The sequence below is a fragment of the Rhinolophus ferrumequinum genome, chromosome 11, assembly GCF_004115265.2.
Source record: "Rhinolophus ferrumequinum isolate MPI-CBG mRhiFer1 chromosome 11, mRhiFer1_v1.p, whole genome shotgun sequence".
Taxonomy (NCBI): Eukaryota; Metazoa; Chordata; class Mammalia; order Chiroptera; family Rhinolophidae; genus Rhinolophus; species Rhinolophus ferrumequinum.
The window spans coordinates 5,107,274-5,572,291 of record NC_046294.1 but is presented as its reverse complement, the minus strand read 5'-3'; the positions used below and the strand labels follow the sequence as shown (position 1 = coordinate 5,572,291).

General features: G+C 48.4%; 19 protein-coding genes, 1 long non-coding RNA gene, 1 other non-coding gene and 2 pseudogenes across 62 annotated transcripts; 13 read left to right on the top strand and 10 right to left on the bottom strand.

Annotated features, from left to right (window-relative positions):
- The first annotated feature begins 12,649 nt into the window (after positions 1 to 12,649).
- NPAS4 (neuronal PAS domain protein 4) lies at positions 12,650 to 29,047 on the top strand. The gene is made up of 10 exons (XM_033119095.1): positions 12,650 to 12,714; positions 13,108 to 14,166; positions 23,027 to 23,730; positions 24,455 to 24,606; positions 24,778 to 24,880; positions 25,002 to 25,257; positions 25,437 to 25,546; positions 25,881 to 26,016; positions 26,135 to 27,567; positions 28,296 to 29,047. The coding sequence occupies exons 3-10, from the start codon at positions 23,556 to 23,558 to the stop codon at positions 28,322 to 28,324; spliced, it is 2,394 nt and encodes a 797-aa protein (XP_032974986.1). The 5' UTR covers positions 12,650 to 12,714; positions 13,108 to 14,166; positions 23,027 to 23,555; the 3' UTR covers positions 28,325 to 29,047.
- A 4,045-nt stretch (positions 29,048 to 33,092) lies between these two features.
- On the top strand, positions 33,093 to 33,496 carry LOC117031303 (fatty acid-binding protein 5-like; annotated as a pseudogene).
- A 4,005-nt stretch (positions 33,497 to 37,501) lies between these two features.
- On the bottom strand, positions 37,502 to 40,561 carry MRPL11 (mitochondrial ribosomal protein L11). The gene is made up of 5 exons (XM_033118827.1): positions 40,203 to 40,561; positions 39,735 to 39,830; positions 39,201 to 39,294; positions 38,949 to 39,108; positions 37,502 to 37,795 (listed from the first exon to the last, which is right to left on the bottom strand). Exons 1-5 carry the CDS (start codon positions 40,323 to 40,325, stop codon positions 37,690 to 37,692), a joined length of 579 nt encoding a protein of 192 aa, XP_032974718.1. The 5' UTR covers positions 40,326 to 40,561; the 3' UTR covers positions 37,502 to 37,689.
- A 10,384-nt stretch (positions 40,562 to 50,945) lies between these two features.
- On the top strand, positions 50,946 to 62,342 carry PELI3 (pellino E3 ubiquitin protein ligase family member 3). 6 transcript variants are annotated; one of them, XM_033119807.1, is made up of 8 exons: positions 50,949 to 51,125; positions 52,228 to 52,380; positions 52,954 to 53,025; positions 55,036 to 55,165; positions 55,742 to 55,843; positions 56,604 to 56,798; positions 57,115 to 57,303; positions 58,653 to 59,654. In XM_033119807.1, the coding sequence occupies exons 2-8, from the start codon at positions 52,229 to 52,231 to the stop codon at positions 59,220 to 59,222; spliced, it is 1,410 nt and encodes a 469-aa protein (XP_032975698.1). In that variant the 5' UTR covers positions 50,949 to 51,125; position 52,228; the 3' UTR covers positions 59,223 to 59,654. The 6 variants fall into 6 exon arrangements, with proteins under 6 accessions (XP_032975702.1, XP_032975701.1, XP_032975698.1 ...); XM_033119811.1 differs by lacking the exon at positions 57,115 to 57,303 and having other exon boundaries at positions 50,946 to 51,125; positions 58,653 to 62,342; XM_033119810.1 differs by lacking the exon at positions 55,742 to 55,843 and having other exon boundaries at positions 50,947 to 51,125; positions 58,653 to 62,342.
- Positions 62,343 to 63,086: 744 nt separating this feature from the next.
- Positions 63,087 to 93,096, top strand: DPP3 (dipeptidyl peptidase 3). 2 transcript variants are annotated; one of them, XM_033119806.1, is made up of 18 exons: positions 63,087 to 63,263; positions 64,459 to 64,733; positions 74,647 to 74,736; positions 75,276 to 75,413; positions 75,979 to 76,053; positions 76,637 to 76,730; positions 79,783 to 79,913; positions 80,026 to 80,156; positions 80,238 to 80,296; positions 83,038 to 83,232; positions 83,411 to 83,523; positions 83,877 to 83,969; positions 85,515 to 85,577; positions 85,675 to 85,799; positions 85,912 to 86,032; positions 87,094 to 87,273; positions 90,743 to 90,905; positions 92,542 to 93,096. In XM_033119806.1, the coding sequence occupies exons 1-18, from the start codon at positions 63,212 to 63,214 to the stop codon at positions 92,712 to 92,714; spliced, it is 2,271 nt and encodes a 756-aa protein (XP_032975697.1). In that variant the 5' UTR covers positions 63,087 to 63,211; the 3' UTR covers positions 92,715 to 93,096. The 2 variants fall into 2 exon arrangements, with proteins under 2 accessions (XP_032975697.1, XP_032975696.1); XM_033119805.1 differs by having other exon boundaries at positions 64,456 to 64,733.
- Positions 93,097 to 93,738: 642 nt separating this feature from the next.
- Positions 93,739 to 112,346, top strand: BBS1 (Bardet-Biedl syndrome 1). Its single transcript, XM_033120415.1, has 17 exons — positions 93,739 to 93,844; positions 94,177 to 94,253; positions 94,373 to 94,407; positions 96,780 to 97,052; positions 97,165 to 97,211; positions 97,347 to 97,385; positions 97,465 to 97,537; positions 99,992 to 100,123; positions 100,872 to 100,978; positions 102,345 to 102,465; positions 102,630 to 102,788; positions 103,872 to 103,941; positions 104,381 to 104,539; positions 107,192 to 107,325; positions 108,243 to 108,377; positions 109,001 to 109,087; positions 109,315 to 112,346. Exons 1-17 carry the CDS (start codon positions 93,798 to 93,800, stop codon positions 109,399 to 109,401), a joined length of 1,782 nt encoding a protein of 593 aa, XP_032976306.1. The 5' UTR covers positions 93,739 to 93,797; the 3' UTR covers positions 109,402 to 112,346.
- Positions 112,347 to 116,180: 3,834 nt separating this feature from the next.
- Positions 116,181 to 123,250, bottom strand: ZDHHC24 (zinc finger DHHC-type containing 24). The gene is made up of 3 exons (XM_033121140.1): positions 122,876 to 123,250; positions 121,520 to 121,797; positions 116,181 to 118,397 (listed from the first exon to the last, which is right to left on the bottom strand). Exons 1-3 carry the CDS (start codon positions 123,154 to 123,156, stop codon positions 118,102 to 118,104), a joined length of 855 nt encoding a protein of 284 aa, XP_032977031.1. The 5' UTR covers positions 123,157 to 123,250; the 3' UTR covers positions 116,181 to 118,101.
- A 732-nt stretch (positions 123,251 to 123,982) lies between these two features.
- On the top strand, positions 123,983 to 136,988 carry ACTN3 (actinin alpha 3). The gene is made up of 21 exons (XM_033118856.1): positions 123,983 to 124,220; positions 127,935 to 128,049; positions 128,189 to 128,308; positions 128,654 to 128,740; positions 128,821 to 128,908; positions 129,420 to 129,498; positions 129,583 to 129,664; positions 130,400 to 130,485; positions 130,783 to 130,875; positions 131,331 to 131,561; positions 131,686 to 131,833; positions 132,868 to 133,018; positions 133,621 to 133,729; positions 133,825 to 133,965; positions 134,236 to 134,418; positions 134,852 to 134,986; positions 135,063 to 135,242; positions 135,641 to 135,787; positions 135,875 to 135,940; positions 136,455 to 136,613; positions 136,695 to 136,988. The coding sequence occupies exons 1-21, from the start codon at positions 124,080 to 124,082 to the stop codon at positions 136,851 to 136,853; spliced, it is 2,700 nt and encodes an 899-aa protein (XP_032974747.1). The 5' UTR covers positions 123,983 to 124,079; the 3' UTR covers positions 136,854 to 136,988.
- A 136-nt stretch (positions 136,989 to 137,124) lies between these two features.
- On the bottom strand, positions 137,125 to 142,151 carry CTSF (cathepsin F). The gene is made up of 14 exons (XM_033121838.1): positions 141,848 to 142,151; positions 141,534 to 141,632; positions 141,168 to 141,252; positions 141,018 to 141,079; positions 140,776 to 140,851; positions 140,052 to 140,165; positions 139,790 to 139,935; positions 139,606 to 139,702; positions 139,446 to 139,526; positions 138,590 to 138,709; positions 138,447 to 138,511; positions 138,245 to 138,335; positions 137,779 to 137,837; positions 137,125 to 137,694 (listed from the first exon to the last, which is right to left on the bottom strand). The coding sequence occupies exons 1-14, from the start codon at positions 142,055 to 142,057 to the stop codon at positions 137,620 to 137,622; spliced, it is 1,380 nt and encodes a 459-aa protein (XP_032977729.1). The 5' UTR covers positions 142,058 to 142,151; the 3' UTR covers positions 137,125 to 137,619.
- Positions 142,152 to 157,746: 15,595 nt separating this feature from the next.
- Positions 157,747 to 162,693, bottom strand: CCDC87 (coiled-coil domain containing 87). The gene has a single exon (XM_033121157.1). The coding sequence runs from the start codon at positions 162,657 to 162,659 to the stop codon at positions 160,029 to 160,031; it is 2,631 nt and encodes an 876-aa protein (XP_032977048.1). The 5' UTR covers positions 162,660 to 162,693; the 3' UTR covers positions 157,747 to 160,028.
- Positions 162,694 to 162,782: 89 nt separating this feature from the next.
- Positions 162,783 to 174,569, top strand: CCS (copper chaperone for superoxide dismutase). Of its 2 annotated transcripts, XM_033121159.1 has the most exons (9): positions 162,783 to 162,963; positions 163,296 to 163,368; positions 168,777 to 168,914; positions 169,110 to 169,287; positions 169,854 to 169,914; positions 173,654 to 173,731; positions 173,803 to 173,906; positions 174,009 to 174,180; positions 174,409 to 174,569. In XM_033121159.1, the coding sequence occupies exons 1-8, from the start codon at positions 162,925 to 162,927 to the stop codon at positions 174,160 to 174,162; spliced, it is 825 nt and encodes a 274-aa protein (XP_032977050.1). In that variant the 5' UTR covers positions 162,783 to 162,924; the 3' UTR covers positions 174,163 to 174,180; positions 174,409 to 174,569. The 2 variants fall into 2 exon arrangements, with proteins under 2 accessions (XP_032977050.1, XP_032977049.1); XM_033121158.1 differs by lacking the exon at positions 174,409 to 174,569 and having other exon boundaries at positions 174,009 to 174,328.
- Positions 170,751 to 170,824, bottom strand: TRNAI-AAU (transfer RNA isoleucine (anticodon AAU)). Its single transcript has one exon. It is a non-coding gene; the product is annotated as a tRNA-Ile (tRNA).
- Positions 174,570 to 188,105: 13,536 nt separating the features above from the next.
- RBM14 (RNA binding motif protein 14) lies at positions 188,106 to 204,302 on the top strand. 2 transcript variants are annotated; one of them, XM_033121718.1, is made up of 3 exons: positions 188,106 to 188,575; positions 194,233 to 195,691; positions 196,434 to 197,311. In XM_033121718.1, the coding sequence occupies exons 1-3, from the start codon at positions 188,239 to 188,241 to the stop codon at positions 196,639 to 196,641; spliced, it is 2,004 nt and encodes a 667-aa protein (XP_032977609.1). In that variant the 5' UTR covers positions 188,106 to 188,238; the 3' UTR covers positions 196,642 to 197,311. The 2 variants fall into 2 exon arrangements, with proteins under 2 accessions (XP_032977609.1, XP_032977610.1); XM_033121719.1 differs by lacking the exons at positions 194,233 to 195,691; positions 196,434 to 197,311 and adding an exon at positions 204,169 to 204,302.
- LOC117031250 (RNA-binding protein 4) lies at positions 204,299 to 212,101 on the top strand. 5 transcript variants are annotated; one of them, XR_004424485.1, is made up of 5 exons: positions 204,367 to 204,503; positions 205,297 to 205,718; positions 209,156 to 209,849; positions 211,374 to 211,565; positions 211,672 to 212,101. XR_004424485.1 is itself a non-coding variant. In XM_033121720.1 (4 exons), exons 2-3 carry the CDS (start codon positions 205,307 to 205,309, stop codon positions 209,839 to 209,841), a joined length of 1,098 nt encoding a protein of 365 aa, XP_032977611.1. In that variant the 5' UTR covers positions 204,299 to 204,503; positions 205,297 to 205,306; the 3' UTR covers positions 209,842 to 209,849; positions 211,672 to 212,101. The 5 variants fall into 5 exon arrangements, 2 of the variants coding, with proteins under 2 accessions (XP_032977611.1, XP_032977612.1); XM_033121720.1 differs by lacking the exon at positions 211,374 to 211,565 and having other exon boundaries at positions 204,299 to 204,503; XR_004424486.1 differs by lacking the exons at positions 209,156 to 209,849; positions 211,374 to 211,565 and having other exon boundaries at positions 205,297 to 205,840.
- A 6,404-nt stretch (positions 212,102 to 218,505) lies between these two features.
- On the bottom strand, positions 218,506 to 235,715 carry LOC117031251 (RNA-binding protein 4B). Of its 6 annotated transcripts, none has more exons than XR_004424488.1 (5): positions 235,571 to 235,715; positions 234,456 to 234,879; positions 228,525 to 229,201; positions 226,713 to 226,934; positions 218,506 to 226,105 (listed from the first exon to the last, which is right to left on the bottom strand). XR_004424488.1 is itself a non-coding variant. In XM_033121724.1 (4 exons), the coding sequence occupies exons 2-3, from the start codon at positions 234,865 to 234,867 to the stop codon at positions 228,534 to 228,536; spliced, it is 1,080 nt and encodes a 359-aa protein (XP_032977615.1). In that variant the 5' UTR covers positions 234,868 to 234,879; positions 235,571 to 235,715; the 3' UTR covers positions 225,416 to 226,934; positions 228,525 to 228,533. The 6 variants fall into 6 exon arrangements, 4 of the variants coding, with proteins under 4 accessions (XP_032977615.1, XP_032977614.1, XP_032977617.1 ...); XR_004424489.1 differs by having other exon boundaries at positions 218,506 to 226,024; XM_033121724.1 differs by having other exon boundaries at positions 225,416 to 226,934.
- Positions 235,716 to 240,589: 4,874 nt separating this feature from the next.
- Positions 240,590 to 277,443, bottom strand: SPTBN2 (spectrin beta, non-erythrocytic 2). 4 transcript variants are annotated; one of them, XM_033121729.1, is made up of 36 exons: positions 277,173 to 277,443; positions 270,678 to 270,856; positions 265,987 to 266,138; positions 265,372 to 265,545; positions 264,463 to 264,554; positions 264,226 to 264,306; positions 263,819 to 263,934; positions 261,740 to 261,852; positions 261,426 to 261,613; positions 260,099 to 260,216; positions 259,385 to 259,543; positions 258,773 to 259,075; positions 257,531 to 257,684; positions 256,420 to 257,290; positions 255,034 to 255,171; positions 253,943 to 254,699; positions 253,287 to 253,489; positions 252,825 to 252,915; positions 252,438 to 252,584; positions 250,091 to 250,354; positions 248,712 to 248,936; positions 248,341 to 248,430; positions 247,715 to 247,975; positions 247,495 to 247,625; positions 247,055 to 247,259; positions 245,928 to 246,302; positions 245,056 to 245,300; positions 244,823 to 244,961; positions 244,467 to 244,551; positions 243,992 to 244,188; positions 243,536 to 243,678; positions 243,373 to 243,448; positions 242,819 to 243,039; positions 242,360 to 242,533; positions 241,770 to 241,812; positions 241,215 to 241,448 (listed from the first exon to the last, which is right to left on the bottom strand). In XM_033121729.1, exons 2-36 carry the CDS (start codon positions 270,832 to 270,834, stop codon positions 241,215 to 241,217), a joined length of 7,122 nt encoding a protein of 2,373 aa, XP_032977620.1. In that variant the 5' UTR covers positions 270,835 to 270,856; positions 277,173 to 277,443. The 4 variants fall into 4 exon arrangements, with proteins under 4 accessions (XP_032977623.1, XP_032977619.1, XP_032977620.1 ...); XM_033121730.1 differs by lacking the exon at positions 277,173 to 277,443 and adding an exon at positions 276,488 to 276,594; XM_033121732.1 differs by lacking the exons at positions 270,678 to 270,856; positions 277,173 to 277,443 and adding an exon at positions 268,259 to 268,573 and having other exon boundaries at positions 240,590 to 241,448; positions 243,566 to 243,678.
- Positions 277,444 to 287,636: 10,193 nt separating this feature from the next.
- On the top strand, positions 287,637 to 342,110 carry C11H11orf80 (chromosome 11 C11orf80 homolog). 2 transcript variants are annotated; one of them, XM_033121734.1, is made up of 15 exons: positions 287,637 to 287,748; positions 289,621 to 289,762; positions 294,085 to 294,138; positions 307,515 to 307,624; positions 314,207 to 314,290; positions 315,453 to 315,508; positions 317,151 to 317,346; positions 321,450 to 321,600; positions 323,480 to 323,626; positions 327,050 to 327,171; positions 327,956 to 328,066; positions 330,038 to 330,136; positions 340,425 to 340,497; positions 341,707 to 341,894; positions 341,981 to 342,110. In XM_033121734.1, the coding sequence occupies exons 1-15, from the start codon at positions 287,719 to 287,721 to the stop codon at positions 342,038 to 342,040; spliced, it is 1,623 nt and encodes a 540-aa protein (XP_032977625.1). In that variant the 5' UTR covers positions 287,637 to 287,718; the 3' UTR covers positions 342,041 to 342,110. The 2 variants fall into 2 exon arrangements, with proteins under 2 accessions (XP_032977625.1, XP_032977624.1); XM_033121733.1 differs by lacking the exon at positions 289,621 to 289,762 and adding an exon at positions 315,882 to 315,953 and having other exon boundaries at positions 287,650 to 288,099.
- Positions 342,040 to 345,767, top strand: RCE1 (Ras converting CAAX endopeptidase 1). Of its 14 annotated transcripts, none has more exons than XM_033121735.1 (8): positions 342,040 to 342,442; positions 342,580 to 342,682; positions 342,779 to 342,858; positions 343,108 to 343,186; positions 343,704 to 343,871; positions 344,000 to 344,071; positions 344,284 to 344,399; positions 344,604 to 345,767. In XM_033121735.1, the coding sequence occupies exons 1-8, from the start codon at positions 342,176 to 342,178 to the stop codon at positions 345,300 to 345,302; spliced, it is 1,584 nt and encodes a 527-aa protein (XP_032977626.1). In that variant the 5' UTR covers positions 342,040 to 342,175; the 3' UTR covers positions 345,303 to 345,767. The 14 variants fall into 14 exon arrangements, with proteins under 14 accessions (XP_032977626.1, XP_032977627.1, XP_032977634.1 ...); XM_033121736.1 differs by having other exon boundaries at positions 344,308 to 344,399; positions 344,604 to 345,766; XM_033121743.1 differs by having other exon boundaries at positions 344,295 to 344,399; positions 344,604 to 344,722.
- Positions 345,768 to 347,043: 1,276 nt separating this feature from the next.
- On the bottom strand, positions 347,044 to 439,960 carry PC (pyruvate carboxylase). 7 transcript variants are annotated; one of them, XM_033121618.1, is made up of 23 exons: positions 439,831 to 439,888; positions 439,345 to 439,449; positions 435,284 to 435,321; positions 368,354 to 368,489; positions 368,024 to 368,208; positions 367,592 to 367,757; positions 367,358 to 367,503; positions 367,148 to 367,265; positions 366,685 to 366,836; positions 365,161 to 365,279; positions 362,961 to 363,123; positions 361,211 to 361,393; positions 351,668 to 351,812; positions 351,214 to 351,303; positions 350,906 to 351,127; positions 350,330 to 350,486; positions 349,524 to 349,764; positions 349,171 to 349,420; positions 348,711 to 348,955; positions 348,445 to 348,624; positions 348,121 to 348,369; positions 347,745 to 347,885; positions 347,044 to 347,666 (listed from the first exon to the last, which is right to left on the bottom strand). In XM_033121618.1, the coding sequence occupies exons 4-23, from the start codon at positions 368,487 to 368,489 to the stop codon at positions 347,418 to 347,420; spliced, it is 3,537 nt and encodes a 1,178-aa protein (XP_032977509.1). In that variant the 5' UTR covers positions 435,284 to 435,321; positions 439,345 to 439,449; positions 439,831 to 439,888; the 3' UTR covers positions 347,044 to 347,417. The 7 variants fall into 7 exon arrangements, with proteins under 7 accessions (XP_032977509.1, XP_032977512.1, XP_032977507.1 ...); XM_033121621.1 differs by lacking the exon at positions 439,345 to 439,449 and having other exon boundaries at positions 435,261 to 435,321; positions 439,831 to 439,960; XM_033121616.1 differs by lacking the exon at positions 439,345 to 439,449 and having other exon boundaries at positions 439,831 to 439,960.
- Positions 351,833 to 358,427, top strand: LRFN4 (leucine rich repeat and fibronectin type III domain containing 4). Its single transcript, XM_033121624.1, has 3 exons — positions 351,833 to 355,313; positions 355,730 to 357,088; positions 357,605 to 358,427. The coding sequence occupies exons 2-3, from the start codon at positions 355,740 to 355,742 to the stop codon at positions 358,164 to 358,166; spliced, it is 1,911 nt and encodes a 636-aa protein (XP_032977515.1). The 5' UTR covers positions 351,833 to 355,313; positions 355,730 to 355,739; the 3' UTR covers positions 358,167 to 358,427.
- On the bottom strand, positions 391,297 to 392,401 carry LOC117030830 (L-lactate dehydrogenase A chain-like; annotated as a pseudogene).
- A 1,216-nt stretch (positions 439,961 to 441,176) lies between the features above and the next one.
- LOC117031201 (uncharacterized) lies at positions 441,177 to 443,133 on the bottom strand. The gene is made up of 3 exons (XR_004424479.1): positions 443,083 to 443,133; positions 442,167 to 442,340; positions 441,177 to 441,683 (listed from the first exon to the last, which is right to left on the bottom strand). It is a non-coding gene; the product is annotated as an uncharacterized LOC117031201 (long non-coding RNA).
- A 1,977-nt stretch (positions 443,134 to 445,110) lies between these two features.
- On the top strand, positions 445,111 to 446,356 carry C11H11orf86 (chromosome 11 C11orf86 homolog). 2 transcript variants are annotated; one of them, XM_033121614.1, is made up of 2 exons: positions 445,111 to 445,480; positions 446,048 to 446,356. In XM_033121614.1, exons 1-2 carry the CDS (start codon positions 445,208 to 445,210, stop codon positions 446,138 to 446,140), a joined length of 366 nt encoding a protein of 121 aa, XP_032977505.1. In that variant the 5' UTR covers positions 445,111 to 445,207; the 3' UTR covers positions 446,141 to 446,356. The 2 variants fall into 2 exon arrangements, with proteins under 2 accessions (XP_032977505.1, XP_032977506.1); XM_033121615.1 differs by having other exon boundaries at positions 445,113 to 445,480; positions 446,051 to 446,356.
- The last annotated feature ends 18,662 nt before the right edge of the window (positions 446,357 to 465,018 follow it).

Below are 465,018 nucleotides of genomic sequence, written 5' to 3'. Positions count from 1 at the left end.
GCATATAGAGAAGATGTTGGAGAAGTGAGAGGCTCAAAATCACAAATTATTTTCATAAGTAATGAAATTTTATGGCCACTCCCAGGTTGCTTGTGTTTTTTCCTCCAGCTGACTGTGAGCTTGTGGGGCAAAGACTATGCTTGTCTGGGTCAATGTTTTATTATTGCAAACATCTAGCGCCACAGCCTGGTCTATAGCAGGTGCTCAATAAATGCTTAGTGAATAAATGGATCCTAGTGATATACAAGAGATTTTAGGGAGAACATAGACGGCATTAAATTACACTGAAAGAGAAAGTTATTCTTTTAAGTTGGTTCAAGCCTTCAGAATACATCAAGGGGGAAAAGTCTCAATTCGGTGCTAATATGTTTCTAACACCTGTTAATTTGCCCTCTCTCCCCTCTCTCTAATAAAAAGCTGACCTCAGAGCTTCTGTTGACAGTTTTATCTAAGTAGAGGTTAATAAATTTTATGTTCCTTCTCTCTGTTTTTATAGTTGCTTTATTGTTAGAGTTACTCATACTAGTTTCCTATTTATGATAATGATATACACTTTTCTTTGAAAAATAAAATTACGTATAGTTTAATAAATAAACTATCAATTTATTACAATGAACTATAATTAAAATCTACACTTATTAGAATTGACTGCAAATAAAATATAGATTTCTTAAAGGAATAAAATGATACATTTTGTTTTAAATTTTAAAAGAAATTCATTTATATAAGTTTCATATTAACAAAATATATTAATGAAAAATGACTCGTTTAAGAAAAGGGACTGCGGGTGGGGCACAGCTGTGGCATAAGTCTCAAAGGGAGCACTTAAAGAGCTGAGGTTTGGGGAACATTGCGTTCGCTGAGGCCAAGAGGAAGAGGATGGGGGCACTTCAGGGAGAGAACAGCCTGTACCAAGACCAGGGAAGTGAGAATGCTGACACATTCTGGGACATACAAACAGATCCCTTTGGCAGGAAAGGTGGGAGGAGCAGGCAGAGACTCTGCAAGGGCCGGCCAGGCTGCTTATATAGGCCTGAGGGCTCAGTAAGGAGTCTGGATTTCATTTTAAAGGAGAGGTTCTCAATTCAGTCAGACTCAGTCACCATTTTAACAACAATTTTGTTAGTATCCTGCGATGAAATTAATAGATAATAAAACCTACCTATACACACACACAATAATGTCAATATATAACAGTATCCTAATTGCACTATAGGGGATAAATGAAAGTATTTAGTAATAAGTAATGTTCGAGTATGTGAACTTTCAGGCACAGTCAAGCAGTTGAATGCTGGCCCCTCTTTATTTCTTTTTTGGGGGGAAGGGGCACAGGACTTTATTGGGGAACAGTGTGTACTTCCAGGACTTTTTCCAAGTCAAGTTGTTGTCTTTTCAATCTTAGTTGTGGAGGGCGTAGCTCAGCTCCAGATCCAGTTGCAGGGGGTGTAACCCACCATCCCTTGCGGGAGTCGAGGAGTCCAACTGGTAACCTTGTTGTTGAGAGCCTGCTCTCCAACCAACTGAGCCATCTGGCACTGGCCCATGTGGGAATCCAACCGGGAGCCTTTGGCATTAGGAGCACAGAGCTCCAACCACCTGAGCCACCTGAGCCACCGGGCCGGTCCCTCTTTATAAAACCTCAGTGAATGCAAACACGGACACATACAGGCGAGTGGTGAACCGGCCACTCAGAGACCACTGGTTCGCTATTGGTGATGTGACTTTCTGAAATGGTGACCAAATCTTGGCAACATTCCAAACAGAAGGAAATGCAGCTGTCCCTCTACATAGATAGTAAGTGAATTGCTGAAAAATGCACTGTACATTTAAACCTTACAAACAATACATTGTGTCCCTATGTAAAATTGGGTTAGGGTCTAGGCTCAGAAAATCACCAACATGGTTCTTAAAAATAAATAATAGATTTTATGTTTAGTACAGTTTTAGATTTACAGAATGTTTGAGCAAATAGAACATAGAGCTCCCACCCTGGTCCCCAATTTCCCATATGACAGTTATGCACCGTATAATGAGGTTTGTGTCAACTATGGATGGCGTACGGGAGAGTTTCTATGAATCACGGCTTCTCAACCTCAGCACTATAGATATTTTGCCAGATAATTCTTTGTTGTGGGGCTATCCTGTGCATGGTAGGATGATTACCAACACCCGAGACCACACCCACCAAATGCCTGTAACCCCATCTCCACATATTGCCAAATGTCCCCTGGGGGCAAAATTGCCCCTGGTTGAGAAGCGTTGTTCTGAGGCATTTGTTCTGAGCTCTGGCAGACCCAATGCTCTCTTTTTAGAAGCTATTTTGTAACACCATTCTGATAAACCTAGAAGAGATTCGCAAGTGGCATAACCCATCCACAATGTAAAAAGCCGTGATAATGCCCTAAGTGTAATGCAAAGGAAAACTAAAATTAATAATTTATAATAAAAAAGTAAGCATTTCAATATGTAAATCTTCAGGCACAACTACTCTAAAATAAAGAGTCTTATGCTTGGGCTTCTAATGAAAATGTTTACATTTAAGAGAAGAGGATGAGAAGTCAGTTCAATACAAGAAGGCCCGGAAAATGAAAGCTCAATAAGACAAATGAACACCAGAATAAAAGCTACAGCTGGGATAAGTAACAAAAAGCTAGTCTTATTTGTGTACAATAAGGAAAGGGGAAATAACCTTCACTGAAATCTATATATCACGCCAAAATAAATCACAGGCTGCTGAAGTAGAGAAAATGAGAAGCTGTGATATTTTTGTAAATGACCTGAGTTTTAAGAGTTTACTGTCAAAATAATTCCCGATGTAATGATATGGGATTGGGATAGTAATGAAATATACCAGGAGATATGTCTCCTGTTTTGAAATCTCACTTCACGTAAAGCCATAGAGTGAAGGACTTAAGAACTGGGAGGCCATATCTTTTGGCAGACAAAGGGCAGTATAGGGTGGGTTGGAAAGAACAAGCAGTAATATAAGAGGTTGTGGAGTTGGTTGGGTTTATTTCTGGGAAAAATATCTGAGTAAGATTTTTTTAATATCCAGGTAATGCCAAAATAAGAAATAATTACAACACATAATTTTCATGTTGTAGGTTTCTTATCATTGGGTTACAAATACTTTTAAATATAGCTTTATTAATATGAAGTTCTTTTTAAAGCAACCTTGGTTAATTAAATATAATGAGATCCCTCCTTTTATTCCCTCTAATTAATAACATTTCGTTCTAAGTCTGTTCAAAGGAGCCCCCCTTAGATTTCTTCTGATACTATATTTACAATTGGTTTTGTTGCTTTTGCAAATCTGCACTGGTGCAATGAGAATCTTTGAAATAAATATGTTGTGGGAGATGCTACCATACATCATTTAGTTGTTTCCAAAGACGTAGATTCATTAAGTTATGTTTGGGGCTCAAATGTAGTTTTAAGCTCAATTAACACTCCATGTCTGCTTCACACGGATTTAATACCCAAACCTGTACTGGAAGTTTAAATTGATCCTTAAATCTCATCGTCATGTCCATGTCCTTGAAAAACTGATCCAAAATAGAAAATCTTAAGTCCTGATCATATCGAATTGCTACAAGAATGGAAACTGGAAATTCCCTACGAGAAGGGTTATTTTTAAATCCCATGATATTCCCATCTTTTTAATGGGATTGATCTCCTTTTCCAGCAGGTAAACTTTTCAAATATATGTAAAGATATATGACATCATTTTGCAATATCTCAATTATGATGCTAATATTTCTTTGATTGAATTGAATAATTCCCCAATAATACCAAAGAGTAAAAATATTTTTACCGAATTTCCTTTGGAGAGCCATTTTACTTCTAAGGATAAGCTAAAATAATGACTTTGACACTTCTGAGTACAGGTCAGGAAATTTGTAGAATGTCTCCCAAATTGGGTTTTTTTGTCTTTACTATGACTAGACTGGAATGATGGGTCAACGTACCACAGCGGGAAGTGCCTTTCTCATCACGTATCACTTACTTATCATGATACCACATGACATCACTGATGTGTTAACTTTGATCATTTGGTTAAGGTCACGTTGCCAGATTAATCTGCTATAAAGCTGCTATTTTCCCCTTTCCATATTCTGTCTTTGGAAGCCAGTCACCAAATCCAGCCCCCAGTAAGAGGTGGGCGGGGCTAAGCATACCTCCGGGAAAGGGGAGGAGCTACATACACCTTTGGAATTCTTCTATAAGGAAAATTTGTCTCTTCTCCCCCATTTATTTATATCACTATGGACTCATATATATACATACATTTTATACTTTGAGCTGTAATCCAGTACTACGTTATTTACTTTGTTGCTCAAATTGTTTCAGCATTGGCCACTGGAGTTCTTTCAAGTTGGCTCCTGTATCCCTTTGACATTCCCCCATGCTTTTGTTGCTTTCAGTACTGCCTGGCTTTCTGGTACTACAAAACGCTCCAGGCTCATCTGGTGTTTTCCCTGCCCTAGTTCTGAATCAGCCATTTCCTCAAGGAGCCCTGTTGCTGTTATTGGAGAATGGTATTTAGAAACCAAGATCTGGGCACTGAGATCCGAAGTGACCTTTTAAAAATGAAAATCGGATTCTATTAATTTCCTGCTTATGTCTCTGGATGGCTTCCCACTGTGCTCAGAGTTAAAGCTGAGTCTGTGCACAGCCTGCAAGATCCTGGCTGAGTGGGCTTCTGACAACCCCCAGCCCCAGCTGGCTCCTCTCCCCTCAGCTCACCATGCCCCAGCCATGCCACCCCTTTCGCTTCCCAGGATACTCCAGGTTTTTCATTCTTGAGGCCAGTGTGAGTGTTTCCATGCTCTAAGTCTGACTCCTTATGAAGTGTTTCTTCTTGAGGGAGGTCCTGTTTACTGACCTCCTCCTGCCCAATCCTCAAATCTAATTAGGCATACCTGTTGCAAGACCCAGTATTTTTTTTTCCAATTACAGTTGACACTCAGTATTATTTTATATTAGTTTCAGGTGTACAGCATAGTGGTTAGACATTTACATAATTAGCGAAGTGATTCCCCTGAGAAGTCTAGTACCTACCTGGTACCATACATAGTTAATACAATATTGTTGACTATATTCTCTATGCTGTATTTTACATCCTCATGACTATATTGTAACTACCAATTTGTACTTCTTCTTCTTTCTTTTTAAGATTTATTGGGAGAATGTTGGGGAACAGTGTGTTTCTCCAGGGCCCATCAGCTCCAAGTTGTTGTCCTTCAATCTAGTTGTGGAGGGCGCAGCTCAGCTCCAAGTCCAGTCTTCATTTACAATCTTTAGTTGCAGGGGGCGCAGCCCACCATCCCATGTGGGAATTGATCCGGCAACTTTGTTGTTGACAGCTCACACTCTAACCAACGGAGCCATCCGGCTGCCCCTCTGGAAGCTCAGCAGCAGCTCGTTGTCTTCAATCTAGTTGTGGAAGGCACAGCTCACTGGCCCATGTGGGAATCGAACGGCAACCCTGTTGTTAAGAGCTTGCGCTCTAACCAACTGAGCCACCCGCCCGCCCCCAGAAATAAACATTTCTATAGGTAACTTATGATTTTTTCCTTGCCCTGTTATGTAACCAATGTCTCTTTTTCCCTCTCTTCTCTTCTATTTCATATAAGGCAGTATTTCTCAACCAGGGGTGATTTTGACCAATAGAAGGCATTTGACAATGTCTGGAGACATTTTTGATTGTCATAACTGGGGGAAGTGCTACTGGCATCTAACGTGTAGAGGCCAGGGATGCTGGTAAACATCCCACAGTGCACAGAAAAGGCCCCAAACAAAGAATAATCTGGCTCAAAATGTCAATAGTTTCAAGGTTGAGAACGCCAGATAGAGGATATGTTGCTGGTAGCTCATATTTCAGTCCATAAGTTATAGGATAACAAGATGGAATTGGGACTGAACCAAAGACCAGTTCAACACCCATAAATGGATGTGATGACAGATGGAACACTGAGCTAATAGTGCTCCCGTTTAAGGAGGGAGTGAGTGCTTTTGCATTTGTATGCGAGAGAGCTACATTATGTGTGGTTGTTGATGTGTTGCGGGATGTCTGAGGATGAGAAGAAGACCCATATGAATGTCGAGAGACTGAGAGGGTGGAACTTGGCAGACGTGGTAAATTGGCTCCCTCCGCATCTCTCCCAATCTCTTGCTAATGTGCTTTCCTGCACTTTGGAGGCTGGGAAGAGCAACACTCCATTTCCCAGGCTCACTTATATTGCCTGGGATCTGGGTGTGATTTAGATCCTATCAGCCAGGTGCGCTCATGTAAGAACTGACTGCAGTACTGGGTCATTTGGGAGGACAGTGACATAGGATCCATCGTGCTGCACAGCAGACCAGGCATGGTGGGCTCTGGAGCCAGCAGTACAGATATTGACTCCCTATCCACAGATTCCAGACAAGCATTCCCAAAACCGACACTCTCGATGGCAGCTTCCCAATCCTTGTAATCCCAGAGCCAGCAGTTGGGACAGAGGATTCTCCAGCCTCCTGATTGTGGCAAGCTCAGCAGGTCCGCGGGTGGGCCAATTCTGCAGGATTGTTTTGCTTGTCGTTTCTGAAAGCCCAATCAAGAGCTCATTTCTCCAGTCCTTCCAATTGTATAAACATGAAACCGCTAGACAGAATCCCTTGATGCTTATAATAGTTAAGAGTAGTTTGTGCATTGGAACCCTGACTGACACAACCATTAACAGTATCCATAATATAGAACGAGCACATAGTTATCAAAAAGGAAAATTAAAAAGTAAGCAAAAGACAAGAGCAAGCATTCCAGAAGAAAAAAATGTGAATGGTCTATAAACATGAGACTCTATCTGACGTGATCAGCATTCCGGGAACCTAAAGGGTAACCACCGTGATATTTCCTTTCCACCCCACCAGACTGACATTCTTGACAATACCAGGCATTGGTGAGGTCACAAAGCAGGTCTCACACAGTGTTGGCAGGAGCACAGATTGAACCAATTTGGAGTTATTGCTGAAAAAGGACTTTTTATGCCCTAAAATCCCAAAGCTTCTCTGCTAAGTAGCCATGAGGCAGTGTCTCCCACCCTTTCTCACACAATGGTATATGTAGCAAAGCACAAAAGGTTATCAGCCCCTTGTGTAAAATGAGGAGGTGGCCCACAGCTGGAGATGACTGGTCAGGTGGCCCTGGATACACTAGGCCCCACTCAGCTACCCAAAGAACTGAAAAGAGCAGGGTCCTAGTACACCCGTCTGTACTGCCATCTGTAGCACTGTCCTGGAGATCCTTGCATGTGTGACTTTGAAGACAGGACAAGAATGTTCAGAGCGGCAGTGTTCACGGTGGCAGAAAACTAGATACCACCCAAATGTCTAGAACAGTAGGATATATCGATAAAGTGTGGTATACTCATATAATAGGATGCCATGCAGTGAAAATGAATGAAGTGCAGTCATATGCAACATACAGATGAGCCCCAGTGCCAGGTATTAATTTATCGGCTCTCAGCTCCCATCAACCTGTCTCTGGCCTGTTTTGTGATAAAGGAGCTGGATGCTGTGAATGTTTCTTCTTTGCCAGCTGGCATTCGAGGCTTCTCAGTAGAAGCACTAAAGAGACACTGCAAGAGGAAAAGGTTTCTCTTCCTGGTTCTGTGCTCTTACTCTTTCTGCTACCACAATGCAGCCAGCAGATGTCTTCCCAAGGATGTGTGCCAGCTCCCCCACAGGTGGTTCTCTGCTTGCTGGCCCTGCTGGTGGCACCGCAGTGAACTTCGTTGCCATTCAGCAGACCATACTGCAACCCCTCTACAAGGAATTCTGAATTTCAGCCTTGGTTGGGGATGGTGCTCTGGCCAGTTACTCCTTCCTCGTCTACCCTTCTCAGCCCCAGAGGTAGTAGCTACTTCACACATCTACTATTCCCATCTACTTCAAGTTCTCTACTAACTCTTAGTAGTTAAGCCCTCTTTACTCATAAATAATTCTCTATATTAAATTATTCTATATAAATTACTGGTGTGGTTTCTATCTCCTGATTGGATTCTGATTGATACCATCCAAAATACCTTGGATTAAACAAAAGCAAGCTGTAGAAAAATACATATAGTGTGCTTGCAATTATATAAAAGTCAGAAGCAGGCAAAACTAAGCAATATATTGTTTAAAGATACACACATATATGATAAAACCATAAAGAAAAGCAAGAGGATAAATAAGAAAGACTCAGAGTAGTGGCTACCTGTGAGTAGAGTGGGAGGTGATATGATTGGGAAACGACAAAGAGAGAGGCTCACAGACACTGGTAATATTTAATTTCTTAAACTGGGTTGCATATACATGGGAATCCAGTTATTATTCTTTGAATTTCCTGCATTGTTATATTTGTGTATGGTTTATTTGCAATAAAAACTTTAAGAAGTAATAGAATTCTAAGAGCATAAATAAATTATTATTTATGCTAATAATCGGAAAACTTACACGAAATGGACAAATTGATAAAATGTGTAATTTAGAAACACTGATTTCAAGGAGAAATAGAAAACTTAAATAGTCTTATAACCATTAAAGAAATTGAATCAGTGACTGAAAATATTCCCACAAAGAACAGACTTGGCCCAAATGATATTGCAAAAAGAGGTTGTTCCAAACTTAAGTTCTTCTAAAACACACACTATTAGAGAATGTTCTCTACCTCATTTTATAATTCTGATATAACCTCAATACCAAAAACTAGCAAAGAACAGTACAAGAAAGAAAAAATCAGAAGCCAATCTCACTCATGAACATAAATGCAAAATTTCTAAACACAATATTAATAAATTGAATCTAGAAGCATGTAAAAATATGAATTTGGATCAAGTTAAGTTTGTCCCAGGAATGCAAGGATGGTGTCAAGAGTTAAAGATGGGGGCCGGCCCGGTGGCTCAGGCGGTTAGAGCTCCATGCTCCTAACTGCGAAGGCTGCCGGTTCGATTCCCACATGGGCCAGTGGGCTCTCAACCACAAGGTTGCCGGTTTGACTCTTCGACTCCTGCAAGGGATGGTGGGATGCACCCCCTGCAACTAACAACGGCAACTGGACTGGGAGCTGAGCTGCACCCGCCACAACTATGATTGAAAGGACAACAACTTGACTTGGAAAAAATCCTGTAAGTACACACTGTTCCCCAATAAAGTCCTGTTCCCCTTCCCCAATAAAATCTTTAAAAAAAAAAAAAAGAGTTGAGGATGGCCACAGATTCTTTGACACACCTACCATCCAGTAGTGAGGGTTTATGTACCTTCCCTTTAAATCTGAGTGGACTTTGACTGTTTTGATAATTAAAGTAGAGCAGAAGTGACACTACTCCAGTTTCCTTTCCTTAAAAGGCTGTCAGTCTCCATGTCTTGTCTCTTGGAATGCTTGCTCTGAACATGGCCTGAGCTGCCATCAGAAGAATTCCAATTGTCTTGCTGGAGAGATCACGTGGTGAAGGGGAGTGCCCAGTTACTCTCAGCCTTCCAACCATGTCCACCAAGGTGCCAGGCATGTGAGTGGAGCCGTCTTGAACTCTCCAGACCAGACCACACTAGATGAATACCACTGAGTGACCACCGAGTGACTCAGTGAGTGAGTGCCACATGGAACAGATGAATCTGCCATCTGAGCAGGGTCCGGAGGCGCAAATGAAAAATACCTAGTACCAGGGATTCTTGGAAAAAAGTTCCCTCTCTTCTAAGAAAGAGATCCGGGAATAGGTAGACCTACTCTGTCTCCTGTGGATGTTGTCGTATCTGGAAACAGCGTTTGGGACCACTGAAGTCAACTAGTTCCCATTCAAAGGATGAATCTCACACTGATCCAGAAGAACAGAGAGAAGGGATGATCCTGGGTCCTTGACGGTATCCTCGGAACTCTAAACCAACTAACTTTCTTTCCTCTGGATTTCCCCATTTGCGAGATATTACATTTAATAATTTTACAGCCACTTTGAGTTGGTTTTCTGTAACTTGCAGCTGAATGCATGATACATGGATGATGGTGAGCTGCCTGGAGTGACGTTCTACCTACTAGTGAGTACATTTCTATAAATTCAAATTTTTCTTTTTTATATGAAGTGGTTCTTCCACAGGACATTTGTGTCAGAAGACAGAGAGGGTCTATGTGGACAACTGTAAACACAACCCTTGTAGGAGAAACTTTGGAGTTGGCCAGAAAGAGGGTGCACCCCAATATCAGTCAGCACATGGAGGAAAACAGTAGGAAAGCATTTAGGAGAAGCTACTTGGGGACACGCATGGGGAAGTCTAGATAAAGGTTACTTCTGGGTGGATTTCTGCAGCCCTTCCAGGCTTGCAATAACGGCAGCAAATCCTGTTACCGAGCTCATGGGAAAACAGCAGAGTCATCCAGGATGAAGGAAAGTTGGTGCCCCTTGAATGGGACAAGATAGTCATTGACAGGCCTTGGAAGTCCAGGATCTGGTAAGTGGAGTTATTGTTACCCACATGGGGACAACATGCCTTGCAGCTGATGCTTCACTGTAAATTCCTGAAAAACCTAAACCATGCTGGCAGCAGTGTCTTTAACTGGAGCTTTAGAAATTGTGACCACCATCCCTTGGGTTCCCTTTACACACAAACCCGTGGCATCCCCAAGTGGGTTAACTAAGAATAAGGGGGACGACAGCAGCAGTGGTGGGGGCACAGGTTGGAATCTCCATGAATCTTCACTTAAAATCAGAGCAACTAGATAATAAAACCAAATCACATGGTCAAAGTTTATAACCAAACTAGATGACAGGTGTACTCATTCATCCCAAAATACAAGCCAGTAAGTACAAAGCACTAACAGACCCCAGAAACGTGCATGGAGTCAGCATCTCTGGAGGAAAAACAAGAAAGCTATAGACCTGAGAACGGTTATTCACTGGAACACAGGACAGGGCAATTGGAGAACAGCAAGCTGAGACCAGGAAGCATCTTGTCACCCCAACAGTAGATACGTGGAAGGAGCCCAGCATAAGCAGGAAGGCCACACTAGAAGATAACAACACTGAATGGGATGCACAGTACCTCTAAATACATATATTATATTAGATTATAATAGATGTGGAGAGGACATGGAGCATCTAGCTCTGATGAACTCTCAAAACCCTGGGAGATGGGGGAGAATCCTAGCTCCTCTCCTGACGTTGGGCTGCTCCATTTGCTAATGGAGGGGTGGCCCTAGATGAGCTAGCTCCTCAGTCTCTCTTACTAAGGACTAAGGTCTCACAGGCCTTACCGGTCTGAACTCCCTGTTATCCAGCCACCTCATCCTAAAAATCCCTAGATCAGGGGCCTAGTGACCTGTGCTCCCTATCAATGGCTGCCGAAACTTCAGCAAAACATTTCACTTCTCTGAGTCTCAGTCTCCTTATCTGTAAAATGGGAACAATTTTAATACCTGCTGTCCTGCTTATCTCAAGAGACTATGAGGTGGAGCAAAAGAGACCGGAAGTGAGGAATCAAGCGCTCTTCACACAGTCATGAGTGTAGGTGGCAGTTCTGGCCCTTACAGCCGTGGGATCTTAGGCAAGACACTTGTTCTCTCAGCCTGTTTTTCTCACCTGTAAAATGGCAGTAGCCGGCGGTAGTAATTATCGTCATCCTCATCATCTCCATCATCTCCATCATCATCTGCATTGCAGTATTGCTGTGAGAATGAGATGAAGTGAAACGAGAAAGCGCTTAGCAGTGTCCAACACCTCGGCAGCTCTCATAAATGTTAACTACTAGTGTTACAACGATGCCTTTGTTAATTAAGATCCCAAATGGGAAGCCTGTTGAGCTCCTTTGTGCTCTTCCCGCTCACAAACACCAGAGGGCGACATAGACGGCGGGACCCCAGCCACAAGCACGCCTGACGCAGCGCCATCACCGGCCAAGCGATGGCGCTGAGGCACTTGATAGCTAATTTACCGCAGTTTGGGGAGTAGAGAGCTGATGGAGTGGGAGGGGAGATGGGGGTAAAGAGGAACCCTGGGAGCTGAGGAGCCCTGAACCAAAGGCTTGGGGATCCCTGGACGTGTAGCTCCTGGGTTCCCGGGACACAAAACGGTCTTGGAGCCTTTTTGAATATGAGGGGGTCCACTTCTCCCTAGATCCAGGCCTGCTTCCCCTCCCCCGGGGCAGCCTCGGTGCCAGGACACCTGAAAGAGGGAGCGCGCATCTGTGCGCGCTCCCCCTCTGCTCTCTATAGCTCATTCACTTGCGGCTGTGGTACGCCGTTGCCATGGAGACCTGATTCCGGCGGTGGGGAGGGAGGCCCCGGGTGACGTCTGTGCTGCTCGCAGCTCATCTCCCGCGGCCTCCCAGTTCTTGCCTATTTTGGAAGAGAGCCGCAGCCCTTCTGCTGATGCGCGCGCGCTGGCGCCTTTTAAAGGCAACCGGCGGAGTGGCGGCTTCGCCAGAGCCGGGGAGCTGTCCCCGCCCCCGAGTCGCGAGCCCGGCGCGGAGCATGGGCCCGGGAAGCCCCCGACACCATACCCTCCCACCCCACCCCCGATCTTAGCGCGCTCCACTCACTTTGGGGAAATTGCAACCGTGGAGAAAGGAGATCCTGCCCTTGCCCCTCGCTCCTCCTCCCCAACAGGGGAGATTCTTTTTCCATAGGAAACTTGGAAGGAAACAGGATGCCAGGCCTAGCGCGTTTGGGGATCTTCTCTGGACAAGGCCACAGAGTGAAAACACCAGGTGAGGATTTCACTGCCTGCGGAGCCACCCTGGGTCTCTGGAGACCCACGCCCCCTCCAGACTCCTGCCTTCGCCTTTTTCTCCTTAGGCTCAGCCTGGGGTCAGGTTAGAATGTTAGCGAGACCCCTTAGCAGTTTCTCCAAACCCCTCATTAACCTGAACGTGAAACTGAGGCCCAGAGAAGAGTAGGAACTTGACCGGCGTCACATGGCACGTTCCTGGAGAGCATGGGCCAGAGCCCAGGGGTGCTGACGTCCTAGCCAAAGGTCAGTCCCCTGTACCTTGATGTTGAAACTAGCACAGTGTGGCAGTCTCTGGCCCCTGCCCCGCACCCAGTAGAGGGGCCAGCTCTTCTTCCCACTGTGGTACCAGCTGCTGCTTCTTCCCCAGCAGAGTCCAGACCTAGGTGAGCTTTCTGGATCAATCTCATTCTGGACGAGCTTCTGGATCCTATGGACTCCGTGACCAACCAACCGAGTTGCTGCTTGTAAACATCTGCTTCCATTGAAGGCTTCCTGCAGCCCACCAGCTCTCTGGAACTTTCTGGAGCCAAACCTTTTCCAGACTGCTTCCAAGTGCCATTTGGCTTGCGGATGGAGGTGCGGTCTGCAGGCTGTGGCAGGGCTCCCAGGGCCATGTAAACCCAGCCCTTTGGACTCCCCTGTCCAATCCTGATAAAGCCTGAACTCTCCCTGCCGCACCTGCAGGGGCATTTGACCAGGACTCACGGAAGACAGCTGTGAAGTATTTGACCATGCCCAAGGAGCTGTGTCGGTTCCAGACATCTCTGGGCCCTTACTCTGGACCAGGGCTGGGGACCCAGAGGTGGATCCAATTCAGCCCAATTGTGGGGACCACGTTTGGCAAAGGAGAGAGATTCATGTTCTGGAGCTGTTAGCCCTGAGCCTTGAATGGCTCTTCCAAGAGGCATCCATTGCCAGGGCCATGCCTTCAGTGCACAGAAGGGGAAACTGAGGCAGCCCGCCAAAAGATGTTACTTGCCAAGGTCACATGGCAAGTCAGTGCATTGTGACACTAGGACCCAGAAACTTGCCTGTCGGCCCAAGCTCTTCCTTTGCACCTTTTCTCAGGGCCAGCCTTTGAGAAGTACACAGGGGTTGCTGCTGTGTGCCAGCGCCTGCTGGGACCCACCTCTGCTAGGTGTTGACCGTGTTGCCTGAACTGCTCCGTACTCTCCACTAGGCCTCAGTCACTTCCAGGCAGATGATCTGTCAGGGGGCCGCACTCCAGCTGTGAGTCTGGAATTCTCTGAAGTGGGGTATCTTGCCAGGCTACGGAGTCTCCCTGCGGTGGTCTGTGGGACACTTCTGGGGTATGTTTTCTTCCTCTCACCAGACTGAAGCTAAGGAATATGGAGTTGCTTCAGCCACAGGCTAAGGATGACCAGGGGGCTGTTTTAAACCCCTTGGCACCCATCGGCTCTCTCCAATGGTGAGTCCCCTGGTGCACTTGGCACAGACCTGTGAGAATGGCCCCCTGATGGGTTGGGTTTGAAGCAGGAAAACCACAGGGCCGGCACCAGTATTTGCTCCCTTTCCCCCTAAGTCCACATAGGCCAGGTCTCAGGGCCCCAAGTGGTCCTGCTCATCCAGGGCTGAGGACTTGGTGCTCTGGAAGACTTCAGGCCCACTCAGACCCTAGCCCTGGGCGTGGGCTCATCCCCACCTGAAAACGGATCTCAGGGCAGCGGCATCCAACTTACAAAGCCTGAGAGGCACCAGCCAGGTGGGACCTGGGCCCAGAGAGGCTCAGAGTGCCAGAGAAGGGAGGGCCCTTCCAGGCCAACTGGTCCAAACCACTTCCATTTTGCAAATAGGAAAACTGATGCCCAGTGAGCTGGAAGGGGCTTGCATAACCCCCCAGTAAGCTGGTGGCAGAGCTAGCGCCAGAATCCACATCTCCTGATCTGGCCCCAAACTCCTTCCCCTGCATCAAATACAATCCACTGTCATCTAGACTGAGCCCACCTCCAATTCTCCCCAGATCTTCGAATCCTTGACAGAAGGCTCCTGCAGCCCACCCCTGTCAGAGCTGGGTGATTCAGGAGCTTTCCCTTCAGCCAGATGATCCTTTCTCCTAAAGCTGTCTGGTGTCCTCTCTCCCACTTGCCCGGAGCTCATGTTTTTCTGCTTCCAGAAGCTGCTCCATCAATAGTTCATAACTGCTGCTACCCTCTTCTTGCCGTGGTCCAACCCCCTCCCTGAAGTTCCAGCATTCCTAGGGCTGGGAACCATCGTCCCCCTGCTCTTGGGGGATCTCTTGGTTGCTTTTAGGGTTTCCCTTTTGTCACCGGCCTGGTCTCAGGCCTAATGCTTTCCCTTGATCCCCCTTTTAATCTTGCCAGTCTCTCCTGGGATCCCCGCAGACTTCCTCTCCGCTGGGCCCAGAGCCAGTGGGAATAGTAATAGCCCAGACGTCACAGGGCTGCTGTAAAGTCTGAATGAGTTAACGCCCACAATAGGTACATAAGGTGCAGATAAGAGCTGCAGCTGTAAACTCTCGTGTTACAAGCTGTATGCAGGTGGTAACAAGGAGACCCTTGAACCTGGAGCCTATGGTGGCCTAGGCACCTGTGGGTCAAAGGGGACAAGAAGGCCAGGAGGACTTTGGGTAATTGGAAGTGATGGGAGCCATGAGGGTTTTAAGCTGGGGAAGAACATGATCAGGTTGGCTTCTAGAAAAATGGCCAGGGGAGCTGGTCAAAGAGCAGTGGAAGGGCTCCTTGGGCTTCCATCCCTGGACTTGCTGCCCAGGGAAGGAGCACACTGGGATCCAGGCCGGAGCCGTCAGGGAGACTTTGTGTGCACCCCTCAACCTCCCTAGGCCCCTAGCTGTCACCTTCGTCCTTCTCTTTGGAACAACTCCAGCCCCCAGCCTGTCCCAGCCCGTCTGGTGTTCTCAGACCAAGCTGGGCCAAGGCTGCAAGGAGCCAGTGGGTGTCACTTACAATGACAGGACATGTGCTACCTCCAGAACCAGCCCATGCCATCTTTTTAGAGCCTTGTTCGAAATTAGATTTTTCATAGTTAATGACTAACATTTCACCATTCAGCATTTATTGTGTTCCTTTGTGAGCCAGGCATTGTTCCAAGTGCTTTAAGATATAACTCATTTAATTTCCTCACCCGTCCTTTGATATAACACTGTTTTTCTCCTCACATCCCTATTTAACAGGTAAGTAAGCTGAGGCACGAGAGGTTAAGTCACTTGCCCAGTGAGAAGCAGCCAGGACTCCGTGCGGGTGGGCGGGGTGTCTCACCCCAGAGCCTCGCTCCCCACCTCCAGTCTCTCTGCCCCTCTGAGCCTCAGGCTCCCTCCCACCCTTCTGCCTGTCCACAAACAACTTAGCTCCACACAAGGCTCAGCTGCTGCTTCTCAGTCCCGCCTATAGCCGAGGCACCAGACCTCCTGGTCGTGGTGGGGGCTCAGCAGTCTGTAGCACCAGCTGCCCCTCTCCACCTTCACTCCGCACATCTGTTAACTCAGCCTCAGGCTGCTGCGGCTCCTTTTGTGGCTTCCTGTCCCTGTGTGGTCTCATTTCTGATGCTGTACCCTACTGTTCACCGCAGTACCACCCCATCCACCCAGCACAGCCTCGCCCAGTCAGCCACTCACTTGAGGCCGGCAAGTCGGCTGGATCAAACCTCCCCAAACACCCTGCATACCTTCTTCAGTCTCTCGCCAGCCCAGATGTTCCATGAGGATAAGACCAGGTGTGTGTTTCCAAAGCAATGCATCACGAGTGCCTAGCACAGAGCCTGGCACAAACTCTGTCCTCAGATGTGTGTGCGTGCGTGAATTACATATGGAGGCCCTGCTCTGGGCCCTGCCCTATGCTGGACACTGAGAAAACGGGGAACAGGCATAGATGCAGGCAGGGGAGACAGACAAGTAAACAAGCAGTGACAGTGTAGGATGAGAAGTGCATTGATGAGGAAGCACAGGGAGCCGTAGGGGGCATTGAGGAGGGGCCCTGGACCCAACTAGAGGACCAGCAGGACAGGTAGGAATTCACCAGTTGTAGAGTGGTGGTGGAAGAGCCTCTGAAACTGGGCGGAACTAATAAATGAATGGTGGAGGGTCTGTCTCATCCTCCAGACCTCCAGCTCCCTGAGGGCAAGGAAAAGTGTCCTGCTTCCCGCACAGTGCTAAGGAGTGTGGGTTCTCTGCTGTATATTCAGAGTGTTTTTGGTTGATTGATTTTCCTTCCCTCCGGGAATATGGCTGGTCGGACACAATCCTCAGTGCATTACTTGTGCCCTCTTCTGTCAGTCCTGCCCTCGCGCCCTTGCCCAGAAAAGCTTCACCTTTTCCCATGTGGGCTATACTCTCCCCCTCCCACCCCCTCCATGGCTCCATGTCCCTCACCTTCTCTGCTCAGCCCACTCACCCGGCTCTGACCGTCTCAATGCGTGGGTGCCAGCGTGTACCCTCTTCACATGAGATTTGTTGATTTCATAACCATAAATAGATAAAATGTTCTGAATACTTCTCTGTGCAAGTAGAATTGGGGGAGTGATAACATAATGAAAAGGCCTTAGGAGAAAGAAAACAACCTGCTAAGATGCAAAGACAAGACAGCCATTGCACAAACCAGCCCTGCATGAGGGTAATACTTTCACTGCCCAGACTGGCGAGCCCCAGACCCAGCACTAGGGAGGTACCGGGAAGCTGTTAGGAAACCCTTATATGGTTCCAAAACCATGAATTCAAAAGAACAGTCTCATTAAAAAAAAAAAATAGAAAGAAGTAGAAATCAGGAAACCTAGATTCTAATTCTGGATTTATCTCATTCTAGCCATATGACCCTAGGCAAGTTACTAAGCCACCCTGAGAAGGTATATAGAGACTCTTCCCCTGGGTTAGACTGGAGGCTCCAAGACGCCTGAGACCCCACAGTGCTGTCATTTCCTCCCACCAGGACAGTTTGTTTTCCTGATAGTACCTTAACCACCAACTACAGGACAGCCCCCTTCCTGAAATGCAGTCCTGAGGCTGGGGTTGGGAGAGGAATGGAGCCCCCTGACTCTTCTTTGCCAATTTCAACTCATGTTGCCATGGGAACAGGATGTGGAGCATCACTCCTGCACGGGGATGCTACATCTACACAGCTACAAAGGGGCTAGAAGCTAGGAAGGAGTGTAGCCCGCAGGGCTTCCCAATCTCTTCACTCATAAGGAGAGCAGGACACTATCGCTCCATGGCATTTGGAAGAGTAAAGAGAGATGAAATGACAGTTTGGTATGCCCTGGGCCCAGAGAGCTCCTGGATGAGAAAAGAAGAGACGGGCAGAGATATTCCTAGTTTGAACTCATCCTCTATTCTAAAAGATGGAAAACATTTTCTGTGAAGGGCTAGTTAGTAAATAATTTAGGTTTTCCAGGCCATAGGGTCTCTGTTGCAACTAGTCAACTCTGCCATGGTAGGGCGGAAGCAGCCATAGATGATATGTAAACAAAGCGTGTGATTGTGTGCCAATAAAACTTTATTTACAAAAACACTCATTGGGCCAGATAGTTTGTACACCCCTGCTCTACTTCGTGGTAGAGAAAGAGCCCGGGCTGGGGGTCATGAGCCAGGCTTAAGGCCCAGCTTCCCCAATGACTGGCTGTGTGACTTTGAGTAAGTCATTGTCTCTTTCTGAGTCTCAGTTTCATCATCTATAAAATGAGCATAATAATATCAGTTGGATTTGTCATGAGAATAGGTCTAACAGGTCAGAGAAAACCTGAAGTCTTCATCCCTCTGTTCCAGCATGTCAAGTAGAGCTGAACCCCTCCCCAGGCCATGCCCTTGACTGCTGAGGGTGGCAGCAGCCCACCGGAAAAGGGAGGTGTTTCTCTCTAAAGTCAGGTTCTTGGTCTGACTTTCCAACCTCCAGCTTCAAGTGACCCTATTTCTGTCACAAGCCAAGCACAGGAGGAAATGAAAGATCCCTTTTTTCCCACCATCCAGTCATTTGGCAGGAGGCTACAGTTCACTTGAGAAAATGATGTGTCTGCAGTGGCTGGTGGCCAGGCTTCGGAAGAGGCCTTGAGACTCGTGCTGGGACTAGGGTTAAGAAAGATAAGCTTCAATGCTCCCCTAGATCATTGACCAAGGGCCCCAGTTTCCCTTGGGAGCAAGTCAAGTAGCTACACTTGTGGTCTGGTGGTGACTTGCAGCACCACCCACGTCATTAATGAATCTTTCTTGAGCCATCTCGTCCACCTGTGTGGTCTGACCACTACTGAGAGCTTGCATTCTTTGACACCTTGTCATGTGCTCTGAAGACCCATCAAATGATATTCATGAGATATTCATTCTCTCTCTCAATCTCTCTCTCTCTCTCTCTTTCTCATTCCCTTCCTCCCTCTTTCTCCTTCTCATAGACACATTTGTCCAGGGTAAGACAGGACATACCTAGCCTAGAGAACCCTCTGTCCAAATCCTTGCCCCAAGTCTCCAGAAAAGCAGCCCTAATCAGGAGTCTCCATGCTGTTCTAAAGGAGCAGACTCCCTACTCACCCTCCAGCTTCTTCCCAGGAGTCATCCTCCCCAAAATCTATAGATAAGATATATTCTTTTCTGATAAATGTTGAGGGGTGATGTCCCTCCATGTCCCCAGTAAAGCTATGCAAGACAGGGGCAAGGGATCTCACGGCCAGTTCTTCTTATAAAAAGCCCTTTTTCGGAAAAGAATAATAAAGAAATCAGCCAATCCCTCCTCGATGCCATCACCTCTTCTTGGTGGTTTTTCGGGGAAGGAGTGGGCGGGTTGCTATGGCAACAGATGCGAGCTCCTCTCAGTAAAGAAGGGACCTTGATATTTTTTTTCTCTCATTCTCTCAGCTGTGCGTGTGTGCGCGCGCGGCGCGCGTGTGTGCACCGCGCATGCCTGTGCCCACACCAGGAATTTTTTTTAGAACTAAAGAAAGTCCTTCTCTTCCCTCAGCTCCCCAAATATGGGAGTGATGGAAAACCACTTACTCCTGCAGGCCAGGGAAGATTCAGAATGGTTCAAGAAAAAAGGGAAAGGTCATATGGGGTTTCCTTCCTCCATCTTTTTACTAGAGATGGCATGCAACAGAGAGAACTTCACAAATGTTTGGGGGCCAAGGGCTGGAAAGAAGTTAAGACGTTGGGTGGTGAGTTAGAGATAGATGACACAAGAGCCCAACAAGTGACATCAGAGAGGAGGGCAACAGAAGGTGTGTTGAGGCTGGGGATGCTTGCAAATCCACACACACCATTTTATGCTGAGACAAAAAGTCACAGGGCAGACTCAGGTGTGGATACAAACATGTACATGGAGGCACACAGAAAGCTGCAAACATATAAATACACACAGGCACAAACACAGAACTACACACAACACAAGAAGTCTTGGACATTTTTTATAAAGACAGGCATAGGCAAATGCATAGATATACAGGGATACAGACATATTACTACAACGATACATGCAGACAGACACACAGAGATATACAAATACTGTCGGGGTCAAACGGACAGACACACACACATGCACACCCTCACAATCTGACTCCCGCCCTTCAGTTGTCCCATCATCCCTGGACAGCAGTGCATAGCTGGGAATGCTGCAAATTCACCCTGTGGATTGGGCTGGGTGTGTCCTGCTCCCCCCATTTCTTCTACACACTCACCCTGAAGCCCCTCTCAATTCACTCCCTTGTCCACTGTCCTATAGTTAATGGGCTCTGATACCTCCCCCATCTCGGACTTCCAATTCTTAGCCTGTTCTCTGCTGCTGCCTGCCGCTTGGGAGAGAGAGTGGGGTGACTCAGCCAGCCCAGGATGACTCACACTGCCAGTATTTTTAGCAGCGGCCAGGAGCTCTCTGGTGTGCCAGCCGCCCCCCCCCTCCTGCTTGCTATTTTGGAACAGTCACTGGTGATATAAATAGTTCCTCTCCCACGGCCTGAAGCTGCTGCCAAGCTATTTTTGGTTCTGCCTTGTTAAAAATAGCTCCACGGAGGTGGGAGGCAAGGGGAGTGGGAGCTGGCCTAGGGAGAGGAGACATTGGGGCATATAGAGCTTCTCAACTTGAATCAGAGTGGGCGAACTAAGATGAGCCCTTCTCTACTCCTCTTTCGTTTCTTTCTAGGCCCTTCTTCCCTTCCAGAGTGCCTCTCCCCTCCTCTACGGTCTATTCTAGAAAAATCCAAGGGCTCTTCCCTTGAGCCCAGTTCTCCTCCATGCTTACTTGACTCCTAGAGCTCAGACATATTGGCTCCTGAAACCTCCTTCCATAGTCATCCTCAGAGGAGAGGGGGACGGTCAGATGGTGCCTCACTCTGAGGTCTGTGTGGACTGAAGCTCTACTTTGTTGTGCCAAGCAGACCAGGGCCTAGCTGACGTCCCTGGTGATTGTTTCAGGACCACGGACAGCGACCAGGGCCCCATTCTTTCACTGCAAGTCTACTCAGCGTGCTGGAGACCAACCAGCTGGACCCAAACAATAGACACCCATCATAAAAAGGGACTAAGAACGTCTCCAAGCCAGGGCTAAGGCTTCATCCGTGGGTGAAGAACACGGGAACACTGCCCTGGAGTTTCATACAAGAAGGGTGTCCAATGATCAGGGGCTTGTCCAAACAGAAGCTTGAGGGGGAGAAGCTTGAGGGGGAGGAGGGGTGATATAGAGATGAAAGTGGAACAGACATATACTTCCTAAAGGAACCATTTTTCTGTCACCCAGATTAATAGAGTTAGAAGTTGTGGCAGACAGACAGACACACCCTTTTCCTCCACCTCAGTTGTGTCACTGAACGCAGGATGGTTGATGGGGATAGTCTCAAACTCTGCCCAAATGGCACAAGAGGTCAGGATTGGGCCCCTAGACACCCTCTTCTCAGACACCCTTCTCCTCAGTTGTCTCCTCCTCCCCGTCTGCCTCTCGTGCCACAGTCCTTTCCCATGAGGACTGAGGAGTTCTTTGACCCCAAATTTCCCTTCTTGGGGTCAAAGTTTATCTTCACCTCTCCTATGTGACTTCCCACAATCAGGCCAATTCCTCTCCCCCACATTTTCAGTGGACTCATTTCCAGCCCCTCAAGTGATTTCACACAGACCCCACCCTTGAACAAAGGTTTCACACAAAATGTCCCCTAACCCACTTTCTTCTCCTTTTGTGGGATCCTGGGGGAAAGAAAGGAACACCTTAGACCCGTAGAGAGCTGTGCTGCAAAGAGAAAGAAGAAAGGGGGAGATAAAGCAAAGGCGACAAACCTGACAAAGAAAGGAAGGAGACTAGAGAGAACAGAAGGGGAATGTTTTGGGGGTAGAGGGCTCACGAAGCTGAGACAGACCATCAAGCAGGCAATGAGATAAAGAAACTAGCTCTGGCGGAGGGAGAGGGATGTGGAGAGTTGAAGGTAGAGAGACTGAGGGAGAAGTCTTAGCGCCCAAGATGAGGAGGAGGCTGGAGGGGGTTGTGGAGGACAGCCTGACGCAATTAAGGGGTCCCTGGTAGGTGCAGGGATCTCCGAGTGTCCAGCACGGGCCCCTCGCTTCTCTGCTGCTTCCCCATCCTCCTCGCCGGAGGCAGAGGGGGGAGCCCTCCGGAGCGGTGCGGAGGCAGTCAGGCCCCGCCCGCCGCCGTCGCTGCTGCGGCAGCCGGAGGATTCCTATCCAAATATGGAGCTGGGATTCCCCCGGCCCCGCCCCCGCCCCCGGCCCGCCGGGAGACACAGGCTTGCAATCCGGCGGGGGTGTGTGGGGGGGAACCGCTCGCTTTGGGGACTGGCAACGGGGGCGAGTGGCGGGGAGGGATACCTAGGTGCAGATTTAGATCCTCACCATGCCCTGGTACTCTGCCTCAGTTTCCCCCGTCAGTGGCTGAGGTTAATTAGTTGACAGGAGAACGAAGAATCACCGCAGACTACAGCGTTGGTGTCGGCGTCCCTATTGTTGGCTGTGGGAAAATAGAACCAAGACCAAATTCACCTAGTCCCTCTTCCTCGGGACCCCCTTGCTACCCCATCCTAGGGACGTACAGCCCCGTGTAACTCCCCCTGCTAAATCGCCAAGGCACGGGTTTGCAAAGTGGGGGAGGAGGTTTGTTCTTTGAAAGTGACTAAGGGAATCCCAGACCGAGGAATCCCTAGAGAGAAACTATAGCTGTGACCTATCCCACAGAGACCAAAGAGGGTCCTTCTTCCCCTCGGGTGAACGTGACCTTTGTCCGTCAAATACGGAGGGGGAATTTGTGGACAACCCTGCCCTACCCCATTTTCTTATCTCCTTAGAAAAATCGATGTCAGAACCATTTCTTCCCTGCCTCCTACAGACTCCTGCCAGGTGCTTCAGACCGCCTGAACCCTCATCCTGTCGCTTCCCTCAGCTGAACACATTCGGACGCCTGGGTCCCTGCACCCCCTTTCAGGTCTTCCTAACGCAGAGCCTGCCTCTCGCCTCAGCTGCCTCCAGCCCTGGCCCCCTCCGCAGCCTCAGTTCTCCCCCTCCCTCCGGGCCCCCTCCCGCTCTCCTTCTACGTCATGGGATGACGTCGGGAGCCAGGGAGGGAGGAGGAGCGCCCCCCCTCCCCAGCCAGCGGCTCCCGCTGCAGCTTGCTTAGTCCAACCTCCCGCTTTCCCGCCCCCTTTCTCTGAAACGAGCCCCCCACGCCTGGAAGGAGCTATATAAGGCGGAACGAGGCAGGCGAGGGGGGCAGCGCAGCCGAGCGGAGCCCAGGAGAGGAGAGGAGAGAGAGAGCCTGAGTGAGAGACGGGAAAGCAAGGAGGAGGAAGCCACCGGCGCGTCGGGACAGGAACGCAGGTGTTCGGAGAGCCGGAGCTGGAGCTCCACAGCCGCTAGTCATGTACCGCTCCACCAAGGGCGCCTCCAAGGCGCGCCGCGACCAGATCAACGCTGAGATCCGGAACCTCAAGGAGCTGCTGCCGCTGGCCGAAGCGGACAAGGTCCGGTTGTCCTACCTGCACATTATGAGTCTTGCCTGCATCTACACTCGCAAGGGCGTCTTCTTCGCTGGAGGTGAGCAAACTGGGGCTGCCGAAGACCCGAGCTGGCGGGCACCGGGACAGTGGAGCTGAGGGAACCTGCTGGGACTGCCGTACGTCTGGGGCAGCCTGTTGGCGAACTAGGGAGAGAAAGGACTTGGGGGACTGAGGGCTTCCTACTTTTCCTCCTGAGCTCTGTCCAGACTTCGCCTTAGTTCTAGATGAGGGTTAGAGAGCCTGGATAATGTCCCTGGTGCCAGACTTATGAGAAGAGGAGAGCCAGGACAGAATGGCCCCAGTTCCCACCAGCGTAGAGGCGCTCTGGGAGCCGGGAGAGGGAAGCACGGGAAGTTGCAGGGATGGAGCGGCCAAAGCCTGGGGGAGCGCAGCCTCTGTTCGCGATGCTGAAAGCGCTCCTGCCGCCTTTGAAGCGCTGTCCGTGGTGCACACAGCACCACCGGGTTTTGGGAGGCGCTGCTCGCGGTGCTGAACGCCCTGGCGGCTTTGGGGGCGCTGTCCGTGGTTCTGAAATTCGGAGACGCGGAAGCCCGGGCTCGACTTAGAAGTCGGGCTCATTGCCTGGGGAGATCCAGCAACAGGTTCTCGGGGCAAGAGCTGCGGGCAGTGGGTCAACATGGACCTGCAGAGGCAGGTCCATGAGAAATTCCTCTGGATTTTCTGACATTAATTCCATGCCTCTCACTTCTGCTTTGCATCCTAGTCTTACTCCTGACTCACCATGTCTTCTCATCCTGCAGGCACTCCTCCGGCGGGCCCCACAGGGCTTCTCTCAGCTCAAGAGCTTGAAGACATAGTGGCAGCACTACCTGGCTTTCTGCTTGTGTTCACGGCTGAGGGGAAGCTGCTGTATCTGTCTGAGAGTGTGAGCGAACATCTGGGCCACTCCATGGTGAGTGCTGAGGGTGCTCTCAGCTTGGGCTGGGGCACAGATGGGACACCATGAGATTCTGTTTCTGAGAATTACTCGGGAGGGAGGGTTTGTGCCCTGCAAGATGCTATGCGTCAAGGATTGGCTCTTGCTGCCTTCACTGATGGTCATCTCGTCTTCACTTTTCTCCAGGTGGACCTGGTTGCCCAGGGTGACAGTATCTACGATATCATTGACCCAGCTGACCACCTAACTGTGCGCCAGCAACTTACTCTGCCCTCTGCCCTGGAAACCGGTGAGAACTCCTTTCTCCCTTCCTCTATCCAATCTCTCTCTTGCTGCCCTGCTCCCCACCCAATCTGCCATTTCTCTTTGGCCATCCACCTTCTTATCAGTTTTCCTCTTCACTCTCTTAGATCGCCTCTTCCGCTGTCGCTTCAACACCTCCAAGTCCCTCAGGCGCCAGAGTGCAGGCAACAAACTGGTGCTTATTCGAGGCCGATTCCATGCTCACCCACCTGGAGCCTACTGGGCGGGAAACCCTGTGTTCACAGCTTTCTGTGCTCCGCTGGAGCCAAGACCCCGCCCTGGCCCTGGTCTTGCCTCACTCTTCTTGGCCATGTTCCAGAGCCGTCATGCTAAGGACCTGGCCCTACTGGACATCTCCGAGAGGTAAGACCAGAGTGTTCACACTCCAGGAGGAAAGAAAGCCAGAGATGAGGGGACCCTAGATTCTGGAGTCAGGGGCAGGGAGGATGGGATCTAAGGGGGCAGAGGACCGGGGAGGGAGTGAGATGCCTGGGTCAAGTAGGGAAAACAGAAAGCTGACCTCACCCTTTCCACTTTCCCAGTGTCCTAATCTACCTGGGCTTTGAGCGCAGTGAACTGCTCTGTAAGTCATGGTATGGACTGCTGCACCCTGAGGACCTGGGCCACGCTTCTGCTCAGCACTACCGCCTGTGTGAGTGTCCAGAGAAGCTGGGGATGAGACAGGGAGCTGGGAAAGGAGGGCGTGGGAGACCTGACCAAGAAGGGCTGTGGTCAAGACTGATGCTGGGGAAATACCAGAGGCCAACAGTTTTGGATGCTATAGGGCGACCATTAGGGTGAGGAGTCAAGGTGAGGATAGACTCAGAACTGGGGGACTCCACGTGGTGAGGTTAAGGTGGGGAGCTGAGTGGTACAGGCTAGAGTAGTCATGGATACCCCAACTCAGTGGAGAGGTCAGCGAGGTGATAGTTTAGGTGGTGTTGCCTGATGGATGTCCTAACTCTACTTTTTTCCTTTCCCCTCAGTGGCTGAGAGTGGAGATGTTCAGGCAGAAATGGTGGTGAGATTGCAGGCCAAGCCTGGAGGCTGGACATGGATTTACTGCCTGTTCTACTCAGAAGGTCCGGAAGGCCCCATTACCGCCAACAATTACCCAATCAGGTGAGTTGCAAAGCAGCGGCCTGGGGGCAGATGAAGTGGGCATGGAGGAGATATAAATCTGGGAACTGCTCTGGGAATGGACACCAAACCCTTACCAGCTGTCTTCTCTCTTCTCCAGTGACACAGAGGCCTGGAGCCTCCGTCAACAGCTAAACTCTGAAGACACCCAGGCAGCCTATGTCCTGGGCACCCCGACCATGCTCCCCTCATTCCCTGAGAATGTCCTCTCCCAGGAGCAGTGCTCCAGCCCTAACCCACTCTTCACCCCAGCCTTGGGGGCTCCCAGAAGCACCAACTTCCCCGGTGCTCCTGAGCTGGGTGCTGTCTCGTCAGAAGAACTTCCCCGGCCTCCCAAAGAGCTGGGCTTCAGTTACCTGACATTCCCGTCTGGCCCTGCACCTTCTCTTCAAGCCGACCTGAGCAAGGATATTGTGTGCACGCCACCCTACACGCCCCACCAGCCGGGAGGTTGTGCCTTCCTCTTCAGTCTCCAGGAGCCCTTCCAGACCCACTTGCCCACTCCATCCAGCTCTCTTCAAGAACAGCTGACTCCAAGCACCATGAGCTTCTCCGATCAATTGACACCGAGCAGTGCAACCTTCCCAGATCCACTGACTAGCTCCCTACAAGGCCAGCTGGCCGAAACATCAGCCAGAAGCTATGAAGATCCGTTGACTTCCTGCACCTCCAACTTCCCAGACCAGCTGCTTCCTGGCACTGCCACCTTCCCAGAGCCTCTGGGCAGCCCTGCCCAGGAGCAGCTGACTCCTCACAGTACAGCCTTCCAAGTACACCTGAACAGCCCCAGCCAAACTTTCCCAGAACAACTGAGCCCCAACCCCACCAAGACTTACTTTGCCCAGGAGGGATGCAGTTTTCTCTATGAGAAATTGCCCCCAAGTCCTAACAGCCCTGGTAATGGGGACTGCACGCTCCTGGCTCTAGCCCAGCTCCGGGGCCCCCTGTCTGTGGATGTCCCCCTGGTGCCCGAAGGCCTGCTCACACCCGAGGCCTCTCCAGTCAAGCAGAGTTTCTTCCACTACTCAGAGAAGGAGCAGAACGAGATAGACCGCCTCATTCAGCAGATCAGCCAGCTGGCTCAGGGCATGGACAGGCCCTTCTCGGCTGAGGCTGGCACGGGTGGGCTGGAGCCACTTGGGGGGCTGGAGCCCCTGAACTCCAACCTGTCCCTGTCAGGGGCTGGGCCCCCTGTGCTCAGCCTGGACCTGAAACCCTGGAAATGCCAGGAGCTGGATTTCCTGGCTGACCCTGATAACATGTTGCTGGAAGAGACGCCCGTGGAAGACATCTTCATGGATCTCTCTACCCCAGACCCCAATGGGGAATGGAGTTCAGGGGATCCTGAGGCAACAGTCCCAGGAGGGGCCCTGTCGCCTTGCAACAACCTGTCCCCAGAAGACCACAGCTTCCTGGAGGACCTGGCCACATATGAAACCGCCTTTGAGACAGGTGTCTCAGCGTTCCCCTACGATGGGTTTACTGATGAGTTGCATCAACTCCGGAGCCAAGTTCAAGACAGCTTCCATGAAGGTGAGTCCCGCCAAAATGTTCAGGAACTCAAGTCTCTGTCTGGCCCATTAGATGCTGGGAGGAATTAAATGAGGAAATTCCCCTCTCTGTACCTCAATTTTATTAATGGAATAACATCATCTGCTGCCCAGGGTAGTAGCGAGGATAAGAACTAGTGAAAAACTTATTGTGGAAGTTCTGAACAAGTAGGCCTGGAGGGTAGGGGTTAGGGGTGTGGGATAAAATGCAAGAGAATCCTTGGCTAATGGTGTGTGCTTCTTAACTCTGTGAAGGACCTAGATCAACCATCACCACCCCATTTCACAGATGAAGATAATCAAGGTTCCAGAGTTAAAGAAACTTACCTAAGGTCACACAACAAATTGATGGAAGAGGGCACTGAGCTCTGTCTCAGTAGCCTTGCCTGCTAAAGGGAATAGAGAGTAAGAGTTTATAGGAGTTTGGGAAAGTAGGACAGTGAGACGCATCTCCTGGACCCATCAGAGGTTCTCTGCTATGGCTCCGTCATTTCCAAAACTATAGGCATAGTTTCACTCCATCCATCCAAATTGATCCCTTTTCTGCTGAGCTCTGGTGATCATTCAGCCATTGGGCCAACATATTTGAGGCCCATACAATGTACCAACAGTGACCCACAGCCTCATTCTATCTTTCCTAACAGGCCTACTGACTCTCTCTCTCTCTCTCTCTCTCTCTCTGTCTTTCTCTCTCTCTCTCTCTTTCTGCAGATGGAAGTGGAGGGGAACCAACGTTTTGAATAAGTCTGTGACTTAACGTCGTCAAGTATGGCATATTGTCATCAAGACGTGGAGCTGCTCTCCACCCCCCCGGGACTGTTGGGGGATTCTAGGGGCTGGAGGGGGATATATCTGATTCCCCAGGCCCTGCAGGATTGTGGGGGGAGGTGGGAGGGTAAGGGAGGGGAGCTACTTTTTAAAATTCAGAGACTTCCAGCGATCCCACTTTCCATTTCAATCTGTATTCACTCGTAGTGAGTTTCCTTGAACGGGATTTCAAGCGGAGAATGGGGGAGTCTCACTTCCCCCCCACCCCGCGCTGCCCCATGGGCCTGGGCCAGTTTTCCACTGCTGGGGGCCAAGCCACCCCTGGGCCTTGGTGGAGGAAAGGCAGCGCCCACCCAGGGCCAGCCTGTGCCCTGAGGGGCTCTTGACACTCACGTAGAATTCTCTACACACCAGTAACGGGATTTCAATTCCGATGGACTCTGCCGCCCTGGCGGCCCTTCTTGTGACTTTTGCGCCCTGCGCCTGGGGTGGGGGGCGCGAAGAGACGCTACGTTCCTTTCCGATGGAGGAAGGCAGACCTGCCGCTGTCACACGTGTGCTTGCACGAGTGCGTGTACCTGGTGCGGGACTCACCCGGCTGCCAGACTGCCTGGGCCTGCCCAGGTGGCCACCTCGTGGTGCTGCGGTGACTTTGTAGCCAACTTTATAATAAAGTCCAGTTTGCCTTTTTGGTATTCCTGGTGTCATGCAGTGCTGTAAAAGGGGAAACGTGGGGACCTGAGAAGGTTGGGAGGCCTAGCAGGGACCTGGGGCTCAGGAGGTAAAGTCGGAACCTGCTGACAGCCCTTCATTCACTCATTCATTTGTTCACTCAACACCTGGGTATGCAGTGTGTGGTTCACACTGTGCTAGAAGCTGGAGAATTTGGAGCTGGCACAGATGCTCCATCTTGCCTTCAAGATGCTTTGGCATCTAATACGCGAGGGTATTGGAGTCTCCTCCCTGCTCCAGGCTTGCAGTGCTCACAGTTGGGAGGGAGCAGAAAGCCCTGGGGGTGGGGAGGGAATTCAGCTGGGCATTTTGCTGGACGTGAGTTTCAAGTTTCTGGACATGTATTTCTTTCTTCAGCCCAAAGAAAGGGAAACACCTTTCCTCCAGGGCTCACTGGAAATGAAAACCTGTTATCCTTGTATGGGGCTTTGGGCTTTGACCTCCTCAAACCCTTTGACCTCCTCATCCACTGCAATAAAGCCTCTGAACAGGTGTATTAACACGGTGTCACTAATGAACACACAGAGGATCACAGGTAAAAAATGATTTTCCCCCACAGTTGAGAGGCATAAATGGGCAACATACCCATGGCGTCTGTATCCAAGCCCTGGGCTGTCCCCTCTGGCCCCAAAGCCAGTGAGTCACCATCTCAAATCATCCCATCCCAGATTACCCGAGAAGGGGGGGCGTGGACTCGAGCAGGGACCTCTTCACCTCTGGGTCTGTGAGCTAGAGCAGGCCCCAAACTTCTGAGCAGAATATACGAGTAACTTAGTGAGTCAAGAGCAAAAGTTTCCAAAAATACCGTTTTCCTCCAAGCTTGAGGGCCCAGTGGCCACAGGGTCTGGGAGGCGAGGGGATGAAAATTAGGAGATGGAAAGAGGAAAGACCTGGACTCAAATCCCACCTGCATCAACTATTTGCTGAGTGGAACCTGAGCCTCAGTTTCTTCACAGGTTAATTGGGGCTAACCAAAAATGGCACTTACCTCCCAAAGATGCTACTAGGACTTGATGGACTCTCCTTATAAGCTGAGGTGCACAGAACAGACTTAAGTTATTAAAGTGAATTAGAAAGCAATGGTGACTGCAAAGGCTTAGAGGAAGATTCTCAAGTTGAAGAAGGAAACTCCAGGCCCAGTGTGCCCGTCCAGTGAAAAATGGGGGCTGGATTCCAAGAGGCAAGAGCAAAACACTGAGAACTCCCCTAAACCTTCTCTCATTCCAATCCCCCACCTCTGGGGCTGCGCCTTTCACAGGGTCCCATGGGAAGGAAGACATTCCCGGGACCTGTCACCCCTTATCCACCTTGGATGAATCCTTGGGTGAAACAAGAAGGTGTAGTCTTGCCCTCTGCCTTGTTATGCATCTGTTCTCCAATTTGAACCAAAGAACTGGGCTGGAAGCCCCCAAAGTGCCCCGTCTGAGCTCTGCTGCCTCGCTGGCACCAAGCACAGAGCCGGGAACATAGCAGGCACACTAGAAATATTTTATTGAGAGGACCGTATCTGAAGATCAGCCCATAGATTTTAGTAGAAAGTCACCAATTTCTGCCATGTAAAATGTGTTCCTAAGTTCCCCAGAGGGCAAAGGGTTGTAGCTCTCAGCTTTGAATTTTAAGTGACACTGGAGTCCCATCTAAAAACCTTCCTGGTGCTCATCAAAAACAAGGGAAGTCTAAGAAGTTGTAACAGCCGAGAGGAGCCTAAGGAAACAGGATGACAAAATATAATGCGGTATTCTGGATGGAGTCCTGGACCAGAAAAAGGACATAGGTTAAAAACTAAGGAAATTTGGATAATGTATGGACTTTCGTTAATAATAATGTATCAATATTGGCTCATTCATTGTGACAGATGTACCATGTAAGTGTGAGTTGTTAATAATAGGGGACCTAATAGATATGGAGTAGATGGGGAACCTCTACTATTTTCACGTTTCTGTAAATCTAAATTCATTCTGAAATAAAAGGTTTTTTTAAAAAGTAAAATTAAATAAAAGAAAAATTTTAAAATAAAAGAATGTGAGAAAAAAGAAACCCCTCACTGATGACTGGTGGCGGTGGGTGATAGGAGAGTGTGCGTTTTGATGAGAAGGCAGGCACCCTGACGTTCAGATCAGACCCCGTCCTTCCTCCCCCGCCTCGGCCAAGTTCCTGCAGAGAAAAAAATTAGAAGAGCCAATGGCTCCACCTGCTGGTAGAGAAGTATGCTTCTGTTCCTCTTACTGGCAAGATACCTGTGGCTGAGATTTATAGCTTAGAACAGGTGGATAAACTGAGGCTGGGGAGAGAAAAGGATTTGCCCAAGGGCACTCCCAGAGTCGCTGCAGAAGCCAGATCTGACTCGCAACGAGTTCCCCTGCGCTGGCAGGGAACCTATTCCAGACTCTGCGCTGGCAGCAGAATATAGGAGAAAAAGCTCAAGTTTGGGGGTCATAAGGGCTGAGTTCAAGTGCTGGCTCTGCAGCCTCGTTTTTTCATGTGATAAATATTTACAACATCTCCACGTGCCAGGAACTGTTTTGGGTACTGGGGACAAGTACGCAGTTCGCCGCAGCGAACAAGATAGACAAGGTCCCTGGGCTCACAGAGCCTCCATTCTAGTTGTGGGGAGACATACCAGGTCGAACAATTAAGTTCGCGAACTTGTTGGAACGATGTTGCTAACCTTTTTTGATATCAGAGGGATTATTCGTTATGAATTTGTACCAACTGGACAAACAGTTAACCAAGTTTACTATTTGAAAGTGCTGAAAAGGCTGAGTGTAAAAATTAGACGACCTGAAATTTTCGCCAACAATTCATGCCTCTTGCATCACGACAATGCACCAGCTCACGTGGCACTGTCTGTGAGGGAGTTTTTAGCCAGTGAACAAATAACTGTATTAAAACACCCTCTCTACTCACCTGATCTGGCCCCCAATGACTTCTTTCTTTACCCAAAGATAAAGGAAATATTGAAAGGAAGACATTTTGATGACATTCAGGACATCAAGGGTAACGCGACGACAGCTCTGATGGCCATTCCAGAAAAAAAGAATTCCAAAATTGCTTTGAAGGGTGGACTAGGCGCTGGCATCAGTGCATAGCTTCCCAAGGGGGGTACTTCGAAGGTGACCGTAGTGATATTCATTAATGAGGTATATAGCACTATTTCTAGGACGAGTTTGCAAACTTATTTGTCATTCCTCGTAAGAAAAAGTAAATAAACAGTCTGAAAAGAGCATACAGTATGTACAATAAGGGAAAGAACCAGGTGCTGTGGTCACAGCTGTAGTTTAGCGTTGTATAATTTAGAAGGGGGTTTCAGAAAGCCCTTTCTGAAAAGGTAACATTGAGCTAAGACCTAAAAGATGAGAAACAGGAAGAAGAATATTCCAGTCAAAAGAAAAGCAAGAGGAGAGGTATTTAAACAGTAAAGGACTTAACCTCTTTAAGGAATCATAAGGAAATCAGCGTGGCTGGATCAAAGGCAGCAAGAAGGGTGGTTGGAAAGGAGGAAAAAATGACTCAGGGCCTTTCAACCATGATAAGAAGGATTTTATTTCGTGTGCACTAGGAGTGAGTCCATTGAGGAGATTTAAGCAGGAGAATGATATGATAGGAGTCACTTGCTAAACCATCCCTCTGACAGTTGTGTGAAGAATGGATTGGAGGAGGCGGGCGTGGAAGCAGGGAGAGAGTGAGGTATCAGCAGTGATCCAGGCCACAGGCGACGAGAGCCTTCACCAGGCACAGACGGGAGTAAGTGACTAGGGTTGGGATACTTTGGCGACAGAACTAACACGGTTTGCTAATGGATTGTAACTGGGGATGAGGAAAAGAGAGGAGTCTTTTATCTCTGACTTTAGCAACTGGCTGAGGACTTACTGTTTAGACTGAGATATGATGAATATCAGGAATTTTGTAGTGTCCTCTGGTGCCTGGCAGGACTACTTCAAAACCTCTCTGCCAAGCTCTCCACGCTGCACTCTGCTCCTCTCACCGTGCTCACCACCCACGCCCACCATGGCCTCCGTTCAGCAGCTGGTAGGAAGATGGCACTTAGTGGAGAGCAGAGGCTTGGATGAGTACATGAAGGAATTAGGAGTAGGGATGGCTCTGCGAAAAATGGGTGCCATGGCCAAACCAGACTGTCAGCACCTCTGACAGCAAACACATCACCGTAAAAACTGAGAACATGTTGAAAACAACACAATTTTCATGTAACCCGAGAGAGGTTTGAAGAAACTACAGCTGATGGCAGAAAACTTCAGACTGTGTGCAATTTTGTCAATGGCACATTGGTGCAACATCAGGAATGGGATGGGAAGGAAAGCACAATAACAAGAAGAGTGGAAAATGGGAAACTAGTGGTGGAATGTGTCATGAACACTGTCAACTGTACTCGGGTCTATGAAAAAGTAGAGTAAAAGTTCCATCTTCCTTCTGGACAGGAATTCGCTGCACAAGTAAACAGGCTCCGTTCAATGAGCAAATCTCGCCATGCTTTTTTTTTTTTCTTTCTCATTACTGTATTCAGTTATCTTTTTCACAAACATTTTACATGCAACTATTTCCAAGTGTTGGTTTAATTAAGATCATCCCTTTGGTTAGTGAATAAATGTGTTTATGCTAAAAATAAATAAATAAATAAATAAATAAATAAATAAATAAATAAATAAATAAAACAAAATCCCCACAAAACCTCTCTGGATGACGGCACACCCATCTTAGGCCTCAAGGAACTTCCGTAAGTAATTTGTCACGGGCATTGAGCGGCAGACAAAGATAACCAGACATACAAGGAAGTAAAATCATATGAGCAAAAATTGGCAACACCAGACTTGCATAGACTTCGTATATTTGAAAGCAATTATGTTTCTCATGTTTAATGAAATAAATTACAAAATCAAGAACATCTGCAGGAAACATGAAGCAATAACAGTGATAAATCAGATTTGAAAAAGAACGAATAGGGGCGGCCAGATGACTCAGTTGGTTAGAGCATGAGCTCTGAACAACAGGGTAGTCGGTTCGATTCCCACATGGGCCAGTGAGCTGTGCCCTCCACAACTTCATTGAACACAATGAGCTGCCACTGAGCTTCTGGAGGGGCGGCCAGATGGCTCAGTTGGTTAGAGCGTGAGCTCTTAACAACAAGGTTGCTGGTTCAATTCCCACATGGGATGGTGGGCTGTGCCCCCTGCAACTAAAGATTGAAAACGGCAACTGGACTTGGAGCAGAGCTGCGCCCTCCACAACCAGACTGAAGGACAATGACTTGGAGCTGATGAGCCCTGGAGCGGCACACTGTTCCCCAATGTTCCCAATAAAATTTACTTTTTAAAAAAACCCAATAGAACCACTAGAAGTGAAAAAGGTGAAAATTAAAATTTAAAACTCAATTGGAAATGGAAAATTGGAAGGTCAGAAAGTCTTAGAGCCATACCAAGCATCATTTTTTGTTTGTTTTTTTTTTTTTTTGCCAAAGATTATAAAACAATGTGCTGAGTGGCCCATTTGTACATTGTTTCAAAACCAACTGCCTGTGGTCTGGATATTTTAATGCATCATAGACTACTATAATCTATACCAGGTCAAGTTTAGTGAAAGAAAGTACACAATCTAAAATATTATTTTCTGTTTCAGTTATTTGAGCACCTTGAAGGAAAGAAAATCACACTATTGATATAATGAAAACATATAATTAAAAGTCAGTATTTGAAGAAAAAATTGTGGACATATACTGATATGGAGTATAATTGTGTCACACACAGTGGCAGCTACCTCAGTGTGAGAGTTTATTATGAAATTTTCCATTGTGATAACTAGAAAAACATTAATAAATTATAAATTTCACGTGGCTAAAGATATTATAGACCTGTAGAGACCAGGACAAGATGAATTAAAATTCCAGAGCAAAGAACCCTTCATATGTGAGATGACGATCACCAGTCATTTTCTTCCCTGGTGGCAGTTTCCTATTCTGGGTGCAAGCTGTTTAGGTTTAGTCCAGGCAGAGGGAATCCACTGGTGGTGAACTTTTGGGTGGTCATAAGGGGCTGGTGTAATGTACCAGAAACTAGATGAGCCCCACGTGCATGGCCTGTTCCCCCCATGAAATACTAAGTTCTAGAATGGTGGGGGAATCTGGGAGGGTAAGGTGAAAACTAAAAGGCAAAACAGACTCTCCCATAGCCTCATAGTGCGCAAGGGGAAAGATGTGGACTTTGCTTGGTACAGCAGGGGGATGAAAAGCACTGCAGAGTCTCACACTGTCTAGTAAATAATTCTCCTCACATTTCACGGGCCGAAGTGTCATATAGCCTCACTTAATTTCAAAAAGTGGGGAATTGTCATAACCATGGTGAGAGGGAGGAGGGCAGACATATTGACAGCGTCACTCAGGTTATACCACAATCCCACTGTGCTCAAGCTGTTGGCTTTAATGGGGGACAGACCCTAAGGTGGCCCCCCGATCCCCTTCTCTTGGTATTCATGCCTTTGTATAATTCCTTCTCAAGGGTCTGTCTGTGACTTGGTTGTAACTAACAGGATATGGCAAAGGCGATGGGCTGTACACGATGACATGGCTCTGTTTGTTACACTCTAATTGTGAAGAGACTCTCCCTCGCTGGCTTTGAGGAAGCGAGTGGACACGACCAGAGGCTCAATAGTGAAGAACTGAGAGTAGCTCCCGGCTGACCATTGAGGCACTCAGTCTGCCTGCCCAGAACTAGATTCTGCCAACAACCATGAGAGTTTGGAAGAGGATCCCTCCCCAGTTGAGCCTCAGATGAGCCGACTGCCCCAGCTGAAACCGTAATGGCAGCATTATGAGACCCTGAAGCGGAGAACCCAACCAAGCTGTGCCCAGACTCCCAACCCACAGAAATTGCAACATATAACAACATGGCTTTAAACTGCTAAATGTGTGACAACATTGTTACACAGTAATTGGTAAAAAATACAGCCCTGCCTGAAATCCCATGCTACTCTCTGCCCTGATCCTAGCCATCCTTCGGGTCTGTTTAAAATCACTTCCCCTGGGAACTCCTCACTGAATGCCCAAGCTTGGTTATGCCCCTCTTATGCCCTTCCAGCCCATCACACTTCTTTGTCACAATAATTGTGACTGGTTTTTGTGTGTAATTCTTGTTAAACAGCCATCTCTGAAGGCAGGAACTGTGTCTGTCTCATTTACTCATGTCCTCAGTCATAGGAGCATTGAGCCCAGAGCCTGAAACATAAGTCACTCAAAAACTGTTTTGCAAATGATGTTCAGCACAAGGTTGTATGTGTGTGTGTGTGTATACACATTGTTTTAATGCAAACAACCGTTGAGGACTTTGTTACATAAATTATGATCCACCCATAAGACAGAATACTAAACAGTCATTTAAAATTGTTTTAGGGGGCCAGCCCGGTGGCTCAGGTGGTTGGAGCTCCATGCTCCTAACTCCGAAGGCTGCTGGTTCGATTCCCACATGGGCCAGTGGGCTCTCAACCACAAGGTTGCCGGTTCAACTCTTCGACTCCTGCAAGGGATGGTGGGCTGCACCCCCTGCAACTAAGATTGAACACAGCACCTTGAGCTGAGCTGCTGCTGAGCTCCCGGATGGCTCAGTTGGTCGGAGCGCGTTTTCTCAACCACAAAGTTGCCGGTAAAGTCCTGTCCCCTTTCCCCAAAAAAATCTTTAAAAAAAATTGTTTTAGGAAGATAATAATGAAAATGTTCTAACTAATTACCAAGTTAAAAGTAAAATACAATATCTAGAATGACTCCATTTTTTTTTAAGTATTATATATAAATACACACACAAAGAAACACAGAGAAGAAAAGATACACACATATTAGCAGGAGTCTCATCTGGGTGGTGGGATAACATCAAGTTTTTATTTTCTTGTGTTTTACTGAAGCTTGGCTTCTTCCGGGGTCCTGTAACCATGAGCCTCACACTAGAATTCACGTTCAGCTAACACCTGATCCAGAGTCAGGGTCAGTTTGGTAGAGGGGCCTGAAGTAGCCACTGGGATCTGGGGCACTCTGTGCAGTCACCCTGCTGGGGCTGTGACCTGAAGTCCCCACAGGGGTCTGTTTCTGTTGAGGTGGCAAGTCTCCAAGACATAAAAGGTATTTCTGATAAGAGGCATAGCAACATCTGCTGCTTCGGTCCATTCGAGTCCCAGCCCCCACCTACCCTGCCCGTTCTCTCACTGCTGGGAGGAGGAACACACAGGGTTTGAATCAAAGGCCGGGCTTCTACTCCCTCTGCTACCAATTCCGAACGCAGGGAAGTTGTTCTGCTTGGCTGAACCTTGGATCACACAGCAGCATAAACAGCCCTACTTCCTAGGGCAGCTGATATCTGTCCATGGGGCCTACGGTCACTACTGGTCCCATTCCCCCGGGGTCCCAAGACAGAAGGCGAGAGTGAGTGACAAAGGATATTTATTTAGGCTCGATCCCTTGATATAGCCATACATGTAAAAATATATAATCTAAAGTCAAGGAAATAATAATCAGGTTGGTGTCACCTCCCCATCTCCATTTCGCACAGCCTTCCCACCGGTCCCCTTCTCAGCTGCTCCCTTCAAAATCCTGGAGAGTGTGGGACAGGGGTCACTTCTTGGCAGCTTCTGCCTGAGCTGCCAAATCTGCCTCTTTCTGAGCAGCCAAAAATATGGCGCGCTCCTTCTGGAAAGCTGCCAGCTCTTCTGAACTAAGGCTGCGGGTGCAGAAAAACAGACGGTAGGTAAGTGGCCAGTCACCAATGGCGAGGTCCCAAGTACCTGTGCCACTGTCTCAGAACCTTCTCCCCTCCTGGACTTCTCAGCCTCCTACTTGTGCTCATCTGTTTCCTCTGCCAGGGATGCCACCTCTGCCTTTTATTCCCTTCTTAGAGCCCTACTGGTCCTCTGAGGTCTCAGCTATATCCTAGCTTAACTGGCCTTTCCCCTGGGCCCCAAAACACTGTACAAGAAGTCATCTAGCTGCACATGTGTGTCCCTCCCTGAGCTGGGATCGGATTTATCATCTCTGTACTCCCAGTAAAAGGAAAGATGTGAGAAAAGTAAAGCCCATCCCTGGTCCATGCTTAACCCCACTTCTTGGGAAACAACCAACCGTCAGCCTTGACACAGGAAGTGACATCAGCAGCAAGAGGCTGGCAGAGCGTTGAGTGCTGCCCCTGCTATTGTCTGTGCTAGATGCCCTCCTACCCAACGTCTCACTTCAAAGAACGATTCCTGAGGTCATCTGAAGCCCCATGAGGAATCAAGTGTGAACTGAGACAGCTGGAAAGGTCCTTTCAGGAAACTGGTCCCTGTTTGCCTTGTCTCTCTCCTACTAGTTCCCATTCCGCCTCTAGTACTATATACCAATCACACTGAACTTCTTTGCTTCACGTTTCCACCTTCCGCCTTTGCAGGGATCTTTCTACTTCTCGGAACACTTGCTCTCAGTCCTGGACTTTTCCAGGTCTCTGCTTACATGTCACCTCACCTACAAAGTCCTCATTGACATGCCAGGCAAAATCAGGAGACTTATACTCTGTTCTCAAGACACCTGTAGTTCCTGTTATCAACACTGCCTGCCTGGTGGGCTAATGCTCCATTTAGGGATCTGCCCCCGTTTCTGGGCTGGGAGTTCCTCAGGAGCGGGGCCAAGCGTAACTATCTTGTTCCTAGCTCTATCTAATGCCCAGAACAATGTCTAATGCATAACAGGTACTTAATAAGTGTATCCCAAATGAATGAATGGGGCGCCCCACTCCCAAGAATCTAAGGTTCTTTGACTCAGAAGTTGACTCTCCCACTAATGGGCCCTCTCAGCTGTGCCCCAGAGTCAAGAACTTTCCAGGCCCTTTCCAGGACACTCACTCCTTCATCACACGAATGCCCAGGGAACGGGCAGAGCCAATGATGGAGCGGACAACAGAGGACAGGGGAACATCCTGCAGAGCAAAGGCGTCGTCCTGAGCTTTAACACGAGCGATCTCATACACGTGCTTCAAGGTCACCAGGCCTGCCACCTCCTTTCCTGGAGGAAGAAACAAGTAGCCCTTCAGCTGTGACTGCTTCCTTCCTTCCTTCCTGCTTCCCAGAATCCCAGGTGCCTATCCTGATCCTTACCGGTCTGCCGGGCCCCCTTCTCAATCCCAGCAGCTGCCTTCAGGAAGTAGGAAACAGTGGGTTGCCCAATCTTGATTTCAAATGTCCTATCAGGCTTAATGGAAAAAAGAAATATGAATATATCTCTTTCTGCCTCTCCCAACCCCTGCTGCCCCAACCACAGGGAAACTTCCAACTTCCTGTCCTCCCTTCCCTTGATTCACCGATGGTGTCCCTCCAACAGAGCACAAAACCACAGGAAAAATAAATCTGCAGCAAACAACCCTTTCCCCTCTATTCCAGGCTCAATTCTGCTCAGGAAGCCCCAGTGAAATGAAGGCACAAAAGGAAGAACAGCACATGGCAGGCAGGCTCAAAAAGATATGGTCTAGTCTCCATTATGTAATTTGGGAAATTACATAGTGGGGCCCGGTAACAGGGAGAGACTTGCCCCGAGTTAGGAGCAGACTAGCAACCCCAGGCGTCCATCCCCAGGACCTAGGAAGCACAGGGGAGGTGAAAAAGAAACTGCTGATCAAAGTTCCGACTCTGCACCTTCACAAAGATCTTCGTAGGCAAAGGAATGCCTTCTTTGATGTCCTTTGTCTTCTCGTTGAATTCCTTGCAGAACTGGTTGATGGAAACGCCTCGCTGTGAAGGAAGCATAGGGGTTACTGCAGGAAGGGATTGGCTTCCTACCACCCAGGAGGCTCCGTCCGTTCCCTCCTCCGTTTTCACTGCTTTAAGTTCCCATCCTCTTTTCTCTACCCAAATTTAACTACCACTTCACGTGTCAGATGATTTGTACGCATCATCCCTCTCCGTCCTCACAACAGCCCGTTAAGGAAGAACTGAGAGAGCGGGGCCTCCAAGAGGCTATGAAACTAACGCGAGAACATTGTGTGGGTAGCAGAGCCGCGCTTTGAACCGAGGCCTCCCTGGCTCCAGAGCCGACACCCTTCACCTGCCCACTAGCTCCCACCCTCCCGCGCCTCCCAAGCCAGGTTCCAGCCGCCGCTGCACCTGACCCAGGATGGGGCCTAGTGGGGGCCCGGACATGGCCTGGCCAGCCCGTACGATGGTCCGGATCACGCCGCCGGCCTCGAGCTTCCTGACGGCCCGAGTGGCCCGGCTTAGCTTCGACATGATGCGAGGCTCACGGACTTAGTTCACCTCAGGGCAACATAACAGCAAGAGACACAGCTCCGGGGGCCGCCATCTTGAATCAGAGGTCAAGGGTCCTCACGTTAGGTTAGGGCAGGTGAAGCCAACAAGCCGTTGTTTGAGTCCTTCCGCTCTCCATCTAGTAAGTCAAAGAGGGTGAGACAAAGAGAAAATAAACTTTGCCCTTGCCATCTGAAGATAGGGGAATGACCCGAATCTCGAATGGCTCGGGTACACACATTCCTTCTGGATAGCAAACAGGCAGTACATCGGACAGCTAAACTGAAGGAGGAAGAGGGCCTTAACACCTGCACAGCATTGTGGGTATGGTAGTTTGGACCTGTTCTGCAAATCCCGCAGATAGCTGTGCGTTAGGGTGCTACTATCTGCTGGACATGGTGATTATCCTTGGGTTTGAAATGAACCTGAAGCTGGTTCTTAGGTGCAGGATCTCTTTACTTTCTGAGCCTGTTTCCTCACTTGTTGTTGAAAGGCAATATGGTTAAGAATACAGACTCTGGAAGCAAATTGCCCGGTTGCTCCTCTTGCTGTCTTGAACTTGATTAAGTTAATGTATGCTTAGTTTCCTTCCCTGTACAATGGGGATTAGAATATGCAGCACCTACCCGTCGGGATGGTCGTGAGGATTGAATTAGCAGTGTGTTTTAGAACAATGCCTGGCACCTAGTCATCTGGTAACTGTACAATGAGGACAAAGCCTTCACAGAGCTGTTGTGAGTCTTAACAGGCCCAGAATGTGTTTGATACATCATCTGTGCCCAATAAAATGGGCCAGCATCTTATCACTGTATATTATTTAACTTTCTTTTGAGCACTTATTATATGCCAGGCACTGCGCTAAAGGCATTATTATCTCATTTAATCCTCACAATGGCATGTTTTATTTTACCCCTATTACAAATGAGAACATTAAAGCACAAAAGGGGGCCTAAAAACAACTACTTTGTATGTGGCAGGGCTGGGAAACAAATACTGGGATTATCTAATTCTAGACCTCGCGACGTTTATGACTCTATATTGGCTCATCTAGTAAAAGGAGGTGATCCATGTAAAACCACACTGTAAACTATGAGACTTTTAAAATTATGAATTTGTGTTAAACTCCCACGAGTGAAACGTGATTGTTCCTGCCTCTGAAGTCCGTCAAGCTCTTTGTAACACTCAGCCTCATTTGCCTTAATCAAGACTCTCAAACCAAGCTGGTTCTTTGATTTACTAGCTGTAAGTCCTTGGATAGGTAATTAACTTCCCTGTGCTTTGTTTCCTGGTGAGTAACGTGGGTCTAATAGTACTCACCTCACAGGATAGTAGTTAACTCAGGTAAAGCGCTTAGAAGAGGGTCTGGCCCACAACAAGTCAGGCTGGGTATGATTTATCTCTGGGTCCTCCACACTGCCCTTTATTTACAAATTTATTTGTGAATAAAGACATAAATATTTTCTGAACGAAGGAATTAGGAAACAGATGGGCATGGCAGGTGCTCAGGGAGCCAAGAATACAGCCTGTGGGTGGCCAGTTAGTTCAGTTGGTTAGAGCATGGCCTAATAACACCAAGTTGCCAGTTCGATCTCCGCATGGGCCACTGTGAGCTGCGCCCTCCTTAAAAAAAGACAAAAAGAAAAAGAATGCAGCCTGGGACAAACTGGGCTCTTTTGGGTGCAGTTTCCACTTCCTGACAATGAAAGGATGGTTTTGATTAGTCTGGCTCTTACAGATTGTAAGGAAGTAACTTCCCAGCCTCCTTGTGGAAATGTATGATGTCAGAGCATTTCATTGGTGAAAATGAGACCAGACAGGTGAATAAGGCCACATCAGCCAGGTCTTGTCAGCCTTGTTAAAGAGCGTGTGCTGTGCAGTAGGAAGCCATTGAAGAGTGGTAAGTATTTGCATCATATTTGCATTTTGAAAAGGTGACTCTGGCGTGGGTATGTAGAGGAATTGGAGGAGTGCAAGAGTGGATACAGAGAGATCCATTAGGCCAGGGCAGGAAGAGATGATGGTGTCTTGTGACCAAGTCAAGAGACACTTAGAAGATAGAATTTGTTTTAGTCAAATGCTTTGCGGTAACAGTGTCCCTCTAAATGAATAGTAACTCATTGAAGCCTCATTACAATCCTACGTGGTACAAGTGCTATTATTATCTCCACTTTACAGATGAGAAAAACTGAAACACAGAGAGGTTAAGTCACTTGCCCAAACTTACACTGCTAGAAAGTGGCAGAGTCAGGATTTGAACCCAGATCTTTTGGCTCTAGGAAACAGGCACTTAACTACCCCCTAGGCTGCTTTGACAACCACCAGAACTTAGTGCTTGATGGGTAATTTGTGGGCAGTGGGGAGAGGCATCAAGGGTGATACTCAGGATTCTGGCATGAAGAGTTTGGGCAAATGAGTGATAAGGACGTTTACTTTTAGTGTTGAAACATGAAAGCTGTAGGTTTAGGTTTAGATTTAGGTTTAGGTGATGAGTTGGGTTTAGGGGTGTAGTGTAAGCCCTGAATGTTGATTTTTCTTTTTTGTAATAGTAAATGTCTGACTTTAGCTTTGATTCCTGAGGCATCCACTTCAAAGATAGCTATCTGGAATAAACACATTGTCAATTACTAAATATAGAGTCAGCTCTTATGTTTTAAATTCACAAAAAAAGAGTGAGCCCATGAAACCGTAGGCCCCCACCCTTAACCCCAATAAAAGCAGAATCCCAGGCCCATACTCGTGTACTGCTCCCCACACCCACCAGTGTCCTGGCTGTGTGGCCCCATGTACACCATGTAATTACCGGGACCTGAGAGTACTAAACATTTTTTTTCAAAGTTCCCTGATGGTTATTGCTAAGGGCAGGTTGCAATCATAATGAAAACCACAAGGGCCGGTGCAGCCACAACATTGGTTATCTATCGGCAGAGACCTGCACACAACAGGGGGTGTCTGTGGGACACTCAGCTACTGGGAGAGAAGCCTGAGCTGCTGAGAGAAATGCTGGCATCTGTGGCATGGAGACTGATAGTCCCTGAGGCCAGAGCCAGGAGTGAGGTTGCCCGAAGTGGGGAGAAGAGGACTCGGCATTTAAAGCATGAGGAGAAGAAAGGAAAGCGTGAGCCAAGGAAACCAAGGAGCGGCCACAGAGTCAGGAGTTAAGTGGAAGGCCAGGAGTGAGGCGTCCTGGAAGCTGCTGGAGAACAGTTGGAGAAAAAGAAAGTAAAGAAGTAGAAATCAAACTAAAACTTAGCCTATGCCCCACAGAAAATGGAAAAGCCTGGACAAAATGTTTGCAAATAGGAGTTTTGTGGACCCCTAGTGAACACAGTATAGAAAGATTCATTACGGTGCAAGGAGAAAGAAGGAAGAGGGCTGTGAAGTGATGAAAGATGTAAGAGGTCCCAGCTGGAAAGGCCTGTAGCCTGCTTCCCAGGTGGGTTAATGGATCCCAGAGAAGTGGTTAAGGCCAGGGGTCAGCGGATGGCTAATCCCATTGCCCTAGGAGGCAGCAAGACCCTAGAGAGTGACCACTGAAGGCCTGGAGGAAGTGCCTGTGTCCTTGTGTAGCAGAAAGGCTCCTAAGCTTTAAAGTGTGACAGGGAGAGAGCAGAGAAGCCACCAGTCCTGGAGGGGAGGGCTGACCAGGTGGAGGCCTTCTCAGAATGGAGGTCCAGTTAGGCCATCTCGATGGGGACCTGTGTGAACACACAGCATGGGGTGCCAGATTCATTCTGTTAAAGTAAGAGCCAGGGAGTCTGAATTTCTACCAGTGGAAACACAGAAGAAATTGAGTCAGAGAAAAGGAAAGTTCCGTAGTTCTGTATCTTACATACCAGAAATATAGACTGAGGTCTGTACCTGTCACATACACACAACACTCAGCCCCAAACCTGGTACCCGAGGAGCCCCCTGGAACAACATAGAAGAGCAGACAGAGAAGGGGGCAGGCAGAGAGAGGAATGGACTGTTTCTCTTCAACCTGTGGTTGCAGACATGGGGAGTTAGGCACCTAGAATTGCCTATGTATGGTTCACCCCTCTCTCTCAGCCCCCACAGTCGACCTGTCCAATGGCTCCCAGCAATCCTGACTGCCCAGGGAGAAGAGCTGCCTCCCCCAGTACTCACTTCTCCTTAGTGTATGACTTGGGGCAAGTCCCCTCACCTCTCTGGGCCTCAGTTTTCTCACCTGTGAAATAAGAATAATAAAGATAACTACCACACAGGACTGTTGAGAATATTTAATGAGATAACCCAGGTAGGGTGCTTTGCTCATGCCTGGCACGTGGCCTCTGGTAAGCGCTCTCTACAAGTGAACTATTATTGTCAGTTCAGACTTCCTCTTTTCTTGGCTTGACACTCAGGACGGCCCCCTCCTCGGCCAGGACGGCCCCCTCCTCGGCCAGGACGGCCCCCTCCTCGGCCTCTCTGCCTCCATTCTTGCCCTACAAATCTATCCTCTCCAACTCAACCAGTGTGAGGCCTCTGTCTAAAACTTGTCAATGTCACACATCTCGTAGCTTCTTTTCCTAGAGAGTGGCTGTTGGTCCATCTGAGAACCTTGTTAAAATTTAGCTCTCTGGAATCCCCAGGGGATCCTGCTGAGACTCATCGCTCCACAAACAACAGTCTATACTTGTTAGTGTGGGATTCAAGGCCCTGAAACTAGCCCCTGCCAACTTCTCCAAAAGTGCTATGCCCTACCTCACACCATACCCGCCAGCCACACCAGAGAGTGTACCCTTCCCCACTTCCCTGAGTCCTCCTGTACTTCTGTCTGTGTATATGCAGACCTAGACGCTCTTTCTCCCTTTTTCTTCCCAGCTCCCTCTGCCTCCCTACCCCTCAGGAGGGGGCCTGGTGTGGGCTGAATTACGTCCCCCAAAAGTAACATGTTGGAGTCCTGAACCCCAGTACCTCAGAATGTGACTGTAGTTGGAGATAGGGCCTTTAAAGAGGTGATTAGTTAAAAAGAGGCTATTAAGTTGGACCCTCATCCAATCTGACTGATGTACTTCTAAAAGGACATCAGGATACAGACACGCACGGAGGAAAGACCGTATCAGGAGAGAGAAGAAGACGCCATCTGCAAGCCAAAGAGAGAGGCCTTAGGAGAAAACATAGCTGCTGACTCCTTGATCTTAGAGCTTTTTCCAAACTAGAATTGTGACCTATCGGTGAGTTATGAAATTGATTTTGTGAATTCAACCAGCATTTTTAATGAAATAGAATAGAAAGTAGCAGAATACATCACGTGGAGTACAGATATGTATTGTCTCATGAAACTTGTGTTTCCCTCGTGTGTGTGTGTGTGTGTGTGTGTGTGTGTATTGGATCACAATGAAAATGTATTACTAAGGGTCATGGCCCAGGACCCCCAAATAGAAAGCCACTGCAGTGCCAGTGTGACCTTCAAAAATGATATCAAACCTTGTTCATTCCTGTATGTCCAATGCCTGATGTAGGACCTGGCATGTAGTAGGTCTTTGGGAAATATTTATGGAACAGCAGCAATGATGCTTGCATATATTATCTCCTCTACTTCCACCTCTGTGACCCTAGTCTCAGCACCAAACTCTTTCAGCTGGATGACAACAGCCTCTTAGCAGGTGTTTCTTTCCACTTTGGCTCCGCTATAGACCTTCCTCCTGCAACCATGAGCGCTCTTTCTAAAGCATAAGTCAGATTTTGTCATTCACCTAATGAGTGACCCTAATGTCATCATGTCACTCACTTATTCCAATTACTTCCCACTGGGACCCAATTAAAGTCCTAATGCCTTTACCCTGCTGTCTAGGCCTGACGTATTCTGGCCCTCTCCCCATCACCTCTCCTCCTTTCCTCAATCCACTCTAACCACATTGACCTCCTTACTCATTGTGGCATTTTGATTTATGATGAGAAATATATATCTGGTCTTTGTCTTGTTCCTGGTACAGAGCTGCTAAAACCCATGGAATTTCCTAAGTGATAAGAGCCATAAAGGTCAAAGGAGAATCTTTTGTTATTCATAACAAACTCATTCCCACCACAGATGAGGTCCATGATTCTCCAACTCAGGGCAGAAAGTGGCTATCTCTGAATCTCTATTTCATATTCCCAACAGATGGAATGGATTGGCCCATACTAGGTCAGGTTGGCTCCCCATTCCACTAAGCTGTGGCTAGGGGATCATGTCACAGAGATGAACATAATTGCCGGGGAAGCATCATTGGGACTAGGGGAAAGCAGGTGCACTGGGATGCCCCACAGTAAGTATTTAATAACATTGTTAATGAACGGGTAAAACTATAAACAAGAAGGCTTTCAGGATTTCAAGATCTCGGGACAATTTTTAGCCCCTCCTGTGGTTTTTGCTTCTCTCTATTCACCTGCCCTTCCGCCCTATGTCCTCTCACTGGCTTCCTCAGCTCCCTCGGGTTCCGCCCCCTCTTCAATCACCGTGCTGATGGCTGTCACAGCTTCACTAAGCCCCTCTACCTTCTGATCTTTTAGCTGGAACAAGTCCCTACCCATTCAAATTACAGAGTGTGAGGGTTTGATTGAACCAACTCATCGTATTTTTAACATTGTTACTATTATAAGCAAACAGAAAGCTCCTACAACAAGATGTACAGCTTAACCAGCTATTACAAAACGAGTATTCAGGTGACTATCATTCGTCAAGAAACCAAGCAGCACCCTGGACAGCACCCTAACGCTCCCCATGTGCTCCTTCCAGGTTATAACCACTGTCCTGATTTTTATACATTGACTTCCTTGCCTTTCTTTATTTTTACCACCTAAGCGTGCATCCTGAACTGATATACCTTAGTTCGGGCTATTTATGAGCTTTATATCAATGGAATCATACTCTATGATTCCATTGTATGTGTTTGGCTTCTTTTGCTCAGTCATGTTTTTTTGTTTTTGTTCTTTTCTTTTTTTTAGTAAGAGCTATATTGAGATATAATGCACATATCAACCATACAGTTCACCCATTTGAAGTGTACAGTTTACTGACTTTTAGTATGTTCACAGACATGTGTAACCATCACCACAGCAAATTTTGGAACATTTTTATCACCTCAAAAAGAAACTCGTACACTTCAGCTATCACCTGTCATTCTGCTACCCGTCCCAGGCCTAAGCAACCACTACTGTATTTTCTGTCTCTATAGAGTTTCCTGTTGTGACATTTCCTATAAATGGAATCATACAGTATGAGGCCTTTTGTGACTGGCTTCTTTCACTTAGCGTAATGTTTTCAAGGTTCATCCTTGATGTTTTCAAGGTTGTGGCACTTATCAGTACTTCATTCCTTTTTATGGCTGAATAATATTCCATTGTATAGATATATTAAATATTGTTTAGCCATTCAACAATTGAGGAACATTTGGATTATTTCCACCTTTTGGCTATTACAATAATGCCGCCATAAACATTTGTGCACAGGTTTTTGTGTGGACATATGTTTTCATTTTTCTTGGCATACACCCTAGGAGTGGAATTATTGGGTCATGTGCTAACTCTATGTTTAACTGTTTGAGGTACTGCTGGACTGCTTTCTTAGGTGGCTGCACCACTTTACAACCCCACAGGTTGTGTACAAGGGTGCCGATTTCCCTACATCGTGCCAACACCTGCCTGCTTTTTCCTCAATCTACAGGTCATCCTTTCCCATTTCTTTGTATGACTTATAATTTTTGTTGGAAACTGAATATTTTAGATAATATATTGTAGCAACTTGGTTCTGGTCCTCTGCCTCCAGGGCCACTGATGTTATTGTTATTTGCTTGTTTAGTGACTGGCTGGATTATTTTTTTGAAGTCCATCCTCCCCTTCCTGCAGCCCGAGTATAAAGCCTCTGCCCTTGGTCCTTAGGGAGTGCAGCCTTGGGTGTGCCTGCAGTCACCATGGGATGACAATGGTTTGTGCAAGGCTCTCCTTGACTGACTCTTTCCCTGACCACACCCAGCTGTGAAGCTCTACTCATTGCCAGCTGAGTTCTTTATTGTTTTCAACAATGTCTTGGGACATAAATTGCTCCAATCGAAGACAATCAAAGACTGATCCAATCAAAGGAATAGAGTTTGGGTCCCCAGATCTATCTATGGGGGTTCTATCTTTTTCCAGCCCTACCCTTCCACCTGTGACAAGGCAGAGCCCAGCATCTTAGCTCTTCTTTCTCCTCTCCTCTCCAAATTGGTTTAGCCCAGAAAGTTTGTTGTTGTTGCTTTTGGTGTGTTTGTTTTGTTTTTTGAACATCCTTTCTCAACTACATACACAAATATTATTCCACATTGTTTACACTAGCCCCTTGCCTTTGTTCACTTGAACCCAAATATTGAAGAAATCAGGGTTATATCTTGTTCCTTCCCCACCCCCCTTTTGTTTTGAAGCAATAGGGTCATGATCTAGATTGAAGACAGAGAAGGGAGGGGCTGAACAAAGGAATTTCAGAACAATACTGCAAATGTTTATGCCACCACATAGGTCCTATCATTCCCATTTTATAAATAAGAAACCGAGGCCTAGAGAGATTAAGAAGCTGGATTTCTTGGGACAGAGCACCGGACTTAGAGCCAGAAGCCAGCCAAGGATGAAACTTGGGCACCTGTGTCTGTTGGTGGTGTCCTAACTCTCCTTTCTTCTCCCCCATCTGGACAATGCTGGAATCAGGGTCCACCCCAGGCTCCCAGAGACCTCTTGGGATCTGGCTGTGCCCACCATGCAGCTCTGATTCCAGCTGAACCCAGCGCTCTACCACAGGAGAAATCTCTACCTCCTGTGGCGAATCCTGGAATTGCTCTCAACCTTTTCTCCCTGCAGTCTGGTGTCAGGTGGTGGTAGCATTGGAGCTCTGGTCAAACTTCGGATCCATACTCGCCTGGCTTTGTGATCCAGGGCAAGTATACCCCCACCCCCACCCCCACCCCCCCAAAAAAAACACCCAGCCTCATTTTCCTCACCTGCAAACTGAAGATTCTAATAGTAATTCAGCACACATTCACTAAGGGCCTTCTCTCGCTGGCAACGTGCCAGAAACTGGGAGCACAAAGGAGAGTGAGGCTGTGCCAGTGTCCCTGTGGCCTAAGATGGCTGTGCATACCTGGCATGGAAGAGGGCCTACTGTAGGCACTCAGGGATGGAAGCTATCCTGTGGCACAGGACTTGTATGACTGGCTGCAGGCAGCCCAGCAGTCCAGTCTGCTCTGCTCAGTGGTGGCGTCTCAGGGAGTTTCTCTTTGATTAATGAGTGCCTTGTCCTTAAAGGACTTGCAATCGGCAGCTTTCTTGTTTCATCTGGCTGCTGGGGCCTCAGAACAGTTGGCAAAGCAGTTGGTATCCTGAACTATTTTTAGGTGGGGGAGTTAGTGGGGTGTGTGGATGTGGTGAGGCCCCGGGGGTCTTGGAGACTGGGAGTTTTGTAAGCAACAAGTTGGGAGTGGGGGGGAAGGACGGTACCTCTCAGGAATGTATGGGCAAACTCACTTATCCTGCTTGGCTGGGGCCAAAGGCCATCTCCTCTGTACAACCTTCCTTGATTTGCTCAATAAAACACGCACTCCAAAGGCGCAGGTAAAGGGGTCACCCTCTGAGCTTCCCCCAGCTCTTGATTATGGTTCCAAACAGACCAAGCAATAATGAGCTGTAGGGATCTTATCTGATGTACCTCTGAGCCCCATTCTGCCATCGCTAGTCGTAACAACAAGGTATAGAAGTTAGGAGTCCAGACTTTGGAGTGACACAGCTGAGATTCACTCTTGGCCCCGTTCAAGCAAAATAACCATGACCAAGTCAGGTTCGTAAATTTGTTTTCTCATCCGTAAAGTATGATCGTGCTTGCCTCCCAGCAATTAAAGGGCTTATTTTGCTTAAAGCACAGAGGATAGCACCTGACAACACACGACAGACGAACTATCTCGCCAGCCGAGGCCGAAGGGGTTGCGCGCCCTCAAAAGTCTGCATCCCTTTTGTGGCATGACGCGTGGTGTGAGCGTGCTGGCGGGCAGGAGGCAGGTGTTCCTGGACACCTGGCGGTCCAGGCCCGCTGGAGGTCACCCAGCAAGAAAGTGGCCGAGGTGGGCTGGAAGACGGGTCTGCAACTCCAGTCAAACGCAGCAACTTTCCACGTCCTCCCTGCTAACGCACACCCCTTCCACCACCTTCTCTAGTATTTTCCTTCTCTTCTCTTTCCCGCCTCCGCTCTCTCCTCTAATTCCGCGGCTTCCCTATATGGGAGTTGGGGTCTCGGGCGGGAAGAGGAGAGTCCCCGACCTAAGCTGGGGAAAAGGGGCTTTCTGCCCAGAGCGAAGGCCCTAAACTGCTGTGGAGGAGGGGGCGCCCGGCTCTCTGGGAGAATCCGGAGTCCCGAGAAATGAGGGTGGGGTCTAAGGAGCCCAAACTGGGCAAGCCGGGGGTCGCTGAAAGGGCGATGGTGGCCGAAGGAATTCCCGAGACAGTGGTGGGAGGGGCTTTCAGGACCGGGGGAGGAGCCAGGGTGGGGGCGTGGTCTCCGGAAAGGGGCGGGGCTCCGAGGACAAGCTCCAAGCTTCGCCGCAAGAGGCGGAGTCTCGTGTGGGGCGGGGCTTTCCTGAAGGCGGGATCTAGTGGGCGGGGCATAGGGCAGGGGGCGGAGCGTGGCGGTTCGCGCCCGTCCCCCTCCCCCGGCCCCGGGTGTCCCTGTGACGAGGCAGCACACAGCCGCGGCGGGCCGGGCCGATCCCGCCGCAGCGGCCCCGGGGCCGAGCAGGGGCAAGGCGCGGAGACAGCGGCGCCAAGCGGGTCCCGGAACGCGGCCAGGTAAGGCCGCCGGGGCGGAAGGGGCGGGGGCTGCGCCGGGCGGGTCCTGACGGGCGCGGGGTGTGTGTTTGCGTGTCTGGGGGTGGCAGGGGTGTGGGTCCGAGGGCGGGCGTCTGTGGCAGTTTGCGCGCTCGCGCGGGAGGTCGCGGGGCCAGGGTGGGCTCTGCGCCAGTCCTGGCACTGCCCGCGGGGCTCGGGGAGTGCGGGACTGTGTGCGTGCACGCGCGTGTTTGTGTGGCGGGGCCGCCGGGTGTGTATCTGCGTATGCGCTGGGCTGTCATTGTGCCTGCCCTGGGCGCAGGGCGCGGGCCTGCCCCGGCGCAATCCCTCCTGCGCGGGGATGTTTTCCAAACAGGCTTCCTGCGGAGACGGGCTCTGCTGCAGCCAGAGCTGGAGGGGGGTGCGCCGCCCCCACAGGCCTCCAGAAACCCGGTCGGCCCGGGGACTGCAGACAGACACCTGAGGGAGGAAGGGGGCGCGCACCCAGGAGGGGTCCAGAGGCCTACCCGCAGGCGAGGCCAAGATGGGGAGACTGAGGCAGATGGATAGGGAGGTGGAGGTGGCCAGACAGGCAGAGATGGAGAAGAGGGTGCGAAGAGAGGTGGTGAAAAGGACAGAGCCTGGAGAACAGAGAGGCATTGAGAAGAGACAGACAGACAGAGGCCCAGACCTTCAAAGGTGCAGAAAGATTAAGATGGACAGACAGATTCCAAGAACCTGACAGAGGAGTTACTCAGTGGTCCTAGGGCTGAGAGCTAAACCCAGGAACTGAGTCTAAGATAAGGAGTAAGGGTCCAGGCCAAAAAGAAACCTCTGGCCACCCCAAGTTGGTCCATCCCTTTGGCCCCACCAAATTTTCTGACCCTCTGTGTGGATTGTTTCCCTCTTAGTTCCATCAAACCCATCAACTCCCTCCCCTGGTATCCCAGCAACCCTGGCAGTTTAGGAGAGGCAGAGGTGAAATGGTTGCCATAGCAACAGAGGCAGTGAAAGGTCACTCTGGCCTTAGCCTAGGTGGCCCTGCAGCAGGCCAGAGCTGGCATTGAGGGGGGTTGGGATGAGAGGCTGCAAAATTCTTTTTCTCCTCTCCCATTCTGCCTAGAATGGTGCTGGAAGGAAACCCTGAAGTAGGGTCCCCCAGAACCTCAGACCTCCAGCACCCTGGGAACCAGGGCTCTTGTGTCCTCTCTTCTCCCGGTGACGATGCACAGCCAGGCGAGGAGCCCATCAAGTATGGCGAACTCATCGTCCTGGGGTGAGCATCCTTGGTCCAGGTGTGGTGGGGCACCAGGCACCCCCACAGGACAACCTGACCCAGGGCCCCAGTTCTCCCTACCTACGACCTTCTGCTGTTTGTCCCTCTTTACCTTCTCATCTAAGAGACAGAGTTGACCAAACCCTCCTTAATTCATAATTGTTCTTTTATCTTCCCATTTTTCATAAATTACTGAAACAACTTTTAACTGCCCACCTAAGTTTCTGATCAGAAAAAAGTAACACTGCTGCCTTTCATAAAGCACCGTGTGTGTGTGTGTGTGTGTGTGTGTGTGTGTGTGTGTGTAGTCTGGAGTGAAGAACTCTGGTTTTCTAGCAAAGTTGCTTGGTTCAAATCCTGCCTCTGCAAGTTGCTTAACTTCCCTGTGCTTCCGTTTTCCCCTTTTACAAATAGGGATGATGATAATAATACCTCAGAGGGTTGTCAGAAGGAATGAATGAGGTGATTTCCGTAAAGCACATAGAACAGTGCCTGGCACGTATCAAGTGTTCTGGGAGGCAGGCCTGTGCCAAGCCCTTTCATGGACATTGTTTCATTTCAATCTTCACCAAGATGCTGTGAGGAAGGAGGTGAGGAAACCGAGGCTCAGAGAGGGGAAGTGACTGGTCCAAGGGCACACAGCTGGTAAGTGGCAGGGCTGGGATTTGGACCCAGGTCTTTCTTACTCTAGGTCTAGTGCACTTTCACTAAACCACAGCTGACCCTCATGCTACAGATGAGAAAACTGAGGAGAGAGGAAGAGCCGTGAGTTGGTGGCTGAGTAGACCTCCTCCCTTCCTGGTCTTTGCCTGACCAGGATCCCTGCACAACCCACTTAGTTCATCCCCCAGGCACAGATCCCTCTTCCTCCCCAATCCATGTATCTTTTTGGCCTCTCTTTCTGCCATCTGTCCTGAAGAAAACATCTGATAAGCTATCTTATCATTATGAAGATTATGTAGAAATAATGGCTACTGTTTGTTGACATGTACATGCCATGTGCCTTTTATGAAAAAAAAAGCTAACATTTGTAGAGAGGGCTTGTTGCATATATGCCAAACTCTGTGCCAACCATTTTAAATGCTTTATCTCGTTTAGTTCTCACAATGAACCCATGAGGTAGGTCCTGATCAATTGCCCCATTTTACAGAGGTCATGTGATGAGTGGAAGAGCCAGGATTTCAGCCAGGCCCATCTGATCCCCAGCCTGTGTCCTGAACTGCTCCACCCCCATATGTGAGAAGAGCTTACAAGGGCAAGAGTGATACCCGCCTCAGGGGTGCTTGTATTAGACTAGCATCTGCTCACTGTCCCAAAGACATGGCTGGCTTTGCAGCTGAGAGTGAGGCCATGACAGGGGAGATTGCAGACATAGGGTCAGGCCCTTTGGACAGCCGGTGGTTCTCTGCAGAGCAGTGAAGCCCCACACCGACTGTGCATCAGGGCCACCTGGAGAGTGCACTGAAAATACCCAGTGACGGGACCATCCCAAACCTGCAGAATCAGAATGTCCATGGGTGGGGCCACGGATCTGTTTTTTAACAAGCTGGTGAGAAGATTCTGATTCAAGTGGTCTGTGGCTGTATTTAGCATCTATTCGTTCTGTCACTCCTGCTGCGAACCTTCCATGGCTCCCCACTGTTTACAGAATAAAGTCCTGACTCCTGAGCCGGATGGTCAGGGCCCTTCCACCAACTTCATCTTCCCTTACGGCACTTCACCACCTGTCACACCGGACTCTGCCAGCCTCGGGGCCTTTGCTCAGGATGAGTCCTCCCTCCAGAAGGGCTTTTACAAGAGAGGCTGGAGTCAGACAGACCCGAGTTCAAATCTAGACTTTTTCACTTACTAGCCTAGGACCTCAGGCAAGTCATTTTACCTCCCTGAGCCTCAATTTTCCTCATCAGTAAAATGGGAAGAAAGATACTTGCCTGGCAGGACATTGCACAGATTCCATTAGGTAATTAGTAACGTGAAGCACCAGGAACACAGGAGGCTCCAGTACATGGCAGCAATCAAGGCTGTGACTCACCCCACCTTTGTCTTCGGAACAAGAGCTGGACAGGAAGGTAGAGATCTGATGTGTATGGATATATGAAGGTCATGGCATTATGGGTCTATTTTTTTCTTTCATTCTGTTTTAGTAGTTCTTGTGGTGTAATAAGTGGCAGTTTGCTAAAGGTGACTCCTTTCCAGTTCTTCAGTATAGGTGTTCCCTCTCCTAAAAACCCGATCCTAGGGCCAGAGTTCCTTTCTCCTGCCTCTGGGCATGGAGTGCCTTTGGTTTGTGCCTGGGTCGTGGCAGGTGGTGCCCAGGTTCCTTGAAAACCTGAAGACCCCTCTCCCCTAGCACAGAACTGACCTGTGCTGCATCACCCATGCCATCTCAGCGCCCAGCACCTGGCCAGACATGGCTCAGTCACCCAGGAAACACTGGTTAATTGAATGAAAGTCCTTTTGAAGACGTTCTGACCCCCAGCCGGCTCCCTAAGGGCAACGATTTGATATAGTAGGGTCTTTTGGTGTCGGGTGGTTCTAGGGCTTGTTTATCAAGGTAGGGTCTGCCCAGAAGTTGGCAGTTCCTCCTAGTCTCTCAGAGGCTCACTTTCTCTCTCTCTCCCTGCAACCCTTTCTTCTTAACCCCCACATCCACAGCTACAATGGGTGTCTGGCAAGTGGGGACAAGGGCCGCCGGCGAAGTCGCCTGGCACTGAGCCGCCGGCCACATGCCAACGGAGTGAAGCCAGACGTCATGCATCACATCTCCACACCGCTCGTCTCCAAGGCAAGCAGCTTGTCCCAGCAGACCTGGGCACTGGTCCTGCCCTCCCTACCCAAGCCCCACTGGGGTGAGGGGAGCCCACTGAGCTTTACTCACTGCCCGTTGGGCTGCCAGACAAATGGTGCTGATGGGAGAGCCTTTGCAGTGCGCAGTCATTTACAGTTTGCAAAGCATTTCCTTGACCACCAGACCCCATCCATTGGATGGAAATGGCCAGCATCATTTTAGAGGCAGCCAAGGCTCAGAGAGGGGATGTGACAGTCCCATAGCAATGGAAAAAGAAAAGCCTTTGGGTTAGAATTCAGGCTCTGCTGTTTCCAGCTTTGTGACTTTAGGCAGTTTCTTCTCCTCTCTGAGGTGTGGTTTCCTCAACTGTAAAATAGGAAGCAAGCAGGTGGTTGTAGGGAGCAAGCAGGATAACCTGTATAAAGTGCCAGCTGCACAGTACACCCTCTGCAAAGGGTGGAACCTCCTTCCCTGGGAGTGGCCCCTAGCCTCGGGCCCCAGCTTCTGGATGGGAGGCTCACACTTCTCATGGCCTCGTGTCCTGAGAAGTGACTTCTCCTTTCTCCCCACCAGGCACTGAGTAACCGTGGACAGCACAGCATCTCATACACACTGTCCCGGAGCCACTCAGTCATAGTCGAGTACACACATGACAGTGACACAGACATGTTCCAGGTATGCTGGGGCCCCTCCGTAGGTTTTCTGGCCACTGGCCTCAATGGTCAGCTCTATAGGCCTTTCCGGATGAGGCTGGAGGCCTGAAGGCCAAGGGGAAGGTGCTTCAGGGGTCCTCAGTGCGGTCGGCCACTCTTCAGATGAGGAAGCGGGACAGCCCAGAGAGGGCTATTGACTTCCCAGAGTCACACAGCAAGTCAGTGGCTATATCAAGATTCAAACCCAAGATGGACTCCCCAGCTTCAGGAGGCCATGCAGTTTAGGGGTTCAGATCCCAGCTCCATCGCTTACTAGCTGGGCGACTTTGGGCAAGAGTCACCTAACCTCTCCAGGCCTTGGCTTCCTCATCTCTCAGGTGGGGCCCATAAAAGCACCCACGCCATGGAATTGTGGGGAAGATTAACTGAGATACTGCACATAAAATACTTAGCATGGTGCCTGGCATAGCGTAAACTCTTACTGAAAATTCGCTATTTGCTGCTAATATGTGTGCACTCCCAGCCCACGGGTGTCAGCCTTTTACTGTTCAATCAGCAAACCTACTAGTTTTTACTGAGTGCATTACTCCCCAGAGGGAAATGAAGGAGAAGGCCCAGGCCTCTTGATTGAACTTGGAGTCCCCCGGGGTGTTGGGATGGGACTGCCCCCTTATGTTTGGTGACCTTGCACACTGAGCAGCTGCTGGGACCATGGGGTGGGAAGCCTGTGGGACTGACCTGTGTCCACAGCATTCCTGTACTTGCCCTCCTCTTCCTCACAGATCGGCCGCTCCACGGAGAACATGATCGACTTTGTGGTGACAGACACATCCCCTGGAGGAGGGACGGCTGAGGGCCCCTCTGCCCAGAGCACCATCTCCCGCTACGCCTGCCGCATCCTCTGTGACCGCCGGCCGCCTTATACTGCCCGCATCTATGCCGCTGGCTTCGATGCGTCCAGCAACATCTTCCTTGGAGTGAGTGAGCCCCCAGGCAGGGAGCAGCGCTTCATCTGAGAGTGAGCTGAGGGGTAGGCTGGGGAGGGGCAGCGTCCTGGGGTGATGGACTGGCCCGCAGTAATCATAACCGTGACCTATGCAGGGATTTGCAGCCCCACTTCACAAATGAGCAAAGTGAGACTCAGAGAGGTCAGGTGATGCCCAAAGTCAGCCAGCGCCAATTCCAGTCCTCTCTAGGCCACCTCTGACCTTGAGGGTAGAGGGGCAGTACCCCTGGCTCATGGCCTGCTGGGGACTACTCGGGGATGTGATCTCATCCCACATGTGGTCCCAGGAGCGGGCGGCCAAATGGCGGACCCCTGACGGCCTGATGGATGGCTTAACCACCAATGGGGTCCTGGTGATGCACCCAGCGGGCGGCTTCTCTGAGGATTCAGCCCCAGGTGTCTGGCGGGAGATCTCGGTGTGTGGGAACGTGTATACTCTGAGGGACAGCCGCTCAGCACAGCAGCGGGGGAAGCTGGTAGGTGGCCTGCTCCCTCTCTCTCCTCCACCCTGTCATCCTTCCTGGGGCCCTCCCAATCTGCCCGTTCCCCTGGCCAACCCAGGAGATGATCTCCAGTCCTCCTGCACAAGGGAGCCCCAACAGGCTTCCTCTGGGGGCACGTGCCACTTGCTCCACAGAGGGGACCAGACCAGCATCCCCAAGGATCACCCACATACTGTTGGAGGTCCATGGGGTGATGGGAAGTGGAGCACACACAAATACACTGCAGTACCAAGTGGCTTAGAGGATGCCAGCAACTTAAAAAAATCACACCCTCTTATGAGGGTGACACTTGGCCCGTGTGTGAGCAGTTTTTAGCCTAAAGTGTTGGCAGTTTGTAACACGTCTGTCACATTCAGACGGGTTTAGCTTCATTATTCTCTCCCAGTGGGAAAGGGACCATGGAGTAGTTCTGACGCAGGTGACAGGAAATGCTCCCCGTGGTGTAGATCAGCGAACTAATGTTGGGAACTGGGAGAGGGTCCTAGACAGAGGTAGCAGTTTGTCCAAAGTCATGTGGCCAAGCTCCTCAGATGGGCTCTGCAGACCTCTTCCTGGGTGTGAGTGGGTCTCGCAAGGAGATGCAAAACCACAAGGAAAATCATGGCTTGTCTGTCCAGAGCATCGCTTGTCCTGGGAGATTTGGGGGGGAAATTATTTTTTAAAATTATGCACGTGAATGTTTCACTAGCATACATTTGTTGAGTACCAACTAAATGCCAGACACATTCTAGGTGTTTACATTGCTTGATTCATGAGAACCACTTGACATACAGGGAAGTGGAATCCATCTGGAGGATAAGGAAATTAAGACAGAAAGAGGTAGAGTTACTCGAGCAGGGACACCGAGTTAGTAAATGGTGAGGCCAGAATTCACACCCAGGCAGTCTAGCTCCAGTGTCCGTGCCTTAACCACAGCCCTTAGGACAGCTGCTTTGGGCTAAGAGCCAGTGTTTCAGATGGAAGAGTTTCCTGCCTCTGCTATTAGGGAAGAGCCTGGGAAAACATTTGAGAAAAACTCCATTTGGGTCCAGACCTCCTGATTTGTCAGATGAGGTGACCAAGGCCCATGTCCCACTGAAAGTAAGAGACCCTGTGTGCCTGGGAGCACCTGCCTGCTCTCTCTCATGGCTTCTTGGTCCTCCTGCCTCCCTCCACTGCCCTGGTCCTTTCCCTTCCTCTGCCCCAGCCACTCCCCCCTCTCCCCAGCCCATCCTGGTGGTCCAGAGTGCCCTCTCCAGGGTGGTTCAGTGGGATAGATGACTGCCTGGTGGCAGGGTTTTGGGGACCTCTTGGGCAGTAAGGCCCTTCTGCTCCCCTGGCAGGTGGAAAACGAGTCCAACGTGCTGCAGGATGGCTCCCTCATCGACCTATGTGGGGCCACGCTGCTGTGGCGCACACCGGCGGGGCTGCTGCGGGCACCCACGCTGAAGCAGCTGGAGGCCCAGCGGCAGGAGGCGAACGCGGCGCGGCCCCAGTGCCCTGTGGGCCTCAGCACCCTGGCTTTCCCCAGTCCGGCCCGTGGCCGCACGGCACCAGACAAGCAGCAGCCCTGGGTCTATGTTCGTTGCGGCCACGTCCATGGCTACCACGGTTGGGGCTGCCGGCGAGAGCGGGGTCCCCAGGAGCGAGAGTGTCCTCTCTGCCGCCTCGTGGGGCCCTATGTGCCCTTGTGGCTCGGTCAGGAGGCCGGCCTCTGCCTGGACCCCGGGCCGCCCAGCCACGCCTTTGCACCCTGCGGCCATGTCTGCTCCGAGAAGACTGCCCGCTACTGGGCCCAGACACCACTGCCCCATGGCACCCACGCTTTCCATGCCGCCTGCCCCTTTTGTGGGGCCTGGCTCACCGGTGAGCATGGCTGCGTCCGCCTCATTTTCCAGGGGCCACTGGACTAAGCTGCCTGGGGACCCCTGCTGCTGCGCCCGCCTGCCCACCTAGGTCCCCCACTTCCTGCAGCCCAGAGGGAGCTCTGCATGTGGGACTCTACCTGCTGGCACAAAGCTACACCAGATGGACGTGTTGGATGGGCTGTGCCCCTCCCCTTTTAACTCTGGTCCCCAAGGGGGTCCCCAAGATCCTTACCCAAGTCAAAATGATGGAGCTCTGTCCTGGGCTGACGGAGGGAAGCCCACCCCCATGCCCTGGCCCTTCTTGGGGCATTTCACATCATGCCGCCTACACTGTGCCCCTGGGGGAGTGAAAGGGCCGTAGGCCCCTGACCCCCAGCTTAGGCCGGCTGTACCCTGAGCCTGCCAACCCAGTTCTAGACATTCACCCTGCTGCTGCCCTGGGTTCCTCTATAAACCTTGCTACTCAGCTGCCCTCACCAATCCCATGTGTCCCGCATGTGTGCAATGCCTCCAGCCCTAGTGAATGACAGGTGGGTGGAAGACTGCGACCGGCATCTGCTGATACCCACTATGGGCTGGAGTCCACGCCAAGGGGGCTCTGGGGACACCGAGACAATCAGATCTGGTTCCCTGCCTGGTAGAGTCCACAGTTTAGTGGATGACAGACCAAATTACTGAATGACAGCACAGCTTCCTACGTGCCAGGGTCAGAATTAGAGGCTATGGAGCAGGCCTTCCTGGTGGGTGGAAACATGAGGGAGGCTTCACCGAGGAGGTGGCGTAGGAGCTCAGCTAAATGGCTACATTGGAACCCCCCACAGGAAGGGGAGGATGCAATAGGCAGAAGGGAGCAGTGGAGCACAGGCTCTGAGGTAAGTAAGCGGGAACTGAGTGAGGGATTCAGAGTGGCCGGAGCAGGGGCTGCAGGGGAACAGGAAGGAGGCTGGAGCCAGAGGTTGGGGCTGTGCTGATGGGGAAGATGCTGGATAGAGGATTCAGAACCTCATTTTGGACAGTGAGGACCCAAGGGAGGGAAGAGGACTCACAGTTCCAGAGCGTTGGCTGTGACACGAGGATCACCATTCCCGAATGCCCACCATGTGCCCTGCACTGTGCTAATGGTAATAATAACTACATTCATTGAGCACCCACCAGGCACCAGGCTCTGCTTCTCGGAGGTTTGGTTATTTAATCCTCACAGGAAACCAGGGAGGGACGTGTTACCATTTCTGTTTATGGGGAGATTAAGGCACATGCTGCAAGCCACACAGCTAGACAGTGACCGAGCCAGATTCACAGCTATGGCTGCCTGCCTGGCCTTGAAGACGGCCCTCTTCTCCATCACACTGTGCTGCTTTCCTTGAATGAAAGGGAGGAGTTGGGAGGGCAGTCTAGATAAGGGGAACAGTGTGGGCAAAGGTGTGGCAGGAAAAATGCTTGATGACCAAAGAGCCAAGTGTGGAGATGTTGGGCTGGGGCCTGGCGGGCGTTGGTTGCCATGGAGGCCAAGTCTGAATTGAATCCCTATTCATCTTGGCTAAGTGTCTCCTCTGAGAGTCAAGGTGAGCTCGGGGTGCTGCTCAGGTTGCCCTCAAGCCATTTCTAGGGGGAGTGGGCTAGGAAGAAAGGTCGAGGTTCTGGAGACATCAAAATCTGAAGAGACTCTGAATACAAGCCTGACCTGGGCAACACCCTCAGTGGAAGACAGCTGCCTTAGGGAGTACGATTCCTAGGGGAGGGGCCTGCCCCGGGCCACACAACTGGTTGGGGCCCAGAGACCAGACCTGGGGCTGTTGAGAGGGCACCTGTCAGTAGTGAGAGGAGGATGTAATCAGATTCTTGCTTCCAGAGCACAGCCTTACACTGCCACAGTGGGGGAGCCGAGCTGGGGGTCCTGGGGAGGGTGTGGGAGCATGGCAACTCCTACACACATGTACACACACTCACAGAGCACCAGCAATCCAACTCTGCCCAGTGGTTCTCTCTTCTGACCTGGTTGGGAACCAGACGGGAACATTCCACCCCATTTCTAGGAGGGAACCTCAGACTCTACAAGAGAGATGAGAAGGCATAGGCACCACCCCGGGGAGAACTTAGATGGTTGTGGAGGGAGTCAGACTGCCCTGGTCTTGGCCCAGCTTTGTCCCTTTCCGGCTCCTGGAGCCTCAGTGTCCTCAGCTGTTAAATGGAATAATAGTCCTGTCACCAGGTGGTTGTGAATTATGGAGGACACCTGTAACACAGTAGGTACTTAATATTATTTCCTCACCTACTTCTTCATTCCCATGGGGAACAGCCAAAGCCATGACTGTAGTGAGTGGACTGCTCCATGTGATACCATGTATGTGTGTGTGTGTTGGGGCAGGTGGAGGGAACAGTGTGGTGGAAAGTCTGAGGAAGGCTAGACCCTAGTTCAAGGACACCTGAGGACATGCTGGGTGGCGTTATGGAAGTCGATGAACTTATTAGCCTCAATTTCCCCATCTGTACAATGGGTAGAATGATGATATCCTATCTCAGGGTTTTTGCAAGAATAAAATGAGAGCCTACATGTCAAGCTACTAGCACAGGACCACAGTAAGGCTCAGATTAGCTGTAATCAGAAAAATGCAGCCTGGATGGGGCTCCCAGGAGTACTGGGATCTTGCTGGCCTGAGCTGCCCACTGGTGGCCGTGGACAGCACTGCCTCCTTTACTGGTGTCCATTTCAACTTCACCCAAGTCAGGGAAGACTTTATACCCAATTTAAAGACAATGAAAGTTGAGGCACAGGGAAGAGGGGTGACTTTCCTAAGGAATCATCATCAGAGCTAATAGTAGCACTGTTGAGCCAAGTGGGGCTTGGGAACCTTTGTGAATGAGAAACACGCTCATGGTGGGCAGATGCTGCTCTGGGTCTAGATGCAGGTGTGGCAAAGGCTGGCAAGGAGGGTGTGTGGATTTCAGGTATCCCTTTATCCCCGCACCCCTCTCTGTACAACACTAGGGGGCAGCACTGCCCAGTCAACACTTCTTTCGAGCCTACAACATCCCTGGGAGTGGAGACAATTATTAGTCCCGTTTTTCTGCTCAGAAAGCCAAGACTCAGGTAATGTGACCCATCCAAGGACACACAGCCAGTAGGACGTGGAGGCCTGATTCGACTTTAGATGGCCTGACTCCGCCCCCCACTCTGACTTGGGACTCTCACAATGCTCCCCACTTGGCCTGGCTGGGCGCCGTGCCCCACCCAGGATGTCCTTCTGGGAGACCATCCAAACATTCAAGGGTGGACCTCCGGCCCGTTTCTGCCCTGCGCAGCCTTTCTGGATGGCAGGCGTCTTTCTCATCCAGTAGGCACCCGATAAGCACTAAGAAACTGCCAGGCCCCTCGCCTCTTTGTGCTGAAAAACACTGAGTCTCAGAGATGTTCAGCGGCTGCCGCCAAGTCCGGCTTCCTTTCCTCCCCACCCCCCTCCCTCCCCCGCAGCCCATGGTGATTTGGTGGTGGTGCAGGCACGGGTGGAACCATCAGCCCCGGCAGGAGTCCGCTCGCCTGTAACCTCGATTCCCAGCACAGATCGCTTTGCAGTCTCCAAAGAGTCTCCACTTCCTGGCTCTTGAATCCAGTGAGGAAGTGGGAGACACATCATTCCCATTGCGCGGGTTCCCACCTGCAAAACTGAAGTCGGGCGACTGGGAAAACCCCCAAAGGAGAGTCGTGGGTGTGTATGTGGAGGGAAATTGTGGTACTCTGTCCATGACACCCATGCCACCCCTCCCGGACTCAGGGGACCTTGTCAGCCCTGTCTGCCGGGACTAGGCCGCGGCCAGGCCGGCCACGCAGGTTCCCGCCCCCGGGCGACCGCTGCCAGTGGACAAAAGGCCAAGGCTGTAGGGGCCATACCGCATGCGAACCAGTAGCGCCTGAAGGCGGGGAGCGGGAGGACCGGCGGAGCTCGCTTCGGAGCGCCTATTGGCTGGAACCGACGCCCATTCGGGCCCCGAGGCCGGACAATTGGCCGGTGGGGGCGGAGTTAGAGGAGCCCCAATGAATGGGGGAGCCGGAAGCAGGAAGTGAGTTTGCGATCGGAGCAGTTGCTGCAGGTGAGGCACGGCGCTCGGGTTTCAGGGTCACAGTATGTCCTCCTCGGGGACAGGGCGAGTCTGGACCGAGCGCAAGAGCATTCCCTTTCTGCCCCCCATCTAGTACCCCTTCTAAAGTCATCGCGGCCCCGAGGTTGAGGAATGCTTTGCGGGCAGCAAAGGGTTAACACCCCTTTCAGAACCCGGGGATTATGCTGTTGGGGCGGAGCCTCGGGAGTGGCGGGGGGATACTGGAAACACATTCCCAGTAAGGGGGGACGCTGTGGAGAATGCCCTGGGTTGGGAGACCCGTAGTACCCACCGGGACCGTGAGACCTTCGTTAAGTTGCTTGGTCTCACTAAGCCTCAGCCTTCCTATCTGTAAAGTGAGTTTTCTTCCACCTCTGAACTTCTGTGGCTCTGTAGCTCCCCTGGCCCGAGCACAGGGAGAGGGTCGGAGGATGAGGACAGACACAAAGGCAGTTATAGGGATAAGAGTGGGACAGATCCGGGAACAGTAAGAGGAAAAGAGCAGGAGGAAAATCATTTACTGCTGTAGATACATTCCATCCGGTGTGACCTCATCTAATTTGCACACCCACACCCACATGGTGAGGTTGGGATTATCACCCCCATTTTACAGAGGCAAAAACTGAGGTGCAGAAAAGGGAAACAACTTGATTTTATAATAGGAGTCTGGGGCTGAGTGAGGATTGGAACCTGGATCTTGCTGCTGGTAGCCTGGGAATCTATCCTTGTGACCACCCACTGTGGTGCGTGGAATTGAAGAACCTGCAGGAGAATTTTGAAGGGGAGGCTAGTAGGTCAGAGAAAGAGGTGGGGAGCCAGAGCGGGACCTGGGCTGGGAGTCTGGAGATGCAGGTCTCTACTTCTGACCCTTCCCTTGTGTTATTAGGCAAAGCTCCTAGCCTTACTGGGCTTCAGTTTCCCAATCCGTAAGACTAGTTAGTTGGATTCCATCTTTTAGGTTGAGGGGCCACAGGCCAAATATGGCCCACCAATGTATTTTGTCATCTCCTTGGGTGAGTCACCTGATCTCTGAGCCTCAGTTAGCATATCTGGTTAATGGGTACAATGGTACTCCCTTCCTCATGGGCTTTTGGGAGGATTACATGAGATCACGAGAGTGCAGAGCCAGGTGTGCGGTTGGTTTGGGGTAAATGATGGCCATGATGATGGTGATGGTTCTCAGCAGGGCCCATGGCGGACACCCAGTACATCCTGCCCAATGACATCGGCGTGTCTAGCCTGGACTGCCGCGAGGCCTTTCGCCTGCTGTCACCCACAGAGCGCCTCTATGCCCACCACCTATCACGGGCTGCCTGGTATGGAGGCCTGGCTGTGCTGTTGCAGACCTCCCCTGAGGCCCCCTACATCTATGCCCTGCTCAGCCGCCTCTTCCATGCCCAGGACCCTGACCAGCTGCGCCAGCATGCCCTGGCTGAAGGCCTTACCGAGGAGGAGTATCAGGTCAGTTCTCTCAGGCCAACGTGCATTTCTTGAGTGGTTTCTGGGTGTGAGGAACCAGGAAGCTGGGTTACAAAGTTCTTTCTCTCTCATTGGATTAAACCAAAAATTACAAATACTGGAACCTCCCCTCCCGGAGCTTCAGTCTTCTTATCTGCAAAATACGCATGAGGGTAATCTCTACCTCTTAGGGTTGTGGTGACCCGACTCCAAGATAAATGGTGGCTGCCGTGATTATAACGAGGGCTTTGAGTAAAGGAAACAGCTGTGGAGATTCAGAGACGGTAGAGGAATGAGGCCAGAGTAGGAATCAGGAGGTCTATTTTCTGAACCACGTCTTCCTTTACCATGTTTTGTGTCCCTGGGCAGAATATTCCGTCCCCTGGTTATTGTTTGTTTGTGGATCTGTTGGCCAAGTAATACAGGAGTGCATTCATAATGCATTACAACAATGCAGAAGGACATAAAACAATAGGTGGAGATCATTTCATTCTTATGCCCTTCTCAGAGGTAACCACTAAGGATGGCGGGCAGACAGCCTTTTCAGCCCTCTGTATTCTATACCTCCACATGTGCACGTGCATGTGTCGGTTCCTTATTTTCTCTTTTGCATAAATGCAATCACACTCTCCATGTTCCTATGAGTCCTTTTTCAGTCCTGCTTTTTCCACTGAACGCCATGTCTTGGAGAACCTCTTTGGGGTACATATTAGTTCACCTCATTTTTATTGGCTGTGAAGTGTTCCCACACAGTGTACGCTAAAATTAATCTTTTCTTTATTGCTGGACATTTAATTGTTCCCAGTTCTTTTTAAATTCTTTAAAAATTTCTTTTTCCTTTTTTTGTTTGTTTTGGTTTTTATTATTTTTTTCTTTTGTTCCTGGTTCTTACAAACAGCACCACAATGAGCATACTTGTGCACATGTGTGAGTAGGATCTATTTCTAGAAGGACAATTGTTGGGTCAAAGGCTCTGTACATTTACACTTAATTAGTGTTGTTAAATCTTCTGAAAAAGCTTCACCAAGAATGTATGAGAATATGGCCTATTTTTCTATATGTAAAATAAAGGGATTGGATTGCTTATCTCTAAGCTGAGGCCCAGGCTGTTTCTTCTACCTTGTTTGAACTTTGTGTATTCACATCCCATCTCTGGGCCTTGATTTCCTCTTTAAAAATGCTAAAAGCTGAGGAAGTGCTTATAAATGGAAAAGTGCTACGTAAGTATTACTATTTTCAGAAGGATTCTTTTGTTTGTCGGTAACAGAAACCCACCTCAAATTGGCATAATGTAAAAAACTCATAACTTCCAGTGTCTGGTCCGGCATGTAAGGAAAGAGCTTAGAAGTTGCCAGTCTGTCCAAACAACAAGTAAAAAGCTGAGCAAACTGAAAAATCAACAACTCTTCTTAGATCCTTAAGAGAAGTGAGATCACAGGGCAAACTGCTGTACCCAAATTGGAGAAAAACAGGCAGTGCAGAGAATCACAACTTCCCAGAGCGAAACTTTATGAGCAGGAACCTCCACTGGAACCAGTGCTGGGATAGGAAGACCTGAGCTGTTAACGATGAGTTCCTATAGGCTCAGTGTAGATAACTCTGAGTTTTAAAAATTCCAGGGGAACCCAGTCTTTTGGGGATATTTTCCCACACTTTTGGGGATATTTCCTGGTTCTCACAAGTTTCAGAGATAAAGCCCGTTGTGCTTCCAGCAGGGGGCACAGAAAAGGAACCAGTTTTGAAGTATGCTTGAACATTCTGTTCATGTTAACATGGTCTACCCTCAGGAGAAGCTATTTAATGAGAATCTAATGTACTAGAGTTTGATCAGAACCTAACTGACCTAGGTGAAGGGAAACAGCCAACTCTAGCCCACTCAAGCCATTCTGTCCCACCTAAGGGTGAGGCTGGATCATGGGACTGAGAAGTTCTCAGTCCAGAGGCAAAGGCTCACTAAAAGACTGAGACTTAATCGTGGGACTGTAGCACGCTTCCCCTGCCCCCATACCTTACCACCGTGTTACTAGAGCAGCAGTTCCTTTTAGCCAGTACATCATGTCTGGCTATGAAGAAAAAAATTACAATACATACTAAGAGGCAAAAAGCATGGTTTGAAGAGACAGAGCAAACATCAGAACCAGACTCAGATATGGCAAGGATGTTGGATTTACTAGACCAAGAGTTAAAACAACTATGATTAATATGTTAAGAGCTCTAATGGATACAGTAGACAACATGAAAGGATAAGTGGGCAACGTAAGCAGAGAGATGGAAATTCTAAGAAAGAACCAAAAATGCTAGAGGTCATAAACACTGTAACAGAAAGGAAGAATGCCTTTGATGGGCTTATCAGTAGACTTGACACAGCTTACGAAAGAATCTCTGAGCTTGAGCATATCTCAATAGAAACCTCCAAAACTGAAAAGCAAAGAGAAAATAGATGGAAAAAAACATGTCTATCCAAGAACTGTGGGACAATTATAAGAGGTGTAACATGTATGTAATGGGAACACCAGAAGGAAAAGAAAGAGAGAAACAGAAGAAATATCTGGAACAATAATGACTGAGAATTTCCCCAAATTAATGTCAGATACCAAACCACAGATTTGGGAAGCTCAGAGAACACCAACTTTTTTTTTTTCCTAAATGCAAAAGAAAACCCCTTCACCGAGGCATATCATTTTCAAACTACAAGAAATCGAAGATAAATAAAAAGTCTTGAAAGAAGCCAAAGGAAAAGAAAAAAAAATCTTACCGGTACATGAGCAAAGATAAGAATTACATCCAACTTCTCAGAAACCATGCAAGCAGGAAGAAAGCAGGTTGAAATATTTTAAGTGCTGAAAGAAAAGTCCCCAACCTAGAAAGAATTCTGTACTTGTGAAGTTATCCTTCAAAAGTGAAGGAGAAATAGACTTGCTCAGACTAACAGAAATTGAAAAAATGTGTTGCTGGTAGACCTGCTTTGCAGGAAATGTTAAAAGAAATCCATTAGGGAAGAAAAATGATATAGGTCAAAAACTCAGCTCTATATTGGAGATGTAGGAAAAGCATTAGAGAAGGAGTAAGTGAAGGTGAAATACAAATTTATTTTTTTTTATTTTGAATTGATCTCAGAGAATACAGTTTGTTCAAAATAATAGCAACAATGTGTTCAATTATATATATATATATATATATAAATAAAACTTATGTATGCTTATGTATAAGTGAGATAAATGACAGCAATGACACAGGTGAGGGGAGGCAGGAATTAGAATTATTTTGTTATTATAAGGTACTCACACTACCCACAAAACAGTATAGTGTTATTTGAAAGTGGACTTGGATTAGTTGTAAATGTATATCACAAATTCTAGGGCAACTACTAAAAAAACGTAAAAAAGGAAGTACAACTGGTATGCTAAGAAAGGAGAGAAAATGGAATCATATACAAGATTCAGTTAAAAACCACAAAAGGCAGAAAAAGAATGGAAGACAAAAAAGGACAACAAATAGAAAACAGTAACAAATATGTTAGGTATTAATAGAACCATATTAGTAATCACTTTGAATGTCAGTGGTCTAAATGTACCAATTAAAAGAGAGATTGTCAGAGTGGATCAAAAAGCAAGACCCAACTGTATATTGTTGACAGGAAACCCACTTTAAATATAAAGACACCTATAGATTAAAAGGGACGGAGAGAGATATCCTATACCAATAGTAATCAAAATAAAGTGGGAGTTGCTATATTAATTTTGGAAAGAGCAAACTTAAGAGCCTGGAAAGTTATCAAGGATATGGAGGAGCATAACAACGATAAAATGGTCAGTTCTCCAAGAAGACGTAACAGTCTTTAACGTGTATGTGTTTAACAACAGAGCATCAAAATATATGAGGCACAAACTGGTAGAACTGCAAGGAGAAATAGATGAATCTGCTATTATAGTTCAAGATTTTAACACCCTTCTTTCAGAAATACGAGTGTGATCAGAAACTATGGTGAATGCTGCTGCTGAGTGCCATCCAACAGAAAGGCAGGAATCTTCAATATGGGAAGTGGCGTGTCGAACCTTAGTAACATTGTGTGACAAGTTTCAACTTGTTCTGTGCAATCAGTTGGGTGTAAGCTACAGTTGAGAATAGGTGTGTTTTAAAGTGTGCCATAAATCATGGATCATAAATAATGCATTAACATGAAATGGGCAAATGGTTTCATCCTCTATCATGACAACGCTCTGTCACACATTGCTTCTGGTATGGCAATTTCTGTCAAATAAAAACATTACGGGGTGTCCTCATCTACCTTATTCACCAGATCTGACACTGTGCGACTTCTGGCTCTTCCCCAAAGTCAAAATGACCATGAAAGGTAAATGTTTTGAATCAATTCAGGACATCGAGGCAGCCACGACAGTGCAACTAAAGACACTTATGAAAGAGGACTTCCAGAACTGCTTCAGAAAGTGGCGAGAACAATGGGATAAATGTGTTTGAAGTGAGGGGGAGTATTTTGAGTGGGTTTAATGGCAATATGTCTTTTACTTTTTATTTAGACATTCACCGTTTTTTGTTGTTTTTTTTTTTATCATACCTCCATAGTTAGATCCAGCAGGCAGAAAATCGGTAAGACATAGTTGAACTCAAGAACACATCAATCAACTGAATATAATAGACATATATAAACTACTTCAACAACAGCACAATAGAGATTCTTCTCAAGCTCACATGGGACTTTCACCAAGACAGACCCCATTCTGGGCCATAAAACACATCTGAACAAATTTAAAAGAGTAGAAATAATACAATGTCTGCTCTCAGATCAAAATGAAATTAAACTAGAAATCAATAACAGAAAGATAGCTGGAATATCCCCCAAATACTTGAAGATTTAACAACACACTTCTAAGTAACACATGGATCAAAGAAGAAATCTCAAGAGAAATTTAAAAATATTTTGAACTAAGTGAAAATAAAAACAACTTGTCAAAATTTGTGGATGCAGCGAAAGCAGTACTTAGTGGGAAATTTATAGCATTGAATGCATATATTAGAAAAGAAGAAAAGTCTAAAATGAATTATCTAAGTTTCCACCTTAGGAAACAAGAAAACACAAGAGTAAATTAAATCCAAAGTAAGCAGAAGAAAAGAAATAATAAAAATTAGAGTAGAAATCAATAAAATTGAAAATAAGAAATCAACAGAGAAAATCAATGAAACCCAAAGCTTATTCTTTGGAAAGATCAGTAAAATTGATGTCTTAGTCTTTTTGGGCTGCAATAACAAAATACCACAGACTGAGTGGCTTATAAACAACTGAAATTTATTTCTCAGAGTTCTGGAGGCTGGAAGTCCAAGTTCAGGTTGCCAGCATATTTGGGTTCTGGTGAAAGTCCTCTTCCATCCAGGTTGCAGACTCCTGACTTCTTACTTTGTCCTCTCATGGTGAAATGGATGAGCTAACTGTCTTGGGTCTCCTTTATTAGGGCACTAATTCCAATGATGAGGGCTCTGCCCTCATGACCTAATCACCTCCCAAGTGCTACACCTTCTAATACCATCACTTTGGGGGTTAGGTTTCAACATATGAATTTGGAAGGGGTGGGACACAAGCATTTAGACAATAACAGTAGCTAAGCTTCTAGCTAGTCTGTCTAAGAAAAAAGAGGGTCACAAACCATTAATGTCAGAAATGAAAGAAGGGACATTGCTATAGATCCCATGGGCATTAAAAAAATAGAATTAGTAACCTTCCCAGACAGAAAACACTAGGATCATTGGTGAATTCTACTGAATATCTAAGAACATTATACCAATTCTCTATAATCTTTTCCAGAAGAGAGAATCAGAGGGAACACTTTTGAACTCATTCAGGGAGGCCAGAACTACCCTAATACCAAAACCAGACAAAGACATTACAAGAAAACTACAGACCAATATCTCTTATGGACATGGATGCAAAAATCCTGAACAAAACATTAACAAATCAAATCCAACACTGTGTAAAAAGAATTACACGCCATGACCAAGTAGGATTTATCCTGGGTTTGCAAATCTGGTTCGACATTTGAAAATCAGTAAGTGTAATCCTTTGCATAAGAAGAAAAATCACATGATTATATCAGTAGGGGCAGAAAAAAGCGTGAGACGAAATCCAATACCCATTCATGACAAAAACTCTCAGTAAATTAGGAATAAAGGGGAATTTCCTCAACAAAGACCATCTACAAAAGACCTACAGCAAACATCATACCGTGTTTCCCCCAAAATAAGACGTAGCTGGACCATCAGCTCTAATGCGTCTTTTGGAGCAAAAATTAATATAAGACCTGGTATTATATTAATTTTTTCTTCAAAAGACGCAGTAGAGCTGATGGTCCAGCTACGTCTTATTTTCGGGGGAAAACGGTGTTTAATAGTGACAAACTCAAAGCTTTCCCACTAAGATCAGGAACGAGGCAAGGATGTTCTTTCTCACCACTGCTTTTCAACATTGTATTGGAAGTCCTAGCTAATGCAATAAGGCAAGAAAAGGAAATAAAAATATCATATTGAGAACAAAGATATAAAACCATCTTTGTTGTAGATAACATGTTCATCTATGTAGAAAACTCTGAAAAAATTGACAACAAAACTCCTGGAACTAATAGGTGTTTACAACAAGGTTACAGGATGCAAAGTTAATATACAAAAGTCAATTGCCTTTTTATATACCATCAATGAACAAGAATTTGAAATTAAAAACAAAATACCATTTACAATAAAAAGGAATACTTAGTTATAAGTTCAATAAAATATGTGCAAGACCTATCTGAGGAAAACTATAAAACTGATGGAGTATATTGAAGAACTAAATCAATGTAGAGATATTCCATGTTCATGGATAGGAAGACTCAATATTGTCAAGATGTCAGTTCTTCCCTACTTGATCTATAGAATCAGTGCAATCCCAATCAAAATTCCAGCAAGTTATTTTGTGGGTATCAACAAGCTGATTCTAAAGTTTTTATGGAGAATAGCCAACACAATAGTGAAGAACAAAATTGGAGGACTGGCACCTCTTGACTTCAAGACTTACCGTAAATGTACAGTAATCAAGTAATTATGGTATTGGCAAAAGAATAGACAAATAGACCAATGGAATAGAATAGAGAGCCCAGAAATAGACTCATAAGTATAATCAACTGATCTTTGACAAAATGAGCAAAAGGAATACCATGGAGCAAAAAATTCTTTTAGGCAAATGATGCTGGAACAAATGGACATCCACATGCAAAAAATGAATCTAGACAGAGATTCTACATTCTTCACAAGAATTAATTCGAAGTGGATCACAGACTTAAATGCAAAACTCCTAGAAGATAACAAAAGAGGCACTCTAGATGACTTTGGAGATAACTTTTTAGATACACCACAGAGTACGATCCTTGAAAGAAATAATTGATAAGCTGGGCTTCATTTAAATTAAAAATTTCTGCTCTGTGAAAGACACTGTCAAGAGAATGAAAAGACAAGCCACAGACTGGGAAAAAATATTTGCAAAAGATATGTTTGACAAAGGATTATGATCCAAAATATATGAAGAACTCTTAAAACTCAACAATAAGCAAACAAACAGCCCAATTAAAAAATGGGCCAAAGACCTTAACAGATTATTTCACCAGCGAAGATATACAGATGGTAAATGAGCATATGAAAAGATGCTACCCATCATATTTCATTAGGGAATTTCAAATTTAAAAAATAATGAGATACCTCTACATATACATTAGATTGGCCAACATCCAAAACACTGACAACACCAAATGTTGGCAAGGATGTGGAACAACAGGAACTCTTTTTCATTACTGGTGGGAAGGTAAACTTGTACAGCCACTGTGGACAAGAGTTTGGCAGCTTCTTAAAAACTAAACATACTCTTACCATATAATCCAGCAATCACGCTCCTTGGTATTTACCAAGGTTAAAACTTGAAAGGAGGTGAAAACTTAGGTCCATCCAAATACCTGCACATGGATGTTTTAGCAGCTATATTCGTAATTGCCAAAATGTGGAAGCAACTAAGATGGCCTTCTGTAGCTGAATCAATCGACTGTGGTCCATCCAGACAATGGAATATTATTCATTATTAAAAAGAAATGAGAGCTGGCCTGGTGGCTCAGGCGGTTGGAGTGCTGTGCTCCTAATGCCTAGGTCGCCGGTTTGATTCCCACATGGGCCAGTGAGCTGCGCCCTCTACAGCTAAAATTGTGAACAACAGCTCTTCCTGGAGCTGGGCTGCTGTGAGCAGCCAGAGGTCAGCGTGAGCGTGAGCTGTCGTGGGCTGCTGTGTGCTACTGTGAGCTGCCGACCGACCAACCACCGGCGTCCCACCGACACAACTAGACAGGGAAACAACAGCTTGAACCGGCGTGGGCTTGAACTGGAGTGGTGGCGGGGGGAGGTGGGAAAAGGGGTGGGGGAAGAAATGAGCTCTCAAGCCATGAAAAGACATGGAGCAAGTTAAATGCATATTACTGTGTTTCCCCCAAAATAAGACCTAGCTGGAAAATCAGCTCTAATGTATCTTTTGGAGCAAAAATTAATGTAAGACCCGATCTTATTTTACTGTAAGACTGGGAATATAATATAATATAATATAATATAATATAATATAATACAGTGTCTTACATAAATTTTTGCTTCAAAAGATGCATTAGAGCTGATTTTCTGGCTAGATCTTATTTTGGGAGAAACAGGTTAGTAAGTGAAAGAAAGCAATCTAAAAATGCTACCTACTATGTGATTCCAACTACATGATATTCTGAAAAAGGCAAAACTGTGGAGACAGTAAAAAGATGAGTGGTTGCCAGGCATTTTGATTTTGAGGACAGACGATTTTTATTTATGGCAGTGAAACTACGTGATAGAATAATGTATCGTACATAATGGTGGATAGATGTCATACGTCTGTCCAAACCCACAGAATGTACACCACCAAGAGGGAGCCCCAATGTCATCTGTGGTCTTCGTGTGATAATGTGTCAGTGTATGTTCGTCAGCTGTAACAAATGTCGTACTCTAGTAGGGATGATGAGAGTGGGGGAGGCTGCGCTTGTGTGGAGGAAGGGGGTACCCGGGAGATCTCTGTACCTGCTGCTCCGTTTTGCCATGAACCTACCACTACTCTAAAAAATAAAGTATTTTTTTAAAAAAGAGAGAATTATTGGCTTACACAATTGAAGAGTACAGGGTCAGGGGAGGCTCCAGGCATGGCTAGATTTGGGGGCTCAGTGATATTGTGATGCAGTCTTCATCTCTCAGCTTTGCTTTCTTTCCTGACTCCAGCAGGGAGCTGCAGGGGCTCCGGGCTTGGTGACCCCTAGTACGAAACAGGCTCTCTTTGCACCTGGGAGATTTCCTGGTTAGGGAGGGCTCTAACTGGCCAGCTTGAGCCTATGGCCACCCCTGCAGTGGGTGAGGGGAGTTCCTGCCCAAAGGAAGATGTGAGGTTTTGTTGCTGGAGGAAGGGAGACTAGATTTCGGGCCAGCCGAAGCCATAGAGTAGAGGACCAGGACCCCTCCAGCCCTAGCATTTGGTGCCTCTGGTGCCAGCTGCCTGCCAGGTGGGGGCAGAGGACAGGCTTTCTACAGGCGACGGTGTTTGGACTGGGCCTGAAAGGTCATGGGACGGCCGCAGGTGACTGAGAGCATGTTGGGCATAGCAGGAACAAAGGTGGCTGTATTTGGTAGCTGTTGAGAAGACCATTTTGGTGGGACGGGGGTGTGCGAAGGTATGTTGGGGCCAGGTGGGGGCTTTCTGGGATCTGGGTCCTGCCCCCATATTTCCCAGCCTCACCCATACTGGTTCTTCTGGGTGTTAACCTCTCAGGAGGGCACCTCCCTGGGGCAGGGAGGCTATGCCTCCAGGTGTCTGATGCCCACCTCCCTCCAGGCGTTCCTGGTCTATGCTGCGGGGGTCTATTCCAACATGGGCAACTACAAGTCCTTCGGCGACACCAAGTTTGTTCCCAACCTGCCAAAGGTGAGTAAAGGAGGGCGGGGAAGGTGGGAAACTGGGGGCCAGCGGGATGGGAGGGAGGCCCTGAGCAGAGCCCTAACCCTGCCACTGCCACACTGCAGGAGCTCAGGTCAGCTCCCAGCCTCGCTGGGTGCAGTCTCCTGACTGCTGACCCAAGGGGAGGACGTGAAAGTGCTTTGTGAACTGTTAGGTGCGTGCAGAAATGAAGCCTGTTGGTCATCTCTGGGGACAGTGGAGAAGCCTGGGTACAGGAGTCCCTCCCTGGGACTGGGGCTCGGGCTCATCTGGAGCCAAGGCAGCTCTTAGACCAGGGCCCCCAGCCCTTACTGTGCACACGCACTGCCTGGTGATCTTGTTGAAATGCAGCTTTTGATTGAAAGGTCTGCGGTGGGGCCTGAAATTTGACATTTCTCAGGTCCATCGATTGCACTAGGAGCTGGAAGGTGTTAGATTGTGGGAGAAGGGCTGGAGGGTGGTTGTGGAGGCCCCAGAAGGCAGGTTTAGGTGATGTGGCTGGGCCAATGGCCTCCCGTCCCCTGCAGGAGAAGCTGGAACGTGTGATCCTGGGGAGTAAGGCCTCCCAGCAGCAGCCAGAAGCAGTCAGGGGCCTCTGGCAGACCTGCGGGGAGCTCATGTACTCTCTGGAGCCGAGGCTTCGACACCTCGGGCTGGGGAAGGAGGTAAGGACCCCCACCATACAGGGGAGTGGAGGGTGTCCTTTCAGGCCACCTGGTATGGAGAAGAGGGACTCAATGGGGATGCAGCAGGCTCTGTCTCACACTCTTGAGGCACAGCTGTTCCCCACTGCAGGCCTCAGTTTTGCCATCTGTAAAATGGGAAGCGGGTTGGATGGAATGCTTTCTGATATCCTGGGATGCTGTGTGCAGGAGGAGGGAAGGAGAGAGAGCTGAGAGCTGGAGGGAGCTGACGAGGGAAGGAGAGGAAAGGAGGGGGACCCAGGCTTTTGCCTCTGGAGGCTGCTTGGGAGCTAATGTAGGGTGAGTGACAAGGGAAGCCTTAGGGTTGGGCCGACCTGTGAGAGGCTGGAGCACAGCTGCAGGAGGGCCTCTATTGTTTGTGTTACAATTCTTTCCCCTGGAAAGAGATGGAGGGAGACAGAATAGAGGCTGCTGAGAAGGAGGTGCAGGAAACCTGGGGCTGGAGAGCATGCACCGGGAAGGGATTCACCAACCACCCTGCAGCCTCCGACCTCAGCAACTCCTCCTTTCCATCTGCCTCCGACAGGGCATCACCACCTATTTCTCTGGGGATTGTACCATGGAAGATGCCAAACTGGCCCAAGACTTCCTGGACTCACAGGTTTGGGGAACTTGGGGCAGTGGTTTGATGGGGCCTCCTCGCTCCTGGCACCTACTCCTGGGTCTCAGCTTGGGCCCAGAGACCCGGGCATCTTGGGTCCTTGAAGTGGAGAAGACTTGGGGATTCTTGTCTAAGAGTCAGCCTGGCTCAAATAAAGACGTCCTCACCCCACCCCAGGTCGAAGGGCAGGTCAAGGCAGAACATGAAAGCTGCCGGGGAGTCCACATGTGGGGTTCACCTCCCAACTTAGCAGCTCAGCAGCTGTGTGACCAGTTTCCTTGTCTGTGCAATGGCGCCTGCCTCGTGTAGCTCTGGGTTAGCTGAGGTCATGTGGTACCTGGCACAGCTAAGTCAGTGCTTAGTAAAAGTCAGTGCTCAGTGTACTGAACAGAGCAGGAGAGTCTGCCCTGGCCTGCCCACCGGCTCTCTCCCCTCGCAGCTCACTCCGGCAGGTCCCCAGGGAGCCCCGGCCTGCTTTGTCTCTGTGTCTTCTTCTCCCTGCTGTGACCCGCTTTCCCTACGCCTCCTCCACAGCCCTCTCGGGACTTCCTCTCTCCTCATCCCCTGCCCTGATCTTTTCCAGAACCTCAGTGCCTATAACACACGGCTCTTCAAGGAGGTCGACCAGGATGGGAAGCCCCGCTATGAGGTGCGGCTGGCTTCCGTGCTTAGCACAGGTGAGCTCCTTTCTATATATGTGAGGATGGTGAACTTACTACTAAGTGTCTTTCAAAGTACCTCAAGGTCAAGCCCAAATCCATCTCTAAGGGCTCCAGTGTTCATAACTCTTTGGTTACAAGTGAAGGAATCTATTTTACATTTGCCTAAACCAAAAGGGGACTTTACAGCCTTGTGTAATTAAGAAGCCAAGAGTAGAAAGTGTGTAGGCACAGCTGGATCCAGCTGCTCAGACAGTATTCTCAGAAATTTCTCACTGACTCTGGGTGGTGAACACACCATACAATAGATAGAAGATGTATTATAGCATTGTACACTTGAAACTTATATGATTTTACAAACCATTGTCACCCCAATAAATTAATGACAATTTAAATTGAAAAACAAGTTTCTCCATCTCTTGGCTGGGCTTTCTTTGGCTTCATTCACAGCTGCTCCCACAGAGGGCCTGATAGACAGACACTAGCCTGGCCGTTTCAGCAGAAGAAGGGTCCTTTGCTCCCAGAAGCTTCTTCGTAAGGTCTTGGAGTGGCTCTAGTTTCTCTATTTTGGATCCCATATTTACCTATGAACTGATCCCTGTGGTGAAGGGCCAGGTCTCTGATTGGCTAGATCTGGTCCCAAGCCTACTTCCGAGCCAAGCAATGAGATCGGCTCCTCCCACCACTTGAACTGGAGGTGGTAGTGGTGGGGTTTTCTCAAAGGAAAATTAGGGTCTGTTTCTAGGTGAGAGGGAAATGGATGCAGTGTGGGCAGGAATGTCCAGGCCCCTAGGAGGACCTTTGCAATCTGGCCCTCCCTTCCCTCCCCACCTACAACTTCTCAGCTCCCAGCCTCATATCCCTCCCAGTCTTCCTCTGAGACTCCATGCCCCAGCCATGCTCAACAGCTTCTAGTTCCCTGAAAACGCCATGTTCTCACATACTCTCCACAGGCCTTTGCAGTCTGTTTCCTCCTTCCCACCTGGAATATTCTCCCTCCCCTCTAGATGTTCACCTGATGACATCTGCTCATCCTTTAGGCCATGCTTGGACATCACCTTCTCCAGGAGCTCTCCCTGTCTTCCCATAACTGAGTCCGGGCCCTTCCTCCCCATCAGTACACCCAGTAATTTCCCAGTTATTTTTCCTTTTCTTCTACGTGTCTGCAAGCCCCTTGAGGGACTAGGTTTCATTCACCATTGTCTCCCCAGTGGCTAGAACTTGGTAGATACTCAGATACTTGGTGTATGAATAAGTGAAGATGGGTGGGAACTACACTTCTGGTGGAGGGAACAGCATGAGCCAAGGCAGAGTGGTGGGAAAATTTAGGAATTAGCAAGTAGTTTGATTTGACTAGGGAAAGGGATATGGGATTCAAGGGAATAGGAGTAGATCACACCAGAATATAAGCTGGGCCTGTACTTATAGGATGCAATATAGGACAATGGCTTTGGAGTCAGGCTACCTGAGTGCATCAGTTATCTATTGCTGTGTAACAAACATCCCCACAATTTAGTGATATAACCCCACCGTTTTGTGCCCACGGGCTCTCTGGTCAGGAATTTGGATGGGGCGTGCTAGGAACAGCTTGCTTCTGCTTGAGCTTGGCTGAGGCCTCAGCTGGGAAGACCTGGAGACTGGGGCTGACTTGACAGCTGGGAGCTGGAATCATCTGCAGGTTTCCTTACACACACATCCAGCTGTATATGCTAGCTCTCTGTCAGCTGAGACCTCAGCTAGGGCTGTCAACCAGAACGCCTCACGTGGCTTTTTCATATTGCTCACCATAGCTGGGCTCCAAGAGCGAGCACTCCGAGAGAGCCAGGCAGAAGCTGTGTCATCTTTTATGACCTAGCCTCAGCAGTCCCATGTGTCACTTCTGCTGTAGTCATAAGCCTGCCCTCCTGCAATAAGAGAGAATATAGCTCCCACATCCTGATGGGAGATGGGAGATTCTGTGGCTTTTTTTTTCTTTATAGAAATAGAATTATATTTTATTGATCAGAGGCAACAAGCAAAATGTAACAGTATGTCAGTATCCTATGGCTTCTGTAACAAATCACCACAAATGTAGTGGCATGAAACAACATAAACTTATTCTGTTATAGTTCTGGAGGCCCAAAATCTAAAACAAAACTCCAGTTCCTTCTGGAGCCTTCAGGGGGAAATCTGTTTCCTTCCCTCTCAGCTTCTAGAAGCTGCCTGCATTGCTTGGCTCACGGCCCTTCCTCACAGCTCTCCAACTTCTTTCTTACCATATCTACTTCTCAGTCACCCTTATTAGGACCATTGTTATTACATGTAGGGTAGGGCTATCTTTTTATTTTTTATTTATTTTTATTATTATTATTTTTTAACAGGACTTTATTGGGGAACAATAGTGTGTTTTTCCCAGGACTCATCAGCTCCATCCAAGTCAAGTTGTTGTCCTTCCAGTCTTAGTTGTGGAGGGCGCAGCTCAGCTCCAGATCCAGTCACCATTGTTAGTTGCAGGGGGTGCAGCCCACTATCCTTTGCTGGAGTCCAACCAGCAACCTTACCTTACCTTGTGATTGAGAGCCCACGCTCCAATCAACTGAGCCATCTGGACACCCGGGAGCTCAGCAGCAGCTCATTGACTCCACTCTAGTTGCAGCTCACTGGAGCATTGGGGAATTGAACCGGCAGCCGTGTTGCCCAGAGCTCGTGCTCTAACCAGCTGAGCCACCCGTCTGCCCTGGGCTATCTTTTTTAAATACAGTCTGCCACACGATGTGAATCCTCCTCTGCTACTTGTTGCCCATGTGATCTTGGAATTCACCTCCTGGTACCTTAGTTTCCCCATCTGTAAAATGGGGATAATTTCCCTCTTCCCCCAGAGTGATGTGAGGCTTAAATGAGTTGCCACATGTAAAGCACTTAGAACATTTCATGCTACATAATGTGTATATTTTTGAAGATGAAAGTTTATACTAGTTTTTGTAGGCAGTGGACGGCCATGGAAGAGCTTAGAGTAGAATAATGTTATGGTGAGAAGCCTGCTGGGGTGTCTTACTCTCGCCTTTCCCCTGAGCTACGCTTTTTCCCTCAGAGCCTGCCCTTGACTCTGAAATGACTTCCAAACTGAAGAGCTACAAGTTCCAGGGGAGCCATTTCCGGGTGACCCGGGGGGACTATGCACCCATCCTCCAGAAGGTGGTGGAGCACCTGGAGAAGGCCAAGGTAGGGCTGGCTGGGGCTTGTGGTGTATGAGCTCCAAGCCCCTCTGGGAAGCATAGGGCAGGGAAGGGGTAGGTGGGTGGCCTGAGGCTAACCAACCCCTGCTCACCCCCAGACGTATGCAGCCAACAACCACCAGGAGCAGATGCTGGCCCAGTATATAGAAAGCTTCACCCAGGGCTCCATCGAGGCTCATAAGAGGGGCTCCCGCTTCTGGATCCAGGACAAAGGCCCCATTGTGGAGAGGTGAGGGGGCTCCGCCTCATCCCACCCCACCCTACCCCCGCCTTCCCGCCCCTCCTCCATCTCTGCCCTTCTCTCCCTCAGTTATATCGGGTTCATCGAGAGCTACCGAGACCCCTTTGGTTCCCGTGGAGAATTTGAAGGTAACTTCTGGGAGGCGGGAGGTCAGATCGGTAACCCTTTCCGCTCGCCCCCTAAGGGCTCTCCCCTTCCCCCTGGGCAGTAATACTAACAATAACAACTGCCAGAGTTGATGATGTGCCCTGGAGTGGACACTTACCTATATTCGCTCATTTATCCTGTGAGGATTTCTGTCCTCACTTTACAGATGTGGGAACCGAGGCACAGTATGTAGGTGGCTGAGCCCTGGTGCCTTGGCTCTGAGCCACTTTGCTGTGCTGCCATTGGTAATCTGGTTTGGGCACCGGCTTTGTCCGTTCCAAGCCTGACTTTGTGACCTTGGGCCAGTTAACCCCACCTCTAAGCATAGGCGCTCCCTTTTGGGTGCCAGGGGAAGTGAGATATTATATGCAGACTACCCAGCACAATGCCAGGCGCATAAAAGTGCTGGTGAATGGGAGCATAATAACATGACTGTGAACTTGGCTCAGCTGCTGTCATCCCAGGACAGGTGGCAGGTTGCCTTGGCTGCTATGCCCACATCCCCTACAGGACCCACCTGTGCAAGGCAGGGCATCCAGCCTGAGAATTTAGACTTGTCTCTGCCAAGCCCCTGGATATAGAGTCTGCAGCATCCAATTGCCAGAAGCCAGAGAAACTAGCCTGGGAGGAGAGAGGAAGGCGCCAGCAGCACGGGCGGCTTGGATCTGAGCCCATAGATCCAGGCCCAGGGACAGTGCATAAGGTGGCGGGGCGAAGGCAGGTGTGCATACCTGCAGCTTTCCTTCCCAGGTCCTGATTTGCCAGGCCTGCTCTGAGGGCCAAGACCCAAGGGCCTCCTCAGCACCCTCAATCTCAGATGCCCCCCATTATAACTCGTTATTATTAGAAAGGTAGTCCATGTTCATAGCCAAAAATTTTGAAAATACAGAAAAAAAACAAACTGTGATTTCACCTGCCCCAAGGTTAAAATTTGGAATATACTTTTTGTCTTTTGTTTTTATAGAGAGCTTATAAATGTTTAAAAGCATGTAATTGCGTGTGTGTGTGTGTAACTTAAAAATCCATGTTTGTTGTAATTAGAACAGTACAGAAGTATGTAGAATAAAATGTGAAATCTCTCCTTTACTACCTTCTCCTATGTCACCCCTCTCCAGAGGTCACCACAGCTCACAGTTGAGTACAAGTCCTTCTAGACCTTTGTCTAAGCATTAACACACGTACATTACTTTTAATTCATCCAGGTAGATATTGTGAATATTGTATACATTGTTCTGTCATTTGCTTTTTTCACTTAACGGTATACCTTGGTATCTTTTCAAATCAGTACATACAGACCTACCACATTCTTTTTTTTTTTTAAGTTGGATTTTTCTTTTTCAATTTTATTGGGGAATATTGGGGAACAGTGTGTTTCTCCAGGGCCCATGAACTCTAAGTCGTTGTCCTTCAATCTAGTTGTGGAGGGTGCAGCTCAGCTCCAAGTCTAGTCGCTGTTTTCAATCTTAGTTGCAGGGGGCGCAGCCCACCATCCCATGCGGGAATTGAACCGGCAACCTTGTTGAGAGCTTGTGCTCTAACCAACTGAACCATTCAGCTGCCCCTCTGGAAGCTCAATGGCAGCTTGTTGCCTTCAATCTAGTTGTGGAGGGCGTAGCTCACTGACCCATGTGGGAATTGAACCGGTAACCCTGTTGTTCAGAGCTTGCGCTCTAACCAACTGAACCATCTATCTGCCCTACCACATTCTTTTTAATAGCTGCTTAGTATTCACAATATATCGTAAATAATTTCCCATGACATTTGATACTATCCTACATGTCTAACAGTTGCATGATGTGCCATCATACAGCTGCCCCAGAATTTATTTAATCAATCCCCAATTGTTGGACATTTAGGTTGCTTTTCCTTCTTTGCTATTTTAATCACCCTCTCTCCCTGGACTGGTGTGAGGATTCCATTGAACAGAGTGAATCCAGACAAGGAGGCTTTGCCTAGCCTGACTCTTGGCCGGGTTAACCCATTGTTCTCAAGAGCCTGACCAGGCAGTAGCTTAGGCCAGGCCTTTCTGAGGTATAGTTCATTCAGGATTAATAGGAATTACATCCAGAAGAAGGGTTTGGTGCTAAGCAGCAAGGGGTCTCTGCCTACAGAACTTTTCAGTACCTTTAATATGTAAATGTGATTAGGAACCTCTAAGAACTTGGAGATAGAGTATGTAGCGCTGCCTAAACTTATTTGATCAGGGAGCTCTTTCTTTTTGAAGACTAGCATAGAAAACGTGTTCTGTGGAGGGCATTTTGGAAACACTGCTTTAAGCCGGGAACTCTAACTGCATTAAATGTGAAAGGATCAGTCCCAGCCCTTTTGTTCAGCAGCCTCGCGCACTGCCACACAAACCAAATGTTCTAGCCACGCGGGACAGCTCATACTTCCCCCCACAAGAAAAGCGTCCTTCTTTGCTCATGGAGTCCCTTGCGCCGGGAATCTGATCCTTTCCAGACTGCCCCCTACGTACTCCCCAGAAACTCTAAGATCCATCTCAGCTGTTACCTAGTGAAGCCTTCTCTCCACGCCCAACTCACCTCAGTGACCTCTGTGAAGGCAGGGCCCAGGCCTGGGTCACTGCTGTCCCCATACAGGCGCATTACACACAGCAGGCAGTCACTACATGCATGAAGACTGGAGGGGTGGAGGGGTGGAGTGGGATGTGAGACCCCTCCCGAGCTCTGCCGACCCACAGACACTTCTCTCCCCACCGCAGGCTTCGTGGCCATGGTGAACAAGGCCATGAGTGCCAAGTTTGAGCGGCTGGTGGCGAGTGCGGAGCAGCTGCTGAAGGAGCTGCCCTGGCCCCCGGCCTTTGAGAAGGACAAGTTCCTCACCCCCGACTTCACCTCCCTGGATGTTCTCACCTTCGCTGGTTCCGGCATCCCTGCTGGCATCAACATCCCCAACTGTGAGCCTCAGCCTGCCCTCAGCACCCCCGGCCAGGAACCTCCATTGAGAGTCGCCCCCTTCACACCACATACTCACCCAGCTTCAAATTGCCCCGCTCAATTCACCATCCCAGCCTGTTGCTCTTGTCTGTGACCCTTGACCTTTGCCCCTTCTCCCCTCCCTGCCCTCTCCTTCAGATGACGACCTGAGGCAGACAGAAGGCTTTAAGAACGTGTCGCTGGGGAATGTGCTGGCTGTGGCCTACGCCACGCAGCGGGAGAAGCTCACCTTCCTGGAGGAGGATGATAAGGTGGGCACCGGCAGTCCGGGCAGGGCTGGGCCGGGCCTGACCTCCGCCGCCAGCAGGAAGGCAGGGAGGGGCAAAGAGCACAGCTTCAGTCCTGGCTCTGCCGCTTCCCAGCCATGTGACCTTGTGACTTTGGAGCCTGTTTTCCTCACCTGTCAAACACGGGAGGCAGTCCCTTCCTCCTGGGTTGTTGCAAGGATGAGATGGGCCGCCTCGTGCCCAGTGTAGAGCCTGGTGTGTGGTAGGCCTTTGCCAAACGTGTCATGATGGGCTCTCGGCCTGGCAGAAGGGGCGTTGGCAGGCTGTGTGGCCGTGATGGGACAGTCGACAGCACAGGTCTCTGCTTGTCTTGGCAGGACCTGTACATCCGCTGGAAGGGACCCTCCTTTGATGTGCAGGTGGGGCTGCACGAGTTGCTGGGCCACGGCAGCGGCAAACTCTTTGTGCAGGTAAGAACATGGCCGGTGGATGCCCGGTGCCCAGGCCTACAGCTCCCTTCCTCCATGAGCAGCCCTTTCCAAGTGTGAAACTGCTTCGGTCTTTGCCGTCAGTGTCTCTCCCTCCCCCAAGATGTCCCAGGAGCTCCAAGGACTGAATGGGACCTGCAGGACAGTCCAGCTAAGGTCCCCCCACCATAGAGTCTCTTGCACAGGAGGAATTTCTTGACTCATACCAAGAAAGCCTGCCCTGAGGGTGTGACTCAGGTAGTGCTGGGGACAAATAAGCTGGGGGGAGGCAGTGTCTGGATGCTCCCAGTCCTGAGGCTGAAGCACTGTCTGTCTTTGCATTGCTGTTCCCTGGAGCTTATATGTTTCCAGGTATCGTAGGGGCTACTTCGCCCCAGAGCAGCCTCTTCCTGCCAGCTGGCCAGAATGGCTAGAGCCCCATCGACACCCACTCAGGAAATATGAAAAAGACAGACAGGCTTTCTCGCAGGTTGAGAAGAGCCCATTATGGATCCCCAGCACAGAGCTGCACAGATGAGATGACTGGAGGCGGGTGGGGCGAGGACATTGGAGTGTGGGTTTCTGGGTGGGGCCTGCTCCCTGTGGGGAGGGGCTGCCCCACTGAATGGGGAAGGAAGGGCTGGAGCTGGGCCTTGGGATCTGGGCCTGAAGTAGGAGGATTCAGAGAGCAGCTGGTGAGGGCAGCAGCCTGGTGTCAGCCTTGTCCAGGCTTTGAAATCACAGCAAAGTGGGGACAAATGTGGCCACTCTGTGGCTTTGGATACGTCAGTTCCCCTCACTGATCCTCAGTTGGCCCATCTGTAAAATGGGGTTCCTGACCCCTACTCGATGGGCTGTCGTGAGGAATAAAAGCAAAGTGCTGGGTCTTGCCCAGAACACAGGAAGCCCTCAGCAAATGAGTGTTCTTGTTAAGAGACAGTGTGCAGGGAGGTTGTGCGCTCTGATTCTGCTTTGGGGCTCTGAGTCTCTGAGCCTCACTTTCTTCCTCTGGGAGGTGGGGTAGTAATAGAACCTTCCTTGGAGGGTGGTTGTGAGGATTCAATGGTGATGCACAGAAGACGGGCATGTGGACAGCATGGTGAGGGTGATGCTTGTTCGAGGGAGAGAAGCACGTGCTGGGGCGTCTGCCAGTGCGGGGAGAAGGGCCACGCTGCACAGGGAGGAGCCGCCAGGCTCTCTGGCCCAGCCGCTGGGACATCTCCAACTGGGGTCTGGAGATAGTGGGTCTTCGCGGGACTTCGGGAAAGCCCCTCCCGTGTCGCCCTCAGAGTCGCTCTCTGTGCAGTGGTGCAGTGGCCCTGGTTCTTCCAACCTCCCGGGGGCTCTGAGAGAGCAGCAAGTGTCCCAGGACACAGGTTTGGAGACAGCAGTGTGTCCATGGACGTGCTGCTCCTGCCACTCGCTCACTGCTCCCTGGTCGCCTTTCTGAGCCACTCGTCTGGCCCTGGGATCCCAGGGCTGAAGGCTTGGACCTGAGCAGGGCCACCTTTCCATCATTCACCCCATGTCAATGACCCTCTCCTGCAGGATGACAAAGGAGTGTTCAACTTTGACCAGGAGACAGTGGTCAACCCGGAGACGGGGGAGCAGGTGAGGGCGGCCTCGGCAGAGCCCCAGGATGCTGGGAGGGTGGGCACACGTGGGGTGGCAGCGCCCCTAAGCCTACTTCCTGGGCTTTCCCTTCCAGATTCAGAGCTGGTACCGGAGCGGGGAGACCTGGGACAGCAAGTTCAGCACCATCGCCTCAAGCTATGAAGAGTGCCGGGCCGAGAGCGTGGGCCTCTACCTCTGCCTCCAGCCCCAAGTGCTGGAGTACGAACAGCAGGCGTGGGGGCAGGCGTCCTCTGTGGGCGGAGGGGTGCCAGCAGGGAGGGCAGGGCCCAGGCAGCCTCGGACGCCCCACCACCTCCCTCTCCTCCCCTAGGATCTTTGGCTTCGAGGGGTCTGATGCAGAAGATGTGATCTACGTGAACTGGCTCAACATGGTTCGGGCTGGGCTGCTCGCTCTCGAGTTCTACACCCCTGAGGCCTCCAACTGGAGACAGGTGGGAGTCGGGGGGAGCCCTCAGGAGTCGGGGAGCCTGAAGTAGGGGCCAGGATCAGGATTTTGGATGCAGGGATGGGACCACCATACCTATAAGGCAGGTGAACTCAGTTTAATCTCAGATTCCACTGTGTATGGGGGCAATTTACATCACTGTTGCGAGCCTCAGTGTCTCTGCCTATGAAATGGGAGTAATAGTCTCCCTGCCCACGTTTGAGGGTGAATCAAATGAGATGATGTTACTGTGACTCCTAATAGATGACTTGCATAGGACTTACTCTGTGCCACACTCAGTTATAAGCACTTTATGTAAATTAACTCATTTGTTCCCAATGTCAACCCCAGGAGGTAGGTACTATTATTACTCTCATTTTAGAGATGAGGGAGTTGAGGCTTAAAGAGATTCAGTAACTCGCGGTAATCAGCAGAACCAGGATTCAGATCCAAGCAGTCTGCCTCCAGCGCCATCAGGCTGGACTGGCTCAGTTATGAGATGTACTTTGAAAATAGGATAAGCACTAGAAATGTTTGAAAAAGTCAAATAAGCATGTTTAAAGGAGGCAATATTAATGTCATCAAAAGAACACAAATGTTAGAGTGAGGCAACTTGGGTCTGAGTCCTTGCTCTCCCTTACCAGCTGTGTGACCCTAAACAAGTCACTTTACCTCTCTGGGCCTCTGTTTTGTCGTCTGTCACCTGGGAATAATGATGCCCTTTCTGTCCCTCTGTTGAATGTAAACAAGATGGTGGAGAAGAAAGTGTTTGGGATCCTGGCGGTGAAGGACACTGCTGTCATCAGGGTGGGGTTTAGAGAGGCAGCGAGCATGTTGGTGACAAAGGTTCTGCCTGGAAATGGCCTTCCTATCTCCCGAGCAACCTGCCCTCCCTTATGGGCAGAGGAAGGAGGAGGTATCTGAGGGGAGAGGAATAGGCAGAAAAGGGGAGAATAAAATAGTAAGAAAACTTCAGTGCTCACATACTATATATCAGGCCTTAGACCAAGCACTTGATACATTTTACCTCAGAGCTGCAAATGACTCTTCTCTCCTGGGCCCCGGCAGGCCCATATGCAGGCCCGGTTTGTGATCCTGAGGGTCTTGCTGGAGGCTGGTGAGGGACTCGTTACCGTCACTCCTACCACAGGCTCTGATGGGCGCCCGGATGCCCGGGTCCGCCTTGACCGCAGCAAGATCCGGTCGGTGGGCAAGCCCGCCCTGGAGCGGTTCCTACGGAGACTCCAGGTAAGTGGAGGTCTCTCACCTCAGAGGACCCCTCCAACCTCTCCCCACCCTCTAACACTGCCTCGTAGCCTCTTGATTGATTGATTGATTAATTAATGAATGCATTCATTCATTCACTCAATGAGTCTATATGCCGGGTGTTAGTTACCGCGTGCCAGGCAGTGAGAATGAGCATTTTCTTATAGGATAGTGAGGGAAGGTAGACAATAGACATGCAGACAATAAGTGAATGAGGTATTAGATTGGGTGCAAAAATAATTGTGGTTTAAAAGACTAAAAATAATTGCAAAAACCGCAATTACTTTTGCACCAACCTAATAATTCCAGATCATGACAAGAGCTATAAAGACAATAAAACTGGGTGATGTGACAGCAAATGAGATTGGAGGGGAAATTGAAATTGCAGAGTGAGATATGACAGTGAGTAAGATCGCAGCGCTTGGGTGATCAGGGAAGTCTTCTTGGAGGAGGTGGTATTTGAGATGGCGTTTGAGAGCCAAGAAGCTCTGATAGCAGAAGAAACAGAAAGCACTAAGGCTGGCCTTAGGACTGAAATGAGCTTGGTGGGGTGAGGGAAAGAAGCAGGCCTAGAGTTTGATGAGTGAAGGAGGGGAGGGCAGTAGTTAGCACGGCCCTGCCTTCCTCTCAGGTAGGGATGCTCAGAGCTGGGAGGTCTTTTGGGGCCCTGGGGCCAGTACTCACCAGCTGTGTAATTGGGGCAGCATACTTCTCCTTGCTGGGCCCCAGTTTTCTCATCTGTCCAATGGGATACTTCACTCACCTCACCTGGCAAGAATTAAATGAAACAACACATATGTGGAACTGAGCGAATAGAACGTCGTGTTACCCAAGCCAGTGTGACATTAAGTGTGGTCCATGGGCCAGAAGCATCAGCTTCACCCAGGAGCTGGTCAGAAGAGCAGATTCTCAGGCCCCATCCCAGACCTCCGGATTCAAACATTCTGAGAGCAGGACGCAGGACTCTGCGTGTTTCCTAGCCTGCCAGGTGATTTTCTGACACTCAACAAAGTTCGAGAATCACTGCTAAGCCATTCTACTGTGCAGTACTGTGCAGGGTTGTGCTGGCTTTTCAACCGACAGAAGGCCCATCCTTCAATTCAGCAAATATCTCTTTATGATTATACTCCCTCTGATTTCCAGAAAGGATTTAAGGTATTTTTCCATAAAAGATGTGTTTGGCCATTAAAGTAAAATAAAATTAGAAGTTAAAAGTCATTAGATGCAAAATGCAATGTAGTGTCTTGGGTTAGATTCTGAAATAGAAAAAGAACATTAATGGCACAACTAGTGAAATCTAAATAAAGCCTAGAGCTTAGTTAACAGTAACCTACCAATTTTGTAAAATGGTAGCAACAGAGGAAACTGGGCAGGAGCACGTGAAAACTCTGTGCACTATCTTTGCAACTTCAGCTGTGTATCTAAAATTCCAAAAGAGTTTATTGATAATAATAAGTCACTAAATGAAGGAATCAAATCTGCCAAATCCTAAGCCAGTATTGAACTGTGACCTAGTCCTGAATGAGCACAGAGTGTTCCATTGTAGAGACTGTATCAGCTGGGTCTCTCTCTGTACAAGAGGAGTCCTCAGAGAATGGACAGTGTCCTAGCTGTAGTTTTACAGAAGATTGGAATATAGAAGCATTTTTAGTGTGGCTGTTTCTTTCATTAGCCCCTTCCCCCAATAAAATCTTTAAAAAAAAAAGAAATAGCTCTCAAAAGTCATTTATATCCACTGATGATAAAAACTCCCTAGAAAACTCAAAAGGTGAAAAGACTTTTCTTAACTGATAGTGTTTCAAAAAATGAAAATACAATAAATGTCTCATCTGTTGAAACACTGAAACATTCCCTTTACAATCAGGAAGAAGATAGAAATGCTCCCTATTTCCATTTCCGATCAACCATGTACTGAAGGTCTTCGCTTTTGGAAAAAAACAAGAAAAATAAATGAAAAGTTTAGGCGTTAGAGAGGAGGAAACAAAACTCGTCCTTTTGCAGATGATACAACAGTCTACATAGGCAAGCCAAAAGACAAATTATTGAAATTACTAACAGTTCAGCAAGGTTGACTAAAGTCCCAGGAGGGTTTGTCATGGAACTTGACAAACTGATTGTAAAATTTAGATGGACACATAAAGGACCATGAATAAGAGCCTAGCTATTCCTGAAGCTGAACAGGTTGGGGGACTTGCTCTACCAGACATCAAAATTTATTCTAAGATTATTGGTTCAGTGTGACTCTGGGGCAGTAATAGACAAGTTGACCCATCGAACAGAACCAAGAACCAAGCATTGACTGTTTGGTATATGACAGAAGTGGCATTGCAGATCACTGGAGAAAGGAGGGATCGTTTAATAAGTGGTGCTGGCACAATAGGTTATCCTTATGGACAGACAAATTGGATTTCTACCTTATACTGTAGACATGATCAATGCCAGAGAGATGAAAGGCTGAAATGTGAAAGGCAAAGTTTTAAACTGAGAGAATATCTTTATGATCTCAGGGTGAAAGAGAATTGCTGCAAACATGAGAAACACAAGCCATCAAGGAAAAGATCGGTCCCTTTCACTACATTAAAAATAACTTTTGTTCATTCATAAGTTACCATAAAGAAGGTGAGAAGACAAGTCTTACACAAGGATAGGGTATTTACCACAGATATGTTAACAAAGGTTAGCATCTCTATATATATAAAGAACTTGAAAAAGTGAAGACAAACCAACAGAAAAAGAAGGCCACACACTCACCCGATCTCCAGCTCATCGCTTCTGCTGGAGAAACCTGTATCTGATCATCGTACAAGGACATCCGCACTAGTCCTGAGAGGCCAAAAGCACAAATTACACATCCACAGTAGAAGAGGTTAAGTTGCGGTGTGTTTAGAAGTGGGATACCATACAACAGGGAGAAGGGTGAGCTGCATGCACGAACGCAGAGGGATCTCAAACGTAACTCAAGCAGAAAAAGCAAATCGCAGAACACGGGCAAAAATGGACAGAATGCTTGAGAGTAAAACTCAGGGAAAATAAGGGAATCAAAGCACAGAAGTGAGGGCTGTTTCCTCAGAGCCGGAGGCCGCAGGGTGCAGCTGAGAAGGGGTCATTGGACTAACTCTTAATCTGCGTGATGGTTGTATGAGTGTCTTTCTATTTTTTATGACATATGTACTCGATATTGTGTGTGTGAGTTATTTTATTTAAAAAAAAAGCGGATGATGGTAATGCCTTCCATGTCCACAGCTCAAATGAGAAACATTCGCTTCATTTTAACGGGCACTTACCATGAGCTAAGTAAGCACTTGAGCTGCAGTTTTCACGTATTCAGCACTGCAACACTGTGACAGCAGATATGGTCCAGGGCTGGGCACCATCAACTTGGCCCTGGCAGAGCCCGGCGGATGCAGGGTGGGCGCCCATCTAGGCAGTGACCCCTTTTGCCTTTCCACAGGTGCTGAAGTCCACAGGGGACGTGGCTGGAGGCCGGGCCCTGTACGAGGGGTATGCGGCGGTCACTGATGCACCCCCCGAGTGCTTCCTCACCCTCAGGGACACAGTGCTGCTCCGCAAGGAATCTCGGAAGCTCATCGTTCAGCCCAACACTCGCCTCGAAGGTAATGGGCTCCTGAGCCCACTTTGGGGTGCCATGCAGCCCTTTGGGAGCACAAAGGAGGCCTGGAACTGACTGGGGGCTCAGGGAGGGCTACCTGGGGTGAGCCTGCTTCTCTCCCTTCCTGCCATGGTCCTACCCATGCCAAACCTCAGACCAAAACCTTGGCACCTACCGCCACCATCACCACCACTGCATATACAGAGTCGCGCTGGTTGTAAGACAGTTTGAGAAAGGCGAGCAGAGCAGGGGCTAGTGGAACAGGCAGACCCCAGGTCCTGTAGAATCAATCCTCACCCTGGAGCGAGGGCAGGTCAGGCAGTTAGTTGGGACCCAGCAGGCCGAGTGGAACCCAGGGGACAGTGTGACTTGGCAGAGCTCAGGATAGACATCAGGAGCCCTGTGGTCCCTCTCCCTTCTCAAGTGATGATTCTATTCTCAAAAGCCCTGACCCTGTCTGCATGGCGCTTGGACTTTTTGTATTAAAAGCCTTTGCTGCATTCACTTTCCTTTCATCCCTTGACTCATCTTTCCCAACATCTGGCCCATGAGACACTTAAGAAGAGGCAGTGTCAATCAGTGGTTAGAGCATAGGCTTCAGAACTGCCGTGTGACCTTGGCCTAGTCACTTGAACTTTCTAGGTTTGGGTTTATTCATAAAGCCAGCATTGATGGTGTGCCGCCGCTATAGTGAACCTGAAGATCACATCTACCTTGGAGGGAATCAGGGAAGGTTCTGGGGAGGAAGTGATAGTTAAACGAGGCCTGAAGGACAGGTTGGATTTTCAAAGGTAGCGGTGCTGATGGTGATGATAGCTAACTTCTGAGGGCTTCCATATGCCAGGCACTCGGTAAAAACTTTCCATGATTAACTCTCAGCATGAGAGTTGTTATCGCCATCTTTTAGCTGGAAACTGAGACACAGAGAGGCTGTATATTTGAGGTCACCCAGCTAGTGGGTGGCAGAACCAGAATTTGAACTTGGGCCATCTAAACCCAGAGCCTGTGCTCTGAGCTGTGTACACACCACAATGCCACAGAGCACACCAAGGCTGGTGGGTGGGTAGAGTAGTGGAAGTGTGTTAGCGGGAAGTGCTTCTCAGGAGTATTCGAATAGCGGACCCTTGGAACAGCCCCATTTAGTAGGTGAGTAAATAGGCTCAGAGATAGTATGGGTGGTGGCTAGTATTTATTGAGCACTCCCACAGCTTCTTGAAAGAAGAGGTACTGTGCTCACTCCCATTTTACAGATGAGAAAACTGAGGCTTAGATAGCTTGAGAAACTTGCCCAAGTTCCCACAGTAGAAGAGATGAAGCAGTCGCTGAGCTGGAAGGTCCTGGAGGCGAAGGACTATGTGTGATTCACCCACCTAGCGTGGCACCTGCCGTAAATCTTTATTAAGTGAATGAATGAATGAATCCAGCAATTCACTAAGTACTGCTCCTTTAATATTTCCTTCCTCATAAGGTTATTGTAAGGATTAAATTAGATAGTAAACCTAAAACATTGAGCACAATTTTTGGCACATGGTAAGAGCTCAGGAAGAACTAGCTCCTCCCATGATGATGAGGATGAGGATGATTCTGCTTCCCTCTGAAGACCTTTTTCTGCTGCTGTTTTCTCTCCATCTGTTTCCCAGGCTCAGAAGTACAGCTTCTTGAGTACGAAGCCTCGGCTGCCGGCCTCATCCGATCCTTCTCCGAGCGCTTCCCAGAGGATGGGCCGGAGTTGGAGGAGATCCTCACCCAGCTGGCCACAGCTGATGCCCGGTTCTGGAAGGGCCCCAGTGGGGCCCCATCTGGCCAGGCTTGAAGCAGATTTGTACAGCCCCTTCCCCTACTGCATCAAACCAAGGCTGCAAGTGGCTCCCTTTTTGTTTGTGTATTAAGGGTGAGGGGTGGGGCAGGATCTCAGGCCTTGGTGCTACCTCAGCCGAGGGTGGGACACTAACGCCTTCCATTTATTAGCACTGTCCAGTTTACCAAGTGCTTCTCCTGTGTTATCTCATTTGATCTGTGCTGCCCTCTGTGGAGTGAGCACGGCAGGGGACCTTATCCTGCTTTCCAGATGAGGAAATGGAAGTTCTGAGAAGTGACCCGTCTAGATCCTGCAGGACTCAAAACCTCTCCCAGCCCAATACTCTTCATGTATTAACTTTTATAACCAGAAAAATAAATATTAGAAACAACCACCATCTTTGGAGTTTGTGCCATTCTTCCTTGTCTTTGCTGTACTTCTCTTTTGCTCCTGGGAGGTTAGTGGGATCAAGGCCTGGGCAGGGGGGTCATTTTTAGGTTACCATCCACAACAGGATTTTGACGTCACCTCTAAGTGAGGATAGGCATACAGTTACTAGGATGAACATTGCACAATTTGTGTCCTTTGTGGCATTTCTTGTATTTTAAAAAATTCTGGGAGCCTAAAAACTGGAAACCCTCAACTTCAGTCAGGATCCTAGGATTTAATGTCTTAAGCCTTGTGGGTTTTTTTGTTTTGTTTTGATTTTTTTTTCGTCTTGTTTTTGAGCCTGGACCTCTACAGTGAGGCAGGAAGAAAGGACATGGTCCCTTTTCAACCTGAAAAGGGGACAAGTTACTTTTGCTGCTCATCAACACTGGAAGGGCTCCTCTCCAGGCCTGGAAGCCAGAGCGCCCTGCCGCTGACCCAAAGATTACGGGGCCCAAATGCTCCAGCTGGGAAGGAGCAAAAAAATAAATCATGAGCTGGGATGATGGATTGCTCTTCATCAGACAGAAATCCAGCAAAGAAGCCAGCACACTCTGCCTGGCGGCTGCGCGTCGGGAACCTTTGTACGCGCGCTTCCCCGAGCCCGGGCGCTTTAGGGAGTTGCACCGCGGCGGGCCAGAGCCGGTTGCCAAGGCGACGCCTGCGAAGATGGCTGCTGCGTCCTCGTCGGATTCCGACAGCTGCAGGGCTGAGAGGTAAAGGCCGGAGTCCTCGAGGCCTCCTTCCCTATAAATGTGGAGAGGGTGCCCTGGTCCCCGGGATCTGGGCTCCTGCGGTTCTCGAACAGCGCTGGCTTTCCTTAAAGGGCTGTTAGAGATCAAATAGGGAAACTGAGGCCCAAGGAGTGAGGGAGTGTATGTGTGACTCGAGGTCACCCAGTGCGCCAGTGTGGAGCCTGGACTTGGATTCAGACGTTCTGTACCTACAGTTCAGAGCTCCCCAAACCCACACCCTCAGAGACCAGCTCCCTCAACGCTTTCTCCCCATACCTTGGTACTCATTCCCCAACTCTTTCCTCCTCTCCCAGCAAGGAGGCCAATTCGAAATGGCTGGATGCGCACTACGACCCTATGGCCAACATCCACACCTTTTCTGCCTGCCTGGGTGAGTCTCTGGAACCAGGAATCCTGGGTTCTGGGGAGAAGGAGGAGTCAGATAATAGTTCTGTAGTGAAGCCTCTAGGATTCTGAGACCCCGGCTTTCGTCCCTTTTGTGTTTTCCAGCGCTGGCAGATTTGCATGGGGACGGGGAGTACAAGGTAAGCGGATCATCCTAGCAGAAAGAGAATTAGGAGGGAAATGCCAGAAGTAAGATTTTTCTGACGGCTCCAAAGCAGCTCAGCATAATCTGGAACTCATGTATACTCTGAAAAAGCACATTTAGTGTTAAATTTTATTTTTATGTGGAAGGTGAAGAGACCCTATTGATTTCATAATACAGACTGCAGAAAGTAAAGCTGAACAAAATGCAGCTGGGGATTTTACTAAGACAAAGCCTCTTAATTTTGTTAACTTGACATAATTCTTTGCTGGAAGGGCACATCCCTTGGTTGGGTGTGGGGTTTTAGAATCTGGAGGGGAAGTAGAAGGGAGGGATTTGAGCTTTATGATTATCAAAAGGGCATAGATTTTAAGATTAGCCATGAGCTGATAATTGTTGAAGCTGGATGATGGAATTGGGGAGTTCATTTTATATATATGAGTCTCTCTACTTTTCATATGACTGAAAATTTTCCATAATAAAAAAGTTAAATTTTAAATATAAAGATAGGTAAAATATAAAGAAAGAAATAACAATTTTAAATTTTTTAAAGGTTGAGAAATATATTGGGCTAAAGAAAGGAAGTTAACATATATTGAATATCCATTTCTGGACTAGACCCTCTTTGAGGCATTTTCACATGCACGGTTAATATTGATCCCCATCTTGTTAATGGGAAAATAGATTCAGAGAGGCTAAGTTTACTGAGTTTGTAAAAAGTGGCAGACCTGAGTCTGTCAGATTCCAAGTTATGTGTTTATTCCACTGTAGCTCAGCCGTCACCGTGGGCAGTGAACCCACAATGGGAATAGTAGGTGGGCAGCTAGAAGACAGCCCTGAATCATGCCCTACAAGGAGAGTGCGGTAGGATTCAGTGCCTTTTGCCACCAAATTCCTATCTGTCAATCATCCAGCAATTCCACAAGCCTGCAGTGAATCCCTGCTGTGTGTCAGTCATTGTGCAGACACAGAAATGAATCAGTTACACAGTTGGGAGACGACATAGACACTGTCCTTAATTCACCCATAATATTGACTGAACACTTTAGTGTGTGCTTGGCATTGGGTTTATAGCAGTAAAGGGTAGAGAAATCACCGACCCAATAACTCATGTGAAATGTCAGATGTTTTCGTGTAATGACTTTTTTAATGGCCAGCTCATTTACTGTTGAATCCAGCGTCTAGCCCAGTGCCTGACACAAATTAGATACTTGATAAATAGTTGTGGAGTGGATGCTAAAATAGAATATATGCGAAGTATTATGGGAGCACCAGTGAGAGCAGAATGAAACCTGTCTCGTGGCACCAGGAGGCTGTAACATGTGAACTAAGTGTTGAAGGATGAATGAAGTGTATCAAGAAGACATTCCATGCAGAGGGGACAGCACAAGCGGAGGCGCAGAAGCTTAGAAGTTCACAGCATATTCGGAAAGAGTAAATTTGGAGTTATAAGGTTGAGGCCAATGTCTCAGTAGTTAAGAGCACTGGTTTTGGGTTGAGACAGACCTAGGCTCCAGTCTCAGCTCTACCACTTACCAGCTGTGTGACTCTTACCTAACACCTCAAAGCCACAGCTTCCTCATTTGTGAAATGGGGCTACTAATAAAACCTACCTCACAGGCTGTTGAGAGAATTAAGTGAATGTTTCTGGTGTGTCTCTTGGTACACTGCATACATGCTCAGAATCCAGCTGTTTTGTGGGGCAGCCCCCACCCATTCTGGCTGGAAAGTGATGGGAAACAACCTGGGAAGCAGGTCCAAGGGGCCCTGAAGGTCTCACTCAGGAGACTGGGCTTGCTTGGCAGCCACAGCGACTTGGAGGGTGGAAAACAGAGACTGAGGAGCTTGGTTCTCCTCCCTGCATCCGCAGAGTGTCCTCCGCTCTGCGTGCTTGCTTCTGCTTCTTTAGCTCTGTTCCCCTACAGAAACCAGGACTCAGAAGCCCAGGTAGGAGTTTCCAGGGCCCCACTGACCTCGGCCACTATCCCAGTGTCTAGAATGGTGCTTGGCCTGGAGCAGGCCCTAAAATGTTTGCCGAATGAATAATGAAAACATCAGCTGCCACCTACTCCTCACTAGCACTCACCAGGTTCTATATTCGTTATCTCATTTGATTTTCACCACAAGGGTCATGAAGTAGATACATAGTCCCATTTCGCGGAGGCTCAGGAAGTTTAATCAACTTTCCCAAGATCACAGAGCTTGGAAACCTTATTTGAAAGCCTTTGTCGTCACCCTCTCTCCACCCCCCACCCTCCATGGTACACGAGTGTGGAGTGAATGAATGTGCAAAAAGGCTGAACCCAAGAAGAGGGTCAGTGGAGGGGTCTTTAGACCCTGAACCTGGAATAAACCAGCCTCTCTCTACAGCTGGTGGTGGGGGACCTTGGCCCAGGTGGGCAGCAGCCCCGCCTAAAGGTGCTCAAAGGACCCACAGTGCTGACCGAAAGCCCGCTACCTGCACTGCCAGCCGCTGCTGCCACCTTCCTCATGGATCAACACGAGCCCCGGACACCAGCTCTGGCACTCGCTTCAGGCCCTTGTGTGTATGTTTATAAGAATCTTAGGCCCTACTTCAAGTTCAGCCTGCCCCACTTGCCTCCAAACCCCCTGGAACAAGATCTTTGGAACCAGGCCAAGGAGGTAAGTCATATGGGGGATGGGTACAAGAAGGCAAAGATGGCAGCCATGAGTCATCCATTCTCTGCCTGGCTCTGGAGCTCACAGACTCTACCTTCTTCCCATGCTGTCGTAGGATCGGATCGACCCCTTGACCCTGAAGGAGATGCTGGAGGGCATCCGGTGAGAGCCCACCTTCCCCTTCATATGCCTCCCACCTCTCCCTCACTCCCCCACTCCCACTCTTTTATCCCAGAACTCTTGGTCAGACCCCCAATTCCTCGACTAAACCTGCCATGATTGCCCTTCTTCTTGCAGGGAGAAGGCAGAGGTGCCTTTGTCTGTACAGTCACTCAGGTAAGGGCCCTTTGGAGAGCCGGGGCTCTGGAAGCTCTGGGGTAAGGGAGTGTCTGATGCCAGTTCTCTCTGTGTCCAGGTTTTTGCAGCTGGAGCTGAGCGAAATGGAGGCGTTCGTGAACCAGCACAAGTCCAAGGCCATCAGACGTCAGGTAATACCTCTTCTCTTTTTATTTCCATATAAAAAATATGGATAATTTCTTTTTTAAACCATGTAACATCAGTGGTAAATTCTACAATCAAACCTGACTACTTTCACATTGCAGTGTCCCTGCCAACCCATGCCACATATATATGGCCACAGCTGCAGGGCCTTCTCCATTTCCCATGAACAGTGACAGCTTTGAATTGCTCTATAGTTATAAAACTTCGTAGAACTTTTCTTGTCTTGAGGGTAAAGGGAATATATTCTTATCAGAGAAAATTTGGAAAATAAAGAGAAGTATAAAAAATATAAATGACTACAATCTCACTCCCCAGATATACTCACTCTTACCATTTTGGTACGTTTCCTTCATAAAGACGTTTTATTTTTTTCTAATTTTATTGGGGACTACTGGGGGACAGTGTGTTTCTCCAGGGCCCATCAGCTCCAAGTTGTTGTCCTTCAATCTCGTTGTGGAGGGCACATCTCAGCTCCAAGTCCAGTCGCCGTTTTCAATCTTTAGTTGCAGGGGGTGCAGCCCACCATCCCATTGGCAGGAATTGAACTGGCAACTTTGTTGAGAGCTCACACTCTAACCAGCTGAGCCATCCGGCCGCCCCTCTGGCAGCTCAGCGGCAGCTCGTTGTCTTCAGTCTTAGTTGCAGGGGGCACAGCTTACTGGCCCATGTGGGAATTGAACCAGCAACCCTGTTGTTCAGAGCTTGCGCTCTAACCTACTGAGTCATCTGGCTGCCCATAAATACGTTTTTATATCCTGCTTCCCTTGAGTATCTAACATTATGTCTCGAGCATTAGATAGTCTTTAAGAACTCCATTTTTAGTGGCCCCTTGATTATTTCATTGATTATTCATAATTTCATTCATGGTGTATGTAACCATTCACATGCAGATCTTTGGAGAAGAAATGTATCCGTTTTATTCACTTAATTTTCTTTTCTTAGTTATAATTTTAATTGCTTTATTGATGAGTCTATTCACCGATGAACTCTAGTGGTTCCTGACCTAGGGGCTGACCACTGATGGACTTTACCACTGATGGACTCCCAGAGCTATTCTCTACATTATAGAAAGCCTCAGGGGAACCATCCACTTCCTGTAGAGGCCAGTTGAGCCAAGTACATTGACCAACACATGCCTCGGCTTTGGCTGGTCTTGGACCAATTCTGTGAGAAACGTTGTTCCCTCCTGCTGATCAGCAGCTCAGCTCCACGGTTGTCAATATCTCTGAGTACTTCGAAAATCAGAAAGTGAATTAATTACTGCTTAAAAGATCCAGTTTGAGGGCGGGGACAGTCTTTCCAGCTTGTGTCTTGATTACATGATTGGGAGCCACTAACTTCCATGCTTTTGTCTCTTTTCTCCTTCCACTAGGCATTGAGAATGATTTCTCTTTTTTAATCTTAAAAAAGATAATCATACAATGAACAGCTTTCTCCAAAGAAACATTTTTGGTCCTGCTAAATTATTTCCATAGGAGAAATTCCTGAAAAAGGGATCCTCCCTTCTTTTTTGTTTTGTCTCCAGTCAAAATTACAAGAGGAACACGTGCCCCCTGTAGAAATGATAGAAAAGCACAATGAAGAAATTAAACATTCGCCTGTGGTCTCGTTGTCGAGCAGAAATAACCAGTATTTGTGTTTAAGGGTTTAGCCTTTTTCCTTTTTTTTATTGGGGAAGGGGAACAGGACTTTATAGGGCAACAGTGTGTACTTCCAGGACTTTTTTCCAAGTCAAGTTGTTGTCCTTTCAGTCTTAGTTGTGGAGGGCGCAGCTCAGCTCCAGGTCCAGTTGCTATCGCTAGTTGCAGGGGGTGCAGCCCACCATCCCCTGCAGGAGTCGAACCAGCAACCTTGTGGTTGAGAGAACGCGCTCCAACCAACTGAGCCACCTAGAAGCTCAGGGGCAGCTCAGCTCCAGGTGCTGTGTTCAATCTTAGTTGCAGGGGGCGGAGCCCACCATCCCTTGCGGGACTCGAGGAGTCGAACTGGCAGCCTTGTGGTTGAGAACCCACTGGCCCACGTGGGAATCGAACCGGCAGCCTTAGGAGTTAGGAGCACAGAGCTCCAACCGCCTGAGCCACCAGGCCGGCCCCAAGGGTTTAGCCTTTCATCATGTTTTTCTATTCAAATATTTTTTAAACTGGGATTATACTAACATAAATTTTTGCCTACATTTTTCTTATAATACATTAGAAGCATTCTCCCTGTCATTGATTTTTTAAATGACTGCCTGGTTTAGGATCATATGGATAGTTCCTAATTGACTTAGTCCTCTTTTATTAGAAAGTTAGGTTGGTTGCAATAAACACCTTCGTACATAAATCTTCTGTTGCCTCTCTGATATTCTGCCTTCTCTTGTCCCTCCTGGGGCATCCTGGGGGTGTCTCGGGGAGGATGGTTGTGTGGGGACCCCCTGGGTGACCCCTGGAGTCCTTCCACAGACAGTCATCACCACCATGAGCACCTTAAAGAAGAGCCTGGCTGAGGAGGACGCCGTGTCCTGCCTGGTGCTGGGCACTGAGAACAAGGAGCTCCTGGTGCTGGACTCGGAGGCCTTCACCATCTTGGCCAAGGTCAGTGTGGGGCCTGACCCTGGGCATACCTGCGGCACCGCCTGCATTCCCTCCCTCTTTTTCCCTGCACCTCCTGCACCCAGTTAGTTCTCGGGAATACGTGTTCCTTGTGGAAACACAATACAATGTAGATAAGTATAAAGAAAAAGATATGTATCTCCAAATCTCACCACACACAGATATCTACTATCAAAGTTTTAGCATGTCTTTCCAGACATGTTCATATTTAGACCCAGGTATATAACTGTACATAAATAAATAAATCATATATATATATGAACAGCCTCATGGCATAGGATCATGTAACCTTCTTTTCACGTAGCAGCAGCTTATTCGTGTCTTCCCCTAGCTATATAAAACTACATCTGCCTTTTCAGAGGCCACATAATATCCATTCGATAGCTATACCATAATTTATGTACCTATTGTATGTTTATTTCTAGTTTTTCACTATTATTCATAGCCCTGCAGTAGGCTTCTTTGCCCAAGTATCTTTGCATGCTTGTCTCAGTAATTCCCTAGGATGCATTCCTAGATGTGGCATAGTTTAGTCAAAGGGTATAGACTTAAGGGCTTGTGCCACGTGTTGATGAGTTTTCCTCCAGAAAAACTGGGAGTTTAAACTGTGACCAAGAGGGTAAGAGTTGGCACTTAAGACAGGGAACCAACTGAGAGCAGCAGGTTCCTCCAGGGTAGGGAAGGCCTGGGGCGCTGGAGAAATTGGGGTGTTTGAGCCTATTCTTTGCAGATGAGCCTACCCAGCGTCCCCGTCTTCCTGGAGGTTTCTGGCCAGTTCGATGTAGAGTTCCGGCTCGCCGCTGCCTGCCGCAACGGGAATATCTATGTCCTGAGAAGGTAGCCATATCTGTGGTCTTGGGGGCCGCAAGGAACATCTCAGATACCTGGTGGTTTCAGGGCTTGAACAGGGGTTTGGGGCTGGAATTTGGGAAGGGAAAGAGCAGAGAAGTTCATATAGGAGGCTGAGCCCACAAGCACAGCGGGCTGTCTGAAGGCTCGTGTGATGGGCGTTGGCAAAGTGAGAGACCGGGCTGGAGGCTGTAACCCTGGGCAGTGCAATCAGAGATGGAAAGAAATAGAAAGTCTCTCATTTGTTACATTGTCGTAGAGGTCTGTGATGCTTTCTAGTGCATTACTTTGATATTCCTTACAACATTCACTTTTTAATTCAAGAAGGATTTTTGGGCACCTATTGTATAAGGTATTGGGGATACAATTTGATGAACAAAAGAAACATAGTCCCTGCCCTCATGGGAAGACAGATATTAGTGTCAACAAACCAAGACAATACTGCAAATTGGATGTGTGCAATGGAGGAAAAATACAGGCTCCGGGAGAAAAACATGAGGTTGGGTGGTCAGCAAATGCCCGTCTGTAGAGATGACTTGAAAGCGAAGAAGGAGCCGTTATTCAAAAAGTGGAGAAAGAGCGTTACCAGCAAAAAGAACGTAAGCGTCCTTGAGGTGGGAAAGACTCTGGCCTGTGCTCCTCAGGCAAGGTGGGCAAGGAGGAGAGTGAAAAGAGGTGACGTGGAGACCAGGTTGGCTCCCCAGGACCTCTTCGGACATGGTCAAGATTTCGGATTGTATGTGAAGCGCAGTCAGAAACTGCTATGGGGTTTTCATCAGAAGAATGACATGATTCATTCACATTTTTAAACAATGACTCTGCTGAGTGGAGGGCAGATTGAAAGGAGGCCCAGAGACCGGTGTGAGGCTCTCACCTGGGTCATCAGATAGGATGTGACGTTGGCCTAGACTCAGTGATGAAGGAAAGTGAGCCATAGTCCGTGATGGGTAGGCAGGAACTACCCCTACTCTCTGGATAAGAGCAACTAAGACTCAGAAACCAGGAAACTGACACAGTGCACTTACATGGAGCAAACTTCTCCTGCTTCCTGATAAATTACGAAACTGCCTCAATCCACTTGGTCTGGCCTAAGGTACACTCACTGTAAACTGTTAAACGCCAGGTTACCATGCAGATCACGCTAGTAAAGGCGGGAAGGAAACCGGGAAGGAAAACACACTTCATGTTATCCAAGGTCACGCAGCTACTAAGGGGTACAGGCGGAAATAATACCATGTCACCTGCTTTGGCTCCATGGTTCCTTCCAGGATAGTCTGTGGGGCTGAGAAAGAGGAGGGTTAGCCAGGGAAGCAGAGAGGGTTTCTCGGGCTGGGAGAGTGTCTTTATTCCACAGAGACTCCAAGCGCCCCAAGTACTGCATCGAGCTGAGTGCCCAGCCTGTGGGGCTTGTCCGGGTACACAAGGTCCTGGTGGTGGGCAGCACCCAAGACAGCCTGCATGGCTTCACCCACAAGGTGTGGCCTCCCAGCAAGCACCGCCCCCTGGCCCCTCCCTGCATGTCTCCCGGTCCCCCATAGCAGGCGTGCCCTTCTGATGTCCCTGTCTCAGCAACTCCAGCCACCCCTCTGGCCACGCTAAGCTCTGATTCCCCTGCCGACACTTGGCTCTTCCCTCCCAGGGGAAGAAGCTGTGGACAGTGCAGATGCCGGCAGCCATCCTGACCATGAACCTCCTGGAGCAGTGCTCCCGGGGCCTGCAGGCCGTCATGGCCGGGCTGGCCAATGGAGAGGTCCGCATTTACCACGACAAGACCCTGCTCAACGTCATCCGCACCCCGGTAAGCCGCTGACTCCTTGCCCCACTCCCATCGCGGGCTTAGCTGCCTCCTGATCCCACTCCATCCGCCGCCCTTGACTTTCTATGCTTTTCAGAAACATTTATTGAGCACCTTATATGTACAACTCACTGTATTGGGGGGGATAAAACAGTGACTAAATCCTTGCCTTCAGGGAGGTTACTATCCAAGGTGACAGCCAGCAGAGACACATCTAATCTAAATACAGGCAGAGCGAAGCAGAGCAAGGTGCTGGAAAAGCGCAGAGGCTGAATGTGGGGCGGAGGTGAGGGATGAATGGGGCGGGAACTCACGAGCCGTGTCACAGAGCAAGTGATGATTCAGCTGGGCCTCAAAGCAGTTTGCCAATCGATAAATGAAGGAAGAACATTCCAGGCCAGAAAGAGTATGAACAAACACTGGGGTCTGAGTGTTCTTGATGAGGGAATCCAGGTAGTTTTCTGAGTTTGGACAAGAGTTTTTCAAACACTAACTTGGAAGTCACAATCAAATGAATCACAACCAGCAACATGAAAAGAAAGTTCAGAGTATATCACGTGTGAAGCTTTTATGTGTACGTATGTATAAAGTGTCCTGGGTCACAATAGAAAACGTAAAGGCAACTGGTTTGGACCGCAGGCTGCTGGGAGGGCAGGCAGTGTGCAGCTGGGGGAAGGATACAGAGGAGAGAAGTGATGGAACAGGCAGGTGGGAGCCCAGTGTGGAAGCCTGAAACGTCCTGATGGGAGCACAGGCATTGGAGGTTTTCCAGAAGAGAACAGACATGATTGAGAGGCAGCAGAGGCAGCAATGGGAAGGACAGACGGGGGAGGAAGACGAGGCTGAGAGGCCTGTTAGGAAGCTGACCCCAAAAGCCCAGTGATGTTTAGTCTGGAACTATGGCCGTGGCAGCGCGGTGGGAGGGCAGATTAGGATGTAGGAGTGTTTCACAGGCAGAACTGCCCTGGGCCTCACCTCATATCTCACCTATTCTGTCATACCTGGGGTCCCCAGCCTCATCCCTCCACTTCCAGACTTGCTCTCCTAAGATATTTTCCCAACTAAACTCCGGGGTCTCCACCCTAGGAGGCAGTGACCAGCCTTTGCTTTGGCCGCTACGGGCGGGAAGATAACACCCTCATCATGACTACACGAGGTGAGGGGGGTCAGAGCTGCCAAGGGGCATAGAATTGGGAGTGAAGGGGCCAGGCCCGAGGGTGGGAAGGAACAGGAGGTGGACAGGAAGTATGGTGTGGAAAGCAAGGCCCACAGACCCCCATCCCGTCTGGGGCGGGGCCTCCACTGGGACCAGGCCCTGGGCTGGATTGTGTCTCCAGTTCACCCCAGTACCCACAGCGCCTGCCACAATGCCAAGGACACCACAGTACTCGATAAATAACTGCGGAATGAATAGATGAGCTAATGGTCAGAGGTTATTAAGACACACTGCATTCCTTCCAGAAATTCAGTCTCAGCAGGAAGATAGACGTGTATAGAAATGAGTCTATAGGAGGTAGATTGTTTGGGGAAGAAGTGTTGGAATGTTGGGTGGAACTGGGGAGGACAAATCTCTTTCTGTCTGTCCACTTCTCTAGGTGGCGGCCTGATTATCAAGATCCTGAAGCGTACAGCAGTATTTGTGGAAGGGGGTGGTGAGGTGGGCCCCCCACCAGCCCAGGCCACAAAACTCAATGTGCCCCGAAAGACCCGACTTTATGTGGATCAGACCCTGCGAGAGCGGGAGGCTGGCACCGGTGAGACTCAGCTAGGTCGTTCCTCTTCTTCCTCCATTGCTCCAAAGCAGCAAGCACTGGGTGAATGCTGCCGGGGTGCCCTGAGCCATGGGAGGAGACCTGGGTGAGCTGGGCAGGATGTCCAGGGACAGCTTCGCAGGTACACCCTGCCTGCACATAAGGTGGAAGGTGCAAGAGCCCTTAGAATTCAGAGGACAGAGCAGTCACTTCTAGACGCAGGAATTCTCGTGAAAGTACAGTTTGACGAAGGGTCTTCCTTTTCCTATTCAATTTTTCCTGCTCATTCATTCATTGAGTACCTATGATTATGCCGGCCTTGTGCCCGGTGCCTGGAATTAGGCCAGTCCCTAACTCAGGAGCTCGGTCTGCCTTGCTAACGTCATGCAAAGGGCTAGTGAGACACACAAGAGGAAGTTTGCCTGGGAGACGGGGAAAGGCTTCAGACAGAAGTGACTTTGGACTTGACCCTGAAAGATGATTACAAGTCCACCAGCTCGACAGGGATAGGGAGGGCGATTCAGGCAGAGGTTGGGTAGGCGCACAGGGCCCTACTTGGATTCAGGCAGCATCTGCCTGTAGCTGTGGGTAGTGCAGGAAGGCTGAGAGACCAGAGGGGCGGCTGGAAAGGCAGGTCAGAGCCAGCTCCGAAAGGGCCATGGGGAGCTGGGAAAGATGTGAAGCAGAAAAATGCAGTAATTCAACCAACTCTGTCTTCAAAAGGGATTTCCCCCCACCAGATCTATGAACCTTGCTCATAGCTCTCATTCGGTCGGCCGGCAGCCTGTGTTGGTCACTGGCCCTTGTGGGAATCGAACCGGCGACCGCTGCATTAGGAGCATGGCACTCCGACCACCTGAGCCACTGGGCCCTTCAAAAGGGATCTTGCTTGAAGCTTAAAGGTAAATTCGAGGGCGGCCGGTTAGCTCAGTCAATTAGAGCACGATGCTCTTAACAACAAGGTTGCCGATTTGATCCCCACATGGGCCACTGTGAGCTGCGCCCTCCACAACTAGATGGAACAACTACTTGACTTGGAGCTGATGGGTCCTGGAAAAACACAAATAAATAAATAAAAATTAAAAAGAAAAAAAGTAAATTCGAGATTAAATAAAATAGCTAACAGGCTGTTGTAGCTTAGAGAACCCAAGAAAAGCAGTTGATGTAGTAGAGGAATAATTAGGAAGTTCTCCAAGGTGAACAAGTTTTTAAAATGCAAAAAAATCAATAGCTTTTGTATATACCAACAGTAACCAGTTAGAAATATAATGGAAAGTTTCCATTCACCATAGCAAGGAAATCCCTAGAAATTTAACCAAAAAAAAGCCCGAAGTCTAATAAAATTATAGAACTCCTCTCAAAAACATAAAAGACCACCTGAATATTTAAATGACGAGAATTACCAAGTCTCAGGGTAGCAAGACCTAATGTTGTAATGCTGTTGATTAATTAACAGCTTCTAAAATTAGTATAGAAACATAGCAAAGTGACAGTTCAGATCCCATTGTGAGTTGTTTTGAAGACTTGGCAAATTGAGTCTAAGAGAAGAAATTGGGGAGAAATAAGAATGAGGAGACTTAGCCTATCAATTAGCAGAATGAACTGTGCAGCTGTAGGACTTCGCAGTTGTGGTTTTGATACAGGAGTTGATACCCATCTGTGGCACATTTAGGAAGTCTGGAAGCAGACCCTTAAATATGAGGAAAGTCAAGTGTCGTTTCAGATTAGCGGGTAAAGGAGGGCACCTTGCTTCTAGGAAAGAAAGTTAGAGCTCTACCTCATACCAAACACACAGGTCAGTTCTGGGTAGGTTAAAAAGAAACCGTAAAAGGACCAGAGGAAAAGGAAAGATGAGTAGATGGGATAGCATAAAGATATAAAACTTCTGAAAGGCAAAAGGCACCTCTCGCACATACGAAGTCAAGGACAGACAGGCAGACCAAGGTGCTAAATCTGGAAAGGAGTGACATCAGGAGTGGGGACGGGGTGGGCTCTGGAGGTGGCTTCAGTCATCAAATCTTGACAAATGATTGGATGTGAGGGGTGAACCCAGGCGACTTGATGGAGGGGACGTGAGCTGGCTTTCCACGTGGTTGAGTGTGAGGTGTTGATGGGACCGCCAGGTGGAGGTGACCATTGGGCAGTTAGAAGCAGGAGGCTGTCCCAGGTGCTGAGCGGCTGGAGACACAGTCATCGAGTGTGGACACGGGCCAGGCCCTGAGCCGGGCACTGAAGACCCAGCATCACGGTCTCGGCCACCAGGAGCTCGCAGTTCTGGCATGGTCACAGCCAGGGCAGGACATAGATTGTCCAGGGAAGGAAGACAGGAGGAGGAGAGGACCAAGGACAAGACTCCAGAGAACACTTGCCCTTCAGGCAGAATAGAAGGAGCCAGCAAAGGACAGATTGTGCAGGCAGTGAGGTGGGAGGAGAGCCAGGAACAAGGAAGCCTGGGGTGGTCCAGCGTCCAGTGTCATCAGACGGCTGGGCTGGTGGACCTCGGCCTCCCTTTCCCCACATTCCGTCCTCTGCAGACCTTGCCCACTACCCTCCACTTGCTCTCCGCGCAGCAGCATGAGCTGGAGCACCCCTCTCCCTGCCCCCCACCTCCTCCTCCTCCCACCTCCAGCACCAGCCCTTTGTGTCCGTCCTCAGCCATGCACCGGACCTTCCAGACCGACCTCTACCTGCTGCGCCTCCGGGCTGCCCGTGCCTACGTGCAGGCCATCGAGTCCAGCCTGAGCCCCGTGTCTGCGATAGCCCGGGAGCCCCTCAAGCTACATGCTGTGGTGAGCACCCAGTTCTTGGGGGCAGTCGGCAGCCTCAGGGCCAGAGGGGCGCGGTCAGAGATGGGTGGAAACCCACCAGCCCCAGAACCAATGCCAAGCCAGCTAGGTCCTGTCCCCTTTTCACCCCCGTTTGTGAGAGTCCTCTCACCGTCTCTGTCCTGTGCCGCCTTTCCCTTGGCTGATCAGAGTGGGACACTCTCCAGCTCCCTCCTTCCATGCTGTGCCGCAGACAAGCCGCCAGACTTGGCGCAGGGCACACTGTAGTTACCTTGGGACGTTTCTTCCCGGGAGCCTGGAGGGACTCTTAGAGCTGCGTGACAGGGAAGGAAGCTGTTCATTTCAGTAACTGCGGGTGGCCCAGGGCGTTAGGACCGCCTGGGACAGGGAAGGGGCCACCCTGAGACTTGTACAGGCAAAAGGAGGAGTGGCCTCAAGGTCGTCAGGGCTCCCACTAGCTCTAAGTGGGTCCCTGAGGTGCCATCTGCCCCAGCTGGGCTTCGGATTTCCTTTTCCCTCGAGAAAGTGGGAAGATAGCGGAAGAGGCTACAGAGCAACTGAGGGTAAGAGGGAGGAAAGTGAAATCATTGCGGCCACCGTAGGGTAAGAGGGGAGGTGGGCCAGGCCCTGGGAAGAGAGGGGCAGGGCAGTGGTGAGGACATAGGTGGGAGTTGGGGCCTGCGTCCCCAGGCCAGCTCTGCCCCTGACCAGCTTGCCAAGTGGCCTCCATCAAGCCCCTTCCCCTTCCTGGGCCTTTGCTGATCCCTGTACACACTGGAGCCAACCTTCTGGGCTCCTGGGCCTTTTGCGGGGCAGGCGGACAGTGCGTTCGAGTAGTTGGAGGAGGGTGATGAGGAAGCAGGCGGGACAGTAGTCAGTGCCCGAGGCCACTAGGCACTAAGGGCTTTCTCCACCCACAGGTTCAGGGCCTGGGCCCCACCTTTAAGCTCACACTTCACCTGCAGAACACCTCCACAGCCCGACCCATCCTGGGGCTGCTGGTCTGCTTCCTGTACAACGAGGCGCTCTATGCCCTGCCCCGGGCCTTCTTCAAGGTACTGCGCCCGCCCCACTGAGACCCCCCCAGAGAGCCTGCGGACTCCGCCCACTACCCTACACTTACTCTCCCCGGGTCGGAGGTGAGGGAGCAGGCAGGTGGCTGCAGCCACAGACCAGGTTAGGGCGCAGCAGGGGCCTTGGGAGAGCTCCCAAGACCTGCCTCAGCTGCTGCTTCCCAGCCTGCGAGAGGTCTCAGAGCCAAACAGAAAGTGCTGTGAAAACAGCCAGGCCCAGCCCCTCCAGTGCCCTCCCAGAGCCCACCCTGCTTCGTGGTCACTCCTGGGGCCTGTCTGCCTCGGGGAGAATCTTCCACAGGGAGAGGCCTGGGTTTCCCCCAAGTCCCCCAGATTGGGAGGCCTAGAAACTGAGCAAGACTCTGGGATGTGAAAGCCCTGGGCTTGGTTGGCGGTCAGAGCTCTAGGTTTAATCATGAGCATGCGCGCGGCCCTGGGCCTGCACACCCCACCGCACCCGCTCCTTGGACACGCCTGCCCTCTGCCCACCCTGCCAGGGTCCACTGAAACGTAGCCATGACGGCAGGCCTGAGAGTGCTTCGGAATCGCCAAACACTGGCCGGGCATGAGGGCTGATTTCCTTACCTCTTGGTCCCCAATCTTAGGTCCCCTTACTGGTGCCAGGGCTCAACTATCCCTTGGAGACCTTTGTGGAGAGTCTCAGTGACAAGGGCATCTCGGACATTATCAAGGTAGGTCGCCCGTCAGTGCTGCTTGGGGAGGATGGTGGGAGTGACTGGACAAGGCCCCCGGTGGCTGCCAGGTGGGGTGGGTATCTGCACAGGCGAGGCCTCCAGCCTCCCCGTCCCCTCTGGTGGCCTGTCATTAGGGCCAGTGCAGACCAGGCCAGGCTTGGCCTTTGCAGGGAGCAGGGGCTAAGGAGGGCACGGCCCTACTGCCATGGGTGCCTCTTCCATAGGTGCTGGTGCTTCGAGAAGGCCAGAGCGCACCCCTGCTGAGTGCCCATATCAACATGCCCGTGAGCGAGGGGCTGGCAGCTGCCTGACCCCTGGGCTGGTGTTCAAGCCCCTGCGGAATCAGGACCGGGAAGACCAGCCCCTTCCACCGAGCTGGGCCCACTCCCCCTGCACAGCAGCTGCTGGGGCAACAGCTTCTGTCTCCTCTCCTAAGCTCCCCATTCCTCCCCGTCCTCACCGCTGGCTGACCTGTAGCAGCGGGCCAGTGAGTACCAGGGAGATTCAGCTCCTTCCCCCGCAGGAAAGCCAGGCATTGGCCCCCTGGGCTCCTGCTGCTCTTCAATCTCCCCACTTGTCTCCAGAAAGCGTACCCAGGCCCGCAGGGAGAGCTGTGAAGTGGTCAAGGTGAGATGAGGGCACAGGCCGAGTCTTCTCCGCCGCTCCGCTCAGACACGTCACGCATGGCTGCTGCCGGCCCGGGCCAGAATTGGCTGGGGCCTGGCCTGGGACCGTCATAGGCTTTTCTCGGGTGAGACTGAGCCCCCTGTTGCTCCCTGGGGTTCCAGAGGCTTGGCTGCTGCCAGCTTAGCTTGCAAGTAAAACACATGCTCTGATCTCCCCTCATGAGCTGAGCAAGGGACCCCTCTTTCTGTTCCGGGGGCCCAGAGAATAGCGGCCTCTCTACAGGGGCCTTTTCTGAAATCTTGGTCTCAGTCAAGGTCTCAGGCCTGTGATGCTGCATGAAGAACGCCAGGAGAGGGGCTGGTGCAGGGGTGGGGGGCATAGTGTGCCCACACAGGGAGCTAGTGGCCCCAGCCACCCCCCTCCCACCAGGCTCCTGAACGCCACACAGCCGCTGTTCCCGACTGGACGCTCATGCCCGGGAAGAACACCCAGGGGAGGAAGGCTCAGCTAGACAGCAGAGTGGTGCCAGGGTGTTTCTGGGGCCTTGGGGAGGTGGCACAGGAGGCAGCAGCCCAGACTGCCGGCCAAGATGCTCTCCTATGCCCTGGAGCCCACCTCAGTCATGTGAGTGGAAAAGGCACCTGGCAGTGGCCATAGTGGGAGAGAATTAGCTGGAAAGGCATGGCGCAGAGGCTTGAGTGAGGCAGAAGACCAAGCGAAGGCACATGTTCAGACTGCCAGGGCCAGAGACCCACAGTCCCGGGCCTCGGTGCCTCAGAGGCCCAGCCAGTCTGCCTGGCACACCTCACAGCGCTCTGTTGGGCAGAGCTACCGGGCTGCCCTGAGCCACTTGTGAGCCAGGAACCCTGCTCCCAGAAGACCTGTATCTTCCCCCTCTGACCAGGTGCAGCCTGGCGTGTGGCAGGCAGCTCAGGCTTGTGGGAAGTAACTATTCCCCGTGGGCTTGTGTTCCCACGTGTGAAATGAGGCAGTTTGACCAGACTCAGCTCCATTGTCCTAGGAGATGACTTGTTTCCAGAAAGGGGAAACTTGCCAGGAATAACTGCAGAGCTTTTGCCCTTGAGGCCAAAGGCCCTAAGCTGACTGCTACTGCCAGGAAACAGTCTGTGCCCAAGGCACCACAGTGAGGTACTGGGGTGACACAGCCCACAGCCACTTCCTGTCCCCCACCCCAAGCATGCCTTCTGGGGACGGATTCAGAGAAGCAAGGAGTCTAAACCAAAGAAAGAGCCTGTCCGGCTCCTCTCTATATGGTCCAGTCACTCACAGCCATAGACCAATTGGGTCAGGATGGTGAAGCATTTCCAGATCAAGCCAACTTTGGCACAGATGGAACAAACAGGATGTTTAACCTAGAAGTAGAAAGACAGGTGGGGAGAGGCGGGTGTCGCTATCAGTCCGAGAGCGTTTGTCTTCTCCCGAGAGCTTTGTGAGAGGGCTTGTCCCGGATGGAAGGGCCTGCTCCTCGTCGCTGGAGCTGTCACTGGGGCTGGGCTGTCACTTCTCAGGGCTGTTGAGTCAGATGACCGCACAATCCCTTTCACCCCAGTCAAGTTTTGAAGTGTGTGAACTCGGACCAAAAAGTGTGCTCCGGGTTCTATTCCTAGCTATTCATGATGAGGAGAACGGAGAAAATGTTCCTATTCCCAGCCCTCATGTGAATTTATATGATGTAACACCATGTACCTGTTATTAAAAACACACCAGCTGTGGTGATGTGGACACGCGTACATAAAGCAACGTGAAGCAAGAAACAGTGCCCGGGGCCCTCACTACTTAGAGCTCCAGGAAATTGTGTACTAGGGAATGAGGAGAGCGGGTGTCTTTAAAATACTGATCTCAAACCATGCACCTACTTAGTACTATGGAGTTAGACAGTTTATAAGAACAACCTTCCCCGGGTCCCCAGGACTGCTCCCCTGCTACTATCATTTTCAGTTCTCTCAGCTGTTTATTTTGCATATGCTTATACTATTCTTGCTTGATTGATCATCTTGCGCACTACCTGTTGGCTCCCTAGCCTAAGAGATGAGGCTAATTTAGCTCTCTGTGACAGTACCCCGCCCTTTCCTTCTCTCTCCAGTTTTCAGGTAAATTGATACTGTTTCGATTATAACTTATATTACTGTGAAAGTTATTCACTGTGAGCCAAGAACTGGGCTATAATTAAAATACTTTTTGGGGTACATCTTTATTTTTCATGGAATAATTACCGTTTTGAAGAGAACTGACTCTGGATGGTGAACACACAATGTGAGAGATAAATAATGTAATACAGGATTGTACACCTGAAATCTATGTAACTTTACTAACTGTCGCCCCAATAAACTTTAAAGGAAAAAAAAATTACCGTTTTTGTTTTTTCCCCCCATTTGCTTAGTTTTCCATACGTACCAGTTGCTAATTCTTCCCCCACCCAGTCTGACAGTTCCTCTTTTTTCTGGAGCTTTCCCTTCATCCCCTGCTTCAGTGAGGACTGTGTTTCCTTGACCTGCTGTAGAGCACTTCTGGGAATTCCCTTCACCTGTGTCCTGGGCCCATCTCCTCCTCTTCCATAATTGCCTTACCTCTCATTTGCTGAAGCGTATCCACAGGTACCTTCTTTAAAAAGTCACTGGAATTAAACTTTTTAAGACACCGTTTGTCTGAAAGTTTCTTTATTTAATTCATACATGTATGTGATAGCTGAGGTCATAAAATTTGAAGTTGAAAATCATTTTCATGCAAGAAAATCATTTTTATAGCAGTGCTCCCTTGTATTCTAATCTTTGACAATGCTGCTGAGACGTTCCATGGCCATTTTTGCTCCTGACCTCCTCTGAGGTTCTCAGGACATGCCTTAGCGTGTGTCATTATTTGATGTGCTATGAGTGGAGATGTGTATCCTTCAGTTCCAGAAAATTTTGTTTCTTGAAGGATTTTCTCCCATTTTCTCTGTTCTCTCTGGAATTTTGATTAAGCCCAGTATCTGATAAATGGAAATCCCAGAGAGAACAGGACTGATCATCTGATGTTCTTCTCTTTGTTCTCATATTGTCTTTTTGTTGGTTTTTTTTTTTTTTGAGAGATTTTTATCTTTCAGCTCTTCTCTGGAATAGTTTTAAAACTGCTATTTTCATTCTCAACTCCTTTTGTTCTCTGTTCAACCTTTAATTATGGTATCTTTTCAAGGACATAGTTGAGCTCAACACCACCATCAGTCAACTGGATATAACTGACATCTAGACTACTTCAATAACAGCAGAATACACACTTTGCTGAAGCTCATGTGGAACATTTACCAAGATAGACCACATTCTGAGCCATAGAAAACATCTTAACAGACTTAATAGAATAGAAATTATATAGTGTCTGCTCTCAGATAAAAATGGAATTAAACTAGAAATCAATAACAGAGAGATCACTGAAAAATCCAAATATACTTGGAGATTAAACAACACACTTTTAAATAACACATGCTCAAAGAAGAAATCTCAAGAAAAGTTTAAAAATATTTTGAATTAAATGAAAATGAAAACACAATTTATCAAAATGTGTGGGATGCAGGAAAAGCAGTGCTTAGAGGGAAATTTATAGCCTTGAATGCATATATTAGAAAAGAAGATCTAAAACTAGTCATCTAAGCTTCCACCTCAGGAAAATAGAAAAACAAGAGCAAATTAAATCCAAAGTAAGCAGAAGAAAAAAAAAAGTAGAAATCAATGAAATTGAAATCAGGAAATCAATAGAGAAAATAAATGAAACCAAAAACTGGTTCTTTAAAATCTCATCAGAACAAGCAAGGGACATTGCCTATCCCCAAGCCTAGTGCTGGATAGAAGGGGAAAAACCCCTCCTGAGAATTTTTAACCACAAGCCAGCCTGAATAAGTTTGCAACCTGAATTGACAACACCTGGGTGGTCCAAACCACTTCTATTTGAAAATTTAGTTGGACGTGGTACAGATTGGCATCTCATCAGGTAACTGATAACTGGAGGAATTCACTTTTAACCCAATCTCAAAATATTCCCATTGATAAAATTCCACCAAATACAAACTCACAGTTAAAACTCAGAAATTGCAAGATAACAAGGCATTGTGAGCAAGAGCCAACATAGATGATAACCTGAATAATCAGCTTTAAAGACATAAGATACTGGAATTACCAAACAATAAAAATGTGTTTTCAATATATTTTTTAAAAGAAACCTAAAATGTAAATAGTAAGAGAGTATATAAAATGATCAAGCAAATTTGAAAAAGAACCAAATAGAACTTCTAGAAAAGTAAAATATTTGACATGTAAAACTCAATGGATGAGTTAGTACACCACTTTAAAAAAAAAAAAACGGGCAGCCCAGTAGCTCAGGCGGTTGGAGCGCCATGCTCCTAATGGCACGAGTGGCCGACAGCTATCGTGAGCTGCTATGAGTTGGGGACCAACGACTGGCAGCTACCAATGGCCTCAGCCCCGGGGAGCGCAAGGCTCATACCAGCACGGGCCAAGGAGCTGCGTCCCACAGATAGACTGAGAAATAATGGCTTAATAAAACCGGGAGGGGGGTGGGGGCAAAAAACAAAACAAAAGAAAAACAAATAAAAACAGATTGGTTTAGCAGCTGAAGAAAGACTTAACTGGAAGATATATCTGTAGAAATTATCCAGAATGCCAGAAACAGATAGAAAATATAAGCTATTAAGAGACAAGGAGGATGGAATAGGGGGGAGGTCTAATAAGCATTCCAGTAAGGACAGAAAATATCGAAAGTTATGACAGAATTTTCTAAAATTGATGAAAGACATCAATTCATAGAATCAGGAAAGCCAAGGAATCCCATTACGATAACTATAAAGAAAACCACATTTGGGCACATCACAGTAAAACTGCAGAATACCAAAGACAAAAAAATCAGTTAGTGACAAAAAGTATCTTCAAAGAAACACTAATAACAAAAAATAGATGACAGCTGACTTAGCAACAATGGAGACCAAAAGACAGAATAGTATTTTCAACATATTGAGAGTAAATAACTATTAACCTAGGATTCTATACCCAGCAAAAAATAACTTTAAATGAAAAGGATAAAAAACTAGAAGTGATCGGACAAATAGTACAAAATAAAGTGGTAGATATATACTCAAGTATATTAATTACAATAAATATGAATGACTAAATGCTTCAATTAGAAGACACTGTTATCTAGACTTTAAAATCCATCTGTAGGCTATTCCTTTTTTTTTTTTTTTTTTTTAAGATTTTATTGGGGAAGGGAAACAGGACTTTATTGGGGAACAGTGTGTACTTCCAGGCCTTTTTTCCAAGTCAAGTTGTTGTCCTTTCAGTCTTAGTTGTGGAGGGTGCAGTTCAGCTCCAGGTCCAGTTGCCGCTTTCTAGTTGCAGGGGGCACAGCCCACCATCCCTTGCGGGAGTCGAACTGGCAACCTTGTGGTTGAGAGCCCACGCTCCAACCAACTGGGCCATCCGGGAGGCAGCTCAGCTCAAGGTGCCGTGTTCAATCTTAGTTGCAGGGGGCGCAGCCCACCATCCCTTGCGGGACTCGAGGAGTCCAACCGGCAACCTTGTGGTTGAGAGCCCACTGGCCCATGTGGGAATCAAGCCGGCAGCCTTCGGAATTAGGAGCATGGAGCTCTAACCGCCTGAGCCACCGGGCCGGCCCTGTAGGCTATTCTTAAGAAAGAGTGATTGAAAGTAAAAGGATATATAAACTCTTAACATAGTTGGAATGGAACTTAACATACTAGTCCTCCTAATAAAGGGCATCTATAAAAAAAAACCCAGCAAACATTTTATGGTGAAATATTGAAATTATTCCCTCTAAGCTCAGAAACAAGGGTGCCAGCTACCTTCACTCCACCCATGCAGAAGGGGCAAGAAAAATAAGAGGTATAAAAATTAAAAAGAACAAAACTGTCTTTTCATAGATGATATGAATAAATACAGAAAACTCAGAAGGCTTTACAAGTAAATTATATGCCTAAATTTTAGGTTTGCTGGACCCAATCTATTTTCATAAACCATAACAATATCAAATAGTTAATAATAAATCTAACAAAAAGGCATGATCTTTATGAGGAAAATGCATATGACTTTACTGAAAACATTAAATAGAGAGACACACCATGTTCACGGGCTAGAAAATTCAATTTCATGTAGATACTGATTTTCCCCAAACTGATCTATAGATTCGATGGGTTCCTTTCACAATCTCAAAGGGTTTTTTACTGGTGGAACTGGACAGGCTGATTCTAAAATCCATACGGAAGAGCAAGACCAAGAATAGATCTTAGGGGATCATACGCAGGGGTAGATAAAATGACCAGTGGGAGGAAATGGAAATAGAAACCGGTCGACAGCAAGGAAAAGGAATACTCTACAGCTGCATACATTCATTTGGATGAATCTCAGAAACATAATATTGAGTGAAAAAGCAAGTCACAGAATAAACATGGTATGATTCCGTTTATATAAAATTCAAAAACATGCAAAACCAATGCCAACAGGTAATAAAATTACAAAGCAAAGCCCGAGAACGGTTAAGGAAGCAGTCAGTGTCCCTTCTACCTACCAGGAAGGGGCGCAGCAGGGACTTCAAAGAAAATGGTACCCATTTTTTAGGTGGGGGTGGGAGGGCGTTGTTTCTCTTTATTTTATAAATATGTTCTTGCATCTCCTATTTAAAAACAACAACAACAACAACAACAACAAGAGATATTCTGGAGGGTGAGGGGGAAAGCAGAGGAGGAAACCGGCAGTCTGCCAATGCTTTCGTACGCGTACAGCACAAAGTACCAGGCACCCCAAGTTCCTAACACGGTTAAATAATAGTAATAGAGCATGCCATTTGGAAAAACAAAAAAAGTCCTAGCAGCTCAAACGTTTGTAGGCATGGCAGGGCCTGCCAGAAGGGTGGGCTCCTCTGCGGGTTCTTCGGGGACAAGCCTTCCATGTCACTGGAGGGCCCCTCTCCAGCAGCATCTGTAGACTTGTACTGAACCCCACTTTTGGTCCAGCCCCTCTCCCCTACTCTCCCCAGTGCCCCTGAGACCCAAAGCTGCTTCAAATAGCCGCACCTCCACCCCAGAGGGGTAGCTGCTTGGCTGCAGGGGTGGGGTGGGTGTTGGGGGGAGGGGCAGCCTGGCTGCTCCTCCAATAGATTGGATCAGTCCCTGTCAGCCCCCAACCTTGCCCTGGGTGGTGCTGGTGGAATTCCTGAGCCTGTCCAGGGTTCTGGGGGGACGGACCGTTTGGCTGCCTCTTGACCCCTCCTTCTGGGAACACTTAATTTCAACTTCTACTTCTCTGCTAAGAGAGTAAATGAGCCTCCATCCACTTTCCAGCTTTCAAAACGCGAGGCTCTTTGGTCTACTCCTGTTCCCCTCTATTTTCTTTCTCCTTGTAAATTTATATCTTATTTACTTTTTTACTAGCATTTTAGATTTTAAGAGGACACAGAGATAAACCCATGTGTTTAAACCTGCCACATTTAACATTTAACTCGTTACTATAGTATTTACATAAAAATATTTGACAAGTCTCCCCCAACGAGAGCAGAGAAGAGCCGTCAGCACCACCCTTCACAGATACCTGAACACCCCCACCTGATTTTTCTGCCTTGATTGTCCCACTCTCCTCCTTCAACTGTGTAAGGGTGAAGGAGAAAGCACTGGGTTCAAATCCTGACTCCTCCACTTGCAAGGTCTCCCATGCAAGACCTTATCACGTCACCTCTCAGAGCTTTCAATTTTTAACTTGCACAATTGCTGCCCTGTGTGCCAGGTTAGCTAGAGAGAGGTGCAGTGAAACTGTGGAAATGCTTCCAAATTTATAGAAAGCACTGAAGCTGGGAAAGAATTTCAGATCCTCCTACCCGGGATCACTACATGCCACCCTGGCCTGCTGGTGCCCCCACCCCCACCCCACCAAGGTCACAGGAGGCAGAGCCCTGACCCGTCTCATGCTCTGTAGCTCCCAGGCCTGACAGGAGCCTGAAACAGCAGCCCGGGCAACAGAAACCCACAAAGGGTTTCTGCGACCACAAACCCACAAAGATGCAGGGGGTCCAAGAACCCAGTGGGCGTTTTATTAACCTGACAAAGGGGCAGCTAGGCTGGCCAGGCAGCCCCCTGCCAGACCTTCCACTGCACTCGGGGTCACTGATAGAGGCAGAGTCGCAGGGCCCATACCCCGGATACTAGGAGTCCAAGCTGGGCAGGGGCAAGGCCAAGGCTGGGGCTGGAGTCGTTAAAAGCAGGTGTTAAGTACCAACCCGCCTACCCCCTAAGGCTGGCAGTAGGCCTGAAATGAGTTAGGAGCCCCCTCTCTTGGTTCCCCCTTCCTGTACAGCTCTGGCTCTTTTTGGATTCAGGAAGCCATGAGTCCCACATCAGCTGTAGTCTGGAAGGTAACCCCGTCCCCAGGTAATGGGGAGGCCAGGAAGGGCCAGAGCCAGACGAGGATCCAGCGGGGTCCCAGGGCCGCCCGCAGGTTGTGGCAGGGGCCCAGGTCATAAGAGTGCTGGCCTCGAGCCCACTCCCACGTGGTCTGGCCCCGAAGAAGCAGCATCCCATGGAAAAGCAGCCCAGCCCCGCACAGCAGTGCACCCGCCACACATGTGTCGGTCACGAAGGCGAGGGCGAACTGCGCCAGAGACACTCTGCCTGCAAGGAGAGAGCAGAGAGGGTCAAGGGGCAGCAGCAGGTCCACCCCCCACCCAGAGCCCAGCTCCTCCTCCCAACCCCTACCCTCCACCACGAAGTAGGGCTCATTCCTCTCAGTACTCCCCAGCTGGCCCCCTGCTTGGTGATGGGAACACACCGGTGAACCGGGCAGACACAACCCCCTGTCTTACGGACGACTTGCATTCATGCATCACGAACTTGTGAACACCTCCCATGGGCTGGACGTGCTGCCAAGCACGGCGAATACCAAGGTGAATGGAAGACAGCGTCTCTGACTTCCGGGAGCTCACAGACAGACTCTCAAGAGATCACTTCTGAGTTACTTAATTACAGCTGTGATGTGTGTTACATGAAAAGAAGGGCATCTCGTACCACCCCTGTCCACAGTAGGTAACAAGTCTTTGCTGAAGTAATGAACTGCAAGATGCCATGAAACATTACGCTAAGCGAAAGAAGCCAGACACAAAAGGTCACATGTATGATGTCTCTTATAGGTCACATGTAAAATGTCCCAAATAGGCAAATCCACAGAGATAGTAGTTGAGTGGTTGCCAGAGGCTGACGGCATTCAGAGGGAATGGGGAGTGACTGCTTAACAGATACATGGGGGGTGATGAAAATGTTCTGGAGTTAGATAGTGATGGAGGTTGTGTAACACTGTGAATGTACTAAATGCCATTGAATTGTGCACTTGAAAATGGTTACAAATGATGAATTTCATGTTATGTGAATTTTACGTCAATAAAGAGCCTAGGGGGAAATGCCATGCAAACTTATTAGGAGGCTAAGGCAAGTGGACTTCATCTATTTTGATAAAGTAACATTCTGGGTGACGCCTGAAGGTTGAGGAGGTATTTATGTGCTAGGTGAAGAAGGGAGAAAACTTTCTGTTTGAAGGTCCCCAGGCAGGACGGAGAGGTGCCTGTGAGACAAATGATGGATGGTGCTGGAAGCACAGGAGGGAAGCCCAGGCTGGACACAGATCTGCGGGGAGTTGGTGAGAGTATGTAGAGCGAGATGAGAATGGGGCCTTGACCTCAGCACCAGGAAACCATTTCAAGGTTAGAGGGCAGCAGTTTTATGAGGCTGAAAGTTCTCATGAAGCAAGAAACTCAAAAGGGTCCTGTGGGTTTTGTGGAGACAGAGGCCGGGGGACCGTGGCTGTCTCAGAGGAGTGGGGGCAGGGGGGAAGGCAGAAGCCAGTTTGGAGCAGGTAGAAGAAAGGGTGGGAGGTGAGGAAAAGCAGCCCACGAACCCAGTCAAGTCCTTTGAGAAGCTTGGCTGCTGACAGAAGAGTCAGAGGGAAGAGCTACGGGAGAAGGACGTGGGGGGGAAAGGGGAAGAAAAGGTTTGGGGGGATGGGTATGGACGTGAGGCAGCCAGTAGAGGGAGCCTGGTAAGGCAGGAGGAGAGGCCAACCCAGAGCGTGGCCTCTGAGCAGGGAAGCGGGACCAGACACCAGGAGAAGCTGGAGGCAGTCAGCCTAACAGAGATCTGCAGGCAGGACAATTCTGGAGGTACCATCTCAGGTCTCGTCTTCTCTGGGATGGATTTTCAAGAGAGGGGGTGCTTGGAAGCACGAGAGTGCGAAAGTTTGAGCTGCAGTCATCAGGGGGAGCAAGCTTATGAGAAACCAGGAGAGCCAGGCACAGTGGAGGGCCTATTGAGGTCAGCGGCCATGAACGTGGCATGGTACCAACCTGCCATGAAGTACCATGAGTCCCTGGCAGCTCTCAGCAGCTGACATAGAGAAGCCAGGGAGGAAGGAAGGAAGGTGGAGCAGAGTTCTGAGATATCGGCAGGAGAATAGTGGGAATGAGGGCTCCAAACTGGACACGGGGGTGGTGAAGGTACCAATGGACAAAAAGGTGAGGGCCAGCAGCTAATGGAGCAGATGCCATGGAGTAAGAGTGAGACATGGATAGGAGGGGACGAGAGGAGCAGAGAGAGGGGCAACGGATGGTGATTTGGGAGGTGACACACTTTGGATTCTGACAACGTCTGGGGTGCAGACATGGGAGAGGGGAAGAAAGTAAAATGGAGAAGGTCAAGAAGCTGAGTGAGTGGGGCACTGAACAGGTCATTTGCGCAGACTACCAGATACCCATAATTTCAACAGGGCCCAGGGCTGAGGGAGAGAGACTGGGCACTGGAGTCCAAATCTTCAGAGACTGAGAGGCCATGGATGACCACAGGGAGGGGAGTGTACGGAGGTGCAGCTGGAGGGCTTGAGTCTCGGTGGAAGCAGGGGGTCATCAAGGGGGGGGGCTGCTCAGGAAGCCAATATGGGGAGGAAGACACTGGCAACCCCACGGGGCCTCCCAAAGCCTCCCCCGGGCTGCAGGGAGGGACTCCTTGGGACAGAGCTGGGCTTGGATACCATGAGGCAGCAGTTATTCCGAGTGGTCAAGGAGTTTAGTAATCACAGGACAAGGCTACAGAGAGGAGTGTGGAGAAGTCAGGAGGAAGGAGTCAGGGGAGAGAAAGTCCAGAGCATTTTGTGGGGGAGAGAACGAAGAGTATAAAAGACCAGTGGGGCTTTTAGCTTGGGTGGCGGCAGAGGAAAGAGGAATAAACGTGTCACCCAGGACAGCCTCTCAATCAGCCTTCGATCCAATCTTCCCCTCCCAACTTCCAAAGACTGGACCTTCCCCTGCCTGTAACTTTCAGTGGCTCCCCACTGCCCAGTCAAGTAAGGGCTATCTCCTCACACCAGCGTCCAAGGCCTCCACCAGCCAGGCCCAACCTATCGTCCTAGCCTGAATTCTCACAATTCCCATCAAATTGCCTTCAGACTCCCTGTCCAACATCCAAGACCTCACTTCAATGGCCCCCCACAATGCTCTCCAGTGAACTCCTCAGTCAATACTTCCCGGAACCCTTCCCTGACTCTCCCAGCCAGAACTCTGCACCTATAGTCAGGTCCTGGATTTCACCATACTGCATACCCAGTTGAATACCAGGCTGCCCTCACCTCCCATAAATGACACTGGGAGTGGGTCCCCAGGGAATTGCCAGAACCAGCCAAAAACCCTGTCTCCCACCAGAATGCCCCACCACCAGGGCCTCTGCCTCTCCCCGGACGCCTCCCGGGCTCCCACCTGTGAGCAGCATGAGCCAGGGCAGCAGGAGGAGGGCCGCAGTGTGGAGGGGCGTGTGGGCTCGAAGCAGGGCTGACAGCGCTGGGCCCAGCAGCACAGACACGTGGAGCAGGACGCCCGCGGCGTGAAGCAGCAGGCACAGGAAGGGCCGGTAGTTGCGAAAGCCCACGCAGCGGCCCAGCAGGCGGCAGTGGTGGTCCCGACGCAGGACGCAGATGCGGCAGGCGGAGCAATGCCCGCTGCGCGGTGGCACCTGGCTTTGGCACTGGTAGCAGTAACTGTAGGGAAGGAACCTCAGGGTCAGTTCCCCCAGCAGCTCTGAGTACCCCATCTCATACCCAGGTCAGCCGCTAAGCCCACCCCCGGGAAGCAGTAACTGCACTGCCTAAGCCTCAGACGCTTCCTAGGTAAATGCAGGCTGAACGCCACGTCCCAGGCCCTTCCAGTTCTAGGTCGTTTGCCGCTCTGACATCGCCAGTCTTAAAGCCTTTCTCTGGCTTCTAACATCCAGGAGCAAACTTCTCACTTCCTCCACAGTCACCACCTGGCCCGAGTCACCATGGCCTCTGCCCTGGATTATTGCAACAGCCTCATGATTGGTCTCTCTGATTCCACCTTTGTCCCCTTCTAGTGTAGTCTCACCCCAGTAGCCAGATTGATCCTTAAAAATCTATATCCCTTCTCTGCTCAAAACCCTCCAATGGCTCTCCATATCACTTATAAGAGAAAGCGAAGCCTTCAATGTCCTACCAGGTCTTTAGATCTCTAACCTCTCTCCTCCCTTTCTCTCATTCCACACCAGCCACACTGGCCTTCTTGCTGTTCCTGGAACACGCTAAGCACATAACTGCCTCAGAGCCTTTGTAATGTCTATTCCCTCTACCTGGAAAACTCTTCCACACAGATTCTCACATGGCTAACTCCCCCACCTTCTTCAAGTCTTTGTTCAAATGCCACCTTCTCAAGGAGGCCTACCTGGACACCCTATTTACAACTGCAACTTGCAGCTGTTCTGCTTTTTGTTTCCATAACACCTTCTAACATTCTATATAACATTTATTATGCTATAGTTTATTATCTGGCCCTTCACACATTAAAATCAGCTCCAGGAGGACAGAAACCTGTTATATTGTACATCCAGTGCCCGGAACAGTACCTTGCACACAGTAGGTGCTCAGTAAACATTTGTAAGGGAATGAATGATACTCCTTCTGGCTCTACCATCCCAGGTTCTAATGGAGTTCTCTGGCTCTAACAAGCGGATCCTACTGTAATCTTGTTCTAACATCTTCAGGTCCTAGGGCCCTTCCCCCATCCAGGCTCCCGCTTCCCTGCCGGATCCCGCACCCCACTCACGCCCAGCCCTGGCCCAGACCGCGGCCGGCCAGCATCACTCCCCGAATGCTGGGATCCGAGCGCAGGAAGAGCCCCACGTTGCCCAGCAGGTTGAGCAGCTGGAAGGCGGCCAGCGCCAGCTGCAAGGCCCGGGCCAGGGGTCCCAGTGGGGGCGGCCCGGGACCCAGCACCAGAACGTAGGCCAGTTCCAGGCTTACGGCCGCGGCCCACAGCGCGGTGAGCACCAGGGGCAGCCGCGCGGACGCCGCGTCCGCGCTCCCCGCAGCCCAAGGCTGCTCCATGTCCTGAACCCAACCGCAGTCGGATCCCGAGTACCCCGCCGCTTCCGTATTGGGGCGGGGATAGTGGCAGACGGACGTCTCCCATATCCAATAGAAGCTCTGCAGGGTGCTGTGAGAGTTCACAGGGAGCAGTCGGCAGATTCGGAGATGTGATTGGACGGCTGAATGAGTCAAGGATGAATGTTTGGGATCCTGTTGGCGCTAGAGCCCAGGAGGGCCACGACGTTATAGCCCCGCCTGCCCACGAAGGCCCCGCCCCACCCGCAGAAGCCCCGCCCGCTGGCCTGGCTGATCCTCACGCTCTCAGGATTGAGTTGCACCCTCGGTGGCGTCGGGGTTTCCCGGCTCAGCACATTCCCGCTCATCCCTCAACCGCCCCGATATTAATAGCACTGCATCGGTCCATCCAACTGGCCTGGAGCCCCTCCCCATGCTCGAGTGTCTCCCTTTATCACCCCAGAAAACATTCAAAACAGCTCGATGCCTTGGTGTTTCTGACTGTGAAACGGGGATAGAGCTCCGTTTCCCACCAGCGCGAGGCAGGAAGAGAGTCAGAGGAGGCCCAAAGGGCGACTTCAAGAGCAGTCTGCAGCTACTATTATAATAACCTCCGTTGTACACTTAAGGAAACAGAGAGGGTCCGTGGCTTTCCCAAGGTCACACAGCTCCCAAGCGGCGGGGCGGAACGCAAACCCCGGATCTCCGCAACGGGATCCACCACAACACCCTCAAATTCTGCAGTCCCCTGGCTCCAGGGCAACCTCTTGCCTGATCCCGACCCGAGCGCCCTCGCCCCCATCCGGCCCCTCCCTCCTCCCCCATATTTAGCGCGAATCCGATCCCGGGCTGGGCCCGGCTCTACTTAATGCGGCCCCGGTGTTCTGGAGAGCGCCGAGCGGAGCGAAGCCAGGAGCCCGAGCGAGATGATGATGGTTATGCAGCCCGAGGGCCTGGGGGCCCGGGAGGGGCCCTTTGCGGAAAGCGGCGGCGAGTACATGGAACAGGAGGAAGACTGGGACCGCGACCTGCTGCTGGACCCGGCCTGGGAAAAACAGCAGCGGAAAGTGAGTCCTAGCCCATTTCTTGATGGAAAAACTGAGGCCTGAGAAGCGGGGCAGTTTGTCGTTGGCATCTCCGCAGGTCAGAGGCAGAGCCTGCAGAGTGCCACTCCCTAGCCCAGGCTCAGCCCATCAGTCCTCTGCTGTCCCCCAGCGCTGGAAGAGAGGGCTCCGAGCCCTCATGAGGGGTTTAGGATGACAAGGGGAGTTTCTGGGGTCCCCAACCCCCAGAATTCATTCCCCTGGGCCCATTGCCCCACTTCTGCTGGTGAAAACCGGTTGGGCTTAGCCCAAGAGATCCGAGTTTGGGGGCTCCCAGAAGAATAATCTCTTTCTCCCTGCCCCCGCCCTCTAGTTAAATATTCCCGGGCTCCACCCTGAGGGCTTGCAGCAGGCAACTAGTAGACAGACTTTGGAATGTTGGGGAGGGGGCAACCATCCCAGACCCCTCCTCACCCTCTCCGTATTCTCTCCAGCTTGGTATCCGTAGTCACTCTATTGCAATTGTCAAATGAGGAAATTGAGAACTAGAAAGGGGCAGAAATAGGACACAAATCATATACTGTTAGAAAACAGGACCCCCGACCCCCACCCTGAGGGTCTTTGCCCCTTGCTTGCCCCAACCCCACACTTTCCCAAGATACCCCTCCCTGCCCCAGCAGCTCTGAGTCTGCTGAAAAGGGCACAGGGTCAGGAATGAGGGAGCCCTGGGTCCCCTTACGCAGTAACTTGACTCTCCGACCAGATGGACACTTTGTGCTGAGGCAGCGACTTGGGGGAGCTAGAGAGGGGCACATGGGCAGCTGCTGCCCAAACCCAGCCTTGTAGGGCACTCGGGCCCCCTATCCCTGAGCTATTTTCACTCCCAGACTTTCCCAAGTGAAGAAGCCAGGACACCTGGGTTCCCAAAAGAGAAAGTGATCCTAGGCTGGAGTGAGGAAACTTTGGGGAGTGGCGGACCAGGGATAGGGAGGACACCATGAGGACACTGGACCCTTCTGAGCATTTGCCAACAGCGTATCACTCCGGGAAAGGGCAGGGGACCGGGCTTCTCAGTGCAATTTGCAGCATCTGAGAATCCCAAGATTTAGAATCACAGCACTTCTGCTGGGTTAGATGACAGGAGATGACCCAGGGACCAGGAGGCTCAGCTGACTCTGATGGAGTGCTCTGGGTGATAAGCCTCCCCCAGGCTACTTCTGCACCTGTTTCTAAGCAGGACTGTGGTCCTCGGGTCCAGTGATCTCCTGGTGATATCATCCCTGCCACAGACTCCAGCTGCCATCTGCTTTGCAACAACTGTTATCCTCACCCCCACCCACCAGGCTTCTCCCAGATTCAGGTCCACATGCCTCTCTTAAGACACATGCCTGCCTGTAATTTACCTTCGTCACTTAACAAAATATCAGGAATATCCTTCCAACCCAACTTACAGCCACCCACCTCATCCATTCATTCAATAGCTACAGAGCATAGATGCTCTCTAAATTAATCAGCATTCCCAGGATGTTAGACATTCTGGTCATTTCTTTCTTGTCTAACATTGTTTAATACAATGTAATGAACATCTCTGTGCTCAGCTTTAGCCCAACCCCACCCCTGCTCACCCCTCTGCGTCTTGGAACAGTCCCACCTCTTCCCAGCTGTTGCCCGAGTCCTCTTCAATCAACCTCATTCAAAAACATTCATTCAATATTTTTAAGGAGGTCCTATGATGTATCGGGCACTGTTTTAGGTGCCAGGAATTCAGCAGGAGACAAAATAGAACCTCTGCCTCAGGGAGCTTATATTGCAACAAGGATAAACGTTTCTATCTCATCTACCTCATCCTGCCCTCTTCCCGTCACTGACACCCTTTTTCTCTCACCCTGGTCTCAGTTGCCACCTCCTAACTTCTCCCTTCTGCTCTGCCAGGCCATTTGTCTCCACTCTGCAACCAAAATGAGCTTTTAAAAGCATAGTTCTGCCTGGCTCCTCCTCCGCCTGAAAGCTTCCCTGACTCCCAGTTGCCTTTACGATCAACTTCAAACTCCCTGGCTTAGCACTCCAGATCGTGCATGACCTGGCCCCTGCCACCCCTCCGGCCTGCCTCTCACCACTTATACCCCAACACCCCCAGCTTCACTCCAACAGTGCCCAGATAGCGGTAGCCCCACAAGCCTAGCAACTGTTTCTCACTGCCGAGCACTCCCGCGTGGCTTCTCCTGCCTGGAATGCCCTTGCCTGCCCTTCCCTGCCCTTCCCTGCCTGAATAATTGCTGCTCTTCCATCATAGCTCTGATCAAATATTAGCCTTCCCCAAGAGGTCCCCCACCTGATTTGGAGAACTGCTCCCCTCAAGTCCCCGATACTAGTCTCTTCCATCATTTCTCAGACCAACATGACTCTTTGACTGGTTGTGAGCTCTTTTAGGGCAGGGACCACATCTCATTAAGAATCATGTTTGTTAAATGAAAGAATGCCTCTTCCTCTGCCATGGGGACCCTGCCCAGACCTGCCTCCCCTCATCCCTGCTCTATTCAGACCCACGGAATCCCAGACTCCAGGGTGGGAACGAACTACAGAGAATCAACTGTCCTTGATGCTTGGGGCCCCGTCAAATAGTACTCAGCACTCACTTACACACCTCTGGTGGCAGGAAACTCTCTTCCTTTATCAATGACAGCCCCTCAACTATTTAAAGCATTATCTTCCATATCCAGCTTCTCGGGCATCTGAAAAGCTGGTCTGAGGAAGGGAAGCTGGTTAAGGGAAAGAATTCCAAATAACTTCCAGGGCTACCTTCCAGGAGTATCTGCTTTGTGGGGGGAAATACTCTAAAATTCGAGAATCCTGCCAGGCCAAGGGAAGAAAGACTTGAGACATTATTGACTCTGACCCCTTAATTGTACAAATGGGGAGACTGAGCCTAAAAGAAGGCAAGGAGCTGACCCCAGGTCACAGTGGGTAGCTCATCTGGGATTGGAGCTCAAGTGTGGATTCTACCAAGGACTTTAGAGCTGATGGCAGAGCCCAGGGCCTGAAAGCTTGATGGTAGTTTGATGGAAACTTCTGCGCCAGGCTCCAGGTAACCCCCATCCCCAATAGACATACAGTCATGTACCAGCTTTCCCATCCCAAATGGAGGCTGAGGCTGAGGCTAACTGGGGGGCAGGAGAGGGCAGTCACCTCCAGAGATTAGGTCAGGCTGGACCTGAGTGCCCAGCTGATTATCCACTGCCTGCAAAGCTCTTTCACACTCAGTTACCTGGAGGCCAGTTCACAACAGCCCTGAGAGGTCAGTGGGGTTGCGATAAAAATGCACAGGTGCACAATCCCTCGGGCAAAACCTCAGAGTCAGATGTGCTTCAACCCAGAAGTTTTCAGATGTTGTAAAGGCACCCTGCATTGGCCCTAGCAGCTCAGAGGGACCCCCATTTTGAAGTATCTGGTTTATAATTTTTTAAATCCCCCTCCAGTGCTTGAGATTGGCCAAAGCTGGAGTGCTGGTGGCAAGGTGCCCCAAGTCCAAGCTGGCACCTATATGGGTCCCAGACCCCATTTCTCCTCTTCCAAGAGAACTAAAGCTCAGAGAGGGAAAGGGGCTGGCTTGGATGCACAGCAAGTCTGCGGCTGCGCCTAGAATGGAACCCAGAGCCTCAGGCTCTGAAATCTCCATCCACAGAGGAGCCCGAGTCCTGCCTTGCGCACTAGGGCCTAAGTGCTGTTCTCTGCCCCCAGACCTTCACTGCCTGGTGCAACTCGCACCTGCGCAAGGCCGGCACCCAGATCGAGAACATTGAGGAGGATTTTCGCAATGGCCTCAAACTCATGTTGCTCCTGGAGGTCATTTCAGGTGAGGGGTGCACATCAGTATACGGGGAACCCAGGGGGCAGTAGGCAGCAGGGTCCTGGTGGGGACTCGGTGGTGGAGGGGGAATGTTGGGAGCGTCCTTTTATGACCTTTGACCCTTGACCTCACCTCTTGCACCCAGGAGAGAGGCTGCCCAGGCCAGACAAAGGCAAGATGCGCTTCCACAAAATAGCCAATGTCAACAAGGCCCTGGACTTCATTGCCAGCAAGGGGGTTAAGCTGGTGTCCATTGGGGCTGAAGGTAAGGAAATGACATGAGGAGGCCTGGTGGGGGCAGGAGGGGTTTTTTTTGACATTAACAAGTCACCTCTGTGAGCCTCAGTTTCCTCATCTCAACAATGGGGATAACCATCCATGCCTCGTGGGGTGGGGGACAGTAAGGAGCAAGTGTACTCAAAGTGCTGGCACAGGACTGGCCCCTAGTAGGTGTTCGATGAATCACTTTTAAGTAAAATGATTGAGTACCTACTAGGTGCTAGCCCTAGGATGAGGGACAAGAGCCAGCGGGCGGAGCAGGGGGAGTTAGCAGAGAGAGGCAGCACAGGCCGTGAACACCAGGTGGATCCGCCCCACCCCCGCCCTGCAGAGATCGTGGACGGGAACTTGAAGATGACCCTGGGCATGATCTGGACCATCATCCTTCGCTTCGCCATCCAGGATATCTCTGTGGAGGGTGAGTGGGCAGGAGAAGCAGGTAGGGTAAGAGGGCTGGCCCAGACCCCTCCCTAACTAACACCCCCGATCCGCACCCAGAAACCTCAGCCAAGGAAGGCTTGCTCCTGTGGTGCCAGCGGAAGACAGCGCCGTATCGCAACGTCAACGTGCAGAACTTCCACACCAGGTCTGTCAGTCGGTTAGCACACACACGCAGGCCTGTGCCAGGCGCTGGGACACGGAGCTGCCCCCCCCCACTCCCCTCACCCCCCGCCTCCCCATCACAAGTCCCAGTGCAGGAGAGGTGACAGCCAAGTTCCTGGAACAGTGTCTGAAAATAGGAGGACTCGGTTAATGTTACATGACTCCAGAAGGGTGAGGGAGACTTCCTGGAGGAGGGAGCTCTGGAAACATCCCTGGAAGGGCATTCTGGCCGGAGGGAACCTTGTGGGCAAAGACCTGGAGGCCAAAACATGTAGAAATTGGTGGGACCTAAGCCTAGGGTATGTGAAGGCGTCGCGATGAGCTTGGAGGAGGTGATCCAAGTCTAGCAATGAAGGACCTCAAATGCCACCCTAAGGAGTTTGGACTTGACTGCATTTTACAGATGAGGCTGCCCTGACGGGGTTGCTCCTGGGGCGAGGGTAGGACAGGGTCTCAGCTTGAACCCGGGCCTGATGCCCTTTGTCTCTGTCCAGCTGGAAGGATGGCCTGGCCCTCTGTGCTCTCATCCACCGACACCGCCCCGACCTCATCGACTATGCCAAACTACGCAAGGTAAGCCCCAGCCAGCCCAGCCTCAACCCCCAAAACCTCTGCCCTAAGCTGACCTTTCACCTCTCCCCCCTCATACCCTTCTAGGATGACCCCATTGGCAACCTGAACACTGCCTTCGAGGTGGCAGAGAAATACCTGGACATCCCTAAGATGCTGGATGCAGAAGGTGAGAGTAAGCCTCGCCTGGGCAAGGACTCCACTATCTCACGGTCTGACCTCCACCCCTTTGCGCCTCCTCCAAGAAGGCTCTGCCTCTCACTTGGCTCCCTGATTAGAATCCTTCCTGCCACAAGCCCCCTTCTCCAGGAGCCCTCTAGCCGGTCCCCTTGCTCCTTTCCACCCAGTGGAACCAGCCTCTCCTGCCTCTCCTCTTATGTAATGGCTCCACCCTCTGCCTCATATCCCTGTTACCTGGGTCACCTGGGAGCATGTTGATGCCTCAAGACTGGGAGCTCCTCTGGGGAGGTCCTGCCTCTGGTCCCTGTGCCCAAGCAAGGCTTAGTCAATTGAAGCAGCAAACATTTTCCGAGCACCCACTGTGCCTGGTGCCCTTGACTGTGTGGGTACTGATGGATGAGAACTTGGGGAAAAGACAGAGAGACAGATGGAGTTATGGGGTGGTGAAATACTCCAGGCAGTGTACCTCATGAGGGTTACAGTGTCTGCTCACTCACCCAGACCCTCATGCTTTTCTCATCCCACAGAAGCGAAGGATGCTGGGGTGATCAGAGAGGGCTTCAGGGAGGAGGAAGATGCTGGGTTTGGGGTAGCTGGCAGCTGGTGGCCATGACTAGATGTCTCCACCCCTCCCATGCTGAGGGAGGTGTCTGCCTGGGTGGGGACATAAGCCCATTCCTCACCCCTGGTTGTGGCCAATAAACACCTCGCTGCCATCCCCCAGACATCGTGAATACCCCAAAGCCCGATGAGAAGGCCGTCATGACCTACGTTTCCTGCTTCTACCATGCCTTTGCCGGGGCTGAACAGGTGAGGGATTGTGGACCCCTGGGTCCAACCTTAGCCGCGTCCCAACATTTGGAGGTGCCAGGCCCCCATGTGGGTGGAAGCGTGCCACTGCCCCAGCTATACACACTTGTCCTTGGGGAGCTCAGAAGCAGAGGCCTCTGGCCTGGAAGCTCCATCCCCACCCTAAAAGATGTGCTCCCCTCATTCTTTCCCCCATTTGCACAAGCCCAGGTTTCATGGGCTTTACAGAGGGAGGCAGGGTTGAGGTGTCTACGGCAGCTTGTTCTAATGGCAGCTCTTCTGCCCACCCCATCACAGGCAGAGACAGCCGCCAACAGGATCTGCAAGGTGCTAGCTGTGAACCAGGAGAATGAGAAGCTAATGGAGGAATACGAGAAGCTTGCCAGTGAGGTGAGCCTGGGGCCAGAGTGAGCCTTTCCCTTCTCCCACCTGTTCTCTCCCAACCCAGCCCTACAGCTCCTGCCAAACCTGGCTAACCCCAGGTCTGGGCCAGCAGAGTAGCCCTGGTGTCCCCCAGCCTCCTCCTGCTGTCTCCACCCGTCCCCTGAACCCTTCTGGCCATCCAAGCTCTTGGTCATTTCTCATTATTCATTCATTTACTTGTTCATTTATCCACTCATTCATATGTAGGCAGTCTCATGGCCTTTGCTCTGTGCAAACGTGTACTGGTCCCTGGACTCAGAAATTAACCATCCTACTCCTTCCCTGACTAGTGCGGAGCCCCCATTCTGCCTTCCAAACCCCACTCTGCTTGAGGCCACAGCCTCGGTGTGGGTGGAGAGGGGTAGGTAAGGTGAGCAGGCTGGCTCAGAGCTCTCTGCTTTGCCCCTGCCTGGCTCTGGCAGCTGCTGGAATGGATCCGCCGCACCGTCCCGTGGCTGGAGAACCGTGTGGGCGAGCATAGCATGAGTGCCATGCAGCGCAAGCTGGAGGACTTCCGTGACTACCGGCGCCTTCACAAGCCACCCCGTGTGCAGGAGAAGTGCCAGCTGGAGATCAACTTCAACACACTGCAGACCAAGCTGCGGCTGAGCCACCGGCCTGCCTTCATGCCCTCCGAGGGCAAGCTGGTCTCGGTGAGCCAGGCCGGGAATGGGGTGATCCTGGCTCTGCCCACATCCTCTGCGTGAGCTTAGGCTCTGTGTCCCCTTCTGCACAATGGGTGAACCATGATGGAGGGCACCTCTGCCTGCTCCACAGGACATTGCCAACGCATGGCGGGGCCTAGAGCAAGTAGAGAAAGGCTATGAGGACTGGCTGCTGTCAGAGATCCGGCGCCTGCAACGGCTCCAGCACCTGGCTGAGAAGTTCCAGCAGAAGGCCTCCCTGCACGAAACCTGGACCCGGGGTAGGTACACCTCAGGGGGCTCGATTCTGTCCTGGGGTGGACACACAGAGAGGGGGACTCCTGGCAAAATGTGTAGGTAGGTGTTCTGCCAGGAAGCTGGAGACTTGTTTGCTAGTCCCACCCCGACTTGCAGTGCCACCAACTCACTGCTGCTCTTTGGGCCAGTTTTTTTATCTGTAAACTCAGGCCCCGAACTCCCTGCTGGCTCTGGCCTCCTGCAGGTCTGCTCTAATGTGTTTGTCATTTACCATTTTATTTGTATATGTAGCATGTTACCAAAGGAGAGCCCCCCATTCTACTTACATTCTACTTAAAGTATATTGATGCCAAAACATTGCACGAGTCAATATATTACTCTAGATGAACACATCCATTCTGTATTCTGTCAGGGATTTTAGTCCCCCAAAGGAGTAACTCCTGCCTAAAAATAATGAACAAACACTAACAGTGGATTATGGGCATGATAAATAATGACGGTTTGATATAAAAATTCCTCAAATATAAAGCCACTTATGTGACCCTAAGGTCTCTGAACCTCTAAACCTGTCACCTCTACAAAATGCAGAGGCACTCACTCAGTGAATGGTTGCTGCTGCATAATTATGGTAATTGTCATTCTCCAAGCACTTTGACATTCATTATTCATTCATCCAACAAATATTCACAGAGGGTCTACCAAGAGCCAGGCACTTTGCCAAGTGATGGGGAAACTGGTGAGCAAAGGAAACCATGTCAGGGGCTCACCAGTCTCAGAGTCGTTCGGAGGTAATTTTGGATCAAATAAACTGTACCAAAGGCCACCCTGCACCATGCAGGGTCAGGGACGCTGATGTCATTTAAGGGCTATGCCCTGGAACAGGAGCTTCATTGAACTTTATCAGGCCAGCGCCTCAGAGCAAACCCCTAGGGTAGGCTAGGCATTTCACATGCATTTCACAGATGAAGAATCTCTGCAATTGCACAGCCCTGCTAGAACCCCCAGCTCCTGGCACGGCCACCGCTGGGTGACCCAAGCCGGGCGTCTCTCCGAGCAGGGAAGGAAGAGATGCTGAATCAGCGTGACTACGAGTCGGCGTCGTTACAGGAGGTGCGGGCGTTGCTGCGGCGCCACGAGGCCTTTGAAAGCGACCTGGCGGCCCACCAGGACCGCGTGGAGCACATCGCCGCGCTGGCCCAGGAGCTTAAGTAGGCGTGACCTGTGGCCGGGCCCGCCCCCCGTAACAACGCCCCCACCTGCCCCACCCCTCGGCCCCGAGCCCCGCCCTGATTCTCATTACCCTCAAGACACTTCGTTCTCCCCTGTTGGGTAACTCTGCCTTGCTGCCCTTGTCCTTCCCCTTTACCACTTGCTCCGCCCCTCCTCCCTTATCCCGGTCCCCATCTCCGACCCCGCTTGGCTGCCCACACTCTTCCCCCACAGGCTCTTGCCTAGCCCACCCCCGGGCCCTGCCCCCTCCCTTTAGCTCTCAGACAGGGTCTGCTACCCCAAATCCTCTCCATCAGCCTTGGCCTCGCCTCCTCCTCCAGTAAGCCCGCCCCTTCTTGCATAACCCCGCCCCTGAAACTCCAGACCCCGCCCCTCCATTCAAGCTCCCTGAGGGACTGGAGCAGAAACCAGCGGGCGCCCTTCTCCTCCCAGGACTGCGCTGGGACCCTCCCTCAGGAAAGCCCCGCTTCACCCTCACCTTCCCTGGCTGCGCTCTGCCTTCACCACCACGGAGGATGGGGGCAGGAGTAAGTCTGGGCTGGTGTCTGGACCCCCAGTCACCTCCTCTTCTTACCCCCAGTGAACTGGACTACCATGAGGCAGCCTCAGTGAACAGCCGCTGCCAGGCCATCTGCGACCAGTGGGACAACCTGGGTACGCTGACCCAGAAGAGGCGAGATGCGCTTGAGGTGACGTTCGGGCCCAGGGAGCATGGACACTGGAGGCAGGTGGGGGGGTGCCATTGGGTAGCTGTTGACTTGCCCACCATCCCTGTGGCCCCTAGCGGATGGAAAAGCTTCTGGAGACCATAGACCAGCTGCAGCTGGAGTTTGCACGGCGGGCAGCACCCTTCAACAACTGGCTGGATGGCGCCGTGGAGGACCTGCAGGACGTGTGGCTGGTGCATTCCATGGAGGAAACCCAGGTGGGTATGAGGGTTTTGGGGGGGTGGAGACTGCATGGGATGACAGGGGAGCTGATCTAAAACCCTGTCAGCCATTCCTTTGGGCTCCTGGGGAATGGGGACGGGAGGGACACCCCAGTTCCCGAGCACCGGGGTGGGAGACAGGAGGCCTGGGTTCTCGAGCCAGTCCTGCCCTGGACCCGCTAGATGTCCTGGAGCTCGTTGCTGCCCTTTCTGTCACCTACGGGAAGTGGGAAGTGCTGGCTGATGCTTCCTGCCTGTTGTCCCCAGAGCCTGCTGACAGCGCATGAGCAGTTCAAGGCAACGTTGCCAGAGGCTGACCGAGAGCGGGGTGCCATCCTGGGCATCCAGGGTGAGGTCCAGAAGATCTGCCAAACATATGGGCTGAGGCCCAGCTCCACCAACCCCTACATAACCCTCAGCGTGCAGGACATCAACACCAAGTGGGACACGGTCAGTGGCACCTGTGGCCTTTCCCTGCCTCCCATCCGCTCCTGAGCACTGTAACCACCCTGAAACCTCAGGTGTCCCAAGATAAGGATCTGGGGTCTGCCATAGACTCCATGTGGCATTGCACAAGTCGCCTCATCTGTAAAGAGGCCATAACAGCAGCATTTTCCTGTCAGGCCTGATGGGAAATGGAATGAAATCTGGTGTGCGGGCATCCTTTACCAAACAACCTAAGTTAGTTATAAATGATGTCGCCCCATTTACCAATGAGAAAACAAGCCTAGAGAGGTTGAGTGACTTGCCCAAGAGCCTGCCCATGTAGCCCCGACACCTTGGCTCAGAGCAGCAGGGGCTGTTCGAGGGGCTGGAATCCACTTCCCCTCAAAGCCATCTCCCCGCCCCGAGCTGCCCCAGGCACAACCACCCTCTTTCCCAGGTCCGTAAGCTGGTGCCCAGCCGTGACCAGATGTTGCAAGAGGAGCTGGCACGGCAGCAGGTGAATGAGAGGCTCCGGCGACAGTTTGCAGCCCAGGCCAATGCCATCGGGCCCTGGATCCAGGGAAAGATGGAGGTAAGGCTTGGATGCTGGGGTTGGGGCTGGGCCGCCGGGAGCTGGGAGTCCTCACTCTGCCCGGGTCCCACTGCAGGAGGTGGGGCGTCTGGCAGCGGGGGTGGCTGGCTCTCTGGAGGAGCAGATGGCCGGGCTGCGGCAGCAGGAACACAACATCATCAACTACAAGAACAACGTGGACCGGCTGGAGGGCGACCACCAGCTGCTGCAGGAAAGCCTGGTGTTCGACAATAAGCACACCATCTACAGCATGGAGGTGGGGTCACACCCGCTGAGATGAGGGGAGGCAGCCACAGCTGGACACAGCACATCTGTCCCAGGAGGGTCCCCAGTTCAGATTGGCCAGGTCCCCGAATGTATCCATGGGGATACTGACACCCAGCAAGTGAAAGTGACCTGTCCAGAGTCATACAACAGTCTAAAGCCAAGCCAGTATTGGCCATGGCTGGTTGATCAATACTTAATACATAATAAATCATCAAACTTTAAGGCAGGAAGGGCCACTGGAGGTCGCTCAGTGGAACCTCCACATGTATACAGAGGCCCAGGGATGGGAGGACTTGCCCAGGGTCTCACCGCAGATTGGCAGTGGAGCCAGGGCCAGTGGCCAAGCACTGGCCGCCCCATGACTTGGCCTGCCTCCTGCGCTCCCAGCACATCCGCGTGGGCTGGGAACAGCTGCTCACCTCCATCGCCCGCACCATCAACGAGGTGGAGAACCAGGTACTGACCCGAGACGCCAAGGGCCTGAGCCAGGAGCAGCTCAACGAGTTCCGGGCATCCTTCAACCACTTTGACCGGGTCAGCAGGGCCCAGCCTTGTGGGGTGGTGGACTCGGGGGCCAGTGGGGTTTGAGGACCGAGCCTGACAGTCACTCATGCACTACAGAAGCGGAATGGGATGATGGAGCCTGATGACTTCCGGGCTTGCCTCATCTCCATGGGCTACGACCTGGTGAGTGCCCCTCACCCCCATCCCGAGTCCCATCGGTGCCCTCCCCTACTGTGTACCCCCCACCTTCACATCCATGCTTTCATTTCCTCATCACACCCATTGGGGCTGGCCAGAATTATCTCATTTCACTCAGGGGCTATCAAAGGCTCAGAGAGGTAGGTTAACTTGTTCAAAGACACACAGATAGAATTTAGACCTACATCTGTTTGACTCCAAAGTGTGAGCTTGCACCATTTCTACCTCAGAGAAACAGCACTACTGAGAGCCCCAGAAAAAAGATCAGGCCCCACGGGGAAGAGGGGACATGGCCATGGGCAGGAAGCATATTCCAGCCTAGTAGAAAGGATTTCCTCAAGTCAGAGCTGACCAAGGCTGCAGCAGACAGTCTCTGTGGAGAAAGGAGCATCTTTTCTGGGGTTATTGAGCCATGGCTGGACAGTCCCCAGGAGGGGACATCAGGAGCCCTCCTGGCTTTGGCACCCATGGGCACGGTGCCCGGCCTCTATCCCTGCAGGGGGAAGTGGAGTTTGCTCGAATCATGACCATGGTGGACCCCAACGCAGCTGGCGTCGTGACCTTCCAGGCCTTCATCGACTTCATGACCCGAGAGACAGCCGAGACTGACACGGCTGAGCAAGTTGTGGCCTCCTTCAAGATCCTGGCGGGAGACAAGGTGAGTTCCTGGCCTGGAGGGGACTGGAGGGCTGGGGCAGGGAACAGGACCTGTGGGCCCTCAATACCTCTTCTCCCCCAGAACTACATCACCGCTGAGGAGCTGCGGCGGGAGCTCCCAGCGGAGCAGGCTGAGTACTGCATCCGCCGAATGGTGCCCTACAAAGGGTCTGCGGCTCCCGCTGGAGCCCTGGACTACGTGGCCTTCTCCAGTGCCCTCTACGGGGAGAGCGACCTCTGACCACGACCACTGACGTTCTCCAAGCAAGTCAGAGAGACGGTGTTCCCTCTGGCTGATCCCATCCATCCCTCAGAGCAAGGCTCCCCAAGAATGACCAGCTAACTGTTTCTGAATAAAGATCATCTGTGGGCCTCTCTCTATCTCCTTTTTCTTCCTGAAGTAGAAGCTGGGCCCTCAGGCTCCCAGGCAGGATAAGCTTCCTGACCTTGACCCTCCAGGGGTCTCCCCATAACCCCTCCTTGCCCTCAGGGACGGAGTCTTCACACCACACTGGAGCTCAGGACACCTCTTTATTGCTGTTAGAAAAGGGTTGTTACAACAGTTTGTCTAGACATGGAAGGGAACACTGTCCCCAAACCCAGGGGGACCAGAGTTTATAGCATGAGACAGAGGGAAGCCGGGGCAGGAAGCCAGAGCCCGCTGAGGACAAGCTGGATTTAAGGCCACAATAGCTGCTTCCCTCCTGCTCCTTGCCCGAGCCCAGGGTTCCTGCCCCAGCTTCAGCTGCCCAGACATCACCCTTCACCCCAAGGCCATCTTAGCGACCATAATTCAACAAAGGTGCAACTGGGGAACTTCAGAGTGGGAGTGGGGGGTAAGGGGGAGGGCTGTACCCCTGGTCCAGTGCCCTCTGCTCACCCTAAGGTACCCGGTGCCCCTCCCTCAGCCAGCCGTGCCTCCTGGGGAGGGGCCTGGATACACAGCTGGCCATGCCTCCTGGGGAAGGGGCGGCTCTAGTCAGCGCCAGGTCCTGAGCTGGATCTCCTCAGTTCACCACCGCTGAGCTGGCCATGATGTTCACTCCACAGGCCCCGGACCCACGATGCAAGTAGTAGTAACCCTGGGAGAGAGGGCAGGGGTTTTGATGAGGGCATGAGGGCAGGCTGCAGGCGGGACGGCCAGCGGCGAAGCAGGCATCACTCACCTCCTCGCCCCAGTCAGTGCCCCAGCTGTTCTTGATGGCCCAGAAGGGAATGGCAGAGCCTGGGAAGCAGTGCAGAGTAGGGAGTCAGGGGTCCCCAATTCTCCACCAGCGCCCCAAGCACTCTGCACTCTTCAAACATCTGCTGTGGGCCTACTGTGTGATTAGAAAAAGAGCAGGAAAAAAGACAGATCGACCTACCACCCTCCGGAGACCTGGTGCGGCTCTGAGGCTTGGAGAGGGCACCCACCCACCCGCAGGCTATTCATCTATACAGTTCAACCGCCTTCACTTTCCTGTCCATAGAGGGGCTGGATGATCCCACCTGGCCCATAGCCAGAGGCAGGGGTGAGGACAGGGTTCCTAGGCCTTCCCCAGACTTCCCCCACTAGAGGTCCTGACATGCTGTGGTCCAACCTCTGTCTGTGACCTGGGGCAGACAGGCAGAGTGGGGGTCAGCAGAACTCACGGTTGCCGTAGCCCACGAGCAGCACAGCATGGTCAATGAACCAAGGGCTGCAGAGGGGCCGCAGTGGGCGGGAGATCCCATGGCGGTAGAACTGGTGGGAGAGAATAAGCAGTAGGAGCCAACTCCAAGGAGAAGTGCAGGAAGAGTCAGCAAGAAACGGAGCCGGGGCAGCAGGGCTGGGGCAGCGGGGCTGGGGCCTTACCTGCATGCCAAAGGCGTTGATGGCGACAGAGATGGGGCCCTTGTTGGCCAGCCAGGCCGCCAGCTCTGACACGGGAGGGGCAGCGTCAGAAGCATCCAGGTCCCCGCCCCTCCTGGCCTGTCCTCACCCCCACCCTCACTCACTTTGCTCATTCTGGCTTAGCTCCACTGAGTCATTGATGTAGACCTTGACCTTCTCTGCAGAGAAGTTGCAGGTCTGCAAGTGGCCAAGGTAGCTGTAGTCGTCCTCTGTCTCCAGCCCTCCTGGGGAATAGTGGGGGGCAGATGGGGGAGCAGAGAAAAGGTGGACGCCTATTACTATACACTTGTCTTCTGGCCAGAGGCTGTGCTAAGCCCCTTATCTACGAGGCCTCACGTTCCTTATCCACCCCAGGCCACCACAGGCCATTCTCAGAGGGATGACACAGCTAAGGCTCAGGGGGGTTGAGGAAAGAACCAGCGAGAAATGGGACTCAACTCCCAATTTCTGACTCCTCACTCATCCCAGCTTTCCTGGGATTCTCGACTTTGGCTTGCTTGTCCTGCTCTGACTGTGCTCCCAGGCCAGGTTCCCAGACCAGTCTCTATACAGCCACCTGCCCTCAGTCCTTCATCCTTCTATCCTTCTGCCCCTGCTGACCTGAACTGCCAATTTAGGTCAACACCTCTCATCAAGGGTGAGGTATATTGCTACCGGTTAGGAACGTTCTAGAAATACAGACCTCCAAGTAGCGAGAATACCAAGACTCCCTGTTAGGTACCAGGAACTTTACACATATTTCCTTACTTGATACTCAAGGCAATCCTATGAGGTGGGCATGAGCCCCAGTTCACAGATGAGGTAACTGAAGCTCTGAAAGCTGACTTGCCCAAGAGTCAGCCTGAAGACTTGAACCCAGTTCACAGGACTCCCATGCTCATGTCTCTCCCTCTCATAAAGGGACCTCTTGTGGAGGGAGAAGTGGCTTCTGCTGCCCTTCCTGACCCCCTCAGTGCATACCCAGAGTCTTTATGGCCGAGTAGGCGTTGGAGGGTAAGCCGCCCAAGCAGGCCTTGTCCACTTTGTCACAGTCCACGAGCTCTAGGAGACAGAAGGCCAGTTCCCAGGAGCCCTCCGGAGGGGCTGGGCTGGGGACAGGGAGGTAGAGCAGGAGGCTCACCCTGTTCAGACAGGGAGAGCAGATCCCCCTGTTTCAGGAACCACTGGCCCTCCACGTTGCCTGTGACTGAGAAGGCCCAGCAGGAGCCACACATGCCCTACAAGAGACAGGCAGAGTCAGGCTGGGTCCCTTCCCAACCCCAGGGCAATTCTCGCGTCCCACCCTCACTTCTGATGGGTCCAACCTGGTTCTTGACTTTGGTGACAGCCCCCTTGTCCCTCCAGTCCCACTCAGGTGGGGCAGGGTCGCTGATGGACTTGGCTAGGCGCATCTTCTTTCTGGGCTCCTCTTTCAGGAGGGGATTCAGGTAGATGGTTCGGAACTCCTCCTCTGTGGGCAGAGGTGGGCAGGGGATGGGGCAGGGGAGAGTATTCTAAGCAGCCCTGACCAGGGGCCTTGGGACTAGGCCCCGTCTCTTCCATGAGAGCTCTCGCCACCACCCCTACCTGTGAGGTCACTGAACTTGGTGACGCCATACTGAGCTGTGCCACGGTCCAGGGCCTGGATCTTCTGCGCTCGCACCATGTTATTGACAAAGACGGACATGCGCCACTGGGCTTCTGAGAACCAAGGAGCAGGAGAGGAGGGGCTGGGACCACAGGCCGATCATAAAAGGAGGGGCACGTGGGGCTAACAGGCAGAGGTTTCCCTGGGGAGTAGGTGGGCTCTGGAAGCTCTTTTCAAGGACAGAACCCTGGGGCTGGTAGGGAAGGGGGGCCAGACTTGCAAGTGATAAGAGTGGGAGGTGTGATCAACTTTTGGGGCCAAAATGGGGTGATGACTTTCTCAGGTGTGAAGGCAGAACGGGAACTCCAAAGGGAAGCTCCAGACAGGAGGTCATAGGGTAGGCCACCATGCCAGGGGACCTCCAGCAGAGGAAACTGGCCTTTGCCCCACTCCACTCTACCCAGAAAGATGGAGGCCCATGGTCTCCTCTACCCAGAATGATAGCGGCCCATGGTTTCTGACCAGGAAAATCAGACAGGATAAGAGGCCAGGTCTCTGAGGTGGCTGCCCGGTCCTGGGAGGCCGGGCAAGAACGTGAGGATTTAGGGGTCCTTGAAAGGATGCACTGCCTCTTCGGTCCTTCCCCTCGCCAACACCAAGGTGCCACGTTGGGGAAAGGCCTTGCTCCGACAGGGACAGGTATAACCAAGGCTGAGTCCTCACCCTCCTTTGTTTCATATGTCCGATTATAGGTGGTGACAAAGTCCTTGAAGATCGAAGCCATCTTCACAGAAAGGTCCTGGAAAGGCAGAGGGGCCTTTATAAGGAGTCCTTCTCAGACTGACCAGGGAGCCCCAGGCTAGGGTGAGGGGACAAGAGGGGAAACACGGCAGCAGCCAACTCCCCAGAGAGAAAGAGAGAGAGAGAGAGAGAGAGAGAGAGAGAGAGAGAGACGGGCTCCTCACCTTGGGCAGGGGGTCCATGTTTAACAGTGGAAGGAATGAACTGAAAGTCTCGTTTCTGTCATCTGGATAGGATCGGAACAAGAAATCAAGGCTGAAGCCTGAATGAAGTCTGATCTGGGCTATCCCAGCATCCTTGGGCTATCCCAGCACCTGTAATCTTGGTATCCACTGGGGCACAGTCCCGCCTCAGCAGCATGTGTTTTCCCAGCTCATCGAGGATTTCGAAGGTGCAGAGCTGAAGGTAGAGGAGGAAACCAGTCTGGGGTCCTTGGCTAGATGGAGCTGGAGGCTCCTCAGATGACGATCACCCCCAAGGCAATCACCCCCACAGTAGAGAGTGAGGCACTGCCAGCATCCGGACACTCTCCCTTTATAGCATGGTCTCTGGCCTCCAGGGCCGGGGAAGTCACCTGGGCATCTATTGCCTCAGATCCCTTCCTTTTGGCTTGACCCATCTTCCCAAGTGCTGGCAGACTCAGGCAGGGGGCAGGCAACGGAGGGAGTCCCATCACTCACCAGAGTTTTCTTAGACACAGGGAGCTGACACACCATGGGGTCATTGCAGGGCGGCTCCTCCAGCGTCGCCTTCAGGGAGTACAGCGACCCCTGGCCCGTCTGGATGTGGGGGCGGGTGGGGTGGGTGAGGCGGGCACAGCCACGCCCTCTTCGGCCTGTTCTTCATTGGCCCCACAGCCCCACCGCACCTCCTCTCCTTTCCCAATCACCAGACGTTCGGGTCGCAGCAGTCCCGAGCCGCCACCCCAAGTCTGGGCCTAAGTTCCCATCCCTCGGACGACGGCCCCGCGCCCCCGCCCCTGGCGCATCCTCACCCGACGGACGCGACCGCGCACGGCTCCCAGCGCGGCCCGCGCCCCGGCAGCCCGACCGCGGTTGTACATCTCCAGGGCGAAGCGGGCGGGCCCCAGCAGCTCCGAGGACGCGGCCTCCCAAGACTGAGCACCGGCGGCTCGGCCGGGCGGGGCTGAGGAAGCGCCCGGGAGCAGCCCCAGCAAAGACAACAGGGGCAGCCAGGGGGCCATGGCGAGGGCGAGGCCAGCGGCCAGGACGAACCGACTGACAGACGCGCTGACTAACCGACAGGGCGGAGCAAGCCCGCGGCCAGAGGGGCCTGCGTCCGCCAATGGGCACCGCCCCAGGGCGCCTGCGCACTCGCTTATTTACGCGAGGCACGTGGGGCGCGCTGGCAGCGCTGGACTGGACCCAGCTCGGCCGTGTAGAAGCGCGTCTGCGAGCGCGTGGCCCGAGCCCCAGCCTTGGAATAATCCTCCTAGGTCTTGGAGCTGATGTTTCGGGAGGGGAGAGGAAAGGAAGTTGGCCTGCAAATAAAAATAATATTCATTACATGTTTATTATATATTACGCATTAATCGTCGTAGCAATCCTGTGAAGATGTGATCCCAATTTAATAATTGTGGAAATAGAAGCTCAGAGAAAGTAAGTGGTTTACCAAACATCTGATAAGTGATAGAGCCGGGCTTGAACCCAAGGAGTTGGCCTCAGAGCCTGGGTTTTACAAACTCGATCCCTCTTTGAGGCCCCTCTTCTCATCAGCAAAATGGCAGATGATATTCCCTGGACTGATAGTGCCTCAGGCTGTTGGAAGTTCAAAACACAACCATGCAAACAAACGCAACCCTGCAAGCATTCGATTCTCAGGGCCCAGTAAGAGGAGGCATGAGCTGTTACATTAGGCATAGTGCTGCCTACTGGAGTTCACAATCTAGTGGAGTGACAGATGAGAAAAAAAATTTTTCCAGTTGGGGGAGAGGAAACAGGGAAGAGAGAGTTTAAGGGAATTGGGGAAATCAGAGAAGTGGATGGAGAGTTAGTTTGGGATTAGATAGTAGGAAGAACTGATGTTAAAGATTATTGAGTCCAAACCTGACTTTTTATAGCAGCAGAGGGCTAGAGAGGGTTAGTGCCTTTCTAGCTACTCAGAATTAGTGCTGAGGGCAGCTCTGAGTTCCCAGCTGAGATCTGAGAGGGGAGGGCCTGTGGGATTCTGGCTGATGCAGATCTCTCCCTGCCGGTTCCCTCTCTTACAAGAGACAGCCCAGGTCCGTAATGTGGCTCCTAAGGCCCCTTAAGATCCAGTCTAGCCCTGGTCCTCACCCCATGTTCACTTGACACTCGGTCTCCCTCTATTTGCATCTCCTCAGAAATTCAAGCTCTTGCACAACTCAGAAGCTTCACACTGCTCTTCCCAGGGCCAGACGCTTTTTAGCTGTCGGTTTGGAGGTCACTTCCTCAGGAAAGCATCCCTGACTTCCCTCCTCACCCACCTCCCCAGAGCAGCCCAGGCTGCTTCCTCTGGATGCCTAGCCCCATGAACTTCCTCTCACACTGAGCCGCAAACTTCCACTAGGTCTGGAGTTTGTTAGTCAGGGACCTTATTGTCCTGTTCACTGTTTCTTCACTTAACACCTGTTGTTTTTTTTTTTTTAATATTTTATTGGGGGAAGGGGAACAGGACTTTATTGGGGAACAGTGTGTACTTCCAGGACTTTTTTCCCAAGTCAAGTTGTTGTCCTTTCAATCTTAGTTGTGGAGGGTGCCATTCAGCTCCAGGTCCGGTTGCCGTTGCTAGTTGCAGGGGGCATAGCCCACCATCCCTTGCGGGAGTCGAACGGGCAACCTTGTGGTTGAGAGGACGCGCTCCAACCAACTGAGCCATCTGGGAGCTCAGCGGCAGCTCGGCTCAAGGTGCTGTATTCGATTTTAGTTGCAGGGGGCGCTGCCCACCATCCCTTGGGAGACTTGAAGAATTGAACTGGCAACTTTGTCGTTAAGAGCCCACTGGCCCATGTGGGAATCGAACAGGCAGCCTTCGGAGTTAGGAGCATGGAGCTCTAACCGCCTGAGCCACCAGGCCGGCCTGATAACTGTTCGTTGAATGAATTAATGACTCTCTTGGCATGCTCTGGAGTGGACGTGATGTCACCCTACTGTTGTTTAATTCATAGCTTCACTTTCTAGAAGGATAAAGGCTGTGACTGTGATCCTCACGTCCTGGCAGAAGAATCTCAGAAATGTCCACCATCACCCAGGACCCCTACCTGTGTCTGTGGAAGGTCACATACCCCTGCTCACACACTTTGTCTCCTAAACATCTGAAGAGGAATGAATTTTTCAAAGGGATTTCTAAGGCTCCTGCTAAGACAGCAGACTTTTCCTAGATCTGGGTTTCCAGAGACCAGGTTGGCATCATTTTTGGCCTTAATGGGAAACAGTGAGGTACAGTTTTCTAACTTGGGAAACAGTTTTCTAACTTGGCTCCCCAAGATAAAAGAAATCTTTTTCTGGGACTGGAAGATCAGAGACAGATTAGAAAACAGGGCAAAATTGCAGGCTTTAGAATCAGACTGACTGACCTGGGTTCTGATTCTAGTTCTGCCATTTCAAATTGGCTGTGTGACTATGAGCTAGTTACTTCCCCTCTCTGCACCTTTTTGTAGAAATAGGAAGAGGAATCTACCTCATTTATCACATCAGTTCTAACTTTCTAGCAAAACAAAACAGAAAACACTTGCAGAGAAATTCCTAAAGGGAGAGATGGGAGCCCAGGTCTTTGGAAGGGCCCTGAAAGAGAAGAAGGCCAATAAAGCAAAGCTTAGGCAGCTGGGCTTTGACATACCCTGGGGGTCTCAAAGAGGGATCTACTGTCCCTGGAAATTTGGACTTGGAATTTGTAGGAGCACTTTTGGTTATCGTATTAATGAGGCTCTTCTGGTCCTTAGCAGACAAAAGCCAGAGATGCTAGACATCCTTCAATATTTAGGACAGTCCTACATTACCGAGAATTGTTCCGTGTCCTGCACAACTTTCTAATGTCCCACTAGTCATGTACAGAAGTGGAAAAACCTGTTTATAATGATCTGCACAAAAAGCCTTAACTCTGTTATGTATGTAAACACATAACATTATGTGCACAGAATTAGCATACACTGAATTTTCCAAGAATGCTACTGATGTGAAAATCAAAGGAAGAATTTTTCTTGTATGAGTTCAGGCCTTTACAAAGGATATTTCCCGTTTCAGAAGCTCGAGTCTCTGAAGGCAACGTGCCTGTATCCGTCCGTATTTGGAGCAGTCCCGGTTCATGATAATCATTTCATTATGTCTTCTAGTGTGAGCGTGAGCAGGCATGTACATGTGGAAATGCAGATTTCATCGACCCACCCTAAAATGATGTGAGTCAATAGGATATTATCTATGAACTGCATTTCATTCATTTAACAATTGACTGAGTGCCTACTCTGCATCAGGCACAATCTAGATTCTAGAGGGTGTAAAGAGGCATTGTAAAATATTTGTTAAAATGGCATGTTGGATCTGACACAGTTGAGATCCACTGAGATGACCTGGGTTTTAAGCCTAACTCCAACACCATCTACTACTATGTGACCTGGGACACATATTTTCACCTCTCTGAACCTCAGCTTCCTTGTAGGCATGTGTGTAGATTACATGAGATTATGCAGCCCTTTGTAACTACTCAATGAATGATAGCTGTCAACATTGTTATGTTGATCAATTCCTTTATGGCACAGGTAAAATAACACACTTTTATCTTTCTTAAATAATTCCTCAAACTCCATTACTTATGCCAACCGAGTGTAAATGAACCAGGAGGCTTTGGCTAGAAATCAATGAAAAAGATTTATTCAAGGGTCTCAGAGTTTGCAAGCTGGAAACACAACTAGGTAATACCCAGAGTGTTTCAGAGAAGAAAGAAAAGCTGAGGGTTCTTAGAGTAAAATACATTCTTGAGAAGAATCAGTGCTACATTCTTGGACTCTGGACTGGTCCGAGATGGTTCCTCTAGATGATGGGTGGTCTGGATACTGGGTGTCAGGTGGTCTGGATGATGGATATAAGGTGGTCGGATAGTGAACACTCTTTCCTTAGCCTTTCAGGAAGTAATCAGAAAGTTATCTGGAGATTAGATGTACATCCAGGCATTGATGCAGGACTGGGAAGTTCAAATGTTTAAACTCCCAGTCTAGTTAAAGCAAGAACAGAATCATTTCCTCATGCCTCAACCTACTTGATTTTAGTTATTTAGCAGCTTGACTATAGAGACTCCATTTTATTTCTCCAGCGCACTCTATTCTTCATCTAGCAATCTCTTTTGAGGCTCCTCCTCTCCCTCCCACCTCTAAGTTGTCCAGAATTGTCAGTAATTTATCAGTCCGAAGGAACCAGCGGTGAGGCTGGTTTCTGAGGGCACAGGCTGGTCTGACCTCTTTACCCGCCAAGCCTGGGAACTGGAGTCTGGCGACCATTACCGTTTTGACTTCTTGCCGCCACACGGTGGCGCTGTTGAGGTTTGGTCCTCGTGCACCTTCCCAAGCCCTAAAAGAACTCGAGGGGCGCTCTTTCGGTGCCTTCTCACCTCCCACGCAGCCACTGACCTCCAAACCACAACTGCTGGACTACGGAGGCAGGGACAGAGAAGACTGCAGCATCGCTGGACGAAAATCAGCCCTAATCTACATCCTTTACATGCAACTAAAAATTAAAACGGAGAGATCTGGCCTCTGAGCTTCACAACACCTACTTGACATCAACTCTTGGATCTCAAACTGAGCCCAAACTGCATATTGTTTTCACCCCCAACACACTTCAGGATCCCCCATGTCTGTCACCCCAGTGGTATCATATACCATATGGCATCACTGTTACCACAGTCGTTCACTCCAGAAACCTGAATTGTCCTTGATTCTTCTCTTTCCTTCATGTCCCACATCTAACCCATCTCTAAGGACTCCAGATTCTACCTCCCGATGTCTCCCAAATTCCCACGGCCACCACTCATGGCCAAGCCACCATCATTGTTTGCCTGACTGGATTCACTCTTGCCTCCAATAACCTACTCTCCACGCAGCAGAGGGACCTCCTTGAATGCAAACTGGACCAGTTGTGGGTAGTGATGATGCACAAACTAGATCCCCTTTCAGGAATGGACCTGGTATCCAGCTACTGGGAGTGCTGCCCTCTGCTGTCGGTCCCGCCCCCCCCAGTGGGGGGTTTGCCTTAGCTAAAGAGTCATGCCACCCCCTTCCCTCCCTCCCCCCAGAGCTGCAACTAATGACAAATCTAAAGGGCCATCCCAGCTTCAGAACTTCCGGGTCAGGTGATGTGTCCACTGAGAGTGCATGGCAGCTCAACTTCTCCTGCCCAGTGTTGCTTCCTTCCCTTCTCTTCCCTGGGTGTTAACCCTGAGAGCCCTCCCTAACAGACCTCCTGGCCTGCCAATCTCCATCTCAGGTCAGAATCTGTTTCCCAGAAAGTCCAACCCATGACAGACCAAGCCACACCCTGCACTTAGAACAAAATTCAAACTGCGTATCATGGCCTGTAAGGCTGGGCACCACTGGGTCTCTGCCCTCCTCTCTGAACTCATCTCATGCCTCTCTCACTGCCCTTCACTATGCCCCTGCCACAGTGACCCCCTTCCTGTCCACAAAATAAGAGCTGTCCTATTTCAGGAACTTTGCATTAGCTGTTCCCTTTGCCTGGGGAGACTTCCCCTTTCTGTAGGGGTCAGGTTCCTTGACAGCTGGCCAGTCTCAGCCTAAATGCTATTTCTTCAGAGTAAGGACCACTCATCTAAAGGAGCCCCCTCCCTCTATCTCAGAACACTATATCTTTCAGCACTTATCATACTCTGTCCTTATTTTGCTTATTCCCACTGGACTGTAAACTTCTGAGACCAAAGACCTTGACTATCTTACCTCCTCTGTTTCTATTCCTGGGATGCTTGACCTTCAAGACCATTTTCTCCATCAGACACCAGAGGCCTCTGAGGTTCCCAGGGGCTGTGACGATGTTGGAAAATGGAAAAAAAAAATTGAGTACAAAATTTTTTCAAAATAGAAATTGCTATGTACTTAATTCAATGCCTACAGGATAGTCATTTTATTGGCTATCGTTTAAATTTAATATTCATAAACATTTTGTTACAATTGAGAAGGATTTATAAGTTAGAATTTCTTAACCCAAGACCATCTGGGTTATACAGGATGATTGCCTAAAAACATCACAGCAAATCATAATTTAAACAAGTTATATGAAGTCAGATAATTTCAAAAGCAAAACTATAAAAATTTTACTGTAAAAATTTTACAGTAAAATATTTAATGTGGAAGTTATCTCTTTCTTTTAATAAACTAGTTTTTTATATAATTGAAAAAAATATATAATGTGAGACATCGGTATGTTTTATCACGTGTGATAAGATGTGTGTGTCGGGGGGGGGGGAAACTTGAGAGACTAAGACCAACAAAGGTAAAAAAGTGACCCTGACTTGGCCCTTAGTGGGTTTGCCCTAATATTTGTTGAATGATTCAATGGATGGATAGCTGGATATGTGGATTGATGGATGGATGGGTGGATGGATGGATGGATGGAGATTCTGGGCCCCAGGTCTTGAGCTTAGACTCCTTTCCTGGTCACGAATTTCTCTCAGAGGCCATCTCTTAGCCTTGAATGAGCAGCTCTGATCCACCTCGAAGTCTCCTTGGCTCAATTATTAGCCCAAGGGTTGGAGTACTGACCTTCTCCACCTCCACCCCCAAGGGCTCCAGAGCCTCAAGCATAAATTGATCCACATCCTCACTGCTTTGTGGCCCAAGGCCTCGGGCTACAACAGCTTTGGAGAGCCCCAAAAGATTCCTGTTACACTCTAATCCCAGAAGGACCTCAACTCACCTCGCTCTTGCATAACTCAGAGGAGTCAGGCAATAACAACAATAACAGTGCATAACCAGTGTTTGCTCCAGGCCCTGTGCTATGCCCTCCACAGCAATTACCTTTTAATTTAAAAAGGTCATCTCTAGGTGATCCAAGACTATCAGGCCTAAAATTAGGAGAGGCTGACATCTGAAGAACTCTCTCAATGGAACCCACTTAAATCTCTGTCTTAAACAGCAAGCAAGTGTTATTTTGGGGGGTTTGGGCAGATGAGGTGTAGCAACTTCCAACCTGAAACTAGATCCAGTCTTAGGCTGATAGGTATCCAAAGGTGGGGTGGGTTCAGGTGGCATATAAGCCCTCTTGGGATGGGGGAATACGGACCCACGAATAATGGTAGTCAGAAAGTCAGCAGCTGGGAAGGCCCCCTCACCTGTCCTCCATCTACTGGGAAATAGCACAGAGCACACATCCCCAAGTTCTGGTCCAGAGCCTTGGGGGCTGAGGTTCCCTCGTACCCCCCAGGGTATGGCTCAGTATCAGTCTCCTCACACTTCCCTAGGTGCCCTCCCGGCATGCTCCTCCCTGCGTCATTCCCCAGGCTGGTTCCAAATTCCAGGCTGCGGTTTCCCTCCTCAGGGAACAAATCTTGGTCCTCAGCACGTGTCTGTTTATAAACAGAGAAATCTTCAAATAAAGCCCGAGCTAGTCCTGTGCTTCGGGGAGAGCTCCTTAATCACCAGAGCCTGGTTCTTCTGAGCTAGTGGCCTCTGAGACTCTGAGAGATTGAGTAAGTGGTCTAAGGTCTACAATGAATCGCCCCCAAAGCCTGTGCTCTTTCCTCTGCATCATGCAATCCACACTGGGCTCCCAACTATGGGTGCCTCATCTCCTCATCTAGAAAAGAAGGGGCTAATGTTGGTCCTTACGCGGGTTGTTGTGAAGAATAAAGGAGTTAATGCCTGAAACACCCTCACAATGGCCTGACATGTAGTAAACTCTTCAAAATATTAGCTGTTGTTGAGGAACAGGGTGAAGAAATAAAATGGGGTCGCTATAGTCAAGCTGCTAAATTACTAAACTCAAGTAGGTGGAGGCACAAGGAAACGATTCTGGTTTTGCTTTAACTAACCTGGGAGCTTAAACTTTTGAACTTTTCGGTCCTGAGTCAATGACTGGATGTACATCAGACCTTCAGATAACCCTCTGATTACCCACGGAGGGCTAAGGAAAGAGTATTCACTATCCAGACCACCTGACACTCAGTATCCAGACCACCGGTTATCTAGAGGAACCATCTCGGTCCAATCCAGAGGCTAAAAAGTCAGGACTGATTCTTCTCAAGGACATACTTTTTACTCTAAGAAAGAACTCAGCTCTTCTCTCTTCCTTGGAACACTCTAGGTATTGCCTAGTTGTCCTCCCGGCTTGCAAACCCTAAGACCCTTGAATAAATCTTTATTGTTTATTTCTGGCCAAAGCCTCCTCTTTTTGAGTTTGTTTGACATCGTTATTGTAGTTGTTATTATATCATGAATCCCTCACACTTTTGTGAGGAGCTTCCATTGAATTGTTTACAGAGACCAAGCAGGTCAGAGCTGGAGTGGACTTTTGAGGTGATCCCCAGCCACCCCCTCAGTTGACAGATGTAAACCAAGAGAAGGGATTTGCCCAAGGTCCTAACTCGCAGACCTAGAAGTAAGTTTCAGATCACTGCCTTCAAGGCAGCGTGGCTCAGTGAAGTGAATATGAGCCCTTAGATTTAGGGGGTCCTCATGAGCATTAAAGAAGAGGATTGTGGGAAACCCCCCACCTGACACAGTGACTTGCCCAGCACATCGCAGGTGCTCAGTAAGTTTGGCTTTTCTTCTTGCTTCCCTTCCAGGCCAGCAATCTAGTTTCTTAGCTGAGCTCAGTGTTAGGAGCTGACACAAATTAGGAGCCTGCAGGACAGAAGACTTTAATGGTGAGGGGTGGTGGGCAGTGGAGACTTTCTGGACAGCTCCAGAAATGGGCACAGGGTCCTGGGAGAGATCAGGGGGCATCAGTGTCAAAAAGGACCTTCTGGTGCCTTGTTCTCCCCTCCTCCAGAGGTCACAGAAAGACACAGACTCTGGAGTCGCCCTGTCTCTATCACTTATTTTTTTAAGTAACAGTTTTATTGAGATATAATTCACATACTACACAAGTCACCCATTTAAAGAGTGTAATTCAATGGCTTTTTAGTATATTCTCAGAGTTGTGCAGCCATCACCACAATCAATTTTAAAATATTTTTATCCCCCCTAAAATAAACCCTGTACCATTAGCACTCACTCCCCATTTCTCCCCATCTCCCCCAGCCCCTGGCAACCACTAATCCATTTTTTATCTCAATGGATTTGCCTATTCTGGATAGTTCATATAAATGGAATCATACAATACATAGTCTTTTGTGTCTGGCTTCTTTCACCTAGCATAATTTTTCCAGGTTCACTCGTGTCATAGCATGTGTCAGTGCTTCATTCCTTTTTATTGCTGAATAATATTCCATTATATGGAGATACCACATTTCATGCATCTGTTTGATGGACATTTAGATTATTTTTGGCTATCAGGAATAATGCTGCTATACACATTCAAGTACAAGTTTTCATGTGGACGTATGTTTTCATTTGTCTCGGGTCTGTCTCTAGAAGTTGATGTTGGGTCATATGGTAACTCTATGTTTAACTCTGGGAAGAACAGCAGATCATTTTCCCAGCAGTGTATGATGGTTCCACTTTCTCCATTGTTTGCCAACACTTGTTGTTGTCATTGTTATTATTATTATTGCCACCCCAGTGTGTGTGAAGTGGTATCTCATTGTGGGTTTGATTTGCATTCCTCTAATGAATAGTGATATTGAGCACCTTTTTATATGCTTGCTGTCTACTTGCATACCTTCTTTGGATACATGTCTATTCAAATCCTTTGCATGTTTAAAAATTGCGTTGTCTTTTTATTATGGAGTTGTAAGAGTTTTTCATATGTTCTAGATACAATCCCTTCACCAGATACGTGATTTGCAAATATTTTGTCCTATCCTCTGGGTTGTCTTTCACTTTCTTGATGGTGTTCGTGGAAGCACGAGTTTAAAATTTTGATCTATCACTTATTAACTATTAGACCTTTAGCAAATCACTCTGCTTCTCTGAGCATTTCTTCATCTATGAGGTGAGCATAATGATGTCTCCCAGGGATGGGATGGGAGTAGAGGGAGATGAAGCATGTAAAGCTTAGATCACAGGGCTTGGTCAGACTCAGACAGAACCTACACTCTGCTGAGTATCTCAGAGCGGGAAGGGAATGTCTCTGAGGCTCCAAGTCATGGGTAGCCCACAGGCCTCCCCAGCCTCTCTCCCCCATTACTTTCCCTCTCTACGTGTTTATGGTCTCTAGCCACCCAAAGAGGACCTCCCTGAGGGCAGAGACCTATCAACTAGGCTAATTGCTGCAGCCTCAGTGCTGGCACAGCCCTAGACCCATAGAGAGTGCTCATCAAATATGTGATGGATGAATGAATGGGAGATGGAATTCCTTGCCCATGGTCATACAGATAGTGAATGAGAAAGCTGAGACTTATGACTCCCTGGCCAGGATATACCTGATGATACCTGTCTCAGGTAGCTAGTTTTGCCATAACAAGACCACACACTGGTGGCTTATACTACAAACATGTATTTCTCACAGTCCTGGAGGCTCGTAAGTCCAAGATCAAGGCGCCTGCAGATTCAGTGTCTAGTGAAGGCCCTTTTCCTGGTTTGCCATGAGCCGCTTTCTTGCTGTATCCTCATATGGTGGAGAGACAGCAGGCTCTGGTCTTTCCCACTTTTTATAAGGGCGGGGGCCCCACTCTCATGACCTCATTTCACCCTAATCAACTCCCAAAGGTCCCACCTCTGAACACCATCATTTGGGGGTTAGGGCTTCAATATATGAGTTTTGGAGGGACACACACCTTCAGTCCATTCAGTCCTGCCTAACTCAGTGGTATTAGGCGAACTTTGTATTTAGTGATTAATAGCTTTTTTTTTTTTTAAGTGCAGCTTTGGTAAAATTTTTAACAAATAACTTCTATCCATATTTTAGGCCAGATTGATACTTTCCAGCTAAAACAGCCTAGAAAAGGACCGAATGGAGACATCAGAGCAACTACACTAGACATGCATATACAGACATACCGTTCAAGGAGGATTCCGGTCTTCAGCAGAATTTCTGTGGAGTCTAATAGAAAAAAAGCGTTTGCCTTCCGTGGATCTCCACTTGGATGCCCTGCAGGCACCCCAGACATAACCTTTTCAGGGCTGAACTCATCATTGTCCCCCACCTCCATAGCACGCCATTCCCACCGAGCCCTCCATCTTCCCATTCTATGTCGCGCCACCAGAGCAAGACATACAGGAGGCGTCCTTGACTCTCTTCCCTCATTCCCACCCAGTCAGCACCAAGCGCTGCCGAGTATGCCTCCCTCCATGCTCTTCACCCCACAGCAGAGGCTCTGCTCCCGCTGTGGCAGCCTCCAGCCGCTCGGCTTACCTCCAGCCTGGCAGCCTCCTGACTGTCACCCACGGAGCAGCCAAGTGTCACCTCTCTGACTAAAGCCTGTTAAAACCCCATTATTTCTCGGACCTAATTCCCAAGCAATCTCCACCTGGTTGTCTCCACTCCAGCCACACTGGGCTCCTCAGACCCAACAGGCACACACCCATCTCAGGGCTTTTGCACTTAGTCCGGCCTAGAATGTTCTTTCCCTGGATATCACACAGCTCTTCCCAGTGTTTTTTTTCCAAATACTCCCTCCTCTGATCCCGCTATTTAAAATCACAACTCTCTACCTTTTCTATTGCCCTTTTTGCTTTTCCCCCACACTATGTGTCACTATCTCACATACTATTTGTTTTACCTGAATGACTGTTTGTCTCTCCCAGCAGGACACGAGGGATCCTAGTCTGTATTGTTCAGCGTGGCATCCTTGGCACCTAGACCAGCACCTGGCACAGAGCGGGTGCTCTGTGCGTATTTGTTGATGAATACAGGGCTTCCCACCGCCTGCAGGACTAAGCCCAAACTCGACCTGACCCCGCCCCCCTTCGAGCCTCCGCAGTTCCAGGAACTGTAAAGGCTGGTTAAGGCCAAAGTGTGTGTAGTTCTTCCACATACAACGTGCTCATCTTCCTTTCCTCCTTTGTTCATGCTCTCCTCCTTTCCTCTGTCACCACACACCTGACAATTCCCACTCAACTTTCTAGACTCTAGACCTCCTCTTGGGTGTGTCCCCCTCCAAGGAGCCCACCCCGCCCTGGCTCTGTTGAATGTCCCTTTTGGAGGCTCCCACTGTACCTTTCCCTTGCCATATTATTGAAATTATCTTCTCCACTAAACCTTAATCTCCTTGGCAACAGGGATGGGGTCTCTGGTTTCCCCACCCCCCTCTCCAAAGCAGAGTGTCTGACGCTCAGAAGGAGCACCATGAATGTGCTCTGGGCCTGCAGGAAGAAGTATGTGGGCTTCACAGTTACGGCTGGGAATCAAGCTGGTGGGGAGAAAACCTGATTTCCTCAGGGTACAGGCAATAATGAAAGTCAAAAATGTGAGCTTATTCTGCTTCTTCGCAGGGGCCTCAGCTGGGCAGACTTGTTTTCTGTATTTTATGATAAAATACACTGTCGTGGTTAAGAGCAAGTACTTGAAGTCAGACCCCTGGGTCACATTCCAGACTCTACCATGTTCCTACTTGTGTGACCTTGGGCAAGTTACATAACCATTCTTTGCCAGTTTCCTCATCTGGACCTTGAAATAATAGTAGCAGTACCTACCTTATTGCAATGCCATGAGGATTAAATGAATTACTGCATGTAAAAAGTTTAGAACTGAGCCTGGCACTTAGTAATTACTATATAGGTATTAACTAATATGATTTAAATTGCCTTTCAAAATAAGTTTAAAAAGTGAGTCAACATAAAGAAATGTTTGGTAAACGATCAGATAAGGAAAAGGTGGGCCAAACACAGAAACCATAAGGCTAAGAGGGCTGTAGGCTTAGTGAGTCGGAAACACCTGGGCTCAAATCCGGTCCTTGCTGGCACCTGTGTGCCTTTGACCCTTGGCTTCTCTGCCCGTCTCAGCTTCCCAGAGTGGCCAGATCACCAAAAGCCAATCGGCTTGTTCAGCAGCTCAATGACCAATTGGCAGAATTACCAACTGTTTTTTTTTTTTTTTAATCAAGTTGTAGTTTTACCTCTGGCCTTGCCCTTGACATTTTGTAAGCAAACAAGCATTCCTTGTCAACCAACACTTCTGCCACACTTCTACTGCTCCTGCCCCAGCAACTGCTCGGTCCCTGATCCAACATGGCCCACTGCTCCTACCCCCACCCTCACTACTGACTTTGTCCCCATCTCTGCCCCTCCTCTACTTAAAAAAATATACAGATAGGGTCAGCCAGGCCCTTTCTGGGGGTTCATGGTGCCAAACTATTTTCATAATACTGCTGAGACAATATTTGCCTTTTCTACCCTCACTCTCTCCTGAGTAGAGTTTTTCAGGGGCTACATGTCCTCTGATATTGCAATGGATGTATGCAGAAACAGGTAATCCAGCTGTCTCCTACTAGGCCAGACATTAAAGAGATTTGCAAAAGAGTAAAACAGCTACACTTTACTACATTTTTTCGTTTTGTTTTGAAAGTTTTTTTTTTAAATATTTTATTTATTTCAAGTGTGTTTCTCCAGGCCCCGTCAGCTCCAAGTCAAGCAGTTGCCTCTTTCCAGTTGTGGAGGATGCAGCTCACAGAGGCCCATGCAGGAATCGAACCAGCAACCTTGGTGTCATGAGCATCGTGCTCTAACCAACTGAGCCAACTGGCTACCCCGAAAGTTATTTTTCATAAAAATATATTATTTTGGTTAGCGTATGGTGGGATTAATTTTACTTTAAATAACTAAGAAGTGTATTCTAAATATGCAAATGAATGAGCCATCCCTTTAAAGTTGTAGCAAACAGGGAAGATGTTGGGCTTTTAGGAGCTTGGGCTCTGCCCCAGCCAATCATCCCAGACCAGATTTAAAGTATTGTCCGACAGCCTCTGGATCTAGGGCAGGCACAAAACTAAAACTCCACACAAATCCTCAGTAATTTAGAGAATCAATTTTCATCCACTTATCCTAGAGGCCCATTGCCCCAAAGGGAGGGAACAGTGCCTTCTCTTTCTTTGCAAGACTGTTGTAAGGATTAAACGAAATAATATCCTTAAAGCACCTGAGCTCAGTGACACTTGGCAAACAGTTGGTTTTCAATACAACTGAGTCTGCTGGGATGGAACCAGGGGCCTCTGGCTGCCTGGAGGTGTGGGGAGAGAGTCCCAAACAGCAGTTTCCAGGCTCTCAGCCTCATGTGGAAAGGTGCTGGCTCGGGTAGTAGATGGCTATCCGCTATGGCTGGTTGGCCATCAGCTGCTACCTGGTTAGCCATTAGACTATACAACTGCCGTGGCTACGCTGGTGGGTTGGTTGACAGAGAAGTGGACGGTGGATTGTGGATTGTGTGGCTACTGCTTCCTATGTCTCCAACCCAGCCGCCAGTGAGAATATAGTGCTATGACTCCCCTATCTATGGCTCCATTGGTGCTCATTTTTGGCCTCACCACATCCTGCATTCTTGTGGGGGAGCAGGAGCTGAGTCCCCGCATGACAGGAGGCTTGGCATGGAGCAGGGCCACCACTGCAGCCAGACCCCCAGGGCACAGGAGTGGAAGTCCCCAGACCAGTTTAAGTCGTGACTCCACCATTTCAGAGGCAAGTTACATTCTACTGATTCTTAACTGAATGAACGTGAAAAGCACTTTGTAATGAGGAAAATACAGATGAACAGTAGTTATCACTATGAAGACATTCACCAAACCCATATAAACAGGATCAGCAGTGCGGGATTGCCCAGCCATGGGTTTAAGTCTAGAACTTGGGGAAAGCTGGTCCCAGGATTAGTTTATTACGCAACGTGCTTTAGAAAATGCTGCACCAGGCTTCCTGTCTTAGTCCTTCTGGGTGTGTTTCCTTTGTGAAGGGGCCGATGCTGTAGCACATTGGTTAGCAAACTACCGCCTGAGGCCAAATCTGGCTGGCTGCCTGATTTGGAAATAAAGTTTTATGGGAACACAGCCCTGCCCATTTACTTATGTATTATCTGTAATTGCTTTCACATGATGAAAGTCAAGTTGAGCTTTGGGACAGAGACCATATTGCTCACAAATACCAAAATATTTTACTATTTTTTTTTACAGAAAAAGTTTGCCTACCCCTGCTACAGCGTCTCTCACCTGGGTCATGTGTGACTTCTGGAGAATATAGCAGTATGCCTGGAAAGAAGCCATAATATAAATGCTAAATGTAGTATATCTTTCCAGAGGGTCAGTTTAATTCAAAGATAAGTAATTTCAGGCATCATTTTTATATTAAAACAAGTATGACATATTACGGAGTCGAATGCAAATTTTGCATGAATTTCAAAAATAAAAGACTTTTAAAGAAATTTCTCTCATGTCTTTTTTTTTTCTTCAAAGATTTTATTGGGGAAGGGAAACAGGACTTTATTGGGGAACAGTGTGTACTTCCGGGACTTTTCCAAGTCAAGTTGTTGTCCTTCCAATCTTTGTTGTGGAGGGCGCAGCTCAGCTCCAGGTCCAGTTGCTGTTGTTAGTTGCAGGGGGCATAGCCCACCATCCCATGTGGGAATTGAACTGGCAACCTTGTGGTTGAGAGGACGCGCTCCAAACAACTGAGCCATCTGGCCACCCGGGAGTTGAGCGTCAGCTCATTGACTTCATTCTAGTTGCGGAGGGTGCAGCTTTCTGTCCCATGTGGGAATCAAACCGGCAGCCCCGTTGTCCAGAGCTCGTGCTCTAACCAACTGAGCCACCCATTCGCCCTCTTATGCCTTTTAGACCGGCACTGCTTCCCTCTACTCCCTGCCCGCCCCCCCAACCCTCAGACCTGATCAAGATGCTTGTTATGTTCCTCCATTCTAAGAAGTACTTGGGTGAAAAAGTTTGGGAAATGCTGTTTTATTGGAAAAACCAAACAAAGAAGTTTATATGCCAGCAAATGGTGAATGGAGGAGAGCTGAAGTGTTCATATTACCTGTGCCAGCAGGTGAGGCAGGCCATGTTTAAGAGCTCTCTTACCATATCTCACAGAATCCGTACACCAAGAAGACACATGTAGGCTTCTGGGTCAGAAAGACCTAGGCTTCAGTCCTGGCTCACCAACTTACTACCTTTATGACCCTGGGCAAGTTACTTTACTTACCTGAGCCTTCATTTCCTCAGCTGTAAAATGGAGATTAAAATACATAACCTCACAGGTGGTGAGGAGTCTAAGGAATCGTGCAGGGAAAGTGTTCTGCCCAAGGTAATGACTAATGTGTTAGCTAAATTTCCTGAATATACAAAGAGCACTGAAAAACCAAGAACACAAAATAGTCAAACCAATCGAAAAGTGGGCAAAAGGCATGGGCATTTTACAGAAAAGGAAACATAGCTTTTAAACATGTGAAAGGTAGGTTCACAGCAAAATTGAGGAAAAAAAATAAACATGTGAAAGATGCAACTTCACTCATAAATGAGAACACAACTCAAATAAGATACCAATTTTCACCTACTAGATGATAAAGATTAAAAATGTGGTAACACTATTATTGAGAGTGGGCAAAGAAGTATAGTCATCCAATGTTGATGACAACGCAAATTGTTACAACCTTTGTGGAGGGCAACCAGTAATATCTAGCAAAATTACAAATGCTTATGCTTAGACGTAATTCCACTTCCAGGAATTTAAACTATAGAAATAGTTGCAATCCTAAATAGATGAACAAGGCCATTTTTAGAGTGTTGTTTTTGTTTGTAAATGTCCAATAATAAGGGACTAGTTAAATAAAAATACATGGTGTAATACTATATAGCTATCATAAAGAATAAGGCAGCGCTATGTGTATTGACATGGAATGAGCTCAAGGCATGCTACGTGAAAAAAGCAGCAAAACAGAGGTCCAGCATGTTACCATTGGTGTGGTTATAAACATGCATAGATCATACATACATATATATGCTCATATGCATTGGCTATCTCTGAACTAGTTTATACAAGGGTCTGCAAGGCCTTACACAATCTAACCTGCCCCTTGGCACCTTGTCATGAACCCTCCAGCTCATGTCTCCCCCTCGCTCTGCTCCACCTACACTGGCCCCCTTGCTTTTCTGACAGCCCAGGCATCCGGTTAATTTAGGACTTTGAAATGGCTGTCAGAAAAGTTGTCGTCTCAGATGTCCACGGGGCTCACTTCTTCCCCTCCTTCAAGCCTTTGTTCAAATCTTACCTTTCCGGTGAGGCCTCCGTTGACTGCCCTAATTAAAACTATGTCCCTCGCCCTTTGTTTCCTCTTACCCCACTCTACTTGTTCTTTTTCCACAGTACTTATCACCCTCTAACATTCTATTAGTCAATGTTCTTAGGTACTACGTTTATTGTTTATTGTTTGTTTCCCCCCAGTAGAATGTAAACTCTACAAAGGATAGGGGTCTTTGTTTTGTTCGTGATATAGACCAGGCATACACTACCTAGTAGGTACTCAACAATTATTTGCTGAATAAGGGAAAGATACACAAGGAACTGGTAACAGTTGTTACCCCCAGGAAGGGGAACTGAGATACTGGAGGTAGGGTTAGAAAGGAGACTTACTTCTCAGGACATACCCTTGTGTGCTTTGGACCATGTGCTTGTATAAATTGGTAAAAATTTAATAATTTTTAGCTCTATCAATAGTATGCTAGAACTGGAAGAAGTGACAACCTGGACCCAACCCATTCATCTGACCTATGATGGCCCAGGTGCAGAACAGATAAGTAATTTGCCCAAGGTTACACAGCCAGGATTTAAACCCACATCTACTAACTCCAGAGCCCTAGCTGTTAACCATTATGCCACAGAGCCTATCAGCCGATTTAATGTAGCGTGATAGAAATGCCAAGGTATTCCAAAGGTGATGGTGTGCCTCCGTCTGATATTTTCCACTATAATAAACTCCAAGGGATGGTCTCAGTTCTTTTGATATATGAGATTTTGACTGCATTGTGCTTAGCTTGACATAAATGGGAGTACTGGGCTTGGGGGTTCTTTTATGAGAACTTCATTGTCAAACTAAAGTGTTAATCTCAGTCCCTTGGTAGTTGGAAGCACAGTGCTCTGAAACCTGCACTCCCAGTTATTTCTTCTTCCAAAGCAATCACGAGGTCTGGATGAGCTGCTGGCTGTCGGGGGGTGAGGGAGGAACGTGAGGGCACTTGGCCTGGTCAGAGGTAATGAGACTATTCCCAGGGGCTATTAAAGGCTGGCTGCTGAGCCTCCTGAACACGGCTGACTGCTGGGAAGCCTTCTGGGCCCGGACCAGGTGGCGTGCCCGCCGCCGCTGCTGCAGCCAGTACAGCATCTCCACTTTGTCGCGCTTCATCTTGTCCAGGTAGCGCCGCCCCTTGAAGGTCACTGGCTCACTGAAGATTAACTCAATCTCCTCCAGAAGTGAAGCCAAAGTTGCCTCCATTAGACTAAGCTTCTTGTGTAGATGGTTGCGGATTTGATTCTCCTCCAGGAAGCGACTCAGACCCATGCCAGTTTTTTGGAAGAAACGGTTGGGGTCAGAGGCCTGTTGCTCAAACCACTCCAGTTTCCCTAGCAACATCTCCCGAAGCTGAATGGACTGCAGGGCCCTCTCCCAGGCACTCACCAATGAAGGTAGCTGCCTCAGACGGGCATTGGAGCTGTACTTGATGGCCATGTCCAGCCGGTCCTTGTGGGGGACCTCAAGCAGGGACCACAACCATTCCAGACGCTTCTGCAGGCTCTGGATTTTGTGGGGTTCTTCCAGGAGGTTGGTCCCTTTAGTTTCTAGCCTGTGCTCCAGCACTGTGTTCCAATCCCACTCTCCTGGCACAAAGTCTGGCTCTTCATCTTCTAGCAAGGGAGGTGGGTGCTGAATCTTTACGGAGTCTCTGACGGGGGCCACCATCTCCACAGGAACCTCCTCTTCAACCATTTGGAAGATGACATGGAGGAAATCTGTCTCCTGGTTGGTGAGGTATTTGAAGTAGTCATCCACGGACAAGGAGGTTTTCCACCTCTTCATCCACGAGGCCTTACTTGACTTCCTCTCCCAGCCTTTGCTTGTTTGGGGTGATGTGAGCGAAGATGTTCTCTCCGAGTTCGACTGCAAAGTGTTTGCTCTCTGGGTATAAAGTCCAACCAGCTTGGGGTTGATGACACAATACTGTTTTTCTTGACGTAGAAAAGCTGAGGTCAGGAACTTCGACCAATCTCTACTGGATGCACGCTCAATCATGGGTCCCTGGTCAAAAGAGAAGTGGTCAAGAGAGACATGGCTCATCAACTCCTTGTAGACCTCCCTGATGCTATTACCAACAAAGCGATCAATATCCATTTCCTCCATTACTTTGGATTCCAGTTCACCATCCAGGTGGTTGTATAGGACTCCGGTCCCCTCAATGTGGAAGGAATCCAAAAACTTTCTCTCAGAGACCTGTACACTAGCTGCCTGGACCACCACCTGATTTCTTAGCTTCAAAGTAACAGTCACTGGCTGTGGATGAAGTAGAAGGGGTTGGGGGGACTTGGGGCCCCACTGTCCAGAGGTTTCTTGTTCCTCCTTCAGCATTCTCTGCAGCTCTTCCACGCGATGTGCTGCAGTTGGGCAGTGGGTCAGGGCCCCCAGGAGCAGGGGCCCTGAGTCCAGCGGTGAGTAGCGAGTCCACTCCAATTTCATGTTCTTCACTATCTGCTTCAGGTCCTCAGCTACTGTGTTCCCTGCCACCTCTGGTTTGCTCTCTGCAACCAGGACCAGCGGGGTTAAGGGACGAGGCCGGAGTGGAGGAAGGCCCAACTCATCTGCTAGCTTCCAGCCCTCACGCAGAGAGGGCATGGACTGGCCCCTCTGGAGATGGGAGTAGAGAGGCAAATGGGGGGTGGGGGAAGACTCGCTGGTGGGAGCCACAGAGTATCTGGGCAGTGACACAATCTGTGAGGAACTGAAGCTGCTTTCTCTCTTGCTTTGCATGGCGGGCAGCCAGGGGAGAGGCTTTCTCCTTTTCAGGTGCGGGATGGATTCCAATTCCTTCACTGGATCCGGTTCAGGCTCACTGAAAACTTCTGGCGGGCGGCTGAGTTGGATAAGGTAGCTCAGATTGAGGGTGCTGCCTGACCCTTGGGCAAAGTCGATGCTGTGAGGCCACGGCTTAAAAGCCCCAGGGGGCCCAACAGAGCGCAGTTTGTATGTTCTGTCCTGGGTCTGCTCTACCTTCAGTAGGGCGAGGAAGTCGGAGAGCAGGCCACGGTAGACCTTGGGGCTGGTGAGGAAGATTGTGCAGTCCCTGGCGAGGCTGGCGGCCAAACGAGTGAGCGTGGCTGATTCTGTGAAGACATCTGAGGAGGTCGACATGGTCTTCAGCAGGTGCAGGTAGCGTAAGAAAAGGTGCTCACAGCTGAGCAGGACGTAGACCAGGAGCCGCTTTCGCAGCCTCTGGTTGTCCAAGTGGCTCAAACTGGGTTCAGCGGGAGGCTCCCGCCAGCTGCACTTTAGCTCGTTCAGGATGACCTCTGTGAAACGGAGTCGGCCCTCGGGAGGCATCCGCTCTGCCAACCCGCTGAGGGCCAGCCGCTGGGCCACCTGGCGGCACAGTGATGCCACGGTCAGCCGCGAGACGGGCAAGGGCAGTAGCATAGGGACCTCCTGCGGGAGGGGCTTCTGAGACTCTGGGCGTGTCTCCCTGCGTGGGAAGAGCGACAGCGGACGCAGCAACTGGTGGTAAAACTGCTGGAGCTCGGGTTCAGGTTTAAAGGGCTCCATCTTACCGCTGGCAGCGCGGATCTTGGGGGTAGAGGCGGCGAAGCTGTTACTAAGGCAACCAGAGGCCGGACGGCCCGAGTGCGCTTGCGCGTCCGGCGCTCACTACTCCTTGGACATCGGAGGTGGAAACAGGGCCTTGAATGCGCGCGCACCAGGAGGCGGGGCAAAGTCTGGCTTCCGAGGCTCCTCCTCCTGGCGACCCCTCTCGGGTTTCTGCTCCAGAGCTCTAGCAATTCAGGGCTTCAGGCCAGTGACTGGGTCTGAGATGGCATCGGACTCGGGGGACCGTGAGACCGCCTGCAAGGTGAGGGTCGAGGCCTCGTGTGGGAGCCTCGCCGGGCAGAGAGACTCAGCCCGTGGGGGTGATAGTTAACTCGGGAAGGGGAGGAAAGAAGTGGGCACCAGTGGCGATGCCGGGAGCCCCAGCGTGAAACGGGTGCTAGAGTAGCAGGGTCCTTGGCGTTAATGTTGGAGGGTGTCGATCCTGATCTTGATTGATAATGAAGAAGGCGCTTCAGGAAGGGTCACGTGGGGCGTTTCCCCAGGCGTTTGGGGTGGTCCTAGGAGAAGTAGTGAAACAGGATCACGCAAGAGGAGTCCCCAGCTCTCATCCGCGGGTCCCTGCCGCCCTTGCAGCTGGAGTTCGCCGTGCAGATGACCTGTCAGAGCTGTGTGGACGCGGTGCGCAAGTCCCTGCAAGGGGTAGCAGGTAAGAGCCAGATAAATTTTCTGCGGACAGTCCGGAGGCCTCTGGGAGAAGCAGGCAAATCTCTTAAACCAACCCTACTCCCATTTTACAGACGCAGAAATTGAAATCCAGAGAGAGGAAGGGATATTCTCAGAATCATATACAAAGACCCAGAGACAGAGCCTGGAGTACAGGTCTCAAGCCTGCCCTACCAGCAACTGTCTGTCCTAGCGTCTTAAAAGTTCAGATGCCTCAAGAGTGAGGAGCTAGGCTGAGTATAGCCCCACCTACAGGGGGGAGATCCCTGGAAAACAGGCTGTTCTTGCTTGGGAAACAGCATAATCTCGGCAAAGCAAAGGGCAGCGCTGGCCATGTTCCATCGTAGGCAGCTCCTGACTCTTAAAAACCAGCTAGCTAGCAGGTCTGGAGATGACCTGGCACAATTGGAAAGATCTGAGAAGGCAGAGCCACCAGCATAGCACTGGGAACTGCCTTCCTTTTGATTCTGTTAAACGTGCGTTCATCCAGTTCATTCAACAGGTATGGACCAGATACTGGGGGCTTTTTAGGAAGAACGCTTCACAAATGTTCCAGGCACAGCCCCTGCATCAGGTAAATATGAGCACACAAGCATTGCTCATGGAAGAGCAGTTCTGGTAGGAGATGAGATGAGATGGCTTCTGAAGCTGGGACAGTGGTGGCACTCAGCTCTGTATAAGGCAGCTGTGTGTCATAGTTGTTAGGGGTATGTGCTCTCGAGTTAGAATGGGTTCAGATCTCCTCTTTGCCACTCAATAGCACTGAGATCTCATGCATCTTACTTTTTGTGCCTCTGTTTCTTCAGTGTTTAAACGGGTATGATAGTGGAAGCTATTCCAGAAGATTGATGTGAAGAGTAAATGAGTTAATTAGCACTTTAGAAAAGTCTTTGGCATATTGTGAGAGCCCACTAAATCTTAGAGCATGAGAGAAGGGATTACAGATGGTCATCTGGCTGGGCGGAGGCAACAGGGGACAGATCTCGAAGCTGGGTTTGCTGTGTGTTTTGGGATTTGGGCGAGGGTCTGTGGAGATTGGGCCATTCCACCGAGTGGAGTGTTCTGACCAAAGCTTTCTGAGAATGTTGGGCTCTTCACTGCCTGTAAAATGTTATTGCTGGGAGAGCAAACAGCTGGACTTTCTGTTGAACACTGCAGGTGTTTAACCCTCAGCAGGTTTCTTAGGCTCATAAAAAGACTCCTGGTGATTATGTTTTTGATCTAGGTGACTGGAAACAGCTTGGCTTTTTCAGGGGTTGAGCAGGGAAGTTGTAGTTTCCCAGAATGAAGAGAGAGAGGAAGGAAGAAGGGAGGGAGAGAGAGAAGGGGGAAGAGAGAGAGAGAGAGAGAGAGAGAGAGAGAGAGAGAGAGAGAGAGAGAGAGATTTGCCCTCTCCAGGAGGCCCTGGGCTTTGGGAAAGAGCTCTTGCTCTCCTTGTAGGTTTAAGTGGGAGGAGCTTCCAGCCCAAGATTCACTTCCTTGAACCCTTATCACACACCCTGGGGTTCACTGTGGCCTTATCTTTTCTCCCTCACTGGGCTCTGAGCTAACCAAGGGCTGGCCTGGCCACACTCTGGGGTTCACCAGCCAAACTGCGCTGCTGCTTAGCTGGAGAGCCAGCCTCTTCTTGGTTCAGATTCAGGTCAAGAATTCAGGAAGTGCATAGTTATAAAGAGCTTCTCACTTGGAGCCTCCTGCTTCAGGAGCAGAGAATCAGCTCTTCTTAGGAGACCTCAGATCAGGAACCCGCCTGCACTGAAGCCAGCACATCATCAAGTCTTGTCTGCTGTATGTCTAAAACATACTCAGAATCCAGCTTCTCTTTTTCCATACTTGGGCCTTCACACCAATCCTAGCCACCTCATCTCTCCCTGATCCACATAAGAACCTCATCTTTGGGCTCCCTGTTGCGCCCTCTAATAGCTTTTCCATATAAAAGCCAGAGTGATTTTTAAAATCATATGTTAGATAATGTGGCTGCCTTGCTTAAAATACTCTAAAAGTAATAATGTTTGAGAGCTTCCCATGGGCCACGCACTGTTCTAAATGTTGGAGCCTCACGGGGCAGAGAGCCTCATTTACGTCTTGAATATGAAATATTCAAGAAATAACTCATTTAGATCTTCAATAACCCTCTGCAGTAGATATTATAGTATTACTATCTCCATTTGCAGATGAAGAAACTGAACAGAAAACTCAACAGAAAGTTGAGTAACTTGTCTAAGGTCACACAGCTAGTAGGTGGCAGACTCAGGATTTCAACTCCAGAGCCTACATTCTCTAACACTGTCCACTATGGCCTCTCCAAAATTCAAATCCAGATTTTTTCCTGTTGCCTACAAGGCTTTGCTTGACTGGTCTCCATATCTTACTATTCTCTTTACTCCCAGCTTCAACCACACTGGCCTTTCTAAAACACATCAATGTTGTTCCTGCCTCAGGGTCTTTGCCCCTTCTGTTCCTTCTGCTGGAATGCCCTTCCCTGACTACTTCAGGCCTTTGCTTAAAGGCTCAGAGAGACCTTCCTTGACCAGCCTGCCTGAGTGGCTCATCCCCGAGTTGTTCCCATTTCATTGGTCACACTTTTCACTGTCTGAGTCTCTCTCGTGCATGTATTTGCTATCTGAGTCCTTGTACTTGAATGTGTGCTGCTTCACGGGGTAGAGACATCGCCTGACTTGTGCCCTGCTATATCCCCACTGCCTGGAATGTGGCACATGCTTAGTATACATTTGTTAAATGAATGAATAATCGAATGAATAAATGAAGCCTCTTGCACTGCATGTTTATCTGAGCCCTGGGAACCTCAGTCTGTCTTTTGGGGTCCAACCCTACTTCCTTGGGGCAAGAGGACCAAGCATCAGCCTTGGGGTTGGACAGGCTGCCTTCCAAGCTTTGTGACCTCAAGCCAGTTGTGTAACCCTCTAGCCTCATTTCCTCCCCTGCCACATGAGGGCATTGTCACTCCTTTGATGTGTAAAGCAGAGCACCCAGCTCTTAGCATACCCTGCAGGCTCAGGCCACAAGAGTTCCCTGCCATCCTCCCCACACCCCCTTTGCATCAAGAGGTGCGTCTAGATGGACCCAGAACTCCAGGGCTTCACAGGCTGCCTAGTGGCCCAGGATGTGATGTCGTGTGAAGAGAGAGACTATTTGGTTTTTTGGAGGGTTTTCTTCTCACAGAATTGCCCTGTACTTGCAGGGGAGGAAATGGGTTTGTCTGATCTCTTACACATTCTGCCCAGCTCAGTGTCATAGATGCTGCAGGGGACATGCCAGAAGCAAGCCCTTGAGACCTTTATAACCAACCACAGGCCAAATATTCCTGTTTCTCAGGTGCTGCCTCCTCCCAGTAGCGTTTCCCAGTTTTGCCACCTTTGCACAGGAAGGAATCTGAACAGCAGAGGTACCTTGTCTGTGCCCTGGGAGTTACTCTCTTCTCTGCCTGGTGGTTAACCCCGGTGTATTCTGAGTTCTCCCACAGCCTGTGCGCTCTCTGAGGGCCAGCGCTTTCCCTGACCCTGGCCTCCTCGGTGCCAAGCACACATTTGTTAAAAGAATATGGAGGAGGGAAAAAAGGGTGAGGCAAGACCAAAGGTTTCACAGAGCACTAACTCCAGGCCGTGTGAAATGCCTCATTTAATCTGTGTCTCCTGGACCTCCCATGCCCCTTGCCCTTTACCCTGCAGAGAAACAAACACACTTCCTGAGATCAAAGCACAATGCTTGGAAGCCCCACCCCCATCTGACAGCCGTAGTTACAGCTCCCTGGCCTTCCCTTGTGTACTGGCTGAGGATTCAAGAGTTCTCTTAAAAGGCTCAGGAGCCCCAAATATCTGAATGAAGGGGAAGCCCCTTCTCTTCCTTCTTTGAGTTGGCTCACTGTTCCTCAAAGCTGTGCATGTGTCAGAATCATCACGTGGTTTCGGTACACACGTGACTTTAGGCATTTGGGGGGCAATTGAGACCCATTGACTTTTATTTTATTTATTTATTTTTTTAAGGAATAAGTGACAAACCTATTTCTTTTTATTGTTATTAAAGTTTTTCCTAATGTAGTTCAGTAACTGAAGCATTCTAATTTAGTTTTATTTTATTCCACTGTTAGACATAGTCTGAGCCCTACACACTCCCTTCCCTTTCACCTCAAAGGGAGCTCCTTTGTATGTAGCCACACAGAGACCCACTGACTTTTGAACCTGACCCTTGTGAAGCACACAGAGCTCCTGCCCTCACAGAGGATTGTAATCAGTGCAGTGTGAGTTATGTGGGGAAGTGGGAGCTGCTGCAGGAGGGCAGAGGAGGGGGTCCCAGCCCAGCCTGGAGGCTGGGGGGCTGCTTCTCGGGGTGAGCAGCACCCAGGTGAAGTGCTCGGGCTCCAGAGTTAGGCTGCCGGGCCTGAATCCCAGTTCCACATTTTACTACCATGTGACTTTGAGCAAGTTTCTTAATTTCTCTGTGCCTCAGTTTTCTTGCCTGTTATATGGGGTTAATAGTACCCAACTCACAAGGTTACCTGAGTATGGAATTAGTTACTACAGGTAAAGTACGAAAAAGCCCACAGTGCATGCCCGGTAAATGTTAGCTGTCATAATGATGGTGATAGTCCCCCTTATGTCTATACCAGTGATATTGAGATATAATTCATATACCATAAAGTTCACCCATCTAAAGTGTGCAGTTCAATGGTTTTTAGTATGTTCAGAGTTGTATAACCATCATCATGATCGATTTTATATTTCTTCGCTTTATGAAGAAATTGTATACTTTAGCTGGATACAAATCCCCTATTCCCCTACTCCCTAATCTACTTTGTGTCTCTATAGGTTTACCTATTCTGCACATTTCATCCAGAATGGCATCATCTAATTCATACGTGGTCTTTTGTGACTGGCTTTCCTGTAACATAATGTTTTCAAGGTTCATCCATTTTGTAGAGAGTTATCAGTGCTTCATTCCTTTTTATGGCTGAATAGTATTTCATTGTATGGAAATACCACATTTTGTTTACCTATTCATCAGTGGATGGACCTTTGGGTTGTTTTCACCTTTGGACTATCGTGAATAACACGGCTATTGATCACCCACTTTTATAAAAACATTTTTTAAAGAATTATCTATGCTTAAAAAGTTATACATAATGCCTGGCATGTCATAAGGACTCACAACTGTCCTGGGGGTGAGGTGACATTATCCCCACTTTATTTATGAACAAACAAACTCAGAGAGGTTAAGGGCCTTCCCCAGCTGGAAAGCGGCTTCCCAGCCTACCTCCAGCCATGGGCAGGTTGGGGAAGATGAGGGTGGGACGTCACCCTCTGTTTCTCTCTTCCCTGTTTCCAGCACAGGGTGCCAGCCCTCTGCTGCCCTCTGCCCCCTCTCTCCTCCCAGGTGTCCAGAGCGTGGAGGTGCAATTGGAGAACCAGATGGTCCTGGTGCAGACCACCCTGCCCAGCCAGCAGGTGCAGGCCCTCTTAGAAGGCACGGGGCGGCAGGCAGTTCTCAAGGGCATGGGCAGTGGCCTTCTGCGTGAGTAACCACTGTGACCTTGGCCTTGCCTCTCTGGGAGGGAGGTGGCCTGGGGCTGATATAAATCTAACCACAGGATTTGGGGACTTTGGGTTGGAGAAGGCTTGGGGGAGGAGGGTAAAAGACCTGTGGGGCTCTCTCCATGCCCTTCCCCGGCTGATGAAGGCGTGGGGCTGGGTGTCTAATACCTTGCAGAGAATCTGGAGGCAGCAGTGGCCATTCTGGAGGGGCATGGCCCTGTGCAGGGGGTGGTGCGCTTCCTCCAGCTGACCCCTGAGCGCTGCCTCATTGAGGGGACCATTGACGGCCTGGAGCCTGGGCCGCACGGACTCCATGTCCATCAATTCGGGGACCTCACAAGGAACTGCAACAGGTAAGTCATCTGTAACCTCCCCTGTCATATCCTCACCCCTAGTTGTGCACCCACTGTGTGCAGGGGCCTGTATTCAGCGCTTGACACACACTTTCATACTGTTCCGCAAAGTACCCTGTGAGGCATGTGCACACGGGCCCAGTCTACAGATGCTGAAACTGAGGCTCAAAGAGGTTAGATGACTTGCCAAAGGCTCCAGAGCATGTAAATAGTAGAATGGGGATTTGAACCAAAATCTGACCCTGACACTCCTGCTCATAGCTATCCTACTGCCTGTGAGGTGGAAGGTGACTCCTGGACATGGGAAGGGCAGGTTCCCATGTCATGGTGTTTGTCAAACAGTTGTTTACTCATCTGTGTCTCCCCTGGAAGTTTACTGAGGGTAGGACCCGAGTTCGATTGTTCTAGTGACCTCAACCCAAAGCCTGGCACAGAGAGGGACTGTTTGTTGAATGAGTGAGTGAGTGAGTGAATGAGTGAGTGAGTGCATGGATGAAACAAACATAAAGTAAGAGGATGGGTCACCTGGCCTGTTTCACTTCCCACCTGCTACCTTTTCTTCTCAGCTGTGGGGATCACTTTAACCCTGACGGAACGTCTCATGGGGGCCCCCAGGACTCTGACCGGGTGAGTGTCCACTAGGGTGAGGCTCGGCCTGAGAGAGAGCCCAGGGTCTCAGAGGAAGGGCAGGCAGCTCTTGGCACCTCTGAGTGCGATTCCTTTTTACTGGGGTCTTTTCCCTTCATTTTGTTTCGTTTAGAAGCATTTATTGACACTTTCTGTGATCAAGGCCTGTTCCATCGGAGCTCACAGTCTGGTAGGGAGACCACTGAGTACTCCGAGGTTGCAATGACAAGAGATTATCTTGGCAGGAGGCCTTGAGAGCCCAGAGCAAGCACCTGATCCGGCCCCAGGGGCACAGGCAATAGGAGGAGCTTCCAGAAGTGACAGCGTAGAAGATGAAAGTTTCACTCATACTAAACAGGCCATTCCCCATGCTCCAATTCCTGGTCCTGGAGTTTTCGTTTTTCACCAGAGAATTGTTTTCCCCATTGGAGCAAGTTATGTGCTGCCTTAATGATTTTTATCTTACCTGAGTACTGCTTGTTTTGTTTGTTACTCAGTGTTTTAAATTGACTTTGATTAAATTTTTTTCCTTAGGTAAATTTAGTTATTTTTAGTGTTTTAATCCATCACAGAACATTTCTAACAGAGAGAAAGTACTGTCCTGAATCCCCAGGTCCCCATCACTGGTCTTCGTCAATCACCACCTCATGGCCCGTCCTGTTTTGTCTACACCCCCAGTCCTTCTTCACCATAATTTTAAAGCATATCAAGACCTTATTTTATGTAATTAAGGTCGATTTATTTTTAACAAGAAACTTGATATTGCCACAGAGACTGGAAAACCAGTACTTCTTTTTTCGTTTCCTTTATTTTTTATTTTTTTAAGGAGCTCACAGTGGCCCATGCGGGGATCGAACCGGCAACCTTGGTGTTATTAGCACCACGCTCTAACCAACTGAGCTAACGGGCCACCCCGAAAACCAGTACTTCTAGCATAATAGGAGGATCACTGTGGAAATAAATCAGTGCAGGCCTCAAAAGTGTTCTCAGAGTTCCTACTAGGGGCTGAGTTCCTATCTTTGTTAACGTGAGGAGCAAACGTTAAGAGGTGTTAAAGGCCTATTAACAGCAAACAGAAACTTTGTCCTGGATTTAAGCCAGGAGGACTGCCTCCTCCCTCGGTGATGGAATGTCTCCTAGCCCTGTCACACACTGGGTACCATCTGGTGTGTGTTCCCCCTCCTTGGGGACTCAGCACCAGGCAGGCTCTGGGTCCTGATCCTGGGAACTGGTGACTCCTCTGTACACCCTCCCAGGACTCAGACTTCCTTGGTTTTTGTTTTCTATCTTGATGAAAGTTTGCAACCTTCTGCCACAAAACAAATGAACACATAGTGTGTGTTTCTTAATTCATGTAACTGATTTGTTGGACTTTTGACAGCTCTGTCACATTGCTCATGGTCAAAAGTTTTTACTCCTTTCCCCCCAAAATGGGAGAAGCCTTTCTGTTGAGTCCATTGCATGGTGCCATGCTTGTGTTCAGTGTATCAGTTAGCTATTGCTGTGAATCAAATCACTCCAGACGTAGGGGTTAAAATAACAAGCATTTATCATCTCACAGTTTCTCTGGGTGCAGTTTAGCGGGGGCCTCGGGCTTAGGGTCTCTCACAGGCTGCAGTCAAGGTGTTGGCTGGGGCTGCAGCCAGCTCAAGGCTCGAGGTGGAAAGGACCTGCTCCCACGCTTACTCGTGTTGCTGCTGCCAGACCTTGGGGCCTCCTTGGCTGTTGGCCAGAGACATCAGTCCTTTGCCACGTGGGCAGCAGGCAACACAGCCGCTGGTTTCCCTCAGAGCAAGTGAGTGAGAGAACGAGAGAGGGCACCCAAGACTGAAGCCACACTCTTTTTGGAAGCTAATCTTGGAAGTGTCACTGGTTCTAGCTCACACTTGGCCGGGGGGCGGGGGCCACATTTGTGTGGGGGAAGTTCACAAAGGTGTGAATCCAGGGAGGTGCAGTTTCTCACTGAGCCTTGAAAGGTGCTGAGCAGGAATTAGGCAGGTGAAGAATGGGAGGGGGGAATGGGAGGGGGGAATGGGAGGGGGGAATGGGAGGGGGGAATGGGAGGGGGGAATGGGAGGGGGGAATGGCGGGCTCAGCAGAGGAAATACCACAGGCACAGCCCTCGAGGCGTGAACCAGCAAGGAGCATCTGGGAACTGGCAGACTTCTGTGTCTTATGAAGTGGAGGTTTCTGAAGGGCAAGAGACCACCTCGTGACCTGTGCCCTGGCCTGTGCCTTGGCCGGGGCCCGTCGGCCCGTCTCAGGGCTGGGAGTCAGAAGGGGCGGGAGCCAGTTGCTCTACAAAGCCCCTGGTGTAGACAGAGGAAGACAGAGCAAGGGCTACAAGGCCAAGGCTGCCACGATGACTGGCAAGTTCCTTGGGGATTTCAGTATCCGGTTTGGGCCAGATGGAAATGAGTTCAATGTGGGAATTCACATCCAAGCCTGGTTGTCCTTTTACACGTCTCCTAACTGGTCTCAGCTTTGTTCCCTTCTCTCCTTGTGCCCCTCCAGTCCTTTCTCTTCATACACTGTACTAGAGGGATTGCTCCAAAGCATGGGGTCACCATGTCATGCCCCTGCGTGAAACCCTTCTTGGCTCCCCAGTGCTGAGGGTAGAGGCCCTGCCTGGCTGCTTGGTGTGACATCAAGGCCACCCTATAGGGGAGGGCCTGGAAAAGCTACCTCTCCTGACCCCTCAGCCCAGTCCTGAAAACATTCCCCCAGGCTCTGTCGTCACCTCCCCGTCCTTGACCTTTCTACTATAAAAGCCCCCAACATGGGGCATAACAAAAAGCACCTGGTGTAAGCAGCAGACGTCTCTCTGGAAAACAGGATAAAGCAGAAGTGGCTCTTCTTGCTGCTTGTCAGACCCACCTATAGTGATGTGCCTTGTGACCACTTTGCAGCCAGGCCTTGTGTACCAGCCCACGTTGGCACCGGCACTTGCTTCTGCCCAAAGTGTCAGGTTGGGTTGGGGACAATTTATGTGCACAGATGTGAGTTTCTGTGACTCACCAGTAAGGTCTTCTCACCAGAATACACACTCTCTATTGTACTAACTCTGTGTGTCATAATCACTCGTCTGTTCCACATCTGGCTCCCACCAAGGTACAAACCGCTTGAGGGTGGTGACCGCATATGTAACCCCCATGCCTGGCAGAGAGTGTCTGATATAGGAGGTGCTCAGTAGATATGTTATGACATTTTTATTGCCTTCAAAGGAGAAGGCGGGAAGAGCCAGCTTCTGGGGGGAGCAGGACAGGCCCTTTGCTCCTTGTGTTTTTTCTCTCTGTTCCTAGAGGCTGGATGTCAGGGAAAGGATGCTGGCTGCCTCGGCTGATCGAGAAGCCAAGCTTGGCTAACTTAAGCCCAGGGGAATTGCAGACTGCCTAGGGCTCACAGAATCACCAGGAGGCTGGAGAACCGGGCATGGAAAGAAGCAGGAACCGGGCAGGTTTCTGAGGCTGGGATAAAAAGCTGGGCAGTGGCTTCCTAGGAAGAACAGTCTGGCCCACCGTACCTGACTTCCTTGGAGGGGATCACTGGCTATTTTCAGTGTGCTGTCAGGGAGGGAGTATCCACTTGCCTTCCTTGTGTCCTGGGCAGTCAGTCCCTTCATGCTACCTGACTGTACCCACTGGAGGACACTGGTACTTTTGGGAGGGCAATCAGCTACAGGGAAGCCGGAAGCTAGCAGCTGTGCCATGAGTGCTCCTTCCCCTGGGTCTCATTGCAGCATCGGGGAGACCTGGGGAACGTCCACGCTGATGCTGATGGCCGAGCCATCTTTCGGATAGAGGATGAACAGTTAAAGGTATGGTGGAAAAGAAAGTGGGGACCTTTCCTCCCAGGTCCACTGTCTGAGGCCAGTGTCTCCCCTCAAAGGTGTGGGATGTGATTGGCCGAAGCGTGGTCATCGATGAGGGTGAAGACGACCTGGGCCAGGGCAGCCATCCCTTATCCAAGATCACAGGGAACTCAGGAAAGAGGTGGGTAGTGCCGCCCCCCGCAGGAGGCTGTGCTCTGCCTGCCATACGGGCAACTCTGGAGGGGCCCAGAGGTGCCCACCCATGACCACACATTCTCTGCAGGTTGGCCTGTGGCATCATTGCACGCTCCGCCGGCCTTTTCCAGAACCCCAAGCAGATCTGCTCCTGCGACGGCCTCACCATCTGGGAGGAGCGAGGCCGGCCCATCGCTGGTAGTGGACGAAAGGAGCCAGCCCAGCCCCCCGCCCACCTCTGAGCGCGGCCTCAGCCTTGGGTCTGTTACTGTCTTCCCACCTGCATGCTGTCCACTTCCGGCGGGAGGACGGGGAGGCCCTGCTTGCCCAGTCCAAGGAGAACTAGGGTTCTGGGTGTGCAGGGAGCTGTGATGCTCCCTTGGCTAATTAAAGTTATTTTCATATGAACTTTGTGTTTTGTCTGTGTCCCCATGTCCCTTAATGGGCTTAGTGAACACAGTCCCTCTGCCTTTGCCTTCCCCTTTCAGGGCCAGCTCTTGACTTTGGAGCCAAACAAAACTGGATTCACATCCACATATGAGGTCTGACAATTCAGTTCACAAACTCATTCTGGAAAAAGTGCTCCACACCTCACTGCTGAATATCACTATGGTCACCTTCGAGTACTCCCCTTGGGAAGTTATTCACCGACGCCAGTGCCTAGTCCACCCTTCAAAGCAATTTTGGAACTCTTTCTGGAATGGTCATCAGAGCTGTCGTCGTATTACCCTTGATGTCCTTAATGTCATCAAAATATCTTCCTTTCAATATTTCCTTTATCTTCGGGTAAAGAAAAAAGTCATTGGGGGCCAGATCATGTGAGTAGGGAGGTTATTTGTTTACAGTTATTTGTTTACTGGCTAAAAACTCCCTCACAGACAGTGCCGTGTGTGCTGGTGCATTGTCGTGATGCAAGAGCCATGAATTGTTGGCGAAAAGTTCAGGTCGTTTTCGTCTCATTTTTTCATGTAGCCTTTTCAGCACTTCCAAATAGGAAACTTGGTTAACTGTCCATTTGGTACAAATTCATAACAACTAATCCCTCTGGTATCAAAAAATGTTAGTAACATCGTTGCAGTAAGTTCGCGAACTTAATTGTCTGATGTCTTGCATCTTCCTCCTCAAGATCACAATGGAGGGACACAGCAGTCTTATCTCTGTGGCCTGCCCCTCTCCCTTCACTATGGCCAGTTTGAACCAAAATGGACACCTGACCCATGCCGGGCCTTGCTTTCCCTGAGAAATCAGAGCAGATCCAACTTTAGTGTCTGTGTCTGCATCTGTCAACATGGGAATATGGGAACCGTGGGCAGCCTCTTCTCCCTGCCTCATCAACTGAGTATCAGAAAAAACTGTGGAGGACGAGGAGGAGAGAAACAGATGCCCAGGGAGAACTTAAGAGATGCTGGACCATTGCTCCAGAGTCCCCACTGTGGGCTTTTCCTGAGGCCAGCTCCCCCCTGACCTGCGGGTCAGGAGACACTCCTGTATCCCGCCCATGCACACGCACCCCTTTTAAGAAAAAATGAATCTGGCTTGCGTTGATTTCTTTACTCAGAAGTAAAAGACTCTTAGTTAATAAGTGAAGTGCTTGGCACAGGGCCTGGCATAGTAAGTAAAGGGAGCAGTGATTGTGCTTCTGAGGCCAAAGGGGGCCCTGGAGGCAGCCCCAGCCAGGTTCCCCTCTCACAGAGATGGCCGATATCCAAGGACTAGTGTGTGGGCCGGAGATTCTGGGCCTCCCTACTCATCTGATGTGCCCCCACCTCTACCTGCACTGGACTGTCCCAAGCTTGCTCAGTCATGATAAAGCTGCTCTTACGACACAGCGGGCTGTCAGAGTGCAAACTTTGCCCCTCCCGCTGCCTGCCTGGAACCAGGTGGGTGGTTTTACAGTTCAGTTGGCCTTGGCTTAGGTGCGCCTGGCTCTGCTACCGTTCTCCAGGTCCCGCCTGGTTCCCCCTCAAGATTGCCAGCCGTGCCTGTAGGCCCAGCCCTTAGATGGACCCTGCTCTTTCTTGCCACACCTATGCTGGTTGCTTTCTAGATCCCCCGAGTTCCTGGGGAACCAAATCCTTCTAAGCCTGGGGCCCAGGCTGACTGTCCAAGGCAGGATCACTGCAGGAACTCCTCTTGGACTCTGTCACAGCCAACCCCTGACCTCTTCTCGCTTTCCTTTTGGAATTATAGCTGGATTTAACCCTTTTAGGGCCAAACTGCTCACCATCCCCTACCACTCTGTTTCGACTTTTAAGGAATCAACATCTCCATTAGCTTTTCTTTCTTCTAAATTCTTAGCTGTGTGGTTTTCAAACTTTGTTTTTAATCACAGAACACTGTTCAAGCATCTTGAAGCCCCATCTGTAAAGAAGGAGTGGAAGTGCAGCCAAAGACGCTTAGCTTTGACTAAGGGCTCCCCAGAAGTCCTGAGGCTCCAGGCAGCACAATTGGAAAATCTTTGCCAAATTCAGGGAAACTTCTGCTATGTCCACAAACTACCTGTACTGCCATTTACCAAATACTTTTCTTTAAATTGATTCACTTTTAAATTTACTTAAAAAGGAAATTGTAATCATTAGCTAATACCGTATCTATATATTAATATTATGATGTACATTGGTGGTATTGGTGCATTGAAAAGACTCTTGTAGCGATTACTTTTTTAAAGAAGTAATTACTGGGGTGGCCAGTTAGCTCAGTTGGTTAGAGCGGGAGATCTTAACAACAGGGTTGCCGGGTGGAATCCCACATGGGCCAGTGAGCTGCGCCCTCCACAACTAGATTGAAGATAATGAGCTGCCAGCGGGGTGGCCGGATGGCTCAGTTGGTTAGAGCGTGAGCTCTAAACAACAAGATTGCCAGTTCAATTCCTGCTTGGGATGGTGGGCTGTGCCATCTGCAACTAGATTGAAAATGGCGACTGGACTTGGAGCTGAGCTGTGCCCTCCACAACTAGATTGAAGGACAATGACTTGACTTGGAGCTGATGGGTCCTGGAAAAAACACACTGTTCCTCAATATTCCCCAATAAAACATTAAGAAAAAAAAGTAATTACTGTGATAGGCTGGTAATAGCCCCCAAAATTATCATGTCCTAATCCCTGGAACCTGGAAATGTTACCTTATGTGGAAAAAGGGTCTTTGCAGATGTAAATAAGGTAGAGATTTTGAGATGAGGAGATTTTCCTGGATTATCTGGATGGATGGGTGCTAAATGCAAGCACAGGTACCCTTATGAGAAGGAGGCAGGAGTTTAGACAGATACACAGAGAAGGCCATGGTAAGACAGCAGAGAGAGATTTGATGGTGCCAACCTTAAAGGTTGGAGTGATGCAGCCACAGACACAGCAAGGCCAGCAGCCACCAGAAACCAGCTGGAAGGAACAGATTCTCCCTTAGAGTCTCTGGAGGGAGCAAGACACCTTAATTTTGGCCCAGTACTACTAATTTTAGACTTCTGACCTTCAGAACTATGAAAGAATAAATTTCTGTTTGTTTAAGCCACCCAGTATGTGAGAATTTGTTATAGCAGCTACAAGAAACTATAATATGATTACTACTATTCAATCTTATGAAATTAATACATTTAAAACCTAGCTTTCCTTAAACCTTCAAATTCAAATTACAAATTTGATTGTTCTATTTATAAAGCTGGTAAAATAAGAACTATTATCTTTACCTTTTCTTTGATAACTCAAGTTGGATACATTGCACTCCCTTAAATGTCATACCCATTTGCAACTTAAGTTCTGTCAAACTTTTTTTGTTTTTATAATAATTTTATTGGGGAACAGTGTTTTTCCAGGACCCATATCAGCTCCAAGTCAAGTCGTTTCCAATCTAGTTGTGGAGGGCACAGCTCACGGGCCCATGAAGGAATCAAACAAGTGACATTGGTGTTATGAGCACTGCTCTCTAACCAACTGAGCCAACCAGCCACCACCCTCTCAAACTTTTAAAAGTATACTTGTCTATGCAATACATTTAATTTTCTTAAATACCACAGATTCTTGGCCTAAATGTAAACTTCCCAACATACTTCCTGGTAAATCTTAAATGTATAAATACAGTAAAACTATTCTACTACCATTAACAAACTTTAAAAAAATGATACATTTTAGCTAACAACCACAACCCTAAAATCAATTTTTAAAAATGTTTTATTTTGAAGTTATTTTAAATGAATAATAAAAGTTGCAATGTGAATGACTCTTTAAAACATTATGCTAAATGAAAGAAGCCAGCCACAAGAGCCATATATTTGCATGATTCCATTTGTAGGAAATATCTTAAATAGGCAAATCCAGAGTCTTAAAGATTAGAGGTAAAAAATAAATAAATAAATAAGGATTAGAGATCACCAGGGTCTGGGGAAAGAAGGGAATGGGGAGTGACAGTTAATAAGTACAGGGTGTCTCTTTTTGGGATGATCAAAATGTTCCAGAATTACATAGTGCTAATGGTTGCACAACCCTGTGAATATACTAAAAGCTACTGAATTGTACACTAAAAGGGTGAGTTTTATGGTATATGAATTATTTCTCAATGTTAAAAACATTTACATAGAAAAAACAGTAGCGAATTTACTGTACTCTTCACCTAGCTCCCCTAATGTTAATTTATAAAGTGCAGTGCAGTTATCAAAACCAGTTAATTTAAAATAAATAAATAAAATAGTAAAAATAGAAAAGAAATGAAAATAAGAAAGGAACACAAGCAAAAATGCAAAAGAAACAAAAAAAAGAACAAAAAGGAGGAAAAACAAACAAACTAGTTAATAAACATTGAGACAACACCAGTAACTGAACTGCAGACCTTCTTCGAATTTTGCCCGCTTTCCCACTAATGGTCACTTTCTGTTTTCGGATCCAATCTTGCATGGCACATAGCTTCTAGCTGTCATGTCTCCCTAGTCTCCTCCAATCTGACAGGTCCTTAGACTTTCTTGTCTTTGCTCCCTTTTCTTGACAATTCTGATGAGTACTGGTCAGGTATTTTGTAGAATGTCTTTCAATTGATTTGACTGCATGTTCTTGTGATTAGGTTGAGTTGATGTCTTATTACTTTTTTTTAAATTAAAGTTTATTGGGGTGACAATTGTTAGTAAAGTTATATAGATTTCAGGTGTACAATTCTGTATCATATTGTGTGTTCACCACCCCGAGTCAGTTCTCCTTCCATCACCATATAATAAGAACCATCACCAGTTCTCCTTCCACCACCATTTGATCCCCTTTACCCTCATCTCCCACCCCCTTCCCCCATAATGTCTTATTACTGGTGTGATTTACTGAGATCACTTGATTAAGGTGGTTGTCTTCTGAGTTTCTCCACTATAACCTTGGAATTGTTCCCTTTGTAGACTTTAGCATCTAAAATCAATTTCTTTTTTTATTGTGGCAAAATATACATAACATAAAATTTACTACTTTAACCATTTTTAAGTGTACATTGTACATTCTATGGCACAAAGAACTGTGCAACCAACACCACCATCCATCTCCAGAACTTTTTCATTTTCCCAAACTGAAACTCTGTTCCCATTAAACACTAACTCCCTATTTTCCCCCTTTTCCCAAGCCCCTGGCAACCACTATTCTACTATGCCTCTATGAATTGGACAGCTCTAGGTACCTCCTATAAGTAGAATCAAACAATATTTGTGCTTCTGTAATTGGCTTATAACATCGATTTATTAATTATGCTTTTAAAATTAGAAAACCAAGACTGATCTGTCAGATTTTCTATGTCAACATTTCTTTAACACTACACGTAGTTTACTAAATATATTCAGATTTCCCCAAATATGACAAAAATCTACTTGTGAACTTAAAAGTATTACTCCTGTGAGTTTCATTTACTTCACCATGTTTATTTTTAGTTCTAAATCTTCCCTGTGTTACCCACTAAGAGAGATTACCCACGAAAGGAACACTTTTCTTTTTTCAGCTGAAAAGGAATTGGGGTTCTATAGTTCCCAGGGCTGGGGCAGCTTATCTCGGGCTGCATGTTTAAGGGCAATCCTTCCTATGCAGTAAGTGTACCTGCTGGGTCTTTGCTCTGATATCTTTGCTGTGATAACAGGGAACTCCAAGGCCAAATCCTACAGATGGCATTGGCTTTACAAGCCATGAGCCCGAAATTCAAATCAAGCCTGTACAGTATGTTTTCATAATCTCTTAATTTTATCACCTGACTTGGGTAATAAAAATTGTGTAACCCCTTTGTTGTTTTCATCATTATTTGATTAAATTAAACCCAAGTAATCTATTAGAAGTTGGCTTTCTTTTTCTTTCCTTTTTCGGGCCATAATCCTAAAGACATTCTAACAACAGGTCTTTTCCTGGCTCTGAAAATCCACGAAGGAACAGCTTTATGTAATGGATAAACTCCTTGTTAGAGACGTTAAAGCCACATTTATGTTCTTTGTGTGAGCATGTTTAATAATCACTCTTCCTTATGCATATATCCAGCGTTAACTATTATTATTTTATCATTTGTTCACTCATTCATTCGTTCAGTGTTAAGGAAGAAACTATGACCTTCTTAGGAAGCTTTCTGCTGCTTCTTAGCCATCATGAAAAGATGGAATCTGTGTAAATAAGAACTCCCCCCATTGTTCTGATCACTTTGTTCCTGTGATTCTAAGGTTAGCAGGATATAAATGTTCTCCAATTTTGTCTCATTTGATAATGTGCTTAGAGCACTTTAAAATAAAAATTAAAAACAAAATTTTCTCAAATACCCATTATATCCTATAGATTTTGTTTTCATTAAGATTGTTCAACGTGCTTCAAATTTTATTTTTATCTAAGTGATATGTACACAACCGAAAAAATCAAATAGTACTACTAGGCTAAGAATGAAAACCAGCAATCTGTCCCATCTCTTCCGAGACCCACTTCTTAGAGGCAACAGCTTTCAACTCCTTTAGCCATTTCTTCTGGGATTTACCTCCATATTTTTAGACAGCATGCCTGTAGCATGCCTGTATTGCTTTTTCTTACTTGTAATCTTTCTTTTTCTTTTTTTTTTTTTTAAAGATTTATTGGGGAAGGGGAACAGGACTTTATTGGGAACAGTGTGTACTTCCAGGCCTTTTTTCCAAGTCAAGTTGTTGTCCTTTCAATCTTAGTTGTGGAGGGTGCCATTCAGCTCCAGGTCCGGTTGCTGTTTTCTAGTTGCAGGGGGCACAGCCCACCATCCCTTGCGGGAGTCGAACCGGGAACCTTGTGGTTGAGAGGACATGCTTCAACCAACTGAGCCATCCGGGAGCTCAGCGGCAGCTCAGCTCAAGGTGCCGTGTTCAATCTTAGTTTCAGGGGGCGGAGCCCACCATCCCTTGCGGGACTCAAGGAGTTGAACCCGCAACCTTGTGGTTGAGAGCCCACTGGCCCATGTGGGAATCGAACAAGCAGCCTTTGGAGTTAGGAGCATGGAGCTCTAACCGCCTGAGCCAGCGGGCCGGCCCTCTTACTTGCAATCTTGATATTGTCTGTTGAATTCTGTATTAGGATGAATTGTGCAAGTAGCAGGAGTGACCTAGTAAACCAAAGAAGGTTTGGTTCTGTCGACGAAAAACATCCACCCTAAGAGAAAATTTATAAGAGTTTATTTGAGCCAAACTGACAACAATTGCTGGGAAGCAAAATGTTAACAGATTGAGAAAATGCTCTGCGAAATGGTGCTTTGCTGCTTATTTTATACATCTTAGGTTGGTGCAAAAGTAATTGCAGTTTGAAAGGTTAAAAATAAATGCAAAAACCACAATTACTTTTGCACAAACACAATAGAATCGAAAGAGGAGGGTTACATCATATCTATTGGTGATAGATTAAGGGGGTGGGAGAAAGCAAAGCGGGGAAATCTTTGGGATTGGATAAAAGTAAATTGGAGAGACAGGTACTTCCTTCACTTAGGTGGGTACAGGATAGTTAATAGTTCACACTGAGATGTTAATCAAGGGACAAGAATAATAATGAGGGATTCTGTAGTTTCCTGCTCTGCTCCGGAGAAAGGGATTACTGACATTCCAAGGATGTCATTTTAGGTGCAAAAAGACAATAGACAGCCTCACTTAAAGGCAAAGATTAATTTATGAAGGAAGCTTTTTCCTAAAGATGTGACTTCCCGCCATGGCCCACTTAGTTATGGATTTTTTTTTTTTTATGCTCATGCCGTCGTATGTAGTTATTTTCAGTTTCCTGAGCTTGTCCGGTTTAATATGTGGACCCTTTTCCGTCTACAGTTTGTTAATATAATTAGCTGAGGCAAAGGTCTTATAAGTAAATTTGACTGAGCTCTGTTCTCTAGTTACAGGACAATTTCTAATGTTTCCTTCCATTCATTGTAAAGAGATAAGTATTTTTCCTATCAGATTGCTTTATTACAGGAATTGGTTTTTACCCAAAGTTAACTCATAGTTACCCAAAGTTAAATATACTCTACGCTTATAAAATTTTGTTTAGATCAGTGGTTCTCAATGGGGGGACTTATGGGAGTTTGTGAGGGAGATTTTCCTGGTTGTGACAAAACTGGGTAGGGAGGTGTTTCTGGCATTTATTGGGAGAAAGCTAGGGTTCCTTGCCAACCTGCAATGTGCATGATAGTCTGTCACAATGAAGAATTGTCCTATTTTCTGCATAACTTTCAAATGTCCCATTAGATATCCCTGGCTGTGAAAAACATATTTACAATTAGAACCCAACTTGGTTTATTTATTATTTAACTCACAAACGACAAAGCATTTCTGATGCAGTTTTAATAGATATTGAATTTTCTTGTTCTTTGTTTGGTTTGGAATTATTACTGAGAGTTGTTCACCACTTTGGAGGATGGTATTGCCAGTGGGAATGGCAATAGTACCATTTGAGTTGCCAGTGCAATGCTTCTGTGACAGTCTGCATTTGTAGCTGACCAGAAGACATAGCTCATTATAGATGTTTCGTATGATATGTATTATTTTGTTAGAAATGTGTTTCCATTTGGTTCACCTTTTTATTCCATTAAGGCCATTGGAGTAGCCATGATGGGCTAGTTACACATGTCTCTGGGCTACCACATGGAGAACGATGGAGCATCAGGGAAAGTCTAACACTATTACCAGAGAAATGGATCCAATTGTGGGTGTAAGGTATGGTGAAAACCGAGAGGAATGATTTTTAGTTTTATCTTTTAACACATACAAGACATTACCATTGTAATTGAACATTGTTTCAGAAAACAGAAGAATGCCTGGCAGATAGTAGTTGCTTCATAAAATTCTAATTGGGATACTATAGCTTCTTTGGATTTGACTCATAATAGAATTCTGTAGCAAACTTTTCTAATAGCTCCATTTATTGAGCTTCTTATTATAGGGCGCTAAACACTTTATTGTACCTTGTTTAATGCTCATAATGACCTGTGGTTCATAGGTATTTACCAAGAGAAATTAAAACTTTTGTTTGCACAAATACCTGTTTGCAAGCTTTAGTCATAATTGCCAAACATTGGAAACAAACAGATGTCCTTTAACTGGGTAATGGAAAAACAAACTGTGGTCCATTCATACAATGTAAATCATTGATAAAAAGGAACTAACTACTGATACAGGCAAGGTCATTGATGATATCTGATGTATTATGCTAAGTGAAAGAAGCTAGACTCAAAAATCTATATACTGTATGACTCTATATGACATTTTGGAAAAGACAAAACTATAGTGAAAGAAAACAGATCAGTGTTTGCTGGGATGTGGGGTGGAGCAGGGAGAGGTTGACTGCAAAGGAACAGCATAAGAAACTTTTCAGGCTGATGGAACTGTCTCTATCTAGATTGTAGTGGTTATTATGTGACTGTATGCATTTGTCAAAACTGAAAGAACTATACACAAAAAAATAGATTGTCATTATATGTATATTACACTTTAAAAAATAAACAAAATCCAGCAATTTCACTTCTGAATATACACCCAAAAGAAGTGAAAGCAGGGACTCAAATAGATACTCGAACACCCATATTCATAGCAGCGTTATTCACAATAGCTGAAAGGTGGAAGCAACCCAAATGTCCATTGTCAGACGAATGGATAAACAAAATGTAGTATATACATACAGTGGAATATTATTTAGCCTTAAAAAGAAAGGGAATGCTGACACATGCTACAACATAGATGAACTTTGAAGACATTATGCTAAGTAAGCCAGCCACAAAAGAACAAATGTTTGTATGATTCCACTTACATGAGGAACCTAGAGTAGTCAAATTCATACAGACAGAAGAATGGTGATTGCCAGGGGCTGGGAGGAGGAGGGAATGGGGAGTTAGTGTTTAATGGGGACAGATTTTCAGTTGGGGAAGATGAAAAAGTTCTGGAGATGGAGTATGGTGGTAGTTGCAAAACAATGTGAATGTACTTTATGCCACAGAACTCTACCCTTAAAAATGGTTAAAATGGTAAATTTTATGTTATGTGTATTTTGCAACAATAAAAATAATCTTGTGGGAAGGCAGGTTATTTTACAAGTGAAGCAGGTGATGTTCATAGATGTGAAGAATCTTGCTTATGTTCCCATAGCTGACAAATTGAAATTCGAACATGGCCCTACTCCTTGACCTGGGGTAATGGAAAGAGCTGCCACTTAGCCCCAATTTGACCACCAGCTTGATGGTCAACTCCTTTCCCTTCTCCAGTTCTGAATGGGTCTCTCATCTGTAAAGCTATTGGGCCAGCCTGGCCTGGCCTGGCTCATCTCAGAATTGCAGCTTTGAACTATTTGTTGATGGATATTTCTGAGCGTCATCTTCCTGCCCACCCTCATTCCCACTTGGCTCTGAATAACATGGGGCTACTTTAAAAAATCAGACGCATTCTCAGTGTCGAAGTTCTGCTTTTCCAAAGGATGTCTCTCCAGGATCTAATGGCCATTATCAAGGCTAAATCTACATTAGCCAATATGGCAGCCACATGTGGTTACTGAACATGTGAAATGTGGCTAGTCCAAGTTGAGATGTGCTGTAAGTGAATTCCAAACGACTTAGAACAATGAAAAGAATGTAAAATATCTTATTACTTTTTACATTGATTACATGATGTTTAGATATATTGAGTTAAATATTAAAATTAATTTTACCTTTTTATTTTTTAAAGTGGACAGCAGAAAAATTAAAGCACATATAGGTTTCACATTATATTTCTGTTGCACAGTGTTCTGACGATAAGCCTTACCAGAATTATTGGAACAAATATGGTATTGCCACCATGATACCTATGAAATGGCTATGCTTACTGGATGGCTAATGGACTGCAGATCCCCTTTTGATTTGTGAAGATATCAGACTAGTATCAAAGTGGTGCCCCTCTTTTCCTCCTTAAAATGTACTTTATTTTTAATTTTAAAATAGTTAGATGTTCATTGTTAAAAGTCTGATGATATTGGGCTGGCCCGGTGGCTCAGGCAGTTGGAGCTCCGTGCTCCTAACGCCGAAGTCTGCCGGTTCGATTCCCACATGGGCCATTGGGCTCTCAACCACAAGGTTGCCGGTTCGACTCCTCAACTTCCTCAAGGGATGGTGGGCTGCGCCCCCTGCAACGAACAAGGGCAACTGGACCTGGAGCTGAGCTGCACCTTCCACAACTAAGATTGAAAGGACAATAACTTGACTTGGAAAAAACCCTGGAAGTACACACTGTTCTCCAATAAAGTCCTGTTCCCCTTCCCCAACAAAAAATCTTAAAAAAAAAAAAAAGTCTAATGATATGAAAAAGTATAAAAAAGCTAACTCCCCATCTCATTCCTTGAAGTAATTAACATTATTTCTCTATGCTGAAAAAAACATATGCAGATCTATGGAGGGTTTTTTCCCCTATAGCTTAGAAAGATGTAATATTATACACTCACATTGTGGTTTTACCCCTCTTAAATTATGGTTCTCCTTCCATATCAATAAATTCTGAACTATTTTTGATAGCAATATAATGTTCCATCATAAGGCAGTACCTAATTCTCTTATTTATGGACATTTCAGGTTGCTTCCATTGCTTACAAACAATGCTACAATAAATAAATTTATACCAATATCCTTATTGATGAGTTTTCTGTAGGCTAGATTTCCAGTAGGATTACTATGTACATTTAAAGTTTCGATATTGACAGAATACTTCCCATGAAGGATGTAGAGTTCACGCTATCATCAGCAATATGTGAGCATACTTTCCTCACACCCTTACCAGCAACAGATATAAATCTTTAAATTGTTTTGCAAATCTGAGGGGTGAAAAAAATGTTCTCATTTTCTTAGGAAATTGCATTTCCCTGATTACAATGAAGTTTCTTGTTGATTGGCCATGTGCACTTCTTTTCCTATAAAATTGCCAGTTCACATCCTTGACCAATGAACTCACCCTTTTTTCCATCTAATTTGTAGGAGTGCTTTGTGCAGTACAGATATTAACTGTTCACACTCCCAAATGTATATCCTCAGCCCAGACCTCTGCCTTGTACTGCAGATACATGTCTAATTGCCCATCGGTGGTATCTCCACTTGGATGACCTAGAGGCATCTCAAACTTACCATGTTTAAAACTTAATTTCTGATCTTCCACAGAAAATCTATTTCTTCTGCCATGTTCCCCATCTCAATAAATGGCAGCTCCATGCTTTCGGTTGCTCGATGTCATCTTTGACTCCTCTTTCACAACTCACATCCAATCGCAGCTCTACTGTCAAATTACTTCCAAATCTGACCTCTTCCTCTGAATTCTCCTGGGCCTCCCTGATCCATGCTGCCATCACCTCTCTGTGTATCTGTGTAGTAGTGGTAATTTTTCCGAGCAAACAACTGTTTTCTCTTTGTTTTTTGCCCATTTCAATAGCAGCCAGCATGATACTTATAAAACTATGAAAGGTAAGTCCTATCAGATGAACCCCTCTGCCCTATGCCCTCCATAGACTTCCAGCCTAAGAGTGAAAGCCAAAGTCATTTCAATGGCCTACAAGGTATGACACCTTCACCTCCACCCTCGTTCCTCAGGCTCTATTATTGACACTGTTCCAGCCTCCAGAACCGTAGTGGTTCTTTGCTATTCCTCGCACAGGCAGACATGTTCCGGCGCCAGGAATTTTTGACTTGTAGTTTTTGGCTGGAATGATTCCCCTAGAGGATAGCTTGCTTGTTTCCTGGTTACTTCAAGTCTTTATCACTACTATCCAACAGGCTGTATGTTTTATTTGTTAATCTGTTTCCACCATAATATAAGCTCCAAGAAGGATTTTTGGTACTTTTTGTTCACTGTTATATTCTTGGTGCTGCCCACATGGTGGTAGGGGTTCAATAAAATTTGTAGAATGGACATGCAGGCAAATATTTTCTTGAGTTTGTCACATGTATTTGTTTTTGATGTCTTCTGCCATGCAAAATCTTTTTATTTACACACGTTTTTAAAGTTTTCCTTTTTTATATATTTTTTAAAGGCTCACCTTTTGCCGCCTGACCTTTTGCTGCCTCAAGAACCGTTCTTTTGACCTACTTTTCTACTTTATTAAACTTTTTATTGTGGAAAATTTCAAACATACACAAGAGAGACACGTCTCATTAATCCTTGTTTGTAAATTCCCTAAAGACAGAGACGTGCTCTGATTTTTCACATCTTCAGCGTCTGCAGGACGTCAGGAGCCTTAAAGAATGTGTTTCCAAAGGCTGAACTAATGCCACGAGTGTTTCTCCCGGGGCAGATACCTATCACTTCTCCTCAGATCTCCCTGCCGTCGCAGAGGCTGTATGTAGTCCCGGGAGCCGTTTGTCGATAGAAGGTGTTTGTCCTGGTCTCTCCTGCCAGGCCCAGCCTCCCCATGTACGTTCTCTCTGCCTCCTCCAGGCGCGGGTTTGGCCTAGGCTGCCAGAATCGGACAAGCTCTGGCCTCAGACTGAACAAAGTTTTTCCTTGGAGCCCGCCGATCCCGGCCCCACCCCGGCCAGAGGCCGCCTCACTGACTAGGCCGCTCGAGCTGCCGGCACACCCCGCCCGCGTACCCACCTCTCCCCTCCCCCCCGCAGTGGCGGTTGGTCGCGCGCCGTCTTCCCTCTCCCACCCCTCAGCAAACGAGCGGGCCCCAGGCCCTCTGGGATTGGTTGCGCCTGCGTGCATCTTCTCTCAGCCTCTCTGATTGGCTGCAGGACGCGGTGGATGCAAGCCCTGATTGGCTAGATCAGTGCGCCTGCGCGGCGGGGTTCTCGGTCGCCAGCCATTCCTGGGGAGGACTGCCGGCTGGCTGGACGTTTCGCCTGTCGCTGGAGGAGAGGTCCCGGCTCTCCAGGAAGGCGGCTGCGGCGACAAAATGAAGATATTCGTGGGAAATGTCGATGGGGCGGATACGACGCCGGAGGAGCTGGCAGCCCTCTTCGCGCCCTACGGCACAGTCATGAGCTGCGCCGTCATGAAACAGTTTGCCTTCGTGCACATGCGCGAGAACGCGGGCGCGCTGCGCGCCATTGAGGCCCTCCATGGCCACGAGCTGCGGCCGGGGCGCGCGCTCGTGGTGGAGATGTCGCGCCCACGGCCTCTTAACACTTGGAAGATTTTCGTGGGCAATGTGTCGGCTGCATGCACGAGCCAGGAATTGCGCAGCCTCTTCGAGCGCCGCGGGCGCGTCATCGAGTGTGACGTGGTGAAAGGTAACGCGGAGGCGCGGGCGCGCGCGGGTCACTCTGCTTGTTAGCCACGCCCCTTTCCCGGGGGGTCAGTCACTGCGTGGTTGGGGGTGGTGGGGAAGTCGGCGGGAGCGAGGCCGGAGGTGTTGGGGGCGCGATGGGTTGAGCCACCCTCCTCCCCTTACGGTCCAGGCACCGTTCACAAAATGGGAGGAAGAGGCTCTGGGTGGGTGAGGTGGCCGCTGTTGGCTGAGCTACGGGGCCGGGGACGCGCCTGAGAGACTTGCGAGTGTACCGGGGGCGCGCCTTCCACTGTTCTCCTGGGCCTGGCACCGAGCGGAAATTGGGAAGTGACGGGCACAAGCCGGATCGTGGAGCGGGGAAGATCTCTCCATTCCCCACTTCCTCTCCAGACGTCGGTCAGAGCGAGGGAAGAGGGAAAAGGTGGGGGCTGACGCCCCGAGACCACCCTCGTGTTCCCTCCCGGTGAATGCTCCCGAGCGGAAGGTAACGGGGCCCTTGGTCGTTTCTTGGGCTGGGACCTTTTTAGTATTGTGTGCCATGGGTGTACTCGTGGGTACAGGACGGGCCCCTTCCGAACTACGCTGGCCTTTCAGAATTGTTCGGTGGGTTAGACGTGGTAACTCTGTGCTTTGTAGCTCCCTCAAACCTTGGGTTTTTTGTTCCTTTGGGCTCGATTTTACAAACTGGAAACCCTGATCTCTTGCCTGTGGAAGGCGGCTTGTTTTATGAAGGCCCCTTCTCCCTAGACTTGCCAAGGCCATGCCCCAGGGAGGTGTCATTCTTTTTATAAGCTTGGGGCATGTTTTCCAAGGGGGCATACTCTGGCTGAGGGGGGACGTGGGAAGGAGCGTGTGAGAGAGGTCTTCGTTAAACATTGACTACAACATTTATTTACTAGTCGTCTTTGCTTGAGTAGTTTAATCCTCAGGGCACATCCTTAGTTTGCCTTGGAGAAAATTGTTTCACCATAACTTAGGCCCGACTTCATTTTGGGACCCAGTTGGTTTTTTTCATAATTTGGGTTTTTACCCCCAAACTCTTTTTATGTTGGCAGGATTTGGTGGGACAGCCCTGTGTATGTGGCTAGTCTGTTCCTGTTAGGAGCAGATCAGGGTTAACTTTGCCCTTCCTTCTTCAAGGATGCAACCTGGGAGTATCCGATGCCCTCTCTACTCCTGGTGTTGAATTCGTACGTGCTCATACCCTGTGAGAAGTTTTGAGGATAGGAAATAAATGTGGGTGCAGGTGTTTATTCATTTCCACCAAGATACTTCATTTGCTGTCCTGGAATGGCACATCTTTTGGGCCATACTTTGTCCTTTCTGTAATTGGGGGAAGTGTAAAAGGTTGTAGTCTCCACTACTAGGGTCAATTCCTTGTTCTGCATTAATACTACATTCTATTTTCCTCAACTCAGGTTATGCAAGTCCACGGCTATCCGGAATCAGGCTTTCCTGCTGGGTGCTCTGAGGCAGGCTGTATGGTGCATGGATTTTTGCTTTTGTTTATAGTAAAAGAGTGGGAAGGGCCTCAGACTGGGGCACCTGGCCAGGAAATGGATGGGATGTATGGCTCATTATGAGAGTTCTGTGTTTAATTGACCTACTGTGTTTCTTTGTGGTTCTTAGGCAGGGTGGAGTCTAGAAACTAGCAGGGACAGTCCATGCAACTCACTGGCCAAGAAGCTTGCTTTCAGGCGGTAGAGAATGCCGAAATTTTGCCTGAATTTGTTTGGGACTGACAGTGGCAGTGGGGGGGGGCAGGGTGAAGTGTATAACTGCAAGTATTTTTTAGAACTCTTGACTGACTCCTTGTGAGAGAGCAAAAGTTTTGTGCCTTTTGTCTCTTTGTAAATGTGATTAGCAGAAACGCGTTGACTTCCTCAGGGAGTGGTGGTCAGCTTTTATTTACAGTTATGCTGATATGTAACAGAGCTCCTGACATACTTTGATTAAGGGACTGTGGGAAACATTTGAGCATCATATCCTTCACTGATTCCTTTCTATCTCTTTGGGATGAAGGAAGGTGAAGTTTTATAATTGGGAATGTAGTAGAGGAGAGTAGGTCTGGCTCTATAAATAGCTTATTCATTTCTTGGGCTGGGAATGGGCATTTGATGGAGTCTTGTGTTGGCTGTCAGGCCTTCGAAAAGCACAGAAGCTTGGCATGGCTCAGGACATCCAGTTCTGTTTATTTCACAGGGAAAAAAACATAGTTGCCTGGTTACCCCAGGAGCATAGTAGATATGATTTGATTTGTAGAGTAAAAATCTCCATAGCAACAGTGGATTGTAACCACTCTCCACAGCTACATTCTATTGGGTGTTCAAAGATGAAGTAGAAGTATGAGAGTTGCTGACAGGTAGGAACCATTTAGACCAGGGGAAGTCCGAAAGGTGGAAGAGGAAACTCTTCTTTACCTCTCCTTTTTTGTGGATGGCCAGTCTACCTGCTATGCACAGCTTTGTAGATTCAAGTTAGAGGTTTTTACTCTTTAGGATAGCAAAACTCATTTTTCTGGATTCTCAAGTTGGTACTGGGGGAATTGTAATGCCACTTAGATCATTAGGAGATCTCTGTAAAAGATTGCTAGTCCATTTAAGTGCAGTGGATTTCCTTCAGAAGTCATTCCTTAAACTAGGTCTCCAGGCTGGTGGGTCTCTGGAATTTTCTAGATCTGTTTTTTTCTTTCTTGTTCTAGTAGTTGGGTTTCTAAGAATCTTTAATAGGACTAGGCCTGCCTTTGGCTGCTCACTGTGATAGGATTAGTTAGCCGTTATGTGATTGAGTCAGTAGGAAACCTATTGATACTTCCCTCCAATATTAGGCTTAGGAAATTTGTGATATAAACTGGTTATAATTGTATCTGATGGCTTTAAAAAAATCAGTTATGGCGAGTAGTTTGCAGTAATTTCCAGCAGACTCTGCCCAGCCGAACCTTCTCTTACTTTAATAAATCTTCTCTCTCTCTTTTTTTTAACTTTTTATTTGTGTTAAGAGTGTTTTTCCAGGACTCATCAGCTCCAGGTCAAGTAGTTTCAGTCTAGTTGTGGAGGGCGCAGCTCACAGTGGCCCATATGGGGATCCAACCAGCAACCTTGTTATTAAGAGCACCGTGCTCTAACCAACTGAGCTAACCGGCCGCCCCCAAATCTTCCTTCTCTTTAAAAAACAAAAACAAAAACAAAAAAACTTCAGTTATATAGCTCATCTGGGTGATCAATTGAATTTCATGTGAAATCTCAATTTTCAAATTTCACAACTTTCTTAATAAAACCCAACTAAGTAGGGAGTAGATGTTGGGATGTCCTATTGCTCTTGTAAACCCATTGAAAATTTTTTTTGTTGGGTGTTTTTTCTAGCTCATTCTAGTTTCAAGTTAGTCAGGAATGTAGTATGGTTCTTTAACATTTTCTCACAGTGCCTGGAGTTTTGCCCCATTCCCATTAATCTGCCTATAAGCCCCTGCCTTCTGCTTGCCATTGCATTCTCCAGTTGGTGTTGCCATGCCCTGGAGGGTCAGCTCAGCCTCAGCTTTTAAAGATATCTCCTGCCACCAGCATCTATTTTTAGCTCACTTTACCCAAAATGGAGGAGAGAGATCAGGACAATTCTAGTGCCCTGTGGCTAGGCTGAAAGGAACATTTTTGCTTTTCCCAGTCGGTAGATAGGAAATCAGGTTCTGGCCCTGGGTGTGAGGACTGAGAGTTGTGATAGTTCATTTTTTTTTAATCTCCTCTGTCAGGTTCCAAATTTGCATGTACAGATGGTGTTGTATCTCTTGTGTTTTATTAGAGATGAAAGATAATATTCTGTGGGAAATAAGCCTATGGTTATACCTAGGCTTGAATAATCATCATAATCCTTTATCGTTATTTAGCTATTTCTACTTTACAGGGTAGTTTTATCTTCTTATTTGAATCTCCTAACTCTTGAAGTAGGTAGGACAGATTTGTCAGATGGAGAAATAAATTGTTTCTTATGAGCTTATAGCAAGTCAGTGATAGCTGGATCTGTAACTGAGGCCTTTTATTTTTTAGCCCAGGATTCCTTGTGCTGTACCATATTTCTGACTTCTACCTGTTGATTAAATTTTTATTCTCATTTTTTTGGGAGTCTCTTGGTGGCATTGTGTTAACATCTGCAAAAATATCTTGCTTTGTAGGAACAGTGAGAGAGGGCATCCCAGTATGCAAGTTTGTAGAAATTGGGACATTTATTTAGAGGTCATTAAAAAAGATTTTTTATTTTCAAGAATGGAACCTTAATTATTTCACCCATGTAGTTCTTTATTTTCTAAACCCATGTGAGAAAGTTGGGGTCCTGGTACTTGAAGTATATCTTCAACTAGCCATAGGCCCAGATGGGATTAAGTGCATGGACTGACTTCCCACAGCACGATCTTACTATTCTTCATATCCTGCTTGCACCATTGTGGTTTGTGAGTTTGGTTGTGAACAAGAATTTCTTCCCACTTCTCGCCCTAATAAAATTTTCTCTATGTGGTAGATGGGTAGGTCTTTGTGTTCTGTCTTAGAGCCTATCCCACCTCAGCTCATTCAGATCCTGAATGAGGACTCAGGGGTAACCAGTTTAGCAGAACCTGCTAGCTGCTGTAATTGCAGCTTCTTCCCTTGAAGCTGAGAAACCAAATCTTTCCTGTAAATGGTCCTCTCTGAACAGGAGCCCAAGGGGTAAGGCATACCTCTGTCCCTTGAAGAGGAACCAGTGGAGGCTGTAATGTAGCCTGGGGGTGGGAGCTTTGGCCTGAACTCAGCCAGGAGATTCAGTTTCCATTCCCACATCTCGATGGCTTACATGGGGTTCAGCGTCTCCCCTTTCTAGTCATTTTACACAGTCCTGCCTTATACATTAACTTCCCAGCATAGACCGGTATAGTGAAGGGGCATGGAGAGCTGGGATTCTGTTCCTGACTCGTAACTCGTTTTGATTGGGTGCAAGCCATATAAATTCTTCAAACATTTTACATGTTTGCTCACCTGTAAAATGGGGAGAATAGAATGATCCTATGCTTTGCCTACCTCACAGGATTGTTGTGAGGCCCAGTGAGGTCTTGTATGAAAGTGCTTTGAAAACCGGGAAGTACTGTGGGAAAAGGGGAGAACAACATGGAGGAATTTCGTGAACTATGCGTTGCAATCTATCTCTCTTACCTTAATTGGACCCTAGGTTGAGACATGGGTCATGCCAAGACGTAAGTGGTCATTTCCAGTGTTTGAGAGTTAAGCCTCAAAGGTGAGCAGTAGTGTTTGGTGATTTTGGGTTAGAGAGTACTGAATAAAGTGATGCAGGCACCCTCTCTGCGTTTTGTCTGCTGGTTATGCTTACAGGAGCTGTGAAGATTTTTATCCTGTGTTGCAGTTCGTCTTTGCCCTTTCTTTTACCAGGAAGTTGGGTCAGGTGGCAGGGGGAAAAGGGAGAATGGGGAGAGGGCCACAGGCACAGGTTGCTGCTTGGGACAGTCAGAAGCTTTGTTATGAGGGAGCCACGTTTTATGACATACTCCTGGAGAGGAGGGTTTGGAGGCCTGGAGGTAGCTGGCAACAGCTGGGTGCTGTTGGTGTGTCCAATTTGGGACCCAGCAGGTAGCATGCCCTGCCCCCCTAATTGCTAACCCTCTGTCTGCTGCTTTATCAGACTACGCGTTTGTTCACATGGAGAAGGAAGCAGATGCCAAAGCCGCCATCGCGCAGCTCAACGGCAAAGAAGTGAAGGGCAAGCGCATCAACGTGGAACTCTCAACCAAGGGTCAGAAGAAGGGGCCTGGCCTGGCTATCCAGTCTGGGGACAAGACCAAGAAACCAGGGGCTGGGGATACGGCATTCCCTGGAACTGGTGGCTTCTCTGCCACCTTCGACTACCAGCAGGCTTTTGGCAACAGCACTGGTGGCTTTGATGGGCAAGCCCGTCAGCCCACACCACCCTTCTTTGGTCGCGACCGCAGCCCCCTGCGCCGTTCACCTCCCCGAGCCTCTTACGTGGCTCCTCTGACGGCCCAGCCAGCCACCTACCGGGCCCAGCCCTCAGTGTCACTGGGAGCTGCCTACAGGGCCCAGCCTTCTGCCTCTTTGGGTGTCGGCTATCGGACTCAGCCCATGGCAGCCCAGGCAGCCTCTTACCGCGCTCAGCCCTCTGTCTCCCTCGGGGCCCCATACAGGGGCCAGCTGGCCAGCCCTAGCTCCCAGTCTGCTGCAGCTTCGTCACTTGGCCCGTACAGTGGAGCCCAGCCCTCAGCCTCGGCCCTCTCCTATGGAGGTCAGCCAGCTGCGGCTTCCTCGCTCAACTCCTATGGGGCTCAGGGCTCCTCCCTGGCCTCCTATGGCAACCAGCCATCCTCTTACGGCGCGCAGGCTGCTTCTTCCTATGGGGTTCGTGCGGCTGCCTCCTATAACACCCAGGGAGCAGCTTCCTCCCTAGGCTCCTATGGGGCCCAGGCAGCCTCCTATGGGGCCCAGTCTGCAGCCTCTTCACTGGCTTATGGGGCCCAGGCAGCATCTTACAATGCCCAGCCCTCAGCCTCTTATAATGCCCAGTCTGCCCCATATGCCGCACAACAGGCCGCTTCCTACTCTTCCCAGCCTGCTGCCTACGTGGCACAGCCAGCTGCAGCTGCTGCCTATGCCAGCCAGCCAGCTGCCTACGCTGCACAAGCCACTACCCCAATGGCTGGATCGTATGGGGCCCAGCCGGTTGTTCAGACCCAGCTGAATAGTTATGGGGCCCAAGCATCAATGGGCCTGTCAGGCTCCTATGGGGCTCAGTCTGCTGCTGCAGCCACTGGCTCCTACGGTGCTGCGGCTGCCTATGGGGGCCAGCCTTCTGCCACCCTGGCAGCTCCTTACCGCACTCAGTCGTCAGCCTCATTGGCTGCTTCCTATGCTGCCCAGCAGCATCCCCAGGCTGCTGCCTCCTACCGTGGCCAGCCGGGCAGTGCCTACGATGGGGCAGGTCAGCCGTCTGCAGCCTACCTGTCCATGTCCCAGGGGGCCGTTGCCAACGCCAACAGCACCCCGCCGCCCTATGAGCGTACCCGCCTCTCCCCACCCCGGGCCAGCTACGACGATCCCTACAAAAAGGCTGTCGCCATGTCGAAAAGGTACTGTATGCCCCCCCGCCTCTGCCCCCAGCTGGGGCTTAGGGCAAGGGGCTGAGGTTGGCACGGGAGGGAAACTGGAGCCATCGGCCCCTCCCTTGGTCTTCTCTACTCCCGTGGGATGTCCAGACTTTGAGGGGGTGATGTCTGTGAACTTTCCTGGTCACCAGAGTTCAGGTGGAGCATAGTGCTCAGCCTGGGGTGGTACCAGCTGTTCAGGCTAGGAAAAGTGTCACCTGTCTTGCTAGCCCAAGTGCCATTGGAGCTACTGCCTACAAGATTGTGGCCCATAGCTGTTCCCACTGTCTCTAGGGTCCTTAAGCCTGTTATGTGGTTGTCCTGGCTTTGGTGGGGGTGGGTTTCAAAGAGTAGTCCCTTTGGCACTCACTGGCTGATGGCAAGGTGTATGAGGTGCGTCCACTCTGTGGGAAGTTGGGGACCTGGCTTTTGTCCGCCGTTCTGTTGATAACCAACCACGGTTTTTCTGTGCAGGGCCCAGGGATGGGGATTGTTTGTGGTTTGGGAATGTAGACTAAAGTCCACCTTGGCCAGTTCAGAAGGGAGGGCTTCAGTGGCGGGCTTGGTTTCTTGCCCTGGATAGGGTGATGAGCCTTCTGACAAAACCTTGTTTGTTGGACACCAGTTTGATCACACCCTCCCTATCCCCATTGGCATCTCCCCCATGCCCACCTGGAGCCCTCCCCTCGATTGTCTCATTCACCAACTGTCTTCTTCTCTCGACTAGGTATGGTTCCGACCGGCGTTTAGCCGAGCTCTCTGATTACCGCCGTTTATCAGAGTCGCAGCTTTCGTTCCGCCGCTCGCCGACAAAGTCCTCGCTGGATTACCGTCGCCTGCCCGATGCCCATTCTGATTACGCACGCTATTCGGGCTCCTATAATGATTACCTGCGGGCAGCTCAGATGCACTCTGGCTACCAGCGCCGCATGTAGGGCCGTCCTGGGATGGGGGCATCACGGGGAGGGAAGGAGAGGAGTGGGGTAGGCTGCAGACCCAGGAGCTAACCACTGGCCCAGATCTCTCCCGTTGGCGGTTTTTCATCCCCTCTACCATGTAGGCCTTCCCCAGGAGACGATCCTTTTGAGTGTTCGGCAGTAACCTACTTCGTTCCTTCGCCTCAGCAGCAAATCTTGCTACTGGCTCTAGATCTGCGGTCTCCCCTCTCCCCTGCCTCCCATCTCCCAGGATGGGAATTTGTTTTATGTTTTTATTTTTTCCTGGCTCCCTTTTATTTTTGTGCGCGATATTTAAGGTCGTCTGGATGGGGAAGCAACCTACAGCTGAGGTCGGCGGCGCCTTTTTCTTTTTAGATATGAGGGAGGCCTGGAAAGGGTTATCTTAACCATTTCCTGTGCGCCAAGCGGTGCCAGCAGTCCAGGGGGCCCTGACTGTCCCTCTGAGACTGTGTTGAGACTGAGTTCCTGTTGGGACAGTCAGTTGGTGTATGTCCAAATCCCTCCTGTCCCCTGATGTTCTAGCTGATGCTGAGTGGCACAGTCCCACTTCCCCGTCTCCCCAAGTAGGTGGTATTAGAAAACCTTAATTTTTTTTCCCTTTTGTATGGACTACAAATAAAACTTGGGGCAATTTGCAGTTTGGAAACCTGGTTGTCATTGTCTTGATTGCACTGTTTCAGAGGAGCCAGTTTGACATCCAGGAAGATGTGACAGCAAAAGGGAAGGCAGCCAGAGAACCCAGGGCAGCTGAGGAAGGGGGTTTGAATGTGGGAATTCGAAAGAGTTCCCTGCTACTCAGAAGGACTTAGCTCGTCGTCGTCCTGCTGGTCTGCCATCTTTAGACTGGAGAGTCCAGACCAAGTTGCTTGGGCTTATTCAGCCCTCAGCTTGAATTGCACCAACAATGCATGAAATGTATTGCCCGTTTTCCTCTGCGTATGCTTGACCATTTTCCCTGACTTGTTTCCCATTGAGAAACAACCTGTGCTCCAGCAGGGTGGTTCCGGGGTTTGGCTTCTCAACTGAGAAGTGGGGAATGGGCTGCTTTGGTGCTGACGAGGCTTCTGGATCCTTCAGGCAGTGGGCTTGAGTTGAGTGCTGGAGCTGGGACCTGGAAAGGAGCCATTAGTGGGGTGGGGGTTCTGTCGGTGTCTGGTACTGCCCTGTGGTTGGAGGAAGGATGGGTGGGACACTTGGAAGCGGGTGCGGGAGAGTCTGGCCACAGCCGTGGTATTTCGCCTGTTGAACATCACCGTGGAGCGTCCTTCCTGCGTCCTGCCTGCCTTATCCTAGTCACCTGAGACTCACTTTCCCTGTCTCCATGTTAGGGTTTACAGTTTTCTTGCTGGGTTTGTATTTGAGGCTGTCATGATAGACTGGGAAGGGGTTGAGGTGCACGCATAAGCAAGTAGGGATGCTGGGATAGAGAGGAATTGCAGAGCCTTTCTGTCCTTTTATTCCGGGACTGGGGCTCTAGTGGACCTTGGCAAAAAAATATGGCAGTTCCCGCCAGGGACAAGATGGGAGGCTTGGGATCAATGATGGGTGAATGGAAGAAGACTGGGGGGGGTGGGGTGATAACAGGACCACCTGGTGATGTTCCTTTGGGGAAGGCGGCTTTAGAGATTTGATCTGGGAGCCTGCTTGGGGCAAGGTGATTTTGGGGAGGTGTGTGTCAGCTGGAGTTCAGATGGGTTCTCTTCGGCCTCCTTCACTGGCTTCTTGCGAACTTGCCCATGACAGAGTAGTTTGACCCAGATGTTCTCCTCGGCCCAGTGGGCAAAAGCGTCTGAATGGCCTTTATAACCATGAGCTCTTACTTGTGGATGCTAAGTGGGGTAGAGTCGGGGTACTTGGGCCATAGCTCTTTTTCTTCTCTTTCTGTTCACTGCTTTACCTTTAGGTGCTTCGCTCCTCTTCATTTCTTTGTAGGCCTGGGAGGGGAGTTTGATAGGGTTTCTTGTCACTTTTCTGGGTGAGGGTGGGTGATCTGAGGGCCAAGCTAACAAGCTTAGCTCTGGTTACCACCCTGGAAGATGGAGAGTTCATTGATTGTAAGGCTGTGACTGTGGCTTGTGTATTTGTAATATTTCTTTGTCAATGTGGCTTTCTGTCGTCTTTCTCTCCATTGAGGGTTCTGCCACTGTCCCAGCCCCATGGTTCCTGTGAAAAATCAGCTTAATGTGCTCCTGGGGTCAGTGTTGGTGCTCTGTATTGTAGCCCAAGTTCTTCAGTGACCTGGCCTAGATGATACTTTATAACTGCCTGTCACCTTTTGGTCCTGATGCCCTTGCTGCCACGGGCTTCTCATTGTTTAAGCCAGAAAGAGCTACAAAGTTAAATCATTTGTCAATTTCCTTTCTTGCAGATTGTTTTAAAATTCCCTCCCCTCTTAAATTATGCTGCCTGTGTTAATCCTATAGTCCACTCTTCATACTGTGCGTTTTGTGGATTTCTGATTTCCAGGGTCCTATAACTTGGAGATGGTTGGGTTGAGTGAATGGGAGGACAGACATTTCATGTATATTTTGGGAAAAGGAGTGGGGAATATGGGCTCCCAGTAGCCTTCACATCTTTGCTCTTTTGCATCTGTTACCTCTACGACTTGGCATTTATTCATTGGACAAGTTTTAGATGGTTTATTCCTGGAACAAGACCACATAGAAGTGTTTTCTGAGGTTTGGACCTTGTTTCAAATTCTGTCTGGGATAGGCCTGGGGCCCCATTCCTTGTGCTGGAAGTAATGGGACTGTCACTGAGGGGTCACCCTCTGGGTAGGCGACCTTTTAGTCACGCCTGTCAGTTAAGCTCTGCCAAAGTCTGCACAGGTTGTTGGTTCTTTGGTCATTTTGTTCTATCAAGCCAAGTAAGCTGACTATCACATGGGATGGCTGAGGTTATAATGAAAATTTCCTAGATTTATGGACTAGTATGCAATTGGAGTTCAGGTAGTAGAGAAGATAAGATGGATGGCAGGTGGAAAATTTATATTCACCTAAATTCTTATAGGTACCTTTTAAAAGGTCATAAAGGGTAGAATCTAGAGTTTCCCAGGGGGGGAAAGTTCTTAAATGATTTTAAGTCTAGCCCTGAGTCATTTGAAATACTGTGCCTGTAGTGCAGCAAGTACAGAGCACTTGGGCTGACCTTGAGGAATTTACGGTCTCGGGAGGCAGGACATACCTCAGTGAACTAGTTAACAGTTAATAAGCAATGCTAGGAAAGTGGTAGGTAGGGAAGGTGAGGATGGGGCAGTCCCAGTAATTTGATAAAAACTTTCTGGAGTTAGATTTGAAAACTGACTTGGTACAGAGAAAATGACTAAGGGTATTAGTACTAATAAAATCAGGCTTCTTGAGTCTGAATCCTGGTTCTATCACTTAGTTGTGTGATCTTGGATGTGTCAGGACTCTATCTCAGTTTTTTCATTTCTAAAATGGGAATGGTAGCTAACATTTACTCAATACATGCTAAGCACTGTTAAAAGTGCTTTTCATATATTTCGTTTACTCTTCATTGCAACCTAAATGTGTTAGGTATTCCTAAACCTATTTTATAAATGGGTAAGTTGAGGCTGTAGGTTAAATAACTTTTCTTAAAATCACATGGTTAGAAAGTAATGGATCAAGGAATTGAACCAGCCTTTTTGAACCATCCAAGACTTTGCTTATTGTAATCATTACAATAATACTGTTGGAAGGATCAAATGAGAACAAGTGACAAGTGTAGGGCCTCGTATGTAGTCACTGCTCATTAAATGCTAGCCATCTCATGGAAATGAGTTGGAACATTCTCAGGAGATTGGGATGGCCTGCCTAGTGGAGCACACGGCTGAGGAGAGGGTTTGGGATGTAGGTGTGAGTGCAGCACATGTGAGTAATAGTGAAAGACAGTGGATTTTTGTAATGAATGCTACCTAGGAGTGACGTAGGCCACTGGACCACACTAGTTTGGGCCCCCTCCAGTCTCAGGCAACACTGTACAGTGTCTTGAGATCAGATTCTCCTGGGTATGGAGAAGAAAAGTCTGGGCCTGCAAAGACATTAAGCAGGCTAAGAACCTGTAGCTTGGAGTGGGATTGGAGGGGTAGGAGGCTTGCTTAACTGGCCTACTGGCTCCCTTTGAACATCCCTGGAGAATACTGGTTTTTAATTTTAGCCCTTGTTAGACCAGTAACTCATTTCTGGACCGGGAGACATTTATTAGGTGTAAAATTATATATATTCACCCCTAAGGCTATGAAATTAATACAGATTGCTTATTCACATTTGAGTGGTTTTCACTGATGCCAGTGTCTCCCCCCTAAATTTGAATTTGTCCCTCATTTCCCTTTCAGGAGTCCAGGTCCCACACTTTTTAATTATTTTTTTTAATTTGTTTCAGGTGTACAAAACAATGTAATTGACATTTCACCCCTCACAAAGGGTAACCCCCCTCCCCCAGTCTATTGCCCCTCTGACATTGTATATATCTATTACAATTCCATTGACTATTCCCTATGCTGTACTCCATATCCGTGACTACATATATTATAGTTGACATACAATATTACTCAGCTTCAGGTGTACAGTGCAGTGGTCAGGCACCCACACTTTCAGTCTCTTCAAGATCTGCAGCCAGAGTATGTACAGAGGGTGCCAAACCAATGTATACACATGTTAAGAAAGGAAAGAACTATTGAAATTGTAGCACTCAAAACATACTGATAACAAAAGATGAATACAAGTCACGTGTATACATTGTTTTGGCACGCCTGGTATATATGCTTGATTGTCAGAACCTTAGCTTTCTACATGACTTGAGACAAGTCACTTTATCTTTTAGGGGCTTGGTGACCTGATCGGCAAAATTGCATCTACAGTGTTCTAGGCAAAGTACTTTTAAAACATTCCATTCTCTGTAAGTAGTTGGGGTGGTAAGGTAGAGGATTTGGAACAGATGTCTTTAATTTAAAAAGCATTTATGGTTTTTAAGGAACAGACATTAAGTTCCTTCAGTACTGGGTAAAACACAGTTGGGTAGATGAACATCATTACGGAGACGCTAGCTATAAATCTTCCTACCTAAAGCTTCATTTTGCAGCATTTGTCAAGCTGGTATTCCTGGTGATCAAACGCTGTAGCATAGGTTACCCCCTGGCTTTTGGGCACCTGCTTATTCTGTTTGAGAGAGACTGGAAAGTACTAGCTGATAAGAGTAAACGTGCTTGTTTTTAGTACTAAGTGTCCATCTTCTTAAGCTGATATTAACTGAAAATCCAGTAATTTCCTTCCTTTCGGTTAGCAAGAGGTTAACTCGTATGCATTCATTCATCCATTTGTTAACTTCGCAAATATTTGAGGGCCTACCATGTGCCAGGTGCAGTTCTAACACTGTGGACATAGTAGGGAGTAAGAAAAGGTCCCTGTCCTTGTAGAACAAGTATTTGCTGGGGCAGGGGGTGGGAGGAAGGCAGAAAAGTGAATGACCAAATAGGATTTCAAATGGTGGTAAGTATTTGGAAAAAGAACATGGAGTCATGGGGTAGTGTGCCAAAGTAGGGCTGGAGTAGGGGAATGTCTTTAGATGGGTGGCCAGTGAAGGACCTGGAGAACATTGCAGTCTGAATGAACTTAGGACAAAAAGGCCAGTGTGCTGGATGGAGAACAGTTTGGGGGTGGGGGTGCTAAAGAGATTGGGAGATTCTGGAAAGAACCAGATTGGGTTAGGGTGAGTTTGAAAATTTTCAAATTGCAACGGGTCTTAAAAAGCAGGGGGATGATTTAATGTGTTTTACCTGGTTGGATGAGCTTACAAAATGAAACACATACCACTAGACCTAGAGGGCTTTCAGAAGGTAAATCAAATCATTAGGTTGGGTGATGGGGGGGGGGCAGTGGTCTGTAAACGCCTGCGTTTTGATCCTGAGAAGATTTATATTCCCAGTCTCCTATCGGACGTGGCGAGATTCCTAGTTTCATACATAGAGTGAGTTGATCTCATATACTTGGGTATTTTGGAAGAAAGTTTATCTCCAGGGATGTTGGGACACAAAATATTTTGGAAAATCAAACTGAAAGGAGCTGAGAGGATTTCTATACCAGATGCCTTCCTCTGTGCAGATTGAGTTGTGACCACCTCCTAATGCTGACCCCTTCAAAAAAGGGCACACAAGCAGCGGACTAACATGGAGTTGGTTTTCTTCATCACTGATCCTATGGTTTTTACTCAGTCTCAGTGTCAGCATCAGAGTCTGCAATGAAAATGGACAAAGATCAGTGACCACCACATCTGTAAATGTTATATTTTGACATTTTTAGGTCCTTATCATTTTTCACTCCAGAATAAGTTCTTGACCAGTTTTCACCATTTGATTTTAGCGTCTTGTCAGGTTTTAAAACCCATTTCCATAACCCTTACTTCACCTTTCTCTCTATGACCCCAATCCCTCTTTTTTTGGGGGGGGCGGGGGTTTGCTTTGGACGTTCTACTTGTGTCATCTCCTCTCCTAATGATCCTTTTCCTCATAAACAATTTACTACTACTGTCATGTTTTAAGTTCGTATTTTAAGTTCTTCCACTTGTACCTGTCCCTCTCTGCTACTTAACTCTCTTCAAAAGTTGCCTTGCAAAGAAAGGGTCGTTGCTTGCTCAATGAATATGGGATTATGTGAAGAAGCCAAAGGATGAGAAAGAAAATGTGATGGGGGAGCCAGACCCTCTGGAGAATGCCGTTTTGATTGTACTTTGTTTATAGCTGGTTGTGACTAGGCTCTTCCCTCTAAGGTCGATTCTAGGAGTTAAAACCTACGGCTCTGGCTGATGGCGCCTAATAAAATAAAACAAAAAACTTTTCTGCTCCAGTTTTTTCTCAGGGTAGGGTGGGGGTGTTTTCTCAGTCTCCAAGGTCACACGGAGAAGCCTCTTCATGTTGGACTCCGGGAGGGTGGTCTCCTCAGTGCCTCCTGAGTACTGCAACCCCAACCGGGTCGTTATACCCTAATTGTATTCTCCATTAACCGTTTTCTGAGATCCTTTCACCACCACCTATGAAAGTAATTTGGGGGAGCTCGGGACTCCCAAAACTACAGTATGGATTCTTGGTCAAAGGAGGCGGTTGATTTCTTCAGGAGGGAGCCTTCGCTATTTTTCTTACCGGCCTTTGGGTCTGCCTAAAGCAGTCATCCTGGCTGCGAGGGGGTGGTTGGGGAGTTTAGAGGGCGAAATTTGGAGTAGAAGGCAAAATAGAGCGCGGAATGTTGTCAGGGTGTGTACATGGAAGTGGCGAAATGAGTAAGCTTAACAAAGTTGGCGCCATGAAGCTCAAGATCGCCACACCTGGCTCCTAGCTCGCTCTGCCTAATGGCGGGTCGAACCCCGCCGGCGAAGCCCACGTTTGTAGTTCCTCCCTCATGCTTGCCTCTTACCCAATCAGTGACTTCGGCATCGCGAGATTGGCGCTCATTGGCTTTCGCATAAAAGCTCAGGGATTACTGACATTTCCACCTCTTCCCGGCCTCTCAGGTAATTGGCATTCGTGGTAACCAATCAGGAAGAGGATTCGCGGGAACGTCTGCCTTTTACTCTACTGAGGGGCCAATACGGTGGTAGCCTCACCCCCTCTCTACCCAGAGTCACTGCTGCGGCCGCCGCCATTTTAGCGTTTTGTCAGAAGGTCCGCACCGCGAGGAAGAGTTCCTGCTGGTTCCCGTGCGGGTGAGAGACTCCGACCCCTTTCTGCAGTTTCTTTTGCCCTGTTAAATCTTATCTCATTCCTTTGGGCTTCAGGGGTATCCGAGTGGGGTCGCGGCCTCCGCACCCGTCACTGAGAGCCGACTTCGGTGCTCGGCATTGGCGCGGTAAGCCTGAAGCGTCCCTTCCCCCACGACTCCCCCGAGAAGACCTTGCTTTCTCCCACCCTGCTCCCTACCCGACTTGGCTCGGTTTCTTGCTTCGAGGTTCCCACCGAGATAACCGCCCTTCCCTTAGACTTAGGAATTAGAACCCCGTTTCGAGAACTTCTCAGACTCTGAGACATTAGTATCTGGCTCTTGAGTCTGAAGCCCCCTTCTCTGCACGCTTTTCTCCATTCTGCGGGAGCTCGTGGGATGGCACCCGGAGAGGCGGTCCCCACTCCGGCACTTCCTGTACCCCTCATCCCTCGCTATCTGGCCCAAGTTGCCCGTTCGCTGCTTCCAAAGGAAAACCCCAAATCGTAGCCCGCTTTTCCGGAAATGGTGGCTACTTCGGTTACGAGAGGAAGAGCCAATTCATAATTTTAGGTAGTCAATCCAGCCAGACCTTTGTTTTCTGACTGTCCTCACAGTGGATAGACGAGCCCAGTGCCCTCAGCGTTGTATTTATGCTCTCATTTTCATTACCATTCTCCTTTGAAACTATCCATCTCTTACCAAATCCTTTGTCTACTAAGGACCTCTGTTACACAGGTTTTTATTGGTTCTATAGCCAGTACTGTAGCGGGCCTCCTTATGTCTATTTCCCTTTCATTATTGTATGGAGGTGGGCCTGTGAGAGAGGGAAAACTGTTTGGAAATACTAGCTAGAGTGAAAAGATAACGACAGCATTGATTTTTTTTTTTTTTTTGAACTAACCTGGGCCTAAGGTCTTTTTAAAATTTTGTTCTCCTCTAGGTTTGTCAAGATGGTGAAGCTGTTCATCGGAAACCTGCCCCGGGAGGCCACGGAGCAGGAGATCCGTTCACTCTTTGAGCAGTATGGGAAGGTGCTGGAATGTGATATCATTAAGAACTACGGCTTTGTGCATATAGAGGACAAGACGGCGGCCGAGGATGCCATCCGCAACCTGCACCATTACAAGCTGCACGGGGTGAACATCAACGTGGAAGCCAGCAAGAATAAGAGCAAAACCTCCACCAAGTTGCATGTGGGCAACATCAGCCCCACCTGTACCAACAAAGAGCTTCGGGCCAAGTTTGAGGAGTATGGTCCAGTCATCGAATGTGACATCGTGAAAGATTATGCCTTCGTACACATGGAGCGGGCAGAGGATGCGGTAGAGGCCATCAGGGGCCTTGACAACACAGAGTTTCAAGGTGAACCACCCTCTATGAGAAGAGGGCTGAACACAAGGCTATATGCAGAAAATAGGTTGGAAAAGTAAAGAGAGAGGGGTTTGGAGTAGAGATACAGCTGGTGGCTGGCTGATGGTGAAGAAGTAAGTGTGGGTGATGGACCTAAAATGGAGAATGCATGGGATTTAGAGGCTTTACCTTAGGCAAATCAAGGCTCTGGGAGAAAAACCACTTGGTTTTAGTGTGGAGCCCCTAAGCCTTTATAAAAATTTTTATTATTATTTTTTTAATGCATACTAGTGCAGAAATCCTTTCCTCTGAAGATTTGCCCAGTTGTCTTTTGGGCGGGGTGGGGTAGTAAAGTATATGGCAGTGTTTCACTCTGAATTTATTGCCCCAGCACAGTGCAGGCATACCTCGGAGATATTGCAGGTTCGGTTCCTGAGCATTGCAATAAAGCAAGTATTGCAGTAAAGCAAGTTAAAAGCGAGGCGTAACCTCTTGGTGGTAGAGGGTCTTGCCTTCAGTTTGAAAAAAAAAAACAAACGCAACATCTGTGAAGCGCAATAAAACAAGGTATGCCTGTATCAGCATTTTACATACGAAGAACCTGGCAAAAGTTGCTTAAGCAACACATTTAGCAGTAGAATCCTTGTTAAGCTGCCCCACCTCATCCCAACTCATACATAACTTTTCAGTAAAAATAGTCTTTAGATAACTGGTGTTTTTAAGAGGTTCAGTTTTGAGGATGAGGCCACTCTAGAATTAAACTGATTTCAGGAGTTTCTAAGGAGGAGGTATTGAGATTTTGGCAATGCCTCTTCACTGGTTTGGGGGGTGGACTCTATAACATCCCTCCGTGAGCACTTAGATGGGTGTTACCTTGAAGCCTTGACTAGATGAATTGTTTTAGTGTGCCTGGAAGGCAGCGTGTGTGATGTTGTGGATTGTCCCTTTATTTGGAAGGTATTTTCTTGATTTAAGCTCTAAGTTCCTTTGGTAAGAGTGGCAGTCGGGAAGGGGTTGGTAACGATGAGTTAACTCTCCTTTTTACTGCCTTTGGGTCCCCAGTGTCCAAAAAGAGCCTTTTCCTTTTGATTGTAACTACTTCCAAGTCCTTGCTGCATTTTTAACCTACATTCCAATCTTTTTAGTCCAAATCAAGGTACTGGCTGCTGCTTTCCCTGAGCAGTCATATTGTTAAGAGGCATTGCTGCTGTCTTTGCTGTTTATTTCCCTTAAATTGGACCTTTCTTAGAGCTGGAGGTCTGATCATCATTCCCCCAAGTAACGGGTGTCCTGTCATGGGTATTGCTGTGGATTGCAAAGAAGTATCACATGTCTCTTGGGTCTGGTTTTCCCTTTTTTAATTGGTAAGTTGAGAATTATTTTGTGTCAACAACTTAATTGGGAGCAAAAGTTGCTCTTGAAGAGGATTTGTGGTCTGATACCTAATTTTTGGACTCTTCTGTTCTTAAACACAGTCAGAAGAGGTGGTGCTGTGTGCTTGCTTACATGTGTAAGGGAGGAGCAGTGTGGACTGATTTCAGGGCAAATTATCCTTGTAGCACTCTAGGCTCTCTGATGCTACCTATACTTAGTTATTTTTGCCCCATTTTCCTTACTATTATCCCCATTCTCCTTAATACTGCCTGGTAGAGTATGTCTAAAGGAGCAGTATTTATTACAATGGTCTTTTTCCTTTTCCTTTTCTCAGTATTGGGTATACAGTTGATCCTTGAACAACGCTGGGGTTGAGGGCACTGTCCCACCCCGCCCCAATCAAAAATCTGAGTATAACTTAAGCTGGCCCTCGCACAAGCAGATTCCCATCTTCAAGTTGAAAATATAGTTGACCCTTGAACAACACAAGTTTGAATTTCGCATAAGTAGGCCTGTGCAGTTCAAACCCGAGTTGTTCAAGGGTCAACTGTATTTATTTTTTTTAAAAAGCATCTATTTTAGATATTTTAAAGACTTTTTCTGGCTTAGATCAGAGTATTTATTAATGATCTTTATGTTTTGAATGTGTTTGGTTGGTTCCTTGATTACACTTATTTTCTGATTTTGTGGCCCTGAATGCAAATGCCAGAGGAACATAGGTTAACACTTTAAAGTACTGAAATATTTAATTGCATATCTTAACTGTTAACGTGCAACCTACACTTAACCAGATGTAATGTTTAAACCAGAACTTTTTTGGTGTTTTGGTCCTTCCACCCCTTTTCTAGCCTACCAGAACCTAACTTTAATTTTGCAAGTGAAATTCTGTATTTATTACTTTCTGTAACATGAGATAAATAGGTGACCTGTTGACTCCCCTGATTTTGTCGATTCACTTTGACATTTGTGTGTTTGGGTGTGTCACACAGCCAATTGCATTTGGCAAGTTTTTGCTGGAATTTTGCTTACCATTAAATTGGTAGATCATGTTAGGTGGAAACTGCTTCTGTGAAAAGGTTTAAAACTTAAATTTTTTCAGAAAGTTTCATTTTTTTGTTAGGTTTTCAGAAGTAATACTTTTCCAGAATACAAATTTTAATTTTCAGCAGAAAATAACATTACTATTAAGTGTATGTTCTTAGGACCTCAGATTTCTAGTCTAAGGAGAAAAAGTACTTTAATCTGCTAAAATGAACGGTTTGATCCACTAATAATACAGGATTCTCCACTTTTTTCACTCCACTTTTCTTCCAAGTTTTTCGTAATCTTTATAAAAATTTCAGGTATCTTGTGAACTTCGGCCCTGTTTCCTTTGATTCTACTAGGGGCCATCAGTCTGTAGGTTGTAAAGAATCCTTGTTAGAAGAGCAGAACCAGCAATTTATAGGACCCAGCTAAAGGGCAGGCAGGCCTTCAACTTGTATTCCTCCCCTCTCCCCCAAGTGTTTTTTTCCAGAAATCTTGAAAATTGCCTGTCACACTCAGCCATGAATCAAAATCTGGATTCTCTGTTAGTGGTAACTTTAGTGTCTTGCTCTGTTCTCTTCGATTTTGGGGTAGGGTAGGGTGGGGTAGGAGTCTGGAGGACTGGCCTTTGCATTCTCCTGCTTAATGAAATTAGAGTCTTGATAGTGAAGATTGGAGGTGTCAATCTGTGGAGCGCTGTTTATTGTGCTTTCTTTTGACTTTGGGACATTGTTCAGAGTACTTTTTGTCCACAGCTACTTGGCAAAGGATGAGATGCTTGTTTTTGAGCAAGAGTTGTTTCCTTAAGCATTAAACTAGGTCTCAGAGTGGAAACATTTCTTCATCCAATTGATACTTGTCTGAAATCAGGTCATTATACTGAATTTATGTATTGGACTTTTTTTTTTTTTTTTTAAATCTTTCTGGTGTTGAGCCCTGTATTAAGAGTTTCCTAGGTAAAAACTGTTGCTATGTATGACCAGTGACTGGGGTAGGGGCTGGGGCTATGACTAAGTGATAGCAACCCTTCTTGCGTCTGTTTCTTCAAGGCAAACGAATGCACGTGCAGTTGTCCACCAGCCGGCTTAGGACTGCGCCCGGGATGGGAGACCAGAGCGGCTGCTATCGGTGCGGGAAAGAGGGGCACTGGTCCAAAGAGTGCCCGGTAGATCGTTCGGGCCGCGTGGCAGACTTTACCGAGCAGTATAATGAGCAGTACGGAGCAGTGCGTACACCTTACACCATGAGCTATGGGGATTCGTTGTATTACAACAACACGTACGGAGCGCTCGATGCCTACTACAAGCGCTGCCGTGCTTCCCGGTCCTATGAGGCAGTGGCGGCTGCAGCTGCTTCTGCGTATAATTACGCAGAGCAGACCCTGTCCCAGCTGCCACAAGTCCAGAATACAGCCATGGCCAGTCACCTCACCTCCACCTCTCTCGATCCCTACGATAGACACCTGTTGCCGACCTCAGGAGCTGCTGCTGCTACAGCTGCTGCTGCTGCAGCAGCCGCTGCTGCTGTTACTGCAGCTTCCACTTCATATTACGGGCGGGATCGGAGCCCCCTGCGTCGCGCTACAGCCCCAGTCCCCACTGTTGGAGAGGGCTACGGTTACGGGCATGACAGTGAGTTGTCCCAAGCTTCGGCGGCCGCGCGGAATTCCCTGTACGACATGGCCCGGTATGAGCGGGAGCAGTATGCGGATCGGGCGCGGTATTCAGCCTTTTAAAGCTTGAGGTGAGAGTGGTGGGGTGTCCCCTGTTCTGGTTTTGCCAACCCTCCTGCAGCCTAAAGGCTCAGTTGGGCTGCCCTGCTTGCTTGCTTTTTGCAGGGTTAGGATAAAGTTACTAGCATGGTTCAGAGGCTAGGCAGAAGTCCTAACTACTTAACTTTTTGAAACATGTAAAGATCCTTAGCCCTCATGGCTGTTTTTCCAGAGCTCCTAGTTGTGGGAGTCTGTCTGATTCTGTGTCTGGAAAAGCAAAGAATGGTGTGATGAATCTTGGGTCACACCTATGTGCTGTAATCGAACTGAACCTGTGACCCAGACATTCAAACTCAGGTGTGCTGTTTTTCAGGGCCTTTGTTGAAATTTATAGGTATGTGACATTACTAAGGTCTGCAAGTTTCCTGTTTTTCATGCTGTGTGAAAGGTCTGCTGCGACCTGTAGTGATAAAATCCATAACTAGTTAACTGGTCATCACTGCTCAGGTTCCAGTTTGGATGAAGACTACCCAGATGGCATCATCTCAATCTTGAAGCAGTGTGTTTCTGACATTGCTGAACAGTTCACCCCCCATGAGCTTTATAGAAAAAACTTACTTGATGTTAAGTTGGGGCAGAGAGGAGTAGAAAAGGTGTCTTCTTTTAATGTAGAAAATTGAGTTCAACGAGGAATCTGAGGCATAGACTCAAATCCAACTTCTGCACAGCTCAGATTCAGGTCCTGAATAGAAGGCCCACTCTATTGCTTTTATCTGCGAATCTGTCCTGTAAGAAGAGCCTGTTTACTGTGTTCCAAACTGTCCCTATAGTGTTATATTTGACATCTCTCCTGTTTAGGATATGTGATGATATAAATCAGCATGCAGACCTGTTAATTTTGCTCTCGTTGTAATGTTCAAATCCGGGTTTGGGAGGTTGGCCTTATGCACATCACTCCCTTCATCTTCCCACTAGTTATGGGCATTTAATCCTCTTGAACCACCAGCGCTACCTTGAGTCCTGGCTTTTTCCTCTACTGCACACTTTTAAGCCTCATGGTCCGTTTGGCTCTACTTGAGTATATTCTCTTTTGATGCTTGCCAGCTTTGGGCTCTAGGTATTTGAGGTTGCTGTTGTATTAAAGGGTGATTCCCAATGCCCTTAGTTTTGAGTATCCCCCAATGTGTCCCAGACATTGATCTGTAATCCTGTAGTAACAGGGTGGGTGCTAGCTACTCCATCATCTTTTCTGTTGGGGCAAAAGGTATGTAACTTGCCCAGGGTTATTAGATGGAAATCACTCATAGGGCTAGAAAATAAACTTGATGTGTAGCTTACACTTGATCTCCAGTACATTCTTTTAGTTTTTTTATTTAGGCAAGAGTTGAATGCCCTCAGGTCTTAACAGCTTGTTCAGTTGATGGTACTTTTGCCTAGACCTTGAATGGTTTTTAACTTGGACCTTGGTAGTAGCTCTCAGAGTCAAATATATTTTTCACTTGTTACACCAGAGAGCTAATTGGAACCTTTCCTTTTTCCTTGCCTTCCAATGACAGTTTGTGATGTGGAATTACCTTCTCTGAGCAATGCTAATGTGCAGAGAAATGCAATGTGGCCTACTCATGAAAGAAAATTTGCTATTTAATTGAAAGAAAAGCCCCATTCTGGGATTGCTTGACCTTCCCAGTTACTCTCTGGCCTTCAAGCTCTTTTCACTTTAAGATTATTGTGATATTGGGGATGTACAAGTAAGTAAATTTAAAAGGAGTTAAATTACCAGACATTTTTTGACGTTTAAGTGGGAAAGCCCTTTTGAGCTTTGCTGTAAAGCCCCTGTGTTGTGCTCTCTTTCAGGTGGGATGTGTGTGGGCTGAAATTCCAAGCTGCGGTTGTGCATGAGAATACACTCTTCATGGTACCCGTCTCCGGGACGTTCTCGGCTCTGTGCGTTCAGTCCCTCAGGAACCGTGGACCTTAATTGACCTTGTTAAGTCAGACCACCTCTTCCTTTCCTCTCCTGCCCCTTTCCCTGTTCTTACTGTCCTCCGATGCTTCTGTAGCTTCCCTTCATGTTCTGTTCTAGCAGGCCTCGTTGTGTGCAGAAGCTGGGGGCGGCTACGCTGTCTCCCCATCTCCTGCTTCCAGTGGGTGTTGGATTTGAGAATGGCCCTGGTGAGAGCATCACTGCTTCTGAGTCTTTGGCCCAAAGGCTTGTGGCAGGTGGACACCTAGAGTTGGATCACTTGTTTTTCTTTCCTGTGAAATAAATGGTTTTTCAACTTAGGGTATGTGTGCTTCGAGAGAGTTCTTGCTTTGGGCTTGTGTCTGGATTTTTTATTTGTCCCTGGAAGAGAAGGGGAGGGTGTAAAGTTGGATACGAAGCTCTGGGTGAACATCATTGTGGTTATTTCCTTTATTGTATGTAGGTGGTACTTCCAGGTGCCTAAAGAAAACGGTTATACGGAAGAACCCAGGTAGGCAGCCTTATTCCAGTAAAGACTTCCTCCCACTAGTCCATCTTTATTATAAAACCAGTTACTTATTAATATTTTTGAAATGTGGGTCTTTTCCTGCTTGAGAAGCAGTCATCACCCACCCTTTACTGTTACCATTCCAACCTCCCAATCAGTGCATCTAGACTGACTTATTTCCAAGGAAGTCTAAGAAAAGGAAGGTCACCTTTCACTTTTCATGTCGTATGGAGAAAGAAAACTATGGCTCCAACAGCATTCTGCTACTTCTCTAGGTCAGTAAGGAACACGTTTTAATGCCTTTCACCATCTATTTGTATAACTCTGTCAAACCCCTAGAATCCCACTAGCACCTCATTACTTGTACTTAACAGTCTTTGGAGTGATAAGCATAGAAAAAGGACCTAGCAATGAGTTTTAGACGGTTTAACGATGAGGGGGGTGGACGAGTGCAGAGGAGAGCCACTGCCTCTTAGTTCTGTGCTTCTATCAAAACAGACTAGCTTCCAGATTTTTTTTGTTCCTTGCTCCAGTGTTAACATATATATAGTAGGACTGTATCTAGTTAGGGCATTTCCCAGAATCATTCATTCGACAAATTCTGAGCACCTACTGTATTCCAGGTATATAGTATACTTTTAGGAAAAGTGGAGTGTGGTGACGGGAGAGAAGAAAAGAGCTGATCTTGAGTTGGGTGATTTCTCATTTTTTCTACTTAATGGTTCTACATGACTCTTAATTCATAGATGGTCTAGATGGGAATAACTATTGGTAATTGTAATTTATTGAATGTTTGCTCTATGTGAAACCTGTAGGTGTTTAATGTGATATTCTATGCAATCATTTTTTTGTCAGAATCTTTCTATTGCTTCTATCCTCAGAATACAAATAATTGCTGAACATGGAAGCTGCCTTTGGTGAGATGTCAGATGATTAAGACAACAGTTCCAGGAAAACTTGGAGTTAAAGAGGACCGGGGGGTGGGAAGAGTTATGAGTTCCTATGGGTAAGAAGTGGTCGGTCAGTAACGAAGATTATGACTAACATCTAGGCTAGGTACTTTTTCTTCCATTGTCTTTTTTATCTTACCTGGCTAGGTTGGTTTTCCACCACTTCTTGAAAGGTTGTTGTCTACATTGGTCCTTTTTTCTCTTAAAAGACCAATCACAGATCCAAATTTTTATTGCTATACCTGAGTCTGATGGCTGGGGTTTAGGGTTAGCAAGTTTCAAAAGATGGAGACTAACAGTATTCACTGATTTAACAAATATTTTGAGTGATATTCTGCAAGGTGTTCTGGGTGCTGGGGTCCCCTACAGTTCTGGAGCTTACATTCTAAGGGGCGGGGGATGAACTATGTAGAGAATTTTTAGAAGGGAATGGTCAATGAAGGTTTTTCTGAGGTGGTGACGTCATCATAGGTTAAATACGGGAGCAATACGTAATCGCATTATGAAACGTTAAAATTTTAGAGGGAGCCATTCTTGCCCTCTGCTTTGAGAACATGGTCTCCCTATAACAGAATGAGAGTAGATAATCTAAGAGATTTTCATAACTGCCAGAATCCCGGCTGCCCACATTCTTTATTTTTAATGCTACATTCCCACAATAAAAAACTACTGTTAAAGGGAAAAACACTATTGTGAACAATGGAAAAACAGTGAATTCTAAAACTTGATTTGAAACAATTGAATTTAACTTGCTGATATTTCAACGTTAAGTTGTTTTGAAATTATTTTTGTTTAAAAGTTTCCAATCAAGTGTATCTGAGTTGAGGTCATATAGTCTGTGTAATTGACAGTTAATACTGCCATCACTTAGCGCAGGAGTTTTTCTTTTTTTTTAATTAAAGTTTATTGGGTGACACTTATTAGTAAAGTTACCTAGGTTTCAGGTGTGCAATTCTGTATTAAGTCATCTGTAAATCCCATTGTGTGTTCACCACCCAGAGTCAGTTCTCTTTCCAAGGAGTTAGTATTTCAAGAGTAATGCTTTAATACACTCATTTCCCATAGCCTTCCTCTATTCCTAATGTTGAGTTAAATGTGATGAGCATTCCTGTAGAGCTGGCTTAGCACATACTGAAGTACTGCTCACTGGTTGCCTGCTTACTATGGAAGTACCACGTGGAGAATGCAGAGGTCAGTAGGACGCGCTGCCTGTCCTTGCCTTGCCTCCACAGCAGCTTTCTGTTTAGGCCTTGGGTGTGCAAATAGTGGTGTATCACTGGAAGTCAGGTGAGGGTGGGAATGGTCTGCAGTGATAGCTTCTTGCCCAGCCTGGTTTTTGGTGGGTCAGAGGTCTTAGGGCAACTCTCAGGATTTTGGGGTTTGACTTGGTGTTAGACCTCTTAATGTTCACTTAACAGTCTTCCAGGCATCTTCAAAATTGGGGTGACTTGGGTGAATGCTAAATAAACCAAGCTCTTTACCCCAGAGATATATATATCAGCACTGAACTAGACTAGTGGGTAGAGTAGTGAGAGAGGCTGTTTGCATGGTGTTTAGTGCTTTTGCAAACTGCTGGAGTGAGGTGTGCTCAGTGCTAGCGTTCTCCACGTGGCCTCATGCTGAGGCAAATGGAATTCCCAGAATGATGGCAGTGGGAAGTCCCAGGATTGCTTTTCTGTTGAGAACTTGGAGAATGGTAGTCTGGGTCGAAGCAGGAGAAAGTAGAGTTCCAGAAAGGGATGTCTCCAAGACAGAATTAAGAAATTCCTGTATTTCAGTATTTTGAGGAAATAATTTGGTTCATTTGAAGAGTTGAGAGCTGAATAACTGATAGGTACATAGGAAATAAAAAGGATAAAAAACTGGAGTCAACAAAAACGGGGTTCAACCTGGTCCATAATCATGGCCACACAGAGTAGTAAAATAATTGTCACCTAACTAAGTCTGGAGGATGGGGAAGTGGGATGAGTGAGTGATGAGGTGTGTTTAGGAGGAAAACTCAAAATTCTACTAAATAGTTTTTTAAAGTGGTAAATGAATTCTGAGCGTCTTACTAAGACACGTAAAGGTAAGGAACAGCTAAAAGGAGCTAAAAGTCATTGCTTCTGGGGAATATGGGGCAAGAGACTTGAAAGCCTTGTACTGTTTGTTAAAAATTATGTTCATGGATTATTTAGGTAAAAATAAAAAGTTTTGTCATGCTAACAGCTTTTTTTCTGTCTTAAGCCTGAGATGATGGCTTAACACTCAGCGAACTTTCCAACTTTTCACCAAACGCAAATCTTCTAACATAAGTAGGAACTTGTTTGTATTCCTTTATTGGCAGGTCATAGCACCCCTGAGATACAAGGCAGGGGTGATGGTGCTAACAGTATGTTGATGTAAGACACTAAAGGAGGAAGTGCTTAGCTAGTGATAAAGTAAACCTTAAAAGCTGAATTATTTTATTACTGCTCCTGTTTTGTCTTAACTCGTGAAGACTAACAGGGAAACAGTGCTCTGTCCAGTGGGGCTGGTTCTTCCAGGGCCAAGCCTGCTGCTGGTTTCCTTCATACCTCTATCCACATGCTGAATTGTTTGTACTCAGTGATAACAGCAAGATGGGACCTCACAATTTCACTGTAAAAAAGACTGAAACCAGATTTGAGAGTTTGGAGCTTCGTTAGTATAGAACTTCCGGTCTGATCTATTTCATCCAGGCTATTGCAAGGGGAAGGCAGTTAACTTTTTACCTACTGACTTGAGCTGGACTAAGACTGATTGATTTGTAGACTTAAAATGGTTTGAAGAGCAGACTTTAGTAATGAACATTGAAAGCGGTTTTTCCCTGGAAAGCCAGAGGAGGAGCCTGGCAGCTAGGGTGCCAAAAAGTTTCCTGTATAATTTCAGCATGGCACATCTATAAAATGGAGAGGCCCAGCAAAGATGGGGAACAGATTTTGAATATGTATCTCAGCTAAAATATTTATGGAATGAAATTAACAGGTTATACATATTGAATCAATTCTACACTTTGCCTACGTACTTTATTTTTGGAAATTTAAGTGTCTACCCGTAGTTTAATTGGCAGTGTTTTATAGTTTTCGTGGTACATGAATGATGCGTCTTAAAATCAGTGGCATTTGGATTAGATGAAATATGGTTACCTTGCATGAGTGCAAATATATCTGAGCTGTATTCCTAGAGGTGGAATGGCATTTTACATTTTGCTGCATGTCAGATTGTTCTCATGTTCCAGTTTATATTCCCACCGGCAAGGTTATATTCCCACCGGCAAGGTATATATAAAGGCAGTTCCTTAAACCCTCATCAACGCATCTGTTGATCTTTTCCAACCTGACAGGTTAGAAGGGTATCTCATAGTTATGCTTAGCATCTGTTTTTATGAGTGAGGTTGATCATTGTATTTTAAGAGCCATTTTTATTTTCTCTTTTGTCTTTTCAAATCCTTAGTCCTTTTTAACAAATTGGGTGTTGGTTTTATTAATTTGTGGAAGCAGTGTATCGATTAAGGAAATTAGCTCTTTGTGATATGAGTTGCTAGTGTTTTTCCCAGTTTGTCATTTTTATTTCATGATGTTTCGGCCTGCAGGAAAATTAAACGTACGGTAGTTGAATTTCTAGTCTTTTTAGGACATCAGGATTTTGCATCATACCTGGGACTTCTGCACTTGAAGAACATGAGAAAATTCTTTAATATTCCAACCCTTTTGATCCCACTGGAACATAGAGTCCATTGATTCAACTTTCCATTGTCCCTCCCCCACTTAATACTGTCACTTCTTACCCAGCTTGAAATCCATAGTCAATAATTGTCATTTTTTGCTGACTCTATCATTTTCCTTGCAAACCTTGGGGCTACCCAGTGCCCTAGCTTCATACACACATGGCAGAACCACAACCCACATTAAATCCAATTTACTTGACAGGTGAGGCTGAAGGTGACTAGTCTCACTTTAAATGAGCACAAACTGGGTGGACACAATTCTGTCAAGCAGTCAGAGAAGAGATCACTGGTCCATTCTTCTTCCCTTGCGTTTACTCAGCTAGTGACCTGCTTCATACTTACTGAGAAAATGGAAGAAATCAGAAGAGAAATTAGCATTCTTGTCACTCCTCACCTTCCAGCATCGGCATCCACGTCCCATTCCCTTGGTAACTGTTTGGTCTAAGGCCAGTTGCTCTATCCCATTAGGGCCTGTCCTCACTCCTGCAGTTCTTTTCCACTCATGTCATCCATATATCCTCTTTCCTGGATCAGTCTTGCTTGCACTGCAAACATTGTTATTCCCATTAAATGTTTTTCTTGACTATTTCCCCTGCCAGTTACCACCACTTCATTTCTTCATTCTTTTTTGTAGCAAAACTCAAAATCCTTTTCTATGATTTCTGTCTCCCAAGTACCACCTTCCATTTTCTCTGTCAGCCCTCTTTAATCAGACCTTTACCCCTACCATTTCATAGGGATGTTGCTCGTGATTCATGTTGCTAAATCATGTGATCACTTCTTTTAACTTAAAATATCATGTCCGTTATGGTTGTGGTGGTTTCTCCTCTGTTATCCTCTTGCGACCCAGGGATGGAGTGCCACCATGTGAAACTTACACTCCCACACAAGACAGACAGTGAACACAGTCAAGTGTGTTCGGAGATAAGAGCTTTGTGTTCAGGGTAGAGCTGAGGAAGGAGGATGGGAGAGCTAGAGTGGTGTATGTGTGTGCAGATTACTGGGATGCAGAGGGTGCCAGGCCTCGCTGAGACTCATGAGAGCAGACTGGAGTGAATTGAGAGCCGAACAGACCTCGTATTCCAAGTAGAGAGATCAGTGTGAGCAAAGGCCCCAAGGTTCGGGATTATAGCTGCCTGTTCTAACAGGAAGGAGGCCAGGGTTGAGAGTGGAGTGATGGGAAGAGCGTGGTAGGAGAGGAGGTCGGATAGTTAAATGATCAGCTAGGGCCTTGGAGGCCTTTACTCGGTGAAACAGCCTTGCGTTGTTTCTAAGCAGAGCACTATTGTGTGGCAAGACACTTTTTAAAATAGCTTGGGGCGGCCGGGGAGCTCAGTTGGTTAGAGCGTGAGCTCTGAACAACAAGGTTGCCGGTTCGATTCCCACATGGGCCAGTGAGTTGTGCCCTCCACAACTAGATTGAAGGACAACGACTAGGAGCTGTTGGGCCCTGGAAAAGCACACTGTTCCCCAATAAAATTTAAAAAATAATAATGAAAAAATAAAATAGCTTTATTGGGGTATTCCTTTTTTACAATAAAATATCAATTTCAAGTACAGTTTGACATATTTTGATAAATTGTACAATTGTGTAACCATCACCACAATTAGGATATTTTTGTCACCCCAAAAAGCACTTGTGCTGCTTTGCAGTTAATCCCGTCAGCCCCTGGTGAAGTCTTAGATTAGCATTTTGACAAAGTTGATTACTCTTCCTTAACATTTCATTTGACTTCCAGGACACGACACTCTTGGTTTTCCTACCTTCTCCATTTCCTCTGCTGGTTCCTCTTCCTCTCTGACCGCTTGATGTTGGAGGGTCCGTAGTTCAGATGTTGGTCTTTGGTGATCCTGTGGATTCAAATACCATTCTATCTACAAAAATTCCCAGTTTGTATCTAAGTCCAGATGCTGCTCCCAAACTCGATTCATATCCTACTACCCATTTGATATTTTTGCTTGGGTGTCTGATAATTCTAACACAGCTCGTATAAAACTGAATTTCTGCTGTCCTCCCCCCCTTTCCTTCTCCCATCTCAGTTGATGGCAACTTCACCTTTCAGTTACTCTGGCCAAAACCTTGAGGGTTATACCCACATTCAACCCGATAGGAAGTCTTATTGGCTGTCCTCAGGCTCCCTGACTGTTAGCAGCCTAGTCAGGCTGGATTTTTCACCTGGATTTCCCAAGTTGTTTCCTAATTGATCTCCCTCCCCACTCAGCATTTGCACCAGCTCTTCCTCTCGACAGTCCTTGAAGGCCTGTTTTGTTTTAAACAGATTTGGGTTTTCAAGGTGAAAAGGAAGCTGACCAGTTTTCGGGGCAGTAAAAGTGAGGATAGGACTCGGTCCCCTCTTTTCTCCATCCTCTTTTAGGTGGTGTCTCCAGTTCCCTGGGCTTTACCTACTGTCTAGAGTCTGAAGATTTCCAGATGTTTATCACCAGCCCCAATCTTGCTCCTCTGCTCAAGCAAGCTGTGTCTGGCCAAGAGGCCATGAAAGCTTGACACTTGAATCGGTACCCATGGTTCCTGGGAATTTGGATAACCCCCCATCTCTCCAAACGGGTACATGGAGTTTCTCTTTGAGGACAGTGGTCCTCAATAAATGCTACCAGTTGTCCAGAGGACAGGGGCAGAAGAGAAAAGAAAAACCTGATTGTTTAAGAAGTGATAGTGGGGGAAGACCTTGATGTTGCTGTTCCAGACATTGATTGGGTTTTTGCATCTGCTGGAAACGACCCCTGTAGTTTTAACATGAAATCCACTCCTTCCTTTCATTTCCCTGGAGCCCACAACCCCTAGGCCAGTGACACTGCTGATCCTGTAGCGTAAGCCCCCTACGCCATAGGGATTACCCAGCCCCAAGTCTCAGCGCCAAGGTTGAAACCTTGTTCTAGGTGAATTCATCACTTCCCTTGGCTTTGTATACCTTCTGAAGGAGCCATACGGTGCTGTAATACTCATGGCGTTTCAGAAACGTGTGAAAAAGAATAACACTCATTTTTACTGATTATTATATGTTAAATGATAATATTTTGGCTATATGGGTGAAATAAAATATATTATTAAAAATACTAATTTCACCTGTTTTTACCTTGCTAAATATGGCAATTAGAAGTTTCCCAGTTACATAAGAGGCTCACGTTTTCGGGGATAATGCTGATTTAGATGCTGACGAATCAGATTTACATCTTTTGTCCCAAATGGCTCCTCTACTCAAAATTCAGGGATCTAAAGACCGACAGTAAGTCCTCACTTAATGTAAATGATAGTTTCTTAGTACTGGCAAAACGATGCATAACGAAACCAGCTGTAACACAGACATAAACGAGTTAAGTTCCTGCGCGTCTCATCAACGTTACAACAAAGCCAGGTTGAATGAGGACCTGCTGTACTTGAGGGTTCTTGGTTGTCTTAACACATCTCATAGCTCTTACGTCTGAAATAGAACTCCTGAGTCTCCTGGCTCCCAAATAACTTCCTCCATCTTTCCCATCTCTTTAAATGGCATTACCATCCACCTAGCTGCTCCAGCCAGATTCCTGGTGGTCATCCTTGATTCTCCCCTCACTTCTCACTCCCCCTCATCCCTTTTTTAACACACAGAAAACGTTGCCACTTGTGTTCATGTCTTTGCCACACCAAAGTTGAAACCATACAGTCACCCCCAAGGACCACTGCAGTGGCCTGCCTTCTGGCATCTCTTCTTTCTTCCCTCTCTCCTCTTCCTTAAATTCAATCTCCACTCAGTAGCTGGGATGATGTTAACTATAAATCAGCCTGTCATACCGTAACTTAGAACCTTCACCAACATCCCATTGTGTTTAAAATAAAATACCAATCCTCTACCTTGGCCTAAAGCTCTTTGAAATATCTGCCTCTGCCCGACACTCCAGTCAGGCCCTTTCCTCAACTACCTTTTTCTGACCATACTGGTCCTCTTTTTCGGATCTTGATAGACCACTTTCCTGCCTCGGGCCTTCTTTCTACCTGGAAGAACCTTCCCTTTGGTCACTAGGGCGAATTTCTTATCCTTCAGGTCTTAGCTTCAGGGTCAAGCTCAGAGGGCTCTCTGACAACCTCCAGCTAAGTAGGTGCCCCTTGCCATTCTTCCCCATTATGCCCAGTTTGCGTACTTTGTGGTACTTTCCCCAGTTTTTCTTTTTACTTATTAACTTTTCCTCACAAAATTTTAACCTCGGGGTTAGGAAATTGCCCCAATGCCTGGCAACTGCCTGACATATGAATAGGCATTTAATAAATGTGTGTATGTCAGCATCATTTGAATGTGTTCCTCTTGGGGATCCCCTACCCTCTGCCCTGGCCCCCATCCATCCACTGCATTAGCAGTCACCCATCAGTCATTGAGGAAACAGTGCCAGCACAGGACCCGGCCTTGGGGCAGAACCCGGGGACCACGGATGGCTGCTGAAGTTAAGGCTGGAGACGCCCCATCCCATAAGCGTCCAGAGGTCAAGAAAGGCAGAGATGGTGGAACTGTTTGATAACCTAAAGAGCCCTTAGCTTTGCGATCTGGTGATCCCTAAATGCAGAGCTTGAGTGGGTTTGTCTCTAGGTCCCACAGCTGGGCAAGAAATGGAAGGAGGGGAACAGGAATCTGAAGGACTGAAGAGGGAGTGATGACAGCTATACCTTCGACCTCCCTGCACAGCTAGTCCTTGATAGTTTGTTACAGATTTGTGTGTGAGCTCCAGGAGGGGTGGGACCCCGTCTTTTGCTTGCACACTTGTAGTAACAGCCAATCGAATGCTTTACATTCACTCTGCACAACTCTTAAGAGGAAGGTATATATTATTTCCATTTTATGATGAGGAAACAGGCCCCGAGATGTTAAGTAACATGCCCAAGGCCACAGAAAGGGCTTGGATTTAAGTCTGGGAGCCTGAATTTCAGCCATTAGCCTAGTGAATGCTGAGGCCTGTGGCAGTGCGAGCTCCACTTCTGCGTGGGGGCAGAGCAATGTGGTTTGAAGTTGGCCTGGATCCTCCAAAGGGCTGGCAAACCTAATACACTACTGATAAAAATCCTTTTGCCAGAACTTCCCTCTTTTCTCTGGGGCCGATCTGTCATTTCTTGCACTTCAGTTCTCATGAGCAGTAGAGCACAGCCCTGATCTTAAGAAAGCCCTTGAGATGAATTCTTCTGACAAGCTGACAGCTCTTCCTAGGAATGCATTTTTACTTCTCCCTTCCCCAGTCTCCTAGGGCAGGAGATTTTATCTCTGAGGACCAGGTTTGTGATCGAAATCCTGACAAGCCATGAGGCCAATTTTGGGCAAGTTGCTTCCCTTTTCTGGGCTACCTTGAACTAGCCAACCCTTTCCTGCCCTTCTGCCCACACAAACTGTGCAGGTCATCCAGTACCCTTAGGGCCTCGTGTCTTTCTGTGCCACGTCTCACTTCACTGTGTAGCTGCAAGTCAAAGGAAGAGGTGGATTGGAGGCTGCCGCAGGCCTCAAGGGCAGAGCAAAGCTTGGGCCAAGTCGGAGCTGTGGTGCAGTAGGTCTCCCCCCCGTCCCCCTCCCTCGGGGAGGTGTTGCAGGACCCAGGGAGTTCACAGCACCTAGGGGAATCTGCATGCTTTTCCCCCAGGCAGCAATATTTAAATCATTTATTTAAGTCAGGCTAGGGTGATTTTGTCTCCTACTTGAAGTGGCTGGGGTGTGTGTGTATCTGTCCCCAGAAACCCCCTCAAATAGCTGACTACTCAGGAAGAAATTCATTGAGATGGAAGGCCAGGGATGTTAAGTCTTCATTTTTCTTTTCCCCAGACTGAGCCAGGCACTTCCCCTTGGCCTTCATCACCCCTCAAACATTTCACTCTCTGTGGACTGATAAGTCTGTTTCTTTTTCTTTTTTGGCCTGCTAACCGAGAGGTCCATTTCTATTTCAAAGGAGAGAAATAAAGTTTCAATCTTAAGGCATAAAAAATGAACTATAGTTTTGGTAGGAATGCATAATTGCCCTTCTCTGAACTCTCAACGATTTTACATTTCTCATAGCAAATATACCATTTTCATCGTTATCTTGTCTCTCATCTGAGTGAGACCTTGTCTCCTCTCCTTTGCCCCTCAGCACTAAGGGGTGCCTCGTGCAAAGCCCTTAGGTAGCTCCGCAAGTGTTCAGGGAGGAGAGGCGCAGCCCATCCCGTTATTTAGAGCTTATCAACCAACCTCAGGGATTTAAACCCCACCCCCGAGAATGCCCCCATCACATGTTCTCATGCTTGGTCTTCCTCCTGTCTGAAGTACTTTTTCTTCCTTTAAAACATCGACTCTATTGGCTTCATTCGAGGAGAGGCCCATTATAAATCAGACAAATCTCACATTTATAATGTTACTCACTTTTGTTCCTCTCCAATCAATGATCTTTTAAGAGAAATGAGTCTGATCCTGTTACCTCCAAACATAAAACCCTGTAATAGCTTCCAGTTGGTCTTAGGGTCAAGATGAAATTCCTTAATACAACCTGCAAGGCTTTCATTAACTGTACCTGTAACTTACCTCTTCAGATTTCTTTTTGCCACAGAGCTCCTTTTCTGTTTCCTGACAGGCATCACTGGTCTTCACATGGCTTGGAAAATCAACCCCCCCCCCCCGGCCCCCATCAGTCACTAGTGTGTTTTCACAGCACCCTGTATAGGTCCCACCATAGTACTTAGCACAGATGCAATTAAGGTTTGCTTCTCTACTAGGAACATGTCTCATTCATCACCCAAATCCTGGCTCACAGCAGGAATTCAAATAACTATCTAAATGAATTCAGGAACTTTTAGTGTGAGGCCTCATGGGACTCTGAAATGGCCCAGGAGAAAAATGGTCTTGGTGAATAAAAGGGATTTTGTACCCACAACATGAAATTTCTCATTTAAGAACTGACGTTTCGAAATAAACACATTTGTTCCTACTCAACAGTTGTCTTACATTGGCTCAAAACTAACTGCTTTCCCAGTGTTACCTATTTTGAGGGGAATGAAAGGGTTTTCTACAGAAAGGATATTTTACCATGATCCACAAGGCTTTTTTTCCTCATAAGAAACTTATTTTACCATCTAAACTATGTTGTCCAATACAGTAGCCACTAGCCACACATGGCTAATTACATTATAGGAAATTGTTTCTCAGCTTCATTGGCCATATTGCAAGTCCTCAATAATCACATGTGGCTAATTATAATTAAAATAAAAAACTCAGTCTCTCAGCTTCACTAGCCACATTTTAATTACTTAAGCACAGGTAGCTGGTGGCTACAAATTGGACAGCACAGATAAGGAACACTTTCAGTACTGCCCAGTTTTACTGGATGATGCTGATGTAGAACTGTTTTATAGAAGCCAGTCTTTTTTTTTGCTTGTCCTGACAGTGAGATAGAAATCAAGACATGTTAAACTACTGTGTTAGGTTAGCACAGAGGACCACCTACATATTTCTTTGTTCTGCCTGGTGTGTTGGAGATCAATCACAAGGAAATCCCAGGAGCTTTGCTTTACTCTCCTTTTTGTGTAACAGGGACAGTCCTGTCCCCTTAAGGGAATGCTGAAGCTGAAATGGGCCTTGTTACTTCCCCCACTAGTTGGCGCGTGTGCACTGACAGGTTAACCTCTCTCTCTCTAGCTGTATTCCATCCCCCCAAAAAATCGGGAAATTTTTGCTTCACCTATGTCAAGATTATCTTAATACTAGTATAAAATATGTGGGGGAAATGCTATATAATTATAAACATTCACAGGTAGTCAGAATTTACATGTCAACATTTCCATATAGAACACAATAAAACAGAAGTAGGGCTGAATCCATCGTTAAACTCATTTTATGGGGATCTAAGCAACGATAATATACAATCATATTCATAAAATTTTAGAGGACGCATTTCATTGCAGAATGTTGTCACTGCCAATCATTAATACCCTTCTTGCCTTTTCTGCTCAAAATATGACGTTTCCTGTCTTTTGATCCATCACAACTGTCTTACTCATTTTAGCCAAAGTCGAATCCTAGCAAAATATTAACACCTTGGGAAGCGAGAACTCTTAAAATAGTTTGTAAGTGAATTTAAACAAACATACTATAAAGTCAAATGGAGTCAACCTGATAGGTCCTTGGTGATATTCTGGCTCCACCTTTTCCTGATACAGGGTTCCTACTGTCTGCAGGGCCCCCTTCTGTCACTACTAACCTGGTTTTGCTAGCCTTTCAAATGGAAAGTGCAGCTCTGGTATTTAGAAAGAAGGAGCGTATTTATCAATGTCTCGAGATGCTGGCTAATTTTTCTCAATCCTTTGTCGAGGCCACATTACCTATCTCCTTAAATCCTTCCTTCTACATCTAGATTTCAGACATCGATTCACTTAAATTTTGTAGTCTGAGCACAACTGAGAAAGAACCAGAAGATACTGGTTAAATAGCAGTCACACAAACACAAAAAGATACTTAAGTGTTAGAAACGTTTATTTGTCAAAATATTAAAAAAAAAAAAAAGCGGGAGGAGTGGAGTAAAAACAAGACTAAATTTCAGCTAATGCTGTACCACGATCACAGGTCAGACATAAAAAAAAACAAAACAAAACAACAACCCCCTCCCCCCCACAAGAAACCCCAACGGTCCTAGCAAATTCAGAAGATCAGCTTCAATGTTAGAGTCCAGAGCTAACAGAGAAGAGTAAAAGGTTGCTTGCCACTACATGGTCATTTTAAAGGGAAAGGAGATGTTGCAGGTGGACAGAGAGAAGGGCTCAACTCCTAAGGAAAGCAAGATAAGAGGGGTTCCACTGTACAGGAAAGGGGGTGTCAGCATAATCCTTACCTAGGGCTGCTCAGAGGCTGAGAATATAAGGAACAGAGTGAAAGGCTACAGAGACTTGTATCAGGAGGAAAGAAAAAGTCAACTTAGAATTAAATTAAGAAAGAAAACATAGTTGGTCACAAATTCCTTTGTTTACTGAAACATGAAGCAATGGAAACATCCCGGCAAAAGGGACCGCGCGGAGCAAGTTCTCATATATGACCGCAGCCCGAGGGTTCAGTCCGCAATTATCCTACCTGAAAGAGAGCACAACACAAGAGGCTTACACAATGCCTGGAGAGCAGCTTGGCTCCGAGTACAAGGGCCCTGGTCCTGTCCTGCATTCCAGGGGGAAAAGAACAAAGAACAAAACAAAACCAAGTCAGACTGGATCAAACATATCCCATGTCATTACCCCGGAGTCTATTGTGACTATATAGGAATCTACTTATAGCTACATATAGAACAAGAAGCAATCTATCTGGAAGACTGCTGCGTTGGTGACAAATACATCTTTCTCATTTTCTTAGCCATCTTTTAGGCAAGACAACCTCTGTGATACAAGGCTACTATTGCTGTAACAAAGGGCATACAGATATCATCAAAAACCGTAATTTAATTTGGGGGTCTAGAAAAAGCAGAAAATGCCAAAATCTCAAATGTGGCCAACTGCACTATTCTGAATTTGTTTCATTTTAATCTTTCATAGTAAACAAGTTTTCAAAAATGACAGTCACAAAGGGTATCAAAGAGTGGTTCATTTACCCTCCAACATACCTACATGTCATACAGTCATAGATTTAGAGCCTTAATTCTAGTAATCCCTCTAATTGACCACATTTCCCTTACCAAATGAAAAGAAGAAATCCTAAAATTCTCTAATTCTTCCATTGATGATGGAAACTCCAGACACCAATGGCTGGGGGAAAAAAAAAATTAACTCACACCAAGTTCCTCTACTTATTACAGACAAAGGGCCAAATCTTGGTCTTGATCTGTGCCAATCGACTTCAAAAGTTGTGACGTTCTTGAATCAGTTGTGCTAGGGTGAGACCCGAATTTGGATCCCCAACAGTTCTGGAGTATTTCATCCTGGCAGCCTCATTAACATCAGGCTCCTGGGACTGCAACCAACTCAGGGTTATTCAGTCCATTTGAGGTTCACACCTGGAAGGTAAGTTTCTTTAAAAGTCATCACTAAAAAGAGGTTAGTTGAACAACCACTGCTTGCAGTCAAAATTCATTTTAAAATACCTAGTCAATATCCTTTAAAGACCACATATACTAATTTAATATTTAACTTTGTTTTGAAACATTCGAGAGGACAGAAGTTATCTGATGATACCACCTGACTTCAGAGGCACATCCCACTTCATGGCAGATTCAGCTGCATTAAAAGTAAAAATTAATGGCAGATTTCACACACTGTGAGATAATCTACTTCAGGCGCATGAACACACACTGCTGCACAATGGTCCCAGGAGACACCAGTCTTGTCGTGGTCATACAGGATAGAACTCATCGCAAGTTCATGCTGTTTGCTTCTCACTATGAAATCGGCAAATCCCCATCTACACATACACCAAAGAGGGAAGTTAGGAACCCTGGAAACTCAGTGGTACTAACTTGAACTTCGCCACCAGGTATCCCTTTCAAGGGATTCTCAGTTTCAAGGTACAAGGACCACCATGAGAATAAAAGTCGTAGTCATGCCATTTCCACTCAGCCTAAGAGATTTATCAATCTCTAGAAACTCCTCATTCTTCTTACCACTTCATCATCTTTTGGGATGTTTTCTGAAGTAGGAAACATTAAATTTCCAGGGTCACCACTTAATGGGATTTTATGCCCATTAAAAACGACCTGTTTTATCTAGTTCTGTAAATGTTCCTCAAACAAGAAACAAAACAAAAATTGCTGGAAAAAACAGGAAGCATCAAGCTCTACGTGATAGCATCACTGGCTATGCAGAAATCTGACTTCGGTGCCCGTGGAGAATGTTCTGGAATACTAACAAGGAAAGAACTCTGGGACAGTGGCATCAAAACATTCCTCTTTCAAGCCAGTGTCTTAGAACTAAACACCTAAAATTTATAGGACTTTTATTTGACTTATAGCTGTATATTAGAAAAGTTTCCTCTGATAAAGGCTCATGACCTAAGTAGTAGTTTTATTAGCAAATGGGAAGTCTAAAGTTACAGTTCAGATTCTCACTGTGACATTCATTATTAACTCCTGAACCTGTACTCTTCAGCTTACACCACAGTGACTTTAGTGGAAAGAGAATATGTTCAGGAGTCAGCCAGGCCTGAGTTGGAATTCTGGCTCAACCTCTCAATTACCAGATGACTTAACCTCTCTTGAGGCTTAGTTCCCTTCTCTGTGAAAAAGAAAATATCTTAAAGGCTTATTGTGCAGATTAAATGATATAATATACACAGAAGGCACTCAACAAATGTTAGTTCTCAACGATGTTTCTGTAACCCAGATCTGCTTACACTTGATTAGAGAACAATATTCTAACCCACTGGGTTTGTTCTCTCAGAAGGATCAAGATGGTTGGACTCACCCTAAAACCTCCATAGGCCAGGTGGACCCCTGGCTTAAGCTAGAGGCCTATTTCAGACTAACACATAATTTACACCTTTTGGACACTCCTGTCCTGACAGCAAACAGGTGGCTTTGGCTTCCTCTAGGCAGCATGGGTCTCTCTCAAGGGAACTAAACAGATCTCAGCCACACCCACCCCACTCTCACCTCCAGTCTTTAAAAGGCTGAGTACCGCGCTCGGTCCACATACTGCTCCCGCTCATACCGGGCCATGTCATACAGAGAATTCCGTGCAGCGGCTGAAGCCTGAGACAGCTCACTCTCTGGCCCATAACCGTAGCCCTCTCCAACTGTGGGGAGCACAGCTGCAGCACGACGAAGGGGGCTCCTGTCCCTTCCATAATAGGACGAAGTGGTGGCAGCGGCAGCAGCCATAGCAGCTGAGGTGGCAGCAGCACCGGAGTTCGGCAGCAGGTGTCTGTCGTAGGGATCCACAGCGCCGGAGTTGAGGTGACTGGTCACAGCTGAGCTCTGGACTTGAGGCAGATGGGACATGGTCTGTTCTGCGTAGTTGTACGCAGAAGCTGCTGCTGCTGCCGCCACTGCCTCGTAGGAGCGGACGCGGTAACGCTTGTAGTAGTCGAGCGCTCCGTAAGCATCGTTGTAATACACGGACTCCCCGTAGCCCATGGTGTAAGGTGTACGCACAGCTCCGTACTGCTCATTATACTGCTCGGTAAAGTCTGCCACGCGGCCCGAACGATCTACTGGGCACTCTTTGGACCAGTGCCCCTCTTTCCCGCACCGATAGCAGCCGCTCTGGTCTCCCATCCCGGGCGCAGTCCTAAGCCGGCTGGTGGACAACTGCACGTGCATCCGTTTGCCTTGAGGAAATAGATATAAGATTTGTTACAACTCATCCACATTCTTTATCCTCCCCAAATGAAAGTAAGCTGGCTGGCATAAGGCACACATACATACACACACTCCTGAGACCCTATTTCAGCAATCCCCCCCCAAAAGAAGTTGAAGTTTTAATACAGGTTAAGAGCTAGAAAATTTGAGTCCTCAGAGACCAGTCAATACTTTCTTACCGAGGAGCCCAGATTCCCTCCTACTTCTTTCTTCGCAAGTTTCCTTTCCCCCGCCCCAACACAAATTGAAAGTTTCTGCTTTTTACTGCTAAGACTGAAAAATTTTCACGATTCAAAACCTGCCAATTTTTCCAAATCAGATATCCAACAAAGCCCAGTTGTGCCAGATTTGGAAAGTGTCTTACCAACCTCTCCGATTTCCTCAGGGCCATGCAGGCCTGAGCATTCACTGCAGCGTAAAGACCACAGCGAACTCCAGTCCGTCTTGTCTCCTCCAGCCATTTTTGCGGTGTCACAGAAGGCTATGCTGGGTACACAAATCATGCCTGGCTCACCATCTGCTTTATCTTCAGTACATCTAGGAGTTACAAGACCCTCCAGATTTCAACCCACCTCCCCACTTTTTTCAGCAAGGGTGAATCCATGCCTACTGTGGAAAAGAAAACTACTTGACCAAGGTGTCTCAACAGGAAGAATTAGAAAGATTGCGAAGCAGTACTGGTTTCTTAGGGACAGTGTGTTTCCATGTAATGAAATGATCAGCATTTCATCCTGCCACAAGGCCTACAGTTCTTTATAGGGGGTCATCTCTTAGTTAGAAATATGCACCATTTGCCTGAAGACCTCTGGGCACCCATACAAACAAGCCACATCCATACTTCCAGGAAATGACCAGCATGAGGAACAGCTAAGAGAAGAAACAATCTTTGCCCTGGGCTTGTGTGCCACCAAGCCCAGGAATCCTTGAAGCATCCAAGGTCTTTAAAAGCAGTTTGAGAAAAAGAGTATTCTTGGCAGTATTTAGTCCCAAACTGCATTAAGACTTTGGAGATCGAGTCAATGCTTTTCAAATTGTAGCCAAAAGGCAGCCAGCACAGACGTAGAGACAGGGGCTTCGCATCACTCTCAGAGGCTGCTCAGCACAAATCCCCCCTCCGCGATCAGCAGGTGCTCTCTTTAACAGACCTTGTTCTGGATGCAGTTATGCGATAGGAGGCCTCGCGCTCCACCATTGGAAACAGCCCGATCAGGACGGCAGCCAGAGCAGCGCCATGCACTGACCCTGAGAGGGGAGCGGGTTAGTGTAGTATCACTTTAGTCAAACTCATTTCTGCCCAGTTTCTATGATTCCTACCACCCCAGTTTCTAGTAGTTGCTCCCTCCAACTTAAAACCCTTTCTTTAGCAGAAACAAAGGTGCTCAGCTTTTGACTTCCAGCTGCTAGCAGAGGCAGCATCCACCGTCACCACGGATACAGTCAACAGATACCAAAGGGCAATAGTTCTCTGAACGCAGCATTTAGCCATCCCACTGTGTGCGGAGATTTAAACACTCCCATTCTAATTCTTAGAACTTATGAAGGGCCACGTGCTAACTATGCCTAGAACAGAAACACAGATTTTTGCCCCAATTTGTATCACAAATTATCCCTATAATTTGGACTGGAAGACTACAAATTAATTGCCTTTCAATCATGCATGGTGACATTAATGTGTGACACAGACAAACTGTGCTCCAATTCTGAAGTCGCAGTAACCGTGACAATCTAAAAAGCAGCCAATCCAGAGGTTTAATAGTACATTTTTAAGGAAGAAATTTCAGTTTAACTTGCTCTTTACAGCCCAGGAACAAAACCCAATGATTCTTCCTTGATGTTTTATTTACTACATCCAATCTTCATGCCTGCTTTATTTAGAGTGGAATCCCGTTTATAAACATCTGTGGCAAAATCTACCTCTATAGTAGCTGTGAAAAGGATTTAGTAAAATACTTTTTACCTGAAACTAAAAGATCTGTAATAGAAGTGATAGGTTTTTTTCACACAATCTTTCCAAAGGTTGTAAACTAGGCTTTTAATTTAAATCTCCTAAAGTTCTTAATAATTGAAGAATACTGTCCTTCTCTATTACCTTAGGTAACCAACGACAAAGAAAACTGAAAGAAAGTTAAATTCTAACACTCTCCTATACTTGGAGAGGTCAAAAGTTTAACGATTTTCTGAGACCTCCAAAAATGACTGAAATGCGCTGCCAACATTTACCAGAAAAGCAGCCCAATAAAAGTGTATTCTTTTGAAAGCTGGAACAGAAAAGAGTATTAAAATGCTGAGGTGGGCAACGTGGGGTTCTAACTGCTGAGCTCCTACCCCATGCCAGGGTCCAGAGAAAGCTGAGGGTGTAGCTGACACACAAGACTCCAATTTAACGCTTATTTACATACTGGGGGAAAGATGAGACACCCGAACTCTTACATATTCCCAATTCAGTTGCCTGAATTGTTAGTTGGGAACAGCTTCTTTAAGGTCTTCAAACAGTCTGCTATCTCAATAGGGGTACAGTTTACTATGGTTTGTGTGGAGAGGAAACGGATCCTGAAAGACCCAGGTAAACTCAGGTTCTGCTACTTCCTGTAAGAAGTCATACAATGACAGCCATTAACATATGAAAGGTTCAAAAGATGCCCAAAGTGGCAGTCTTAAGGGTTACCTTTATTATGAGAGAGCACCGAATCCTGACCACTAGACCACCAGGGAACAAGGGTTACCTTTATTAGATAGCTGAAAAGGCTTTATCGAAAAATGTAACCAGTTGGTATCTAGATTGTATTTTCTGTAAAACTGCGACTTTTCCAATGCTAAACTTTCTTACCATCTGGAGAGAAAAAAGCTAGTTATAAAAACGTCTGTGTGTAACTCGGGGTAGAGGGTTTCTCCAGAGGGGCTAAGCTAAGAATATGAAAACCAAATAAAGGAGTTTTCTTTTCTAATGATGACATTTTAAAAAATCTAATGGATTACAGCATTAGTCAGATATCCACTTCCTAAAGTAATTAAACCTGCTTTATTAAAACGCACTCCTTCTAAGCCAACGTTCCCCAATTAACTGACTTCCATATACATACTTTTGCCCCATCCTTTTATTCAATTGTATATTAAAAAGTAAGGACATGCAGTATTACACTACTAAAATATCTCTGCAGTTTGTACCTCACTTTAGCTGCATTCCTTTTACACGTCTTGTTACCTGTCAAGAGAACCTCCATTTCAACCCTGCCACTATCCATTCATGATTCCCTCCCCCATCAAATGAAAATAATTAAGAATATTTTTAAAGCTGTCTGATGTGCAAGCTTTCCAAAATAACAAAATAAAAACAAATGTAAAGAAGAAAAGCTAACTATCGCATTTTAAGTAACTTTCTAACCATAACCGAAACACACTCATTGTTGGGAACAAACCTTTCGTCACTTTCTACTGTCTAAACACTTTCACATCTATTACCCCTCATTCTAGCCTTACTACCATCCTGTGGTGTGAGGAAGGTACCACAGGGATCATTAACTCTCTTTTATAAGTGGGGAAAATGAAGCACAGAGAAGTTAAAATACTTGTCCAAAGTCACATGACTTTGTAGCAAGTTATCTACAACACCTGCCCTACGCTTTAGAGACTAGCTAAATGCCAGGTCACCAAGGGCTGAAGCCAGAGATATTTGAGGCATCATCTGCAATCTCCACTATTTACAAACTCTCTCACCCCTTTCTGGTCAATGTCTCCTCTTCCATTTCTTTTCTGTTTCCTAGGTTTAGCAGAGGCCCCTTAAGTACTTAACCCTTTTAGTGGCACCCAGACAAAATATGGTGTTAGTTTGTGAACCTGAAAAGTGGCAGTAAATGTGTGATCCAAGATGATACTGTCAACAAAAACGAGATTTTCCTTTTCCGACGATGTTTTAAATCATGTGGATCACTACATTGATCCGTCAGACATAAAAACTTGTAGAACAGCACTGTCCAACAGAACTTTGATGATGGAAATGTTCCATATCTGCACTAAGACAGTAGCCACTTGCCTCATGTGACTTCTGAGTGCTTGCAATGTCTGCAGTACAACTGAGACACTGATTTTTACATTTTATTTAATTTAAATTTAATAGCTACATGTGGCTAGTAGCTACCATATTAGTATAGTTCTCGAGTCCTCAGACAACCTCCTGTGGTAGTAACGACAACATATGTACCTTTATTATTGAGATCAACAGCATGTTATTTACTAGAATATCTTACCGGAATCTCCTCAGAAGAAGCAGGGCCATCCTTCTCATTCATTCTAATATTTTTACAAATTTCTCTTTTCCCTTAGGAATAAATAAGAGGTGGAGCAGAATACAGACAGTCCCCGACTTACAATGGTTCCACTTTATGATGGTATGAAAGCAATATGCATTCTGCACTTCAAATTTTGATCTTTTCCCAGGCTAGTGATACGTGGTACTGTCCTCTTTGGTGATGCTGGGCAGTGGTGGCGAGCCACCGCTCAAGTCGCCCCCACGATCATGAGGGCAAACAACTGATACTCTACAGTGTCATATTAAACGCATTTTTGATTTATGGTATTTTCCACTTCTGATGGGCTTATCAAGACATAATCCCATCCTAAGTCGAGGAGCATCTGTAATCCATGGCATGGTTTCTGGCTGTGCTTGTCTAGTTCACAGGCTGAACAAATTTGAACACTCAGAAGGTACTCCCCCAAATCCAGGTTCACCACCCAGATTTAGAATACAGGGGTTCCTCCAGATCTCCCCGTTCTTTTTTCCCACCACAACCCATCACCCAAGGCAGTAAAGAGTATAAATCCTACGCATTTGAACTCTCAAATAGAAGGCTTTCTGGTCAAAACGAAAGAAACAGGTAAGCCACAGAATTTATCCTCCCTTTTCCCACGAGGCAGGTTCCCACGAGGCATTTGCCCAGGCAGGTTAAACTTCCAATAGCACTCAAATGAATGAAACCTGAAGGATACAGTAACTCAGTTTGTGATTCTATGCCTTTGAAAATCTTGGCAAACCTGAAAAGGGGAAGTATCTGCTTCTCCAAGAGTTACTGCGCTTAAGAGTGGTAAACATACAATCTTTCTATTCTTTCCCGCTAAAATAGAATGGAAGACACCACCCAGCCAGCCCCCTGGCCCTATGTTCTTGCCTGTGCCTTGAGCTAGATAGACCCCACTCAGTTCTGCCACCCAGACCCCAGAGCAGTTCACCTTGAAACTCTGTGTTGTCAAGGCCCCTGATGGCCTCTACCGCATCCTCTGCCCGCTCCATGTGTACGAAGGCATAATCTTTCACGATGTCACATTCGATGACTGGACCATACTCCTCAAACTTGGCCCGAAGCTCTTGGTTGGTACAGGTGGGGCTGATGTTGCCCACATGCAACTTGGTTGAAGCTTTGCTCTTATTCTTGCTGGCTTCCACGTTGATGTTCACCCCGTGCAGCTTGTAATGGTGCAGGTTGCGGATGGCATCCTCGGCCGCCGTCTTGTCCTCTATATGCACAAAGCCGTAGTTCTTAATGATATCACATTCCAGCACCTTCCCATACTGCTCAAAGAGTGAACGGATCTCCTGCTCCGTGGCCTCCCGGGGCAGGTTTCCGATGAACAGCTTCACCATTCTGACAAGAGCCTGAGAGGGGAGAAACAAGATTTCCACAAGTTAGGGGTGGAGCCCGCAATTCCAGTGCATTGCATTTGGTTTAATCCTCCAAATAAGTTCCTGGCACTTTCAAGTCCCTCACACAGACATCCGTTATTTTGTTTCTCAATTGAGAGAAAGGTTTGTTAAGGAGTAGTGTGAACTGTGTGTGACACGCAAACAGGAGGTCGGGGGGCCGCAAGCATTGCATTGTCCATCATCTCCGTGAAATGAGGCACATTTAAGTAACAGGGTTAGTTTAGCAGTTTCACGTCTTAAAATACTCTTTGGGGGGAAGGAAAGAGAAGAGCCCAAGCAGGAGGCAAGAGGCATATATCTGAATGTCCCTGGTCACAAGATTTTGGAGGGAAATCTGTGTACCTCTCCTCCGTGCGGTATCACCTATGAACATACTCTAAGAATAAAAAGGCTCCTTTCGCCCCAATCCTGGAAGCCCCCCAGCCTCCCAACCTCCAGCTCCTTCGCCCCAACAAAGACTCGACCCGACCCCTGCCCCGCCCCCTCCGGGGACCCGGCCCCGCCTCCTCCCGTTGTCTTCCCGGGACCTCCCGCAGCCAGAGGAGAAACCCAAATCCGGGGCCATCCTCGCCCTCCGAGGCCCGGCCTGGCCCGCTCCGGCCCGCCCTCGAGCTCCCCACACACCCACAAGACCCCCTCACACCTCCGGGCGGCGGCGGTGGTGGCGGCGGCTCCCGCGTCAGAGAGAACCCTACAAAATGGCGACGGCCGCTCGAGCCTCGGCGCGACCGGGCCCTATCTCGCGCGCCAGCTCACGCACGCGCGAGTGTGCGCTGGCTCTTCCCTCCCCCTCGCAGGAGCCGGGCGACCAATCCCACGACCGCATGTAAATTGTTGCCCGGGGCTCAGCTCCCAGCTGCCCCGATTCAGGGGCGGGGCCAGCTGGTGACGGCGCTGCGGAGCGGAGGTCCGCCCGCCCCCAGCCCGGGTTAGCCAATCACCACCGTGGAAGGAGTGGGGGTCGGCGCTCACGCGTCAGGAGGGGTCCAGACGCAACCACTGCTTTAGTGAAATGAGAAGGCCGGGTTGTCACTAACCATCACAATGGGTGGTGCTATAGGGCCTGCCGCAGCGGGGGTTAGGGGCTGGCAGCTGAGGAGAAAGGGTTATCTCATTGGGTTCCCTAAAAGGTTTACTTAGTGGGCTGGCCAACCTCTATGGCAGCTTGGGACATTTAGAAATACAGACGCGCCACATTTTAAGCGAATCTAGTCATTTTTTTGTAGAGCTTTAAACATCTAAAAAATTTTCATTGCAAACGTGTTATTCGTTGGTAAGGAAACTGATAACCAACGATGGCAGAGCTGGGATAGCCCTAGGAGGCATTCTACCCAGGCTACCCTTAGTCATGTTTTGTTTGCTCGTGCATGTACGTGGGCTGGTTTTTCTCTTTAGCTAGAGTGTAAGAGCTCACGGTGTGTCCTTCACAGTTCCTGTCCATGGTGAGTACGCCAAAGGAATACTTGGTGCAAAGGCCTAGACAGGTCCCTTGATTTGGGTGTGGGACAGGGTCTCCACGTCTACACCAAGCTGCTGGAGGACTAGGCACTTGTGATTCTAGGGGCACTTTCTAGCATTCAAAATTCAGCTGTGGTTCAAGGGCACCCCCTGGTGGCAAAAGGGAAGCTATTAGGTGGATTACTCACTGTCACCCTTGAACAAAGAATAGACGTTTATAGAGATTGATGGACTGAGTTTATCTCTGAGTAAAGCATGCCAGGGTTGTTGTCAGTCACCATTCCTCATTGTGGTGTCACCACAGAAGCTTCTCTGATACCATCAGGCACAAATTCCTGAGGCTGCCCTCTTCCCCCCAGCTACTTTGATATGTTTCTCTTCTCACTGGGTTCTTTTTGCTTCCCAGCCATTTCAGAAGAGGCACCGTCCTTGCAATTTTAATAACACTCATGTTTGTCTCCCGCCTAATTCTATCTACCTCTCCCCTTCCCTTCTTCTCTTGGTCATTTCCAGTTTCTGTCTACACTCAGACTTTCAAAATATGTTTAGGGACCTCTTCACCCATTTCTGGAATAGCTTACACTCATCTTCACTATATTGACTTCACAAATGGAGAGTCTGAACCTATCACCCACCTTGATACACTGTGTTTTGGATTCTGTTATCCTCTCCAATTCCCAGAATTTTCTGAGGCCAAAGAACTAATATCCTTTTAAGTTTTCACCCTTCTAAAATTTTCATTTCATTTACCATCCTTTTTTCCTCCGTTTTTATACTGTTTCTTCTCCTAGTTCTGACTGCACCATTTCCTTCCCCCCATCTCTTTCTCTACTCTTATTGATTCCCTTTTATCTCTTTTCCCTTTTCCTCATAGGCAACCATTCTAATGAGTTTAATGTGTATTATTTTGTGTTCTTGCAAGGTTCTTTTTAGTGCATATCTGCTTTTTCCATTTAAAAATGTTTTATTGTTTCTAAAAAAAGTTTTATTTTGGAAATTTTCAAAAAGACACGTGGAGAGAATATGATGAACTCCTATATACCTTTTACCCAGCTTTGACAATTATCAACGTTTTGCTATTTCATCTAGCCCCTCCACTTTTTTGGGGGTGGGGGCTGGTGTTTTTAAAAGCAAATCCCAGACATGTCATTTCACCTATAAGGAATTCACTATCTGCCTCTAACTAAAACATCAGCTCTATGCTATGCTAATATTATCTAATATTTATGTTCAAATTTTCCCTAGATTGTTGCATATGTCTTCTTATAGTTGTTTTCTTCTAATATGGCTCCAAACAAGGTCCAACGATTGTGCACTTGAGTAAATTAATTTATGTAAATTGTGTTGTAGAGCTTGTTGTTTCTGACTTTTTTTCACCAAGTGCGATGTGATAGCTAATCACTGAGTAATACTCCAGTTTGCAACCACCATAGTTTACCTGTCCTTTTCTGGGTGTCAGACATCAGGTTGCCTTAAACTCCCCACCATGATAAACAAGGTTGCAGTTAACATCGCTATGTTAATTACTAGTGCCCTAATGGATTCATGTGAGACTTTGGGAGGGTATAAACCCAGGGGTGGAATTGCTAGATTATTGAATCATAGGGTACATACATGGAACTAACTTGGAAAAATTGTACCAGGCTACCCTCCCACCTGCAGCTCGTGAAGGACCCTGTTATCTCAATGTCTATGCCAATGTTTGACATTATCCTGTTTCCTAATTTTTGCCAATCTGATATAAAATGATGTTATCACTGTTACTTTAATTTGCACTTTATCTGATTATTAATGATTTTAAGCATCTCTTCTTGTTAATTTTTTTGGGTTTACTCTTCTCTGAATTTCCTATTCATAGCTTTTGCCCATTTTTCTTGTTAGGTTGCAGTCTCCTTTTTGTTGTCAATTTACAGGATTTTCTCATATATTCTACATATTAATTTCTTATTGGTTTCAAGTATCTTCTCTCATTCCACCAAATTATTACCTTTGTCCCTGGAACCCTTCATTGAACAGAAATCCTTACTTTTTTAATGTAATCGAATTAATCAATTTTTAAAGTTTGTGCTTTTGAAGTTTTGCGTAAGATTTCCTTTCCCCGAGTCACACATATATTCTCCTACATTTTCTTTTATTAACATTAATCTTTTTACCTTTCACATTCATGTTTTTACATTCACCGTCCATTTAGAGCGGTGCTATCCAGATAGAAATCGGTTAGCCACATATGTAATTTAAAAATGTCTAGGGTGCATTTGAGATCTTGCTCCCTGGCATATGTCATCAGTTTTGGCTCAAATAAACTCTTATAAAAATTCTTAAAAAATTTTTTTCTAGTAAACACATTTAAAAAGTAAAATGAAACAGTTGAACTTTAATCCGTTTGAAACCCAGCATCACTAAAATATCATTTCAACATGTAATCAATATAAAAATGTTTGAGATATTTTAAATTCCTGTCCTCTTCAGTCTTCAAAATCCTTCAGCATTTTACACTTACAACACATCTCAGTGTAGACCAGCCACATTTCAAGGGCTCAGCAGCCACGTGTCGCTTGCGGCTACCGTATTGGGCAGCGTGTAGTTTCACCCTGAGAGGTGGTGTTAGGTGAGAATGAAAACATATTTTTCTCTAAATAATGAATCCATTTTTATCTGTCTATATTTCCCCATGGATTTATGGTGCCTGCTTTATTGTACTTTTGTGCTTTAACCTGTCACATATCCCACTTCTGCATTCCATTGTCATCTTTCCTGGGACTTTTCTTCTATTCATATCTGGAGGTGTCTCTCAAGACTTTCTGACATTATGCTCATCATCTTCTGTGTACTGTCCTTAAGGATTCATGCTAAGAATTCATGCACCCAGGGAGATTCAGCTGCCACGTGTCTGCAGATGAGGCTCAAAGCACATTTTCATTCCTTCTCCACTGACTGCATTCTGCAGGACCTTCACTTGGCTGGCCTATTTACACGTACATTTTACATGGTAACGTGATAATTTCTCCATTAATTTCCCAACCCATATACGGTTCCGTCTAAAATTTCCAAATATTACTTTCCCCCAATCTCCAGGCTTGCCATCTTGGAATGTAAATACCCAGATTCTCTGAACACTCCAAAATGTATGACTTTCTCTTCCTTCACAGTGGAAAATTTAGTTGTACCTGAAAAAGAGACAATTGTAGTGCTGACGTATTACTCCATTGGGTCCTGTGACAGATAGGTTACATTTATCTACATGATTACTGTGAATATTTCTGAATGTGCTTTCTTAAGAGAGAGGGATAATTATTCTGTGGGCTACCTGGTCTACCAGATCTCATGGTTGGAGACCATTCTGGGGCTGTGTTGTGCTAGTCCTGGGCCTGTACACACCTGACCCTGTCTTTGTCATGGCTGATGATAGTCGGGGGTGTGCTGAACACAGGGCTGCTTTCCTGGAAAGATATTCTCTGAGACCCCAAAAGAAATGGTTGTGTATGTACGGGGAACAGTGAAAGGACAAAGCTTTTCTACTGTAGGAGGCCACCAGGACAAAGACGATTGCCTCAAAACCTCCAATTGCCAAAGCCAGAGATAAGGGAGAATCTTTTCTTTGTACTTCATTAGCTCTTGAATCTTCTCCTGTGTGTTTGTGTATTCACACACTTAGGATGTATCTCGTGGCTCCCCAGGGTACTGTCATTCTATTGGTCAGTGGACTGGGAACCTGCTGTCTTAGCTGATCCCTGTCCTAACTCCCTCTATCCTCCACTGGGGAGGAGGCAGGGGTGAGGTCAGTAATCACCCCCCTTCCCATCTGCTCCACTCTCCACTGTGGGGCTGAGACGAGGTTGTGGCAATGCTCTTCCGTCTTTGGTTTTTGAAACTGTTGAAAGAATCGAGAGTGGAGAAAGTTGTGCTCCAGGGAGGTAGTTGTTCACTGCTTTTTAACGTGAATACTGCGTGTTAACATCATCCTGACCCATGATGAACTCCTTTGGTCTAAAAAGAGGCTTGACATTCGTCAACCCAGCAAACCGAAGGTCATCATCATGGGGGAATGAGATCAAGGTAGGGCGACTCTCAGAATAATGTGGTTCTTTGAGGGCTTGGAGGCTGGGGGCCGAGTGAAAACCTGACACACAGGAGACCAGAGCCAGAGGGAAGAACATGGGCACCGAGAGGCTTGTGGTCAGGAAAGCAAAGACACCCAGAGGCAGTAAGAGAAGCTGAGCTGTTTAATCACCTCCTTGGCCAGACTCAAGGCTGTGGTTGCCCCTGAACAACTCACACCTGGAAGCCATTGAGACTCGCTGGAGATGGAGTGGCCACTCGAGTCAGAGGATGAGGAAGGACGGGAACGGGGAACTTCGGCGTCTCTGACTCCATCATCTGACAATCTTGCCCCCAGGTCCTGCTTCAGCTCTGAGAGGTTCCTGGCTGGTCCCCAGGGGCAAGGAACCAGACGGCGTGCCCTAGCTGTGGTGGGAGAACGACCCTGAGGCGGGGGCCGCCATTCCCCCCATGGCCTACGTTGAGGGTGCGGCACTGTCCGCACTGTGGTGGGGACGGAGGCATAAGGCTGGGGGAAGAAGGAACAAGTTGGGGGGAGTGGAATTGGGGGTTGCCTGGGTCCCACCACCAGTCTGGAATTAAATAGGAGAAGAGTAGAGTTGCCCTTGGGAACACTGATTTGTCCCCAGAGACAGTTCCTGGTGATGGGCTGACCTTGGCAACAGACCCTAGCAGCAGGCAGTTGTCTGACAAGAGGGTGGTCCCTGTTGACAGTCCCTGGCAGTTTCCTGAACAGAGGGAGGGAGCTGGCCTGGGAGTCTTGCCCCCAACTACTTGCTCTTCTTGAAGAAGCTGAAGCGTTTTTCTCGCTCTCGTTCTCTGCCGTCCTTGCTGCGAAGTACCACAGGCCCCTCAGCCCCGACCGGCGATACTGGGGGCATGGTCATGGCCCGGGTCATGCCCCGGGTGGCACTGGGCACTGCTGGCTCTTCAGGCTCTCCAGACGCAGAGGACGCAGTGGCAATGGCTGCATTCACCACCCGCAGCCACGAGCTCATCTCTGCCTACAGGGAACATGGAAAGACAACCGGTCAGCGTCAGGGACGCTGCTGAGGCAGCCGGGGGAGAGGAAGAGGAGGAGGCAGAAAAACGATCTGACTATTTCATCTCCTTAGAGACAAAAAGACCTCTTAAGATAGGGAACATCTTTTTGTGTGGCCTTCACTCACAATACCTAGTTAGCATCATTGTGGGTTGTCTGATTACAAAGAATGAGACACTTAAGGAAAAGAGAAAGGAGAGGGAAGAAAGGGAAATGTGCAACGGGAGGGTTCTAGAGTGGCCACGCAGAGATAGGGACATGGGGAGAGAAGGGGACAGCTCACCTCATCCTTGGCTTGGAATAAATATTCTTTTCCGTCCTGTAAGCTGTGGGAGAAAAAGAAACCTCAGGGCGGAGCTGAGAATCTGGAGCAGCCTGATCCCTGCTGGGGATCCACCCAGAGACCAGGCTGGAGAACGCGCCAGCGGAGCCCTCGAGCCCATCAGACAGTCCTGCACATTCTCCAGATTCCCAGGACTGTGTAAATCCTTCCTGATTGGCTGTGGAGGACCAGGGTGAGCTCACTTCCATCCCAGGCCGTGCCTCCTGCTCTGGCTGCTTGCAGGCAGGCAGGGGCAAGCCCTTGGAGGTCCCTGGAGGCAGAGGCGTGCCAGCACCCTGTCTGCAGATAGCTTCTCCAGGATAATGTCAGCTTGACTTCATTGACGTCATCCGCCGTCAGGACTGAGCCTTGAGGCTCCCACTCCCCTCAGTGTGACACAACCAGACTTGCCCCCTCTCCCTCCTGTACATCTCTGTCCCCAAAGGCCTGGCCCTGTAACTCAATCCCCTCCGAACCAAGATCATGGCTACCCTTCATCTTGTCTTGCTCTGACTTCCCCTTGCATCGTGAGAGCACGGTTCCGTTCCTACCCCAGCTTGAAGACATGTTTGCGCTTTCGATAATCAGAGGCGACGCTGCCCTGGGCCCTGGCCAGGCTGACAGGCACTTCTCCATGGTATGGCACTCCTGTGCTGGCTGCCTTCGCATCCTTGTAAAAGCCAAGGCTCCCACGCCGCAGGACACAATACACATTCTGCCATGACCTGGGAGGGACACAGTGCAGGTGACGAGGTGACCAGCTTCTGGGAGGCTGGTAACCCTGGGAAGAGCTTGGGTATTCTAGGACTTCCAGTGCCACTCCTGCCGTTAGGCCCGTTGTCTTTATGCCCTCCTGAGGCCCCACTTTGCTCCTGGGTCCTACCCCTTTCCCAGACGACATCCCTCCTGCAGGGTACCCTCCCTCCTCTATCTAGGAAGAGGTTCCAGGCAAGCCTCTTCAGAAGGCAGGGACTGGAGAGGCCACAGACACTGCGTGGCCAGACCCGTACCTGTTGGCAGCCTTCTTGCCGAAGGCCTCCATCTCCTGTTTGCGGCATAGCATCCCCTCCATCTGTTCCTGGGCAGAGAGCTCTGGGCCTCGAGGGGGCAAGGTGGCAACCCGGGCTGACTCGGATGACCTGCTGTGGGGCATGACAGGAGGGGCCGAGCCCTGTGGCTGGGTATGCCTCTCTCCCTGTGGCCCGTTGGCCTCGTCTCCTGCGCCAGACTCCTGTGGGGAAAACGGTGTCTGCATCAAAGGATGAGGTGGTAATTACCTAGCCTGGGTGTCATGAAGCTTGAAGTTCAAGAGCTGGTCCTTCCACTCCCCAGGTTTCCTTTGAGCCTCTGCCTTCTCCTGTACCCCATGTCCCCACCACCCTACCCCTCTGTCCCTCCAGATATCGACACCCATATCTCCAGGAGGAACTGACAAGCCCTTCTGGGAAGCTGCCCTGCTCAAGTCTCTGTTGTTCCAACAGGGGCTACAAGGACAAGAAGCTGTAGAAGGATGTGCAAGGGGGTCTAACATTGGGATGGGGGCACACGGGGCAGCGGGGGTCACCTGTGGGGACTCTGCATCTGTGCAGATTCCGTTAATGCTGGCTGGCTGTGTGGACGCTGGTAGCCGGGGGTGGGTTCTGGAGTGGCAGAAGGTGACACACAACAAGTCCTTAGGTTGCTCAGGCTCAGCCTCATCCTCCTCCCCCAAGTGTCCCAGCTCTCACCCATCCCAGGAAGCATCAGGAGCTGCCTGCCTGTCCACCAGGACCCCTTCGGCCAGAGTGGCTGTGGGCTCTGGAGCAGGGGGCTGTCTCCTCCGTTCCTCCTCCTCCCTCTTTCTTTTCCGCTCCTTCTCCTGCTCCTCCAGCTGTCAAAAAATTCTGAGGTCAGAGCATGGAAGGTCTCATTGAAGAGGACCAGGGAGTTGGGGAAAGCTGAAATGTATGATGAAACAGAATGGAGTCTATAATTCTAAAAGAAGGTAGGGATTAGAAGGAATGGGGGAGATGGTGTCTCAGTGTCACTCAGGGAGCTGATGACCCCTGAAGCTATGGTGACAACATGGCACTTGGCTCACGTGCTGGTGCAATAGGAAGAGAAAAACTGTCTTCTTCCAACAGGAGAGAGCACAGGCCTGGGGCAGCGGCCTGGGGTCCTTCCTGGGGTCCTGTGGCCCTCACCGCAGTGAGCTTCTCCAGCGCGCAGAAACGCTCCTCCCAGGCCACTGCCGACTTCTGGAAGGCCTCGTGCCGCTTGATGAGGCTCTCGACCTCGTCAACTGTGCAGCCCAGCTCAGCACTTCGCACCAGTGGCTCTTGGCTGCACAGCCAGGCCTCTGCCATACCTGCGTCTCTTCCAAACACGAGCACCTCCAAAACTGCAGGGGTGGGGGGTTTGCAAGGAGATGGCAGGTCAGAGGGGGCACCAGCAGGGCACTGTAATCACAGCATTTCCAGGACAGGGACACAGAAAGCTTCTGCCCCACAGCAGGAGCACAGGGCAGAGCCAGGCAGTGCCAAGAGTGGGCACCCTGAATTCCATGCCCAGGATTCCTGATCTTACTTATTCTGGGAACTACAGGGAGTAAGACCCCCCAGTCCCTCCTCCCAGGGCCTGGTGCCCTCAGCCAGTTTCCTGGTCCCCAGAGTGGCTCACCAAGCTGAAGCCAGTCCATCCTCTCCTGCCACTTGTCAGCTGTCTCCTGGCGCCGTGCCTGCAGCTGAGACAGCTTCTCTGAGATCTGGGGGGTGCGGAATGTGAGTTAGTACCCAGCTGGGCCTTTTCAGGGTCCCCGGGAAACTCACACAGAGGAATTAGTGATTTCTGATTTCAAGAGGCAGATAGCTCTGGCGGGGGGAGATGGAATGGGGAAATCCCTGAACAGCACTGAGGTGGGGAGAGAGTGAAAGGTTTCTGTAAAGAAAGAACCAGAAGAAGCAGAAAGACTCAGAGAAATCAGCATTAAGGCCTGCCCCGGGAAGGTGACCCGGCTGTGCCCAGGCTTCGCCCACCTCCTCAGCCGCGTAGTGGCTCCTGGCGAGCAGCCCCTGCCCCATCTCAATGCAAGAGGAGAAGCGGTCCGCCCTGGCCTCTATCTCGGCCTTGATGCCCTGGTGGTTCTTGATGACCAGGTCTGCAGAGGACACATCCCTGGTGGTACAGAGACCGTATCACCCGCTGCCCACAACCCGATCCCAGACGCTGGTTCACAACCCCCGCAGGTCAGGGGCACCATGGTCCTCACCGGGGCCGCTCCTGGGCATCCATCTGCACATTCACCCCGTCCATCCACAGCATCAGCTCCCGGACAGCCATGAAGAAGCGGAACTTGTCCGTGGTGTCCAGCAGCAGCTGGCGGCGGGCGGCAGAGCTTCCCTGAAGCTGTGCCCAGGCCTCGGCCACAGCCTGCATGTGGCGGCCAATCTCCTCGGCCTTGTCTCCGGCGTAGGCCTTCTGGAGCCGGCGGCCATCGTCCTGTACCTGCTGGACCTGCAGGGCCCCGAGTCACAGTCAGGCAAAGCTGGCGACTCTGGGGAGCTACAGCCTCGCTCAGTCCTGGCCTCTGTCCGTTCTACCAGCCAGAGAAGCAGGAGGAGCAGCAGAGGGTCGGGGGCTGGGAAAGGTGATGGCTGGTGCTCAGAGCAAGCCGTCATACTCATTGGGTCTCATCTGGGGGCTCGGGTTTAGCTTGGGGGAGGGGCGGGGAACAACCCCTTGAAAGGGTCATTAGCCACTTGGGCTGTCAGAGGCCTGTCCACGATGTGAGGGACCTCAAAGATTGCTCGAGTGAGATTTTCAGCCTGAAAAAGGGAGTTGGGTGGCGGCTCTAACCAAGAGGTGAGATCAACAGGTGCATTTTTCATACAAAATTAAGAATATTCTAGCCATTGGGGCCATGTGAAAATGTCATGGGCCCTCGAGAAGGCCTGTCATTAAAGGTACGAACACAGTGGCCAGATGTCCGCTGGCCAGCGATGTTTACCTGGAGCAATTCTACCTCATCCCTGAGTGGCCTTCCCGGGGATGCCATCCCCTTAGCATTTCTGAGAACACCCCCACACCTTTCCCACGAGGTCTCCTCCAAGCCACCCCCTTCCTCCCATGCTCAGGTCAGACCTGGGCGCTGAGGGCCTGGATGTCATGCTCAAAGGCACAATGGCGGCGCTGCAGGGCCTCGGCAGCATTGAGGTCCCGGCCGGTCCCGTCTGGAAGCTGTTGCTGTTTGTGCTGCACCCGTGCCAGGGCCTGACGAGCCCCATGCAGGAAGCGCTGCAGCTCGTGCGCGGCAGCCAGCACCTGCCCCCGCGTGTCCAGCAGCTCGAGCAGGTCGGCCCAGGCCTCGTTGAGACTGTCCTTCCACTCGGCCACAGTGGCCCGGGCGGCATGGCCCCCAGTGATGAGCCCGTTGGCCAATGTGTTGGCACTATCCACACGCTCCTGACCGATGGTGCTTGTGTCCCGGGAGAACTCTCGGAATTTGTCCCGGAGCATCTGGTGGAGGGAACAGGGGCACATACACTGTGACACTAATGGGAAGAGTCCGCTCACCCCAAACTGAGACCTACCTCTCTCCCCGCTGGGCTACGTGGCCTGAAATACCTTTCTCCAGCTCAGCTGAGTTCATGAGCAGACGCAGCTGATTCACAGTGATCTTGGATTTGACTGACGCCCTGGCCTCCAGCAAAGGCCGTGCGGGCACTTGGGATTTTTAGCCTTCACACAGGGGTACCCTATACTGTCTGTCGAGTTCTACTGTGTTTCCCCGAAAATAAGACCTAGGTGGACCATCAGCTCTACTGTTTCTTTTGGAGCAAAAATTAATATAAGACCCAGTCTTATGTAACATAAGACTTATTTTAATATAAGACCGGGTCTTATTTTAATATTAGACAGGGTCTTATACAATATAATACTGGGTCTTATATTAATTTTTGCTCCAAAAGATGCATTAGAGCTGATGGTCCAGCTAGGTCTTATTTTTGGGGAAACACGGTATTGGAAAAGACTGATTGGGAATTTCCTTTTTGCCCAAGTCTATGTGCAGCCCCACATCCCCCTTTCTGCACGATTCTTCGAATTAAATACCTCCAGACCCGGGAGGACAGTGCATGCTCGTACATGCTCCGCTTGGTCTTGCACCCGATCCCCTTGGTACTCAGCCCCGGGTGAGCCCTAATCTCCCAGTGGGTTCTCTACTCCTCTCCCAGGAGCTGACCTGTGGCTGGTGTCCTCCCTGCACTTACCGTCACGTGCTCGTAGTCCTGGCCCAGCTCGTGGGAGGCTGCCACCACCTCGCGCTCCTGGATCCACTGCTCCAGGTCATCCAGCTCGCGGCGGAGCTGGCACAGCCGTAGGTGCTCTTGCAGGCGCTCCCTCCGCTCCCCCGCCAGCTCCTTCAGGCTGGCGTACAGCTTGTCCACCTGGGCTTGGCGGATGGATATCCTCGTGCTATGAGGCGGGGCAGGGCGGGGGAACCACCGTAGGATTTAGCATCCATCGCTGTGATCTCCACCCTCTTCTGCAGAGTCCTGTCCCCCTGAGCCGCCCCACTGCTTGCCAAGCCCCAAGCTTTCTAGATGTTTCTGTACACACGTAGTACGGAAGGCTCCACAATCCTCGCACCTTCTGGGAACTGGCACCCCGCTAGCCCAGGGTCTTGGCCACTTGCCGCCGCTGTGCTCACCTCTCTGGGTGGTCGTGGTCAATCATGTCTTGGCTGCTGGCTGCTAGCTGGTGGATGGTCTGGGTGTAGTCGGCCAGGGCTTGCTCCAATACCTGATGTTTCTTCACCTCCGCCTGGGCACTCAGTTCGTCCTGGGGGATGGGCCAGTGGGCATCAGGGAGTGGGGGTCACGCGGAGGAAAGCAGCAGCCATACAGCCGGAGCTCTGCCCCAGCTCTCACCTTGGCTTTCTCTTGGCCCATCATGTGTAACTCCTGCTCGCCCATCCAGGCCTCTGCCTCGGCGGCGTCGCGGTAGAACTGCTGGGCCCGCAAGGCGTCCTCCAGTCGCTTTGCTCGAAGCTCCAGCTCGTGGCTCAGGCGTTTCCATATTTCCTGTAGCTCGGCCAGCTCTGGGCCTGCTGCAGCCGCACCCAGGGCACGCTGCCGCTCTGTTAGGTCTGCAATCCGCGGCTCGTGACCCTGTATCTCCTTCTGCAGGGTCTGTCCCCAGCAACAGAAGAGGAAACACTGGAAGACTGGCCAAGGACCCCCCTCACCCTCCATCTCAGCTTACACCTACTCAATATTAATCCCCCCACATACTTGCTTCTCTTTCTTCCTGAATCATCTTACGTCCCCTCCCTTCTGGCCCAGTGATGTGATTGATGGTGAAGCCCTTTGTATCCCCGTAATCTCTACCAAGGGAACCCGTCTTCCTGAGGTGAGGAAAGGCCAACCACTGAAGTCTAGGATTCCCTACAGCTTCGAGGGGGAGCCAGAGAAACCTCAGGTCTTAAAAAGAAACAAACTTCTATGTCTGGGGAGGCTCTTGGGACCTATTCTTTTGCCTTTAGTCTCTGCCTTACCTGGTTTTTCTTCATGAGGAGTTGGACACTGGGCAGGTCCTTGCCATGTTCCCTGGAGCTAGCCATGGGTAGCCGTTCCGTCACCCACAACTGGATGAGAAAGGGGGGGGGGGTGATCAGTGGAGGTCCTGAGGGCAACGTAAGAGCTAGGGGTTGGGTTTTCTAGGGCTCCTGGTTTGTGTATACTAGGAAATGGTCATCTCTGATTCCGGGGTAAAGGAACCTAGAGGGCATCCCCAAGTGTCCCTAGAGTGTGGATTTTCAATGGCCAAGGGAAGAGAAAACAGCACTGCTGACATCTCCTCAGCACAAGGCAGGGAGCACTTTGCAAGGGTGATGACCCGACCCCACCCCCAATCCTAGTGACTCACGATCTCGTCCTCCACATCCCGGTGGAACTGGTGCTGCTCTCGAGAGGCTTGCAGGCGCTGGCAGCGCTCCTTCATGGGCTGGCAGAGGGCCCTGAACTTCTCCTCCACGGCTCTTGAGGTCCTTTCCACCTCCCCTGCACCCTGATCTTCCTGGGCCAGTGCTTTTGCCTGGGCCTGGATGGCCTCCACCTCCTTCTCCCGCACAGCCATTTCCCGCTCCAGCATCTGCCCACCCGGAAGAGGAAGGAGATGTCATTAAACTCAGAGGAGACACTAGTCAATATCAAATCCATCATGATTTCTTATCCTGGGGTTCACTCCAGGAAAAGTATCTCCTTGTTCAAGTTAGATCAGTGGATCTCAAGCTGTAATATACATAAGAGTCTGGGAGTGGGGAAGGCATGTTAACCACGCCAGTTAGCAATTTACAGCCTCAGTCCCAAATCCATCTTTGTCTGTTCTGAGGAGGTGGAACTGGACCCTGTCCTGTAAACCTTTCTCCTTTGCCAGCTGGTGCAATGCTAGGCCTTGTCAGTAGAGGGCGCTAGAGGGACACCAGGATGTACAGGAGAGGAAGGGGCTTCTATATATGGTTCCACTGCGCTCTTCTCCTTGCTCCTACAGCAAAACTGCCCATGGTGAGTGGAGACCCAGTGGCTGTCACCCTCCAGCAAGGTTTGCTAGCATCCCAGTGGCAACTTCCTGCTAGCCAGCCTCGGCGTGCCAGCTTTGGACCTTCTCTGGTCTGTCAAACCCCAGCAAATTTCTACGCTATCAGTGGGCTTCTGCCCTCTCCAACAAGGTCTGAGGGGCACCCCTCCTCAGCTCTAGAGGTATAGCAGCTCCCTACGTTTCTTATTCCTGTATTCTTTAGGGCAGGGATCAGGAAATCCAGCCCCTGCCCTTTTTTTGTAAATAAAGTTTTATTGGCACACGGCCACAGCATTCTTTTACTTATTGTCTGGGGCTGCTTTTACCATACAAGGACAGAGTTGAATTGTTGTGACAGAGACTTTATGACCCATAAAGCCCCAAATATTTATTGTCTGGCTTTTTACAGGAAAACATTTTCTGACCCTTGCTTGGAAGTTCTCTTTTCCCCTTCGGTAGTTAACCACCTTTTACTAATGAATACTTCTTTTCACTAAAGTTTCCTTGTTCAAGTTAGAGTGTGATTTCTGTCTCCCGACTTGACTCTGATTGATACACACTCCTAGAAATTCTGATCGGGTGGCCCATGGGAATTGCCTTGAGAAACACCAGGAAAAATGTCTGCGAGGTCTGAGAATGGGCTCCCCAATCTCCAGAGCTACGGGCTCCCTCCTCCTCTCTTCAGCTGTTCATCCCCTCCCCGCCTCCCCCCCCCACCCCTCACGCACCTGCTGCTTCTTGAGCAGAATGTTGACGCTGGTGAGGTCCTTGCCGTAGTCGTCGGAGTGCAGCTGGGCCTGCAGGCTCATCAGCCAGCTCTCCAGGGCAGAGCAGCTCTGGGCAAACAGCTCGGCCCGGTTGGCATCGAAGAGGCTGCGGGCCTTGGCCTGGGTGGTGGTCTCCAGCTCGTCCCAGCGCTTGTGTAGGTCCTCCAGCTTCTCCGACACCAGAGCTTTCAGCTCTGGCTTCTCAAGGCTCAGCTCCCGCCCTTCCTGGGTGGTGGGACAAAGAAGTGTGAATGTCAGAATTAGACACCACTGAACTTTATAGGCCAGGGACTTACAGGGCAGTAGGGATCTGAAAGTGTGGACAATAATTCCAAGCTGTGGTGCATTCTCCTTAACATGCTCTTCGCAAAGGTTTGAAACTTGCCTTCCTCGCTGATGATCGAACCCTACTCTTCCTTCAAGGTCCAGCTCAAACCTCATTTCAACTAAGAAGTTACTGCGATCTTTCCTATTTTGAGTTCCCTCGTGCTCGTGGTTTCTAGTGTTATAGAGCGTGTGGTCTCGTGTTATTTGCTAGCATTCCATGTTTCTCAGCTCCTCATCCCTCACCTGACCTATGGCAAGTGAGTCTTACCTGTCACCCCATTCCCAGCCTTTCTGCTGGAGGACTTTTGTTTCTGGGCAGGTGTGAGAAGCATGAGCTCCTGACTTGCTTGCAAGGCAGGCTGGAAGTGCCAAAGAGTTCCTGTCCTTACCGTCCGCAGAACCAGTGACAGACAGGGCGATGGTGGACAAACAGTCAAAACCCTTGTGCTTTGGTTGGGATAACTTTGATGTTCGACACCGCCTCGGGGTGACCCATTAGGACTGAGCCCCAGTTGCCCACTGCAGTAACTGGCATGGTAGTGAACCCTTTCCTGACTACCTTCCCTGCTCCGTCTCATCTCCCCACACCCCTACTGGTATTTCCTCCGATCACCTCCCATTTAAGTGGCCTGCTCTGGAAGCCTTGTTTCAGGGTCTGCTTCTAGAGGAACACAAAGCAAGACACATGGCCACCAGGATGAAGAGCATCAGCATCCAGCACGGCTTGGGTAACTTCACAAACTTTCAGTACAATCCACACTTTGACACACAGTCCTTACATGGTGACCACGGTTTTGATCATGACCTGGCACAGCAAGCGTTTCCCACCTTAGCTTCCATGGTGGCCTTTCAACCATTCCCTGTTCCTGCCAGACTGACTCACTCCCTACTCCCATACAGACACCCCACCACTTCCACACCTCTGGTTTCCTGTTTGCACTGTTTTCTCTACCTAGGAACATCTTTCCTCCAGTATCTATGCTTGTCCAAATTCTACTCGTCCTTCATGGACTGCCCTGGAGGCTCCTGCTTCTGGGATTCCCACACCTCGTCCTCAGTGGCCAGGCTTTATGGGGCTCTCTCTTACTGCACTTGTCATATTCTGCTTTGGACTTAATTTATCTAGCTGTGTAGATGTCTTCTATCCTGACTACCGTGTCATTCCTTGAGGGTGGAGCCTCCAATGGAATCACCTTTGTTCCCGCTCAGTGACTAATACAAGGCTTTGCATATAGTAGCACCAAGTAAATATTTGCTGAACAAATGGAAACACTGACTATACACTACTCTCCTCTTCTTCCCAACCATTATGCCCTTGAGAGAAGGGAGGTGTCTTTTTTTATGTATTTTGCAGCATCTAGCAGAGTGCTCAGCGCATATAATTTGTCCAGGAATACTTGCTGAGTAGAAATGAAGTTTTACCTCTGCTCAGCTCTTCAAAAAGAGCTGGGTGGGGGACCAAATATCAGGAACAGCAAGACTCAAAAGCAATGTGGCCCATTGCCTGTTTTTATAGATAAAGTTTTATTGGAACACAGCTACACTCATTGATTTACGGACTTCCTATGGTTGCTTTTGCACTATAGTAGCAGAGTTCAGCAGTCACAGCCGAAATTGTAAGGCCTGCAAAGCCTAAAATATTTACCATCTGGCTCTTTATGGAAGTGTGCTGACCCCTGCTGAAGAGTGTCATCCTACTTTAGGCCCAGGAATAGTTATTGTGTTGACCCAAAACTGCAGTTTGGCTCCCTATCAATCAGTACTTGCTCAAAGTTCTGAAGTCACTGTCCCATAGACCTGACACATTTGTCCCTCAGACCGTAAGTTTCCACCTTGGAAGTTTGGCACGGGAGGTCCCATGACCTCTAACCCTGAAATAGCCATATCCTGAAGCTAGGATTCTCCCCTGCATGGTGGCAAGGACCCTGCCCTGAAGAGGCCCCATGGGTGCTCTTCCTGCTGCTCCTGTCACACCGCTCACCTTGTCCACTTTGTCCAGCCAGTCCTTGTTGGCGGCCAGCTCAGCCATGAACGCCTGGTGCTTCTGCCACTTGGTGTGCAGGTTACGGGCCTCGTCATAGGACACGTCCTGGGCTGTCAGCATCTTCTCATCAATCCAGAGTTTCAGCTGGACCAAACACAGAGCAGGGATGGAGGAAGGCCGTATATTTCAGAAGAAGGGAAGCGTGAGGCATAGAGTGGGTAAGGGGAGCCAGGAATAGTGGTGGGTGTGGGGAGAAGCCATGCAGGGGTTCGTATGCTCAGCAGACACCATAGTGGATGATTTTAGGCTCAAAGGGCCAGGACCCTGTGGGCAAGGGATGACTAGGGAATGTCGGAGGGGATGTGGGGAAACTGAGAGCCTCACCTCATGACAATCTTGTAAGAAATGCTGCTGCTCTCGGTTTTCCCGAAGACGGCCCAAAAGCTGCTGCACCGCTTTTTGATTCTTCCCGTGTCTGTAATGACAGCCCCTTGTGTAACTCTTGAACTTGCTCTGAAAAGGTTATGACCTTCTAACTAAACTAGAAGCCTTCAGTCCTCCTCCTATGAAACAGTGCCTTCCGGGAACACTACAAGACAACCCAGGAATCCTATGTCAGCATCCAGCGATCCTGGTAGACTTCATTTCGCCCTAGTGTGGGGGAGGCGGAACTTCCCAGCCCATAGCTTGGGCCCCCTCTGACCACTGGGTTCTTCCTCCTCTACTTTCTGTCAGCTCCCCACCCCCATCTGTCAGTCGGACTGCCGTGTTCTCCATCTTCGAGGCCATCCTGTTTTCACTTACTTCCCTCTCGGGCCCCGCCTTTGCCCGCTGTCCCCAGCATACCGCCTCTCAATGGAGTCCGCCTTCTCGTGGATCTTCTCGGCATGGATGTTGCCCTCAGACATCAGCTGGCGCCCAGCCTCCAGGAGCCCGCGGATCCGCTCCCCATTGGCCTCCATGGTGCTCATGAAGTCTTCCAGTTTTTTTATGGTGGCATCAGCAGCCTGGAGTGTCCCCGGCATCTCCGTGTGCGACAAAACATATTCCTGTGTGGGAGGGGAGGTGGCAAGCTCACTTCTCACAGCACAATTCAGCCTCTCAGAAGGGACCTATCCAAAGGGCACATCTCAGACTTGGAGGCCAACCGGAGACGGGCAGCGTAGACCATCCAGCTCTGAAGACAGGGGCAGATGGTCCCTGATTATACCGAGTCTCAGAAAGTTATAAGGCGAAGGGAGCTGGGCTGGAACAGTCCAAATCCTGTTCCATCTTATGTCTAGCTATTGATTCAATTTCTTTAATAATTATATGACAAGCCAGTTTACATCATTTTGGTATGTTTACAACTTTTTTTTTTTCACTTCCGTATTTTTCTAACATGTTCTTCCTGCCCTTCCTGTTGCTTCAACTACCCCACCTGCTGCGTTCTCCTCCCCACCCACCACTGTCCTTCACAGCCCCCATGGTTGTGGTTGGGACTTCGTGCCCTGGGCTCTTACCTGGCTGCTGAGCACGCCCTCAGCCTGGCGAGCATCCCGCAGGAAGCCCTGGAAGCCATGGGCCTGGGCCAGACGGCCTTGCCGGCTTTCCCACATGCGGCCCAGCTCCTCCCAGCCGGTTCCCAAGGCCTCCAGTCGCTGTCGTAGGAAGAGGCACTGAGGATCGGCCTGGTCCCTGGTCACCTCCTCACCCAAGGCCCGCAGCCGGCTGTACTCGCTCTGGGCCCGCTCCACCTCTCCCCGCAGGGCTGCGTGTTGGGCCAGGAGGGCCTCTGCCTCAGGCAGGGTGGCCGGCCCTTCTTCAGAGGCCACAGCGGTCTGCGTGCGACCTAGCCAAGCCTGGAAGTCATCCAAGCTGCGCAGGAAGTCCTGCAGCCGCCGCGCCTCACCCAGCGACTCCTCTCGACGTCGCATGGTGGCCCTGAGGTCCTCCCAGCCGGCTTGCACCTCTCCAAGCCGGGCCTTGATGGCAGGGGCTTGGGCGGGGTGGCCAGCAGCCAGGGCATTTGCCTCGCGAGTCAGTTCACCCACCCGGGCGGCGATGGCCTCCAGGTCCCGCTCGGTGCCAGCCAGCTTACGCTGCAGGGCCAGCACCCCAGCCAGGTCATTGCCTAGGCCCTGGGTGGACTCAATGACCTTGGTCTTTTCTCTCATCCAGGCCTGGGTCTCTGTGCACTCTAAATGGTAGTTCTGGATGCTCAGCGCTGATGTCAGAGCTGCCTTCTTGCCATCTGCCAAGGACCGAAACTGCTGCCACCTGACAGGAGAAGGAGGATCTGGTTTCTGGAGTTGCTCAGCTTCCCCGCCTTGTCCAGGCATATCCAGAAGCTTCTTCCCTGCCTCTCTCCCTCGGTGTATTCTACCACCTGCTTCATCCTCTCGTCTCCTTCTTGATTGCTCCCTGTCCAGGCCCCAGACTCTTCAAATGACCTTTACCCACCTTTCATCTCTCTTTGTCCCCTACCCCCAATATATTCCAGACCACCCTCCCTCCTCATTTTTCGCCTCCATTCTATGCCCCACAGAACTCTCTTCCAGTTGCCATCCCCATCTGCTGCTTCCTTTCTCTAGTCCTGCCCTCCCCAACCCACCTGTGGTTGAGCTGCTTCTGGGTGTTGACAATGCTGTCCTTGCTCGGAGGGTTGGCCTTCAGCAACTGCTCTGCGATGTCATTCACAGCAGTAATTCGTGCTGCAAGGGCATTCATTTCGGGCTCCAGGGTCTCGAACCTGAGCAGGAAGAGCTGGACATGAATGGCGGGAGGCTGCGAGGTACCTGCCCATGTCCCCAGACAACCACGAGAACTATCCATCTACGTGAGGCTTATTTATAGGAGCCTCTGCACCTCTTACCTACAAGGCTCACAGTACCTGTGGGTCCAGGGGGGCTCCCAACTCCCCCCAAACAATTAGCAAAACTATCATCTCAAAAAAGATGTGAAAGTTAAAGGTCAGGAACAGCTGCACAACAAGTCAACTAATTCAGGCACAGGGCCCCCCCCTTTATCAGAATCTCTCTTATTCCTCTGAGGACTTACCCTTTAGCTGCCTAGCTGGGTCCCATCCTACTAATATGTGTTAAAATGAATTGATTACCAAAAATATTTAAGTGATAAAGATATGAAGCATAACTTCTCCCAGGGACATTTTACGTTCTCATAGAGCAGCCTGCAAACGTTTTCTGTAAAGGGCCAGGTAGTAAATATCTTAGGCATTGTGGGTCATAAGGTTTCTATCGTAGTGCAAAAGCAGCAACAGGATGATATGTAAATGAATGAGTGTGGCTCTGTTTCAATAAAGCTTTATTTACAAAAACAGACTGCAAGCTAGATGGTGTCAAAGGGTTGTAGTTTGCCAACCCTTGTCATGGGATAACTTGAAAACAAACAAACAAAAAGCATGAAATCTTTTATTACATTTTTAAAACCACCAGGAAATTTGACTATAGATGGAATAGTAGATAATAGTAAGGAATTACTAATTTTGTTCTATGTGATAAAGGTATTGTGGTTCTACAAGAAAAATGTCCTTTAAGACTTATTATTCTGTAAATAAAACTATTTCATGAGAGGTCAGTCAGTGTCTAAAAGGTTTATAACTTCAAAGCCTTAGTTATTTTAAGTCCACACACAATTAAACAATAATTTACTATATTTAAGAATACTTCCTTATATTTCTTAAAGGACGCATCCTGGAGAATATAGAGATGAAATGATAATATTGGGGATTTGCTTTTGAAAAGAAAAATTAATCAAACAGAGCAAGATATTGACAATCACTGAACCCAGGTGATGGGTATCTAGGAGTTTGTTGCATAATGTTTTCCACTTCTGAGTATGTTTAGCATTTCTCGTTAAAACGAAAAACAGACTCAAAGGGATATAGCAAGAGCAGGCAGTTTAGGGCAGGACGTGCCATCCCACACGCTGGCCCCCAACTCATAAGGCCATTCCAGAGGGAGCCTGTAAGGGGGCCTACCTTTGCTGTACGACTTCCAGGTCCTCCAAGCGCTCAGGCAGGGTGAGCCCGTTCAGCCACTGCTCCTTCTCCTCCACCCACAGCCCACAGGCCCCGGCCTCGCTGAGCATGGTGTAGAGAGTCAGGGCCGCCTCCAGGGCCCGGGCTCGCTCGCCTGCCCGGGCCTGCAGCTCCTCGTAGTGGCGCTCCAGGCTGGGCACCCTCCCCTGCACCTCGGGCGTGCGGCTCAGTGCGGGAGGCAGGGCCAAGGCCTGATCCCTCAGGGCATCCAGTGTTGGCCGGTGCCCTCGGATCTCCTCCTCCAGGGCCCGATGCTGCCTGGCCAGGGCCTGCGTGGAGAACTCATCGTGCCCCAGCTCGGGACTGGACACCAGGCGCAGCGCGTCCACCAGCCAGGCCTCCATGTCATTTGCATCTGCCTGGAACTGGTAGAGGCTGGCGGCCTGGGCGAGCCGCTGGGCACGCTCCTCCGCCAGAGCCTCCAGCCGCTCCCACTGGGCCTGGAGCTCGGCAGCACGGGCGGCGGCCTGGCCTGCTCCAGGGTGGCCCTCAGCGACTAACTGCTGGCCCTGCTCCAGGGTGAGCTTCAATGGCCCCAGCCGGCCACTCATCTCGCCTCTCAGGGCTGTGTGCTTGTTGAGCAGGCGAAGGACACCAGTCAGGTCCCGGCCAGTTTCGGCTGAGGCCAACAGGTGCTGCTGCTCCCGCACCCAGGCCTCGGCCTCGCCCACCTCCCAGAGGAACCGCCAGAGGCGCCTGGATTCCTCCAGACGGGCCCGCCTGGCCGCGGCCAACTCGCACAGTGCTTCGTAGCTCTGCTCCAGGGTGGCCACCCGCTCAGACACCAGCTGCGGGTCGCATGGTTTGTACTCTGAAAAAGTCACGGTGGAGAGTCCAGGGCTGTGACCCCGCCCTCCTGCTGCCCCCATATCCATCCCTGGTTATGAATCCCCCGTTAACCCCACTCTCTTAGGCCTCCCTCCCTAGTTTTGTCACCCACCATCCACCCATCATCCTTCCTGTCCCCAGGTTTTCCCAGTCTTGCTGTTCCAGCTCTTACTATTCTCTCTCCCAGCCCCTCCCCTTTCCAGTTCCTCCCCCCAGATGTCACCTTTTCCTGGGTCGCAGAAGCGCAGGGCAGAGGCACTGACAGCCCGCACTCTCTCAGCCTGCACAGCGATGTCTGCTTCTACCAGCTCGTGTAGCTGCAGCAGGTCCTCCACTCCAGCCAGATGCTTGCCCAGGTCCTGAGACTGCAGCCGGCCCTGCCAGGCACATGCGGCACGCCGATGCCATCTGAGGGCCTCTTCCAGCCCCGATACCCACACATCTGCTAAACTCTCTCCATCCACCCGGATCACCTGCACCTCTTGACATCTCTGGGCGGATCCAGGTGTCATACCCAGGTAAACACACGTGCTCCTGTCTGTCAGCCCTCCTCCACACACATAGTGACACCCCAGTTCTATTCTGGCACCCCAACCTCTTTGTACTCCCTTCCCCTCCTGTGGAAACCATCTTACTAAATCCTGCTCCTGGAATCTCTTCTCTGACTCATCTTCTCGGCCCCAGAATTATCACCATCCTCCTATTGTCATGGCTCAGTCCCCAGCACCCCAGCAATCTTCAGCGTCTCTCCAGACCCGTCCTTATCCCTCCACCAGGTCTCTCGGCTCCCACTCTGTCTGCCCACAGCCCTTCTTTACATAGCAGTCAAAGTGACCTTTCTAAAAACATAAGGCAGAATCACGTTTCTCCTTTTCCAGGTCTTGTAATCATTTTCGAGGCTGTGTTACTTTGAATAAAATCCAAACTCCCTGACCAGGCCTGTCGGGCCCTAAGTGAGCTGGCCGCTGCCTCCCTTGTCTCATTCCCTGCCCCCTCCCCGTGCTTACGGTCCCCCTGGCCTGGCCCGCCCTCTCATGCCGAACGTGCCACACTATGCAGGCCCGGGGCCTTTGCCTAGCTGTTCCTTCTGCCTGGAATGTGTTCTCCTCAGATCTCCCTGTGCTGGCTCCTTGCGTTATCCTGCGCTCAGCTTGAATGGCATTTTCTCCGCAAGGCCTTGCAGACCACTCCATCACATGGCCCCGCTCCAGTTTCCTCATAGGTTTTATGTCCACCGGCTATTTTGTGTGTTGATAGGTCATGGTTTCATCATCGGCCTCCTCCCACTAGAATGTGAGCCCCAGGAGGACAGGGGTCTGTCTGCTCTGTTCGTCTGAACTGGGGACAGGGCCTGCACTAGAACATACTGAACAAAGATCAGCTGAGCAAGGGGTGTGTGTGTACCCCCAGACATACCCCCCCAGTCCTGACTGACTGAAGAACACCACACGCGTCCCGCTGGTACCTTCATCTCTCCCATCCAGTCCATGAGGTACAGCAGGTCCTGAAGCACCTTCTGCAGCTCCAAGTTGATGAGGAGCCGCTCTCGCCGGGCAGCCACCATCTGCCGCAGGAAGTCCCAGAGCCGGGCCACGTTGTGTTGCCGTGCTGCAATGCGCTTGATGTCATGGTAGCGCTCGGCGGCCAGCTCTGCGGCCACGGCGTCCACAGCCTGCACGCGGCCGCTGTAGGCCACGATGTCTGTCTCGATAGCTTCGTGCTTCCGCACCGCTGCCTCCACGGCTGCCAGCTCCAGCCCAAAGTTGTCCTGGGGCACAGGGCAGGGAGGGGAGGTTCGGGAGCTCAGGGAGCCCATCTCTGCTGGCCCTCTCTGCCCTCCAGAGCACTTCTGCTGCAAGATGCCAACCCCGGCCCTAAGTTTCCTCTCTATCCCAGTCTGTCCTGTCTCACTAACCCTTTCTCCCGTTCAAGCCTTTGGCCCTTGGTTCCTTGGTCTTATCTGCGTGATGGATTTCTTGTTTCATTAGCTCCCCACATGGCAGGGCCCTTATCCACCACACTCTCTCCCATTTTCCCTCACCAGCCTGGATGGGCCAAGAGCCCCTCCATGTTCTACCTGGGACACGAGGCGCTGGTTCTCACTAAGCCAGGTCTCTCGCATGGCGGCCTTGCGATCGAAGCGGGCGGCCAGCTGCTCCAGCTTCTCCTGGCGGATCAGCTCGGTGCGCAGGGCCAGCTCACGCTCATGCTCGGCCTTCTCCAGCCGCTCCCAGGCCTGCGAGGAGGGGACAGGATGAGCGCCAAAGGGCCAGGCTCAGGAGGTGAGCGTGGGGAGGGGTCACTGGGGCTGGGGGCACATGATGCGTCCCCGGGAAGCTCCGTCTAGTGGATCTGTGGAATGCGGTCAGTTAGACTCCTGCGCGTGGAAGTATGAGAAACGGGGGCGTGAGTGCTATAGAGCCACGTGCAAACCATGCCTGCTTATGGCCAAGGACCGGAGAGGAACAGGGAACAACAGAAACCACTGGATTTGTTTGTGGCGGGGGACTGTGGGTGAGCCCTGTTGCTTTCATGACTCTTATCATGTTGTCTGTGAAAAAAGTTCAAGTAGGGAAAGTGAATCGGGGACAGGCTGAACAAGGTAAGGGACTGGGGTATCATTTTATAATGTGAACCCACTGGGAGTGACAGATGGAGGAGGAAGGGGGATGTGCAGGACGCACGAGACGGTGTGAGTCACATCCGCACCAGGGAGGGGTGGTCGGGTTGTGGAAGGAGGGGCAGGGGTCCAGGGTGGGACGCCTGTGGGACAGGAAGGGAGGCTGTGGACCTTGTTGATGTCGGAGATGAGCCGGCCCTCTCGGGGCGTGTAGACCTTCTGGTTGTTGGCCCGCAGCTTGCTCTGGATGGTGAACAGCAGTACTTCCAAGTTCCCTTTCTCTGTGAACCTGAGACAGGAGGCCAGGTTGGGGTCAGAGTCAAAGGCCACTAGGGGCATAGGGACTGTACGTTGCAAAATGAAGTGTCCTGTGTTGTTTTTGCTTTGCATAGAAGCAATCCACGCTCTTTGCGTGAAAGCCAGAAAATGCTGGCAAATCAAAAGAATGTAATTTTAAAACAAGAGAAAAGCACACATAGACAACCACTGTTACCCTTTGGCACAAACATACTTCCTATTTGTTTTACACGGATGGGATCGTATCACATCCATGGCTATCATTTGTCAAGGACTCACTCACTGTGATCCAGGCCCTGGTCTCAGGGCTTGACGTGCATTCACTCATTTAGTTCTCACTGTGAGCTACATTCCCTTATTACCCCCTTTTTCCAGATGAGAAAACTGAGGCACATAGAGGGTAATGACTCATCACCACTACGTGACAGAGCCAGGATTAGAACTCAGGCACTTTGAACCCGGATGCTGAGCCCTTTGCTCTCCGCTGTCCAAAATAACTGTTTTGTAAACTGCTTCTTCACTTATTTGTCGTGAACGTCTTCCCATGTCAATAAATGCATTTCTTCAACATTATTGTCAGTGGCTGTCCCGTGACTTATTTTTCTTTTACAAAGGTCACGGTGAACATCCTTGAAGCTATATCTTTGTTCAATCCCCAGAAAAGGATTTTCTGGGTCAAATCATCCCCTGGAATGTACAGAAACAGATGTTTTCTGGATTAATATTCCTTTTGGAGCTGAAACATATTAACCCCAAAAGAGCTCAGTTACAGAAAAACAGACATTTTAGCATGCACTGTATGCTAAAACAGCAATTCCTACTTGCAAATAGTTCATTGCTAAAACATATAAATGATAAGAATCTCTGCAACGTACAAGTTTCTGGCTCACTCCTGTGTTGTCTATAGGTCCAATCTCCCCACCCTGTCCCTGAGCTGGGGCTAGGTTGCTGGGACCCTGATCGATAATCTTATCTGAGGGGACTGCACTGACTTTACGTACCTTAGCAATCATTTCCACAGCATGACTTTTTAAAAAATGGATAATCATTGAAAAAATGTATTTGGGAACTGCTGCTGGCACTTAGAGCTGAGGGAAATGAGCTTCCCACTGCACTTATGTTCTGTCAGAACGTGCTCCTGAAGGGACGCCCTAACTTAGGCAGGCCTGTTGCAGCTGGGTGCAGCCCAGGGGTTACCTACTTGGGTGGCTTCTCCACCGTGCGGTAGGAATTGAAGGACTGCAGCTGGTTTTGGACCCCACTCAGGGAGTTGGCCAGCTGCCGGTCATTGAGGGTCACGATCATTTGCTCGATCCACTGCAGCAACTCAGAGGCCAGGGACTCGTATTTCTCCACCAGGCGTTCTGCCTCCATGGCATAGTCCAACACCTGCAAGACAGAGATGTGGGGTCCTGCCCACGGGCTCCCCGATTCAGCCCTGCAGTGTTACCCTGCCCCTGCTCCTAGGCTAGGCCTCCTCTGGCCTTTACGCCTGCTGCCCACAGTGGAGAGTACCTTCCCAATTCTTTTGCCTTCCACAGCCAGGGCCTTCATCTTGGAGAAGTAGTGGTAGTAAGTAGCCACATAGGTAATGATTGATTTCTCATCTGGTTGGTCCACATTCACATCTGAGAAAAAAGAGCATGCAGGTCAGGCAGAGATCAGAGACCTGCCTCCCAGAAGGACACCTGCAACTTGAATCACTGACCCCAATCCCAGGGCCCTCCCAGCCCTCCAAGGCTGACATCGTTCCAGTTCCTTTCAGAGCAAAATGACAAGACACCATATGGACTAAAAGGCTATGAAAAGCTCTTTTTCCCTCTCCTAGAAACAGAGTATAAAGTCCAAGGAGGCTTTCACCAGCATTCCCAGTAGAGACCAAAATTAGCTGTTTGGGGGAAGCAAGGCAAGAAAAGAAACAACATTCCTATTTGGGGGTGGATCGTGGACTTATGGGCAGTAAAGATGCGCAAGAAGTCAAAAGATTCAGGGGCAGCAAGACAGAAAGTCTGAACTAAGCCTCCAAAACCCGTATGTTCAGAGGGACAGGCCCAGGGAGCCCAGGCAGCAGGGACAGAGGCCAGTCCTCAGGGCCATTTCTGGCCAGTCACAGCTATTTCTGACCTCAATCCCCAAGTTCAGCTGGGGGCCCCAGGAGGCGAGTGTCCTTCAAGCCAAATCAGCTCCCACCACAAGGACCAAGGTGGATGATGACTTGACATCCCTGGGTTCTCTTAATTAGGCCAGATTGCGTCCTACCTGAAGGGAAGGCTATGGGATTGGAAGCCACCCTGAGTACCTCTGAAAGCCCACAGGCGGCAAGGAGCCCCTGAAATCATCTCAGAAAGTTATAGGATACTTAGATGTACTTAAATGTTCTTTATCCTAGCTATGCTTCTCAAATGCTCTCCAAGGAACCTCATCTTTGGCCTGTTTCTGTCACTCGTTAGCTGATGTTTATCATTCTAGACCAGGGGTGTCCAAACTTTTTTCAACGTTTTTCACCAAGGGCCAGATGCGGTAAAATACACAAACAGCCGGGCCACTCACTCACTCGAGGTGAAGTACGTATTGCCTCACCTGGTTTATTTAAGTAAACTAAATATATTTTTGGAATTTGCTGCGCGCCAATAAAAAAATGGATTGCGGGCCGCAGTTGGCCCGCGGGCCGCAGTTTGGACACCCCTGTTCTAGACGAAGAGAGCATAGCAGATGGGGTTACAGATGGGATGGAAAACAAGGAGAAAATAACCAAGACCCAAATCTGCCCAGTGAACTTCAGAGGGAGTGTTTCCGGCAGGGAACTCACTGGGCCCTTCCCTCCTTCCCTTTTCTGGCTGCACCAAGACTGCTCTTTGCTCTCCCAGAGACGAAACAGGCTCTGGAGCTGGGCTGCCTGAATTTCAACCTCAGCTCCACCAGCTGCACGACCTTGGGAAAGACACTTTCCCCTTAGAGGCCCCCATCTTCTCTTCCTACACTGAGGGTAATAATGACACTGATTTCAAAGGGGGTGTTGTGAGAATTAAATTAATTAAAGCACGTCAAACGCAGTGCCAGGTACAAAATGAGAGCCCAATGGCTGTTACCAGTCTCATCGGCATTAAGATCGGAACCACGGGAGCCAATTGGCAGGCTCAGCTGACCATAAAAGCCAAGTGCTTGGTGAGAACTCAAGGTCACGTGGCTTAATTTAGGACCTTTACATTTTGGAATAAGAAGGGCCCTAAGAGACCACGTAGACCAATCTTCGCATTTTAAAGATGAGGAAACTGAGCCACAGAAAGGCCAAGCGACTAGCGCCAAGTCTCAGAGCTACTCCATGGGGAGGCTGGGGCGGGACCTTATCCCAGAGTTGCCTCTTGCTACCCCAGGGCTGCCTTTCTTCCTACAGCTTTTTATTTTTAATTGAGATATAATTTTTATACCATAACATCCACCCTTTTAAAGTATACGATTCAGTGATTTTTTTTAGTATATTCACAAGGTTGTACAGCCATCACGACTATCTAATTCCGGAACATTTTCATCACTCCCAAAAGAAACCCCATCTGTCTCTACCCCACAGCCTCTTTTTCACATAGCTCTTCCCACCTTCAGGATCCAGCAGCTTCGTAAGTCCCAGCTCCTTCTCAGCCAGATTGAAAGCATTCTGCAGGTTGTAATGTGCATTGCACTTCTTCAGGGACTCAAAATCCAGCAGGTCTGGCCTAGGTGGGAGGGCATATGGAAGGTATCAAAATCACGTAAGATCCTAAAGAGGAAAAGCAAAGCCACCCCTCTGTTTATCCCTAAGTCACCAACTCCATTTTGTCCAAAACCGGGCACCCCAAACACACACCCACTGCTCCTACCCCCTCACTAGCCCTCTTTGCAGTGTGGCAGGAGCCCCCACATGCTGGCTCTTCTCTGCTCCCTCGTCTCACTGCTTCGTCTCTGCGCCCCTCTGGGTCATTAACCCCCTAACAACTCTGCCAGGCTCGCTAAACCCGGCTCCTCACCGATGCTTATGCACAATGGCGTTGAAGGCCAACCCATCTCTCCAGCTGGTGGTGAAGTTGTGCACATTGACGTTGGGGTACCTATAAACAGACCGGGAAAAACAGTGAGCAGGTCCAGGCCCTGGTCTGCGACTCGAGGACGGATCCCCAGCTTGTGGTTGCTGGAGCCCATCCTTCCTTTACTGCACAGCCTCAGTGCATGCACCCCTCCCAGGCCACGCTCCCGGCCAGCCTCACCCTGCCGTCTTCATCTGGCACCACAGCAGCAAGGCGTCCTTGGCTGACTTCTTCTCCTTGTTGTCTTCTGTTTCCACACTGATGTCTTGGATCTGTGAGGGAAGGAAGGCCTTCACTCCCTGGACAGGGGCTCCTGGAGTTCCCGGAGATGCTCAGAGATACACTGAGTCAGGAAACGGCTCTTTAGACTCCTATAACTGCAGTGCAGGGGCAGAGGCCGGGGACCGTTCCTCTTGGGCTAGTGACCACACAACGTCGGGTCAAAGGGAAGTGAGGCAGCAGAGCGGGGTAGGAAGGAAATCAGAAGAGTAGAAGTGCCTCGAAGCGAAGGATGCGGGTTCTTCCGGGCGGGGAATGGCAGGTGGACAAGTGAACACATTCTGGGAGCTGGGTTTCAAGTGAAGCTGACAGAGCTCCGCTTAGGGCTGGAAGGAGCAGAGGAGGTTACATCCGGGGACATGGGGAGAGTTGTGATGGCATTAGGACACTGGACTGGCTATGCTCAGAGCATAAGAAGGAGTAGGGTGGCTGTTCTTTTGAGGGAGGTCAGCAGAGTTTGAGGCAGAGAAACGGGCCAGCGACCAGACCCCAAATGTAGTTCTAAAACTCTTAGTGGCGAAGGACCAGTTTGTAAGCTCTGTCCCATGTGGCCCGACATGTGGTCCTGCTGCACGTGACCAGGCCACAGACCAGGCCACAGGGAACTTGCCACAGAAGTTTGACAACACCCACACTGGTCTCGACCCTATTTAATGAGGAGAGACCCTGACGTGGTACAACGGCTGCAGATTACTATACGGGCTTCTCGACCCTCCATCTGTGTGGGATGGCACCGTGGACGGGCAGTGACCACTGGCGACGCTGCGCCCAGGTGCATAGCACATGCTGAGTGATGCTGGGCCGTGGTACCTGGAATCGAAGGATGATGGTCCAGACCAGCCCGAGGGTCAGGCGGTGGTTCCCGTCCACAATGTCATGGGAGCCCATATTCTCCAAGTGCACTTTCTGCTCCTTTAGGAACTGCAGGGCCTTGTCCACATTCTCCAGGCAGTGTATACGCATGCGGCCCTTTGTGGGCTTTGGCTGTTGGGGGACAGGGGACACAAAGGCATGGGACCGTGGGCCTCCTCCTTCCTCCTTCCCTCCTACACCCCCAGGGCCCTGCTTCGCACACCTTCCCCAGCCTCTCCCTCAGGAACACGGGGACAGCCCCAGGGTTGGGCCCAAGTTCACAGAGCCAAAGCTGAGGTTGCAGAGGAGGCTGAGGCCAGATTAAGATTCCCAAGGGAATTAATTGCTCAAAGAGTGGGTGGGAAAAGAAATGTTTTCAATGGGACTACTGTTCCTGTCTCCATGAAGCAATGTTCCCGTTTAATCCCACAGCAAAACCTCTCAAAATGACACTGTCCTCTGAGCAGGGGGCAGCCGCTGCTTTCCGCTCTGCGGTATCACTCTTCTGTCCCGTGGCATGTCCTCTTGACCACTGTTCCTCAGGCTACCCCGTTCCTCGTGACCACAGCTCACCAGTGTCTCTCCCGAGAGCACCTCGAGGAGCCTCAGCAGGTTACGTCCATCCCGGAGGTCGCTGTACAGGTCTCCCACCCGACATGTCACCCGGGCCAGGTGTGAGTTCACCCACTTGGTGAAAGTTTTCTTCTGCACGGCTTCTCGCTCATCTGTGGTGGCAACATGGAGTTATTTCTGTCCTTCAAGTACAGTGTTTGCATCTGAACACCAGTTGGTGGGGTTGGGGGGTATCTGAGAGTCTGAAGTGAGGTCTGGGGAGGAGAAGGGGGAAGGAAGATGGCCAAAAGGAAAATGCCTAACTTAGAAAGCCGGGAAATAGAGAACTTAGAATAAGCTCACAAACAAGGTACAGAACAAAATGAGAGCGAGAAACAGGTTTTAAGAAGAAAGAATGGAAGAAATTAGAAGCGGTGGAACATGCAAGGAAGGGCTGGGATTTGGGATGAGGGTGCTGTCACGATAGTGGTGAAATGCTGTGACTTCATCCATCAGCACCTCACGTTCCTCATCTATAAAATGGGCCTATTACTTTCTTCTTCAGTGCGTCATTGTATTGATTAAATGAGACATGCGTGTATAATGTCTGGCATGAAATGGCTCCTCGGTGGCTTTCTGTTCTTCAGGTATGATCTAACCCCAAGGAAAGAGCGAGAGTCACTCAGGCCCAGCCAGTGGTATGGCTCTTCTCCAAAGGGGAGGGTGTGGACTTAAATTACGCAGCAGCTCTTCCAAGTGGCCAATGGAAGGATGCGATATTATAGAGGCTGCAGGCCACCTGAGTCAGCTTATTCTCCCGGGATAATTTATAGAAAAGATGGGCTTTTCTCGGGTGGGTTCATTCAGTGGGCTTCAGGGTGCATCCCAGGACAGCTACATTCCAACGCTGAGAACTAAAACCAGGTCTTGAAGTTGGGAACAGGGAAAAGAGTGAGCCCAAGAAACGGGGTGTGTGGTAGGGGTGGGGCAGAATTAGGTGCCAATCATCTCAAAAAACATGAGGGAACGTCCTGTTGCCTTGTCCACAGGGGGATCCGCTGCTGAAGGGATGCTCTTAGGTTCCAGAGGAAAAGAAAAATTAAAAATGTTATGAATGACAAAGTGAGGGAAGAGGCTTAGGCCATTGGACGCTGCTCTGGTCACCAAGATTTCTGCCAGTTCTCCCCAGAGGAGCCCAGAGCAAGGAGCCGGTCCCAGTAGTCAGGGCCCGGAGAGTCACTTTTGTTTCCTTTGTAGCACCAGCATCTCAGAAACCGAAAAGACTCATCCCTTAATCTCACATTCCTACGAACCTCACCCACGAAACATAGTGACACACCCAGGTCTAGTCCTGTCTTTACCTCCAACCTCTGAACCCGGGCCAACTCAGGGTCCTAGCAACTGTACGGGACGGCCTGTTGCTCTGCAGCACCTGCGGAACCAAGGGTGCCTTTGGGCCTCCTTTCAGGGATTTCCTGGATCCCTGGGGACTGTCCTGATTGATGCCAGGCACACGGGGGTGAGGTCATTTTGGCACACAGGTAGAATAAAAGGGGAAGACATGGCAACAGTGGCAGCTAGAAGACAAGTGTGCAAAACCAAGCACTGAGACAAAGGATAACTTCACAAGGCCTCCACACATCCATAGACTCCCCCAACACACACGCAAAACACAGTGACTCCCAGAAATACACTGACAGATTGGTGCCAGGTGAACACATGCCTGCTCAGACATACCTGAGCCTGTCTATACCAACTCCCTTTGACACATTCCCCGGTTCCCACACATACTGCCTCCTCACACATTTAGACACCCACTCAGAATCCCAGGGTGACACAAACAAGCCCTGGGCCCCTCAGCCTCCTGGCTCACTCCCCTTCTGTCCTTCTCCAACTATCCTAGCAGGCCTTCCTCTCCAAAGCCACTGACAGTGAACTATGTCAGTGAGACTGCGCGGCAGGCCTCCCGGTTTGCCGACACAGACGCTGCTTTCTCAGCCTCGCCCGCTGCCTGCTGCCTCCATGCTCATTGCATTCTCTGCAACACACACGCTCTACCGCACCCAGCAGGGCCTTGCGGTCACACCCACTCACGCTCTCACACAGTTCCTTCCAGTGGGTCCAAGCCTTTCCTGATGCTGTCAGCATCCATGAATTTTCTGGCTACTTATATAACTATTCCCTTGGCACACAGTCTCCCAACGCAAATGTTCCACTCTGTGATCTTGGCTCTGGCTCCTCTCCCACACCCCCAGACCCCCTCTCTCTACTCCCCTCTGCCCGCGGAGCTCACCTTGAAGCTGTTTGAAGCGTCCATCCAGCACGCTGGCGTACTGAGCGGGGTTGATGAAGGCAGCAGGTGAGAGCAGGAGACCCCCGGGGTTCTGAGCCCCTTCCACAGCCTCATAATAAAACTCACCAGCCCCATTCAGGCTGTGCCCGTGCACCCTGCTCACTCCATTCCCATTCATGATACCTGTTGCCTTCTACACAGCCTGGGGCCCAGAGTCCATGCTCTGCCCACACCGGGCCAGGCGGGAGGTTCTGCTTCCCCTAGAGCCGGGGATCCTGAGAGGCTGGGGTCCCGGGTGGGGGGCTGGTTCAAAGATGGTAGAAGTTTCGAGGAGTGGGAAAAAAGGAGTTACGGGACGTCTGAGCTCCTGAGCTCCGGGACAAGTAGCAGGGCACACCTGGCTGTGGAGAGGAGACAGAGGCAGCTCCAGACAAACAGGTTGGACAGTGCCGGGGGAGGGGTGGGAGGCGGAGCCCGGCCGGCTGGGGCAGGGCCAGGCCCTGCGGGGGCAGAGGAGGCAACTGCAAGCGCCTCTGAGACCTGCCCATCAGGCTCTAAGTTGCCTAAGAGTACAGTAAAGCCAAGAGAGGTTTCCCCAAAACAAAGTCCTGCTTCCCAAAGGCTTCCAGGAGCGACAAGGATGGCTCCTCTCTGGGTGACTCCGGGAGACCCCTCTTTTGGACATGGGCTTTGATCCCCAGTTCGGAGAGCAGAGAAAGAGAAATTGCTTAGGTCCCCTTATCTGTGAAATGGGTGTTTGTTATCCCTCCCACCGTTTGTCAGCACCTCCAGGCCCGCCCCTTCCCTGCCACTGGGCCCACTAGGCCCTCCCCAGCCAGGCCATCTCAGGCCCCCAGCACACCCACTGCTGGGCACATCTATCCAATTCCCCTCCTGCTTCTCTCTGGGCTCCAGCTCTTGTCCTTTACAGCCTACTGTTGCCCATCTCCTGTTTTCATTCACTCACACCTACTGGTGTAAGGCCCAGCATGAGACAAAGCCAGCACAGAGATGCCTCTTCAGAGAACCCCATTCTTGAAGATAAACACCTATTGACAGCGCAGGGCGCACAGACACAGCAGCAGTCCTGGGTCTTACGTGTCGTGTGCACACAGACATCATGACAGTTCTAGAGGCTACATGCATCCAAACTCAGGGCACCAGGGAAACTTCCCCCCAAAGAGATGACATTCTCCATAACCCACGCCTTCTGTCTTTTCTCATCTATGATGAGTATTTCATAAGCCAGCCTAATCCCAACCAGAAGGACAGAGAAGCCCAGGAGAAGACGGTAGGGTTCCCTAGAAGCTATGGCCAACACATGGGGGTCCTCATGTGGTGGGCTGGCTGAAAAGAATTACCTGGTGAACTTAAAAAACCCAACTGATTTCTGGACCACGTGTCCAAAGATTCTAATTCAGCGTGTCCAGGAAGGGGCTTCAGAGCCCATGTTTATAAAAATGGCCCTGGGTGATCCTGTAAAAAGTGTGGCCAGGTTTGGGAACTACCCCCTTCAGTGTATCCCTTCTTCCAGGAGGCCACCCCACCCACACTGGGAGTGCCACCTCTCAGGAGGGAATAAGTGGGATCTCTCCCAGTGACTGGACTGGGAGGCCGGCAGGTCAGTGGAAAAGACGAGGGTGGGATGGAGGAGGGTAGTCAGATAGAGTGGGTGGCCTTGGGGTGTGTGAGTGACTCAGTCCCACACCAGCCCTGGTGGTGTCAGGTGGCAGCTGCACTCTTGTTGCCATGACAACTCCTCCCGGAACGCAGGGAGGCCCGTCCAACGGGTTTGTTTGTGCTCAGAGGAGCTGAAGGGGAGAGCCCAGGCCATAGGGGAGGGCAGGGGCCGGGCAGAGAGCAAACCCCGGAGAATGGGCAGCTGCAGAAACCAGTGGAGGGTGGAGGGTACCCGCTTCAGGGAACAGGTAGAAGAAATAATGGGAGGAACAGGCGGCAGGTGGAAGGAACAGGTGGGGAGGGAAAGGAGAGGCTAATGGGCTGGGAGGGAGAACAAGTGTGAGAAATGACAGCGGAAATCGAGGAAGACACAGGGGATGAACGGCAAAGGAAAGGTGGGTGGAAACAGAATGGCAAAAGTAAGAGTGCCAAAGAATGAAGGACATGACTCAGGGACAGAGGCCAGAAGTCAGCTGAGTGCAGAGGGGAACACAGCTGAGTCCCGGGATCAGCATGGCTTCTCTATGCTGGGCGGAAGGAAGCCGGGGGACGTTCTGGATTGCATGAAGTCTGTTCTTGAGGCTGGCGTTGGGGATGAGGGGCTGGATAGGGTGATTTCCCACGTGAGTGCAGCAGCTTAGAAAGAAAGTTGGTCTTCCGACAAAGTTAAAGGAGTCCTCACAACTAGGGCCCGTCCCCGGTGTCCTCACCACCTACCCTGGCCCTCCCCTGATCTCACCTGCCAGGGCCTTAATGCGTGACCTTTCAAAGAGACGGGCTGAGCTGCTGTCATTGTCCCAGTCTGAGTCAGGCAGGTCCCAGCGGTTGTTGATGTCACTGTACTGGCCCTGGATCTCCAAATTGTCGAAGTCTGTGGGTGACAGCGTGCTGCTCATGGTGGTGGGTGGCCTCCTCCTCCTGTAAGGGGGAACGTAGCAGGTAAGGAGCGTCTCGGGGCCACGCAGCCCGCCGCTCGCCATGTCCTTCTGTCCTCCTACCCTAGATCTGCTCCGCTCTCCTGAAGGCCAAAGATTGTGGTTGGTTTTTCTGTCAATGGAAATCAGCCCCCAGCGGGAGAGGGGAAACCATGGTGGGGAAGCACACGTACAGGATGCACATGGACCGAAGTACCTCAGAGCCCCAGAGTCCCAAGCAGAGAGGAACCGTGAACAGTGAATAGAGCCGTGGCTAAAAGTGGTGGTGGCCTCCAGTGCAGTTCAGGACAGCAGCGTGTAAACCAGGGAATGCAGGAAGCATGGGGCCCCTTGGTTAGTAATGAGTATAAACCAGAGTTATTTTATTCCTAGCTTCCACAAACTGTTCTGAGCCCCTCCTCTATACCAGATGGCCTGCTATACCCTGGAGACTTGAGATGAAAAGGCCGAGATCCTGCAGAGCTAACACGCATCTCTGATACACCAGGAAGACGGATGCGCTGTTAGGTATGTACGGATACGGTGCCCAGGAGCTCAGAGGAGGACACAGTGCGATTCTCTCCCCTTTGCTTCCTTTCGTTTGTCATAGGGACTACTTAATAGGTGTTCAATAAAGGTCAGCGGTGACATGTGTCCTCACCATTTACATGCATTATCTCATCATAACCTATGGGGCGAGGGTCCACTATCATCCCCATTTCATAGATGAGGAAGCGGCACCGTGTAAGTTTAGTCACAGTTCAAGGTCACGTGGCTGGAAGGAGCAGAGCAGGGTTTTGAAGTGAGGTTCTTTCTGACTTTGGGGGACAAGCTCTTAATCACAACATTTACCCCCTCCTCGAACTTCCTGGAGTCCCTTTAAGCTCCCTGGGGAGAGATCAGCACCCATGGCTCCCTTCTAGGGACCAAGTTTTGGAAATCAGGACCAGGTACGCTTGCCAGCGTTACTTACGACTCTAGTTACGCAAACAAACTCTGTCCTCAAAACTCACAAATGAGCTTTAGATTAGCTGCTAAGGATTTAAAAACAACAACAACAACAAAAAAAACCTCTACTGTCCGAAGTTCTTGTGTAATTTAGCATTCATTCAGCAGCCATCCAAGGGAATGGAGGGAGCTGGATCTGTAACTTTATCTGCACCCCAAATTCTGCATTTCTCATTTTCCTAGTACCTCTCAAACACAAAGATATATTTTCATCCTTAGCTCCACTTCCTAGGGTCAGGGCTATGATCTTGGCATCTCTGGTTCTGGGAAGGAGGTACAGAGAAGCTCTTGTGTAGTTTTGGGGAAGGAAGAAGGAATGGGTGGTGAGCTGTGGGTGGTTAGGAAAGTGCGTTCCCATGGGCATGCAAAGACAGAACTTGGCTTCTGTCATTAACTGGTTCCACGAAGCTGAATCTGACCCACGTGAAGGCCAGGATTGCCTGCCCCTCCCTTCTCCCAAAGAGAAACACGTAAGGACTTCCCTGGAGGTAGCATGGATGACGTACAAGAGAGCTAAGGTCTCAGGTTCCCTGATTTAAGCTTTCACTCCTGTAACAGGAAAGAGAGCTTAATTTCCACGAGGCCCAAGACTACTTTCTGTTTAAAATCCATCATTTCCCTTAGTCCCCAACAGATTCTTTGAATTTGCTCTGTAAATATTTACATAAAAATAAACTCTAGGTCAGAGTTGAGTCACCCTGAGCAAAGGGTTCTGTGGGCAAAGCGTGACCTGAGCTAGAGTCACCTAATACCTTCAGCCGCTGGACAGGGAAGCAGCCCAAGTCCTAGGACCATTTCAATTCCATGCTCCTCGGCCCTTCACCAGCAGCCATGCTCACACTTAGTTCTGGGGTGAATAATTCTAGCATTCCCACTCGTCCTACATAGGCCTCCCCACAGTTAAATCTTACACACATGCTCCCCCGAACTTCTGTTTCCATGACCCCTTGTCCTTTTATCAGGAGTCACAAACCTACTAAAGCCAGCCACCAGTAGTGTGGCCAGTACGCTGTTTAAAAATAATTGATTTTGGATGCCTCAAAGTGGGCCTGTGCGTTCCACTTCTCTACAGGCCCCACCATTTTCTTCTGTCTCCTTCCCAGACATGTCATGTATTTTTGTTACCTGCCTGGCCCTTGAAGGCCTGTGAGGTTTTCATACCCTGCTTTTACATCTTGGTACTCCAAAAAGAGCAGGAACTTAAGGAAGCAGACTGTCTGACCCTGTCTCGAAACTACTGTGTGTCCCTGCACCCCACCCCCACCCCCCATAAGCTGGACTGCTTTGGCTTCCTTTATTGTTGTGATCTAACTTGGTTCTCCCAAGGGACGCTATGGGGGCCCAGGCATGGGATCCAGACCTTCCAGTGAGGTCCAACTGTTAGAGACTCTCCGTGGAAGCCTATCATTTTGGGGAGAAAGTATGGAATTGGAACCTCTCCTTTTCCCAAACAAAAATTCAGCCACTTAACTGCTCCTTTGGCCAAATCAAATTTTGACATACATGCTTTGTGTCCTGAGTTCCCAGAGATGCTGTCATATACAAAAGGAACTGAGATGGCATTGGTGTCCCTAGATTACAAATCTCCATCAGGCCACCAGGTTGGAACTCCAAGGACTTTGTTTCCATAGACTCGCATGTGAACGGTGCTCTCTGGTGGTTCTGTGTTTTAGTTTTCAACCATTTAGGCTCTGCAGCCCATGGCCTTTGGGAGAATATGCTGTGTTCTCTGTCTGTGTTCCCTGCTGCCATCTCCAGATTCCTACAGTTTTCTATTTGAGTGTCTTCTACATAGATCCTGCTCTGGTTTCTTTTCACTGAGTGTATCATTCCTGGCCTATGACCTGGGTCTCCATGTTAACATTTCCTTAGTCTGCCTGCCCTCCAGCCCATGACTCCCTGTCTCTCTCCACAGTGGAAAATCATGAACCTTCTTCTTCTCCACGGAGTCCTGAATCTAATGAGAGGGCAGTACAGCAGCTAATCCAGATTACAGTTTCACCAGCACCTTATTCTTAGCCACTGACCTCGAGGCCAGACCCAAGTAGTTTACATTGCTCGTGCTCCAATGGAGCCAACACCCACCAGCTGCAAACCGTGGTCTTGCTAGATTCTAAGTCCAAATGCTACTGGATGCAGACTCACCTGTGGCTTAGCCACACACCCATTTCCCAAGGGCAGCTGCCCCCTGCCCCCTTTCCCTTTCCTGTCAGCGTGCAAAGCTAAAAATCCTATCCCTGGGGCTAGAGCCTGACTTGTTCCCTAATTCCTCATCTCACCACATCCCGCTCCTGATTAATTCTTTACCTCCCTCAGAGCAAGTGGATCATTCCCTCCTCTGTGCTCCCACAGCACTTCAGCAGGCAGCTATTATTGCACTTATCACATTGTATCACAGTTAGTTGTTTATGTGTCTCTCTGCCGGCTCCACTTTTAACCCACTGAGGATAAGGGCTGTGTTTTCCAAGCCCAGTAATATAGCTGTTTAATAAAGAGATATTAAATGAATGGATTATTATCATTATTATTTGCCATGGAATAATGTCTTAGAGCTAGGGAAAAGCTTAAGGAAAGAATGAAAAGGGGATCTGAAGCCCCTCTGCTCCTCAGCTGGAGGACTCTCGGGGTTAGGCTCTATAGTTGAGGACCAGGGATTCTGGAACTTGCACTAATCACAATTTCCTGGGGTGGGGGTGGGAGGTTATGAAAACACGGATCACTGGATCTGCCCCCAGAGTTTCCAGTTCAGTAGGTCTGGGGTGGGACTTGACAATCTGCATTTCTAACTTGTTCCCAGATGATACTAAAGCCCCTGGTCTGGGGCCCCACTTTGAGGACCACTGTTGTCCAAAGATGAGGAGCAGTTGGAGTTGGTTAGAGGAGCTCTGAGGACTGAGGAGACACAAAGTTTCAGGGGTGAGTGTGACCTGAGGTTAGCTTCTGGGTTCCTATCCCATGCTCAACTCAAATATAACTTCCCCTCAGAAACCTCAAGACCCACAAAGAGCCAGAAGCCTCAGGCGAGGAGAGGAAAATGGAGATGGAGTGGGCTCTAGATCTAAAGAGACAAATAAGAGTTGATGTCCTAACACAGGGGAATCACAGATGTGCGGAAGGAGGACATGGCCAGAGACGCTGTGGGGCTGCAGAGACGAGCGAATGACAGCTGGATGAATAATAGATTGGAAGAAATGGGGACTTTGGCAAAGTAAAAATCTTATTGGACTCGTACGAGTGGACCGAAAGAGAAAAGGAAAAAGAAATCACAAATAAGCTCAGGGCTCTCAGGAAGGCAAAAAGACAGATGCGCTCATCAATCAGAGATCGGGCAGGAGAAACAGAACCCCAATCTGTTTTCTCCAGGCTGTGTTCCTGATGGAGCACAGAAACTCTCCTCTAAGGAACTTAGGAACGGGGCTCAAGAGGGGGACTGCATTTTTGTTTGATCTCCTTTCCCATCCTCCACTGAGGGCAGAATTATTCGGACTCATTTTCACTTCCTGCTACTCTCCTCCCCAAGCCTGTAACCCATGGGTTACCTCAGTTTCTCTAAGGGACATATCTAGGAACCGGGTTAGCTTTTTCCGCTCTAATCCATTGCTCTTCTGCAGATGCGAAGAGGTTGCCCAGTACCTCAAGCTAAGACACATATTTGGAACTCACTCTGCCCCCTTCCTCTTCAGGGAAAACTGGTTTGTGGCTACCTTGCCCATGCCTGAACGGGCTAGCTCTCCAGCCCAGGAATTGCAGCTGCTCCTGGCTGGGAGGTCGGCTGAAAACCCACGGAGACAACATACAGCAGGTTAGGACAGGGGCAAGCCTGGAGCTCAGACAAGCATGCAATGCCACAGGGTTAGTGGGGGGAAGTCCTTCCCAGCTGCAGTGGATGGGAAAGGCTCGCTGTGGTGCTGGAGATGGAAGACCCCAGCTAGGAGGCCTTGCCGGGCAGTTCTGTGCGGGGCGGACTCCAAGCCCTCCGGAAGTATCCGCCGCAGAGACACCTTACACCGCAGTCTCCGCATCACCAAAGGGGCTTTATTCTCTCTCGGCCAGCGTTCTGGCCACCACAGCCATCCGTGTCCCCCTCTTACACACACTGTGAGGATGCACAGGGAGGACATGGAGCTAGCTACCAAAGAGGCGAGGAGAAGCCCACTCAGCTCCAGAGGGAGCCCCCAGCAAACCCCCGAGAGGAGCCGGGCGCTGGCAGATGCCTGGCAGAGACGGCCGAGCGCGTCCGCAGCACCTGGACCGGCGCCGGGAGCCTCCGGAGCCTCAGCGATGCAAACGGCCGGCGCTGTCAGACACACTGTCAGCCCCGCTGACCCGATTTCTTAACGCATTTGTCAGCCCCCAATCTTCCAGACTCTTCTCTCGGCTCTGGAAAGGCCCGCGTCCCCCAAGCCTCGACCCTCACGACCCGCACACCGGTACTTGGGTGGCTGGTACCTGACTCTGCACCCTGTCCCCGGGACTGGGTGGGAGCGAGGGCCAGGCGCCGGATCCTGCCTCCCCCGCTCCCCCGGCCGGCACAGAGCCCGACCCCGACCGCACCGCCCACACGCGGCTGCACAAAGCGCGCCGCTCAGCCGGCCGGGACAAAGCGGGCCCGGCAGCCGGCACCTACCTCGGTGCGGAGCGCCGGCCCCGCAGGCGGGAGCGCGGCGGCCGGGGGCGCACCAGTAGTCGCCGCGCCCGCAGCCCGGCCACGAGGGGCGGTTGCGGGCGGCGACGGGTGGCCGGGCGGCGGCGGGGCGCACGGCGGGCAGGCGCTGTCACGGGGTGCGGGGGGCGCGCGGGGCCGGCGGCGGCGGCAGGGCGCGTGGCGGCGCGCGGGCGCGAGCGGCGGGACTGCGGCGCCGCGGAAGGAGGACAATAGCCTCCCCCTGCCGCAGGCCGCCGGCTCCCGCGGGAGGCCCGGGACCATCTGGAGCCTGCGGCCCCGCGGGGATCCGGGCGGGGTCCGAGTCACCCCTCCCCTACTGGCGCCATGGCAACCACGGCCCCTTACGGTTCTCCGCACAGCTCCCCGGCCCGGGGTCGCTGACCTTCCCCAGGGCAAACGCGGCGGCGGCTCCGCGACCAGCTCCCAACCCCCTCCCCACCTTCCCTGCGGGTGGCCCCCATAACCCCGCCTTCCGGTCCTCGCCAGCCCCGGTAACTCCTGGGCTGCCTGGATACCCCCCCGCCCCCCCAACCAGCTTACCGGGATTGATCCCTGCAGTTTGCACACCCCACCTTTGTCCCTACTCCGATTTTCGTCCAAAATCTGTATCCCCAGGATACGCAATCCTCCCTGTAACGGCACTCACCGCCCGGAAGGCTTCCCAATATTCAGTCTATGTTTTCCTTTTCAAATTTTCCTCTTTGGGCACCTCCAGTTCATTTCCTTTTAAGCATTTCTTGTATCCATCCCCTCGTTCTCCCGTCTTCCTTCAGGCAGGTAGGCCGGCTGTCTTTCCCAAAGCATCTCCATGGTACGTATGGTGGAGATTCGCCTCCTCGCAGATCAGATTCTCGGAATAGTCATCACTGCAGCTCCTCTCAGCTCCTTCTCAGCTCCTCTCATTTATCAACCAGAACTCCGGCCTACTCACTGTCTTAAGAGGGAGTGGGGGTGGGGATGGACATTTCTAGGCCTGGCACAGCTGGGTTTCTCCTTGGTTTAGTAGTGTCTGAGTGGTCTAGGGTCTATGGTCATTAACTGAGGTGAACTACTATCTGCTTAGGAGAGAAAAGAATTATGTCCAAATAATAACAAAGTTATACAGTGCAGTTGGTGCTAAAAGCACATCATCTCATGTGACCTCCACCACCACTTCAGCTCAAAGAGGTAGGTACTGTTCTTCCAGCCTAGGAAACTAAGCTCAGAGATGAACTATTAATAATAATAATAATAATAGATTGGGCTCTGTACAGAGTAGTCTAAACTTAACCATTAGGTTACACTGCCCCGAACATGTGGGCGGCTTTCTAACACGGAAATGCCTGAAATGGCCAAGTAAGGGCAAAGTGGAGAATGGGCTTTGCCTGACTTAGTGGGTTTAAGGTTTATTTATTTATGAGTAGTAGAATTTTAGGATCTTGCTCCTTTCTGAAAAGGTATGCATACTGAAACAAATATGTAAGTAATTGAAGTACTTTCCAGATAAGATGTTGGCAAGGTGAAATCACTTGTGTTAAATCCACTTGAAAACATTTTCAAAGTTCAAAGAAGTCCTGCTACCAATCCTAACGAGTTGTGTGTGTCATCTCACCTACCTGGCCTTGGTTTTCCTGGTCTATAAAATGGGTCTATAAAATGGGCCATTTATTACTTATTTTTTTAACCGTCACTCTTTCAGGCACCAGAATCAGAGAAGCGAGGGCATAAGCGGTAACTGTTCCCAAAGGTAAGAGTGAGTGTGTTCAGGGGGAAGAGGGCACGGAGGTGTGCTCTCGGTCATCAGAGAAGCTTGGTCACGGCTGTTAAAGCTGATGGGATGAGAATCAACTGATCTGCCAAAGGAGCCAGAACCGCCAACCTCTGCTGCTCTGCTGGTTATGAGAAGTGGGTTGGGGGTGTGGTATCTCAACAACAGCCTGTTAGATTGTGACCCAATTAGAAGACAAGGATATTAGGTCTTCTGATCAGCATAATAATATATTTTGTATAGATAGGTCCCATTTTCAGCATTTCATAATCCTTTAAAAGAAACCTCATAAGGTAAACACTGTCAGCCTCGTTTTATGGATGAGCAAACTGATGTTCAGATACCTAAGTGAATGACCAGGTTTACAGAGTTAGTTCATGGTAGAGCCACCAGGTTTCTGATTTCTAATATATATTCTTTCCCCTCTGCTAGAGAGGGGGTTTAGCAGAGTATTTCAAAGCACCCACTTGGGAGTCAGACTTCCTGGGTTTAAAATCTAGTTTTGCCACCTACTAGCTGTTTACCTTGGGCAAGTTACTTAACATCCCTGGGATTCAGTTTCCTCACCTGTAAAATGGTGGTATAATGTGGGGGTCAAATGAGTTATTGCAGGTGACCGGTGCATAGTAAGCACTCAACCAGTGTCAGCCATTATTATTTTACCACATTATCATTTTCCTATACTCTTTCCTAATTTGGGAGGAAGGGGGTCCATAAAGAGAACACTGAGATCACTTGTCTCTGCTCTGCCACCGAGTGTCTGTGGAAACTTGTTATTTTGCTCTGTAGTGCGTCAGAACAGTCAAGGATGAAGAAAATGTCTGCTTCCTTTTTACACGTTGCAAAAGTAAATGAAATGATGTCCATCAACATGCTGAGCTTCTTGGAGAATCCAGGTTTGCTGCTTACCTTACCAAGACTCATGCAAAGGTCTTGGAAGGACTTACTGCTACCAAACCTATAGACAGAGCTGAATTCTCACTCACCTCTTGTTCCTGTAGTATGGAAGAGGGGTGCCTCCTGTCTGAGACTGATTCTCCTGGCTTCTGCCCTAAGTCCCACCCCCTCCCACAGACTCATGTTCACACTCCTTCTGGTGAGCCCCCTCTCTGCTGGCTCCTTCCCTTCATTTAAACGTGCTCCAGTGCCTGCCAGCTTGAAAAGTAAGTGAGAAACCCAGATCCTCCACCACGTCTTGCCCTTCCTCTTTTGTAAATTTTATTTATTTATTCATTCATTTATTTGATTAGTTTCAGGTTTGCCCTTCCTCTTTATGATCACAATCTTCTTGAGTCATTTGAACTCCTTGGCTCCACTTCCTCGCCTCCCATTCAATCAAACATTCATTCAAAAAGTGTCTGGCTTATGTGCCAGGTATGGTGCTGGGTCTGGGGATCTAATGATGAGTGAAACGGACATGGCCTCTGTGCTCTTGAAGCTGATAGTCTGGTGGGGTTGACAGACACGAATAAAACATTAATCACGAAGTATGTATGTGCAGATCTATAATCACAAAGAATAATGAGTGTTATGAATGAAAAGTTCGGGATGCTATGTGAGGATATATATCACAGAGTCATAACCTGGCTAGGGATCTCAGATCATCTGAGTTACGTCTGAAATATGAGAGCATTAACTAGGTAGAGAATGAGGGATAATAACAGCCATTACAGACATTAATTGGGAATTATATTTCTAGCACTTCACATATTATCATTTCATTTAATCCTGTAACAACTCTAAGAGGTAAGGATGAACCCCATTTTACAGAAGAGGAAACGGAGTCATTGAGAAATTAAGTGCCTTGCCCAACGTCATTGAACCAGGCAGGGGTAGAGCTGGGATTTTAACCCAGACAGTCTGACACTTGAGCCATGTTCTCAGCTACAGTGACACAGAGGGTGTGGCTACCGGGCCTGCTGCAGGATGCACGTGTGTGCGTGTGAGAGAAGGAGAGAAGGGCAGTGGGTGGGAAACAGCAAGAGGAAATGTGTGGTGAATTCAGGCTGGGGAAGTAGGGATTTTTTCTTTTTTTCCCTCCTGCAGAAACTTCCCTTTAAATATCAAGAGACAGGACCTGATAAACCCAAAGCTCAGAGTTTTATGTCATCAACTGTTGTATTGGAAAGAACGTGTACGTTTTCCCTCCATATAGAAATTATAATCGTTTTTGGGCTTGGAGCAGAACAGAAGAGGACTGGGAGAGGAGAGCAAGAGAGTTTAGATGCCACTGTGGGGCTTTGTTTGCTGTCCCCACCTCCAAACAATAGTGGACAGCAGGGGCTTATGCTTCATTTCATTCCTGGAACTCTGAGAAGACACAGCCTTTCAAAGTCCCCTATGCTAACGGGCAAATACCACAGAGTACAAATGGCATCGTCACCTGTGTATGCACCTGTCAGGTTTGAGATATAGTCCATCTCCTCACCACCTCCAGCCTTCTCATCCCTGAGGCTTCAGTCTCCTTGGGTCCTTAAAGTTTGGAGGAAATATGAAAATTTCCCTGGTTCCCCGCCTGGGGGGAAGTGTGAGAGTGAGCTGCAAACTGAAAGGGTGCCTATGGGGATTGCTGTGGAGTGTGTGTGGGTGTGTGTGGGGGGGGCGGTGAGAACCCACAGCAGGGGCGGAGGGGTGCCTGGCTAGCTAGGGAACAGATGGAGGTTCACAGTACCAGGAATCGCTGAAGTGGGAGCCATGAAGCTCCCCATGAAGCAACCACTGTGCTTTGTCTATACCAAGACCACAGTTTCCACCTGCCGGAGAACCCTGCCACAGAACCCTGCAATAGCCATAAAGGCCAGTCGCCGGGACCAAGTGAAGGAAGCTACAGATTATCAGTAAGGCAAGAGACAGAAGATGGCACTTGACTTTGATGTCCCTTCTCTGATGTCAGAATGATACATAAACCCCAAACTAAAACATCATGAGGGAAGGGGATTGTCTATAACACTTGAAACGATTGAATTGTCTTGAGTCGGTGACATTTATTGTATTTCTGCCATTGGTAGAAATGGAGGCTGAAGAGCTAGGTTGAGACATAAAGAAAATTACGTATTTTCTCACCTGAGTCTATGAGACTGTAAAAAAGCCAAATCAAATGGGGCATTCTGATAGTGGGATGGAGGGAGGTGGGGCCTGGAGGACAGAAGGGAGCCCCCCCTGGAGCTCCCTTACACAGTGTAGAAAAGTCTAGGGTTCTAGGAGCCCCAAGGGCTGTGTGCTGAGCTGAGCAATGTTGTGAGTGCATTCTGTTGTTGACGAAACGAGAAAATAGAACTGTGTTGAGGACATAGAAGTAGTACATCTATTTATCTTTGTCAAGCTTGGATTCAAAATAGAACTTATTTACAGACCATCCATCCCAAACTATTTTTAAGTTCCAAACATCAACGCCATTAAAAACTGGACCTGAAAAGCCATTTGAATGATTCTAACCCATCTAGGAGCAGGCTGGGATCAACCACGATTTTCGATACTTTTGATTTTAAGCTGTCAATAATGAACCACTTCTTTCTTCTAAGAAGGTTATGCCACAAACCCCTGGGAATACAGAGACCCCCTTGAAAAAGTGTCTGGTCATCCCCGTATACATGAAATAAATTCAGGCATCATCTGCCTATTACTAATAGCTGAAGGGAAGTCTTTGGGGTTCCTTGATCAAATTGCACTGGAAAATATGAGTTGTGCTGGGAAGCCTACAGTACCAAAAGAATAGATTTTGTGTACATCTTTGAAGTTATGGAAGTTTAGCTCAGTTTCCTGTATCGTAGCCTAATTTACCTGTGCTGCGGTACTATTATTGTTTAACTACTGACATCTGAAATTTCCTGGTGGTTAGGATACAAGACCCTGGAGTCTTATGGCTTTGTTGGAATTCTGGCCCATCATACTCTAATTGTGTGACCTTGAACAAGTTATTTCATTTCTCTGAGACTTGGTTTTTCTCTTCTATAAATAGGGGATACTTTTAAAGAAGTAAGTTGTGGTGAGAAATTAAATAATGCATGTCAAGTGCATGATGCCTGGTGCCTGATAAGGGCTCAATAAATGTTACCTATTGCTATTATCATTATTTTACTTGTTTTGTTTGTAGGCAAATCTTAAGTAAAACCTAAAGGCATACCTCAGAGATATTGCAGGTTCAGTTCCAGACGACCGCAATATTGCAAGTATCGCAACAAAGCGAGCTGTAATCTTTTCGTTGGTGGAGGGTCTTGCCTTCAATTTGTAAAATATGCGACATCCCTGAAGTGCAATAAAGTGAAGTGAAATAAAACGAGGTATGCCTGTAATAATATATGAAAATATAGATTTGCATAAATGGTTTATGGGGGAGGTTATTTGTATTTCAAAAGGATTCTTCAGTTTATGAAAGAACCGAACACAGGGTTTCTTTAAACAGTCAACTTCCCAGTATGTCTAAAATGATTCGATTCACACAAAACAGGGTTTATACGATGGTTTAGGAATACAGCGAGTGTACAAAGCAAAGGACATCCATAATACAATCGCTCAGGCCAGATCTGAACCACTGTGACAAGTTAACAATAACAATCCTGGGTATTCTCTACTCCCCTTTATAAGGGGATTAGATGACTTCTCCATGGTTTCAAAGGGTAGAGCTGGGATCAATGGGTGGAAGATACAGTGGGGCAGATTTCAATTCAATATAATGAGAAACTCTCCACCAAACTACATCTGTCCAAAGCCGGGCTGGTTTGACTCTGAGGTGGCAAATTTCCCAACACTAGATATTTAAGTAAAAGCTAGATATCGACATGTCAGGACTGTTGGAATGACTATTGCATGAAATAGGGAGGTGAATCAGGCCAGTGTTTCCCAACCCTAAATACATTAAACATGTTGTGCGAACTAGATCAATTCTCTGTCTTGGATACCAGGCAGACGTGAGAAAGGAGGTAGAGAGAGGCTATTCAGGAAAAGGGTTGGGGACAAAATAAATTGGAAAAAATATTGCTCCTCTAGTTGGCAAATACTAGAATAAATGACTTCTAAGATTTCTTCTAATTTAAAGATTCTAAATCTCTTAAATTGTTTCACAGATGTTATTTTAACTATATTCCTGGGAGAATTTTCCTATTTTAGTTGTGGAAAACTAGAACATAACACCTAAAGTAATTGGTAAAATGGGAAAAAAATTCAGACATCCTGACCCTTTTAGACTTTCGATCCCACAGCCTCGTTTCAACTGGTAAGAACGAAAGTTGGGGAAACAGAAGGTAGAAGTGGCCTGAAAGCTAGAACAGAAAATCAAGTCAACTTTAGATTTAGAGATCAGTGAAAAATCAGCTCAACTAAGGTTCCATATTATTAGATTTAAAGACTGTGTACACCAGCGTTTCCGGTAAAGTACTACAGAGTACTATGATCTTACAAAGACTGAGGCATGACTGAACACGTGGATCCATTGTCCTCTTTACTGGGGCTCCTAGAAGACGAATCTTTGTCCCAATTAGCCTACTTGTCTTTCAAATAAAGTTGATCGTCTGACCTTTGGATCAACGAGTTCACTTGACCAGATTACACTGCTGTTTTTATTCCCAATGTTTCTATGCCACAAAGAATACTTCCCTTACAGTGGACATCATCAGCTGGCATGACAAATCCAGCTCTACCTAGAGAGGTGAAAAGCCAATTACGGAGGGCAGAAAGACTTTATGATATAGATTTTATTGGTTATCTAGGAAGAGGAGAAATTGGACACTAACAGGAAGGGAATAAAATCTCCTGGGCTGGCCCTGCAACTTGCTACTGGTGGATGAGAAATCAGAGACGGTGCAAAGGGTGATTGTAAGTCAGGATAAAACAGGAAGCTATCCAGTATCGTTGTCAGTCATTCTAAGAAGACGAAAACGGAATGGGGGTGAAGAAGAAAACACTCTAGTAATACAAATGTTGGTTGTGTTCTGGGGTGGGGTGGGGGGAATTTTTCCTTTGCCCATAAGTCTTAGAATGAGGAAGAACAAATGCTGCAGTCCAAAAACTGGCACGAAATTCAGCATCGCGATGGCCTCCAATGTCCCCCTAACCTAACATTCCTCTGCAAGAACACTGCTGTCTGACCCCTGATAGAAAAGCAGAGGGAGGTGAGTAGTGAAGCTGCCCCAGATTCAGTGCTCCAGGTGGAGAAGGCCTCAAGAAGGTGAAGAGATGAGCTAATCTGAGCTTCACGGCCCCATTTCCAAGGATGTGATTAGTGGAGAGGCACCTGGGACATGCTCCATTTCAGGAAACCCGGTTATGGGAACTGTGGGGGCAGACTTTGCTCAGTACCTGAGAGAAGCAGTTAACCCTTTCCTGTTGTATGACAAAAGCCTCTTTTAATAGTTGCCCAGGGGAAAGAATCTCCTCAAAAGGACTTAGTTTTGCATCAGCTTGATAAGGGGGACCTCAGGGATATTTTCCCTGGGGTCAGTCTCTTCAGGGCCTCTGAATGCTTTAGGGGAGCCTGAGAACAAGGTAGGACCTAAGATGTGTCTAGGAATGACATACACAGAGAGGGCACATTCAAAAGGGAAAGCCAGCTCCATAGTTCCTAAAATGTCACTATTCACCTGGCAGCATTCCCTAGGATGTGCTGCTTCCACTCAAACCCTTGGGTTTGGGTCAGAATCAACCTCGGGCTCCCCTGGTGGGGTCTCTTCTAGCCAGACGGGGGATTTCTTCTCAGAAGAAACACGATGTCCAAAGTGGACATAAAACACTAATCCACATCCTGAGGTGAGTGGAGGAATGCAAGCAGAATCAATATGCCACCAAGTCTACGGCCTGGGGAGAACTGGCCCCCTGAAGACACGCCAAAACCCTGAACACCAGGGGTTGAAAACATCCAGAGCAGCATCCAAAGGTTCCTTGGTTGACATGGTTGACTAAGGTGATCTTAACCTTGGGCAGATCATTTAACTTCTTTGGGCCTCAAATCTCTTCATCTATTGAAGATAATTGATAACCTCTATAGTTCCTTTTGGCTCTAACATTCTATTGCTCTGAGGATGAGGTTTGAGTAAAAAGAGTTTTAATGATGTGGAGTCAATTCAACAGTATGTTAGTTACTAGACCCTAAACAGGTTGGGGGCAAAAACTGATGAGTGAGAGAAAGGTCGGAACGCTGTGCTCACACAAGCCTCAGTTTGTGGGAGACGAGGGCATCTGCATTCATTAGCTCCTTAGCTTGTACACGAAAGGGTTGGCTTCTCATGGTACTCGTCACGTCCCAGACTCCAGAACTCTGAGACACACAGTTAGGCAGGTCGTATCCAGGTGGGAGAGGCACTGGGTAGCTGTAGGGGAGTGGAGAGAGGGGTTCCGAGATTTTCATTTCAGATTCTGGCTCTGCCATCTACAAACTCAGTGTCATACAACCTCTTCTTGGAAGCTCATCTTTATCATTTATAAAATGATAACAACTCCTTTCTTACAAGGTTGGGAAGAGGACTTAACATAAATAAGAAAAAGTGAAGACCACTTAGCCGAGCAGATGCCCAGCAAATGTCAAGCCTGCATCAAATGATGCTGGAAGGATGGCAGGCGCTCCTAACAAAGCTCCCTCCCTCACTTCTGCCTACATCCTGTAGGGAGGGGTCGGGGTGGGGCGGTGTCTCTGGCTACCTCACTGAGGCCTCCCCCACCTCTAGGATGGTATTGGTGTTTCACTACGTGTTCATCCCCAAGGTTCGCTCCAAGGACAAGAGCTGGGAGCCAGGATGACCAACTTATCTGAAGAACTTCTACCACTGTTCCTCCACCCTTCATCCCAATGGCATTCTCAAGGTGGAGCATTTTCTGCTGAGCCAACACTCGCCATGGGAAATATTTTAAAGAGCCATCCTCATCATCTTGGTTTCTCACTCATCAAGTCGTGAACATAACAATTGTCTCACAAGATACTTGTGAGAGTTAAAAATTTATATAAAGAGCCATTGGTGTCCGACAACAGGCAGTCATTCAATGAATGTTAGCTCCCTTCCCTGTCTTCCCCTTGGCAACTCCCTTCCTAAAGGGGACACCTGAAAGAGAAGAGAGTGAAAGGGAGAGAAAGGCTCCAATGATTCCTCAAATGCCAGCCCTCTCTTATTAAGACTGAGATGGTATTATAATGAATTTTCCAGAAATAAAAGACACTTTTCTCCAATAGGTTTACCTGTGAGCAGCTGAGTGGGGGAGGGTGGTGAACAGCGCTGAGCGCAGACTGGAGAGGGCTATGATTCAGGTCTCAGTAGACGTGTTCTTTGGAGTAGAACCAAGGTTGTACACTGAACAGGCACTCTGCCAGCTCCCCTGCCTGTCTGTCCAATCCTGGCTTCTTGGAGCTGGGTGGAAGAATTTCCCCAAGGAAAGCAGCCAACACCCTGTCCCACCCTTCTCCTTGGGCAACTCTCTGCCAGGCAGGAATCTCTCACCAGTTTTCTTTTGGCTGCCAGAGGAACCAGCTGCCAGGTCATCCGTTTGGGCTCAACCCGTCCCCCCCCCTTCCCGCCCAGCCACTCCCCTCCCTCTGAACTTGTGCGGAGCCCTGCAGCTGGAGTCCGAACTACTTCCTTTCAGTTGGGATGCTCTTAGAAAACCCCAGAGCTTCTCAGGTCCGCGGGAGCCTAGGAAAGCCTACCGTTGGCATATTTCTTGGAGTCTAACGTGGAGAGGGGCCTTTTGCCTGCGGGCGAGTGTCTCCTTCTAGGTCCTGCCTGCCCCTTCTAGGTGTCCCCGTCCTGGGTAGCTGGGCACCTTGGAATTGGGCTGGGAACATACTTGGGGCACGTTGCCAGATAAATACAGTTTTGAATTTCAGATGAACAAATTAATTTTTCAGGTATGTCTCAAATATTGCATGGGATATACGTATGCTTTAATTTTTTTAAAAAACTGAAATTCAAATTTAACTGTACATCCTGCATTTTTATTTGCTAAATGTGGGAAACAGAGGTTGGCCTGGGGCACTTGGGGCAGCCCCCGCAAGAGGTGAGGCTGCTTGGGGTCAAGAACCGGCTTGGGGTCCTACACCAGCCGCTTCTCCTGGCTGAGGGCGGTTGAAGCTGAAGCATTTTGAAAAGGGCTGAGGGCTGCGCCTCGGCGGGACCGTGGGAAAATGTCTTTCGGGAGAACGGAGGAGTCGTGGCCTGGCCTCATTCCTGCTCGCCGCCAGCCACGCTCGCCGCGGGCAGGTTCTCCCCCAACCCCCGCGGCCCGCCCACGCGTCCGCCCACCGGCCGCGGCTCTGTGAGGCTCCACTCCGCTCCTCGCAGGCCGGGCGGCTCGGAGCCTGGGGGCGGGGCGGCGCCGAGTGCGCAGGCGCGGCGGCCCGGTGGGCGGGGCGCACCCGCGCGCGGGCGGGAAGAGAGGCGTCGCGCGGCAGGGCTGGGACGCGGGCGGGGGTCGAAGCCGCGACTGGCGCTCAGCGGTTGGGCGTCGCTGTCGCTCCTGGCACGGAATGGAGGGGACGGCCGTGGCCGTCTGTGAGGTGATGCCGGGAAGGGAGCGAAAGCAGAAAAGGACACTCAATGGGGAGACATACTTTGTGAGGAGACCGTGAAGTTTGGGCAGAGGGGTCTGGCGTTGCCTGAGGTGGCGAAGGAAGGTTCGGGAAGGATACGATTCGGTGCAGGTCATCCTGCCCCCGACACGGGGCTGTGAGGGGCGGATGAGACCCGGGGCGTGGGAGCGCTTGGGCAGGAAAGCAGGGAGGAATACTCAGCCGGGGGAATGGCCGAACTCTGGCCCGCAGGAACAGATGGCGTCGCCCCCACTTCACAGCTGAGAAAACCAAGACTCGGGAAGCGGCAGTGTTTGCCAAACATTAGCGGACACCCAGGTTAGAGCCGGGTTGCCAGCGTAGGGGGCCCCACCCCGTGCTGGGAAGGCAGCAGGAAAAAGGGATGGGCCACCCTGGGGGGACGTCGGGAACAATCCGTGCAAATCGGGAAAGAGGGAAAATTAATTTAGGCGCTTGGACCAACCAAGGTGTGGGGCGGCTTCCTGGGTCTGGGCCAGAGCAGCTGGGTGACAAAAGGCCTCACCCAGCTGTGACCACACCACGCAGGGAAGGTGGGACGGAACACCTGGCACGGACTCGCCACAGTTGTTCATTACAGCACGTTCACAGCCATTACTTGGTTGAAATGTGAGCTCCTGGCCTTGTAAGGGACAGTAGATAGATACGATAGAAGCATAAGCCATACGAGATTGACCTGACATCACCTTAGAGTTCTCCCAGTCTTCTTGCTTCATTTATCATCAGAGACAATTAGAAGATTAGATTTTACAGACGACAGAACCTAGGCTAGAACCCAGAACTTCTGGCTCACAGGCCAGTGTTCTTTTCCCAACTGCTCTCTCATTATGGATAAAGAAATTGCTGGAAAATATTAACAGAGGGAGCACAGTAAGTCAGAGGATGTGTGAAGGAAAGTGTTAGACTGTAAAACTCCTAGAAACCATCTTTATAAACTGGTGCAAATTAGGATCTTAGTTCCCAAGTTCTCTTACGGAGATCTCCCTGCCTTTAAAATAAAGGGGGGTAATAATTTTCCCATAGTACCTTAGTGTTGAAGTGAGAGTCTACTTTCATAAATAATAATGGGAATTAAATGCAGAATATTTCATTTTAAATTTGTCTTATCAAGATTGAATGTTTTATCCAGACATCTTGGAGATCTGTCCAACTTAAAATATTGTGTGCAGTCTTTACTGCAGCTGAACTTACTAGAAATAGTAGCTAATATTTATTAAGAATTTACTACATGCCAGGCACTGTGTTAAGCATTGAGCACATATTTTGTTTACATTCAGCAGCAGTCATATGTGGTATATCTGTTCTCATTTTTATAAATGAGAAGCTGAGGTACGGAAAAGTAACTTGCCCAAGGTCATGTAAAATTTGGCATCAAGGATTCAAACACAAGCATCTGCCTCCAGAACTAGTGCTCTTAACTAGTATTCTGACTCTCAAAATTGTTGATTTAATGAAAGGTAAAGATGATTGATAGTTAATGTTGGCTTTTATTTGGGAAGAAAGAAAAGAAACAGGAAAAACAAACTCCCACTTAATTTTTCAAAGTATTATTTCCAGATGAACTTATCCTTTGAATAAAGCAATGTAATGTCTCCATTTCCTGACTTGTTAAGCACTGTGTTGAATTTCACTGTCTCTTTTCTTATGTCACTACCCTAGCTATTTCTTCAGTTTAGACACAATGCTTTGTTCTGAACAAATGTAAATCTGAGATTTTGCAAGCAAAAATATTTTTGGAAATTAGAATTGTTAACTGTATCATAATTGATTACCATGATTTCTAAAGAAGATTGTATTTTCTTTAAATTGTGCCCTTTTCAGATTTTGAAATATTTAATAATTCACTGGAAGTGTGAAACAGCAGGAGTATCAAAGGGAGCATTGCTAGAAGGACAGCTAGTGATTTCCATAGAAGCATTAAATTCTAAGCACCAGGCAAATACTCTTCATTGTGTAACAACTAGTAAGTGGAGGAAGAAAACTGATTTTCTGTCTTTGTTTGATCATGATTTATGTTGTAATTTATTTAAAAATTTCAATTAGTCATAATCTTTTATCATGTTACCACTTCAGGGTTGTTCCATAGTTTAAAAACTTAAATGATTATGTAATAAGTATGGTGATTTACAAGTGTCATACAAAGGTAAGTAGAATGACTTACGATAGGATTATTTCACTGGTGTAAGGTAAAATTGCTCAGAAACAATCTTACTCTTGCTCTTGGTTTTAACCTGTTTCATAGCAAAATTATATTGAATTTTATCTCCTTTTTCATTCATGTCCAGCCTTTGGTAGTTGGAAAAGAGACAAAAAATAAAGAGAAAGAAATGATAAATAGTACATACTTTGAAATTAGTTTGAAAATATGTATCTCTTCCATTTGACTCTTACTTCGTCGTCTATTTTGCCTATACTTTTGAGGGAAAGTTGATGCATTGAGTGGCCCTAAACTAATTTTCTTGAACTTGTGAAGTGATAACATTTTTGTTTGTCTGGGTTTTTGATGTGTGTGTGTGTGTATGTAGGTTTATTGAAGGATGCTTTGGAATGAAGTCCCCTCAGCCTTAGAGTAGTCACTGAGTCCCAGTTGAGACTTTAGGCTCCACAAGACATTTTCTCACCTGAACTGGAATAACCTGTCTTCTCTTTGTTACCTAGCAGTAAACATCCTCAAGAGAGGTATGATAGGTTGGTCTGCTTCTACTCTGCATGAACTCCACTCTGACTGGGCAGACTTCCCACCATTCATCAGAGAGATGGTTAGCTACATGGCTAGGGTCATGTTGGTCTGTATATGGTTGTATTAGCTTGTGCATTGACTCTGACACAATAAACTGTTGCTAAGGTAGCCGAATTGATTTCACTCAAAGCAAAGGACTTGAGCCACAGTAGCTTTTGGAAAGAAACCCAATTCTAAAGGCATTTTGAGCCTAATGGATTTCTTCAGCCCATCTAGTATAGGGGGCATTTCTCTTTACTGTCTCATATTTATGTAATTATTTTTTTTCTTTTTTGGTAGGGGGAAGAGGGGTACATGCTTGTCATAAGACATTCCAACATTACAGAAACATGGAAAGTGAGACTTTCTGGTAATTTTACCCCTAATGGTAATTATTAATTAACATTCAGTATATAGTCTAGGTTTTCTGTGCACATGGTCATAGTCTCACTAGGTGGATAGAAAGCCAGATTGCCAGCATTCTGGGATTGAGAGGTAAAAGGGGTGTCAGGTATCTCAACGTTCAGTATTTATGTTTACTCAATCCATTTGTTTTTAGTACAACTTTGGTTCTCAGCCTAGAGACCTATGTTCTATCTTTTCAAAGAATAGCCTCTCCCCTGCCCCCACCAAGGTTAAGGAGGGCCAGTCCCTAGAATGCTGAGTGGAGGAGAGAATCTAAAGATCTGACTACTTCAATTCATTTTTTCAACCGACTCTCCTTATTTTAGCTCTCACCCCACCCCTGCTTCCAGAAGTTCCTGATAATGCTATTCCTGAGTCTGGGGATTTTGTTGTATAATTCGGGTTGTTTCTTGACCTTCCCCTTTTGTGGCTTATAATTCAATTTCTCAGGTCTAAATCTTTTCCCACTTGTACTTCTGCTTTTCAGTTTCTAGAATTTTATTCCAATCATCTTTGTGTCTTATTCTCTATCTTTGTGGGTTTGTTCCTTTTAAAAAATATCCCCTTTCTATTGTTTTATTTTAATTTCAGGAGGGAGTAAGAAGAGATGTGTATGTTCAATATGCCATCTTTACCTGAAAGTGTGAAATGGTGTCTTTGGTCCGAAATTTTTGATGAAGCACTATATATTAGTTACCTAGGGCTGCTGTAACAAAGTAGCACAAACTGGGTGTCTTAAAACAAAATAAATTTATTCTGTCACAGTTATAGAGGCCAGACATCCAAAATCAAGATCTCAATAGGTTTGGTTCCTTCTGGAGGCTCTAAGGGAGAAATCTATTCCATGCCGCTCTCCTAGCTTCTGGTAGTTGGCAGCAAGCCCTTGGTGTTTCTTGGCTTGTAGTCTTATCACTCCAGTCTCTGCTTCTGTCTTCATGTGCTGTTCTCCCCGTGTTTATTTGCATCTTGTCTTCACAAGGCCCTGTAAGGACACCAGTGGGATTTAGGGTTACCCTCCAGTACAACCTCAACTTAACTTGGTAAAATCCGTGAACACCCTATTTCCAAATAAGGTCATATTCACAAGTTCTCGGGCTTAACTCTTCAAAATCTTTTTTTTTTTTTAATTTTTATTGGGGAATATTGGGGGACAGTGAGTTTCTTCAGGGCCCATCAGCTCCAAGTCGTTGTCCTTCAAATGTGGAGGGCGCAGCTCAGCTCCAAGTTCAGTTGCTGTGTTCAATCTTTAGTTGCTGGGGGCGCAGCCCACCATCCCATGCGGGAATTGAACTGGCAGCCTTGTTGAGAGCTTGCGTTCTAACCAACTGAGCCATCCGGCCGCCCCTACAAAATCTCTTAGAGGCACAAAATTCAACTCACAACAAACCAGCAAATTGTATTACTGGAATGATCCATCCATGAGAAGCTGAGAGATGACTGTGTGTTTTTTCCCATCAGTAATTGTTGAAGGCTTTAACAAGTATTATTTGTTGCAGTGTTTCCCAAAATGTGAGCTACAGGATGTTTATATGAGTTACGAGAAAAGAGTTATGTAGTCATCTAAATTTGGGGAATGCTGGTGAAAATCAATGTGCTTCATTACTTTAGATCTCAGAACCTTTATTATGCCAGTGTGGACTGTGACTCTTTCAAAATGTATAGCGTTTTCCCAAACTATTTGACTTCATAGCCCCATAGAGGAAATTTTTGGGAATGTTGTTGCTATAAAAATATGTTCTACAAATTAGTCTCTGCTGTCCTCTTTGCATCTGAAGGGTAGCACTTTATTATTTTAGTACAGAAACATTAGAAGTATGGCTGAAAATTGGGGGCTGGATGGGGTGTGGAGCAGGTGGGATGATTACTCTCCTCGAGCACGTTCACCAAAAGTGACCCATTTTGGACAATTGTTGACATGATACTTGTTAAAACTAAGCAAGGGTTAGCGGAAACAGTGTGACATAAGTAATTGAGGAAGATCACGGACTCACTGCAAGACATGTGGGTTTTCTTATTTTTATTTATTTTTTTGTTAATGTTCTAGCTCCTCACTAATCACTAGTGTAGGCCTGCCACCACCTGCCATCCCTGTCCCAAAGACTCATTCTCCTATAAGTTAGAACCAGTGTGTGCCTGTGAGGAACACTAAAAAAAAAAAAAAAAAGATTGTAATTTATTAAATGTTCTATGCTACTTGGGTGCAGGCCTTTTGAAGTGTGTATCATTTGTGCAGAATCATTCAAAATCTGGATATCTAGGGCATTGCTATCCAATAGAACTTTTTGTGTTGATGGAAATGTTCTATTTCTGTGCTATTCAGTATAGCGGCCATTAGCCACACTTGGCTACTGAGCACTTGAAAAGTGGCTAGTGTGACCAAGGAACTGAATGTTCCATTTAATTGAGCTAAATTTATATGGCCACATGTAGCTATCTAGTGGCTACTGTATTGGAAAGCACACATTTGAAGAATGGTGTTGCCTCTCACTCTAGTTCAGTGATTCTTAACCTTTTTTCCTTGCCTGCAGAATAAACATTTCTTCAAGGATAGACACATTTCCATTGGTTCCTATGGCAATGATTCTTAGATTCTTAACTATTGGGTCACATCCCTGAGGGGGAGGGCATGTTCAATTTGGAAAAAAAGCCGCCAGATGGTTCTGATCTTTTTTCCCTTCTTAGGTAGCTGCTTCCTCCCTCACATTCTTCCCTTGAAGAATTATTGCTCTAAATGTTCTAATGTTCAAATTTAGAATTCTAGGTACAGACAATTCTTACCTGATAGTCTAGTAAAGTATTTTCCACTAAAGAGTAAACTGGCTAAAAGAAAGGCCAATTTTTTTATACCGGAATATGGGTTATTGGCATGATATACTCTGGCTACTGGCTACATTTTGAAGTCTTCCTATAATTTTCTGGTATTGAATATAGGTGGAAAGACTTGGCTATTTGGTTTCATCTCCAAGAAGTTATTCTGTCACCAGAGTTGTGGCCTCAACACTTCTTTGGTGCCTCTGTTTTTACTGAACTCGTTAGTAGTAGTTCACCATTTTTATATTCTGTATCTTTAAGTAGTGTTTTCAGGCTCCCATTTGATTCTTTAGGTAAAATCCATTTAATTTTTTTATTTGTGATATTTCCTTGTATTTTGTTTCTTACAGTTGCTTTTGCAGGAAGCATTTATGGTGGTTTGATCAGCAAGAAGTTCCTAAAAGGTAAATAATTACCCAACTTCTAAGAGACTAAATCTCTCCCTGTCAATGTATTTGGTATTTTTCTGAAACAGACTTGTCGTGAAAGGTAGGGTTGCCAGATTTAGTTGGGAAAAAAAGTACGGAACACTCACTTAAATTTGAATTTCAGATAAACAATGAATAATTTTTTAGTATAAATATGTTCCATGCAATGTTTATCCTGTGTTTTATTTGGCATTCCAATTGAAAGATGATCTATAAAATTGTGTAGACACAGGAATGGACAAGATACTGAGGTCACTGTAGCTTCTCTGAATACTCTCTATATAAGCTCAGGCAACATTTACCCAGATGTAAAATAAAATTTTTAGTAAAATATTTACCTAAAAATGTCTACCTCAAAGAAATGTGTGGAGAACACTTTTACCGTAAATTATTTTGGCTAGGTTTAATACTGTTTCCAACATGCCAAAGTTGGTATGGTTGAGGAGCTTTCAGTGACTTTGGTTTTAGAAGTTTTTCTTCCCTTTTCTTGAGAATGATCTAAAGCCGAAGGACATGCATTTATTTTTAAGGAGACTACAATGATCTGAGAACTGTTGTGCTTTCATTTTTATCTTCTGTGGTTATATGGTTTGTAAATATTATCTGATGGGCCTATTTTTTCCTAACGAGTGGTTAATTTACAAATTTTACAAAATAATTTTTAAAAGAAACTTTTCCCAACTAAATCTGGAACATAGACAGACTGTGGTGGTTTCTTTTTCAACTTACATTTGTTATTGTTTTAAGATAATATGCTATGTATTAAACATGGAAACAACCAGAAAATTACATTAGTAAGGTATAATGTTATAAAATACCGGCGGTGCCAAAAAATGTATACAAGTGGACACTTTGGTCAACATTGCTCAAGCAGTAGTTCGCCGTAATCAGAATTGTCTGGGTGCTGATGGCAACCACTTTGAGCACCTCTTTTTTCCCCTCCTTTTTTTCTGCCTCCCCCCAATCCGGTTCAAGCCGTTGTTTCTCAGTCTGGTTGTATAGAACACAGCTCCCTGGCCCACGCTGGTATTATGAGCTTTGCGCTCCCCCGGCTGAGGCAGGCGGTCGCTGGTCATGTGTCGGCCGCTCACAGCAGCTCACGGCAGCTCTCACCGGCTGCCGGCCACTCACTCTGGCCACTCATGGCAGCACACAGCAGCCCACACTGAACTCCGGCTGCTCACAGCAGCCCAGCTCCAGGGAGAGTTGTTGTTCACAATCTTAGTTGTAGAGGGCGCAGCTCACTGGCCCATACGGGAATCGAACCAATGAGCTCAGTGTTAGGAGCATGGTGCTCCAACCACCTTAGCCACCAGACCGGCCCTGGGACAGACTTTAAGATGAATTTTAGAATAAATTCAGTCACTGGCTTAGTCATAGTGTATTATGGCACTTTATTATATTCTTTTCAGACTTTCCCCCATGTATTTTAATTTTTATTTATTTGTTTATTTTTTATTATTTTATTTCATTTTATTTTTTATGGTACGCATGGCCTTTATTGATTGCAACCTGAAGTGGAACTGGAAGGGATACAACAGCTCTGGCACCTGGGGCGGCTTCACAGACTTCGTCGCAGCCGTCAAAACCTCCCCCATGTATTTTTAAATACAACTGTAATCACAATAGATACACAGTTTTGTCCTACTTCTTTTTTTGACTTGACATGTAAGCATTTTTCATGTTATGACATGGTCTTCTATTCATTACTATTATTTTTTTATAACATGGAATTAATGTATTGTTTAAAGCAAAAGTTCAGTAATATATATGTTTTTTAATTAAAATTTATCAGGGTGACAATGGTTAGTAAAATTACGTAAATTTCAAGTGTACAGTTCTGTAATACATCGTCCGTATATCACATTGTGTGTTCACCACCCAGAGGCAGTTCTCCTTCCATCACCATATATTTGACCCTGTTTACCCTCATCTCCCACCCCCCATCCCTCTTACCCTCTGGTAACCACTAAACTATTGTCTGTGTCTGTGATAATCATTATTTTTAATGGATAAATTGTGCATAAGGAAAGGTATCATAAATTAATTAACCATTTTAATATTTCTAGGCATTTAGGTTTGCTCTTTCTTTTTCCCCCATTATTAAAAGTAGCAGTATATTGTAGTGGTTAGGAACTCATCCTGTGTCCTTTTTTTTTTTACATAACTTTTGTTTTACTTTTTGTATAACCCCCAAATTCAAATGTTGAAATCCTAATGACTATTGTGATGGTAATAGGAGATGGAACCTCTGGGAGGTGCTTAGGTCATGAGGGTGGAGCCCTCATGAATACGATTAATGCCCTTATAAAAGAGACCCCACCGAGCTCCCTAGGTCCTTCTGCCACGTAAGGATACAGTAAGAAGTCTGCAACCCAAAAGAGGGCCCAGGATCTGACCATGCTGGTACCCTGGTCTTGGACTTCTAGCCTCCAGAACTGTGAGACATAAATTTGTGTTGTTTATAAACTACCCAGTCTGTGGTATTTTGTTATAGCAGACCAAACAGACTAAGATACTGTGCAGGTTGTATTATAGGCTTGACACCATGATGTACAAATTACTGAGATTCAGTTTCATTGTTATAATGCCATTTTGTTTCAAGATGTACAGTTGGCTATGGAATGATAAATCTAATGTAGTGATTTCCTAAATCTCATTTTCTTGTAATACTCTACTCATACCAGAGTATCACTGTAGAGGTTCTTGAAGAATTAGAGTAATACCTAAAAATGTTCTTTTAAACAATAGCTATTTATAGGATGGTTTTTTTCCAAAGAGAATAAAATAATAAAAACTGGATGTGTATATTGGGTTACAGTCTTAGAATTTATTTCACTCTAAATAAATATATATAGTGATTAAAAACACAGGCTTTAGAATCAGTCAGCCCTGTGTTTGAGCCCCAACTTTTACATGCTATGTAACATTTGAACATTATTTTTTTTCAGTTGTAAAAATGGGAATAATAACAGAATTCCTACCTCATAGAGTTATGTGAACTTATGCAAATTTATTGCAAACTGTTAGCATAGTGCCCAACACATAGGAAATGTTTAGTAACTATTACCTGTTATTAATAATAATAACATTTAGTATTACTCAGAATAATTGGGCTGGGTTCTAAATAAAGTTTCTCTTTGTTTTACTCCAGACTTTCTGAAAGGATTTCTTGAATATAAATCTGAAAGGATTTCTTGAAAATCACTTGTTTGGGGGAAGCTAACAAAAACTAGATGGTTATCAGTTCTCTTTAGTTATTGAAAAAAATCATTGCAGGAAAAAAAGGACATTTTCATTTCTATCATACTTTTTATTTCCATTCTAAAAGTAATGATTTCTTTGCATATTAACTGCCAGATATAAACAGTGTATACTACATAGCCTAATAGTTGGCAGAAATTTTACTTTTTCAGGTATTCTAGACTTGTCTGTATTTGATACATCAAATCCAAGATTTACTTGAATATTTAATTTGTGAGCATTGAAAAATTATTTTTGTTTATGAAGTATTTTATGTGCATGATATTAACAAAAGAATAAAGAAACAAATATCACCAATAATTCTAGAGATAATTGCTATTAACATTTTAATATTCTCAAAGTCTTTCTTTCCTGTACATATTTTATAGAAGTACCATTTTGCATAGTATATCTTATATTTTTCACTTAGAGTAAGCATTTTCTTATCTCATAAGAAGTCTTTGAAAATATCATTTAAAAATCATAGTAGAGGTCCTAGGCAACTTAATAGGGCAAGAAAAAGAAATAAAAGGCAAAGAGGTTGGAAAGGCAGAAGTAAAACTTATTTGTAAATGAAATGATTGTTTATGTACAAAATCCTAGGGAATCTGCAAAATAACTCTTAGAAGAAATATGTGAATTTAGCAAGGTTACAGGATTTAAAGACAATATAGTAAAACTATTATTTTTATATACTAGCAGCAAAGAGAAAAATTTTAAAAACAGTTTCATTTATAAGAGGATCAAAAAACATGAAACACTCATGGATAGATTTAATGTAAAAAGTAGATTGCTATGCCAAAAACTACAAAACATTGCTGAGAGAAATTAAACAATAAATGGAGAGATAAACCATGACATAAGTTGGAAGATTCAATATTGCTAAGATGCCCATTCTTCCCAAATTGATCTATAGATTCTTCATAATTGTATACATCAGCAGACTTTTTATAGAATTTGCAAACTGCTTAAAATTTTTATATGGACTAATAAGTGATTTTATAGCAAATTTGCAGGACACAAGGTTAGTATACAAAAGTCAGTTGGCTTCCTATATACCAGCAATGAATAAGTGGAATTTTAAATTAAAAACACATTACCATTTACATTATGAAATACTCAGGTATAAAGCATAAAATAACATGTACAAGATCTATATGAGGAAAACCATAAAGCTCTGATGAAAGATATCAAAGAATAATTAAATAAATGTAGAGATGTTCCATGTCATGGAACAGTGTCCTGATTACTACAGATTTATAGTAAGTCTTGAAGTGAGATAGTGTTAGTCCTTAGACTTTTTTCTTCTTCAATATTGGATCGGCTATTTTGGGTCTTTTGCCTCTCCCTGTAAACTTTAGAATCAGTTTGTCAATATTCACAAAATAAATTGCTGAGATTTTGATTGGGATTGCTTTGGATTTATAGATCAAGTTGAGAAGAACAGACATCTTGATAATATAGTAAGAGATTGTCACTCACTGAATAAAATAAGAACGCATAAGTTTATACTGATATAAGTAAGGGACAGAGGAAAGCTCTTCTTTATGGTAATATGCCAACTAATAATGCAGAAGAGATCAGGGACTTAGAAAATCATCAATGGATACCAAAACTAAGGAGTGCAACTTTGATGAGGCACAGGATATATACTTAATTTGTGGAGAGGTACTTTGAAACTATTTATCAATTACAAGGTCAAAATTTTCCTATCCCTGACATGGAACATCTCACCATTTATTTAGTTATTCTTATAGATCTTGTACATATTATCATCCTATATTTGGTCAGTGGAAGTTTTTTCAAGCTGGCTCCTGTGTCTTCTAATCTATTCCCAACATAGGTAAGAACTTCCTTAATTTTTAGGATGTTCTACGCTCATCTTGCATTTTCCCTCTCCAACCCCAGTCTGTTCTCTGTATCTATAAGCTTGTTTAGTTTTTTTTTAAGACTCCGCATATGAGTGAGATCATATGATATTTGTTTTTCTCTGTCTGACTTACTTTATTTAACATACTGCCTTCAAGGTCCATCCAGTTGTCTCAAATGCAAGGTTGTATTCTTTCTTTTTAGGGCTGAATAATATTCCTCTGTGTGTGTGTGTGTGTGTGTGTGTGTATCACGTTTTCTTTATCCATTCATCCATCAGTGGACACTTAGGTTGTTTGTACCTTTTAATCCTCTTCACCTATTTCACCCATTCCCCACCCCCGACCCTCTGGCAACCATCATTTTGTACTCTGTATCTATGAGTCTGTTTTATAATATTTTGTTTGCTAGTTTTTTAAAATACCAAATTTAAGTGAAATGTGGTATTTGTCTTTCTCTGTCTGACTAATTGCACTTAGCATGGTACCCTCTATGTCCATTCATATTGTCACAAATGGCAAGATTTCATTCTTTTTTCTGGCTGAGTAATATTCCATTGTATGTACCGTGTTTCCCCGAAAATAAGACCTAGCGGACAATCAGCTCTAATGAGTCTTTTGGAGCAAAAATTAATATAAGACCCAGTCTTATTTTACTATAAGACTTGGTATAATATAATATAATATAATATAATATAATATATAATATAATATGACGTAATGCCTGGTATTATTTTACTATAATATAAGACCTGGTCTTATGTAATATTATATTATATGTAAGACCCAGTCTTATATAATATTATATTGTATTCTTGCTCCAAATGACGCATTAGAGCTGATTGTCTGGCTAGGTCTTATTTTCGGGGAAGCACGGTATATACCACATCTTCTTTATCCAGTCGTCTATCAATGGACACCTAGGTTGCTTCCATATCTTGCCTGTTGTAAATAATAGTACATTGAACATGGGAATACACATATCTTATCGAATTAGTGTTTCTATTTTCTTTGGTTAAATACTCATAAGTGGAATTGCTGGATCATGTGGTAGTTCTATTTTTTATTTTGTGAGGAACCTCCATACTCTTTTCCATATGGTTGCACCAATTTACATCCCCAGCAACAGTGTATAAGGATTCTCTTTTCTCCACGTCCTCACCAATGCTTGTTATTTCTTGCCTTTTTTGTAGTAGACATTCTAACAGGTGTGAGGTCATGTCTCTTTGTGGTTTTGATTTGTATTTTCCTGATGCTGAATGATGTTGAGCATCTTTTCTTGTACCTGTTGGTCACATGTATGTCTTCTTTGGAAAAATGACTTCATATCCTCTGCCCATTTTTAAATCAGATTGTTTGCTTTTTTGAGTTGTATGAGTTCTTTATATATTTTGGATATTAGCTCTTTATTAGATATACGATTTGCAAAATTTTTATTTCATTCAGTAGGTTGCCTTTTCATTTTGTTGATGGTTTCCTTGGCTGTGCAGAAACTTTTTAGTTTGATGTAGTCTCACTGGTTTATTTTTACTTTTGTTGCCTTTGCTTTTAGTATCAAATCCAAAAAATCATTGCCAAGACAAATATCAAAGAGATTACTACCTGTGTTTTCTTCCAGGAGTTTATAGTTTTAGGTCTTTGATCCATTTTGAGTTAATTTTTTGGTATGGTATAAGATATTGGTTCAGTTTCATTCTTTTGCATTTTAAATTTTAAAATAATTTTACACTTACAGAAGAATTGCAAAAACAGTGCAGAGAGTGCCTGTATACCCTTTATATTTTAAATAACTATAGTACAATTACCGAAACAAAGAAATTAACATTAGTGGAGTACTATAAACTACAGACTTCATTAAGATTTTACCAATTTTCCCACTAATGTTCTTTTTCTGTTCCTGGATTCATTCCAGGATCTCACTTTGCATTTAATTATCACGTCTTAGGAATCTCTTAATATGTGGTGATTCCTGTCTTCCTTTTTCTTTCATGATCTTGACACTTTTGAAGAGGACTTGTCTTCATTATTTTGTAGAATGTCTTTCAATTTGAGTGTGTTTGATTTTTTTTGTTTTATTAGATTGAGGTTATATATTTTTGGGAAGAATACCAGCGAGATGATGTGTCTTTTTCAGTGCAAATATCAGGGGATTGATGTGGTCGATATGTCTTATTATTGGTAGTATTAACCTTGATCGCTTGGTTAAGGTGTTATCTGCTAGATTTTTCCAAGTAGAGTTGCTCTTTATAATTTTTGAATATTTGGGGGAAATACTATGGGACTGTGCAAATATCCTGTTTCTCCTTAAATTTCCATCCACTAATTTAGCACTCATTGGTGGATCTTACCTGCAGCAACTATTACTTTAGTGTTATTGTGATTTAATACGTCCTCATTCCTTTTACATTTATTTATTGGATTTATTTGTAAGGAAAAGCTGTCCTTTTTCACTTTTTATTTATTAATTCAATGTTTTATTTATATCAGGATGAACTTGGAGATATTTATTTTATTTGGGGGGGTTATAATTTAGTACTATTTTTCTCTCTATTTTGGGTATTTTCAAGCATAATTCCTGCCTTACAATATTATTATTTTTGCTTCAAACTCTTAGTTGTATGTTAACTAAGAGAAACTCGTCTTTTCTGTTTATCTACTTATTTATTATTTCTGATGCTTTTCATTTCTTCCTGTGTACCTAGGTTTCCACCTTCAGCGTAACGAACATCCTTTAGCATTTCTTGTAGTGCAGGTCTTCTAGCAAAAATTATTTCATCTTTTGTTCATCTAAAAATGACTTTATCTTTTTTTAAATTAAAGTTTATTGGGGTGACAATTGTTAGTAAAGTTACGTAAGTTTCAAGTAAAAATGACTTTATCTTACCCTCATTTTTAAAGGACATTTCACTGGATTTGAAATTTTAGCTTTACATTTTTTGTCTTTTCAGCACTTTGAAGATATTACTTCATTGTCTCCTGACTCCATTGTTTCTCAAAAGAAGTCAGTTGTAATTCATATTATAGTTCCTCTATGTAATATCTGCTTTTCTCCTGGCTTCTTTCAAGATTCTCTCTTTATCTTTTTTTTTAAATGGTAATTTGGATTTATTTATTTATTCCCCCCCTTCTTTCGCCCCGCCCCCTCTAGTTCAAGCTGTTGTTTCTCAATCTAGCTGTGTAGGACGCAGCTCCCTGGCCCATGCTGGTGTTATGAGCCTTGCGCTCCCCCGGCTGAGGCACTCGGTCGGCCGCTCACAGCAGCTCACGGCAGTTCTCACCGGCTGCAGGTTGCTCCCAATGGCTGCCGGCCATTCACGTTGGCCAGTAGCCACCCATGGCGGCACATGGTAACCCACGGTAGCACACAGCAGCCCCCGGCAGCACACAGCTGGCCACTCACGCTGGCCACTGGCCACCCATGGCAGCACACAGTACCCCACGGCAGCATACGGTGTGGGCAGCTTACACCGACCTCCGGCTGCTCACGGGAGCCCAGCTCCAGGGAGAGCCATTGCTCACAATCTTAGCTGTAGAGGGCACAGCCCACTGGCACATTTGGGACACGGGCACTCCAACTGCCTGAGCCCCCAGGCTGGCCCAGTCTTTATCATTTTTTTAAAAATCACTTTTACTGTTATGTACCTAGGTGTGATTTTCTTTGTGTCCTGCTTGGAGTTTGCTGAGCTTTTTTCACATCTAAATGTTTTTCATCAAATTTTAGAAATTTTGTCCATGATTTTTTCATATTTTCCTGCCTCACTCTCACTTTCTTCTCCTTCAGGGACCCCCATTATACATAGTTTTGACTAATTAATACTGTCCCACAGGTCTCTAAGATTCTATCCATTTCTTTCAACTTTTTTTTCCCCTCTGTTTTCCAGATTGGATAATTTTTGTTCTTTGTCGTTACTAATTTAACTGACTTCTGTCATCTCTAATCTGCTATTAAACCTATCCAGTGATTTCTTCTTTTCAAGAATTGGATCTTTTAGTTATAGAATTTCCATTTGGTTGTTTTTTGTTTGTTTGTTTTTTAAAGATTTTATTGGGGAAGGGGAACAGAACTTTGTTGTGAAACTGTGTGCACTTCTAGGACTTTTTTCCAAGTCAAGTTGTTGTCCTATCAATCTTAGTTGTGGAGGGCACAGCTCAGCTCCAGGTCCAGTTGCTGTTGCTAGTTGCAGGGGGTGCAGCCCCCCATCCCTTGTGGGAGTCGAACCAGCAACCTTGTGGTTGAGAGCCCACTGGCCCATGTGGGAATCGGACCGGCAGCCTTTGGCGTTAGGAGCACGGAGCTCCAACCGACTGGGCCACCAGGCCGGCCCCTATTTGGTTGTTTTTTGACAGTGTACATTTCTCTGCTGGTATTCCCTATCAGTTCACTATTTAAGCTACGTTTTAAGTCTTTGAACATATTTATAATATATACTTTGAAGTTTTTTCCTAAATGTAACATCTGTAACAGGCTGTTCTTTTTCAGGGTGGTTTTTATTGATGGCTTTTTTTTCTTGTGAGTTACATTTTCCTTTTTCTTTGCATATCTAGTAAATATTTCATACTGGGTAATATGATCATATTCTGTTCTACCTCTGATAAGTACTGATTTTTGTTCTAGAAGGCAGTTCTAGCAGGTTAATCACCTGTGCAGGATTTTTAATACATTTTAAAGGGTAGATCTGTGGAAAGTCAAATCATCTTCCCAACCCCTCTAATTTGATACCACTCAACCTCCAAACTCTATCCCCTTTGTGGGTCTTGTTGAAACTTAGTTTTAGGCTTTTTTTAGGGTGATTTGAGAGCAGATCTTCATGTAGAAGATGTTGTTTTTTACTACTTTTTTGACTTAATGACAAAATCATTACCTTGTTGATATATCAGATAGGGACCTTCAGTTTTCTCAAGGTCTCTCCTTTCTGGCTGGGCCTGAAGGGCAACATTTCCCAGGACTGCTCGACCACTAGCATCTTGTTTCATTCTCAACTCCATTGCAACTGATCTTGGGAAATCTAATAATCTCACCCGTGTATGCATTGCCTAGCCCTTGGCCAAGACTCGTGGGGAGTGAGGAGTTCCCATCCAGACTTTTGGTATCGACTTCTGCACAGCTCCCTCTTCTCTGTCCTGCCTTACAGATTTCAAGTACTTTCACAACCCCGAACTCTTCCATGTCTCCTCAGCTAATGGTACCACTGTGCTCAGCTTTGGCTTCAGGTCCCTGCTCCATGGACAGGAAAATGTCCCCAAGCAGACATTTGAGGAAAACAGGGTTCATTTCATGAGCTTCCCGTATCTCAAGGATCCCAATCTTGAGCTATCTATTGTCCAATGCCTGAAAACAATTGCCTCCTATATTTTATCAGTTTTAGAGTAATTTTTTGTGGGAGGGCTCATTTGGTACTAGTTGTTTCATTATTGCTGGAAGGAGAAGTCCCAATATATAGTTTTGGTGTATGTTCACATTGCCACTTGATTGAAAATTTTCTATCTACTTTAACTGCTAAAGAGTTCTATTAAGAGGTAGTTTGATATTGATGATATTATTCTTTTCCCCTTATTCCCACACTATCTCAGCAAGAAGGTATAAATATAAACTAATTTTTAAATTGTTGTGCTGGTTTATTTAGTAGTTATTTCCGCAAGTTACTTAGTAGTTACCTCAGAAACGTAAACATTTTACTTTTCTCATTCTTTAATGGTAGTTTGGTTCTCTTGAAAGTCCAGATTCAAAGTTAGTTTTCTTCAGCTCTTTGAAGATAGTACTCAATTATCTTCTGACATCTAGCACTGCTGATGAGAAGTCTAACTCGGGTTTCTTTTGGCTAATTTTATTGTTTCCACTTTTACCTATTATAAATATGGTGCTATGAACATTCAAGTACTACCTTTCCTTTAAATGTACTCTTTTACAGTGTCTCCGTGGGGTTTTCATTTCAAACACTATACGTATTTTAACTTCCAAGGTTTCTAGTAGGTTTTTTTGCCATTACTTTCTATTTAATTGATGGCAGTGTATTCTTGTTTCATGGCTTCTTTTTAACTTTGGGGGTATAAAACATAGAGTGCATAAGTTTGAAGTCTCTTTAACATTGTTTTGTTAACTCTATTTCCTCAAGTGTAAGTTGTTTGTTGGTTGTTATGTGTCATATTTTTCATGGTATTTATAATCTTTGTTGGTTGGTTATTTTTAGTTAAGAGCTAATTGTCAATGATATATTTGTCCTCAACACATCCTGCATTGATAGCCTTCCAGTAGGATGTTCTCTGAGTTCCTGAGCCCTAATTTTGCAGGGTGTATATCTTGGATTGAACTTTGCTTGGGAGGAGGAGCAAAATACAAAGCTCTTGCGTCTTAATAGATTATGTACTTATGAGTCTCATCTGCATTTATATAACATGGCTCTACGGCCTCATTCTGCATCATTGATGCTGCTGCTAGCATCACTTGACTTTAACCAATCCTCAGGGTAGGTAGGCAGCACATCTCTGGCCTTTGTTTATGTTTTGGTCCCTTGCTCAGACCTCCTATGTGCAGCCTGTGTGGCTCTTGCTCTTCAGCCTATGGATGTTGCAACATTAGTCATTTGTTTTTTCCCCAGTCTAGTCCCCAAATATAGTGCATCTTTGGTCCCTACTTAGCATTGTGGAGTCTCTCTTTTTTCTTTCTGAAGATGAGAGAAGAATACCTCTTCATGTCTTTAAAAGTTTCTGATTTCTTTTTTCTTACCATGAATGTGTATTTATAAAGGTTTAAAAATGCTTATTTTATAATTTTATGTGTTCGAATGCGGGAGATGAGATTTCAACATATGCTCAACTTATCTTGAAATAGAAGGCTTTTATTTAATTCTGTTGTTTCACTTTTCACATTTAACTCTAGTCAATCCAACTTGATTTGTGTGTGTGTGTGTGTGTGTATAGAGTGAGGCAATTGAAATGGATTTTCCTCCAAATAACTACACAAAATATTTTAATATTTTAAAATATTAAGATTTCTGGAGAATTCAAAGTTACTACCTTTTTCTCATGTATCTACATGTTTTCCCCATTCTGCGTTGTATTACTACTGAAAAGAGAAGTAGGGTTTGGGGACAACTTTTTTCTTATTTCACAGAAAGGTAACTGAATCGCAGAAAAAAGGGGGTTACCTTAGGTCAGAAAGTCGGTCAGTGGTGAAACTGGAGATTGACTCAAGGCATCCAGGTTCAGTGCCAACTTCATTAAACTTCAGTGTTCCATAACCTTGCTGACATATTATCATGGGCTTTGTGACTAAGTTATATTTGGAAAACAAACTAATGGCAAGAAAAATATTACCCACTAAGATTGATAGTTAGATCTTGATATTGGTAATATCCTTGTTTTTTGAGATGGTTAAAGCTTTATCAGATACGTAGTATGAATGCTTTAGGAGAAAGTTGTGCTATTATTTTGGGTGTAGTTTATTGTTATTACATTTTAAAAGTTTGATTCTTATATAATATCAACATTGTCAACCTCATTTACAAGGTAGAACTTGCAGAGACTGAGATATCTATCCATCTTTATTCATATTTAGTTCTCCTTTATAATACTACTGTAGAGGAAAATAAGGGATGGCATTTTATAAAATGGGAAATTTGTCTTTGTCCTTTATGAGTGCCAGGGTACAGAAAGGAAGAAGGTTCTCTTTTTTGATGGTGATCCAGGACTCACAGATGCTTTGTGGACAGATAGTTAATACATGTAAATCCACCAAGTGGTTAATTTATGAATTAAATTAGCAAGAGTTTGCTTTTCTATGTTAAAGATGACCTTATTAAAGAACATACTATATTAGGTAAATGCCTGAGAGGGTCATTCTTGAATTTTTCTGCTTTCGGTTCTAAATAAGTTCCCTTACTGGATTTGTGTTTATTAAATAATGAATTGATTTATTAAAAAATACAAGAATATCAGATAGAGTTATTAGCTCTGAAGATTTCCGGCATTGGACATGACCTGTGGAAATTAACTGAAAATACAAATTGATTTAGCAAATGTGAAAAATTGAAAGCATGAGATTAAATGTCTTAACCCAGTAATGTAATTCTAAATGTTCAAGCAATTTGCTGATACACAGCCATTTCCAGTCATATTTTAACTTTTGCAGATAATCTTTTCATCAGGGAAAAGGCTTTTTGGCTCATCAGTTTAATAATTCCAGAAACTCTGGTGCTTATCCAAACTGCTTGTTCTATTTTGTCACCATTTCTTTTCTCACAGAAATGCAATCTATACTGCTCAGATTCTCTACAAAGCTGAACTGGACTTCAGAGGAAGCCAGCTATTCTCAGGACATTTCAGGGGTAACACCTTTCCAGATGATTTTTGAGGCAAGTTTTTTTGTGGTTCTCTAAATTGCTGATGTTTTGTACAATCTAATAACTGGAAAGAAAAGCCTGGGTGCATCACAGTTTAAAGTTGAAATGAAATAAAGCACTGGTTCCCAAACTTCCCTGTGCAGATTTTAAATCACCTGGGAGCTTCCAAAATACTGATGTTTGTGTCCCACTCCAAGAGGTTGTGATTTGTTTAATTGGTCTAGGATGTTGGATTAGTCTCTCAGGCTGCCATAAAAAAATACCACAGATTGGGTGGCTTAAATAATAGAAATTTATTTTCTCATTCTTCTGGAGACTAGAAGTCCAAGATCAAGGTGCCTTGTCACTGTTTCCTCACAGGGCCTTTCCTCTGTACATATGTGGAGAAAACTATCTGATATTTCTTCTTCTTCTTATAAGGACACCAGCTCTATCAAATTATGACCCCACCCTATGATCTCATAGGGTATTAAATTATACCCTTAAAGCTGTACCTCCAAATACGGTCACATGGAGGGCAAGGGCATTGGAATATTTTTAAAATCCCAGATGATTCCTAATGTGCAGGTAAGTTTGAAAACCACTAAAAAAAAAAAGAGAGAGAGAGAGAGAGAGAAAAAAGAAAACCACTGAAACAAGCCATTATTTAAATTTGGGTCTCCTGAGAAAGAAAATAAAAATTGATTCCCAGTGCAGATCCTATTTGGATACATTTTTATTAGGTTTTAAAGATTTTTATTGATTTATGAGAGTGACAACTGAGTTCTCCATACCCTTTGACAATTCTCTAATCTCCTGTCTTTCTGTCCTTTGAGTTGGTGGAGACATGAACAATTAGAGTACTTTCAACGTTTTCCTAAGAAGCACTTGGGAGGCCTTTACCATGTTCGAACAATTATATGCTCCTTCTAAAAGGACTGAAAGGAATGGGTGTGGTATTGGGACAACACCTGGCTGTGCCTTATCTACTTTAGGGGAACTGAAGGGCAAATAAACAATCTGGAGCAATTAATGGTTAGTCAGCTCTGAAACTATTACTGTCCGATAGCAGTAAATAAGCTGATTTCAGTGAACCAAGGAAAGCAATTCTAAAGAAGGAAATCATGTGTTTTAGCCAGTCTGAACAAAGATAATTCTTATACTTAACATTTATATATATGTAAGTATATTATATATATATATATAATATATATATATTATAATATATGTAATATATATATATTACCTAACCTCCTGACAACTCTATAGAGTGGATAAGACAAGGATTATCACCCCGTTTTACAGATATTTAAGTGAATTTCTGAAGGTCATACAAAAGTTAAGTGACAGAATTAGAATTTGAACCAAAGTGTTACTCATGGATCAGTGCTATTTCAGTATTTATTCATTCATTCAGAAACCTGTTTGTTCAAGTTGGCCTCACTGTGCTAGATATTGAAGGTACAGAGTCCCAAAACATGTTAACTTGATCCCAGGGGGCTTGGAATCTAAAGGAAAAGATAGACAAATAATTACAAGATAATGTACAATGTATCATGGGAGAGGTAAGCACTGAATGTGGTGGTAGTATAGAGGAAAGGTACCTAACTCAGTGGGAAGGGGTCAAGGTCTAGAGGTCTTCATGAGGCTGAAAAACAGATTTTCTGGGTATAAGAGATTCAAAGACTTGAAAGAATAGGAAGTGGTCATCAGAGTGATAAAGTTTCTCATATTTTTTTCCTAATTGCAAAAGCAGTGTTTCCCTCAGGAAAATCAAAGTGAGTGTTTAGATAATTTGACTTAATCAAGGTAGTCACTATTAACATCTTGCTATACATCGTTTCACGTAAGAGTGGGACATTTCAGTTTTAGGTTTCCAGAGTGGTACAGAGCCAAGCTATGGCCATGGAAATAGGTGGCTGGAAAGGAGTGGAAATCAAGGTCATTGGAGTTGAAAAGTTCAGGGAAGTTTGAGACTCAGTTGTTGCTTAAGCTGGTCATCCACCCGGTTGTGGAAGTCAGCCAAGATGATGTCAGGACTTGGAGTGCAGAGGAGAACTGTGAGCTTACTGCTCAGTAGTCAGCCAGTGATGGGCGCAGAGAGGTAAAAGAGTAGTATAACCTCAGAGGAATAAGGATTTCCTGACAGCATTTGTTCCGTTACATCTCATTGTCTCTGTGCAGCTGTTTAAAGGACATGTGAATGAAGAGAGTGAGAAGAGAAAAAGAAGAGATTGTGAAAGATTGCATTATATATACCTCAGTTGGGGAGAAGGGTCAAGTAGTGAGGTTCATAGCAAAGGCTAGTAAATGGAGACATCATGAAAAAGCAAAATAAATGATCCAGTGCTTTGGGCACGAGGAGAGCTAATCCCAGGAAAGACTGAGAAAAGCCTCATTTAGGAGAGATGCGGGGTTTTGTGTTTATGCTGAGTCAGTCCTGGGATCCATTGGGCTGAGTAACATGTCCTTCCAAAAACAATTTGCTTTTCCAAGATCTTGACAGCTTTATCCATTTTTATATTTATTTTTGCCGTAATACTAAATGATAAAATGGGAAGAGATATACATACAAACATATCTATGTATTTATACCTATAGATCTCTGTATTTATCATCTGTCTATCATCTATCTATTTAGAAAAAGAGACAGAGACACTGATTGACTTTTTTTAGAAAGTCATGTAGGACCCATGACTGTCTAAGTTCATGTTTCAAAATATAAAACAGCTCCCATGTTCTATCATATAATTAGACTTGTATTTAAAGGTGAAGGCTGAAACATATAATTCAATAGTGGTTTCTGCTGCCCTGGGCTGGCAGCATCTATTTTTTTCTAACACTAAAGTAAATTCCTTGCTTCTATAGGTATATCAGACTGGGGTACTGGGTTTCTGACACCCTTGCCTATTATAAAAGGCTATAAAAGGCTTTGAAGTCAGTCAGAGTGTCTCTCTCTCTCTCTCTCTCTCTCTCTCTCTCTCTCTCTCTCTCTCTCTCTGTCCTCTCTTTCTCTATCTCTCTCTCTCTCTCTCTTTCTCTGTCTCTCTGTCTCTCTGTCTCTCTGTCTCTCTCTCTCTCTCTCTCTCTGTATGAGTAGATCTTAAAATAAGCTATTTTGTGTTAACTATCCTCTGTTGACTTGACATTAGGACTCTTAATCTTCTCAGTCTGGTAGGTGCTATTCCTTCTTGTATTTCTTTAGCATCTCTTATATATCTAAATCATAAAACTTTTCATTGTCATATAAATTTATTTGTATTTCTCTTCTACGTAACTGTGAACTCTTCAAATTTAGAGATTATTTTATTTATATCTGTAGGCCCAGGTACATAATAAGCTGTATTAAGTGTTTTATAAGTGAATAAATACATATATTCAGTAGTCATACATAAGCATTGCCTCTCAGGATCCATAAAAAATAATGATAGATTATATAATATTCCATTCGGGGAGCCATCTGCATAGAAAATTGAAGGTACAGAGTTTCTCCAACATTCTTTGGAGAGGCAGCATTGCATAGTGAAATGTGGGTTTTGGAGTTAGTCAGATCTAGGTTTGAATCCCAGTTCTGCCACTTAACTAAGATATATGTGACCTTGTGTGACAAATTAATTAGTTTATTTGGTCTCATAATCCTCGTCGGTAAATTGGGGGCATTTTCTGCTTGCATATAAACTGCTCGTTGTATAGCAGGTGTTCAGTAAATGGTAGCTCTCATCATTATTAATTGTAGCCCCTGTCTGGTAGCTGCTCAGAGAACTTTCACTGATTTGGGTGCCTTACTGCTAGATATAATTAGCCCTTTCTATGATACACCCTATAATCACCAAGGTTACAGAAATTTGAAACTGTTCCAAGAAGTTGTTTTGGAAGTGTTAAGTGTTGTAAATGCTTTTAAGAGACCATTGCATTTCTACTATTTTGAGCATTTTATAATGAAAATTTTTTTAACATTTATTTAAGTGTGTTTTTCCAGGAACCATCAGCTCCAAGTCAAGTAGTTGTTTCAATCTAGTTGTGGAGGGTGCAGCTCACAGTGGCCAATGTGGGGATTGAACCGGCAACCTTGTTGTTAAGAGCACCGCGCTCTAACCAACTGAGCTAACTGGTCGCCCCTAATAAAAATTTTTTAATGAAGGATGTGACTATGATATGTGTACTGCAGTTGTCATTTAATTACTACTATTTATGTGTATGAATAATTCTAGATTTGTTTCCAGAATTTTCTAATAATTCTCATCCATTTTTCTAATAATTGTTTCTAATATTTTTTCTAATTATCCCACCCATTGCACAGTTCTTGATCTCTTTTTCAGTATACTTAGAAGAAGTATCATAATTTATTCTTCTTTATTAGATATTTGCATGTTTCTTCTTTATCATATTATGAGATTTTGAGTTTGGACCTTTCTTTTTTCTTTCTTTAGTATGTACCTAGTACATGGCTCTGTATTCTCTGAGCCATCAATAAGAACTTGCTGATTTCTGACTATTCTTCTTCTCATTCTCCTGCACTTCTCCATTTTCTGGGAGACTCTTTCTAACTTTGGTTTTAGGGACACTATATTAAATATAGTGATTCAGTATAGGAAAATGGTCAATACTAAACCTTTGGAACCAGATTAGGTAACCTTGGGAAAGTTGTTTAACCTCTTTGAGACTCACTTTTTTTCATCCAGAAAATGTGGGTTATATATTATACCTTAAAGGGTTTTTGTGAGGGATAAATGAGGTAATATAAGTAAGATACTTTGGCACCATTCCTAGAATAGAGAAAGCCCTCATTGGATGGTAAACCTTATTATATTTGTAGGGAGGTCTCAGGGTGTACTGGAAAGAGCATGGACAGGTGGTTTTAGGGTCAAATTCTGGCTCTGTCACTGAACAGCTTAGTGACCTGAGGCAAGTTGCTTAACTTTTATGAGCTTTGTTGTTGTTGTTTAATCTACAAAGAGAGGATAATAATACCTCCCTCCAGTATTATTGTTAAGTAATGTATATATAGCACCTACACAATGCTTTCTACACAGTAGGCATTCAGCAAGTGGTGTCTATTATTGTTATCGTATACAACATATACTTTCAGATTATTATTTGATCCTTAAAACAGTTCTGTGAAGTAGAAAGGGAAAGTTTTATCCATCTTTTGCAGATTAGGAAATAAGGTCCAGAGCAGTTAAGTGCTTTTTTTTCATGGTTATGTAAGTATATTTTATAGAGCCAATACTAGAACAGAGGTCTTCTGGCTTTTGAGCTTTTTACTTTACAGTTTTCCTTAAAATTAAATGTTTGGAAGAATGAATTGACATTCAAAAATAGGTTCCTTTTAGTGTCTGTTTTTTTTTTTGTTTTTTTTTTTTTCTAGTTTCAGGTGTACAAAACAATGTAATAGTTAGACATTTCACCCCTCACAAAGTGATAACCCTCTCCCCCAATCTATTGCCCCTCTGACATTGTATGTATCTGTTACAATTCCATTGACTCTATTGCCTATGCTGTATTCCATATCCTGTGACTATATATATATTAAATTATAGTTGACGTATAGTATTATTGAGCTTCAAGAGTACAGTGCAAAAAAAAAGAGTACAGTGCAGTGGTCAGACATCTATACTGTCCATGAAGTGGTCTCCCTAATAAGACATGTACCCATTTAATACCCTGCAAAATAAAATCTTTACAACATTATTGTTGTATTCCCCAAACTGTCTCTCATATCCCCATGGCAATATTATAGTTACCAATTTGTGCTTTCTAATCCACTCCCCTTCTTCCTCATCCCCACCCCCCTTCCATTTAGCAACCATCAGGTTTTTATTTTGTTTTGTTTATTTAATTGGAGAAGGGGAACAGAATTTATTGGGGAACAGTGTGTACTTCCAGGGCTTTTTCCAAGTCAAGTTGTCCTTTCAATCTTAGTTGTGGAGGGTGCCGTTCAGCTTCAAGTTGTTGTCCTTTCAGTCTTAGTTGTGGAGGGCGCAGCTCAGCTCCAGGTCCAGTTGCCGTTGCTAGTTGCAGGGGACGCAGCCCACCATCCCTTGCGGGAGTCGAACTGGCAACCTTGTGGTTGAGAGCCCACTGGCCCATGTGGGAATTGAACCGGCAGCCTTCGGCGTTAGGAGCACGGAGCTCCAACCGCCTGATCCACTGGGCGGGCTGCAACCATCAGTTTTTCCTCTATATCTCTGAGACTATTTCTGTTTACTTTGCTCATTTATTCGGTTCTTTAGATTCCACATATGACTCCACTCATATTCTTAATACAGATTGATTCACATTAGGATGGTAGAGTTCAGATAGTTACTCTTCTCACCCCCAGTCTTAATTACTCTTAAATTTGTTCCAAAAGGTGGTTTTTAGATTGTAGGTTTTACTCTGATCATTGTCCATCTGTCTCCATAAGTTCCATGAAATAGGTACTTTAACCTGATAACTGGTGGCTATTAGATTCCCTTTTTTGTCCAATTCTCAGACCCAGAGATGTTCCCCCCTTAGATGTCAGAAAAGCTTTCTGAGGTGTAGTTACTTTTATAGGGAGAAATACCATAATTTAATTAATTTGTGCTCTTGGGTTTGTGTATGTGTGGTGGATGTTTTGTTGTGTTGTTACAGGTTGATGAAAAGCCCAGAACTTTGATGACAGATAGTCTGATTATAAAGAATTTTTTACGAAAAATAGTCATGGTGCACCCTAAGGTAAGCTGTTGTTTTGCATAATAATGATTCTCTTGTTTAAGTCACATGTTTTCAAGAGAACTCTACTCTAAAAACATGGAAGGATGTGGTTGGTTCTCTTTCTTTTAATGACCATAATTACAACTTTTATTGAATTGATTTGGTTTCTATGTCCCTAAGGCAGTCTTGATGTTGGTCATGTGACATAATTGAGAGCCCTTGGATAAAGAGAGAGCTTTCTTTTAGGTTATTATTTTCACTTCTTTACTGTTTTATTGTATCACTTTGGGTACTTCTTTTCCCTCCTCTGTATTTCATTTTTTTTTATTAAACCTGGATAATAAACCTTGCTGATTATCTTCTTCATTTCTAAAGTGACAATAAAAGCAAATAAGGACTTTTGATAAAGTACTTTGAACTTTGGAGAGCAAAAATTTTTTTATTATCTGTAGTTAGATATGTCTATAAATATGCACACAGTTAAGTATGCTGTATAACTTCTCCTTTTTTTCACTTGTTAGCTTCCTAGTTTTTCTATTGTCAGTAGGGTTCAATGCTTATTATTTGCCAATCGCTATTCTAGGTGCTCTCCACACTCTTAGCCAACCCTTATAACATCCCTCATGAAGTGGGTTTTATCATCATCATCATCGCCCCCATTTTTATAGCTGAGGAACCGATGGTACTGAGGTTAAAGAACTCACAGAGCCAGCATTTGAACACAGGCTGGCTCTAGAGTCCCTTATTAACCATTATGTTATATAGAAAGAAATATAGGTTGAAGGTAGGAAAAAATTACAACAGTGAAGTAAATTGGGGGGAGAACATAAAATTCAGATGGCGGCAGGGGGAGAAAACAGCATGGAATGTTCCATGTATGAAAACAATGGAAAGAATAGAGAGAAAATTGATAGTTTCTTTAAGAAGGGAGAGAAGCGATAACATTGGGAGAACAGCAGAGGACAAAAGGGTAGGATTTCCTGATAATTTATGACTACTTGGAATTGTAGTGTAGAATTCAGTATATTTACGATGGAAAATTTGAACACAGACAAATGTTAATTATGTTTAGGGATAGTGCAAGTGAAGAAAAGATGATATAAAAAGATGATTTAGGAATCGAGTATGGAAGTTTTTAATCTATCCTGGTTCATGTTAAACTCACATGCCATTTATTTTGCAGATTAGATTTAATTTCAGTGTAGAGGTGAATGGAATCCTGTCTACGGAAATCTTTGAGTAAGTCTTCAAATCCATGGCTTAAATTTATACCACGGCTCTACAGCTTTTCTCAGTCATTGTTGTCCTATTTCCAGTAGGTTCACAGTTTGATTTATTGACCCAAAGTCACTTTGAAACTAATATTCTGAGGCCCCCACATTTTCTTATTCTATATTATCTTTTAATAAGTAAATAGATTCATCTAAACCTTTCGTGTTGTTCCCTGTCATTAGAGTAGGTGAACTTAAAAATTGCCATTTCCCCGTGGTTAATTGGTTACTGAATTCCAGTAATCTCTGGAGGTGATAGTAGTCACATACAAAAATTTGTATCAGGCAGAAACTGGTTTTAGAATATTTGAGATATGGCTTAGCTTTTCTTTACTTTGCAGGGCAGAGAATGAACCCACTTTGAACCTGTCGAATGGAATTGCTCTTGTCATAAACTCTCAGCATTATGTGAGGTGAAGGGGTAAAGCGTTGTTGTCACTCTCCATGTTTTACTCTCCTCTTATGAGTATGAATGTGGGTAGAAATTGAAAATGGTCTCACCTGTCATTTCTTAGTGCCAAATGTCAGATTCTCTGTAAAAAAAGTGAAAGTAAAACTTTTAAGCTCTTTGTATTGAAAACTATTATTATTCCTGGCTCCTTGAATATATTCTGATTGACCTGAGGACATGTTACTTGTCCTCTCCATTCCTTATTTCCTTCTGCAGATGAAAAAAAAATGTACCCTGCTAATTCCAATCCCACTTAGACATGAAAAGAGAGGATTGAATTTAAAAGGTTAATTGAACTCTTGGACAGAGAGATATTATGACTACAAAGGAATTCTTGGTGTATTATGGTTTATGCATCAGCATTTTGCATAGGTTTGGAAATCATCTCTCTCCCTATCTCCACCTTCTTTAGACTAAAAAAAAAGGAGAAAAAAAATCCATGGAGGAGGTAATATATAATATGAGATAGACAGAACCCTCTGCCTTGCCTTCCTGTGCTATCCGACTACCACCGAATTCAAAGTGAACATTAATTAGAGCAAGAAAAAAACGTAGCTTATGTTTAAGTCCAACTAATTTATTCTTTATTCAGTAGTTTTTGCCTTCATTTATACGCTCTGAATCAGCACTGGTAGTCATAGGATTTTAAGGCTTGAAGAGACTGCCCAGGGTTTTTAAGTCTGTTTTCTTATTCTTGCTCAAAATTCACCTGAGATTAGAATATTTTTTATTCTTTAATATGTGCAGGAAACAAAAACCCCATCCCATATCTTTCTTTAGTAATCTTCTAGTCGCATACATCCCTTGCAGGTGGACACCTCGTTACCATAGATTTACTGAAAGAGTTTAAGCTTCTGAGCCAGTGTTTGTGGACACATGACTCTGGGTGACCTGATTAGTTTAGAGAGAGAGGAAAAGGTCCGTTAGTGGTAGCAAAAGCAAGAGCCATGATACTATTCCTCAAATGCCAATTTGTCTACTCTTTCTATTGCTTTTGATTCCCTGAGTGGGACACAAGTTACTTATTCCAACAAAACTGATATGACAGGTGATATGGTTATGCATATGCTAGAGGTTATAAAAGAAATTTTGAATGCCCTTTTAAATATAGTTTCTTAAGAAGAAAAAAGCTAAATTTATCTTACCTGTTTTTTGACAGTAGACCAAAATTTGGTACAACTGGATTACTCTGCATCAGAATCCACCCTGTGCTGGGACAGCCAGTAGTGCTTTTCATCCCTGATGACGTGGCTGGCATGGGCTTGTTGGGAGAGCTGATACTGACCCCAGCTGCTGCCCTGTGTCCCTGTCCGAGGGCCTTTTCCAACCACCTGAGTAGGATTTCTTCAGTTTCCATATCCTTTTGATGACAGAAACCATACCGTTGTCTTTGAATTTTTATATCCTGATTTTAGAAAAACCTTTAGAGTAGAGAGAGAAAATGGGGCAGAAACAACATTTGAAGAGTTAGTGACTAAAGCAATTAAAACAGATTTAAAAGCTCAACAATCAAGCAGGGTAAATAAAAAGATATCTATCCCTGTAAAAGATCAAAGACAAAGAGAAAAATCTTAAAACCAACCAGGGAAAGACACATTATCTTCAAAAGAGAAATAAATTGACAGCTAACTTCATAGCGATAGAAAGTAGTAGAATAATAGTGTTAATGCCTTGAAATAAAATAATCATCGACTAGATTCCATACCCCGTAAAAATGTCCCTCAAAGTAAATGGTAATGAACATACATGGTAATGGTAGTGAATGTCATAATCCATACAGTAAGATGGATTAATTCAACTGACTTTATAACAGTGTTTTGACTTACATTCTTGATGGGATATACTCTAAGGATGAAATGAATTGCAAAGAACTCTTAAAATTCATTTAGTAGTCCTGATTCTTAGTATTAATATTAGTATTATATCAAAATTATTGTATGAATACTTATTATGAAACAAACAAGTAATTATGGTAACATTGTTAGGAATAAAAAATTTCAACATAAGATAGAAGATACATATATGAGTATAAATTCAAAGAAATGAAAAAAATTGAGAAAGACTCTTAAAGTGAAATTGAAAATACCAGTGTTAATCACCAGTTTTTCTGACTTTTAAAATTATGTATTTCTTTAGCTCTGTCTGCTGAAAAAACCTAGAAGCAAAGAGCACTCGTAGTACCTAAAATATGTTCTCTAAATACCATTGCTCACTAAAAAAGAGGATTGACTAATTCTAGACCTAAAGTAGAAATGTACAAGACAAACAGGGTATCTTGTTGGGCCAAAAAGCCAAGAAGCTATCAAAGGCCAATGAGATATGTCAAAAGGATTTAGAAACTTTTACTTCCAGCCATGGCGAATAGCAGGGACTGGATTTAACCTTCCAGGTTGAACAACTGAAAAAATGGTTGAGTTGAGGAGGCAAAGTTCCGAGTTCAGAGAGGTCTAGGCAGGTCAGATTTATGGAAACGAGTACTTAAGAGGTGAGAAATGCACAGACACAGAGCTTCAGACAGAGGAGAACCCCTGGAGTGTGCCCAGAGCTGGAAATAGTTTCTGTTTTGACCAGGAAGGGAAGGTGGAAAACCTCATATTTCACAAGGCATCGAGGCATCAGGTGGAATCCTAAAGAAGGGTTTGCCCAGGTAGTAAAGAAAAGTTAACTCTAGCTTACAGGCTTTTCTGATCCCACCTAACAAAGCTTAAAAGTAAGACCCACAAGGCTCAGACTGCTTCCAAGTAACTCTGTAGTGACCCAGAAAAATAATTCAAGTATATTTATTTATTACACCCAATAAGGTAAACGTCACAATGCTGGGCATCCAATAAAAAATTACTTGGCATGCAAAAAAGCAGGAAAATAGGACCCATAATGAAGAAGGAGAAATCAATCAATAAAAACCTACCCAGAAATGACACAGATGATAGAATTAGTAAATAAGGACATTAAAACAGGTATAACTTTATTCCATATGTTCAAGAAGAGAGAGGAAGATTGAACATACTAAGTAAAGACATGGAAGATACAAAAAAGGCACAAATTTAACTTCCAGAGATAAAAATGACTACAGTTTTTAGGACAGAAATACAATGGATAAGATTTACACATTGCAGAAGAAGAGATTAGTGAATTTGAAAACATAGCAGTAGAAGCTACCTAAAATGAAACAGAAAAAAGACTTAAAAAAAAAATGAACAGAGCATCAGTGAACTGTGGAATAACTTGAAGTGGCCTAATTCAGGGTTGTGTAAATTGGGGTCCTAAAGGGAAGGAAGGCAGATAAAATATTTGAGGAAATAATGTCCCCAAATTTTCCAAATTTGATAAAAAGCTATAAACCTGCACGTCCAAGAAGATTAACAAAATTTAAGCACATGATGAAAATTATACCAAGACACATCATAATCAAATTGCTTAAAGCCAGTGATAAAGAATAAAATCTTAAAAACAGTTGGAGATGAAAAAGATAAATTTACATATAGAGGAATAAAGAAAAGAATTACAGCAGATTTCTCATTGGAAACAGTGTAAGCTAGAAGAAAGTGGAGCAACATCTTTAAAGTAATGAAAGAAAAAACAAAAACAAAAACTGTTAACCTAGAATTCTATTCCCAGAGAAAATATTTTTCAAAAATAAAGGCAAAATAAAGATTTTTCAGACATACAAAAGACAAAAAACTTCATCACCAGCACACCTGTGTTATAAGACATGTTAAAGGGAATCCTTTAGGCATAAGGAAAATGATACCAGATGGAATTCTGGATCTGTACAAGTAAAGAAGAGCACTAGAAGTGGTGCTTCTAGAAATAGTTATTTGGGTAGATGTGAAAGATTTTTGCCCAATTTAAAGAATCTTAAAATATAATTGACTATTTTAGGCAAAAGCAACAACAGTGTGTAAGGCTTATAACATATGTGGAAATAAAATGCGTAACAATAACATAATGGCCAGGAGGGGAGAAATGGAAGTATATTGTTGAAAGGTTCTCATACCGTATGTGTGTGAACTGTTGTAATATCACTTGAAGGTAGACTGTGATAAGTTAAAGTTGTATATTATAAAGCCTAAAGCAATCCCTAAGTTAATACAATAAATAGTTATAACTAATGAGCAAAGAGGGGGATAAATAGAATTATTAAAAGAAAAAAACCCAATCCAAAAAAATAGAAAAGAGGAAAAAGAAAACAGAATACTAGGAACAAATGGAAAACAAATAACAAGATGGTAGATTTAAACCCAACCATAGCAGTGTTCATATTAAATGTAAACAGTTAAATAACCCAATTAAAAGACAATCACACATTTTGACTCTTCAGATATTCTTATTCTGAGTTTGCAGCATCTCATAGCTCCTTTGGCTCTAAACGATGAATGTGTTGGCTTTAGCTCATGTCCTTGGATGTGTGATGGAGACTTCATTTATGGGCACTGCCAACCTTTGTTCTGTTGTGACTTACCATAATGCCCCAGTGCCTACGGTAAGAATTTTAATCTTCACACTTAATGCCTTGTATGTACTCTATTTTTAAAAAGATGAAAAAAAGAAATATAAAGGAAGAAATATATTCTGGTCTCTTTAGCCTTCATTCAGGGGACAAAAAAAGGTTAGGCAGTGATTCTTAACTGGGTAATTTGCCTTTAGATGACAACGTCTCTGGCAACATCTGGAGACATTTTTGATTGTCATTAATGGAGGGGAGGGGTTCACTACTGGCACTTAGTAGGTGGAGGCCGGGGATTCTGCTGAACATCCTACAATGCACAGGACAGCCCCCCTCCCCAAACACACACACAAACACACATACACACACCCCAAATAATCATCTGGCTTAAAGTGTCAATAGTGCCGAGATTGAGAAACCTTGGGTCAGAGGGAAGATGAGAGTGGGAATGGGGAGTCAAGAGAAGGAAACAATTTCAGGGGCCTGCTCTTTGTCTTGCTTAGAGAATAGGGTTAGAGAAGGTGAGAAAGTTTCCTTCTCAATCTGAATAACTCAAATACTTACTGGAAAATATTCCTCTGTATATACTTCTAGCATATGTCACGTTGTATTACAGTTTACTGGTTTTTATATGAGTCTCCTATATGATAAATATAACATGAAGGTAGGTATTAAATCAGGATAGTCATCTTTGTATCCCCAGAACTTAGTAGTGTTTAGCCTGGGGTGCCACTAAAATCTATGATTGAATGAGTAGGATGAATAAAGAATGAATTGTCCCAGAACTAGACCTGTAGCTCACTCTCATTAAGCCCAGAATAAATTTCTGAGGATTCTAGTGGATCTGTCTCTGGTACCTGACATCTGTCTTCAATGTGCAAAAGATTTAACACATAATCGCCTAGTACACTAGTTTATTTCACTAACCAGATTAGTGTTGTTTGTTTTATGCAAATGAGTACTTAGTCATAAAAAGTCCTAAAATTTGGCGGTTTTCTTTAGCACCTATACATATTTCTGTATGGACCTTCAGGTCTGCCTCTGATATTGCCAAGCCAGGAGCAGCCAACCACTACTGTCTTCAAAGATACCTCTTATTTCATAGACTGGAAGAAATACCATTTGTGTGTGGTGCCCAATTTGGATCTCAATTTGGATAGAGGTATATTTCCCTCTCTTTGCACAGGAATAAAGAAAACTGGAGAATATTAGAGAAATGCAAGGAAATACAAATAACAGGTGTATATAAAAAGAGGACCCAGTGACCTGATGATTTAGATTGGAGGTTGCAGGTGGGAGTCTGGCCAGATTTGAGAGTCCAGTTGGAGTGAGGCAAACAGGTGTCAAGAGGCAAAGCCCCATCAGAGCCTAACCGTTTTTTGCATTACAAGTTGATGCTAGTTCTCTCACTTCCTCTTTTGTCTCCTATATTCCTGGTCCTCTTGAAGTAATCAGTGGGCCTTCATCTTCTAGGGACTTCAGAGGGTTTCTGTTGTAGCTTAATCTGTCACCTCAGGGGTTTTAGAAAGGTTAGTAAGGGAGCAATTACATCTTTGAACTGTTGTGGAAGAGAAATATTTCCTACTGAAATGAGAAAATCCACAAAAGATTACTTAGAAAAAACTTAAACACCACATAAATACAAGGCAAGAGTATAAACTATATGGTAATAAGCCTAGGAAACTGGCTGGAATATTCATGTAGTGTCTCACCACATTAGCTTTGGGTAAGTCATGCTGAAAGTTGGACACTTAAAAACTGGACTAACAAATAAAGCTGGGAAATAGGATATGCAACCATGCGCTGATATCTAGGAGGTTTACACTCTTGAGTTGGACTGTTGTTAGCTAGAATTCTTTGAAATTTAGAAGGTAGTCTGGTCGATTGGATCCTGAGGAAGATGACCAGTAGGGAAGAGGTATTCTAGAGTTGTGAAGCATGAGAAGATTGAAACCTCCTGGGATGGGGCAGTGTCTCTGGGGGAATGATAGAATCTTTATCTAGGAAGCAAGCCTTGGGATACGGCTCTTCTCTTAACTAGGTAGTTATTCCAGAATGAAAGGAGGTTGTCTGTGGACAGGGTCTCTGGAGATAAATGGTTTTGTGAAGAAAACCATGTTTGGTCTTAACAGGATGTCATACCATCAGGATTTTTTTAATCTCTAGGACTCTCCTTATTTCCTTTTCTTGTTCATTTTTATTTTCATGCTTTGTTGGTTTCCTTCACATTTTTGCCAATTTCTGATGCCTGAACTTTCTCAGTTAACTTTTGGAATGAATAATGTATAAAATTTCCCCTCATCTCACCCCCTCATTACTCTAAAGGACAGAATCAGGATCCACATGGAGACACTTTTCTATATGGATCTGGATGGAATTCAGGACTATCCTGATTGTATTCTAAAGGATCAAGGTGCTAGAAAATGATCATAGGGCATCAGGTTACTTGGGAATACAAATATCATACAGTATTGTGGTTAAAAGCACAGACTTGGAGTCTAAAACAATTACACCATTTACTCTCACGTTGGGCAACATATTTAACCTGTCTGTGCCTCTTTCTTTATCCGTAAAAGGGCAGAAGACTAGGTCCTACGCCACAGTGTTGTGAAGTCTAACTGTTAAGATAGTACATGAGAAGAATTTAATACGGTACATGGCATGAAGAAAACATTCAATATAACTTAGCTGTTACCATTATCACTCCTCAGGTTTGACTGACCTCTGCTTCTTCCTAGCAATACCTACCTTCGAAAGTTGTACAGGAATGCATGAATTGATTGTACAATGCTTCTCAGTAAATGCTGAGGAGCGCTGTTTGGTTTGCATTTTGCACACCTAGTTGTTATTTTGATGCTCTTCCTGTGAATCACTATTATTGGCTTCCATCCTGTGGATAGAGAAACAGATTCAGGAGGAGAAGGGAGTGTTCGAATTTAGGTCTATTTCAGATCCTTCTTTGTTGAGGTAGGTTCTTTATTCAGTTAGCGTTTTGAGAGCTTTACTTATCTTAGAATCCTATGCAATATCTTGTCCTCTAGATTTGGTGCTTCCAGATGTGAGTTATCAGGTGGAATCCGGTGAGGGGGATCAGTCTCTACATATGGACCCTCAGGGACAAACTCTGCTGCTTATTCTCTTTGTGGATTTCCACAGTGGATTTCCAGTCCAGCAAATGGAGCTCTGGGGTAGGTATAGGAGAATGGGGCCGCCAACTCTGGTGTGCTTAACTGTTAAGAGAATAAAGAAAGGGTGTCTTTATATGGTGCACGTATCTGAATTAGATACATTTTTGTAGAATAATGAATTTCTATTAGAAAAACCTTGCTTAAATAAATTGAATTATATGCTCTATGGAAAAGATCTGTATGTTGAAGCATCACTTAAATGATATTTTCAGATTCAATTGACCACAAATCAGCAGACACTTCCTATAACGCTCCCTACACAGTACATTACCTTAGACAGGTGGTTCTCAACCTTCGCTGCACAATATATTAATATTACATGGGGAGCTTCTAAAAAATGCCCAAACCTCACCCTCAGAGATTCTGATTTCCTTGAACTGAAGTGAGGCTCAGGTATCACAATCTTTTTAAAGCTTCTCAGGCTTGAGAACTCTTCACTGCCCTCTGCTTTTCTAAGTGGAATCAAGAAATGTTATTAGCCTTTCTTGACCTCGATGCAACATCTTAAATACAACATGAGGAGGTGTGGGAGTGTATTGGTATGCATGGTTTTATGTGATTGCCATACAACCTCTGAAAGGGAGAAACTACCCTTGCTCAGGCATACAAGGGAAGCCTTTGGTGCTTATCCAACAGGGGGGTAATAACCTGACATCACAAAGGTTCCTTCTGTTAGAGGCGAAGCAGTGACTTCACTGTTTTGTGGTCCGTGAAATACGTGCAACAGAATCACCTGGAATATTTGAAAATGCAGCTTTTGGGGCCAAGGGTTAACTCATTCTTTTGCTACAATGTAAACAACCTGGCAGGGCTCAACAATCTGCATTTTTCACAAGGTTCTCAGGTGATTCTTAAATATAGAAAAGTTTGAAAACCACTGAGTATGAGTTGACTTATGCATTTTAATCCAGTAAACCCTGGGAAATAAATTTAAGTGTTTCTCAATGCCCTTCTAAACTGCGAGGGCAGCAGCAAGAAGTAGAGCTTATAAACTTCTGGGAAAAGCTTCCTGGCCTCCTTTTTGGTGCTTCTCGTATGTTTCTGTGTTCTCCATTCTCGGTGGGCCGGTGATTTTTCTTGGGACTCTACTCTCAGGCTTTCCAGTGCTGTTTGATGTGGTCCTGCTCCCACTGAGTCATAAGAGAAAAATGAGCTCACAACCCCAGCTCAGAAGAGCTCACGTTGGCTGGTGCCAACTATTTGTTGAACAATCCATTGTCAGCTGTGGGATCCTTCCTGCTGCCTGCTTTCCATGCCACCCGTTTCCCCAACATGTATATATTCTTCAGGAGAGAAGCACGGTTTTCCTGGGCTCTGGCTGGCAACTCCGTTGAGGAGTTGGTGTTCTCTGGTGCCCCACTCTTCCATTCATTAAGGCCCTGGAATGGGAACAGAGAAGAGACCCAAACTAATGAGGCTTCCACCAAGGAAGTCTACGGTGAGGATGCCTAAGGTTATTTCCCAGTCTGTGCTCACATGGTAGAGGCTGAGGAGAGAAGCAGCTTCGTACTTCAGGGTAGAATCAAGAGACCTGGGTTTAATTTCAGTTTTGCTACCAAATTCCTCAGTGATTTTTGGGAAGTCGCATAAATCATGATCCTCCCTTTCGTGCATTTAACATGAGGCAGTTAGACTAGGTGATATCAAAGGCCCTCCCAAGTCTAAAGGGTCTAAAGACCCTTTTAAGACTTAAGATCTGCTGCCCTCTGGCATGGTTCCACCACCCCCCACCCCCAGATCTGCTAAAGGAAACACCATATTCAGTCTTCCCATGGATGACGTAAACTCTGGTACTATGTTCTGAATCCTATTGAGCATACAACTTAAGAACTCAGATTCCGCAGAAACCAGTATTATTTATCATTCTTGTACTGTGATAGTTTAAACACCTCTGTTTAGTGTGACTCTAAAGACATGCAGCATCTCAGATAGTTGTACAGTATTGGATTAAATAGAAGTACATCACTGCATTAATAAATATAGTATCTTTTAAAAATTTCTTACACATCTGGTGGTTTAGGACTAGCCTTTGAAGAAGATGCACTGTCGAGGGTAGGTATAGATATATAGATATAGATACGGTAATTTTATCTTCTTTCTCCCCTCTTCTTTCTTATATCCTTGAAAGCTTTCTCTAGAGCTCCTTTTAGGAAACAGATTGTACAGAATTATCGTCTGTTTCCACATGTCTTTAAAAAATCACTCAATTGGCCTTCCTCCAACCTGGTCTTGATAACTTTTTTATGATTAACTCGTTCTTTTGCCACAACGTTAAAGGCATCTAGTGCTATCCACAGTTTAAGGAACAAACTTGTAGCTTTTTAATTAAACACCTGCTTTTAAAAGCGTTCTGATTTCTCGAGCCTATTCTTAGGACCAAACTATAGAAAATAGTAATCCAGATGATATTATAGCAATAGTGATGTTTTCCCTTTGAATATTCCAATGTACATTTCAAAACTCTTCATATATATTATCCCGGTTTGCACAACACACCTGTGAGAGCAGGTGATATAAAGTCATTTCTGTACTGAAGTGAGAAAAGTTATGTGACTTGGGCACTAGTTGGTGGTAGAATTGATCCTAGAATCCATGTTTTCCTGACTCTCGTTCCAGACCCCTTTTGAGCAGACCACATATTACCTTCCGTTCCAGGAAAGCATCATGGTGTCTCATGGTAGAAATGTTCTTCTGCCTTGATTTTTAGTGCAGCCCTGAGAAAAGCCAGCCAGTCTTAGGCTGCTTCACCACGGTACCTTTGAACCCTATCCAGTGGCGAGTAGAAAAACACCGAAAAAAGAAAGATTAATTAGGGAGCTTTTCTCCATGTGTTCTGTAGACTGAATTTGTTTTCCTGTGTTACATCAGGGTCATCAGTGCTAGTCTATTGTTTGATGTCGTATTTTGCCCATCGCTCTCACATGTTAGCTTTTCTGAATGATGCTGAGCAGTGGTGCCTATGGTTACTTTATCAAAGAGAGGCCCCCATTTAGAAAGTCCTTATGCCAACAGTTCTCAGCGTCGTCTTTGTGAGTTTCAACTTCTCCCCTGCCACAGCGTATCTGACAGGACTGACACACTGGCAGTAACAGTAGCACCACAGCAATGGTGCCCAGATAGGAATGGAGTAGGGTGAGACGCACTCTCCAGGAGGCGTTACCAGTAGTCATCGTTTATAGTATGGGGTATGGATTTCTTTTTCTGATATAAATTAAGCAGAACTCATCATTTGTTGCTTCAAAAACAATGCCATTCTTCACTTTAATTTTCCTGAGCTTTCATTTGTAAGTGGGAATTGGGTGGGTTTGTAAGTTGCTGGGGATTTTTTTTTGTCTATAAAAGTAACTATTTGTGGATGGGCAGAAGTGCAGTCTTGAAGCAGTCATGCTCACTCAGGGCTACCAACATTCTTTCTCCCCTTAGGAGTCCACACGTTGCTCACGACTCATCTCAGTGCCATCCTCAGGGAGAGCCATGGCGTGGTCCAAGATTCCATCCAGGCTGCCGTGGACCAGGCCTTGGAGCAGCATCACCAGGCTGCCATGGTAACAAGAAAGTCCCCATTTTCTTTCTCCTACTCTAGGAAAAAGCTAGAATATATGGCAGACAGGGCCTGAGACCCCTTCCTTCCGTAATGCCTCTTCCTCTCCTCTTTTGTCACCTGGGCTGGTCTCATGCACTGCATCTAGCCTAGGAACTCAAGCTTTAACTTAGATGGGTCACTGTAACCATCTTGCTTAGTTTTACCTCCTCGTAGATGAGTTTGAGTAAATGGAGACAAAATAACAGAGAAAAATGGCTCATAATGCGCCTCTTCTTGATCTATACATCTCCCTTTCCCACACAGACTTCTGGAGCTACCGCTTCACTAACTCTTACATTCTTCCCCCCATTCCCTAACCCTTACAACACCACTTTCTCTTCTTACCTTACTTTCCCAATTCCTTCATCTTGTGTAGTTTTAGGAACACATTTCTTACTTGATATGGCCCCCTTTTCAGGGGAGAAGACAACCACATTAAGAGACCAAAGCTTAAAGCTTTTTGTTTTTAAATAGTAAGTGTGTGTTTTATGGCCCAATGTCTCATCGCTTGTCTTTTCTGAATGTGTCTATGTCAATAAGTCATCCCTATGAAAGAACATTTTTTACTTATTTCAGTCCCTAAGTGTCCTTTACATATCATGATCTCCGTAACTATTGTTGATGGAGGAGGAAGAATTGTTGAAATCCTGCTCTGACTGAAATCTTTGGTCCCTTTGGGATGCTCTGAACCAGCAGCTTGGGATTATTATAAACTGCTGCCTGCCCTCTCCTGTTGTGTTCCGTAGGCTCGTCAGAAACTGCAGGCCTCACTGTCAGTGGCTGTGAATTCCATCATGAGTGTCGTGACGGGCAGCACCAGCAGCAGCTTCCGAAAGACCTGCCTCCAGGCCCTTCAAGTTAGTCGGATGCTTTCAAGCGCCAGGGTTTTAATGACATTAAACGAATGACATTACTGTCTATCTTAGTAATATGTATAGTGCTTTTAGAAACATCATTTCATTTGATCCCACTGTGATCCTACATAGTAGCAGGCCTGTGGTAAGTGTTTTAAGAAATATCTGTTGAGTGCATAGTGGTGTGTGTACTATTTTATAAATGAGAAAACAAGTTATTTAATATTTCTGCTTCCTTTAGGTCACACAGCTAGTTATGAGCCCAGCTCGGATTAAATCAGTGATTCCAAGTTCCTTGTTTAAGAATGTTCTATTACCTCATGGTGACAGAATACACTGGAAATAACTGAGCAGCCATAAGTATTACATGTATTTGGCAGTATGGAACGATGTGACAAGTTTTGGAATCAGAGGCCTGAGTTCAAGTCTTGACTTATTTACCTATTAGCTGTGTGACTTGAGGCCTTTACTTAACCTCTCTGAGCTTCATCTATAAATTGGAAAAAATGGTAATACCTCAGAAAGGTATTATGAGGGTGAGGGCTAAACATCAAAATGCATACATAGCACAAGGTAGATTCACAATAAATGTTAGTTTCTTTCCTTCATTTTAGGAAAGTGTGCTGACCAGTTAGTGTTATCAGTAGGTTAACACATTACTTCCATATCTGTGGTTTCATTTATTTTGTACTTTTTTTCTTGAAAAGATAGCATGATATACACAAAATTTAAAATAATAACTCATAAACTTTATCACTTTAAAATTTTTGCATATTATCTCATATATTGTATTATATAGTTGTAACCAAAGTATTCTATATTCATATATAATTTGACATTTCCCCACTTCAACAGTCTTAGAATTTGTTTTGGTTATCCAATATTCCACTGTGTTGGTTTAATCTAATTTAATAAGCCATTCCCCTAATGATAGACATTTAAGTTGTTCACATTCTTTTTGCCAATATAAATAGTGTGTCAGTTAATACCTTTTACTTTCTGAATTCCTTCATCCTGTGTACTTTTGGTAACACATTTCTTGCTTCATATGGCCCCCTTTTCAGGGAAAAAACAACCACACTAAGAGACCAAAGCTTAAAGCTTTTGGTTTTTAAATAGTAAGTTTTATGGCCCAATGTCTTATTGCTTGTAACTTCAGATGTCTTGCTTCTTTTGAACTATTTCCTAGAATAAATTTCTGTAAATGGAACTACTGGGTCAAAGAGTATAACACCTTTATAATCTAGTGCATCTTATCGTAGCTTCAACTTTCTGGGTCATGTGGGTCACACAGGGTAGGAAGAAGAGCACTCACTGTATTGGCATCCAGTGGGCATCCCTAACTTGCATACTAACTAGCTGTGAGAACTTGGGTTGGTCACTTCTTTATGAATTTCAGTTTTCTCATCTGCGAAATGAGTATGTTGTATTAGGTGATTGTTCTGGTCCCCTTTAACTCTAAAATCCTATAATTCTATACGAAAGAGTAGAGGCTGTTAACCATTGCTTATGGATGGAAAAACTGTATTATTTTGTTCCTTTCCTCCCTAAGGCTTATCTGAGGAAAAGTTTTCATGTCAGCCTTAGTTGTTCAGTGGAACTTCTGCTGTCTTGGAACTTGCTTTAGAGGAGAGAAGTTTACATAACCCTTTCACAAACAGATGGATCTCTGGGATATTTATCTCCTATCGAGATAGTAGAACAAAGACCTTGTCTAAAAGATCTTGCTTAGGTAACAGAAATTGGAAGAAATATAGGCGTCACAACTACCTGTCTTACGCCAAGTATCTCAGGCCTTCTTTCTACTTATTCTGTGTCTACAGGAGCCTACAAAACTTCTAACATGATGTGAGCAATATCAGAGGTTTGCCTTCTTATTTGTCTCATCCTCTTCCCATATAAACTTCCTGTGGATACTTTTCCTTTGGTTGTCAGTATTGGAACTCAGCACATTCTGTCTTTGGCCCATTTTAGGCAGCTGACACACAGGAACTGGGGGCCAAACTGCACAAATCATTTCATGAGATCACCCAACACCGGTTTCTTCACCACTGTTCATGTGAAGTGAAGCAGGTAAGTGTAATAATCAGTACTTTGGTGGAAATGTTCCATATTGATGTATGAGAACCCTGAATACAGGATGGTGCTTTAGATTGCACAGTCTGAGGTTAGCCTTTCAGCAAGGAAGTTTGAGGTTTAGAAAAACGTCATAGAATGTAGTATTACATAGAGGTTAAGAGCATCGTCAGATGTTGCTGGGATTCCATTTCTGCCACTAACTAGTTGTGCGGTATAATTATGGAAGCTATTTAACTTTTCTAAGCCTTAGTTTCTTTATCAGTAAAATATTCTGATGCATACCTAAAAGGATTGTTTTGAATTTTGAATAAAATAATGTATGTATGTAAAGTGCTAAGCACATAGCTACTCAAATAATGGTGATGATATGATGGAATTTTTATGTTTCGTTTGGCCTAATCAAATACATACTTTAATGTAGTCACATTTTGGATGCTGCAGATACAGAGTTGCACTGGGGTCTCTACCCTCAAGGAGATCAAATAGCTCCATCTGGTTTTGAGACAGTCCCCTCTAAAGAGATGATAGAATTAGTAGACAAAGACATTAAAACCGTTGTTATTATAACTGTATTCCATATGTTAGGAAGATAGAGGAAAGATCGAAGATATTAAGTAGAGATGTGGGAGATATGAAAAAGACCCCAAACAAACTTTGAAGATGAAAACTATGATATCTCTGAGGTGAAAACTACACTGAACAGTATTAATAGCACATTATAGACACTTAAGGCGAAATGCACAGCAATAGAAACTATCTAAAATGAAACAGAGATTTTAAACACACACACATACACACACACACACACACACACACACACACACACACACCAAAATAATAGAGCATCAAGCATCTGGGAGTTATGGGACAACCTCAAGTAGCCTAATATACATGTAATTGGAGAATCTGAAGAAGTGGAAGCAGAAAATATATTTGAAGAAGTAATGGGTGAAAAATTTTCAAATTTGATGAAATCTATAAACCCTACAGATCCAAGAATCTTAAACCCAAGCCCAAGAAACATAAAGAAAAACTACACCAAGGCACATCATAATTAAATTAATTAAAGCCAGTGGTAAAGAGAAAATCTTAAAAGCAAAAAAAGAAAATAAAACTTGTTATGTGCAAGGAAACAAAGATAAGGATTACAGCAAATTTCTCACCAGACACAGTATAAAGCTAGAAGAAAATGGAGGAACATCTTTTATAGCACTGAAAAAACCTGTCAACCTAGAATTTTTTACCCAACAAATATCTTTAAAAACAAAGATGAGATAAAGACTTTCGTACAAGAGGTGAAAGAATTTATTATCAACAGACAAGAAATATAAAGGAAGTCCTTCAAGCAGAAGAAAAGTGATACCAGATGGAAACCTGGATCTATACAAAGGAATGAAAAGTACTGAAAATGTTAATTACATGGGTAAATATAAAACGTTTTCTATTTAAATTTCTTTAAAACAAAAACTTTTTCAAGCAAAAATAGTAATAATGTGAGGTTTATAACTTATGTAAAAGTAAAGTGTATGACAAGAATAACTCAAAGTCCAGGAAAGAAATGGAAATATACTGTTGTAAGGACTTATACTATGTATGGTGTGGTGTAATATTACTTGAAGATAGACTGATAAGTTAAATGTGAAAGGAATTATCAAAATAACATGACAAGGCATTATAGTTAATAAGCCAAGAAAGAAGATAAAATGAAATCATAAAATATATTCAACCCTCAAGAGAATGAGAAAACAAGCCATAGAATGGGTGTAAATATTTACAAAACACACATCCAATTAAAGGACTGTTATCCAGAATATACAAAGAACTCTTAAAGCTCAATAATTAAAACTTAGGCCAAAGACCTTAACAGTTACCTTACCAAAGAAGACATACACATGGCAAATAAGCACATGAAAAAATGCTCCACATTATATGTCATCAGGGAGAGCAAAATAAAACAACAAGCTATCACTACACACCTAGTAGAACGGCCAAAATCCAGAGCACTAACACTACCAAATGACGCTAAGGATGTGGAACAACAGGAACTTATTCATTGCTGGTGGGAATGCAAAATTGCATAACTACTTTGGAAGACAGTGTGGCAGTTTCTTACAAAACTAAACATACTCTTACCATGTGACCCAACAATCATGCTCCTTGCTATTTACCCAAAGGCGTTAAAACTTAGATCTACACAAAAACCTGCACATGGATGTTTATAGCAGTTTTCTCCATATTGCCAAAACTTGGAAGCAACCAAGATGTCCTTCAGTAGATGAGTGGATAAATAAACTGTGGTACGTCAGATGGTGGAAAATTATTCAGCACTGAAAAGAAATGAGCTATCAAACCACGAAGAGACATGGAGGAAACTTAAATAAATATTACTAAATAAAAGAAGCCAATTTGAAAAGGCTACATACTGTATGATTCCAAGTATATGACATTCTGGAAAATGCAAAACTATGGAGACAGTAAAAAAATCAGTGGTTACCAAGGAGTAAAGGGGGAAGGAGGAATGAATTGGAGGAGCACAGAGAACTTTGAGGGCAGTGAAAGTACTCTGTATGTTACTGTGATGGTGGGTATGTGTCATTATGCATCTGTCCAAACCCATAAAATGTACAACAGCAAGAGTGAACCCTAATGTAAACTGTGGACTTGCGATGATAATGATGTGTCAGAGTAGTTTCATAAGTTGTAACAAATGTACCCCTCTGGTGCGGGACATTGATAATAGGAGAGGCTATGCATGTGGTGGGGGGGCAGCAGATATAAGAAATCTCTGTAGCTTCTCAATTTGTTATGAACTTAAAACTCTAAAAAAATAGTCTGTTTTTAAAAATAATTTAAAAGAAGGCAGAAAAAAGAGGAAAAAGAAGAAAAGGCAACAAAGAACAGATGAGACAAACAGAAAACAATTAGCAAGATGATATATTTAAACTCAGCCATATCAATTATCATATTAAATGTAAATGGTCTAACGACCCAATTAGGCAGAGATTATTAGATTGAATAAAGAAGCAAGAGCCAACTCTGTGCTGCCTACAAGAATCCCACTTTAAATATAAAGACAAATAGATTAAAAGTAACAGTATAGAAAAATATACCACGGTTACACTAATAAAAAGAGAGTTAGAGGGGCTATAATACTATCAGGCAAAGTAGATTTCAGAGCAAAGAATATTACCAGGGATAAAGGGGTTCATTTCATAATGACGAACACAAATACAATGAGTAAAATACAAGGAAAACAATAGCCCTAAACATTCACGAAACTTTTTAGAGAGCTTTAAAATACATGAAGATAAACTAATAGAACTGTAAGGAGAAATAAACATCCACAATCATATTTGGAGATTGCAACATACATCTCTGAATAATTGATAGAACAAGTAGACAGAAAATCAGTAATTCTATAGAAGTCTTGAATAACACTATGAATTAACTTGACCTGATACTTATAAAACACTCTGCCCAACGAAGCAGAATATATATCTTTTTTTAAGTACACAAGGGACACTTAGCAAGATAGACCATATACTGAGCCAATAATTGTATCTCAATAAATTTTAAAGGATCTGAGTCATACAGAATATCTTTTCTGACCAAAATAGAATTAAAATAAAATCAATAAGCAAAAGATACCTAGAAAATTCCAATTTTTGGAAACTATTAAGTTGGTGCAAAAGTAATTGCGATTTTTGCAATTGTTTTTAACCTTTTAAACTGCAGTTACTTTTGCACCAACCTAATAAATGACACACTTATAAATAATCTAGGGTCAAACACAAAATCAAAAGGGAAATTAGAAAATATTTTAATTAAAATAAAATGCAAATTATCAAAATTTGTGAGCTGTAGCTAATGTACTTGGGAAAATGTCTGTTAAAAAAACAAAACAAAACTCAAATCAATGACCTCAGCCTCCAATTTAAACTAGAACAAGAAGAGCAAATTAAACACAAGTTAAACAGAAGAAATGAAATAATAAAGATCTGAGTGGAAGTCAGTAAAATAGAAAACAGAAAAACAATAGAGAAAAATCAATGAAACGTAAAGGTGGTTCATTGAGAAGATTGATAAACATTTAGCCAGACTAATCAAGATAAAAAGAAAATACAAACTGCCTCTCTGATCAGAAATCAGAGAGGTGGCATCAGATATTAAAAGTATTATCAGGAAATGTTATGAACAACTTTATTGCAGTAAATTTGATAACTTAGGTTAAATGGACAAATTCTTTGAAAGACATAAATTCCAAAGTTCACTCAAGAAGAGTATTGCTACTACCCTGTATACCTGGTAGTTCTATGTGTATTTTTCTATGTGTATTTTTTTTTTAGCAAAGAATCATGCTAAGTTGGTTTATTTATTTATTTGTTTGTTTATTTATTTATTTATTTAAAGATTTTATTGGAGAAGGGGAACAGGACTTTATTGGGGAACCGTAGTGTGTTTTTCCCAGGACTCATCAGCTCCATCCAAGTCAAATTGTTGTCCCCTCAATCCTAGTTGTGGAGGGCACAGCTCAGCTCCAGGTCCCACTGCCGCTGCTAGCCGCAGGAGGCACAGCCCACCATCCCTTGTGGAAGTAGAACCGGCAACCCTGTGGTTGAGAGGACCGCTCCAACCAACTGAGCCATCCGGGAGCCCAGCAGCAGCCCAGCTCAAGGTGGCGTGCTCAATCCCAGTTGCAGGGGGTGCAGCCCACCATCCCCTGCAGGAGTCGAGGATTTGAACTGGCAACCTTGTGGTTGAGAGCCCACTGACCCATGTGGGAATCGAACCAGCAGCCTTCAGCATTAGGAGCACAGAGCTCCAACCACCTGAGCCACTAGGGGGCTCCACTATGTCTATTAAAGAACTTGAATTTCAGTTAAAAACATTACCACAGTATTCAAAATATTTAAAAACTCTCAAAACTCAATAATAAACAACCCATTTTTTAAATGGACAAAAGATTTGAACACACATTTCACAAAAGAGACCCAAACATCATTATAGAGACCCAAATAAACATATAAGAAAGATCTTCAACATCATTAGTCATTACAGAAATGCAAATAAAAACTACAATAAAATACTACTTCAGATCTACTTGGAATAAAAAGACTGACCATACCAGATTTTGGCACAGATGTGGAGGAACTGGAACTCTTATACCCTCTTTGTAGGAATGAAAAATGGCACAACCACTTTGAAGAACAGTTTGGAAGTTTCTTAAAAAATTAAATATACACTCATCATATGACCCAGCTGTTCTACTCCTAGGTATTTACCCAAGAGAAATGAAAACATATATCCACACAAAAACTCATACATTAATTTCAAGACATCTCTGCCATATTTATAATAACCAAAAACTGGAAAACCGTGTCAATAGGTAAATGGATAAACAATTATGGTATCTCCATTAAAGGGAATACTACTCAGCAATAAACCCGTTAATGCTTTTCCATGGCCATATGTACCTTCTAGGAAGCACCTTCCTTTGAAGCAACTGCTGTTGCTTTCACCTGGTTCACTACAAATACTCTTGGTTTCCCTCCAACTTGGAAAGCTGCCACTCACAACTTGAGCACATTGTATCAGTTTCCTATGGATGCTGTAACAAATTACCACAAATTTCTTGGCTTAAAAACAGATATTTATTATCTCATAGTTCTGGAGTCCAGAAGTCCAAAATCAAGGTGTTGGGAGGGCCATGCTTCCTCCCAAGGCTCTAGGGGAGAATCCTCCCTTACTGGCCCCAGATATTCCTTGACTTGTGGTTACATCACTCCAATCTCTGTCCCCATCTTCACATGGCCTTCTCCTCTTGTCTCTCAAATTTCCCTCTGCCTTTCTCTTAAGGACATCTGTCATTAGATTTAGGGTCCACTCCAAATCCACACTGATCTTCTCTTAAGGCCCTTAATTTATGTCCGCAAAGATCCCTTTTCCAAATAAAGTCACATTCACAAGTTCTGGGGGTTTAGACTCTTTCGGGGTCCACTAATTCACGACAGCCATCCACATCTTCAAATTTCTAGAGATAGGTTCAGGGTAAGGCGTGTGCCGTTATCACAGGACCTGGGATATATGGGCAGGATCTAGAAGTGTTTCAGCCTGTGAAGTCCTTTTTCTTAGTCCTCCCTGATACCCCAGTGAGCTCTCAAAAGGAAATGATCTGACTCTTTTGCCCCTTCTGTTGCTATAGTGATGACTGATAGCCTTGGGGGCCATTCATGGCCCAATTAACTTGGTAGATGGCTAGTGAACCTAAGGTCTTAGCCATAGTCATAGGTTTGAGAAGGAACAGTTATTGAATACCTAATCTGTGCCAAGATTTCCACGTTAATCTCCACAAATAGCCCACAAGGTAAATTGTAGTTTTCCCATTTTATAGATGAAGAAACTGGTTAGAGAACTTTTCTAATTTGCCCAGAATCACAAGTCAGTAAATGGCAAGGCTAGGATTTGTACTGAGGTCTCTTAGCCTAGGAACACTGTTACCATGTAGGACTGGATCACAAGCCCAGGGAAGATGAATGATCCGAGGCCACTCAATATCCGCGGTTTCCCTCTAATAATGGCCATTTACTGATAACTTGTTTGTGGCACAAGAGTGGCACCCAGTGGCTTTAGCTAAAAACTACAAGATCAATGATAGGTCAAATTCTTTTACTTCTGGACCAAGCAGTCCCTCAGTTTCCATTTCTAAACAGGTGAAGTAGTATAGCTGACCTCTTGAGTTATGTAGAATAAAACCACCTATGGCTATTATGTAGTTTATGGAGAAGGGAAGAAATGAGAGAATACATTTTCCAAGTTTTATAGAATATATTCAGGGACCACTCATGCCGGGAGTAGAGATTTTCAGCCTCGGTGTTGGAACAGAGGACAGTGGGCCATGACACAGCAAGACAGTAGTCCAGAGCTGTCACAGTCTGTGTAGGGACTGAAACCTTAAACCTGGAATAAGCAGGAGCAGGAACAGGGAGGCAGCTTTCTAAGGAGACAAGTATTGTTTCCCGGGGGCTAGGGTGAAGACCAGAATTAAATGTCTGGCTGTCTCATCCGGGGGACCTGATGATGAGGGATGTGCAGGACTCCCCGAGGGCTCAGAGCTTTATATCTGAATGTGGGTATTTCCTTGGTGAGACCAATTGTAAGACAGGAGAAAGGTTTGTCTATTATATGAGATTTTCCAGGCTAGAATGGAAAAAAATGTTTGGAAATTTTCCTAGTACTGTTTCTTTTTTCACACCTTTAGGGACATCTTTACCCTGTCTGTGCTCCTTGGAATGTAACTACTTAGAAATTGAAACTTACTTTAGTAAACAATGTATGATAGAATATCTATTTTTTTAAAAGGCTATGGATTTTTTTTTTAATTGGGGAATATTGGGGAACAGTGTTTCTCCAGGGCCCATCAGCTCCAAGTCGTTGTCCTTCAATCTAGTTGTGGAGGGTGCAGCTCACTGGCCCATGTGGGAATCAAACCAGCAACCCCGTTGCTCAGAGCTCACGCTCTAACCAACTGAGCCATCTGGCCGCCCCCTAGAACATCTACTTTTTTATTGAGTTATATATAACTCATGTACCACATAATTTACCACTTTAAATTGTACAATTCAGTGGTCTTAGTATATTTACTATGTTATGCAACCATCACTACTAAATTCCAGAATATCTCCATTATGCCAAAAAGAAAACCTGTACCTAATTTACAGCCACAGTACCCCCTGCTTCCATCCCCTGGCAACCACTAATCTACTTTCCATCTCTCTGGATTTGCCTATACTGAGTATTTTATATGAATGGAATCATACAATAAGTGGCCTTTTGTGTCTGGCTTCTTTCACGTAGCATAATGTTTTCAAGGTTCATCCATGTTGTAACATGTAATAGTACTTCATTCCTTTTTATAGTCGGATAATATTCCATTATATGGATATATAGAAGTCCTCCCTTATCCACAGACATCGATTGCAAGGCCCCCAGTGGATCCTGAAACCATAGATGGTACCATATTTCCCCGAAAATAAGACCAGGTCTTACACTAATCTTTGCTCCAAAAGACGCATTAGGGCGTATTTTCAGAGGATGTCTTATTTTTTCATGTACAACAATGTACATTTATTCAAATACAGTCATGTCATCTTCTTCTGGAACATTGTCATAACATACTAATTGCATCCATATGGCTGACGATCTTAACTGGGGCTTATTTTCGGGGAAACACAGTACCGAACCCTGTACATAAAGTAAAATAAGGATTACTTGGACACCAGCACTGTGATACCACGACAGTAAACCTGGTAACTGAGATGGCTACTAAGTGACTAATGGGTATGGACACACTGGACAAAGGGAGGAATCACTTCCCGGGTGGGATGGAGCAGGACGGTGTGAGATTTCATCACGCCACTCAGAATGGTGCACAATTTAAAACTTATGAATTGCTTATTTCTGGAATTTTCCATTTAATTTTTTGGACCTCAGTTGACCTGAGGTAACTGAAACCATGGAAAGCAAAACCCTGGATCAAGGAGGGAAGTACTGTACCACATTTGTCTTCTCCATCAGGCAGTGGACATTTGTGTTATTTCGCCTTTTTGGCTATTATGAATAATGCTACTAAGAACATTTTTGTGTGGATGAGTTTGTCATTCTCTTGGGTATATACCTAGAAGAAGAATTGCTTGGTGATAGGATACTGTGTTTAACTTTTTGAGGAACTTCCAAACTGTTTTCCAAATTGGCTGTACCATTTTACTTTCCCACCAGTACTGTATAAAGGTTTCAATTTTTCCATATCTTCACCCACAGTTGTTATTCTCCAGTATTATTATATTATCGTTATTATTACCATCATAGTGGGTGTAATAGTGGTTTTGATTTGCATTTCCCTAATGATTAGTGATATTGATCATCTTTTCATGTGCATATTGGCCCATTTGTATCTCTTCTTTGGGCAAATGTCTATTCAAATCCTTTGTCAAACCAATTTTTAATTGGGTTATGTTTTTATTGTTGAATTACGAGTTCTTTATTCTGGATACAAGTTCTTTATCGGATATGATTTGCAAATATTTTTCCCAGTCTTGTGTGTTGACTTTGCACTTTATAGTGTCCATTGAAGCACAAAAAATTTGAATTTTGATGAAGAAGGTGTCTATTTTTGTATACTTGTATTGTGGAAAAACAAGGAGCTAGCAGGACTGGGTTCTGATCTTAGTAAGGACCTTTGTTTCTGTGTCTAAATTGAACTGAGTGTGGCAGAGCTTTGAAAGGCTACCAAGACTACAAATGGTGCCCTGTGGTTTCCTAGGTTTGACGCAGTCATTTGTTGAGCATTTACCCTGTGCAAGGCACTATGCTAGCTGTAAAGAGATATAGGCATATGAACCTTACCTTTCAAGGAATTTAAGACACAGAAAATGGACATCCACACATACAAACGAACAGGTGTGCAGTGTGTACTTCAGAGCCTGCGGACTGGGGCAGACTGTAGGTGAGTGACTGGAGTTCAGAGGAGGAAGGAAATGCTGGGGTGAGCTGCAAAGGCCCCAGCAGAAGGAAGCCTTGAAGGTTGGGGACTAGGTAGGGGGAGTCATAGGAGCCAGGAAGTAAAGGGAGTTGCCTGTGAGAGTAGACAGCCCTGTGAAGTAAACAAAGCCAAGAACACTTACAGAGGTGTGACAATTAAGTTCGCGAACCCATCCTAGAAAAAGTGCTCCATACCTCATTGCTGAATATCACTACCGTCACCTTCGAAGCACTCTCCTTGGGAACCTATGCACCAACGCCAGCACCTAGTCCACCCTTCAAAGCAATTTTGGAACTTTTTCTGGAATGGCTATCAGAGCTGTTGTCATGTAACACTTGATGTCCTGAATGTCATCAAAATATCTTCCTTTCAATATCTCCTTTATCTTCAGGTAAAGAAAGAAGTCATTGGGGGCCAGATCAGGTGAGTAGGGAGGGTGTTCCAATACAGTTATTTGTTTACAGGCTAAAAACTCCCTCACAGACAGTGCTGTGTGAGCTGGTGCATTGTTGTGATGCAAGAACCATGAATTGTTGGTGCAAAGTTCAGATTGTCTAACTTTTTCACGCAGCCTTTTCAGCACTTCCAAACAGTAAACTTGGTTAACTGTCCGGTTGGTACAAAGTCATAATGAATAATCCCTCTGATATCAAAAAAAGTTAGCAACATCGTTGCAACAAGTTCGTGAACTTAATTGTCAGACGGCTCACTCAAAACTAACAGAACTTACAATTTTTTGAACAGCTGCTCCCAGAGAAAAATGATGCAGAGAGCACAGAGGATGCACATGAGAACAGCAGCCTTGAGCTCCTTGCAGGTAAGGTTTTTTAAACATGACTAAAAGCCTTTCAAACTGCACCTTCCACCACAACAGGGTCCTTCTGAGATTTGGTTGGTTCCCACTGCCACTATGGGTGTTCTGGGGCAGCAGGAGGCATTCCATCCCAAAAGCTGGTAGGATAGGACTAGAAATTTCTGACATAGTCTGTGCAGTGACAGATAGATGCACTCGATGGATTGGGGCACTTGAAGGAATCCAGTTGGTTCTTTCACATCTTATTAGTGTCATTACTGCGGCCCACCCTGGTCTTGGTCACTATTCTGTTTGGGGCTCTGGAGGCTGCTCCTGGGTATAGAACCATCTCAACCTTGACGTGTTATGTGAAGGTGTGTGATGGTGATTATACTGAGGTCTTTTCCCCTCCCTCACATACTTAAACAGCATTCAGGGCCAGCAGTGGCAGGGGCGGATGTGTGTGTGTCTGTCTGGAAATAACCACTGCCTCTGGTGCCTGAACCTGTATGGTGCAAGTGCCAGGCACTATTCTGAATTTTTAAAATGTATTAATACTCTAAATTCTCAAAATAATCCCATGAGGTATAGGTACTGTTATTCTCATTTTACAGATGAGGCAACTGAGGCCCAGAGATGTCAATAATCTTACTGGAGGTCACACAGCTAGTTAATGGCAAGAATCAGAATTCAAATCCAGGCAGCCTGGCTCCAATCTGTCTCTAACAGCCAGACGAGGGGGAATGCACTATCAGACGACAGTGCTTTAAATCTGCAGAAGTGAATCCGTTAATAGCAGGAAGGTTGGCTATGGGCACTGTACAATAATGCAGAGTGAGCAACAGTGGGAGCGAGAGATGAAGCCAGCTTTCCGGCTGGGAATCAGAGCTTGGCAGGGAGGGCGCTGCTGGGCAGTGCAGACTCCGTGGAGAATCTGTGTGCAGTGACTGAGAGCACGAGCCCCAAGTGAGGCCTTGGTAACAATCCCAGATGCCCCTTCCCAGGCCCAGCTCGGGGGATAGGGAGACCCTCAAACCATTCTGCAGCCTCAGCCTAAACCTGGAGGCGCGGAGCTGCCGGGTTTTGATCTGAACGGGACCAGATGAAAGGGTTCTAAGGTGGGAAAGCTGGCAGAGCCGGGCCCCAGCTCCTCCCTTTCACCTAGGTTTCCCCAGGGGTCTTTTTCTAGCACAGGGCTGTGTAAGTAAGATGAGTGGGCTTGTTTTCTCCTAGGGACCAGCGGGCAAGTGGAAAACAAGAGGCTCAAGAAAGGCAGCCTCCGCCAGGTCGTGAAGGAAACGCAGGCTTTCTACTCTGCCAGGCGCCCGAGCGCGTCAGAGGGTGCCCGGCATTGCACCGAGCCCCCAGAGGCCTCCTTGACCCCTAGCGGAAGCAGGGCGGGCCCCGGGAGGAGCCAGGAGGTATCCCCGCGAGGGCCGCGCAGGGGAGGGCGGGGACTCGGCCGCTGCCCAGGGGTCCTCACCCCCGACCCCCTTTCCTCCCGCAGGACGCGCTGTGGCTGCAGGAGGTCTCCAACCTGTCGGAGTGGCTGAGTCCCGACCCCTGAGCCAAGCCCCTCCCCGCGCCGGATGGCTGCGGGGATCACGTGTTGTCTGTTTTTCAATAAACCTACTCCGCGCACCGGGTCTGTTTCCGTGTCGCGGGCGGAGTCGAGGGGGGGGCCGGGAGCCCGCGCCTCCGGATGACGTCACCCGCGTTTTCGGCAGGCGTGGGCCGAGCCCCGGCGGGTCGCGTCACTGTTAGGCGCCGCGGGTCCGGGCGCGATGGCGGCGCTGGGCGGGGATGGGCTGCGCCTGCTGTCGGTGTCGCGGCCGGAGCGGCAGCCCGAGTCGGCGGCTCTGGGCGGTCCGGGTCCCGGGCTGTGCTGCTGGGTGTCCGTGTTCTCCTGCCTCAGCCTCGCCTGCTCCTACGTGGGCAGCCTCTATGTCTGGAAGAGCGAGCTGCCCAGGTGCGGGGACTGCGCGCGCGGCCGGAACCCGTGCCTCCTCGAGGCGGGGCTGCGGGCTGAGCTCGGGCGAGCCGCGGGCGGGGCCGCGCTGTCTGGAGGCGGCTGTGGGCCCCCTGAACTTTCGGCCTCCTCCGTAGGGACCACCCGGCCGTCATCAAGCGGCGCTTCACCAGTGTCCTGGTGGTGTCCAGTCTGTCGCCCCTTTGCGTGCTGCTCTGGAGGGAACTGACAGGCATCCAGGTGCGAAGGAGGCGGGGCCGAGGGCAACGGGGGAGAGGTCTCGGGTCTTTGGGGCAGGGAGCAAGACTGATGCCCCCTTTCCTGTGGCTCAGCCAGGCACATCCCTGCTCACGCTGATGGGCTTCAGGCTGGAGGGCATCTTCCCAGCAGCACTGCTGCCCCTGCTACTGACCATGGTGAGTACTGCTTTATTTTCCCTCCTGTTTTTTGTCATTAGCATGAGGCTCCTTTTTGTTACTTTTTTTCTTAGTCTGATTGTGTCGTTTTTGACTGATGGGAGGCAGGAATTGTGAGCTGGCTGGAGGCTCTCGGGAAATCCTGGCAGAGAACAGGAAACTTGAAGTCTTACGCGGCCTTGTCTGGGCGAGGGCAGTGGATTATAGTTTAAGCCTTTCCTTTGATTGCTTCTGTTTTTCTGCTTTCAGATCCTTTTTCTGGGCCCACTAATGCAGCTCTCTATGGATTGTCCCTGTGACCTGGCAGACGGGTTGAAGGTTGTCTTAGGTGAGTCTTCAGGGCTGAGGGAAAAAGTAGGCACAGGCAGTCCAGGACAAAGGCCGTCTCAGGGTGGGACGTGACTGTGAGATGTGAGATGTGGTGTTTCCTCGTCAGTAAGATGGGAACATGTAGTAAGTGGCCTGTAGGAGTTGGCCCCTGACATCCAAGGAGTCCCTAGGGACCCCAGCAGTACTTGGTGTGGAGTAGAGCGCATTGTCCCCTGCTTTCCCTAACCTCTGGCTTCTCCAAACCAGAGCTGGTCTTGGGCAGATTTTGATGTTTCCCAAGTTCACATCCAGGATATCCTGCCTCAGCTACGAATGCCTTTCTGTTCAGTCCTCTTGAGACGTTGTCTTATGCTGGGTCTGATAAACCAAGCTCGACGTTTACCTCTTCTGAGGAGTATTGATACCTAATCTGAGTTTGACCGGGAAAAGTTTGTGGGAGAGGGGCGTTTGGGGCCCTGCGGGTTTCTCTGTTCACTAGCTAGTCACTCATTGCTTGCCCGGAATCCCCACCCTAGCCCCTCGTTCCTGGGCCCGCTGCCTCACGGACATGCGCTGGCTGCGGAACCAAGTGATCGCACCCCTGACAGAGGAGCTGGTGTTTCGCGCCTGCATGCTGCCCATGTTAGCACCGTGTACTGGCCTGGGCCCTGCCGTGTTCACCTGCCCGCTCTTCTTTGGAGTCGGTGAGTCTGTCCAACCTGGTCCTGTTAAGACGTTTGCAGCATGAGAGCCGAGAATGGGGCTCGGGGCCAGGGCAGGGCCTACAGGGCAGGCTGAGCGGAAGATGATGTGGTTTTCACTTTCCTCCCAGCTCATTTCCACCACATTTTTGAGCAGCTTCGTTTCCGCCAGAACAGTGTGGGGAGCATCATCTTGTCTGCAGGTGAGTCCTAGAGAGGGTGCCTGGGGCCATCCTGGGTTGGGGTGTGAGAGGGTGTCCCTGATAGCCACTCTGGAGGGAGAATTGGGAACAGAGGGCTATAGTATTGGAGGGGTGCTGACTATGGGAGTTGGGGTGTAGGACAGGCAGAGGTGCTGGGGCAGCAGCCGCTGCCCCCAGGGGAAAGGGGATGTCTCTGGCTGATGGGTGTGCAGTGCCGGGACAGGAGGGGCCTGCAGGTGTGGTTACGCGGCCTCCCCGTCTCCAGCGTTCCAGTTCTCCTACACAGCTGTCTTCGGTGCCTACACTGCTTTCCTCTTCATCCGTACAGGTTGGTCCTCAGTCTCTCTTGGGTCTCTGGGGGCTCGGGCCCACAGGAGGGAGGGGAGAATGGGAAGACTGCTCTAGGAGCGACAAGTTTTTGTTTCTTAAACCTTAGTCCCTGGGCCCTCAGCCTGGTGAGGTCTCAGCGATGGAAGGAAGCAGAGGCCTTGGAGTGCGGGTGGATGAGCGGGGCGCTGATCTCCTCTGTCAGGGAATGAGGGTCATTGGCCCTGGAAGACGCTGGGGCTGCTCCAGGCGCTGCTCTGTCTCCCCGCCTAGGACACCTGATCGGGCCGGTCCTCTGCCACTCCTTCTGCAATTACATGGGCTTCCCCGCCGTGTGCGCCGCGCTCGAGCATCCACAGCGGCGGCCCCTACTGGCAGGCTATGCCCTGGGTGTAGGACTCTTCCTGCTTCTGCTCCAGCCCCTCACAGACCCCAAGCTCTACGGCAGCCTTCCACTGTGTGCGCTCCTGGAGCGGGCGGGGGACTCAGAGGTGCCCCTGTGCTCCTGACCCCTGCTCCTGTACACACTCGTGTGAACTCTCATGGGCTCCCAGCCCCTCCGCATCGAGGGGGACTGCAGGGGAGGAGCTGGCTGGGGTCCCCGAGATCTCAGGAATTTTGTAGGGGATTGAAGCCAGAGCTAGTTGAATCCCAGGGACCAAGAGAAAGGAGCGGCTATCCAAAGGGTGCGGCCCCTCTCGAAAGGGATGAGGAGCAGCTGGGAGTGAGGGGACAAGAAGATCCCAGGAGCCGAGCGCCGCCCTCCTCACTTTGGACTGCTGCTTCTCTGAGCTCCTCTGCCCTGAAAAGCTGCTGGGGGTGCAATTTACAGAACGCCTCCCCCCAACTTCCCAGGGTTTTCTCATTGTCTTTTTGCATCAGGAACTTTGTATTGGGATATTAAAGAGATTTAACTTGGGTAAGATGGCCTTGGACCTTTGGGAATTTAGTCTATTTGGGTTCTTGGGAGTGTGCCCACCACCTGTCCGTGCACATTGAACACTAATCTCTGGGCAAGTCAGCTTGGTGGGGACAGTTCCCAAGAGTAGGGGACAAGACGGGGGAGCAGAGTTCTGGCTGCCTTGGGTCTCGCAGCTTCCTCCTTCCTGAGCCAGGCCCCAAGTCCTAACAGAGGTGGGCCTGGGACTGCAGGTACCAGGTGTGGGCCCAGCTCATCTTGGGGCCTGTGCCTTGGCTACCAGTGTCAGGAAATGGGATGCAGGGCCCTGCCCCCAGCGATGGAGCCTCCAACCTATACCCTCGGACACAGTGGAGGCTCCACTGTGGGGCCCCCATCAGGATCACCCCAGAGTCTACCAGCCTCATATTACACAAGAGGAAATAGATCCAAAATGGAAAACGAAGCAGGTCAGAGTCACCTGGGAGTAGAGGCTTTTCTGGCTCGCTCCACCTCAGACCTCTGCCACCATGCTGCTTGTCTGGTCCCTGGAGGAGCCTGGAACAAAGGCTGCAGCCCTGAGAACAGCAGACCCTGCTGAGCAACACTGTAACACAGATTCTTTTTTAGAACCTGCTAACGTTCTACCGTTCTACCGGCTCTTCTTCTTTTCAGAATGGTTTTCAGGTCCCATTCCAGACTCATGGAGGGTGTCCTGAGTCCCCTTCCCTGAGGCTGGTGGTTGAAAGAAAGGAAACAGATGTCCAGTCACTTCCTGTGGCACCCCCAGGTTGGCTGTGACTAAACTATATTCACCTGGATCTAAAAGGGCATCGTGACAGTCATACACCTACCTTGCTGGGAAGTTCTGTGCCGCAGCTGGCAGAGAGGCAGAGGAGGGTGAGCATGGGCCTATTTGGAAGGTACCTCGGGGATCCTGGCGTCCAAAGAGGAGGCTGGCAGGCTGCTGGATGGTCCCCTGGGGGTCAGAGTATCTGGGCTTTGCCCCTCCACGTCCTCCTCATGCTTCACTGCTCAGGAACTGACCCTCCCAGCCCATCCTCACCTCCCCCATGTGGGGGCAGCAGTGGTGATGCAGGCAGGGTTGCTGTCCCACTCCAAAGGTGAGAGAGCTGGGCCTCAGGATTACGATTCTCCTGACAGCTGCTCGTGGGGGGTGGGCAGGCTTAGGGCCTAGGACTCCTAGGACTCAGTCCAGTGTCGCTAACCTCCCCGCAGAATCCTCACCCCGAGGTTCCCACACCATCTCGCCTGCCTCCTGGAAGGTGGCGCCTGTTTGTGTCCAGTCCTGAATGGATGGGGTGGGAGGTTAGCCCTGGTTTTAAAAGGTAAAGCAAGCAGTGTGGTTGGAAAGCAAATCCACTGACAGCCTAGATTTGAACCCTCTCTGCGTCTTATTAGCTGTGCTGGTTCTAGACAAGTTATTTAACCTTCCTGTGACTCCATTTCTGTATCCATAAAATGGGCGTAGGCTGATTGCCGGAGTTAACAAGTATTAAGTGCTTAGAACAGCCCGTTCGGCTCACCTGGCCCCCAGACTCTCAGCGACAACTAGCTAATCCTGTTTGGGTATGTATACAGCAGGCACTCAGTAGTGGCTTAAACCAAGGCCACTACTGTCATCCTCACTACCCTCCAAGGAAGAAAATAACAGCTGGCCTGAGGGGTCCAAGAGGCACTTTGCCGAGTGGCACGCGGGGTGAGCTGCAAAGGACCGAGCAGTGCAGGCAGGGGAAAGCCAGTTTTATTGAGCAAAGTTCTCAGGACTTGGGGCCTAGGTCTCCCCCCAGGGGGTAGAACCCCTAAACCTGCTCTCCTGGCCCCTAGGCCCACCTGTAATATCACCTGTAGTCTCCAGCAAGGATAGGACCCTTATTTGGCAAGAGGTGAATATGAGTGACTGTCCACCAGCAGAGAAAGGATAGACGGCTGGAGAAGGAAGGGCCACCGCAGGCAGTGTCCTGCCACAAGCAGCTGAGGACAGGCGCTCCAGGGCCAGGCCTTCCTGCCGTCAGGCCCCGGCTGGCCTGGGCCTGCTCTGGCAGCAGCGGCCGTAGAGGGCTTGGGGTGGGGACGGCGGGCCGCAAGTCTGGGGCAAGGTCACTCAATCTCCAGGATGAGGTCATCGCCTTCCAGTGTCATGTCTGTGGTTACATGGACCTTGCGGACAGTGCCTTCAATGGGTGATGTCACCACAGTCTCCATCTTCATGGCGCTGAGCACACACAGGGGCTGGCCTTTAGCCACCTTGGCCCCTGCCGCCACCTTGATGTCTATCACCTTCCCAGGCATGGGTGCCCCGATCTGGCCTTTCACGTCCTTCAGGGCCTTGGGGTGGAAGTGCATCTCCTGCAGACAGGACAGAGGGGACGTGAGACAGCAGGCCCCGCTGCCCCTACCACCCAGCTGGCACAGGGGGAACAATACCTTCATGGCCTGCGTGTCCTTGACAAGAATGGAACGCAGCTGTCCATTGAGCTCGAAGAAGACCTGCCGCTGGCCAGCCCGGTTCAGGTCACTTACGGCCAGGGCTTTGATGTGCAGTGTCTTGCCCCGCTCCAGCTCCACCTGCAGCAGGACATGGAAGCTCAGAGCGGGAGGGGGACAGGTGGGAGGAGAGCAGCCCCCACCCAGTCCCAGGCAAGCTCCCCCATCCCAGACTTCAGCTCCTTACTTACAAGGCCTGGCTCCATCTCCCAAGGGTACTTTGCACCCAGAGCTTTGAAAGCCTGGTGCCAGGCAGGCCAAAGTCTAGTGCTCCAGATGTGCTGGGGGGGTGTACATGGGTGCCAGAGCCACTGACCTCAAACTCCTCTGCAATTTTGGGTCCCTGGAGGAAGAGGCGGGTATTGAGGCTGTCCAGGGGGCCAAAGGTGGCAGTGAAGTCCTTGAAGTGGGCAAAGACGTCGGGGTAGATGGCCGCTGACAGCACGTCCTCCGGGGTCAGCTCCTCCCCGTGCCGCTCTGTCAGCTCCTTCTCTAGTGCCTGTAGATCCAGGGGAGGGAGGGAGGCTCCAGGCCGCCCCTCCACCCGCGGCAGGTCCTTGAGCACCTGGGGAGCACAGCAGAGGGTCAGGCCCGGTTCCTACGCCTAAGCCCCCCCGACACTGGACTGGGCCCTCCCTACCTTGGAGCGAAGGGGCTCCGGGAAGCCCCCGTGCGGAATGCCGATGTAGCCCTGCAGGAACTCCACCACGGAGCGGGGGAAGGACAGCTCTTCTGCCTGGGCCTCGGCCTCCGCCCTGCTCAGCCCGTTCTGCACCATGAACTGGGCCAGGTCCCCCACGATCTTGGAGGAGGGTGTCACCTGAGGAGAAGGGCCCGTGCGTTAGGGTGCCAGGCTCCTTATAAAGACCCAGAAGTGGGGGAAAGGGGCACGACGGCCTGGCTTACCTTGATGAGATCGCCTAGCATCTGGTTGGCTTCCACGTAGGCCTTCTTGACCTCCTTGAACTTGGAGCCCAGCCCCATGCTGTGTGCCTGGAAGTGCAGGTTGGTGTACTGGCCCCCTGGGATCTCATTCTCATACACGTCCGAGTTGCCAGACTTCATGGTGGCCGTGCAGTCAAAGGCTGCATACAGTCCCCGCGTCCCCTCCCAGTACTCACTGTAGTCAAACACGCGCTCCAGGGGCACCCCTGCAGGGAGGCCAGAGGTAGGGGAGGGCTTAGAAATGTGCCGAGCGCCCAGCTGCTCCTCTAGGACCCCAGGGCCAGCTCAGGTCCCACCTCAGACTTGGGTGATGGAAGGCATGGCCAGGCAAGGGTGTGAATTCTAGAACCCTCCAGACTCCATGGGACCAGTGGGGGCGTGGCCTTGAAAGGGGGATGGCCACCGGCTGCTCCTTCCCTACCTGTGTCCAGGGGAGTGCCTCGGGTACAGGCCACCAAGGCTCCCATGCTGGGCTGTGAAGTCATCCCAGACATGGAATCAGCTGCCACGTCCACCACATCGGCCCCAGCCTGGGCACAGGCCAGCATGGCTGCCACGCCTGCCCCGGACGTGTCATGGGTGTGGATGTGTAGCGGGAGGTCAGGGAAGCGGTCCCGGAGAGAGCCGACCAGCATGGTGCAGGCCGCTGGCTTCAGCAGCCCTGCCATGTCCTGTGCGAAAAGAGGAGGAGATGGTAAGAAGGGGACAGTGTGCCTGTGGGGGAAGGAGGGGAGAACGTGGTAGGGAGGCCGAGAGGTGGGCTGGCCCAGGCACCTTGATGCACAGAATGTGGGTGCCAGCTCGCACCAGCTCTTCGGCCAAGCCCATGTAATACGGCAGCGAGTACTTGGTGCGGCTCGGGTCGGCCACGTCACCCGTGTAGGAGATGGCGGCCTCCACCACGCCACCAGCACTGCCCGCGGCCTCCATGCCCAGCAGGAGATTGGGCAGGTAGTTGAGGGAGTCAAAGACCCGGAAGATGTCCATGCCATTCTCCTTGGCCACCTCACAGAACCTGAGTGGGTAGGAGAGCCCAGGGGTTAGCTCCCCCCCCCACACACACACTTCCTTCTCTGGCTCCTGGCCCATCTATGGCCCCTGGGCGATGAGTTCTTAGGGTCTGGCCTGACGGGGTATGGGATCCAAAGTCAGTGTGGGGGGCGGGCACCACAGTGTGGCCTCCAGGGCAGCCTGAGCTGGGCAGGGTCGCCCCAGAGGCATCTGGGCACAGCGCAGAGCTGTCCCAGATCAGAAGTAGTAGCCAGTCTTTGCTTTGCAAAGGAATGAGAGAGAAAGAGCCCTGAATAAGGAGTCCTGAGGCCAGGTCCCAGCCCCAGCCCTATACCACATGGCTGGGGACAAGTCACCGGCCTTCCTGGGGCCTCCACTGGCCCATGAGGTAGAAGCCCTTCCAGTTCTCCAGCTATAATTCTGCACTGGATGACATTTCCAAATAGCCCCTTCCGGGCGCAGCTACTGGGAGGCTGTTTGGAGCCTGCTGTGGGAGCACGGGCCATGGCCATGTGGCCTGGCACCTGCTGCATGGTGTCTCCCCCACCCCCACCCGACCCCGGGCTCACTTGAAGACCACGTTGTCGGGGTAGTTGGTGTAGCCCACCGCATTGGCCCCCCGCAGCAACATCTGGAACGGGATGTTGGGGATGAGCTCCCGGAGCTCCTGCAGACGCCGCCAAGGGCACTCGTACAGGAAGCGCATTGCAACGTCAAACGTGGCCCCTGCGCAAGGACCAAGAGTCCCAGGTCAGCCCCAAATGTCCTGGGGACCCCACCATATCCTGCAGCTCTGGCCTAATGCCAGGCCCTGCTTATCTTCAGGGTCCCCCACGTTCCCACCCAGACCCCCCCAACACATTTCCCTTCACTGATCTCAGGGCAGCTCGGGCTGTGTCCTCTGGGCCCCCAATTCTGTGCTATGATTAAGACGTGCTGCCCCGCTGACCCTGAGCTTCCTGGCTCTCAGCTCCGTGATCTCGTGCCTGGCACCAGGCCTGGCCAGAGTGGGCACCAGTCACTGCTTGCCTTGTTTAGTTCTCACCAGTTCCTTCAAGCTAGAAGCACCTCTAGCTTCTCCTGCGAGTCCCCAGTAGCCTGATCACACTGCCAGGCACTGCCCACCGTCCAGCCCTCCGGCCTACCTCCCCAGTTCTCTATGCTGAAGAGCTTGCTGAAGTTGTGGGCCACATAGGGGGAGATCTTTTTGAGGTCGTGGGTTCGCACGCGAGTGGCCAGCAGTGACTGGTGGGCATCCCGGAAGGTTGTGTCCATTAGCAGCAGCCCCGGGTGGCCCCGCACAGCTCGAGCAAAGCCCTCGGGCCCCTCTCGCAGCAGGATGTCTCTCAAACCAGCCGGGGGCGGGCCTAGGGCAGACCCGGCATTAGACCCATTCTGCAGATGGCAGCCTCCTCTGTCTCCCCCAAGAGGTGGCAGAATGGGTCTCACCTACCTATGGGCACCACAGGGACAATGGGGTCCGTGGGACTGGGGTTGGCCTTGACAGGGATCGGGGTGGTAGGGCCATTCACCATGATGTGTCCTGTGGGGAGAGCAGGTAGTGGGTCAGGGCAGACTGGGCAGAGGCTTGAGTTGAGGGCAGGAGTGAGAGCAGGTGGGCTCAGGGATGGAGCGATGCCTCCAGGATGCCCAGCTCTCCAGCTGGCCCGTCCTCTCCAAAGCCAGGCCCTCCTGGGTCCAGGTGGTGGGGACCTATTGAGGGCCATGTGGATAGAAAAGGGGGTCTCTGAGATCAGGAGCAAGGAGGGTAGGCGGGGTGGGGAGGACAAAGCAAAGGAAGAGGACTAGATTGAGAGCAGGGGCAGAGGGTGCTAGGAAGCTCTCTGGGCGAGGGGCCAGGAGCTAGGCCTCCGGGAGGGGAGAGGAGGGCAGTCTCGGGGACGGACCGAGGTAGTGCAGCAGCTTCTGGGCCCGGTTCTGCGCGGGCCGCAGCTGGAAGAGCTCCGGGTTCTCGTCAATGAATTGGGTGTCCACGGTGCCTGCCAGGAACTGCTGGTTGTTGAGCACGTTCTGCAGGAAGGGGATGTTGGTCTGCAGGACAGAGGTGGGTGGGAAGGTGTCACCAGGCAGCAGGACGGGGAAAGGAGAAGCAGCTGACAGTGGCACCCGGGCCGGCAGCTTCCCAAGTTCCCCAGGTTAGCACATTCCTGTGCAGTCGCATTTCCCCATCTCCTCACCACCACCCCGCTTCTGGCAGTCCCCTAAGCTGTCGGGGCTGAGCGCGCTTCCTCCCTCCTTGCTCACCCCAGATCATGTGCTGACTCCCACCTCCTCCTTCCTCAGGGATCTGAAAACAAGCACCTCCACACCTCCCACAGCACAGGAACTGGATTGGGCCTTTCCCACAGCGCCGTGGCACGAAGCAGCCACATCCCCAGCCTCCCAGCCATGCTTAAAAGAGGCCCTTGCCTTCAACAGACCCCCCACAACACACATAACCAACCACACTGGTATTCCAAGGTCCCTCCTCGTGGCCAAGTCCATGGGCACCTGCCCCTCCTCTTGCTAACAGCTCCACCTGGACATTCTGTCCCTGGGCTTGCAAGACATCTTGCTCTCCTCCTCCTCCCTGGTCGCCACTGGGCGCTCCTTTCACTCCTGCAGGATGGAGTCAGCAGGGCTGCCACCAGGCCTTTGCTCATACAGCGCTCTCCCTGGAGGGCCTCACCCGGCCTCCAGCTCACCGAGACCCCAAAGTGGAAATGCCTCCTGGGCCTCTCTCCTTGTGGGTCCCTCACACAAGCTCACCAAGTCCCAAACCAGTTTTCCTCACGCTGTTCTCTTCCGCCTTCTGGTGGGTGCCTGGCCACCCGGTTACCAAAATCTATGACCCATCACCCTCACCACCCTCTCCTATTTCACTGGCCAAACTGGGCGATTCTACCGTGGCCAGCTCTGGCCAGGCCAAACGTGCCTTGCGCTCTCACACCACACCGCTGCACCTGCCTGGTAAGCTCTTCCTGGACGTCTGAGCTCAAAGGCCTTCTTTGTCCTCATCTCCTGCCCTCACAGCACAGCTGGCTCCCTTTTCTAGAGGCCCCCATGGGATCCCCTGTCGGACAGCTCATCATTTGCTGTCTGCATTCCTCGCACACCTGCAAGTGTTTCTTGGGGCGGGGGTGCTGTCTGATGTACCTGTGTCCATGTGTTTTGTGCACATGGGCCCTCAGTTCTGCTCAGTAAACGGCTGCGTAATGGGATGAGGCTGGGGCAGGGCAAGTCCAACCCAGAGGCTCCACGGGAGCGTGGGAACCAGCACTGTGACAAGTGCCCCATGACTATGAGGCTGTGTGGCTGGGATTCCAGCATGCGTGTGCCTGTGACCACATGGCTACAGCACTGGCTATCACTTCAGAGAAGGCGTCTCCATGTGTTAGCCATTCTGGATTTCTGTTGGCACCTTCAACAGGGGCTCCAGGCCCAACATGGGCTGCTGGTCCCTGTGGCTGCTCTCAAGGGTGCCTCCCCCACCAGTATCCCACGAGTGGTCACCGCAGAGTGGGACCCAGCCAAAACTGCCTCCTGCCTGTCTGCTGGGACAGGTCAGCTTGTCCCTGAAACTAGTCCCTGCCCCTCCTAAGGATATTTCCACTGGGCCAAGGCATGGCGTTTGAGAAGATACCAGTGAAACCATCTAAAGGACCTAGAACCACACAGGGGTGAGAAAGATCCTCAGAGGCCATCCCGTCAGACCCTGCATTTCCCTTTTGTAGATCTCTCCCCCTTTGTAATTTTGGGGGCTATGTCATCCCCACTGTGCTGTAAGTTCCATGGGACCAGAACCAGGCCCATCTGGTTCCTGATGTACCCCAACCACCAGCACAGGGCAGGCAGCACGTGCTGGATGCCAGCAAACACGTATGTTTAGAGTGAATGAAAACATTTTTATGGGCAGAACAGGAACCAAGAACTAGCTGATGCCACTGAGCAAGAGCTGACCCCGGGGTAGGATCCAATGTCTTCATTTTACAAATTCAACAGCTGAAGCCTGGGGAGTGGCAACAGTGAGAAAGGCGTCCAGCTGCCAGGTGACTTAGTACCTCACAGGCTGATCGTTTCCTCTCCTCTCACCCCATGTGGTACCTAAGTACGTACCATTAATACCCCTTGGCCTAGATGAGGAAATTGTTTCAGTGGTTAAGCAGCTTGCCAAGGTTACCTGTTGTGCCAGGCAAGATTAGAATTCGGTCTGTTTCCCTGAGTTGCCACCTACCAGGTCTTTAGGAATCAGGTCGGAAGGGAAAGGAAGGGAAAGGGGGCGGATCCAGGTAGCCTGAGGACTAGGAGATTCCCCCTCGGAGTGGGGGGGCGGGAGAGTACCTTCCCTTGTATCCTAATTGGGCGGACCACTACGAAGGACCAGGGTGCCCCACCCAAACCTCAGCTCTGAGGCAGGAAGCCGGGACCTCCCCACCCCCATCAGGAGCCCTTTCTCCGAGGACCCAGGCTAATCCACGGCCGCTCTCCCACGGAAATGGCCCGACAGGGGTCAGAAGAGGAGGGAGGGACTGCGGGCATGGCGAGGACCACTGACGCACAGCTTTAAACGGCGTGCCTCCGCCGGCCTGCTGGGAAACCGCGCCGCACAGACCAATAGGACCGGAGGCGGAGACCGGTTGGCTCCCATCTCGCAGGGCGGGCGGGGAGCCTGGGAAGGGGAAGGGAGAGGCGGGCAGTGGGGCGCGGCGCCAGCCCGGAGCCGAGCCCTCGCGGCCCCACGCAGCAGCCTCGACGGGGGCGTCGCCCAAGCCCCCCCTTCTAGGGCCCCGTGCGTGTTGGGGACCCTGCACGTGACTCGGTGATGCAGAACGGTTATGACCTTCAGAGTGTGTCTGTGAAGCGAGGGTCCCAGCAACAGTGCGGGTTTGCGCCCGGCCCTGCCTGTGCGTGCGGGGACGTGTGGGTGTGTGGGCATGTGTGGGTGTGTTGGGGAGGGTGCCCAGCGACATGTGACAAAGATTCCCATCTCTGAGAGATGGTGAAGGGGCCCGGGAGCTGGCGCTTTGTCTGACTAGCTGCAGAGTGACGGTTCGCGCAGCGGCGGCGGGCGCCCGGGCGGTGCAGGATGCCGGGGCGCCAGGGTACCCGGGGGCGCGCGCGCCTGTGCCAGGGTGAGTGCGCTGCGGCAGCGCCGGGGGCCTGCGCGGCGGGCCTGCGCCGGCCAGAGCCTCGGGCGTGACCAGGAGCCACCCGTGGGCGCTGCAGTGGCCGCGTGTCCCCGTGACCTCTGGAACCAGCCCGGGTGGATCCCCACGCGCCCCTCCCCGTCCGCCCTCCACGTGCGTGTCCGCGGCGCGCGTGCTCGCTGGCGCGCACCCGCCTGCCTGTCCGCCGCCACGAGCCGCGCCGGGAAAAGGTGCCGGGAACCGAGTGAGCCGGGGCTGCGGGCCCAAGCGCCATGGGCTGGAGGGCGCCCGGTGGGCGGCCGGTCAGCCCCGGGCCTCGCCCCCGCCGGAGAGCCACCTGGAGTCGGTGGGGGCCGGCGGGGCCCATGGGGAGGCCGGCCCGCGCCCCCTGAACTACGGATACCAGGTGAGGCCCCCCCCTTCCCTCCGCGCAGGGCACAGCGTGGGGGCTGGCTGGGGAGGGGCGACGGGCCAAGGGAGGGGTTTGAGGGACACCTTACCTGATGGGGGAGGGGATAACGCGGAGTGGGGGTGCCCTGGCGATTCCAGGGACGCCAGGGAAAGGAAGTTCCGGGACCCTCCCTGCTCTCATGCCCATCTCTGCTTCCGGTCTCAGGCCTCACCTTGTCCCCAGAGCTTGGACTCCCCCTAACTGCTTGGGAGATGTGATCTTTATTCTGGGGGGTTGGACCTGTAGGCCCCAGTCTTCCCTCAGCCCTGGGGGCCCCTTGGGCCTCTGACCCTGACCCCCACCCAGGACTGGGCTCTGGGCACAGTGAGCACCTGCAGCAACCCCACCTGTGCCTGGGCCCTTCCCTGCAGGGCACTCACCATGGCCCCACCGCTCCTGCTGCTGCTGCTGGCCAGTGGAGCGGCGGCCTGCCCACTGCCCTGCGTCTGCCAGAACCTTTCTGAGTCGCTCAGCACCCTCTGTGCCCACCGAGGCCTACTGTTCGTGCCGCCCAATGTGGACCGGCGCACAGTGGAGCTGCGGCTGGCTGACAACTTCATCCAGGCTTTGGGGCCACCAGACTTCCGCAACATGACAGGGCTGGTGGACCTGACACTGTCCCGCAACGCCATCACTCGCATCGGGGCCCGCGCCTTTGGGGACCTGGAGAGCCTGCGCTCCCTGCACCTGGATGGCAACAGGCTGGTGGAGCTGGGCACCGGCAGCCTGCGGGGGCCCGTCAACCTGCAGCACCTCATCCTGAGCGGCAACCAGCTGGGCCGCATCGCACCCGGGGCCTTCGACGACTTCCTGGACAGCCTGGAGGACCTGGACCTGTCCTACAACAACCTGCGGCAGGTGCCCTGGGCTGGCATCGGCGCCATGCCTGCCCTGCACACCCTCAACCTGGACCACAACCTCATCGATGCGCTGCCCCCGGGCGCCTTCGCCCAACTCAGCCAGCTCTCCCGCCTTGACCTCACCTCCAACCGTCTGGCCACTCTGGCCCCCGACCCGCTCTTCTCCCGGGGGCGTGACGCCGAGGCCTCACCCGCTCCCCTGGTGCTCAGCTTCAGTGGGAACCCCCTGCACTGCAACTGTGAGCTATTGTGGCTGCGGCGGCTGGCCCGGCCCGACGACCTAGAGACCTGCGCCTCCCCGCCAGGCCTGGCTGGCCGCTACTTCTGGGCCGTGCCCGAGGGCGAGTTCTCCTGTGAGCCGCCCCTCATTGCCCGCCACACACAGCGCCTCTGGGTGCTGGAGGGCCAGCGGGCCACACTGCGGTGCCGGGCCCTTGGTGACCCTGCACCCACCATGCACTGGGTCGGCCCCGATGACCGGCTAGTCGGCAACTCCTCCCGAGCCCGAGCTTTCCCCAATGGGACCCTGGAGATTGGGGTGACAAACGCTGGGGATGCAGGGGGCTACACCTGCATTGCCACCAACCCTGCCGGCGAGGCCACAGCCCGTGTAGAGCTCCGGGTGCTGGCCTTGCCCCATGGCGGGAATGGCAGCACTGAAGGTGGCCGGCCAGGGCCCTCGGACATTGCTGCTTCGGCCCGCACCGCTGCAGAGGGCGAGGGGACACTAGAGTCTGAGCCAGGCGTGCAGGTAACGGAGGTGACCGCCACCTCAGGGCTGGTGAGCTGGGGGCCAGGGCGGCCAGCAGACCCCGTGTGGATGTTCCAAATTCAGTACAACAGCAGCGAGGACGAGACCCTCATGTACCGGTGAGGACCCACTTTGCAGCCTCTGGGCTCCTCCTCTGGGCGGGGCCACCTCCTGCTCCTCCTCTCCTTGGGGTTTCCACACACCCCTCCTCAGCTTCAGAGCTGCCTGGGAGAGGAGGGGGGTTGGGGTGCAGAGGGCAGGGACAGAAGGTGGGCAGTGCCGCAGGGGTCTGTCCCTGTGGCTGAACCGGCTGCAGGCCTCCTGGCCATGCTGTTTTAGCACGTGGCCAACGTACATGCACGTTATTTCTGTCCCTGTGAGGTCTCCTGGGCTCGCCCAGGGCCTGTCGGCACACACCTGTCTGACCCCTGCACTGGCTCCGGCCATACACGCATGCCTGTCTTGGTGTCTCCGCCTTCTTGATTAAACATACAAGGTCATGTGGTCCTAGGGGAAGCGGCTGTTCAGAGCTGGGATCTGGGGGCGCATGGTGGGGGGGGCTGTGAGGCCGTGTGGGGTGGACCCAGGGCCTGGCGCCCAACGCCTGGGCTCTGACCACCACACTTTGCCCGCAGGATCGTCCCAGCCTCCAGCCACCACTTCCTGCTGAAGCACCTGGTCCCTGGTGCCGACTATGACCTCTGCCTACTGGCCCTGTCACCTGCCGCTGGGCCTTCCGACCTCACGGCCACCAAGCTGCTGGGCTGTGCCCACTTCTCCACGCTGCCTGCCACGCCCCTGTGCCACGCCCTGCAGGCCCATGTGCTGGGCGGGACCCTGACCGTGGCTGTGGGGGGTGTGCTGGTGGCTGCCTTACTGGTCTTCACTGTGGCCTTGCTGGTTCGGGGCCGGGGGGCCGGGAATGGCCGCCTCCCACTCAAGCTCAGCCATGTCCAGTCCCAGACCAATGGAGGCCCCAGCCCCACCCCGAAGACCCACCCGCCACGGAGCCCCCCGCCTCGCCCCCAGCGCAGCTGCTCCCTGGACCTGGGAGACAGCGGCGGGTGCTATGGTTATGCCAGGCGCCTCGGAGGAGCCTGGGCCCGGCGGAGCCACTCTGTCCATGGGGGGCTGCTGGGGGCAGGGTGCCGGGGAGCGGGGGGCAGTGCGGAGAGACTGGAAGAAAGTGTGGTATGATGGGAAGGGAGTCGCCCAGGGCGGAGGGCAAAGGGCGGCCGGCTCCTGGCCTGGGTGGGTGAGCACGGCCGGGAGTCCCTCCCAGGTCTACCCACGGTACCTCAGGCCCCCTTGTGCTTGGCAGGACGGGGGCCCTTTCCCTGGTTCTGGCCTGAGGGGACAAGTCCCTCCAACAGGTGCTCACAGCCGTCGAGGCAGGGGCTGCAGCCACCAAGGGGGAGTCTTGTTTGTCTTTATAATAAAATGATTGGGGACACCTCAGTGCTAATCTCTGGTCTGGTCCTGCTAGGTTCCCTGTAGGGGGCTGGTGGGGGCGCATGGACAGGACAGGGTCAGGGCTGGGGCTGCCAGCCCCGTGGAGGCGGCCCGAGCAGCCTGGGGTGCCTTTGGCCTCCTCATCCTTCTGGTGCCTTCAGACCCGGGTGAGCCCAGTCCCAGCCCCTAGAGAACTGCGGGAGCTGGACCCTCAGAGCTGTGCGGGCATCTGTAGGTGCAGAGGACCCCTGTTGGCAGGCTGTGGACAGGATGTGAGGGTCCTCACAGCAGCATGGAGCCTGCAATGCACAGTGGCCACGGGAGCAGGAGGGAGATGGCACAGCCCCCAGGGGCAAAGGGATCTGGGCCGGAGACATTAACACAACTCAGAATGGCCCCTGTTGGTCACAACCTTATTCACCGTCTCCCAGGGAATCTGATTTGTAAAATGTCACCCCAAAGGGATTGGGACGGGCTTGGAATCCCACTGCCCAGGACCCTCTGGAAGGTTCCAGTCAGTGCTGCAGGCCGAGTGTGATCTCGGCTCCCAGGTGGTCAGAACCTCCGTGACTTCACTCTGGGCTTGTCTGGAAAGACTGAGTCAAACCTCCTTCGCTGGACACAAGGGGCAAACACCAGTGGGGTGCCCACACCCTCACGGCCACTGGCCTGCTCTAGCCCCTGGCCCGAGGAGCCACAGTCCAGGCGTGGCTGCCTTGCTCTGCTTCCTCTGGCCTCGGCCTGGGCCCTACGGGTACCCCCCAAACAATCACGGCGCCTGGGCATCGGCTGGGACGAATCTGCTCCGGACACAAAAATAGGCACATGTGGTCCCCCAGCGCCAGGCACACCCAAATGCTTCGAGAACATGCAGGGTCCTGACCCCACTGTGGAGGGTGAGCGCTGGCACCCCAGGGCCTGCAGTGGTGCCCAGGCTGTGCCAGCCACAGTGCATGTGCCCAGGGGGTTTTTGTATAAGGCCCGCTTGGTTCTGACGAGCAGCCCGGTGAGAGCTGGCACAGTGTGTGCGCACAAGTGCAGGCCAAGCTCACACACTTGTGTGTTTGCGCAGTGTTGACAGACACGTGCCTGCCCTCCCAGCCCCAGACACATACCTGGGTGTAGCTCATGAGAGATCCTGGTTTAAGTAAATGGAACAAGGTTCTCAGCAGAGAAGAGCAGGGGAGTGTGAGCCCCCCAAGGGCATGGAGAGGCTTGCGGGGGAGAGCAGGGGGGAGGCACGGCATGCAAGATAGAGAGGGGCAAGGAGCCACAGGGTGGCAAGTGCAGGGCTGGCAGAGGCTGCAGGCATGGCAGGAGCCAGTGGCCTGGTGTGGGTGCACATTTGGGGGGTGACACCGGTGCCCCCAGGAACAGGGAACCTGCGTCCTGCACTAGCCTCCCACCTTCTGCCTGTAGCCCCATGACCCTGATCCCCCTTCACCTCCAGGCCCTTCAGACACTACGTGCCTGTGCGCCCTCCAGGCTATCCAACAGGTCGGGGGTGCCATGGCACGGGGGCACAACCACAGGGGACACCTGGACTCACCAAGAAGGATGACACAGCAACAGGGTAGGTAGCAGGGTTCCCTACTGGGGTCACGGTACCCACGGGCTACCCGGCCCTGGCAGCAGCCCCAGGGCACCAGGCCGGGAAAACCAAGCCTCCTCATCAAGACCTCGGGCTGAGCACAGGACGTCATGACATGTCTCTGCCACATGCAGACCAGGAGCCCTCAGGCTCCTCATGGAAGAGCGCAGAGACCCCTGGCACCCAGAAGCTCCGATCCCTGTGAGGTAGGCTGATGGCCTGAGGGGAGATGCCAGCCAGCACAGACCCACGGGCTCCCTCCCTCCCACACGCTTTTCTTTAAAGGCTTCTGCACCCACCGGGGCATCTACCAGGACACACCACAGCGCTTGGTCAGCAGGTGAGAGGAATGACACAGAGCGCTGAGAGGGCAGCACTGCTCACATGCCTCAACCCCACTGGCCGAGCAAGCAGCTGAGAAGGGGACGCCGAGGGGCGGGGCCGTCAGCCAGCCCCCCTGGACAGCTCGTGAACTCCCAGAAGAGGATGAAGAGTGGGTCTGCCTGGCGGCCACCCCCCACAGTGGAGCCTGTCGAAGGTCTGATGGCAGCATCTGCCCAGGAGACTCCCACAGACACATGGCAGCGCCGGCCTCAAGGCAAGACAGTGTGTGGCTGTGATTTCATCTCTAGCTACAGTCCAGTAGCCCGACCAAGAGGCCAGTGGGCATTTTGGGTTCCTGCTGGCCTCTGGGCTGTGAGACCCCCGAGGGCGGGGGCCCCTGGCCTCCCTTGGGCCTGCTCATGCCTCTGGGCTGCGGCTTCCCTTCCCCGCTGCCCCAGAAGCACGTGCCAGGCCAGGTGGAGGGACAGTGAGGGCGGGCGAGGGTATGACTTTATGCAAAGTGACCTCAGCCATATGGCCTGTGCTCTTGCCTAGGGGCTCCCCATTCTCCTGGAATAAAGAATTCCCTGGGAGCTTTTTCAAAACACAGGCTCCGGCACACCTGCCGAAATCTGTGGGGTCAGACTTTCCAGAGGGAAAGCATATGGATTTTACACACATTCCAGGATCTCACCCAGGAGGGTGGGAGAAGCGTACGGTTCCCACAGGAAGACTCGAATCTGGCCGAGGGCTGGTGCCCTGGCCGACTCCCAGGGACACAGAAGGCCTGGCAGCAGCAGTGACCGGGTGCAGCCCACAGAGTCCACATGCAGCGAAGGGCAGGACAGACGCAGGGATGTGAACGACCTCTCACCTTCACGCCTCGGACTCGGAACTCGGCCAGGGCTCTGCTCATCTTGGTGGCAGCCGTGGGGTGGTCTTTGCCGTGGGCGATAACTTTGACCAGCAGGGAGTCGTAATGGGGGGAGATGACAGCCCCTTGGAAGGCAGAAGCGTTATCCAGGCGGATGCCCATGCCCTCCCCACTCCGGAACACCTGGGGAAGAGGTGCGCGGGGTCAGGAACCAGCTCGGACGCCAGAGGCAACATTCGGCCCCCGGCCCAGGCTGGACAAGGGTGGGCCCGGCACGAATGCACCCACAGGTTAACCCCAGCTTTGGCCTGCGAAGTTTTGTTTAATTTCTGCCAGCACCCAGAGAGGGAGGCATGGGGAGAACAGTGGGTCAGAGAGAGACTTGGGGGACAGATGACGGGGGCTCCAAACACATAGTCTAATGGAGACGGGACCACAGTGGGGCCAGAGGTTCGGGCGGTAACTGCAGTGCACACATGTGAAGCCCGTGATGGGGGCAGGGGAGCCTGCACCAGGCAGGGGGACCCCTGTGAGGTAAGGACAGGAGGAGTGGAAGAACAGCTCAGGGCCTTGGGACAGCCACTGCACCACGTTTCTGCTTCTGAGCACAGAGGCCTGTGTTCGATAAAAAGGAACTTAATAAAATATTTAAGGGTGAACACTCAGCTGTGAGCAGGAACTGTCAGCTAAAAATATTCTGTGGTGAACCAGGCCTCGGGAGAAGGCAGCGTCGTGTCACATCACAAGGCTGCCCCTTCCTGGTCGCGGGCAGAGAAATCAGGGGCCCTCCCGCTGGCCAGCAGTCGGCCCTTGGGGCTGGTCCCCACCTACAGACTCAGATTATTTCAGAAACAGAATCCTGCTGGCAGCTCTCTGCCTTGAGCCTACCAGCTCTATGCGACTTTCAGAACCCAGACAGCTCCCCAGAAGCCCAGGACCTGTCTCAAAATCGTCCCCGCCCTCCCCTGAGCTCCTGTCCTGCATTCTGGGAGGCTCAGGCCGGAGACCAGCAGAGGTGGTGGCAGAGCCGGTGACACACAGGATCCAGAGGGATTTTTAGCCAGCATGACACGGGGACCAAGGAATGCCACGCGAGTAGGCCTCAGGGCTCCTGCTCTCAGCCATGGGACAGGGTCAGGGAGGGGAGGGGACAGATGGCTGTGTGAGAGGAGAAGGTGCAGACAGTGTCTCCAGAGAGGAAGTGTCCCCAGAGGCAGTGGGGGTGGGCCCCCCTCAACCTCCTCCCTGCCCGACCACCTCAGGACTCCCTCATTCACCCTTAATGGTCCCCTTGCTCAGCTAGGCCCCTCGGCTAGGACATTTGGGCCCCAATTCTTTGCTGCACCCCTGGGTACTGCCTTGCCAGCCACCCTCCCTCAGACTGAAGGCAGGACAGAGGCCAGCAGCACTGCTCCGTCTCTGGCTCTTGTGACAACAGAGTCAAGGGCCTGGGTCAGTGGGGCCCCTGCCTTTGGTTCCACCAGCTGCCCTGCTCCCTGTCCCGGTGACTGGCCCGCTGGCCTGTGCACGCAGCAGCCTCTCCCCACAGAGCGCTCCCCCGAATCTCAGGCCGTGCCTGGCTCCCATATACTCTACGCCAGCTTCAGTGCAGCCCAAGCGAGGGTTCTCCCTCACCGCCAGGCCCACTGGCTCCTTTGTACCCCTGGGACAGCAGTCTAGCCCAAGAGAGTCTCCACACAGGCCGACACGTAGTGCGCCCCTTGGAATGAATGTGGAAATGAGCGCCAACCTCGATGCGGCCGGTGTCCGGCTGGAAGCTGCGTGCGGGGTCCTCGGTGGTGACCCGGCACTGGATGGCACAGCCGTTGATGCGGATATTCTCCTGCCGCAGGCCCAGGTCAGGCAGGCTCCGCCCCTCGGCCACGTGGATCTGGGCGTGGACCAGGTCCACACTGTAGGTCAGAAGACAGACCAGGAGGGGAGCGTGAGGCAAGGGATGGAGGCGGCTGTGGTCCACACGCAGACCTGGCCCGCCCTGCCGCCCTGCACCCCCCACCCCTGGCTGGGAACTCTGCACGGTCTGAATGAGAACATGGCAGCTGGAGGGAGGCTGGGGTTGCCTACTGCACTATTTGCATGAATCTGCTCCTGTACCCCACAAACTACCCCTCCCTGTGCTCTGCCCTTCTTTCTCCCTGGGGTCTCTCTGTCCTCCTGTCCCCGACCCCAAACCCTCCCTTCGTCAAGCCTGGATTTGAAGCCTCAGACTCCTGTTCTTAGAGCAGTTTGTGGCGCTCTGTGTTTATGTGTGTGTGAGGGGGTGTGGGGGGGTTGCAAGAGAACGGGGTTGTGAAGGCCAGGCTCCTTGAAATGGGGACCACAGCTGTGGGAGGGGCCACATGGGTGGGCACTGTGGGCAGGATGCTATCCTCTCAGGACCTATTGCAGCTGGGCTTGTGTCCAAGCCCCCCGAAGATCTGAGAAGATCTGAGAGCACAGAGCTCTCCAAATGTGAGCTTTGTAAGTCTGCCCCACTGACTGCCATTCTAAGGAGCAGCTGTTAGAAAAACCTCCGTGTCTTGAATTTATTGTCACCGAGGCTTGTGGCAGGGACAGCCTGAAAACATCCTTGGCCAATTTTCCTCCGCGGTTTGTATTTCCTGCTAAACCACCTCATAGCAGTGATGACGGTCACCAGGCATCACCACATCTGCACGCCATGGACTACAGCTGTGCTCTTTCCAAGCTCTATCTCCAGAGCAATGTTCTGAGAGTCTGTCACTCTTACCAGAGGAGGAGCCCGAGGTCAGAGGCCACAGCTCGCCCTAGCGCCACACAACTCGTGACCTGGGAAGACAGCCTGTGTCTGTCTGACTCAAACCCCCACAAGCAAGCAGACTTCTGACCTTAGCAGAGCAGGCTCACGGCAGGTTCAAGGTCAACAACTTTACAGCAGCACAATGGGGAGAAAGTCACATGGGGCCAGAATATGAGGCTGGCACATCTGCCTCGATGCAGCCTTTACCTCAAGAAAGCTAGGAGTCTGGGGGCCTCCGTGCACATGCTGAGCAAAGGCAGGAGCCCCCATCACATCACAGGTGGGGTGAGGGGCCAGGGAAGGAACAGCCAGGAAAGTCCCACAGTGAGAGAGACTGGCCCCAAGCCAGGGCTTAACAATTAAATGGCTTGAAATACAAATCTTGAAACAAGGAAAGACCATTTTAATTGTTTATAAAATGGGCAGGTTTTTTAAAATGTCTATATTCGATGCTTGTGGGAGAACAAATTGGTACAAGCAATCAAGAAAGCTAATTAGGCAAGATGTCGCTTAACCTGTGCTCAGGTAACCACACAAAAGGTGTTGGTCCTCAGAACTCTTCAGAGAGGGAGGCAGATTCAGGCCCAAAGATGTGAACTGACCAAGTACAATGGCCTGGGGGAAATGCCTTCAGCAAATATTAAATTTAAAAAGTAGAATAAAAATGTTATGCAAAACATTGCAATTGTGTCAAACTATTTACATAGTAAATCAAGATGGAAAGAAACCAAAAGATTTCGAGTGGGCTTAGGAAATACAGCACAGGGCTGGAGAAAGACCTGAGTTCCAGTCCCAGCTGTGTGACCTTGGACAACTCTCTTAACCTCTCTGAGCTACGACTTCCTCATCTAACCTCCCCCCAGAGACTGTTGACTTGCAGCATGGCACAGCCGCGGATGCCTCAGTCCCCAGTTCTGAGGGCCGGGTTCTGAATTGTTTTTTATTTGCTCCTTTGTACTAACACGACAACCATGTCATGCTTTTATAATAATCATTTTTGTAAAAAGTGAGTAACTGTTCTCTACCACAGGGAGAGTGAGCTGAGCCCCAGGCTGTGTGCCCACCAGGAGCCACTGAGAGGATTCTACTCAAAACGGGAGGATACCGCTTCCCTTGTGCCTGCCCCTGGGCTGACCCCTGACCCCTGACTCCTGGCCCAGCCCGGGCTCACTCGGTGATCTCCTCCGTGACGGTGTGCTCCACCTGCAGGCGGGAGTTGACCTCGATGAAGTAATGCTTGCCATGCTTGTCCACCAGGAACTCCACGGTGCCCGCGTTCTCGTAGCCCACCTGTAGGGCGGCCACACAAGCAGGGCGCAGTGATGATGGGGGCCTGACAGGGGCAGACTGCACCCTCCCTGCCCCCACAGACGGCAGGCAGCCCACCAGCCCTGCTCCCAGAGCCCACGGCTGGGCCCTGCCTCCCAGCCTGGCCGGCTCTCCAGGACTCTGCTGGGGGCCTCAGATGGCTGCACCCAGCTCTTCAGGGCAAGACAGATGCTCCCATCCACCCCACAGGCCCCACCGACGTGTACCCTGGCCTCTCCTGGATGCTTCTTATCCTTAGAGGGGCTTCAGAAAGTTCCCCTCTACCCTGTCATCACCTGCAGCCACCACCCAGACAGATGCCACTTGAGAGGAACCAACCAATGATGATTCTAACTCAAAATTCAACCCTAATTCCAGTTTCACTCTGGTCCAACCAAAACCACAAACTAGACTTCAGTTGGCTCCCTCAAATCTGGACTGAAATATTAAATAATAGTAAGCCAATAAATAAGACCAAACTCAAGGTAAAAACACTCCTCACGTGAAATAACCAAAACCTCAACTCTAAATTGGACCCTAAATCAACGACTCATAGTAACTGTGGCTGAAGTCTCACTGCAGAGCCCCAGCCCGGGCTTTTCGGTTTGGGGAAGGTGACACCTGCTGTCCTCTGCTGGGCCCAGCTGCTCTGAGGGAGCACAGCTCTGAAAGGAAAGAGGAACAGGGACAACCTGGGGGCCGAGGGGGTGCGGGGCAGATCTGAAAAGACGCTGTCATCCGGGGCTCTGGGAAGGGGAGACAGAGGTGGGGACAGGATGTCTGGCCTCTGTGAGGGGATGGGATCAGGAGGGCCGAGAACGGAGAGCAGGGCCCCTGCTGGGGTCTGGCCTTCGCAGGTGCTCTCCCAAGCCCAGTCTGGGGGCAGGCCACTGCCAGGCGCCGCTGCCATCGCTGGCCTCCATGCCCCGGCAGAGCAGAGACGGGCAAAGGTGGTCCCTTAGCAGTAAAGGGCTGCGACAACTGCACTGCAGAGGACAGCTAAGGACGAGTGAGGACCCAGTGCCTCCATAAGGTTTCTTAATCTCGACAGAACGCACTGCTCCTCATGCCCTTTGTTCCAGGGGAAGCTCGATCCGTGCAGAGGGCGCTGAGGGAGTGGCCGGTGGCCTCTTTCCCTCCTTCCTCTCCCCCTCCCTGGACTCCAGGCTTGGCCTCTGGGCCTGGTGCCTCTGCTCTCATAACAAGGATCCCGAGGACCCCTCATCAGCCGTCTGCCCTCCAGCAGAGTCCTGCCCTCCCCTCCCAGAGCCGGTCACCCTGGGCCTCCCTGCTCCCCAGTGGACTATCCACCTCTGGGCCCGTGTCCTGCAGGAACAGGCTCCTCGTCTCTGTGTGGGGACTGTCCCCGAGAGCCCCTGCCCTTCACCTGCTTAGCAAGTTTGACAGAGTCGCTGGTGAGCCGGGTCCGAAGCTGGGGGTCTAGGTGGGCGGCAGGGGCAATCTCGACCACTTTCTGGTGCCGCCGCTGGATGGAACAGTCTCGCTCGTACAGGTGCAGAATGTTCCCGTACTGGTCGCCTGGGGTGGGAGGCAAGCTGGGCTCAGCTTCTGGATCTGCGCACCTCCTGGGCGCCCGACAAGCCCCACACCAGCACTGTGGCCCATCAGTGCCTGCTCCCAGCAGTGGGGGCAGCCGGGGGAGAAACGGCCTCCCCTAGGCCCAGCCCGGCAGCCGGGGGACCTGACCAACCCGGGTGCCACGGCCCACCTTCGTGGGGAGGGTCTTCCTGAGGGCGAGCTCCTGGAACCGTCCCAAAGGCCCGCCCCCGGTAGAAAGGCAGGGCCTGCTGGCGCCTGCCTCGTGCAGTGGCCGGGTACACCCTACTCACCCAGGATCTGCACCTCAATGTGACGCGGATTCTCAATGAACTTCTCCACGAACAGCGCCCCGTTCCCAAAAGCAGCCAGAGCCTCCGAGTAGGCCCGGGTGTAGTTCTCCTCCAGCTCCTGCGTGGACGAAGACCCAGCAGGGGTTGGGCCCTGGGCACCACCCCGTGCACCCCCACCCTGGGGCTGCGCTGTGGGGCGCTCCCACTCACCTCGTAGCTGTGCACGACCCGCATGCCCCGCCCCCCACCCCCATAGGCGGCCTTAAAGATGATGGGAAAGCCGTAGGTGTTGGAGAACTCGTGGGCCTCATGCAGGGAAGTGATGGGGGCGTCTGTGCCAGGAACTACGGGGACACCTGTGGGGAGACAGGCGTGTGGGGCCTTCGTCACAGGCTGGAGTGCCCAAACCCACCAGCCCCCTGCCTGGACGCCTGCTGTACCCACCTGCGGTGATGGCGATGGCCCGGGCTTCCACCTTGTCCCCCATCTTGCGGACCACCTCTGGGCTGGGCCCGATGAAGCGGACCCCCGCGTCCCGGCAGGCCTGAGCAAAGTCTGCGCGCTCCGACAGGAACCCATAGCCGGGATGTACTGCGTCCACATTGTTTTCCTAGGGTGCAGGCAGGAGAGTGGCCCCGACCAAACCCTGTGGCTCTCATGCCTTCCCCACCTCGCTTGCTTGACTCGTTCCTTTGTTCACTCATTCACTTATCCATCCATCCACCCATCCATCATCCATCCATCCACCCACCCACCCACCCACAGACACTGCTGGCTGTGAGGGCCACTGTGGCCTGGGGAAGGCACAGGACCCAGCCGCAGCCCTACACACACACACGCACACGCACACGCACACACCCCTGCCTCCTGGCTCACCTTGGCCACCTTGATGATGTCTGGGATATGCAGGTAGGCCTGCACAGGGGCGAGCCCGCGGCCGATGAGGTAGGCTTCATCTGCTTTCTGCCGATGCATCTGGCCCGTGTCCTGCTCCGAGTACACAGCCACGGTACGGATGCCCAGCTCTGTGCAGGCGCGGAACACACGGATGGCGATCTCACCTGGGGCGTGGGGTCCGTGGGATGAGAAGTTAGATTCCTGGGTTCTCAGAGAAGTGGACAGCACGGCCGGTGGGGAGCCGGGGCGGAGGAGGAAGTTCAGGCTGGGGCTGGACGGGGGCTCTTCTCGCTGGCCCCGGGCGCTCACCTCTGTTGGCCACCATGACTTTCTTGATGGGCTTGTACTCTAGGCGCCGGACGTGTGGGGAGGCGGCAGGGGCCGTGGAGGTTCGGCGGATGCCCAGGAGCGGCAGGCCCCCCCAGACGGTTCTGAACTTCAGCATCTGGGGAGGGAAGTCAGAGTCAGGCGAGAGTGGACTGGGCACAGAGGGTCCCCAGGTGCCGCCCCGGCCCCCAGCGGCCCCACGTGAAAGCCAGCACCTTCGCCCTCCGCATTCCCTGGGGGCTGACTGGCCACAGGGAGGGGAGCAAATGCAAACGCAGTGGAACCAAGCTCACCCAGCACTCGAACACAGAGCCATTGCAGAGGGCCAGCCTGAGGCCCTGCGTGACCAAGGCGTGTGCCCCGTCAGTGTCCCCTCTGCCGGCCGCAGCGGCCCAGGGCTCAGAACCTGCCCCCACCACACTGACTGGTGTGTCCCTCCCTCAAGGTCCCATCGGGCTGACAGTGAGGGTAACGGACCAGCAAACCCACGTCAACGTGCTCTTAGGAAGAAGACTTTCCCTCAGTTAAAACACAGATTTCTTCAAACAGCAGAGGAAACTTTCCTTCCTACTGAATACAAGGAAATCAGTAATGAAACTAGACTGGGGGCCCACAGATCAGCCAGTTACAGAAGGACTAATACTGTGTGATTCCACTCATATAAGATCCCAAGAGTCATTAAATTCGTAGAGACAGACAGTAGGATGGTGGGTGCCAGGGGCTGGGGAAGGGGGTGGTGTGGGTGTGTTTCATGGGGACAGAGTTTCAGCGTGGGAGGAAGAAGTTATGAAGATGATGGTGGTGGTGACTGTACAACAGTGTGAATGTACTTAATGCCCGAGAAACGTATACTTAAAAATGGTTACGATGGCAAATTCTGTTACATATTTTACCACGATAAAAAGGATTTAAAAACAAACCATCTGAGGGCAACTTATATCCCAGAAGGCCGTCTCTGGAGGCCGACCACCCCCTCGTTTTACAGATGAAGAAAACCAAGGCCCCACGGAGTTTAGAAAGAACGTACGCAAAGTCACACAGCTGTCCAGGGCAGAGCCGCACGGCACTCAGGTCCTCCCCCCATGCTTTTATCTAGCTAACCATGCAAAGTTTAAAACGCTTCACTCAACCATTTGTTTTACGTAAGGAACATAAAAGTATCTTCAGTAAATAAAACAGATACTGTAAAAACCTGTATCACATTATGGCCAACAAGATGGAGAAGCGGAAATGAGCCCAAATAGAAAGAGAAGAACAGAACTAAGGAAATAAGGAGAACAGAAGAGGCAAGCGCTCAGGCCGGGGCACTGCTGAGGGTCGGCGCCCTTCCAGGCACAGCCCCAGGCCCAGGAAGCAGGGAGGAGACAGTAGAGGCCTCGTTCTCCCAGCAGGTAGGCAGAGAAAGGAAAGGAGAGAAGGAAAACCAAGACAGAAATAAGGTCCTTTCAGATCATGAGTAGCGCCTCAAAGGTAAGAAAACAGGTAGCGTTTTGTGAATTACTTGGGGGGTGGGGAGAGCTCACTGGGGCTGGGTATGAAAGCCGGGCTCTCTGAGGAGGGGCACGAGCGGCCATCTGAGCGGGAGAAGCAGAGGCAGGGGCCCCGCAGTCTGAGCGAAAGCCCCAAGTAGAGGGACAAACGAGCTGGATGTGTTCGAGATCCAGGGCCGGGCGGGCGGCAGGGGCGCTGCGGCGAGGCGGGAGGTGAGGCTGCAGGAGCGCAAGGCTTCCGGCTCTTGGCCTCTGCACAGCTGGAAAGATCTCAGGGCTGGAGAGCAGCCAGGCTGAAGGAGGGTGCGTGTGTGGGGCTGAGACCAGACACTGCCTCCGAGCTGGGCGGGAGCAACGGGGGATGGGCAGAATAGGGGAGATACTTGGGGGCACAACAGGTAAGATTCGCTGAGAGAGCCGTTGTGGGGGGGAAGGAAGAAATCCAGGATGCGAGGGTGGGAATGACCTTCCCTGTCACAGGAGATGAGAGCGAACCAGCACCCCCCACCCCAGGAGTGGGATGGACCCCAGATGAGGTCCGAGCGGCAGGAAACCTGGGTGTGATTGGCAAATGGATGTGTTAGAGGCCATGGGCCTGGAGGAGATCAGCCAGGAGAGGGCAGACTAGAGAGGGGGGCGGGTGCCTGGAGGCCACCAACGCTGAGTCTGGACCACAGGACCAGCCAACGAAGGAGCCTGAGGGGCGGGCGGCTCAGAGGAAGGAGGAGGCCGGGAAGCCGCAAGGCGCTCTCAGGCGCGGTGAGCCCCACCCCAGGCGGACAGCCCAGGACTGAGCAGGCCCACGAGACAAGACGGGCCCCGGCCTGGGGGCAGCGCCCGGGTCACACTCAGCTGCATGATCGCGGGGTCAGCTTGCTGGGCTCTGGCTTATCTTCTCAGATGAGAGACGCTGTCCTTACTTATTCATTACAAAGTAGACAGAGCCGCATACAGCACGGTAACCAAGCCACCCAGGCGGACACTGCTAGCGTGAAATGGACATCACGTGCCTCCTGCCAGGAGGCCGAGGAGGACCCGTGGGTGTCTCTGCCACAGACCACAGCTGAATCCAATCAGGGGGCAACACGAGGCCTAAACTAAGAGACAGTCTACAAAATAACGGGCCTGTGCTCTTCAGACATGTCAAAAGTCATGCCAGACAAAGCCCAAAGAAACTTCCAGATTAAAGGAGACTGAAGAGACGACGACAAAATGCATGTGTGGTCCTGCACTGGACCTTGGATTTCTGTTGCGATAAAGGACATTAGGGGGACAAGTGACAAATTTTAAATAAGGTCTGTGTCAATGTTAATTCCCGATCCAGATCTCTGTACTGTGGTTATGTCAGAGAATATCCTCATCCTTAGGAAAAAATACGTAAGTGTTTAAGGGTTTAGGGGCACCAAGCCAGCAACTTATACTCACATGGCTCAGGGAAAAATGAATTAATGAAACAAACATGGTAAGTATCAGCACTGGGGGAATTGGGGTAAGAGAAGTCTTTGTACTGCTTTTGCAACTTTTCTGTACGTCTGAAATTATTTCAAAATAAAAAGTGAAAAAGCCATACCTCTCGCTGACACCGGAACAGTGGGGAGCAGTACCTGCTCACAATAGGTGTCAAAGTGCCTGCTAGGCGCTCAGGGCTGGCAACATTTGACTTTCACCCCCATTCAGAGTCCAGTGAGCTGCAGCTGTTAGTTACCCGGCTCTCTCCCCCTCACCCATCGATCAATCCAATCGACCAGCAGCCGGCCTCATCCTCCGAGCTCTGCTCTGGATAGTCTGCCCACTGGGAGAAAAATTCTTTCCTGGCAGAGCAGCTGGATGCAGGCAGGCCCTGGCACCCAATGGCACACACCCCAGAGAGCAGGTGTGGGCTGCGAATCTCGCCCTCGTCCTGGGCACCAAATGCCTGCTCTGCTCAGGGCCGCAGGCGGGATTGGCGGGGCCGAGAAGCGCCCAAACCACCACACGGTAAAGGCGAGACGAGGCCCTGGGCTCCTTCAAGACAACACAGCAACAGAGCAATAACTGAGGAACCGTTAACAGGTTTACCTCACCGGAAGTCATCACAGTCAAAAGAGAAGAGGGAAGTGTCACGTTTGCCTATGAAATGAGCAATTACAGAGTAAACGATGGCAGGTAGTGCTGAAGGCCTACCAGACACAGACCCAGAAGGCGCTGTCTGGCTATCAGGGCAGCTCTCTGGAGAACCTTTGCAAAACCTATCAAGAGCCTTTAAAATATTTATACCCCTTGGCCGGTCATTACCATTCTAGGACTCCAACCCAAGGATATATTCTAAAGTGGGAGCCCATGTCCTGAGCGCCAGGCCCTGGGGTGTAGGAGCAGCAAGGCAGAGGGTTAGAGAAGGGGAAAGGTCAGAGCCCTTGCGCTGAACTCAGAGTGGTGGTGAAAGTGGGGCAGAGGGCAGCCCAGCCTGAGGCTGGAGTTGGCAGGCCTGGGTCTGCCCCCAGCTCTACCTTCCCGGTCTGGGTACCTGAGGCCTCTTCTCGTCTGTAAAATCGGGTACCACCACCCCCCTGGCCAACCTCGGTGGGTCGTCCTGACGAATCACACAGCCCTGTGCCGTGAACTGCTCTATTTTCCCACTGGCGTCTCCTCCCAGTTGAGTGTGGGGAGCAAGGGGGAAGCCCTGCCCCGACACAGCGTGCCCCTCCACACTTGGGCCCACACCCACGCTGCAGCACCGGCCAGAGCCGGGGACTCGGTGGGCTTCCTGGGACCAGGGGCCAACATGGAGAGAGGGCCACGCTCACGAATCGAGACCCACACCTGACTCGAGCACACAGGACACAGGAGCTGTGCCCTCCCTGGAGACTCACCCCACACCAGCCAAGCGCCCAGCGCTGCTTCTGTCAAAGGAGTCCACGGGCAGCTGGCTGCTCCGCCTGAAGCCACTGCCCCAGAATACAAAGTTCTCGGGCACCAGACTGCTGGAGGCCTGGGCGGCGGCCAAGGTTGAAATCAGGGGAAGGGGTGGCTTCAGCTGAGTGACTTCCCACCTCCTCCCGCGCTGGGCCCAGAGGACAGGCGGGGGTTGGTCATGCAGGCAGCAGGTGATTCGTAGCCCCAGACTGTGAGGGCAGTGGTCTGAGGCAGGATACCAGCGGGAGGACAGAGAGCGGACTTCCTGCTGCCACTTCTCAGGGCACAGAAGCCTCAACCAGCAGAGTGCGGCCTGGAGGGCCTGGTCGGGAGGGGCTCTCGGGGATGACAGAGGGCATAGGTCACACTGCCCCTCAGAGCCCGGACGCAGCCCTGCAGCTCAGTTCATAGCACCGGTGCCAGGCTTGGCACCCGAGGACACAGAGACGAATAAAAGTACTGCCTCACTCCCAGAACATGTCCACCCTTCTCCGAACTCGGTTAACTCAGCCGTGTCCCTTGTGAAGTCGCACTCCCCTCCCAGACCTGAAACCAGAGGGTTCGTCTGCCTGGTGCTTCCTTAGGCCTTTCCAGAATCAACTTCAGCTGGGAGAAAACCTGCAGGCCAGAAGTGGCCGCCTCCCAGAGCCCTCTTTCCGGAAGCAGGACCTTCGTGAGTCGTGTGTGTGTGTGTGTGTGTGTGTGTGTGTGTGTGTGTGTGTTGAGTGTAAGGGGTTCGGGATGGGCCAAAGGGAGGAGATTCCCACTGCTCCCTGAATCTTGCCCTGTCCCTCCAAGCTGGAGGGAGAAGAGGCCCTTGTGCAATGCTCGGGGGGCAGAGGTGGGAAGCAATGCGGTTGGAGGCACCAAGCAAGACCCACAGGAGAAGTGGAACACCTGAGGTGGGAACAAAGGACACCAAACTCCCTTCCTGAAACCCTGCTGGAGGGGCTCCCTCTGGCGTTAAATGGGACGCCTTGCCCCAGATCAAGCCCTGGCACCTGGAGTGACCCGAGTGACAGCCTCTCCTCAGTGGCACTTGCCCAAAAAGAGCCTGCAGAGCGCTGGCCTTCCCTCAGGCACCATTCCAGGTGGCATCTTGTCACCCTCCCACCGGGGCTGAGAACAGGTGATGGTGCAGTCACAGGAGAGGGTGGGCAGGGGCCAGGACCCCAGCACGGCCCAGTGAGCCCTGATTTGGGGGTTTTCCGTGGTGGGTGGTAACCAGGAAGTCCTCAAGGTCACTGACAGTTTGGCTGCAAATCTTCCTTAAACTCTCCGACGGAGGCTGTGGTAACCCAACCAGGCATCTAGGAACACCCCCTTGTCTGTCTCATCAGCTGACCCTGCCTAGGGAGCTGCAAGCCTTGTGCAAGGACGCCCTCGCCGTGGCTGCAACCCCCGCCCCCCCCCCCCCGTAGGAAAGGCCTGTCAGAGGCTACCAGATGCAGCACGCCTCTGGTTACGTGGCTCAGGGACACCACGGTGCCTTGCTCGGCGCTGGTGACGCACATGAGGAAAAACGTCCTATTCTGACCTCAGAGATGGGGGAAATGACGAATAAGAGAAAAGCAACCACCGTCACCCAAAGATTCTTGCCCCGGTTTCCTCTCTGACAGAAGCTGCCAGTTCCTGCAGATGCCAGCTGACAGATCCCTTCCCGTGGCCATACACTAGAGACAGGAAATGAGGCGGCTTTGCCTCTCACTTGGGACATGTAAACACTGTCTCGCCAGCAGAATGTGGCACAGGGACACAGGAGTGTCTGGAACACCTGTCCCTGCGTCAGCACGATGCCACCATGTCTACTTGTCTCCCAGCGTCAGCTCTCTCCTCCAACACTGGATCAATAAGCTCAGCGGTCTCCTTCCAGAGGAAGATACCCACGACTGCCTGTGGAGCGAGGCAGGGGAAGGGTCTGGATGTCGCTGTCCCCGGGTCTGGTGATCCCGCCACATTGCTCCCTCCCACAACATCCAACACTCACCAAGCTCCACCTACATGCCAGGCCAGTGCCAGCGTGGGGGCGGGGGGACACAGTGGTGACAGGCACGGCTGGCAGGCAGAGCCTCCCCTCTTTACCAGGCCCTGAGCTAGTGTAGGAAGTTCTGAATGTACGAATCACGTAAGCGCATACCTCCATATCAGTCCCTTTCCAGATAAGGACCCAGGCGTGGCGGGGTGAAGTGACACCCAAGCTCACCCAGCAGGGACAGATTTGAGCCAACGCGTGTGCCTCCCTCCGCAGCAGGAGCTCTGACCCACCAGGGCAAATGGAGGAATAAGCTGAGGCAACGAAAGGAGTAAGTGGAGCCTTGCGTCAGAAGCACAGTGTACAGGCACTTGGGAACCACGCCTGATAAAAACCTGTCACTGGCCTGAAGTCCAACAGGACCCCCACAGCATTCTGCACGTCCTGCCAGAGAGCAGGGTGACCGGCCGACAACCGTGTGGCCCTGATCAGCTGGGGCCATTTCCATTTGTCCAGTAAAGTCACCAAAATGGCGCTAGAAATCCCACTATGTCTGGCCTAAGCTACGTCTCCCGGCTGCCTCTCATAACCAGGAGCAACACCAAATTTCCTTGTCAGGACATCATCATCCAAGTTTGGGTCCAGACAGCAGGGCCACTGTGTTCAGGGCGGAATGCTCTCGGGCGGAGCGGCCTTGCTGCGGTCGGAGTGGGGCAGCCACGGGAAGGCCTGCTGCAGCCAAGCAGCAGGCCCTGGTGTCCCTTGGAGGATCTGCATTGCTTCCACCCTGCATGTCCCTGTACTCACACAGCATCTCCTGCAGCCCCCGAGGGCAGCTGTGGGCAGCAGGCACAGAGGAAGGGAGAGCCAGGGCCCTACCTCAGGGGCCAGTATGTCACTTTTGGAGGCCCCCAGTCTTGCCCTCAGCAGGTGGGCTGGAGAGCAGCCGGAGGGGGTGAGAAGGGAGAGGGTGGAAACAGGCCCAGGAATTTCCAAATTAACTAATGAGGCTCCTATACATCCACTTCCTCCGACCCCCGCCAGCACCAGCACCCCACCAGGCTCTGTCCCCCGCCCCCAGCCCGCCTCAGCAGCTGCCAGCAAAAGCAGGTCAGAACCAGAAAGAAAGTGTTCTTGGCAGAGGGCTTCACGCTGTGGAGGAAGTGAGCCTCTGGGGGCGGGGGCACTCTGCACTGCCCTGAACCTGTCACCGGGAGACAGAAGAGGCAAAGACCGCTGGCTTCTAGGGCTGCAGCAGTGGATGTCGAAGTGCCCAGAGAGAGGACAGGCTGAGGCTGAGATTCCTGGGTGGGGGCGCTACAGGGTGGGGGCACGAGAAACAATGAAGGTGACAGACAAGAAAGAAGAGGCAGGAAGAGACGTGAGGGGAAAGAGCACGCGGGCCCGGGCAGCGCAGCACAGTGGCTCCCACCCTGAGCAGGCTGCGTGATTCGGGGTCGTGCCAACATGGCTCCACGTCACCCCAGCAACCCTGGTTGTAAGAGCGGGGAGAGGGTGGAAGAGCGACACTTGGGACGACTGGTACTGCATGGGCAGGGGGGATTTGTGGACTGGGGAATGGAGGAGGCGTGGGGAGAGGAGACCAGTGAGGGGTGATCAGGGCCTGCAGGGGAGGGACAGGGAAGCACAGGGACACGTGGTGGGCCACTGGCTGGCATGGCAGTGGCTGCTGGGTCCCAACCTCATTCGAGGGCAGGAAGCCTTTCAGGGTGAACACTGCCCCCTGGTGCAAAAGGAGAGCTACTGCCGACCTGCACCCGCCTGCCCAGGCACCTGAGCGTGGGGGTCAGGCTGTGCTCAGAGGGCCACTTGCCTCATTTCTCCACCTCCTTTCCGACTCACTCAGGAAGGCCTTCCACCCCACCTGCCCGGCTGGCACGGGGACCCTCCCTGGGGTAGCCACGTGTCGTCAACACGGTGCCATCACTGTGCTTGTCACAGCCCACTGTCTTCCTGCTTCTGAGGGCGCTCCTGGAGATCATGTCTGTGCTCGGGAAGACGTCATAACCCATCTCAGCGGGACACTGTGAGGATTTTGAGGACAGGATCCTCCGTCTATTTTGTCCCCCGAAGTCTCCCTAGTGCTCTGCAGTGCCTGACACTGAACTAAATGTCTGGGGAATGAACAAACACTCCAGGTCCCGTAAGGATTATGCAGAGTCGTGTGAGCCCACAAGCTTTATGGAGCGTCCAACAAAGATGAATAAGGAATGGCCCCTCCGAGACGCAGCGCACGCAAGCTAGTGGGACACACAAGTGTGACACACACAGGAGAGCCCCAAGTGTTACAAGGAAGGTCCAAGGGCGAGATCAGCAAAAGCAACTCCCAGACTGAGCCCGGGACTCAGGAAAGCATTTCGGGGCTGAGTGAGGTGACAGATACCAAAGACTCAATTCTAAACGTGGCTGGACAATGCTTTGCAGGAAGATAGACATCCGAACCCAGGGTGCTCCAGGAAGCTCCCCGGGGCCTTCATGTCCCACTGCCCAGCTGGAGGGTCACATAGGACTGCTCCCCACTCACCCACTCAGTGCACCCCAGTTCCAAGGTGACAGGAAAGTGCGTGCCAGTGTATGGACTGAATTGTGTTCCCCAAACACACGTGGAAGCCCCACCCCCCCAGGACCTCAGAATGGGACCTTAGTTGGAAATAGGCTCTTTACAGAGGTAATCAGTGAAAACGAGGTCACTAGGGTGGACCCTAATCCAATAAGCTTGGGGTCCTTATAAAAAGGGAATAATAAACAGACAGACGCACAGAGGGAAGACGGCCTGAAGACACCCAGGGAGACGGCGACCATGTGCCCGAGAAATCATCCACAAGTCAAGGAACGTCAAGGATTGCTAGCAAACACCAGAAGCTAGAAGAGACAAGGAAGGAGCCTCCCCTAGAGCTGACAGAGGGAGTGTGGCCCTGCCAGCACCTTGGCTTTGGACTTCTGGCCTCCAGACTATGAGACATGAAATCTCTGCTGTCAGCCACCCTGCTTTGGTACTTCGCTATGGCAGCCTCGGGGTTCTCACGAACGACCAGAACCTACAGAGACCCTGAAATCAGGGGCAGGAGCACAGGGTGGTAAAAATGTCCCCCTCCCCCATGTGCTCATCCTGAGGCAGGTTACGGAGGGGCCTTCGAAGCTGGGTGGGGCTGCTTAGAGCTGTGATCAGCACCGCGAGTGGTTGGCAGCAAACACGAGCAGGAACTGCCAGCGTTGGAGTGTGGCTGCATGGAGAGCTGGTAGAGTCAGTAGGAAGGCCCCTTGAAGAAAGGTACTGGGGAGAGGGGGAGCGGGGGAGAGGGCGGGAGGGAGGCGGCTCGGGTGGGGAACAGCTCGAGCACAGGCAAAGGAGCCAACAGCCTGGTGAAGTCCACTGAGGCCAGAGGCAGGGCGTGAGCAGGGGCAGACACCTGGCCTTCAGGGCAGGAGCGCACATGCACAGCAAGGGGTGTGGACCGTACCCACAATGTCAGAGGATAGGACCACAGAAACCAGGCCAGGGGCAGTGATTTGCAATTTAGAGGGGCCACTATAGCGGTTGGGAGGAAGTTGGATTTGAGGAGGAAAGACTAGAAGATGTTCTAATGTATGTAAGAGATAATGAGCCCTGAGGGAAGAAACACACCCGAGGTAGTATCACCAGTGCCCGTTAGATGAGGGGTAAAGAGGCCACAGGTAAGGATGACTCTTGGCTCCTATTTTAAGAGGTGAGTGCCAAGTTAGAGAACACAGAGGTGGATGTAGAAAGAGACGGGAGACCTCAGCTTTAACACTGAAGAGCGTGAAGTAACTGCAAGCTATGCACCTGGGGAGGGCAGCCAGGCAGCTGGACCGTGAGTCTGACACACTGAGCAGGAGGGAGACCAGGGAATCACCTCCACCTGCTCGGGCAGAGGAGAGAGCGGGAAACACCCACCGACCAGGATGAGCAGAGGGACACCCAGGGACCGTCCACGGACTGTGGGAGTGTCGCCGTGAGAGCCAAGGGTTTCGAGGAATGAGGAGTGTCTACACAGCAGAGCTCTAATAAGGAATAAAAAACAAAACAAAACAAAACAAAACAAAAAAGGAATTAAAAAACAGCTGCTGGGCTCACAGCAGAGGGCCCACTGGTGGCCTCTTGGGTGGCTCACAGTGGGTGGAGATAAAAGTGAAAATGGAAGCAAGTGAGGAAGCATCTACTGCAAACTCTCCAAACTTTGGACAAGGACTTTCAGGTGTTTGGGTCAGAGGAGGAGGAAGGCAGAATGAGCTAGAGGGCACTAGACCAGAGTTAGTCTCTCTCTCTCTCTCTCTCTGAAACATCTGAAAAATACAGACAATGCATCTAGCAATACAAGACCCGTGGACCCAGAATAAACTGATGTCACTATGTTGATATATCTGCTTCATGCTTTATGGTAAGCACTAGATCTGGTGAAATGTAATGGATCAAACACGGGTCCATTTCTACTCCCTTCAGAAATCCCACTAAAACTTCAGTAAAAGAACATTTTTTTAAGAGCACAAACCCACAAGGACAAATTATGGTACAGCCAACGGCAGCAGATGACAGAGGTCAGTAAATTGGACGATGGATAGCATGTGACAATGACGGGGTGGAGAACATGCAGGGGAGACACAGAACAAGCGAATTTGAACTGTGGGCTCCTGGAACGTGCAGAACTTGGTGGGTCGGTGCCTCAGAAGGTGGGACAGCAAAAGAATTCGGTGACAGTCTAAGAGACTGAGAGCCCCAGACCCACCCCCACACACACACTTGGCCAAGGGACCCTACCAACCCCAGCAGAACGACAGGAACCGCAAACACCCTTGGCCCCTGCAAAGTCCCCTGTAGTCACTCACGGAATCCTCCCAACACCCCCTGCGGCAAGTTCACGTGCACTCCCAAGTCTAGAGCTGTAGGACCTGACTCAGGCAGGCCAGAGGGAGCCACGTGCCCAAGGGCACACTGCTAGGAAGTGTCAGAGCCAGGTGCACTGGTCCTGACCCCCAGGCATGGCACCTTACAGAAGACAAGAGGCTCAGTCCTTGGAGAGACTCCACCCCGGCCATGTGGCCCAGCCCAGGCAGAGCCACCAGAAAGAGCAGAGGGACTTATGGAGTTCTACAGACAGACAGGGAGACTGCAGACCCCTCAGCTTCCACAGAGCGGTCCCCAGGCTGATCGTCAGGCAGTGAGGACCCCTCTCTAGGAAAGCAGCAGCCCAGACTGAAGTCCCGGGGCTACTGACATTTCATGGGGGCCGGCAGTCTCCTCTCCCAGCGGTGAGGACACCGGGCCCACGCTTTCTGATTGGCTTTGGTGTCACAGTCTTCAGTATGAATAGACAGTCCGAAATCACCCGCTATTGGAGGAAATCGCCAACAATTTCACCAAAACAAATTAGGAATGAAAACAAGGGAATTCTGAGAAGAAAAGTAATACTGAGAGCAGATACTTAGAAAACGCTATAATTAATCTCCCCAGAGAAGAGAAGCTATTGCGTTGGGAGGCGGCAGCTATTTTAAAAAGGCAAGGAGAAAGAGCTCTAGGAAGTTAAAAATAGAGTTGCAGACATTTTTAAACATAATAAACAGGATTAGAAGACAGTTGAGGACATCACCCAGAAAGCATAACAAAAAGACTGACGTATGGCAGACAGGAGAAAAGGTAAGGGAATAAGACTGAGTCCAGGGAGCCTGGGGCCCAGCAGGGGAGAATTATCCAGAAAGCTTCCTGGAGCTGAAGGACAAACACCAGGTTGGGAAGGCTGAGATTCCAGCATGACGCCCAAAGTCCCACCTGGAACTGGGATCAAGTGGGATCCCACTAGCTTCCTGTATTACCTTCCTGGGGCTACCGTAACAAATTACCAGACTTGGTGGCGTAAACCACCACAGAAATCTATTCTCTTTTAGTTTTGAAGTCATGTTTCACTGGGCCGAAAGCAAGGAACTGGCAGGGCTGTGCTTCCTCCAGAGGCTCTAGGGAACGTCCTTCCTCGCCTCCTCCACGTCTGGTGGCCGCCGCACCACCTTGGCTTGTGGCTGCATCACTCCAGTCTCTCCCTGTGTCGTCACATGGCCTTCTCTGCAATGGATGTCTGATCTCCTGCCCCTGTCTGCTGCGGACACGAGTAATGGCATTTAGGGCCCCCCAGATAACCCAGGAACATCTCCCCATGTCAAGACCCTGAACTTCGGGCCGGCCCAGTGGCTCAGGCGGTTGGAGCTCCGTGCTCCTAACACGGAAGGCTGCCGGTTCGATTCCCACATGGGCCAGTGGGCTCTCAAACACAAGGTTGCTGGTTCGACTCCTGCAAGGGATGGTGGGCTGCGCCCCCTGCAACAACAGCAACTGAAACTGGAGCTGAACTGCACCCTCCATAACTAAGATTGAAAGGATAACAACTTGACTTGGAAAAAGTCCTAGAAGTACACAATGTTCCCCAATAAAGTCCTGTTCCCCTTCCCCAATAAAATCTTAAAAAAAAAAAAAAAAAAAAACCGACCCTTAATTTCATCACATCTGCACAGGCCTTTTCCTTATAAGGTGACACTTACAGGTCCCAGGGATAAGAACCTGGTATCTTTAGGGGCCAACACACAGGCGACTACACTTCTGAAGAGAACGAGAAGAAGGTGGTCACACACCAGTCTTCAACAGGGGCACTGAGCCAGAAGCTACTTCTGAGGGAAAATATCCTCCAACCTAGAGTTTTCTACACAGTTAGACTATCAATCGAGTGTGGGAGCAAAATAAAGATATTGCAGAATGCCCGGCCAAGGAAAGTTTACCACCCACATGCCCGTCTGCCTGGGAAGATGGACAGTCACAAACAATAGTAAATGAACTAAGACTGAGGAAGACTGTGGATCCAGGAGGCAGCACAGAAGAGCAAGGGGGATTCTCAGGGTGATGGTGAAGGAGGTCCCTCCGTGCGTGCTGGCAGTGGCCTAGAGAACCACAGGGCAACACAAAGGCCAGAAAGCTCCCTGGGGTGGGGGTTTCCCAAGGGAGGGATGGGGCGGCTTAAACAACAAACAAACAAACAAACAAACAGCCTAGATTGCCTGAAGTGACTGAAAGAATGGAGAGGAGAGGGCAAATTGCAATGTGTCTGGGGATGAAGGAGTAAGGTAAACAGCAACTCCTGGTAACTGAGACAGTGTGTAAGAAAACGTTACCATGTAAACACTCAGTGTTCTCAAATGTGAGTATTTACTGGATTCTAATAATGTAAAAGATGAAAACGTGCTTTAACAAAAATGGTTACATAACCATGCTGAGAGGACTAGGGAAAGTGGGTACGCATTTGGGGGCTGGAGGGGTGGCGGGGCGGCAAAAGCCAGCTAAATCTTCCAGACAAGGAAGTCAATAAACCGAGTCCAGTGCTATCTGGAAACATGAGGGGAAGCAGCCAGGAGTCAAAGGGGGTGAGGGGTGTCTCTGGGGAGGGCAGGCTGGACAGGGGACCGAGGAGTCTTTTATAAGCCTCGTGGCACAATTTGGCTTTCTAAAGTGTCCACATGTATTGTTTTGAAAAAATAACAGTTAAATTGAACAAGAGGAAAAGCACACACAGCAAACAGTTGCCGTTCCTCTTGTGGCTCTTCCGAATTCCCGGGGGCTTCCAAGCCCCACACTGATTGGACATACAGGTACTCAGAACCACATACTTGTGTTCTCATTTTTCCATAAACGATACACTATCATTTTTTAATACATTTTTTTCACCTAATGTTTGGAATCTGTCCACAATGATATAAGTCGATCTAGATCATTAATTTTAGTGGCTGTATAATATTATATACACACAGTTTATCCAAGCCCAAATGAGGGACCTATAGGTTAGGGTTAGGGCAAAAGGTACACGGACGTCATTGTACTATTTATTCCATTTTTATGTATGTTTAAAAAAATTATGATGAAGAGTCAATTAAAATGTTAAAAATGAATAACCTCGATCCCATATACAAAGTATGCAAGAATTTCTCTGGGTCTATACCTAGAGTTGGAATTGCTGCATCAGACGGTAGGTTCACTGTACATGTCAATATTGCCATATACGTCACCTGAGTAGTTATCCTAGTAATTTCTGCAGCCACCAGAATGAGAATCAAATTTCTATTTCCCTGTATCTTTGCCAACGCTTCTACTGTCAGACTGATTTTTGTCAATCTCCTGGGTATCAAATGGTATCTTGTCTTCATTTTCCTTTCCCTGATTATTAGTAAAGTAGGATATTTTCTCATGATTGTGGAAATAATTTTAGGTTTTCTCTTTTATGAACTGCCTGTTCATATCATGAGCCCCTTTTTCTGCTGGGCTGGTTGGCTTTTTCTTACCGCGTTGTACTAAGTCATTATGATTCTAGACATGAGTCCATTCTCCATTATACACGTGACAGACATCTTCCTGCACAAGAAAATGTTTAGTAAGTTATAGGAAGAGGAAGGGAAAAGAGCTGGGAGAGGAAGGGTTGCAGAAGTAGAGGTGGGAGCAGGAAAGAGCCGGAACAAGCCAGGGAAGGGAGGCCCCCAGTTCAGGTCGAAGACTGATCTTGAACTGGATGGAGACCGTGTCCCCCTTCTGAGACCAAGGTGCCTAAATGTTCTGCGACAGTCCCAATGTGCAATATGCTACGTAGCGGCTGACCACAGGCAGCTACACGGATGTAGCTGGTTGGGGCCCAGCTACACTGGACTCGGCGGAGGCCTGAACTGACCAGTGGCTTTCGCACTGCGGCTCTCCAGGTGGAGAAGCCCAGACATCGTGTTCGGGAGACACAGCTGGAGAAGCAGCAGCCCAGGGAAGATACGTCTGCAGATGGCGGGTCTTCCTGTTCACATCCAGACGCCTTGTTAGCCACAGCTGCTCCAAGAGGCAGGAATAATGAGTTCAAGCTGCATCAAAGACGGCTGAGATTAAACTCGAAGGAAAACGTCTGGCCAGTCAGCTCAGGAAAAGATACAGATTAGAAAAAGCGGTGGCATTTCCCTCTGAGGGAGTTTTAAAAGAACTTAGAGAGTTTTCTGAATTCGTTGGTTTAAGTCAAGTGATTCTTCCAGAAACGCAAAATGTGAGACCGATTGTATGAGATTTCTTACATTTCTGTTGTGATTATCTGTCCTTGAAGAATAGGAAGCAAAGCAGTTTTCTACCGGCATTTTGGTACATTCATATAAAATGCTTTAATATTCCTTCTTTGGAGGAAAAATGCAAAAGTTAGATATGTTTGGAGTTTAGATGTTAAGAATGTTTTACTTTAAAATGTACCACGGGCCAGAGATCTGTAGCCCTCAGCACAACAGGCAGAGAGAGAGATGTGAGCAGCAAGACAACTACCGCAGCTCCTCCCAAGCTCCTGACGCTCTTCTCAGCCAAGATAAAGCTAACAAGCCAGGGCTGCCAGATTTAGCAAATTAAAATGCAAGCCGTTCAGTTCAACACTGAATTTCAGAGGAACAGCATTTTAAAAAACGTGTAAGTATATCCCATGCAATATTTGGGGCATACTTATACTATAAAATTAGTTGTGGTTTATCTGAAATTTAAATGTAACTAGGCGTCCCGTATTTTATCTGGCAACCGTAACGCGCCAGCAGTGTTGAAGCCCTGACTGTATCTTAGAAGAAAAGAAACATGTGAAGAGAATTCCCAAATGTTTACATAACAGCGCTGGGGTAACACAGTGGGTAACACACCAGGGGTCCAACTTCTTGGGTTTAAATCAGGGCTCCACCAAGCCCACTGACTCTGGGCAAGTCGCTTATCTGGATAAAATCTATAAAATCAGGGATGGTAACAGTAACTGCGCATAGAGCTATTATGAAGATCAAGGCACCGCGAAGTGCTCAGAACAGTGCCTGGCACATAATCAGCCTGTTTCAGATGTGAGCTGTCAGTATGAGCAGTGGGCAGGCTGAACAGTGGGCACTGGCCCTGCTTCTGATGGACAGGGTCTGGGCCGTGAGAACCACGGGACAGCCCCGGTTTGAAGCACAACGTGACCAGGATAGCCTCCTTGGTCAGAGCTGTCAGCCAACCGAAGAACCAGGGTGCCCCAGCCCAGCTGGGTCCTGTCAGTGAGGACCCCCCTCCACTCCAGGGAGTATGGCTTGCTCCCACGGGCTCACTTGACTCGGCCTCTTTCCACCTCGTGCCAACTCGCTTTGGTAGCTTGCAATTGGCCACCGTGGGCATATGTATACCACAGAAATGGGCAAACCCTGAACTCAGGGTCTTTTCCCCACCTCCTTGAGCTCCACCACTGAAAAACCACCCAGATGGCTAAAGAGCCATCCCACCTTGACCCAGAGCCAGGCAGTAAGGGAGGGTTGGATCAGTGACATCCCTTCTCCATTTTCCACTTTGGCTCCAAGTAAAGAGGCCTCTGTTTCTTTTGTAAGGGCCTGAAGCAGAGTGCTTAATTTGGTCAAAACAGGAGGATGAGCTAAGAAATGAATGAGGCACTCTCTCCACGTCTTAAGGTAGTTCAGAAGACATCCTGCAACACTAATTAACCTGTGAGAATATCAAAGTAAAAATCCTTTTGATAATCTCACTTAACAACGTGAAAATTATGCTTTTGTTTTCAAGACACTGATTTCCTTGTTCCTAGGCCTAACAACTTTTCTCGCCCTCCCTCTCCCATTCTTTCTTTCATTTTTTTTTTTTTTTTATGAATCTTATTGGGGAATATTGGGGGACAGTGTGTTTCTCCAGGGCCCATCAGCTCCAAGTCGTTGTCCTTCAGTCTAGTTGTGGAGGGCGCCGCTCAGCTCCAAGTCCAGTGGCCGTTTCGGGGCTTAGCCCACCATCCCATGTGGGAATTGAACCGGCAACCTTGTGGTTGAGAGTTCACTCTCTAACCACCTGAGCCATCCGGCCGCCCCTCCCTTTCTTTCTTAACCAACAGAGGCTTTTGCCGGGTTGAAGTGTGGGAATTTTAAATTGTGGTTGTTGGACGTACATGTCAAATATCTATTCTGTAACAGAACTTACCCCCTCCCTTCCTGACCCCATTTCCTGCCCCCCCCAAACAACACACACCCCAAACAAAACCTCTTCCTGTCTTCCTCACCATCATCGCTCTAGGAACTAGAACTTCCGTTTAGGGGTCACCTTCAGCTCTTCCCTCTCTCTCCCACCACCCACTTCTGCCTCTTGTGTCCTCCCTCCTTTCATTTCTACTTATCCACCCTAGTTCATGCCCTCTTACTACTTGAACGATTGCAAAAACCTAACCCTTAACAAGCACCACCATCAGGTGGCTTTAGCTACCAAGTCACACTATACACTAATGACAGTCAGTATCCCAAAATACAGGCAGAGGAGAGGTTCACTCTCATCTTAAGAGCCCTCTATGCCGCCCCATTGCCCACAGGTGAGAGTCTTGCTTCCTCGGGCCTTCTCCCATCATTAGTCCAACCTACCTTTCAAGCCTTATTTCCCATCACCCCTCAGCCTCCTGGGTCCTATAACTCCAGCCAAACTGCCTCCTCCTTGTTCCCAAATAGTCCAAGCGCCTTCCCAGCTTCCTCGGAGTAGTCCCTCCACCCAGACACCCCCAGATGGTACCCTTCTCCACTGCCACCGCGCAAAGCCTGCTCGTGTCTGGGTTATGCATCTTATTTCTCTCCCTTCTGAAGTCCCATCAAAACTTCAGTAAAGAGATTAAAAAACTATAACTGCCCCCCCACCCCCACCAAGGACAGAGCGACCAGGACAGACCACAACAAAAGAACTGTGGGAGCTGGAGGGCAGCTCAGGGAGCCGACCTCATGGTCCCTAACTGACAATGGGGAAAATGACCCACCCGTTTCCATCACAGAATCTACAAAAGGCTGGGAAACTTCGGCTCCAGGTCCCCCAGGACTGGGCTGAACCAGGGAATGGGTTTTGAGAAGCAGTCAGATCCCTAGAACTGTTTCCCTACCTCCTGCGGTACCACTGGAGACTACCCCTCTCCCAGCCTCTCCGGAAGAAGAGAGGTGTATCTCTAGAGAAGGGAAGCCTGGGTCTCTGCACTGGCAGATCAAAGGCACATGGAGGGCCTGGCTATTTTGTCAAAAACAGGGGAGGGGGCGGATGGGTGGCTCAGTTCTTAGAGCACAAGCTCTGGGCAACGGGGCTGCAGATTCAATTCCCACATGGGCCAGTGAGCTGCGCCCTCCGCAACTAGAATGAAGACAATGAGCTTCTGCTGAGCTGCCGCTGAGCTCCCGGATGCCTCAGTGGGTTGGAGCGCGTGCTCCCAACCACAGGGTTGCTGGTTTGACTCCCGCATGGGATGGTGGGCTGCGCCCCCTGCAACCAACAACGGCGACTGGACCTGGAGCTGAGCTGCACCCTCCACAACCAAGAGTGAAAGGACAACAACTTGACTTGGATGGAGCTGATGGGTCCTGGGAAATACACACTGTTCCCCAATAAAGTCCTGTTCCCCTTCCCCTGCTAAAAGAAACAAACAAACAAACAAAAAACAACAGAAAAACGGGGGAGGGAGTTTGAGCCTGCGCATCCTGTCCCTTTGCCCCTGCGGCTCCCAGAACACCACAGCCAGCCCTTCCCCTCCTCCCAGGCCTGGCCCCGCCCCAGAGGGAAGACCTCAGGGTATTGACATTGACATGTCCCAAGAAATAGCACACACATCACCGGCTGTGACACTCAGAAACCTGACTCCCAGGCAGCTTTTAGCCCGGACTAGTAACCCTGCAGCCCAGGAAAGATTCCTTCAAAGATAGAGACCAAAGGAAAACAGCAGAAAAAAGCAATCTGGAGAAAACAGCTTATGCAAGGAGCAGAAAACTTAAACAGGGCATTTATCCTCAGAGAAATAAGGAAAGTGTCCATCAGTGAAACAACGGGATGGTATACATATATTTTTAAAGAACCATTCAGAGAGTAAAAAAGCCTCTTGGAAATTAAATATATAACAGGAGAAGCAAACAAACAAACAAAAATCAATAGATGGGTTGAAAAATAAAGGAAATCTCCTAGAAACTGAAACGAAAGGAAAACAGGCAAGAAAAGGGAAGAGAATTACAGGGCCAGTCCAAGAGACCCAAGAGATAAGAGGAGTCTCAGAAAGAGAGAACTGGGAAAAACAAAGAGGAAGAAATGAAATCATTCGAGAATATCCCAGGCCAGGAGGACATGTTTCCACGTGGAAGGAACCACTGAGCCCACGAGACGAATGAAGGCAGACCCACGCCAGGCATGTCCTGAAACTTCAGAAAGGAGACCTGGGGGAGCACACGAAAAATCAGAAGTCAGGGTTTCAGATTTCTCAACAGCAGTTTGGGAACTAGAAAAGCACAAAGCAATCTTTCAAAATGGTAAGGAAAAAATTATTTCCAACCTGAAACTCTCTATGCAGCCAAACAATCAATTATGTATGAAGGTAAAATAAAGACAAGGAGCAACAACTGACCTCGCTGTGGTCAAGTTCCACCAAAACAAGGCAGCAAAGTGGCCAGAAAGACAACAGGAGCTGCAGCCTGGGGAAGGCAGAGGGGATCACGGGAGAGAGGGCGCAGGGTGAGGCAAGGGGCTCCCAAGAACCACTTCGTGGGCACACTTTGCTCAGGAGACCTGAAGGAAAGCGGAACCAGCACTCCTACTGAGGGGACTCAGAGTGGAAATGTCTCTGGTTGGACCTGACAGCCTGACAGGAAAGCAGCATGAATGACACCTGAGGTGGGGGGGCAGGGCGTGCTCCTTCAACCCACATCTTAACAGGAGCCTCCTGGTCCCCATGGGTCACCAGGTGCAAGATATCAAAACCCGCCCCACTGGGAGGACGCTCCGATGCATAGAATATTTCTAAAATGAGACTCCATGCGGTCCCAGGGGCTGTCTTGGGGAAGAGACGTGTGGAAAAGATTTATCTTTCAATGTCTACCCTTTTGAATTTGCATCATGCACCGGATTATTCAAAAAACGAATAACATACAATACATGAAAAGGGGATCCTGCCCGGCTTCAAGGCCCCTCCATCAGGAAGCCTTCCCTGGTTCCCCACCTGAGCCCCAGAGCCAGCCAGGCCTTGGGTGTCCTTTTCCTGCTGGCTTCTCAGGGCACCCTGGTTAGTGAGTGCTGGTTGAAGGCTGGACCTGCAGCTCTTTGGGGGCGGATTGAGCTCACCTTTGAACGTGCTCTAGGAGCACTACCTACTGTACTCCAGGCACCTTCCACTTCGCTTACTTCTCACCACAGTCCCACGGGGACCAACCCTCACTTTACTGATGAGAAAACTAAGGCTCAGGAGGACCCACAAGGAGCAGCCAACTCGAGAATCACCAAGCCCGTCCAACTCCAGGGTCCTTGTTTTCCACGCAAGTACCCAGCTCGGTGCCTGGTTTGCAGGAGGGCTCCAGAAATGTTTAATGGAACCATAATACGACTGGGTTGAAATGAAATTTTTCTCCCTGAGCTGGCCTCTTCCCATGCTCTGAGCCCCAGAAATAGAGCCTTAGGGGGCTCAGTGGCAAGCAGACCTCTGTCCAGCCAGAGAATCAGCGCGGGTTACAAAAAACGGGGGCCATTTCCTCCATAAGGTAGTCTTTTAGCTCACTGGGTTACTGCCCCTGGGGGCCAGGTGTTTGTGATTTTTTTAAACAGCTTCATTGAGACACAATCACATACCGTCCAGTTCACACATTTAAAGTACAATTCAACGGCTTTCAGTTTACCCAGAGCTGTGCATCCATCACCACAGTCAGTTACAGAGCCCATCCATCCCTCTGAGCCAGCAGCCCTCCCAGCCCCAACTCCCTCAGCCCTAGACAACGTGGACAAAAAAGAGGCTCTATGGAAAGTGACCTAAGGGGTGATCTGGTCATACATTCCTACCTGGGCAGGTCCCCAGGTAGTCACACCCCAGGCATACAACTTCCTTGTGAAACGTTTATCTCAGCCTTAAGCTGCCGGTCCATCGTTTCTGAGCATCCAGGTTAACACACGTTGGAAAAACCTGAGGTGATACCCATCAAAGGGGGTATTCACCCTCAAGAGAGCACATAATCTTATTAACTGTGCCATAATCCTATCCCCACTTTGCTTTCCCCAATCTTCCTTACCTCCCCTCCTTAATGTCAAATGCACAAAAGCAGATGCAAATGTGATTCTCAGGAGCATTTGAGATCTTGCTTCCTGGCACAGGTCGTCCGTTTGGCTCAATAAACTCTTATAAAAATGTTCTCTACAGGTTTGGACGCTTCTTACACCGACACTCCTTTTTGGCTATTCTGAACAAAGCTGCTGTGAACACTTGTGTACACATCTTTGGGTGGACATGTGTTTTCATTTCTCTTGTGTATTTTTTCAGGACTGGAATTGCTGGGTCATATGATAACTCTGTTTAACTGTCTGAGGAACGGCCAGACTGTTTGCCAAAGCAGCTGCTTCACTATATGTCCCCCAGTTGTGTGTGAGGGTTCCAATTCCTCCGCATCCTAGACAACACTGTAAGGTAAGCATTTTTATTGCGTCTTCAAGTCTGGGTCCCACTCCCCAACACTGTGCTTCGCCATCCTAGTGAGTGTGGAGAGGGATCTCCCTGTAATTTTGATTTCTAATTCCCTGCTCGCTAATGACATTGAGCACGTTTTCATGCGCCTACTGACCATCTATATCTTCTTTGGAGAAATGTCTGTTCAGACCCCAGATTGGATTGTCTGTCTTTTGATTGTTGACTTGTAAGTGTTCTTTCCATAGTCTAGATACAAGTTCCCTATCAAATATATGATTTGCAAAATTTTTCTCCCATTCTTTGGGTTGCCTTTTCACTTTCTGTTGCTGCACAAAAGTTGTTCGTGTTGATGAAGTCCAATTTATCTATTTAATTTTATTGCTTGTGCTTTTTGCTGTCGTATTTAAGAAACCACCTGCCTAACCAACATCACAAAGATTTATGACTATGTTTTCTCCTGAAAGTTTTAGTTTTAGCTCTTAAGTTCAAGTCTTTCATCCATTTTGATTTTTACCTGTGATGAGAGGTTGGATCCAACTTCCCTTTTTTTTTTTCTCCCTCTTTAAGGTTTATTTGGTGTTTTAGTTGGCATGACACTTGGATAGTTGGCTGCATTATTGATATGTAGGCTTTTCTTTTTACAGTATATTCCAATATACTCTGATACATATAGTACATAAAATAAGATCCTTTAGAATAGTTATGCACAAAACATGCAATTTTGCATTTATACATTGGATCCTGGAATGTGAGACTGAGAAAAAAAAGTTGGATTAGGCACGGAGAGTAAAGGAAACAGAAGTTACATAATGCACAGTAAACGCACAGCTAGTTTGAAGGGCAACTGTAGCGTGTGCAACACTGGCAGTGGTGGTGCCTCTGCGGGGGTGGAACTATTCACACTAACCAGTGTAGGACGAGGTAAGTACCATCCTGCACCAGGATACACCTGCAGGGTTTTATGAACCATTCCTATTTCTAACTTTAGGAAACTGGTGTTTTTCCGAGGCTGCCTGAAGAGTATTATTTTAGTCACAAGTCAGATGAAAAGACAATATGCACGACCTCCAACTAAAATCCTGTTGGACCCTAGACAGTGAAGTGGTACGACATTAAAAGACTTTCCAACTGCAGCTCTTTTTGGATCCCCCAAAGTGTACCTGTGCTCTTCTTCAAATGGGCCTCTTCCTCAGGTATCAGTCACCTTCACAACATCTGAGATTCCATTCTGTCCCAAGGTGCAAGGAATGCTAAGGAAGACGTCATCTTTTATTCCACAGAGACCCTTAATCATGGTGGAAACTGGATGCACCTACCTAAGATGCTTCATCATCCTTTCTGCCTAACCCGCCACAGACAGTCCAATGGCCCAGATGTGTAGACTTTCAGTTTGATCACCTCATAAGCACTGTCCGTGACCATTTTCCCACTGTTCCTTATCAGCATCAGTGCCTAAATCAGGGTGCAGACTCTTCAAGGAGACACCAGCAACACTCACTCCACTCCACACAGGCACTCCAGTCTGCATGCTCCCCAAGGACCGCCCCCGACAGCTGCATAGGTGAACCCCCAGCCTTTCCCAGGCTCAATCCATATTGCAACCACTTCCAATAACCCAGTTTTTGGGAAAGCGGTTATCTTCCAAGCCACATAGGCCAAGATATCCACTGGGGTGGAAACAATAAGCAATTTGCAGTTGGGGCTGTATTTTACAACATTAGGAATGATGAATGTAAAGACGTTTACATCACACTGGACCAAATTAAGACGGCTTTCTCCCTCTTGTTGCCATGCCCTCGCTGTGATAATAACCAGCCCGGAGTTTGCAGTCACATTCTAATCCTTGCCAGAGACAACCTTTGGAGTTCTAAGGAAAAGGCTGCCATGTTGGAGAGCCATCATCTCTCCCTTCAATTTGTCTTCCGTGACATCAACAAGAGCAAGTTCACCTGCCAAGTCCTTCATTAAGACACTGATGGCACAGGCCATGCCAACAGCACCAACCCCAAGACTGTAATCTTATTCTGGGGCTTTGTTCTTTCCTAAGAAGATTCACAATCAGCTGATCCCTGAGAGTTGCCGTATTGGATTTAGAACCAAAAGGAATTGGGAGTTCACGGCAGGTGAATGGGTGTCTGTGGCGCGGGGGGTTGGATCCAGATGTGGCGGTAGCTGCTCTGGTACCCAACTTCATTCTTTTGCATGTGGATATCCAGTTGTCCCGGCACCCTTAGTTGAAAAGGCTATTGTTTCCCCCATCAAACTGTCTTGGCACCCTTGTCAAGAATCAATTGACCATGAATATGAAGGTTTCCTTCTGGACTCAGTTCTGGTCCGCTGATAGGTCTCTACGACAGTACCCTGCTGTCCCGATTACCTAGCTTTGCAGTAAGTTCTGATATCAGGAAGTCCTCCAACTGTGTCCTTTTTTCAAGATTCTTTTGGCTGTTCTGGTACCCTTGCATTTCCATGTAAATTTTAGAATTATCTTGTCAATTTCTGCAACTGAAGGCAGCTGGGATTGTGTTAGGGATTGCTTTGAATTTGCAGAACAATTTGGGGAGTATTGCCATTTTAACAATATTAAGTCCTCTGATCCACAAACATTGGGAGTCCATTTATTCAGGTCCTCATTAATTTTTACAATGATGTTTTATAGTTTTCAGAGCATACCTTTTACACTTTCTTTGCTAAATTTATTCCTAAATATTTTATTCTTTTTTGATGCCATTGTAAATGCAATCGTTTTCTTCATTGTCAGTTTGCTCGCTACTACAGTACAGAAATACAACTGATTTTTGTATATTGATCTTGTGTCCTGCAACTTTGTCGAATTCATTTATTAGTTCTAATAGATTTTTAGTAGATTCCTTAGGTTTCCCTACACATCACGTCAGCTACAAATAAAGAGACTTTTCCTTCTTCCTTTCCAATCTATATGCCTTTCATGTCATTATCTTTCCTAATTGCCCTAGATAATCAAATTTGAAACTGGTGACTAATTTCAATTTGGAAGTAGACCCTCCCCCCAAAGCAGCAGCTGTTCTGACCTTTAGAAGGCCACGGCTCTCGTACCCTGATTGCTCTTGTACCCCAATGACGTGTCACACCTGCTGAGTCAACATTCCCACCAGGATTGAGCCTTGATGACAGGCTTCCTGGCTGGTTCCTCTCTGCTCGCCTCCTTGCATCCCCCATTTCCACTCCGAGTCCAGGGAAGGTTCCCTCTGTGGACAGAGGCACCTGTGCTCTCTTGCTGGCTGGCTTCCCACAGGTTCAGCCAATGGGAGGCACGGACGGGAGACAGGAGGGCGGGGAGAGAGAGAGAACGTAAGATATATCTTCCCCATGATCTACTGGCTCTGGTGCCACAGTCCTGGCTGGGGTTGCGTCCTGCCACTATGACAGTCCCTGCCTCCATACTGTCAACCCTCTTGAGTCTGGAGTAAATAAACACTATTTCCTCGATCGACCTCTTCACGCCTAGTGGTAGTAATGGCTTCCCACACTTGCTCCTCCCCGGGTGCCTCAACTGCCCTTGTTGGGTGCCTGACTTAACGTGGGTCGCTTCCGTTTTTCAGAATTGATGTGTGACCTTCAGGATTCCTGGCCAGCCTTCACTGCTGTTCTGCTAGACACCCACAGAGAAAGGCACTGTGGGGACTCGCTCTGTGTGAAAACTGGGTTCTCTAGGTAAACTGATCACCAAAATGCCGAGTCCCTGAGCCGAGGAGATGGGGAGGGAATTCAGTGGCAAAGAGCTTCAGTTTCTGGAAGGAAGAAAATAAACAGCAACCCAGACAGGACGTGACCTTGCCTACGGGTGCTGTTGCTTTCCCTCCCTATCCTTGATCCCTTGAAAATGTACCTTTGTATCTCCTTGATCTGACCTTTCACCCTCTGCTTTGGGATTCGGGCACACAACCTGGGCCAGAGAGGGAGTCCTGGGCATCCACTAATGCTGGTTTTCATCCTCATGACCACAGCCACGCGGCAAAGTGTCCAGACCACTGACATCGTTTGTGGGGGCTTGTTCCTGCGTGCCAGCCACCGCGTTAAAGTGCTCCTCATTATCCCATCTAAGCATCAGGAACTTTGTAAGGCACGTGTGGTGGCCGTGGCTTTGTCAGGAAGGAAACAGAAACGCGGGATAAAGAGCTCGGTCTCAATCTCAAAGCTGAAAGGTACTCTGTTCTGTCTGGTGGCCCACGGTGCTGGGCTGGGCCTCAGACACCGTCCTGCTTCCCAGGAACCGCCTGTGGGTAGATTTCAGGTCTGTGGGCCGGTCTCCGTTACTACGCAGTTAATACCCTCCTCCCTGCCTGCCAACCTCAGAGGACGACTCCTTGCAACCATCCAGCTGGCCCCCGCCACTCCCAGGCCTTTGATCACCTGAAGGGCCTCCTCCCCCTCCAGCTGGGTCACAGTCACATCCACGCCTGTCTGTCCCTTGTCCCATCAGCCCTTCCTCGTCACAGTCATGCTGCCCATTGGCGGTGGGAGCCCACCGAGTCCCCAGCTGAGGGGAGCAGAACCTGCCCCTGGGTGGTTTCAGAATTCTGCAGGAATGATCAGAGGTTCACAGACTCACTGTGACCTTTGCCCAGGCAGGGAGAGGAGCAGGGTGGCCTGCCAGGACCCTCTGGCAACGGCCTGTCACCTACTGAGCGGGTTCTGACCTGCCCAGACTCACTTTTCTGCTCACCAGGAGCAGGAGGAGTGCTCATTTGAATGTAAGAGTTTCTAAGTGGTGAGAAGTCAGGTGGCTGAAAATTCCCCAGGGAGGAAGGAGCACCCCAGCTGAGAACTTCAGACCTTATGGGAAAACTGGGTTTGGAGCGAGGTGGAAAGTGAATCGTGAAAGCCCCAGGTGACACATTGCCTTTCCCATCCTCTCAGTCCCAACCCCACGGGTACCTAAGCCAGGACGCCTTCCCAGGGCCCCCACCCCGCCCCCGTCTAAAGGAAGAGGTCATGTCTTGTAACAAATAGTTACAAAAACAATGACTAATAATAGCCGTAAGTGTCTGTCAAGTGCCAGGCCCTGGACAGGCACCACCGAGGTCATCCCCCCAATACTTGGGAGGCGGGTATTAGTCCATACGACAGTTTCATTGAGTTGTAACTTGCATACTATAATTATATTTAACGATATTCTTACGGCTCTCTGCAACTTATCACGTACTTTAACCGACATTCTCATTAGCTACTGGCAGCAACCTTGACCCATAGGAAGGGCAGGATTCTCTTCATTTTACAGATAAGGAAAACGGGGCTTTCCAGGCCCACCTGCTACCCCCACCCCCGGCACCACCTCCTGAACTCCTCCACACTCCAGACCCTCAGCGCTTTTTCAAGCAGCTGTTTTCCGATGTCAACACCCCAGGAGCTGGAGCTTTGGAAGGATAAAGGGGAAAGCAGGGAGCAGGGGATGGTGGGGTGCTGATCAGGTGAGGTCCAGCAGGATCCTCCCCCCACAGAGGGCAGGAGAAGCCTTGACGAAGCAGAGGTGGGGGCCATGGGCCCCATCTGCCGCCGTGGACCCCAGCACGATTCCATGGAAAGGGCAAAGCCCTAGAGTCAGAAAACTCGGGTTCAAATTCCGGCCTGCCACCATCTGGTCGTATGACCTTGGGGATCACTACTTCTCTGCACCCGTGTGACACTGTGATATATAAGAAATATACAATTTGGCCTTTGTCCCAGGTTCCTGGCACAGAGCGCCTAAAACCCCTGTAATCTCCTGGGAGGTAGAGGAGCCAGGGGTGTCTTTTGTTCTTCATAATAAGCCCCTTTCAACCACACCTGACTTGCTAATGAGGTGACTCCTGGTGGGCCCACAGATGTAGGGTGGGGGCTGGCTGACAGAGGAACAGACCTTGTGATGAGAGGATTGGAACTTTCAACCCCCACCTTTGGGGAGTGGCGGGGGGCAGGGCTAGAGATTAATCACCACAGCCAAAGATTGCATCAATTTTGCCTACACAATGGAAACGCCATAAAAATCCCAAAGGACTGCGTTAGAGAGCCTCGGGGTTGGTGAACACATCCTTGTGCTGGGAGGGTGGCACGCCAACCCCATGGGGACAGAAGCTCCTCACTCGGGACGCTTCCAGACCTCGCCCTCTGTACCTCTTCATCTGGCCGTGCATTACCATCCTTTATAATGAACTGTAATAGTAAGTAAAGCACTTTTCTGGGTTCTGCGAGCACTTGTAGCTAATCATCTAAACTGGGCGGGGCTCATGGGAACCTCCAATCTGCGGCGGGTAGGTCAGAAGTACCGGAGGCCTGGACTTCCCGCTGGCATCTGGAGTGGGGGCAATCCGTGGGGCTGAGCCCTTCACCTGTGGGGTCTGCACTAACCCCAGATAGTTAGTGTCAGGGCCGAACTGAGGTGTAGGACACCCACTTGGTGTCCGCAGACAACTGGAGAACTGGTTGGTGTGAGGAAAAAACCCACATATTTGGTGTCAGAAGTGCTATGAGTTAAAAAACAGTTATAAACCGGTTAGCCCATCTATAAAATAGCTTTATCCTCCAGCACAGAGGGCCGACAATTAAACAAGCTGTCGTATGTGAAATTTCAGGCTGTCCCTTCAGTTTCATAAACTGTAAACCACAATACACACTCCAAAGATTGTGATCAGATTTCATACAATCGGAGCCACCACGTGTTTACTGAGCACCTACTGCCCGTAACACACGCTGGAGGGACAGAGCATAATATAAAACACGGCCCCTGCCTTCAAGAAACTTTCTCTTTGGCGAGGAGACAAGACTGGCACACTCAAAATGTAAGGAATACTAAATATCTAGTATATGCAAAGGAAATGCTTTGAGAGAAATGGGAGATGGGGACGGGTAGGCAGGTGAGGAGAGCTAAGTAAAGCATCACGGAGGAGGGGACTTGACCTGGGCTCAGAGGAAGGATCCACTCCAGAGGCCCCAGCGGGGCACCTGCCCGGGGAGTGGACAGACGTGAAATGGAACAGCAGGGGCTCACCATCCTCCCCCGGCAAGACTGGTCTAGCCTGACTAGGGTCAGGCTCAGATTCCGGCGGCACCGAGGGGATGCTGATCAGGTGACAAGTCTGGTATGGAACCAACAGAAGATGAAACTGGAGAGGCTTAGTGACATGACAAGCAAAGAAAAAGCATGCATGCATGCATGCATTCATTCATTCCTTCAATACTGACTGAGTCTTTGCAACACGCCAGGTACTGTGAGGCCACTGCAGATACAGCTGAACGAGACAGAAGAGGTCCCTGCCCTCACAAAACTGATACTTCATCCTTGTCATGAGGAGACCAAGTGCACAAACAATATCATTCCCGATCCATCCAGATCAGTACGTGCTGATTGTCCCCATACCTCAGGTGTCCCTGAGGACAGGTGTCCCTTAGCCATGTGACAGAGAACAAAGTTACAGGAGCCACACCCCTCCATGCCTGGTCCAGAACACTTGGGAGATAAGGCACATTCGTTACCAGCTTCTAATCTCAGGACATTTGGGACAAAGCAGAGGAAAACGTACGTCCCTCAAACCACACATACACACAGCCAGTTTCTTCTTTCTCCTTGAATTCCTATCCCATGACCTGGAGGAGAAGCTAGAGTGTTTGCGGTTGAAGATAAGAACCAGAAGCCATTCGGGCCCTTATCAGTAGTTTCTCCTCCCTCTGAACTGAGAGAAAGGTTTTCTTCTACTAAGCAAGTGGGAGAAGTTGTCTCCCTTTTAGATCCAAGCAGTGAATCCTGTGCAAATGCCAGAAATTTGGTCTCCCAGAGGTAGGTAGTTACTCGCTTTGCCTTCGCTGCTGTCTAGGATATAACCACAGACTCACCTTGGGGAGAGCTCATCTCGGCCCTTCAATTTCCCAGACTCCTAAAGGAGAGCCAGGCCTTCCAGTTCTGCAGCTTTAGAGCATTTCATCAAGGCCCAGCTTGGCCAAGGAGCTGAAGCCCAGCACATGGGGGCTCCGGAGCCCCCGGCCTGGCACTGTATGCAGAGCAGGTCCTTCCCCTGATCCCTGGCAGCTTTGCCATTGTCATAAGAGACCCCAAGAGTCACCACCACACAAAGGCATTCTGGGACCCAGAGCTCTGGGACCCACAGCCCATCTTCCTCTGGCCCGAAGGTCTCAGGCAAAACCCATTTTCATTATCCAGTAGGGTTTGCCCACCTTAGGCTCCTTTTGTCTTGCCCGTCCCTGACGAGAACTGTCCCCACAGGCCCGTGAGCAACGATCTGGCCCACCCGTCCCCTGGATGCCTGTCTCTAAGGGGAAATCCCAGAATCCCTCTGCCCTCTCCTTTCCCAAATACTAGAAGGCTGCCAAGTTCAGGAGGGAAGAGAAACTGGCACCGTGTATGCACCCCCCCACCAAGACTGTGTGCCTAAGGGCCTCTGAAGGGTGCTTCTTACTGGGGCAGCTGGTCTGCGGAGCCCCAGGGAGGCCACGCTATTCCTGGTGCTGGAACAGCCCCACCTGGGCCCGCTGCCTGCTTCTCACTGAAGTTCTAGGTTCAGCCTCTCAGTGACTTCCCAGAACTGCACTCTCCCCGACAGCGCAGAGGACAGGGAGGCTTCTGTGAGCCAATCTCTGGCTCGGGGGAGACCTTGAACAGCCTGTTTCAGGGAAGAAATAAAAACAAAACCAGGTCAGGGGTGAGCTGGGAGGGGACAAAAGCCATTGCCTATGGGTTCCGGCGGGACGATTAGAGGGCAGTGGTATGAGTTTTACAAAGGAAGGAAGAAAGTTTTACAGGGCCAGGCATGGGAGAGCCGGCCAGGAGAGAGAGCTTCTGGCCCAAGAAAAGGAGCAGAGGACTCACCAGGAAAAGAAGGGAATGAGTCTAATGACTTCCTCCTCCGGAGACCTTGCTATGCCTCAGCGTGTGCCCCTGGGCAGATGACATCACGGTCCTTTCTCCCCTTGGGGCCAGGAGGCTAGATCCCTCTCTAGGGCACGGTACTTAGTGGCTCTTGTGAGCCGTTGGCCTGGCATGACTTGGCTAGCTAGGTATTTAAAGGCTTGAATATACGATTAAACCCACCCAGGTCAGTTCATTTAATGTGGTGTTATTCCAAGGGGATATATCCCAGTCGAGACCAGGACTAGACTTCCCACCCACGGGGCACCACCCCACTGTAGCCAAAACGAAGCACAAGCCAGGCTGAGCTCTGACAAGAGTTCTTGGAAGAAGCCCCGCCAGTAGCTCACTGTTCTATCCTTACGTAGCCTCCTGAACCCGAGGGCCTCCCTAGTTCAGGGCGCTCGCCACCCGATGGGGAGGGAGGCATCCAAAGAAGTTGGTGGACTGAACTGCCAATGAAATGCGGGCACCTCCTGTGGGCAGAGGACTTCAGCCAGGCGGAGGTCTGAAAGCACCGGCCAACTCGGTGTGGGAGGGAACGTGCTCACTCCTCCCGGATCCAGGAGGCCAACCAGCACAGGTGCTTGTGGTTCACTCTTCTCCACCTTTCTCCAGAGCAGACAAAAGCAGCTTTCTGCTTCCCTTACAGCCCACCAAAGAAGGGTGCTAATCTCTAATAAACCCTGGCAAAGGCGGGCCGCTGGGGATCCTGGAAGCGGAGGCCAGAGTCACGCTCCCATGGGAGACGGCTGCAGTGCTGAGGGGAACTGCCAGGAGAAACTGACTGCCTGCCTGCGGGGCTGCACGAGCTGGGGCCACCTCGTCCTCCCCGGCGTGGGGACAGGCACTGGTGCTCACTCCCCGACTGGAGGCAGAGAGGTGCTACTGACTCCCACGTCCGCCTTGAGACTGGCCATGTGCTTGGTGACCTGCTGGGTTGGTGACCTGGAGGGGACACTCAGCAGTGGGCCTCAGCCTCACCCAGGAGCAAGGACAGGAGGAAGAACGGACTGCAGGGCATTTCTGCAGCAGGAGAGTGTAGTCCGCATTTCCAAACGCTTTCAGACACTTGACCTCACTCCCTACCCCCTGAGAAGAAGCCAGGGTAGGGACATTAATCTCCACTGATGGAGGGGAGGTGAAGCTCTAGGGGCGCAACCCTGGGTAGGAGCTGGTCGAGATCAGGAAGGATGGGAACCCTTTCACCACGTGCTCTGGATATGCTGGCGACACTTGGATTACAGAGGTGGGTGATACTTGGTTCTCATGGATGATGAGTTGGGCATGAGAACAGAGCTTTGGAGTAAGACAGAGCTGGACTTGGTCTTAGCTCTGCTATGTGTGACCTTGGGCAAGTCATTTAACCTCCAAGTCTCAATTTTATCATTTGTAAAATGGGGATTAACAACACATACCTTGCAGGAGTGTTTGTGAGGTTTCAGATCTGATTATTACGAATAACCAGTTTCTATGACCAATTATTCCCAATTTTTCTCATAAAAGTAGAACCTTCTTCACGAGAGAGGTGGGCAGACAGGAAGGAGAAATATATAACATTCTACGGTTTCTCCAACGTTTGTTAATCTCCCAACATTGAAGAACGTTACGAAAGACGACTGAGGGTAAGGAGAGAGATTGATGGTCAAACAGGTTCAGTTAGATGGTGAGGCACATACACGCCTTTCCCCGTAACCTTCTCCGGGACAACCCCTTGCCACCCAGAGGTGCTGTGCAATCTGGTACCTGTCTCTCCATGGTACTCAGTATCTGGGACAAGAACCAGGAAGCCCGGCTCCTAGCTTTGAGTGGGAAGAGTCCCAGGAAGCACAGAGTCCTGTGTTCTGAGAGAGGATTTCAGAAGACATAGGTCTTTGCTTGGGCCTCCATAGGACCAGAGGGGACTGGGGATAACCTCTAGTGGCACTGATGCCACTCTTCCTGGGACACTTCTCATGGGCCCCAGCCACCTCTAGCACAAGGAGATCAGGCAGAAGGACAGTAACCTTCCGAACAAGTGCCTTTCCTCCTCCTCCAGGTTAGAAGGTACCTGAGAGCTGGCCCACATCTTACTCTGCTCTGCATGTAGAGGGCCTTTCACAGACTGTTACTGGACTGGACCAAAAATATCATCACCAGCAGCGCTATGCGTTCTATCTCGCCCACGGGGCCTGCCTGGGTCGCTATCAGCTGTGCAGACACAGAGTGACTGAGGCATGGTACTCACTGGACATGTAAACAAAGATGCGAAATGAAATGTACAGCATTGTGACTAGGTAACAATGTTGTACTGTATATTTGAAAGTTGCTAAGAGAGTAGATCTTAAAGTTCTCATCATGAGAAAACAAAATTGAAACCACATGTGGTGATGTTAACTAGACTTCCTGTGGTGATCATTTTGCAATATATACAAATATCAAGTCATTATGTTGTATATGCGTACCTGAAACTAACATAATGTTATGTGTCAATTATATCTCAATTAAAAAAAAAAGAAGTGAAATGAATTGTGGGTACTATCATAAAGAAATAAGCAGGGAGGGTGAAGGCCTAAGAAGCAATTGTCAGGTCCAAGCTAGTGGTAGGAGAATGGGGAGTCAGGTACCAGGAAAAGCATCACAAATGCGGCTGAAAGATGAGGAGACTGACAGGTGGACTGGCAGTGGGGGAGGAGGGGAAGCGTTCCAGGAAGACGGAGGGTGTCACGGGGCTGTCACCTAGCTTTGTGTGTTCACAAGCTGTGTATAGCTTGGTGTGGCTGAAGCACCAGGTGCCAGAACAAGGCTGGGGGAAAGGCAGGCTTCCCCTCTCCCTGTCCCCAGTCCCCACATCATAGAGAAACGTAATCAGCTGGGTCACTGTTTTCAATCCAAGTAGAACATCCAGCCTTGAAAAATGCAGCAATTAACTTTCTATGCAGTTGTGAAACACTGCCAAGGCCACGGATTACTACTACTTTATAATTGTTTCCTTTATCTTAGGCAAGCAGAAATGGGGCAGGGAGTAGGGTCTGGCTCAGTTCAACTGGTGGCAAAGTTATTCACTGCTGTTCCGGATCATGGGCTGCTCCGATGTGAGAACAACACTGCTGACCCTGAGTGTGACAGATGGACCAGACTTCCTGCCAGCCACTCCAGGCGGCGACCACAGCAGGGTGCATGTATCTCTGAGGGTGGGGACATGCCAGCAAGAGGCAGGTCTGTCATCTGTCCCTGCCGCGTATCTCACACCACCAGGGCAGCTGGACCACTCAAATGGCCTTGGTCCCCCATTCTTCTCCATCACCCCAAATCCTGCCACAGAGGCATTGAGGTTCTGTGGCTTCTGGGGAGCAAAGCAGGCAGGTAGAATGTCTTCCACGTATTCAAAAAGCATGTAGGGGGGCAGACAGGTGGCTCAGTTGGTTAGAGCGTGAGCTCTGGGTAACAGCGCTGCCTGTTCAATTCCCACATGGGCCAGAGAGCTGCGCCCTCCGCAACTAGAATGAAGTCAATGAGCTGCCACTCAGCTCCCAGGTGTCCAGATGGCTCAGTTGGTTGGAACACGGGCTCTCAACCACAAAGTTACCGGTTCGACTCCGGCTGCGCCCCCTGCAACTAACAACAGCAACTGGACCTGGAGCTGAGCTGTACCCTCCACAACTAAGATTGAAAAGACAACGACCTGACTTGGGAAAAGTCCCGGAAGTACATACTGCTCCCCAATAAAGTCCTGTTCCTCTTCCCCAATAAAAATCTTAAAAAAAAACACAACAAAAGCATGTAAGGAATGCCCACTGGGTAACAGAAACGCTGCTGAGCGCTATGGAAAAACAAAGGTAGTGGGTAATGGCCCCGACACTAAAAATTCACCATGTGGTTGGTGAAGGCAAGACCTAATGCGGCAAATTAGCTTCCACCACCTGTGTTCATCACAGAGTAATGCAGCAGGGTACGGGATCACACGGGCTGTTGCCCGCCCTCTCCTGTCTCTTCATCGCCCCCAGAACGATGTGACAAGCCAACCGCTCTGAGATACTAGCTTCAGGCCAATGAGCAAATGCTTCTGGATTGAGCCAACCCAACACTAGTGCTGATGAGCCTCACAATTTCCAGGAAAGGCCCCATCTGCCTCCTGCTCCCCACGACTCCCCTCTTCCAGCACCTCAGCTTGAGCTCTGGGAACTGTGCTGAATTCCAGCTCCAACATATAATGTCATTCACTCTTTGACTTGGAAGTTTACATGCCCCTCTGCCCCTTAGTGTCCTGTTCTATAAAAAGCAGAATGACACAAGTCGTCTTGTGGAGTTGCTCTGAGAACTTAACAAGGTCGTGTATTTCTGAAACACCTAGGTGTCTGGCACACAAGAGATGCCCAGAAAAGTGACCCCAAGGGTCAGCCCTTGTGATATCAGCCTTAATCCTTCTCTCTTCCCGTCATTCCCTGGGGCTCGACCTAAGAGGTAGAAACACAAGCCCAGGGGGCCAAGAATAGAAAGTCAGTTCCCCACAGGATGACCAGAAGGAGCAGCAGGCTGTGACTTGGAGAACGCCCGGGTCCTACCTCTGTTCCCACTAAGCAGTGCTGTGCTGCGAGGAACGTCACCTTGCATTCTGGGCTTCGGTTTCTCCAGCTGTTAGGCCATGGACAGTAAAGACTGTGTCTTATTCACAAGGGAAGTGTGTACAGAAAAATAAACCACAAGTCTTTACTCCAGCACACTGTGCTACCAAAAGGTCCTACTGGAGACTCAGTCTAGTTGAAAAGGAGAGAGTGGGGAGGAGGGGATTAAACATAAAATTAAATCAATACACAGCAAGACCAGCAACAAAAAGAATAAAACACTGAGGAACAAGTGTAACAAAAGATGGGGGACTCTGAAAACTACGAAATATCACCGAAAAAATTTAAAGATCTAAACAAAAAGGAAAACACCTCATGTTCATGGATCAGAGTATTGGCAATACTTCTCAAATTAATCTACAGATTCAATGCAATCCCTATAAAAATGGCAGCTTACTTTATTTTGCAGAAATTGACAAGATGATCCTAAGTTCACTTGGGAATGCAAAAGAACCCAAAGAGCCAAAAGAACCTTGAAAAAGAAGAACACAGTTGGAAGACTCACACTTGCCAATTTGTTTTATTTTTCAAGTTGATTTTCCCTCCTCTCAGTCTGCAGGCACTGGCCTCCTAGACTCGTGCTTCTTCCAGTGGGATCGCCACGTTCCCTGCAGGTCTTCAAGAACATTTCAAGAAGGGTCCCATACTACTAAGAGGTCGTCGCCTCTTCCACCATGTTGACATTTGCACCAATGGTGCAGAAGCCGTGGTGGGCAAAACTGCTGGCGCTTTCGACGGCATCAGGGAAGTGGCCCCAGACCGCCTGGCAGTCACGGAGCCCTTCACCTCTGCCCACCCACCGTTAAAAGAGGCAGCTTCACTGAAGGCTGGCCTTGAGGAAGCAGCAAAAATGACTCATTTTGTGATGAGATGGGAAGTAAACATTCCCCATGCCCAGCCCCAGTGGTAGGCTGGAGGAAAAGCACCGCTGAGATGGTGAGAGTTGCCAGCTGAACTAGCCAGTTTTTCTGGAAACACTGTTTTCACTTGAAAGAACAACTGACAGGCGGCTGGCTGGGTATCTGACAGACTTTTCCTTGAAAATGAAAACAACTGATAGGATTTGTTGCCAATGGTAAAATAAGAGCTCTCGAGCCAAAACTTGAACTTTGGAAAGCTTGTAACCGTCATATAAGCTCGAAAGCCTTCTCAATAAACACTTTTCTGATAAGATTAGTGGTGATATTACACGTGGTATCTTGGCATTTTGTTATAAAATGTGTCAACATCTTGAAGAGCAGCATAACTCAGTGAACCAATATTTTCCAAATGACTAGTGTGTGGGGTTACAAAATCACACTGGGTAAAAGGCCCATTTGCAATTCCAGAAAGGCCAATGGATTTTAACATAAACTACTGTTTGTCAAGTTTTGGTGTAGTATCAAATAGGAATATCCACAATTGTCTGAAAAGGCTTTTAAAAATATTCCTCCCTTTTACAATTACGTGTCTGGGCGAGTCCAGATTGTCTTCATAAACATTATTTATCAGAACAGACTGAATGCAGAAGCACAGATATGAGAATCCATTAAAGAGATTTGCAAAAACGTAAAACAATACCACTTCTTCACTTTGTGACATAAGCATAGGTAGCAGAGGTGAGCGGAGAGCGGATTCAATGCCTGTAGACTCAGGGCAGGTGGGCTGCTCTTAGCACGTCCTGTAACTGGGCCGGGGAGTTTCAGCTGCACAGGCTACTTCCTGCGGTTTGGTTTCAAATCTAACACGCGCTCTGCTTGTTTTCTCTCGGCCCCCACACCACCTTTTCATTCCTTTGACCTAAACACAAAGGAGGTACCTCCAATTCTTGGGATTGTTTTCCTGCTTACACAGTAGAGGGGACTAAGTGGCGAGCGCGTATGGGAGAGGAAGGGGAGCAAGGCAAAAAGGAAAAGGAAGAGGGGGGCATATACCACCATCTTGCCTTTGCCCAGTGGCCCCAGCCTCCAATCACCCCAGGGACGGGGCTAGGGAAGGGGGTTTCCCACAAATTCTCTGTATTCCCACCACACGCCTTTCCTGCCAATTCAGAGCTGGCCTAGATTCCTGCCAAGTCGCCCCTTAGCTCACTGTTAACAAAGGGGCTTCCCCCTCTTCTCCTCCTCCCACAGCTAAGGTCTCTCCGCACGGAAGGCCCCTTCTCTCAGCACCCAGTGCGGATGCTCCCATCTGGCAGCAGCCAACCAGACCTCAAGTTGGCTCAAAGCCCTCTCCTCCCTGGATATTCAGTTAGACAACGTGAAGCCAGGGTGGGAAAGGATTTCTCGGGAGCCTGGACTGTGAAACTGCAGCAGCAGGAGAGTCGATGGCCTGGGGAGCCGAATGCAGAAAACAAAGTGCTGTTTAGGCCCCAGAGACACAATAAGCCCTTATCCTCTTTTCTGGTCCAAGCCAAGAGCTGCGAAGCAGAGCTGGAGGGCCCAATGGATAGCCCTTGGGCAGGGCTGCCCCTAGGACATGTGGGTCCCCAGGCAATATTTGGGGGTGGTCCCCTTCTCTCTATAAAAACTTGAATCACTCAAAATTGGTATTTCAGCATCATTTTGGCAGCCCAATCACAAAAGAAACACTGCAGCCACCAGTGGGAGCTGCCCTCCTAGAACTGGGCCCTGGGACAACCCTGAAGGACATCTGGTTGGCCCTGCACAGGGTACAGGGTTGAGAGCACCCCAAAAGGGCTGATGTGGACCCCAGCCCAGGTTTGAAACGCCCAACCAGAACACACTGGAGATTTAGAGGGAGGTCTCTCAATCTCCTCCAGCTGCCTCCAGTGGGGTGCCAAGCAGTTTGTTTTGAATTTCCTGCCCCATCTCACTCAGTAAGGTCAATGGGTAAGAGGCCAGGAAGAAAAACACCAAGACTTTGCTGGGAGTTCTCTGAGGGACTGAGTCTTGTGGATGGAAAAGGGGCCACATGTTAAACCTGACAAGTTCAGGAGCCTGAAAATAACCACATAGGATGGTGTGAACATAAAAATTCCTAACTAAGGTGGGCCATGGCAGGAAGTCACATCTGTAGTCGTAGCTTCCTTGACAAAGGTCAATCTCTACCTTCAGTGAGTCTGTTGTCTTTTTGCATCTAGGATAACATGCCCTTGGAATGTCAGTAACCCTTTTTCCAGACCAAAGCAGGAAGCTATAGAACCCCTCATTATTATTCTGTCCCCTAATCACCATCTCTATGTGCGGTTAAAAGTGAACTATTAACTATTCTGTACCCACCTGTGTGGAAGAAGTACCTGTCTCTCCAATTTACTTTTATCCAATCCCGGAGATTTCCCTGCTTTGCTTTCTCCCACCCCCTTAATCTACCACCAATGGATTTCATGTAACCCCCCGCCCCTTTGATTCTACGTATAAAATAAACTGCAAATTGCCATTTTGCGGAGCATCTTCTCAATCGTTGAGATTTTGCTTCCTGGCAATTGTCACCAGATTGGCTCAAATAAACTCTTAGAAGCTTTCTATTAGGCTGGATGGGTTTTTTTTTGTCGACAGCCTGCATGGAAGTATGTGCTCAGCAAATGTGAGGAAAGAACAAGCCTGGGTCACCCACAAACTGATAATCTGCCAGCCGAGAAAGTATTTAATTCAACTTGAAACAGGCCCTGTCCCCTGGAAGCCATTCTGCCATCACCTCAGTGACACCACAGGGACAGGTGAAGAGCAGTGCCACGAGGGGTCCTCAGGTGTGCCAGTGGGAAAGAGCTCACCAGGCCCACAGACAGCTCTAGGAACCTGACTCCAGCCAGGGGTGGAGGAGGCCGCAGCTGCCACAGCTCCCCCCGCCCTCCACTCCGGTTCAGGGAGTTTGAGTCGCTGGAACCTGCCGAAGGTTTTCTGTGGTCTAAGACCCACACCCAGCCGCTGCCCGCTGGGGAGGCAGATAACTGCCTAGGGGCAGGCTTCCTGGCCGCACACACGCTCAGGCACACAGGCTCCTTACCCTCCTTTGCAGTACTTATCACCGCTGTAATTAAACAGTAACTGGCCTTCTGCCATCTCCCCTGAGGAAGGGAGTGCGGGCTCAGTCCTTCTGGTCCCCTGCTGTGTCTCCAGCACTTAGCCTGGGGCCTACAACACAGTGAGTGCTCAGAAAGCTATGGAGCAAATGCAAGTCTCTCTTAGCTACCCAGTGGCCTCGGAACCTGAGGACTCCTTGACCAGCGACCAAGCAGAGGCCGAGGGCTCCAGGGGTGATCCAGCTCCACCCAAGGAGGGCTGTACCAGGGCCCTCCCCTGGGTGGGAGCTACGGGAGAGGGGCCACAGGCCTCAGAGAGCCTCGGGCAGCAGTTCCTAGGCGGGGAGCAGAGACCTCCATGATAGCCAGCCTGAAGTCTCGTGCTAAAGGAACAGAGAGGGTACGATACTGTGATTTGTAGGAAATATATATTTGGTCATTCAGGTGACCCAAATATACTTCTTATATATTAGGTCTTCCTCCACAATTCCTGGCCCACAGCTCCCCAAACCCTTGGAATTTCCCAAGTGTTGAGAGTGAAAGAGGCCTCTTTTGTTATGTTACTGAGGTGACTTTCGGATAGCACCTGCGGATGGGGGCTGGTTGCCAATGGAGCCAACCACGTGATTAGAGGGGTGGCACTTTGAGTTCCACCCCCACCTCCCAGCCCACCCCGTCCTCCTCTGGGGAGGGGAGAGGGGCTGTAGGTTGAATCAATCACCAGTGATTTAATTAAATCGTGCATATGTAACAAAACCTCCATAAAAACCCTACAGACTGGGTCTGGAGACCGTCTAGGTGGGTGAACACGTGGTGACGCGGGGAGGGCAGTGCACGCTGAGAGGCATGAAGCTCTGTGCCCCTTCCCACATACCTGGCCCTGTGCAGCTTTTCTTTCCATCTGGCTGTTCCTGAGTTACATCCTTTTACAATAATCCTGTGATCTAGTAAGTAACACGTTTCTCTGAGTTCTGTGCGCTGTCCTAGGAAATTAACCGAACCCCAGGAGGGGGCTGTGGGCACCTCTGCCTCACAGCCAGTCAGCAGCACAGGTAACAACCTGGACTTGCAACTGGCATGCGGAGTCCGAGGAGGGGGTGGCGAGAACCACTAATCTGTAGTGGGGTGAGGGCACAGGTTACGAGCCAGGGCTTGCGGCTCGCATCCGCAGTGTGGTCTGCATGGGAAGGGGGCCTCTTGTGGGACTGAGCCCGTAACCTGGGGAATCTCTGGGTAGACAGCATCAGGACTGAGTTTGGTGGTGCGGGGGGAACTCCTGCCCCTCTGCCCACATTGGAATTGTGTCTGGGAACCCTAAAAAGGTAATCAGAAGTCGGGGCGAACAGTAAGCAGAGGGTGGGGGAGGGTGGCTCCAAGCCTCTGAGGCCCCACGTCCGGTCCAGTCCCCCTTCTTCCTGGGTCCCAGCCTAAGCACCAGCCACTGCTCGCACCGTTTAGCATTTCAAGCTCAGTGCAACTACCCTTTCCCCCCACACTGTCTCTCTCTCCCCCAAGGCTCTTCATACTAATACCCGTCCCTTGGGTCCCTCCTCCTCCTCACCCCCTGAAACAGACACGTGACCTGAATTTCTTTCAGCCCCCGACAGATTCTGCTAGAATTCGCCCTGCTGCTGGTGGGACTGGCAAGAACAAACGACCTCTGCGCAGGACCTGCTCCCTCTCTCTCCTCTCAATCCCCCCCCCCTCGCTTTCGGTGTGTGGGCCCAGCTGTCCAGGGAAGGCACCCGCTTCTCATTCACCACATGCTTCCTGAGTGACCCCACCATTTGTCCCAGCCCACTGTCTTCGCTTAGCAATGGGCAGGCCAGGGTCATGGCTGCGGACACATGCCTGTTCTGCTCATTGCCAAGCAGTTTTATACGAGCTGTGCTCTTAACAAGATTGAGAAGAGCCTTACCGCCCAAGTGACAGGCTAGCTAGAGGCAGCAGTAGCTCACCCTCCGCCAGGCCTGAGAGGAGGGCGTATTCATCGTGGCATCCCACACCTGGCAGAGCAAGACCAAGTGGGCACTGGGTCAGTGTTTATGAAACTAATCAACCCTGAAGGAAGATAAACATGGCATCCCAGAATGGACAGGAGATCTGGTGGCAGAACGCCTGGATCCCAGCCTGAGTTCTTTGTGACCTCGGGCAAATCACCTGCAAAATGAGACCCTTACCCCCCTCAGGAATGTATGTAAAAGTACTCTGTCCCCAGTAAGGGTCTACACAAACTGGTATGTGTAGGTTTGCAGAGACGGCCCCTTATCTTTTCCTACCTGGGAGAAAGGAGTTCAAGGGTATGGAGAATTGATAAGCTAAGAAAAGAGGTCGGTCTGAAATTCTAGAACTTAGCTCCAAGGAAAACTGGAACCAAGCCCAGAGGACGGACCATATTTTATAGTACTTGATGTGTTTCATTGCTTTGTACTTGTTCTCAGGCTTTGTCTGGCTTGCACTGTTTTGCCACAGCCAGACGTAAGCTTCAGAGTAATCTAACACCTAAATAAATGCATGTCGACTGCTCTGATGGATGTAAGAAAATTACCGACAAAGGGAATTACCGTAGGTCTGGAAAACTGCTGGCATTCCATATAAGCAGAAATTGTTTTTTTGGCCTGAACTTGGGTGACCTGTGGCAAGAGGTGCCTCAGCCTTCTGGGACAGCAGCACTCACAGCCACGGTCACGTTGTGGGGAAGGGCCTAGAACGGCTGCCCGGAGCCAGCGGTGGTCCTGGAGGAGACGCCCCTAAGTTAGCACGCGTTCTCATCCCTATGGAGCGTCCACTGCAAAATGTGGAGTCAAAATGCCCAAGTGGCTTCCCTCACAGCAGCCAGTGAGCTCTGTAGGTGGTAAGTCACACAGCAAGTGAAATCCTCTCCTCCGCCTAAAGAATTTCGCATTAAAGAGAAGTTCATGGGAAGGCAATTAGAATTCTTGCTTCTACCTGCAGCTCCTGTAGAAGGGAGGTAAACCACCAGGCCTCGAATCTGCAGTCTACACTGCTCTCCACAATTCTACTTCTCACGGTCCCTGTTGGGGGGTGTGGGTGGGTAGATGGGATGGGTGGGAAGACAAGAGGCAAAAGAATAAAGAAATAAGAGAATGAACTATCGGCTTCCCACCCTTACGCCACGCTGAGGGTGTGTGACCTCCACAAGCTGGCCTCAAAGCAGAGCCACCAGGTGGAGGGGGCCCTGTGGGGGAGGACAGCCCACTCAGGTCCCTCCCGGAAGATCTCTTCTATCCGGAAGCGCCTTTCCTCCAGCCGCTCAGAGAGGAGCTAGGCCACGCCCCACAAGCCTCCAGTGCCCACACAAATCAGAGGGTTTCAGGAGCACTCCTGGAAGAGACTCAGACAATCCCAGCACCATGGGCCCAAGTGGACTGTCTCAAGCCACTGGGTGAGTCTCAAAGGGTAAAACAAATGCAGAAAACGGTCTTATTTCAAATTCTCCCTTCACTCCCACCATTAAAGAGCGTCTTTGCAGAAGTTGGGGTGTGGCTCCCTGTGTGCTGATGACAGAGAGTCTCCTGAGACCTTCAGGAGCTTAAACTGGGAAGCATGAGAAGCCCTGGGGTGGGAGGGGGCAGGGTAGTGACAACAGTCGAACAGGATCCAGGCCAGAGGCCATGAGTGGGCCAATCCTGAGGACTGAGCGAGGAATGGCAAATAGGTAACAGGAGAGGGTGGGGGGGGGGGCCTAACGCCCACCAAGAATGAGGCCTGGCACTGAGGGGTCTGCTCCAGGCTCCCCCTTCGAATGAGGTCAGAATGAAAATCTCGGCCCCAACTCTTTGGAGAAGAGCTACTGGATTACTCAGGAGGACTAGCTGAGTTTATAAAATGGGCATCAGGTCAAAGGCACATCAATGACCCAAACTTCTGCAAGTGATGCCAGTTAGATAATATCAGACAACAGCTTGAACATGTAGGTTTCCACTATGCCTGGCACAAAATGATTGTTGAATGAATATATGAATGAATGGATTCAGAATGAGGCTGGTTTGATCTGAAATAATCAGATTAGCAGAGTCAGAAGGAGCATGTATGTAATGAGGAGCAAGTGAGCTTGTTTTACCACGGACCCAGAGCATACCAGGCATCTAGCTTGGGCATGGGGGAAGAGGAAAGGAGGAGCGGGAAAGCAAGGAGGATGTGTGTTCTCAGACTCTACACGCCAACAAGATAAACCCAACGTGGCTCAGAACACCCCCTGCAGAAAGGTGCCAGGCTATCTGTCGGCAGGGCCATCAGCCCGATCTCAGAACATGGGGCTGGGACAAATGTCGGGGAAACTAAGAAATGGCTAAAACCAGGTGCACACCGTGGCAGTCACCAGGAGGCCTGTCCCCTGGGAACTTGTTTGCAGCTTCAGAACGGGCAAAGGGCCAACTCTTTTCCTGTCAACCCCAAGACTCTCGGAGCCACTCCTCCATCTTCGCAGCACCGCCTCCAAGCAGCCTCACTTCTTTGGCTTCCTTCTTCTACCAAACTCCGACCTCCTCAGGAATGGTGCTGGGCCTGGACTCATATTTCATTTATTCAATGCTGAGAAATACACACATGTGACAGAGGAATTGGGGCCGAGGACAAGATGCCTTACTGGGTCCGTGGCTCGACTGTCCCCGACTGCATCCTGGTAAGACACCCCACTTTCACCAGAACAACCAGGAGTGCGTGTGGCAACAACCATGCTTAAAAAAACCTCAACTCCTAGAAACTCTACGTCTTCAAACCCTTCGGCGGGGTTACCTTTATCTTCACCATAGCTTTAAAGCAGCAGCATTCTAGAGAGGAAATAAAAGCAAAAAGAGAACAGAGGCCATGGATAATTCTGTAAAACCCATGAGACACAAGATTTTCTGAGCAAAGAACCCTACTCCAAGGACCCAGGAATCATGTCAGAATACAAGGACACTAAGGCTTCGGGAAGGACACTAGAACAGAAATGACAAGGACCGAACCTGGAGCGATTCAGAGACACACGCGCGTGAGTCGGCTGTGTTTTGTTTTGTCGGCAGTGGCATGGCCAGGGCACTGCCTCGGCCGGGGGTCAGGGCAGACACGCGTCTGGACCAGAGCTCTACCACCCGTAGCTGGGGGACGTCAGGCAAGGAGTTCACCCGCGGGAGCCTCAGTTTCCTCGGGGTAACCCCTTTTACTTCCAGAAGTGACCACAGTAGAACAGAACAAACATAGCTGCCATTATCATTCTACTGTTGTCGTCTTTTATATAAATTCAGTTCTCAGTGAGGAAAAAGCAGTCAGCAGATACAAACCACCCAAGATTTCTGCTCTCAGGTTCCCCACCCTTTGCAACTCTCGCTGAGAAGTTTAGACCAACAAGGCTCTACACAGAGAAGCTGCCCCCCCGCGACATTATTCACCAAGGGGTTCCTTCCCTAACCCGCAGCTCAGTCAAACAGGAAAAGAAGACCCACCAGCTTCCTAATTACAATTCCCCTGGGCCTGTGAATGAGCTTGGGGTCCCTTTGTCTGCAGCAAGCCCACCTGGCATCTACAATCCCAGAACAGACTTTCTGAAGAAGTACAGGGATTTCAGACAGTGTTAATTTAAATCAGCGGGGAGAGGATGGGAAATAAGCTTTGAAACTTGAAAGCTCAATGAACAGAATAAGATGGACAAAGAGGTCGCTGTAAATAGATGTACTTTCATTCAACAAATAACGGCCGCATCCTGAGATTCACACAGTGAGCCACTGGCCGCGCCACCACTGAGAAGGCCTCTTAGTTTCACTCCAGGTCCTGGGCTCTACCCTGACTCTGATGAACTGTCTTGCCCAAGTTTGCTGTTAGCTAAAAAGGGGGTTTCGGGCGAAGATGCGGAGAGCATGAGAGCATCCTCATTCCTGGAAAATAGCTCCCGAGGCAAAAAGCAAGGCACAGCTCAATAACATTATAAACAGGGAATAGTCTGTCACTGCTGCCACATCGTACCTCGAGGTTGCTGAGCCCTGAGCCCAGAGGGAAAGGGGACCGGCAAGAAGGGAGGCTGTGCACAGCTCTGCCGCACACAAGGGAAAGGGAGAAAGAAGTCTTAGAAGTCCACTGCTGCCTTTCCACAAAAGAGCTGCCACGGGTGAGCGTTTTAAATGAATCACAGAAGCACACAGCTCTGGGATTCAGAAAAAAATCACACGACAGAAAAAGTAGGAGAGAATAAAGTTAGGAATTAAGGGCGTGGATTTGGCAGAACAAATGGCAAACACTCTATTCTTCCTTCTTATTTGCAAATAAGAGAGACATGATCTTCGGACAAGAGGACATGGCTTCCCAGGCATCTCAGAGAAGGTATCTAAGAAGCTATTTGGAAGGAGATGATGAAAGCCAAGCAAACTCAAGACGCAGAGAAGTTAATGAAAAGAAGGACAGGGCAGACAGATTAAAAAAAATAATACAAACAGAAGCAGCTCCTTTGCAGATATGGGATTGTTCAGAGGCCTCTAAAAGCTAAAGGTCACAGTCCAGGCAAGACCCCCTATCGTAACCTCTTCAAATCAGTAGATATTACCTTTGTGATCAGAAAACATAGGCAAGCTATCTTCTATCTGGAAGAAATATATACACGGCTTACAAATGGAAAATGTAGAGCTCTTATTGAATGGCACGTAATTTAAGGGATACTATCTTTTTTGAAACAATAGGTATTTATAGCTAAGTTGCAATTGTCCACACTAATGAAATGGGAATAGCCAGAACAGGTAACTCAATAGATGAATATTGGTAGAGTACTTCTTAAGTGCCTGGCGTAACATAGGGAGTATAATTGTTTAAAACTGTATCATATCATGGTAAATTGATACAACCACAGGTACATGACCAATTAGAATTGTTTGGCACATGGGCCCAATAATGCACATACTCTGCTCACAAATACATACAAAATGTATAGGTGACAAATAGGAGAAATAAGTCTAATGTGCTATGAGTAAGCTTTTGGTTTGATACTTCAATTTTTTTTTCTTTCAGTTTTTTCCATCATTTTAACTTTTTCTTTTTTTAGGGAGGGTGCAGCTCACAGTGACCCACGTGGGGATCGAACCAGCAACGTTGGTGTTATTAGCACCACGCTCTAACCAACTGAGCTAACTGGCCACCCTATTTTAACCATTTTAAAGCACACAATTCAATGGTTTTTAGTATATTTAAAATGTTGTGCAAATATCATCACTATCTAACTCTAGAACATTTTTCAAATACCCCAAAAAGAAACTCAGTACCATTAACAGTCAACCCCATTTCCTCCTCCCTGCAGCCCCTGGCAACCACCAACCTACCTTCTGTCTCTATGAATTTGCCTATTCTGGACATTTCCTATAAAGTTCAGATAATAAAGAAAATACAAGAAAGCCTTTTGTGACTGACTTCCTTCACTTAGCATGTTTCAAGGTTTGTCCATATTGTCACGTGTGTCAGTGCTTCATTCCTTTTTATGGCTGCATAAAATCCCATTGTATGGATGGAACACAGTTTGCTTCTCCATCCATTGGTTGATAAACCTTTGGGTTGTTTCCACTTTGGGGCTGTTATGAACGATGCTGCTATGAACATTCATGCATATGTGATGTTTTAAATATATAACTTTTAACCATTCAGTCTGGTCTCCCTCGTTATGCTTTAATTAGTCAGGGACTTGAACCCAACAGTCTGACACCAGAGCTCAAGTCCCAGTCACACCATCGCACTCCTCTTTTTCATTCTCTGCTGTGGACGGCGCACAGCAGCCCTGAAATGTGCTAGACGGCAGGTGGAAGCAGCAGAAATTGAAAGGTCATTGTTAACAATTTACATACATGAAGCACTGGCTGCATGGACAGAAAACCACCTGGTTGTTTGCACCCCTTCCTGTCCCCACAATGCAATGGGAGGAGATTACAGAAAATCTGGGCAACTCCACAGGCTGACCTTTTGGGTCCTTTAGTGAAACAGGGCTGCTGTTCTCCACGCTGTGCATCCACACCGCTGTGAAGCTAAATGAGACAAGGGGGATGGCAGGTGGGCAAGCACTTAGCCCCCGACACATAACAAGCTGTTAGTAAAGGTTCATTTGTTCAGGCAATAAAGAATATACACAAAAGGAAATGAGAAAGTAATTTAAACATTCCATTACAAAAAATCAGCTAAACACAAAAGAAAACAATGATGCAGTAAATGAGGGACACAAAAACTATAAGGCAGACAGAAAACAAAAAGCACAATAACAGAAGTTCTTCCTTATTAGTAATCACTTTAAATGCAAATAGATTCAACTTTCCAATCAGAAGACAGAGATTTGCAGAATGGATAAAAACAGACAATCCAACTAAATAAGACTCACTTGAGATCCACAGACACAAACAGGTAGAAAATGACAGGCTGGGAAGAGTTATCCCATGCAAACAGTATCCAAAGGAGAGCAGGAGTGGCCATACCGGTACTAATATCAGACAAAATAGACTTTAAATCAAAAGTTACAAGAAACAAAGAATGACATTATATATTAATGAAAGGTTCAATACAAGAAGAAAATATACAAGAAAATATAACAATTGTAAATATTTATATACCTAATGACAGCCCATCAGAATATATGAAGCAGGCCGCTTGAGCCTTGCCTGTGCTTGGGGCCTGCTCCACACTCTTTGGAGTGCACTTTCTCTCCTAATAATGGCCCTTGAGCCACTGCTTTCTGCTCGGAGCCCGCTTCTATTTCTTTGAAGTGTACTTTTTCTTCTAATAAACTGCTTTTTCACCACTTTACCTCGGTATCTCATGGAATTCTTTGCTCAAGACACCAAGAACCTGGACACCACGCCGAGGAGGGCCCACTCTCCAGTAACATATTTTGGCGAGCCAGCCAGGAGACCAACACGGGAAATACGCCATCACCTTCAATCCTGTCGGACTCACCACTCAGCTGCATCTTTAACCACTGGGACAAATTTGATCCCGATAATTTAAAGAAAAAGTGCCTTCTCTTTTTTTGTAATGTGGCTTGACCTCAATTAAAAAAAAATAATAAAAAAAAAATATATATATATATACACACACACACACACACACATACATAAAAAAATGTATATATATATATATATATACATGAAACAAAAACTGACAAAATTGAAGGGAGAGATAGTTGTACAACAATAGTCAGGAGACTTCAATAGCCCACTCACAATAATGGGTAGCACAGTCAGAGAGAAGAAAAGGAAGCAAATAGAGGACATACACAACACCATAAACCAACTAGATCTTATAGACACACACAGAACACTACACCTAACAACAGAATACACATTCTTGTCTAGTGCAAATGGGATATTTTACAGAATAGACCATGTTAGGCCACAAATTAATTCTCAACAGACTTAAAAAGAGATATATCATACAAAGTATCTTCTCTGTGGGTCCCGCCTAGTGGCTCAGGCAGTTGGAGCTCCGTGCTCCTAATGCCAAAGGCTGCCAGTTCGATTCCCACATGGGCCAGTGCCAGATGGCTCAGCTGGTTGGAGTGTGGGCTCTCAACCACAGGGTTGCCGGTTCGACTCCTCGACTCCCGCAAGGGATGGTGGGCTGTGCCCCTTCAACTAACAATGGCAACTGGACCTGGAGCTGAGCTGCACCTTTCACAACTAAGACTGAAAGGACAACAACTTGACTTGGAAAAAGTCCTGGAAGTATACACTGTTTCCCAATAAAGTCCTGTTCCCCTTCCCCAATAATTAAAAAAAAAATCTTAAAAAAAAAAAGTATCTTCTCTGACAACAATATAAAGTTAGAAATTAGTAACAAAAGGAAAACCAGAAAAGTCATAAATTTGTGGACATTAACACATTTTTAAATAACCAATTGATCAAAGAAGAAATCACAGGGAAATAAGAAAATACTTAAGAGATGAATGAAAAAAAAACCACAACATTCCAAAACTTATAGGGCACAGTGAAAGCAGTGCTAAAGGAAAATTTATAACTTTAAATGCTTACATTAAGAAGAAAAAAAAGAACGATCTCATATCAACAACCTAACATTACAACTTAAGGAACTAGTAAAAGCAGAACAAACTAATCCCAAAGCCAGCAGAAAAAAAAAAGGAAGTAATAAAAACTAACAGCAGAGATAAATAGAAAAAAATAGAGAAAAATCAATGAAACCAAAAGTTTGACTTAGAAAAGATGAACAAAATTAACAAACCTACAGCTAGATGGACTAAGAGAAAAAGATTCAAATAACTAAAATCAGAATTGCAACTGGGGACACTACTAACGATTCTACAGAAATAAAAAGGATTATAAGAGATAACTGTGCACTATTACACACCAATAAATTGGATGACCTAGATTAAATGGTCAAATTCCTAAAAACACAAAACTTACCAAGACTAAACCATGAAGAAATAGAAAATCTGAACAGACCTGTAACTACTGAAGAAAGTAAATCAGTAATCAAAAATCTCCGCCCCCAAAAAATAAAAAAGCCCTGGACCTGATGGCTTCACAGCTGAATTCTGTCAAACATTTAAAGAAGACCTAGTACCAATCCTTCTCAAATTTTTCCCAAAAATTGAAGAAGAGGAAAGCCTTCATAAGTCCTTCTATGAGGCCAAGCACTACCCTTGATATCAAAGCCAAAACCACTACAAGACTACAGATCAATATCCCTTATGAACATTGACCCAAAAATCCTTAAAAAAATAATTACCATCAAACAGAATTTGGTAGCATTTAAAGGGATTATACACCATGACCTATTGGGATTTATTCCTAGAATGCAAGGATAGTTCAACGTATGAAAACAGATCAGTGTAATACACCCCATCAACAAAATGAAGGGAAAAAATACCACAAGAGAACCTCAATTGATGCAGAATAAGCATTAACAAAATTCAACACACTTTCACGATAAAAACACTCAACAAATACTATTATTAATAGAAGGAAACTACCTCCACATAATAAAAGCTATATAGGAAAAACCCACAGTAAACATCATACTCACTGGTGAAAGACTGAAAGCTTTGCCTCTAAGATCAGAAACAAGGCAAGTATGCCTGCTTTCACCACTTCTGTTCACATAGTACTGGAAGATCTAGCCAGAGCAATTAAGTAAGAAAAAGAAATCAAAAGCATCCAAACTGGAAAGGAAGAAGAAAAATTATCTCTGTTTGCAGATAATATGACCTTATATGTAGAAAACCTGAAAGGTTCCACAAAAAGCTGTTAAAACTAATAAATGAATTCAGCAAAGTAGCAGGATGAAAAGTCAACACACAACAATCAATTGCATTTCTTTACCCCACCTTCTCCTGCCTCCTGCCCCCCACTCCAGTTCAAGCTGTTGTTTCTCAATCTAGTTGTGTAGGACACAAATCCCGGGCCCATGCTGGTATTATGAGCCTTGCGCTCCCCCGGCTGAGGCAGTGGGTCGCCAGTCGTTGGTCGGCCGCTCCCAGCAGCTCACGGCAGCTCTCGCCGGCTGCCGGCCGCTCACGCCAGCACACAGTAGCCCACGGCAGCACACAGCAGCCCATGGCAGCACAGAGGAGCTCACGGCAGCTCACACCAACCTCCAGCAGCTCACGCCAACCTCCGGCTGCTCACGGCAGCCCAGCTCCAGGGAGAGCCGTTGTTCACAATCTTAGCTGTAGAGGACGCAGCTCACGGGCCAATGTGGGAATCGAACTGCCGACCTTGGCATTAGGAGCACGGACCTCCAACCAACCTGAGTCACCTGGCCGGTGCAATTGCATTTCTATACATAAACAATGAACAACATGAAAAGAAAATTACAAAAACAATTCCATTTGTAATAGCATCAAAAAGAATAAAATACTTGGGAATTAACCAAGGAGGGGAAAGACTTGTACAATGAAAACTACAAAACACTGCTGAAAGAAATTAAGACATAAATAAATGGAAACACATCCCATGTTCATGGATTAGAATGTCAATACTATTCAACGCAATCTTACAGATTTAATGCAATCCCCATCAACATCCTAATGACTTCTTTTTGGCAGAAATAGAAACACCTACCTTAAAATGTATATGCAACTTCAAGGGACCTCAATAGCCAAGGCAATCTTGACAAAGAACAACAAAACTGCAGAAGTCACACCTCCTGATTTCAAAACCTACCAAAAAACTACAGTCATCAAAACAGGGTGGTACTGGCATAAAGACAGACATATAGACCAATACAACAGTGAGCCCAGAGGAAAACTCACCATGGTCAAATGATTTGTGACAAAGATGCCAAGACCATTCAGTGGGGAACGGACAATCTTTTCAACAAATACTGCTGAGAAAAATGGATGTCAACATGCAAAAGAATGAAGTTGGACCCTTACCTAACACCATATATAAAAATTAACTCAAAATGGATCAAGTACCTAAATGTAAGGCTTAAAACAATAAAATTCTTATAAGAAAATACAGGAAAAAAGCTTCACAACATTGGCCTTGGAAATGATTTTTGGATATGACACCAAAAGCACAGGCAACAACAACAAAAAATAGACAAATTGGATTTCATGAAAATCAAAAAATTTTGTGCAATAAAAGACATTATCCAGGGGTGGCCGGTTAGTTCAGTTGGTTAGAGCGCAGTGCTCCTAACAACAAGATTGCCAGTTAGATCCCCACATGGGCCACTCTGAGCTGCACCCTCCGCAACTAGATTGAAACAACTACTTGACTTGGAGCTGACGGGTCCTGGAAAAACATACTTAAATAAATAAAAGTTGGAAAAAAAAAAAAAGAAGACAGTATTCACAGAGTAAAATGGCAACCCACAGAATGGGAGAAACTATTTGCAAATCATATCTGATAAGGGATTGACATCCAGAATACATAGAGAACTCCTAAAACCCAAACAACAAACCAATTCAGAAATGGGCAAAGGACTTGAATACACATTTCTTCAAATAAGATACATGAATAGCCAATAAGCACATGAAAAGAAAGTATAATGGTGGTTGTCAGGGACTGGGGGAGGGCAGAATGGAAGTTACTGTTGAATGAGGACCGAGTTTCAGTTTTACAAGATGAAAGATTTACAGGAATGGATGGTGGTGATGGTTGGACAACAATGTGAATGTATTTAATACACTTAAAAATTGTAAATTTGCAAATTTGATGTTATGTGTATTTTACCACAATGAAAAAAAAGGAAAATTAAATTAAAATAAGGAGCTCTTTTTGGTATCCACACTACAGAAGGGCAATATTAAAAGTTTTTTTAAAAAAAAACACAGAAACAAACAAGAATCAGGCCAGCCTGAAATGAACACCTACCAAGATCAATTTGGCAGTGGCAGAATAACAATGGGGTATTCACAGAGCCTCCTCAGGAATGCGAAAAATGTAGGAATTATGAGCAATTTCAGAGATCAAAAGGGCAAAATATTTGGAAAAAGAGCTATGCGCAAGTAGGAATCTGCAACCGAAGATAAGGGGGAAAGGGGACCAGAGTCTGAAATAGAATATCTTTTAAATCCCTTAAGACACATACTAATAATTGCCTGTGTGCTACTCCTGATCTCAAAAGCAAGCCTATCCATATAGTGAATGCCAGAGTGGACCTAGCCCCTGGGAAGACCTACTTGGTACAGATGAGCCAAGCACAGGTCTTTAAAACCAGAAGAGGCAGACCCCAGGGATTCTATCTTCCATTACAAATTCACCAAGTGACCTTCTACTGTATTTCCCTGAAAATAAGACCTAACCAGAAAATAAGCCCTAGCATGATTTTTCAGGATGCTCATAATATAAGTCCTACCCCCAAAATAAGCCCCAGTTAAGATCGTCAGCCAGACGGACGCATTTAGTACGTCCATTGCAACACACGATGGATGTACTAAATTATAAAATAATATTAATATATAATTAAGTATACATAAATAATATTATTGACATTAATACTTAAAATAAATAATATAAATTATAATTAAGTACTTGTAAATACCCAAGCGGGCCTTTGGACAAGAGGTAAACGCCTATGTAAACAGATGAACTGGAGACTTATTGCCGAATGACCAATCGGAGTACAGACACAACGCACGAATAACGTGCGAACTTGATACGAACAGACAGGGTTTTGTCTAATATGAATTTTCATAATTCAATACGTTGTGTGTTGTAACAGACGTCCTTAATGCACTCATGTGAAATAAAGAAACATTTTCTGAATTTTGGTGCCTGCAATTTTTCGTCACTTTTGTTTGGACCATCATCCTTAACTGTCATTTTTGTGCCACTCCTGTCTCATAAGTCTTCAATTAACATTTGATTTAATGGTCAATTTTAAGGGAACAATATTTTGACCCCTAGACAAGATGAGTGCAAAAACATAGAGCTATTCCGTCGACTACAAGAAAGCAATCGTAGAGGATTCCTGGGGCAAGAATCTTACGTCTTTCTACAAAGAGAAGTTGGATCTCCGAATGGTTCAAAAATGGCGAGCAGAGTACAATAACCTCAGTCAACAAGTGGACAACAGAAATGCTAAAAAGCACAAGTGTGGATCGGGTCAGCAACCATCATTTCCTGAGCTGGAAGACATCATCTGTGGATGGATTGCTGACAGGAGAGCAAAGGCTTTGGTTGTGTACGGGGCTGATAGTCAAGCATTTGCCCTCGCAGTGTGGCACCACAGTTAGAAATATCCCCAGAAGAATTCAAAGCATCACAACACTGGCTGGACAGCTTCCTTCAGCGATATGAACTGTCTCAAAGATCGACAACACTGTTCAAGCTGGAAGATACTGAAGTTATTAAATGTGCACTTGCATTCAAGTCCTTTGTTGATGGCATCGACTTTTCTAAATACCAGCTCTCCAACATGATTGCTGTGGATGAAACTGCAGTGTTTATGGGCCAAGGATCTCAAATGACAGTTGATCAGAGGGGTGCCTCGTCAGTCTACATTCCCTCCACTGGTTACGAAAGTGCACGTGTTACCTGTATTTTGGCAATTCGTCTGGATGGAAAGAAAGCCCCACCTCTAATCATCACTAAGGGCAAGAAAGATAAGGTTGAATGTGTTTCAGGCATTATGTTCTTGAAACCGAAAAAGCCCGGTGCACATAAGCAGTTATAAGGAAATGGTTTGATTTAATGCTGCCATTTGTTTTGCGAGGTGGTCAAAAAGGTCTGCTAGTCTGGGATTCAGCCGGCACTCACCGCGCTAAAGACATGAAGAACTTCCTTGCAGAGAGAAGACTAGATCAAATAATGATTCCCGCAGGAATGACTGCCTGTCTCCAGACTCTCGATATTGCAATAAACAAGCCATTCAAGGGCCATTAGCACATGTAAATCAATGACTGCATTGAAAATAGAATGGAGAGAAATCAGCGTGGAAACTTTGTGAAGCCTCACCTGCAAGAGGTTGTGACTTGAGTGAAGAATTCCTAGGATGAAATCACTGACAGCTGTGTTGCCAGTGCGCTACGAGCAGGCTACATGGACAAGAAGTGCTCATTTAAGGAGATCTCTATTGCTTGACAGGAGAGATTGGGGCCAGAGTTTGTACAGGAAATGGAGTCACAAGAAATTCAAGCCAGAATTCGGGTTTTGGAAAGTTATGACGATATTCCAGAAGAAGATGACATGACTGTATTTGAATAAATGTAGATTTTTGTACATGAATAAATGTAGATTGCTGTATATGAAAATATACGACATCCCCTGAAAATAAACCTGAATATACCTTTTGGAGCAAAAATAATATGAGACCCAGTCTTACCTTCAGGGAAATACGGTATGCTAGGCTCGCTGATCTGTGACAAAAATCTCAAAGGGGCAGTGGCTGAAGTGTCCTTCTGGGGCCACACATCTGCTAGGAATGGCTGTATCTGTCCTCCGCCCCAGAAATGCCCTTCATCAGCCCCCCAGGGGGGACATGCCGGAGAAGACAGCCAGGAGGAAAAAGGAAACTGACTCAGAGTGGTAGAAACAAGAGAGGCCAGACTCAGACCGTTTCTTAGAATGCACGCCAGCCCCTATGTCATGCCGGGACTCAGCTCCCGCTCCCCGCACAAGAACGCAGGATATGGTGAGGCCAAAAAGGAACACCCACGGAGCCACAGATAGGGGAGTCATACCACTATATTCTCGATGGCGCTGTTCGAGACACAAAAACAAACATCCGCCAGTACCCCAACAAGGGATTTTCCTGCACCCCAGTCTCACTGGAGACCGGGTGAGACACAGGAAGTAGGATCCACACAATCCGCAATTCGCCATCTACGCTCGCTAGCCGCAATCCACAGTCCGCTTCTCTGCCAACCCACCAACCCACTTGCTAACTGCAATCCGCCCCTGCTAGCCCAGCCACGGCAGTTATATCAGTGGCTAATGGCTAACTGGTTACTAGCCATTAGTAAATGGCTAACTAGCTGATGGTCAACTAGTCACAGCTGATGGCCATCTACTACCCAAGCCAGCACCGTTCCACGTGAGGCCGAGAGCCTGGAAACGGCTCTCTGGGACTCTGTCCCCACAGCCTAACTTGTAACTTCGGTCTCAACGTACTTCCCCTTGTCAGGATGTGCCCCACCTGTCTATGCTGACCAAATGCCATTCCAAAGTCCTAACTCATGAACCACGAAAACCAAGTAGTTGGGAGAAAAACAGAAACCAGTTTAAATTCATATTCTGAATATGCTAGGAGAACCCCTCCAAAAGGCCTCCCTCACCATGCACCTAAAAATGTAACAACAAAAAAACCCTCTCAAATCTAATAGCCACAAATACATGGTTTTGCTCAATGTTAAGCAGAAAAACATTAACAGCCGAAAGTTTTTCTGAAAGAAAGGGTTTCTTGAGCCACATGCTAGCCAGGAAAGGACCACGTGCCGTCTGACTCAGCAGCAGCTGGGGTAGGTGGGGAAGACAACACGTCTGCAGTCCTGGGGTTGACAGGGCTGTTTTATTATGTTTTTTATTATGTTTTGGGGAAGAACGATGTAAGTTGTTGTGAAAGAATTTACACTGGCTGCAAGGAGGGTGGGTAGGTAAAGCGAGGCAAGTTCTAGGACAGGTGCCCAGTCCGTAAGGAAGAAATATTTACTACTTTTGACTGGTTGTGGGCAACACATGACAAAGTTCATGCCTAAGCAGGTTGTGCAGTGGCGTCTGGTGGCCACCTAGAAGCTCCAACAGACATTCAGGAATGTGAGCCGTCTTTTGTTAGACGGCCCACAGCTATAATATTAACTGGTTAATTACTCTCCTCTCTTTCTCTCCCTCTCCACCCCACTGGAGTTTAATTGAGGACATCTCAGAATTTTTTTCTTGTCCTCAGAGTAAATCCCCATGCAGGCAGGCAGTTTCAGCTTCCACCTACGTTGTGCTGGAAGTAAAGGGAAAGACAAGCACCCAGAAGGGGTTTCCCTCGTGAGTAGCCCTTCCAGCCTGGCCTGAGCAAGCAGCAGGAGGCCCTGGCTGGCTCACTGTGCAGATGACACGCTATTCTCTCCCAGAAACTGTCAGCGGCTCCTGTCCCGAAGATCAGGAGAAACGAGAAAGCCCTGAGAGGCAACAGGTGGGGAGAATCAGTTTGGACTCTGCTGGACCTCTCCTCTGGATAACGTTTCTCCGGGTAAGTTCTCAGGACTAATTGCTCTGGTCGCAAGCAAACTCAATTTTCTCAGGAAATTCTGAGGTGGGCTCAGTAGCCGGTCTGTAAGGTGGCACCCTATCCCAATTCCCTATTTCCAGGCCTCTCCCCTTTTCCCACGCCCGGACTCAGTCCTGGGTCAGCTACCTTCAGCTAAATGAATGGGGCTGCTTTTCCAGCTCTGCATTTCAGGATGGAGGCAGTGCCACAAATGAGAGCTCCCTAAGTCCTCTAACTTCCGCTTCGCTCCATGACTTTTCTTCCGTAACAGGTTGTTTCTGCTTCTTCCTTCCCATGGCCACTGCTCCCCAGTCCATGCGCGTAGCAATGATGGATGTCTGAGCTTCAACAGCTGCCTGCCAGAGCTAGGCCCCCACTCTGACCTCCTCACTCCCATTCCAGGGCGGCCGGCCCACTCCTCCAGAAGAGGTTTTCAAAAGCCCATTTGCCTGTGGGTGGTCACCGGCTCAAGCATCTCAGAAACTTCGCATTGTCTCAAATCACGACTCGCAGCCGGACTCTCATAGAATCAATCCCACCAGCCCTCGCGGTCACTTCTCCCGAACAGCATCCATTCTTTCTATGCGGTTTCCTAAGCCCCAGGGTCCTATGGGCTCAGCAGTGAACAAAGCAGACGCAAATCTCCACCCTCGTGGAGCTGCCGTCCCCTTCCTCCATCAGTGAGGCTGGGGCATCGCCCTGTACCCAATGCCCGGCTTTTCTCATCCCCATGAGTTGCTCCAGTGCCACTGCCTGGGCATCGTCCCCTCTTCACCAACCCAAATATGACACCTCATTCAAGGGCCAGCTCTCCAAGAAGTCCCTCCCGAGTAGCCACCCTCCTGACAGACCCAGTCTTCTCAGCTTGCAGGCCCTTGGACTCACGTGTTCTACTCTCCACGAGTCCCCCTGGAACTGTTCTCCACCTGTACCAGTAACGCAGCCAACATCAGGATGTGCCCACTGGGTGTGGGTCTACATAAGTTATTCCATTTAATCCCCCAACAGCCCAGTGAGGAAGGTCTTAGTGCCCATATTTTATAGATGAGGAAATCAAGGCCTAAAAGGGCTAAGGAACTTGCCAGGAGAGACAGGGCTGGTAAAGGGCTAAGGCTGAATGAACTCCACGCCTGACCCCTGACTCCAGAGCCCTGCTTTTAGCCACTTCCCTGGTAATTCTCTGCATTCATTTTCACATTTAGCACTTTACCTGACACTCAGTAAACGGCAGTTATGACTGTTCCTTATTAACTAGTCACTACTTGAGCATGTATTTTGCCCCAGTACACACACTCTTTCTCTCTCCAACCACAGGATAAGCATCCGAAGGCAAGAGCCACGTGGTCAAACCTCTTGTAGCCTTACAGTAAAGAGCTGTGCCTGCCACAGGTGCTCAGGAAATGCTTGAGAACAATTTCTTGGAATACTGCACAGTACTAACTTTTGCCCTTCTTATACCATTCAGTCAGTTGAGAAAACTCAGGATTAGATCATGGGGAATTTATTCTGCCAAATGGTAAAATTGCTTTTCAAGACAATCACAGGTAAAAAGGAATGGAAAGATGGCCAGGGAAACAAAAACACAAAAGGGCTGCTTTGCAACCAGCTGGAACGGGATAGTCAAAAGCCGTAAAGGTTGAGGAAAGTCTTCAGGGCTTGCTGAAATGGCCTCAGGCAACCTGGCAGGAGGAGAACCACAAGCCCAAGCGACAATAAATGGCTCTAGTGAGAGAGATGCAAAATACCCATCAAGAGATTTACTTAAGTAGGAAAGACAGTTTCAGGTTGGGCTTTTCAGCCCTCTGCAGAGTGACACCGCCACATGACATTCTAATATCCTGTGGAACAGGAAGCACCCGAGGCCAGAAAACAGGATGGTTGTGTGCAAAGACTGGCTCTGCCTCTTACTGGTGGAGCCGGGTGAGTCACCAAACCCATTAGAACCTCTGGTCCGGCATCCATCAATACTGAAACCATGAGCTGGGCCTGTGCCAATAAGAACTGTCCCACGAAATGGTGAAACTATAAAGTACTATACACACATGGATGAAAAAGGGGTTCTTTAACAAAACTGACAAGTCCAGGGATGGAAAGTAACGTCACAGGGTGAGTTGGTCATAAATTCCCAACTGGGCAGGTCATGGTGGGTAGTCACGCTCCAGGTCTGTAACTTCTTTAGTAGAAGGTTTATCTTTGCCTGAAGCCAGCCCTGTCCATCCTCTCATGCATCTAGGTTAACACACCTTCGAAATGCCAGGATAATTCTCTTTTCCAGACTCCTTGGAGGCATAACCTCCCTCAAGGGAGCACATAATCTTGTTAACTATCCTGTAATCCAATCCCCATCTTGCTTTCTCCCACTTTCATGAAATCTTCCTTCCTTAATTCCAAATGCATAAAAGAAGCTGCAAACTGTCATTCTAGGAAACATTTTTCTCAGTCTGTTGAGATCTCACTTCCAGGCGTATCTTCTGTTTGTGTCAAATAAATAGACCCTCATAAAAATTTTCTATAGGTTTCGACGTTCTTACGTCAACATACACGTAAGGAATATTACCAACAGAACATCAGCAGTTGGCTCCATCGTTAGAGATTAGACCTCAATATCTGTTGAAACCTTGATGGTTCATGGGCAAGGGAGAGGCTGCCATTATCAGGTTATGGCAGTTGCCCTATTTTTCTAGAGGTAAAGGTTGAATTCACCTTTGGGAGCAAAATGTTCCCCCCCCCCCCCGTATTGTAATTTCATTCTGCTATTGCCAAATATTCAGTAAAATTTTGTGAAATGTCTGGTGATATGTTTAAAAGCTGAATTTCCAGAAGTTATGAAACAGGTCTGTTTGCATGTTTAAGGCAAAATGGTATGAGGGAGAACTAGGTGACAAGCAGAAGAGTATGGATAGACAACAGCTGGCCAAGGAAATAAGCAACCCAGGTAGAATTTATTCATCTAACAAATATTTTTTTGAGCCCATACTATGTTCCAGCCTTGGTAGAACAAATAATAATGTTTCTTAGCTATTTCTAGAAATACTTGGGGAGAGGAACTTGGTAAAGCCACACTTCCTACAGGTCAAGTATGAAAGAAGCTTGAGTAATTGTTATTTGGGGACAAAAGTGACATGTTAACCCTGAAGCTGGAAGAAATCAGAGGCACCTAAGGACTCAAAGGTCAAATATAGTTGAAGGTTTCATATGGCATCTATGATTTTCATCCCCCAGCCTTCTGGCCTCCATAGTTCACAAGGAGAAATGAGCTCTTAATCTTATCAAAGATCCCTTGTACGTATGAGTTGCTTGTTTCTTGCTGCTTCAAGATTTTCTTTGATTAGGCTATGTCTCGGTATGGATCTCTTTATCTTACTTGGAGTTCACTGAGCTACTTGGGTACATAAATTACTGTTTTTTCATCAACCCTAGGACATTTTTGGCCATTATTTCTTCAAATATTTGTTCTGCTCCTTTGTGTCCTCTCCTTCTACCATGTTTTCCCCAAAATAAGACCTAGCCGGATAATCAGCTCTAATGTGTCTTTCGGAGCAAAAATTAATATAAGACCCGGTCTTATATTACATGAGACCGGGTCTTATAGTAAAATAAGACTGGGTCTTATATTAATGTTTGCTCCAAAAGACGCATTAGAGTTGATTATCTGGCTAGGTCTTATTTTTGGGGAAACACGGTAGGACTGTCACTGTGTGTGACACAGGTGTCTGAGGCTCTGTTCCTTTTCCTTTGTTCTTTTTTCTTTGTTCCTCACACTGGATAGTCACAATTGACATATCATCAAGTTTGTTGATTCTTCCTTCTGCCTGTTCAACTCTGATTTTGAGCCCCTCTACTGACTTTTTCATTTCAGTTGTACTTTTCAACTCCAGAATTTATTTTTGATTCACTTATTATCTCTATTTGATGAGGCACTGTTCTCATACTTTCCTTTAGTTCTTTAGACATATTTTTAAATAGCTGATTTAAAGTTTTGTCTATAAAGTCCAACATCTAGGCTTCCCCTAGGACAGTTTCTACTGGATGCTGCTTCTTTTCCTGCATATGTGCCATTCTTTCTTGTTTCTTTGCATGCTTCATAATTTTTTTGTTAAAATCAAGATTCACCAATTTTTCTTGAATAAATGTTCCTTGGGTTAATTTCCTTTGGTTAATTTCCATAATTCTGCAAAAGTTGACTTTGACAATTCTTGCCAGTTTTCTCATTTCTTTTATGGAGGAGCATCTTTTAAGAAGTCCTATTCTCCAGGAACCTATATCTCAGAGGGCATTTAGAAAGAGGTTTTCATCCCCCGACCCCAAACAATTTTATGGAGAAGAGGGGTAAAAGAGTAAAACTTTGATAGTTAAATCTTAAGCCTCAAGTAGTGCTATAAATTGCAACCCTCTATATTTTTTTAAACCTGATTCTTTAAAATTAAAGACACAGAAAAAAAGTTTTTTATACATAACTTTATCATTTCAGCATCCAGAAAAAAATTTTGGATATAACATTCCAATAACCTAAATGAGATGTTATACACTCTTTTCTATAATGTACCTTTCTCATGTAAAAGCATGATGGCTGTTGTTCTGTGATAATACATTTAAAATAACAGTTTGATTAGGTACATGGACTATTTTTAAAGCTGAATGGGATGACACTGAACAGACTGCACCTGTAGCAATCTTTTCTGATATATATTTTACATTCTGCTAGAAAAATGCTGATCTGAACAGCCTAGTATGTTTGCATGCTTGTCCCATTATACTTTAGGTTTTATTTCTAGACTTGAAATCGTCATGTCAAATGCTGTTTCTTTTTCCTTTTTAAGTTTTAGGTTTAATCTTCTTTGTTTCCCCTGCCATTTAAGGACCTGCCCTGTGGTGAGGAGCATTTTTCTCTCTCTTTGAACAGAGATTCTGTCACTCAGTGACATCACTGCCATCGTTTAATGTACTGTCATACGCTGTTTATCACACAGTGCTCCTTCAGCACCTGGAGGAGGAACTCAGGGCCAAAGGAGAAACCATATTCAAAACTCCTGAAGAGCAGGAATATAAGACAGTCCTCCAGTCAAATATCGTTTTCTCAGAACTCCACCTTCCCTCTTTTCCCACATTGGGGCCACATAAGCATCAGACATCAGGGGAGAGGTCAGATTGTATTAATCATTTTCAACCAGGTCCCACTTACCACCCACAGCTTCCTGAGGCCACACTCAGTGACCAGGGCAGAAATACAGGTCCACATCTCTTTATCATCTAAAGAATTTAATGGCAATGGCCCTTCCAAAGAGATTGGTAGCTCTCCACTGGGCGGTTAGGGAGAAGCCCAGGTTCCCACCACTTCCAGTGGAGAAGTAAACTAAAGAATGAGAAAAGGCAGAGGTTCCAGGTGCCAGCATTTCTTGGTAACCAAGCCTGACCCGAAACCAAGAATTCTTAAGTACCAGACTCCCTTTCTCTTCGTTTGAAAAGATGTAAGATACAGGGTGAAATGCCAGACAGGCCTGGACTGAGAAGACAAATTCAAATTCTAGCACTGCTGGGTCACTAGCAGGTTTTGGAACTAGTCCTTGGCCAAAGCCTTGGGAGACACGCAGAATCTAAATTCCACCTATTTTGGGGCTGGTCCTGGTGGCTCAGGTGGTTGGAGCGCGGTGCTACTAACACTGAAGGCCGCCGGTTCGATTCCCACATAGGCCAGTGAGTTGCGCCCTCTACAACTAAGATTGTGAACAACGGCTCTCCCTGGAGCTGGGCTGCCGTGTGCTGCCATGGGCTATGTGCTGCCGTGGGCTACCTGTGTGTCGCATGAGAGGCCAGCGGCCAGCGTGAGTGGCCAGCAGTGAGCTGCTGTGTGCTGCCGTGGGCTACCGAATGCCGCCATGAGTGGACAGTGGCCAGTGTGAGCGGCCGGCAGCCGGGGAGAACTGCCGTGAGCTGCTGTAAGCGGCCGACCCACGACTAGTGACCGACTGCCTCAGCCGGGGGGGCAAGTGCAAGGCTCAGAATACCAGCATGGGCCAGGGAGCTGTGTCTTACACTAGACTGAGAGACAGAGGCTTGAATTGGAGGATGGGGAGAGGCGGAAGAAAGGGGGGGAAAATAAATAAATACATTCCACTTATTTTGTATTTTAATTTCACCTATTTTGTGGCCATAGTGCATAAGAAATAAGGTCTTAAATAGATGAATTGAATCCAGTCACCTGGTATAGCAATCTGGGTGGAGAAGTGCCTGATTAGGCAATGTGATGCTTCAGTCTGGGGCACCTGAGCTGTGTGACCATCCCATTGGGGGCAAAATGGCAATGAGTCAGGCTTGGCCTCGCAGTTGGATTCAAAGGCCACGATCTAGTGTCATCCTGGCCAGGAAGCTCTTGAATTATAAAGAAATGTTATCCAGTTGAGAAAATTTCCAAAAGTTGCTTAGGAAGGTAATGTACTGTAATTTGAGATCATGTCATTATTTCTTTATTAGGTAAGCTTCTTTAATTCCAGGAAGATATAGCATTAAGAATAAACATGCCTAAGAAAATAAAAATTATAGCATTTATAATTTCATGTTAAGAAAACTATGTGTACCGGTATCTGTTACTTTATGCACTTTAATATTCAAGGGAATTTGATCTGTTCAGATAATAAGTCAGTCTCAAGATTCCAATTAAAATATGTAAGTAAGTGGTTTAGACTTGTGATTTTAAGTAGGAATTTTAAAATCAGTATTGGCAGATGAAAAATAAGCATGTAAAAAGCACAACATCAACACCAAGGAAATAAAAAGACTGACTGTCCCCAGGGTTGGAGAAGATATATGGAGGGGCTGGCACCCTCATACAATGCTGGTGGAAATGCAAAATGGTACAGCCACTTTGGAAGACGGTTGGGCAGTTTAAGTTAAACACACACCCACCATATGATTCAGCCACTGCACTCCTACACATTGCCCCAGAGACAAGGAATATACGTCCATATAAAGACTCGTACACAAACACATCCATAGCAGCTTTATTTACAATCGCCAAAAACTGGAAACTGAAATGACCAACAACAGGTGAATGAATGGATAAACAAATTATGGGATATACACAGAATGGAATGCCGCTCAGCAATAAAAAGGAAGAACTATTGAGACATGCAACAAATCTGAAACCAGATGCTGCGTGAAAGAAGCACCACAAAAAAGGATACACACTCTGATCCCATCTATGTAAAATTCCAGAAAATGCAAACTAATCTCAAGTCACAGAAAGCAGTTCAGTGGTTACTTGGGGATGGGGGAAGCAGATGGGGGGGGGGGGGAAGGATTACAAAGGGGCACGGGGACACTTCTGGAGGTGATGGATGTGTTCTATCTTAATTGTGGTAATGGTTTCACCAGTGTATCCACGTCAAAAATTATACATTGTTTAAATATGTGCAATTTATTATGTCAAAAATACCTCAATAGAATTGTTTTAAATAATAAAACATAAAGCAGTATAAGAATGTTTAAGAAAATGTAAGAGAGCTTAATTTATTAGATTTACAGGAATTATTTATTAGGACTATTTGTTAATCAGGCAATTGGAAGTTTTAAAATAATTAAAGGAAGTTGAATGCACTTTGTAAATTCAATTTAAATTTTTCAAATGAGTTAAAGTTTGCAAATGAGATCAAGTATTATTAATCAAAAGTCTCCTTCAAAATGATTATTAAAGTTTCCTAGAATCATAAATAGAAAGAAAGATTTATAGGCTACACTTAAAAGCTAAACTTGAAAGACTAGCCGTTAAAGAACTAGATTTTTGAATCGGTAACTTTAACAAGTTGAAAATCAAGTTTTTTTCAAAGAAACTTCTGAATAATCTTCGCATTACACAAAAACCCAGGGTTGGGATAGTGTGTGGCATCCAAAGTCTGGCCCAGACATGCCAGTCCCCAGTCACCTGAAACTCACCAAGTCCCTCTAAACCTCAGTTTCCTCATCATACAAGAGGAACGTTTTCTAGAACAAATAATACATGTGTTATTTATGGTTGAATATCAACAAATTTCATATTGATCAACAGCACATTCGTTAGTAAAAGCACTTGGAGAAGCAGACAGTGATGGGCAAATATAAGAGGTTGGCAGCATGATATCACTCCACAGTAACTGCAGCCTTTCCCAGACCTTGAGCTGGTCAGTGAGACACATAGGAAAGGTGACATACGTATCCTCAGAGACTAAGCATGACTCAGCATTCCGATCACGGAATTTTCCCAGACGCCTCAGCCGGGGATGGATACCATCAGGAAAGGAGCTGTCACACGCGGAGATTAGCCCCATTCTACACGCAGCTGGTGGAAATGTACTTTTAGAGCAGCCTCAGACACCCCGGTCCCTCCTCCCGCCTCTGGCCTACAGGGAAATCAGGATAAGGAGGTAAGGGGCAGCAGCGATGCAAGGATGCTGGGATGACCTGGGTTATGCATTCCGGTATAATACTTACAAAAAAAAAAAAAAAGCCCACATGCACCTCCCTCCGGGACCACCAAGGACACAGCAAGGGAGGTCAGCGACCTTCGGCGGAGTCTCAGTTATGGTGAGGAAGCAAAGCTCAGGGGCTCAGAGGGCTGACGAGCCAAACAGCTGGCACAGATTAGGGAGAAGGCAGTCCTTCTTGGCGACTCATTTCCATGGATTTGGGGGAAGACATGCTATAAAAGATGGTGCTCTTAACAAGGGGCTGGGGGAGGGGATCAGAAGCTGGAATTCTGCTAATCAGCCTTCTCTGGGCCCCAATTTCTCAGCTGCATAAGATAGCTGGTTTGGGGGCCTTCACTCAACTCCCCACCATGCCTCACAGGGATGCAAGTCAGAGCAGAAACATTCAACTCCGTTAACCAAGAAGAGGAGGACAAGAGAAAGGAGAGAACAAGGCAGTGGGCACCTGGTGGAGGGCGGAGTCCATCCAAAGTCTGGAGCCATTTCCAGCCATACCCACCTGCCTGACTCTGCCAGCTCCGCTAAGCAGACTCCATCGTAGAGTGGAGCCTGGGCGCTGCTGGCCCGAGACATAGGATGAGGGAGGATTGTGGGAAAATCTCAGGAAGGAGAACTGCTGGGTCATGGAGGGTCGCCTGAGGAAAATCCCTACACAATGGGTGGAGAGCTAGGAAAAAAATCCCTGTGCAGAGGAATCCACGCTCTGAGCACTGAACATGAGCTCTGGGGAAAACTGTCCCGGAGCCACAAAGTGCCCAGGGCACCTGGCTGTGAAATGGGGGTGGCAGCTGGCCTGCCTTTGGATGAAGGAAAGAATGTTACCAGTGTCTGAAACTTGGGGGGAATGGGAGACAGAGGAGCGTGCCTGGCTAGGGTGTTCACGGGAAGCAGCTGCAGGAGACAAGCCTGAACCATCAGGGGGACCCGGCCAGAGGGCTGTGGAATTTGGGCTGAATGCACCCGGCTCAGCGCCATCCGGGGAAACCTAACAAACAGTAGGTTACACAGGGCAGTGCTGCCTGCACACTCTGTGGGAGGAAGAAGGGACAATTCCTCCTTCACCCCTTTGTCACTGTGACTCCCAAAGTCTGAGCGTCACTGTCTGGAAACACGGGTCAAGTGTTTCTCCAGCCAGTGGACAGAGCCCCAGGCTCCTCCGAGTCCCTCCCGGCCTGCACCTGCTCTCCACACCGACGCCAGGGTCTTCTGAGAGGCTTCCCGGCTCTAGAGATGTTTCCTCTGCTCCTAGAAGCCTGCCACCCTCCCCATGACCAGTGTTCCGAGCCACACCCTTCCAGAAGTAGGGCTTCCTGCTGAGACTGGCCACCAGTCAATCAGGGCAAGCAGAGAGCCAGATGTGACTTCCCCTGAGAAAACTAACGGAGACCTGGAACACACAGGGACTGCCGGTATTTTCCAAACATCAGAGCTGGGCCTTTTTGATTGACTGAGCTTGATAACTGACATGCCAGGACAGCTAACACCTCCAGCGGCTCCTGAACAAGACCCACATGCATCCCACCGACCTGGATTCAGGCCCAGGACTTACCCTGGGCGTCTTGTCAGTTCTCAGAAGGCAGGCGCTATCTGAAGAAAAAGAAAAAGCAGTGTTATCCTCATTTCTCCAGGCACTCCCCAGAGAACCTAGATTTAGAACCCAGAGAACAACTGTTACTTTGCTTCTATCTCAGGGAAGCTGGGGGATGGGGGGCGGCACCCCAGCTCTGTTGTCCACTGCCTGGGCTCCCCCATTGCTGCTCTGCCACCCCAAAACCTGTGAAGTGGGAATAATATCAACACCCATCTCGTAGGGTTCCCGATGAGTTAACACACACTGGCACCATGCCTGGTACAGAGGGCACAGACGTTAGCCAGTGTGCTTAGTAAGAAGCATTCTAAGTAAAATCCTTTTCTGGCACCCACGACACAAGAACATGAAGTTCTAGAAACTTTCATTGTTGTATCTGAAGCTCTTTCTCTTCCTGCACACTGCCATCCAGCCCCAGGCCCACTTCCTTCTGCACGGCTGTCTCCAATCCTTCAGGAGCTCCCTCCCCTCCAGACTCTCCAAGTCTGGTTCCTATCTCATTACGCACTTGCCACTAATTAAGAACCGTCTTTCGTGACCCGAGAGTTGATGTGTCTATTTCCCCAACTATTTCCTCAGATCCTTTCCTGCAGAGATCGCTCACACACCTAAGAGTATATCCGGTGTTGAAACCCATGGGAGCGCATATTTGGTGGTTCATGACCACTTTTGGCAGTTTACCGATTGCTTTGTTTTGGAAAGGCCACACCTGTCACTCAGCTCTAGCCACTGGTCAATAAAGAACAAAACAGAGACACAGGCCAGCAAGCCATCAAGGAACTGAATCCATGTTCTGAGGACACCAGATGCCTTGGTAGATTATGTCAAGGCTGAAAATGAATGTTTGGGGCATTCAATTCAATCAAATATTTACTGGGCATATACCTTGCCCAAGGCACCACGCCAGAAAACATGGGCTCTGCTCCCCAAGTGTCAGAAAGCAAGTTGTTAGGGGCTAAGAGAGGATAAAAACAGGATAATACACGAAAGGGACCCACCCAGGGACTCAGCCTGACAGTCTGGGGCGGACCCCAGGTGGACTGTTCCCCAGCTGTCTGGGGGAGTTAGTTCACCCACCGTTCCTCACCTGTCAGCGAGGAGTTAACAGTCCCTTTGTTGTAGGGCTGTTGTGACAACCAGATAATACCCGTAAGGAGCTACCACAACACAGTAAGAGCTCAAGAAAGGTTGACTTTTATTATGCATAACAACACATCATTCCTTATCATATTAGTAAAAGAGAGAAGCCATGTCCAATGGAATAGATTTGGCAAGGCTTAATGCAGGTAAGCCTGAAGAATTTTGACAGGACAAGAAGTCCTGCAGAGAACAAAGGTCACCAGGGACATTGAGAGCAGAGGGACACTGAAAACCAAGTTTGGGGCAACAATGAATAGTCTCCAACGAGGGCTGAGGTAGAAGAGGGTGCCCGTAGGGTCAAATGGAAGAAAAAGCCCAATAGGTGGGATCACGCATTCTCATTTAACAGGTAAGAGGAAATGGTTTATTCTTTGTATCATTTTCCCATCTCCCACTGTAAGACCCCACTCCTTTGGCAGTTTGGCAAAGTACCCACAGCTGAGACTAGAGGCAGCTGAGACAAAGAGGTGAAGGGACGGTCGGCCAGGCCCAGGGGGTTTCAGAGTGAGCAGGCAAACGCCCCACTTCTTTGAAGGTCGTCTCCAGATGACAAACTTGCCCCCAAAGAGCACGCTTTTTGGCCATGGGAAGCAGGAGCTGTTCAGAAGAGGTAAGCTGCTACCGGGTGGCAGCCAGAGAGAAGGCCACACTAGTCCTCAAGGGAAATGTTCACCTGACTGAGGCATCCAGCTCATGCGAGGAGCAGCAGAGAGAGGTCTGGGCCTGCCCAGGCCTTCCTCCCAGACTCACTGACATAGGACAAAATTCCTGCAGTCCCCAAACATGAGCCCTTTCCTGGCACCCCAACTGCCACTCTTCCCTCCTTTCAATATGAGCCATTTCCGACTAAGTCATCCAAAACATTGTCAAGCACCTACTTGTTCTGGCACTGTGTTCGGAGCTGTGATGACACAGGGAGGAGGAACGCAGAGAATTGCAACTTGGAATGAGACCTGGACCTGAGGTCCAGCCCTGCCATGGTCCCGGAGCCTCCGGGAGCCATGCGGGGAGGACAGGCACCCTGCACGGCACATGGGGACTGGGGTACTGAAAGTGAGACAAGGAGGGAACGAGGAGGAGAACGAAAGGGCAAGAGGCCTGTACTGGCACATCGAAGGCAGGACGGATCAACCGAGACCACAGCCACCAGGGCAAACCTCCCCGGGGTGATCCCAGAGGTGAGAACTGGCGCAGAGAAGGTCACTCGAGCTGGAGCAAGCTTCAGCAGAGAGAGATAAGGCTCAGATGGGACTTGGGGGTAAACTGCAGAAACTTTGGATGACAGCCTAATTCAATTCAGCAAATCAGTATTGAGCAACTACAGTGAACAAAGCTCCTTCCCACAGGGCAGGGCAGCCAGCCACTAAGAAACAGGAGGCCTGCTCCCACGTGGCTTCTAGAGCACAAACAGATGCAACCTGTAGCTCAGGCCTTACAAAGTGCCCTGGCCTTGTTACATCTCCTGTAGAGGCAAGACGTCTTCACAGCCTCCAAGCCAACTTCTCACACTCACCTGGGAAGTGCTATTTTTCCCCATCCCCCTTTCACCTTCTTCAGCTTTCCTCTTGCAAGTTCTACTTGCTTAAAACTCACCTCTCCTTCATAATATAACCTCGGCTCCTCAAATCCGATCACTGCTTCTTCACTGCAGGCTCCAGAGGAATCAAAAGAGGCTCAGACTCACCCCATCCACAAAGCCTTCCCCAATCCATCCCCACCCAGCTTTCATTTGGATGGAGGCTGGTGGTGGTGGTGGTGATGGTGGCAATGGGTGGTCCGTCTCCGCACGACCTTGGACAAGCAACCTCACCTCTCTGAGCCTCAGTTTCCTATTCTGCAAGTTGAGGACACTCCGTCCATTTCTCCTCTCCCTGGCCTTACTGTGTGGCTTGACCTGATTTATGGGCCCCTACTGAACCTCCACTTCCTGGTTCTCCTCGTCCTCTTCGGGGCCATACCACATCCACTCAGGCTCTCTACATACATCTGAGACATGCTGACTTGCTGCTTGAGTTCTATTTCTTCTTGTCTCCCCCAATCAGTCTGTTGGCAGTTCTAGGACAAGGATTAATCTCCCAAGTCTTCTCTCAGTGCCCAGTCTAGGGATCTGAACACGGTAGGTGTGCAAAAGAAGGCAATTAAGAGTTCAAAGAGTTAAGATGGAGGCAGGCAGAAAAGCTGTAGCTCTGAGTTATCAGAAAGGCTGAGCACATCCACCCCCAGCACAAGTATTTGCATCACAGGCAGGGGAAGGGTGACATGGGGAAGCCAGGGCTGCTGGTAGCAGTGGGTAAGGGAGCAACAGAGAAGGCAAAAACTTCTTGGTAGACTTGGGGGCTCTAGTTGTGATCTGGCAAATAGGGGCACCTCTTTGAGCCTCAGTTATCTCAGAATGGGGATAATGAGCCCTGCCCTACTTTCTCACAAAATGAACAGACATTCAGATTTGTAAGAATGTCAAAGCTGTCAGGGACCTAGGGGCCTGGCCTAACCCCAGCATTTGTGAGACGAGAAAGGAGCTCCCCAAAAGTGAGACAACTCACTCTACACAAAGCAAGTCGGCTGAGAGGAACCTGCATAGCAGGTCCACGACCAGGAGGGCACTTCCCCGACCACCTGCTGCTGCCCCCTTGTCCCAGCCTAGTGCACTTTGTAAACTGCTAAAAGCTGTGTAAATAACGGGCTGAGCCAAGCCCCACCTCCTCCTAATTAAAGAGCCCTGGGCGAATCACTGCTTCTGTGCACCTCAAGCTTCATCACCTGAAACTAAGTGGAACTGAAAATACCCCACAGGGTAACTAAGAGGATCCCACGGAGGCGCCTGGAACACGGAAAACCCTCGCCTTACACGTCAGGGCTTTCTTCAGAACTGAGCAACTTACAGTATGATGGGGGAAAACTTGGGCTCCCGATTTTGACACACCCGGGTTTGAACCCTCAGGGACCCAGCGCAAGGCATTTGGGGATCCGTGCGTCAGTTTCTCCATCTGCAAAATGGGCCCGAGAGCGGGACTAAGGCCGTTGGCGGGCGCCAGAGGTGCGGGGTAGACAAGGCCCGGCTGCGCCCGAGCCGGAGAGATGCTCTAGGGGCCGCCGGCAGGGGACGCGGGAGAGAGCGGGTCCCCAGAGCGAGTGGGCGGGGGGAGGGGCCCGGGCCTATAGCCCCCGCCGGAGGGGGAGGGGAGGCGCGGTGCAAGTCGCGTCGCGCACTGCGCGCTGATGTCTCCTCCAGCCGTCACTGGTGGAGCCCGCACCGCCTTAGCGCGCACGACCCTTACATAAGCGTCCCCCACAGCGGCGCCGGCGTACGCCCACCCACTCCGACCCTCCGCAGGAAAAAGAAAGTGCGCAGCGCTGCCGATACTCACCTCCTCCACGCTGCCGCAAGTCGTCGCCACCGCCTCTACGGACGCTACCTCCACTGACAGAGAGCAGCTGCGGTCTCCGCGCAACCAAACTTGCTGCAGTCCCGGACCCGCCTTAAGACTTCCTATTGGTTCAGTCAGCCCAACCCCTCCTATTATTGGACAACGGCCTCTGTCACTCACCACTCCCCCTCTAGAGTCCTCCCTACGCCCGTCTGCCCATCACGTTTAAGCCTTGGCGCCGCACGTCAGCCCCGCCCCTCGCGTCCCCGGCGGGCCCCCGGATTGGTGACGAGACTGGAAGAGCCCGCCCCTGGCGCACCACCGCCTACTCCCAAATCCACAGAATCCCACGTGGGCAGCACAGCCGGGGCCGCAGCCCGCAATAGGCGGAAGTGGCCAGGCTCTGATACGCCGTGATTGGCTGTCGGCGGGGGTGGGGATGTGCGATTCATTCACCCGAGTAGCACGTGTCTCCCAAAGCCGCAAGTATAACAGATCACACGGGAGTTTAGGGATCTGAGCAAGACGCAAATACACGCAAGCGGACGGCGGAGAGGTCGGAGGAAAAGGGTTTGCGAAGGACAGGAGGAAGGAGATGGCGCTTGTGCCACAGGGGTTAACGTGATTGTGTCTTCAGCAGCTGTGGGGATGGCGGTGATGGGCAGGAGTCCGTCTCCGTGTGACCTTGGACAAGCAATCTCACCTCTCTGAGCCTCAGTTTCCTATTCTGCAAGTTGAAGTCACTCAGGACCTAGAGGGTTTATAAGGCTTGGTTGAACGGAAAGCTTCATAAACTGGGCTCTGTGCCAACCAGGGGATAGGGGAGTGACCAAAACAAATCAAAATCTCCACCTTCCACTGAGAGAAGACAGCGATAAACAAATAAAATACGCGGTGCATCAGAGGATAATCGAGGCACGGAGAAAAAATAATCTGCTTCCAGACAGTTGGGAGGATCAAGGACTATGAGAACATCTTATTAATTAAAAGTTGCTTATTGAGAATGGGGAGATATTGCAACTCCATGCTCTTCTCTGACTATGTTGTGTCTGCTGTGTTTGTCTCTCCAACTTCCTTGTCCTTCCGTCCACCTATCTGGCTGAATTCCAACCGACATAGGGTCAATCCGACATAGTTATTTTCGTAGCAAAAAAAGGATTAAAATCCCAATTCTCCAGATTCACATATTCATTTGATTAACAAACACCTCCTGAGCACATACTGTGGGTATGTACACGAGAATTCCTCCTTTTCCAGCGGCAGGGATTCTACCCTGCTCCCTCTCACCTCACTCCTGGGCATCCTCAAGACAAGGTCTTACACGCAGCAAGGGCTCACTGGTAAGTACATCTGGACAGCCCACCCCAGTTTGCAGCCTTCCATATATCTAAGGCTCACTATAGCCTTAAATGGCACCAGCCACGGAAGTCTCAGAACCACCTTAGGAAACAGATTCTGAGTGTCTCATTCATTTCAAGGCACATATTTATTTTCCCCACATTTTAACCCCTCTGACATGGTAGTGTGTCTTCCCACAAATGGACAGAGGGTATTTTTCTTAATGATGTATAAAGTGATGCTGGCTTTCCACCAAGGCCATCTTAGATTTGATGAAATAAGGTATTATCCCCATTTATAGCTGAGAAACTATAGGCACGTGAGGTTAAGCCACTCACTCAATGTATATAGACACCATGTGAGCGTGCAAGGCTTTCAACTCGGGCCATGTGATGGGTTTAGAATCCAGGTCTCAGGTGAGCAGCCTCCATGATGACTCCCAATGGTCCTGCCTCCAGGTGTCCGTGCTCTCGTGGGATCCCTTCCCTTGGGTGCCGACTGGACCTGGTGACTCACTTTGAAGGAATAGAATGTAGCAAAAGTGATGGGACGTCACTTCTGCAATTAAGTTCCCCCAAAGACTGTGGCTTCTGTCTGCCTGCCTGCCATCTCCTGCCCTCTCACTTGCTGGCTCTGAGTCAAGCCAACTGCCACATAGTGAGCTGTTCCTGGGAGAGGCCCACATGGCAACAGTCAACAACCCACAGGAAACAGAGGCCCTCAGTGCAACAACCTGCAAGGAACCGAGTCCTGCCAACAACTGTTGGAGTGACCTTGGAGGCAGATCCACCCCCAGTTGAACCTTGAGATGACCGCAGCCCCCTGACTGGAGCCTGCAGGGTCCCTGAGCCAGAGGCCCGGCTAAGTCATGCCTGGATTCCTGACCTGGAAACTGTGAGGTCATACTCCTGTGAGTATTGCTTTAAGCAACTAAATTGTGGGGTAAATTGTTGTGCAACAATAGACATAGTCTCCAATATTTAAAACTAAGTACTTACTGTCATGTCCTGGGGACACAGAGATGAAAAAACGTGTGCTGGCCTTCAGGGGACACCCAGTGTGTAACTGCTGCTACTGTGTATTTTGGGTGGGCTGGAGAAGGAACTGCCTCCCTAACCTGGGCTGACGAGTCTGTCAGGCAGGCTTCCAGGGGAGATGTCAGGACGCAGGATCTGGAAAGGTGAGTAAGAGCTTGCCTGGTGAGGAAGGTAGGGAGGCAGGGGGGAGGGGAGGAAGAGAATACGGATTTGGAAATTTATAAAATTACACACTTGGCAAGAGGGTATTCGGCAGCTACATGCTTGACCCAAGAGCAAGTGAGTCACCCCAAGGCCTTTCAGAAGTAGGGGAGTGAGCAAGCTCCTCCGGGCTCTGACTTTGGTGAGAGCGGGGATTGGAGTTGACTGTGCTGGGGTCAGAACATTGAAGATTGTGTCATGGTTCTGTTGCTTTATAAGCAGGGTCAGGGTTGGCCTGTGGGTTAGCCTTCAGACATGTCAGAGTTGGAATGAAGAGGCCTGGGTACGGATCACAGCCACCTTTGGGACAGGCTGGGGCACACGACTAGGGCCCTTTTCTCCATTCTCCCCTTGACGCTGGCCCTGCCTCATCTCCTCTGGCTACGAGCTGAGCTGGTGACTAGTAAGAGCCTCTGCACCCAAGAAAGGCCTAGAAACAGAGAGAGGAAAGTGAGCAAGGCCAGGCCCAGGGAGAAGCTGGGACAAGCCAAGAGTTGCAGCCAGGACTTCCCGGACCCCAGACAGGGGTGCCCTGGGCAGCAGCCCAAACACAGAGGAGGCAGAACACCTGGCTTCCGGTCCTGACTCTGCCACCAACACAGCAGGAGAACAATAGTTGAAGCATGGGCTTTAGAACCAGGTAGACTGGGGCGGGAGTCCCAGCTCTGTCACTTACCGGGCACGCTCTCTGGCCAGGTGCCTAATTTCTCTGAGCCTCAGTTTCCTGATCTATAAAAGAAGGATAGCAATGCTTATCTCATAAGACTATCATGAGATTTAAATGAAATACATGGAGGAACAAAAAAGTATGCTCAGAAAATAGCAGTTAAAACAAAAAGATGTTTGAGGTCCTTTTCAGCCCTCAGATTCTGTCATTCTGAGCATCTGCTGGTCCAGCCCAAGTGCCTTTCTCTTGCCTATCTTGGGAGAAAGAACTGCTGCTGGTAGTCTTGCTTTTAGAGGCATCTGCAGTCATGATTTCATTTCATTTTCATAACAACCCATTTTACAGATGACAAGACTGACTGAAAGTGGAAAGGATTTGCCCGAGATAAGCAACACCATCAACTCACTTTTTGAGCACCTGTTATGCCCCAGGCCCTGTGCTGGCACGGCATATCACATCCAGTCCTATGTGCAATGGTGGGGCAAAGGTGTCATGGCCTCCATATGGAGAAGAGAAGGTATCTTCACACCAAAAGTCGAAGGAGGCAACTCCATAGACTATAACAGAATTTATTGTAGGGTAATCTAGTTACGGGAAGATTGGACCGGAGCCAACAGCCAGCCCAGCAGTTCTGCGCAGATTATTCTCCGCTGAGGACTTCTGTTGTTGTCCTGTTTTTATAATATAACTCAGTACTATTGATTGACAAGACAAAGAGACAAAGAATGCAGCGGCACCAGGGGCCACACCACCCGGTGGTAGATACTGTCACCAGTTTGATATTCATCCTGGCCATTACGTACAAAAGTATTATTTATGGATACATTTTAGGGAACATGGATCATTATTAATTAGAAGTCTTTGATATGCTTGCTAAGGTTGGTCGAAGGTCACAGTAAGAAAGGACACAAAGATGGAGTCAGTTTTGGTTCACATCTACATCTATACATCCTCACAATTCCCTGAGTTCTCATTCTCGCTACAAAAGAGGAAATAGAGGGGCGGCCAGATGGCTAGAGCGGGAGCTCTCAACAACTAGGTTGCCAGTCAATTCCTGCATGGGATGGTGGGCTGCGCCCCCTGCAACTAAGACTGAAAACGGTAACTAGACTTGGAGCTGAGCTGCGCCCTCCACAACTAGATCGAAGGACAACGACTTGGAGCTGATGGGCCCTGGAGAAACATACTGTTCCCCAATATTCCCTAATTAAAAAAATATATATATGTGTGTGTGTGTGTATACACACACACACACACACACACACGTATGTATATATATTTATATACACAAAGAGGAAATGTAGAAAATGCACCCAAGGTCACACAGCTGCAGTGATGGAACCACCATTTACCCAGAGGTGGTTGGCCCTTAGAACCTGAGCTCTTAACCCTGTTCTGTGTTGCAAAATTAGGGGCAGGGCTCGGCCTGGAAAAAATCCAAGCCTCCTGACTCCCAGCCTAGAGCTGCCTTGTTTCTTTCTTTTCTAAAAAAATTCCAATTGTAGCAAAATATACAAAAACATAAAATTTACCATCTTAGCCATTTGTACAATTCAGTAGCGTTACATCCATTCACATTGGTGTGCAACCAAGCTCCAGAACTTTTTCTTCTTGCAAAACGGAGGCTCTATCGCCATTAAACACCCACCTCCCCATTCCCCACAACCCCTGTCAACCCTGTCTCAGATAGCTGTCAGAGGACCGCTAGCTATCTCTGTGAATTTGACTAGTCCAGGTTGGAGCTATCCTGTTTCTTAAAGCTTGTCTGTGTTTTGCTGCTGAGCCATCTATTCTCAGTGTGCACAGAGCGAGTTTAGATAGCCAGGGCTGCAGGAGTTCAGAGGAGGCCAGGTTCTTCAGGGATGGGGTGGTCAGGGAATGCTTCCTGGGGAGGGTGGGGGGAGGTGGGGGAAGAGGCCTGCACCCTTTGCCCTAGAAGGTGGAGAGATGGTGGTGAGGGTGACTCAGGGATGCTTGGCCTCTGTGGCCTGCCCTTTGGTTTATGGTGGCCACCTCAGCGCCAACCTTTGTCCCCAAGTGAGCTCCTGTCAGATGGGTGGAGGCAACAGTCCACCTCAGAGGCCAGTGACTTTCCGAAGGCCTGGAGCAGTCCTGCACCTGCAGCCACCAGAACATGGGGAAAGGGCTCCGCAGCCAGTCCTTGCGAGGACCACGGCCCTCCTCCTATGGCAAGCTCCGGGAGCCCTGGGGGAAGCCTCTGGAGGGCCGACTGTGCCGGTCGCTGAGCCTCAGACAGGGGCGTGAGAAGTCCAGGTCCTCAGATAGAGGTCCAGAAGGGCCGGACTTCCCTGACCAGGAGCGGCAGCCAGGGGAAGTGGGGGACGTGGAGCAGCTGATCCAGGCTCAGCAAGGAGGCAGCCGGCGGTGGCTGAGGCAATATCAACAGGTTTGACTGATGGATGGATGAAGGCTACAAGGGGATGGTGGAGACACCAAGGAGAGGGACCCAGGGCAGCAAAGGCTCGGAGGTAGAAACGCATGGGGCTGAGGGCCAAGGAGACAGAGCTGTCTGGAGATGAGGCTGCAGAGATAGATCTCCAGGAACCATGTTTCAGAGGGCCCTGAAGGCATTTGGGATTCATCCCATAGGCACAGAGGAGTCATGGGAGCTTTTAGAGCAGGCGGGTATTAGGGTCATAGGTGTTTTAAGATGATTAACCTGGCAGTGTGTAGGAGGGGTGGGTTTTGTTGGAGGCAAGGAGATCAGCCAGTATGATCTCTCCTGAGTTACAGCTTGTGTTCCCCTTCCCCAGGGATCCCGCCCCTCTTGTTGGGAGCTGTGGGCTCCTGGCCCCTGCCTCCTTCCTCTAGGAGAAAGGGACCCTAGTGAGCCTAGCTTCTGTCTCTGGGGTCTACCACCACCTGGTGGCTGTAGGTGGAACAACAGCTGAAGCCCACCTGTTAAGGGGGTGGGGGGATCTGGTTCCTGATCTCCCCCTCCTCTGTCTTCCAGCAGATGAGGAGAAGGTGGGAGAGCTTTGTTGCCAGCTTACCCGGCGTGACCCTGAGCCGGCCAGCCTCACCGCAGCCCTCTTTGAGCATCTAAGGATGCTGGAAGCAGTGGTGGCCTCTGCCGTGCCCAGATGAGACAGCCATGTCTGGTGACCTACCTCTTCGAGAGCCTTCTGGACTGTGGATGGAGCGGCCTCCTGTATGTGGATGGCTCCAGCATTCCTTATATACCCCCCGAGGCCTCTGCTACTACCTCACTCGAGCTCCCTGTGATTGCCCCTCCGCTCCAATCCTCCCCTCCAAGACACACTCGCAGCAAAGACCCCAACATGGCTGTGAAGGGGGCTCAGGTCTGCCTCCTGGTGGATTCTGCCCTTTGGGCATGGGGGTCCCCCTAGACGGTGACATGTATGAGGGTCTTAGAAGCCTGCCCAGAAGCGAGGGTGTCGAAGCCACTGGCCTCACACGAGACCAGCCATAAGCTTCCTGGAGGGAGCTCTGTGACGCCTTTGGCTGAGAGTCTCTCTCACATGCCTGGCTCACAGGCCATGCCCCACCCACCCTTCCTTCTAGCCAGCGGCTAGTTGTGGGCAGGGCCTGGGCCTCCCTTCCAGCTGGTGAGCCCTCAGAGGCCGAGGACTGAGTCTGGATGGTTCTTCGTGCCAGCGCTCTGTGGCCGAAAGGCTCGGGCCCAGAGAGTGTGGCTTCCATCCTTACAGTACCCAATGAAGAAAGCAGGGAAAGTCTTTCCTTCCCATGTGACAGAGGGGAAAACTGAGGCCCAGAGGGGGGAAGGGATTATTATCTTTGGCATCTCTCGCCCCACCCAGTTCCCAACACGGGTTGAACACGGGAATAAACGTTGCTGAGCTGAAGTAAGCGATTTGCCTAGTGACTAACTTGCCTCCAGGCCTCTCCCAACCTCTGTGGGGTAGGCAGGGCCCAGAGCTTCTCAGAAGGGTGGGGCAGAGCACCAGGGACAGGTCCCCCACCCGGATCCCTAGGAAGCTGGGTCTTTCCTGCCACTTCTCTTGAACTCGCTCCCCAGAGGAATTGCCACCTCACCCCGTCTCGCCCCAGCCAGCTTCAGAGGACCTGCCTGTCACCAGTGTTCTGCCCCGTGAGGCAGGGCTCACTCAGGCTCAGAGAGGATAAGGGGCTCACACAGACGGGAGGGCTAACCCCAAAGAGCCTGAGCTCCGTGAGGGACCCTGGCACTTCGTGGGGGCTCCCAGGCGCTCTCCTGGTTCAAGCAGACCAAGGTCAAAGGTGAGGGATCAGCTGCAAGCATCTTGGCACAGGGTCTGTTCTGGGTGATGGGGGACCTGAGAGTCCAGTGGACAGAGGGGAAGTTCCCTGTTTTCCCAGAGCCCAGAACCCTGGAAGGGCCATTAAAGAACAAGACGGGTCCTGGGAACATTTTGTCCCAGACAGCCACTGGGATCAGAGACTGGGACACTGGTTTGGAACCTGGATTGTGGGAGCTGACCAAGAAGCTTCAAGCCTGATTAGTCACGAACTTTAGATGTCCCCTGCACAGCCCCCTCCTACAGTTGGTCCTGGGGTATTTCTGGGGAGCTGTAGGACTCCGGGAAAGGTACATGACAAACCCTCTCACTGTCCAGAGGAGGAAACCGAGGCCTAGAATGCGGCAGGAGGCCTCATCATCCTCCAGGTCTCTGCCCTCGACGTTCATCCTGGTTTCTTCATCCCCAGGGATTCTCCAGCCCAACTCTCTGCTGTTCTCTTACCTGTCACGCTCTGTGATCAGTTTGTCCAGTTATGAGGTTTTGTCATCCACAACAGAGAAAGTTCCACAGGGACCTGGCTTGCTCACCACTGGGACCCCAGTGTCCCGCTCAGGGCCTGGCACATAGTAAGTATTCCATAGGTGGTGGCTGAGAGACTGAGGGACTGGCCCAAGGTCACCCTCTGGGTTGGTGGCTGGTCTGGGTCTGCAGCGCACCTGTCTGGGGGACTCCCACTCAGGCAGAGCAATTCTAGCCCAGCCTCATCAACAACCCTGTCACCAGGGAACACATCTCCGGGGCCCCTGGAAGAGGCTCTCACCAAAACTCACAGAGATTCTGACAGGTTGTTTACAAAGATGGCCACAACCATCCCTCCCACGGTACATGCCCTCTTTGCCACAGCTCCCATCAAGATGGGGATTCTACTTTCCCTCCCCTGGAATCTGGGTGGGCGCTGAGACCTACTCTGACCAATAGAATGCAGTGGAAATGATATTCTGGGACTTCCGGGCCTAGGTCTTAAGAGGCATTGCAGCCATTGTTTCTGCCCTCTTAGGAGCCAGCTGCCATGGAAAGAAGTCCAGGCAATCCTGCTAGTGGGTTAAAAGGTGGCCCCCAAACAGATATGCCCATGTTCTAATCTCAAGCACCTGTGAATTTTGCCTTATTTGGAAAACAAGTCTTTGTAGATGTAATTACAAAGGTTCTTGAGAGATGAGATCAGCTTGGATTATGGAGGGCGGGGGTTCGGGGGAAGGGCCTGAGCCCATTGACAAGTAACCTTATAAGAAAACACACACAAAAGAAAGGACCCAGAAGAGAAGGCCATGTGATACTGGAGTGATATGGCCACAAGCCCAGGAAGCCAAGGATTGCCAACAGCTCCTAGACGATGGAAGAGGCAGGAACAAGTCTCTCCTAGAACCTCCAGAGGGAGCGTGGGCCTGCGACACCTTGATTTCAGACTTCTGGCCTCCAAAACTGTGACAGAATAAGTTTCTGTTGTTGTAAGCCACCAAGTTTGGGGAATTGTTACAGCAACCCTAGGAAATTCATCCAGTGTATTTATGTGATTCTCCCTGACAGAGTGTAGCCAGGTGTTCACCAAACCTGGATGTCCCAGTGAGACAGCATTTCCCAAACTTCCTTGCAGGCAAGTGTGGTCATATGGCCAAGCTTTCACCAGCAGAATGTGGTGAGCGGGAGTGGCAGGGACACCTTTCCAGACCTAGCCATGAAACCTCCCTGCCCAACGTTTCCTCCTAGGCCAGCCCGATGCAAAGAGTCCAAGGGGACCCCATCTAAGGCTAAGGGAAGGCAGTGACTGAAGCAGAGCCCCCTGCCATGCATTTGGATTGTGATATGAGTGTAAAATAGACCTCATTGTGTTAAGCCTTTGGTGTGGGGTTGCTCCAGCCACAGGCCTATCCCAGCTCATTCGGTGTTGACGGTGTGTGGTTCCCTCGGGAGACTGCAAACTCCGAGAGGGCAGGACAATCCTCTTTTTGCTCACTGCCAACAGCTCACCTTGGACAGGGTCTGCCTCATTGCAGGTGCTCAGGAAATCGTCGTTGAATTACTGAATGCACTGAAGGCAAGACTTAGAGGACGAGTGGGAGTTAGCCAGGCCAAGGGAGGGGATAAGTCTCTCAGGCGGAGGGAGCAGCCCGGGCAAAGGTCTCGAGACCAGGGAGAACCGGCGCATTGGGGACGTACGTGCCATTTCAATGGTCTAGGACGCGGCAAATGGCTGTGGCTTAGGCTCCAGACATTTGCTGTGCGTGGTGCTGCCCTCCACGCCTCCCTGCCTCCCCAGACATGCCTTCTTCAGCCCTTGTGTGTCCTGGTTTCATCTGCATGTGAAGACTTCACCCTCAGGGGATGGGAGGGCCACTGGAAAGAACACTGGGCCTCAGGCCAGGCTCTGTGACTGCCACCCACACACTCATACCCTTGGGGCCTCATTTTCCTCATCCAACAGAGAGGATAACCTTGCCTTGCCAGCTTGTAGGGTGGGCTGAGGTGACAAGAGAAGGCATGGGTACCACGCCACAGCCGGAGCCGTGTTCAAACAAGCTGAGAAGGAGCAGGTGTAAGGCTACTTCCGGGTAGGCCAGCTGCTGAGTCAGCGAGCAAGCAGATCTCAGAGGACGCCGCCGACATGACGGACATGTGTGGGGGAGGGTGACGCCCCAGGGAGGCCTCCCCAGTGTGGGTGGTCAACATGGCCAGTGCAGAGAGGGGACCCTACCAGCGCAAACACCCTGGGCTCTCTGAGTTTATCCCTCCACAGGCCAGCGTCTGCCCAAAGGTCACAAAGAGACATCCTTGCTGAGTCAGTTTCATGCTGCTTTGTTCTATTTTGGTTGCCCACAGAGGGCAGAGCCTCCCACGCGTCTCCCACACCATGGGGTCTCAGAGTCAGGAGCACCCTCCAGTTCCACTTTCTCCCCTGCCCAACATCCCTGACAAACACACCCTCTCCAACAGTTTTCTAGAACTAGGGAGCTCACTGCTTATCAAGCTCTGACCTTTCCATGTGACCTCTGCCCTCAAGGAGCTCACAGTCCTTCTGGAAAGGGATACAGACAGACAGAAGGACAAGTGATCCGCTGCTCTGCTAAGAAGCAGAAGTAGTACATGCTCACCGTGGCCGTGTGGTGAGGCAGATTAAGCAGGAGGCCCTGACCAGTGTGACGCTCTGAACCAGTGTGACGCTCTTGGCTGGACACCTTCCCCAGCTTCCTGTGGCCGTCAGCCACACCGGATCGGTGGGAGGAGGCCGCGAGCAGGTGGAAAAAATGTCCTGCAGAGGAAACAGGGCCACTCGGCTGCACTAATGGGGAAAGCAACGAGGCGAGCAGAGAACATTGCATCCCCAAGCACCTCTCAGAGTGACGGCTGCAAATTCAGGCCAGAGGGCCCTCAGAGCCCAACAGATCAGGCCATTTATTTCACATGTGAAGAAACTGAGGCTCCCACAGCAAGCCAGAGGAAAAGCTAGGCTTTCCCCTAGAGGTTCTGCCTCCCAGTCCAGAACTCTCCACCCATCCTGGGTGCCCAAAGCCTCTTTCCTTGGGAGCACTAAACTCAGTGTGTCCAGCCAGTCAGAGGGCCCAGGACAGGCCCAGGCCTGGGGGTCAAACCTGGGGCCCCAGACCTGCAACTAACTTGCAGAGCGACCTTGGGCATGTCATTACCCTCCTGTGGTCTTAATTTTGTCCCCTTTAAAATGGGGATTGTGGTTTTTGTGTGTTCCCTGGGCTGAAGGGCAGATGAGCTACCAAGTTTACAAAAGCGTTGCAAACGGTGGCATGCTGTGTTCTGAGAGCAGCATGCCTCAGGGACACCATCATGGCCCTCATCCTTATCACCTTCATCATCAGGCTGGAGAGCAAATTGTGTCAAACCTTTGTGGCCAAATGCCTGAGTTAGAACCCTGGCTCCACCACTTACTAGCTGGGTGACCTTGGGCAAGTCACTTAACCTCTCTGTGCCTTGCTTTCCCCGTCTGCTCAATGAAAATAACGGTCCTGCCACACAGGATTGGCCACATGTGACCCTGGGTCGTTCTCTTCTCTGATCTTCAGCAGCCCCCTCTGAGAAATAGGGGTGTAATAATAGCACCTGGCTGAAGGCGTCTTGGCGACAAGAGAGGCCAAGCCACACATGTGCTGAGCCCAGGGCCTGCCCACAGAAGCGCTGCTCAGTGAGAGCTTTGGGAAGCCTGGCACTCAGAGCCCGTCGTGTCCTCAGCTCACCTTGGTTGGGCTGGGCCTTGGCAACCCAGCTGGGCCATCGGCATCAGGCTCCAAGAAAGTGGGCCAAGCCACAGACCAGGCGGCTGCCCTGGGGCCTTCTGGGAGGTGGCCTCTCCTTTAGTGCAGGATAGGCAGGGGAGGAAGGCCTCTCTCCTCACCCCACCCACTGTGGGGGCGGTCACGTTTCCCTCCCTGCCCCCGCCCTCCATCAGGCCACATCTCCCTTCTCTGAGATACAACACAAGCAGTCAATTCAACCCTCGCTTAGCAAAGCTCTCCGAGCCCTGCTAGAGTGAGAGCTTGAGAGAGGATGACGTGCACAGCCCCTCCAAAGTCCCCTGCAGTGACAGCCATGTTAATGAACCAGCACTCCAGGAGCTGGCTCAGGCGAGCACACATGCCCAGAGAAGGGCAAGGTTAGCCCTTGGAGGGGGGCATCAGAGAAGGCTTCCTGAGGGGCAGACAGCAGAGCTGAGTGTTGGGGAGGGCGGGCCAGGCGGAGGGAGCAGCATGTGCGAAGGCGTGGAGAAGTGAAACAGCTGGAACGTTCAGAGGTCCAGGCATAACTCAGTTTTTTGGGGGGAAAAGTGGGGCTCAGAGAAGTGAGGACAGACAGGCGGACAAGGGACGGGGCTGAAAGGACCCAGGATGGCACTTGACCCGAGGACCCCCTTCTGCCTACTTTGTTCTGTACATGGCTTCCATTTGGCTGTTCATCTGGATCTTTTATTATATCCTTTATAATAAACCAGCAAACCTAAGTGTTTTCCTGAGTTGTAGGAGCCTTTCTAGCAAATTACAGAACTTGAGAAGGGGGTCTGGGAACCCCCAGTTTATTGCTGGTCAGACAGAAGCACAGGTGACAACCTGCAGTGTATGACTGGCATCTGTAGTGGGGACAGTCTTGGGAGACTGAGCCCTTCACCTGTGGGGCATGTGCTAACTCTGAGTAGTTAGTGTCAGAATGGAATTGTAGGACACCTGGTTGGTGTCTGGAGAGTTGGAGAATTAATATAAAGAGAAACCCCACACATGTGGTGTCAGAAGCATTGTGAGAAGAGAGAGAAACTGTTTTGTTTTTAGATGGTTATGGAAGAGAGTTCTTAGGCGATGCATGCTGAAGTATTTCAGGGTGAAGGGGCTTGAAGTTTGCAACCTTTCTTAAATAATTTATACATATATTTTATATTTATATTTATTATATATATTATATAAAAGAGTGTGAATGATAAAACAAATGTGGAAAAAATTGGTAAATCAAGGTGAAGGGTATATGGGAGTTCATTGTACTATCCTTGCAACTCACCATAGGTTTGAAATTTTTTCCAAAATAAAACTTTTTAAAAAGCAATGTGATAACATCGCAAAAGGAGAGGTAATCAGAGAGTATATGCCTCCTAATGGAAGAAACAGTACCACCTATGAAATATTCTTGCCAAAAAAAGTTGAGCCTCCATTTATCAAGTTTCTAGTTCCAGCTCCCAATTCATGAGAACTCCTGGGGATGAAAAAAACATGTGAAAATACACCATGGGGCTGCAATCAGCAAAATCCAGGTTATGGTGATTCCTGCAGGACAAACAGCCAAGCTTTTTCTCAACAAGTAAATTGAAAAGAATTAAAGAGATGGAGGGGAAATTCTAGAGTTAAAGAAAACTGACATGTTAACCAATTGGAATGTATTAACCCTATTTGGATACTAATGCAAACTATTTAAAAAAAATTCCTGGAAGTATCTGGAACATTGACCAGATAATATAGAACAATTTGCTTTTTAGAGGTGAAAATGATATTATAGTTATATTACTAAAAGACTCCTCATCTTTTAGATTATTCTTACTCTTTTGGATGAAATAATACAATATCTGGGATTTGCTTGGAAGGTCAGGGAAATGGATGGAGACATTGATGAAGTAAGATCAGCCCTGAGCTGATAACTACTGAAGCTGGTTGATGGCGACCAGGTGTTGGAGACAGTGAAAGAGATTGAGTGAGGGGTGTTCTGCTTAATCGTGTATATGTTCAAAATTCTCCACAATCAAGAGTTTTTGAAAAGTAATCCTCTCCGTACATGGTGTAAATACCCGAACAGCTCTGTACCCCCCGGATGTGAGGCTGGGAGAATGGGGTGCTCATGACAGCCCTGTTAAATGACTCACGAAGGGGCTCTGTCTGATGACAAAAGCACTTGTCCAAGATGTTTGGAAAGATTTTGTTCCCAACTGGTTCATAAAATGTGAAGAGTGGAAAATGTATCTAGACCAGGATGTGGCTATTAGCGACTGCTGCGGCCACTGCTGCAGCCACCACTGTAGGCGGTCGTGGTGCCCGCTGGGCAGGTTTCCCCTCCACCACACAGCGGACAACAAGCGTTGTTCCAGTGAGGACTCAGGATACAGAACCTGACCCCAAGAGGAGCAGTAACTTGGCAGGATTTTTGGATGTCCAGCCAGCCCGGGCTCAGGCAGGAGGGAACACTTATCTCTGTATATTTGGAAATCCGTGGGCGTGTTTATTTGTTGGGAAGTCTGGGTCCCTTCCCCCGGGGATGCTAGAAGCCAGACGGGCCAAAGGACACAAACTGGAGGAGGGTCAGGAGTGGGCAGTTGGGGGTGGGGCTGAGGCCAGGGCAGGAAATGATGGGTGAGAAGCAGCCGCAGACTTGGTGGGGTCAGAGGTGGCCTGGCTGTGGGAGGGCCTGGGCAGAGCCACCCACTTGCTGGGTGGACTCAGACAAGCGTCCCCTCTCTGGACCTTGGCTTCTACATCTAAGCAGTTATATCCAGGGCAGACAGACCCAGTAGGAATCCCACTGTGCCACATGCTAGATCTGGTATGTTTAATCGGGAAGATTCTGCTTTCTTATCTATGAAATGGAGACAATAAGGGGATGCACATTATGGGCTGTACTGAAGAGTCAGTGAGGCGAGTGTGGAAACTCCGAGCAATGGGCTATGTGCTCCAGGAGCACTCGCTACAGCCAGTGAAAAGAGGCTATAAACCTGACAAGCTCAGTGGCCGGAAGTAACCAGACAGGACGGTCTGATCACAAATTCCTAACAGAGCAGGTCACGGCACATAGTCCAGGCCGATGGCTTCCTTAGCAAAGGTCAGGCTTTACCTTAAGTGAGTCCGTTGTTCTCATGCATCGAGAATTACACACCTTTGAACTGTCAGTTATTTTCTTTCCCAGACGCCTTGAAGGCACAACCACCTGCACCGGAGCACAAGACCCCGGAACCGCTCATTGTTACCTTGTTGCCTGCATACCATCTCTATGTGCTAGAAATGTTACATATTAACTATTCTAATATACCCACCCATGTAAGAGAAGTATGTGTTGCTCCGTTTTGCTTTTTACCCAATCATAGAGATTTCCTCGCTTTGCTTTCTCCCGCCTCCCTAACCTAGCACCAATGGATTTCATGTAACCCTCCTTACATTTTCTCCTTTGATTGTAATGTATAAAAAGAGCTGAAAAACTGCCATTCTCCAGAGCGTTTACTCAGTCTGTTGAGATCTTGCTTCCAGGCACGAAATTTGGCTCAAATTCTTATAAAAGTTTCCTATAGGTTTTGATATTCTTTCAACACTACATAACCATCGGCACCATAAACACAGTTAACAGACCAATGATGGGGGATAAAAGCAACTTGAGAGTGGAGAAGCCTGACAAATAAATACTACCTTAGTCAGGTGACCGAGGTCAACATCAATAGTGATAAATGATATGACAGAAATGACACTTTATCTCTGTGATCTACCCCCTGTCTCGCATGATTACCCCCTGTCTAATCATGAGAAAAAAAGACATATCCCAACTGAGGGACATTCTCAAAATAGCTGACCGGTCCCCCTCAAAACTGCCAATGTCACAAGAAAACAAGGAAAGTATGAGAAACTGTTACAACCAAGAGGAGGCTGAGAAGACAAGATGATTAAATGTAACGTGGTGTCTTGGATGGGATCCTGGGACAGAAAAGGACATTAGGTGGAAACTAAGGAAACCTGAATAAAGTTTGGACTTTAGTTAACAATAGTATATTACTTTGTAGTTCATTAATTATCACTATGGTACCATATTAATATAAGGTGATATTAATAGAGGAAAGTGGGTTGAGGAACTCCCTGCACTACCTTCATAATTTTTCTGTAAATCCAAAACTATTCTAAATTAAAGAGGGTACTAAAAAAAAAAAAGACAAGAGATGGCCTGAGAGAAAATATTTGCAACATATAAAACAAGGAAAAGAGGGGTAGCTGGATGGCTCAGTTGGTTAGAGCACGAGCTCTGAACAATGATTGCTGGTTCAATTCCCACATGGGATGGTGGGCTGCGCCCCCTGCAACTAAAGATTGAAAACGGCAACTGGGGGCCGGCCTGGTGGCTCAGGCGGTTGGAGCTCCGTGCTCCTAACTCTGAAGGCTGCCGGTTCAATTCCCACATGGGCCAGTGGGCTCTCAACCACAAGGTTGCCGGTTCAACTCATCGAGTCTCGCAAGGCATGGTGGGCAGTGCCCCCTGCAACTAAGATTGAACATGGCACCTTCAGCTGAGCTGCCTCCCGGATGGCTCAGTTGGTTGGAGCGCAGGCTCTCAACCACAAGGTTACCAGTTCGATTCCTCCCACAAGGGATGGTGGGCTCTGCCCCTCTGCAACTAAGATTGAACACTGCACCTTGAGTGGAGCAGGCGCTGAGCTCCCAGATGGCTCAGTTGGTTGGAGAGCGTCCTCTCAACCACAAGGTTGCCAGTTCGACTACTGCAGGGGATGGTGGGCTGTGGCCCCTGCAACTAGCAATGGCAACTGGATCTGGAGCTGAGCTGCGCCCTTCACAACTAAGACTGAAAGGACAACAATTTGACTTAGAAAAAAAATTACTGTTCCCCAATAAAGTCCTGTTCCCCCTACCCAATAAAATCTTTTAAAAAAAAGAAAAAAAGAAAACGGCAACTGGACTTGGAGCTGAGCTGCACCCTGCACAACTAGATTGAAGGACAACAACTTAGAGCTGATGGGCCCTGGAGAAATACACTGTTCCCCAATATTCCCCAATAAAATTTCTTTAAAAAATTAAGAAAAGAAAAAAAGGAAAACATTGGTAGCCAGAATACATAAACACTCCTATCAATGGGCAAAGAAAGGAAACGGGCATATTCACGGAAGAGGGAAACAAACTGGTCAGTACTTACATGAAGAGATGCCCGACCACCCTGTCGTCCACCCTGTCATTGGACAAATGCAAATTCAAGCAACCAAGAACCGTTATTTTCTCACTATCAAATTGCTGCTGTCCAGTACTGATGAGGACGTAGGGAAATAGGTAGTGTTGGCAGGAGTCTAAACTGGTACAATCTTTGAAGGAGGCAATTTGGCAATAACTTTAAAAGTGCATGTGGCCAGTGTGTTCATTGCAGCATTACTGGTAATAACAAAAATTCAAAACAACCCTGGTTTGTCAATAGGAGCTATGACGCACCCTTGCAATGGAATACAGTTGGTCCGCCATATCCACAAGTTCCATACCCATGGATTCAGCCAAGCTTGGATCAAATATTTGAAAAAAAAGATGTTGTTGCTGACATACGATTATACTATGTAGCTAAGCCTATGATGGTTGCATCTGTATCAAACACGTACAGACTTTTTTTCTTTGTCATTATTCCCAAAAAATACTGTGTAACGACTGTTTACATAATATTCACATCATATTAGGTAGTATAAGTAACCTAGAGATTCTTTAAAGTTTACCATAGGATGTGCATATGTTATATGCAAATACTCTACACGATTTATATAAGGGACTTGGGTATCCTTGGATCTTGGTATCGTGGGGGTCCTGGAACCAATTTCCCCGTGGATACTAAGGGACAACTGTATTCTGAAATCAAGAAAAAGCATGAAATAGACCCAGAGCACAAAAAGTGCAATCACAATTCACCCTGCGTAGCACCCACATTAGCCTCTCCCTAAATGTAATTTTCACAATTCTGTGAGTTCATTATTACTGTTATTCCCATTTTACAAATGAGAAAATTGAGTCACAGAGAGGTTAAGTAATTTTCCCAAGGTCACACCCTTAGTAAATAGCAGAGTGGGAATTTGAATCCCTGCAAGCTGGCTCTAAAAGGCAAAAATAACAGTGAAATATGTATGTACATACACAAATCTGTGTGCATATATGCATATGCAAACACATAAACAAACACCTACTAAACGTGCTTACTTTTAGAGGGTAGAGTGGTGAGGGGGATGAGGCTTTCACTGGATCTGTGTAGAAGAGTATTTTTTCGATTTTGCCGTTGTTTTTGTTTTTCCTTTCATTGCCTTCTCTCCAGCCCGCTTCCCCACCCCCACCACACAACTCAATGGCTGGGGGACTAGATGGGCTTCCCCAGCACTGGCCCCTGAGAGGGTTGATTTCATGTAAGACTTTTCAAAGTTCACAACGAAAACAATAGCCTTGAACACAAGCTTCTCCTGGTAGGAGCTTTCTATTATGAGGCTTTCGGAGGGAGAGGAGGTTAGTTGAGAAATGCAGCGCTGCATTGGAGGATGCATAGCAAGACGTTTTCAGCAACTGCCCAGGAGTGGAAGGCGGTGTGGGGGGAGGTGGGCACCATTCCAGGCATCCAGCAGGTGGGAAGAGTAGCTCTAGGGGCCTGAGAGGTGTCACAATCCCATATTCACTCCCGTTCCGCCTCCCCAGACCCTGGCCTCCCAGAGAACTGGGAAGCCTGCCAACCTCCCCAGCCCAGAGCGACTTAGCCTGTGGTAAAACCGGGCATGTAAGGGGCCTATGCCACGACTTCTGCATCCCACGTTGATGGAAGAGCTTCCAAATGTTTCCTGAGCTCCCTAGGACACTAGCTCCGGTCCAGAGGGCCTGGATCTTGGAAGGGCCTTCATGTGGCCTGTTGACCTGTTGGCATAGGCCTGGTCTGGCTCTGGTTGGCAACAGCCAATGCTGGACAGAGGCCAATGAACTGGAGCTGAGGGTGAGCCCTCCTCAAGGGGAGGACTGGGGTTCCCATAAAAGAGGAGAGACACCGGAGAAGGAAATGGGCACTGGGTGCCCCTTTCCTGGTGCTGGAAACACACTAAACCCTCACAGCTTCCATCTGCCCTGGCAGGAGAGGGAAAGGAGCAGGGAGAGAACCTGGATCTGTGACCCATTGGTGGTTTGTGAAATTCAGTGGGTCGACGCAACAGAGTAGAATCAAATAAACAGCATGGAACAGAATAGAAAATAGGAACAGAATAGAAAGTATCAGAGTGTATTACAGTAAGTATTGTTTTATGAAACTTTTGCTACCTGATTATTGATTAAATGTTGCACTGGGTTTCAAAGTGCAGAGAATTTCCTACTGTTAGCCAAGGTCAACAATTTGAGAAACACTTTCTTTTTTCTTCCCCTCTCTTCCGCCTCCCCCCCACACACACTCCGGTTCAAGCCAGTTGTTTTTCAGTCTAGTTGTATAGGACAGCTCCCTGGCCCATGCTGGTATTATGAGCCCCCCTGGCTGAAGCAGTCGGTCGCCAGCCAGCCGCTCACAGCAGCTCACAGCAGCTCTCGCCGGCTGCCGGCCACTCACGCTGGCCGCCAGCCCCTCATGGCAGCACAAAGCAGCCCATGGCAGCTCACACCAACCTCCAGCAGCTCACACCGACCTCCGGCTGCTCACGGCAGCCCAGCTGCAGGGAGAGCTGTTGTTCACAATCTTAGCTGTAGAGGGCGCAGCTCACTGGCCCATGCAGGACTTGAACCGGAAACCTAGGCATTAGTAGCGCGGCGTTCCAACCACCTGAGCCACCGGGCTGACCCAAAACACTTTCTCAAATGCTATAAAGACTAAGTGTAAATGGAAAGTGCCCAGTGCTAAATTGGCAATATTAAAGATTTTGCTGCCGTTGAGCAGAATCAAGGACTAGTCAGCTGAGTTCGGTTATTACAGCGTTAGAGAAAGTTAGTTTTTCATACCAATTTTTGCATTTCAAATCTTAAACTACAGCCATTTGTTTGATTTTCGCGGCAGTGAGGAGATACATAACTGTATAGCTTCTGTAATTTAAGAAAATTAAGTGAATGTATTTCTTAAAGACTGTAATGACTGCAAATGAAAAAGCAGAAAGGACTGAAGGCTATGAGGTTATCTGGGGCCTTTGGTGGCCCGAGTTTTTAAAAGCCACATGATTAAGAACCCAAAAGATTGTTCTCTCATTTGGCCTAGAAATGTCCAACTCCCTCTCTGTCCCTACAGACATTCCTCACTGCATATGTTCTAGTTACAGTAAGAAAGAGACGCGGGAGAAGGGAATCAAAGGAGATAAGCCTAACTAAGCCCTGGCTTCGAAGACCATATCCTGTATTGTGCCCATTCTGTGCTGATCCTGTCTGAGACACCAGGGTGAACATGGTGACAAATGCCCTTGCTATCATAAAGGAGCCAGTGGGTCTGACAGGCATGAAATTGGCCCTTGTGACATTAAATGGTAGGGTCTCTAATGAGTGAGATAAGACACATAGGAAGAACTCTCATCCCAGCCATGGGGGCAGTAGGAGGTGGGCAGAAATAGCATGCAGGGTGAGGAGGGTCTCAGCCAGTCCTGAAGGTTTAATATGAGTTAGTCAGGTGGAGAAAGCCCCATTCAGGCAGTTGACAAAGTCCTTTGTAGGATGAGTGCTCCCTGCCAGTGGAGGAGACCCATCCTCCTGGCCCATCCTCCTCCAGGCCTGAGGGGCCCTGGAGGGCTGTGTCAGACAAGATCGGGGTAAACTGGGTAGGGTAGGGTGCTGCCCAGAGGGAAGAACGCAAGGCAAGGTGAGCCATCACTAAGGAGGAAAGCCAGAGGTCAACCCCAAGGGACCGTGCCACCTGGCAGATCCAAAGGGCAGGCATGCAGCTGTGCTTGGGGTGCAAGAGAAGGGGGCCAGGAGCCAAGCAGTTCAGTGTTGTGGACTGGATTGTATCACCCAAATTCATCTGTTGAAGCCCTACCCACAACATGACTATATTTGGAGATGGGACCTTTGGGAGGCAATTAAGGTTAAATGAGGTCGTAAGGGTGGGGCCCTAATCAGATAGAGCTGATGTCCTTATAAGAAGAGGGAGAGACACCAGAGAGCTCTTTCTCTCCATGAGCGCATGGAAGAAAAAGGCCCTGGGAGGACACAGTAGAAGGCTGCCATCTACCAGCCATGAAGAGAGGTCTCACCAGGAACCAACCCTGCCAACACCTTGATCTTGGACTTCTAACCTCCATAACTATGAGAAAGTCAATTTCTGTTGTTTAAGCCACCCAGCCTGTGGTATTTTGTTATGACAGTCCAAGCAGATTGACTGTCAGGTAGGGAAGAAGAGCTCAAGCTGGGGCAAAGAGACTGGCAGGACCAGCTACATAATTTACAAGGCCATGTGCAAAATAAAAAAGCTGTACTCTATTGAAAAATTATTGGGGCGGCCAGATGGCTCAGTTGGTTAAAGGGTGAGCTCTGAACAACAGGGCTGCTGGTTTTTGATTCCCACATGGGCCAGCGAGTTGCGCCCTCCACAACTAGACTGAAGACAATGAGCTGCTGCTGAGCTTCTGGAGGGGCGGCCGGATGGCTCAGCTGGTTAGAGCGCGAGCTCTCAACAAGGTTGCCGGTTCAATTCCCACATGGGATGGTGGGCTGCGCCTCCTGCAACTAAGATTGAAACGGTGACTGGACTTAGAGCTGAGCTGCACGCTCCACAACTAGATTGAAGGACAACGACTTGGAGCTGATGGGCCCTGGAGAAACACTGTTCCCCAATAAATTTTTTTTAAAAAGAGTAAGGATGAATAAGCTCATATTTGCTTTAAAAAAGATTATTGAAAATTTCAAGACAGTAACAGCAGAGCATTCAGCCATGCACAGGGCCCCGGGCCCATGCACAGGCTATACGCCCACGAAGCCGGCCCTGGAGAGAAGTCCAGGATGCAGGCCTTGAACTAATACAGGGGTCAGGAGTCTGTCTGTACTGCATGCTGGGATCCTTACGTGGGCTTGTGCATAGAGACAGGCACACACAACCGATTTAGACAGCAAGCAGAACAACGTGACTGGGGGTTTAAATGGAATTGCAAAGAAAGTGTAGTAAGCACAGGCAGAGAAAGATTAATCCCGCGGGAAGAGTGAGAGTGAGGCTGCAGAAGCACCTTTTGTAGACTCAACATCCTTTACTCCTCTCCTCATCCTCACGGGCAGGCCTGGGCAGCCACGTTTGTACCACATGACTGCACTCCTGGCCACAGGGGATTGGAGCAGGGCTAATCACCTGATCCACGCCAGCTAATCAGAGCTCTCTTTCTTGAGAATGGCACAGATTGGAATTCCAGAAAATAATGTTAACGAAGCTGTGGGTGACCATCCTCCCCCATGAGGGGACTGCAGGAAGAAGGAAGTCAAGCCACAAAGGGGAGCCACTTGAGCTCTAATAGTTTCTTCATCCCTGCTGCCCTTGGGTGCCTTGAAATCCTGGATCCTTTTTATAAACCCTCCTCTTTCGTTTCAGTTAGCTTGAGGGGGTTTCTGTTACTTGCTAGAGGTTAAAAAAGAGGAGGGGGAATATGAACAAGAAATAGGGAGTGGGTGGCATGGTTGGAGAGTGGAGTTCACGGTGGGGTAGAGAGAGGTAGGTCAGGGCCAAAACCTGGGGTGATGGAGAGACAGGGTAAGTCAAGTAGGAGACAGAAGGGACCACAGCAGGGCTTTAGAACTGCTGCTCTGGTGGCTGGCAGTGTGGAGGGGATGACCCAGAGGCTCTGGGACAGGAGGCCAGGGAGACACTGTACTTTATCCCCAAAGGGAGATTAAGGAAATTCCATGCCCTGTGGGAAAGGGCCTTCCCAGGGACTGCTCCGTGGCCCGTCCTCTGGTTCTGCAGGAGCCCAGCAGCCACCCACCCCAGGTGTCACAGCTGTGTGGGGTGCACTGCTGAGCACTTCCTTCACAGTCCTTCAGCTTTGCTAGTTTTTATACAGAGAATTCTCGGTTCCTGAGTGGGAGGCAGTAATAAGAGGGAGTGGAAAAAGGAAGAGTATATTTCTTTATTAAAAGACTGGATTTGGATCAAAGGGTTTTTTTTCATGTCTCGGGGGGAGCACTTCCTCCCTGATCCTGAGGAAGTCCCTCTTTGAGTTTTTCCTCCTTTCAGTCCTTTTACTCACCTGTTCATTCATCAATTCATTACTTATTATTACTTGTTAATAATTTGTTTGAATTGCACCTGTCACCTGCTAGTATTTGTTCTTGGTCATTTTCTTCCTTCCTTCCTTCCTTCTTTCCTTCCTACTTTCTTTCCTTCCTTCCTTCCTTTCTTCCTTCCTCACTTAATGGAAAATCATTTGATTTATTCTCCCGCCAGATAAAAGTAGAAACCACACTTAAGTACAGTCAAATTGTAGGAGCATCAAATACATGAATTCCCTGATCAGGTCCCATTTATAATTTGTGATAAATCACTCTTTCTTTAAAAATAACTCTTCCTCCCACTCAGCTATTATTGAGATGTAACTGACATATAACGTTGTGTAAGTTTAAGATGTATACATGTGGATTTGATACATTTACATATCACAAAATGATTACATAACAACATAGACTTAACTAATACTTCTATCACATTACATAATCAACATTTCTTTTTTGTGATGAGAACAGTTAAGATCTACTCTCGTAGCAACTTTCAAGTATGTAATACTATATTATTAACTATAGTCACCAAGCTGCACATGAGATCCCCGGCACTGATTCATCTTACAAGCAGAAGTTTGTACCTTTTGACTAATATCTTCCCATTTCCCCCAGCCCCTTGCAACCGTCACTCTACTCTCTCTTTCTGTGAGTTCAGATATTTCAATTCCACATATAAGTAAGATCATACAATATTTGTCTTTCTCTGTCTGATTTATTTCACTTGGCATAACGTCCTCAAGGTTCACCCAGGCTGTCACAAAGGGCAGGATTTTCTCTTTTCCCATGGCTGAAGAATACTCCATTATAGTATATATCACATCTTCTTTATCCATTCACCTGTTGACAGACACTAGGGTTGTTTCCGTGTCTTATTGGCCACATTCCTGAACCTCAGTTGCTGAATGTGTAAAGTGGTGGCTAATAAAGGAACGTTCACCATAGAGATATTGGGAGGATTAAATGAGTCAATACATCTAATGCACTGAAAATCGTGCCTGGCACCAAAGGCCTTCGTAAATCCGAGGTTTTGATTTTTCAACATCAACAAAGCACCTGCTATATGCTCGGCATAAAGGATCGAGAGATGCGTAAGACGTGGTATCTGCTGTTCCCTTGGCCAGCATCCAGTAGGGATAGGCACAGAAACAAATCATTCCAGGACAGAAACTGTCTGTGAAGTACTAGACGGAGTTGTCCGGGTCCTGTGGGAGAGCATAGTGACCGAGTCGCTGGAAAGCTTCACAGGAGACGGTTTTGAAGGATGAAGAGGAGTTTACATGGAGCGAAGCAGATAGAGGACATTCCAAACAAAAGGAATTGCATTGAGCAAAAGCTTGGAGACAAGAAAAGGCTTGGTATGTTTGGGAAATAGTGAGTAGGGGATTGTGGCTGAAGCTTAAATTGTGTGGTCCACGGAGTAGACAAGAGGCCGAGTGATAGGTGAGAAAATGCAGTGAAAATACCTGACCTGTGATTTCTGGCTTTACTGAGACATTTGGAGAAAATAGTTTGCCACCTTTCAGGCTAGAAAAAGAACAGAGTCTTAAGAATTACCCTGAAGAAGAATCTTCACTCATTCATGCCTCCCCCGTGGAAGCATCCGTGCCAAGGCTATCCTGGGCTCCCTTGAGGGGGAGGGCACGGCATGATTTCTGGAGCTAGCAATCTTGCCCAAATCCAGGCTTCAGCTCTGACGTGCTGGGCCGTGAAGTGTGGACAGGACAGGTTAGAACCAAGAGGGGGATGAGTGTCCAGACTGTGGGCATCACGATGTAGCTGGAGGTGGGCAGTGCCAAGCCCCACTGACCTGCCTGTCCTCCAGCCCCTTCCTGGGCTTCATGCCCAGCCCTGAGCTCATGCCCCTTCATCTTGCCATGACTGGTCCAGCTCTATGTCAGATGGCTGCCCAGGCCCCTGCTGGTGACACCTGCCACCACCTCCAAATGCTTTCTGTGGCTGCCCCATATCCTGCTCGTGCTCGTGAGGGCCTGGCACCTCTCTCTGGGTGTCCTGGGGGAAGGCAGCTGCGGCTGTGGCTCAGGGTCCAGGGAAGGGTTGGGAGATGCATTCCTGTGGCTCTTTTGCCCTATTTTAACAGGGGCCCTTTGGCAATGGTGCCTGCACACTTTTGGTCTCACCCCCTGGAATAGGCTAAGCTAAGGGAATTGTGGGCCTGGGGAAGAGGGGAAAGAATTTGGGGCCAGAGCCGTTTAAGTCTTTCCTCAGCCCCAGGTCCA

Bases quoted from the DNA above. Each gene is read 5' to 3' on its own strand.
- NPAS4 (XM_033119095.1), top strand. From the start codon at position 23,556: ATGTACCGCTCCACCAAGGGCGCCTCCAAGGCGCGCCGCGACCAGATC. The intron at 23,731-24,454 runs GTGAGCAAACTG...CTCATCCTGCAG, and splicing joins GGGCGTCTTCTTCGCTGGAG to GCACTCCTCCGGCGGGCCCC. The intron at 25,547-25,880 runs GTGAGTGTCCAG...CTTTCCCCTCAG, and splicing joins TGCTCAGCACTACCGCCTGT to TGGCTGAGAGTGGAGATGTT.
- MRPL11 (XM_033118827.1), bottom strand. From the start codon at position 40,325: ATGTCGAAGCTAAGCCGGGCCACTCGGGCCGTCAGGAAGCTCGAGGCC. The intron at 39,109-39,200 runs GTAAGGATCAGG...TTCTTCCTCCAG, and splicing joins GAAGGGGGCCCGGCAGACCG to GAAAGGAGGTGGCAGGCCTG. The intron at 37,796-38,948 runs GTGAGTGTCCTG...CTGCACCCGCAG, and splicing joins GGCATTCGTGTGATGAAGGA to CCTTAGTTCAGAAGAGCTGG.
- PELI3 (XM_033119807.1), top strand. From the start codon at position 52,229: ATGGTGCTGGAAGGAAACCCTGAAGTAGGGTCCCCCAGAACCTCAGAC. The intron at 55,166-55,741 runs GCAAGCAGCTTG...TCTCCCCACCAG, and splicing joins CCACACCGCTCGTCTCCAAG to GCACTGAGTAACCGTGGACA. The intron at 55,844-56,603 runs GTATGCTGGGGC...TCTTCCTCACAG, and splicing joins GTGACACAGACATGTTCCAG to ATCGGCCGCTCCACGGAGAA.
- DPP3 (XM_033119805.1), top strand. From the start codon at position 63,212: ATGGGGGAGCCGGAAGCAGGAAGTGAGTTTGCGATCGGAGCAGTTGCT. The intron at 75,414-75,978 runs GTAAGGACCCCC...TGCCTCCGACAG, and splicing joins ACCTCGGGCTGGGGAAGGAG to GGCATCACCACCTATTTCTC. The intron at 85,578-85,674 runs GTGAGGGCGGCC...TTTCCCTTCCAG, and splicing joins ACCCGGAGACGGGGGAGCAG to ATTCAGAGCTGGTACCGGAG.
- BBS1 (XM_033120415.1), top strand. From the start codon at position 93,798: ATGGCTGCTGCGTCCTCGTCGGATTCCGACAGCTGCAGGGCTGAGAG. The intron at 100,124-100,871 runs GTCAGTGTGGGG...TATTCTTTGCAG, and splicing joins CCTTCACCATCTTGGCCAAG to ATGAGCCTACCCAGCGTCCC. The intron at 103,942-104,380 runs GTGAGGGGGGTC...CCACTTCTCTAG, and splicing joins CCTCATCATGACTACACGAG to GTGGCGGCCTGATTATCAAG.
- ZDHHC24 (XM_033121140.1), bottom strand. From the start codon at position 123,156: ATGGAGCAGCCTTGGGCTGCGGGGAGCGCGGACGCGGCGTCCGCGCGG. The intron at 121,798-122,875 runs GTGAGTGGGGTG...CCTTCCCTACAG, and splicing joins GGTCTGGGCCAGGGCTGGGC to TTACTGCTACCAGTGCCAAA. The intron at 118,398-121,519 runs GTGGGAGCCCGG...CTCTCCTTGCAG, and splicing joins CTGGCTCATGCTGCTCACAG to GCAGAGTGTCTCTGGCGCAG.
- ACTN3 (XM_033118856.1), top strand. From the start codon at position 124,080: ATGATGATGGTTATGCAGCCCGAGGGCCTGGGGGCCCGGGAGGGGCCC. The intron at 128,741-128,820 runs GTGAGTGGGCAG...ATCCGCACCCAG, and splicing joins CCAGGATATCTCTGTGGAGG to AAACCTCAGCCAAGGAAGGC. The intron at 135,788-135,874 runs GTCAGCAGGGCC...CATGCACTACAG, and splicing joins CCTTCAACCACTTTGACCGG to AAGCGGAATGGGATGATGGA.
- CTSF (XM_033121838.1), bottom strand. From the start codon at position 142,057: ATGGCCCCCTGGCTGCCCCTGTTGTCTTTGCTGGGGCTGCTCCCGGGC. The intron at 138,710-139,445 runs GTATGCACTGAG...ACTATTCCCCAG, and splicing joins CTCGGCCATAAAGACTCTGG to GAGGGCTGGAGACAGAGGAC. The intron at 138,336-138,446 runs GTAAGGCCCCAG...CTCTCCCACCAG, and splicing joins TCAACGCCTTTGGCATGCAG to TTCTACCGCCATGGGATCTC.
- CCDC87 (XM_033121157.1), bottom strand. From the start codon at position 162,659: ATGGAGCCCTTTAAACCTGAACCCGAGCTCCAGCAGTTTTACCACCAG.
- CCS (XM_033121159.1), top strand. From the start codon at position 162,925: ATGGCATCGGACTCGGGGGACCGTGAGACCGCCTGCAAG. The intron at 163,369-168,776 runs GTAAGAGCCAGA...CTCTCCTCCCAG, and splicing joins GTCCCTGCAAGGGGTAGCAG to GTGTCCAGAGCGTGGAGGTG. The intron at 173,732-173,802 runs GTATGGTGGAAA...CTCCCCTCAAAG, and splicing joins TAGAGGATGAACAGTTAAAG to GTGTGGGATGTGATTGGCCG.
- RBM14 (XM_033121718.1), top strand. From the start codon at position 188,239: ATGAAGATATTCGTGGGAAATGTCGATGGGGCGGATACGACGCCGGAG. The intron at 188,576-194,232 runs GTAACGCGGAGG...CTGCTTTATCAG, and splicing joins CGAGTGTGACGTGGTGAAAG to ACTACGCGTTTGTTCACATG. The intron at 195,692-196,433 runs GTACTGTATGCC...TCTCTCGACTAG, and splicing joins GCTGTCGCCATGTCGAAAAG to GTATGGTTCCGACCGGCGTT.
- LOC117031250 (XM_033121720.1), top strand. From the start codon at position 205,307: ATGGTGAAGCTGTTCATCGGAAACCTGCCCCGGGAGGCCACGGAGCAG. The intron at 205,719-209,155 runs GTGAACCACCCT...TGTTTCTTCAAG, and splicing joins TGACAACACAGAGTTTCAAG to GCAAACGAATGCACGTGCAG.
- LOC117031251 (XM_033121724.1), bottom strand. From the start codon at position 234,867: ATGGTGAAGCTGTTCATCGGAAACCTGCCCCGGGAGGCCACGGAGCAG. The intron at 229,202-234,455 runs GTGAACTGCTCT...TATTTCCTCAAG, and splicing joins TGACAACACAGAGTTTCAAG to GCAAACGGATGCACGTGCAG.
- SPTBN2 (XM_033121728.1), bottom strand. From the start codon at position 268,436: ATGAATGGGAATGGAGTGAGCAGGGTGCACGGGCACAGCCTGAATGGG. The intron at 264,307-264,462 runs GTGAGGCTGGCC...GTCTGTTTATAG, and splicing joins TGCCAGATGAAGACGGCAGG to GTACCCCAACGTCAATGTGC. The intron at 244,189-244,466 runs GTGAGCCACTCT...CCACCCCTGCAG, and splicing joins GATGGACTGGCTTCAGCTTG to TTTTGGAGGTGCTCGTGTTT.
- C11H11orf80 (XM_033121733.1), top strand. From the start codon at position 287,991: ATGGCCGAACTCTGGCCCGCAGGAACAGATGGCGTCGCCCCCACTTCA. The intron at 315,954-317,150 runs GTGAAGGGGTAA...GTTTTTTGACAG, and splicing joins AACTCTCAGCATTATGTGAG to TAGACCAAAATTTGGTACAA. The intron at 317,347-321,449 runs ATATCCTTTTGA...TAGCACCTATAC, and splicing joins GTAGGATTTCTTCAGTTTCC to ATATTTCTGTATGGACCTTC.
- RCE1 (XM_033121735.1), top strand. From the start codon at position 342,176: ATGACGTCACCCGCGTTTTCGGCAGGCGTGGGCCGAGCCCCGGCGGGT. The intron at 342,443-342,579 runs GTGCGGGGACTG...CCTCCTCCGTAG, and splicing joins TGGAAGAGCGAGCTGCCCAG to GGACCACCCGGCCGTCATCA. The intron at 344,400-344,603 runs GTTGGTCCTCAG...CTCCTCTGTCAG, and splicing joins TTTCCTCTTCATCCGTACAG to GGAATGAGGGTCATTGGCCC.
- LRFN4 (XM_033121624.1), top strand. From the start codon at position 355,740: ATGGCCCCACCGCTCCTGCTGCTGCTGCTGGCCAGTGGAGCGGCGGCC. The intron at 357,089-357,604 runs GTGAGGACCCAC...CTTTGCCCGCAG, and splicing joins GACGAGACCCTCATGTACCG to GATCGTCCCAGCCTCCAGCC.
- PC (XM_033121621.1), bottom strand. From the start codon at position 368,489: ATGCTGAAGTTCAGAACCGTCTGGGGGGGCCTGCCGCTCCTGGGCATC. The intron at 361,394-362,960 runs GTTGGCGCTCAT...CCTCTTCCCCAG, and splicing joins CGGACACCGGCCGCATCGAG to GTGTTCCGGAGTGGGGAGGG. The intron at 348,370-348,444 runs GTAGGGAGGGCC...TGTGCTCCCCAG, and splicing joins CGGAGCCCCTTCGCTCCAAG to GTGCTCAAGGACCTGCCGCG.
- C11H11orf86 (XM_033121614.1), top strand. From the start codon at position 445,208: ATGGGGAAAGGGCTCCGCAGCCAGTCCTTGCGAGGACCACGGCCCTCC. The intron at 445,481-446,047 runs GTTTGACTGATG...TCTGTCTTCCAG, and splicing joins GGCTGAGGCAATATCAACAG to CAGATGAGGAGAAGGTGGGA.